This window comes from Pinus tabuliformis, chromosome X (genome assembly GCF_031772625.1).
Source record: "Pinus tabuliformis cultivar Carrire ecotype Pingquan chromosome X, CPIR1, whole genome shotgun sequence".
Lineage (NCBI taxonomy): Eukaryota > Viridiplantae > Streptophyta > Pinopsida > Pinales > Pinaceae > Pinus > Pinus tabuliformis.
In genome coordinates, this window is record NC_142308.1 from 106,350,166 (window position 1) to 106,926,881 (window position 576,716).

Consider the following 576,716-nt stretch of genomic DNA (forward strand, 5'->3'; position numbering starts at 1 on the left):
GTTGATACCTACAGAAAGATGTCATGATGAAGAGCCACCTAGTAAGGTACGATTTGATTTAATGATATATTTGATTTCTTGAATAGTATATGGATAAGTTCATGCAGGGTTCTTACAAGTACAACTAGCATTCATGTAATGAATGTAAGAAGCATGATGAGAAAGAAGTAGTCATATGATGAGGGTTCCAAATATGAAGAAGACCACTTTCCATGAAGAAAGGAATGACATGACGAATTAAAAAGGAAAGTGATCGATGATTGTTGCCCTACAAGAAAGAAGCTCAACTAACTTTCATGACATCAAGAAGAGAAGTTGATCAAGCAGTTGAAGAACCCACGAAGAAGAAGTTGTTGATGTATAGAAGAGTCCCAAGCTAAGAGGGAGCTCTGACAAGTCCCTGATCAGGAGGGAGCTTGAATTAGATCACCCCTTATTACAAAGGAGTGGCAGATGTGTTTTTCTATTTCATGTGTCATGCACTAGACCAGGACTAACAGTCGTAAGTCTAAGTGAAGGCCATGAATGGAAATGTAGACACATGATAGACACGACATTCTTGTCTTCACCTGGGAAGAAAAAATGGAGGGTTGCGTAATTATCTAGCATTTGATACTCTTTGAGAATGTGTAAGGCATCCAAGATAAGAGTAGGCAAGAGGACCAATATTCTTTTAGGGTTAGGAAACCAAGATAAGAATAGTCCTAAAAGGTCATACTCAGTGAACACCCGGGTGGCTATGTACCTTGAAAGACAATGATGAAGGTGTTTATAAATCATTGGTCTCGCCAACATTGTAGCTCATGGTCTCATAGAGAGATGGAGTTGTTAGTCAAGGCCTTGCACTATGACAATACCGGTTGATATGATGCTATACAAATGGGATTACCAATCCAATTCTTCTTATGAGAAATTCTTCAGATTGAGAATAACCAAGTACCATTGTAAATACATCCCTTGTTAAGAGGGAGTGTTGAAAAAAAGTGTAACAAGGTTCACTATTTGTCAATGTAATTTTGATCTTTGTACTTGTCAAGAAAAAGAAATATTATTTTTTTAAATTATATGAATAAGTTTCTTGCGCATTCCATAGGACTAGGTAAGTCAAAGAGTCAAAATTGTGTTAAAGAGCTCTTCTTGAACATTTATGTAATGTGCATGGGTCAACCTAGTTTTAAGTAGCCCTTAATGAAAAGCACCATCCTCTAAAGAAGAAGAGTGCCAGCAAAACAATAAAGAGACAGTCAAGTCGGCTTCATAATATATAGAGATGACATGTCGGCTCAATAAAATGACGCAACAGTTCATTAAGTTCACATCGACTTGCATACATGAACCAACGCCTATATATACGCAGCTGGAGTAATCACAGTTGGATATAATTCGGATCATTCTAAAACTTCACATGATATAGTGATAGAGGTATCTTGCATGGAGACAACGATTATGTGTTTCGATGGAAGAAAGATTATGTAATCTTTGATGGTTATAATAGACTATGATCTCGGTGCTTTGCCTCAGTGAAAGAAATCTCTCGATCTCAACATCCTGATACAGTGTTCACACAAATACTGTCTCGGCAATGTAATGATTGTCTCATGTTCAACACAATAACTATGACAAGTGTTCTTGGCACACTCGTGGATGGAGAGTCAAGTGTTCTATGCATTCTCAAAGGTGCAGAGATACTTCATTTGTATGGTTAAATTTCTGAAGTATAATTACTTAATGATATACTGGAAAAATTAAAAGAAGATCAACATCATTAGAAGTAATTATCAGTTTTCAAAAATATCGTGTTTGTATCTCTTGCACTGTTAAAATCAACACATACGCATACATTTGTGTCTACATGGGCGTTTAAATCCCTATCTCGTCATCAATCTGCCTCTACCATAATGAGAAGACTTTGAACCAACCTCTAGACTACGAACATATACCATTCCATTGTCATAAGCGTCAAGAACATGGACATCTATTATGAGAGCATCCACTCAACCATCCCTCAAAATCTAGCTCTGAAGCAAATAAGGATGTTGAGGGCTATGTGAAAGTATTAAAGTTGGCAATTAGGGATCAATTCCCTCGTTTGGCAACTCCTCCTTCGATGGCACTCTTCACCCTTGAAGAGCTCTTTATGACATCATTCATCATTGGGAATTTTGGAATTTCTTGACTTCCTCCAAATGCCTTTTTTCGTGTGGGCTCAAGTCGACTCCCCTTCATGTCGGCTCATGGATGAGAAGACATGTCTTTTCACCCAACGTCAACCACTATAAATATAGCATATGTCCTCATTTTGGCACCTCATCACAACAAAAAATTCTCTCTTTTGATTGGTTCGTTCACATCTGAGGCAACAAATTCTCCTCACATGTGCGAAGGGTGGACTAGGCTTCTTTGTTCTTTTGTGTTGACCTTTGTGCTACGACCTTTGACCAGCTTTGACCGAGACTTATTTAGCACTATTTTGTTGTGACTTTTGTGGAGATATCTCTGTTTGGGCAAGCACACATTCTGGCTCAAGAACCGAGGATTTTTGGGAAGTTTGACCTGTGTTGACCAAAAGGTTTGATCTCAGGTTGACCACAAAATTGACTTTCCAGTTGACCGAGTTTGACTGCTTCCTTCTTGACTGTTTTTACTGTTGGTTGACCTCCAAGGAAGGCAGAATTGCTTTGACCTTGACTGAGCTCAAGGAGGACTCCTTTTTTGCTACGTTGACAACTGTCGACTTACTGGTTAGGGCAAAGTTTGACTATTGTTGACTGAGGGCAAAATTGCATATTTTGACTATGCCATCTATTTGACTATGAGCAATAATATTGGACCATAATATTGGCAACTCAATTTGACTATTATCATTGTACTTTATTGTATATTCTCTCTCTATTGAACATTTGATATTTAATAATAAGAAGGATTGATCAAGGGTTTTCCCCATCTTGCGGTTTTTCCCTGGCTTGAGCCAAATTCTTGTGTTCTCTTGTCTTGGCTTGTCTTTTGCATTTATTGGTTATGTTCTTTCTTCAGTTACTGTCAATGTCATATGGTTTATGTGATTGTTAATGGAAATGAAATGGAATTGTAGTTGGGCTAATATGGAACATCGAAGTAATTGTCCTAAGCAAAGAACATGTTATCTAAAATTAACATGGTATAAAAGCTCGGGTGAGGACAAACCCAAGCAAGAGTGAAAGAGAAAGCAATCAAAAGGAGAAGTTCGTTGACAAGTCTCCATGGTCTCCTCCCTCTACAAGTCTGAAGATAAGACAACATGAAATTGACTATGTTTCTAGAAGAAAAGGGTCTCTAAAATCTTCAAAATAGAAAGAGTGCAAGAAGGTCATCTAAAACCTAATTCCTAGAGAGAGAAAGCCTTAATTTTAGAAGCCCTAATCAATCACTAAATTACGTTCCAATCAGAGAAGGACAAGTATCCATGAACTTTGTGCTAGAAGTCCAAGGAGCTAGTCCAATAGCCATACAAGGTTGAGCATCTTATCAAAGGAAGGAGTTCTAATATGAGGTTTAAAGTGTGTAGTGATTCAAAAAAATATGTATTCTATATGGGTGACCAATCTTTATCTCAAAGCAAATAAAGTTTTTAGTACATCCTATTGCCTCTGTTCACAAAGTTTGAATGGCCAGATTATTAGTCCTCTTCTCTGTGCATGGCCGCACTCCCTCTCAAGAAGAGTGAGAGCTTAAGAGCTTTGTTCATGAAGGACCAAAATACAATATGAGAAGCTTTTGTCCTTCTATACTCAAACTAAATTCTTTTACAAGTTACAACTTGCATAATAGGGTCGCATACAAATGATATTGACTCTCATGACTCATGACACTATATCTTATGACATGACAAATCCTAGAAGCATGAAGAACATGCTTAACCTAGATGACCAATCAAAAGAAGGATGAAACCCATGCTTGAAAATAATAATTTTTCTTCTTTTGCTTGTTACATAAGATATGCATTTCTTCTTTTGCTTGTTACATAAGATATACATGATGACATGAGTACAATGACAATTATGAAGACCAAAACTAGTTACTTTTTTCAACAAAAAGGACATAGCACTATTGTCGCCACCTCAAGCCTTGGCATAGCTTCAACCAAAACAAGGCCATATAAAAAAAGCAAAAGGAAGATTAGAAAAAAGGTAGGAAAATTAATGCTCGCTTGCTTCAAGAAGCAAGGGAATTCCTAACAAACTCCAAAAATAACGCTTTAATCACGAGCTCGTATAACTCCATCGCACCCCCTTCCCAATGAAAATAGTCTCTTGGAATATACGAGGAATAAACAGCAAGAGCAAGCAAAATAACAAAATAAAGTAGATTAATTCAAATTTTACCAGGATGCAAGAAACAAAATGTTTCGTAGAGCAACTACAACTTCTAGCAAAGAAATTATGGCCCAATTTCGACTCCACTGCCATAGATGCACAAGGTTCAATAAGGGGACTTGCCACACATCAAAACCCGCACAACTTAATCATAGAAAATTGCTTTACCACCAGGACAGCAATCTCAATCTCCTTCAAGGTGTTGGGAACCAAGAAATCGAGACTCCTCACCAACGTTTATGGACCCCAAACGCAAGAAGTTGAGTAATCTTTCCTCCACAACTTGAGGTAGAACCCTTCTCTCCACCAAAGCCGATTCAGGGATTATGGGTGGCAACTTTTATCTCAGTATAGGCCTGCACAAAAAAAATGAGGAATTCGACGTGTGGAACAAGAGATGGCAAATTTCCACACCTTTATCAAGGACCTCAATTTCATTGGCATAGAGACCATAAATGGTTTGTATACATGGAACAACAAGAGGGGAGGACAACACCAAATAGCCTGCAAATTGGATCATTTCCTCATAGTTGAATCTCTTATGTTGGTTGCCAAAGATGCAGAAGCATCCATCAGGCCAGGAGCAGGTTTTAACCACTAGCCCATAGCAATAACCAACTCTAGTCATCAATCTCCTAAGAAAACACCCTTCCGATTTCAGAAATTTTGGCTACGACATCTAGACTTTCACAACTTTTGGCTCACATTTCAGGAACAGCAAATATCACAACAGCAGGACGAAAGATATGCTCAAGAAAAATTATTTGGATCCAGAAATCCAAAGTCCAATGGATTAAAGAGGGACAAAAACACCAAGTTCTTCCACAGCTCCATGATCTAACGAAGGGACACCAATAGAATTTCTAGTTTACATTCCTCTCAAGGTATGTTGTTCCACTCTTATTAAGATATCCAACAAACGCGTAACAATTATCACAACAATCTTATGACAAAGCCCATCGCTAACTGCTCTACTTCCATTTAGCACACCACTAGTCATATCCCATGCCTAATTACGGAGGAACAAAACAATGCCCTGCTTAGGCCCATCTACTTAGACAACATTGAGGAAGTCGCAATTCAGTTGCCTCCTGAAAAAGCCACTGAACCATATGGCGTCACCTCTGACTTCTCCCATCATTGTTGGCCTATTATCAAGCAGGATGTTTGGTGTTTCGTCAAAGATCCACGCAAATCTCTTAGCATATTACCTACACTTAACACCACCTTCCTCACCCTAGTGCCGAAGGAAGAAAATGTTGTTGATCCCTCTAAATTCCACCCAATCTCCCTTCGCAATGTTATCTACAAAGTTATATCCAAGGTGATTGCCAATCGTCTCAAGCCCCTCCTACCATCCCTCATCTCTCCAAATCAATTTGAATACATAGAAGGCGCGCCAATAATGGACTATGTAATTCTCACCCACAAAGCCCTTCACTCCCTCAAGTCCTCCCGCATTCCAGGGATGCTACTAAAGCTTGATATGTCCAAAGCCATCGATAAGCTCAGTTGGGAATTCATATCCACAATGCTTCTAGCATTTGGCTTTCACCCCTCCTAGGTGCAATGAATCTCGTCCCTGATTTCCTTTTCCTTCCTTTCCATTTTGCTCAATGACTGACCCTCTCCTCCCTTCACCCCTTCTCATGGTATCTGCCAAGGTGACCCCCTCTCCCCCTTTCTCTTTATCCTCATGGTTGAGGGCTTACACAAAGCCATCAAGACTGCTCAAAACATTGAGTGTATCAAGGGTCTTTCCTTCCACCTCAACCCCCTCTCACTCCTAACTAGTTTCGAGATGATACTCTCCTTTCTGCCAAGCATTATGTTAAGGAAGCTTGTACTCTTTTGCGTATCCTAGACTGCTTCTCAAAAGCCTCAAGCACCTTCAACAACTTTTAGAAATCCCAACTATTATTCATTAACACTTTGCTCTTTGTGTAACACCACATTATGCAGATTCTCAATTTCACTTATTGCTCTCTACCTTCCAAATATCTAGGTGTCCCTCTTTCCCTCTTGGTTCTACTCCATTCCTACTAGGAAGCCCTCATCTCCAAGTTCCATTGCATCCTCTCTTCATGGAATTTCAGGCACCCTTAATTTGGCAAGCAAGGCAATCCTTGCTTGTATATCATTTCTCTAATCTCACTGTTGCCAAAAGTATCCTTCAAAAGATTCGACAAATCCAAAGGAACTTCCTTTGGGGAAGAGCAAGTCTAAACAAAAAGTGGGCTTTAGTCTCCTCGCACACCCTCTGCTTCCCTAGGCAAAAAGGAGACCTCGGAGTGCGAGACCCAACGATCCTATGTGGAGTACTCAACGCCAAGACCTGGTGGCACTGAATCACAAGACAGACCTCGGTATGGAAGACCCTATGGGCTCATAAGTATGGAAATCAACAAGTTCTCAAGTTCTAGAGAGATTACTAGTAGCAACACCCTCGGATATCCTTTGACCCTCAATAGGAGACTCTGCAAACTTTCCATGAAGACAACACAATTCATCTAGTCAAAAACTATTGCCTTGCTCAGGACAGCAATACTCTTTGGAGATCCTAGACGATCAATCCAAATCACCTTCCCCTGCTCCATCGAACTGCATATCACTCCCTAATGGGTGCACTGCAGCAAAGAAAAATCCCATCATCAAAGCATGATGATAAATTATGATGGGGTTATCAACTCGAGTAGTTTATAACATAAAGTGTATAAGATTCATGCCAATCATGGCAACCTACCAAAAAACCAATTTGGCTGAAAATATGGGCCCCAACTCAGTGGCCTAAGATTGATGGCTTTCTATGGTTGGTGGCTCACAAAAAAGTCCTCGCATGGGATCAACTATGCAAAAGAGGACAAGTAGGCCCAGCATATTATGTTTTATGCCACTGTGAAGTAGAATCTTTAGAGCACTTATTCGATTCTTGTCTCTTCACTGACCAATTTTGGGACAAGGGAACCCAATTTTCAGGCAATCATATCAAGGCAGAGGTAGCATTTGAGCCACTCTCATTAAATGGAAAACCCAACCTTTGAAAAATACTCTCCTACATCGCATGTGGCAACTCTTCTTGGGTTTTCTGCTGTCTACAATATGGAAGGAATGAAACTCTAAGAATTTTCAGAGACAATCCTTCTCCTCCTAGTAATATCTAGCAAACTCCACAACCTCCTAGGCACCATCCTTGCTAAGTGTAGGTACCTTGCAGTTATCCAATGCTCGCCTTTTAAAATGGCCATCCTCATCAACAGGGGCCTCCACGATTCTCTTCTATCCTTATCTCCTCCCCTGCCCCCCTCCAACCCCCTCCTCTCCACTCTCCTAGTCTCCCCCTCCATCTTCCTTCATAAAACTCAATTTTGATGGCACTACTAAGCTCAACCAAAACAAAGTTCGTTATGGGGGAGGTATTCTGCTTTTGTGGACACATCCTCCACCTGTACATTGGGCACCTTGGCCACTCTATTAATAATCATGCGGAGATCTTGACCTTAATTAATGGACTTCAAATTGCCCACTCCAAAGGATACAGGGAACTGATCAGGAAAGGGGATTCACAACTTATTGTATGTCTAGCAAAAAAAAAATCCAAAATGGCATTGTTACTTCAAAGATCTCACCATCCTTGAGCCTGGAAATTAGCTTGGAACATCTATAACAAAAGCTTGCCGCCCTACCGAGCCTAACTATTTCCCATGTCCGAAGATCAGCAAACTGGTTAGCTGATCTCATGGTCAACAAGGGAGTCAAGACATCTAGATCATTCTCTTCTGCCTGGGACTCCGTCCCTGAGAATCTCAAGCAAGAATGTCGTATCATAGCAAGGAAAGATCTCACCTCCCAAACAGGGCACCACCTAGGGTAGCTCGTTAAGAAAGTTGGCGGCATGTGCAGATTTTGCATCAGAGAGACCAAACATAACCAGGAATTTTGTCTACCTTCTCTTGTCTATTCTCCATCCAATCGCCACAGTAGAAAGCCCAAAGGATGGCAAGCAACAAAGAAACAATCTTTGAACCAAACCATACGCAGCATTCAAAGCAACCTCAATCAGCAAAAACAAAGGAAACAACTCAACCAATACCAAAAGTGCTCATTGAAGTTCACCATGGCAGTTATGCGGAGATGGAGTCGGTCCTGAAGTCATCGAATACCTCGAGAGATTTAAAGCGCCTCCACAAATCAACAAATTTACTTGCAAAAAGGCGGGAGATCCCATTCTTCTTTTCGACCACTTGAAGCTTTTGTCCCTTTCTGGTGATGTGATCTCCATTCTAATGCCACCTGCCCACATCAATACAGCTGGGGGGATCAATGTTAAAATGAAAGAAAAAAGATAGCCTCGTAAGACAAATCACATCACTCAGTTACCATGTAACTACTTTGTTTTGCTCTTATACAATCAAGTGGTGCTTGTCTGCATTGTAACACTATGTTCATTTTTAAATAGAAGCTAACTTACAAAAATAGACCTAAAAATTAGCCATCAAGGATAAACACATTTATGTTTGAATGGAAGAAGATAGCTCCTGTCAAGTGTATTCAGCCATCAAACATTTCCTTCAATTTTGTGATTTTTCTGTCCTCAAGAACACCACCACCACAATCTATAGTTACACATCTTTTTGTGCTTTCTTTTGCCATCCTTCATCAAATCCAACACATGAGTATGTATAACCATCATGCATGAAAGGCTCTTCAGAAGAAATGTCATCGACAACGAGCATAAAACAAGATCTAAACTTAGTCAACATCTTCTCCAAAAAAGACTCAGGCATACGAGACAAAAAGGCAGAAATAAAATCACCCAGCAAAGCAACTGTGTCTGAATTAGCCACAAAATAATACCAAGCAATTCCCCAAGCAGGATATAAATACTTCTTGCCATCTAATATCAACTGAAGTTGGGCACAGGCTTCCACGAATAGAGGTCAAATCTCTTCTATTTGCGTTTAGTAAGCCTTAATATGTACAGGTCACCCAGTCTTTCAATAAAGCCCTGGCGATGGCAATTTCTTGAAGCACTTTAATTTTTTCTCTGATAAGAATGAACCTGTTCAGTATGCATGCCTCATCCAAATAAGCTTAATGTCTGAGTTGTTAAAATGTTCATCTTCAATTGCACAGGGTCTAATTCAATGCAAGATTTACATGCCTGAAAACAAGGCAACCTAGATCTGAAAGACTGCTTCAACAAATGGACTGCAATCTCTTCATATTGCCTGGAACATATTTACAAGACAAAAAAAACTGACGAAAAACATAGTCTGAACATGCATGAACCTGGCTTCAGGTTTGAAAATAAGTTAATGACTCCCTTTGTTCTATTGCTAAAGTCATTTTGTTACAGATAAGATTGATTGGAATTTATAGCTCAATCAATCCTTCACACCTTCACTCCTCTCCCTTCAAGCCCAGTTTCTAAATTTATCAATGATATAGCTTGATCAACTTCTGTTAAATCAAAAAAATTCCAGACAAAAATTCCCAAAACTAGTGCCAAATGGGCTTTTGAATGGATGGGTTCACTCTTGGTAACTACCACCATATCAGATGACAAATAACACATATGCAAGTAAGTCAATGATGATCATGCTACTTGTAATATCTCTTGTCATGATTCCAGCCCTTCTTATTCAATTTAAGCGCTGGAAACAGTGCCTTGAATGTTGGCTACTTGGGGCAAGTTTGATGGGTATGATTACAACTAGCAATAATTGGGACAGAACCCCATCTTCTTTGACCTTGCAGCAGTGGGATAATCAAACAACCTATGGCATTGAATTTCAAACTTCCCTAACTTGAGATTCAGAATGTCAGAATTTTCAACTTTATCTTATTGCTGGAAAAATGATACACCAGCCCACTATGCAGATAATCCAGATCTCCAGTTCATGTTGCAAAACATCCCTTCTAATTAAGATAATGTTGTAGCGACTACAACCATCCTCCAAAATTTTGCCTTAGGTTCGTTTTGGAGTCACCCTACCAACCATCCTTAGCAGCATGTCTTGCACTGCCCAGGTACTTATGCTTTCAGTTGTGTTTCTTTGGCTTATCAGCTTGTGTTCACTAACTTGTTCGCCTTTCACCCACAAGTTGACTTCTCGTCACTTGGTCTTTGACCAGTTATTGGCATAACATGGAGAATTGCACAGAACTGGAGAGCAACCCGCCTTGCTCTCCAGAATTGCCCAGAGCATCAAGGCAGCCAGCTGCTCCCCAAAATTGCGCAGAGCATGCAGGCTGCCTTCCCCTTGAAAATTGTGCAAAGTAGCCCATCATTGGGCTTGCTCTCAGAATTTGCGCAGTTCTGGCTGGCAGCTATGGCTTCAGTCCAAAAATTGCACAGAGCTTGAGGGGCAACCAAAGCCACTTAGCCCAACAACTGTGCAAAAGTCATCCTGAGGCTTGCTGCCCGTTGCATGTCCTCACAAGTTGACTGGTTCCCTCCAGAACTGAGCACTCTTACCTTGCATGCATGGGCAGCTTTTTCCAAAAAAGCAAAAAGCATCCCTATATTTTAGGGATCTATTTTTAGCAGCTGAGGTTACATGCAAAAGTCATTTTAGAAACCTCCTGCCAAGTGTCGTTTTTTCCTAGAATTGTGGCATGCGCGTCATAAGCCTCGATCTTGTCAAAACTATTTATTCGACGCCTCAGAGCTCATTCTTCACTTCGATCTTGGAGCTCTGGCATCCCCAACACATCTAGGAACATTCAACACACTTATTGCAACTTTTTCCAAGTAAGTCCGCTTTTCATGTCTTTTGTTGCTTTTCTGTCGCTTTTTGTATTTCGGTTTGTGTGAGTGTTGTTTGCTTGGTTTTGTTGAACACTTGTTGTCGTTTTAATGCATGTTAGCTTGTAGAAGCATTGTTTCAAGTTTTTCATTGCATCTCCTTGTTGTCGCATGCATGACACTGTTTTTGCACTGACAGTCATCGCTACGACGACTCGCTTCACACACTTCATTGTTTTCCCGTTTTAATATATCATGTACTCATTGATTGCATGCATGTTCATTCACTCATGTCTGCACCCAATTTCGCACATGCATTCAGTCCTGACTGTTTTCAGTCACCCATCAGCAGGTCTGAATTGCCTCGGTCCAGACCTTGCCTTGCCCAGCTTGCACTGCACATTTCTAGGATGGAAAGCCTTGTCTTGCTCCCAGAAATTGCGCAGAGCCTGCCTTACACTGGCCTCCTAGGGTGTGCTCTGCGCAATTCTGAGAGGCAATGCCTCAGTTGGCCCCCGGGATTGCGCAGTTCAATTTCCCAAGTTGTAGTCATGCTAACTGAAACTACACATTGCGCAGTTCCAGTCCTCAGTAGGCCAAGTTGGACAGTGCTCTGCGCAATTTTAGCAGTCAGTGAGCTCACTGGCAATCTAGACTGTGCTTTGCACAGTTCTAGCAGTCAGCCTCCAAGTGAAAATTGCGCAAATTTCCCAGTCAGTCACCCAGGTGTGTTGCATGTTAGTCCTCAAGTTGCTTTTGGTTTTTCACTGACATTTTGTTTGCCATGAGTGTTGCTTTGTCTCCAAGTATAATAGGTGTTCATCAGTCTCTCAACAGTACAGGTACAATGGCTTCCAAGAGAGCAGGGTTAAAAGACACCATTGAGAGCGCAACTAGACATGTGGTCAAACAAGTGTCTATGAGCTTGCCCATCTATGAAAATACTAAATTGTTCATATACAAGGAGATCAACATCAAATGGCAGGACATCAATGACATTTTTTCAGGCACCTTCGAGGAGAATCTGGAGGACCACAGAGTCTATGTCAACATACACAAGTCTGGCTTATACCAGCTTGCATTCAGGGATCCTACATTTCCATGCAAGGACATGATCCATTGGATTGTCTCGCATATTGATCCAGAGACAATGGTGTTGAGCAATGTCAGTGGAACAAAACTTGCTACCTTTAGGGCAGAGAACTTTCAGGAGATGTATCACTTGCCACAATCAGTGATCACAATGGATGCACCCTTCACCAATCCCAACAACAGTGCAAACTCAAGAGACATCTTGAAGAGCTGGGTGAGAGAGCCATCTAAGTTCAAGACAACACCCAACCAAGTATATAAGACAAAGATACTGCAGAAGGCTTATCAGTTCTTGGTCATCTTCGCATGTCGCTTAAACGTCCAAGAGCATACAGAAGCCTCCCACAGAGTAGGGTGATTGTGTTGGATCAACTAGTGAATGAAGGAAGACCTTTCAATTGGTCCGACATGTTGGCTCTCTAGCTGAAGGGACAAGTAACAAATGTCCAGCATCCACCCAAAGGTCAGCAAGCAAAGCTCTTCATGTCCGCCTACATTCTTGATGCAATCTATGCCCGTCAGCAGTTCCCTGGCTTGGGTTGGGCATGGACACCTTTAGAAACCTCTGTGCACACCTATTGCATGTTGTTCTCCAAGTGCAGCTTTCATGGAGTTATACTACGGCTATCAGACCACTTCGTCAACCCGTTGTACAGGATAAGCTTTGAGCAGGATCCACCTTACATGTCACAGGCATCAATGGAGGCATTGGTTAACATAGCAGATTGGTATGCTTGACCCCTTGACACCTTCATCCGGATGTACAGCACGGAGAAGGCTCTGCATGTTTTATCGAAGTTTGCCATGGACAAGTTGGTCATGCAAGAGGTTGCATACCACATCTCAACAGGGTTGTCAGCGAGACTGCACGGGAAGAAAAAGGCACCTTGGCCCGCTCTTCCTTTGCGGGCTGGGTTGTATGAAATCCAATGTTTTAAAACTACGACTCCGACTCCGACTCGGTATCGACTCGGCCGGCTCGATTTCAATGACTCAGTCGTTGTAAAAAATACATTAAATATTTATTTTTTATAAAAACACATAATTTTAAAGATTTTCATTCATGTTTCCAAACACACAGCATTAGAATATAGATAGAAGACAACATATGATCAAAGTAAGCTCATGTATATATCCATTATATCAAAATGGCACCCAATGCATTGTCCAATACATCGATGATATAGAGATCAAAACAAAAACACATAACCAAGGAGGCTAGAAATGGCCTCTACAACAAAAGTTTGTGACTAATAATACTGGCTACTACTAGAGTTGCCAACATCATCTGGCTCCGTGTTACTTGGGAGCGGAAGCAAAAGCGGGGAGCGGGAGAGAAAACGGGAGCGGGAGCGACATTTTCAAAAGCTCCTAGTTTGGGAGCGAATCCCAAAAGAATTCGATAACCAATGTCACTAACATCAAGGTACAGAGAGGGCTTGGTGCTCTTGATTAAATATGAGTTCCATACCCTAATACATGACAAAATTCAATGGAAACATTGCAATCCCCCAAACCTGAAATCCTGAAAAACTGATAAGTCTGCTGCATTTTGAATGAAATCTAAAATTCTACTTTCTCCATATGAAATCCAATGAGGTCGGAACCACTCTCAAACATCCTGAGTCATATCATAGTAATGTTAAAAATTTAAGTAAAAGTGACATTCTCCTTAATTTTCATTTTCATCCTTTTACTTTAAGAATTTAACATTACCATGAATAGCATATCAATACTAGGGATCAGAGTCAGACAGGGAAACCCATGAGTCAAACAGGGAAGCCCAGGGAGTCCCCAAAAATAAAAGATAAAAATAAAAAAAGTCGTTTTTTGGGGTTCAATGGCCGTCGTACGTAACCCAGCCAGGTTGATATGGACTCGACCGACTCGGTATTAACCCGGCCAACCGAACCAGTTCAATGGCCGGATCACAAAATCCAAGGCTGGCTCGGACCAACTCAGTCGAGTCGGTTCCGAGCCGGCCGTTTTCTAAAACATTGATGAAATCCAGAATCTCAAGCATGTTGAGGTTGAGACGAAGGAATTCAAGAGGTTCACCTTCGGCACCAGAAGTTTCAATCCATATGACCCGCATCGCTTAGTGGAAGACCACTATGCGAGAGTGTATCATCCTTGGATCCACAGGGCATGTCATTGGCGTGAGGAAGACCCATGGAGATACTACTATAACTCCTCAAGGCTCAATGAACCAGTCATAGTGGCTGTAGAGTGGTTAGCAGTGCACAAGGTAGCAGTGTCTCAGAGAACAGCAACATCAACAGTAGTAGAGGGCAGCAGACCTGCGCATGACAAAGGCAAGAGGAAGGTTGTCGACAACGTAGAGGCGGAGCAAAGCTGCAAGTTCAAAGCAGATCCACTTGTATTAAGAGCAGCTTTGGAGATTGAGGCAAAGACACGACAGCGCAACAAAAGGATTACGCAAAGACAGAGTGAGAAGCAGAAACTGGAAGACGCAGACAAGAAGTTGCAAGAGTTGAAGCAACAACTAAGGGAAGAACAAGAGTTGCGCAAAAGAGAGAAGGAATCGCAGCAGGAACAGGAACAGCAAGAGGTGCAGCATGCACACATTGATGAAACTGCGCCAATACAGGTTATTGATTCATCAGAACAGTTGGCAGATAGCAAACAGGGTGAGCAGTCGCAGGAGCAGGACTTTGCTCAGGAGATTGAACAAATGTTGGAACAGATGGACACGGATGTGGTTAAGCCAAAACAAGATCAGGATACAAACCTCATGCCCAAATACCAAGAGGTCACTCCATCAACTTCACCAGATCTGGGAGCAGAGCAAGTCCCAAGCGATCAAGGAGACACTAAAATCCTTGAGGACAATCTGGAAGCAGATGTGCACAACATATCCTTCGACGAGTCACAACAAAGAGTTGTGAAGTCCCGCAGAGTGTCCACCTCGGATGTCTATGTATCTCTTGTGCATTTTCAAGAATGAGTGATTGTGTCCGATGTGAGCAAACATCCAGTTGCATTGGCCAATGCTACAAAGGCATATGCCAAAGCCACCAGCTCAAGTGTGAGATTATTGATAGCCGATAACAAGTGCATGGCTAAGGAGTTGCAAGCGACCAAGCAAGGAGAAGAGCAAGCTACAACATCTAACAGAGCAGAGTTGAAGAAAGCAATACTTGATGAAGTAACGTCTCTCAAGACAGTCATGCATAAGTTGTACTTCAGGTTCGTCACCGTGAACAAGTCGATTGTCCATCTTAACGGTTGGCAGCAGCGTTGTGTTAGGAGAGCATGCATCTTGACAGACATACACACTATTGTCGATCACATGTAGATATGGATAATGAGGTACAAGGGAGCCCTGTTGTACTTGCCAAAGATGATGAAGCCAAAGGCAGTGGAGTTGAAAGCACGCATCTAGAGTCAGATCCAGAACTATGAGGAACTCCCACAGCTCATCACCAACTTACAGGCTTCACATGCACGAGTGTTCAGGAGCATGGATGTCATTGTGCGCACGCATGCGATCCCATCCATTGGCACACTCACCGAGGCAAAAGAAAAGAACCAAGTCCGACTAGAGCTGGACATGTACTTCGAGCAGTTGATGCGCATAGCCACCAACACAAATTTGCAGATGAGCGCAGACACTATGCACCAGTATGTCATTGGTCCGGCTGCACTCAAGACCATGATGCGCATATTATCTGACGAGTTGGACAAAGGTGCCAAACCGGTGTACCCAAATGCAATGGAGGCAAGAGTTCGCTTTCAGAAGGATGTCACCACAGAGTACACGGACACCATAACAGACTACCAAGCTTGGCATCAGTTCGCTACCATCAATCACCAAGAGGATGTCGACGAGTTAGTCTTCCCACAGTTGTCTGAGTCTCAATGATGTCTTGCATGGCTTACTCAAACCCATTTTTGTCTCACATGGGTACACATGCAGATTGTATTGTCACCACAGAGTACACAGACACCATAACAGACTACCAAGCTTGGCATCAGTTCGCTACCAGCAATCACCAAGAGGATGTCGACGAGTTAGTCTTCCCACAGCTGTCAAAGTCTCAGTAATGTCTTGTATGGCTTACTCAAACCCATTTTTGTCTCATATGGGTACATATGCAGATTGTATTGTAAACATGTTGTAAAGTGAAAGACCAAGTGTCGATAGTAGAATGTAAATAGTCATGTGTAAGTTGAAGAGTCATGAGGGTAGGCTAAGAGTCACAAAGGGGAATGTCAAGGGTCACCCCACCCTTTTCTATATATAGAACCTCATAACTCATTGTACAGGCTTTTGGGAGCCAAGGCTCTGATAGGTATACCTTAGAGAAAGATTTGAGTGTATTGTAACGAGCCTTGGCTTCTCCACAGTGCAGAGCGAGTACATCTCTTTGGAGGAGCAAGCGACAGTGACTGTAACGTTCCGCTATCGGGGCTAGTGGTTGTCATGGTTGTATGTATGATTGGATCTTTCACTCTTTTAATATAACAGAGCCAGCATGTTTCATGCATATATTGTTATTGTAGTTCAGCTATCCTGGTTACTCTAATGATGTATGTAGTTGTAATTTACGCATGTATGTATGGACTATTCCGTATGTGTTTGTATGAATCTTATCGAAGCGTGTTCTTGGTACAACCCATCACTTTGGATTGTCGGTTATCCTACTTTCCATCTCGTGATGTCTTTCAGCTCATGTGTTCCCTTTCAAGCTACGTGCTATCACAGGCTTCTAAGGGGCGCACTCTTCTCCCCTTCCGTGTGTTAGAGCCTTTCATGCACTTTCCTTGACTTGCTGCAAGGTCACACCCTTGCTTCCAACAAGGACATCTTACTTACCTCTGCACACAACCGCAGTCAAGGCAATGTCGTACTACCCACTGCTGGGACTCCTACTCCAAACAGTCTGAAGTCTAGTTGGGACTTCTTACCTAGGAGATCCCCTAACATGTTGGCAGGTCCAGCACCGTCAACAAATCACAAGTGAAACTTCATAACACCTTGCAAATGTCTAGCGCATGTGATTAAAATCACATGTGAAACCCTTGTTCAAAATGGTTCATAACAAGACCCATCTCTCTATGCAATCAATCACACAAGATTCTTGTAAAACTTTTGGCTAGCCACTTATTGCCTGACCTTACTTCCTAAGCACAGGATGGCTTTGTCAAAGGGACATATCACAAACAACATCATCCTTATCTAGGATGCCATTCACTCAAGCCTGAACTTACAAGGAGAAAGGAATGGTAACAAAATAGATATGGCAAAATGCATTTCAAAGAGCCAAGCACAACTTCCTTTTTGATGTGTTAAGAAAATTTGAATCTCACAATGTTCATAGCATGGTGTTGGAAACTTTACTAAAATGAGAGTGGGGGTGAATCAATTTAGTACATTCATGGACATAAAATTTATGTTTACTTTTCCTTCAAATATTTATCTGAACTTATTAACTAATAAGAAGAGCATCATATGAACAAAAAATTTAACTTATAACCAATATTTAACATGTAAATCACAACATAAAAATCAACAAATAAAAGAAATCACATGTGGACACCATATATAAATGGAAACCCATAAAGGGAGAAAACCACGAATTTGTTGTTGTGATGCAAAGGCAAGCTCCTACTTCCTCTATTACATCAACTTTTGGAGGCTCCAACCTCTCTAGAGTCTACTATTCTGCAAGCTACAACTTGCTAGGAAGCTCCTACTCCCACATACATAAATTTTCTGCAGGCTACAACCCACAAGAGGCTCCTACCTCAACAGGCTCCAACTTGTTCTTTTTCAGGCTACAACCTGATATATAAAAAATATAATGTGTCGGTTTACCTAAACAATAATTCTGCATACATCCATCTCTGTCTCTGCCTCTTCTCCTCCTCAAATCTGCTTCAGATCTGTTGTTCTTTGAGCCAGGTAACAAAAACTCACAACCGCTCAACTCTCCAACATATTCTCTAACATTTGATTCTTCCAAAATCACATATTTTACAAACAAATTTTGTTGGTTGTTAGTATACCATGCAAGAATACGAAGTGAAAAGTCTTGTCTCTTCGCATTCCAAGGCTATCTCTTTGTTTCCAAACTCCTGTCAAATTTTGAATCTTAAAATAAAAATAAATTACCCTTAAAATATTTGAAAAATTGAAGTAACATAGGCCAATATTAATGGTTACAAAAACCAAACTCCAAAGACCTCTTCAACCTCTGTTCTATGACACTTCAATCGAACACTGCAATTACAATTTCATGCATCATAACCTTTGAGCATCACAACCTCTGAGCAAGCAATCATGATTAGCAACATACCTTTGTTCTGCAACCTTATCGCTGTGGTTGCAACATACTCCTATCAACATCACTAGCTCAACAACATTTATCATTTACCTTTGCATCACAACTTCTTCATGCCATGTTTTTGCATCACAACAATGATCAACATCTCCACCCACAAACAACAGAGCATCACAACATCAAGCCATTCACAATACCTTGCTACTCCTTTGCCATCAATGAAAACTATGCCAACACGTGGATCAAAGCATGCAATGACCTGCCTTAAAGTGTCTCCCTCCATCAATGGCAAGATTGCACCCTTTTTCCAAGGACCACAAGGCCTTAATGGAATAACTATAACCCTTCTTCCAAGGATCACAAGGCCTTGATGGGATAACTATTACCCTTCTTCCAGGAATCACAAGGCCTTGCACCCTTTCCCAAGGATCACTCTTACCGATGCTCTACATCTTGATGGAATAAGTATTGGGAAAAAGGCTTCAACGTGAATGGGTCAACATCACTGATGGGAATAAAAACCATAAGAATAGAAATCGTTAACAATTTGCAACGTGTAGACAATAATATTTTAACTGGAGATAAATGGCAGCGAACAACAAGGCTAAAAGCAAGAAATATACGATTGGACGGTTTCCCATTTTGTGATGTCAAAAATAGCTCGGATCTAGAGTTCTCTCTAGCAAGACAATGGAAACCCTTACAAGTATATGAGAATTCCAGTCACATTGTTCCACTTGGAGCCGATGGAAGCCTCAATAGAAGCACTCTCCACACAGCCATGGGCATGAATGTGCACACGGAAAATGAAGGACTAGAGTCTCAAGGGGACATAGAAATTGAATCCCACCTTCAGCATGAATTCATTTTGTTTTCTTTTCTAAAAATAATATGTATTGTTGGAGTTTATTGTAATTGATATAGTTTGTAGGGAAGTGTATCTGCCAAAGATGATACAGATGATCCTGGAAAAGCCTTAGCTTTGAAACTCTGACCATGGCCAACAGATCTAAAATTTACATTGTACAATTCGGCCATGGTTTTTAACATAAAAGCTAACTATTATTGTGAAAAAAATGAGAGAAAATATGAATTTTATTAATTGCCAAATCTCTATATATTTAGATGAGGAGAAAGAGGGCAGCAAGTTATTTTTACAAAACTCAGCTCATTGAGTGAACCGATTACAGCAAATTTACAACTGTGACATCAATGCAACTCCGCTTTGAAACAAGAAACAAATTGCAACCAAATCTGAAACGATTCTTCTCCAATCTGCTACTAAAAGCATCTAGTTACAAACACGATTGCAACTACATATAGAATTTGCACCCTCTAACTTTTAAAATGGCATAAAGTATTTCTTACCGCCATCATTAACACAGTATACTCTCAACAATAACATGACTCAAAAGGGCCCAGTGGAAGGGTGTTTTTAATGTTTCAATCAATCTCTTAAGGCCTTCGTGACCTTTGAATTCGTAGGGAATTTGAAGCTCTTCATTTCCTTTTTCCTTTGGACGGTTATTTTGACCTCTTTGACTAAACACGGAAGTGATTTCCTATTTCGTCCTATCTGCAAGTCCTCTTTTTGTCATTATTTGGATATCAATTGATCTGTTCTTTTCACTTAAATGGGTGGACCCCCTTTCTGGCCTGGTTCTTGATGATATGAAAAATTGTCTTTCTCTACTTAAGCTTTGATTTATAAGCCCAAAAACATGATATATCAAATGATATGAAAAGAAGTCATCGTGGCTTTATTGGTACTAAGAACTCAAAATGTGATGCAACCAAGGCCAAGGGCACATCCTAGGTGATTTGATGGAACAGTCACATTGTCTTTGACAAAATAGTTATCATCCATTGCAACTCATAGCAAAAGGTTGCCTAAAGGCTGATTGTAAACAACAATGATAGCTGTGAAGTTCGTCAAGGTCACTCCAAATGCTAACATGGTCATCCATGCAGATGAGTCTAAGTGTACATTTTGGATGACTCTGACGAAATACCCATCAGTTGCAACTCTTGGGCAAATGTTGCCTGATAATAGAGCATCGAGAGCAACCTCAGGAGCGGCAGTAAATTTCGGGAGCACGTTCCCTAATTTTTCGAGAGCGAACTAGGGAGCAGTTGGGAGCGTTCACTCCCTGATCACTCCGAGAGTGATTTTTGTAAGGCGGGAGCGATCGCTCCCAACTGCTCTCGCCTTGAAAAAATTGTTCCCCATGGATGAAATGGGCAGGTCACACAACGACAAGGGAGGGAGGGGAAGGGCCAAAAGAAATAAAAGGCCCTCCTCTTCTCCCATAACTCACCATTTGCACATTGAGAGAGCAAGAGAGGACTTTTGGAATTGGAGCTTGAGTTGAGGAGAAAGATTGAGAAGATTGCTAGGGAGCTTGAAGAGGTTGCAAGGGAGATTAGAGCTTGGGATTGAAGGCCAAAGAGATAGGATATGACTCTAATCTAACATTTGTGTTTTTTATATGTTCATTGCTAAATGAAAATGTTCTCTTCTCTCTTTCCCATTCCCATTCCTCCATTTTATTATAGGCAAGATACTCCACCAAAGTTCAAAGAATCAAAACTTCAAACATCATGGCGATATGGCTTGGCATTCTCTTGATGTTGGTTGCCTCTTTTGTTATTATGGTGTTGTAGAGTAGAAGGAGGGTTGATCATGATGAAGGTGATAAAGAAGTGGGTAGTGGTGGATTTGAAACCCCCGGAGACGAGTACCTTGGTGAGGAGGAAGAGGAGAGTGGAGATGAGGGCACAAAAACGAAAGCAAGCCAAACCTCATTGTCAAAATATGTTTCTAGGCCTGAAGCAAGGAAATGGGGTGGAACGACTAAATTTACATGCCTCCATTGCAAAAGCAATTACACAAGTTCATACACCTGTGTCAAAAAGCACCTCTGTGGGACAATGCCATGGGATGGAGGTAAACAAATAGGAATCAAAAATTAAGTGTGATAGCACAAGTAAAAGCCAAATACATAAGGGGAGAGGAGGAAGCCAAATATAAATATAAAAAAACAAAAGGTGATTTTGAAGATGATAGCCCACAATCACATAGACAAAGAACTCCATCAACATCCTCCCATGGCAGTGGATATGGAGGCATAGGAACAAACACCCCTTTGAGGCATATAACCATATCAGATTTCCTTGACGAAAGGTAAAAATGATGTGGATTCAAAAAAGTCTGATTTCTCTTTGCATGTGGAATAAATTCAATGTTCTTCACTCACCTTAGTGGCATGAAATGGTTTCCGCCATTAATGATGCCCCTAAAGGATACAAGAGCCTTGGGTATGACAGGGCTAGAACCGTGGGACTTGATCATGAAAAACAAAAATAGCACATGCCTTGGGTCAAATGGCAAGTTCTTGGAATGAGCATGGGGTATCCATTGTATCTGATTGATGGACAAATATAAAAGGCAAGTCACTAATAAGTGTTCTTATTGTGTCTAAAGGTGGTGCAATCTTCCTTTCAACATATGATTACTCAAAAAAGTTCAAGACCGCCATCAACATTTCAAAACCATTACTTCCAACAATTGAACGTATTAGCCCATACAATGTCATCCAAGTCATCACTAATAATGTTTCTAATTGTAAGGCAGCGTGAGCAATTATTGAGGATAGATACCCCAACATATTTTGGTTTGGGTGTTTGGTTCACACAATGAACCTTTTGATGCATGATATTAGTAAGAACAAAAACCCTCAATACAAATGGATTGGTGATTTGTACAAGAGAGGCAAAAAAATGATAATATTTATTACAAATCATAGCAATATCCATGGGCTTTCCTGCAGTCACTCAAATTTAAATTTGTTGAAGATTGCGAAGACTAGATTTGGTAGCTATTACCTCGCCTTCAGGTGCCTTTTGAAGGTAAGAGAGTCATTGGCTAGCATAGTATCAAGTCAACACTGGTAGGTATTAAAGGACAGGGCTCCAAACGCAGTTAACAAGCAAGGTTTTGAACAGGTGGAGGACACTGCTCTTGATGGTCAGTTTTGGGTACGTGTGAGGGAAGTTTATCAATTCACCAAACCCATTTATAACATGATTTGTTTTGCAAATACAGATGCACCAATGATTGGGGAGGTGTATGAGCAGATAGATAACATGTTGGGGCAAATAAAAGATATTGTTTAGGAAAAAGATCCCAACTTGTATGATATTATTCACAAACGAGTGTGTGCACGGTGGAATAAACTTAATGTTCCACTACATCCTTTAGCGTATATCCTTATGCCAAAATACTACTCTCCATCTTGGTTGGGAAAACTGGCCCCTGGGAGTGGGGTTAATGCCAAACCCCATACTGATCCAGAGGTACAAGAGGGATATATGAAAGAATTAGACAAGTCGGTCCCTGACATGGAGGAGTGTGTTAGTCTATGTCTTAAATTATGCACATACTTCACTAGCAATGAAGTGATTGGTTCTTTGCATGTAATGGAAGATAGGGACAAATTGGATGCTATCACATGGTGGGACACATATGGCGGGCAGGGAGTTTTGCCAAAATTGGTAAAAAAAGTGCTCTCACGAGTTGTAAATACTTCTTCTGGAGAGAGGCGTTGGAGCACCTACAACTTCATCCATAATGTGAGAAGAAACAGACTCAATGAAAACCAAGCAAAAAGCTTGGTTTATGTGCACTACAACTTGAAGTTGTTGTGTCATTATTATGATCGGGCTCGTGAGGATACATCATATAAAACTTGGGACAACTCAAAGGAAGATAAGTTGGAGGATGGTGCTCTACATCTAGAAGAATTGCAAACAGAACTTCAAAGAGATGATGATGAAGCCACCCGCATTGCGTGTGAAGAAGGAATGAATCCGGGTACAAACCCGGAGAATTTTTCTCCAGTAAACTTTAAAAATAGATGGGTTTAAGTTTCCCTCTCAATGATATATTTTTTCCGTGGATATCATCGCCCTCTGTTGCTAACCAATTAACCTTGAGCATTTTCTAAGTTACAAATGTCCCCTAAGAGAGAACAATATAAATTTTAAATTCTTCACCCTAACATGTAATGTGTTCACCCACTACCGAAAATCGAATTCCACGAAATGTCAAACAAGCAGTTAAACACGCCCACCCGCCATTGTGTACAAATGTATTTGCAGATAACTTGAAACCACTAAAAAACTTTAAAGAGTGAAGATGCTCACAGAAGTCGACGATGAACAGGCTTTAGTCCGTCCCGAACATCGGGCAGAGCACGGCCAACTAATACCGACAACGCGTAAGACAAATACGAGTCCGTTGCCTCTTTGTGGAGCTCAACGGGCAAAACTCTGGTATCCGATGACGGTTCTGCAACAACAAATGCTCCATTCCCGTCACCTCCTCCATTAAAACCCTCGCCCTGCATTCCGTTGCCCTCTTCTGCAACTGGCCCCTCATCGCTTTTACCTTTAGCATTTGTTACTCCAGAGTTTTCATTCGGTGGCGTCCCGCCCGCAACTCCAGACAATAGGCGAACTTCACGACAGTATAAAGACGTTCTGAAGGGGCATTTTCGGAGGTTGATGAAGGCCGGGGATGAATGGTAACGAGAAATTCGAGCCCTGGAAGCGAAAGCTAAAGGGAAAAGTTGCAAAAGGCGACCAGACAAAGCCATTGATTGATTTGAGAAAGAAATCAATGCAATTATGCTCACTTGTGCTCAGTTTGGCTGCATTGTCTGTGTGGAGCTCGGCATTTGTAGAGTAAAACCCTTAAAACCCAACACTACTGGAGTAGTAGGGTTTTAGAGTGGAGAGAGACTGTTTGTAGATTTTGAAATTTGTTGAGTTATTCCACACCGCGAATTAGACCTGTATCTATATATATATATCGACGTGGAATCTACTTGTCTATACATATCTGGGCGGGAGATGCCATCGCTTTTCCATTTTCTCAAAGCGAAAAACGTAGATGCATTTTAATTTCAGAAATGAAAATTTAGATTACATAGCAGTTGGTCTTCGTAGTTTAATTTAAAATAGAAAAATTAAAGTCAAAATATTTAAATTAATACTTTACTAGTGGTATGTTTTATTGTTTGTTAAATTGAGATATGGTAATGGAGTTGTTTTTAGTGTGATTTTTTGAAAGTATTTTTGTGGATTTTTTGTCTAATTTCTCTAAAATCTGGTAGGAATTTTATTGAAATCACAAGTTTGATGGGTAAACCTACACAATTAAAGTGTCTTAGGGGTTTTTCAGGGTGTTGAATCCATATATATAGTCAAAAACTAGTTTAAATAAAACAAATCAAAATTTCACCACAAATTTTCCATTAGATTCCGACACCAGAAAACTCCAAAAAGTCTCACTCAAAACAACTCCAATTGTAATTATGTATAATTTGTATTATAAACAATTTTATTGTTAATTTCATTCGTTGCAATTTGTTAATTTTAGTTGTTGAAATATGATTTCAGCAAGCATAATATCTTATTATCATTAAGTTAAAAAATAATTTCATTAAAATGTTTAACCTAAAAAATTTATGATAAATTTATATCTCTTTAATCTATATATTTTATTATAATTTTCTAAAATACTTTGTCAGTAACTAAATATATAATCATTTTATTGATGGTATAAAAATATTTTAAAAATCATATATAGAAGTATCTTAATTTTTTATATATAATAAAGAACCACCGAAGATAAGGATAAAGCTTGATTTTACATAAATTTATATCTCTTTAATCTATAAATTTATATCTCTTTAATCTATATACTTTATTATAATGTTCTAAAATACTTGGTCAATGACTAAATATAATCTATATACTTTATTATAATGTTCTAAAATACTTGGTCAATGGTTAAATATATAATTATTTTATTGATTATATAAAATATTAAAAAGTTCATATATAGAAGTATCTTTATTTCATATATATAATAAAGAACCACGAAGGTGAGGATATAGCTTGATTGTACGAGCAATCTTGAATTTTGTTGCTCACCTGCTCACCCCTTGGCATAGTGGAGGTTGTTTTTACCTTGTTCGATAGGCAAAATTTAAAATTAGTGGTTTTTGTTATCAATTTAGTCTAATCATCGTTGTTTAATTAGAAATGCAAGTTTTCTATTTTTAATACACAATGGAATATATATATATATATCAAATTTATTTTCTGGTTATTTTATTATTATTATTATTGAAATGGTTTAAAAATAATATTACACATCATGAGCTTACACAATTAAGTCATGTACAATGAAATCGATAAATAAGAATGATAAATTTTATAAATAATTATGTCAACTTTGAGTAGTTATTAACAAACTAAATTGAAATGCACTCGGATGCGGGTGATAAGACAGCACCCACGGTGAGGCCACATGGCCAGCACGAGCTGCCACGAGCCAACCCGTGGAGGGACGAGGCGCCTCAGGCCGCTGGCATAAGTAAGGGAGCCTCTGCTCCGAGAATTGAATGAGCATTTATGTTGGCAGGAAGGGAGAGCGCAGCGCATTCATGGCGCTCAGACTCCAAGAGAGGGAAGCAGATGTTAAAGCTGGAGCAAGGATGCTGCAGCAACATTCCTGGCAAGTTCAGTTTCACCTGCAATCGAGCAGGAACATTCTCTGCTCGCGGAAAACTCTGGAGATCAGGAATTCGATTTGTGAGGAGGACATTCTGGGTAGTTTCGCTGTTTGTATGGCACGAACGCGAGAAAGGCAGCCATGTCGCAGAGGGCCTGGTCATGGGGCTCCTTCTCGCCCTCCTGCAGTGGCAGAAGAGCATCACCACTGTTGTTGCTCCTACTGTTTTCGAAGGTTTGGAATTCCCCAGCTGCAAGTTTCCCAGTACATGGACACCTCCATCCCGAATGAGGAACCACCAAGGCAGCCTATGCTTCCAGCGTTCGGCACAGCAGTCTTCAAGCTGGGCAATCTTAGTGCCCATGTTTCAATCCTTTTTGTTCGAGACGCAGAGGAGGACCTCGAGGGAGCACGTAACAGCGAATTACCCTCTGCGAATCCGCTGGACAGAGCCGAAGATCAAGCAGCTGCTGCAAAAGGGAAGGTGCCCATCCAGGTGGCTTCAGCGTCCAAAGCGGGGGCGTCTTCGTCCAACGCGGAAGCGAACGAGGTCCAGGAAGATCCCCTCGAAGGCTTTGGGTACCCGATCGTGGAGATGGACCCGGGAGATTTGGAGCCAGAGGAATAGCACCATCATCCTCCCTCCTCTCAGGTCCTGTTTTGCTGTCTCATGTCTTAGTCTTTTGGTCATGTTTTGCAGTCCTCTGTCTCGGTCGCACATTATGAACGGGTCTGGTTATCTTAGTTTAGGTCCTGCTCTGTTTTCAATTACGTCCCTCAGTTTACTATGGAATTCTGCGAATCTACAGAGTCGCCCCTGCGTGGGTAGTGTTCTTGAGTCTCCGCCCCTGCGTGGGCATTGTTAAAGTTAAAACAGTGTCCTTCTGTCAAGTTTTTGGGGCATCTAGTGCTCAATGCAAGCAACTGTCAGCTGCCACACCACAGTGCCATCGATGGCCTTGGAAAACTTGTCTCAATGCATGTAATTTCTCTCTGTATATAATATAATTTCCTAGAGTAGTCTTACTGAGAAAAAAAAACAAACTAAATTGAAATGTCCAAATGTCAATAACACATGCATTTGTTCTTTTGATAATATTATAAAGCTAAGAGATGAAGCACATCAAATTAACAATCTTCCATGGTTGGTCCCCTTGTAATGCAAGAGAGGGACAATAAAAAATGAAACTAACTAGGATAAAAAAGAGACAAGGGTTTTGCATAAGAGAAAAAACTAATAAGAGACAAACAGCTTCCACAAGAGGAGGTGGTGAAATGAGAAAATATACACAAGAATATAAATGAGTAAGTATATGACTAAATAAAATGATATCCAACTAGTTTGCCACAGAGAAACTTGGCAAGCAGTTTTGCATGTATTTCATTTTAGATTAGGATTTCATGGTGTATTGATAAATCAATATAATACTCTATTTGACATCGTGTGTTTGACATTTTATATGTTAACGTGTATACTTTTGCATCTTATATTAGAGTTCTTAATGACCCCAAATTAAAAATGGTCCCTAAAGACTTTGAATGACCCAATTTCTATCCTAGAAAGAGTCACTTCAAAGACCTAACTTATATTACTTTGTACCAACATTAATGAAAACATTCTAGATGCATCTTACTACTCTCTAAATCCTCTAGAAACAATTCCAACAAATGGAAACAAAGAAATGTTAGTGGCTATGCTAACTTGATTTACATTTTGTTTGCTTGAAGGTAATAGTAATGAGCTAAACCTACAGTATTTTTCATTTTGTAATTCAAAACAAAACCATATAGCATATGGATATATATTCAAGATCGCTTTATCCACAAAAGCAAGTGATCACTTCTTGTAAGGTTGGTGCAAAAGTATTAAGCAAAGTTCGAAAAAAAATCCAAGGTACGCTAGAGGACATCAAGAGAGGGAAGAAAGGCCAATGAGACTATGGTTGACGCAGACATATGTTAGCAATGTAGTTGAATGATGTATATGGACTTCGAGGAAGGCAACATTGTGAAAAAGGGCATGGAAACAATCTAGACAAGACGATTGGATCGAGTAATTTTTCAAATTGATACCAAGTAGGGCATATGTTTAGGCTATAATTTGATGATGAACTAAGAGTCTATACACAAAAACCTTATTTAGAAAGTTGGCATATAATATTGCCAAAAAGATTTATTGAATTAACATCTCTGGTGATTTGAAGATGGTTCTTGTTCCTCAACCTTCAAAGACCATTTAAAAATAGATTTCACTCAATTGAAAAAATTGCAAGTTTAATGCTAAAGTTTTCCAATGTTGCATTAAGAATTTTATGCGGCTTTAGAAATACTCCAGAGAATTGGTATGCGATCTACAAGACTTATTAGCTTACAAGCAATATTTAGTGATCCTTGAACATTATGCACCACATATGCAATGGCCTCTGAAAATCACACTGCATGAATTCTTTAGATAAAAACCAGCTTGATCTAAGACAAAGGGATTACAAAGAGTAGCTTGATCTAAAACAAAGTGATACAGGGTCGTTAGAAAATTGGAAAGGCAAAAATATTCTCTTATATTGATAATTACTTATGATATTCTTACAGCCTTATTATCTTCTCTTTTATGTTCTTATTTTATCTTTGTTTCATCAAGCAATCATCAAATCAAAACATGAAGATCATGACACAAATGCAGGCACTCAGCCAAGGCAAAAACTCTCTATAGGGGAAAACCCAGTCAAACTCTTCCACTATTAAATCAAATTGAGATAGACCAAGACATTAAACCCAAGAGATACTTCTCCTCCACCAAGTCAACCTTCCAAGATGATTCAACGAACTCTAATAGTCTCTTCTTGTCCTTCAACACAGCAACAATCCATAATTTCGACCCCCAACTACTTTAGAATTTCAGCCCAACTTCAATACTGCAATTTCGGCCCTTCCAACAACCTAGCAACTTCTCATGTGTGAGACAAGGAGAGAGAAAATTTGAATTATTATGCTTGACAAATATTTCCTTCTCCTTCGCTAGGGTTTTATTCCTCTTCCTTGAATTTCACACTCTTTTTTTGCCTCCAACAACTGCAAATTGAACTTGATGTGGATGTGTTCTAAATGATGACTTGTCTAGGTTGAGGCCAACTTGGTGGAGGCCTAAATGACCTATTTTACATAAAAATAAATTTATTTATTGATTGAGAAAGGTCAAGAAGGATCCTTTACATTGTGACATGGACAAGGACACTTGACATAAACCCTAGAACCATACAATGGAGGCCTTGACCTAATAACCATTGACCTAATCATGAAACCCATGCTTTAATAAGTCAGTTCCATATATAATGAATTTTATTTTTCTTTCTTTTGACAAATGAACTGCATCATGACTCAAATAAAATTATGAAGACTAACATTAGTTACATTCTTCAATAAGGGCCGACTTTAATTTTTACAAGTTTGAGGGGAAATTTTGTAAAGGCCGAGAAATTCAATGAAATTTAAAATTAAAAACTCTAAAGTTCACAGTATGCGCCCGAGAGGTCTTAAAGATGTAGAGTAAGGATTTTCTCTTCATGAGAAGCCATTCCCCGTAAACAAGCCTTGAATAGTTCCTTCTTGTTCACGCCATACCTCAAAAAAGTAATCACAACTAAATGGCTCTTGGTCTTATCATATGGAATTGACAACTCCCGAGCCAATTTCGGTCCAACATGAAATGATTGAAATGCATCAGCAAATTCCTTAACCGATACATATCTATACGACTGAATCATCTCTTTGTAACAACCTTGGTGAAAATTCCATGTAATAAAAGTTAATAAAGGAAAAATAAGACCACAGTTAAGGGACACTTGTTCCAAGTTGAATGTTGGGCAAAGATATCCTAGTGGGCATCACTTGATGTGTTTATGGCTAAAGGAAATTGACAATGGAAAAGGCAAAGTCATTAAAAAGGAAAAAATACATTTTTGGCACATTTATTTATCAAAATAAAGGAAAATAGGAGAAAATGGAGGTGAAAGGTCACATGTTGCATGTGAGGAGGAAAATGAAGGAAAATAATGGAAAATGAAGAAAATAGAGGCCTAATTGATAAAAAGGCATATGAGGATTAGTGGGCGGGCTTGGTCAGTGTAAGCTTGGTTAGTTCAATTTTGGAGCTCTCTCATTATTCTCTCTCTCTCTCTCTCTCTCTCTCACTTTTTGACACTTAGAGTTTTCTTGGAACACTCTAACTTTTGAGCAAGGAAGGAAAACAAGGATTAAGTAAGGAAGAGCAGGATCAAGAAGCTTCAGCAGGAAGGCTTGCAGGTAATATATTGCATGTGTGATTTCCTAGTTGGTTTTGACATGCATGGCTTTGCATGTTGGTGTATGGTTCTCTTGTTGTCGATGGCATGGTTTTGTCGGGTAATGATAGTGGTTTTTAGCCTAGCCTTGCCTTTTTCGGGATGCCATGGTGTGTTGGGATGTTGATCTCGATTTTGAGCTTTGGAATTGTCAGCTGAATTTCGGAATCCGGGGTGGAGGTGGTCTCAAGGTTCATTCCCAAAGGCTTAGAAATCCCTTTACCGGTTTTGGCAGGATACACGGTAAAGCCCGAGGGAGGTGTCTCAGTTTAGTGCCTTGTTGATCCAGGTGGATATTGGTGGCCACCCGCCAAGTCCACTTGGACCCCCACCATTGTTTCTTGCAGCTTTTCAGTTTCCTTAATTGCAGCACATTTTACTATTTTAGCAGTTTTTCGGGTCCTGAACTTCCAGAGCGATTTTGAGGCCCTAAATGACATTTTTTGGGAAAAATGGGAGCAACATGGGTGCATGGACTGATGTTGCTCATTCCAAAGTTGTAGTTCTCAAAAGATCTTTCTAACGAGATATTGTCGTCAAACGGAGATCGTATGCCAAAGTTACGACCCCGGTAAGTTGATGTACCAATTTACCCAAACAGGGCCCACAGTGTGGCATTTCATCTTCTAGGGTTAGGTTTTTGGATGGTTAGGATTTTCCATTGTTTCTCGACAATAAATAGGCCTTCGAGCCTCATTGTAACATAATTCAAAGGCATGTAGCTGCCACATCTCTTCTCAAAGATAAGCTACCATCGCCTTAGCTGGTTTATTTCCATTTTTGTCTGTAAGCATATTTCAGTATTTTACATTAATAAAATGAAGTATTATTTCCGCAGCATCTCTACGTTTATGGTTATCTCTGTAATTTGTTGCGTTCATGTTTAAATCTGGATCAGTGGTATCAGAGGGGTCTGCTTTTTCTATGTTTTTCTTTGCATGTCCCCAACGAGGTTGAGATATAAGGAGTTAGGGCTTGAACTAGTCGAACCTTTGCAAGACCAGCCTCGCAAATCCCGACGACCTTCCATGGCGGATGAAAAGAAAGACGAGGGGGCAGGAGATCCTATCAAAATCTTGCTCGAAGAAGCCCTCGAGCAACAAAGGAATGCAATAATGGACAGCTTTGCCAGATCCTTCAGTGGCTACCCAGGGGTGATGCATCAGCTTCCAACAACTACTCTAGAAATGCCACATTGTTTAAGGTACAAGTTAATTTTGAAATCCCCATATTCGAGGGTCAAATAAACGTAGATGCCATCGATAAATGGTTAAATCTGGTAGAGGTTTATTTTTTTGTTCATGATTATTCTAGTTGGGAAAAGATTATTTTTCACTCTTCTCAAAGCAGCCCCTTACGTCAAGGACTAATGGTAAACCTACCGCGAGTAGAAGGATGAAAGTATAGGCTCACTATTTTCAGCCGCACCCACTTGGAATTCATTCCGGGATGCCATCAAGGAGCAGTACTACCTTGTCAGAAGCTATGAGGATCAATACATAAAGTGGACCACACTGCGGCAGGGAAGGGACCAAGACGTGCCTGAGTTTACCAATATTTTCCATACCCTTTGCACAAAGTTGGGTATCAAGGATTCAGAGCAACATTTGGTACTCAAACACCGTGGCTACCTGCATAAGTACATCCAGGAAGAAATAGAATTCCTGAACATCTCCTCGCTCGGCACAACATACCGATATGTCATCAAAGTTGAGAAAAAGTTTAAATAGAAGAAGAGAGACTTTGGATTTGTGAATCTGAAGCAAGGGAAAGGTGCCCCCAAACCGCAAAACAAAGGACAAAGCCAAGGCGGGGTGGCCCAAGACAACCCGCTAAAGCTGCAAGCAAATAACAATGTAGCGAAGCCGAAAAAGGACACGGGAAAGTGGTGTGAGCTCCGTAAGAGTTCCACTCACAACACAAGTGAGTGTCGGGCCAAGCAGTCACTGGTGGTCGAGCTAAAGGTTTAAGAATTAGATGCGTGTTCCGACTCTGAGTCAGAACCCGACAAGGGGAATGACAAAGGGAAGCAGAATATCGATGCGGAGCCCACCGCCACCGTTACCACCATGAAGATGCAGAAGGAGGAACCCAAAGATCCAAAGGAGGAGGAGCATCTCTTCCACTCCCAGATGTGGGTAAAGGGCTCCCCGCTATAGTTCATTGTCGATAGCGGGAGCCAAAAGAACCTCATTTCAGTAAAGGTCGTGAAGCGACTGGGCTTACCGACCATAGCACATCCACAACCGTACACCATCGAGTGGCTTTACCAGGGACGGGATGTTCGCATGAGCCAACAGTGTCGCCTTCCATACAACATCAAGCCCTTCACGGATGAGGTATTGTGTGACATTGCTCCCCTTGATGTTTGTGATGTATTGTTAGGACAACCATACTTGTGGAAATAACATGTTGTGTATGAATCAAGGCTCCGTGCTGTTATTGTTACTTTGGGAAATATGTTGTAGAGGATACTGGAGGTAGCACCGCCTACTGCCATCTCTTTGGTTATTGCAAAACAATGTAGTAAGCTCATTTCCAAAACCGAGAAATTTGTTTTCCTGTTGATATGCCCTCAAGGAAATAAGAAGATGGTGGCCATGACCTCCAGACAAGGCCCCTCCGCACGACAACTATAGATGGACAAGGTCGTGGAGGAGTACGAGGAAATCTTCACCTCCCCCGCATGGGTGCCTCTGCACTGTTAGGTCAAGCACTCCATCGATCTGACCCCAGGTGCACCGCCGCCCAATGGACCAATATATTAGCGCTCCGTTCTGGAGAACGATGAAATCAAGAGGAAGATTCAGGAGCTGCTGCAGAAAGGTCACATCAGTCCAAGTTCATCACCCTGTGGGAGCCCGATCATGTTGGTACAGAAGAAGAATGGGACTTGGAGACTCTGTATTGACTATCAGGCGCTAAACAAGATCACTGTCCGTAATAGGTACCCGATCCCATGGATTGATGACCTCCTGGACCAACTGAAGGGGGCTAAATATTTCAGCAAGATCAATTTGAAGTCAGGATATCACCAGGTACCAATCGAACCCTTCGATGTGTGGAAGACTGCCTTCAAAGCCAAGGAGGGCCTTTCAGAATGGTTGGTTATGCCTTTCGGATTGACGAATGCTCTTGTAACCTTCATGAGGCTAATGGATGACATCTTGGAACCATTCACCAACTCATTTGTAGCGGTATACTTGGATGACATCCTGATCTTCAGCTAGAGTTGGGAAGAGCACCTCCACCACATTCGACAGGTTCTCCAAACACTACGACAACACAAGTTATGTGCCAATTTAAGGAAATGTACATTTGGCATGACCGAAGCTCAGTATCTGGGATACATTATTGATGAATAGGGGGTGCATGTGGATCCATTCAAGATCCAAGTCATTCGAGATTGGCCATCTCCAACCACTCTGATAAAGCTCCACAACTTTCTAGGTCTTGCCAACTTCTACCGCAGGTTCGTGCTGGGATTTTCTCATATCACTTGGCCCTTGAGTCATGTCACCAAGGGAAGAGCGAAAGAAAAATTCTTTTGGTCTGAATCTCAGCAGAAGGCATTCACAGAGTTGAAAGATTGCTTCTGCTCGGCACTAGTGCTCGCATTACCATACTTGCAACAACCATTTGAGGTCGAGACAGATGCCTTTAACTATGATATTGGGGCAATCCTTACTCAACACGGGCATCCAGTGGCATATCACAGTGAGACACTTTCAGACACAGTCTGGAAGTATCCTACTTATGATAAAGAGATGTATTCCATTGTGTAGCCCTGCTGACAATGGAAGCATTACATTTTGGGGAAGGAAACGGTCATCCAGACAAAACACCGACCCCTGTTGTTCATACAGACCCAAGGGAAATTGCAGAATGATTACCATCAGAAGTGGTCCACATACCTGCAACAGTTCCATTTGAATATCAAGTATAAGAAGGGCAACACCAATAATGTTGCAGATTGCCTCAGTCGTCCATCGATCATGGCGTTAACCACCGTGCTCAACATTTATGGGCACGAGACTTCTGATTGGCCACTTCTCTACAAAAGTGACCCAGAATTCGGCCACACATTCCACACACTCTTGGAGGGTCAGCATGTTCCAGACTTTCACCTCCAGGATGCCCTGTTATGCCACCTGGGTCACCTTTGTGTTCCTTCAAGCGAGCGTGCCAAGATGATTTGGGAAGCACACTACAGTCGGGTTGTTGGGCATTTCGGAGTCGAGAAAACAGTGGGAGTACTGCAGAAGTATTTCTATTGGCTGAATCTTCGACAAGATGCCGGGAAGTACATCAGATCATGCACTGCCTGCGCCATTGCCAACTGACCATCAAGAAGTAAGGCCTATATACCCCGCTGCCTACCCCTAGTCGACCTTGGGAATCCATCTCCATGGATTACATGCCAGACCTTCCTTCCACTAAGCATGGAAACGACTGTGTTTTTGTGGTCACCGATAGGTTCTTGAAGATGGCCATTATGGTGGCCTGCAAGAAGAATATCACAGCAGAAGCCACTGCTAAACTCTTTTTTGGACGAGTATGGGTACACTTTGGGATCCCACAATCTATCATCTCAGATCAGGACAGAAGGTTCCTCAGTACATTTTGGTCCAGTCTCTGGTCGATGCTGGACACCAAACTCACTAAGTCCACAGCCTTCCATCCTCAAACTTATGGCCAGACAAAGGTTGTCAACAGGATGAGCGTACACATTTTGCGCATGTACAACTCAAAGATCCACGCACATGGGACGAGAGCCTCCCCTATGTTCAACATAGCTACAACCGGGCTATCCATAGCTCGACTGGCCACAACCCTTTTCAGGTGGGCTTGCGATTCCAGCCACTATGTCCCATTGATCTGGCGATGCCATTTGCAGCTACTCACGCAAATTCGGCTCATGTCCAATCCGAAACAGATAAGGCAAATAGCTTCATTGAGCACATCCAACATATTCGCCAGCAGGTCCATGACATTTTGGAGAAATCAAATGCCAAGTAAAACCAGCGACATGATCAACATCGGGTGCCACACAAGTTTCAGGTGGGCGGCAAATTCTTGTTTCATTTGCAAAAGAAGCGTCTTACCGGAGCCTATCGAAAACTCAAACCACTCTGATATGGTACTTACACCATTACCAAGGTTGCGGGAGACAATGCATTTGAGCTCAACATTCCCCTATTCCTTGGCTTGCACCCAGTGTTCAATGTGGACTGCCTTGGTCCATACTTTCCACCATTACTACACACATCTGACACCGCAAAACAGCTCACACCCACAGAGTTAAATCCAGATTGCATGGAACAAACTGCAACCGATCAAATCATGGACGCACAGATCAAGCACACTCGCCAGTAGAATATCCAACTGTATCGAGTTGTCAAAGCAGGCCAACTCCTTCACCAGGGGCAAGTGGCTCACTAGGGACCAAGTTCAACAGAAGTTTCCTCATCTCATGGAGGAACTCAACGCAATGGGGACCATTGCTTCCTGGGGAGGAGGAATGATCTAGGTGGATATTGGTGGCCACCCGCCAAGTCCACTTGGACCCCCACCATTGTTTCTTTAAGCTTTTCAGTTTCCTTAATTATAACACATTTTACTATTTTTAGCAGTTTTTTGGGTCCTGAACTTCCGGAGCTGTTTTGAGGCCCTAAACGATCTTGCTCTTCCCAAAGTTGTAGTTCTCAGATAGATCTTTCTAACGAGATATTGTGCACGTCAAACGAAGATCGTATGCCAAAGTTATGACCCCGGGAAGTTGATGTACCAATTTACCCAAATGGGGCCCACAGTTTGGCGTTTCATCTTCTAGGGTTAAGTTTTTGGATGTTTAGGGTTTTCCATTGTTTCTCAACAATAAATAGGCCTTTGAGCCTCATTGTAACATAGTTCAGAGGCATGTAGCCGCACATCTCTTCTCACAGATAAGCTACCATCGCCCTAGATGGTTTATTTCCATTTCTGTCTGTAAGCATATTTCAGTATTTTACATTAATGAAATGAAGTATTACTTCCGCTACATCTCTATGTTTATGGTTATCTCTGTAATTTGTTGCGTTCCTGTTTAAATCTGGATCAGTGGTATCAGAGGGGTTTGCTTTTTCTATGTTTTTTTTTGCATGTCCCCAACGAGTTCGGGATATAAGGAGTTAGGGCTTGAACTGGTCGAACCTTTGTAAGACCAGCCTTGCAAATCTCGACGACCTCCCATTGCGGATGAAAAGAAAGACGAGGGGGTAGGAGACCCTATCAAAGTCTTGCTCGAAGAAGCCCTCGAGCAACAAAGGAACACGATGATGGACAACTTTGCCCAGATCCTTCAGTGGCTACACAGGGGCAATGCATCGACTTCCAACGGATACTCTGGAAACGCCACACCGTTTAAGGTACAAGTTAATTTTGAAATCCCTATATTTGAGGGTCAGATAGCCGCAGATGTCGTCGATAAATGGTTAAATTTGCTAGAGGGTTATTTTTTGTCCATCATTTTTCCAGTCGGGAATATATTATTTTCGCTCTTCTCAAAGTAGCCCCCCACGTCAAGGAAACCTACTGCAAGCAGAAGGATAAAAGTACAGGCTCACTATTTTTAGTCGCACCCACTTGGAATTCATTCCTGGATGCCATCAAGGAGCACTACTACCCTGTCGGAAGCTACGAGGATTAATACATAAACTGGACCACGCTGCGGCAGGGAGGGGACCAAGATGTGCTACAGTTTACCAATATTTTCCATACCCTTCGCACAAAGTTGGGTATCAAGGATTCGGAGCAGCATTTGGTACTCAAATACCACGACTACCTGCATAAGTACATCCAAGAAGAAATAGAATCCCTGAATATCTCCTTGCTCATCACGACATACCAATATGCCGTCAAAGTCGAGAAAAAGTTTAAACAGAAGAAGTGAGACTTTGGATCTATGAATCTGAAGTAAGGGAAAGGTGCCCCCAAACCGCAAAACAAAGGACAAAGCCAAGGCGGGGCGGCCCAAGACAACCTGCCAAAGCTACAAGCAAATAACAATGCCCTGAAGCTGAAAAAGGACACAGGAAAGTGGTGTGATTTCCATAAGAGCTCCACTCACAACACAAGTGAGTGTCGGGCCAAGCAGTCACTGGTGGCTGAGCTAAAGGTTTCAGAATCAGATGCATGTTCTGACTCTGAGTCAGAAATTGACAAGGGGAATGACAAAGGGAAGTAGATTATCGATGGGGAGCCCAACGCCACCGTTGCCACCACAAAGATCCAGAAGGAGGAACTCGAAGATGCAAAGGAGGAGGAGCATCTCTTCCACTCCCAGATGTGGGTAAAGGGCACTCCGCTATAGTTCATTGTTGATAGAAGGAGCCAAAAAAACCTCATTTTAGCAGAGGCCGTGAAGCGACTTGGCTTACCGACCATAACACATCCACAACCATACACCATCGGGTGGCTTCACCAAGGACAGGATCTTCGCGTGAGCCAACAGTGTCACCTTCCATACAACATCAAGCCCTTCACGGATGAAATATTGTGTGACATTTCTCCCCTTGAAGTTTGTGATGTATTATTAGGACAACCATACTTGTGGAAGCAACATGTTGTGTATGAATCAAGGCCCTGTGCTGTTATTGTTACTTTGGGAAATAAGTTGTAGAGGATACTGGAGGTAGAATCAACTACCGCCATCTCTTTGGTTACTGCAAAACAATGCAGTGAGCTCATTTCCAAAATCGGGAAATTTGTTTTCCTGATGATATGCCCTCAAGGAAAGAAGAAGACGGTGTCCATAACCTCTAGACAGGGCCCCTCCGCGCGACAACTACAGATGGACAAGGTCGTGGAGGAGTACGAGGACATCTTCACCTCCCCCACAGGGGTTCCTCTGCTCTGTCAGGTCAAGCTCTCCATCGATCTGACCCCAGGTGCACAGCTGCCTAATGGACCAATCTATCGGCACTCCATTCTAGAGAACGATGAAATCAAGAGGCAGATTCAGGAGCTGTTGTAGAAAGGTCACATTTGTCCGAGTTCATTGCCCTGTGGGAGCCGAATCATGTTGGTACAGAAGAAGGATGGGACTTGGAGACTCTGTATTGACTATCTGGCGCTGAATAAGATCATTGTCCGTAATAGGTACCCGATCCCATGGATTGATGACCTCCTAGACCAACTAAAGGGGGAAAAATATTTCAGCAAGATCGATTTGAAGTCAAGATATCACCAGGTAACAATCGAACCCTTCGATGTGTGGAATATTGCCTTCAAAGTCAAGGAGGGCCTTTTCGAATGGCTGGTTATGCCTTTCGGATTGATGAATGCTCCTGCAACCTTCATGAGGCTAATGGATGACATCTTGCCACCATTCACCAACTCATTTGTAGTGGTATACTTGGATGACGTCCTGATCTTCAGCCAGGGTTGGGAAGAGTACCTCCACCACATCCAATAGGTTCTCCAAACACTGCGACAACACAAGTTATGTGCCAATTTGGAGAAATGCACTTTTGGCATGACCCAGGTTCAGTGTATGGGATACATTATTGATGAACAGGGGGTGCATGTGGATCCATCCAAGATCCAAGTCATTCAGGATTGGCCATCTCCAACCACTCTGATAGAGCTCCACAACTTTGTAGGTGTTGCCAACTTCTACCGCAGGTTTGTGTTGGGATTTTCTCATATCACTTAGCCCTTGAGTCATGTCACCAAGGGAGGAGCGAAAGTAAAATTCTTTTGGTCTGAATCTCAATAGAAGGCATTCATAGAGTTGAAAGATGGCCTTTGTTCGGCACCAGTGCTCACATTACCAGACTTGCAACAACCATTTGAGGTCGAGATAGATGCCTCTGACTATGCTATTAGGGCAATCCTTACTCAACACGGGCATCTAGTGTCATATCATAGTGAGACACTTTCAGACATAGTCTGGAAGTATCCCACTTGTGAAAAAGAGATGTATTTCATTGTGCAAGCCTGTCGATAATGGAAGCATTACATTTTGGGGAAGGAAACGGTCATCCACACAGAACACTGACCCTTGCAGTTCATACAGACCCAAGGGAAATTGCAGAATGATCGCCATCAAAAGTGGTCCACATACCTAGAATAGTTCCATTTGAATATCAAGTATAAGAAGGGCAACACCAATAATGTTGCAGATTGCCTCAGTCGACCACCGATCATGGCGTTAACCACCGTGCTCAACTCTTGTGGGCACGAGACTTCTGATTGACCACTTCTCTATAAAAGCGACCCAAAATTCGGCCACACACACCAGACACTCTTGGAGGGTCAGCATGTTCCAGATTTTCACCTCCAAGATGCCCTGTTATGCCACTTGGGTCACCTTTTTGTTCCTTTAAGCGATCGTGCCAAGATGATTTGGGAAGCACACTACAATTGGGCTGTTGGGCATTTCGGGGTCGAGAAAACAGTGGTAGTACTGCAAAAGTATTTCTATTGGCCAAATCTTAGACATGATGTCGGGAAGTACATTATATCATGCACTGCCTATGCAATTGCCAAACTGGCCATTAAGAAGTAAGGCCTCTATACCCCATTGCCTACCCCTAGTCAACCTTGGGAATCCATATCCATGGATTACATGTCAGGCCTTCCTTCCACTAAGCATGGAGACAACTGTGTTTTTGTGGTTGTCGATAGGTTCTCGAAGATGGCCATTATGGCGGCCTGCAAGAATAATATCACAGCAGAAGCCACTGCTAAACTCTTGTTTGAACGAGTGTGGGTACACTTTGGGATCCCACAGTCTATCATCTTAGATCGGGATAGTAGGTTCCTCGGTACATTTTGGTCCAGTCTCTGGTCGATGCTGAACACCAAACTCACTAAGTCCACAACCTTCCATCCTCAAACTGATGGCCAGACAAAGGTTGTCAATAGGATGAGCGTACATATTTTTGGCATGTACAACTCAAAGCATCCACGCACATGGGACGAAAGCCTCCCTTGTGTTCAACACAGCTACAACCGGGCTCTCCACATCTCGACTGGCCATAACCCTTTTCAGGAGGGCTTGGGATTCCAGCCACTATGTCCCATTGATGTGGCCATGCCATTTGCAGTTACTCATGCAGATTCGGCTCATGTCCAGTCTGAAACAGATAAGGCAAATAGCTTCATTGAGCACATCCAACATATTCGCCAGTAGGTCCATGACATTCTGGAGAAATCAAATTCCAAGTACAACCAGCGACATGATCAACATCAGGTGCCACACAAGTTTCAGGTGGGTGACAAAGTCTGGTTGCATTTGCAAAAGGAGTTCCTTACCGGAGCCTATCAGAAACTCAGACCAATCCGATATGGTACTTACACCATTACCAAGGTTGTGGGAGACAATGCATTTGAGCTCAGCATTCCCCCATTCCTTGGCCTGCACCCAGTGTTCAATGTGGACAGCCTTCGGCCATACTATCCACCATTACTGGACACATCCGACATTGCAGAACAACTCACACCCACATAGTTAAATCTAGATTGCATGGAACAAACTGCAGCTGATCGAATCATGGACACAGATCAAGCACACTCGCCAACAGAATATCCAACTGTATCAAGTTGTCAAAGCAAGCCAACTCCTTCACCAGGGGCAAGTGGCTCACTAGGGACCAAGTTCAGCAGAAGTTTCCTCATGTCATGGAGGAACTCAACGGAATGGGGACCATTGCTTCCTAAGGGGGGAGGAATGATCTAGTTGGATATTTGTGGCCACCCACCAAGTCCACTTGGACCCCCACCATTGTTTCTTTCAGCTTTTCAGTTTCCTTAATTGTAGAACATTTTACTATTTTTAGCATTTTTTCGGGTCCTAAACTTCTGGAGCTGTTTTGAGGCCCTAAACGACATTTTTTGGGAAAACTGGGCTACCCAAAGTTGTAGTTCTTGGATAGATCTTTCTAATGAGATATTGTGCACGTCAAATGGAGATCGTATGCCAAAGTTACAACCCCGGGAAGTTGATGTACCAATTTACCCAAACGGGGCCCACAATTTGGTGCTTCATCTTCTAGGGTTAGGTTTTTGGATGTTTAGGGTTTTCCATTATTTCTCAACAATAAATAGGCCTTAGAGCCTCGTTGTAACACAGTTCAGAGGCACGTAGCCGCCACATCTCTTCTCAGAGATAAGTTACCATCGCCCTAGCTCGTTTATTTCCATTTATGCCTGTAAGCATATTTCAGTATTTTACATTAATGAAATGAAGTATTATTTTTCCTGCATCTCTGTGTTTATGGTTATCTGTGTAATTTGTTGCGTTCCTATTTAAATCCGGATCATTTGTGATCCAAGATTGGATTGCGGTAAAGCCTAAGAGACAAGGAGATGGAAAATTCCTCAAAGATAGTGATAGATTCTGGATGGCATTCCAAGTTTAGTCTGGTTTTGTGACCATAACAGTTTTGGTGTGATCACGGATTGGTGAGGGTGGAGGTCGTTTAACCTCTGGATTCCCTTGGTTGTATTTGGATTGGTTTTCCCATGAGATCCCACATTCATGATTGGAAGAGGGTGACTGGTTGAAAGAAAGATTTGGTTCAGACATGTCTACGGTCGAGTGGTACGTGGAAGTCCCGAACCTGGTTGGTATTTGCCTATGTTTAATAAAAGCTAACTACTTTTGCTTTTGTACTTATTAATATGTGGATTTAATGACTAATATCTCATTGTTATTTTCATAGCCTAGTGTTGGTTATAAGCATGGTTATATGATTGGTTATTGCCATGGTTATTTCATGTATTTACTTGTAATTGAAAGGATAATGGATGCAAGACCTAATTGATCTCATAACAGTTAAAGGGAGAAGGTGGTGATCCTTCTTGTCATGTCTCGTAAGAGTTTTCAATCATTCACGCTCTGTCTTGTATCCTCAACCTGTAGATTGTATTGATGCCAAGTTTTTGACAGAATGTCAGTCCCGGTTGGGTATGTCAGGTCTGGTCTTGGAGTTAGTTTTTGGTTTATTAGGCTTGTCATCATGTGTTTCATGGATTCCGGAAGTTACAACAAGTTCTGGGTAGTGTCCGAATTTTGGGCTTGAAAAGTGCCTTCAATCCCGCGAACTATGGCAAAAGTCTGTTGGAAATAGTCCCTGGACGCGGGCATGTAGGCTTGTGGGAGCATCCAAAGCTCTCTGGATGTTGGCATGCCTATAGCATGGGAGCGTCCAAAGGTTTAATAGATTAAAATCTCAGTGGGAACCATGGGCATGATACCCGTGTGCTTGGGATGGCTTCTCAGAGTGTTGTTGTTGATGTGGAAAGTATGTTTTTTGGGTTTCCATCAATTCCACTTCCTTAAGGATACCTAGGAGTTTTAATCATATCATAGTAGCCTCTCGTCACATGTTTACCCCGGTTGGTCAGTTACTTTGGTAGATATGGGAGGAGGGTGTTACACTCTCCATGCCCAATATTATTGTTTATTTTTTTTCAAAGTGACCTACATATCAAACATAATCAAAATTGATCGCATAAAATGTGAATAAGTTATCAGACCAATTGAACGAGAAAAATAGAATAAACTACCGAGTTATTGTCACTTTACTTACTTCCTACAAGAAATTTTTGACACCCATACTCGTCTATGAGAGAGGTAAAGATAAATGATCACGTGATTGTTCCCTTCCTTGATCCTTCCTTTACACAAAATCCATACTTTGTAAATGAATACACTGCTTCTCCATTTATCCATACAAACCTCTATGGGAAGTACATGTATTGAATGTAAGAGAAAGAGAGGAAACATTCAACCATGTATTTAGAATACATCGCCCTCTACCATATTGTGTGTCTATGTTGTCTCTTCTTGTTAACTTCAAATCCAAATTAGTCCTCTCGACTTTAATCATTGTCAGTATGTTGTTGTTATACACCTTGGTTTAATGATATCAGCCTAGGACCACCAACCGATGATGTGAACTTTGTACTCCTTACTCGTTAATCGAGCCAACGTACAATAACATGCTCAACTTGATAGTTAGTCAAGTTGGAGAAAAATAACTAAAGTATTGTCAAAAAATACTAATTTTAATGTCTAATTTTAAACTATGGAAACTTTACAAATTGTTTTGGCCAAAGCCAAACTAATATGCATTTGACTAAAAACTCAATGCAATATCTTACTACCTGGGGCAAGGATAATAATATGTAAGGTTCGATTATATATATATATATCGATGGAAAGATGTTCAAGTACTACATAATAGCTAGTGCTTGTGGCTTAGTTTAAATGTAGCTAACTTCAGGTAAAAATATTGAATTTCAAGTTAGTGTTATGGTTTAAAATCTAGTCAACTTAGGTTTTATTTATTGGTAAATTGAGATATTTTGTTAATTGTAATTTTACATTGTGGTGACGGAGAATCCAATCCTACCTCGAGATAATAATAATGTCTTATTGTAATGATAATTTTTTTGTTGAGAAGAATGTGTAGAAGGTTTTGTATTTTACATGTGAAGTATAGATAGATATATTTTAAAGGCGTAGTCTAACTTATAAATGAAATAGTCATTTTCATCGGAATCCGACAATACAATTTCAAGAAAGATTGTGATTTTTTGTTGTTTAAAAAAACATTTTTGAATGCTTAAATGGATTCAACACCCTAAATGACCCTTGGGACACTCAAATTCTATAGATTAAACAGCTTAAAATAACTTTTTAAAAATATTTATCGAATTTTGGTTAAAATTTATGAGAAAATATGTCTTTCGAAAGGTCATTTCGTCTATAAGTTAGACTAAGGCTATTTTAATGGGTAGTTGTTCTTGTCAAATATATATGTGAAAGATAAGTTGGATATATATATATATATATATATATATATATATATATATATATATATATATATATATATATATATATATATATATATATATATATATATATGGAGTTGTTTTATTTATTTGAATTGATAACCATTCTAATTTATTTAATAAAATTTATTTCATTTTTATGTGCTTGAACCAATTTTTTTTTATTGTATTTGTTGATGAATAAAGTTATTTAATTCGACTAATAAAATTTTAAATTTACTAACTAACAATATTTATTAATTTTTAACTTTGAATCAATAATATATACTATTGGTCCAGGTGGATCTCTAAAAAGTACGAGTGGCATGGTAAGAAGGCTCAAAACTCAAAGTGGTAGAATTTGGATAAACTTAGCTTTAGATCGAAGTGCTCGTCATCATGATTCCAATGATGCGAACGCCACTCAAATCCGAGCTCATACGAAGAAGTTAGAGCAAGTAAGAGTTCAGGTTTGACTTAGACAGGTGGCAAGAGAAGATGACATGGCAGAACTTTCAGCGAATGGGGATGCGCCAAGTGGCAGGTTGCCATTGGTCCCACATTTCGCAAAAGGAAGAGGTCTGAGGTTAAGTAAATCGACACCAACACTACCAGGTTGCGATTTGCGATATCACAATCGCAAATCGGAGGCGAGTCGACGGTAAAGAATCAGCCCCCGACAGGGTCAGGTTGCGATGCGATAAGTCACATATCACACATTGCAAGGAACAACATTACATAATCGGCCCCGACAAGATTAGGATGCGATTTTGATATCGCATATCGCACATTGCACATTGCAGTATCTTTATAACATGTACCACCTTGGTTCCGCCTATTGTTATTTGCGATGGGGTTTTTGAATCCAATATATATTATATTGCAGTTGATAATTGCCGACTGGTCCGCCTTTATCGTTTTTCGCTCATCGCTTAATGTAAAGGCACAAGATTATCTACCGATTAAAAAAAAATGTCGATTCTCTATATTAAAGTCATCGGTTTAAGGATTAATGTGCAGTTAAGAGGTTTTTCTATGTTTAAACAGGTTATTACCTGCATACTATTCCAGGTCCGAGATCCTCGGTGTGGAAAACAACCCACCTGCTATACTTATCATTTGTTAGGAACTACTAAGATTGAGGAGTTAGCCGATCCAACATATATAACGAATTGTTCGCATAGGAAAAAGGAAGAGATTGACATGATAGCTCATAACACATTGCGTGCAGTAGCAACCTAACCTGGCGCAGGCCGAAACCTCGCCTTGAGCAAGGTAAGCTTCCAAGAGGGTCCAAAGTTTCATTTCTTCGAAATGGGTGTTCAGATAGGCGATTCAGCATGATTTTTCGCCAGGATTTTAGTGGTATTGTCTGTTTCTGAAGCCGAGCTCTCCATTCTTTTTCCATCTTCTATCTTGGAGGTATAAGGATTATAAATGAATGTTGCTTGTACTTTATCTCTTTTTATGCCGCTTAATGAAAGAAGGCCTCCCCACTATTGAGTAGGGCCTGGAGACGTAGTCCAACTTGGATGAACTCCGTAATCAAATCGTTGTGTCATCGTTTCATGCTTATCTTGTTATTTCCACATTGTTTTATGTTCTTTTAAGTTCCATGGTTAACAAGCTCGGTTACATGTAATTTTGATGCACCTATAAGTAAAAGATCTTGGATCATGTTTGGTATCGGAGCAAGTCTTTGTCAATGTGAATTGCATGAATACATGCTAAGCCGAAACAACTTGCGAAAAGGCGAAGGAAAGCTTAAGTCCTTTGACCCCAAAGCAGAACGTGCACAACATAGAAGAAACATGGCAAATGAAGAAACTCGTTGGGAATAGGAACAAAATTTCCGCAAGGTATTCTACGATATGGCAAAGAAAGCAGACAAACTATTTTCATAGTATGAAAAGACACTTAGGCACGAGAAGAAAGATGTCGATGACAATAGATCATCAAATCATGATGGTGGTGGAGAAGAGTCTCCTCCCTCTCCTTCTTCAAGTGATAGTTCTCATCACTCTAATCGTGATTCCAGACATACATCTAAGAAACCATTCTTCAACCTAGATGTAAAGTTTGACCTACCCATGTACAATGGAGAGTGTAGTGCAGAAAAAATTAGTAATTGCATAATACAGACAAAAGTCTACTGTCAGATTCAGTAGATAGAAGAAGATGAGGCAAAGTTCCATTTAACATCTCTTTAGCTGAGTGGCACTGCTCTCGTTTGGTGGGAGAGCAAGTTGTAGAGGGGCAACAAAAAGCTGGGTAACCTTCTTTCCTCTTGGTCCAGTATTATTTCTGCATTGAAAGACCAATTTTACCCTTTGGGTTATAAGCAAAAGGCACTAATGGAATGGCAATATCTAAGGCAAGGTAAAGGCCAAAATGTGCAAAGCTTCACTGAAGAATTTTGGAAACAAGCATTGAATTTGGGCATCTCATTAGATTCGCCCGAGAGTGTAACTAAGTATGTTGGTGTGTTACATAGTTACATAAGACACTCACTGTTATTGTTCGAGCCTACTACGATTACTGCAGCCAGCGTAAAGGCACTTCATCTTAAAATTCGAGGTAAGAATGACAGAGATGATCAAGCCAAGAAGACACCATTCAACCCTCAACATGGAAAATTCCAAAAGCTAGAAAATTGACGATTGGTGAAACTCATCACAAAAGCAGGGTGAAGGATTGAATGGAAAGGATCATAGGCTTCCCAGCAGAGCCACCATTTTGTTGTTAAGGTAAATACTCTTTGTAGACAAAGATGATCCTTCTAGCCTAATCAGTGGGTTTAGCAACTAAAGTGACAGTCAACTAGACATCTTCCTAGGTTAGAATTGAAAAGTAGAACGAAGGAGATGGCCTACCTCGTTATGATGTTATTATGATCTCCTTTGTTGAAGGCCCTGAACCGCTTGTATCACGGGCTTGTTCCTACTTCTCTCAGTGTTTATGCACCTGCACAAGTGATCAAGACACAACAAGGCATTCCAAAACAAATAGAAAATCCAATAGCAACCTACTTAACTGATCAAGCAATGTCAAGCTAAATGATACATGAACATATGCATTTTGGGAAGATGAACCAACAGTTGTGTATTATTAGAAAATAAAGGGAAGCTTACAACCAAAGCATTGATGTTGATAGGCTCTCCTTGAGTGGTAATCCAAGTCCAAGCCAAGAACTCTCCAAGAACTCCTTCTCCAAGTCAAATGAATAGCCTCTAGGCACAATCTTAGCATAAGGGTGCAAATAGACATAGACCAACCAACCTCTAACCATTTGGGAATGGGAGAAGATGAATATATAGGCAAGGAAAGGGAGTTAGGATCTCTCCAAAGATAGGAGTAGGTCCTCATCTCAAGGAGGTAGGTCATAGGGATAAGACCAAGAGGCCAAGTTGGGATAATTCGACCTCATCTATGCCAAACAACCTCCAGCTCGCCGCTCTGGAAGCTTCTAGATCACGAAGCTTCTCATCCTCTTTGGGAAAATTGCCTTTTTGGGGATCATCGCGGGTATACAAGGGAACAAAGCGATGCCATCGCGGGTCAAGCGTGATGCAACAAGTGACCATCGCAGTTTTTAACCTCATAAGAGCGATGAGTCTCAAAATTAGGGTTTTAGAGCTATTTCTTCAGGGGAAAGCTCAAGGCATTTTCCAATCAATGTTCTAGGGAGGATATGAGCTGCATATTTGAATAAGTACACTACATGATGGTCATGTTTCGGGCACTGTAGGGTATGTCACAGGGAAGTGTAGGAGGTGTGACAAAATAATGTGTAACAGTGAGGTCTAGTTGGAACTTCATATCGAGGAGATCCCCTTAATGTTGGTAGGTCCAACACCGTCAACAGGTTTTATAGATAATTGTTCTTGTGTGCAATTGTTTGAGACTTTGGATTTGTGTCACTTTATTTTGTGTCTAGATTTATATTTAGTTGCAATTTGTCACAATGCACGAGTAATGAGGTAATAAAATCAAATTGATTAAAACATTGTCAAAATATCACAGAATTTTGAACACTCGAAATTGCTCATTGACTTGTAAACTTTGAAGGATAAATGGTTGAATATGAGCATTGAATTCTACAAAGGGTAAAGTACGAATCCTTTTGAGTCATTAAAGTGTTTTTTACTTCAAAATTTCAAATTCAATTGTGAAATGAGACCTACCTAAAATTAAATCAGGACGTCAATTGAGTCCTTAAAATCAAACCATTGTAATTAAAGATTAGGGTGCATGATCAATAGTATCTCACACCATAAGGTGACATAAAATCAAGCAAGCTTGACACATAAGTAGCAAGAAAGTACATGAAGGGGTGACAAGTAAGCATGAGAAAAATGGGTAAAGCAAGAAAGCATTTACAAAACACCTCTCAGGAAATCAAGGATCTGCAAGAGTGCAACCATGGATTGCAAAATCAAATTAAAGCACTTGAGTGGAACTTAAATAACAAAGAAAACAAAACAATCACATGGTTGATACATTACACTCAATAAATGATCTTCAAAGTAAAATATATATGAAGGATCAATTGCTTGATGCACTTCAAATAAATTAAGAGAAAAGCGAGATCAAATTGTTTGCATACTTGATGCAACATCCACAACCAAGGTCGATGCAATTTGTGTCACTGGGGATCTCATATTAAACTCTTATGCAATTTGTGATATAGATGAAGTCATCCAAAATGTCGATGTAAATTGTGACACATAGGAGCTAATAGAAAATATTAATGCAGTGTATGATACAAAGGAGCTTGTCCAAAAGTTTGATGCAACATGTGATACATATCAAATCATGCAAAAATTTGTTGCAGTTGTGACACGCAAGACATAATGCAGGTGGTTGATGCTCTTGTGATACAAAAGACCTAATATACATGGAATACTGCAATGAATTGATGAAGTAGACAATGAGTGAAGACGAGTAACATAATGACAGCGACAACAACAACAACAAATGTGAAGAAGTAAAAAAACAACCAAATGGTCTTTCCAAGATGTTTTCCAGACCTTGGGAAGAGTTACCCTTGATAGAAATTGACATGGATTAGGACATGATAAAGGAAACAACTTTCATATTTTGGAATAATCGAAACCAATTCAGTTTTTAGAGTTCAATATTTCTTTAAGATGTCTAAAATCTTGAAAACAAATGCCAACATTGTCAAAGAGTTGGTCATGTGGAGAGTTGGTGTTTTGATCTCCATCCTTGTCTTCATTGTGGGAAGACAAATCAAGTATCATAAATATATTGAAAGCAAAAGCATGTTAAGAAGACAAATCATTGCGGATGGATAAATTCTTGGAGATGGAATCTACAAGTAAAATGTTACACAAACCTTACATCCTAGTAAAAACATAGGTAAAGAGACAAAAAAAATGGAAGAAGCACAAAGCTATTAAGAAATTATTACAAATCATTTTGGGCATGACTTGGTTATAATCCTATATGTTCTCTAAAGTCAAAGATGGTACTCTTGATAGATCAAGGGGGAGCACAATGATAAAAAGAAACTCTCCTACACCTTTAAAGAGGACGTAAATCAATGGAGTAAATATGGTTAGTGGTAAACCAAAATCCACCTAATTGTTCAAATAAATTGGCTGGTGGTCATCCAAAACCACCACATTGTTCAATTGAAAATAATTAATAAACCACCACTACTAATGCAAGATGATTAATGGTAAACTAGAGAAGCTACCAAATGAAGTAAAAATGGTTAATGGTTAACCAACAAAACCACCACATAAATAATATAAAACTCTAGCTTAGATCCTTTCAAAAATGAATCATTGAAGAACATAAAGAATCCAAATCTCCATCTTGAATACTTTCAAGAATGAACTATTTGAAAACTTCTCACCTTGCACCTGACAAGGGTGAATGTCAAATATCAAGCCTCAAGATTTAAAGTCCACCAGTCAATCACAAATTCAATCAACATTTGGTAATTGCAGCATGGCAATTGATCTCCTCAAATTCAATGACAATAAAAAATAATGGTAATGTTCAAACATGAGAATCATTCATGTCGAAATGAATTGGTGGTTTTTTACTAATATCTTCATTGAAGTTCAGTTTAGTAGTTTCATATTGAAGATGAAAAAATTTATTCGTATAATTATTCAAACTTTTGACTTGGGGGGGAGTTAGATTGTGAGTCCCAGGATAATCACAAAATCCGAGACCACATATATATGAGTTGTAAACCTTATCTTTGATGAGATATTTTCATGATCCACTGAAAGTTGTCAATGAGATCTAAATATAGAATGGTCTAATTAAAGTACTATAAATATTGATCCTAAGATCAATACAATGAGTTGAATATGACATAAAGCCTTTTCCACCAATATTTGTCTTTTCTTGTTTATGCTTAATTATTAACACTTGATCTGAGAGAGATATGCAAGAACTTCAAAGATATTTTATATATATGTATTCCAACTTTCAACATACTCAACTCTAAGCTCGATTTCTTACTAAGAGATCTAGCGATTTTGCAAAGTTACTTTATTTCTACTTGCTACTTTATTTCAAGTGGAGAGGCATAGTCTATGAAGTGAAGTGAGTATGTGATTATTTTTGCATCCAATCCATGGATATTTGCTAATGAGAACATATAAAACATTTCCAATTTTCCATATTAGCCAATTCCTAATTAAGGGAAACCATGATTGATTTCCATGTGTTTGAACTATTTTGTGTTTTATTTGGGGGCTTTTGGATCTAATCCATGATTGTTTCCTTAGGGAAATATTTTTCCTTTCTTGCTTGTTGATCTAGGTGGACATCAGTTGCCACCCATCTCTTCCATTGACTTGACATGGTTCTCCATCTTGGAAAGTTTTTAGGTTATAAACTTTTAGGGTTGTTTTGAGGCGTTCAAAATGTTTTTTGGCCATTTAGGAGCTTAGGATTGCCATCTCTTTCTTAGGCTTTCCAACAATTTATGTTCTTAGTAGTTGTTATATTATGTTTTATCTCTTGTGGTTATATTATCCATACATCATTGCTTTTTTGAGGTTAAATTTTATCTCCAACTCTTAATATATTGAAGGCAGTGATTAAATGGGTCAACTTCATATGGATATTGATTATATTAACTTGGCCCTTCTTTAGAATTGATCGAATAATCATGAACATTGATCAATGACAAGTTTTCTTTCATCGAACCCTAAAATATGATATGTTTAAATACTCCCTTCCTGCCCGACAAGTTATATAACTATCTAAAATCAAACCTGACAACGGCTCAAAAGAATCGACAGACAAGATGTGTCATCGAATGTAAAGGCACTCTCCTTTTAATTAACCTTTTTCACACCTGATGACGTAAAACCACAAGATTCCATTCCATTTGATGACTCTTGCCAGCTGTCGGGTGGGAAAAAACATGTGTGATAACACACCTTTTCCCACCCAATGAGATCTGACTTTCCCTTACCTCTCGAATCTACGGCCTACGAATCACATAGGGTGCGAACTTGGGTGGAAGTTAAAGCCTGCAACCGAAGCCGATGGATGGGACAATGCATAGGTTCTAAGTAGCATTTAACTAGGCTAATCCAATTCTGACAAGTGTACAACCTCTTAAACATTATATTCATAATACATTTCCATCCTCTGTTAGCTTTAGTCTACATTCTCATCGATGGGAACCATCTTTCTTACATGTTGCTCCAATTGGGATTCTGCAATTCCACTCTCATTCCTGCACAAAACTCAAATTGGAACCCAACCTATTGTTTTATTAGTGCCAGGTAAGTACCCAATTCATTATTCCTCCACTTTACCTCATTTCAGAGCCCATCCATGCTTAATATGCATAAATGTGTGAGGAATCATCAAGGGAGGTTTATATTAACTAAATAGTAAGAATTAGGGGTACCCAAGTCTGGAATACCGACATTTTGACTCTAAAGTGAACCTTGAGTCTCTCTGTGAATAGGTCCCACGATGATGATTGTTTAGTCTAGTCCGGGGTATTAATGGCCACCTTGCCTCCATTTCACGTTGACCCCGACTCCATCCTACTCCTAGCTAAGTTTTTCAACTCTGAGACCAAAATTATCACCTTTGCGGTCAATAACCAAGTTTTCTTAGAAAAATTTGAAGTCATTTTCGCTGAGATGTTAAATCCACCTGTCACAAGTGTTGACATTAAGGATAAAGGATTCGATGAAGAATTTATAACATGGGCAAAGGATGATAAATTCCAATTTTTCAAAACTATGCTCAAAACCCTAGCCGAACACCATAAATTAGAATTCCCATTACCAACCAGCCTACTAAAACCCTTATTCCAGACCTTGACATTCCTCCTTGCTATAATTTTTGGCCTCGTTGATGACTCCAAGAAGGACGAAGCCATAATTTTAACTACCCGTCTCATAATGGCTAACCCTAAAGAAGTAAATATTAATTTTCCCATATATCTGGCTAGGGCTATAGTCGAAGATCTTAATACAATTTGTTCATTTAAATCTTATATACATTTCACTTACCTGATACATTTGATATATTTTAACTATCCCTCCTTTTTCATGTCCACAAAATTAATATAGACAATCAAAGATAAAAATGAAGTAGAAATGGAAGTCTACCATTGGGCAAATGTTATATATCATGGTTGAATTCCCTTTGGTTATACTTAGTTATTGATCGTTTCTCTTTTTACTTAAGGGTGAAATTACTAGGGGAGACCCCAAACAGAAAATCAGAAGAACAAAGAAGAATTTTATGTTTAACGGAAGAGGACAATATTGGCAATTGGTTCCTTTTCCCTGATTACTATGTTATTAGAATTTACAGCTTTGAAAAGGAACCCTGCCACCTTCCTAAATTTATCACTCCTTTAATATTTGTTTATGAGGTTTTGAGGCAAAGAAATATTGTAAATGAGTTTCATTTTTATTCAAAGAACAAAAATTCACTCTTTAGTTTCCCATATGAAGTTCTCTCTCTCATTGCTAGGCATAAAACAACAATTGATATTATTGAAAAAGAGATGCTCTCATTTGGTTTAATGCAAGATGTTTGTTGGAGGTATGACCCTCATGGTATCATCCCTGGCTCAAAGAAGCAAGTCGACCTGTATACTTATATTCATGAAACTAAAAAGGAAATTGAAAAAATGGCTAACATTTTCTCTCTACCTCAAAGTAGCAGGGGACAGATAATTATGCAGGTGACCATGAGACAAGGTGAAATAGAAGCTAACACGAGTGAAATAATAGATCAATTTATTGCACCAACAACAATTAAAGCCTATGATGCATAACTTTCCCAACCTTTAGAAACATCACCCATAAACGTCGTGAAAAGAAAATCAAATTCATCATAGTTGGAAGAGGCAGAGAAAACTGTTAAGGCTAAGGAAGGTCAAAATGTTGACATTGAAGCTTTCAAGGAGGCAGCAAAACAATTGATGAAAGAGATACTACAAAATATTGGTGAAGCACAACCAAAGGATTCTAGTGAACAAACATTGGTTGTGAAGCACAGTTTCATTGAAAAGAAAGTTGTAGAATATTTGGGTAAATGTTACAGGTCTATTTGGGCACATCACTCCCGACATTCAGATCAGTACAATTAGGGCTCATCAAACCCTAATTCAGTTGTTACATGCCCTAGACAAGTCATCACATTGAATGCTTCCATCCATGAAAGTTTCCTAGCCTGAAGCCTTGCTGAAATGCCTCCTTGGGACACCAGCACAGCCTTGGTCAGGGGTAACTACACTGCAGAGCAGGTAGGCCCATTCAGGCTTGCACTGCAGTGCACTTAGGCCCTCTTTGACCTGCGCTAGGCGAGAATGAGTGAAATTTGCATAGGGTTCTGGGAATATTCCTTGATTCTAGATCATTCTAGAAGGATCCCATCTCTTATCTCATCTTATGAGCTCGAATTTGGATAGGCTATGGATCAATTAACCTCCTATCCTCTCATCCCTTGCTCCATGGAAACTAACTCCAATTTTGGAAGGCCATTCAATACCCAATTTATGACAAAACCACCTCCATTTCCCTATAAATTGAGCACTCATCATAGTGATCAAGGGACTAGAATTTGAAGATTGTAGAGAAATATTGTTGGTTTGAGATTTGATTTCATGTCAAGTAATGTTATGTTGCTGGATTGATGTGTTTTTGGTGTGACGAGGGTTGGACTGAAGTTGGATGAGTGACACGGGATCGAACCGCATTGGGTGTAACTCTTCCTTCTACATTAATAAAGTTGTTTGTTCCTTTTCCCATATTATTGTTCATATCTATGATGCAAATATGTTTCAATGTTGTCGATTCCATTTATTTATAGTAGATAGATTGTATACTTTGATCGTTGTCATCTTCTGTTTCTGTTGACAGGTACCAATTGAGCAGATTCAGTTCGAGCGGGAGCGACGGGAGAAATTCAAAGGAGATCAAAGGAAGCGAAAGATCACAAGTAAGTTCCTTCATCTCATCTATCTATTATAGGAAAAGGTTAAACCACTTTCTTTTTGTTGTTCTAAGTGTAACTACCCACTTAGGGAAAATGTATTTATCCGTAGATACAAACTCCATATAATAGTAAAGAGTTAATGTTGTTGCCCCAACAAGCACAAATGGTAGAAAGAGTTGTGTTAGATGAAATGGCTCCCACTGCAAGGCCAAGAATTATTTCTTTGGCTAATTTTGAAACCCAATACTTTCAACCTCACTGTGGTGCAACTAAAACTCATTGGAATAAGAAATTGTTAAGCTCTAGAGCTTCCTCTTTTGCCATCAGTCTGGGTAATTTGTCTGACTCAAACATGTTAAATTGGCATAGACATACTGGTGAACTCGTAGCCAAAAGGTCGTTGGATTCAACTGCCAGTAACATAAGATTGTAGGCTATGCTCGAAAAAGTTTCTGAATAGTTGTATATTGCACGAGTCGCCCTAAATACTAAAGTTAATAGAATTAACGAACTTGAGGTAGAATAATCAAACAGTCAGGACAACCTAAAGACAATAGTTCATTTAAGAAATTGTTGGAGGAGAAAGACAAGGAAATAGCTAAAATTCCTCACTATGACACAAGCATTCTATTAGATGCATTTGAAAGGAAAGAACTAGTCAAAACTAGGCTACAAATGATGCAAAAGTCCCTTGAATCAAAGGATCGAGAACTTAAGAGAAAGGAAGATCAAATCAAAAACTTAAAAAAAGGGTGCTTGAAGATAAAGAAAATAGGTATCTTAGTATGATCGAAGAATATAAGGTTTCCATAGATAAAGCTCTGGCTACACCAAAAACTGCAAATGCAGATGGTCTAAAGTTTTTCAAACTTCAGTCTTCAGAGTTAGAACAAAAGGTGAATAAATTAGGGCTTAAAAAGGATAAAGTTGAAAGGAAATGGGCTTGACAAGTGTAAATTAATGATGAAATAATTGAGAAAATATATGACACCTTAAAAGAAAAGTTGAGTGAAATCGCATCCCTTCAAGAGATTATTAAGATCACATCGGCCAGTAGACAAATCTTGATTGAAGTTAAAGCATAAATATGGAGGCAAATTAATCAGAAAAATTCAACACTGAAGTATTATGTTGTGATTTTGTCAAACTACGAAAATGTGGTAATGAAAAATGCTAACTTAGATGTTAAAAATCTCACCTCTTTCCTCGAAGAAAGGCTAAAGGACATTAACCAACTCATTGACTTTTATAACTCACTTAAAGACGAGACACTTGCAGATATGGTTTTACCAAATAGAGACAATTGTGTCTACTCTCTTTTTATGATAAAAGAGAAACATAAGTCCCTCTTAGATGAAAAATGAGCTTGAAAAGTTCAAGGAGATTATTGATAACTTTAGGATCGAATGGAACTATTTAGGATGGTTCGATGTATTGTCATTTTGGGGGAATGAAAATTGATTAATATCAGAAGAGGATTTTCAGGATAAATTAAGGGCTACCCAACAAGATCTCAGATGCCTTTTCATAGTCAGTGAAAAGCCATTTCACCTCAATTGGTGGTTAATGCTCTAGACATGGATTTTAATATATCTGTTGTATTGGACAAGTTAATACAGAATCTTCCTACAACCCGTTATCAACTCAAAACATAGCTAATGGTAGCAGTTAGTAAGTACAAGAAGATACCTTGGTTGTTGCTAGCAAGCTGGGATACTATTGCTAGAGTTAAAAGGAATTTAAATATACATGTTGTCTTAGGCCAAACTGCATTTGCTACAAAACCCATTCCTCCCATACAGTTTGTGACCGACCAACTTGAAGTATGGGCAGAAGCAGGTTTTGACATAAGTCAATTGCCTAAACCAAAAATGAGGGGAGCCCAAGTCATATCACTTGTTGCCATGTCAAAGAAGTCTACGGTGAACAAGCAATCTGTAAAAGTGAAAAAAAGTTCTTAAGAAATTTGTTATGATTAGTTATTTGAATTAAGTAGTTTGTTTACTTCAAAAGACATTTATCTTTTAACAATTATGTTAACTTTTTTATAAATGGCCCTGTTTCTCAGAATGAGGGAGTTAATTTTGGTTGAATTAGGAGACACTATTTCAGAAAGAGGTATGATTACACTTGATGCACTGAGTTGATCTTATGTTGTGCGGAAAATTATTTATGCAGTCTAATTAATAGCATTTTTCTTTCGAATTTTCTATGTTTTGTGATTATTGTTCTTAATTATCGGAGAAATAAAAATGGCTTATACATTTCAACTTGAGAGATTGTTTAGGTGACTGAAACATTAAATGAACTAAGTATTGGTTGAGTCTTATAATACTTCGATATCTTGGTCATGAGACTTTCTTTAACGAATCAGGTACTTGAAAGTTCATTTGTTAGAAAAAAAAATCTAATATCACTTAGCATAATTGTGTTTTAGAATTTTCTTTATGTTCGGCATTGTAATTTTATGTTACCATTAAAATGTTTCCTGAAGTTCAATTTTGCGTCTAAGCTATTATTTATATTGAATTATCAAGTTATCTTTGAAATTGTTAAGTTATCTCAGGGATTGAATGTTAGAAAAATAGCACTTGATGTCTATCACTTTGTTTAGTCCTTGCAAATTGTTACCGTGTTAACGACTAACTTTAGCTAATTGTTCCTTTTATAAATTTCCTTTCTTATTTATGTGTTTAGTAATTGATTCTTATGTTTCACATATTGATATCTTATGTGTACACATGTCGTATTCTTAACCGTCATTAGTCTTTTTCGCATAGCCTGAGATCTTTAGAGTGAGTCGTTTATGTAAAACCGAAACACCAAAATTTATATTATTTTTGCAACTCATCATTAATTTGGTCACATTATAAAGCTAAGATTGAAAATCATTCATAATTAGAGGAAACATGGAATACCCCCTAAAGTTATTGGAGACCATCCAAATAGTATAAAGTGGGAAGACTTCCGTCCTCAATGAATGTCTTTCTAACTATTATGTAGTCGCTAGTATAGTTAGAGAACCAACAATACATATTAGTTATATCTTTTTAATTCGCTATTGTGTACCCAAAACAAAGATCATATGCAAAATTTGCACCCCTCGGAAGTTGACGTATCAACTAAACACCTTGGGGCCCGCAATCCTTTTGGTGCTTCATCTCCCAATATTAGGGTTTTCACCTCTTAGGATTTAGCGCTTTATATTAAAATTCCATTTTTATCCTCTTGTAATGGCATCTTGCAAATGAGTGTAGTTGACACCTCTCTCTTTAGAGATAAGCTACGATCATTCTCACTAGTTTGTATTGCTCTATTTATTACAGTGTATTTATGTTTATTTCATTAATAGGGTTTGGGTTTCATTATATTATTGTGCTTCTATAATATTTTTGTGTGCTTTTTTCCATTCATATTCCTACATTTCATTTCGTTCTTAGAAATATACTCTTGGTTGTTTCTCAATGTATGTCTTCAACAAGGCCAAGGTATAGAGAGTTAGCTCTCGAGCTAATATCACTTAGGGAAAACCATTCTCACTCACTGCCCCAAGCAACCTCCCATTTTGAAAAAAAAGAGAGTTTCTATAGCAAGATATCCTATCAATGTCTTTCTTGAGGAAGCCTTTATACGATGGAGGAACGAGATGATGGAAAATTTTATCTAGATTCTTCGATGAGTGCCAATGGTGACTGAAGCACCATCAACAAGCAACAATTTCAAAGGGGTGATGCCCTTCAAGATATAAGTTAAATTCTACACCCCTTTATTTGAATACAAGATAGATGCATATTCTTTGTAAAAATGGTTAAATCCATTATAGGGTTATTATTCTGTTGAAAAAAAAATGGACTTTGAAAAATTCACTTTCATGTACCTTAAATCCCTTCCCCATGTCAAATATTGGTGGGAAGGTTAATGGGAGAGACACATCATAGATGAGAACATGACATTTAGCACAAAACCCACTTGGATGGCCCTTGTCAATCCGCTTTAGGAAGAATTCTACCTTGTTGGAAACTACGATGATAAATACATGGGATGGATGTTATTACTCTGTTGACAAAATTGTGGACTTTGAAAAAATAACTTTCATGTACCTTAAATCCCTTCCCCATGTCAAATATTGGTGGGAAGGTTAATGGGAGAGACATATCATAGATGAGCACATGACATTTAGCACAAAACCCACTTGGATGAACCTTGTCAATGCGCTTTAGGAAGAATTCTACCTTGTTGGAAACTATGATGATAAAGACATGGGATGGATAACTTTGTATTAGAAGAGACATTGGATGGTACCAAAGTACACTAATATATTCCATATGTTATGCTCAAATTTGGGTATCAAATACTCCAAGCGACACCTAATTTTGAATTATTTCAATGGATTACATAAGCAAATCCAAACAAAGATGGATTTCTTAGATGTCTACTCGCTAAAAGCCACTTATCAATATGCCATCAAAATCGAGCAAACGTTTAAGTAGAGGACTAAGTAGGAGCATGTGTCTACAAATTGGTTGCAATAAAAGCATGGTAAATATGGCCCTAACTCACGAAATAAAGAACAAAGCAAGAAGAGTTAACCTTGAGATAAATAGTTCAAGTTGCAGAAAAAGAAGGGTAATGGGAAGTTGAAGAAGGATAGTAGAAAGTGGCATGAGTTCCACAAAAACCCTTGGCACAACCTGATGAATGTTGATTGAAATAACCATTGTTGGTCGAGCTTAAAGAAAAGAATCAAACCTTTATTAGAGCAAGATATGAGAAAACAAATCATTAGTGTTAAACCTGGTGCTACTATGACAACCTCAAAGATCCCACTAGAAGAGTTAAAGTAGGTTGGGGAATGGGATTGCCTCTTCCATTTACACATGTGGTTGAATGGGACTCCACTATGTCTCATTGTTGATAGTGGTAGCCATAATAATTTGATATTAACTGAGGTCTTCCAGAGACTGAAGCTGCCAATAATGCCACACCTCTAGCCATATAGACTGAAGTTGCTAATAATGCCACACCCCTAGCCATACACCATCAGTTGGTTGAGTCAGGAACAAGACATACATGTCAACCAATAGTCTTGCCCATTTTATGAAATCAAGCCCTTTAACGATGAGGCACAATGTGATGTTTCCTCTCTTGAAATTGTGATGTTCTTTTAAGACAACCCCATATGTGGAGATATCATGTTGTTAACAAGTCTAAGACACATAATGTCATTGTTACTTTGGAAAGCTAGCTCTACATGGTACTAGAGGTAGTTCTAACTACTACAATTTCCTTGGTCTCAGCAAAGTGGTGCCAAAAGATAATATCTTAAACTAGAAAAATTGTTCTCTTCATGGTTCAGATAGAAGCATAACAAAAGTTTAATATGACTAACATAGCATTAGCATAAGGCCTCTCTACACAGGAGAAGCAAGTGGACAAGATTGTACAAAAATAAAAGATATATGTGCCTCACATACAAGGGTGTCTCTACATTGTCAAGTCAAACATTCAACTAACTTTATGGATTGTGTTCCTTTACCTAATTTCCTAATATACATATGCTATATTTTGGAGAATGAAGAAATAAAATGCCAGATTCATGAGCTCATTCAAAAGGGTCACATTCGATTGAGATCCTCACTTTGTGGGTACCCAATTGTGTTGGTGTAGAAGAAAGATGGGACACTGCAAATTTGTATTGATCATAGAGGCTTGGACAAAATTATCATTAAGAACTGATACCTGATACCCTAGATCAATGAGCTTCTTGATCAATTAAGGGTGCCAAGTCCTTTTTTAAGATTAATCTAAATTCTGACTACCACCAAGTTTGATTGAACAAACTAATGTGTGGAAGACAACCTTCGGGTCTAAAGAATCCCCTTTTGAGTGGTTTGACATGCCTTTTGGCTTGACTAATGCTCTAAAAACATTCATCAGGGTGATGGAGGATAGGTTGTGGTCGTTCACAAACTCTTTTGTTGTCATATATTTGGATGACATCCTCATATTCAGTGGAGTATATTCAACATGTACTGAGCAGCTAATTGCAACATAAGTTATATGCCAATTTGGAGAAATTGTCATTTGGTGTGTAGAGAGTTTGATATTTGAGATACATCATGGATGTACACAAGGTGCATGTAGACACAACCAAGATCTAATTCATCTACAATTTCCAAGCTTCAATGAATTTGATAGAGCTTTGAAGCTTCTTGGGCCTCACCAATTACCACCAATGATTTGGAATTCTCTCATATAACTTGGCCCTTAATTCAAGTGACCGAGGGCGGAGTGAAAGCTAAGTTTGTTTGCTCTAAGTCGCAATAGAAAACATTTGAGTATTTGAAACAATACCTCCACTCTACTCTAGTCCTCACTCTGCCAAGCGTACAACAATGATTTGAGATAGAAACAAATGTCTTCGATTGTGTTATTGATGCAGTCCTCACTAAATAAGGACATCGAGTGGGCTATCATAGCTATCTCATGTTGTTCATAGGTATCCCACTTATGACAAGGAGATGTACTCCTTCATGCAAGCATGTCGATAATGTAATCATTATATTCTAAGAGAGGAAACAATCACCCACATTGATGACAATCCACTACAGTTCAGGTAGACACAAGGAAAGGTATAGGATGACCACAATTAACATAAACAATGTTTCAGAATGCCTCAGTTGACCACCAATTTTGGTGCTAACCAAAATTCTTAACTCTTATGAGCATGAGACTTTCAGGTGACCTCAATTATATGACGACTCTGACTTCACTGCTACATATTAGACACTAGGTGTAGGTAAATGAGTTGCTAAATTTCACCTCTAGTATGCGCTTTTCTGCGATTTTAGCCATTTTTGTTCCTTCATGTGAGTATGCAAAGCTAATTTGGGAGACACAATATAATTGGGTGGCATGGCACTTTTGTGTGGATAAGACAACAACAATACTTTAAAACTATTTCTACTGGCCCAAACTCTGGCAGGATGTTAGTGGGTACATTAGATCATATAGTGCTTGTGCCATGGCTAAACCTATTATTAAAATCTAGAGGTTGTACATTATTCTTTCTACCCCAATCAAGCCCACGCAATCAGCCTCTATGAATTACATGTTAGGATTTCCCTCCACCATGCATGGTAATATTGCATCTTTGTGATTGCCAGTCGATTCTCTCAAATGGCCATTTGGGACTGTATAAGAAGAGTATCACAATTGAAGCCATTTCCAAGATTTTCTTTGAGTGTGTGTTGGGTTCAGCTTGGGATACAATAGACCACTATTTTAGATAAGGATAAAAGGTTCCTCGGTACCTTCTGTTCTTTCCCATTGTTTCTAATGGACACCAAGTTAACCAAATCAATTATTTTCCACCCTTAGATATATGGACAAACATAAATGGTCAATAGGATGATTGTGCATATCCAACACATGCACAACTCCAAGCATCTATGTGTATGGGATTAGAGTCTCCCATATGCTCAACATAGCTACAACAAAGATGTCCACAACTCTATTGGTCACAACCCCTTCAATGTGTGTTGGGGGCTCCAACCATTGGCCCCCACTGATGTAGCTCTGCCCATTGCATTTTCGTTGGAAGAGTCATCCCATGCTCGAATTGAAGCAAATAGAGTAACCACATTTATTTAATAGATTTAGCACCTCCAACAATAATTTCATGATATCTTGCAAAAAGATAATGCCAAGTACAAGCAACTTCATGATCAACATTAAGTTCCACACAAGTTTCAAGTTCGTGATAAAGTGTGGTTGCATTTGTGGAAATATCACCTCACAACTCCCCACAAGAAACTCAATCCACTTCAATATGGGCCTTACACCATCACAAATGCTCTGTGTGAAAATGATTTTGAATTGAGCAGTTCCCTTTTCCTTTGCTCGTACCTATTATTTAATATGGAGATGCTTAAACTATATTTTCCACCTTTGTTGGACACCTTGAAGGTGGTTGATCATTTGGCCCTTATGGAACTCAATCTTGATTGCATTGAGCACACTATGGTAGATAGGATCATGGACACCAAGATGAAGGGCATCCATTAGTAGAACATACAACTATATTAGTTTGTCAAAATAGGATACCTTCTTCACCAAGCCAAGTGACTTAGTAGGAGCCAAATTTAGAAAAAAGTTTCCCATCTCCCAAGGTAAATTGGTGCAATAGGGACCCTTAATTGCTAAATGGGAAGGACTAATCTAGGTGTATTGTTGGCCACTTAACTCTTGCATTGAATCGATATGGTTTTACATCTTAGCATAATTTCAGGTCCTAAATGTCTGAGACCATTTGGAGGCATTAAACGATGTTTTTTGTCCATTTAAGGGATTACAATTGTCATGCCTCACATAAACTAGCCAACAATTGTAATTCTCAATTTGATATTTCCAGTGAACTACTATGCACCCAAAATAGAAATTGTACGCAAATTTGTGCCCCCAAAAGTTGACATATCAACTAACTACCTTGGGGCATGCAATCCTTTTAACACTTCATTTCTTAAGGTTAGGGTGGTTGCCTTTAAGGTTTTAGCGATTTATGTTAAAAGGCCATGTTTTGCCTCTTATGAATGAGCATATCTGACACCTCTTTCTTTAGAGGTAAGCTACGACCATTCAAGCTAGTTTGTATTGCTCTACCTTTTACAACCTTTTATTATTTCTTCGATTAATAGAATATGGATTTTGTTGTATTATTGTGTTTCTAGAAGATTTCTATGTATGTGTTTCCATTCATAGTCCCACATTTCATTTCGATATCTATACAATCCATATCACTTATGCTCACAATCTCGTACCTTGGGTAAAACCCCAAATATTTTTTGTTACCGAGGCATAAAAGAAAAGAAAATTGTTTTTAGGCCCCATTTCCTCAATGGATTTTGGAATTAATAGCCTTTTCAAGTAGGCTAATACCATTTGTTCCCTTCTCATTGTCCCTTAACCATAAAAAATGAAATCAAAGTTGTTTGATTTTCCCTCAAAATCCTTTTGAAACCCAAGCTAAAGTGATCCAATAGACTGGGATGGCTTCAAGCACTGCCCTGACTAGGATCAGAAACTACTTCTCCTAAGAGCCATTTATCATATTAGGTATTTGCTTTCCCTTCTCTAGGAGCCATAACCAATTAGTCTTCTTATAATGGTTTCATTTCAATGGAAAACCCAAATATTTGAGACCAACTTCAAGGTCCCCTAAGTGAGAGGAGAGTAGTGAGGAAATGTTATGCTTTCCAAATTTAAGGGACCCCAAGTGATATGATTTAATTTTCATATTTGTAACTTTATACAAGAGGTTTATAAGTTATTGAATATTATTTATATTTTCCTTTCCCCTTCACAAAAAATGAGAATGTCATTTACAAATAGGAAATGGGTGATGTTACGAGAGGGGCCAAGATCGATTACCTTTAATATTCTAGCTACCGAGGCCACCTTCAACAATTTACCAAGTCCTCTAGCTACTGGAAGGAAGAGAAGTTGAGATAATGTATAGCCCTACAATATTCCTCTTTTAATTTTAAAGAAGTGGGAGGATAAGCCATTTATAAGAATGGTGAATGAAGCATTGCTTATATAGCATAGGGTCCAGCTAACGTGAGTGTGATTGAATCCCAAGTGGATATGTAGTAATTTGAGATATAGCCAACTTACTTTGTCAAAGGTTTTTGAAAGATCAACCATTAAGGTGAGACATTTTGGTTCCCAACTTTAATAGAGTACAATTCTTCTTGAGCTATTGCAATTACTTTATGGATTTGTTTTCTTCTCGAGAACCCAAATTGGTCTGGGATATGAATTTTGAGAGGATTTTTTTAACAATTGGGAAATTATTTCAAAGATGATTTTGTACACACTATTAAAGAGAGAGATAGTCTTGAAATTTGAAAATTTGAGGGATTACCAGACTTGAGGATTAGTGCTAGGAAAGTATAGTTAAAGGCAACTAGAATTTTACCATTGGAGTGAGAGTACTCAACCACCATCAATAGGTCACTTTTAAAAATTTTATACCAAAGAAGAATGTCATTAGAATCCCATAAGGACCTAGCCTTTTATCTTTTTGGAAACTTTGTAAGGTACCAAGGAGTTCATCCTTCGAATTTTTTTCCATGAGGACTGTATTTTCTTCAAGATTGTGAAGCTTATAAAGGAGTTGGTAACCTTTGGCATGGATTGACGATGGCTCTGGATTTTTCTTTAAAAGGAGTGCTAAAGTAACATGCACCTTTTGTTGTCACCTTTGAGAATGATGAAACTTTTCTCCCATCCACCTTCTGAATTCCCTAGATCATGTTGATGTTTTTTCATTTGTTTGCAAAATGGTGATGATTGATTTTCGTGTGCTTTCATCCTCGCTTATAGCTAGATCACTAAGCTCTTTATTCCCCATTCCTTTTCTTTTCCAAGCAAAATTTTCCACCCATTTACCTTTAGAGTCTTGATTTTAGTTATCTATGAGTTTGAAAGAAACCCGCACTTTGCTCCTTGGTAGAAAAGTTCTAAGTTTTCCTCCATTTCCTCTAGTAATATTATATCCTTCTTCCTTTTCTTTCCTTGTGTTATATATTAGCCACTTTCTTTGCTCTTTTGAGGTTCTATTGTAACCAAATAAAAGGGATTTTATGGAGGAAGGATCCTAAGGTAGCCATCTTCCTTTATTTTCTCCATAAGAGAGTCCTCCTACAACCAAGTTTGGTTTAATTTGAAAGGGTTGTTGGGTTTCTTTTGGAGAGGAGACAATTCCAAGATGATGGAGTTTTGGTCTGAGTCACTACCTAAAATGACCAGCTATCTAAATTGAAGATTTTCGTATAGGAAATATTTTGAGATCAAAATTTGTTTTAGTTACTTGGTCACTCGGGCCTCCCCATTTCTCATATTCCTCCAAGTTGGAGAGATTTTTTGTAGGCTAGATGTCCAACAACTTGCCTGTCTCTAATTTGTAGATGAAGAAGTCCCCAAAGGGGCCCATGTGTGTTGTTGGTCCCCATATTTTTAAGCTTATAAAGTGAAATTTAAGCCCCCCCACCAAAGCTAAACCCAGGTGGAACCATGATTTTACAAGGTATTTTGTAAAAAACATTGTATATCTACATAAGAGTCATATATGTTTATGCAAGTGAGCTCCTTAGCTAAATCCATAGAAAGAAAAAAGGGTCCAAGGTTTAAAGGGAAGGGTCGTGAATTTGTAAAGGCTAGAGAGCTTGTTTCCCAACCATGATAAGGCCCCTTAATCTTCCCTAGGTATTCGTAGTAGACAAATCCCAACCTTTTAAATGGGGAGAGAGGACTTTGATTGTTCAGTCACTTTTCAACACATTTTATTGCAAGAACAAGATGCATGGGTAAAGGGTATTTATTATTATCTCAATGGCCATTTTTTTGGTGGGATTGGCTAACCTTCTATAATTTAACAAAAGACCAATCATGGGAAGACCCCTCAAGGGGCATCTATTTTAAGCACCCTTTGTAAAGAATATTGTTTTTCTAGTTCTTACCTTTGGGTTTGCTCATTTTGAGTGAGAGAGAAAAAATTCCTAACCTTTCAAGGAGGATTTGAGTCCCTACTCTCTACAAACCCTAAACTCACTTCAATATTGTTGGATAATCTTAAAGCTCCCTTAGACTTTAAGCACATATTGTATATAAACCCTTGAACAGGTTTAGAATTAGTCTGAAAAGTTAGCTTTATAGAAGGATTGGAAAAAGGGTTAAAGGTCTTAAGGGTGGAAAACTTATAAATAGCCTCATTTAAATCATGGAGAAGAATAAGAGTCATGGGCTAGGGAGCCAAATTACCAAAGAGCCTAGATAGCAAATCCTTGGTTGAGACAACCCATGGGGGAGGAGGTAATGTTTTCCAAGAAGCATAATGGATTTCATCAATAAAAAAGGGAACATGGGATGGAAAATATATAGGCTTGCTAGAGCATTTGTTTCCTTTCTTATCCACGACTTAGTAGTTTCCCATCTTCTCTCAAGGATTTACCACTGAGTTGAAGCTAATTTATTGTTTATTGTTGATTTCTTCTCCTTTCAAACAAGGGATGGAGTAGTTTGTAGAGGATCCTCCTCCATTTTAATTCCTTTTTGAACTTAGATATTTCTTCTAGTAGGGATAAACCATTCTTTTTCTAAACGCCCATAAGAGTGACAACATTCACACTTAAAGGGAATCCCTCATAATCCAAAACTTGACAAAAAAATGGAATTCCCCTTCTTTGTTGTAATGGAATTTGCCAAACCATTTGATTCAAATGGAAAATGGCATCTACCCTTGGTATACCCATGGTCTTGTAACTCAAGGAGGCTATAACTAACGGGTATCACTTTGTAAAAGGACAAATTCATTCTCCACAAGATAGTGGCCAAAACTTTCTTTTGTTTAATAAATGGTTATCTTCCTTATGAATTTAGTGCTTATTTTGAATATCATGTCATTTTCTTCCTCTCCTAATGTTTAGGTCTCTTAGATCTTGGATCCTCCCAAGATCCAAATCAGTGGTATCAAAGCGGGTTACGACTCCATGGAAATCCTCTGAGCCTTGAATCTTTCTTGCAATCATCTCAACACATTTCAATGCATCTTCATTTGCCTTAATCCTTTACTCTATGGCACCATTCCAAGCATCACATTCATTGGATGGGAAAGTAGGCTATCATTGTAGTTGTGGCATGCGAGGTGTTGGTTCGTGTTAGCCCTTTGTATACCAAAACAAAAACGAGAACTAAAGTTAACAATTATTTGAAAAAATGGCATATAACATCAAGTTACAAACCTATCAATCCTCCATAGTAAACAATGTTGGAAACCCCTCACAGGTGGGCATCAAGGCCACCCATGAGTACTACGAAATCAACCTCGTTATGGGATCTAATGGTAAAATACAAGCCCTAGGCCACCCCCACAATCTACTTCCTAGCTTGAGCCATGACACCAAAGTCGTAGATTACCAAGACTCCCTCATCACCCCTGGCTTCATCGATACCCACATCCACTTCCTGCAGCTTGAATTTTTGGCTTCCCATGGCCACCATCTCATGGATTAGCTCCACAATCATGTCTCACTCGTCGAGGCCTACTTTGTCGACCATTCCCACGCCTCTACGATGGCCCTTTGCTTTCTTGACGACCTTTTGAGCAATGACACGACAAAGGTGCTAATTTTTGGGTCCTCGCACATGGAAACAGTGGACGCCTTCTTCAAGGCGATGCTCGAGCTAGGGATTAGGATGATAACTAGCGAGGTACTCATGGATTGCAACACCCGAGATTCTGTCACCATCAAAGTCCAGCTATAGGAACAACGTGGAGCCCATCCATCACTAGCACAAAAAAAGTACATCTAAGCTACGCGGTCATGCCATGATTCACAATCACCTACATTGGAGAGCATATACGACTCACCAGGGAGTTGTTGGCGGAGTGCTTCTCCTTCTTCTACTAACCGAGGAGTTTCTCACGGAGTGCTTCTCCTTCTTCTACTAATGGTGGGAGTATGCACACTTTTATAGTCTACACATTACGTGAGCCTTTAGTTCTTAGATTGTGGTTATACGAGGTCCCTTATTAGCACCAATAAATCATTAATAAATTAGAATGGAGCGCATCTCTACAAAGTTGAATACATGATACACTATTATACTCATATTCTCGACCCTTTCACTCACAAACAAGAGGGATATCACTCCTTCCAACAAAGTTACGTTGTAAATACAAAGCATTAGGGAAGTCCCCAAAGCCATTCTCCCATTTTTTCTACATGGCTGTTGAGTCTCCTATTGTTAATGACACTTGATTTACCATTGCTAAGGGTCGATTTGTTATTGAGACCGCTCCTGAGTTCTAAGCACTCATTGTCTACATAGAACATCAATACTATGGATCATTGATTCCCCTTGGGAATCCATAAGATTCGTTTAGGGATGCCTCTACACTTAGTTATTTCTCTTATAAACAAGCACTAGTTGATTACACAACACTAATTTTGGATTTGAAGAAAAAATTATCTGCAGAAAACTACCCTAAACAAGCACTAACTGATTACGCAACACTAATTTTGGATTTGAAGAAAAACTTATCTGCATAAAATTGCCCTGTCATCATTTTTGGTAGATCTTATGGTGGAATGTTAGCTACCTGGTTTCACTTATTATTGAGACCTTTGACACTTATCTTGTATTTCGCCTTATAAGGGATGTTAGAACATTGTAACAAAAGACTTAAAAAATGTGAGTGAGATTTGCTACAATGCAATAAAAGAGTCATGGGAAGAATGAATCAAGTTTCTTCACAACCTAGAGGCTTGGAGAGCTTACACTACACATTTAACACATGCAAGTTATTCATGTGGATAAATTTTCATTAGCGTCACATAAGCATGTTGTGGCTTAAATAAATAAAAATGCTTCATGTAATGTTTTCCCACAAGTATTATCGTTTTCATAGGGTACAACAATTAATGGAAGGGCATATATATTTCAACTTAGTTATTATATTCTTGGTTTTCTAGTACAACCTTTTATCATTCATTACCCCCATATACACTTTGATCAGTGGCGGGGCACAATATCTTTATTAAATCTCATGTTTTCCCAATTCCACAATTTTATGGAGGTTGATTATCTTTTTTTTTCTTTTTTCTTTTTTCCATTGAAATAGAAGAAGGAAACTCTAGCTCATATTGCCAAGAAGATCAAGTATGCTATGTCAGGGGCCTTGAATGTTGTCAAAACAAAGCATTCATATGGTGATCTCATGTTAGCTTCAAGAGCATCAGAAATAAGAGTGGACCTAGCTTCAACTTATATGTCTTACGTGGAAAGGGTGTTACATTTAAGCATAACATAGGCACTTGTATTCCTTTATAGATTTATTGCAATGTGTCCCGTGAAAATTTACAAAGATAAGCCACCAAAATTCCACTAGATAGGCCAATGAGAGAACTATCTCGAGGTCCATTTGTTAGACCATGCATTGTCAATCTCACAGTTGGCACAGAAGAATTACAGGGTATCTCTATCCTCAGACCCCCATTCATCATGGTTACGGGTCATCCACAAATCCATGGTTATGGGTCAACCACACAAAACCCTTGCCATTGAAGTCAATTTTCTATGGCACACACTGTCAGCTTCACAATTGGCCCACAAACATTACAGGGTATCTCTATCCTCAAATATTTCTTCATCATGGTTATAGATCATCCATAAACCCATGGTTATTGGTCAACCACACAAACCCTTTCCATCGAAGTACATTTGATAGGCTACACATTGTTAGTATCATAATTGGCCCACAAGCATTACATGGTATCTATGTCCTCAAATATTAGTTCATCATGGATGGTCATCTAAAAACCCACGATTATGGGTCAACCACACAAAATCCTTCACTTAAACAACACTTGGTTTTGGGTTAGCCACAAATCCATGGTTATGGGTCAACCACACAAAATCATTCTCTTCATTGGCTCATATTCAACAAACACTTCTCAAGAGGGAACTTGATGCAATGGGGACAATTGCTTCCTAAGGGGGAAGGAGTGATACAAACAAAAAATGGCATCTACCTGTGGTATTTACCCATGGTATCCACCAATGGTATTTACCTATGGTATAAATAATAGACCTCACTTTGTAAAAGGATAGATTCGTCCTCCACAATGTAGTGGCCCAAAGTTTCTTTCATTTAATAAATGGTTATCTTCCTTATGTATTCAATTCTTATTTTGAATATTTGCGTCATTTCTTCCTCTCCCAGTGTTCAGGTCTCCTAAATCTTAGCCTCTCCCAAGATCTAGATCATTGTTTGATAAATTTGAGACCACGATAAAGTGGGCCATTTCCTTGTAGTTTGAAATCTTGAATGAATTGTCCACTTTGTAGAAGAATCTCAGTGAATTCACAACATCTTTGAACACATTTTTGGAATACAAGATCAAAGGAAGACTCAAGAGTTTGACCCATAGAGGGACCAACTCTAATTTTTTAGACTTCACATCGAGCTCAACTTTCCATTTCTTAAAAAAAAGGGCTCAAGAGCCATAATTCCACCTTGATTAAAGAATTTTATCAGTGTTGCACCCATATCTCATCATTTGTTATGCAACCAAATCACAAAACATAAGAAAATATAAATCGACGACTTGAAAATTGGCCTCTTCGAAGGGGCGACCTCCTTTACATCACATAAATGAACAATTATTGGATTGATTCAAATGACAAGATCTCCTTGGTATATATAGGAGTCTAAAGTGTCACAATATAATCAAAGCCTACATAACAATAATAATGTAAGGGCACACCAATAATAATAGTGGGCTTCTATGGGGCACACCAATAACAATATGGGGGCTACATGGGCACGACAATAATAATAATGGGGCTACACTAACAATAAAAATAAGTGGGATACACTAGTATTATAAGGACCTAACATGCCCCTCTCCTTCAAAATAAATGTTGTCCTCAACTTTTGAGTAGTTCTATATGTTTTTGTATAAAATTCTCATCCTCCCACGTGGAATCTTCAGCGGTTAAGTTCTTCCACTTAATGAGAGACTCTGAAATTGATTGATTCTGTAGTTACCAGGTTCTTGTTTCTGTGACTGCTTCAGGCTCCAATATGATTTTTCCTTCTTCGTCGGGTTTTGACAATATTGTTTGAACTAGGAGCTTGTCACCGATAACCTTCTTTAAGCATGAAACATGGAAAACTGGGTGTACTCAGGAAGATGCATGGAACTCCAATTTGTATGCCATAGTACCACTATTTTGCACTACCTTGTAAGGACCATAATACTTGGGTAAATACCTAGTCGCCTACATCAAAACTTCTTTCGCTGGGATGTTGATTTGCCTATTGTTTCATTCGATTCTGCACTAGAGCGAGGTTATCCTTTAAGAGTTGCATAATCTGTTGTTGATGCTTGATGTGATCTTCCACTACTTGAAACTTATAATTTTCTCTTAAATATGATGTGATGGACAGTGGGTGATATCCATAAAGTGCCACAAATGGGGTCATTTTTGCCACAATATGGAAGGAAGTGTTATACCACCATTCAACCAGAGGTAACCACTTAACCCATTGTGTTTATTTATCATATACAAAGCAACAAGGTATTCTTCCAAACATTTGTTCACCATCTCAATTTCCCTGTCAGATTGAGGATGATAAGATGAGCTATGATCTAATTGAGTACCAAGACACGAAAATAATTTCATCCACAAATTTCCAGTGAAAATGGGATCTTTGTCACTTACAATAATCTTTGGGTTTCCATGTACCTTTCGAAAAGTTTCCATAAATTCAGTAGCAATTGCACTGGCTTTAAAAGGATGAGATAATGCACAAAAGTGTGCATACTTGGTAAGCCTATCAACTACCACCATGATGACACTCTTTCCTTAGGACTTGGGTAAACATGTGATAAAATCCATTGGGACCTCCTCCCAATGCTAACTTGGAATGGCTAAAGGTTGTAATAGAACTGGGGTCTTAATTGTCTCAACTATATTTTGTTGGCAAACTAAACATTTTGCTACAAACTTCTAAATCTTAGATTTAAGGCCATCCTAAAAAAATCCCTTCTTGACCTTGTGGTAAGTTTTTAAAATCTTGAGTGCTCTCCTAAAGGAGAGGTGTGCAATTCCAAAAGAATCTTTTGTTTGAGTTGGGAATTATTACATAGATATAAGCAATCTTTGTACCATAATGAGTCATTTTTCCAGTTAAATGTATCAAATGTACTAGGATCTTGCTGCAACTTTTGAATGAGTATCCACACCTCTTTGACATTCTTCCATTCCTCCCTTGCTTTAGTTATCCAATCAATTTGGATATTAGAAATGGCATAGAGCAATGCTTCCACATCCTCATCCCTTCTTGAGAGTGCATATGCAACAACATTTTGCTCCCCTTTTTTGTAGATGATTTCAAAGTCATAACCCAACATCTTAGTGGCCCATTTTTGTTGTTCTTCTGAAGATAATCTTTTTCCAAAAATATTTTAAGCCTATCATGATCTGTTTTTACCTTGAAGTGTCTTCCAATTAGGTAAGGGCGTCATTGCTTCAGGGCATATATTATTGCCAACATTTCCTTCTCATAAATAGGTTTGTGTAAATACTTTACCTTGATTGGATGACTTTCAAAAGCAATGGGTATTCCTTCTTGCATTAAAACAACAACAATTCCATTTCCAAAGGCATCACATTCCACCATAAAGGTTTTTGTGAAGTCTTGTGTAGCTAAAATCAAAGCTTGGCACATTGCCTCTTTAAGATGTTCAAATGAATTAGTTGCTTCTGGATTCGAAAAAAATGCATCTTTCTTCAGTAATGTTGTCAGAGGTGATGTTATTTTCCCATAATTCTTAACAAACTTGCAATAATACCCCCTCAACCCAAGAAATCCTTGAAGATGCTTTAGGTTTGTAGGGATTTTCAAATCCTTTATGGATTTAATTTTGTTAGGATCTACCTTAACACCCTCATGAGATACAAATATGACCCAAATATTCCAAATCATGTACCCCAAAGAAACATTTGGAGGTTTTTGCATACAATTATTTCTCCTCCAATAATTTGAGCACCCTGTCAACATGTTGAACATGATCCTTCCAAGACTTTTTGTAGATTAGTATATCATCAAAAAATACTAACACAAATTTTCTAAAGAAGGGTTTGAAAATGGAATTCATCAAACCTTGAAATGTGAAAGGTGCATTAGTAAGGCCAAAAGGCATGACCAAAAATTCATAATGACCTTCATGAGTTGTAAATGTTGTTTTCAGAAATTATTCAGTCTTCATTCTAATTTGATGATATTTTGAGCAAAGATCCAACTTGGTGAAGTAAATTGCTCCATGTAATTCATCCAACAATTCATCAATGATAGCAATGGGAAATTTATCTTTAATAATGAGTTAGTTGAGCTCCCTACAATATGAACACATACACCATGATCCATCCTTCTTGTGTATCAATACCATTGGAGCAAAGAAATAACTTTGGCTAGGTTGAATTATATTTGCCTCTAACATTTATGCAACCATATGTTCAATATCACTTTTTTTGGGCATAAGGATATCTGTAAGTTTTGATGTTTAGAGGAATGCTTCCTAGAATTAAGTGAATAGCATGATCATGATCAAGAATAGGTGGGAGGCCTTTGGAAGTCTCAAATACCTTGGAATGATTGTCCAAGATTCTTTGGAGATTTGGAGAAACAAATGTTTTCGATGTTTGAACATCTAGTGAGAATAATTGTGCAATTATGCCTCGTTGTTCTTTCTTCAAAATCTTTGTCATGCCAATAGACCTTATTGTCTTCCCTAATTTCCCTGCGATTCCCCTTAATTCAATTTCCTTTCCTTTCTAGGAAAATTTCAAGAAAAGTTCTTGAAAATTAAAAGCTATCAACCCCAAATATTGTAACCATTGGACTTCTAATACAAAATCAACACCACGCATTAGAATGGAAAGCATTGGACTATCCAATACATATTCCCCCATTGTTAGATTAATATTATGGCAATTTCCTGAGCAATTTATAGTTCCTCTATTTGCAACCATCACTTGACACTTGGTGTTGGATATAAAAAGGAATTCAATTCATTGGCTATCTTACAATGAACAAAATTATGGGTACTATCAAAATCGATCAACACTTTTACCTTTTTTTCTTGATATATCCTTCTATCTTGAGAGTTTGAGGAGTGGTAATTCCTGCCAATGCATTACATGAAGATATGGGCAGATTCGTTTCTTCTTTATCTAGGGTTGGTTCCTGATGTATATCCTCTTCTTTTGATATTTCTTGTTCATTTTCTCCCCCCTCTTCACAATCTATATAAAATAATTTATTCTCAATGACTTATGGCCCTTAGTGTATTTTATATCACAACTCTAACAAAGCCCTTTTTCTCTTTTTTCCTCCAGTTGTTGTGGTGTCAACCTTGTAGGTTGTGGGAGGATAGGAGCAACAACACTTCCATCCTTATAATTGTGAGTGATAGATTTCATTGTTGCCATATTTTTGCTTTCAACTTTTCTTGCCACCTTGAATTCCTTCTCCAATGAATTAGGTTCCCAAAGGCGAAGTATCTAAAATCATGATTCACATTCCGTTTGTTCTCTTCATGAGTTTCATAAAATGCCTTATCACTAGTAGGAAGCCTTTCTTCTAACAAGTTTGCCAAAACTTCCTTCAAACCTTCCATGTCTGCTTTTAAACCATTCATGTCGTTTTTTATACCATCCATGTCGCCTTTTATTTATGATTTTAAATCATTCATGTCCTTTGCTAGTTCATCTTTGGTTGATCTTTGTGAAAGCAAAATTTGTTGCACTCTGTCCCGTAATTTTGATATATCATGTTACAATTCTTCCTCTTCATGCGTCATAGTAGAGATTTTTTAGGACTTAATGGGTGTACAATTTTTTTGTTTGGGAGGCATTTTAGAACCAAATACTGATATCTATGCTTCAATATGCCCTTTAAATAAATTCAAACTGATTTTTCCAAGAAAAGTTATGCACTTTAAAAAAAATACACACCTTTTTCTTGCTTTTAGGAGCTCAATATTGAAACTGTTGTATCTCTGTAATTTCGACTCTCCAAGGTCTGAAATTTTTTCTTATGATAGCCCTCTGAGTCTTTTTTCCAACAACACAAGTCAGATTGAGGTTGGATTCTTCAAGATAAAGTTATGTCCAATCTCCGACGATGACCTGATTATGTACTGGTTTAGTAGAGCGAACTTGTACGAAATTACTCGTGTCACTGTTTCAACCTTCATCCCTGAAAATGATACACTACAAACTACAATTTGTACAATTTCAGTCGCTTTTTACGAAATTCAAATCTCACGCTCATAGAGAAAGTTATGACGATTTTCCTTAGGTCACCTGTTTGAAATTGACTTATGGAGCATGAAAAACCATAAATTCTTCGGACCATATCTCATAAAATAGAGCGAACCAAGATTTGAAAGTTTTACACGAAGTTCACCAAGATTTTGGCTCCACTTAGTTGAAATTCTAGCTTCTGAATCCTCATAGAAAAAATTTATAGCAAAATTTCCAAGATGGCCTATTTGAAACAACAAAACCCTAGAATCCAAAGCCTTTGATACCAAATGTTATGCAACTAGATCACAAAATAGAAGAAAAGATAGATCGACGACTTGAAAATTAGCCTCTTCGAGGGGGGAAACCTCCTTTATATCACATAAATGAACAATTCTTGGATTGATTCAAATGACAAGACCTCCTGGGTATATATAGGAGTGTAAAAGGTCACAATATAATCAGAGCCTACATAACAATAATAATGCAGGGGCACCATTCAAATAAGAGAAAGGTTTACAATATCTTGATTCTGTAGATTTCATCTTTCCTAATTGGATCCAATCCATAATACATAAAAAAATAATAGACAAAAAACAGAAGGCAAAAGGAATCTAAGTGAGGGCCAGAACCCCTCCACAAAGGACGTGATTAGACATATTACAGAGGAAGAGTTCAATCCACCTAAGAGAGGCAAGAAACCAGTAGATGGAAAGAGGCTATAACTCAAACGAACCCTATCCACTACCTCTGCCATCTAAAAACATTTAAAAAAACAAAACAACAGGAAAATTGTAGAGACCATGTTTGGAAAGCATATCTGCCTCCCTATTTTTCTCCCTGTAGACATGCTGGAATGTAACCTCCAAGAAGTTCGGCTTGATGCTCTGAATCAACTATTTCGAATTGCACAGGGAGGGGACCTAAAGAGAACACTTCCCCTGCATCTATTTGATCATGGTGAGAGAGTCCTCGATGATGGGAATGGAATCAATCCCAAGCCACAATGAACATTTAAGGGCACCCCATAGAGCAATTAATTTGGCGTTGTCCCCCCAACCAACATTCTAGGAAAAATGGTAATACACTAAAGGATGTGTTATCACAAAACCTTGGCCTGATAGGCTACTGATCAGGAAGACTTTGAGTAACTATTTCAAACCAACTTTTGGCTGAGGCTTAGCCTCCCCAACCTGAGAGGGCTCTCTCACAAGATTAAAGATTTTTGATAATGAATAGATGGCTAACTCTATGAAATGAGTGAAGAAATATGAATGGTTGAACATGATCAGTAAGCATCCATTGGGCTTATGGAGTCAAGAAATGCTTCAGTATGACAATAAAATTAGCTTTACATGGAATTCAGGGTATCTAGAATTCAACATATGAAGGGTACATTAGTAGCATAAAGGAAAACACAGTCTACAAATGTATGAAGTAAGTTAGAGCATAACCAATGAATTCTAAGTATCATACATTCATACTACTGCAAAGAAGGAGATAAGGACAGACATAAACAAGCCACCATTGCACCATTGAACTCTTTCTGAATCCTGAGAAGTAAAGCCAAAGTCTGCATTCATAAAAACATAATCTTCTACAATGGCACAATATGAGTCTTTCTCTGAAAATTTCCAACCCTTTGTACATTAGATCTTCTCCTATATATAGAGTTCTTTACATGACTTAGATTCCTCCTCTAGGATGAGGAAAATTCGAATTCTACCTGACCTGGCACCTATTGACACTTAAAACTAACTATTAAATGCAAATGACAGCTAACTAGTAGTCCTGGAGACCTAAAACAATTAGGAGTGTAACTCCTCATTATGATTAAAACAACCTTATCTAGGAATTAAACACTCCTTTTGACACCTATAACTCCATGAATTCGAATTTGATGGTGCTCATAACCCTCGAGATGGCCCTTGATGACTCATCCTTTTACTGCTCCTAGAAACTGGGAGATTGTTCCTTGCTCTGTTCTGGCTGAAAAATAGGTCTTGGGACAGAGCTCATATCTTCTCATAAAAAATGTATTTGGAAAAAATTAAGGAGGCTTTTGTGAACCAATCTGTGTTGAACAAAAACCTCTCTTGGTTTTTTGAAACACCTTTCCTACCGCCCAAAATGTGTCTTTGAAAAACAGGTGTAAAACAAAGAAATATGCTTATGAAAAACTGCACCTACAACAGTTTCGTAGTGCAAGTTTGGTCCTTCATTTCTCCCACATCATAATGGATTTGAAGAAAGTGGAAGAGGTTTTTGTATTTCAGTATCTTAGGAATGAAAACCTCTTTCACTTTTCAGAGATGAGTTTTCCATTGCTTGGTAATCCCCTTGGAAGTTAGCTGCTGTTTTCATAACATAAAATTTTGGAGTTCATAAATGTCCTTCTTTGTTTCTTTTAATTTGCATAAAAATGCATTTGATTATTTTGTTTTCCATGCCAGGTGTACCTTGCTCCAAAAATATTTCCCTTTGTTCCTCAAAACTGGCCCATCGAATGATAATATGTAGCTACAGCAGTTTCGTAGCGCGCTACGAAACTGTGGTATAATTTAAAAAACACAGCTTAGGATCAAAATCTAACTTTCTTGAGTCTTTCCTTTTTCTGCAATGACTTTTCCATTTGACATGAAGCTGTTCAACATTGAATATCTAGACACCATTCTTTAAGGTAAGCATCAAAAGGTAATTTGTCAAAAATTGGGACTTAGCCTTACTTGCTGTGTGATTTCTTTAGCTAAGGGTGTCCTTCACACTGGTTTAGTTGTATCTTCAAATCATCGATTTGCCTCTTCATAATTCTAATCCTAGCTCTCAGCTTTGCATTGACTCTTCTGATGTATCTCGCCTCCTTTATTGCAGGGACTGACCAGGTGTAGTATTGAGCATGACAATCAACCACTTCAGGTACTGAAATCATCCATTTTATTGAAATAAGCTTCCTTCATTGCATGTCTCCTTGAGGTTTTTCTCGGTTTGGCAATTTCAAGATTTTCCAAATTCAACTTTCTCTTCAACTCTTCAAAACTACATTCATCTTGTTGAGAGATGACTGTCTTACCTGAGTTGAAATGGAGAACTGCCTCACTTGAGCCTTCAAAGAACTCTGATGTATGTTGACCCTGAACTTGCCAAGTGATTCTTATGCATGAAAGGAACACGAAAATGACCAAGACCAATTCTTCCTTACCTTACCCTTTTTCTTTGAAACTTTTTCAGTGATAACAGGATGAATATGGATCGATACACCACATCTTCAAACTCCCTCAGATGAGGCATTGTCGAAATAGCATATGGGGTAAATCCCTTCCACCTTAAACTGTGAGATATATCTATGATGGACCTTAGGAATCCAGGGCCCAAATTCACTGAAATATGCCACTATACCCAGTGCAACATCCTTGATCACAAGAGCTTTTCCTTAAAAAATGAGAGCATTCTTGGATGTCTAAATACCCCATATGACCTAAAAATAAGGGGGTTACAGTAACAATAACAATAAGGGGGCTACATTAGTATTATAGGGACCTAATATAATCCAAAGTAGCCATTCTTTGGCTAATATCATACTATGAGGCTAATACCCAATAAACTTGGAAAATTTCTAAGAGGTCCAACCTTTTAAGGTTTTGACATCATTCTTTTGCTTGCAAACCTTCTAACTAATGTTGCATCATCTATTGCCATGATTTCATGGAGATTAATGCCCTCTTCCAATTCTAAATTGACATCATCCACCTTTTGCTTGGCACATTTCTTGTTCTTCCTAGACTCCCCAAACCTTCCATTCCTATCCTTTTTTGGATACAACCATGTCTTTCCTAGATGAAATTCCACCCATAAGATCACTTGATAACAACTTCAATGAACCCTCCATTCAAACAATCCTTCATAAAGAAATCCAAAGGCGAGGCCGCATGCTTACCTGTAATCATTTTAGACTTTGTGCATTCAATTCTTTGGGTGGAATTAGAAGCTAAGTAAGAATAATGATTGGTTATTGCTTCCTTGCTCAAGAAATAAATGAGAGAATCCCTTATGAGCCCACATATAAGCAATCCATTCAAAACCCCCATTTAGTGATATCTGACGAACTCAAGATGATGGGAGGTAAATTAATCATCCTATCAAGTGAATGCAACCTTCAATTGACAATGGTTATGCATCATGGTGTCCAAGATAGCCAAGGTCTCTTCCTCTAACAACTTATTAACATACCGCTTGGAAATAATGGGGGGGAGGAGAAGGGTTCTTGATCAAAATTGTCGGCGTTGCTCATATTTAGTACCCATCAAGGGGATTGTCTAAATATTTGACCACATCTTTGTCCATAACCCTATGCCTACCTCAATCAAACCATGGTTAGCTCTCGTGACAAGAAAGTTGCAATTTCATATTCAAGACTATTATATTTATGCCATCTTCATTTAAATCTCAAGTAATTTTAATTAGTATTTAAAGTGATCTTACAAAACAACTATATTTTATATTAGTTATCTTATATTTTATAGACATATTCTCATTTTTGTTTTTGTTTTTCATTTACTATACCTCATGCAGTGTATAACACATTGGATTTTTTGTTTAACCTTCTATTAGTTTGTGGTTGACCAAAAAAAATTGCAGTTTATCTATGATATAACAATACAAATTGAATTTTATTATTTTTTGTTAGTATTTCAATTTATTTATGTTAATCTTGTTTGGCTAACCCCTTACTTCGTAATGATTACATGTGTACAATAATAGTTTTATTTATATATAGTTACTAGTTTTTAGGATCTTATGAGAGTTGTGTACTGATGGGGGAACAACCACATAATATATTGCCATGTCTAGTTGCAATAATCATGGCATGATTCTTGGATTTTGGTATAGTTGCAATTAGAATATATATATATATATATATATATAGAGAGAGAGAGAGAGAGAGAGAGAGAGAGAGAGAGAGAGAGAGAGAGAGAGAGAGAGAGAGAGAGAGAGAGAGAGAGAGAGAGAGAGAAGATATCTTCTCATGGCCCAACATAATTGATAGAGCCATTTGTTCTCTGTGGGCAAATATGATTCATTGAAATTTCAAAACATTACAAAAAGGGTAGTACCATTTCGAGTTTATCCATCTATCCATCAACAAATCTTTATTGTTTTTTTACTTTAATTTAGTTATATTTAAACTAAGTGGTAGGTACTAGCTACCATGTATAAGTGGTTAATTGTGAATTGGGTATAATTCTTATATTATATCATATCCAAAATACAACAATAACTAGTGTTACTGTGCTTATTGGTTTGCCACTAGGGAAACTATACCAATAACATAGCAATAATGTCTTAGATTGGATAATAGACTAAACCAAATGACAAAGCCTATAAGATACTATAAGCAAAATGAACTACATCCTTTACTAAAGACTTGAGATCCTTCTTGATCAACATATTTAACAAAAACTATGATTAAATATCATAACAACATAAACGATGGATAACATTTGGGTAGTGGGCGAATCCACCTAGATTGTATCTGATGGACTTGTCTCCTCATTCGATTCCTTGAATTCCAAATTGGATAGCTTTTTGTCTAGCACTATTACATTACTGTCCATTTTTAATATTTGGCTTTACACCTCATCAACACCTAATGGAATTTCCTATTGTTGACCTTTCTATCAGAACTTTATCCATGATTGCTTTGAGCTACTAGTAGATGTCTATCATTTACATGTACCTCTTTTGCCTTATTCTTGTACTTCATGTGTCCAGTTTCCAACTGCCCACTTGATCCTCCACATTAGCATTCAATATGAGCCTGCGATTAATTATAGCCTCCCTCGTAGCCTCCTGAATTTCTCTATGGATAACTGGAGGGGTATTCCTTATATATGTTGTAGCAAATTGCCTAGTTGCTAACTAGAGGTGGTTGGGATTCTAGTTTTGTGATGCCCCCTACTACCATTGGTAGCCCCTCCTCCTGGCATATTCAACCAGTAGAAAAAATAACACAACAAGGATTCGACAGAAGAGAAGATACTGATCACCAAACAAGAGACATACCAACTTACAAACAATCTGCTCCCAAACGACCCACTGAAATTCTTTAGAACAAACTACAAATTCCCCTCTTGAAGTAGAGAAAAAAACTAAAAGCCTTACTACAAGGCTTGATTACCATCCAAGAGTGAACTAGAATCTTGCTATATATGAACATCCACAACAATAAAAGCCTGAGTACTCTGATGGACCAAGGGCAATAATGCTTAATTGAGGTGGATTTTTAACCAACCAACTCCCTGATGTGTCTATCAATCGTGCAACATCTCCTATACTTGCCATGAGAACACTATGATCAAATCCCCTCAAGCAGTGTATCTATCCATTGATTAAAGGGACACCAAATAACTTCACCATAAGGAGACCATCACCACGGATGAAGCCATTAAACCTACATGTGAACCCATCTCATACTTGTGCTATGTGGTGGGATCTTTGATCCCCACATACTCTAATGGTGCTAAAGCATGATTACCATCTAAAAAGATTAAATGTTCACTTGTTATAGGGTTAAATAAAATTGAAAGACATGGAGTGACCTTTGATCCACTCCACTCATGTGTGTACGATCACCATATCCTTTAATATGATGTCTCTAGTAAAACCACTACTTCAAAATACTACAAAATACTACCACTACTTCAAAATCCTAGCTTCACGTTAGACCGTCATAAAAATTGAACCTTCTCCCATGGTAAAGAACTTCTAATTTTTACCATTAAATTTAAATCCAAATCCTTTGAACTACATATTTTTATTTTAAAAAATAAACAACACTTTGAAATTCTTGTAAGGTGATATTCCATCTTCCAAATGGATAATCGAGAACTATGATGAAAGGAAAAATGAATATTCCACCCTTCTAAATGGATAATCCACCGTTGGGGAAGAAAAAAAGAATAGGCCAAATTACCAAGATAGTAAAGCCTTGTCTTTATTCAGTTTGGACATTGAAATCTTCAGCGTATGTGAAAGGACACGTCAGACGATGACCTGGCAGCGGCATCCATAGTTTGGCGATTTACAGGAAAACCTCTGGAATTGTTTGGTGATTTCTATCCATATACCGGGAATTGCAGAAACAGCAGTTATTAAATTGAAAATCGCTTTTGTGGTTCGAAAACCATTGAGGATTCGAATGAACCCGGGAACCCAAAAATCATATACTATCTCAGGTAGCTTAATGGTGTGTTAAAATTAAACGGAATTGTATGGAGTGCACGCACAGCTGTTCTGCGCTAACGCCCATTCGAGGGCCGTCACAGTTTCGAATCACAACGCCGCCGCGGCAGCTTAAAATTCCTGTAAGTTTGTTATTTCTTCCTCTAAATTGTTGCCTCCGGTGACGATTTTGATTGTACATCACATCATTAATTGCAGAGCTTGTTGGGTCAATTAACCAGGGGTCAAGAAAAGCGTGGGGGCGCAAACGTGTGGTGATGTGCAATACGACGCCCAGCTTCAATGAAAACGATTCCAACGGCACCTTCCCAACATCAAAAAATCTCTTCATGCAAGAGGTAAGGTCCTAAAATTTTAATTTGTCTGTGTTTCATGGCAAGATTCGAATCTAAATATGAATTCCAATAAGGTTCGGCATGGAAAAAAATATGTCACTTTGAAAAACAATTTCAGTCTAGCTCCAATTCAATACAGTATACGCCTCAAGGGATGAAAATATGAATTTTGTTTCAATTTTTGGAAGAATTTCAGTATTACGAAATGCTCAATAAATCAGAAAATACAAGTCATTTGGCTATTTAGTTTATAGTTATAGGGTTTTTAAAAATATTTTGAGATTTTTGGATTATATTTGGGTTTATGGTTCCACGGGAATCCAAGATATTCGTTATATTATCAACGACAGTGAAAAGTATACTGTATACTATCAAATACGGTGGGAAGTACGTTGAAATTTTTTAAAGACAGTGGAAAATATGTTAACTACACCATGCCCATAATTTACGGAAATTTCGTCAAATTTTATGTTGCTGCCAAGTTAAGTACAACGAAGACTATTGCAGTCGAATCTTGCTCCTATAGTTTTCTTAATTTTTTATTTTAAAAAAAATATTTTTATGTTTAAATTCTTCAGAAAACATGACAGGAAGCGCTGCACCGCAAAGCATAGACTTCTTTTCGTTTAGATTTTATGTTCCAGGTTTGAGGGATTGTTGAATTTGTGAAATTCATCGAAGACTTGCATTTGCCCCTGTTACTTTAAACTATTCTCATTCCATTTCCTTTTCTTTTATTGTTTCCATTCTCATAATGACAGATCATTAGTCCCTTGACAATCAATTCTATATGTTCATGTAATATTATCTCCTGAAAACATCTAGGTCTGTTTTTCGTTCCATTCCCATTCCACTTTTTGGTAACACCACCTGCTATTTGTACCCAGCCCTGTTACTTTCAAACTATTCACCAAATCTAACTAGGATATCTGTTTCTCATTCCATTCCCCTTCACATTCCTGTTTCTGTTTCTGCCTGGACAGTACATTTGTACATTGCTAGTCAATTTTATATGAATAAGATACATGGATTAGGGGTGCCAGGTCTCATGTACTCTTTATCTCCTGAAAACCTTTCATGTAATTTTACTTTCCAAAAACCTCTAGCCTTGTTTCTCATGTCATTCACATTCCTTATTCAGTAACATAGCTTTAAAAGTCATGCCATTCAAGTGGGGTGGACAACAATCAAAAGTCTTTCTTCAGCATGTTTGTAATTGCCCTTATGATCTCTGCTAAGTTGGGGATGAACCTCCTTAAGAAGTTTATTCTCCCAAGAAAAGACTGAATTTCCTTCTTGTTTCTTGGAATGTCCACCTTTTGAATTGCTTCTATTCTGCTAGGATCTATTCTAATGCCATCTTTGGAAATTATATGTCCTAACAACTTGCCTTCTTCCAACCCAAACAAAGACTTCTTAGGATTCAAAGAGATGCCATACCTTCTACACTTTTCAAACACAATCCTTAGGTGCTGCAAATGATCCTCATTAAACTTTGAATACACAGTGATATCATCAAGATATATGACCAAAAATATGTCCTTCTCATCAGCAAAAGCTATATCCATAGCTCACTGAAACGTGGCTCCCACATTCATCAAACCAAAGGGCATTTTGGCATACATGAAGGTACCCCACGGTGTGGTAAATGTAGTTTTGTCTTGATCCTCCGGATGAACAAGAATCTGGTTGTATCCTGAAAAACCATCCAGCAGCGACATCCTTCTTGAACCTACCACCCTTTGAAGAATGTGATCCATCTTGGGCAAGGGATAATTGTCCTTGAGAGACACCTTGTTTAAATTTCTAAAATCCACACACAACTTGATTTCTCTCGTCTTCTTCCTGACTGGAACTAAGTTAGACAACCACTTAGAAAATCTGAGAGGCACAATAATTCCGGCATCAAATAATTTCTTACCTCTTTTTCGATCAAAGGCAACAAAACAGGTTTATCCTCCAAAGCTTCTGTTTGAATGGCTTTTGGTCTTCTTTGATTGGGATAGTATGTTGAATGACTCCTTTATCATAGACCTTCAAATCATTGTACCCCCATGCAAATACATCGGAATATTCTGTCAGGAGATCAATGTACTGCTTCATTTCCGGGCTTAAAGATTTGGACAGCTTGACCATTTTGGGCTTGTCTTCTGTGCCTATGTTACACTCCTCTACCCCTGTTTCGGTAGGCATCAATTTTGGCCTTTGAGCCACATCATTTTGGTCAAAAAGTTCTTCAAGTGGTACCAACCCTCTCGGAATGACATTGTCTTTCAACTGCAACACCTTCAAATCTGCCACATGTTTGTCCAAGTTTTCTCTGATCTGATTTATAAAATTTTCCTTTTCACCTTCTTCCCATCCGTTGTCATGATCAATCTGCATCTTGGAAAATTCTTCCTTCATTAACAGAAAATTTTCCAGCTGCCTATCATTTTCAAAAACCTGCCAATACCTCACATTATCCAGGACAACGGGCCTATGCCTGACTTCAATTTCATACTTTTTATTAGGGTGAATTGGAATCTCAAAATCACAAGCAGATGTAGCTAGGGCATCTGCAATAGCATTCTGTCTCCTAGGAATAACGGACAAATTGTACTCAGGAAAACATTGCAGAAAATCTAGGACAACATTACGGTAAGCCCACATCCGAGGGTGTTTTGTTTGGTACTCACCTTTGATGATCAATTCTGAATCTCCATAGATTGATATTCTTTTAGTCCCTGACCTTTTCAAAACCTGCAAGCCCAAAAGGAGTGCCTCATACTCAGCTACATTGTTGGTGCAGTCAAAAGCCAACTTGTAGGAACACAACTTGGACTTTCCAATTACTGGACTGATTATCCACACGCCTGCACCAATTCCTTGTTTGCTGCACCATCAAAATGCATACTCCAAAGATGTTTTTCCCCTTCTTCCTCATCCACCTTGGCCTTCAACTCTCTGCCTTTCTTATCATCTATATTGCTGTCCCGTTTCTTGTCTTCCCCTTCCTCTAGCTTTGAGATGACAATTGAACTTTTCTTCTCCTCTTCAGGACACTCAGTGTTGAACAAGATGAATGAATCCAAATCAGAATGTACTGCATAAATAGGGTGATTGGTAGGCTTTTTCTTGCTGGTAATCATGTATGTCATCAATGGTTCCCAGTAAAGTCTCCTAGTTTGGCCACCAAAAACTGAAACAATGATGTATGACATGTTGGTCTGCACAACCCCTTGCAATTTTGCTATCCATGACCTTGATAAGAGCATTCCAAACTTAGGAGGTATGTCCGCCACTACAATATCCATCACCATGCTCTTGGATGGAATTTGAGTTAGGGAAACCGCTAGGTCTTTTATCAGTCCCAAACACTTCACTTTGCTAGAGTCAAAAGAATACAAGTCTTTGTATGGTCTAGTCACATCAAGCCCAAGCCTCTCCATGATTACCTTCGACATCAAGTTGTGGGAAGCCCCTGAGTCCAGCATAGCATTATGAAGGATTACATCATGTACATTTAGGCTCACATAGAAAGGAGGCACTTCACCATCCTAACTCTTGTCTTCAATCTTTGGTCCAAATAAGATGGCGGGATGATCATCAATTACATTAATAGTATCAGAAGTCTTCTCAATCTTCAAAGCCTTTATAATCTGAACCCTATACTGATCATTCTTTAACAATTCACTTAAAGGAATGGAAATTTTAATTTTAGCAAGTTCAACTTCAAAATTAAAAAGATTCTGCATCTTATCTGTCTCCTTAGGAGTTGGATCCTTCTTGTCTGCCTTGTCTTTGGAAGAGTCATCCTTCTTTTGATTGTTGCTACTTGGTGCATCCTTTTTCTGACTGCTGCCTGCTACATCTTTCTTTGCAGAACTGGCTCCAACATTTTTACTTCTTAAATTGTACTGCTTTTGGACCTGCATAATGGCATTTTGGTAACCCTTTTTATACTCCTCTGATTCAGCCATCATGATGTCATCTTGAGACTGAGTAAATAACAACTCCTCTTCCTTTGTCAAGGGGTTTTCTGTGAAAATTCCTAGACTCGGAGGAACCCCTACTGCAGCAAATTTGAATCTACTTCATCTACTTGATTTTTAATATACATTAACCAAGTTATTCTTCTGAATACTGAAGCAAATAACTTATACAACGTACGCTAATTAAATATTTGATCTCATGAAACAGAAAACAGAGCAACGAACAAGATACATAGGACACATGTTAAAATTGGCAACTAGGGCCAAACTCCATGTGGGTCACCTCATTTATGGCAGTTGATATTTTTCCTAGATTCCTCTTGTCGAGAGGTGTAGGATTGATCTAAAGATCATCGATTCCGACACGTATTTATGGAGATATGAATTTATTTGTAATTACTTGACAAATTGTCAAGGTGTGCTGGCAACTAAATGTGTGGCACAAATCATATAAATACAAGTGAGATTGATTCATTTCAAATCATCTCATCATCTCTCATTCTTCTCTCTCTCCTTGTATGATTGGGTATACACAAGGAAGAGGATCTCTCACACGTGGGAAGCAAGAAGACGCAGGCTGAAAGAGGACGCAGGAAAGAGGACGCAAAAATTGTTGACTGTGTTGACCGAGTTTGATTGAGGCAACAGAAGGCATCTTTGACTTGCGTTGACCAAGCGTTGACTCATCAAGGGTGCGGTTTTGGTGTGGCTGCCTCTCCTAGGCAGGCCGCAGATTTTGGCACAGAAACCGAGGCAATCTGACCTCTGGTTTGACCAGTGTTGACTGCCCTAGTTTTGGGCAGCAGGTTGACTTCAGTCAACAACAGTTTGACTGTGTTTTTGGGGCTGTTCAAGGGCTGTTTCTTCAGGCTGTTCAAGGGCTAGTTGACTGGAAATTGACGAAGCATATTGGAGGTCAATTTCAACTCGTTTGACCAAGTTTGACTTTGCTAATCTAGGGTTTGTTGCTGCTGATATAAAATTACAGAACTCTGATTTTGTACTATTTCTCTCTGCTGAACTATTGAAGATAAAAGAAGATTTGATCAAAGGGTTTCCCCGCATTGGGGTTTGTCCCTAGCTAGCCGCCACATCTTGTGTCCCTTGTCTTGGCTTGTTTTCTGTTGATCGTTTAATGTTCTATCTGCGCTTTACTTAATGTATACGTGATTGCTAATCTGTGACTAATAACAAGAAAAGAAGTAAACTGCTCTAAGCATAGAACATACCATAATTTAACATGGTATCAGAGTTGAGGTGAAGACAAAGCCCAAGCAAGAGCAAGAGCAATCACCGAAGAGGAGGTTGGCAAGGCTATCCTAAGAACTTCATGGGGTCCTCAACACTCTTCCTCACCGAAGACAAGATCCGTGAGAAGTTTGACGATCACGGATGGAAGATGTATCTCGATCTGACTTTAGAAGATCAGGAAGTGTTGGACTGTGTGAGAGGCAATATTGTTGCGCCTCCATCAAATGCATCTGTTGCTGCCAAAAGCAAGTGTTCCAAGGGAGAAGTCAAAGCAAGGAAGATCATCCGGGACTCTATCGACAAGCGCCTGGTGGCTAATGTTTCCGAGCTGACAACCACCAATGAAATCTACGATAGACTAGTGAGTTTATTTAAAGTTAATGATGCAAATCAAGTTTTGTTCCTTAGAAATAAGCTGAAGGAAATTAAGAAGGGAAAATGTGAGAGTATGCAAGCATATTTCTTAAGGATCACCGAGATCAAGAATGATCTCCTATCTATTGGGGAAGTAGTCCCTGACAGGGAAATGACTATCACAACTCTTGGAGGACTACCACCTGAATGGCATATATTCAGGACTACTCTTCTCAACAATAATGTCATCCTAGGATTTGAGGAATTGATGGCTAGATGTATTCAAGAAGAGACAAGGATGGAAGAGCAAGAAATGCCTGCACTTAAAGGCCATCCCTCTGCCTTTTCTTCTCTTGCTAAAAAAAGAAACAATTCTGGGGCTAAATCCAAAGGAAAGGCTGGACCAAAGGGTTGAAGAAAAGGTCAATGTTACTACTGCAACAAAATAGGCCACTATGTGAGGGAGTGCCCTGATAAAAGGGACTCACACCATGACGATGACCAAAATCACTCTCAAGGCAATCCAAGGAATGGCAGGTCCAATGGCAGAGGTAAAAGAAATGTTGGAAATCAAGGAAGAGGACAACCCTTCAAGAAGGCAAGAAACTCCAAGTATGAATCTAATGTTGTTAACAATAAGCAAGATGAATATTGTCTACCAGAGGCCCTCCTACTACTGTTCCCCTGGATTCGCTTGGAAATTGGCTTATTGATAGTGGTGCCTCAAGGCATTTCACTGGTTACAAAGAAGCTCTCTCTAATCTGATAGAAAAGGAGACCAACTTGGAAATTGTTTTTGGGGACAATGCAAAATATCCCATGAAAGGCGTAGGGAATGTCACTCTTCAATTGAATCAGGGTAATACAATTCATTTGCAAGAAGTCCTATATGTACCTGATCTAAAAAAGAACCTGGTGTACATTTTGGCAATGGAGGACAAAGGCTACAAGGTAAACTTCATTGATGGCAAGGTACGTGTATGGAAAAAGAATTTTAAGGAAGGTTTCACCCTTGGGTTTCGAGTCGATTCATTATATCAGGTCGGAGGAAGTCCGCTCGGTGTCATGTCTTGTGACACATCACTTCAGTCCGAACTATGGCATCAGAGGTTTGCTCACCTTCATTATAAAGCTCTACCCAATGCAAAACAAATGGTGACAGGGATGCCCAAGTTCCGAGTAGAGCAAGAAGGTGTATGTCCTGGATGTGCCGAAGGAAAGCTCAAAAGGGGACCGTTCCCCTCAAGCCAAAGCAATACCTTCGATATATTGCAGTTGGTTCACTCAGACATATCTGGTATGATGCCTGTGAACTCTTTGGGAGGATATTTATATTACTTCACTTTTACAGAGGATTATTCTCGCAAGACTATATACTTCTCGAAAAAGAAGGATGAAGTGTTCACTTGGTTTCGTCACTTCGAAGCCTTGATCGAGAATCAAACTGAAAAGAAGATCAAGATCTTAAGGATTGATAATGGGACTGAGTATGAATCCAATGAGTTCCATGACTTTTGCAAAGAGGCTGGCATTAAGAGGGAGAGTACAACACCATATACTCTTGAGTAGAATGGTGTGGCGGAAAGGAAGAATTGTACGATTGTGGAAGCTGTATGTGCTATGCTTCATGATCAAAGACTTTCGAAGTTTCTATGGGCCGAAGCTGTGAAAACCGCTGTATATGTGCAAAACCGATGCCCTCATCAAGCATTGGGTTCCAAGACTCCCGTAGAGATGTTCACTGGTAAGAAACCTGACGTATCTCATTTTAGAATTTTTGGAAGTTCGGTATATTTCCATGTGTCGAAGGAGAAGAGGAATAAATTGGGTGCATCACGAAAGAAAGGAATCTTCGTGGGCTATTGCGAAAACACTAAGGGCTATAGAATCTGTGGCTGGTCAAAGGGAAATCGAGATTAGCCATGATGTCACCTTTGACGAAGATATGGCTCTTAGCAAAGTTGACAATCTTCCTACTCAAAGGGGATCTAAAGAAGCTGACACCCGGGAACCAAAGGAGAAGGAAGATGAGATGATGCCTGATGTGGAAGAACCTATGGATCTTATTGATCCCCCTCCGCAAGAGCCTTCCTCTTCTAGGAAGAGGCCTTCATGGCTTAGGGGGACACTTGATGATGCTGAAAGGCACGTTGCACCCAGGGGAACCTTCCGGGAAAGTAAGAAGCCGACCAGGTATCAGGGATACCTACCCATCATGAGCACGATCATCCAAAATGAGCCTTCGTCATTCGCAGAAGCTGTCAAGCATCAAGTATGGAAGGATGCTATGATTGAGGAATATGAGTTCATCATGAAAAACGATGTCTGGGATGTCGTCCCCAAACCCCAGGACAAAGCAGTTGTCACTTCGAAATGGCTTTACAAGATAAAGCATGCAGTTGATGGAAGTGCGGAAAAGTATAAGGCTCGTTTTGTCGCTTGGGGCTTCTCTCAGAAGGAAGGTATAGACTATGACGAGATATTTGCACCTGTTGCTGGATATACCACCATATGCTCGATCACAGCCCTTGCTGCTTCGCAAGGATGGAATCTACATCAGATGGATGTCGAGACCGCGTTCTTGCATGGTTCAATCAAAGAGGAGGTTTATGTGGAGCAACTCGAAGGATTTGAGATTCATGATCGAGAATTTCATGTGTGCAGGTTGAAGAAGGCCCTCTATGGGCTGAAGCAAGCACCTCGAGCATGGTATGAGAGGATCGATAGCTACTTGATGAAGTTGGGATTCACTAGGAGTGAAGCCGACCCTAACCTTTACTTTAAGTTTTAAGATGACAATCCTCTCATACTGGTGTTGTACGTTGACGACCTCTTTCTAACAGGTGTAGACCCTCTCATTCACAAATGTAAGAGGGAGTTGGCTTCTAAATTTGAGATGAAGGACCTAGGATTGATGCACTATTTCCTAGGACTAGAAGTCTGGCAGAAGCCAGGGGATATTTTCCTATCTTAAGGAAAATATGTGGTGAAGATGTTGGAGAGATTCGGTATGGTGGACTGCAAGCCTGTGACTACCCCAATGGAGCTTGGCTTCAAGAAGTTAAGCGGTAGTGCTGCCGGACCCGTTTTACGAAATGCTACCGAGTATCGTAAACTCATTGGAGCATTGATGTTCTTGGTGAACTCTCGTTTGGATATATGTTTTGCAGTCAACACGTTGAGTCAAATATGGTTGAGCCTCACCACTCACATTGGATTGGTGCCAAGAATCTGTTGAGATATCTTTGTGGCACAATCACTCATGGGTTGAGATACACTGTCGGAGATGTGAGACTACATGGATATACCGATGCTGATTGGGCAAGCAGTGTGGTGGACCGAAAGAACACTTCCGGGTGCTGTTTCTCTTTGGGATCTGCCTCGATATCTGGGATGAGCAGGAAGCAGAAGTTGGTGGCTTTGAGCACCGCCGAGGCAGAGTATATTGCTGCTAGTATGGCCTCTTGTGAGGCGGTCTGGTTGCGAAAGCTCTTCAGTGAGCTGTTTGGATTTACATTGGATACCATCGTGATCCTGTGTGACAACTAGAGCGGGATTCGCTTATCAGAGAATCCTGTATTTTATGATCGCTCCAAGCATATCGATATCAGGTACTACTATATTCGGGATATGGTGCAACGGGGATCAATAAGGCTCCAACATATCGGTACAGATGAACATGTCGCTGACATTTTGACGAAGCCCTTGGGAAAGGTCAAATTCTTGACTTTTCGAGAACGACTTGGTGTCTTTCAGAGACCGTCTTATGAGGGTCGAGTATGATGTATTGAACTCTGGGAGCTCCAGGGGGGCGCGGGGTACTTCTTGGAGCGACATGTGATCACAGGGCGACTCACCATCCCCTGCTGGTGCACTATGTACGGGGTGAAAGGTTCAACCTTCCCCTGTGACACTCCGTGGCGACTGTGGAACAGGTGCGGGGTACTTCTTGGAGCGACATGCAATCATAGGGCGACTCACCATTCCCTGGTGGTGCACTGTGTACAGGGTGAAAGGTTCAAGCTTCCCCTGTGACACTCCGTGGCGACTGTGGAACAGGATGATTAGTTCTCCTGTGGGCCAGGATGATTAGTTCTCCGTGGCAACTATGGAACAGGATGATTAGTTCTCCTGTGGTCCAGGATGATTAGTTCTCCTGTGGCGACTGTTGGACAGGATGATTTGTTCTCCTGTGGACAGGATGATTAGTTCTCCTGTCGAGGCATCCTACCCATGCAGTCTGGGACTCATGGGAAGTACCTCTCATCTGATCAATGAGTAGGGAAATGGGGTTAGGGACCATTAGTAGTACTATCGATGGACACATCGTTGTATCTATCGTACTCCCTATGCTAGGATGACCTCCATTGATCTGGGATCAGTGAGAGTGGTATGACACACTCTGAGACTGACTTCGGGTCAGTGGAGGATGGTATGATACATCCTCGATCATTTCTTCTTCTTCATAGTTCAAGCAGAGCAGAGCAGGGCCAAGCAGTGCAGGGCAGTGCATTTGATGGCTGGGATAGTAGCGACAGTCAGACGGATTGCAGATGGAGTTCTCCCTAGTTGAGAGGGAGTGTTAAAATTGGCAACTAGGGCCAAACTCCATGTGGGTCACCTCATTTATGGCAGCTGATATTTTTTCTAGATTCCTCTTGTCGAGAGGTGTAGGATTGATCTAAAGATCATCCGATTCCGACAAGTATTTATGGAGATATGAATTTATTTGTAATTATTTGACAAATTGTCAAGGTCGGCCAGCAACTAAATGTGTGACACAAATCATATAAATACAAGTGAGATTGATTCATTTCAAATCATCTCATCATCTCTCATTCCTCTCTCTCTCCTTATATGATTGGGTATACCCAAGGAAGAGGATCTCTCACACGTGGGAAGCAAGAAGACGCGGGCTGAAAGAGGACGCAGAGATTGTTGACTGTGTTGACCGAGTTTGATTGAGGTAGCAGAAGGCATCTTTGACCTGCATTGACCAAGTGTTGACTCATCAAGGGTGTGGTTTTGGTGTGGCTGCCTCTCCTAGGTAGGCCGTAGATTTTGGCGAAGAAATCGAGGCAATATGTCCTTTGGTTTGACCAGCGTTGACTGTGCTAGTTTTGGGCAGCAGGTTGACTTTAGTCAACAATAGTTTGATTGTATTTTTGGGGCTGTTTCTTCAAGCTGTTCGAGGGCTAGTTGACCAGAAATTGACGAAGCATATTGGAGGTCAATTTCAACTCGTTTAACCAAGTTTGACTTTGCTGATCTAGGGTTTGCTGCTGCTGATATAAAATTACAGAATTTTGATTTTGTACTATTTCTCTCTGCTGAACTATTGAAGATAAAAGAAGATTTGATCAAAGGGTTTCCCCGCATTGGGGTTTGTCCCTGGCTAGCCGCCACATCTTGTGTCTCTTGTCTTGGCTTGTTTTTTGTTGATTGTTTAATGTTCTATCTACACTTTACTTAATGTATATGTGATTTCTAATCTGTGGCTAATAAGAAGAAAAGAAGTAAACTGCTCTAAGCATAGAACATACCATAATTTAACAACACTCTTATTTTTGGGCACAATAGTCCCCGGAAAAACCCATTGCGGGAAAACCGGTGCAACAGTTCTGAGGGTTTATTATTATGGAGGAGAAATATCTAAATACATATCTAGGATGCTCATCTAGCAATCCTTTACAAAGAAAATACTGGAGGAAAATCTGAGTGAGTTTTACCTCACTTAACCCGGTAGAATTCCGGCTGATCCGACATAAGACTGGCTAGCCTCGGCTATTTCTGCGCTGGCTTTGCGTCAGCCCTTCGTCACCTTCTTTTCCCTCTGCGTCAGCTCTCCTAGCTGTTCTAGCAGTTCTCGGCAGTTTCGGCAGTTCCTAGTAGTTCCCGGCAGTTCCGGCTATTCCGACAGTTTTGGATTCTGCGTGACAGGCAATTTTTTTGCGGCAGCTCTCTCGGCTACTGCGCTGCCTCTGCGTCAGCTCTCCCGGCTACTGCGCCGCCTCAGTGTCAGCTCTCCCGGCTACCCTGACAGTTCCCAGCCGTTTCGACAGTTCCCCGATAATTTCGGCTGTTCCGACAATTTTGGATTCTGCGTGACCAACAACTTTTCTGCATCAGCGCTCTCGGCGATTGCGCTGCCTCCACAAGCTCTCTCCGCCTCTCTGTAAGTATTCTCTGGAAAGTCCTTCACCCGGATTCTCTCTGCCCCTCAGCTGCAAGATCTCCCCAATCGATTTTCCTCCTGAGAACTCACCTCAGAAAATCGATTTCCTCAATCTCTCTGTGTGTGTTTCCAAATGAACCCTAAGCCTCCATTTTACACTTTTCCTGTTGAGTCTTCAACGGCCGAGATTAAGTCTCTAATCAACGACTAAGATTAAAACATGACTTGATCCGCCTTCTAGATCATTCTCACCCATATTTTGATTAATACCCATTAATATTTTAATTTTATTAAGTTTAGACTTAGGGACCCCATTAAAAATATTAATTATTTTAATAAAATACAATCTGGGTGGAATTTCACCAAACGGTTTTTGAGTTCTTTAGAACTCATGTGCCTTAGCCTCTCCACCAATTTTCGGCTAGAGCACTTTTGATGCTACTAAAAACTAACACTCCCTCTTAGTGAGGAAAGTGCTCTAGCAACAATATCCACTTGCATGCTGCTCTATTTCCAAAGCACCTCCTTTCTGCACTATTGTTGCCACCAACATTGTGCTGTTGCTGCTACTGTACTGTTGCTCATGACACTGCCACTGCCACATCTGTACTACAACTCCCTCTCAAATGCTGCTAGCACGCCACTGCTAACACTACATCCGTACTGCAAGTTAGTTGTTGAGAGAAGCAACTGAAAAACATCCAAAATTAATTGAACTTAACTGTGTTCAACATAATACAATGAATGTTGGAATTTGACTGCTGCTGACCCTTTGAATCCTCTGCGCTGCTGCTGACTCCTGCACTGTGCCCACTGCTTTGCTGCCAACCTTGCTTTGCACTGATTAGTCTCTGGTCCCAAGCTATTGCATCTGTCCTCCAAACAATCCACTGCATCATCTGACACTAAGTCCATCTCGCTACTGCTGAATCTTGGGCTCCCGTAGCAAGGAATTGATCCAAGAGGTGGACTCCTCAAGGATCTTGCCCACATGTAGTCCACTCGACTACAACTCAATATCGCCCCATCTCCCGCTTGGAGATGCGTGGGCACTCATGGAAAACTCATCCTCGTCAATCTTTGCTGAAGCAACCTTAGGATCATGTTTCTCATCCTTGTCCTTTTTCTTCAAAGGAACTGGGATGCATAGCGGCCCAACTCGCCACAACTGAAATATTTCACCATTGAAATGTCCTTTCGCTTCGGCTTCTGTTGTCCCTACGATGCTAGAGTTGCGTTCTCCTCCTCCTCCTTCGTCTTTGTGCCACTTCCACTGCTGCCACTGAGGTTGACCTTCATTAGGTCTCTCCTTAACTCCTCCTGTTAAAGAGTCGCCCACATCTCCTCCCATGAAGGTAGTTTTTCTCTGCCCAATATGCTTTGGACGAAAACTTGCCATTCATCTGAGACTCCATTCAGGGCTATCCTCACCATCGCGGTTGGCTGAGGAGTGGGCCCCACTGTAGCAAGCTGGTCTCTAGTGTCCTGAGGATGCTGAAATAGAGGTTCACCCCTTCTCCTTTCTGCATCAAGGTCCGTTGCAACTTCTGCTCCAATACATCTTCCACTGTTTGTAAGAGCCTTCATACAAAGAAGACAAGGTTTCCCACATCTCTTGGGCTATATCCTTGCCCTACAAGTGTGAGACCACATGATCTCGAACTCCATTGAGAACGAGCCTCTTTGCCTTCCCCTGCTCGGCCCTGTACTTCTTCTTTTGATCGTTGTCAGCAGGAACAACTACAACACTTTTGACGTAGGTCTAGAGATCATATTCCTCCAAAACAACTAAGATTCTGGTCTTCCATATGACATAGTTGGAAGCACCTTCCAACCCGTCCTGATCTCTGAGCCCATGTGATGCCATCCTACCCAACTGTCGAACTGACTCCTCTAGTCACTGCTTAGCACTACTCAGCAAGTGAGAAATTCGAATTTTCTGGTGGAAAGTTCTCTGAGGAGAAAATTCCCCTTTTACGTGTCTTCATTCTTTTCTAGTGGATTTCTGCCCCGATAGAAACTGTGCCCATCAAACACTGCGCTGAGGCTCTGCGTCACTCCCTTTGCCTCTGCAAGCTCATGATCTAGAAATCGTACCTCTCTGTCGACTCTCTCAGAGAGATATTTCCTCGGAATCTCTGCTTCTGGCAAGGACTGCGCAATCCCTTCAAGGGGATTCAAATTGTTGCCAAGTGTAGCTTTCGGCCTCGCTGCTCAGCACTGGTCTTCTCTCCCTGTTTCAAGGTTAATGCTCTGATACCATGTGAAAATTCCTAGACTTGAGGAACCCCTATTGCAACAAATCTAAATCTACTTCACCTACTTGATTTTTAATATATGTTAATCAAGTTATTCTTTTGAATACTGAAGCAAATTACTTCTGCAGCCTACACTAATTAAATATTTGATCTCATGAAACAGAAAACAGAGCAAAGAAAAAGATACATAGGACACACTTATTTTTGGACACAATAGTCTTCGGAAAAACCCAATGCGGGAAAACCGATGCAACAGTTTTGAGAGTTTATTATTATGCAGGAGAAATATCTGAATACATATCTAGGATGCTCATCTAGCAATACTTTACAAAGAAAATACTGGTGGAAAATATGAGTGAGTTTTACCTCACTTCACCCGGTAGAATTTTGGTTGATCCGGCACAAGACCGGCTAACCCCGGCTATTTCTGCGCTGGCTCTGCATCAGGCCTGTGTCACCTTCTCTGCCCTCTGCATCAGCTGTCCCAGCTGTTTCGGAAAGTTCTTGAGAATTTTGGCAGTTCGACAATTCCCCACAGTTCTGGTAGTTCTGGATTCTGCGTGGCAGACAACTTTTCTGCGTCAGCTCTCCCGGCTACTGCGCTGTCTTTGCGTCAGCTCTCCTGGTAGTTCCGACAGTTCCCGACAGTTTCGGCTATTTTGACAGTTCTGGATTCTACGTGACAGGCAACTTTTCTGCATCAGCTCTCCGAGCTACTGCGCTGCCTCCACAAGCTCTCTCCGCCTCTCTGTAAGTATTCTCTGGAAAGTCCTCCTCCCGGATTCTCTCTGCCCCTCAGCTGCAAGATCTCTCCAATCGATTTTCCTCCTGAGAACTTCTCACCTCAAAAAATCGATTTCCTCAATCTCTATGTGTGTGTTTCCAAATAAACCCTAAGCCTCCATTTTATACTTTTCCTGTTGAGTCTTCAACGACCAAGATTAAGTCTCTAATCAATGGCTAAGATTAAAACATGACTTGATCTGCCTTCTAGATCATTCTCACCCATATTTTGATTAATACCCATTAATATTTTAATTTTTCTAAGTTTAGACTTAGGAACCCCATTGAAAGTATTATAATAAAATACAATCCAGGTGGAATTTCACCAAATAGTTTCTGGGTTCTTTAGAACTCATGTTCCATAGCCTCTCCACCAATTTTCAAGGCTAGAGCACTTCCGATGCTACCAAAAACTAACATTTTCGAACTGCTCTTGGTCTTCCTTAGTTAAATACACAGTTTGCTGCCCATCACCGAAAAAGTGGATTTGGTCTTCAGGCGCTTCTTCATCTTCCTCATCTTGATCTTGTGCATAGTTCTACTGGAAAGGGGGTCTCACCTGCTGTTGTTGTTGTTGTTCTGGACCTCTTTGCTCCCTTTGCTTAATTTGGATTTGCTGCTGCCTCCTAAAGTTTGGATTCCGAATTTGCGGACCTCCTTGGGGTTCTCTTGCGACAACTCTATCTGACAGTGTCATCTTCTCCATGGTCTTTACTAAGGTGTCCAATTTTGCTTCAGATGATGTAGAAGGTTCTTCTTTAATGGTTACTTTCCTTTTTGACTTCATCTTAGACTTCTTCACCAAAAGGTTTGCCTCCACACTAACTGCATTGCTCTGCATGTCTTCAAGTGTTGCAGGGTTCCTTTCTCTAAGTTGGTACGCCATCTCTGGATCGAAACCATCGGGGTAGTGGAGCAAGGCTAATCCAGGAGGAGGCTTTATATCTGCTGGAATGGAGTTATAGACTTTGTTGAATCTTGTTGAAAAGTCTTGGACTGTCTCGCCAGGTTGTCTTTTCAAGCTATCATACTCAACAAGGATTTGCAAAGGGTTCTTTTTCTCACCCCATCTTGCAATGAAGGCATCTTCAAGTTCTTGGAAAGTGGCAAAAGTTCTAGCTCTCACACCTCTGAACCATTTTTTCACCTCCCCGGAGAAACTCTGTGCTAATAACCTCATCTTTACATCCTCGTGATCAACCTCTTCAAGATCAATAAAATCAATGACCTTGTCTACATGTTGTCTCGCAGTAAGTTCACCAATGCCATCATACTGAGGGAGTCTTTGACCAAAATTTTGAGGCAAGGGATTTAACTGTGCAGGTAAGTTTAGAGGAGCATACCTAGCAGCGATGGTTGATGTTTGAGTAGATGATGAGCTTGTTGTGGTGGTAGTTGTTATGGATGAAAGAGGTGGCAGAAAAACAGTTTGTTGAGTAGTGGTTATAATAGGAGGTGTATAAACAACAAATGTTATGGGAGTAGAGCAGTGAGGTGGACTCAAAGAAGCTGTGAATGTAGGAACAACATATGAAGTAGGGACTGAAGATGAGGGAGGGATTGTAGATGAGGGAGGGACTGTCTGCTTGAAGATAGTTAGCCTTTTCAGCAGTCTGTTGCAATTTATTGACTAAACCCTCAAGCTTTTGAAACTGATGTAATATATTCCTGCCAAACTCGGTGATATCAGTCTTTGGAGGTGGGATATAAGGTCTCAATATTGACTCATCTATGACAGTTTCAAAAATAAAAGATTCAGACTTGGTCCTAAAAAGAGTGTTCAAAAGGTAAGTCGAATTTAATGTCCTCAACTGTAATCAAACTTTCAGGCAGAGAGTAGGACCTTCCAAGGGGACTATTACTCCCTTGACCTTCTTCAAGTCTTCTCTTTCTTCTAAGCAATTTTTCAGGGCTGTCTACAATTTCAGGAGGATTTGGGTCAGGATTTTGTCTAGTGTATCTCCTTGAAGCCAGATTTCCTCACACAATTAGACTGCAACTGATCTCAACACTGTTTTTCAAGGTGATTGTTCAACCTATTGATGTCTAGTAGCCTGTCACCCACAGGGCTAGGATATAGTTCTCAAATGAAAAGTCTTCCCAGGGAAAAATTTGACTCTCGTTCCCCGACAATGGCGCCAATATGTTAGCACTCCGTAAATTTCCCTAGGTTGAGGTGAGAAATTCCAGAGGTAACCATAGACCACTTTTAGGCTAGGATTGAGCCCTAATAGCCTTGGAGAGGGCTCTCTCACTAGGGTTTCATTGAATCAATCAAGTGACCAAAATCTTTCTTGATCTTAGGCTGGTTAAGCAGATCAAAAAGGTAGGTTTAAGTTGTTGTTTGAAGGTAGGTGAAAGAAGGAAGATCCACTTCGAATAGGCTCAGTATAGTTAATGATTCAAGTGAATAAGGGATGATGATGATATTTTGAGCAGGGGCAGGATAGGCAACTCTGTTGATAATTAACCAAGTTTCGTTGTAGTGAGTGGATGAGTGCAACATCAAAAGGTGACAATAAGAGCATCAAACTATAGATGAATTCAAATTGCGATTAGAAGAAAAGGAAACACATGAATGTTCAGCTAATATAAAACAAAGCAAAAAGTGAATTCTGCATAATTCCTTTAAGCTGAGCATGAAGAATTGTTTTCACACCATGGAAACATAAGAAACACTGATAACAAAGAGAATACACATACCAACAGACATCTGACACAAGAATCCCTGTCAAAACACCTTCTGCCTTCTTCTATTCGCTTGAGGAAATGATACAAAAATACAAAATTTTGTAGACTAACTTCTTCACACTGACCAACCAAATTATTTTCCATGTCTTTACATCATTATATACAGTGAGGAATTCGACTTACCACTCTAGGTGGTCGAATTCACTCAATAGAAGTCAAATGGGCTAGGTACAATGCATATTTACTTGCCATGCAGAAAAATAGGAACTGTTATACCAAGACCAATACAATTTAGAAACATCAACCAAGTTGGAATATTTGTTTAACAACTCAAACAACATGACTTTAAACTTATAGACATCTATTCGACAACCAAAATTACTTCTAGAAGTTCCAAAATTGGAATTTGCAAAAGAAGGTAGATGACTGTCTACTTGTGCAACAAAGGGCATAAGTCTTCAAATTGGTATGGTTGCAGGTGGTTTCTGTGCAAAACTGAGTATGTAGATGTGCCTGAGATGACCTGGTGTTGATGTATAACCCACTGAGTGCTTCCTTCCATGCTTACAGGCCTTCAAAATGACTGTTTTCAGTTTGTGTAGCAAATGCGTAGCAAGTCTACTATGAAACAGGGACTGAATTTATGGAAAAATAGGGTTCAAAGACGAGCTCATATATCTTGAATCCTAACAGTTGTTACAAAACCAAGGGAGGTTTTTGTAGATGAGAGTGTCCTTGAGAGAAACCTCTCTCAGTTTCCAAAAAATCTTCTCCAACTCCTCACAATCGACACCTAAACATCATAACTAAAACAAGAATTGCCAAAACTTGAAAAATAAACTGTAAAGATGCATTTGACTCTTCCAATCTATGACACCTATGTAGAAACTAAAGGAGGTTTTTGTTCTTTGGCCTGTGCTTGACAAAAACCTCTTTTGGTTTTCCAAAATTCAGCTCCATTTGGTCGGAAACACTTTTGAAAATGATGACAAAAACAATTAGTTTCGCAACAAATTCGTAGTAGAGTGTGGCAGACCTCCATGGTTGATATGGTTGTGGAACTTTCCTGGAAAAAAAAAGCAAATGTGTATGTTTGGAATGACAGTGTGATGGTGTAGAACCCCTGAAGTAGTTTTTTCAATGCCTGCAGACCTTCAAGATAGTTGACTCCAACTTGTGCAGCAGATGCGCAACAGACTCTGAACTTCAGATTGAATTTGATTTTTGCGCTTCAAACTGATTGAGGAGCATACTTATCACCTACATACACCTTATAACACCTTGTCCATGATTTCAGAACTACAAAACTCCCACACTTCACCAAAATGAGGGACCTTTGCAACTTGCGCAGCAAATGGGTAGCAAATGTTTGTCTGAGCCGAGAACGCACTTCTTTGGCCTTTAAATTTGCTTCAGAGCTAGTATCAGCGTCAAATGGGGTAATAATGAGAGACTTCACAATAAATTTGAAACTTTCATACCACCCAAAGCCTCTTTTTAATGAAAAGGATTTGACACATTTAACCAATAACTAACTCTTCAAACTAAGCAAACCGACCTATGGTGACCAGCTCTCATGACATGACCTCTCTACACTTCCATAATAAATTTAACCCCTCATGATTACTAATTTTAAATGATGACTCCTCATGGACCCTTCAGACTATGACATTTAGTGACTCATTGTTAATTTTAGGTATGTTCTATGCTTAGAGCAATTTATTTCAATTTTCACAGTTAGCTCAATATCTTTTCCAGATTAGCAATCACATCAGCATTAAAGTAAACTGCAGATATAACATAAACATAAATTGCAGAAGACAAGCCAAGACAAGAGGACACAAGATGTTGCGCTAGCCAGGGACAAACCCCAATGTGGGGAAACCCTTGATCAATTCTTCTTATATGTTTTTCAATAGTTCAGCAGAGAGAGAGAGAGCGATAGTACATTTACAACAGAAGTCAACACTTTGACTTATCTAGATGAGAGCATAGATCATCTCTAAGAAGATGATACATGAGATTAGTTGAAGACATGCCGCTTCAACTGATTCTCCAAGGTGACTCCTTCACCTATCTTTGTGCTGCATTTTGTCATCATGCTGCACCTCACTGCGCTGCACCATGCTGCACCCATCATCACTAAGCTGTATCTCATCACGCTTCATTAACCATGACTGTACCTATCACTGTACTGCATTATGTGCCATTGCTGCACCATGTTGCCATACTGACCTATGTGTTGGCTGCACCTTGCTTGCTTGTTGTCCCTAGCATGCTTGTTGTCCTTAGCATGCTTACTGTTGCATGCTAGCTGTAACATTGCATGCTTGGTGTATTTGCTGCTAAGTACCATACAATTGTCCCAATGTTAGTTAGCTGTCCCTTGCATGCTGCTCTCCTTTGGAGACAAATGCTTCGTCTGTTTCGGCAGTTCCCGGCAGTTCCGACAGTTCTCGGCAGTTCTGACTGTTCTCGGCAGTTCCGGTAGTTCCGGCTGTTCCCGGTAGTTTCGGCTGTTCCCGACAGTTCCGGCTTCTGTCCTCTGCATCAGCTTTCCTGGCTTTTTCGGCTGTTCCCGGCAGTTCCCGGTAGTTCTGGCTTCTGCCCTCTGCGTCAGCTTTCTCAGCTGTTCCGGCTATTCTCGACAGTTTCGGCTTCTGCCCTCTGCGTCAGCTTTCCCGATAGTTCCGACAGTTCCTGGCAATTCCAGTTGTTCCCGACAGTTTCGACTTCTGCCCTCTGCGTCAGCTTTCTCGGCAGTTCCGGCAGTTTCGACAGTTCCCGGCAATTCCGGTTGTTCCCGACAGTTCCCAGCAGTTCCGGCTTCTGCCCTCTGCATCAGATTTCTCGGCAATTCCCGGCAGTTCCAGCTTCTGCCTTTTCCGTCAGCTTTCCCGGCTGTTCCGGCAGTTCCCGGCAGTTTTGGCTTCTGCCCTTTGGATCAGCTTTCCCAACTGTTCTGGCAGTTCCCGGTAGTTCCGGCTTCTGCCCTCTGCATCGGCGTTCCCGGCAGTTCCTGGCAGTTCCGGTTTCTGCCCTCTGGATTAGGGCAGCATTATCCCTTAGGATCTCTCCTCCTACTAAAACCCAAAGACAAGTAGAGAGGAAGAGACCCCAAGTGTGTTGAAATGACTTGAAGGCCTCCTCTATTTATATTAAAACGTTGAGCACAAGTGCGGTTTATTTGGTTGCTGGCCGACCTTGACGAATTGTCCCATAACACAAATATCTTTAGATCAATCCTACACCTTTTGATGAGAGGGATCCAAAAAAAATATCAGCTCCCATTAATAAGATGACCCACATGGAGTTTGGCCCTAGTTGCCAATTTTAACACTCATAGGCTAAAATTGAAAAACAGACCCCCAAAATGAAATAGTAAGATAGGGAAACACAGTTTGATTCCTAGACTATAGGACCCTAACACATTGAAAAAAGTACAATCCTGTTCAGGAAAGAAAAGCAGAAAGGCTACGTGAAAACTAAGATGCAAAAGAGAGATATAAATCCTCAGTGCTCACCTATCATCTAACTGATTAATTATATAGGCACATAATTATAACCCTATGATTAGAGTCTAATTAGAAGGGTTGAAACCCACTTTAAACCTGAGACTACTATTACGCTTCCCCTGATCCACGGTAGGACCCTCTTCAATTCCTACTCTAAGATAAGATGCCATCTATTCTGGAGTCTGTACACTGTTGGCCAATAATATTGCCCCAGATATTTGGATTCTGCAGTTGGTATCATTCTCATAGTGCCAATTGTTAGATCTTATCTGGTTTAGCTTGGATAGCCTTCTCCTCTACAACAGGGGCACACTGTTAGCAGGTACAGCAGCAGTTTTGTCTGGGTTCTTGGGCACAGCAGAGTGTGAGAGAGGTGCAGTTATGCAGGGAAGTAGAGGCTGCATGAAGACATGCATGTGCCAATCTGAGTTCAATTCCAGTTTTGCCACCTCCAGTTAAACTTAGTTCACTGCAGTTACTGACTTAGAAAGTTCCAGTTGAGTTAGACCTATGCATGATCTATTCTTAGAGAAGGGTGCATATCCCTAGGTAGTTAAAGTGCTTGCATAAGGAGTTGAGTGAGGGCACAGATCCCAAAGAATGGGTATGTATACATGTCACAGTGATCCTCCACTTGGGGCACACAAATGCTGGTACTGTTATTTGTGCAGGAGGGTGCACTGGCTCTATTGATTAGGGTTTGGTTTTGACACAGTCAAACCAATTGCTTTTGCATGTCCAGATACATTGTATCTTACTATCTTCCATTGTCACTTATTTATAAGAGTTGAAAGGTGCACAGCTGTTGGTTCATGAGTTAGAGATTTGAGCTTTTGCTTTGTGAGTTTATTTTTTACAGTTAGTAGGCTAGAGATTCTATTTTGAGAGTTCAGATCTGCATGCTTTCTGTTCATATTATTAGCAGCATGTATTTTTAGGCAAACACACTCTACAGCTGTTATTTTGATTGGTGTTTTCATTTTCAAGCATCTAGAATTTAGGTTAAATTCCTGAGTGCAGAATCTGCTTATCATGGTCTGATTTCTGACATTGATGTAAGCAAACATACTTTTCTATCAGAAGTGGAAGTGACACATATCTATCTTCAGGGATCCTCTCCAGCATGTGCTGAAGCTGCAATGCCCAATCTTGTACAAACCAAGTGCTTACAGGCCACATGATATTCTTAAAAATTCTTCTTTTCATATCATTCAAACAGTTATTTTGTAAGCATTTGAAAATCTTACAGTTTGTCCTAGATGGCTTCTTGATATCCTCTAACCTTACCTCCAGGTGGTGAACCAGAGCACCTGTTATAATTTGTTTTCTTCATCGATCCATCTCAACATAAGAGTCCACTGATCCTTTATGGAAAATAGTTCTTTGGGAATCTGAAAACATTGCTGGTCTGTCAATTGTTACCCACTTTTAAAGTCAAATCACTATTAATTAGGACCGTCTCAAGTTTGTAGCTGATTAAATTTCATTTTGGTATCCAGTTGTACCACTAGATTTAGTGAGTACAAGTAAGCTGTAAAGTTGTTAATGCAAAAGACTCCCTATTGAGTATCTTGTCGCAAAACCATTGTAGAAAATTTTAGGTCCCTGTAGCCCCTCTGGGTTTAGTTTGTTTTGCACATGAAGTTTAATGCCCACAACCCATTTCAATGTAGCTGATATATAAACATAAATGTGCATTCAAATAAAACACTGCTAGGCTACCAAAACTTTCACTTTTTGCTTTCAGCTGATAATAGACAACACAAGCATAATCACACAATTTAAGACACTGATATTTTTGGTCAATCTCTGACCCTGGAAAAACCAGTTTGAAGAAGTATTTTATTTGCTTATAATCTCGGAGAAATTTACACAGCATTAAATCACAGGGGTACTTATCTATCCCTTTAAAATTGTGCCAGCTTCTAGGAAATTGTATTACAGTCTGGAAACTTGAAATTCATGCTGAAATTGTAGCACCTCAAAATTCATGCTGAAGGTCCTGAAAAATTGCGCTGGGTAAGGACTCCTTTACCTTGGACTGCATGCCAGATTTCTAGCCTGTCTGAATGCCTTTTCTGCCTGGAAACTCAGGCTATTTTCCTTGAGATGCATGCTGGAAACTCTGCCCCTTTATCTCAGGCTGCGTGCTGCTCTACCATCCTTGAAACTTGAGCTGGTATAGTCTTCTCCTTGCTGCTGCGTGTTATCTCCTTCAGCAACTGCTCTCACAACCTTCTCCTCCTCCTCTTCTCCTCAGCATCTTTGCTATCTCAGCCTCTTCCTCTCCTCTTCTCCAACTCTACACTTGAAGGGTGAATCTCTGTTTTGCCTTTTCTCCCTTTCTAGGCTCTCTAATGAAGTGAAGCCCTAACCCTATGATCAAGGGCTGAGATTAGATCTTAGCTCTCCTTGATCAAGGGTGGAGATCTAATCTTCCTTTGACCCCTTTTTTATATCTCCCCCTTCATTAATGAGCCTCCCTAGTCACTCTAATGTTGTTTTTATACTTTGTACATTTTTCTCATAAAGTCATTTTAAGAACATGGTGTAACTTTAATATTATAAAGTACTATGTACTTTTTAACCTCAAAGTGACTAAAGGTCACATGAATTTAATAACTCATAAAGTGACCCAGTAAAAATGTGTTTCTTGTGTTTTCCTAGGCCAAAGGCAAAAAACACTAGGAAACACCTCTTTGGTACCCCTTTTTTCAACACTCCATCTTATCGAGGAAGGTGTTTCTCATCATTCGCATCTTATCTTTGAAGTAGACATGCTTGCCCTTTGGCATCACGCTGCCATCCACGACATGTTTGATCTTGTAAAGCCACTTGGAAGTCACCACTGACTTCCCCTGAGGTCTCGGCACTATCTCTTAAACATCTGTGCCTGGTGATCTTGTAACCTGTGTACCTGTCACCCAAAAATTCGATGATCCTCTTGACTTTGGTGAACCACCTATAGATCCTGAAACTTGTAGTGCGCTCCCCTACTCGAGAGCCTAATGCTCTACATGATCATCCTCCCGTGACCTTGTTAAGGCCTTGGTAGGATGAAACATGAACCTATAAAGTCTCTCATGACAGACATCAACCACTCTAGCAAAAGCTATGCTAGATCCCATGCGACAACCTGTCCATCCCGGAACACCACTACCTATCCTCGGTCCACAATACTGAAGACTGAAATAAGATTCTTGTTCAGCCCTTGAACAAATAGGACCTTCGTCGCTTTCAAAGGAGGTAGTGACTCCCTTTGAAAGGATATAGTCCCCACACCTGTTGCTCTGATCTTGGAGTTATCTCCAAGTCTACATCATACTCTTTAATGTTCGTAAAGTGCTCTCTAACTCCGGTCATATGGCAAGATACTTCACTATCTACAAACCACACACTAGAAGAAGTAACACTAGTGGTAAGGCTCACCACTAAAGCAAACTCTGGATCAAACTTGGTGGAAAACTCATCCACCTCGGCTAATGCTGCAACGCCCTTCTTCTTTTCCTTGTTGGGACATTGAAAGGCATAATGACCCATCTTATGACAAGCAAAGCATCTCACTTTGCTCATGTCCTTCTCAGACTCCTGCTCTCCCTTTTGCTGCTTGGTCCCACTCGTGGTCCCCTTCTTCTTCTTCTTCTTGCCCTTAGCTGTGAGGGCAACAATGTGAAAATTCGGAAACCCGAATCCTATTGCAACAACTAGAAATAATTCTCCTAATTGTTAAATTATTTTTTAACAATTTATTTACTGTTTGCTACAACAAATACTGAATCAATCACACTTCAACCTACACAAATAAATTGCGGAAGAAATAAACGCTGGAAGAAATACTAGCATACACACATAAAACGACAATTATTTTTGTACAAAAGTCCCCAGAAAAACCCAACTTGGGAAAACAGGTGCAACAATTGAGGGTTTTATTGTTATGCAACAATGAAATAATTTGAGTACAACTGGATTTCGAAACTGGTAATCCTATAGAGAAAAACTGGCAAGACAAATCTAGTGAGGAATTTCCTCACTCCACAGGCAAATCCGGGCTTTGACCTTAGCTTCAATTGAGTCGTCCAAATTGGCTTTGCGCAGCTACTGTGTCACCCTAGCGCAGTCACTTTTGCACTCAACTCAAACCAGCTTCTCCTCAAGCCGTTTGGTCTGCTGCTGTCTGGGAAAATGTCTCTCCTGGCCTCCAGAACCTCTGCCCAGCTTCTGGCACTGAAACTCTGTTTTTCCCCAGTAGATTCGAAATTGCCTCTAGAGGCTACTGCGCTGCTCTGCGTCAGCCTCACTGTGGCTCACTTGCCTCTCTGCAAATGCACTCACCAGAACTGGAATCCTTCCTCCAACTTCACTGTCCCTGCCCCTCTCTTACTGCTTTGATCTCTTTGGCTCTCTCTTCGGTAACTGACCACTGCTACTTTGGAAATCGATTTGCTCATGAAATCGAATTGCACAAGTGACTTCTCCAAGCCCCATCGACTTCTTCTCGTAATCCTCTGTTGAGACTTCAACAACCAAGATTAGATCTTAATCGATGGCTAGGATTAACTTGAAGTCGATTCACGTGAGTTTCTAGAATATTTACACCTTAATTAATTCTAATTAATTAGTCATATTCCCTAAGTTTAGACTTAGGAAATATTTAAAAACTGACTAATAATCTAATTAGTCATTTCTAGGCGGAATTTCCAGAAACAATTTCTGGGTTTTGGATATCTCATGTATTCTAGCCTCTCCACAAAATTTCAAGGCTAGAACACATTCGATGTTGCAAAAACTAACACTCCCTCTTAGCGAGGAACGTGTTCTAGTGTTGTTGCCCTCTGCAGCAACATCTTGTTTCTGCATTATCTCCTGTCAGGCTGCTAATGTCTGGTTGCTGCTGCCCACCAATCATTGTGCAACTTTGATATGTGCTACATTTGTGCTGATCTTGACTGTATTGAACTGCTGCCAACACTGCAACTCCCTTTCCATCTATTGCTGTTGCAACTGCAACATCTGCAACTGCAAAACATCCTAAATACTGAATCAACTGTGATCAGTATGATGCATCTGTCTCCCGAGTCTCTGACTGCTGCTAGTATCTGCGTTGTCACTGAGGCATCTGTGCTGCTGCTGACTCTGCATTGTGCCACTTGTACTGCTGCCAACTTTGCACTGTGCTCCCCAATAGACTCTGCATTTGTCACTCTGGCATCTGACTGCATCTACTGTCACTGATCCATCCTGCTACTGAAAACTATGGGCCCCGTAGCAAGGTACTGATCCAAGAGGTGGACCTCCTCAAGAATCCTGCCCATTTGTAGCACTCTGGGGCTACAACACCAAGTCACCCCACTTGACTCCTGGGGTTATATCAACAAACATGGCAAAGTCTTCCTCCAGCCTTGGGGACATCCTATCGATCTCTGCTGATGCTGCCTACTGGTCTCGTTTCTTCTCCTTGTCCCTCTTCCTGAGAGGACACTGGGTACTATAGTGACCAAGCTCACCACATCTGAAGCACTTGACCTTTGACAGGTCCTTCTTCTTTCCCTGCTCCCTCTGTCCCTGACTGGGACCCTTCGATGCGAGGGCCACATTCTCCTCTTCTTTCACTTGCTTCGATCCACTCCTACTGCCACTGATGGAGCTCTTTACTAGAGCTCGTCTCAACTCCTCCAGCTGCAAATCGGCCCAAATCCTGTCCCACCTTGGCAAGGTGTCTCTGCCCAAGATACTTTGGATGAACACCTGCCACTCCTCTATTGTTGAAATTTCTAAGTATTACTTGTTAGAAATTTTTCTATATTTTCGCCTACTTGTTTTAATTACTAACAAGTTATTTAATCATATAAATACTGAAATAAACACAATGTAGTCTCAACTATCTACAGATCAACTGCTGAAAGAAATAGACAAACACATAAGGGACACCGTTATTTTTGGACAATCGTCCCCGGAAAAACCCAACCTGGGAAAACCGATGCAACAGTTCTGAGGGTTTTATTATTAAGCATCTTTTCTTGAGTACACTGGGTGCCAAACTGGCTCACCTGACAGAGAAAATAATCTGGCAGTAATACCTCTCTTCGGAAGCAGATATTCTGAAAGTCTGCTCCACGAAACCCTCTCTAGCACCTCTCCGAGGCTCAGCATCGGCCCTCCTTGCTCCGCGTCAGCCTGAAACCCACTGCGTTAGCCCTCTGAGGCTTTGCGCAGCCTCTCTGGTCCTCTGCGTCACTTATGTAGCCTCTGCGTCAATCACACAGGTCCTTCTGGCCTCTGCGTAGTCACTGATGGCCTCTGCGCAGTCACTGTTGACCTTTGCGTGGCTCCCTCTAGCTCTGCGTCTACCTCTCTGCCTCTGCGCTGGTCTTCCGACACTATCTCTACCTCTCTGACTTGCACTCACTGCCCCTCGTTGCAACTCTGATCACTGGTTCGATTTCTATTAGCAAACCCCGCTCTAGAAAATCGAATTGACTGATCACTCTTGGTGTATCTCCAACTGACCCTCAAGCCTCCTTTTATACTTTTTCTGTTGAGTCTTCAACGATCGAGATTACATCTCTAATCAACAGCTAAGATTAGATTTGGCTTGATCCATGTCATTTGGAACCTTCTAACCCAGTTTTATATTAATACCCATTAATATTTTTATCTTCCTAAGTTTAGACTTAGGAACCCATTAAAAATATTAATTATTTTAATATCTCCTTCACCAGGTAGAATTTCCCCAAACCATTTCCCTGATCTCATGTTCTTTATCCTCTCCACCAATTTTCATGGCAAGAGCACATCCGATGCTATCCCAAATCAACACTCCCTCTTAGCGAGGAATGTGCTCTAGTAATACTCCACCACTGAGCATCCCCCTGATCATTCGACACCGGTACCTGTGCTAATGCTTGGCCTTCCTGCCCAACATCCTCTGCATTGCTGCGTCCTATACTGCTGCCCATGGCTCTACCACTGCTACTGCTACATCTGTACGACAGCTCCTCTACATCCGTGCTGCTGCTGGTCCTTTCTCCCAACACTGCATCTGCACTGCAACCCTCTCTCATCATGTTGCATCGTGCTGCCCATAGCACTACCACTTCTGCTGCACTGCAACTCAGTTACTGAGATGATGGTAATTGATCTACCCAACTACTGGCATCCTTGTCAGGCTAGAAACCCTCTTGATGCTGAAGCTCTCTCTCCTGCTATTCTGTGCTCCCTCTGCTGCCTTTGTGCTGCCGCGACAACTCTGTGCCCCTCGCACTGCTGCAAACACCTCTGTGCCTCCCTACATTGCTGCAACCTTCTCTGTGCCTCTCGCATTGCTACAGTCCTCTCTGCGCTGCCAGGGACTGCTGCACTCTAGCACTGTTCTATCGCTCCATCCGCATCTTGCTTCTACTGACATCCGTCATTCTGCTACTGTTCTCGGGGCTCCTGTAGCCGGATATGATCCAAGAGTTTGGGTACCTCAAAGATCCTGCCCCACATCTCCTGTAGTCCTCTTGACTACAGCTCGATGTCACCCCACCTCTTCTCTAGAGGTACATGAGCACTCATGGCACAATCATCATCATCCTCTACCTCCTCCTCCGCCTTAGCTGGCACTGCCTTGGAGTCAGACACATCTCCTTTATTCTTCTTCCTCGAACACTGGTTTGCATAATGGCCCAGTTCCCCACAGTTGAAGCACTTTATCTTGGAGAGGTCCTTTTTCTTCCTCTTCCCCTGCTGTCCCGCAGATGCCAGAGCTGCATCCTCTTCCTCCTCTTTCTTGACCCGGGCTCCTTTGCTACTACTTCCTGCCTTGGTCAGCCGTCTGATCTCTTCTTGGTGAAAAGCTGCCCATAGTTCTTCCCAATCTAAAAGATTCTCTCTGCCCAAAATGCTTCGGACAAATGTCTCCCACTCCTGGGATATTGCATTCAGGGCGGTCCTCACCATTAACTCCTGATCCGACGTGGCCCCTATGGAAGTTAGTTGGTCCCGAATCTCATTCAACCTGCTGAGGAAGTGATCTACCTACTGCCCCTTTTGCATCTGATACGACCGCAACTGATTCTCCAGTAGCATCTTCTTCTGCACATAAGTGCCCTGATACAATGTCGTCAAGGTGTCCCACATTTCCTTTGGCGTATTCTTCGCGGCAATATGCTGAACCGCATGATCATTGACCCCATCAAGGATTATGCATTTTGCCTTGGTCATTGCATCCTCATACCTTTCATTATCTGTTGGGTCGACTGGGATAACCACGGTTCTTAAGGTGAAGTCCTTGATGTGATGTCTATCCAGAACGGACAAGATCCTGGCCTCCCAGATGACAAAGTTGGACGCTCCGTCCAGCCTGTCCTGATCCCTCAGTCCATTCATGGCCATCTCTGCTCTTATTTTGGACTCCTTTGAGTCTCTACTTCCCTCTTGGAAGTTCTCTGCTAGACACCCTCTAAGTCTCGATTTCCCTCCTGGAAATCCTCCTACCAACCGTCGAATGGCACCTCTCTGATCTCCTTTGCTCCTGCAACACTGATCTGGATTTCTCGGCTAGAAATCCGCTTAGGTAGGGACTCCCTACTACCTTGGTTCTGTCCCGTTAGGTACTATTTTGCCTCAACAACAATAGCACCCCACCAGCTTCACCCTTCACAATCTGCCCACAGCGTTCTATGCCCCAGCAACTGAAGGGCTGTGAGCCTTTAGGCTCTACACAATCCTGACAGTGGCTTAATCGCTCCACTAGCCAATTGTGTCACTCCTACTTGGCTGAGCAGGATGACGTGGCTCTTCGTGAGCCTCTTCTGCCTCTCACTGCTTCTGCGCTGGCCCCTTCTCTGGCTCAGACTAATGACGCAATCCCTCTGCGTCAACCCTTCTCTACTGCTTTCTGCTTAAGAACAACTTCTGTCACTCGGGATAGCTGTTTCTGCTGCAAATTCTCCGATTTAGCTAGTGCCTTCAGCTCTCCTGCGATCTGCAATCCTCTGATACCATGTTTAAATTTCTAAGTATTACCCATTAGAAATTTTTCTGTATTCTCTGGTTTATTTCGCTTACTTGTTTTAATTACTAACAAGTTATTTAATCATATAAATATTGAAATAAACACAATACCGTCTCAATCATCTACATATCAACAACTGAAAGTAATAGACAAACACACAAGGGACACTGTTATTTTTGGATAATCGTACCCGGAAAAACCCAACTTGGGAAAACAGGTGCAACAATTCTGAGGGTTTTATTACTAAGCAACGTTTCTTGAGTACACTGGGTGCCGAACTGGCTCACCCGACAAAGAAAATAATCTGGCAGTAATACCTCTCTTCGGAAGCAGATATTCTGAAAGTCTTCTCCACGAAACCCTCTCCAACACCTCTCTGAGGCTCAACGTCAACCCTCCTGGCCTTTGCGTCAGCCCTCTGAGGCTCTGCGCAGCCTCTCTAGCCCTCTCCGTCACTTCTGTAGCCTCTGCGTCAATCATGCAGGCCCTTCTGGCCTCTGTGCAGTCATTGCTGGCCTTTGCGTGGCTCTCTTTGGCTCTGTGTCTACCTCTCTGCCTTGCACTCATTGCCCCTCGCTGCAACTCTGGTCACTGGTTCATTTCTCTTAGCAAACCCCGCTCTAGAAAATTGAACTGACTGATCACTCTTGGTGTATCTCCAATTGACCTTCAAGCCTTCTCTTATACTTTTTTTGCTGAGTCTTTAACGGCCGAGATTACATCTCTAATCAACGACTAAGATTAGATTTGGCTTGATCCATGTCATTTAGAACTTTTTAACCCAGTTTTATATTAATACCCATTCATATTTTTATTTTCCTAAGTTTAGGCTTAGGAACCCGTTAAAAGTATTAATTATTTTAATATCTCCTTCACCAGGTAGAATTTCCCCAAACCATTTCTAGGTCTTGGAGATCTCATGTGCTTTAGCCTCTCCACTAATTTGCATGGCTAGAGCACATCCAATGGTACCCCAAATCAACATCTGAGACACTGTTGAGTGCTAATCGCATTAGCTCTGTGGGTTGAGGCACTGCCCGAACAACTGTAAGCTGGTTTCGAATCTCCTGAATCCTAGTGAGGAAGGGGTCTATGCCTTCCCCCTTCTGCATCTTGGTGCATCTCAACTTTGTTGATTTCTGGTAGCATGTTAGGGTCCAACCCTAACCCCTTTATTTATGCAATAAACCCAATAGGGTCGAGTCATAGTCATAGTTAGTTAAAGAGTCAATAAAGCCTGTATTAATAATTGTAAGTGGTTAACCTGCATTTAAGAAAGGGACCACAGTTAGTTGCAAACAAGCCATAATTAATAAATAAAGTGGTTAACCCATGTTATGCAAAGGACCACTAGTCGTTAGGTTGTTGAAGGTCATTTAGCTATAAATAGTCATAGTTAGAAGGGAAAGATCATCGAGTCTTATTTTGTAATCGAGCTCTGCTCTGCTGGAGGTTGCCCCCTCGAAGAGGCAAGTGAACATTGCTTTTATCTCTGAATAATAAAATACTTGCTGTTTTTCTCATTTTATTCTGTGTTCTGGGTTGTATTTCTTTGCATATTTGGTATTCTGGAATTTCTTGCAGGTCAAGAGCATAACAAGTGGTATCAGAGCGCTTTCCAGGGCCGTGGTACCTCCATTTTTGCAAATATTTTTTTTAGGCTAGAGACATGTTTCGCCGTCTTTAAACCACGGGATTTGTCGTTGAGCGCATAAACCTGCAGATTTGGGGAGGCATGCACATAGGAAATGCAAGAGGTGGTCACGCTTGTTGGACTCCCTTGTAACCCTTGTGGGTACCCCTTCGAGTAGTAGCGCATTAGAGAGAACCGCGCACGGAATGCACTTCCACGTACCCTCTGGGTATATCGGAAGCGCATTAGACAGAACCGTGCACGGATTGCACTTCCACATACCCTCTGGGTATATCGGAAGCCCCCTAGGCTCACCTGAAACCTCATCTTAGCTAAGCCGTCGACCGTCTTGCTGCTATAGTACACTGAGAACAACACTCAGGGAGATTACTTGTGCGTATGACAGGGTAGTCAGGTAGTACCGCTAAGGGTACGGTTGATCCTCCTTAGTTAGTGCCCTGAAAGATTGGGTTGAGTACTATTGTTGGACCCTTATGTATATTGCGATCTGTAGCACCTGACACTCCTTTGTGACCATAGTTCCCTCGGCTCTCTAAAGATCGCCCATTATCTTATTTGCCAGATCAGATCCACCAGTTGGGGTTATATTGCCGCAGTACAATTCAGATCTAGCAATTAGGGTTTTGTCGCCGCCGCACCAATCAGATCCACCAGTTGGGGTTCTACCGCCGCAGTACACTTCAAATGTTGCAGTTGGGGTTCTGTCGCCGCCGCACCAATCAGATCCACCAATTGGGGTTCTGCCGCCGCAATACAACTCACATTCAACAGTTGGGGTTTCGCAGGCAGATCTGACGCTCTGCGCAGTGAGGCTTGTTGCTGCTATAGTCTGGGCTTGATTTTTGCAGGACATTGGGTAGGATCAAGTTTTATGGAATTTGGTCACTACGGTATTGATCCGCGGGGAGTAAAACTCCGTTCAGACACTTACAAGAGACTTAGCCCATAAGATTCAGGACGACGAGCTGATCGCAGTGGTACCATTCATTGGTCAGCCTCATTTTTTGGGCGGTCCCAAATTTTTTCGGAGTGACTTCAAGTGACCGAGATCTGTGTATGGTAGAAACCAGAGCTCAAGTCATGGCCAATGAGAAGATCGAGCGCCTTGAATCAAGGTTGGATTTGTTCAAGGAACAACTGGACGACATTTCAAAATCGCTTCAACTAGTCACCAAGAGCATGACGGGGTATCATCAGGAGGCGCATAGTATTGATGAACACCTCGAAGGAGAATCTAGCCATCATATTCACTTCCATGGAAATCACCAACATTCCCACCCTTGACCACCCAAGCTAGACATGTATAAATTTGATGGCTCTAATCCGACAGTATGGGTAGCACAAATGGAACAATATTTCACCCTGAATGATATCCGCGATGATCAAACTAAACTATGTGTGGGAGCCCTTTACTTGGACCAAGAAAGATGGCAATGGTGGCAGTGGCATGTGAAATGTTATCCCGGGAACATAACGTGGCAGGTGTTCTCAAAAGCCCTTTGTGACTGCTTTGACCGAGAATCTAATTTTTTGGGCCGTCTCACTAAGCTCCAACAGACATGCACAATAAAAGACTACATTGTAGCCTTTGAGACATTGGCCTTCAGAATGGAAGGTCTAGGAGATGACTTCTACTTGGAGTGTTTTATCAGTGGTCTCAAAGAAGCCATCCAAGCACATGTCCGGATGCACCACCCCCCTACATGGATAGATGCTTGCAAAAAGGCTGTCGAGGTAGAACTTGCCTTAGCTGCCCAGTCTACTCGTCCAAATTTCGTAGCCAAGGGGCGTTCCACCCAGGTTCAGGGCCCTACCCAAACACTTAAGGTTCAAAAGGTGTCTCCAGCAGAAATGGATGAAAGAAGAAAACAAGGATTGTGCTACTACTGTGATGACAAATACTCCCCGGGGCATAAATGCAAGGAACCAAATTCTTTCAAATTGATGTTACTGATCATAGCTCATCTGAGGAAGCCCCACCCCTTGGGGGGCCAGAGGACGAAGTTGAGGAAACCTAGCAAGACGATGATCTCACAGCTACACCAGATGAACCAGTTATCTCGCTACATGCTTTGGCGGGCATTTCTGCGCCCCAAACTCTCAAAATCAGAGGCTTTCTTAAACATCGCCCTGTAGTAGTATTGATTGATAGTGGCAACACTCATAACTTTATCCATAAGCGAGTCGCCGAAGTTGTTCATTGTTTTGTAAGGGTAGTCTCTAATTTCTAGGTCCTTATTGATGATGGGGGGACAATGAGATGTGAAGGCTGTTGCGAAAATATTAAACTTTATATGGGAGACTACCACCTAAAGACCCACATGTTTGCGATTAACATGGGTGGTTGTGACATTGTCTTGGGTGCTGAATGGCTTTGCACACTAGGCCCTGTTGATCTAGATTGTCATTAATGTCAATATGGCAATATTCTAGGATACTAAATGATGATATGAAGCCAAGGAGAAGCATAGTAGATCCGTGAAGAAACAGGAGCAAGAAGCCAAGGAGCAAAGCCATCAAGGAAGCCATTGGAAGAGGTCATTGGAAGCCACGAGAAGCAAAGAGGAACACATCGACGGAGGTGCATAAACAGTGTTAACAGAGGAGTTAACATGAAATATTGGAGAAATATCAGAGGAGTTAACATATCGGAGGAGTATTGCAGAATATCAGAGCAGAGAATATCGGAAGTCATAGGAGCTATCAGAGTAGAGCAGAGCTATCAGAGCAGAGAATATCAGAGCAGAGAAGAGCTATCGGAGCAGTATCGGAAGTCATAGGAATAAAGAGAAACCACAGGAGCAACGAGCCAAGACAATGCAGATCTATCGCACATGCCAGAAGAAATAAATCATGGGAACCCTTTCGACAGTATATAATATCGGCAGAAATCATATTGGCGGGTTCTATTATGTGCCACTACCCAAAACCCCCGATGCGATATGTACTGTGGACCCGAAACATGTTATGGCAATAGCCCTATACAATATCACATCCGTTGCGTCGCAAGTATTGAAGCTGTTGTTACACTGAAATCCCCGATTGCGATATAATACACGAACCCGAACAGTTTATGGTAACAGCCCTAATGCAATATCGCATCCGCCCATTGGAACTTTCATATCGCAATTCATAAATGGATGTCACATTAATAACTGCGATTGCGATATTATTGTGGACCCGCTACACCATTATAACATGATTTAATAGTATATCGCATCCGCATTGGAAGTTATGTATCACAAAGGAATGCCACTTGAAAACTGCGATTGCGATAGCATTGCGGACCCGCTACACCATTATAGCATGGCTTAACTAAATATCGCATCCGTTGAATCGCAAAGTTCAAAAGGGTTGACACCGCCGGACTGTCGATTGCGATAAGTCTTGTGAACCCGACCGCCGATTGCGATATAAGTTGTGGACCCGATTGAGTTATCAAAAGAAGCTTATTGGAATATCGCATCCGTCGGAAATAGGGGCATTGGCAATGTTATATCGTGAAGCCAAAGGGTTGCGATTGCGGGAGTTTCCGAAAGTTGCAATTTCAAATTGAGGTAGTGACGTGGCATGTGGGACCTCCCTGTTGGTATAGCCTCTCCTATGAAATCCTCTGTAAATATTGAGTCTATTGTATAAATATTAAAAGGACCTCTCTGATATAATTTTAATATGCAACACTTTTGTAATTCGGCCTCTTTTCCAAATGAATGTGTCTTTTGAGTATTGGTGAACTCGAAGAGACAGAGGAAGCTGAAGAGCGAGAAGCTGAAGATCGAGAAGTCGAAGGTCGAGAAGCCAGAAGATCAAGCGAGCGAAAAGGAAGCCAAAGGTCAGGGCGTATCGAGCATCTATAACAAAGAACAAGGAAATTTTACAGGGGGTGTACTGTAAGAAACAAAGGAAGCTGAAGGTCTGGTAGACGTGGAAGAAGCAGGAGGACAGAAGTAAGTCATAGGTCCAGCAGGGTTGGGAGCAGAGAATTACTACCAAACAGATCCAGACAATTTACAGCAGAGGGTTGGAGCCCTTGGGGTTGGTGCCTTAGAACTGGAAGGATTGGTGTCCTGGGAGTTGGTGCTCCTAAATCCAAGGTTGGTGCCTTGACAAGACAGGGTTGGTGCTCTGGAGGTTGGAGCCTCACAAAAAGTCCAAGTTGGTGCTTGGCAACTGGTTGAAGCCCTATATACATTGTACTTGATTTATTGCAAAGATTATATTAATAAAAACATTTATTCCTGTTATTTATTTTTGTGTTCTAAATATAAATGAGTTCGCTGATAAAAATAACAATTGAAAAGAAATACTGATTCACCCCCCCTCTCAGTATTTCCAACAGGCCCAATCACAATGGATTTTCAGGAGTTATATATGAGCTTTAAGCAGAATGACCACATTCATACACTTCATGGACTCTAGGCAGGTGCTCCTTCTATCATCAACTCGCATCAAATGGAAAAGTTGTTGAAAAAGGGTCATCATGGAGTCATTGCCCAGTTTAATGCCATCCAGGCCATAGAATCCACTACTCTTCATATTCATCCTGAGATGCAACAGGTCTTAAACTGCCACCAGTAGGTATTTGACAAACCTAAAGAGCTTCCACCCTCTAGAGGGGAACATGATCATAGCATCACTTTGGTCCCTGGGGCCCAACCGCCTAATGTGCGCCCATATCGATATCCTTTCGCCCAAAAGAATGAAATTGAAAAAATCATCAAGGAACTCCTTGAAGCAAGTGTTATTCGTCCTAGCATCAGTCCCTATTCATCACCAGTGGTCATGGTGCTAAAGAAAGATGGGGAATAGCGCATGTGTCCGGACTTTCGGGCCCTCAACAAGCTCACTGTCAAAGACAAATTCCCTATTCTGGTTGTTGATGATTTGCTTAATGAACTACATGGTGCTCAATTCTTCACCAAGCTAGATCTTCGCTGTGGCTATCACCAAATACGCATGAAAGAAGTAGACATTCCCAAGGCTACTTTCCGAACTCATGAAGGCCATTATGAATTCTTGGTCATGCCATTTGGTCTTTGTAATGCTCCATCTACTTTTCAAAGCCTCATGAATCACCTGCTGAAACCATATCTCCGAAAATTTGTCCTCGTTTTATTTGATGACATTCTCATCTACAACCTAACCTAGGAAAAACATCTTCATCATGTAGACCTGATCTTGCAACTGCTTCGGAATCACAAATTATTTGTCAAATTGTCCAAGTGCTCTTTTGGAGTGGAAGAAGTCGAGTATTTGGGACACATTGTGGGTCGTGAAGGTGTCAGGGTTGATCCCAAAAAGATACAGGCAATGCAAGATTGGCCCCAACTAAAAACCTTGAAGAGTTTGAGGGGATTCTTGGGTCTCACTGGCTACTATCGCAAATTTGTCCGCAATTATGGTTGCATTGCTAGACCCCTCACTAACCTTCTCAAGAAAAATTCATTCCTCTGGACTGATGTAGCACAACAGGCATTTGTGGCTCTCAAACAGGCCATGTGTTCCACCCCAGTATTGGCACTACTCGACTTCACCAAATCTTTTGTAATTGAATGTGATGCTTCAGGGACTGGTATTGGTGCTGTCTTAATGTAGGAAGGTCGACCCTTGGCTTTCACCAGCCAACAACTGAGTGGGAAACATCTGGGACAATCTACCTATGAGAAAGAGATGATGGCCATCTTACATGCAGTAGATACTTGGCGACCATACTTATTGGGGCAACATTTCCAAATTCGCACAGACCATCAAAGCCTCAAATATTTTTTGGAGCAACGTCTATCATCGCCATAGCAAAATAAATGGCTGGCCAAAATGTTGGGATATGATTATGAGATAATTTATAAGAAAGGGCGTGAAAATGTAGTAGCGGATGCTTTATCGCGCCAATTTGAGGATGAAAGCACCCTGCTATCAATCTCTCTTCCCATACCAGATTGGATTGAAGAAGCCTGCAAGGAATGGTTTTCACACCCCTCTCTCTCCCAACTCATTAATAACTTGAGAGCAGATCCTAATTCCTCAGTTGGCTACTCTTGGAAGGATGAGATTCTTTGCTACAAGGATTGAGTAGTTATATCGCCGACATCCACCCTCAAAACTCACATTTTGGCAGAGTTGCACTCATCTCCCACTGCAGGGCATGCAGGCTTTCAGAAGACTTATGCTCGCACTTGTCGTTCTTTCTTTTGGACAGGCATGAAAAATGACATTCTTACTTTTGTAGTTGAATGTGATGTGTGTCAACGCCACAAAGGAGAAACAGTCAAGTTACCAGGAACCTTACAACCATTTCCAATCCCTGCCTCCGTCTGGACGGATGTTTCTATGGATTTCATTACTGGTCTCCCAAAGTCGGGCAACAAATCCGTCATCATGGTGGTTGTGGACAAACTTTCTAAATATGCTCATTTTTGCACTCTACCCCACCATTTACCCCTACTTTGGTGGCTCAAGCTTTCATGGACCAGATCTTCAAATTGCATGGCATGTCAACTTCCATTGTGTCTCATCGTGACCTGACTTTCACCAACGAATTTTGGCAAGAACTTTTCAAGCTACAAGGCAGCCAACTCCAATTGAGTACTGCCTATCATCCCCAAATTGATGGTCAAACTGAAGCAATCAACAAATGTTTGCAGACATACCTAAAGTGCTTCACTTCAGAAAAGCAACATCAATGGGTACAATGGCTACCTTTAGCTGAATGGTGGTATAATACTAACTATCATGAAGCCACCAAGATGACTCCATATGAAGTAGTGTATGGCCAACTCCCACCTTCACCTATTTCTTATATCCATGGATGCTCTAAGGTGCAAGCAGTTGATCAACTCCTACAGAATTGTGCTGCCATGCTAGCTCGTCTCAAAGATAATCTCCATCAAGCTCAGAATCGAATGAAGCAACAGGCAGACCAACATCGTTCAGAGCGCACATTTCAAGAAGGGGATCAGGTATTCCTGCGGTTGCAACCATATAAGCAAACATCGCTCAAAGAAAAGGGCTGCCAGAAATTAGCTCCAAAATTCTACGGACCTTATCAAATACTTCAGCACATTGGAGCAGTAGCCTACAAGCTGGCCTTGCCACCAACTTCAAAAATCCATCCAGTGTTCCATGTATCATGCCTCAAGAAAGTGGTGGGGAACAATTGCAGAATTCAAACCAGTCTACCTGAATTGGATGAGGAAGGTTCACTCTGGCTCCAACCTGAACAGGTCCTCGATACTCGTGAAAGACATCTGCGCGGCCACACGATCAAGGAAGTCCTCGTGAAGTGGAAAGACGCCTTTTCAGGAGATGCGACCTAGGAACCAACCACTATTCTTCAGCAGTTTCTGCAGCTTCAACCTTGAGGACAAAGCTGCTTTTGAAGGGGGGGATGTTAGGGTCCAACCCTAACCCCTTTATTTATGTAATAAACCCAATAGGGTCGAGTCATAGTCATAGTTAGTTAAAGAGTCAATAAAGCCCGTATTAATAATTGTAAGTGGTTAACCCACATTTAAGAAAGGGACCACAGTTAGTTGCAAACGGGCCATAATTAATAAATAAAGTGGTTAACCCATGTTATGCAAAGGACCACTAGTCGTTAGGTTGTTTAAGGTCATAAATAGTCGTAGCTAGAAGGGAAAGATCATCGAGTCTTATTTTGTAATCGAGCTCTGCTCTGCTGGAGGTTGCCCCCTCAAAGAGGCAAGTGAACATTGCTTTTATCTTTTAATAATAAAATACTTGCTGTTTTTCTCATTTTATTCTGTGTTTTGGGTTGTATTTCTTCGCATATTTGGTATTCTAGAATTTCTCGCAGGTCAAGAGCATAACATAGCATCGAATGTGCTCTAAGCCTCAAAATTTGCAGGGAGGCTAGGACACATGTATTCCACAATACCCATAAATCGTTTTTGGAAATTCCACTCGGAGATAGTTTTATTAAAATAATTAATTATTTTTAATGGATGCCTAAGTCTAAATTTAGGAAATTAAAATAATTAAGGGTATTAATCAAATTGAGTGAAACTTCTAGAAGAAGACGGAATCGAGTCCAAATGATCTGAGCCATTGATTAGAATCTAATCTGGGCCGTTGATTACTCAACTATTATAAGAAGGACTTCGATGGGAATTTGTAAAACACATCGGAGAGAGATCAAGAGATTGAATTTCTCAGAGAGGGCAACACAACAGTTGCTAGAGAATCGATCGAGGAGATTTCTTGCAGTGAGGGGCAAGGATAGTTTCCGGAGAAGTTTTCCTAGTCCGGAGAGTACAAGGCAGAGAGGGTAGAAAGACGTCCAAAGAGGCTGACGCAGGGCCACGCAGAGCTACATTGTGGCAGCGCAGAGCTTCAGAGGGAGATCGAAATTCTGCTGAGGAACAGTTAGGATTTAGTGCCGAAGCCAGGGTGTGAGACTAGGAGGCTAGAGAGCTGAAGTTTTCAACTAGCAGAGGATGAGTAGGAGGTGCCCGTGCAGTGCAGTCCTAGCTGCAGTGACGCGGAACTGCGCAGAGGCTCATCTCTAGTGCAGATCATTGCCGGTTCTTCCAGTGACAAGGTGAGATCATCTCACTATTTTTTTGCCTAGTTTCTCTATGTATCAAATAGCCAGTTGGGCATCCAACGAATTGTATTAAGAAAATTACTGCTTAATAATACAAACCTTCAGCTGTTGCACCGATTTTCCCGCATTGGGTTTTTCCGAGGACATTTGTCCAAAAATAATGATGTCATGTGTTGTGTATTTCTTTCTTGCTCAATGTCTTGTTTCCGCATTTAATTTAATTGGTAAAGGCTGCAGTGTATTAGTTTCGGTATTTACTGTAGGATGCAGTAAATAATTTGTTTAGTAATTTAACAAATAGAAGATACTTAATCAGTTGTCGCAGTAGAAATTTGGGTCTCCAAATTTTCACAAGCTTCTCCTCTAAGTGCATCTTCCGCTGCTCAGTAGTACCCTGGTACAACGTGGTGAGAGTCTCCCACATTTCTCTGGTAGTCATTTTGCCAACTATGTGTGAAACAATGTGATCCCGAAAACCATCAAGGATCAACCTCTTCGCCCGCGCCATCTCCTTTCTGTACTCCTTCAACCGATCTGCATCCATGGGGATAGCTACCACTGCATCTATGAATGACTTCAGGCCATATTCATCCAAAAGGAAGGACATCCTTGCCTTCTAGATGAGATAGTTGGAAGCACCATCCAACTTGTAAGGTCCTTGGGTACGGGTGCGTTCGGGCGCCGGGCGAAGTCACCGTGCACGGGCGGGCGCATTTGGGCGCGGGGCGAAGTCACCGTGCACGGGCGGGCGCGGGCGCACGGGCAGGCGCGGGCTGCACGACAGGCGGGCGGGTCTGCACGACAGGCGGGCGAGACTGCACGGCGAGCGGGTCTGCACGACAGGCGGGCGGGTTTGCACGACGGGCGGGTGAGCGCACACGGAAATGCGACGAAACCGTGAACAGAAAAGCGACAAAGCCAGCAACACTTATGAATGCGACTAAGTGTTGGGAGTTTTTTTATAGCGACTTGGAAGGAGGCTTGCGTGAGGACAAGGCCGACTTGAAGAGGAGCGTTTATGGGCGTGTGGATGCCAATTTGGGGGTCGGCCAAGGGGCTAACGCCCACATGAGGGACCACACATAAAACCATGTAAAGAGCATATATATATGACAATGTTGAGTCATTTGGAGCACTCAACTTCGTACAACTTCATTCACTCATACGCATAAGGGGTAAAACTGCAGGGGTAAAAGAAGGCTACACATATCTCATGCGTAGTACTTCTAAGGTACGGTTTTTGGACTTCTAGGTGCCGGTTTGGGTGAGACAAGCGTGTCGAGGTTAGAGTTATGTGTAGGACTTGACTAAGGGATCTTGGGTGGCTCGGGTGAGCACCTCCCTTCGTGCAAGGGTGCACATGTATTGTAAAAGGCAGGTTGCCTATCTATTGTAAAATTTGGTTAAGTGTGAGACCTTGTTCGGCCAAGACACACTTGTGTTGTAAATCTGATATTCTTGATATAATACATTGTTGGGCAGACTTTTCGAGAGTTGCCCCTCCCTTTATACTTGTTTGCAATTGTTGTTCTCGGTTAATTGCATATGGATAATGAATGAGTATGGGCTTCATTAAGTATAAAGGCTAAATAAGTTTACTTGGTTGCGAAACACAAACTAAGTATGTTAATGTTGGAATAGGCATAGTCCACGAATGTTAGTATTGTTAAAAAGAAAGCGTTCGGTGGTGCCGCACCTTCGCTACAAGCGGTTGAAAGACTATTGCAGGTGTAGGGGCGTGACAGTTGGTATCAGAGCTCGGTCGGAGCTGGTGACAGGTGAAGCAGGTGCAGATAAGGTTATGGAGAACAGTCTGGGTTTCATAGACTTGATGGTTTATGGCAAGGCCATTCAAGCTCTGGTAGACACGGGTGCTACACATAACTTTATGACAACACGGTTAGCAAAAGAGACTGGGCTGGAGGTCAAGGCAGTGAACTCTAGAGCTAAGGTGGCAGGTTTGGTACACGATGTACCTGTGCAGATGAAAGAATGGAAGAGTCAGTTAGACTTCATAGTGATGGAGATGAATGACTTCGATGTGATACTTGGACAAGAATTCTTGAAGGGCAACAAGGCTATTGTTGTCCCCTTCTGTGATGAAGATGTTGCAAACACGACTATGATGGAGGATGAACTTGAGGTTGATCAAGTTGAACCAGGGTCGTGCAGTTTGTCAACATGGATGGATGAGGTCACTCACAGGGAGGAGCCTCATGATGATGAAGTAAGTATTAATACTTGTGTTTCATTTGGGCATTTGGAAGATGGACCGTGTGCAGGGAAGGGCAAAGCCAGTTTGCCAAGGCAAGAGGACATCTCAGCATGGATGACTATGATGGAACCTTGTATGGAAGAGCAAGGATTGTCAGTTGTTGGAAAGCTTGTTGGGGTTACTTGTGACCTTATGATGAAAGGTGCAAGGACCCGGGACAAGGGTGGAACTTGATGATCGTTGTGGAAGAATGAGTCATGCTTTAGCCACATGAATTGGCTAAGTGCCCGGCATGACTCATGGACAGGTTGAGGAGGGCACACACTTGTGATGTTTTGGGTGGACTTGTCATGGCCGAGACCAAGAGCAAGTCTTGATGGACACTTTGGTGGAGGAGCTATGATGAAGGGACTCATGACATGATGATGAGATGGTTGGGTGACCGAGTTCACTAAACCGAAAGTTGAAGACTTGGATGGGATGGCCAGATGTTGTGATGTGTCTACTTGGTTGGACTACATGGGCAACTTAGTCATGGACATCAGGTTGGAGACTTGAAGATATGGAGCATGGCAGACCTATGCAAGGACATTGTGTGGAAGCACTTGTAGAGATGTCAAGGGACATCCAAAGAGGAGTGCTAGGGCAGGAATGTTATGCAGGAGGACTTGCTAGTGTGACATGGGGACTTGAGGATGGCACATTGCAGATGATGAAGAGGACTTCATGGACCTGAATGGGGCACATCAAGAGTTGATAAGATTGGAAACTTGAGGATGGCACATTGCAGATGATGAAGAGGCTTCATGGACCTGAATGGGGCACATCGAGAGTTGGTTTGAGGAGATGGTCTCTTCACATGGAGGAGGCACACATATGGACACATGTTGCAGATGAGATGGACGGAGTTTCCATGGACCTGAGCATGGATTATGGAGATACATACTGTGGTATGGGGAGCTTGGTGGCATCACTAGGCCGAGACATAGTGGAGACAGAGTCTCTACATATGTTGCAAGGATGTTTGCCTTGTGTAGAAAGGTCGACATCCTGGATGAATGATGATCTTGGTGGAGAGCTACCGAGATGGTATGTTGGCGAGGACGACAACGATTTCAGGTGGAGGAGGATGTAAGGTCCTTGGGTACGGGCGCGTTCGGGCGCCGGGCGAAGTCACCGTGTACGGGCGGGCGCGGGCGCACGGGCAGGCGCGGGCTGCACGACAGGCGGGCGGGTCTGCACGACAGGCGGGCGGGTTTGCACGACAGGCGGGCGAGGCTGCACGGCGGGCGGGTCTGCACGACAGGCGGGCGGGTCTGCACGACAGGCGGGCGGGTCTGCACGACGGGCGGGTGAGCGCACACGGAAATGCGACGAAACCGTGAACAGAAAAGCGACGAAACCAACAACACTTATGAATGCGACTAAGTGTTGGGAGTTTTTTATAGCGACTTGGAAGGAGGCTTGCGTGAGGGCAAGGCCGACTTGAAGAGGAGCGTTTATGGGCGTGTGGATGCCAATTTGGGGGTCGGCCAAGGGGCTAACGCCCACATGAGGGACCACACATAAAACCATGTAAAGAGCATATATATATGACAACGTTGAGTCATTTGGAGCACTCAACTTCGTACAACTTCATTCACTCATACGCATAAGGGGTAAAACTGCAGGGGTAAAAGAAGGCTACGCATATCTCATGCGTAGTACTTCTAAGGTGCGGTTTTTGGACTTCTAGGTGCCGGTTTGGGTGAGACAAGCGTGTCGAGGTTAGAGTTATGTGTAGGACTTGACTAAGGGATCTTGGGTGGCTCGGGTGAGCACCTCCCTTCGTGCAAGGGTGCACATGTATTGTAAAAGGCAGGTTGCCTATCTATTGTAAAATTTGGTTAAGTGTGAGACTTGGTTCGGCCAAGACACACTTGTGTTGTAAATCTGATATTCTTGATATAATACATTGTTGGGCAGACTTTTCGGGAGTTGCCCCTCCCTTTATACTTGTTTGCAATTGTTGTTCTCGGTTAATTGCATATGGATAATGAATGAGTATGGGCTTCATTAAGTATAAAGGATAAATAAGTTTACTTGGTTGCGAAACACAAACTAAGTATGTTAATGTTGGAGTAGGCGTAGTCCACGAATGTTAGTATTGTTAAAAAGAAAGCGTTCGGTGGTGCCGCACCTCGCTACAAGCGGTTGGAAGACTACTGCAGGTGTAGGGGCGTGACACAACCTGTTTTGATCTCGAAGTCCAGCAGTGGTCATTTCAAACAATGTCGAAAAGCTCCTCTTCACTTCTGCTCAATGGCTGCTAAGCTATTCGCACTCCCTTCTAGAGTGAGAAACTCTGCTCACAATGACTGCTGATCTGCAAGGGAAATCGAACTTCTTGAGACTAGAAGTTCCCTAAGGAAAAATTTCCCTCAGTGTGTCCTCTTCTTCCACCCGACGCTAGTTCTGCTCTAGCAAATTGCTGCAAAACTACTGCGTCCAGTTAGAGATTTGCTCTGCGAAAAATATTGGCTACTCCCTTTACCTCTGGAATCCCTCGATCTAGAAAGATTGAATTTTCTGTCCCCCTCTTAGAAAAATTGATTCTCCTCAAGAAATTTGACCTCTTGGCCAAGGTGACTGCGTTGCCTCTAGGGTTTCGATTTGCTGCCCTTCAATGAACAGCGAAACTCCCTCTTCCTTCACTACTGATCTCTCCGGCTGATCATCTGCGCTTTGATACCATGTGAAAATTCGGAAACCCGAATCCTATTGCAACAACTGGAAATAATTATCCTAATTGTTAAATTAATTTTTAACAATTTATTTACTGTTTGCTACAACAAATACTGAATCAATCACATTGCAACCTACACAAATAAACTGCGGAAGAAATAAACGCTGGAAGAAATACTAGCACACACATAAAATGATAGTTATTTTTGGAACAATGTCCCTGGAAAAACCCAACTTGGGAAAACTGGTGCAGCAGCTGAGGGTTTTATTATTATGCAACAGTGAAATAATTTGAGTACAATTGGATACCGAAAATTGCAATCATATAGAGAAAAACAGGGAAGAAAAAATCTGGTGAGGAATTTCCTCACTCCACAGGGAAATCTGGGCTCTGACCTCAGCTCAAATTGAGCAGTCCAAACTGGCTTTCCTCAGCTACTATGTCACCCTAGTGCAGTCACTTCTGCACTAAGCTCAAACCAACTTCCCCTCAAGCCGTTTGGTCTGCTGCTGTCTGGGAAAATGTCTCTCCTGGCCTCTGGAATCTTTGCCCAGCCTCTGGCACTGACACTCTGCGTTTCCGAAGTAGATTTGAAATTGCCTCTAGAGGCTACTGCACTGCTTTGCGTCAACCTCTTTGGCTTACTTGCCTCTCTGCAAATGCACTCACCGGAACCGGAATCCTTCCTTTGGCTTTAGTTTCCCTGCCCCTCTCTTACTGCTTCGATCTCACTGGCTCTCTCTCCGACAACTATTTACTGCTACTCTGGAAATCAATCTGCTCATGAAATCGAATTGCACAAGTGATTTCTCCAAGCTCCATCAACTTCTTCTTATAATCCTTTGTTGAGACTTCAACGGCCAAGAATAGATCTTAGTCGTTGGCTAAGATTTAATTTGAAGTCAATCCGTACGAGTTTCTAGAATATTCACACCTTAATTTAATTAATTTTGATTAATTAGTCATATCCCTAAGTTAGACCAAGGAAATATTTAAAAACTGACTAATAATTTAATTAAGTCATTTCTAGGCGGAATTTCCAGAAACGATTTCTGGTTTTTGGAGATCTCATGCATTCTAGCCTCTGCACAAAATTTCAAGGCTAGAACACATCCAATGCTACAAAAACTAACAAATAGTCTCCTCCTCATCCACCCTACCATGCTCACTGTCACTCTTGGCATTCCTCTTGGTCTCCTCTTGGATGAAATCATCCCACATCCTACTCCAAAGAAGAAAGTGCTCTCTGGCACCACCTATAAATCCATCCCACAGATTGGGAAAACCATCCAATGCCGTCATGACCACTGGTCCTCAAGGATAATCTCTCCCACTGCAGCCAACTCATCTCTCACTTGTGTGATCTTGGGAAGGTATGAGGTCATCGTGTTAGTGTTGGTCATCTTGGTGTTTTTTAGTTTCTCACACAACACTACCTTCCTATTCTCATTGTTACTCTGATAAAGTTTTATCATGGAGTCCTACATCTCATAGGCATATTTCTTCCATGATACATGCCGTATAATGTGGTCTTTGATAGCATCTAGAAAGATCCTTTATTCTTCACATCCTCTTGTTGAAGCATGCCATCTGAACTGGATCAGTTGGTTGTTGTACTTCACTCTACAGTATCCCACACCTCAACTTCCTCAAGCAGTAAGACTATCCTCTCCTTCCATGGGCCAAAATTTTCAGCCCCACTTAGCCTATCCTCCACCCTCAAACCAGTAGCCATTTAACTCTCTCAACCAACACAACTTCCACTCATTGAAAATTTGCAAACACCTCCCTCTCAACCACAGATCTCTAGTATATAGGAAGTTTTATGCTTGCTGGTCACTGTTTATCAGCTAAGGTTCAAAAGTCCTCGATACCATGTAGAAAATTTTAGGTCCCTGTAGCCCCTCCAGTTTTAGTTTGTTTTGCACATGAACTTTGTTGCCCACAACCCATTTCAATGTAGATGATATATAAACATAAATGTGCATTCAAATAAAAGACCGCTAGGCTACCACTACTTTCACTCTTTGCTTTCAGCTGATAATAGACAACACAAACATTTGGTCAATCTTTGACCTTGGAAAAACTCCAAATGGGAAAACCAGTTTGAAGGAGTATTTTGTTTGCTTATAATCTCAGAGAAATGTACACAACATTAAATCATGGGGGTACTTATCTCTTCCTTTAAAATTGTGCCAGCCTCTAGGAAATTGTATCACAGTCTGGAAACTCATGCCATAGGTTCAACAATCACTGCATAGAAACTCATGCCACTGAGTGAACATCCCAGCATCAAATTTTGTGCCTTTGCTCAACTTTATCTACTCAGAAAGTCGAGCCACTGAACTGACAACTTGGCCCTTGAAAATCATGCACATGCAACCTTCAGATTCATATTCAGATTTCTAGAATTTCGTGTCAGGCCTCTCTGCAATAAATGCGTTGACAAATTCCGGAAATGTGTGCTGCCAGTCTGCCATTTCCTCCTTGAAATGCATGCCTTTTGTTAGAGATTTTCGGAATAGCACTGTGTAATGTATGTGATCCATCCAACGTTTCGGATGGGATCTCCATCCATCATCAGGGACTAAAGAGAGCCTTGTGAGTAAACGAGTGCTGGAAGGCCCTTTAATAGGATTTTTTTTTTGAATTATGTATTCGTTGGAATAACCATTAAAAGTTCAGATTAATATATAATATTTGTCCAACTTTGAAAAATTATAATATTTGACCGCCCACTTCATGAAAAATAGTAAAATATTAGTTCCGAAAATCTTAATAACCAAGATGATCGAGAAGTAGATTGAGAAATGAATTAGTAGAAAAAAGGAAGAGGATTTTTATTTATATTTGAAACAGGAATTAGTTGAAAAATTAAGAATTAGTTGAAATTTGAAGATTAAATATTCAAACATTAATTAAAGAATTTAAAATTTTTCTTGAAAAACTGAACTTATTGAAAGGAGCTGTCTTTGGTGCGACTTTTTGGACTTTCCGGTGTCAGAATCCGGTGGAAATATTTGAGGTGAAATCTTGATGTGTGTTATTTAAACTGGTTTTTTGACTATATATATGGATTCAGTGCCCTGAAAAACCCCTAGGGCACTTTGATTTTGCATGGCTTACCCATCAAACTTGTGGTTTCAATAAATTCCTGTCGGATTTTAGAGAAATTAGACCGGAAAAACACACCGGAATAGCTTCCAAAAAGTCGCACTAAAGACAACTTGTTATTGAAATTTAACATAGATTAGATAATAAATAATAAATACATTCATCTATATTTGTATCTTGAAATTAAATATGACAAAATTAAATGAACTAGATCCAAAAACTAGGGATTAATAAGATGAAGGGGCATTGGTAAATCCACAAGAATTTGTAATATTCCTAATGGAAATTTTACAATGATAACAAAGACATGCAAAGATAGCAACACAAAAATTTTCAGAAATGCATACACATAAACCATAAATTTCTCCAAATCCACAAACTGGCAAAGGTTTCATTAATAATAGTTGCTGTGGTACAAATGAGTTGGGGAAAATGCACCTGGGCTTGTACAAGGCAAGCTACAAGCACCAGGTGATGAATACAAGAAAGCCCAACAGCTACAATAGCAAGCTCCTCCAGAAAACTGTGTTGCTACTCCAAAACTGCACTGCTGCCTGACTTCGCCCCCTGATTTGCCCACTCTAGAGTGCCCAAAAAATTATCGGAAATTGGGAATGCGATCCTCGCCCAAAACCCAGAAAAACCCATAAAACCCAGAAAGGGTTTCCCTTGGTTCCAACCTTCAAAATTTGGCCCTTCACAACTTGACCCTCCCCCAATTTCGAACTCTGTTACTGTGATTGATCCTGTCAATCTCTGCTCTCCCAACTCCAACAATCCTCCTCAAATGGCCCTCCAAATGATTTCCCAACACCCCAACTCCAAACTCCCCCAGATGATGCTGCCCCAAAAGAGCCTCACTCCAATGACTGCGCAATCATGGAGGAGATGACACAGTCCTGTGTATGAGGAAGTGAGAACTGCGTGTAGGCTAGTCCTCTTGGCTGTAGCTGCCCTCCACACTCCTGAAAATGATGAAAGAACACTCCTGTAGCTTCTCCGGTCAATTCCTCGACAACACTGCTCCACAAACAACAAGTGACTTCTCCCTCTGCGTAGTGGTGGCTCCCAGACTGCGTGCTCTACCCCCAGAAATGCGTGGGACTTGTAGCTAATGCTTCTTCCAGTCTTAGTGATGAAGGAAAGCCTTCCTTGGGTGGCACTCGAAGTCCACCGAAGAAAGGTTGAGCTTCTCTCCTTGGGAAGCTCTTGTGCTAAACAACACAATATTGGCTCAGTTGAACAACGAAGGCAAATTCGATTTTCAAATAGGTAAAAGACTCCTATTGCTCCCTCATTCCTTTCTTTTATAATTTCTGGCCATGCATTCCTTGTGGGTCCCTCCACCAATTCGATTTGCCTCAAGGAATTCGAATTCCTTCTTCCCCAAGTGCGTACTTCATGTGGGCCCCATATTCCACTAGCATACAAATAAAGTACTTTTCTTATGTTTTCCACCAAAATTTGTCTTGAGCTAGTATTAATCAAAATTATAAAAAATTTATTTTCCAAACATTAGGAAAATTTAGGAAGGAACATTACAGTCCTCCCCTCCCGGATGTTGCTTGACCCCAAGCAACTGTAAAACTGGAGGCTGTAAATTTTGCTCATTCTCCCATGTAGCGTCCTCCTCTGGTAAATCTTTCCACTTGACCAAAAGCTCCCTGACCACCTTGTTTCTCAACTTCCTCTCCCGGGTCTCTAATATGAGTTCTAGTGTCAAAATCAAATGCCCCTCATCATCCAACGGAGGCAACTTGGTTGCTGCTACGACCTACTGTCCCAACACCTTTTTCAGGCATGAGACATGGAACACGTGAATCCGGCTCTCTGAAGGCAGCTCCAACTCATAGGCCACCTCACCTACCCTCTTGACCACCCGATAAGGCCCATAGAAGCGTGGCCGCAGTTTTTCTGCACCCTTTTGCTTGAGTGAAGATTGTTTGTACGGTTGCAAGCGTAGGTAGACCATGTCCCCTACTTCGAACTGTCTCTCCACCCTGTGCTTATCAACATATATCTTTTGCTGATTTTGGGCCACCTGCAAATTGTTCTTGAGAGCCCAGAGAATCTCCTGGCTCTCTTGAACCCAGTCCTTGGCCCTTGGGGCCTTGCTATCTCCAAACACCATGTCAAAAAAAGTAAGAGCATCGTACCCATAAAGAGCTCGGAAAGGGGACATACCAATGGACATATGATAAGTTGTGTTGTAGCAGAACTCCCCGAGATGTAGCCACTTGACCCACGCTCTCTGTTGCCTAGTCACGTAGTTGCGCAGGTACCCTTCCAACCATTTGTTCACAATCTCTGTCTGCCCATCAGTTTGGGGGTGATAGCTAGTGCTGGGTGTAAGCTTTGTCCCCACTAGCCGGAACAACTCCTGCCAAAAAGCCCCCATAAATCTGTTGTCCCTGTCACTCACAATGGTCTTGGGAAGACCATGCAACCAGAAAACCTCCCGAAAGAACAACTCAGCCACCTGGGAGGCTAAAGATCTCGATGAAATAGCAAAGAAGTGGGCAAACTTGGTCAATTTGTCGACCACCACATAGATGTAGTCCTGCCCTTGCGCAGCTGGAAGCTCGGTGATGAAGTCCATGGATACGCTTTCCCACTTCCTCTCCGGAATGGGAATCGATTATAGCAAACCGACTGGGTGGGTCAGCTCCACCTTGTTTCTCTAGCAATCCACGCACTCCCTCATGTGCTTCAACACATCTCCCTTGAGCCCCCGCCAAGAGAATCTCTCCCTGACAGCACGGTATGTCTTGAGGAAGCCCGAGTGCGCTGCTAGTGGAGAATCATGGGTTGCCTGCATGATCCTCTCCTTCAGCTGAGATCTTGGCACCAGATAGATTCGGTCCTTGTAGTAAATCATATTGTCCATCAGCCGGAATCGGTCATCTCGGTGTGTGCCATCCAAAATATCACAAGCCTGCCTGTCCTTGGAGTACTCAACCAATAGTTGAGCCTTCCAATCCTGTGTGACATCCATCAAAGACAGCGCTGCTGGTCTCCTAGAGAGGGCATATGCTACCACATTGTGTTTTCCCTTCACATACTCAATCTCAAAATCGTAAGCCTGGAGCTTACTCATCCATTTTTTTTGCCTCTCCTCTAATGACCGCTGCTCAAGGAAGAATCGAGGACTGTTGTGATCAGTCTTCACTTTGAACTGGCTGCCCACTAGATACTGTCTGAATTTGGCCAGTGCATGCATCACTGTGAACATCTCCTTGTCATACACAGAGTACAACCACTCATGAGGCGGCAGTTTCCTGCTCTCAAATGCAACAGGACGGCGACCCTATGTCAGAACGGCCCCAACCCCTTCACTGGAGGCATCACACTCCAGCACAAAGGACCGTGTGAAATTCGACAAGGCTAAGACTGGGCAGCTGCTCATGACCCTCTTGAGGTGCTCAAAAGCCTCCTTTGCCACCTGCGTCCACTCAAAAGCTCCCCTCTTCGTCAAATCCGTAAGAGGTGTTGCAAGCTGTGAGAACCCTCTCACAAATCTCCTGTAATATGTACAAATGCCCAGGAACCCCCTCAACTCCGTCACGTTCCTCGGTGTGGGCCAATACAGTATAGCCTGAATCTTCTCCTGATGTACCTTCACATCATCTTCTTTAATCACATGCCCCAGGTACAACATCTCTGTTAGTCCAAACTCACATTTGGACATCTTTGCATACAACTGCCGCTCCTCAAGTATGTGAAGCACTTCCTCTAGATGTTGAAGGTGCTCCTCCCATGTCCTGCTGTAAATGAGTATGTCATCGAAGAAAACCAGGACAAAGCGTCTCAGTTGTCCACGAAACACGTGGTTCATACAAGACTGGAATGTAGCTGGAGCGTTGGTTAGCCCAAAGGGCATCACCAAGAGCTCGAAATGTCCATAATGGTACCGAAAAGCAGTCTTCGGGACATCCTGCTCCCTCACGCGGATTTGGTGATACCTCGAATGCAGATTTATGTTAGAGAAGTATTTAGCGCCTTTAAGCTCGTCCATTAACTCATCTATGCGTGGAATGGGGTATTTGTTCTTCAAGGTCTTCTTATTGAGAGCCCGGTAGTCGATACACATGCGCAGCGTCCCATCTTTCTTCTTCACTAGCACCACAGAAGAAGCAAATGGGCTCGAGCTAGGCTTGATGTGTCCCAATCTCAACAACTCCTGAATGGCCTGCTCTATCTCATCCTTATAGGCATTTGGGTGCCTATAAGGGGTGGTGATGATTGCGTTCACCCCCTCCTCCAGCTCAATGGTGTGCTCAAATCCACGGTCTGGTGGTCTACCTGGTGGAACATCCCCAAAAACCCCCTGGTGCCTCTCCAATAAGGCTAGTATATCTGGGTGTGTAGCTTGCGCCCGTGTCCCTGACTCAGAAATCCACAACTCAACTGCCCACTCCACATCTCCATGTCGTAAATCTGCCTCCATCCAGTGGGCTGAAACTGTCTGAGGGGGATAAGAGTGCATTCCCCTCAGCAATACAAGCTTCCCATCTAGCCCCTTGAACTCCATCTCTAACTTTTGCCAATCAGTAGTGACCTTCCCCAATGCGTACAACCACTGGACATCCAACACCACATTGGTGTCTGGGACATCAACCACGAAGAAATGATTAGTGAGTGAGTAGTTCCCCATCTTCAAGGTTAGCCTAGGGACATACTTAGTACACTGCATGGTCCGGTCTCCGGGTACCAAAACTGAGAACCCCTCAAATGTAGCTGTCTGGATGCCCCTACTTTCCACCATCTAGGCATTAATGAAATTGTGGGTGGTTCCACTATCAACCAGGATTGACACACGCTGCCCCTGTATGGTCCCCCTGATCTTGAGTGTCAAATACTTCGACACACCCCGAAGTGAAGCAAGGACTCCCCCGGTTGGGGCAAATGGTCCTCTTCTAAGTGGTGGTGGTGGCCCTCCTGATGATGGTCCTCCCTCATCTCCTGGCTCCTCTACTATCTCAGCCTCCTCCTCCTCAGGCTCACTATCTGAGAACACCTCAATGAAATGGGCCTTGCCCTTGGTGCACTTGTGCCCAAGGCTCCTGGCACGTGAAACATAACCTCCTCCTCTTGAGGTCCCTCTGTGTGTCATCATCCAACTGGCCACGTCCTCCATCTCTCTGTGGTGGCATCACATCTTTGTTCCCATGTGGGGCTGTGGGTCTCGTGGGAAGAAAGGCTCGGTTCTTGGGCACTACATCAATCATGTCCTGGGTCCTGGAAATGGCATCCTGAAGTGATGTGGGCTTGTAAGCCCTCACCCAGCGGCTCAACAAGCCCCTCCACAAACAACATGATCAACCGTGCCTCTGAAATATCTGTCACCATCACTGTGAGTCTCTGGAACTCTGTAATGTAGACCTTTGTGCTGCCAGTTTGTCTCAAGTGGGCCAGCTCTCTGAAATGCAGCTCCGGATCCTTCCTCTCAAATCTCTCCAACAACCTCCTAGTGAACTCCATGTAAATGGTGATGTGAATGTGCCCCAATGTGATGAGTCTGTGATACCACCACTCCTGTGCATCCCCTTCCAAGTGAAGGGTGGCGAAATGTATGGCATTAGCTTCCCTCATGGGATTCAAGTGGAAGTATGTATCAAGTTTTTGGATCCATGCCTTGGTTGAGCTCTTCGCTGACCCATCAAAGTTTGGAAGTGTGACCTTCCCTGCTATCTTCTGCACATCCTGGTTGGATGCTCCTCCCCTATAGTGGCCTCTAGCCCCAGTAGTGCGCCTCTCCTTGAGGTGAATATACTCTCCAAAGGACATCACTCACTTGATCCAGGCATCCAACCCCTCATACTCATCAATGCCCGAGGCAACATAATGTACCAAGTCCGCAACCGAATCCGGCTCTCTCTTCGGGTCGGCCTCCTCCATGAAATGAGGCATAGTGGGACAACCATCTTGCCCACGTTGTGGGATGTGTGGAAGCTGATAGGTACAACTGCCTCCTGCAGCTCTAGAACCCCTGTCACCTTGAGGTTCTCCCTCCGACCTTCCACCCATTTGTAGGCCCATCACCTGCTGCATCATGTCCATCATCAATTGCCCTTGCCTCATCATCTGCTGGTTTGTCCTTAGCAGCTCTTCTAAGACCTGGTCCATGTTCCTCTGCCTGGGTTGCTCATTCTCTTCTTGGTTGTCCATCCTGCCTCTGATATTCTCCACTTCAGTGTCTAAGAATGGGTTTGGGCCCTCTTCTCTACCTCGACCCCTGCCTTTGCCTCTACCACGACCTCTATGGAAAACCAGTCCTTGGTATCTCGGTGGCATCACCTGCTCTTGTTCCCCACCCTAGCCAAGAACATGCTCTGATACCACTGTAATATTCCTAATGGAAATTTTACAATGATAACAAAGACATGCAAAGATAGCAACACAAAAATTTTCAGAAATGCATACACATAAACCAGAAATTTCTCCAAATCCACAAACTGGCCAAGATTTTATTAATAATAGTTGTTGTGGTACAAATGAGTTGGAGAAAATGCATTTGGGCTTGCACAAGGAAAGCTACAAGCACCAGGTGATGAATACAAGACAGCCCAACAACTACAATAACGGGCTCCTCCAAAAAACGACGTTGTTGCTCCAAAACGACACTACTGCCTGACTTCGCCCCTTGATTTGACCACTCTAGAGTGCCTAGAAAATTCTCGGAAATTGAGAATGTGATCCTTGCCCAAAACCTAGGAAAACCCAAAAAGGGTTTCCCTTGGTTCCAACCTTCAAAATTTGACCCTTCACACCTTGGCCCTCCTCCAATTTCGAATTCTGTTACTGTGACTGATCCTGACAATCTCTGCTCTCCCAACTCCAACAATCCTCCTCATACGGCCCTCCAAATGATTTCCCAGCACCTTAGCTCCAAACTCCACCGGATGATGCTGCCCCAAAAGATCCTCACTCCAATGACTGCGCAATCATGTTGGAGATGACACAATCCTGTGTATGAGGAAGTGAGAACTACGTGTAGGCTAGTCCTCTTGGCTTAGCTGCCCTCCACACTCCTAAAAACGATGAAAGAACACTCCTGTAGCTTCTCCGGTCAATTCCTCGACAATACTACTCCACAAATAACAAGTGACTTCTCCCTCTGTGCACTGGTGGCTCCCAGACTGCGTGATCTACCCCTAGAAATGTGTGGGACCTATAGCTAATGCTTCGCCCAGTCTTAGTGATGAAGGAAAGCCTTCCTTGGGTGGCACTCGAAGTCCACCGAAGAAAGGTTGAGCTTCTCTCCTTGTGAAGCTTTTGTGCTAAATAACACAATATTGGCTCGGCTGAATAGCTAAGACAAATTCAATTTTCAAATAGACAAAAGACCCCTATTGCTCCCTCATTTATTCCTTTTATAATTGTTGGCCATGCATTCTTTGTGGGTCCCTCCACCAATTCGATTTGCCTCAAGGAATTCAAATTCCTTCTTTCCCAAGTGCATACTTCATGTGGGCCTCATATTCCACTAGCATACAATAAAGTATTTCTCTTATGTTTTCCACCAAAATTTGCCTTTAGCTAGTATTAATCAAAATTGTAAAAAAATTATTTTCCAAACATTAGGAAAATTTAGGAAGGAACATTACATAACTTTATTTTTTCAGTCAACAACCAAACTTAGAAAAATATACAGAGGTTAAGAATTGAAGCGAAAATATTAATAAATATTAAATTTTTGTATTAGAGGATTAAACAGAGTAAAAATTATTAACCAAGTTTAACGAGAAATGACCCAGTGGAAAAAAGGAATTAGATTTTATTTATTGAAGAAATTAAGAATTAGTTGAAAATTTATTAGTAGTTAATAAATATTTAAACATTAATTAAAGAATTAAAAATTACTTGAAAATTTAAACTTATTTAAATTATTAAGAACAAACATAGAAGAAGTATATTTATCTATATTTGTTATTAACAAATTAGATAAATTTGATCCAACCTTTAATTGAATTAGGGACTAATAAGATGAAGGTGGATTGGTAAATCAAGAATTTTCTTATGTTTCAGTAAATGGTTAACAATAAAACTAGACAAATATAACGAGGTTAAGAATTGACGCGAAAATTATTAATAAATAATGAATTTGTGTACTGCTGCCCATGACACTGCCACTGACACTGCTACATCTGTACTGCAACTCCCTCTCAACATGCTGCCCATAACATTGCCATTGCTAACTGCTGCGCTGCAACTCAGTTACCGAGAAGTAAGTAACTGATTTCTCCCAACCACTGACATCCCGGTCAGTCTGGAAGCCTCATGATGCTGAAGTTATCTCAGCTGCTATCCTGTGCTCCCTCTGCTGCCACTGCGATGCTGCAACCTCTTCTGTGCCTCTCGCATTGTTGCAACTTCCAGTACGTTGCTACAAACTTCTGCGCTCTAGCACTGCTTTGCCGCTCCATCACACCTTGCTCCACCCGACACCTGTCATCATGCCACTGTCGTTAAGGGCTCTCGTAGCCGAATGTGATCGAAGTGTTTGGGCACCTCAAGGATCCTGCCCTTGCATGTAGTCCTCCTGACTACAACTCGATGTCTCCCCACCTATTCTCTAGAGGTGCATGAGCACTCATGGCACAATCGTCATCAATCTCGACATCCTTCTCCGCCTTTGCTGGAGCTGCCTTTGAGTCAGAAGTTTCTCCCTTGCCTTTCTTCCTGGGGCACTGAGATGCATAATGTTCCAGCGCCCCACAGTTGAAGCACTTGACCTTGGAGATGTCCTTCTTTTTCCTCTTCCCTTGTTGTCTCGCAGATGCTAGAGCCACATCCTCCTCCTCCTCTTTCTTGACTCGAACTCCCTTATTGCTACTCCCCGCCTTAGTCAACCTCTTGATCTCTTCTTGTCGAAGAACTGCCCACATCTCCTCCCAACTGGGGAGAGTCGCTCTGCCCAAAATGTTTTGGACAAACGTCTCCCAATCCTTGGAGACTGCATTTAGAGTAGTCCTGACCATAAACTCTGGATCTAGTTTAGACCCCATGGAAGTAAGTTGGTCGCGAATTCCTTGCAACCTGAGGAGGAAGTGATCTATCACCTCTCCTTTCTGCATCTGATATGATCTCAGCTGATTCTCCAATAACATCTTCTGCTGCATGGAAGAGCGAGGTATAAGGTGGTCAGGGTCTCCCACGTCTCCCTTGATGTTGACTTCTCAGCAATATGTGGTATTGCATGATCCTTGACCCCGTCTAGAATCATGCATTTCGCCTTCGCCATGGCCTCCTCATACTTCTCATTAGCATTCGGGTCCGCTGGGAATCGGGATAGCTACGGTTTTCAAGGCATAGTCCTTGATGCGATGTTTATCCAGGATTGCCAGGATCCTGGCCTTCCAGATGACAAAATTGGAAGCCCCGTCCAATCTGTCCTAATCCCTCAATCCGTTCACTGCCATCTCTGCTCCTCTTCTAGACTCCCTCTGAGTCTCGACTTCCCTCCTAGAAATCTGCCAACTGTCGAATCACTCCTCTCCAATCCCCCTTTGCTGTTGCAACTCGGATCTGGATTTCTTGGCTAGAAATCCGTCGAGGTAGTGCTTCCCTCTACCTTGGTTTCGTCTCCTTAGACACTGTTCTGCTCAGACAGAAACAACGTCCCACCAGCTCCTCAAATCACAATCTGCACAACTCCCTTAGCCCCGACAACTGAAGAATCTGAGCCCTTCTGGCTCTGCGCATCACAGAGCTGGATCAGCTCCTCCTGGCCTCAGCGTCAATCCTTCCTGACTGAGAAAGATGACTGGGCATTGCGTAGGCCTGATCTGCCCCTCCTCTGCCTCTGCGCTGGCTCTCCTCCTGGCTCAGAATGCTGACGCAGGCTCTACGTGAGCCTCTGCGTCAACCTCTTAGCACTGCGTCACTCCTCCTCTTGCCTTTTCAGCTCTAGAACATCGATGTCTATCGGGGCAACTGTTTCTTTGCTGCAAATCCTCAGTTTTCTTCTGCTGGTGTCTTCAGTCCTTCTTGATCTGCAATCCCTCTGATACCATGTGAAAATTTCTGAATCTAACACATCAAAAACCCCTACTGCATTTTCTGGTTTACTATCTCCTACTTGTTCTTTACATTAACAAGTTATTTAAATACATAAATATCGAAGTAAACACAAATGCAACCTTCACAAATATACAGATCAACAACTGAAATAAACTGAGACAACACAAGGGACACCATTATTTTTGGACAATCGTCCCTGGAAAAACCCAATGCAGGAAAACCGGTGTAGCATATAGAGGGTTTTATTATTAAGCAGATTCTGAATACAACTAGGGTGCCAAAAATGGCTTACTCTTCAGAGAATATCCTTGGCAGCAACACCTCTATTCGGAGATAGATATTTCGGCAAATCAACAGCCGGATGAACAATCCTCTAGTGACTGTGGATGTTCCTTGTGTTGGACAACGAAAGTTGCTCCACGCACAGCTCTGGAACTGCGTCACCCTCTCTCAACTAATCTGCTCTCAGTCTGCCCCACAGATTTCCTCAGCGCAACCTCTAAAGCTCTTTGCGTTAATTGTGTCAGCCTCTATGGCCTCTGCGTCAGCTTATTTGGTCCTCTGCGTCCTCTGGACTGGCTTCCTTAGCCTCTGCGTCAACCCTTGCTACCTCTACGCCAGCCTTCCTAGGCTCTACGTTGTCTCTTCCGACACTCTGCTGCCTCTCTGATATGTACTCTTTGGCCTCCTGCTGAACTGTCCCTCACTGTCACTGATCACTTGTTCGATTTCCTCAGCAAACCTCCCCCCCAAAAAATCGAACTAACTGATCTCTCTTGGTGTCTTGGTGTATCTCTAACTGACCCTCAAGCCTACTCTTATACTTTTCTTGTTGACGAATCAACGACCGAGATTAAGTCTCTAATCAACGGTTAAGATTAGAACTGGCTTGATCCTCATCACTTAGAACTTTGTCACCCATTTTATATTAATATACATTAATATTTTTATTTTCCTAAGTTTAGACTTGGGAACCCATTAAAAATATTAATTATTTTAATATCTCTTCATCTGGGTGGAATTTCTTCAAACGATTTGTGGGTCTTGGAGATCTCATGTGCACTATGTAATTTTTGAACCTCATAAAGTGACTAAAAGTCACATGACTTTAATACCTCAAAAAGTCACCCACTAATAAAGTGTCTCATGTGTTTTTCTAGGCCAAGGGCAAAAAGCACTAGGAAACACCTCCTTGGCACCCTTTTTCTCAACAATCATTAGCTTTTAAATATATTTAGGAAGTAACGATTTCATAAATTCTTATCCATATGCTTCACCTGACTTGAGATTGCCTTGGAATCGATAGTTACATGAATACAACCTCTCTTCCCTTGGCCTTATGTATTGATCCATATTGACTATTATTTGTTAATTGTTTGCGAAGACAGCTAATTCTTTTCAACTATGGTAACTCAGATTCTTTTTGAAGCTCCATTAGCTTACAAATATGATTTATTGTTATTACAAAAGTATATTTTGATGAACTTGACACTGCCCATGAAAATGACAGTTTTTGTCATGTTATCTCTTATAACTCTATTACACATATTTCTTGATTAGGCACTCTTTGAATCCCAAGATGAGGTTGAACTTAATCAATCTGCAGAGGCTCATTAGATCATGTCTTGTTGGTTCCAAACATTCATATCATTATGGTATTTCTTAGTTTTTAAACAGGGCCTAATTGCTTGATTTAGTTTTCTATTTCATGAAAAGGTTGTCATGGATTAATGCAATTTTTGCTGTTAGGCTATTGGAGCTGAGCATGGAGAGGCTTTTGAAGCTTATAGACCAAATGGACCATTAAAAGTTGATGTGGTAAGTTCCCTTCAAGCATATGATCAAATGTTGTAATCTGACAGGTTTTATTGAATATGTATCTGACAGTGTTACAAGCTTTAGTGAATCTTTACCTGACAGTGTTACGGTTTTTCTGTGTAAGTTGTGTGCATTTCAGTTTTTTCCTTCTAATATTCCAACCTGAAGTATAACATCCTTTGTAACTTAATCGCAGGATTTCCTAAATGACCGAATGCGTGAAAGTGGCCTTCAAAGAATACGATATGCTATGAAACCCGATGAAGCATTTGGTCTTATTTTTTCCTGGGACAATGTTGTGGTAAGTTTTGCTTCTTGTTTAAATGTTTCAACTTTCACCTATAGATGAGAGCCTTTAGCCCTTAGTGGTCTTTATTTGGGCTTGAGAGGTTGCTCGTAGTTGAATCCATTGCCCCAAAGAGCTTGTTTCTAAGTTTTATTCTGCTTTTAAAAACACCTATATGGTCATTATGGCACTGACACAATGTTAACAGACCATCCCAGTCCAAATGGACTTTAGTCTGACTCTGGTCAGTGAGGAAACTGAGCTTAGTCTACTCCATTCTGAATTTGACTCAGCCCTGAGTTATATTAGCGAGTATTGCTTCGACTCTTAATTCAAATGCAAGTCAGATTGACTCAGCAAGTCTTGCCAATCAGAGTAAGTCCTTTGTCTAAAAAGGGTTGACATTTGGCAGACCTGTCAAATCCTAGAATCCATGGCATTTGATTCTATCATCTGTGTTTTCTAAAATCTGTGTGTTAATGTCTGGCAGTCCTATATAAGTGAGATTAACTTTACTCAAAGGTGCAGTACATGGCTTAGTTGATTTTATTTCCATCCCAGTACACTCTAAAACCTTAGGATGGTTTCAATCATAGAAAAAGAATAATTCATGGAATGCAAAATGTCCTTTCAAACCAACAATTACCATTATATATATACCACCTGAGACCAAAACTTTAGTGTGTGTGTGTGTATATATAATTAAAACTTTGCCCAGTGGATTTCTACACCTGAGAATAAATACGCCAGGTTTACATATGGGTTTGTAACAATGAATGAGCGTATTCTCTGCAGAAAGAGAAAAGTCTGGCATGTCTATATTTCTTTATACATGAAGTTAAATAAGATAGCTGGGTATATTTTTCACGGTAACCATGTTTTCATTCTAAACTCTTCTTAGGACAAGATCTCTAATTCATTCATTCTCCCATTTTGTAAAATCAAAATGTACAGCTATGGAATTTATGATTGATGTATATTTAAGGCTGCTTAAAGAGAAAGCTTTACCATACTTACTGTTGACCACTATGTGTCAACGATCCATAGCAGTACACCCTCTATTTCGCAAAAGGGATAGCGCGTGATCGATGTGTTCGCGCTGTACAACTATGATCATCAGTTTCACTTCTAAGATGATATGTAAACCTTTTCTGCATGTGTATAATGTAAATAATCTCAGCAGATCCGTGTCATGTATATAATTGCCTAGGTAAGCCTACTTTTTTGGTGACGATCTACATTCCAGGAGGTTTTTTGTCTCACCGATCCATTCTCGGATGGTCGACAGAGTTTTCTTTCAGTCTTACCCCGAAGCCGGAATGTCTTTTGTCACTGAGATTTTAGGCGAGCCCTAGTGTTATAGATCGCGTCTATGTAAAAGTGATTTGGGAATAATCCTAACTATTTGGTTAGGTTATTTTATTACAAATTGCTGGGTCTACTGGATTATATTTGTGTCGCAGAAATGGGTAGTCTGTGAGAGTCTATTACAGATGGGTTTTCCATCTAAAAATATGAAAATCATGATGTAAAGTGTTTTGAGGGTTGGAAAAATAATTTATCCTCTCATAGGTTAATTAATTAGATTTTCTAGCGAAAAATTAATTAAAATCCTAAGCCCAAAATTTAATTAATTCTAGGTCCTAGGTAAATTTAAATTCTCCAAAGGCAAAATTTGTCGGTCCTTAAAAATTAAATTTGAAGAGGTCTAGGGACTAAGGTAATCAATTATTTTGATAAATTTTAAGCCTTTGATCTCTGGGGTTAAGTCAAAGTCAAAATTTTGAGGAAATTAATTCAAAAATTTAATTTTTGAATTAATTAAAATGCATTTAATTGAAAAATTCGAATTTCTTCAAGAATTTAAAATTTCGACGGATGAGATTAAAAGAAATTTTTATTCTCAACAATGGTCGAAATTGTTTTGACGAGGATCATTCGAATTGGCCGTTGGAGGATTTATCTTTAAATAGGAAGTCATTTGTTAATCGAATGATCCGACGTTTTAATCATGTGCTAAGAGAAAAGCTCTTGTGTAATTTTTATTCGGATAATAAAAAAAGACTTTGGGGTTAATTTTTGCCAGTGTTACTCTTCATGGAAGAACTGTAAGATGTGTCGTTTTTCATGTGAATTTTTTTTAGCCATTGATAATAGCTTCTGAAGAGTGATTTGAGTACAGGTATCTTGCTCAGTCGTTGGGGTTTAAGTGATAATTTAAATTTGAATGTAATAGCAGGTATCTCTATTTATCTGAATTTTATTATCATTTTCTCGCTCTATTTTGATGGTTGAATTGAGTTTTGCAGGAAAGTCTTGATTTTTAGATCATCGGGCATTCAGGGAAGTTTTCAGTTGGACCAGCCAACTCTCGATCCATGTTTTCTGAAGAGCCCAACTTAATTTGATCCCGGGCTTATCATAAGATATTTTTTACTGGTGATGCATGAAGGGTTTTGAGCTCAGCACCTCCTTTAAACTTTAAAAATTTAATTTTTTTACGTGCGAAATTGATAAATCTGGCTGTTGAGAGCCTTAGATTATCAGATCTGGGAGTGGAGTTGGACTCACACTCTCCAGATCTGATAGATCTGCCATTGCTCTGCATAGATATGACTTGGGTTTTTCTGGGTTTTACTTTTTATCATTGTATATATCATTTGTGTTTTCCTATTGTCGTGCAACTACAGATATGAAAAAGAAAGCTGCGTAAAGTCCAAATCTAGGCCGTGGAGGGTAAGATCTGGATCTCTGGGGTTCATCAACATCATTTTTGTAGGGATTCTATCCAGATTTTTCTAGTCCAAAAGGATTAAAATTTAAATTTCTTAATTTTAATCTGGAATTTTTTTAAGGGTTTCATTAATAAATTTGAACCAGAAGATTTTAACATTTTAATAAGAATTTATGGGGTTTTCTGGCTACCATTTGTCTAAGTTTTTTGATTTGGTGGTTGGGCCTTCGTTTCGCTCCAAAAATTCGATTTTGTTTTTGGAAGAAACCGTCTCTCTTCTTCCCTCTGTTGCCTGCGTTTTTCAAATCTGCAAACCCTAGCTTTGCTGCTATCTCTCTCTGCGTTTTCCTCACCAAAACCCCACTGCCATCGCTACCATTTTCTCCAAGCATTCCTTGACCTCTGGATCCCTCTGCTCGTTGCAGTTATAATCTCCATTTTCCTTCCTACGCAGCTGCCTTTTTGAAATCCATTCCTTCTACCCCATACCTCTAGCTATAGTTCCGTCGACCTACATAATCCCTGCGGCTTTCCCCATCGTCCCTCTCCACCTGCGCGCAACCTCCATTATAGCTTCTCCTTTGCGTATTCACCAGCAAACCCTCTTTCCGCTCTCCAAGCCCCTCCGTGTTCTTCATCACTGCTCTAGAACCCTACAAGAGAAAAGAAACCCCCAGTCTCCTCCCCACGCCGCTTCTAAACCCTTCCTCCCGCGTCCATTGCTCCCTCGGCCTTCAGCTTCGTAGCTTCTCCCTTCATCTCACAACCCTATCTTTGCATTTGTTGTCATCAATCCTCTCGAGCTCTCCTTCTGTCCCTCATCGTTGCAGCTCGAACCCTTTCCACCGCCGTCCAGCTCTTTCCGTCTAACTTGCACAAACAACAAACGCTCCTTTTCGGCTTTCTGTTTTATTTTTATTGCATGGTATATTGTTAGGGTTAGCGTCCATTCGATTTTTTTAATTTTCATTGTTATGAATTAGTCTAGATTTATATTTGATTTTATTGTTTGCTTTCGTTAGATTTTTTTTTTAGTTTCGATTTTTGTTTTGGTTTCTATTTTTTATTTTTATTTTTTGATTTGATTCTATTTAGTTAATCATTTTTCATTTTTTATGATTTTTGTTAAAAAACATTAAAAATTTATAAAATCTAAAAATTTAAAAATTTCTAAAATCTAAAAAAACATTAATTTTTTTCTAAAAATCATAAAAAATCTAAAAGATTTAAAAAACATGTAAAAAGGCTAAAAATTTTGAATTCTTCGTGATGTGAGAATTAAGAATGAAATAAATTAAGGGATTTGTGCTTAAACATTAAAATTTTTAATGTGGCTTTTGGCCCATTAAAAATTCGATTTATTAACCTGTTAATTTGTTTTATTTTTTTATTTTTCACATTAAATTAAGTTCCTAAGGAATAATTAAATTGTTTATCTGAAGTTCCTTAGTGTTATTTGGTGATTAAATGCATTTTGGATATTTCTCTATTGTCAAGTGCGATTAATGTCTCAAAATTTATATTGGTGATAGGAGAGTTAATTAATTGTTTTAGATCTAAATTCCTAACGAAAATTATTTTTCTGGAATCTCTTGCATGATACCGTTCTGGGCGTTCATATTGATCATACCTGATTGTCACCATTCGTCACATATTGGAAAATTGTTCTGGATAACTTGTTTTATTAGTCTATGGTTAATTCAAATATTAAAGGCACTGGTCTGTAGTCATTTATATCTTGGGATTGTGCCTTATTTTGATTTATCTATCTTAATTGACCTATACTTGATTTACATTCGTCAAGTTGTCCATCATTAAAATCTCCTGGAGCCCGTGTTTCACAGGTTATCCTCATCCATTTACTTTAGGGACTACCCCTTTGACTTGTCTAGGAGAGAGTCTAAACGGAGTAAGGATTAAGAGTGACAGCCCTTACTCTGAGCGTTGTCGTAGTGCCTAGACACTTTGTGCGACAACATTTTTTGGCGCTGTTGCCAGGGATATTTTATTCTCAGTGTTTCAAAAACGTTTCTTCATCTTTCATCTTTCTATCATTTATTTTAGCTGGCAATGCCAACATTTTTTGGCGTCGTTGCCGGGGACATTCTATTCTTGACGTTTCAACGACATTTCCTCATCATTCTTCTCATTTCTCATCTTTTCATTTGAGCCAGCAACGCCAACATGTTTTGGCGGCGTTTTCTGTTCTTGGTCCTCACGACATTTTTCTAATCATCTAATCTTTCATAATTTCTTATCCCATCAACACAAACATTTCCTGGCATCATTTGATCTTTTCATTGCCCTATCATTCGTCATCTCATTAATCGTTTCATCTGTACTTTTAGCACCTGGACATTTCGGTTCGTTTCTTGTTTGGGTGGCGACTCCACTTATTCATCCATTATTTCTCAGATAAGAAGCCCTCCCTTATATCCAGTGGTTTTTTTTCTTTTAGATCCTAAAGCTAGATTCATGTTCAAGTGGTGACTCCACTTCTTTCATTTCTTACAAGAATTTCTACTAGAAGTTGGCTTCTTGTGGATCTCTTGATTTTTCTTGAGCAGGGGTCCCTCTCTAGCATCCATTTGGTCCCTCCTTATCCCTTTAAGCAAGTCATCATGGATGATTTGTTTACCCCATGTCATTTTACTGATTTTCTCCATGATATGCCGGAAGATGCTATTCATAAATTGCCTTTGTTCTCGGGTGGTGATTCAGTCGCTCTTAGAAAGCATCTATGCAGGGTTACTCATAAAATAATCAAATATTGTAGTTCTCCCCAATATAAACATGAAGATGTCAAAATGCGTGTATTTGCCTTTTCTTTAGAGGGTGATGCTTTGAATTGGTTTCATAATTGTCCTGAAGATTCTTTCGCTTCTTTACAAGACATCATCAATGCTTTTACAGATAGATATGGTGATCAAGGTAGCTCGCCTTGTGCCCCTAACATTATGCAACAGAATGAGAGTGATCTTGTAAAGGATCCAGCTGTTCATGAAAGATTTCAAGACAATTCTCCATATCAAAATGTGCCATCCACTTGTACCGTTGCAAGACGAATCCATGATAGTGGAAACGCAGGAATAAGTTATCAAATCAGTGTCGACAATGAAAGGGAGAATGATAAGCATCTTATAGAAGAACTAAAGCAGTTGGTTAGAGACATGCAGTTCAGTCAAACGCAGTTGGTAAAAAAATATGGAGCTTAGTTAAGAAAAATTGATAGCTGATTACGCCAAGGATATGAGAACTTTGTACGCCCAGCTGGAAAAACATGATAAGGAGATGGAAATCATGAAAATTAAACACTCTGATCACGTAGCCACCGTAGTAGTAAAGTGTGCTCAGAATATGGAGGCTCATCATGAGAAAGAAAGGACTTCCATGCAAAACTATTTACTTGTCATGAAAGAAAAACATGCTAAGGAAATGGAAACCATGAAAGCTAATCATGACAGAGAAATGAGCTCTATGCAAAATTGCTTGATGACCATAAAAGCAAATAATGACAAAGTAATAAAAGATATGGAAGTTGGTCAGATATGTCTTCAGAATAGGTTATTGACCATGGAGTAAAACCATGCCAAGGAAATCAATGCTTTGAAGGTTGAATGCTCTAACTAGATGGATGCCATAACAATACAGGTACAAAAATTCAGCATCGGTCAGAGGATGAAAGAAACAAGGAAACGTCAACAGATCATAAGCCTCCTTGTCTGCTGCAACAAGCTCCATCTTATTATGAAGAGGTCATTTGTTCCATTGAAAAGTGGCTAATTGAAGGTGAGCTAGATAAAATGGAAATTGATAAGAATCAGGGTGATGCTCACATGGTTAATCCACCAGTCATAAAAGATCCAGTTATAACTCATGACAGCTGTGAGACTGATCCATCATTCTTGACAGAGCAAATGCAGAATGAAGAGAGACATGTCATGCATATCTTACATACTTCATTTGAGAGTTTTGAAGCAGAATGTTCCACATCATTAGTGATACAACCTGCCACAAAGAAAATGCGCAAGAGAAAGAGAATGAGGAAGCGGTTTGATGCATCTGATGGTCGCGAGCAACTTGATTTTCGGATAGGAAAAAGTCCTACCGTATGCAAGATTGGACATGGCACATCTGAGAAACAGCGAACAGATTTGCCTGAAAGCAGGCAAATGCTCAGTATGCACTATATTGAACACATCTGATGCCATGGGGCATCTTTGTATTGTATTTCTAACCTTTATACCCTGTTATTTCAGTATTTCATTTTGTAGTTAGATTTGTGCTTTCATGTTATTATGATAGTTAATAAATGAAGAGCTTATATCTTTCCTGTGCTTAACATTATATGATGATTTTTGGATGGACGCTACTTATGTTTTGTGTTGCGTGGATGCAGATTCTGGATTCTCACATTCCTCCGGTGTAGCAACATGTCCCCAAGTAGAGCCAGAGGTTGACCACTACGTGTCAACGACCCATAGCAGTACACCCCCTTTTTCGCAAAAGGGATAGCGCTCGATCGATGTGTTCGCGCCGTACAACTATCATCATCATTTTCACTTCCAAGATGATATGTAAACCCTTTCTACATGTGTATAATGTAAATAATCTTAGCAGATCCGTGTTATGTATGTAATTGACTAGGTAAATTTATTTTTTTGATGACGATCTACATTCCGGAGGTTTTTTGTCTCATCGATCCATTCTCAGATGGTCGGCAGAGTTTTCCTTCAGTCTTACCCCAAAGCCGGAATGTCTTTTGTCACTGGGATTTTAGGCGAGTCCTAGTGTTATAGATCGAGTCTATGTAAAAGTGATTTGGGAATAATCCTAACTATTTGGTTAGGTTATTTTATTACAAATTGCTTGGTCTGCTGGATTATATTTGTGTCGTAGAAATGGGTAGTCTGTGAGGGTTTATTACAGATGGGTTTTCCCCCTTGAGATGTAAAAAATATGAAAATCATGATGTAAAGTGTCTTGAGGGTTGGAAAAATAATTTATCCCCTCATAGGTTAATTAATTAAATTTTCTGGCCAAAAATTAATTAAAATCCTAAGCCAGAAATTTAATTAATTCTAGGTCTTAGGTAAATTTAAATTCTCCGAAGGCAAAATTTGTTGGTCCTTAAAAATTAAATTTTAAGAGGTCCAGGGACTAAGGTAAATTAATTATTTTGATAAATTTTAAGCCTTTGATCCCCGGGGTTAAGTCAAAGTCAAAATTTTGAGGAAATTAATTCAAAAATTTAATTTTTGAATTAATTAAAATGTTGAATTAATTAAAATGCATTTAATTGAAAAATTTGAATTTCCTTAAGAATTTAAAATTTCGACGGATGAGATTAAAAGAAATTTTGATCCTCATCAACGGTCGAGATTGCTTTGACGAGGATCATTTGAACTAGCTATTGGAGGATTTATCTTTAAATAGGAAGTGATTTTTCAGTCGAATGATCCGACCTTTGAGTCGTGTGCTAAGCGAAAAACTCTTGTGTAATTTTTATTCGGATAATAAAGAAAGACTTTGGGGTTAATTTTCGCTAGTGTTACTCTTCATGTAAGTAGTGTAAGATGTGTTGTTTTTCATGTGTAAATTTTTTTAGCCATTGATAATAGCTTCTGAAGAGTGATTTGAGTATAGATCAATGTTGCACGAAGCGGGAGCGAAGCGGAAGCGCGAAGCGCGGAAGCGTCATTTTCCAAAAATCTAGGGAGCGAAGCGTCCGCGAAAGCGTCTGCTATATATATATATATTTATATATTTTTTTGCATTTATACTCAAAACAAACATCCCAAATACCAAATTAATTGTAGAAGACATGAAAACATGCATATTTTTGCATAAATCAAGATAGATATGGCATCCATGATTCCATTGTAGTTACTAGTATGTACAACAATCATCTATATTCTAGCTATTACAAACATACATCAAATTTTTAAGCATATTATAAAACATAAAACATTTAAGCATATTATAAAACATAAAACATAGAGCATATTATGATTTATCTAGCAAGTGAGCAACTGTCAACATTTGTCATGTCCAAAATTCAAATAATAATGTTTACAAAATATGTCACTTGGTCACCGCCAAGCCAAAAAGGTTCAAAATTCAAATTCACAAGTCTACAAGTCTAATGAGTAATCTATAGACTATGACAAAAAGAAGTAGATTGTGAATATATCTACTAATCTCTCCTCCTTCCACCACGAATAGAACGTGATGGCGTGCCTCCACGTGGTGGCAATGAAGAAAATGGTCCCTGTGTAAGTCGTGGCACTGGAACTGATGAAGAAGAACCCCCTGCTGTTGGTGTTGAACCATGGAACCTAGGACCAGATGGGGGTGGGGGTGGTGGCATATCAACACGGTCATCATCATCCTAGAATCGCTCAAAAAATTCATGCAAAAAAAAAAAAACACTAGTTAACAAAAAAATTAAAAACATGAATTAGAGAAATGCTTTATAAGGGAAAATTGGAAAATTCATACCACAATGGACATACCTGGATAAGAGCATCCTCTAATTGCTCTAGTTGCAACACTCCATCCTCCAAATTGGGCTCCTCTGGATGCTTGTCCCAAGTCAACAAGTCTTTATTAGACTTTGCATCTTCACAGTAATGGGACAACAATCGCAAGTTGTAATGAACATAAACCAAGCTCTCTGCCCGGTCTAAACTCAACCTGTTCCTTTTAACACTGTGGATGAAAGAATAAGAGCTCCAACACCTCTCTGCAGAAGAAGTGTTTACCACCTGTGATAGCACCCGCAATGCCAAACTCTGTAGAAGTGGAGTAGGCCCTCCATGCATGTTCCACCACTCAAGAGCAGAAAAATGCTCTCGATCTTCAATTGAATGCATGCTCCCAAATGGACCAGTGTTGAGCGTATAGTTGCTCACCTGTCTCCGTACCAATGCAGCCTCCTCATTATCAGGGATTAATCTACTCAATGCAGCCATATATTTTTCGTGAACCTCTTTATCTTGGTGTGGTTTTTTCCTGCTTCCCCCCCCAGGTGCTGGTTTTGAAAGCCATGATGGATGATAGTACCTAGGTGTCAAAACATATGCTAATGCATGCAATGGAACATTTAGCATATCCCATCGCTTTTCCACCTCTTCACGAATATAATTGTACAAGGTGGTATCTCTAGGCTCAACAATGTCTTTAATCTGCCCCAACATGCTATCCATTTGCTCATACACCTCCCCAATTACTGGTCGATCTGAATCTGCAAACTTGATCATGTAATAAATTGGTTTGGTGAATTGCAAAACATATTTAACCTGTGACCAAAAGTAAGTGTCAAGAACAGTGTCCTTGACTACATTAGCAGTAGCACCATCTGTACACTGGTTAATTTCATCCCATGTTTCAGCACACACCAGATTAGTTAAAGCTTGTCTCACCTTCACTAGCCGCCTAAAGGTGAGGTAATAACTAGCAAATCTTGTCTTTGCAATTTTAAGCAATTGCAACTTGGAGTAAGTGCCATAGAAGTAGTTTACCCTTGTATGCCCTGTGATGAATTTAATGAGCTGCTTCCCTTTCCTGTAAACCTCAGCAATCCACCCACATTCTTTGTGTTTCACAATATCATGCATCAAAAGGTTCAATGTGTGAACCAGGCACCCAGACCAAAAGATGTGTGGATGAGTACGCTCAATAATTTTTCCTGCTGCCTTACAATTTGCTGCATTATCTGTGATCACTTGAACCACATTATTCGGACCAACATCTTTGATTGATTTCAATAGGAGATCTGCAATGTTTTGTGCAGTTGCACTGATGGAGGAGGAGTCATGACATGCAATAAATACTGCACCCTTAGAAGAAACACCAAGAACATTTATCAAATGTTGGTTTCTAATATTTGTCCACCCATCTGATACAATGGATACCCCATAATCCACCCACTCATGTGTAAAACGTGTCAAAGCTCTTTGAACCTTAGCTTTTTCTCTTTCTAATAACACTGTTCTAGCTTTCTCATAGTTGGGGGCCTTGTATCCTTTTGGGGCTTCATTGATGGCCTTTACCATGTCATGCCAATAGGGAGAGCGAAGCACATTGAATGGTACACCGCAAGCACAAAGAAAACGGACTACCTTTCCATCCACATCATCCCTCCCAGAAACATTAAGGAAATCCCCTATTGTTTTTCTACCTCCAGAGGTTGCAGAAGTACCATGAGGAGATGGGCAACTACCAAATTTAGAGTTTGCACTTGATTCTGAATGAGTTTTTTGTTTCTTGTTTTTTTGTTGTGCAGCCATCTCTATTTTGATGTATTTTTGTCTTTGTTCACTTGAAATTTTTGGGCAAATGGCTACCCCCACAGAACCCTTTTTTTCATCACTCTCTAGCACCCCACAAAGATGCCTCCTCAGACGGGTATATGAACCCGTATATGGTTTTCCTCCATGACAATCATGAGGGCACATCCATTTGTAAGATCCACCACCCTTTCCCCCTTCAAGTTTGGTCACATAGTTCCACAAGGGATTTGATGTACCTTTCCCATCTTGTGCTTCAGTGTCCTCTTCAAGTTCATCCCCTTCCTCTTCAAACCCTTCCTCCTCATCATACATTGGGTCACTACTATTAGGACCAAGTTCATCCCCTTCCTCTTCCCCTCTATTCCTCACCCTTGCCATCATTAAAACCAAGAGTGGAATGATACATAGAAGCCAAAAGAACACCATCTTGGAATATGGATATAGGTGGTGGACAACCTGTAAATAAAGGAGCAAGTAGAAACAATGGGAAAGAGTAGGAGAGGGAGGAGAAAAATACAACTTTTTTTTCAAAAAAACAAGGGAGTTTGGGGTTTGAACTTATCTCTTTAGCTCTTGTAGATGAAGTCCTCCAAGCTCTTGCTCCAAGCTCCTCCTCCTTCTCCTAGCTCCTCCTTCTTCACTCCTCCAAGCTCTCCTCTCTTCTCCTCTCCTTTCCTCTCTTCTCTTCTCCTCTCCTCTCTTCTCTTCTCCAACTCTCATAAACTCAAAGTGAGAAAATGAGAAGAGAATGGGGGCTTTATTCTTTTCTAAAGTCACCCTAGACTCACCCTAAACTAACCTAACCCACCCCCTCATGCTAGTTAAGTCACATGTTAAAACAAATTTAAAAAAAATAAATTAAAAATCCGCTGGCCGCGGGGTTGCTTCCGGAAGCGCCTGGGTGGCGTGCGGGTGGCGTGCGGTTCCGGGCCGGAAGCGTGGCGCCACCCCGTGCCCGAACCGCCCTCCGATCCGCGGTTCCGGGCGGCCGCAACCCAAAAAGGCAGGAATCGTTTTTTTTTAACGGATCCGCGCAACCGCCAAATCCGATCCGCGCTTCCAGGGTGGATTCCGGGACGGTTCGCTCCGATCCGCGGTTCCGGGTTTGGATCCGGCGGGGGGGGGGGGGCGATTCCTGCAACCATGGTATAGATATCTTGCTTAGTCGTTGGGGTTTAAGTGATAATTTAAATTTGAATGTAATAGCAGGTATCTCTATTTATCTGAATTTTATTATCAATTTCTCAATCTATTTTGATGGATGAATTGAGTTTTGCAGGAAAGTCTTGTTTTTAAGATCATCAGGCGTTTGAGGGAGTTTTCAGTTGGACCAGCTAATTTCCGATCCGTGTTTTCTGAAGAGCCCATCTTAATTTGATCCTGGGCTTATCATAAGATACTTTTTTACTGGTGATGCATGAAGGGTTTTGAGCTCAACACCTCCTTTAAACTTTAAAAATTTAAATTTTTAACGTGCGAAATTGATAAATCTGGCTATTGAGAGCCTTAAATTATTAGATCTGAGAGCGGAGTTGGACTCACACTCTCCAGATCTGATAGATCTGCCATTCCTGTGCATAGATCTATAATTATTTTCGGTTTTCTGACTTGGGTTTTTCTAGGTTTTACTTTTTATCATTGTATATATCGTTTGGGTGTTTTCCTGTTGTCGTGCAACTACAAATCTGAAAAAGAAAGCTGCGTAAAGTCCAGATCTAGGGCCTGGAGGGTAAGATCTGGATCTTTGGGGTTCATCAACATCAATTTTGCAGGGATTCTATCCAGAATTTTCTAGTCCAAAAGGATTTAAATTTAAATTTCTTATTTTTAATCTGGAAACTTTTTAAGGGTTTCATTAATAAATCTGAATCAGGAGATTTTAACATTTTAATTAGAATTTCTGGGGTTTTTTGGCTACTATTTGTCTGACTTTTTCGATTTGCTAGTTGGGCCTTCGTTTCGTTGCAAAAATTCGATTTTTTTTTGTTGTTGGAAGAAACCCTCTCTCTCTTCCCTCTATTGCCTGCATTTTTCAAATATGCAAACCCCAACTTTGCTGCTATCTCTCTCTGCGTTTTCCTCACCAAAACCTCGTTGCCATCGCTGCCATTTCGTCCAAGCGTTCCTTGACCTCTGGATCCGTCTGCTCGCTGTAGCTCCAATCTCCATTTTCCCTCCTATGCAGTTGCCTTTGCATATTCACCTGCAAACCCTCTTTTCGCTCTCCAAGTCCCTCCGCGTTCTTCATCGCTGCTCTTGAACCTTGCAAGAGAAAAGAAGACCGCAATCTCCTCCCCACGCCGCTTCTCAACCCTTCCTCCCGCGTCCATTGCTCCCTCGGGCTTCATCTTTGTAGCTTCTTCCTTCATCCTACAACCCCATCTTTGAATTTGCGGTCATTAATCCTCTCGAGCTCTCCTTTTGTCCCTCATTGCTGCAACTCGAACCCTTTCTGCCGCCGTCCATCTCTTTCCGTCTAACCTGCACAAATAACAAACACTCCTTTTCGACTTTCTGTTTTATTTTTATTGCATGGTATATTGTTAGGGTTAGTGGCCATTCGATTTTTTTATTATTTTCATTATTATGATTTAGTCTAGATTTATATTTGATTTTATTCTATTTAGTTAATCATTTCTCAATTTTTATGATTTTTGTTAAAAAACATTAAAAATTTCTAAAATCTAAAAAAACATTATAATTTTTTTCTAAAAATCATAAAAAAATCTAAAAAATCTAAAAGATTTGAAAAACATTTAAAAAATCTAAAAATTTTGAATTCTTGGTGACATGAGAATTAAGAATGAAATAAATTAAGGGATTTGTGCTTAAGCATTAAAATTTTTAATGTGGTCTTTGGCTCATTAAAAATTCGATTTATTAACTTGTTGATTGGTTTTACTTCTTTATTTTTCACATTAAATTAAGTTCTTAAGAAATAATTAAATTGTTTATCTGAAGTTCCTTAGTGTTATTTGATGATTAAATGCATTTTTGATATTTCTCTATTGTCAAGTGTGATTAATGTTTCAAATTTTATATTGGCAATAGGAGAGTTAATTAATTGTTTTAGATCTGAATTCCTAATGAAAATAATTTTTCTGGAATCTCTTGCATGATACCGTTCTAAGTGTTCATATTGATCATACCTGATTGTCGCCATTCGTCACATATTGGAAAATTGTTCTGGATAACTTGTTTTATTAGTCTATGGTTAATTCAAATATTAAAGTTATTGGTCTGTAGTCATTTATATCTTGGGATTTTGTCTTATTTTTATTTATCTATCTTAATTGACCTAGACTTGATATACATTCGTCAAGTTGTCCATCATTAAAATCTACAATCGAAGACTCCTTTACCAATGTTTTGTATGTAAAAAACTCGTAATTTTAGCATGTTCTAACCCAACAAGGTTTGAAATTAGACTTGGAGAATGTTGAGCAGGCATAGCCCCCTGCATCTGACGTTGGATGCGCAAAATGGCTTTCAAGAACCTTTGAGTGAGCTGCAGCATGTACAAATCAGTTGGATCCTCTCAGGGAAATTTCGATAGTCAAAGATGCTAAATCATACATCATTAAATCATAAATAATCTACTGCAATAGATTTGCTCCATTGTGAATACACGAATTCTTATAATTCCACATAATAGTGGAAAGGACATTTTACAAGTTATCTTTCTAGAATGAGGTGGTGGTCTTGTCGGGTGTTTGCAGAGTGGTGGCCAATATAGCGAAGGAGTCAGTTATTACATTCTTTTCCCTGGGAACCGCATCAATGCCGAAGGTTTCAAAACATTCTATTGTATGAGACACTAACTCCTTGTATTTCTTGAGCTTCTCATTTTGGGCACTAAAGATTCCCTTAATTTGGGACACAATTAGGTTTGAATCTCTTATTACCTTTAAATATTTTATCTCTTTGCTAAGAGTCAAATCTAATCCCAAAGTAAGGGCCTCATACTCGGCTATGTTATTGGTGCAATGGAAGGTAAGCCTGTATGAAAATGTAATATGCCTACTAGAAGATGATATCAAGACAATCCCTACTCCTGAGCCAGACTTGGAGCAAGCTCCATCAATTTACATGGTCCAAAATTTATCCACTTCCTGCTCAGGTGATGCTACCCTTTGTGATATCTTCTAGTCACCACATCCACAATCCTCTTCTTGGTCTCTGTCAAGGATAGTGCATTGTTGTTCAACTAAGAGTCAATTGAGGGTTGCCTATCGACTAGGGCGTAGATTGCTCTCCCATGGGAATTCTCTTGTAGGACATGTCCATTTGGATGGTACCTCCTAGCTTGGCAACCCACTCCCTTGAGAACAACATTCCCCAAGCAACAAGAACATCAATTATAATAGCATTCATAGATATCTTCTTTTTAGGATGCCCATGTAGAGGTGTAGACATAGTTTCAATTATTCCACATACTTCAATAGCCTTAGAGTCAATTCCACATACATTTCTATATGGTCTTGTAACTTGCAGTCTTAATTGCTTCATGATTTTGAAAGGCATTATGTTAGTTGATGCCCCTGAATCAAGCATGCAATTATGTAGCAAGAAGCCATTGATCTTGAGAGTTATGAAGAATGGGGGATGTCCTTCATCCAATTTTCGGGTATACAACACCATAGCAGAATCAGTTTCATTATCTGCATTTATGTGATTTTTTTCAAGATTTTCATGGGGCAATTGCTGCTCCTTGCTTTGATCTTCTTCAATTTTGTTAATCTGGGCAGCAATGGATTTGTAATTTCTCCATCATAATGGGTATCCATTCTCTAAATATGCCCTTAGTATATTTGGTGAAATCGTTTGAGGAAACACAAACCATTTCAATTTCACGATGTTCGTGTTTCATGAGATCATATATCTTGATAGCATTGTCCTGGACTTGTGTGGTTGTTGTAGAATATTTATTTATAAGTCAGTATGATACTTCCCTCTCAAATGCTTGAAGGTATCAAGAGACGACCAATTCATCAGGAGGTTTCAATTTTTCAGGGATTATGGGTATTAAGTGGTTAAATCTTTGGTTGAATTCCTTAATAGTATCAGATGCCTTTCTTAACTAGGAGGAAATCTTTGTACAAATCCACAATGCCCCTTTCCTCAATCCATCTAAATGTCAAGGCATTCACAAGGTCACTCCATTAATGTATACATTTGTCAAGGAGGGTTTAGAACCATTCCTTTGCATACCCTTCCAAGGATAGAGTGAAAAGTTTCATTATCATGTCATCTTCAACCTACTTATTTAGGTGAGAGGAACAAGCAATTCCAAAGTCTCTCTTGTATTTTTTTTGGATCATTAAAGGCATTCCCATAAAATAATGGTAAGCACTTTTGATTTTTGGGCATAGTATGATGATACCCTAGTATTACTTCTAAGTTTAGAGGGGACATAGTGCCGGCAGAGGGAGCAACAACAACTCAAATTTTCGCTGAGCAGATTCCTAGGTGTAGAAGGGTTTTGCAGCAGTTTGCAGTAGCAGAATCAACGTCGGGTGGAAGAGAAATAACACACATAAAGGGGAAATTTCTCTCAGGGGATCTCGAGTCTTAGAGGTTCGATTTTTCCAGTTGCAGATTGATAGTAGCCGTGAGTAGATCTTCTCACTTTAGAAGGGAGTGCAAGTAATAGATCCAACAACCAAGCAAAGGGAAAGAGGGAGTTTTCTACAGTTTCATAGATGGCCATAACTGGGCTTAGAGATCAGGATAGGTTGGAGGGAGCCTCCAACTATGTCATCTGGAAGGCTAGGGTGTCCTTTCTTCTAGATGAATATGGCCTAAAAGTCTACGCGTACCATATCGTAGCAGTACCCCAAGATGCATATCAACTGAAGGAGTACAAAAGAGAAATGGCGAAGGCGAAGTGGATGATCTTGGATGAAGTTTGAGATCATATTGTCTCACATGTAGCTGGCAAAGGGACTGCTAAGGAAATGTGGGATGCTCACTCCATGCTATATCAAATTTCTTTCGAGTAATGGAAGATGTTTTTCTTGGAGAAGCTAAGAAGCATAAGGATGCAGAAGGGTGAGAGCATAAATGGCTTCCTCACTAGGATTCAGGAGGTTCGTGATCAGCTAGCAACCGTTGGGGAGGCGCCCCAACCCATAGAGCTTGTACGACTGGCACTAAACAATGTCTCGGAGGATTGGCAAGTGTTTGTCTAAAGTATCTTGGACAGAGAGACATTGCCAAGATGGGACAGGATGTGGGCTGATCTACAACAGGAGTAGTTGAGACGTGCTTTGTTGAATAGTGCCATTAGCGAAAGTAGCAACAAGGCGTGAAGAGTGAGAAGGAAGAAGAAAATGTGGCCGTAGCATCCAAGGGTCCTAGTCAGGAGCAAGGGGAGAAGAAAAAGGAGGAGGATCTGTCAAAGGTCAAGTGTTTCAGATGTGGTGAGTTCGGTCACTACAATATGCAGTGTCCTCTCAGGAAGAAGGACAAGCAAGAGAAGCAGGACTAGGCGACAGCGTTAGTCGAGATAGACAAGTTGTCCTCTAGGTTGGAGGAGGACTTTGCTATGATGGTAGGCATACCTCCAGGAGTGAGTGTTGGATATTGGATAAACCAACGCTCCTCGTGTGTTTTGTGACATGGACTAACTGCCTCTCGTGGATCTTCATCTCTGGTGATGTGATCGTAGACTAACACTTGCAGGTTTTGGTCTAACGACAATGAGTGGTTACTGTAAGCACAATGAAAGAAGAAGAGTCCAAGAAACATAATGGAATATCAATGAAAGCAATCTTGAGTGGGCTACCAAACCCTATAAAGGTAAAAGTGGAGAAATGTTCATTAGCAAAAGAGCTTTGGGAAAAGCTTCAAGATCTTCACTCTAAAGGATTATTAGTCATAAACTTTGATAAAAAAGATGATGACAAAGAGCATCAAGATGAACCAAAGAAGACAAATGAAAGCAAAAATGAAGGGACCAGTTGTATAAAGGAAGATGATGATGAATAAATTCTTGAAGTAGAGGTTGAAATAGATTTTAAGGCAAAACTTGTAGCTGCCCTAGAAGAGATAAGCAATTTGAAAAAGGAAAATAAGGAGCTCAAGAAGCAAGCGCAAGATGGTAACCATGACCTTGACAAGACAAGGAAGGAAGTTGACATTTTCAAGCTTCAAGTACAAGAAAGAGATGAGGAGCTCACCAAGCTAAAGGAGGAATTGCATCAAAACAAGAAAAGGCATCATGAAGAAGTCATATCCATGACAAATCAATTAGATAAAGAAAAGAAAAGGGAAGACATTTTGTCAAGCCATTTTGAACAAAGACATGAGGACTTGAACAAACTTGAAGCAAAAATTGGTCAATACAAGGAAGAGGTCTCCTCCCTTAAATCTCAGCTAGAAGAAGCAAAGAAACAAGCACAAGGAGCTGAAAAGGTGATGGAAGTTTTGGCCCTCTTGGAAGGACAAGTAGGTGAAGCAGAAAAGGAAAGAAATTTCATGGCATACCAACTAGAAGAAAAAGATGAAGAAATCTTAAGATTGAAATCAGATGTCTCCTCTCTCAAGGCCCAAACATGTGAAGCAACAAGGAAGAAGGAAGAAATGGAGAACCATCTAGCAAAGAAGGATGAAGAATGCAAGATGATGAAAGAAGAAATTGATCTCCTAAGGAAAGAAGTTGATCAATTGAACAAGAGTCTAAAGAGCTCTCAAAGCCTAGATGACATCCTAAATTATCAACGAATCCCTCCTTGATAAATCAAGTCTTGGTTATGCATGTGAACCCTCAAGCAAAAATGATGCAAACTCTAATGCATCAAACAACAAAGATGTGAAGAAGCTTGATAGAAATGTTGATGCCCCCAGTTCCAGCAAAAGCAAGAAGATTAATCAAGATAACCTTAATGGAAACCTTACTCCAAGAAGGTATGTAGAAGGTGTCAAGGATGCAAGAAGCAAAGGATATCATCAAAGGATCTCAAGGCATAAAGACTTTAGAAGTTCATCAAGGCAAGCTCCATCCTCCAGGTATCAAAGTATATTTTTTGGTTATTGCTACTCTTGTACAAATTTTGGGCACATGGCAAAGGATTGTAGGGCATACAACAAGGAAAAATATAGTCGTCCTCATTAGCCTCCCAGAAGCAACTTTGCAGGAAGAAATTATACCTCCTCATTTATGTACAAAATTGAATGCTACAAATGTCATAATATTGGTCATATGGCTTGTGATTGTAACTTGAATTGGGCTCCTAAACAATCTAAAAACATGACAGCCAAGCATGAAAAGAAGGTTAAACAAGTTTGGAGAAGGAAGCAAGTTGAACCACAAGGAGATCACATGGAATGTGTCTTGAATACTCAAAGCATCAATTCATGTTGTTGATTTGATGAGCACATCTTTGGCAGATATGATATTTCAAGTTTTGATGATGAGACTTTGGCAAAACCTTGCATATTTTTAGGGGGAGCTTGTAACACTATGACTACTCTTACAAGATGCTTCCTTGATAAGCCTTGGGAAACCCTTGACAGGGACAATCATGCTATGAGACACATAGATATATCTCTTGATGGATCATCTCTCCATCCTTCTTGTCTTGGAAGAACAGGAGTTTATGCACGCAGGGGGAGTTGGTTTATCATAAAGAAACGCAAAGATATCTCTTGTACCATATTGCCAAAAGAAAAAAAGGAAAGCAAGATGACAGGGGAGCAACATAACAAGAAGAAGCATGATAAGGGAAGCACTTGATGGAAAAAGGCATTGTTGGGATAGCCCATTTGCCATTGATGTCAAAGAGGGAGAGAATGTTGAAAGGGCGAGAATATTGCCATCAATGACAAACGAGGAGATTGTTGGTTATTGTTGTCATTGATGTCAATATGGCATTGTTGAAGATGGCTAAACCTTGGAAGCCGTAGCCCAATCTAGCATTGGTTGTTGATGAAACCTACCCTAGAAGCAGACCTTAACCCTAGATGTTGTGCAAACCCTAGATCCTAAAAGCAAACCCTTTGCCCTAATTTTTTGATGAAACCCTAAACTCTAATCCTAAGAAACCATTTGCCCTAATCTTTTGATGAAACCCTAACCCTAGACTATAAAACCCTAACCCTAAAATCTTGCTCCTAATAATACCCTAATCCTAACAATTTAAAGAGCTAAACCCTAACCCTAAATCCTATAACAAATTTATCAATATAAAGTCTTAAAATAATAAAATTAAAATTTACATTATAAACAAAAGTTTCAATTTAATAGAACTTTATTTTTAATATAAAGCTAAAATTTTAACTTTATGTTGTAATAAAATAATTTAATTTATGTTCATCTCCACCAAAGTTGATATGTCACAATTAGACTCATGATAAAGGAAGGCATATATAACAGCTCCACACTAGATGTAAAGAGGTCGGCTCCACGAGTTTGTAAGTCGACTTCCATCAAATTCAAGTCGACTCTTTTCTGAACGTCACGTCCCTTCACCATATTGACATGACTATATACAATAACATGTAGCTCGGTTAGGGCATCCATCGAAGCTCAGATCAACTCGGTGAAAGGAAGCTTAGATCAACTCGATGAAGGGAAGACATAACTAAAGGATTCGATTCGAATCTGAATGGAATAAAAAGAAGAACGAAGTCTGAAAATCAAAATAAAGACATTCAAGCTGTTTGAGGAGTGATTCATCTAGGAACAAAGTCAAATAGAAATTCTCAGTATTTGAACCAAGTTTTCTGAAGTTGCTGTGAAAGGATCTTAGGTGAAAAAAAGGAGGGTCAAGACACGCATAAGTTTCAGTGTGGATTAATAGATATAACGAATTCAGTGGCTATCGTTGAAGTCTGTTGACTGTGAGGCGTATACACAGAAATTGCAGACCTACGATCAACCTATTTCTGGACCTGTGGACAGAAAACTATTTTCAGACCTGTGGAAGATTGATACCTCTGATCTGTAGAATATTTGTGAAGAAATATTTCAGGATTTTAGTGTAGTCCGACCCTGTGGTAACCACGGATATTTGGATAGTATAGCTCAGACCTATAACTATATTTCGGACCTGTGAACTGTAATTCAGATATGTGAATTATAGTATATAACCACCAACCTAAGGAGCCTTCAACTTGTAGCTTTGTAACTTGATTGGTAAACAAAGAATTGTAAAATGTGACCTTGGACCTGTGGATAAAAAAAAGTTGAAACCTGTGGTTATATTTGTTTAGACCCGTGCTTTGACTTAGCTGTGGACTTGTGATATGTTGAAGACCTAGCTCCAGGTTTATTTGAAGACTAGCTCAGACTTGTACTAAGAGAAGTTTGGAAGAGCAATCTTGGAGAAAACCCTAGAATAGCTGAAAGTATCACTTTGGAAGCATAGTTTGAAGAACTTTGTTTGAAATCTTGAAGCCCTTGAAGACCTTGTGGAGACCATTTTGCAAATCAGTTTTGAGAGTAGCTTATTGAAGACATGATGCATTGTTGAAGGTCCTCATGGATTTTGGGTATCATGAAGAGCTGTAGAGACACCTTTGAAGAATGATAAAGTTGTCATTGATGTGCTAAGCAAGGGCATTAGTTGAAGGTTAATTTGAAGATATTATCAAGGTTTGTTTCAAAAGCTTTTGAGAGGCCTTGATCAACCTACATTGAAGAGATGAAGCAGATTGATAGGGTTGGTGCCCTAGAGGATATGTGTCCTCAAGAAGATCAGGTTGGAGCCTGTGCTAGTGGAAAGGGTTGGAGCCTCATAAAGACCAAGTTGGTGCTTGGTACCATACAGGTCAGAGCCTGGTTGATTGAAGATTGCTCTCTTCATCTAGGGTTGGAGTCCTAAACATTATTGTACTTGATTTATTGTAAAGAAGAGGATTGAAGTCCTAGTTATTTCTGATTAATAAAATTATTTGTTCTATATTGTCCATTTTGTGTTCTGTTTATAAGTGATCTAAATTGATAAAGTAACAATTGTAAAAGAAACACTGATTCACCCCCCCCTCAGTATTTCCAACAGTAAGGTGGGGAGACTTGGAGTTGTAGTCCTAGAGATTGCAGAGACATGGTTAGGGTTCGTTAACGTGTCCTCCTCATGGATCATCACCTTGCTATGGGGGCCCATAGTATTCAATAGCAAGATGGATTAGTGTCAATGATGCAGTCATATTCCTAGTATAGTTGTAGACTAGTGGCAGTCAAATTTTGAGGAGCGTAGTGTAGTGTTGATAGCGGAGCATGTGGCTCAGTGAAGAGTTGGCAACAAAGCATATTCTTCAATAGACAATGTAGAGGCTAGTAGCAGTCAGGACTTGGGTGACAGATGTATTACTGAACACAGTTAATTCAGTATTTCAGATGCTTCTCAGTTGCAACAACAACATATGAGAGGGAGTTGTAGTGCAGATGCAGAGTTGGTAGCTTTGTCAGCAATAACACAGATGCAACACCAGAGTTGTGCAGTGGATGGTGGGTAGTGGCAGGCAATCACAGTGGCTAGACATCATCCATAGTGATTCCTGGCAATGATCTCTGCTTGTCCCCCAACACTTTTGCGTCAACCTCCTCCAGTTTCTGCGCTGTCCCTCTACGTCAATCTCCTCCAGCTGCTGCGCTGTCCCTCCTTGGCCCAGCGCTGACTTTATTATCCTTCCTTGTCTTCTCTGACGTATATTCCCTGGAACTGAAAATCACTTCCTTCTAGTACTACCTCTGATCTTCACTGCTTGATCGCTGGTTCGAATTCCTTAGCAAACCCTGCCCTAGGAAAATCGAACTGACTGATCAACTCTCCGTGTGTTTCTAAATGAACCCCAAGCCTCCTTCTTATACTTTTCTTGTTGAGACTTCAACGACCAAGATTAAGTCTCTAATCAATGACTAAGGTTAAAACTTGACATGATCCGCCTTCTAGATCATTCTCACCCATATTTTGATTAATACCCATTAATATTTTAATTTTCCTAAGTTTAGACTTAGGAACCCCATTAAAAATATTAATTATTTTAATAAAATACAATCTAGGTGGAATTTCACCAAACGGTTTCTGGGTTATTTAGAACTCATGTGCCTTAGCCTCTCCACCAATTTTCAACGCTAGAGCACTTTTGATGCTACCAAAAACTAACAGATAGCTTGATGTGCCACTATCTCCGCCACCTGAGCCAGCCATGTGGTCCCTCGCCCATCTGTTATGATCGTATGTTTGAAGGTGGGCCTCCCGACCCCAAAGGTATGGCTTTTCATTGGTTTAGTTGAGTAATTTTGTTTACTTATCATGGACACTTTTGGGCATGGATTGGTGGGGGGATTCAACAAAAAGAGTGGGCTAGGTTTGTACTCTTGTCTCCTATGCCCGATTCGGTAGTTAGCCTTGTATCCTAGTCCCGTGGGATCTCCTTTACTGGCCATTAGCTTTAGGATGGCACTACATGGGAAATCCCGATTTTGGTTGTGTGGTCTCGCTTCTCGACACCATATACATCACTCCCCTTCTGCTCATTTTGACCCCATTCATCGCTTTTCCCATCCAGGTCCACATGTTGCCATTGGATCCACATAGGGTTAGCCTCCCCCTCCCCTTGTCCACACTTTGGGTCGGGCCTGGAACGATGCAACTAAAAAGAAAGGAAAAAGCATAATTTTGCTACTTACAACAAGAAATGTACCACAAAATGCAAAAGATGGCCAAGACATACAATTTTGCACGTGGGCAAAAGCTAAACATGAGCCATACCCCTCATTCATGGCCATCACCTTGGTTCCTATGGGACTTAAATGAGCCCCCTCCATATTAAGGAACCTATGATTCTACCAACCTTGGTGGGTAATGAGGTGCCCCACCTTAAAAGGGGGTAGCTATTGCTATATCCTACACTTCATGCTCTCATCCCCTGGAGCCCCAAGAAGTTATAAAGAAAAATCAATCAAAGGCAAAAGGCACATGAAGAAGGGTGGAAAAACAAAGGCCGGGGTAACTCATGTACCACAATTTGTTCCCTCCTACACTCATATACCCAATTGTGGGCTTCCTGCATCATAACTACCCTTGTACCATGACACGTGGCTTGTAGCCTTCCCCTGATCCCCACTCCATTCCATCACTATATCACATGCCACCTACCCATTGATGGATGTACCATGGACATGTCACCCCCAAGGCTGAAATCACCTAATAGGGTCCTTGGTTAACCCCCTTATTCAGCTTGGAGACACCTGTACATGCCAAAGACCACTATGGAAGGGCATGCCACCATGAAGTGCCCAATTGATTCCATGATTTGTAAAATCTTTTACTTGATTACTCTAATGATTTGTTGTATTGGAGGGAAAGGGGACACATTGGATCTTATGTAGGATTGCAGGTGGGTCTCCATTTGGGGTTTGGTCTCCCTATATGGGGTCTAAGCCCTCTAGAGGGTCACATTCGCACTTGTAGGGTCAACGTAGAGAGCCATGGGCCTCCACCATAGTAGACAACATTTCATGGATCCCCAACACCATTCAGTGATTGCTTGTGTTCCACCTTTTGGATGAGGATGATGCACCTGGTTCACCATGCCCTGCCAGATCCACACTTGCACCATACACTTGGCAAATGTTCCAGGGTCCAGATGAGGATGTGTCTCATTGTAGGAGACAAAGGGAGGGCTTATGTCATCATCCTATCCCTTACAAATGGTTTACAAGCATTATCGATCCACTTGGAGACCCATGAGGATGTCATTGTGCCCCCACACCCACTTGGGAGCACCACATGTGACTTGCTTGGAAAACAAGGGGCCAACCCCTTGTCCACTATGTTTGGAGCCTTTTCACTCAACTTGGCACATTTGGACTCCATCAGGCCTCCTCAATGGCCCAACGACTCATCATATTCATTATTTTTCCCTCTTGAGAGGCTATTCTTTATATTATTGAGCTATCTTGGTGGGCTTGTCACCAAGTCATTTCATTATTATGTATTATTTTATTTTTTGGGGTTAAATTGGGCCAATTAGGAAAATCAAATCCCCTTTAGAGTTGTATAAATATGAAAAAGGCTCATTCTATCCTCTCGTCATCACTTGGATTTGGGATTAGTAGCTCTTTGAAGAATTTCACATTCCCTTTTTGGAGGACAAGTTTGGATGTTATGAATGAATTTTGATGTTCGGATCTATTTCTCTTGTCTTGGAGCTTCATTATTGGCATAATTGGATGATTGGATATACTCATTTGTACATGTAAGTAATCTTTTCCATGCTTATTCTTGTTATTTACTTTGTCACATGAATGTTGTTGGGATTTTCGCTATACAAGTCTGAAATTCACTGTTTTCCTATGCAAAAATGTGGAATTTTTGATCCTTTGTAGTGTTGCATCATTGCATGGGCCATGTATGAATGGGTGAATGTCCCTAGAGATTATTTTGTCAAAATACATCTTAATAAGTCATCAATTATTGGGTATTGAAGTATAAAGGTCTCAACTAGTTGCTCTCATGCCCTAATGCCATGCGAAGTTGCTTGAAGACCTCCTTGATTGGGTAAACCTCTTCCAAACCATAAATTATCCTTGACTCCATCTCTTCCAAGGGACAAGGAACTAGTCGTTCCATAGGTGGTCACTTTTAATGCATATTTCTCTCACCTCTCCTCTTTTTAGGCCTAGCCTCCATAGGTCTAGGGCATCACTTATCTCACGTTCTTGCCCTCAAAAGACTTTGATCTCTTGTCCATTACTGCGCTAGGGTTTCCTCTAGAGGTCCTCCAAATTTCAAGAAATTCTGACAGTGGGATCTTGAGATAAAGCAAGCCCTAGCTCAAGGATCGTTTCTTGCCCTAGATTGAGACATAGAAATATAAAATACTTGTCAACTAAAGATGCTCCTTGATGTTGTCTTCAACTTGATGCCTTCTTGATGATGTTGACAATAGAAGATGCCTTCTTGATGAAGATGTCTTCCTTCAGGTATGCTTGAAATGTTATCCTTTCTTCAATGGATGGGAGATAACATTGATTTCTTTGAAGATGATGGCAATGCTTCTTCTTGCTTCCTTTAGATGTATAATGTAGAATGTAGAGGCTTCCCATGATGCTTTAAATGTAAAGTCCTTCTTTGAATGGAGGTAGGTCTTTGAGGTCTTCTTCTTCTTGTGATGATGTGATCCTTAAGATGTGATGGATGGTCCTCCTTGATGCTTGATTCTCTTGATGCTTCTTAATGTGTTCCTTTTGATGATAGTCCTTGAGCTCAGTCCTCGTATATCCTTCTTCAAGCTGCCTTTTCCTTCTTCTTGTAGTCACCTTAGCTTTGATACCATGTTGATAAATCAAGGGGCAACTTAATTAGGTGATTTCTCTTACTTTGGGGAATTGCTTGTGATGTTCTTTTTCTTAATTTGTTGTACTTGTAGTTAGCTCTTCTTTACTTGATTATTATAATGTTCTTTAATCGTCAAACAACTGCTAAACAATGAAGAACAATGAGACAAGAGGACACAAAATGTAGGCTGCTAGCTAGGGCCAAAACCTCTCCTCTTGAGAGGAAAACCCACAAGAATTCTTCTCTTCTTATAGAATGTTCAGATGGCGAATTCCAAGACTTATGACCCTTGAAAAAGACCTTTCCAAAACCAAGTCAACCTTCTTTCTTGATGAGCTTTCCTTACACAACTTACCGCTACAAAGTTCGACTTTCGAACAACTTCTCTAACAACTTCGACCCCAACAACTTCTTCAACAACTTTTCTAGCAACTTCGACCCCAACAACTTCTCGAGCAACTTCAAACCCAACAAATTCTCTAGCAATTTCGACCCCAACAACTTTGACCCCACAACTTCTATAGCCAACTCCGACCCCAACAACTTCAAAATTTTGTTGAACATAAGAGAGAGAGAGAGAGAGACCCAAAACTTTGACTTCTAGCTTCGCTTGCCTTAGGACTTCTTTTTAAGATTGAATTTCTTCTTTTGCTTCATCGTATGTCTTGGGTGTGTCCTTCAAATGAGGTTGAGTGCCTCTTATATATAGGCTTTCCAGGGGTACGAATTGCCTCCATGAGGCCAACTTGGTCTTTCATGTAGGCCGACTTGTTGCAGCTAGGTTGAGTTGTCTTGGAGGGTCTTTTATGACTCAAATAAATTTCTTTTACATAATAAAAGATGCCCAAAGGGGTCTTACATATTACAATGACTCAATTGACTCCTAGACTTTATGACAAAGCCCTAGAAGCACTCAATGGGTGCTTGACCTACAAATAAAATAATCTTGAGCATGAAACCCATGCTACAAAATAATAATAATAAATTTTCTTTTTCTCTTTTCATCAAGTAAACAAAATCATGATTACATTAGATATTATGAAGACCGAATCTAATTACACTTTTCAACAGGGAAAGATTTCCTAATCTCCCTAGGCTTTATGCTCATCTAGAACCATGTATCTTTATTCCTACCTTTGCAAATCACTCATCTTAGTGTTGGTTTTGGTCTTTTCACATGTGAAATAATAACTTTTCTTTGGACATTGTACTTTGGTGTTGGAGAACATAAAAGTGGTGAATTCCCATGAGAGGTTGAGAGAATTTCCATGAGGTAGGGGAATGTAATGAATGGCTCTCATACATTCCCAAACTGATTGTACCTTGCCCATGCACCTACACGTGGTAGATTTCTGCCACATATAATTAAGGGGCACGGGCAAAGGTATTTCCTTTCTCTACCCAATGTTACCTTAAGAATTTCCTTTCGCTCCAATTATCTTTAATGCAAGTAGAGTGAATCCAAATTATCAATTGCTTCAAGGGAATAACCTAATATGGTAATACTATGGCTCCAAGGCAGTCAATGAACAACAATATCAAGGTAGGGTAAAGGTTTCCTAATTCACCTAACCTCTATGCTCATCTACAACCATGTATCTTTCTTCCTAGCTCTACAAATTAGTCATCACAATGTTGGTTTTGGTTTGTGGAATAATAGCTTTTCTTTGCAAAATGTACAAGTTTGACTAAGTCGACCTTAACCACTTTGTAGTTATATAATAAATGATAATAAATGATCAAAGGATGGCCTTAGCCATAATTACAAATACATCCATGATATATATGAGACTTGAGTGTGTCAAGGCCACATGTGAATATTGCTCCCATAATTCTAACAACCCCCTTAAGTTGAATAGGGGCTATAGAGATGAAAGCATTATATCACAAGATTTATGTCCTCCCCTTAATGTTGAAAAGAGCATCACCCTTTATATCACTCTCTGAAGAATCTGTTGGTATCCTCAACAACACAAACTTGTGCTTCATAGTGACTTGGGGTGAAGGTATTAGAACTTTGCAGGAAAATCAACAACTCTGAAGTAAGGGCATAGGTTAATGTGTGAAATGCTCCTACTTACCATCAAAAGGACCAAGAAGAAACTCAATTGCATCAACAATGGGGGAGATATCCTGCCTAGGTAGAAGCTTTGGTTGACCTAGAAGGATAGTAGTTGATGTAGTTGAGCCTCTTACGAAGTCTTCATTATCATTCTCATTTGGGGTTTGTGTTTCAATATCATCTTGTGTACTCATCGATTAGAGGAGTGTGAGTAGGCGTAATGTTGAAGAATCTCGGGCAATTAGAGTTAATAGGGTTTTTCTTCTCATGATAACTATTTGTGAGGTTCTTTTAACTTTTCTTATTAGTACAATCTTTCCTTATTATTAGAGTGTGTCTTCTTAGTTCATCAAATAGTTACCAAAAACAAAAGAGACAAGAACAGACAATGTTGGCTTTCTGCCAGGGCCAAAACCTCTCTCTTTGAGAGGAAAACCCGCATAGAATTCTTCTTATAGAGATTCCAATTGACAAATACCAAGACCCTGACCCTTGACCTATTAAGCCACTCCAAGACCAAGACACCAATCCTCTTCTTTGTTATTGCTGAGATCATCATCATAACTGCTGCTTCACCTAGGTTATCATTATTGCACCTTCACTGAGATACTCATAACAACGAGATTATTGCTGCTGCACCATTGTCACATCTTCACTGAGATCTTCACCTTGTAATTATGTCTTCATTAGGATTATATCTATAATGAGATTATAATTGAAATTGTGTTGAGATCATGACTGCATCTAGTATGGCGTGTCACTATGAGATCTTTTCATCACAAATATACCGAGTCTATGACTGTGTTTTCTCCATGCATTGAGATCTTCGTCATCATAGATATGCTGAGACTGTTTAGTATGCCAAGACAGGGTATGTTCTCTCCCTGCACTGAGATCCTCATCATTGTAGTTATGTCGAGACTGTGACAGTGAGCAAGCCGAGAGTATATTATCCTCATCATAACAAATAGGTCGAGATTGTATGTGCTACTGTGGGATCATCATGATCCTCTTCATCATAATTAAGTCGAGAGTGTATTACTAAGAGATCACCGAGACAGTGATTGCGTTTAGTATGGATCATGACTGCGTTTTAGTATGCCGAGACTGTGATCATGAGGAGGCCAAGACACAAAGATACTTATCACTATCAGTTGCAGAGACATCCGAAATCTATACTTCTGTAATGCGGATCTCAGAACTTGTATTCCTCCGAAGATTGCAGAGGATCCAAGATCCCTGAGCCTCACTGTACCCATCGAAATTACAATGGAATCCGAGTTCCTGTAGCTCTGTTTTGCGCAAACCCTAGCTAGGTATATATAGTAGTTTGTCCTCCATATTTAGTTGACTTGAACCAACGAAAGGATGTGACTTTTAATTGTAAGCCGACATGAAGTGTATTTAATTCCTTTTGCTGGCCGACTTCTTCAAGAGGATTGTGCTTGTCTTTGGAGGGCTGTTAGACATTTCTATAGACTTGTATACATTACACATAGGCTCAAGAAGAGCTTCTTCATACATGACATTGACTCTTTGACTTATTAATAAATCCTAAGGTTCTCGATGGGAGCCACTAATAAACCATGCATCATCATACAAAAATAATTTGGTTCTCTTTATTACATCATTTACAAAGATCATGTCATTATGAAGACTGAACCTAGTTACTTTCTACAACACGTAATACATGGAACCATGTTGAGAATCATCTGAAAGGAGTAATGGGAGAGATCATCTAAAATGAGTAATGGGACCGATCATCTAAAAGGAGTAATGGGAGAGATCATCTAAAATGAGTAATGGGACAGATCATCTAAAAGGAGTAATGGGAGAGATCCTAGTGGACCATGATTAGGAACTTCATCATAGGTAGAATCTCCATATTTAGCCACCCTATGAGTGGTGGGATGATAAACGCGATAACCTTGAAAGCCTCCTCAATGCCTATTATAGACCTTTTGATTTTTTGAAGATTGGTAGGGCAAGACTTGAAGTGATGCCCTTCTTGATGACAATACTTGCATACGAATCTTTTCTTCTTGGAGGATTTGAGCGTTCCCCTTTACCATGATCAAACTTAGATTTAAAAGGGACTGAGATAGCCATTGAATGGGTTTGATTTCTAGGGGATAGTTCATTGATATTCCTTAAGATAACTTGATGTTGGATAGGATTAGAAAAAACCTCCTTAATAGAAGTAGCACCATTGACAAATAACCGGATATTATGACATATAATAGAAAAAGATTTGAATGTTGGAGATAGATTATTCAAAACAATACTTACATATTCCAGATATGATTTTTCCTTTCCTCCTACTATTATGATGTTAGAATTTAGGATCTTAAACCTTGCAATGTATTCATCATCGATGTCAAATTTGTTCATCTTGAGATTGAATGCTTGGTCTTGAATTGATTACCTCGAGTGGTACTCATATTTCCAAAGAAATTTTTGATGGTGTTCCATATCTTTTCGCACCTTTATTGTCGTTGGTACAATGAATCAAATTTGGCTTAGTATATAGATTTATTAGCTTGATAAGCTTCATCCTTCTTCAAACATACAAGGTCATAACTGTCATTGTCAGCTATGGAAGTGGTTTTGCAGGTTACATTCATAAACCTTTTCTTTGAAGAAGGGAGTCAATTGATTCACCCATGAATGATAATCGACCTTGTTTAATTGAAGAAACATTTTGAATTCATTAGGCTTAGAAACAATAAGAAAAAACCTTTGTATGGAAGGGAGGTCTTCACATTTTCTCATTTATTTATTTACTTAGGTAGAACTAGGAAAGGAGGCAATGGCTTTGAAGAAGGATAAAAGACCTTAGGGATACTCAAGAAGACCTTGGAAGAGGGGTGTTGGCCTAAGAGTTGTGTTTAATTTTTTGGAACCCCTACAAAACCTTAAAAAAGATGATCCAAGCAAACCCTATGTAATGTCCCAAATGCAAAAATTTTGGGTTTTCTCGATATTTTAACTCAAAATTTCTTCAGACAGAACTTTAATTCATAAACAGAAGATTGCCATGAAAATTCAACACCATAGAACTGTAAATAACAATAATGAGCAAAACTAATCTCAGCTTTATGAAAAGTTGGCCTCCAAGATAATCTGTTGCACCGCTATGCTGGCCCTCCAAACTGAACTGAACTGTACTGTTGAGCTCTCCTGTGAATTTTGGATGAATTCACCAAGGGGAGATGGGTACTCGCCCAATCTCACTGAATCACCCGAGGGTTTCCGTCCTGAGGCTACCAATGGAGTAGAGAACCGAGTTCTCAACCTCTCATACAAGAAACAATATCAAACACAAGATGTCTCCAAATGACCTCCTCCTCCTCTTTTATATATCCGATGGATAGATCTCCAAGCCTCAAGAAGCATCTTAGTTTATTATTTTATTATTATTCTAGAAGCTCCTCCTTGGACTTAATCTTAAGTGACCTTTTAGATTTATTTTATTTCACTTAAGTCACTTTTGGTTCATTTCCTCCCATTAATTATTTTTCCTTAATTAAATGACTAATTAAAGTTATTTTTATTCAAGGAAAATGGAAAATCGCGCACCGTACTCTCTTCAGCCATTGGAAATCACTTCTCAACATCCCATCCTGTAGATCTTCTCGTTCTGGTTCCAACAAGCTATTACACTGAAGTGTTCCATCAATTAATCTCCTCGGAATGCCACCTTGAGCATAATTAATTAAGTTCCATAATAATGTTAATTTTTGAAAGTTGTTGGAATGCGATGGAATGAAAGACAAACTGTGCGGATGATGGAATATACCAAGCGAATGCCATCAGATCCCATAAAAACTCCCCAAAACTCCATCGGAACCCCTGATGACATAAACCTGCTCCACTGACTTGGCCATCCCTTGCCCTGGAAATCCACCCTGGCTGTACTATGGAGGAAAATAAAAATTGGGACATTACAAATAATTCCGCTCCAAGATTGCTTGCCCTCAAGTAATTCGCACCTGTCCACTATAGAGGCATCTGCAAACTGATACTAGGATCCCATATGGACCACTGGTCCACATCATGCCTCTAAGCAATCCAAACCTGACTGAATCCCTCAATACCTAGATCCCATGCCCATCTCTGACTCAACCTACTACTAGTAGATCCACCTGGATCCCAATGCCACCATGGTCAATCATCGCCGATGTCCCTTGGCTCAGACTGGGCTCTGTCTCTGGCTATAGTTGTTGCTCCATCAAGAGAATACCAACTCATCACCTCTCTCCAATCCAGCCTCGGGCATTGGCCGAGGTCATCCCTACTCTGCTGATGCTGGGCTAGTGCTACTGAAACATTGATGCACTGTCGGTCCACATCCCACTGCCCATAGAAATATGTGTTAAACCCTCATCTAAATGCCCCTGCTGTAATGTGCCTCGAACTAAGGCTGATACTCCATCAAAAGGATACCAACTCATGATTTGTCGCCAATCTAAGACATGGACTCCGATGTAAGGAACAAGTCTACTATGCTAATGCTGGTCCATGCTCAACTCATGTTGCTCTACCTGGTTGGTCAGCAATATCCATCGAGGAAACCCTTCCTCTCTCCCTGTAATGGGTACAAATGCCAAACTGCGTTGCAAGCCCCATCTATGTACTCTTGGAGAGGGCTGCTGCCTGAAAACGCTGCAGCTTGGCTGGCTGCCACTACATCTGTTTGCACCTCATTAATGGGTAGACCCAAAGGTGGATGCACTGCCATCTCCCTCGCTTGATAGGGAACTCCACGCTCCTGCAGTCTACCAATCTCTTGCCAAATTGCCCTGTCATACTCCAAGATGTCCCGAGGACAAGTGTCAACGAATACTGTCACCCTGCCAATTGTCTGTACATCTGTCTGCTCCTCATCATTGGCTGAACCCAATGGTGTCTGCTCATTCTCCATCATGGGCTCAACATGAGCCATTAGCTGGCTCTCCAAAAATGGCCCATCTTGCACACTATGTGTATCATCTGTCTCATGCTCCTCTATGTGTTCTCTATGTTGACTCGTCAATTGCTTATCTGCTTTTGGATCTCCTTCCCTCGTTGGAATAATCGGCTGCTCATCATACTCCTCTACCACACATGGATGCATATCTGGGCTACTATCATCAACTCCACATGATTGCTCGTGCTCCTCAGAGGTATCATCGTATGAACCCATGGACTCGTCCAAAGAAGAATCCTCACCCTGAAAGTCAGAAGGAATCTCCTCCTGCTCTACCTCTGTCATCTCCTCAGCGTCACTCAAGCATGAGTGGTTAGGTCCCTAAGGTCCCTTGCAGACAAAGCAAAGTCCCTTCCTCCTCATCTCATTCTTGCTGCATGATCCCCCAAACCTGAGTAGCTCCTCCCTGGTCAACTGTCTCCTGAACAACCCAATGTTCTGCTCAACCAACCTTTCGGCTAGCTCATAAGCAGTAGGTGAGACCAATTGCTCTCTCCTCCAAACAGACAACAATCGAGACTGCAACTCCCGACAAATGGCATCACGACCTCTCATACATGATGACAAGATGGACTACATGTGTGCTATGACTGTGTCAGGATGATGTTTCCTAATACTGAAGAAGCATTGGAACATCTGTAGGATCAACTCATCAGATTCTAGATCAAACATGATTTCATAAGTCCTAGTCATAGCCATAACTTCTAAAAGCTCAAGCTTCTTCCCAAAGGTAGAGCCTGCACTGTGGTCCAAGTCCTAGAAAGTTTCTACTACTAGTTTGAAGACTCTCCTCATAACATCATCATTCTAAGGAGCTATAGGTGCAGTCAACCTCATAATGTTACTAAGGCATGATGCAACTGGAATTTTGATCCATTCACAAGGTCCCTCCAAGAACTTGGGATGTATTAAAGCTAGCATGGCTGGTTTCAGAGCCCACATCAACTTCTTCCCCTCTAACTTACTAACTTTGGAAAGGAGGGCATCTAGTTCATCGAGTTTGAAGAGAACTTTCCATGTGACCCTCATGTGATTCAAATTTGTCCCAAGTGCAAATATTTTGTGTCCAATCTTCAGCTCTTTCTACAGATCCCTTGGTTGCTCTTGTTGAAGAATGGCATGAACTCCCTTTGAGAAGGGTTTGTTGTTTTGTTTCCGCTGGTCCATCTGGTCCATATTGCAGCCCACTAAAGTGTTGTTGTGTTGGTTTAGGAGGCTTTTTAAATATTCCATAATAATGCAAAGGCTAAAACAATGTGTAAAAAGCTACAACAATACAAGACACAACCAATATCCCCACATACATCAACAATACACTGCCCAACACAACTATAACAATGCTAGTAGTAGTGACCCTCACCCATACTGACCATCATTGTCAACTCTCAAGCACTACTACAAATCATTATAGATCTCAGTCTTTACTTTTATAGGGCTTGGGTATCAATATAAGGGTTACTAGCATACAATTGTTATGGCAACATCAGCTGAAATTGGACACAATACTTATGGAGTCCTGCAACAGCCACCAAATTCTACGACCATACTACAACAACTGGGTGATAAATGGTCTCCAGGCTAAGCCAACAATTAGATTTGCACCTTATAAATTTCTAAGTTCTTGTAGTGATTAATTCTTCAAATAGATTGAATGACAATTGTTGTAGACGAATATTCTATAATTTTGTCTCAATTGGCATATACAAAGATCATTCCCATGTTGTTGGACAAACTTAAAGAAAACTCAGGGAAACATTCCTCACTGTGGGTACAATTTTAAATTTCTGAGTAAGGATTGCCATATAGTGACATAAACTTAGGAAAATACTGTGAGTTACAGAGATATTGAAACTTGGTCATGTGAATTGTATTGAAGCTTCAACTCAAGGCCACACCTTGGAATGCATAACAACAGAGAAGAATGACTTTGATCCCTCCAATTTGACATGCTGCTATGGCCAATATATGCTACAAAACTCCTTTTATATGCTGCACAACCAACTGATTTTTCTTTTTTCCCCAACTCCTGTAGTGAGTTAATACATCTAGTAGTCCATATATAGTCCAAAGTTTAGTCTTGTCAGCAACAGTCTCCACACTCGACCCAACAAGGATGAATCTCTGCAAAATAAGTTATCGTCACTGGTAACTAGAACTTGTCTCCTGCTCAATAATAAGCTACAACGAATAATAGAGTTTTCTTCACCGACACAAGACTCCCACTGTGCCCACGCTCCACTATAATGACACAGCGCAACCAACAGGTAATGTCGTCCCTCGGTGGAAACAAAAACACTCCCGACGAGCAATGGTAGCCCACGGCCGTGGTTGTAGCAAGAAGTGTGTTTCCCCGAACTTGACTTCAACAGGAAATTTAACCTCCAGAAGATGCAAAGTCGTCTTAGAGCGATTGGACCACGTGAGATCTAACCCACTAACGCTCCAATTGATAATTTCGATCTCCTTCAAAGACAGCGGCTCCCTGGAGTAATTGGTCCTTCAATAATAATATGGATGGCTTCTTATGAAATCGGTCCAAGGAACGACCCAATGAATACTTATTTCACTCGGCCCTGGATTACAATGTGACTTTCTGGAATAATTTCGGTCAAGAGGAATTTCGATTCTGCAAGCGGAAAGTGTATGTCTGCCTCCCAATAGAAATCGTGCCTGCTAACAGTGAACGACTGACAACCTTGCAAATATTGAATCAGCCCCTTCATAAAATTTAGTTTTGGTCAGCCTCAAGGCGATGACTCAGCCCAAAAAAGTTTGCCATGGCTCACGCTAATAATACTCCACGCCTCTATTAACCTTTGTTTGGCACCAAACTGAGCTACAGGCGCACACGCTGCTCCACAACTACTGTCACTGGGATCGATATATAATTTCCTCCTACAGTCAACGCGGCATCCACGTACTAAAGTGACTGCTTGACGTCTCAACCCAGACTCCCTGACTCAAACCTTCGCCATGTCGATGTCAATGGCATGATGAGTTGCTCTGCATATAGTTCCATCAATCAGATCCATGTGCAGTCACTATCATCTAGAGAATTCGACCGTCTCACCTTCGACTCAACAATTGTGCAACTTGCAGCTTATACATTAAGATAATACAACCCCACCGAATTGGCCCGATCACGAAATTTAGCTATAAGTCGCACCATATGCAACTACTGACACAACACCAGAGCGACTTCAACAGATGATTATATTCGTCCTTCACTTGTGAGATGGGTCCTCCGGTCTTCAAATTTCATATGCGGCTTTGGGGTTTCATACAACCGCTCTTCAAAATTATTTCAAGGCCCTCATAAAAATTAAAACAACTTGGCTTTCGACTTTCCAAATGCAATTTTAATACGGCCCCAACTACAGGAAAGTGGGTTTCGACTTCTCTGCCAAATTCTTCAACAATAATAGTTGCAACTGAAAATTGAAAAACCTGTAGGTTGAGCCAAGACCAAGGCTCTGATACCACTGTAATGTCCCAAATGCGAAAAATTTGGGTTTCCTTGATATTTTAACTCAAAATTTCTTCAGACAAAATTTTCATTCATAAACAGAAGATTTCCATGTAAAATTCAACACCATAGAACCGTAAATAACAATAATGAGCAGAAAATAATCTCAGCTTTATTCATAATATATAAACTTGGGTTACATGCACATGCAACCAAAAGAGCTGAGATGAAACGCTGGCCTCCAAGATAATCTGTTGCATCGCTATTCTGGGCATCCAAATTGAACTGAACTGTACTGTTGAGCTTTCCTGTGAATTCTGGTTAAATTAACCAAGGGGAGATGGGTACTCGCCCAATCTCACTGAATCACCCAAGGGTTTTGGCTACCAATGGAGTAGAGAACCTGGTTCTCAACCTCTCATACAAGAAACAATATCAAATCCAAGATGTCTCCAAATGACCTCCTCTTCCTCTTTTATAGATATGATGGATAGATCTCCAAGCCTCTAGAAGAATCTTATTTTATTATTTTATTATTATTCTAGAAGCTCGTCCATTGACCTAATCTTAAGTGACCTTTTAACTTTATTTTATTTCATTTAAGTCACTTTTGGCCCATTTCCTCCAATTAATTGTTTTTTCTTAATTAAATGACTAATTAAAGTCATTTTTGATTAAGGTGAATGGAAAATCGCCCACCATACTCTCTTTGGCCACTAGAAGTCACTTCTCAACATCCCATCTTGTAGATTTTCTCGTTCCGGTTCCAACGAGCTATTACACTGAGGTGTTCCATCAATTAATCTCCTCGGAATGCCACCTTGAGCATAATTAATTAAGTTAAGTCACATAATAATGCTAAGTTTTGAAAGTTGTTGGAATGCGACGAAACAAAAGGCAAACTGTGCGGATGATGGAATATCCCATAAGAATTCCTCAAAACTCCATTGGAACCCATGATGACATAAACCTTCTCTACTGACCTGACCATCCCCCGCCTTGGAAATCCACCCTGGTTGTACTATGGAGGAGAATAAAAATTGGGATATTAAACCCTAGTTTCATAATCGTGAGAGCAATGCCACTAGCTAACAATTTTTGGTTCAACTGTTGAATTGAGAGACTAAGATTCATGCTTGCTTTGGTACCATATTGCAATTCACAAGTGATAACAAGAAAATTGAATGGAACTAGAGACAAAACCTGCCAACCTAGTGATAAGTGTGCTAGAGAGAGATAAATCAGGTTCTCTAGAGAGAGAGAGAAATTTCCAAGCACGTGTGCTATAGAAGAGATGCAAAGGTGCATACAAGAGAAAGAAAAGCCAATTCGAGGAGAATGTCAATCATATAAGCACCCTTAGGCATAAACCACTTTATAATAGAGATAAAAAAGATCACAATGTGATGAAAAAAAATGAATGTTGTGTATTTAATATTTATACCCAACTTAAGTAGGGTGCTTTCCCTAAGAGGTTTTAATGAACTAATATATATAGCTTTGATTGGGTTTGTTGTTACTGCCTCACACATAGACCTAACTTAGTGAGAAAAGCCCTTAACCCCACAAGGTGTGGTTGGTGGAAAATTTAAGAGATGGGGTTGTCACCTATTCCTAACTCTGTCTTCGTTTAAGCTCTCTCTTAGGCAAGCTAAGGGGGGTGGTCCGTAAATGGAAAAAGTGATGTGAGGTTTCTAGGAGATGTTAAGGTTAATTTGGATTACTTGAGATTATGAGCAAATATGATGAGCAATATGAAATGAAATATACTTCAATAACCATCAACACATAAATCAAAGATAAACATATAAGACCAGTGCTTTCAATATTGCTTCAAAATAAATAACACTTGCTCCAAAAATGAAATGTTTCAAAGTGAAACACAAGTAACCCTGTCAATCAAATAGATGTTAGAAAAGATGATATCACTTGCAAGATTTAAAATTGCTTTCAAAGTATAACCATTCACGATTCTAAAGCATGTAAAGAAGCAATAACTTGCAAAATGAAACAAGCTAAAACTTCACTTGCAAAATGAAAGATATGGTACTTGCCCAAATGAGATGTTACAAAATAATCAATTCAAAACATTTTCATCATGACAAGTATATAAATAAATTGCAAGTAAAATAGCTTGAAAAGTAAAGTGTGTTAATATGAAATGCACTTAACTAAGGTTAGATGCAATTATCGTGGTTAATTTTAAGCTAAATGCCTATTCTAAATGAGAGGTTTTCTTCTTGAACTCTTGCCAAAGGGTAAAAATTGGGGCGACTATAAGAAAGAGGGGCTGAGGACACAATGTTGTTATTAACGATACCCTTCCCTTGAGTCTTACTAGTCAACATGTGCCTTCGTTTGTACAAGGGGACAAACCACCTTCATAACTGCAGGGTCACACATGATTTACCTTACTTCGTACTAGTTGGAAGAATTTTCCAAGAAAATCTTTTCCTAAGATGTCTATCAACCAAGCTTATGCTTGGAGGGTAATTGAGTTAAAATGCAAACTATGCTAAAATGCCTAAATTTAACGCAAGTTTTCCCAAAGAGATTTGCAATGCTTCAAAATAATGGAAATATGATAATGCTCAAAGTAAATTGCGAATATAATTTCAACTGGAAAAAATGAAATTAACTTTTAAGTGAATTAAAGTGATGCAAGTAAGTTTTGCTTTGCAAAAGAGGAATTGCCTCAAGTAAATGGGAGATGCTCGCAATTGTTCAAGACACAAAATTAAGCTTCATAAGCAGATGAAATTGTAAATTGCTCCAAGTAAATGCCACAAACCATGAACCTATAGCAATTGGAAATGAAATGAAGCTAAAAAGTGAATGTTTGCTTGTAAAGTATGCTTGGAAAATAAGTGAGCAAGATAACAAATGAGTTTATAGTGAGGCGATTGTATCCCAAAGAAAGCAAATTGTTAAAACAACTAAATTAAACTTGCTACATAGCTCCAAATACTTGCACATAAGAAATGAGTTGCTCTAAAGCAAAATATCAACTTGTATTTCAAAGCAAGAATGAAATGCAAAGCATCAAGTGAAATTTGTAGCAAAGTTTAACTTAGAAATTGAAATGTGATGTTGAGGTTGTGTTAATTTTAGAGCATGAAAAATGAGCCTAAAAGGAAAGTTAGAAAATATGAGCTGCCAAAATTAATCCACCCACACAAAATCCTCCTTCTAAATGAGGAGAAAGGATGCCTTGGGTAAACCCAAACTCCCTCAAGAAGAAAAAAGATATTTTATTATGATATTAGAATGGAGTTAAAACCTCTTAGAGGGCAGCTCAAAAGATTGAAGGGAATTTGTACAAACCTGAGAGCTAGAAATAGCTAAGATATTCCTCCAAACAATAGCAACCTCAAGGGCCAAAGAAACCTTTCTAAAATTTGAAAATTACAATCTCCACAAAGGCCTATGACTTATTCTTCTTTGTAGCTCCTTCTATTGTCCATGACCTCCTTAAAATAAATCTTGGATGCTTGAGAGGCCCTACAAGAAAACTAATTAGAGTTAAATAGTCTTTCCTCAAGGCACTTGTGTCAAAACTCCAACTATGGGCTGCAAAACTAAGACAAAATTAGTGTAAAAAGAGAAACATGTAAGTATGATTCAAAATAATATACAAACCAAATTAAGTGATGGGAGTGAACCCCATCACTTGCCTATTTTCGGAAATGCTCTTAAAGAGATTGAAATTATGAAGTATGTGCTTGTATTCAAGCTATGTCAAAGAAAATCCTTGCAAGAAATCACTTCGTAAGATGAATTATGGAATTCAAAAAACTATTGAAAGCTCCTTGGAGAATGTGTTAAAAGTGGGCTGGTTTCTCCAAAGACTTCCCCTCGCGCTTGATATTTGATCCAAACAATATTTTCCTCTACAAAATGTCAATCAAACATTAGCCTTGTTGTCGCTTAGCTTGTACAGACACTGCGACAACCGCTCAGTGTGGGGGCTGTCACTCTGATTCCCGCCCACTCCATTCTAGCTGTCTCCCAACAATAGGCTATGGGGGGTAGTCCCTATGGAATGAGGTGAAGTAAAACAAGTTGGAAACCAATTTGTTTAGGAGACATGTATGAGTGGCTTAGTTACTTGGTTAAATTTAGCAAGATTAATGATTAGATTAGATTTTAAGTATGAGAATAGTGCTTTAATGGAGTCACAATTCTTGCTTATGATAATTTGAAACCAAGTGACTGGATGGACACTCGCTACTTGAATGATTAACTATCCTATATGATGTGCAAGTCCTAGGATCTATGTGAGATGTAGTTATCTTGGTTTATTTTAATTATATGCTTAGTCTAAGTATGGCCTTCCCTTAACTATTTTGACGCTGAGCTCCAAGGTAGGTTGTGGAAAGGAGGCCAACATGAAGCAGGCTAGGCCCTGATTAACGATTCTTCTGTTGTGCTCCAATCACCCGATTCCTTCGGCGTTGCAAAGAATGTGGCTCTGACGATTGCAAGGTCACTGTGTTAATCACCGAAGAGTTGCTAAGCCCCTCAAGCTAGGTGAGAAGGGTTTCCCTAGATTTCTATCAACCTAGCTTATGCTAGGAGGTAAGTTTTAATGCAAGCTAGATTTAAGATGCTTATGCAAAAGATTATGAGTGAGGTTATCTTGAATTAAGATTGTTTATGTTACTTAAGTACTTAGTGTGAATTAGCTTATAGCGATAGTACTTAACAATGACGAGATGACAATCTTGAACAAGATAAATTGTTTTAGAGACATTAGTGCAAAACTTCAACAAATTCTCACAAGATATAAAATGCCAATTTTTCAACAATGTTCGATACCACTTTAAGATAAATTAATAACCATTCAAGATAGTCAAATGAAAACTTAGATGCCAAGATTTAGAGTGATTACCAAAGACAAAGATACCAATTAGATTCCAATTATCACAACATCAGATCTAGAGCTTAAATGTAGGAGCGCTTTAGATGCCAAATTGCGGAAATTTTACGAACTTAGAGTAAACCATGCAAATGTTAGATCTCAACAGTTAAATCAACAGTTGTACTTCAGAGAATTTTAGCGCTTATTAATGTTATGACAGTAGTAGAAAAATCACTCTAAATTATAAAATTTGCCCAACATATGAAGTACACAAATTTCCAATGACCAACATAAGTAAATTTATGTGTCTAGTTTAGTTTATGAAGATGTATTCAGTAATATTTCAGACTTGTAATAAGTTATTACAACAGTAAATTGACCCATAGATCAACAAGCTAGAGATGTCAGAAACAATGCCCAATATACCCAAAAATAGTAAAATTCACCCAACTTGAAAAAAACCAATTTTTAGGGTTTTAGAGTGTGATTCAGAAAATTTCAGATATGATCTATTTACTACAATAGTGAATAATTGACAAATCAACAAGCTAATGCAATTACAATCAATGCCAAAATTGCCTAGAAATAGAAAAATTTACTGGAAACTGAAAATTTCAAGTTTTAGACCCTTATTAAGTGTATGCTTCAGAAATTTCAGATCTGAAAACTTCAGTTATGTAGTAAATTCCAGCAAACATAAAAGTTAGATTTAGGCTAGATCTGGGATGTTCATGTGACCAAAATTTATGAAAATGAAGATTTTGCAATTTTAAACAATTTTGACCATGTAGCATGTGATTTTAGGGCTTAATTATTATTGATTTGATTGTTGTAATAAATCAGAGATAAAACTAGATTTTAGAGGTCAAACTCTAGGCCCAAGGCCTTAATGATTACTTGCTCAGATTTGCCAAAATTTCTCCAATGTACTTGGCACCTGAAAACACAAGACTTGAGCCAAAATTTCTACAAAACAAATTGTTAGAGAGAAAATGCCAATCCTTTGAAGATACCTTTGTTTGCAATGAGGTGTAGCCCATGTAGGGCTTATGATCTTCTTAGTACTTTAAAAATAGATCCCAAACACTAGTCTTTTAGGTTGGGTAAGGGTTAGGGCCTTTAGAAAATGTTTTTTTCTTTGATTTGAAAATAAGCAACCTACAAAAATAGCCTAAAAACCCTAGACGTCTAGGGTTTCTGAGGTCGCCAATGCCAATTTCTTTTTCAATCATGAAACAAATTTAGAATAGAAACCCAATTAACCAATATAAAACATTTAAATCTCAAAACCCCAAAACCCCAAATACTATACAAAAATTCAAAACTGCAAAATCCCAAATATATACAAAAATACTAAAAATCCCCGAAACCCAAGTTAGAAAAAATAATTTACAAGTTAGATCTACAAAATTATTCACAAGATCTACAAATATTCAAGGGTTTTAGAAACATTTAAATTTTTGAGAAAAATATTTTTATGGAGTTTTTTCCTTTGAAGAATGGATAAAAATATTTTAGAAACACCAATGTATACTATAGCCTTAGAGAATATTTAATCCACGATATAAATATTTGGAATCCAAGCAACAATGATTCTTGCCCAAGTTTGGGAACTTGGAGGCCAAGGACTAAAGTACCTGCAAGCCTTATGAATTTATCTCAAAATAATTTGTTAGATCACATGGAGAATCAAACCACGTAAGATTAGCCCAAAACTATCAATAGTATGGTTCTATCTCCATTTAATAAAAAGTCAAATCTCACCAATATTCAACACAACATAGAGATGCCCGTAGTCAGCACATACCATAAATTAGTAAGTAAGAACACCTTGAATTTCACCCCAAAGTCTTTATTATGATCAAAAAAATAGTTCCTAGCGGGACAATAGTTACAAAGTTGCTTCAGTAGAAATTTTCTAGCTAGAGATCAAGATGCTAGAGACTCAAATGACTTTCTAATTTATAGATTTCTCCTCCAAGTGGGAAAATAACACTAGTTTCTTTGATCCTTGTCAAAATAATCTTGGTCGTTGACAAACACTTCAAGATATTTTAGTTTTGACCCTTGATTTTTTATTTTTTGAGGAATTTTCGAATTTATCATTTAATTCTATTTTATTAGTTCAAAGTTAATTATTTTGAGCTAATTTCCTCAAAATTTTGACTTTAACTTAACCATCAAGGTCTGAGAGTCCAAATTTTCTCGAAATATACAATATTCCCTTGGTGGAGGACCTTTAAAAATTGATTCGTTTAGGACCCACGAATTTTTCCACTTGGAGAATTATTTTTCCTAAGGCAATTTAATTTTGACTCTCATTAATTAATTAATTTTTTAGATTAAGATTTAATTAATTTTGTCTGAAAAATTAATTAATTTACACATGAGGGGATTTAATTATTTTTCCACCCTCTAATACATAAGATTTTACATTTACAACCCTCAAAGGGAGAATACACATTTGGCTTAGACCCTCAAGACACATAACCCATTTGCGACACAATATGATCTAGTAAACTAAGTGATTTGTAATAAAATAATTAAGCCAACTAGCTTAAATTATTCCCAAATCACTTTTACATCAGACTCGACTAAAAACACTAGGACTCACCTAATATTTCGACAATAAATTTCACTCTAGCTTTGGGGTTTAAGCTGGAGGGAAAAAACTCTTCTGATTAGTTGTGTTTAGAAACACAGGTAATCAATGAGGTTAAAAAACCTCATAGGATGAAATTCGTCATCAAAATCATAGGCTTACCTAGGTTGTTACATATATTCAAGGTCTTACTAGGATCATTTACATTAGATAACTTGCAGAATGGGTTTACAATGACATATAGATTCCTAACAAATGATCCGATCTTGTTGAAAAAATTTGGCACTTCCACTTCCTTGGAACTTTGACAAATCCGGTGCAACAAGTCCCATATAGATTTAGCAAATAAGCAATGATAAAAAATCTCTAGAAATTTATTGGAAAATAACTAGAGATTTCTACACCTAGAGCATACTCCTAAATCAATTGTCAATGCAAGATAATTTTACATGAACAAATCTATAAGAGCATATGGAAATAAAATAGATCAAAGCATGAGCAAAAGAAATAATACCAATAGTGAACCAATCATCATGCTCCAATGGTCCAACAACTCATGAATGAACCCCAAAGTCTTTTATTTGAATTGAGAACAAGTGTACATAAGAGCAGAGTTTCCCCAAACACAATAGCTCGTAACAATCATTACAAAATGAGAGCACAAATCTCTATTATATAGAGAAATGGAAGCAAATCCTAATGTAGAAACAAAGAAACAAATGACCATGGAGAAGATACCAAGGAATGAAATCAAACTCCAAGTGTGAGGACTCCAAGAAATCGAATTCCATAGGTGGCACCAAGATATACTCAAGCAAAATCGAATTCCCCAAGTGTACGTACAAGCAAATCCAAGTGTGCAATGGGAGAGAGTTAACTTCCAACAACCAATCCAAGAGATGCCACCTCGAGTTGATACTTCCAAAGTGCCCAACATAAATCTCCTTGAGCAAACTCGTGTTTCTTGATGGAATGACAGATGTAGATGGGTGGGAACCAATGTGGGGACAAATTCCCACAAAAATATCTCCCAAAAATTCTCCCAAATCCTCCCAAATGTGCATTAGCTTGACAAATTTGAATTTCCAAGTAAGCAACTTCCTCATTTAATGGCAAAAATTTGATTTCCTTGAGTGGGCCATGTATTTATGATGCAAGGTGCCAAATCATCCTCCACTTGTTTTTTAACTCATTTCTTTGACTTGATATAATTTTCAAGTCATTTTGTCACATGGAGCTATTTAGTTTTCTCCATTTAATTTATTTCTAGTTTAATTTATTGCCAAATTTTCCACTAAACTTAGGAAAAGTGGGTTTTGAGGGTCTAGAACTTATTTTTTACCTCTCAAAGTGTGTCATAGTAGAAAGTTGAGGGTAATAGGTGTAATTTTGAGCACAGATACCCCATACAACTTCTCTAGACATCACTTATTACATATTACATTCAGTTTTTATTTAAATTTTTGTTCTGCGGGAAATCTAAAAAATTTAAAATATGGCCCCTAGACTTAATCAAATTCCACGAAACTTTATGAGTGATCTAGTATGGTAGTATACAATGACTCTAGACATTAGGCCTCGCCTTCAGGTCGTACTCCAACTTTGGGGGTATGCTTGGAGGAAAAAACTTAATTAAATATTAAGTCCTCGTAAAGATATAATAATTAACCAAGTGAAAAAAACCTCCCAGAGTAAACTCACTTGATGACATGGTTGCAAGTTACCTAGGCCTGTTACATGACTCAATTTCATCATATTAACATCACTTTACATCATCCCCGCAGGACTTGTGGAATCTGAGTACAACAGAAGAAGATGAGAAGAAGAAGTAGAGTTGAAAAACTCTAGTGATATGATGATCTTTGATGATACATGAAGTCTCTGATACATCCTTGGCATGGAGTCTTCAAAAATCTTTGGATATGTTACTGCTCAAACTAGTAGGGGACCTAAAAGGGGCTCTTAAAGGGACAACTGCTAGGCCAAGGGCAACGATGGAGACTTAGCCCACTATCACCTCAGCTAAGACTCCCTACTCTTTACGAACTTTCACCGATGGGAGGAGACCCGATATATAGAAAGTCACTTGTGAAGGATGAATCAACAAATGGATGTGAAGTGACCCTAATGACCCTTTTTCCTAGAAGGAGGTTAAGAATGGAGCTTGCTTGCTCTTCAAGCAAGGTACAAAGCTTTCTAGGAGAAGGAGGTGAAGATTTAAGGGGTAGGTTTAAGGAATATGCCTTGTAAAGGAGTTTCCCAATCCCTAAAATCCTTATTGAACTTGGTTTCCCAAGTGGTTCTTGAAGAATTAACTTTTCAAAGGTATGGGACCACACGGGACCAAGTGGACCCAACCTAGGTTAAGGGGAGGGAGTTTAGCAACCAATGACGATCTTAACCCAGACAAGGAAGGAGAAAGGATCAAAACAAGAGTTATCACTTAAAGGTGTCAAATCGATCCAATGAGGTACTGACCTAGGGAACCAAGGGCAAAGTTTGATCTCAGAGCTAGGGCTTGGGATATCTCAAAATCCCACAATTGGAGTTTCTTCAAATTTGGAGGAGACTTTGAGTACACACCAACACAGTAGAGGCTAGGAGATCGAAATTTTTCTATTGCTACTTTGTCGGGAAAGTGATGCCCTAGGTGGCCCAGTGTGGCTAGACCTAGAATGAAGGGGGAAAGGTGAAGAAAAATGGTTCTCCACCTTTTGTCCTAGACTCCATTCTCCCCAAGGGATTAAGCATTGGTCTACCGGGTGCATCTTCCTAGTCTAATAGGTGGATCTTGAGCAATCTTTGAACTAAACTAAGGATCTATGGAGTGTTGTCTACTGCTGTGGAGGCCCATGGCTCTCAACACACACTCTACACATACCAATGTATCCCTCTGGAGGGTTAGGATCCCTTATAGGGAGACGAAACCTAAGATGGAGACCACCTATAATCCTGCATAAGATCCAATGTGTCCCCTAGCCTTCCAGTACAACAAATCATCAAGGAAATCGAGTAAAAGAGCTTATAAACCATGGAAAACAAGTGGGGACTTCATAATGGCATGGTCTTCCATAATGGGCTTTGGCATGTGCTAATGTTTCCAAGCTCCAAATGGGGTTAACCAAGTATGTCATTAGGTGGTTTCTACTTCTAAAGGGGATAATATGTCCAAGTTACATCCTTTTAAAGGTGGTAACATGTGGTAAAGAGATGAATGGAGTAGGTAATGAAAAGGGGCAACCCTGGGCCACACGCTGGGGTACAAGAGTAGCTAATAAAAGAGAAGTGCACACTTGGGTATATAATGTATAGGATGGAGCAATCGTGGTACATGAGGTGCTCTGGCCTTGATTTTTGCACCCTTCTTTATATGCCTTCTGCCTTTTCATGATTTTTCTTTAATTAACTGCTCGCGACTCAAGGGGTAAGAGCATGATGTGTGAGATATAGCAGTGGGTACCACTTTTAAGGTAGGGCGGTTCATTGCCCACCAGAGGTGGGGACAATCATGGGTTCCTAAATGATAAAGGAGGCTCATTTAGGGCTTGTAGGAACCAGAGTGATGGCCATGATGATGGGTAGAGCTCATGTATTGTCTTTTTCCCACGTGCTAAATGTGTTTGTCCCGACCATCTTTTGCATTTTGTGGTACATTTTCATGTTGAATGTGGCCAATTATGCTTTTTCTTTTCTTTTCAGCGGCATCAACTTTTGGGGCATCATTCCAGGCCTGACCCAAGGTGTGGGCAAGGGGAAGGGGAAAACTAACCCTATGTGGACTCAGTGGAAGAATGTGGACCCAAGTGGGAGAAATGATGAATGGGGTTATAATGAGTGGAAAGGGGGCAATATATGTGGATGAGGGAGTGGGACCACGCAAAGAAAATTAGGGTTTCCCATGAAGTACCATCCCTAAAGCCAAATGGTCAGTAAAAGTGATCCCACGGGACTAGAATCCAAGGTTAATATTGAAAAAGGGGTCAAAGGAACAAGAGCACGGACCTAGCCCATTCTTTCCGTTGAATCCCCCCATTAATCCATTCCCATAAGTGTCCATGATAAGCAAACTACAATACTCAATTACCAAATGACAAGGCATACCTTTAGGTTCGGGAGGCCCACTTTCAAACATACGATCATGGCAGATGGGTGAGGGACCACATGGATGGCTCAGGTGGCGAAGAAGTGGCACAATGAGCTAGTTGGTGGCTGCTGGCTGTCGGTTAAGATCCATCTTGGAGAATTTTTTTCTCCTAGGGATATCACCCACAAAATAGTGGGTAATAGGATACACTTCAGTGGTCAACGGGGTCCACCTTAACCACTATCGGTGTTACAATAATTGATAATAAATGTTTAATGATGGCCTTAGCCATGGTATTGCAATAAATGATTATAAATGTTTAGGTGATGCCCTTGGGCATGATTTAGCCATGATTACAAATGCATCACTGATACATGTGAGTGCGTCATGGCCTTATGTGAACATTGAATACCGCATCCATTATAGTTGTGCCTTGGCCTTGAGCATTGCATTATGATTTCATGCATGACATATTTACACCATTTACATGACAGGATAATTTATTTTAAGTTCACATTGGTCAACATTTGCCTTTATAGCCACACATCTGCAATTTTTACATAATCTGACCCAATACACTCCAAGGATCAAAACCAAGTTATTGCAAATGACATCGGATTAATCTCTACAAAAGGAGGTGACTCCCATATAAGGTTATTTATTCATTATTTTACAATATAATGATGGTCCACAAAAACATGGTTACAATTAAGTGCTCCATGCTAGGAAGGTTAATTTAAATAGCTTGACATAAAATGTAGAATTTTATCTTTATCATGAACTATAATATTGAAATTTTGAAAGTAAGAAAAGCAACGTGATATAATAGGCTTTGAAAACAAAGATTTCAATGTAGGTAATTATTGCATTGGCTTCTTGGTATTGAATATTTTTTGGCTTTAACTTTTCTAGTCCATTTTATGATTGAAATTTGAAGTCCAATTGTTCTCTTAATGCTCTTAGCTTGCTCCTAGATAGATTCTTGGTTTTGATAGAAGTGGGTCTATATTTGCATGGGGCTTTCAATGTGCTCCTTAATCTTTTGTTCTCAAACATAAACTTTTTTTTTGTGTTGTCTTTGGAGTCTGCCAAATTTAATAGGTTTAGAGTGGTTGTATTACAAGATTCCTTTCTTAGATTAGAATACTTCATAAATTTCAATTGGTTTTGTTTTGGCTCTTGCATCTTTTTGTCAATGGAGTTAGAAATGTTGTTCTACTATAATCTATTACTTTGTAGCTATAAGCTTTACTGCAAAAACTAATGTTGAGATATGCCCTTGATATTTAACCAGGCAGATACTCGGACTCTCAGGATATATGCTTGGAATCAACTTGCTTCTGAAGAAGGTAAACACAATATCTTGGTTATAGTTTCAAAACATGGAGTTTATTTATTTGCCTTTAAAAGTTTTGACATTGTATGGAAATGGTAATATTTTGTAGGGTGTGCAAGTTTCAAAATGGCATATTTAATTTACATTGTTGAATTGTGAGCCATTTGATAAATATCCTTTACATCATAAAATATCCTTTCAACAAATGCTAGTTTATAATTTGTCCATAGATGAGCTTTTTCTACTCAAGCTTAACTTCGTTTGAATCTAGTTATAGCTTATTGGAGACATGTTCTTGGTCGTTTCATTCTAAATGGACTTCGTTGTTTCCCAAATTAAAGTTGCTCCACGTACACTTGGGGCGTGGGGACAGGGAAATGCAATTGACTATGCACTTGCTAACAATTTTTTGATCTGTCACATTAAATACTTCGCAATTGCTCATCCAAATTTCTATAGTAGATCAAGCTCACTTAGCCCTATTCCTTTCTAGCTCTTCCCCCTCTTCCTCTCTTATCCGTTTTAATTTTTCAATGTTCTATGCTTCAACAATCACTTATAACATTTCTTCTTCCAATAGCAATCACTTTATCCAATTATCTTCAATCTTTCAATAACAGTAAGCAATTGTAGATAAAACATAAAACCATATGCACAATAGAAGACAACCAAGAACAATAGAGACATAGAGATTTGGTCAAAGACTAGGGAAAAACCCAACAAGGGCGAAAGCCCTTTCCAAATTCTTCTATTATATTGTCATCAAATGTTCAGTAGAGAGATTCATAATCCAAGTACACCAACAATGAGTCAAAGGTCAAAGCCTTGACTAGCCAAATCAACCAACCAAGATCCAATCAAATATGAGCAAGAAAGTCAAATATGGTCAAACTTGAATTCTACAATTTTTTTGTCAAGGTCAACAACAGTCAACGTTTCCCTAACCTATTTCACAGGGTTCGTCGGACCTGAACCTTGAGGTTCGAAATCCAGTGAACCTCAAAAGAATCTTGAGCGACCAGGTTCGAGGTCAATTGGCAACTGCGATAGAGAAGAAACCTTTGGAAAACAGGTTCAAGAGTGAAAATTTGTTCAAAGGTTTGAGGCCAACTGGCATAGGAAAAATCCCAGGGAAAGAGATTATGGGGCAAGCAAATTACACATTGAAAATAAGGGCAAGAATTTGCATTACAAACTAAAATCGCACTAAGTTATAGATTGGGATCAAGTTACACATTACGGGTTTAGGTTACAAATGACTATTATCGGTATAAAATTTTCACTGTGCATCTAATTGTATCGAGCAAAGGATAAATGAAACCAACTACTACTCCAAATTACAATTTAACATGATCCAACAAATAAATTTTCTTACTTTATCCACTTCATAATCCAATTTAAAAAAAATTATGGTGGAATAAGCATTTAGTCCAAAGTGAAAAAGACGACAAAATTGTTGATTTTGGGTAGCATCAGATGTGCTCTAGCTCCGAAATTTTGTGGAGGGGCTAGAACACATGAGATCTCTAGAACCCAGAAATCGTTTGGAGAAATTCCACTCGGATGAGGAGTTATTAAAATAATTAATATTTTTAATGGGTTCCTAAGTCTAAACTTAGGAAAATAAAAATATTAATGTGTATTAATAAAAATATGGGTGAGAAGGTTCTAAGTGACGAGGATCAATCCTGTTTTAATCTTAGCCGTTGATTAGAGATTAGATCATGGCCGTTGATTCATCAACATGAAAAGTATAAGAGGAGGCTTGAGGGTCAGTTGGAGACACACCAAGAGATCAAAGAGTTTGATTTTTCTGGGGTGTGGTTTGCTGAGAAAGTCGAGCTAAGTGATTTGAATTGCAGTGAGAGGGGCAGTTTGGCAGAGGGAATTTAGTCCAAGGCCGAGGATACATAGCAAAGAGGCAAAGCAGCAGCAGGAGAGACAACGCAGCTCCAGAGAGGGAGACACAAAAGCTAGAGGGGCTGACGCAGACCCCTAGAGGCAGCGTTGGGGTTTTCTGTGGGGAAGAGAGAGCAACAGTTCAACATATTGACTTCTGAGCAAGGGAGGTTCACTAGGAGGGTGACGCAGCTCCTAGAACAGGTGAAACAGTTTCAGCGCAGAGCTTGGAGCAACCATCGTTGCCCAACACTGGGAACAACATTGTCATCTGTGGGGTTTGATCATCCAGTTGCTGGAATTGTCAAAATATCTATCTCTAGATAGAGGTATTTCTGCCAGGTTTATTTTCTATTGGGTGAGACGGATTTGGCACCCTAGTTGTATTCAAAAATCTGCTTAATAATACAAACCCTCTATATGCTGCATCGATTTTCCCGAATTGGGTTTTTCCGGGGATGATTGTCCAAAAATAACAGTGTCCCTTGTGTGATTGTCTCAGTTTATTTCAGTTCATGATCTGTATGTATGTGTAGGCTGCAATAGTGTTTTCATCGTTGTTTAAGTAATTAAATAACTTGTTAAATGTAAAGAACAAGTAGGAGATGATAAACCAGTGATTGCAGTAGGATTTCTGATGTGTAGATTCAGAAATTCTCACATGGTATCAGAGGATTGCAGATCATAGGAGACTGAAGACACTAACCGAGAAATCCAGAGAATTTGCTGCAAAGAAGCAGCTGTCCCGAGTGACAGCGCTGTTTCAGAGGCAGAGGAGCAGCGGTCTCGAGTGACAACGCTGTTTCAGAGGCAGAGGAGCAGCTGCAGGAGTGACGCAGAGCCAGAGGAGTGATGCAGAGGCTCACGCAGTGCTTGTGTCAGCATTTCGAGCCTGCAGAGGGTGACACAGAGCCAGAGAGGAGCCCACGTAGTGACTGTGTTAGCTCTTTGGGCCAGCGCAGAGCCTGAAAGGTTCGAATCAGCTAGTTGCCGGGGCTGGAGGAGCAGAGCAAATTCGATTTGAGGAACTGGTGGGACATTGTTTCTGTTGGTGCAAAACAGTGTTTGTGGAGACAGAGCCAAGGTAGAGGGGATCACTGCCTTGACAGATTTCTAGCCAAAGAAATCTAGATCCGGGTTGCAAGCAAAGGAGGATTGGAGAGGAAGTGGTTCGATAGTTGGCAGGAGGATTTCCAGGAAGGAAATCAGGACTCAGAGGGAGTCTAGAGGAGATTGTTCCTTAGAGGGTTTCTTGCGCCAAAGAAATCTAGATCCAAGTCTTGCTAGATTGACAACAAGAGAAGGAGAAGAGAACCAGTCCTATTTTGAGCAGAGATGGCAATGAATGGGTTGAGGGATCAGGACAAATTGGATGGAGCATCCAATTTTGTCATCTGGAAGGCCAAGATCCTGGCATTCCTAGACAAACATCGGATCAAGGACTATGCCTTGAAGGTAGTTGCTGAGCCGGTCGACGCTGATCCGTTGAAGAAGTATGAGGAGGCCCAGGCCCAGGCCAAGTGCATGATTCTAGACGGGGTCAAAGATTTTATAGTACCACACATTGCTAAGAACACAACAAGGGAGATGTGGGAGGCGCTGGCCACCTCGTATCAGGGATCTTCCGTACAACGGAAGATGCTATTGGAAAATCAACTGAGACAATACCAGATGCAGAAAGGAGAGGAGATCGATCCCTTCCTTCTCGAGTTACAAGGGATTCGCGATCAGTTGACTTCTCTGGGGTCTACACTAGATCCTGAGTTCATGGTCAGGACTGACCTAAATGCAGTCACCGAGTACTGGGAGACTTTTGTCCAAAGTATCTTGGGCAGAGCGACTCTCCCCAGTTGGGAGGAGATGTGGGTAGCTCTTCAACAAGAAGAGCTCAAGAGGATGACTAAGACAGGAGGTAGTGGCAAGGGATCCTGGGTCAAGAAGGTGGAGGAGGATGCAACTCTCGCATCATCAGGACAACAAGCACAACAGAAGAGAAAGAAGAAGAACATCACCAAGGTTAGATGCTTCAACTATGGGGAACTGGAACATTATGCCACTCAATGTCCTCGGAAGAAGGGCAAGGGGGAAGCTTCTAAATCGAAGTCTGCTCCAACGAAAGCGGACAAGGAAGGCAAGGATGATGATTGCGCCATGAGTGCTCATGCACCTCTAGAGAAGAGGTGGGGTGATATTGAGTTGTAGTCGAGAGGACTACAAGAAGGGCAGGATCCTTGAGGTGCCCAAACTCTTGGATCACATACGGCTATGGGGGCCCTTAACGACAATAGCATAATGACGGGTGTTGGTTGGAGCGAGGTGTGATGGAGCAACAATGGCATTGCTAGAGTGCCAAAGTCTGAGGCAACGCAGTGGATGTTGTAGTAGTGCGAGAGGCACAGAGCATTTTGCAGCAATGCAGTAGCAGCAGAGGTAGCTTCAACATCACGAGGCATCCAGACCGACCAGCATGTTAGTGTTTGGGTGAGGTTTCAGTTACTTCTCAGTAATTGAGTTGCAGTGCAACAGTTAGTAGTGGCAGTGCTATGGGCAACATGATGCAACATTTTGAGAGGGAGCTATAGTAGTGGCAGTGGCAGAGTCATGGGAAACAGTACAGGAAGTAGCATTGCAGTGGATGAAGGGCATCAGGCCAAGCATCAGCAGCACAAAGGACCAATCTAGTGGATCAGTGTAATGCTTCTATGGGGAAGTATTGCTAGAGCACATTCCTCGCTAAGAGGGAGTGTTGATTTCGGGTAGCATCGAATGTGCTCTAGCTCCGAAATTTTGCGGAGGAGCTAGAAGACATGAGAGCTTCAGAACCCAAAAATCGTTTGGAGAAATTCCACCCTGATGAGGAGTTATTAAAATAATTAATATTTTTAATGGGTTCCTAAGTCTAAACTTAGGAAAATAAAAATATTAATATGTATTAATAAAAATATGGGCGAGAAGGTTCTAAGTGACAAGGATCAAGCCTGTTTTAATCTTAGCTGTTGATTAGAGATTAGATCACGACCGTTGATTCATCAACAGGAAAAGTATAAGAGGAGGCTTGAGGGTCAGTTGGAGACACACCAAGAGATCAAAGAGTTTGATTTTTTTGGGGCGTGGTTTGCTGAGAAAGTCGAGCTAAGTGATCTGAGTTGCAGTGAGAGGGGCAGTTCGACAAAGGGACTTCAGTCCAAGGCCGAGGATACATAGCAGAGAGGCAGAGCAGCGGCAGGAGAGACAATGCAACTCCAAAGAGGTGTTGAAGAATCTAGGGCATTCATAAATTAAAGTGATTCTTCTTAACATGATAACAATTTGTGAAGTTCTTTTGCAATTTTATCTTAGCTTGATCTTCATATTATTATTAGTGTGAGTTTGCTTCATCAGACTGCTATCAAAACAAAAGAGACAAGTACACAAAATAATTGGATTTCTTCCAGAGCCAAAACCTCTCCCTCTTGGAGAGGAAAACCCGCACAAAATTCTTCTTATAGAGATTCCAATTGACGAATACCAAGACCATGACCCTTGACCTGCTACGCCACTCCAAGGCCAAGACCCTAATCCTTTTTCTCTGTCACCGCTGAGATCATCATCACAGCTGCACCAATGAGGCCATCACTACTGCATCACTGAGATCTTCACTGTTGGAAATACTGAGAGGGGGGTGAATCAGTATTTCTTTTCAATTGTTATTTTTTCCAGTCAAAACATTTATATTCAGAACACAAGATGAACAACAAGAATAAATGCTTTTATTAATATAATCTTTGCAATAAAATAGATACAATATATATGGTCCCAGTCTGTTGCCAAGCACCAACTTGGACTTTTGTGAGGCTCCAACCTCCAGAGCACCAACTCTGTTTTGTCAAGGCACCAACCTTGGACTTAGGAGCACCAACTCCCAGGACACCAATCCTTCCAGTTCTGAGGCACCAACCTCAAGGGCTCCGACCTAATCTTGTCAAGGCATGTTTGATAGTGATTCTATGCTCCCAAAACTCTTCTTTACTGAATTCTGTCTGTTTATAGCTTCACTGTAGTCTCCATGCTACAACATCAATGGCAACCAATCTTCATATGAAGAAGTCTTTACAACTCTTCATACTGTCCACACAAAGTTTGCAAAAGTTATCTCATGATGATATCAAATAGCCATCATAATCTCTGATAATGTCTCCACACAACTTTAGTGAGTCTACTATTAGCTGCACTAAGCTCTGATTAATTCATCACAGGTCTGAGTCTTTCACAGGGTAACACGATCAACAGGGTTGCTCGTCCTTCGACTACCTCCTGTTCGGCTGGACCTTCGTCTTCCTTCTGTCCTGCTGGACCTTCAGCCTCTTTCTATCCTGCTGGACCGTCGGCTTCCTTCTTTCTTCTAGTTCGCCAACAACAACTGCATAAAGACAATTCTCTGTTTTCTTATCTTGATACGCCTGACCTTTGGCTTCCCTTTCGCTCGCTTGAGCTTCGGCTTCCTCAATGCTCGCTCGACCTTCTGGCTTCCCTCCTCCGGTCGCTTTAGCTTCCTCTGCGCTCACTCGACCATCTATGCTCGCTTGACACTTCAGCTTCCCGATCCATGGCTTCCTTTGTCTATTCGAGTGTTCCAATACTCACAGGACACGTTCAGGAGGAAGAGAGGCCGAAATACAAAGAAATGTTGCTTATTAAAAAATATCAGAGAGGTCCTTTTTCCTTTAATAATATTCATACATTAGACTTCATTATTTATGGAGGATTTCATTGGAGAGACTGTACCAACAGGGAGGTCCCACATGCCACGTCACAATCGCAATCGCAATCAGCGGTTTGACATCCCTTAGAGACTAGCGATACAGCGGATGCGATATTACATTTAGTCATGTTAAATGGTGCATTCAGGTCCGTAATATATATCGCAATCGACAGTCCGGCGGTGTCAATTCTTTTGAACATTGCGATTCAATGGATGCGATATTTCAATAGGTCGTATTATAATGTTGCAGTGGGTCCGCATACATATCGCAATTGGTGGTTCGGGGGTGACAGCCCTTTATAACTTGCGCTATGAGAGTTCCGATAGGCGGATGCGATATAACAATAGGGCAGTTTATAATGGTGCAGCGGGTCCGCATATATATCGCATCTATATATTATATACTCTTCTGCTCTTTGCTATAACTTGTTCGGGTCCGTGTATTATCGCAATCGGCACTTTCAATGTGGCAAGGCTTTACAAGAGTCTTGCGATATGGCGGATGCGATAATATATTAAATCATATTGCAATGGTGTAGTCGGGTCCGCATACATATCGCTATCGCAGTTTTAATGTGACAAGGCTTTAAACGCTGCGATACATAACTCTTGATATGGCGGACGCGATATACCATTAGGGCGCGATATAATAGGACCATCAGGTCCGCAACTGTATATTGCAGTCGGGGGTTTCAATATGGTACTTATTAGAACCCGCCGATGTGATTTCTAAAATATATATATACTGCTCCGCTCTTATTTGCTTTTATCTGCTCTTAGCTTGTCGCTCCTATGGCTTCCGATACACTGCTCCAATAGCCCTTCTTTGATATTCCTCCGATATCTCATGATATGGTTCCTCTTTTAACTGCTCTTCCACTGGCTTCTCCTCCTGATGCGTGTTCCTCTTTGTTCCTTCTCTTTTGATGACTTCTTCCTCTTTGCGGGACTTCTTGGGCATATAATACATGTGATACTCCCGATATGGTTCCTCTTGCTCTAGTAGGTCTTCCTTTGGCTTTGCAATGTCTTTCAATGAACTTCTCTGATACCTTCATACCTTGATGGCTTCTGATATCTTTTCCAATATGCCTCTCTTGCTCTGATATTCTGCAATACTCCTCTGATGTGTTAACTCCTCTGATACTTTGCAATACTCTTAAGCATAAGCGATAGCTTTGATATGCCTCCTTTGTTAACTCCTACATTAACAAACTCTTACTCATGACTTTGCTTTCTTGATGGCCTTGCTCCTTAGCTTCTTGCTCCTGTTTCTTCATGGATCTGCTCTGCTTCTCCTTGGCTTCATATCATCATTTAGTATCCTAGAATATTGCCATATTGACATCAATGATAATCTAGGTCAACAATCTCCCCCTTTATTATTGATGGCAATATTCTTCTTCTCTCCCCCTTTGACATCAATGGCAAAGGAGTGCTCTGGGACTCCCCCTATCAAACTGCTTCTGTTCTTTATGAATAGTAGATCTTCATGGGTATGTTACTCCCCCTGTAATAGTGCTCTTTTTTTTCTTTTCTTAAGATAGAAGGATTGATGCTTTATCATCAATTAGCACATTATCCCCTATTCATGTCTCAGAACTACTTTATCATGGGTTCAACAATGCTTAAAGATGCTCCACTTCAATGCTTTCAAACAGTGTCAAATAGCCACACACCAAGTGTCTAGGTTTTTATGCTTCAATCCATATTCTGTTGTCTCCACAGTCAGAATTAAGAGGCCTTCATAGTCCGAATCAAGAGAAAATGCCACTGAAATTGTCTTTCTTGCTATCTCTCTTTAGATCAGAGTTCCTTTGTATTTCTGTGCTTCTCCTTAAGTTACTGAGCTATATTCGACTGCACAACATTCTCCTTTCTATAGTCTTTTGATGAGCCATATTTTCCTTGTGTTCTTGAAAAAAAAGATCTCTGCAAGTTATCTCCACGAGCAGATTTTGATATCCAATCTGTGACTGTCTTTTAAATTCTTTTTACTGATTGGCATCTTTTTGCAATGCTTCAGTTTTGTTAGATGCTGCCAACTGCTCTTGCTTCATGCTTCATTCCTAGATGTATCTGTTTGTTTGAAGGTTGCCTCTATTTGTGTCCATAATCTACCTGTTCTCACATCAAATCCCTGAGTCGAAACATTTAACATCTATAATATCAACAACATAGTTATTTTCCCTATTTCTCTAGCATTGGATGGCCTTCTCTGCTGCTCCAATTTCTGCTTAGTGATCAAGTGGAAAGCAGCTTCAACAACAGTCCAAAGAATGGTTACAAGATCATGTTCTTCAATGGAGTACTCCTGAGAAATGATCTTTATCAAAGAATGATAGTTAATATAGCTCAACAAGGATTTTATAAGGACCCTCTCACGAATAGCTTCTGCAATAATGATCAAGAATCACAGGCTCCCCCTAACTGTATGCATCATCTCTTTTGGCAGAGTCTTCCCATCAAATGCTCAGATTGTCGAAGATCAGGTCAACAACATGTGTTGTTGGTTGGAGAGTTCAAGGGACTTTCGGATTGTATTTGCTTCCTTCTCCATACTTGTGTAAATTTCTTCTTTTGCATGGTTCTAGCTTGTGTAAGAGCCCAAGTTAAGTTACAATCACGTGCCATATGACCAATGTTATGACACTTGAAGCATTCTATATTGTTCATGAATAAGAATTCATGATTTCTTCTTGCAAAATTGTTCCTCGAAGATTGTTGGGGACCATAATATCTATCTTTATGATATGCCCTACAATCTTTTACCATGTGTCCAAAGTTTGTACAAGAATAACAATAGCCAAGAAATAAACTTTGGTACCTGGGAGATGGAGATTTCCTTGATGTACTTCTGAAGTATTTCTGTCTTGAGATCCTTTGATGATAACCATTGCTTCTCGCATCTTTGACATCATCTACATTTCTTCTTGGAGCGGGATTTCTTCCATTGTTGTCTTGACTCTTCTCCTTGCCTTTGCTGGAATTGGGAGCATCAACATTTCTTTCTAGCTTCCTCACATCCATTTTGCTTGAAACATTACCATTCTTGTTTGAGGATTCACCTGCATACCCGAGACCTGATTTATCAAATGGACATCTTTGATGGCTGAGCATGTCATCCAAGGCTTGAGAGCTCTTCAAGGTTTTGTCCATCCCTTCAACCTTTTTCCTGAGGGAGACAATCTCTTCTTCCAATCTTTCGCAATCATTATTTTTCTTAGCAAGTTGTTTCTCAGTTTCTTCCTTGATATGAGTAGCTTCATTTGCTTCTATTTTAAGGGAGATGATATCTGACTTCATTTTCCTTTGCTAGATTGCTCTCCATTTCTTCCTTGATCCTTGTAGCTTTACATGTTTCAGCGTTGAGAAGTTTGATGTTAGATTTTAATTTGAAAATTTCTTCATCCTTTGCTTTTAGTTGACATATCATGGTGTTTCTCTCCTTTTATGCTTCATCAACCTGTTCTTCTATGATTGCCAATGCTTCCATTGTCTTCTCAGCTCCTTGTGCTAACTTTCTTGCTCCTTGTAGTTGAGATTTGAGAGAGGAGACCTCTACGTTGTATTGACCAATCTCTTCTTCAAGTTTGTTGAAGCTCCTGTGCCTTTGTTCAAGTTGACTTGACAAGGTATCTTCCCGTTTCTTTGCTTTATCCAATTGATTTGTCATGGATATGAATTCTTCATGCTACTTTCTTTTGCTTTGATGAAATTCCTTCTTAAGCTTGGCAAGCTCTTCATCCCTTTCTTGTACTTGAAGCTTGACAAGGTCAATTTTCTTCCTTGTTTGGTCTTGGTCACCAGCTAGTGCTTTCTTCTTTAAGTTCCTCGTTTTCCTTTTTCAAATTGATAATCTCTTCTATGGCAGCCATAAGTTGAGCGAGGAGATCTTCTACAAAATCTTTTTCATTCTCTTAATCTTCTAGATCTTTAGCCTTGAGATCATCATTCTCATTTTCAGCTTCTGTGATGGGTTCTGGATTTCCTTCTTGATTTCCATCATCTTCTTGACTGATGGTCATGGTCAATGCTCCTTTTGAGTGAAGGTCATGAAGTTTGTCGCATATACCCTTTGCCGACAAACATTTTCCTAAATTGTTCTTTATAGAATCAGGTAGCCCATTCAAGATTGCCTTCACTGCTTTTGCATTGTACTCCTTGGATTCTCCATCGATCATGCTATCAACAATTACTGATTTCCAGATTTCAATGCCTTGAGTCTTTAAGAAATTCCTCATTCTTGCTTCCCACACATCAAAGTTTCCATTGAACCATGGAGCCTTCTCAAATTGATTTTCTTCTATTTCAGTGGTAGAGGGAGACACATCTTTAGGAGGATTGGAGACTTTCTTCCTTGGCTTCGCCATTTGTGTTCTAAAGATCAACCTTGAAGCTGTTAGGCTTTGAGTGAAGGTACTGGCTCTGATACCAATTGTTGGAAACACTGAGAGGGGGGGTGAATCAGTATTTCTTTTCAATTGTTATTTTTTCCAGTCAAAACATTTATATTCAGAACACAAGATGAACAACAAGAATAAATGCTTTTATTAATATAATCTTTGCAATAAAATAGATACAATATATATGGTTCCAATATGTTGCCAAGCACCAACTTGGACTTTTGTGAGGCTCCAACGTCCAGAGCACCAACCTTGGACTTAGGAGCACCAACTCCCAGGATACCAATCCTTCCAGTTTTGAGGCACCAACGTTAAGGGCTCCAACCCAGTCTTGTCAAGGCATGTTTGATATTGAATCTCTGCTCCCAAAATTCTTCTTTACTGAATTCTGTCTATTTACAGCTTCACTGTAGTCTCCATGCTACAGCATCAATGGCAACCAGTCTTCATATGAAGAAGTCTTTACAACTCTTCATACTGTCCACACAGAGTCTGCAAAAGTTATCTCATGAAGATATCAAATAGCCATCATAATCTCTGATAATGTCTCCACAGAACTTTAGTGAGTCTACTATTAGCTGCACTAAGCTCTGATTAATTCATCACAGGTCTGAGTCTTTCACAGGGTAACACGATCAACAGGGTTGCTCGTCCTTCGACTGCCTCCTGTCCGGCTGGACCTTCATCTTCCTTTTGTCCTGCTGGACCTTCGGCCTCTTTCTATCTTGCTGGACCGTCGGCTTCCTTCTTTCTTACAGTTCGCTAACAACAACTGCATAAAGACAATTCTTTGTTTTCTTATCTTGATATGACTGACCTTTGGTTTCCCTTTTGCTCGCTGAGCTTCGGCTTCCTCAATGCTCGCTCGACCTTCTGGCTTCCCTCCTCCGGTCGCTTTAGCTTCCTCTGTGCTCGCTCGACCATCTATGCTCGCTTGACACTTCGGCTTCCTGATCCATGGCTTCCTCTGTCTATTTGAGTGTTCTAATACTCACAGGACACATTCAGGAGGAAGAGAGGCCGAAATACAAAGAAATGTTGCTTGTTAAAAAATATGAGAGAGGTCCTTTTTCCTTTAATAATATTCATACTTTAGACTTCATTATTTATGGAGGATTTAATTGGAGAGACTGTACCAATAGGGAGGCTCTAATAACTCTTCTCTGATATTCCTCCGATATCTCATGATATGGTTCCTCTGTTAACTGCTCTTCCGCTGGCTTCTCCTCCTGATGCGTGTTCCTCTTTGTTCCTTCTCTTTTGATGACTTCTTCCTCTTTGCGGGACTTCTTGGGCATATAATACATGTGATACTCCTGATATGGCTCCTCTTGCTCCAATAGGTCTTCCTTTGGCTTTGCAATGTCTTTCAATGAACTTCTCTGATACCTTCATACCTTGATGGCTTCTGATATCTTTTCCGATATGCCTCTCTTGCTCTGATATTTTGCAATACTCCTCTGATGTGTTAACTCCTCTGATACTATGCAATACTATTAAGCATAAGGAATAGCTTTGATATGCCTCGTTTGTTAACTCCTCCGTTAACAGACTCTTACTCATGGCTTGGCTTTCTTGATGGCCTTGCTCCTTGGCTTCTTGCTCTTGTTTCTTCATGGATCTATTCTGCTTCTCCTTGGCTTCATACCATCATTTAGTATCCTAGAATATTGCCATATTGACATCAATGACAATCTAGGTCAACACTTCACCACGTCAATGAGGTCTCTTGTCTTCATTGAGATCTTCGCTGTGATCTTGATTCTCTGACTTCATTATGACAATCATCATGATGACTGTTGCACCATGTCTCCATCTGCACTTGGATCATCACTGTACCCTTTGCTAAGATCATCAACATGTTGACTGTGAGCATGCCGAGAGTGTACTTCATGATAAATATGCTGAGACTGTGAGGGATCATTGTGATCCTCCTTATGTCGAGATAGTGAGCCTTTTACCATCATATATATACATCCACTGAGATTGTGCTAATGTCCTTGAGATCCTTACCTTTTATTGATGCCAAGATTGTAATGGTTACCACTCCTTAACATCATGTCGACACTGTCCTAGTTACTGCCCCTTCTTATTATGCCGAGACTCTTTTATTGCAAGGAGACCTAGATGACATCTCTGTGATGCCCATCCGAAGCACAAAGACACTTGTCTGAAGTTCTGGTTGCCTGAGGTTATATCTTGTCCGAGACTGTGCCAACCGAGGTGCAGGGATGTGTTCGAAATTGCGTGCTTCTATACTCATCCTAATTCTATCCTCCTTAGATGTGGATCTTTGCTCCATACCCATGCGAAATTTCAGAGAAGAAATTGCGAGTTCTGTACTTGTTATTTGCGAATACCCTAGACGGGTATTTATAGGGTTTGAGCCTCCTATTTTGAGCCGACTATAACTAGTGAACCGACATGTCTTTTTATCCAAGCCGACATGACATTTAAGTATATATTTAATTCATTTTTGAAGCCGACATGATGGCCTTCTTAACGTTTCTTTTGTAGTCTTCTTGGGCTTGCTAATGGAGGATTGATCTTGGTCTTTGTAGGGCTGCTACACACTTTTATGGACTTGTATACTTTTACATAAGCTCATGAAGAGATTCTTTTTACATGACACGACTCTTTGACATATTAATAAAAATTCTAGAGACATCAAGAAGAATTCTTTTGACGTATGACACTTCTTGCTCATGAAACCCATGTAGCAAGGCATACAAAAATAATTTATTCTCTTTTATTACATCATTTTCAAAGATCATGTCATTATGAAGACCGAACCTAGTTACACTTTCTTCAACACTCCCTCTTAACTAGGGAGGTATTCATAATGGTACTTTGTCGTTCTCAATCTGAAGAATTTCTCATAAGAAGAATTAGATTTGCAATCCATCTGTTATAGCATCATTTCAACCAACATTGTTTTCATTTACCAAGGCATTGACTATCAACTCTATCTCTTACTTAGATCAGAGCACACAATGTTGGCGAGACCAATCTCTGATAGGCACACATCATCATTGTCTCTCTTAGGGTCATACCCACCCGGGTGTTCTCCGAGTATGCCCTACTAGGACTATTCTTATCTTGGGTTCCTAGCCCTCAAGAATATCGGTCCTCTTGCCCACTCTTGTCTTGGATGCCCTACCACATCCTCAAAGAGTGTCAGATGCCAGATGATTACACAATCCTCCATTCTTTCTTCCAACCTGAAGACAAGAATGTCGTGTCTAACTCTCCCTCTTAACCAGGGATGAGTTTCAAGTTTCTCTTCACTCATAAACTTACTTGAGTTCCTTTACTCACAAGAACCTCCCAAAGCTCCTTCTTACCCAGGGACTCTATCATCAATACTTTATAGGGTCTTTTAGTTGACTGACGATCCAAGACTTCAATGTCATCAGTTTCTTCATATGTAGGGTTCAACCATCCATCACTTTCCTTCATCATGTCATTCCTTCTTTCTCGGAAAGTATCCTCCTTGGATTTACATCTGGGGCTTCCTTCATAGGGTCATCTATCTTCATTTTTCCTTTAACGATGATTGCTCTAGATCACAAGGTACATAGTTGTGACATCCTTCACAATTCTCCTTACCTTGGCCCTGCACACATACCCAGACTTTCTCCAAGAGGTCAGAAACCAAAAACAAATCACATATTACCTTTTTGGTGATGGCCTTTTTCCAGTGACATCTTCTTGTAGGTATCAACACCCTGCATACATGTTGACATATCTCCCAAAGATATCTGTTGTCAAGGGTCTTCATCTTTTCAAACTTCCATCAGAGTCTCCATATCTTTCCGGGAGATTTCCTAGTCAAATCTTCCTGATCCTATGGATGTTGATTGCCTTCATCATGGTTGCATATTTCACATTGCATATTTCACGATCTCTTCCATCCTCACATCTTCCATTCCCAGGAGCTTTCAATCAGAGTTCTTCAATTGTAGTCAACCACCTCATACTTCATATGAGGACATATTATGTTGATTTCATCTAGTGTGACTTATGTCTTTCTGCATCCTTTCAGAGGAGGAGATCCTTTTTCTCTCGATCATGCTTGATCCATGTTACCTGCAACCATATGTCATGACATTACAATATTAAATACAAATACAAGCATACATACCTCTAGGTTATCTAGGCTTCTTCTAGTAGCTTCCTTGATTGAAAAGATCTTCAATCCCTTGATCTGCTTCATTTCTCATGTCATCGGACCATCATCTCATGAATTCCAAAAGTTGGATTTCCTGATGAAACACTTGCTGCCTTCCCAGATTAGTGGATCCTCAACTGAGGTTTCTATCAGAGAATCTTGAGGATCTTGTTGTCTCCATCAGGCAAATGTCTTCCCTTTTGACTTCTTGTGCTTTCCTTTAGTGTCCATTGAGATTCCCAAGAGCTATGTCCTTCATGATTCCCATACGAGCTCTTGTTTCCATGATGCCACGATGCATCTTATTATCATGATCATATCTGCAAAATATTTGGAGCTTGTGATAGGACCCTTTTGTGAGGGACACCATCTCACTCATAGTAGAGGTCTGCTACTCCCTCTTTCCTTGGTCCTTTTCTTCAGCTTCCGGCACCCTTCCGGCGTTATGAGCTCCTCTTCATAATCTTTCCATAGTACTATTCTGTCTTGTCAACCTTCCTTTTCCTTTCTACACATATTTGAGTCCTTTCAACTTGTCTTTCTCTATTTGGCATAGAGACCACAAATTGTTGATTGAGGTAACCTATTTGTTCATGGACATTTGTTACCTTGCTTATCAATATCAATATTAATGATGATTATCTTATCATCATTTTTCCTAGATCTCGCAATTGAGATCTCATGAAGATATTCCTTCTTTATTGCATTTCAGAGAGTACCTCTTCTAGCATTTCATATATTTCTTATCTGTCTCCTTTCTTGCTACATAGAGATGAGAGGATTTTAGGAGTTCCTTCTCATGAATTCAAAGGAGACTTGTTCAACGACTTCTCTTCTCCATAAGGATTCTGTCAATCCTTCTTATTCTATGCAAGGACATTTCATGACCCATCTATTTATAGATCTCCTTGCATTCATGAAGTCATTTCAAAGAAAAATGATTAATAAAAATACTTACTTGAGATGTGAAGATGAAATCTTCACCTTGATCATGTTGGTAGTAGTTGGAGCAGATGTATTGATGCTTCCTTCGACTAAGATCTTTGATAGGCAGATTGCCTTCTTTGCCTTCGAGCTATCTTGATTTATATATCAACAAACTGCTGATATAATTGGGCTTGTAGTATGCAACATCGACTTTTGCTTGCCATGATGTATAGAGACCCATCAGTTAGTGTTATTATGGCTGTGTCAACGAGCACCTTCATTCTACATCAAGTACTGTCCATACAAATTATGACTGAAGTGTAGTGAGACCCATTACTATGCTGTAGATGATCTGATTCTATATGCCCTTGAGTATGTATCATCAAGCTTTTGGGAATCCGAGTTGTCAAGATTGTTCTCTTTATAGAAAGGATTCAATCACTGGTATGTTGAGATCATGCCATTGAGAAATGATTGAGATCACTGTGGTATGGCATAGACCAAAACTGTGGGAGTCACCAAAGCTATTGCTTGAGATCTGAATGCTTCATCTTTTGACCGCCGTCCTTCAAAACCCTTGCTGATGTAGATTGTTGTTGTAGGCTGCTTTTTTGATCTGGGTCTTGATCTTTGAGTGCTTTGCTTAAAACTTGATCCTTGAATTGTCTCTTTTCTGCCCTTCATTAGACTGCAACCATTCCCTTTGATACCATGTTGAAGAATCTAGGGCATTCAGAAATTAAAGTGATTCTTCTTAACATGATAACAATTTGTGAAGTTCTTTTGCAATTTTATCTTAGCTTGATCTTCATATTATTATTAGTGTGAGTTTGCTTCATCAAATTGCTATCAAAACAAAAGAGACAAGAACACAAAATAATTGGCTTTTTGCCAGGGCCAAAACCTCTCCCTCTTGGAGAGGAAAACCTGCACAAAATTCTTCTTATAGAGATTCCAATTGACGAATACCAAGACCATGACCCTTGACCTGCTATGCCACTCCAAGACCAAGACCCTAATCCTTTTTCTCTGTCACTGCTGAGATCATCATCACTGCTGCACCAATGAGGCCATCACTACTGCATCACTGAGATCTTCATCACGTCAACGAGGTCTCTTGTCTTCATTGAGATCTTCACTGTGATCTTGATTCTTTGACTTCATTATGACAATCATCATGATGACTGTTGCACCATGTCTCCATCTGCACTTGGATCATCACTGTACCCTTTGCTAAGATCATCATCATGTTGACTGTGAGCATGCCGAGAGTACTTCATGATAAATATGCCGAGACTGTGAGGGCAACTGAGGGATCATTGTGATCCTCCTTATGCCGAGACAGTGAGCCTTTTACCATCATATATAAACATCCACCGAGACGGTGATAATGTTCTTGAGATCCTTACCTGTAATTGCTGCTGAGACTGTAATGGTTACCGCTCCTTCACATTATGCCGAGATTGTCCTAGTTACCGCTCCTTATTATGCCGAGACTCTTTTACTGCAAGGAGACCTAGATGACATCTCTGTGATGCCCATCCGAAGCACGAGGACACTTGTCCAAAGTTCTGGTTGCCTGAGGTTATATCTTGTCTGAGACTGTGCCAATCTAGGTGCAGGGGTGTGTTCAAAATTGCCACTACCCGCTTCTATACTCATCCGAATTCTGTCCTCCTTAGATGCGGATCTCTGCTCCATACCCATGCAAAATTTCAGAGAGGAAATTGCGAGTCCTGTACTTGTTATTTGCGGATACCCTAGACTGGTGTTTATAGTGGTTTGAGCCTCCTATATTGAGACGACTATAACAAGTGAACCGACATGTCTTTTTATCCAAGCCGACACGACATTTAAGTATATATTTAATTCATTTTTGAAGCTGACATGATGTCCTTCTTGTTTTGCTTGCAGTCTTCTTGGGCTTGCTAATGGAGGATTGATCTTGGTCTTTGGAGGGCTGCTACACACTTTTGTGGACTTGTATACATTTACATAAGCTCATGAAGAGCTTCTTTTTACATGACATGACTCTTTGACATATTAATAAATCCTAGAGACATCAAGAAGAAGTCTTTTGACGTATGACACTTCTTGCTCATGAAACCCATGTAGCAAGGCATACAAAAATAATTTAGTCTCTTTTATTACATCATTTACAAAGATCATGTCATTATGAAGACCGAACCTAGTTACAGTTTCTTCAACAAGAGGGAGACGCAGAAGCTAGAGGGGTTGACGTAGACCCCTAGAGGCAGCGCTGGGGTTTTCTATGGGGCAGAGAGAGCAGCAGTTCAGCATATCGACTTCTGAGCAAGGGAGGCTCACTGGGAGGGTGACGCAGCTCCTAGAGGAGGTGACGCAGTTCCAGTGCAGAGCTTGGAGCAGCCATCGCTGCCCAACACTAGGAACAACATTGTCATCTGTGGGGTTTGATCATCCAGTTGCTGGAATTGTCAAAATATCTGTCTCCAAATAGAGGTACTTCTGCCAGGTTTATTCTCTGTTGGGTGAGCCGGATTTGGCACCCTAGTTGTATTAAAAAATCTGCTTAATAATACAAACCCTCTATATGTTGCACCGGTTTTCCCGAATTGGGTTTTTCTGGGGACGATTGTCCAAAAATAATGGTGTCCCTTGTGTGATTGTCTTAGTTTATTTCAGTTCATGATCTGTATGTATGTGTAGGCTGCAATAGTGTTTTCATCGTTGTTTAAGTAATTAAATAACTTGTTAAATTTAAAGAACAAGTAGGAGATGATAAACCAATGATCGCAGTAGGATTTTTGATTTGTAGATTCAGAAATTCTCACAAAAATGTTAAGAGCCACGACTAATAGTTAACGAGAATCCTTAAAATAATCCCAAATCAATATATGTGTCTTCATTTTGTTGTAATCCACATGGAAGGTCATCGATATAAGCTTATTTATTATATTGAACATAACAAACACAGACAAATTATTTAAATTAATATAATTTATATTTATTAATTTAATATATATTATAAATTAATATAATTTATATTTATAAAAAAATATAAATTTATTAATATAATATTTAATATTAACTATAAATATATGTAAATTATAGATTATATTTAATATTAATTATAAATATATATAAACTATAAATTATATTTAATATTAATTATAAATATATATTAAAATATGTGTATGGACGAACCTAATGGTGAACTTTATTTGAACCTCATTGACAAATTTGAATTCGAATCGAACTTTATCATTGTCGAATTCGAACTCGAACCCGAACCATGTGACATTGGCCCTAACTAGTCAATGGTCAAAGTCTACTCCAAATAGTTCGATCAACTAGTCAAAGAGTACAACCTTCTTCCCCCAGTCAAAACCAGTGAAAGCAACATCAAAACCCTTAGTCAAAAGAGAGGGAAATTCTGTGGTCAAATCCTGGTCAAGTCTACGGTCAAAGATAGTCAACATGCCCAGAAAACTTCAGTCAAAGTGCCAGTCAACTTAGCTTCCCAAAACAAGTCCAAAAACATGTCAAACTCTTCGAAGTCAACACTGGTCAAAATAGTCCCAAACAGAAAGTCGTTGGTCAACAAAAGTGTTGCTCTCTCCTTCACACGTGTGAACTCGGACTTGCAATTTTCAAAGCTAATTGAACCAAGAGAAGATGAAATCAATGTGTGATGATCCCTCCAAGTGATGCCAAATGATGTCTATTTATATGTGGTCTTAGCTAAGTCACAGGACACGTCCCTCAGGGTCTCGTGTCCCGTATTTCACGTGTAGGACACGAAAACCGCCCTAAAACGTGTCGAAAACGTTTTTCTTCGTGTCTTCCAATCGAGACACGTGTTTTGGATGTGTCAAAAATGTGCCCTAACGTTTTTGGTTCTTAGGACATATGTCCCATGAAAAGTGACATTTAAAACCTGCAACATGTTTTATTTTTGGGTTTTTTTTGTCATTGTTCGCCACCAAAGTTGAGGTTGCTCGTCACTGGAATCCAATTTGTTGTGCAGTGTGAGGAATTCCATCAAATTTGAGCGCAGTGCTCACAACTTCACATCGACCTGGACCTGGAGATGTAGGAGATGAGCGTTCGCATGCTTCGCTAAGAGTTTGGAGCACTTAAATTTCTTGTAAGTTGTGTTATAGCCTACGAAACTTAACTTAATTATACACGAGTGACCACATATAGATCGTGTGTTGAAATAAAAATCCCAGCTCCCCGTCATGTGCTCATTGCTCACTACACCTTCGAGGTCTAAAGGGAGGGAAAGCTCGATTAACGCTCTGGTCAACAATGAAGTTTGAACACATATAAATTTATAGTTCATAAACTACCTTATGTGAAGTTTGAACATGATCAAACTTGTTTGAAGTTAATAACAAAAATTATAACATGAACAATGAACATTGAACTGTGAACATCATTGATGTAGTAAATTAATAAACTAACTAGTAAATTACTAAATAGTAAATAGTGTATACTAAATACTAAATAGATATCATCATGATTCATATCTATATGGATCAAGCACTATATTTCAATATTTTTTAATATATATATATAACGTGTCCCTCATGTCCTGTTTCCGGGGTCGCTGCGTCTCGTGTCGAATACTCGTATTTACGTGTCCTTTGTGTCTCGTGTCCTTGTGTCATGTGACTTAGGGTCTTTGGGGTTGAATTTCCTCCTCCAGGCCGACTTCTACATTTTGTGATAACATGGTTCCACATTAAAATAATAAATTTTCCATGTGCAAATTAAATTCTTCCTAAGGGCTAGAATGGTCTCCTTAGGGTGAGAAGGGCTTCCCTAAGGAGGGAATTTCTCCCTGAGCTACCAAATTTCAACAATTTGAAGGCCCCTTTTCACTTGACACAACATCACTCATTTTCATTATACCCATGCTACAACTTATTACCTCTTGCATCTCTTATATCATCCCTAGATTTTAGTCTCTTCACAATGCTATATCTAAATATGATTTCCTACTTGGTATTGTCTAGGGCACTACACTTGATTCTTAATCACGGCAACATCTACCATCCTAATGTTGAATGGTGTTGTCATTGATGCCAACATCAGTTTTTGAATGCTCTTAATGTTGGTCTAGTTTGCATTGATTGGAAGCTCCAAATGAAAAGAAACCCTGGAAAGTCCTAAAAGCCCCGCACTTGTTGAAGATTTTGAAGATGCATATCAATGAATTTGGTTTGGAGAGCATCATCATTGGATTCTCCTCGTGATGCTGATTCTGACAGTATGTAGCACGCCACGAGGGATCTCACGATTTGAGAGATATGCTTGTTCAAAGTTGAAGCCCCACCTTGTGGTCAAAAACCCCAAACAAATGGATGATGTGGCAGTCTATCATTGGGCAAGATCGTGAAAGATCTTCATTAAAAATATTATATCAAGTAATTTTATGACAAAAGGTTTCATGTGGAAGGTTTCGTGACAAAAGGTCTTTCTAGAAGAATCCATGAGCAACAAATCTAGCTTTGTATTTTTTGACAGTTCCATTAGCAACATGTTTTATCTTGTGGATCCATTTTGAAGACACAATGGACTTCCCCTTAGGTATAGGCACGATTTCCCAAACATCATTCTTCAATATGGATTGATATTCTTCAGTCATCACATCTTTCCATATTTGTTCTTCAACAACCTCTTCATAGGAAGATGGTTCAGACTCAATGATCTTGTACATCAAGGTTGTATAACTAAAATACTTCCTTGGCTTCTTGCTCTCCGTGAAAGTTCCACGAGCAAAAGCATGACCCTTAGCTTCTTTCAATGTTTTCTGTAGGAATTTACAGGGTAAGTTCCTCAGATTGAACACCAAAGGACACTGCTCACAAACAGATCATAGATCAATACACCAGTATTCTTGACGTGGTTAAAACCCTCAACGAGGGAAACAGTTCATGGCCTGAGCCAAAGCGGCCATTTCAGGCAATTTATTAATGTAAAAGAAAGAAAATTTACATAAGCTTCTCTCATGAACGATCAACTTACAAATGACCCTCCATGCTCTTTAAATAGAGATCATGGACCAATCGGGTGTTAAGCAACGGATCAAGTGTCGGTAATACCGAGGAGAGAATGAACCATTGGATCACTTCATGTCTAGAACATATTGTGACTGTTGGATTGTAAGTTACAAAAGTACATAGTAAAGAAACACACTTTACCCAACTCTACACTAGACCAAGTTATATTTAACTATTTCCTATGTGTCGAAATATCCTAACATCCCCCCTTAAGAACAACTTGGGATAGGATTGAAGGATGTACAAATATGACACAATAGGAGAAGGAAGGAGGCATTAGAGCCTATCCCCCCTTAGTGACAACTTTCTGAACTTCAACCATAAATCGAAGTTTTGTAAACTTCGCCTCTGTGAGAGCCTTTGTAAAGATGTCTGCAACTTGATGATTGGTTGAACAATATTGCACTTCAAGAATATGGTCATGAATGAGCTTTCCGATGAAGTGCATGTGTAGTTCAATGTGTTTACTGCGCTGATGTTGGATTGGATCTTTGCATAGTTGAATGGCACTTTGATTATCACACCAAAGTGTAGTCGGATGCTGCTGTTGAAACCCAAACTCTGACAGGATCTGACGAAGCCACATGGCTCCCTTACTAGTTTCTACGACACCACGATACTCTGCTTCTGCTGAAGAAAGAGAAATGGCACTTTGTTTCTTGCAAGCCCATGTAATAGGTCCAGAACCAAGAGTGAAGACATAACCTGCAATAGACTTCTAATCATCAGGGTCACCAGTCCAATCGGAATCAGTGAAACCAACCAATAGAGGAGATGCTACTGCACTGTAATGAATCCCAAACTGAACTGTACTTCGAACATAACGAAGTATTCTTTTAGTTGCTTTCCAATGACTTTCATGTGGGTTTGCATAAACCGAGCAATAAGGCCAACAACAAAGGAAAGGTCAGGACGGGCATGGTTCAGATACAAAAGTTTTCCTACAAGCTGACGGTATAAGGTAGCATCAACTTCAGGGGAAGTACAAGTGACTGAAAGTTTGGCTCCAGATTGAAAGGGAGAAGGGGATGACTTACAGTCTTCCATGTCAAAGTGGCGTAGAACATCACATGCATACTTGGATTGGGAAAGGGAAATACCTTCCTTGGATTGCAAGACTTGAAGACCAAGAAAATAATGCAAGTGTCCTAAGTCTATCATTTCAAATTGCTTTTTAAGGCTGGAATTCACATGGTTTATAAGGTTGGGATCACTACCAGTAAGGATAAGATCATCAACATAAAGAACAAGAATGATAAGAGACTTACCCACTTTCTTGGTGTAGACAGTATTGTCAGAATGACACCTAGAAAAGCCAGTATTTAAAAGAAAGCTATCCATTTTGGCATACCAAGCACGAGGGGCTTGCTTGAGACCATAAAGGGATTTCTTAAGCTGACATACAAGGCTGGAGTTTGTTTGTATAAAGCCAGGAGGTTGTTCCATATAGATTTCTTCATGCAAGTCCCCATGCAAGAAGGCAGATTTAACATCCATCTGATGGACTTCCATTTGAAAGAGGCAACAAGGGAAAGAACAAGGCGAATAGAGTTCATTTTGGCAACATGGGAGAAGGTTTCAGTATATTCAATGCCTTCAACTTGTGAAAAACCCTTAGCAACAAGACGAGATTTATGTTTATCAACTTTTCCATCTGGTCCAAACTTGGTTCTGTAAACCCATTTGCATCTAACAAGTTTTCATCCCTTTGGAAGAGGAACAAGATCCCATGTATCATTTGCCAATAATGAACGATATTCTTCATTCATAGTTGCGTCCCAATCTGGATGGCCTGAAGCTTCTGCAAAGGTCTCAGGATCATAATTCGTTGAAGCTTGAGCCAGTAAAGAAGAGGCTCTATCAAACTGAGAACGTGTGCGACGCTGATCTGTAAGATCACTTGCAAGAGCACCTGCTGCGTCCCGAGTAGCGCGTACCCATTTTGGAAGCTGAGGAGCTAAAGGAGGATCCCAAGAAGGTGGGGGAGGATTGTCATCCTCGCTGTCATCATCTGAAGAAGAAATATTTTCAGAAGTAGAAGGGATGGAGAGAGGTGGCACATCCGCTGAACTAGGCTCGTAGGCCGATATATTTTCAGCAAACTTTACATCTTTGCTAATGATAACATTTTTGGATTTAGGTGGAAGAAGTCTATATCCTTTGACATCTTCAGAATATCTAACAAAAATACATTTTTCACTCTTAGGTTCTAAGGCTTTATGTTTCTCATATAGAATATGGGCCCATGCTTCACTTCCAAATACACGAAAGTGACTTACATCTAGTTTAATTGAGCTCCATGTTTCTTCTGGAGTGATATTCTTTAAAACCTTAGTAGGGGTGCGATTTACTATGTAATTTGCACAGTTAATTGCTTCTGCCCAAAAATTAAGACTAAGTCCTTTAGATTGAAGCATAAAATTAGCCATTTCCTTTAAGGTGTGATTCTTCCTTTCAGCTACACCATTTTGTTGTGGAGTATATGGAACAGTATGTTGCATTTGAATTCCATGCTCAGTGCAAAAGTTGATGAATTTGTTGTTAACATATTCTCCGCCATTATTAGATCTTAGCTTAAGAATTTGATGTCCAGATTGTTTCTCAACAAAGGCCTTAAAGGCCAAGAACATGTTAAATACTTCACTCTTGAGTTTTAAGAAGTATACCCAAGTGCATATGGAGAAATCATCAATGAAAGTTAAGAAATACTTGTAGCCAGAGAATGAAACAACTGGAAGTGGACCACATAAATCACTATGCACAAGCTGTAAAAGGGCTGAGGCGTGCCAAGAGGCACGTTTTTCAAAACTATCCCGATGATGTTTTCCGAGTACACATCCGGAACAAACACCATCTCTGCAAGATACCATAGAAGACCTGCCACCATATTTTCTTTACATAGATTTTGAAGGGAGCGATAGTTTAAGTGACCAAATCGCTCATGCCAAAGTTTGCTCACTTCATCATTATGAGCAACAAATACCGATGGAAGAGGTGATGACCCAAAGTTATTAAACTTATACAACCTTGTAGAATCATCAGCAATTACAGTAGCTAAAATATGTCTAGGATCTCTTAGGTCCTTAATTACAACATCATGAGGTGAAAATTCAACGATTTTACCTTCACTTGAATGAGTTATTTGATATACAGATAGAAGGTTGCAGGATAAGGTTGGAACACATAATACATTATTAAATTGACCATTGTCTAGATGAATCTAGTCCCTACAACACTAAGAGATCTATCGTCACCAACATATATATTTTTGGTGTTACAAGCATTTAAAGAAGAAAACATGGCTTTGTTTTTGGCTATGTGATAAGAATCTCCAGAATCAATGAGCCACTCATGAGAATGAGAAGAAGAAGATACATTTAGTGCATAACTAGACCGAGATGCTTGACAACCACATGCAGAAAGTGCTATCCTTGAAGATGAAGTTGAAGTTGAAGAGTGCTCCAAATGGATGTTATGTTTCTTCATTGTTGCTTCCAAGGCTTCTATCTTCTTAAAGCATTTGGATTCTAAGTAGCCATCTCGATCACAAAAGTTGCAATGTCTATCAGTCTTCTTCCCTTTGTTTTTATTTTCCTTATCATTTTGTTGAATTGATTTTTCATTTTGAGACTGAAAGTGTTTAGGACACTTGCTTGGTTTAGGACCATTCTTTTTAGGATGCTGTTTCTTAGGATTCTTTGAACTTGGTTGCTGCTGGGCGGCTAAGGCTTTCTTAGAAGAGTTTCCAAGATTAAGAAGACCAAGATGTAAGAATTTTTCTTGTTCTCTTACTAAAAAATCACAAGAGGCATCAAAAGAGGGAGACTTGTAGTTTTGTTCTTGAGAAATAAAGGCTTCTCTAGTAGAATGGAAGGTGGAAACAAGCATAGATTACGCTAGTCCCAATTTAGTAAGAATGGAATAGATAAGGCTACCATCTTCTTTCTTAACCTTAACACCTTCTAAGAGAAGTCTAAGGGTCTTGAACTTGGACAAAAAATCTTCAATGAAAAATTATTGGGGTCCAACGTAAGCAACTTATTTTCGAGTTGATGAGCTCTAATTTCATTTTTAATTCCAAACACTTTATTGAGCTGTTTCATTGCTGCATCAAGGGTATCAAGTTTTGCGATATGGAATCTAAGGTCGGGAGAAATAGACATCCCTATCAACCCACGTGCTTGATCTTGCCTATTTTCCCATTTGGCTTGCTTATTTTCATCTTTAGGTTTAGACTCTTTGCCTGAGGCTATTCTATAAAGACCTTTACTCTAAGTAAATCCTCCATGTAGGACACCCATTGGAAGTAGTTGGTGCTGTCAAGAATAACTTGGCATGGACTTTCCATTTTAACAGAAACTGAAGTTGTAGACACTGAAAGTAAGTGTTCAAATGGAAAGACTTCGAAAAATTAGGCGGATTAAAAAAAAGGCTCTGAAAACGGCTTTCGAATGAAGAAGTTATGGCTTTTTGAAGAAAAGTTGTCGAAGATGCCGACGAAGTACGTGAATGTGCGGAAGTGAATGATAATGTTATATTTAAAAAAAAATTCCCTCTTTCCAAACTTAATCTAATTAGCTCACTTTAAAAAAAAATTATGTGACCGACTTTTATAAATAAGTGGAAGTCACTTTTACAATGTTACAGTATGAGCTATCCACTAAATTGAAACTTTAAATAAAAGATAAAGAGACTTAGAATCATAAGTGATTCACTTTTTATAATGAGTTTGAACACTTTTACATAAAGTAACTTTAAAACATAAGTTACATATGTTTTTTGAAAAAGTAATTCAACAAAAAGAAAGACTTGAACCCAAGATCTCTATCTCATAAAATAACTTTGGACCAAGCGAGCTAGTTTAAAAGGTTAGCAATTTTTGGAAAAGAGGAAGCGAGGGGGGGGGGGGGTTAGTCATTGAAGCTTTGGAGTGCATGTTTACTTGAGAAGGCTCTTTTTCCCTACAAAACAAAAAACCACACAACCCAAAACGGACATGCAAAAAAAACCAAACCTTATGGCTTGAAGTTAGATTTCATCGGAAACTAAATATTTTCTTTTGATTTTTCGAGATCACACTAAGGTGCGGCAGAAAAGAGCATACACATGAGAAAAACCCTTCCTTTCTGTTTCTGATTTTCCCAGATCGCACAAACTCACAGGGCAAAGAAAATACACAGAAATGAAAGGTATAGATCCGGTAATAAAAAACAGAGAGATAAATAAACTGAAATAAACAGAGAGATAAATAACTAAAACTGCAAATGAAGATTGTATACCTCCAAATCTTAAAAATGACGTAGCTAGGGCTACCAGAAACCTTTTCAAGTGAAACGAAAGGGGTTCCTTACTGGAACAAATGCTCCTAACACAATAGAGCAATCTTCTTGGCTTGAAAGAGGTCAGAATCAATAGATCTAAGAAACAACAGTCGGATGCAGTTGTACCGACTTCGGATTTGGATCACCAACGAATGCGGCCCTCAAATAGCTCTGATACCATGTAGGAATTTACAGGGTAAGTTCCTCAGATAGAACACCAAAGGACACTGCTCACAAACAAATCACATATCAGTACACCAATATTATTGACGTGGTTAAAACCCTCAAAGAAGGAAACTGTCCACGGCCTAAGCCAACGCGACCACTTTAGGCAATTTATTAATGTAAAAGAAAGAAAATTTACATAAGCTTCTCTCATGAACGGTCAGTTTACAAATGACCCTCCATGCTCTTTAAATAGAGATCATGGACCGATCGGGTGTTAAGCCACGAATCAAGTGTCGGTAATACCGAGGAGAGAATGAACCATCGGATCACTTCATGTCTAGAACATATCGTGACTGTCGGATTGTAAGTTACAAAAGTATATAGTAAAGAAACACACTTTACCTAACTCTACACTAGACCAAGTTATACTTAACTATTTCCTATGTGTTGAAATATCCTAACATTTTCTCTAGCCAGGCAGGTCTCTTTCTTGTCTGAACTACAAGAGCCTTTGTAGATTCAACAGGTTCATGATCAATGTCTTCTTCATGTGGGGCTTCATTCATAGATTCAAGTTCTTTAGACCTTGATTCCACATTCTTTGGAGCCACTTGTACTTCATCATCAAAGTCCAAGTGTGAACCCTTGGATTTCCAGAATGCAGCATCCTCATAAAAAATAACATCCCCGCATGTCTCAATATATCGTTACCTTGGAATATAGACCCTAAAGGCCTTTAAATTATCATTGTAGCCAACAAAAGTACCTTTTTACCTTGATGGTTCCAGTTTTGTCCTTTCCTCTTTGGGTACATGAACAAAATCAGAACGACCAAAGATTACTAAATGTTCAACATTTGGTCTCTCGCTTGTAAAGATTTCTTTGGGAGTCTTGTAATCTAAAACTCGATGTGGGCATTGATTTTGGATGTAGACAATAGTTACTTGCAGCTTCTCCCCAAAGAAATATATGCAACTCTTGATCATGACGCATAGCTTTAGCAACTTCCATAATAGTTTTGTTCTTTCTTTCAACGGTTCCATTTTGTTTGGGGGAGTAGGGAACTATCAACTCCCTCTTAATTCTAATGTCCCTACAAAAATCAATCAATTCATTTGACACATATTCCCCACCATTATCAGACCTTAGAGTCTTGATTCTTTTCCCTGTAGTATTTTCAACCTGTGTTTTCAATTCACGAAACTTCTTACATACTTGATCCTTGGTCTTTAAGAGATATATCCATGTTTTGCGAGAATAATTATCAACGAAAGATACATAATACAAGCATCCACCCAAGCTTTTATCAAGCATGTGCCCACAAACATTAGTATGCTCAAGATCCAATGTTCCTTTGGATCTACTATCACTGCTAGTGCATCTTCCTTTAACAATTTTCCCAAGGGCACATCCTTTTCATACTCCATCATGGTCTGATTTAAGTTCAGATACACCTTTAACAATTTTTTTCGATCTACCCAAAGCTTTGTAATGCACATGAGCATACCTTGATGCCAAATCTCACTAAGTTTAGTAGTGTTGTGTAGAAGAGCTTGGATTGAGCAACTAAGGAGATGATATAGTCCTCCAATTTGTACCCCAATGACTTTAGCAATTTTAAAAGATGAATTTTTCTTCCATACTAAGACTTGTCCATCAACAAAAGCAACTCTATATCCTTTGTCTTCAAGAGATGATATGGACAACAAATTTTTCTTCAAACCATGAATATATAAAATATTGTTAATATTAGAAAATAAGAAAGACAGAAAGATTTTCTTATGTTGACAATTACTCGTGATATTTTTATATTCTTATTAGCTTTTCTTTTATATTCTTCTTTATCTTCTTCTCTTCAAGAAGTCATCAAATCAAAAGCATGAAGATCAATGACACCAGAAGTAGGCACTTACGCAGGGTTAAAACCCCTATAAAAGGGAAAACTTAGTCAAACTTTTCCACTAATAGATTCAAACTAAATTGAGACAAACCGAGACTTTAGACTTGACCAAAATACCTTCCTCCTCCACCAAGTCAAATTTCCAGAATGATTATCCAGACTTCAGTAGTCTCTTCTAGTCAAATAGCTTCAACCCAGCAACAACACAAAATTTTGGCCCTCCAGCTTCCAAAATTTCCGCCCTACTGCGGATCTGAAATTTTGGCCCTCTAGCAACAACCCAGAAACTTGCACGTGTGACAGAGAAGAGAGAAATTCGATCTCTTCTTGCTTGACAAGTGCCTCGTTCTCCTTCGCTAGGGTTTTCTCCTCCTCAGGGATTTCACTCTTCTTTTTCTCCTCTAACAACTGCATATTGAACTTGCTTGAGTGTGCTACAAATGAGGTCGAGTTGCTACCTTTATATGGTGGATTTTGGCTCCCAATTAAGTCAACTTGTCTTCCTTGAGGCTGAATTGGTGGAGGAGACCTAAATGACTCATTTTACATCAAAATAATGTTCTTTCTTGATAGACAAAGCCCAAGAACGGTCTATTACATGATGACATGGACAAAGACTTTTGACATAAACCCTAGAAGCCTACAATGGAGGCTTTGACCTAAAAAATAAAATAATAAAGCATGAAACTCATGCTAATAATTTTTTTTTGTTTTTTGTTTCTACAAATAAATTTCCTTTTTGACAAATATATTACATCATGACTCAAGTACAATTATGAGGACCAACACTAGTCACATTTTTCAACAGTCTCTCTTAACTAGGGAGGTATTCATAATTACATATATACAAAGGTACATGGAAGATCTCAAAATGATATGCTCTATTAAGAGTCACTACACACACAATGATATAGATTAGATAGTTGACCAAGGTATCTAACTAGGTGGGACTAAGGTGTGTTCCAAGCTTCTACCACTCTAGGTACCATTCGGCATCCATTCTAACACCAACCTAGGGATCTAGGTGCATATCCAAGGTCAGAGCTCCAAGACCAAAGCCACCCTCCCTACTTCGCGATCAGGACATCAACACATAGGCCAGCCAGATGTCCTCCCAAGCATCTTGTGGCCTCAAGATGCTTCATCTCTCCTTATCAACTAAATCAGATATATCAACCAGTCCAAGCATGCTTCAAAAACGTTCAACCTATTTATGGAGAGATCCTGCACAATCACAACCCCAATTAGTAATAAACTTTCAAAAATATATACAAGTAAACACAAACTTATGGGGTCCCTAATCATTCTGATGCTACTTAGATTATTATCAAATTTTCCAAATACATCTCGTCGGAAGCTTTCTTCTTTAGCTTCTTTAGCGACACCAAACATAGCCTCAATACTTTTCAACTTAATCGAGTCTTTTGTTTGCAGCTTCATGAATCACGAACATCCATCTATAGTACTTTCATTCATTCTTTGATCTCATTCTTTCTTCAAGGTATTCACGATAACTGACATAATATGCCCTTCCTCTTAACTGGGGAGATATACCCTTTATTTATATCCAAGCTCCCTCTCAACTTAGGGAGATCAACAACTTCATAACATCGGATAAATTTCAACCTTTCAAAACTTTTCTTTAGGAACATCATTCTTTCTTATGGAAACAAGGTCATTTATTCATCTTTATTTCATCATCATTCTTACAACTTCCCTTATCCATCATGTTAAAATTTGGCAACTCAGGGATGAATTTCTCCTAGAAGAAATCATATCTTTCAGTTTTGTTTGAACCACCTATAATAAAATTTCGTTTCTGACAATTCTAATATGACTTTCCAAAAGTAGTAGGTCACATCTCTATTTAGAAGTGACTTTCCAAAACTAGAAAGTCATCTGTAAATGATCAAGGATGATCTCGACATATGGAATCGACTTTGAAATCAAATCAATGATGATTATACAAGTCAAGAATTAATATTTTTATCCTTACTAGTATTATTATTATTATTATGATACTATTATTTATAAAATAGTCTAAAGTTAGTCACCTTTAATTGATTAATAAAAACGAATTCTCTCATGGAATAAGTAAATTAAATTGAGAATCCCTTACTTAGAAAATTGAACCTCTCTCTTGGAATAAAATAGTAACTCTAAACTTTAGAGAATGTAACTCTCTCTCACTAATTCAATGTATGGCAAAAGTGTAACTCTTCTTCATTAAATGCACTTGTAACTCCCTCATTCAATTCAATTTGTAACTCTCACCAAATATTTTCTCATGTCTAAGTGTAACTCTCTCTCTCTCCCTAATTCGAATTGTAACTCCTTAAGACAAGTGTACCCCGCTCTCTATTCTTGGGTGAGTTACACTTCTCCTCAAGTAACTCCTTCCTCATGGAATTCAATTATCCTATTATTAACTCAATGAATGAATTCATTTTGTAAATCCTCTGCTTTCTCATCTATTTAAGCAAAAGCAAGTGAGAGTTGAGAGTATCATGTTCCTTCTGAAGAAAAAGAGCTAGTGTTGAGTGTGTGCAAGAGAATTGTGAGAGCAAGTGAAGACTCAAAAGTAAGAGCAAGGGAAGAGCCGAAGCAAGTGTGAAGGACAAGATCTGATCAAGAGGAGGAGGAGATCTTCAAGCAAAGAGCAAGAGCGTTTCAGCTGCAAGTTGATTAGACATTAGTGACTTTATTTATTCTCATTCTCTCTCTCTCTATACTCTGTTGAACAATTGAAGAAATCTAATAGAAGAATCATTTGGGTTTCCCCTTGTGGGTTTTGCCCTCGTCATTGGACCTAACTCTCAATGTGTCATATTTGTGTTTGGTTGTCTTCATATGATCATTAAGTTTATGTTCTATCTACAATCGCTGATTTGAAAAGTTGTGAAGAAGGAATTTTCATTTTAAGTAATTGTAGCAACATAGAACATTCAGTTTTCTGCAAAGTACATTCAGTTTTCTATTTTTTGCAAAGTAAATTCAGTTTTCTGCAAAGTATATTTAGTTTTATACAAAGTACGTTCAACTTTCTGCAAAGCACATTCAGCTCCATTTAGTTTTCTGCAAAGTATATTCAATTTTTTGCTTGTACATTCAGTTTTTTGCATAGAACTTTTAAGTTTCTGCAAATAATTTTTAAATTTTTGCATAGAACTTTCAAATTTTAACATGGTATCAGAGTCTTGGTGAAGACAAGTGCAAGGAGACCAGATATCACCTGAAGAGACCCCACTTGCTGCCAAAGTTTTCTGATTAAGATGACTTCGTTCTACTTAAAGATAGATGAGAAGTTGAATGATGCTTCAAACTTTGGTCTATGAAAAGCAAGACTAGATATCACTTTTGAAGAACACGAAGTTCTGGAGTATGTTGAAGACACAATCGCTGATCCACTCGAGAATTCAAGTGTTGTTGTCAAATCCAAACATAAAAAGGGTGAAATGAAAGTTAGAAAAATTATCCTTGATTCTCTTAGTGATCATCTCATTATTTATGTTTCTGGTTTGAAAACTAATAAAAAAAAAGTATGACAAACTAATTAACATGTTTGCATTTAGTAACTCGAGCCAAATTATTTCTTTGAAGAATCAACTAAATGACATCAAGATGAACAAAGGAGAGGCGGTTCAAGCATACTTTCTGAGAATGACCAAAATCAAGAATCCACTGTCAACAGTTGGTGAAGTTGTACCCAACAAAGCAATGATGTTGATTGTGCTTGGAGGCCTTTCTCCTGTTTGAAAAACATTTATCACCACCATCAACAATATCAACACTATTCCAACATTTGATGAGCTCTTGTGAAAGTGTATCCAAGAGGAGGCTAGAATGATCTCCAAAGCGAGAATTTCACACAATGAAGAAGGAGAACCTACTGCATTTTCAGCCTATGAAAAGATAAACAGAGGAGAGGCGGTTCAAGCATACTTCCTGAGAATGACCAAAATCAAAAATCAACTGTCAACAGTTGGTGAAGTTGTACCCAACAAATAAATGGTGTTGATTGCGCTTGGAGGTCTTGCTCCTGCTTGAGAGAATTTTATCACCACCATTAACAATATCAACACCATTCCAACATTTGATGAGCTATTGGGAAAGTGTATCCAAGAGGAAACCAGAATGATCTCCAAAGAGAGAATTTCACACCATGAAGAAGGAGAACCTACTGCATTTTCAGCCTATGACAAGATGAACAAAGGAGAGGCTGTTCAAGCATACTTCCTGAGAATGACCAAAATCAAGAACCAACTGTCAACAGTTGTTGAAGTTGTACCCAACAAAGAAGTGATATTGGCTGCGCTTGGAGGCCTTTCTCCTGCTTGAGAGGCTTTTATCGCCACCATCAACAATATCAATACTATTCCAACATTTGATGAGTTCTCGGGAAAGTGTATCCAAGAGGAGACCAGAATGATTTAACACAGTTTTAGTTTTAATTTTTAATTTTGTTAATGATTTTTAGTTTTAGTTTTTAATTTAATGTTTAGTTTTCTTTTAAAGATTATTAAAAATTCTTTTAAATTTGTAATTTTTTAAGTTTTAATTGAAAATAAATAAATATTAATTCTTACGTAATATTTATTAATGTTTATAAATTAACTTATTATTTTTCTTTTCTGCATAATTAATTAATTTTTATTAATTACAAGATTAAAATAAATTTAATGATTAAATTTTTTGTTTCAACAATTGTATTTAATAAGTTGTATAAAGTTATTTTTAGTTTTAATTGAATGTTTAAAAATAATTAATAATTACTAATGATTAAAAAGAAATTTGCTTTCAAATCAAATAAAGAGAAGCTAGACATGTAAAAAGTTAAATGCTATAAATGTCAAAAGCATGGTCACTTTGCTCGTGACTGTAAAAAAGAAGAAGAACACCAAGATTCAAAAGCAAATTTGATTATAGAAAAGACACTTCCAAAAATCAAAGAAAATGCCATCCTAAGAAAACATGAAATCCAAGGTATAGAAATAATGCAGTGGAAACTCAATTAAAATATTTTCTTGTTTCTGCTCTTTCCAGTTCTTTTGCAGGTTCATTTGATAGTTGGTTAGTTGATATTGGTGCTTCCAAACACGTTACTGGTTACAAAGAAGCACTCTCTAATCTAGTTGAAAAGGAGACTAATTTAAATGTTATCTTTGAAGATAATTCTACTCACCAAGTTAAAGGTTATGATTCAGTTTTATTTCAGTTAGATAATGACTTATATTTTTCTGCAAGAAGTTTTGTATGTACCTGGTTTGAAAAAGAATCTTGTATCTAGATATGCTTTAGAAGATAAAGGAATGAAAGTTGCTTTTATTAATGGAAAATTTTTAACTTGGCCTTTGAACTTAAGTATGAGAGAAGCCTTCACTCTTGGATCAAGATGTGAAGGGCTTTACAAAGTCAATGGTAAACCCATTCATGCACTGGTTCATGATACCGATTTTTAGTGTGAGCTATGGCATAGAAGATTCGCTCACCTACACTACAAAGCCTTACCTCATGTAAGGAAGATGGTTTCTGGAATCCCTGAGATCAGAATGGATCATGAAGGAGTTTGCCCGGGATGTGAAAGTGCAAAGCATATAAAGAGACCATTCCCTTCAAGCAGAACAAAAACTAATAAGGTACTTCAGCGCATACATTCTGATTTATGTGGACCTATGCCTATTACTTCTCTTGGTGGCTACTTGTATTTCATGATTTTTGTTGATGATTTTTCTCGCAAGACATGGATATTCTTTTTGAAAAATAAAGGGGAAGCATTTGACATGTTCAGAGATTTCAAGGCTTTGATTGAAAATCAAATTAGAAAGCTGATCAAAGCTTTCAGGTCTGATAACGGGGGAGAGTTCACCCCCAATGATTTCAATGATCTTTACAAAGACGTCGGAATAAAGAAAGAAACCACTGTGTCATACAATCCACAACAAAATGGTGTGGCTGAGAGGAAGAATAAAACCATTATGGAAGCAGTCAGAGTTATGCTGCATGATCAAAAGCTACCAAAGTTTCTAGGGGGAGAAACTGCAAATACTGTTGTTTATGTGCAAAACAAAACTCCTCATCAAGCCCTTAGACAATAAGACTCCTGAATAAGACTTCACTGATAAAAGGCCTGAGGTGAGTCATTTGATAATATTTGGTTGTCCTGTGTACTTCCATGTGCCAAAAGAGAAAAGGAACAAACTGGAAGCTTTAGCTAAGAAATGTACGTTTGTTGGTTATTGTGATAATTCAAAAGCTTATAGAATTTATGTAGTTGGTCAAATAACTATAGAGTTTAGCAAAGACATAACATTTGATGAAGATGAAACTCTTAGAAAAAAGAGACTCTCCTCCTCCTACCATTGTTGAAAGACAAGCTGTTAATGAAAAAGAGCCTGCATCTGAGTTTAAATCGGAACCTGAGAATGAGCTTGCTGATAATCCAATGGGTTCCATGGATCCTCTAGATCCTCCACCACATGATCCTCCTACCAGAAAGAGACCACTATGGCTGCGAGATACCTTGCAAGATGTTGAACAACATGTTGCCCCAAGAGGAATGTTCAGAGAAAGTAAGAAGCCAAGTCGGTTTCAAGGGTATGTTGCTGCCATGAGCAATATCATTCAGGCAGAACCATGCACCTTTTAAGAAGCTGCAAAAGAACAAGTCTAGAAAGATGCCATGATTGAAGAATACGAGTCCATCATCCAGAATGATGTCTGGGAAGTGGTTCCTAGACCTCAAGGTAAATCTGTTGTCACTTCCAAATGGTTGTTTAAGATTAAACATGGTGCAGATGGTAGTATTGAAAAATATAAGGCTAGATTTGTAGCTAGAGGTTTCTCTTAGAAAGAGGGAATATATTACGATGAGATTTTTGCACCTGTAGCTCAATATACTACTATTCTATCTGTTGTTGCCTTAGCTGCTAGCTAAGGATGGACTCTTCACCAAATGGACGTGAAAATTGCTTTCTTGCATGGCTTCCTCAAGTAAGAGGTATTTGTGGAACAATCACAAGGCTTTGAAGAACATGACAGGGAAACTCATGTGTGCAGACTAAAGAAAGCCTTATATGGGTTGAAGCAAGCTCCAAGAGCTTGGCATGCTCACAATAATAGCTACCTGATAAATCTTGGTTTCATAAGAAGCAATGCAAATGCAAACCTCTACTTCAAGATAGTCCAAGGTATACCTTTGGTTTTGGTATTGTATGTTGATGATTTATTCTTGACAGGAGGAGAACCTCTTATCCTCTAGTGTAAGAGGGAGTTAGCTTTTGAATTTGAAATGAAAGACCTTGGTTTGATGCATTATTTTTTGGGTCTAGAGGTCTGGTAAAGACCTAGTGAAATTTACCTTTCTCAAAGAAAATATGTTGTTAAGCTTCTTGAAAGATTTGCTACATTAGAATATAAGTCCATGCATACTCCTATGGAAATGAACTTTAAGAAATTATGTGGCGAAGCTACAAGACCTGGTCTGGAAAATCCCACAGTTTAGACAACTCATTGGTGCTCTGATGTTTTTGGTAAACACTAGGCTTGACATATGCTTTGCTGTAAACACTTTAAGTCAATATATGATTGACCCCTTTCATGCCCACTGGATTGCTGCAAAACATGTACTCAGTTACTTGCATGGAACTATCAATCTAGGATTGAAATACACTGCTAAAAACGTAAGGCTTCATGGATATACTAATGTTGATTGGGTTGGTAACTTTGTTGATAGAAAGAGCACTTCTGGGTGTTGCTTTAGTTTGGGATCTGCCATGATCTCTTGGATGAGCATAAAGCAAAAGTCTATTGCATTGAGTACAACTGAAGATGAGTACATTGCTGCTAGCATGGCTAGCTGTGAGGCAGTTTCGCTGAGGAAGCTTTTTGGGGAACTATTTGAGCTAGTTCCAGACACAACAGTTATATATTGTGACAATAAGAGTGAGATTTGTCTTGTAGAAAATCCTATGTTTCATGACAAGTCCAAGCATATTGAGATCAAGTATCATTATATTCGGGATGTGGTGCAGAGAGGAGCAGTGAGGCTCCATCACATCTCCATTGATGATCAGATAGCTGACATTCTTATCAAGCCTTTACCGAAATGAAAGTTCTTGGTTTTTAGAGAGTAGCTTGGACTTATAGACGTGACCGTTCCGGGAAGCGGTCACAACTGATTGAGAACACTGAGTTGCCTTTCCCCCCTGTTAGAGCTCACATGATTAGGGAATGATGCCAGAAAGCTCCCGAGGATGAGGGCCCTCTTGTGTAGTGTGTGCCACAAGAGTAGGCCTTAGTATGCATCTAACCCATAGTCTGGGACGTGCGAAGAGCAACCTATCTAGCCAATAGGTATAGTGAGACTTATTTGTGTGTCTTGTCTAGGATGCAGGTGTTCCACCACTTGACAAAACTTGGTTGTGTTTGATTCTTGTCTATGTGAGTTGTTTGAGTCTTGTTTATGTGATGTCTGTGTTCTATTACTTAATTTTTTGAGATGAAAATTGGTTGAGTGTAATTCTTGTCTATGTGAAAGGTGATGATCCTTTCCTGTTCTAAATTTGTGTCTAGTGGATGATTCTTCTTTAGATTGTGACTTCATTGTTACAAATGTTACAAAGCAGAGTTGAACTGAGATGAATGAAAGAGATCAAAGGAAGCAAGGATTTTTGATGCAGAAAGAAATTCCTCCCTTGCTGAGAGGGAGTGTTAACATTTGGCAGCTCAGGGATGAATTTCTCCTAGAAGAAATCATATCTTTCAGTTCTGTTTGAACCACCTATAATAAAATTTCATTTTTGACAATTATAATATGACTTTCCAAAAATAGTAAGTCACATCTCAATTTGGAAGTGGCTTTCCAAAAATAAAAAGTCATGTCTAAATGATCAAGGATAATCTCGACATATGGAATCCAATTTAAAATCAAATCAATCATGATTATGCAAGTCAATAATTAATATTTTTATCCTTGTTAGTATTATTTTATTATGATACTATTCTTCATAAAATAGTCTAAAATCATTCACCTTTAATGGATATAAAATAGTCTAAAATCATTCACCTTTAATGGATTAATAAAAACGAATTCTCTCGTAGAATAAGTAAATTAAATTGAGAATCTCTTACTTGGCAAATCGAACCTCTCTTGGAATAAAATAGTAACTCCACACTTAAGAGAGTGTAACTCTCCCTCACTAATTCAATGTATGGCAAAAGTGTAACTCCTCCTCATTAAATGCACTTGTAACTCCCTCATTCAATTCGGTTTATAACTCTCACCAAATATTCTCTCATGTCTAAGTGTAACACTCTCTCTCCTTAATTCAAATTGTAACTCTTCAAGACAAGTGTACCCCTCTCTATATTCTTGGGATGAATTACACTTCTCCTCAAGTAATTCCTCTCTCATGGAATTCGATTCCCCTATTATTGGCTCAATGAATGAATTCATTTTGTAACTCCTCTCCTTTCTCATCTATTTAAGTAAAGAACAAGTGAGAGTTGAGAGTAGCATGTTCATTTTGAAGAAGGAGAGTTAGTGTTGAGTGTGTGCAAGAGAAGTGTGAGAGCAAGTGAAGAGTAAGAGCAAGGGAAGAGCTGAAGCAAGTGTGAAGGACAAGATTTGATCAAGAGAAAGAGATCGTCAAGCAAAGAGCAAGAGCATTTCAGCTGCAAGTTGATCAGACATTGGTGAATTTATTCACTCTCTCTCTTTGTACTTTGTTAAACAATTGAAGAAATCTAATAGAAGAAAAATCATTTGGGGTTTCCCCTTGTGGGTTTTGCCCTGGTCATTGGACCTAACTCTTAGTGTGTCATATTTGTGCTTGACTGTCTTCATACGATCCTTAAGTTTATGTTGTATTCACAATTGTTGATTTGAAAAGTTGTGAAGAAGTAATCTGCATTCTAAGTAATTGTAACAACATAAAATATTATGTTTCTTGCAAAGTACATTCAGTCTTCTGCGAAGTACTTTCAATTTTCTGCAAAGTACATTCAACTTTTTGCAAAGTACATTAAGTTCCATTTAGTTTTCTACAAATTACAATCAATTTTCTGCAAAGTACATTCAATTTCTGCAAGTACATTAAGTTCCATTCAGTTTTCTGCAAAGTATAATCAATTTTCTGCAAAGTACATTCAATTTCTGCAAGTACATTCAGTTTTCTGCATAGAACTTTCAAGTTTCTTCAAATAATTTTTAAATTTCTGCATAGGACTTTCAGATTTTAGCACATCATGCTCATCATTATTAAGTCATTTTCCATTATGAACATCTTCAATATTTTGAAGATTTATGTATCTGTAAGACTTCAACAGGAAGTACAACCAGGTACAAATATACAAAAGCATGAAGTTAACTATATCAAAATCATGTCATCAAAATAATCAATTTGAGATATCAAATACCTAAACTTGGTTAGGTTCATATTCAACAAGGGTTACATCTTTTATATACTAGTATTCAACAATTTGCTAGGGTGAGACTTAGCCTTAGATATCAATAACTAAATCAAGTTAGCAATCCAATCATAGCAGTTGACATCTAGGGCTTCAATATTATGCCCTATAATTTCGTTTTGTCACAAACCCTAGATTCCATCACCAAGACTTAGAGTCCTAGATATCATCAACAAAAACAAGTTAGTATCATATTATACATCTAGGGTTTCAATAATATGCTTTTAGAATTTTCATGTCAAACTTTACAAACCCTAGATTTTATCAGTAAAAGGATATTAACAATCAATTTAGCATACTAGCTTTCATGTTTAGGGTTTCATTATTATTTCCTTATCAATATTCTACTAAGGTTTTATTGTAAACCCTAGATACAAACATCAAGCCCCAACAATTTTGACCAAACTAGGGTTTCAATTATGCAAAAGCGTATACACCTAGGGTTCATTCTTAGGACTTTACTTTAACTATTACAAGGGTTTTGTTCATAAACCCTAATTTACCAAACTCTAAGAATCTAGGGTTTTATTATATATTCTAAACATTAATAAAACCCTAAAATGCTAGGGTAATGACAATACCAAAACCCTAAACATTAGGATTTTATCATGTGATCAGAATTTTATTAAAAACCCTAGGTGGACTAGGGTTTCATTATTAACATACCCTAAGCATCGAAAAGCTAGGGTTTTACAGTGAACCCTAAAGGTTAGGATTTTACCAAAATGAACAAAATGGCAAGAGATAGTATGACAAGGGTAGATTCAATCTAGCGATCAATCGCCCTAACAAGAATATTTATGATTCAAAACCGTAGACATAAGAGAGTTAGTAATATAAAACAAATTTCAAATGAGAATGATCATACCTTTTTGTATGAAGAAAAACTTGCAACAAATCTTGTAGTCTAAGACATACCTTGAGTTGTTCTTTAACAAAACTTGTAGGACATCATTTTCTCTGAAGGGCTTCAATAGAGCTTCTTTCATGATTCGAGTCTTTCATTTGAAGTTTCCTCCATAACCTTAGTGTATTCTACAAGCTTTGTTGGAAATAATACTAAGAGGGGGGGTGAATCAGTATTATCAGGTCAATTATTTTTCATTTTACAATCAGATTTGTATACGCTACTTTAGTTAGTAAAAACCGCGTATGTACGCAACTGCAGTTAAGGAAACTAGCGTATAACCAGCAGACTTGTAATTTAAATTATTCTTCAGATGTTGATCATTAATCTGTGCATCAAACCATATAAACAGTAACCAGGAACAATAAATAGAACAGACAGTCACATATAAGAACACAAGATATAAGGTGGAAACCCAATGTGGGTGAAAACCACCTGCTGCAATTCGTCTCTATCTTCTTTTAATTAGAAACTTCTTTTTACAATGTTTCTGTACTGGTGCAGTCTTATACCAGTACGCAGGCTGCTACCTGCAAAAGGCTACAACCTTCTCTCGTTCTCCAGCTTCTCCTGGAAGGGAGCTACAACCCCCTTAGCTCTTGTACTAGCTGAGGTACTAGTACGTAGGTGCTGACCTACAGAAGGCTACAACCTTCTCTTTACTTCCAGGGACCACGTTTCATAAATTTTCAGACTGGATCCATCAATAACAATCATCAAATATATTTGCATCTATCAATCTCCTTTGCTCCAATCAAAACTGAATCAAACAATTACTTCTCTAAATGCTGTAACCAGAATACATTAACAGTAACCAGAAACCAATCCTGAACCCAGACCACTGCAGCAATAAACCTATGTTGCAGGAAACGTGGTATAGAGGTCCGTTTCTGTACGGAAACAGGTATGAAATGCAGAAACGTGTTTGGTACGGCTATGAAACGCGTTTCCGGCCGTACTGCCACGTTTCCCAAAACGGAAACGTGGCCAGTACTGCCACGTTTCCCGAAACGGAAACGTGGCCAGTACGGCCGAAAACGCGTTTCAGGGTCGTACGACCCACGTTTCCTCATTAACTTGTGTTTTTTTTATTTTTTTTTTTTTTTTTTTTTTTTAAATTTGTTTTTTAATTTACTTTTAGGGTATGTTAATGACTTCTTGTTGCTTCTAGATGCGTTTCTAAAGTTATAAAAGTGAATTTTTGCCCTAGTGTTGATATGCAGTTCATCGGAAGTTTGAGGGATATGCAGTTCATGGTAATGTTAAATTCTTAAAGTAAAAGTGATATTCTCCTTTATTTTTCATTTTCATCCTTTTACTTAAATTTTTAACATTACCATGAAATGACTCAGGATGTTTGAGAGTGGTTTCGCCTTCATTGGATTTCATATGGAGAAAGTAGAATTTTAGATCTCACTCACAATCCAACAGACTTATTTGTTTTTCAGGATTTCAGGAGTGGAGGGATTGCAATGTTTCCATTGGATTTTATCATGTACTAGGGTATGGAACTTGTATTTAATCAAGAGAACCAAGCCGTCTATGTAGGGGAAACTCCCAATAATCAAGATCATGTAGGGTACTAGGGTATGAAACGTGTATTTAATCAAGAGCACTAAGGTCATTCGACTATGTAGGAGGAGACTCCCAATACAACAGTGGTCCTTCTAAAGAATGGGATGTGGATGCAGAAAATCCTGATTTGGATCTCTCTCTTGCAGCCTTAGTCTTTATTGTACTTGCAGCCTCATATATTAATATAAATAAACGCTGATTTTGAGATTTGGATATATAATAAAGGTTGCTTTTGGATATTCCGATATTTTTATTTTCATTATGTGATCATTCATGAGTAAATGTGATGTAAATTAAATCTTAATGTTTAAGTGTAATAAATTATAATGTATCATTTATGCTTTATGATTGCACATATATATGTGTGTATGTATTTAAATATTTTCAATATATATATATATATATATTCCCGTTTCCCCGTTTCCAAAATTTGGGGAGGTCGCGTTTCGTATCGCTTCCCGTTTCGGAAACTCGTACCCATTTCCCCGTTTCGTGCAACTTAGCAATAAACAGAAGTAGCTAAAACATATTTCATGAGACGTATGCTACTTCAATATGTAGACCCTGCGTGCATACGCTTCTGTATTAAGGCCAACTAGTGTATACACAGTTTTGACTTACTGAACCAGCGTGTATACGTGCCTCTGATGTGCCGAACCTGCGTACAAATCTATAAAAGATAATTCACCCTTTCAAATATTCAGACATCAGTTATACCCAGATTATCAGATTTATAGATCAAGTCATGCGCCAAATATAACAGATCAAAATCGCACAAAGATACTACTATTCAAGCCTTAAGATCTTGACCCATCCATAGGACTTATCCTTCTTCTAGCGCTTAGGTTCCTCCTTGGTTCAGATCCAGCTATGCACCATAACCCAATTCTAGATATTCAATCCTTGAGTGAATGCCTTTTCCTAAAGATTTCCTTCTCCTTTTATAGTCTTAGGCCTTACTCAATACCATGGTCCAAAACCATTTAGAACCAATACTAGGGACCCAATACCTGCATTCGATACTTCGGACGCAATACCAAGGTCCAAAACCATAGGTCCAAATACCATGGACCCAAAACTTAGTTTTCCGACATGTACGCGCCTTTCCTTGCGTGAAAGTGCGTGTGTACGATATACACGCCTTTGTATATAGTGAAACTGCGTGTATACACTACTTGGTATATAACGAACCTGCGTATATACGCGACTTGGTATATAGTGAACCTGTGTGTGTACACGACTTGGTATATAGTGAACCTGCATATGTACGCGACTTGGTATATAGTGAACCTGCATATATACTTTTCTTTCTTCATTCTTTGTAGTCTGATCATCAATTCTTTGCTACTGACCTGCTGCACTATGATCTGTCATCTGTGTGAGTTGCCATCAAGGACAATACTTGTATCATAACGCCAACAAGCTTTCCTACCAAAGAGAATACAAAGGAAGGATTATGAGTAAACAAATCTAGATGCATAGAGAAAATAAAAGCATGAAAGAGGAAACATAGAACAAGATGCTTAGCTTTTTGGTAAAATGGTTAAGGCTCTTCCACCAAGTCAGCTTTCCAGAATGATTATCCAGAAGTTAGTAGTCTCCTCTAGTCAAACAACTTCAACCCAACAACAACACATAATTTCAGTCCTCAAGCTTCCAGAATTGCGGCCCTACTGCAGATCTGAAATTTCATCCCTTTAGTGACAACCCAGAAACTCACACATGTGACAAAAAAGAGAGAATTTCGATTTCTTCTTGCTTGAGAAGTGTCTCCTTGTCCTTCGTTAGGGTTTTATCCTCCTTAAGGTATTTCACTCTTCTTTTTCTCCTCTAACAATTGTAGATCGAACTTGCTTGAGTGTGCTCCAAATGAGGTCGAGTTGCTGCCTTTATATAGTGGATTCTAGCTCCCTATTAGGCGGACTTGTCTTCCTTGAAGCTGACTTGGTGGAGGAGGCCTAAATGACTCATTTTAGATCAAAATATTTTTCTTTCTTGATAGAGAAAGCCCAAGAAGGGTCTATTACATGATGACATGGACAAGAACTCTTGACATAAACCCTAGAAGACTAGAATGGAGAATTTGACCTAAAAAATAAAATAATAGAGCATGAAATCAATGCTAATAAATGATATTTTTTCTTCTTACAAATAAATTTCCTTTTTGACAAATATATTACATCATGACTCAAGTATAATTATGAAGACTGAAACTAGTTACATTTTTCAACAGTTAATGTATACATTACCTTCGGATTCTAGTTAGAAGGATGCCGTACCAATGCCCTTGACTTCATATTTTCCATTATCTCTAAGTTCAACCTTTTGAGTAATCTTCTTTTCAGTCAATTCAGATAGATGTTCACGACTTCTAGTCATGTGCCTAGAAGCACCACTGTCCACTAACCAAATTTCATCATGACTTTCAATGGAACCTGTAAGAGCAGAATAAAATGAGTATTCAGATTCAGAATCATGTCTCCTATGCCTCTTTGAAGATGGCTCATTTAGATTAGCAATAGAAGCATGATGCCTTCCTCTTCTTTTACGATCATCATTCCTTTCATAGTCATCTCTTCGATTCTTTTGAGGACAATGAGCTTGATAGTGGCCATAGGCTTGACAATGAAAACATTGAACATTTGATAGATCATTTCTATCTCTTCTATCTCTTCTATCTTGAGAGGGAGGAGGAGGTCTTCTTTGTGAAGTAGATTCCTTCTTTGGAGTAGATCTAGGACCTTGTCTTTTACTAGGACTTCTTTGAAACTTACCAAAATTAGGTTTCTTCTTATATCCCTTAGCATGGGTTGCAAAGGCTTCTATACTTGGATCTTCAGTGCCTCCTCTAGAAAGGAGTCTTGATTCTTCTTGAGTACATGCTGCCTATAGCTTGTCAAAAATTGGAGCATTTTCTCTTTCACTGATACCTAATGCAAACGAACCCCAAGATCTAGGTAGGTCACCCAAAGCTATAGCTACCAATTCCTTATCAAATACTTCTTCTTCAATGGCTTTGAGTTAGTCTCTTACTTTAGATATCTTAACAAAATATGATGCCATTGTGTCATTCTTTGTCATGATGCCACTGTGTCATTCTTTGTCATCTTGATATTACGAGGCTGTCCTCTTAGATTGATGGATTGATTGACATTGTTAATGGTACACAATTCAATACTAGCATCATACATAACCTTGGCAGTTTTATGTTCAGCAATATAGGGAACCAAATGATCCCTAACAGAATCTAATATGATGCTCCTTGCCAAAATATCATCTTCATGAAACTTTTTCTTTTCTGCTTGATTAGATGGTTCAGTAACTTTACTTGTGACGATTCCCAAAACTTTGTTTCTTTCAAGAATTATTTCAATCCTGGCCTTCCATGTCCTGTAGTTAGTAGTTCCTTCAAGCTTGCTTTTAGTCTCCATGAAGGAATTCATGATGAAGACTGCTGGTCACAATAGAGGACAAAATCCAAAACTCTTTAAAGTACCTTTTATATGCCCTTCAAGTGCTCTTCAAGATGATCCCTCTGCGCTTTTTCCTTCACCAAGGCTCTGACACATGTTGAATTTCTAGTGAAGCTAGGACTAGAATAGTTTTTCACGATTGTTAACTACTTCTAATGATACAATCAATTCTTTACTTCAATCATCAAGTAGCTATACATGAAAAACTTCAACTATTCAATTCTTTAATTAGAGCAATAAATAGAGATCACATTAAACAATGAATAGTAGACAAGAGACACCAAGAATTAGGTTCACGACCAAGGAAAAACCCACAAGGGGAGAACCCAACCAAAATTCTTTCCTTATGAGAGAGATTCTGTGCATCAAAAGTACATCAAGAATATTCTAGTAAATCCAAACCTAACCTCAATAAAGTTAGAAGAGAGAAAGTCAACTCCTGGTCAATGAAAATAGTCTGCACAAAGAGGCTGAGATTTGGCCCTGAGATGATTGAGGCAAAACGCTGAAATTCGGCTCTAAGATGGCCATTGTTGAGAATTCAATAAGGTAGTGAATATGGTAATTCTCTTTCACTTGATCACTGTTTGTGTTACCTTTTACCTTATTACGTATGTTCCTTATTATTATAGTGTGAGATACATCAAAAAACTACCAAAACAATAAGAACAGTTACACAGTATATAGGCTACAAGCCAGGGCCAAAACCCCTCCTCTTGAGGGGAAAACCATTAAATCTCTTCTCTTCTTATAGATCCTTCAATTGACGAATACTATGACCTAGTGACTCAGACAAATACCCTCCAAGATCAAGATCAACTCGACCTCCTACTACAAGGACTTCAACCTCCTACTGCAGATCCTAAGTTTTGTCTAACAACAACTGTTGTTGCTCATCTTGAAGACTTCGATCTTCTTCGTATGGTCTCTTCTCCCCTTCGCTTGCCTTTCCTTGAGACTTAGGGCTAGTGAGACACCCTAAGTGACCTTCGCTTGACTTCCTTTCTCTCTTTCCTCCAAGATCGAAACAAAGATAACTCTGTTGATTTTTGGTAGCATCGGATGTGCTCTAAGTCTCAAACTTTGTAGGGAGGCTTAGACATGTGTATTCCAATACCCAGAAATTGTTTTGGGAAATTCCACCCGGAGACAGTTTTATTAAAATAATCAATTATTTTTAATGGGTCCGCAAGTCTAAACTTAGGAAATTAAAATAATTAATGAGTATTAATCTAAATTGTGGGTGTAACTTCTAAAAGAAGACGGAGTTTGAGTCCAAATGACCTGAGCCATTGATTAGAATCTAATCTGGGCCGTTGGTTCTCAACTGTAAGATTATAAGGACATTGAGCGACATTTGGAAAGCACACCAGAGGCAGATACTCAGTTACCCGAGTAAGATCGATTTTCTCATTGGTCGAAGTTCGGCAAGAGAAAATCGAATCAGAGGGAGAGTTGCAGGTGAGAAGGAGAGAGAGGGTATCAACATCAGTCAGGAGGTCAGGAGCAGAAGACGCAGAGCAGAGGGAGGACAACGTAGAGGCTGTGACGTAGAGGAGGGACAACGCAGAGGCAGTGTGATGCTGGGACTGCGTAGTCCTCATGCAGGAGCTGACGCAGTGAGATGCAGAGGGGGCAGCATGTTCTCTCCTGGATCATAAACTCGTCGAGAAGTGTCTGTAAACTTTCTCATAGAGAATCCTCTTCTATTCTACTGGTTGTATCTTGTACATGAGATTTTTGCTAAAGAATAATAAAGAAACCCTCATCTGCTGCACCGGTTTTCCCATATTGGGTTTTTCCAAGGTCAATTGTCTAAAAATAACTGTGTCATCGTGGTTATACTTGTGCTAGTATTTTTCTTTGCATTCACTTTCTGCAGTATATTAATTGTGAACGTTGCAGTGGAATTTATTTCGATATTTGATGTAGAAACACAATGAATAACTTATTTATGGGTTAATAAATAGAAGAAATAATATTAATCATTGCAGTTGGATTTCTATTAAGAAATTTTCACATGGTATCGAAGCAAGGTTAAGCAAGAGTGCAGATCGAAAGAGCCAACGTTGAGGAGGAAGAGGGAGTTCGAAATCACTGCATGGGTAGAAAATCGAATCCCTAGAAGAATTGCGCAGTCCAGCCTAGGAGGGAAAAATTTTCATGAGAAAATCCCTCTCTGAGAGAATCGACAAAGGAAGATTTCCAAATTGAAGTTTGCTAGTGACAAAGGTAGCAGCACAAAGCAGTCTTTAGGAGAAGACACATTTTTTCCTACAACAGTTGTTGGGGCAGGATAACATCAAAGATAGTTAGAAAAATAGCACAAAGATGGAAACTCAAGATGTCTGCAAATTATCTTCCATATTAGAAGAAGAATTCACATGCTTAGCAAGTTCAGCATCAACAAATGTTTGGTAGATTGATAGCGGGGCTTCAACTCATATGATTGGAGTGCGAGAATATCTCTCGAGCTATCAAGAAGAACAAATCGACTTCTCGATTGCTGTGGGAAACAGAACGAAGTGTACTCCAGTAGGGAGAGGCACCATAGCATTTCAGACGGAAGTAGGAGCCAACATCTGAGCCATCAATATTCTGCATGTGCCCGGGTTAGGAATGAATCTGATTTCAACGTCCCAGTTACATGACAAGGGATGTGATGTATATTTCATTGGAAAGAAAGTATATGTTAAACATCCAAGTTGGAAGAAGAAGAGACAAATTGGAGCTCGAAGCAACAAATTGTATAGGTTGCAACTCGAGTCTCCAATGGCACTGATAGGCAACAATCATAATGGTGAAAAGGAACTGAATGAATTATGGCACAGGCGAATGGGACACTTACACCATGGAGCACTGAGGATGCTCAAAGACACTGTTACAGGAGTTCTAGTCCTTAGTACTGAGCATGATGATTTATGCAGAGGATGCGTACTAGGGAAGTACGCTAAAGCAACCTTTTCCAGAAGTAACAATAGAGCAGAATGTGTATTGGGATTGATACACTCAGATATCTGTGGTCCAATGTCCATAAGAGCTCTTAGTGGTGGCGAATACTTCATCACCTTTATTGATGATCACTCTAGAAAAACCTAGATCTATTTCTTAAAGACCAAGGATGAGGTCTTTGATTGATTCAGAGAGTTTAAGGCTCTCGTTGAAAACATGATAGGGAAAAAGATAAAGGTATTGCGTTCAGATAATGGTGGAGAATATACGGACAAAGACTTCACAGATTTCTGTGCAAAGGAGGGCATCAAAAGAGAATGGACAACTCCATATAATCTGGAGTAGAATGGAGTAGCAGAGCGGAAAAATAGAACTATTGTTGGGGCAGCAAAAGCTATGTTGTATGATCAAGACTTGCCTAGATTCTTATGGGCAGAGGCTTGCAACACAACGGTGTATATCCAAAATAGAACTCCTCACAGAGGGTTGGGAAAGAGAACACTTGAAGGTGTCTTCACAGGGAAGAAGACAGAAGTAAATCTATCTCAGGATATTTGGAAGCGTGGCATATTGTCACATTCTAGATGAAAAGCGCAATAAACTGGATCAGACTGTAGAAAAAGGGTACCTCGTAGGATATAGCGAGACCTCAAAGGCATACAAAATCTACATTCCTAGCACCAAGAAGATTGTAGTGAGACGGGATGTGAAGTTCATGGAGGATAGAGCTTTCAGGAAATATCGAGAGATGCCAGCAGAAGGTTAGTTAGTAGATGTTCCATTAGTCCAGTGGCAGCAGGGGCAGTGAGGAGGACAGACACCTGGATCGAGTACAGTGACCAGTACCAGTATTTCCTTAGAAGAAGGAAATCTAGATAGTTCTCAGCAGATGGAACGACAGGACCAGGAGGAGGAGTTGATTGAGCCTCCCACCACCAGTGGTAGAACCAACAGGGAAGTACGACAGACGTTGAGGGACGCAGAGGAGTTTGTTGGAGCTCCTAGAACCGAGAAGAGGCAGTGTAGACAACCTGACAAATACCAGGCCTTGGTAGCACAGGTTGAAGAACCCTCTAGCTTTTAGGAAGTCGTTCAACACCAAGTTTGGGTGGATGCCATGGTAGAAGAGTATAGTTCTATCATGATGAATGATGTTTGGGAAGTAGTACCTAGACCAGAGGATAGATCAGTTGTAGGATCAAGGTGGATCTACAAGATCAAGTATGTTGCAGATGGCAGTATAGAGAAGTACAAGGCTAGGTTCGTGGCAAAGGGGTACGCACAGAAAGAAGGAATAGACTATGAAGAGACCTTCGCCCCAGTAGCCCGATATACCTCTATTAGATCTATTATATCTCTAGTAGCTCAAATGGGATGGGAGATTCACCAGATGGATGTCAAGACAACATTCTTGAATGGGGTGATAGAAGAAGAGGTGTATATAGAACAACCCGAAGGCTTCGAAACTCATGAAAAGAGAACTCATGTATGCAGATTAAAGAAAGCCTTGTATGGGCTCAAGCAGACACCCAGAGCATGGTATGGTTAGATTGATAGTTACTTGCAACAGTTGGGATTCGTCAAGAGTGATGCTGATCCCAATCTCTACTATTTAATGGTAGAGAACGAGCCACTTATTCTGGTATTATATGTGGATGCATTATTTTCTAGGGTTGGAAGTTTGGCAGAAGAATGGGGAGATCTTCCTTGGGCAAGGAAGATATGCTACAAAATTTTTGAAGAGATTCAAAATGCAGGATTCTCGACCCATCGCTACTCCCATGATCACCAACTGGAAGAAAATAGATGCATAAGGAGACAAGGAGGTGGACCCCACCTTGTACAGACAGCTCATTGGGTCGCTCATGAATCTGGTCAACACTAGGTCAGACATTTTCTTTGTTGTCAACACACTTAGTTAGTTCGTGGTGGAACTGAAAAGGGTGCATTGGGCAGCAGCTGGGCACATTCTTAGGTATGTGCGTGGAACAGTCGGATATGGATTGAAATACTCCCGAGGGGATGACGTCAGATTGAATGGATTCATAGATGTAGACTGAGCGGGTAGTTCAGTAGACCGGAAAAGTAACTCTGGGTACTGCTTCAGTGTTGGATTAGGAATGACTCTTGGTGCAGCAAGAAACAAAAGTCGGTAGCTCTGAGCTCAGCAGAAGCTGAATATATGGCAGCTAGCACAACTATGTGCAAGGCTATATGGCTTAGAAAACTTCTTGTGAGTTTGTTCAGAAAAAGGATGGAAGCGACCAGGGTTTATTGCGATAATTAGAGTTGTATCAAACTCTCTGAGAATCTAGTATTTCATGATCGGTCAAAACACATTGATATCATGTCACTTTATCAGAGATTGTGTTCAGTGTGGGGCAGTGCAACTGCAGTATGTCCCCACAGGAGATCAGGTAGCAGATGTAATCACAAAGGCTCTAGGAAGAGCTAAGTTCATTCAGTTCAGAGAGCAGATGGGTATGGTAGAGAATCTGTTTCAGTGGCAGAAACAGGTGATTTCTCAATTACAGTGGTGGGGAATGAGAGGGAGTTGCAGTACAGATGTAGTGTTGGCAGTGGCAGGGTCAACAACAATACAAATGCAGCATTTGCACAGTAGTTGGTGGGCAGTGATGTCAGACATCAACAACGCAGAGGGAGATGTTACAGAATAGGGTGATGCTTTGGTAGGTTGCATTGCTAGAGCACATTTCTCGGCAAGAGGGAGTGTTGATTTCTGGTAGCATCAGATGTGCTCTAAGTCTCAAATTTTGTAGGGAGGCTTAGACATATGTATTCTACATACCCCGAAATCGTTTTGGGAAATTCCACTCGGAGATAGTTTTATTAAAATAATTAATTATTTTTAATGGGTCCCTAAGTCTAAACTTAGGAAATTAAAATAATTAATGAGTATTAATCTAAACTGTAGGTGTAACTTCTAGAAGAAGACGAATATTGAGTCCAAATGATCTGAGCCATTGATTAGAATCTAATCTGGACCGTTGGTTCTTAACTGGAAGATTATAAGGACACCGAGGGGCATTTGGAAAGCACACCAGAGGCAGATACTCAGTTACCTGAGTAAGATCGATTTTCTCACTAGTTGAAGTTCGACAAGAGAAAATCGAATCAGAGGGAGAGTTGCAGGTGAGAAGGAGAGAGGGGGTATCAACATCAGTCAAGAGGTCAGAAGCAGAAGATGCAAAGCAGAGGGAGGACAACACAGAGGCTGTGACGCAAAGGAGGGACAATGTAGAGGTAGTGTGACGCTGAGATTGCGCAATCCTCACGCAGGAGCTGACGCAATGAGATGTAGAGGGGGCAACAGGTCCTCTCCTGGATCAGAAACTCGTCGAGAAGTGTCTGTAAACTTTCTCATAGAGAATCCTCTTCTATTCTGCTGGTTGTATCTTGTACATGAGATTTTTGCTGAAGAATAATAAAGAAACCCTCATCTGCTGCACTAGTTTTCCCACATTGGGTTTTTTCGGGGACAATTGTCCAAAAATAACTGTCATCGTGGTTATACTTGTGCTAGTATTTTTCTTTGCATTCACTTTCTACAGTATATTAATTGTGAACGCTGCAGTAGAATTTATTTCGATATTTGCTATAGAAACATTGTGAATAACCTATTTCTGAGTTAATAAGTAGAAGAAATAATATTAATCACTGCAGTTGGATTTCTATTTAGAAATTTTCACAAACTCTAGTGCAGAAACCCTAGCTTCGACTAGCACGTGGGAGAGAGAGAGCTAGCCCAATCACTTTGACTTCCTTCGACCTCTTTTTTGTCCTTCTTCTTCGACCTCTCCTTATCCTCTTCTTCGCACAAAATGAGATGTCAGTAAGTGTGTCTAATGGAGGACGCGTTCCTCTCTATATATAGGCCTCTTCAAGGGTAGGCATGGCTCTTCATGTAGGCCGACGTGATAGCTTCTAGGCCGACTTGATCTTGGAGGGCATTTTGACCCTTTAAAGGCTAAAACAAAATTTTCTTTACAAGATACAATGTGCCCATAGGGTCTTCAATATATGACAATGACTCTTAAACCTAGGACAAACCCTAGAAGCACTCAATGGGTGCTTGACCTAGAAAATAATAGAACTTGAGCATGAAACCCATGCTCCAATAATAATAATTTATTTTCATTTTAGAATTTACAAGAATTCATTTCATACTTATGAAGACCGAACTTAGTTACACATTTTTCAACACTCCCTCTTAACTAGGGAGGTATTCATAAGAGGTACATGGTCACTCTAAATCTGAAGAGATCTCATAAAAAGAGTCGGATTGGTAACCAATCTATATAGCATCATATTTAACCAACATTGTCACGTAGGAAGGCCTTGACTAACAACTCTATCTCTCCACAAGATCAGAGCACAATGCTGGCGAGACCAATGATTCATAGACACCATCATCATTGTCTCTCAAGGTACATACTCCACTGGGGTGTTCACCGAGTATGACCTTCCTTTGGACTATTCTTATCTTGGATAGCTAGTCCTCAAAGAATATCAGTCCACGACTACTCTTGTCTTGAACGCCCTACCAAATTCTCAAAGAGTATCAAATGCCAGATGGTTACCCAATCCTCCATTCTTTCTTCGCAAGTGAAGACAAGAATGTAGTGTCTATCTCTCCCTCTCAATTAGGGAGGATACATCAACCAAACCAAGCTTGTCTCTCAAGTACACAAGCTTCTTGTTCGGAAGTGACTTTGTCAATATGTCAGCTACCTGCTCATTAGTGGAGATACACTGTAGCTGCAGCACACCATTTTGCACTAGCTCTCGAATATAGTGATACTTGTTTTTTATATGCTTTGTCTTTCCATGAAACATTGGATCTTCAAACAAACGTATACAACTGGTGTTATCACAAAGTATCACTGTAGGGTTCATCGATCCTTCAAACAGGTCGGATAGCAGATTTCTCAACCATACTGCTTCTATTCTTACTTCACACGCTGCAACATATTCAACCTCAGCATTACTCAAAGCAACTGCGTCCTGCTTTCTGCTCATCCATGAGACCATGGAGGATCCCAAACTGAAAGATCCTCCTGTCGTGCTCCTTCCATCTTGCTCACTGCCTCCCCAGTCGGAATCTGTGTATATAGTCAGTTGGACATCATTCCTTCTATCATACTTCAGACATTAGTGGATGGTTCCTCGCAGATAATTCATAATATGTTTTACTGCTACCCAATGATCATGCTTTGGTTCCACTTGGAATTGACTGAGAACATTTACTGCAAAGCATATGTCTGGTCAGTATTCACCAAGTACATCAATGAGCCAATAAGTTGCCTATACTTGGAAGGATCCACAAGGCTAGATTCAGAACTCCTTAGTCTCTTCAAGTTTGTGATCATCGGAGTGGTCATAGGTTTGCAATCCATCATGTCAAACCTTTTTAGCATCTTGATCACGTACTTTCCTTGACCTAAATAAACTTCATCAGGTCCTTGCCAAATAGTAATGCATCAGCCCAAGATCCTTCATGTCAAATTCTGCTGCTAGTTGCTTCTTACATTCTTCAATTCGACCTTCTACACCTGTCAAGAGAAGATCATCTACATATAGAAGAATGATTACAGGTTCTCCATCTACAACCTTAATATAAAGGTTCAGATCAACAAAACTTTTTGTGAAGCCTATTCTTTATAGGTATGCATCCATTCTAGCATACCATATCCTTGGTGCTTGCTTGAGGCTATATAATGCTTTTTTCAATATGCAAACATATGCCTTCCTATCTTTAACTTTGAATCCCAAGGGTTGCTCTATATAGACTTCTTCATCTATTGTGCCATTCAAAAACGCAGTCTTGACATCCATTTGGTGGATGTTCCATCCCATCGATGCTACCAGAGAGATTAATGATCAAATCGTTGTATATCTTGTTGTTGGACCAAATGTCTCTTCATATCGATGCCTTCAAGTTGAGAGAAGCCCCTAGCCACAACTCTTGGTTTATCTATACTTCCATTTGCTACATGTTTGATCTTATAGATCCACTTGGAAGTAACCACATATTTGTCTTTGGGCCTAGGTACGATCTCCCAAACTCCATTTCATTATAGATTGATACTCTTCATTCATGGCATCTTTCCATTCTTGATTATTTACAGCCTCTTCAAAAGTGGATAGTTCTGCTTCTATTAGTTTTGACATGTATGCAACATACCCAAAATATCTCTTGGGTTTCTTGCTTTCTCTAAATTAACCTTTCGTTGCCTCATGACCTTCTGCCTCAAGTAGAGTAGATTTCAACCAATTAGGTCTTTTTCTTGTTTCAGGGATGACCATAGGTTGAACAGGCTCACTAGGACCTTCTTCTTCCTAGTGTGGTTCTTCTTCCCCCTTGTCAACTTCCTCCTCGAATACCGGAAGTTCTTCATCATCAGAGTCTATTGAAAGTTCCTTTGATTTCTTGAATGCTATGCTTTCATCAAATATGACATTACAAATGACTTCTATGTGATGCCCATCTTTCATGTAGATCCTATAAGCTTTCGATGAGTTGTTGTACCCAACAAATGTTCCCGTCATGCCTGAAGGATTCAACTTCTTTCTTTTGTCCTTTAGTATATGGATATATACAAGACACCCAAAGATCCGGAGATGATTTACAAATGGCTTCTTTCTGGTGAACACTTCTTCTGGAGTTTTGTTGTCTAGAGATTTGTGGGGACTTCGATTCTGAATGTAGACAGTTGTCTTCGTGAATTCTCCCCATAGAAACAGATCCTGATCGTGTAACATTGCTTTTACACTTTATTCAATGGATCTATTCTTCCGTTCTGCAACTCCATTTTGCTTGGGACTATATGGGACTATCATCTCCCTCTTAATCCCATACTCCTTACAGAATGCTATAATCTCTTTGGATCTATATTCTCCTCCATTATCAGATCTCAGTATCTTGATTCTTTTTTCTGTAAGGTTCTCCACTTCAACTTTGAATTCTTGAAGTTTTGTAAATACTTCGTCTTTGGTTTTCATTAAGTAAACCCAGGTTTTTATTGAATGATCATCTATAAATGTGACATAATATAGATGACCTCCAAGTGATTTAGGAGTCATAGGGCCACATATATCGAAGTGAATGAGATACAATATATTTTGACTGTGAAGCACTGCTTCCAAATGGTCTCTTGGTATTTTTACACAATGCACATCCCTTACAAACTCCTTCATGGTCTTCCTTCAGATCAAGAATTCCATCTACTATGGAACTTAGAGTTGGAAGGATTTTGAAATGTAGATGACCAAATCTTCTATGCCAAAGTTCACATGGGCTAATTTCAATGTGAACTAGGGCTTGGGCCACAGGAGATATTAGGCTGTAGAGTCTTCCTTCTCGAATGACAATGACTTTAGCTTGATCTATACTTGAGCCTTTACCCCATACAACGACCTTTCCATCAATGAAGGCTACTCTATCACCCTTATCTTCTAGACTTGAAATGGAAAGTAAGTTCTTGTGCAAACTTGGAACAAATAGAATGTTGTTGAGGTGAATGTTGCTTCCATCTTCCAGCTTTATGGAGGTTGATCCAATACCTTTCATGGGATAGCTCTTGTTATCTCCAAGTTCCACTGAATAAGTGGATTTTCCTTTTGATAAGGTCTTCAATCGTTTGGATTGGCCAGTGATGTGCCTTGATGCACCACTATCAATTACCCAAATGTCTTCATCTTGGAATGTGCCAGAGAGAGTTGAGAAGAGACCTTCATCTTTTTCTTTGATTGATATCTTCTTTGAAGAAGATAAGAAACTCCATGCTTCCTTGATACCTTTCTTCAGATGGCTTGCAATATTCTTGATGAACTTCTTCATTGTAGAGGAGATCTTCATGATGCCCTTAGATAACCTTAGCTCTGAAACCATGTTAAGAATTCAATAGGGTAATGAATATGTTCATTCTCTTTCACTTGATAACTGTTTATGTTACCTTTTACCTTATTAGCTTTGTTCCTTATTATTATAGTGTGAGACACATCAAACAGCTACTAAAACAATAAGAACAGTGATACAGTATATAGGCTGCAAGCCAGGGCCAAAACCCCTCCTCTTGAGGGGAAAACCCTTAAATCTCATCTCTTCTTATAGATCCTTCAATTGACGAATACCATGACCTAGTGACTTAGACAAATACCCTCTAAGATTAAGATCAACTCGGCCTCCTATTGCAAGGACTTTGACCTCCTACTGCCGATCCAAAATTCTATCTCGCGGCAACCGCTGTTGCTCCTCTTGAAGACTTCAGTCTTCTTTGTATGGTCTCTTCTTCCCTTCGCTTGCCTTTCCTTGAGAATTAGGGCTAGTGAGACACCCTAAGTGACCTTCGCTTGACTTCCTTTCTCTCTTTCCTCCAAGATCGAACCAAAGATAACTCTAGCACAGAAACCCTAGCTTCGACTAGCACGTGGGAGAGAGAGAACTAGTCCAAGCACTTCGACTTCCTTCAACCTCTTCTTCATCCTTCAACCTCTCCTTATCCTCTTGTTCGCATAGAATGAGATGAGTAAGTGTGTCTAATGGAGGACGAGTTCCTCTCTATATATAGGCCTCTTCAAGGGTCGACGTGGCTCTTCATGTAAGCCGACTTGACAATGTCTAGGCTGACTTGATCTTGGAGGGAATTTCGACACTTTAAACACAATTTTTTTTCTTTACAAGATACAATGTGCCCATAGGGTCTTCAATATATGACAATGACTCTTAAACCTAGGACAAACCTTAGAAGCACTCAATGGGTGCTTGACCTATAAAATAAAAGAACTTGAGCATGAAACCCATGCTCCAATAATAATAATAATTTCTTTTCATTTTATAATTTACAAGAATACATTTCATACTTGTGAAGACCGAACCTAGTTACACGTTTTTCAACACACAATAGTCAACAAAAATAGTCAAAACTTTTGGTCAAACTAGCAAGCTAGAGATGTGGTCAACACAGGTTAACGTGCCAAATAGATGAAAAAAATCTCAGTCACCCGAAGATAGTGAACTCATGAAATCTTTGGCCTTCTCAATTGATCAATATAGAGGTAGAGCAAATGCCAAACAAGATGAACACAACTCCAAGAGAAAAAGTCAACGCAACTCAAATTAGTCTTCCTTCTGATCTTCACACATTTGGAATCTTGCTTAGAATTGCAGATCGAACTTGATGATGATGATGGTCGAATGAATGCCAATCAATGCCCAATTTATATGAGGGTGATGTGGGCTAATTAACCCTAAGTGGGAGCTGACTTGAAGAGTTTGTGAGGCCGACTTGTAGAGTTGGCAAAAATAAATTTCCATCATGGTTTTTAATGAAAAATATTGACTATTGCTATCCAAATTTTCAACAATTGATACCTCCTGAGACTAGAACACCTATCCAAGCCTATGTCACAGGGTTCGGCAAACCTGAAGGTTCAAGTTCGAAATTCGGCGAACTTGAAAAAAATTTGAAATTCGTTCAGGTTTGCCGAACCTGAAAGTCGACCCTGAACGACGAACCTGAACGAATTCGAACCTAATCGAACCTGAAAATCGAACCTTAAAATTTGAACCTGAAAAATCGAACCTGTACGTATTTTAATGCGAATTTCAACGGTTTTTTTTAGGTTCGATGGTTTTTTTGGCAGTTTTATCGAACATCTGCATCTGCATGCTCATATTTTCTGCATGATTTGAATAATGGATCGATTTTTACCTATGAACATTCATGCACTACAATTGAAATCAAGGAACTATCTTTTTTGAAGTTCCTATGAAATTTACCATCAGGGCAAAAGCCATCATGACTCCCACATTCGATGTGCCGCGAATGCTACAAAATTATCTTACTGAGAAACGCCTTTGGTGCATACCTAAAATGATGTGACATTCCTACAGTAAACTCGGCTGAATCTATTGGTATAGCAATGATGGATATCCATATTAAATGGAAAATCAACACTTGTACTAAATTGTTTTCAAATCGGTTTTGGCTCATTGTTCTCATGTAAAATCTGTGTGTACAATTTGTCATCTAGAAGTTCCAAACCCTTGGCTTTCATCTCTGTGAAAAGATGGCGTGCTTCTTCCTCTAGGCCTACTTTGTGGCAAATCCTGATCAAATACTCATAGTTTACTGAATCCAAATTGGGATCCGTTCCACTCTGTTGACTCAGGAATGAATATGCTTCCTCAAAATCTCTGTCGAAGAGGATTCCCTTAAGGAGATGAGCATAAGTACCATATAGAGGCTTAATCCCTTCTTCTTTCATTTTATCCAAGAATTGAAGTGCACCTCCAAGCTTCCTTGTCTTGCAAGCATAATTAATCATTATATCATATGTAAATGCATCCGGTTGGTAGCCACTGTACAGTGTCATAATACATCTAACAGTGGCCTAAAAATTAATCAGTCGTCATCTTATATAATTGGAAGGTTATTTGCATTGTTCAAACTTTAACTTAGTAGATTGTTTGACATTTTATTAAAATTTGGAGGACTGCTAAACTAATTAAAGGTCTGGTATAAATACTGAAAAGTCTGGTAATAAACATAGCACTGAGCAGTGGTATGATTCACCCATTTTTATTTATATTTGAATTTCACTATTTTATCATTTATTTAAATTCGAATCTTAATATGCCATTGCCAACAAAAACGCAGACATATTTGTATTCATGTGTTTATGGATCGATTTTGAATTTTCTATTATTTTGTCATATATATATATATATATATATATATATATATATATATATATATACTGAAAAATATGTATAATCGAACCTAATGCCGAACCTCATTCGAACCTGATCGGAAAATTCGAATTCGAATCGAACTTAATCGTTGTTGAACTCGAATTCAAACTCGAACCGTGTGACATAGATCCGAGCTACAAAATCTAACAAAGATAGTGGTTGAGGGGAAGAAAGAAAGCACAAATTGAGGCCACCAATGCAGCTGAGTACCTCCAAGCTATAAATTAAAAGATACAAAAGTTAGAGAAGCAGGGTACTTTGGGCCTACCTGCATTCCAACAAAGATCCTTGTTCAATAACATTAAATATTTAGTAGAAATGAAAACTATTGAGGTGAAAGCAATGTTGAGAAATCAATAGGGCTATAATTGATTTCTCTTATACTTGATAACTGCTTGTGATGTATTTTTACCTGTTCTTGATTATTAGCTTCTTCACTTATTATTATGTTGTTCTTATCATCAAACGATTACCAAAATCATGAAGATCAATAGTACACAAGAACATAGGATGTACGCTGCAAGAAAGGGCCAAAACCTCTCCTCTTGAGAGGAAAACCCACAAATCTCTTCTCTTCTCATAGATTCATCAAATGACGGATTCCAAGACCTCTAGACCAAGACCAATACCCTTCCAAGACCAAGCCAAACCTTCTTGATGATGTGCTTTTTCTATCCAAGTCAAACCCAATCAAATCTCTTCTAGCTGCACAATTTCGACCCCAACTACAGAATTTCGACCTCCACTGCAGGTCTGAAATTTTTGGCCCTTGCAACAATTGCTGCTTCCACACGTGTGAGGGAAATTAGGGCTTCCAAGGCTTCCTTGCTCCTTCGCTTGGGTTGCTTATCCTTCTAGGGCTAGTAGGTGACCTAAAAGTCCTTTCTTCCACCAATTTCGACCTGCTTTCTACAACTTGACAATTTCGACCTTGTAGCTGCAAAAACCCTAGCCTTATCTTCGCATGTGACACACACACAAAGAGAGAGAGAGAATCAACCCAAAAACTTCGTCCTTCTTCCTTCTATCCTTCTTCGCTTGCCTTTCTTCTGCCTCTTCTTCACTTGGATGATGAGGAATGAGTGAGTGTCCATAGGAGGTCGAGTTCTCTCCTATATATAGGCTTCCAAGGAGGACGACATGCCCTAATGAGGCCGACTTCTTAGCTACTAGGCCAACTTGGTCTTGGAGGGGTATTTTGACACTTTAAACACAAAAAAAATTCTTTTGACATTTTACAAGATGCACAATGGGGTCTTCTTCATATGACAATGACTCTATTGACTTCTTGAATCTATGACAAACCCTGGAAGCACTCAATCGATGCTTGAACTATAAATAAAATGACCTTGAGCATGAAACCCATGCTACAAAAATAACAATAATAATCTTTCTTTCTTTTTACAATATACAAGAATCAAGAGTATATTTCATATTTAAGAACATTGAACCTAGTTACATATTTCAACACTCCCTCTTAACTAGGGAGGTATTCATAATGGTACATGGACATTCTCATACTGAAGAGATCTCATAAGAAGAGTCGGATTGGTAAGCCATCTTATAAGCTATTATTTCAGCTTATCTCATTGCATCTCATCATACCAACCAACATTGTCACATAGCAAGGCCTTGACTAACAACTCTATCTCTCCACAAGATCAGAGCACAATGTTGGCGAGACAATGATTGATAGACACCATCATCATTGTCTCTTAAGGCACATACCCCACCCAGATGTTCACAAGGTATGTCCTTTTAGGACAATTCTTGTCTTGGAATAACACATCCTCAAGGAATTTCCTCTTCGACTACTCTTACCTATTGGATGCCCTACCTCATCCTCAAAGAGTATCAGAAACTAGATGCTTACCCAATCCTCCATTCTTTCTTCACAAAGTGAAGACAAGAATGATGTGTCTATCTCTCCCTCTCAACTAGGGAGGAGATATCAACCAATCCAAGCTTGTCTCTCAAATACACAAGCTTCTTATTAGGAAGAGATTTTGTCAAAATGTCAGCTACCTGCTCATCGGTGGAGATATACTGTAGCTGCAACACTCCATCTTGCACCAATTTTCGTATGTAATGATACGTGTTGTTTATGTGTTTTGTCTTTCCATGGAATACTGGGTCTTCAGACAACCTTATGGAACTAGTGTTATCACAATGTATAACTGTAAGGTCCATCGATCCTTCAAACAAGTCGAGTAGCAACTTCCTCAACCAGATGATGTTGAATTTCCACGATCTTGGTGTCTGGGATAGAGTTAAATATCTAATGCTACCAAACCAAGAATCACAACAAAACTACTTTGCATAGCAGAATCTAAACACCAGTAAATCTACTAGCGCACAAAATATAGACAACTTTTTGCAAAATATTGTACAAATATGTATAACAACCCAACTTCGTTATATTAATCAAACTAAATAATACAACAGTCTAGGGCTCCCGTACTAGGGATAATGGCCCTCATACATCCACTAGTACAAGAATACAAAACTGGGGCGTGGTGTCAATATATCGACAACCACTCTACCCTCAATAAGATACTTTGACCATCTGGCTGTCACATGCTCTCTTAGATCTTCTCGGTCGTACCTTGTACCTGCCCAGTCCTTAAGCTCCTGATCTGCAGCACCTGCCTCTATGAATGCTCAAAGTCCATCCGGTCACTGAACCTCGGTTCATCCAATCTGCTCACTAGTTGTGCCTTAGAACATCAGGGGCACAACACATTGAGACTCCTATTGAGTTGTTCACAACTCCGTTTGTGAACAACTCTCAATCTGCCCACTACTACTCCTCAGCTACTCAGGGAATTCAACCCACTATGGTCTTCCTGTGCTGCTCTAATGAAGACCAACATAGGGCACGAAAGGCTGCCACCTATATCTGCAAGATGTCCATCTCCCACATTGAACACAGGCTAGGAGGACTGCCCATCATCTGTTGTAGAAGTCCTTCTCCACACACAAGTCTAGGGTTGCACAACTACTCTGGCTCATCAACCCTTGAGCTCAACAATTGCTACTCTAGCATCCACCTAAGTCGATGAAGATGGTGCATACCGGGCTCCAACTTGGGCACTATCATACTATCCTCCAACAGACCATAAATACCCAATCCAGTGTCCACACTTGGTCCACTCTTACGTTTCCCTCCAACAGAGTACAAGTGACCAATCCTGCTATAACATCTTCTCCTAGTTAGGGCATCCAACACCTATGGAGACCCTTCTACATGACTGCTAATAGACTCCTCAAATCTGTCCACACTAGGACAGTTTGTCCTCTAGCATCAAAACAACTCGAAAGACATCAAACCATACCTTTTCTTCACTTCTAGACTGATGTACACTGCTATCACCTTAGCTTCCTGGTTAGGACTTCCTAATAGTCCTTGTTAAGCCCTTCCAATCAGCTCCTAAGGCCTTCTACAATTGCAACCTTCCCTTCTAGGCTTGCTGCTCCAACTCGCTGTCCCTAGGGCTAATTCCCAACCCCAAAACTCACCAACCAGCCCTCTATTTACTCCATAACAGGCCTCGGTCCCCTTGCTGTAGCAATCGCTGCCCTAAATCATAGGAAGGCAACCCTAAAACATGTCACAAACAACCCAGATTAAGTCCTCTTCCAATCGACTTGTTGCTAGACCTTCTTGGCAACCAAAACAGTCATGAGAAGGCCCAAAACTCGTCCTCTCCTTGGTCGAGCTACTCCTGATCTGTGGCCATGTTCAAATGTGATTTCTCTATGTTTTGATGCACATGAATGACACAAATGACACATAAACACCTTCTATTTATATACTTGACAAGAGCTCCAACAAATTCCTCCAAGAGGGCTTGCCAACTGTCATAAGGTCACTAAAACATCAAGCCAACCTTAACTTTGTGTCACAAGCCCACAATATGATGAGAGGGTTAGTCCTTCTTGATGATTGATGCTCTTGATGTTTTCAAGATGATCTCTTTATACTTTGGCCCTCGAGTATCCTTCTTCATGTTGCCCTTCCTTGATGTAGTCACCTTATCTCTGATGCCATGTTGAGAAATCTGGGGGGGCAACAAGTGTAGGAGATTTATCTTACTTTGTTAACTGCTTGTGATGTTATTTTATTTGCTTGATTAACTTCTTCTTTCCTTTATTATTATTATTTTTCTCTATCATCAAACAACTACCAAATCATAAAGAACAATGAGAAAATAGGACACAGGATATACGCAATCAACCAGGGTCAAAACCTCTCCAACTAAGAGGAAAACCCACCATAATCCTTCTCTTCTTATAGAACTTTAATTGACGAATTCCAATACCTATGACCCTCGACCAAAACCCTCCAAAACCAAGTCATCCTTCCTTCTTGATGAGCTTTCCTTGCACAACTTCCAGTAACAAACTTCGACCTTCCAACAACTTTTCCAGCAACTTCGACCCCAACAACAATTTCTGCAACTTTTACCTAGCAGCTTTAGCAACTTCGACCTAGCAACTCCACAGCTTCGACCTTGATGCAACTTCAACAACTTTGACCTAACAGTGTCGTAGCTTCAATCTAGAGGTAGCTTCACAGCTTCGACCTTGCAACTTCACAAATTCGATCTTGATGCTTCACAACTTCGACCTTACAGCTTCACAACTTCGACCTTACAGCTTCACAAATTCGACCTTGCACCTTCACAACTTCGACCTTGCAGCTTCACAACTTTGATGCAACTTCAGAATTTCGTCTAGCCCAGAAACGGTAAAAACCCTAGTGAAAGTGAGAGAGAGAGAGAGGCCCAAAAACTTCAATCTTGATCTTCTTCTTTTTCGTCCTTTTCCAACTTCTATCTTGAGGGGATCGAATTTGCTTGAGTGAGTGTCCAAATGAGGTCGAATTCCTTCTTATTTATAGGTTGTGAGGGGTACGGATTACTATTTTGAGGCCGATTTGCCCCTAAATGTAGGCCGACTTGATCTTTGTGCCATGGCGAGGCCTTGGAGGGTCTTTTGACTCTATTTTGACTCAATAAATTTTTCTTTACAATAAATGGTCATACGTGAATGGCTTACTTAATGCAGTTGAATCCCAAAATGATGTCTAAAATATGTAACATGCCCAAATGGGTCTTCAATACATGACAATGACTCAATTGATTTTATGACAAACCTAGAAGCACTGAATGGATGCTTGACCTAAAAATAAATTTCCCTTGAGCATGAAACCCATGCCTCAAGAACACAAATAAAAATTTATTTCTCTTTTCATTAAATACATAAAATCACAATTACATATGCCATTATGAAGACCCAACCTAGTTACATATTTCAACAGTTTTCATGGTGTACTATGGCCTTGATCGAGAGGTTCCTCTAGATGCTCTCAGCCCTTCTAAAGCTCGGTGTATGAATGCAAATGTATGATGGAGGTTGGAAGCCCCTTTCCTCACCATAGCCAAAGGCTACGCATATTTTGTGTTCATTCATTCAATGGATTGTGTTGTATTCCCCCACAAGGGTCAGTATAGTTGTTCGACATTTTCATTAAAAGTAAAATACAGTGCATATTATCCTTGGGTTTAACCAGTTTCACTTATACATGCTGATTATAGGCATCATTTACATTCTTAAATGCAATAGCATTAGGGGATCAAAATAGGGGTCTTACAAGCTACTCCTTAATGAAAGATATCTCAAAGCTAGGAAAGGCTTGAAGGCCGCCTAGGCCTTCTATATGCTTTCCAAAAAGGTGAGAAAGAAACTTTTAGTAAAGTGGCCATTGACAAGTTTCCCAACATCAGGTTCTGACAAAGAATTGACTTTGATAAGACCTTGGCCCACCTTGTTACATAAGAGATAGCCTAGTGTGTACATAGCCAAAACATAGAGGGCAGGGGCTAATGGGAATCTGTATCAAATAGATGTAAACAAACCAAATTCCTCATACTACATCTCTTCATGTATAGGAAAGTAAGGCCTCAACAAACCAGGTTTCAACTGCACTGGTGAAGTGGGAGCCCAATCACATTGCTATCATCATAGGAAGAATAAATGGCTATTCCATGCAGTCATATGCTTTCTCTAAATCAATTTTAATGAAGATTGCATGTCGTGTTGATAAGTAAGCCCATTTCATACCATCCCATACAACAATGGTAGTGTCTATGATATAGGGACCTAAATTTTACCCAATTTGTTTATCCTGGACTATTTTAGGAAGAATGTGCTTGATGTGCATTGCTAGAGCATTGGCCAAAATTTTATAGGAAGTGTAACACAAGGTAATTTCTCTTAAACTTGTAATTAAATCCGGATCCATGGCCTTGAGAATGAAATTTATGAGGCTCTAGTTAATTCCAACCCACAACATCTACTTTCTCACTGCTTCCTTGTAGACTGATAACAAGTCAAGCCTGACAAACTCTAGGGGCCTTGACATCCACTATCTTTCAAAGGCATGTTGCTGTTTCACTAGAGTTAAAGATTGGTTGCAAGCCCTCTTATGTTGCACCAATACCCACGTCAGGATTATGTCAAGACCAGTGATGATAATATCGGTGATATATCGCCGAATATTGGAAATATCGCCGATATCTCGGCAAAATATTGCGAGATGACAGAAAATATCGCCGGGCGTGTTATGCTGCGGCGAGAAAAAGGGAAAATCGTTTTTTCTTCATTTTTGTTTCTGAGTGTTGGAGAAGGAAGGGGAAGAGTTTTGTGGTGGTTGTTAAGGAGGGCTTGAGGATCAAATAACGATTATCACCACCAAGATTTTTTTGTGGATCAAAGATTGAAGAACAGTGAGACAAACTTCATTTTTTCCATTAACAGGTATGTTCTTAAAAACCCCTATGTTAATGATTTTTTCATAGATTTAGGGTTATGCTTGCTTGCCTTTTTGCCTACCAACATTTTGTTTCTTTGTTTTTTTTCCATTTGCTATGATTTTCATGCCCATGAGCCAATGCAAGGGTTTTCTCCATATTTGGACAACAAGCTTCATTTTTTTTTTCAACTTTCTTATGCACCCTCTTATTGCCATTTTTCATTCACATTGCAAAATGCAAATAATGTAGTATTTTTTTTTTAAATGAGGTGGTTATTACTTATTATTTTTTGTGTTGGGGGGTTTAATGCCAATTTTTTGTTTTTTTTTGTGCCCTAGGTTTGAATTAGTTCACTACAAATGTCAAATATGCCAAAAGCCTTGGACCCATTTTGGGAGTATGGGGAGGCTGTTGGTGGGGCAAATCGGGCATATATATCATGCAAATTGTGTGGGACCAAGATGTCAGGAGGGGTTACACGATTGAAATACCATTTGGCTAGACTCCCTGCACATGATGCAGATGTAATGCCTTGTATGGTTTCTAGTGCGGAGGTTATACAAAAAGCTCTTGAAGCAATTGCTGAACAAGACAGAAAGAAAGCTGCTAGGGAGAGGCCAATGGTCTTAGATAGATAGCTGCTAGTTTTATTTGTTTTGCAACTTTTGCTACATATAAGTTTATAACTCATGATGATGAAATACTTTTAAAGTTTTATATATGTGATGTTATTTTGTTTGAGTTCTTGATTGGACAATTATCAGGGACCCGCAGGATATGTGATGTTATTTTGTTTGAGTCCTTGATTGGACAATTATCAGGGATCAACAAGATATGTGATGTTATTTTGTTTGAGTCCTTGATTAGACAATTATCAGGGATCAACAGGATTTGGTATCACCTTTGAAGTTTGATGTATCATTTCTATTTGACATCATATATATCAATGCTTTTTTCATATTTATGTGCCAATGTGTTTAGTTCATGTTGTTATTGCTTTATATGTTTAGAAATCTGAAAAAAAAATGAATATATTATGCATTTTTTATGCTTGCCAATATTTGCCGATATTTTATTTTCGCCAATATTGCCGATGAGATGTTTTTTGGACCCTCGCCGATATTTTTCCGATATTGATATTTTCGACACTGGTCAAGACATTACTGCACGGCCATCTCCTACTTTATTTCTTGCGAATACTTCTTTTATTTACATCAAGGGAAAACAAAAGGTGAAAGGGTACTCCTTTGTGTGTCCTTGAGACTAAAACTCCAACTTATAGTGGCTGACAAGCTCATATTTAATCTCCTCCTAGTCAGTGATAGACCTAGTTGCTGTTTCAATGGAAATATTTTTTCCTCGGCATCCTTTATGGTAGAGGCTTTGCAAAAGACCTTATTGAGTTGATCTCTTGTCTTCATCTAGTGCAGTTGGGAGCAAAGTTGGGTGCCTCAACAGATTTCATTTACCCCTAGAACATTGACTTGGAGTTTTGTTTAGAGTATATTATTGGGGATCCAAGAGTCAATTTAGAATGAGATGTCAGTCTTCGGTGTAGGTCATAGGGTTGGTGTTAAAATTGGCAACTAGGGCAAAACTCCATGTGGGTCATCTTATTAATGGAAGCTGATATTTTTCTTGGATACCTCTCATCGAGAGGTGTAGGATTGATCTAAAGATCATCCAATTCCGATAAGTATTCATGGAGATATGAATTTATTTGTGTTATGGGACAGTTCGTCAAGGTCGGCCAACAACCAAATAAACCCCACTTGTGCCCAACGTTTTAGTATAAATAGAGGTGGCTTTCAAGTCATTTCAACACACTTGGGATCTCTTCCTCTCTACTTGTCTTTGGGTTTTAGTAGGAGGAAAGATCCTAAGGGATAATGCTGCTTTAATCCAGAGGGCAGAAGCCGGGAACTGCTGGAATTGCCGAGAATTGCCGGAATTGCTGGGAACAGCCAGAACTGCCGGGAATAACAGGAATTGCCGGAACGGTTGGGAAAAGCCGAAATTGCCGGGAATAGCCAGAACAGCCGGAATTGTCGGGAATAGCCGGAACTGCCGGAATAGCCGGGAAAGCTGACGCAGAGGGCAGAAGTGGGAATTGTCGGGAACTGTTTGGAAAAGACAGAACTGCCGGAACTGTCGGGAATAGCCGGAATTGCCGGGAACAACCGGAATTGCCGGAACTATCGGAATTGTTGGGAATTGCCGAAATAGGCGAGAAAGCTGACGCAGAGGGCAGAAGCCAGAACTGCCGAGAATAGCCGGAATTGTCGGAATTGCTGGGAACAGCCGGAATTGCCGGAACTGCCAGAACTGCTGGGAATTGCCGGAACTGCCAGAGCATCTGTCTCTGAAGGAGAGTAGCATGCAAGGGACAAATAACTAACATTGGGACAATTGTATGGTACTTAACAGCAAATACACCAAGCATGCAATGTTACAGCTAGCATGCAAGGGATAGCTAGCATGCAACAAAAAGCATGCTAAGGACAACAAGCATGCTAGGGACAACAAGCAAGCAAGGGACAACAAGCAAGCAAGATGTAGCCAACACATAGGTTAATATGGCAACATGGTGCAACAATGGCACATTATGCAATACAATGATGGGTACAATCATGATTAATGAAGCGTGATGAGATGCAGCATAGTGATGATGGGTGCAGGATGGTGCAGCGCGGTGAGGTGCAGCATGATGACGAAATGCAACACAACGATAGGTGAAGGAGTCACCTTGGAGAATCAGTTGAATCAGTATGTCTTCAATTGATCTCATGTATCATCTTCTTAGAGATGATCTATGCTCTTATCTAGATAAGTCAAAGTGTTGACTTCTATTGTAAACGTACTATCTCTCTCTCTCTGCTGAACTATTGAATTGATCAAGGGTTTCCCCACATTGGGGTTTGTCCTTGGCTAGCGCCACATCTTGTGTCCTCTTGTCTTGGCTTGTCTTCTGCGATTTATGTTTATGTTCTATCTGCAGTTTACTTTAATGCTGATGTGATTGCTAATTTGGAAAATATATTGAGCTAACTGTGAAAATTGAAATAAATTGCTCTAAGCATAGAACATACCTAAAATTAACATGGTATCAGAGCTGAGGTGAAGACAATGCCCAAGCAAGAGTGAAAGAGCAATCACCGAAGACAGTTGGGAAAGGACAAAAGGATCAGTGGATTCCTTATCCCTCTTCAAATTCACCAAGGGTGAAGTCGAAGCAGAGAATATTATCAGAATGGCGCAGCGGAAGTTTCTGATGGCCTACCTAAAGATCACTTCATTGGGAAGTCCAGATCTAAGGATGAAAGGAAAGGCAGTTCGACCATTATACGAAGGGGTGTCCGATTGGCAAGGACACATCACTTGATGATGATAACAATCATTCCAGGGACATCTTCAATGATCAAAGGAATGATAGGTAATGTAGGTCATCAAGGAAATCGCCGACTCTTCAAAGAAAGCAAGGAACCCCAGGTATGAAGAATCAAATGTTGTTTTTGATAAGATAAAGAAGCGTTATCTTGTATTGGCCCTCTTCTTCAGATTCTTTGGGAATCTGCTTTATTGATTGTAGTGCTTCAAGGAACTTCATCGGATAGAAGGGTGCACTCTCTAATTTGGTAGAGATGGAAACAATCATGGGATTATACTTGGAGCCGATGCTACCTATCCCGGAAAGGGTTTAGGGAATATTACCCCTCAATTGAATGAGGGTAACTCGATTCATTTACAGAATCTCTTTTATTTACTTGATCGCAAGAAGAACTTGGTGTCCATTTCGGCAATGGAAGTCAAAGGTTACAGGGTGGCACTCATCGATGGAAAGGTATGTGTTAAAAAAATAGAATTTTCAAAGATGCTTTTTCTCATGGGTTCAGGGTTGGCAATTTGTATCAAGTTGCAGGATGGTCCATTGGGGTTCATGTCAATTGACATATCGCATCTATAACACCGGAGGTCTACCTATGGGGCCCTACCCGATGTGAGTCAGATGGTGATACGGATGCCTAAATTCAAGAAGAGCATGAAGGTACATGTCTGAGATGTACCGAAGGAAAATCTGATAAGGGGACCATTCCCCTCATGCAGCAGGTCCACAGGTTTGGAACAACCCGAGTAGTTTGAGATTCATGATCGGGAATCTCATGTATACTGGTGGAAGAAAGCCCTCTATGGCTTGAAGCAAACACCCCGGGCGTAGTATGAGAGGATTGATAGCTGTCTGACGAAGCTGAGATTCACTAGGAGTGAAACCGATCCAAACCATTACCCGAAGGTTGTGGATGATAGACCTCTCATACTGGCACCTTATGAGGACGACCTATTTCTAATATGTGCAAACCCTCTCATTTGCAGAAGTAAGAGGGAGTTGGATTTCGGATGTGGAATGATAAATTGCAAGCCTGTGACTACCTCGAGGATCTTAACTTTCAGAAGTTATATGGTAGTGATGTCGGACCAGATTTGGGAAATGCCTCTGAGTTTCATAAACTCATTTGCGTTGATGTTCTTGGTGAACTTTTGTCCGGACATATGTTTTGCAGTTAGCATGGTGAGCTCATATTTGGTTGAGCCTCACTGGATTGGTGCCAGGAATCTTCTGAGATATCTTCGGGGCACAATTTCTCATGGATTGAGATACACTGCCGGAAATATGAAACTGCATGATTATTCTAGTGCTGACTGGGCAGGCAGTGTGGAGGATCACTAGAGCACTTCTCAATGGTAGTTCTCTTTGGATTCTGCTTCGATATCATGGATGAGTAGAAGCAGAAGTAGGTTGCTATAAGCACCACCGAGGCCGAATACATAGCTACGCGTATGATCTCGTGTGAAGCTGCATGGTCGCAAAAGCTCTTAAGTGAGTTGTTTGTACACATGATAAATACCACTGTGATTCTCTGTGACAACCAGAGGGGGGATTCGATTATTGAGGAATCCCGTATTCGATGATTGCTCCAGCAGATAGACATCTAATACTGCCTTATCTGGGATATGGTAAGTCGATGAGCGAGGAGGCTCCATCGCATTGAGACTGATGTGCAGGTCGCAGACATTTTGTCAAAGCCTCAGGGAAAGGTCAAATTTGTGACTTTCCCGAACGACTTGGAGTCGTTGAGAGACCTTCTTATAAGGGTCTTGCATGTTGCATGCATTGAGCTCTGGGAGCTTTGGGGGGCTTGGGGTCCTTACTGGAGCAACATACGACCACACGGCGACTCACCCTCCCCTGGTGGTGCACTATGTACAAGATGACAGGTTCAACCTTCCCGTGTGATATCCTGTGGCAACTGTGGAACAGAATGATTAGTTCTCCTGTGGGCCGGGACGATTAGTTCTCCCGTGGCAACTGTGGAATAGGATGTTTAGTTCTCTTGTGGGCTAGGATGATTAGTTCTCCCATGGAAACTGTGAAACAAGATGATTAGTTCTCCTGTGGGCTGGAATGATTAGTTCTCTCGTGGCAACTGTGGAACAGGATGATTAGTTCTCTTCTGGGTCGGGATGATTAGTTCTCCCATGGCAACTGTGAAACAGGATGATTAGTTCTCTTGTGGGCCGGGATGATTAGTTCTCTCGTGGCGACTGTGGGGCAGGATGATTCGTTCTCCTGTGGACAGGATGATTAGTTACCCTGTCGAGGCATCCTACCCATGCAGTCTGGGACTCATGGGAAGTACCTCTCATCTGATCAGTGAGCAGGGAAATGGGGTTAGGGACCATAGTAGTACTATCGATGGACGCATCGATGTATCTACTGTACTCCCTATGCTAGGATGACCTCCATTGATCTGGGATCAATGAAACTAATCTGGGATCCATATGAGTGGTTTGAGACACTCTTGTGATATTGATCTAGGATCAATAAAACTGACTTTGGGCCAGTAAGAGTGATGTGACACACTCTTCAGATGAAACTGACTTCGGGTCAGTAGAGAATGGTATGAGACATTCTCGATCAATTCTTCTTCTTCATGGTTCAGCAGAGCAGAGCAGAGCAAAGCAAAGCAGAGCTCAGCATAGCAAAGCAGTGCAGGGCACTGATGGCAGAGATAGTACAGTCGGACATATGGATCGGCGGATGGAGTTCTCCCTAGTTGAGAGGGAGTGTTAAAATTGGAAACTAGGGCCAAACTCCATGTGGGTCATCTTATTAATGGAAGCTGATATTTTTCTTGGATCCCTCTCATCGAGAGGTGTAGGATTGATCTAAAGATCATCCGATTCCGATAAGTATTCATGGAGATATGAATTTATTTGTGTTATGGGACAATTCGTCAAGGTCGGCCAGCAACCAAATAAACCCCACTTGTGCTCAACGTTTTAGTATAAATAGAGGTGGCCTTCAAGTCATTTCAACACACTTGGGATCTCTTCCTCTCTACTTGTCTTTGGGTTTTAGTAGGAGGAGAGATCCTAAGGGATAACGCTGCCCTAATCCAGAGCGCAGAAGCTGGGAACTGCCGGAATTGTCGGGAACTGCCGGAACTGCCGGGAACTGCCGGAACTGCCAAGAATAGTAGGAATTGCCGGAACTGCCGGAAACTACTGGAACTACTGGGAAAGGCCGCAATCGCTGGGAACTGCCAGAACTGTCGGGAATAGCCGGAACAGCCGGGAAAGTTGATGCAGAGGGCAGAAGCCGGAACTGTCGGGAACTGTCAGGAAAAGATGGAACTGCTGGAACTATCGGGAATAGCTGGAATTGCCAGAACTGCCGGAATTGTTGGGAACAACCGGAATTGCCGGAACTGTCGGAAACTACTGGAACAGGTGAGAAAGCTGACGCAGAGGGAAGAAGCTGGAACTGCTAGGAATAGCCGGAATTGTCGAAACTGTCGGAATTGCCGGATTTGCCGGGAACAGCCGGAATTGCCGGGAACTGCTGGAATTGCTGGGAACAGCTGGAATTGCCGGGAACAACCGGAATTGCCGGAACTGCCAGAGCATCTATCTCCGAAGGAGAGCAGCATGCAAGGGACAAATAACTAACATTGGGACAGTTGTATGGTACTTAGCAGCAAATACACCAAGCATGCAATGTTACAACTAGCATGCAAGGGACAGCTAGCATGCAACAACAAGCATGCTAAGGACAACAAGCATGCTAGGGACAACAAGCAAGCAAGATGCAGCTAACACATAGGTCAGTATGGCAACATGGTGCAGCAATGGCACATAATGCAATACAGTGATGGGTACAGTCATGATTAATGAAGCGTGATGAGATGCAGCATAGTGATGATGGGTGCAACATGGTGCAGCGCGGTGAGGTGCAGCATGATGACGAAATGCAGCACAACGATAGGTGAAGGAGTCACCTTGGAGAATCAGTTGAAGCAGCATGTCTTCAACTGATCTCATGTATCATCTTCTTAGAGATGATCTATGCTCTTATCTAGATAAGTCAAAGTGTTGACTTCTGTTGTAAACGTACTATCTCTCTCTCTCTCTGCTGAACTATTGAAGAACATATAAGAAGAATTGATCAAGGGTTTCCCCACATTGGGGTTTGTCCCTGGCTAGCGCCACATCTTGTGTCCTCTTGTCTTGGCTTGTCTTCTGCGATTTATGTTTATGTTCTATCTGCAGTTTACTTTAATGCTAATGTGATTGCTAATCTGGAAAAGATATTGAGCTAACTGTGAAAATTGAAATAAATTGCTCTAAGCATAGAACATAACTAAAATTAATAGTTGGAATGTAGAGAAATTGAAACAGGTCTCCACCACCTGGACCTACTTCACCTGGACTCTTAGTACAGAAATAAATCACAAGCACAGAATGCTCTCAGTGCATTGCCATCTTTGTTGCAAAAAGTAAACATTGTGTGATGGAAAACAGATTGCCATCATAAACAATGGAAAATGTGAATGTGATGGCAAGCACCATTTTGAAAGACCACCTCATGCAGTTTGTATTATAATAAATTGTTGAGAAAGATGACCTTCACAATTCCTCTTTAATGTTGCCTTGTTCTCAAGCTGTCATTTTTTTTTTTTTCTGTATTTGTTAAATAGCATAACATGCTTTTTGTATTTCTGATAAACTGCATGCTTACAAATTATAATGTAAATTTTGTTGATATAGTTGGTATTGGGCCCTGATTCATCTTGATATCGGAATTGAATGCTAAGCAGGTAAAACCATTCCGAAAGATGGTGAGACACAACGTTTGATGCTTTCTGCTGGTGCTGAGTATGTCTTATGTAAGGTGAGAAAACAATGTGCCCAAGTTCTAAACTGTTATACAAAGTTGATACAGCTTACAGCACATTCCTGTTTTCAGTTGTAACCTGTGAGAGACTGTAAGATGTAGTTACAGGAAAAGCTTAAAGAATAAATCCCAAACATTTCAGTCTTCTCACTGAGATGTGAGATATTGGGGTTACTCTTACGGTCCTGTGCACAGCAATCACTAAGCCAGTATAACTATTGGTTTTCATATATCTAACTTCAAAAGTATTAATTATCAGATAGGATAGTAAAGGTAGTTGCTTTATGGTGGCTGGTTAAATTGTTTCAAATCGTGGCTTCCCAAGCTATATGAAGGAACATTTGCTACATGTTTTCTTTAAATTGCAACTATAGTAAGTCAATCATTAGCAAAAATTACATGCAAAGAGACATATTGCAACTGTCATCAAATCTCCATATATTCATATTTTCATCCACAAATCCTTTATGACTATAGCATCTCATTGGAAAATATGACTATGGAAAACGAACGAGTCAGAACAAGACCACGAATAATTCAATAGGAGCACAGAGTGATCGGACCAAGAGATGAATGCTATATATTAATTGCCCACTAGTTCAAACAGAAGTTAGAGATATTACTAGTTGTCAGGTTATCTGTCCAATATGAAAGCTCAAGTTTGACAGTGTGTCACATTGAGGTTGTTGATGTTTGTAGCATCGGGCAGGAACTTCTGCACAAGTCTAGTGTTGGGCATGTGGAGGTCGTCTGAAAATGTCCTTTGTATTTTGTAATTCACTTTAATAGTGAAGAATATTTTATTAGTGAGTTGATTAATGTTTAATAAAATGTGAAGTATTTACATTAGTGATTTTGATGTAATGTCCACTGTCTATTGAGATATAATAGGGTTATGGAGACTTGGTCATCATCTCAATGCTATAAAAGAGAGACAAAGTGAAAGGAAAAGAAACAGAGAGTATGATACACAGATTGTGTTAGAAAAACACAAGTTGGAGAGTGATAAAGGATTTTCACTCATTGTGCAAGTCAAAAGGGGAAAAGAGGAAACATTGCGAGCAGCAAAAGGAGATCAACTCAATTTTCAGAAATTGAAGGGGCTGTACATAGCAGTTGTAGAGGCAACTTCAGGAAACTATACAATCCAGCAAACAAGGAGGACAACCATACAAATTTATGGGATAGAGTTCACTAGTAGCAGAAGGGTTTTTTACAATAGGTTTTGGCAGGGCTGTGCAGGATGTACAGTGCACCAAAAGAGCCATGTGTTGCTGTATTTTTTTTTCTTAGTGGGCTATTTTCTTAGTTTGGGAGACCTTGTAAGCTTGGAGTAATTTTTCTGAAAAAATGATATTTGAAAGGCAGAAATTTTTGTGTGTATTTTGGAGATTGGTTTTGTTGTGGCTTATGCTGATTTTTAATTTCTGGTAAAATTTCTAGAAAGTGTATTTTATTATTAGTTGAAGAATTCAATCTAAATTATTTTTTTAGCAAGGAAATGAAAAGGAATTAATTTACCTAGGTTGCTAGAATCGTGATTTTAACATGGTATCAGAGCCTGAACTTTGAGAGAAGTCGATTTCCAAGTAGTTACAACATCGGATATGAAGGTTACAACAACATATTTGAAGGCTACAACTACAACTGCAGATCTAGGTATACGACAAGCAAATCTTGCAGATTTGAGGGACCAACAGACAAATCTGGGGTAGATACGGGTATACAATAAGAATATCTTGCAGATCTAATTGACTAGAAGACAAGTCTAGTGCAGATCTGGGTATACAACAAACAGATCTTGTAGATTTGAGTGACCAACAGACAGATATTGTGTAGATCTGGGTTTATAGTAGGCAGATTGCAGATCTGAGTGACCAACAGACAGACCTAGTGCAGATTTGGGTATACAACAAGTAGATCTAGTAGATCAAGGGACCAGTAGTTATTTTGTTATCGGATGCTCAAAGGGCTAAACACATCTGTACTATGTAGGGCAGTTTTGTTTAGATATGGAAGAAGACAACAACTAATCTCAGGTTTGAAGACAGATTTGATGGAGCTTCAAATCAGTGTTTATAAAATCACCGATTTTTTAGCAATGTGCCAAAAAATTGTGATTTTTTTTGGCCTGAAAAAATCACGAATTTTTCTTCAACAATTTTTCCTGATTATTTCTGTTTTTTCAATTTTTGCTTATTTTTCCTGACTTTTTCTGATTTTGAAAAAAATGAATATATTTTGTATTTTCAATGTTTCCCGCGATTTATGCATCTTTGTTGATTTTTTTGTTAATGATTTAGTAAAGATATTTTTTGTTGATGCTGATTTTTCAACGTTGCTTCAAACTTCTTGCCCTAGAAAGTAAAAGTTACTTTTCTTTTGAAGGACAAATGTTCTTTGTGAGATTGTTGACAAAGTAGTTCCTTCACTGATAGACATGTCACAATTGGTAGCTCATGAGAGGAAGGAGATTAGAGTCATGTGAGTAATCCTGGATGCAGTGAAGGATCATTTGATTCCTTGCTTGTCCAAGAAGAAGATGGCTTAGGAGATGTTCAACACCTTGGTAAGTCTTTACCAGAGTGAGAACATAAATAGGAAGACAATATTAAGGAATAAGCTAAGATATATGTAGATGTTCAGATTAGATTCAATTATTAGTTGTCTCATGAAGATCACTTAGATCCATGATCAACTTGCAGCAATTTGTTGAAATTTGGTACCGGAGGACAGGTGGTTCCCTAAGGCTTTGATCTTTGGCCTAGGGAAAAGTGTCCAAAAAGAATTTAATTTTTCTCCTAAAGTGATTTTATAATTTTTTTAAAGTCAAATCTAATTTAAAAGTGACTTTAAGTGATAAAGTTACTAAAGTCTAATTTTAAAGTGACTTTAATAAAGTCAATATAAAATTAGAAAGGAAAAGTGACTTTGGAAATAAATGACTAAGTGGGTCTTTATTAAAGTGGGGTGAATTAAAAAATAGAAAGTGAGATTTAAATGAGCATTTAATCTCAGCCCTAGATCTCAATCTATTTCAGCCATTGGATTTAGGGATCACTCAAAAGTCACTTAGGGTTAGATTAAAGGAGGAAAAGGAGGAAAAGGTCATTCATTCTTTCATGAGCAGATTGGGAGAAGGAGAGCAAGAGAGCAAGGGAGATTTCTGGGCAGGGAGGAGGAGACAGCAGCTGATTCAGCACACAGTGAAAGGCAGATTTTGGCACGATTTTCTAGAAATCCGTACAACTGTTTGCACAGAAATCGAGGAGCAATTTGCACAGAAATCAAGGAGCAGTTTGCTGGCATGTTTTCCAAGGAAATCCGTACAGCGTATCACTATTTTTCTGCACGCAAATCGAGGTCCGTACAACATATTTATTGCAGGCCGTACAACAGCATTTAAGGCTGAAAGTGGGCATGAAAATCGAGGCGGCCGTACAACATTTATTGCTGTCCTGTTTCGCTATTTGCTGGTATTTCCCAGTTGGCTGTGAGGCACGGAAAAAGAGATCAGTTGTAAATTTGCTTGCTGATTTTTTGCTGAATATTTCTCACTGTAAAAAGGCATTTTCCAGAAATAAAGAAGAGCTCTCAAACTGGTTTTCCCCAAGAGTTGTATGGGGTTTTTCCAGGGTCACATTGATAAAAAATCACTGTGTTCAAATGTGTTAAATCGCTGTTTGTACCTGCTGAATTTTATTTCTGCATTTTCCAGCATTCTGTAAAATTTCCAGAATTTGTGTTTTCAGCAAAAATTTATTTTTTCAGTTGTTGAATGTATGGATATGGGAATGGGCATTTAACTGTATGGGAGAAATAAGGTGAAACTGAAACCAGGGTGGGAAATGAAATTTTTTTATATCAGAGCTTGAGTGCTGAAGTGCAGTTTGGGACAGCAAGGAAGAAAATTACAGCTGCTGATTTTTCATTCAGAAAATTCCAGCAAGCTGATTTTTCACAAACAACAGTTTTATCTTTACTACAACAGTGCTATTTTTCAGTTTTAGGACAACAGGATGTCATTGGGATTGAGGGTGGAGGATAGGATGGATGGGCATACAAATTACACCGTTTGGAAGGAGAGAATGCAGAGTATCTTTGAGGAGGCAGAAGTCTGGGATATTATGGTGCATACCACACAGAACCCTGTTGTTGTGCCTACTGATGCTACTCAGTTGGCTGCTTATAATAAAAAGAACAACAAGGGTAAGAGACTGATTCTAAACGGAGTCAAAGACCATTGCATTCCTCATGTGAGAGGAAAGAGCAATGCCCATGAGATGTGGACAGCATTGTCAAATTCTACCAGAGTACCAATGAGAACCGGAAAATGGTTCTGAAGGAGAAGCTGAAGAACATTAAGATGGGTAATGATAGTGCAGCTGGATATCTCACAAAGATTACTAATGTGAGAGATGAGTTGGCAGCAATTGGAGAGGCCATTCAACCCATTGAGTTTGTGCGGATTGCAGTGAATGGCCTCCCCCGTTCATGGATGAACTTTGCTGATGGGGTTTGTGCACGTGAGACCCTTCCCACATGGGAGAGGTTTTGGGATGATTGCATTCAGATAGAGATCAGGAAAGGTCAGCTTGGGGCAGCCAAGCTAGTTGAGCAGGATGAGGATGTAGCACTGTCGGCATGAGGCAAGAAAGGCAAAGGGAAGAAGCAGGTTTCCACAAGCAATGGTGGGGGCAAAGGCAAAGATAAAGGTAAACAGGGCAACACACAGAAGGACTATTCCAAGGTGAAGTGTTGGAATTGTCAAAAGATGGGACACTATGCAGTTGTGTGTCCGAAGAAGAAGAAGAAGAAGGGGAAGGACCAGAACGTGGCAGCTTCAGCAGAGGTTGAGGACTTTGCAGTTCGTTTTGACCGGGAGTTTGGGTTCACTGTGTATGAGTCCTCTAGTGCAGGATCACCTGCCACACAGGTTTAGAGGGAGCATGCTTTTCCCTCGATTAGCGGAGCATCTTCGGGTATCTGGTATGTGGATAGTGGGGCTTCACGTCACATGACATGAGTCCGTGAGTACTTCTTAGAGCTTTCAGAGAGTGGCACTGATATAGAGGTAGTAGTCGGTGATGACAGAGTTGTTAGAGCAGTCGGGGTGGAGACACTGACATTTCAGAGGGAGTCCAAACCTCCCTTGAAGGTGACAGATGTTCTTTATGTGCCAGGGATGAGGAAGAACCTCATATTCGTATCAGCTTTGGAGGACAGAGGATATGAGGTACTGTTCAGGGGAGGACAGGTGTTGATGTATCCCAGGGGCACTCCAGCTGATTCAGCTAGAGTGATAGGTGTACGCCATGCAAAGGTGTACAAGTTTGCATTCCAGTCTTTTTTGGCATTAAGCAGTAGTACCGACAACAGAGCTAGCAGTTTTGAGCTGTGTGAGATTTGGCACCACAGGATGGGACATATGTATCATGGAGCCTTGAGGACCTTGCGGGAGATCACTACAGGTGTGCCAGATTTCAGTACTGATCACTTTGATACTTGCAGAGGATGTGCGATGGGCAAGTTTGCCAAATCCCCTTTTCCCAGCAGTGACAACAGAGCGACTGAGATACTTGATTCGATTCATTCTGATGTGAGCGGTCGGATGTCTCATGTTTCCTTGAGTGGATATGAGTACTATGTTATATTCATTGATGATCACTACAGGAGGACCTGGATTTATTTCTTGAAGACCAAGAGTGAGGTCTTCAAGCGGTTTCAGGAGTTTAGAGCTCTTGTGGAGACATAGACAGGTTGGAAGATCAAGTCCCTGAGGTCGGACAATGGGGGAGAGTACACCCTTGGAGAGTTTGTTGACTATTGTGCGGAGGCAGGCATTAGGAGGGAGTGCATTGTTCCTTACAACCCCCAGCAAAACGGGGTTGCGGAAAGGAAGAACAGATCCATCGTAGGGGCTACCAAAGCCATGTTACATGATTAGGGGTTGCCAAAGCCATGTTACATGATCAGGGGTTGCCATTGTTCTTGTGGGCAGAGGCCTGCAACACAGCTGTTTATTTGCAGAACAGGAGTCCGCATCGTGCCTTGGGGCACATGACTCCGGAGGAGGCTTTTTTTGAGAAGAAGCCTGATATTGGTCATCTTCGTATCTTTGGATGCATTACATACTCCTACATACCCAAGGAGAAGAGGACCAAACTAGAGCCCACCGCAGAGAAGGGTATCTTTGTGGGCTACAGTGAGACCTCAAAGGCCTTTCGGATTTACATTCCTGCACAGAGGAAAGTTGTTGTCAGGCGGGATGTGAAGTTTGAGGAGGACAGGGCCTTTAGGAGATCACGGGAGTTAGAGTATCTGGATCAGCCAGACCCTCAGCAGCAGTTGAGCCAGTCGCAGGGATCCAGTGGGCAGGGATCAGGAGGATCCGGAGGTACATCTATGAGGATGTCAGGTTCGTCAGTGAGCAGTGGCTCGCCGAGCCAGAGGGGTGGTGCTCCGGGCAGCATGCAGAGCAGTTCACTAGGGAGTCCACTGATGGACAGTTCACATGGTACCTCAGCTTCTACAGGTTCAAGTGCAGGCAGGAGGACAACAGACAGACAGTTAGGAGTTCAGGCTCCTGATGATGATGAGGAGGAGTTTCATTCTCCAATGGGAGAAGTGCGCTCAGGGAAGAGGAAGCCCAAGTGGCTTCAGGACACCTTGAGAGATGCTACATCTGTTGCTGACCCTAAGAGGCCGGTCAGAGAGAGTAGACCACCTGAGAGGTTTTGTAGCTATATGGCAATGGCTACCAGCATCCTTGACTCTGAGCCTTCTAGCTATGAGGAGGCAGTTAGCCAGCAGGTCTGGAGAGAGGTCATGCAGGAGGAGTATTCTTCTATCATGAAGAATGATGTTTGGGAGGTGGTGCCGAGGCCTGAGGGCAAATCCGTGGTTACTTCCAGATGGCTTTACAAGGTAAATCATGCTGCAGACCGCAGCATTGAGAAATTCAAAGCGAGGTTTGTGGCTAGAGGGTTCTCCCAGGTAAAGGGAGTTGATTATGAGGAGACCTTCGCTCCCGTGGCTCGATATACTTCAATCCGCTCCATTATATCGATCGCAGTAGAGATGGGTTGGAAGATCCACCAGATGGATGTGAAGACTGCATTTCTCAATGGCTTCATACATGAGGAGGTGTACATTGAGCAGCCACAGGGCTTTGAAGTGCATGGGAAGGAGTCCCACGTGTGCAGACTGAAGAAGGCCCTTTATGGCCTGAAGCAAGCTCCCAGAGCTTGGTACTCCAGGATAGATACATACTTGCAGGGGATGGGTTTCACAAAGAGTGAGGCAGATCCGAACCTTTACTTTATTGTGATAGGTGAGGAGCCTCTCATTTCGGTGCTGTATGTGGATGACTTGGTCATTACAGGTGCAGAGAGACTCATAGAGCACTGCAAGAGAGATCTTGAGGCGAAGTTTGAGATGAAGGACATCGGCTTGATGCATTACTTTTTGGGTTTGGAGGTGTGGCAGGAGGAGGGGCATTTCTTCCTGGGGCAGGGGAAGTATATTGTGGACATCCTTGGCAGATTCCACATGGAGGATTGTAGACCCATGTCGACACCGATGATCACCAACTGGAAGAAGCTTCATGCTTCGGATTCCGAGTTGGTGGATCCCACATTGTACAGGCAGCTGATTGGTTCCTTGATGTATTTGGTCAACACTAGACCAGATATCTGTTTTGCAGTCAACACGATGAGTCAGTTTATGTGTGAGCCTAGGAAGGTTCACTGGGTGGCTGCAAAACACATTTTGCGGTACTTGCAGGGGACAATGGATTATGGTCTGGACTACAGGCAGGGGGATGGAGTGAGACTGACAGGTTATATTGATTCTGATTGGGTAGGTTGTGCTTCTAATAGGAAGAGCACTTCAGGGTGCTGTTTTGGGTTCGGTTCGGCAGTAGTGTCATGGTTCAGCCGGAAGCAGCAGTCAGTAGCATTGAGTTCAGCGGAAGCAGAGTATATGGCAGCCAATCTAGCTAGTTGTGAGGCCATCTGGCTTCGCAAGATGTTGTTTGGCTTATTTGGTCAGTCGTTGAAACCTTCAGTGATTTACTGTGATAATCAGAGTTGCATTAAACTCACGAGAATCCAGTATTTCATGACAGGTCAAAGCATATCGGGATCAAATATCATTTCATCAGAGACTGTGTTCAGAAGGGCGCTGTGAAGCTTGAGTATATTCCCACTGATGAGCAGGTTGCAGATATTCTTACCAAAGCCTTACCACAGGGCAAGCATGACTACTTCAGAGACAAGATGGGTGTGGTGAGGAACACCTTCCTCGGTAAGAGGGAGTGTTGAAATTTGGTACCGGAGGACAGGTGGTTCCCTAAGGCTTTGATCTTTGGCCTAGGGAAAAGTGTCCAAAAAGAATTTAATTTTTCTCCTAAAGTGACTTTATGATTTTTATAAAGTCAAATCTAATTTAAAAGTGACTTTAAATGATAAAGTTACTAAAGTCTAATTTTAAAGTGACTTTAATAAAGTCAATATAAAATTAGAAAGGAAAAGTGACTTTGGAAATAAATGACTAAGTGGGTCTTTATTAAAGTGGGGTGAATTAAAAAATAAAAAGTGAGATTTAAATGAGCATTTAATCTGAGCCCTAGATCTCAATCTATTTCAGCCATTGGATTTAGGGATCACCCAAAAGTCACTTAGGGTTAGATTAAAGGAGGAAAAGGAGGAAAAGGTCATTCATTCTTTCATGAGCAGATTGGGAGAAGGAGAGCAAGAGAGCAAGGGAGATTTCTGGGCAGGGAGGAGAAGGAGACAGCAGCTTGGCACACATTCCAAGGCAGCAGTTTAGCGAATCTGTACAACTGATTCATCACCCAGTTAAAGGCAGATTTTGGCACGATTTTCTAGAAATCCGTACAGCTGTTTGCACAGAAATAGAAGAGCAGTTTGCTGGCACATTTTCCAAGGAAATCCGTACAGCGTATTGCTGTTTTTCTGGACGCAAATCGAGGTCCATACAACGTATTTATTGTAGGCCGTATAGCAGCATTTAAGGCTGAAAGTGGGCATGAAAATCGAGGCGGCCGTACAACATTTATTGCTGTCCTGTTTCGCTGTTTGCTGGTATTTCCCAGTTGGCTGTGAGGCACGGAAAAAGAGATAAGTTGTAAATTTGCTCGCTGATTTTTTGCTGAATATTTCTCACTGTAAAAAGGCATTTTCCAGAAATAAAGAAGAGCTCTCAAACTGGTTTTCCCCAAGAGTTGTAGGGGGTTTTTCCAGGGTCACATTGACCAAAAATCACTATGTTCAAATGTGTTAATGGCTGTTTGTACCTGCTGATTTTTATTTCTGCATTTTCCAGCATTCTGTAAAATTTCCAGAATTTGTGTTTTCAGCAAAAATTTATTTTTCCAGTTGTTGAATGTATGGATATGGGAATGGGCATTTAACTGTATGGGAGAAATAAGGTGAAACTGAAAACCGGGGTGGGAAATGAAAATTTTTTACACAATTGGGGAGAAGGTGACTGATGCAGAGTTGGTAAATAGGACACTGAGTGGATTCTCAAAGCCTTGGGAACCATTTGTTAAGGCTATTTGTGCATGGGAGAACCTTCCCGCTTTTGAGAGGCTTTGAGATGATTGTCTAGGAGAGACTCAAGAGGAGTCTAAGGCCAACAATCACAAAGGTGATGAGAACCTATCCTTTGTCAATTAGACAAGTAATGGAAAAGGAAAGGGTTTCGATAAAGGAAAGAGTGAGGAGTCAGCCTAGGGTTGTAGGGGGTGGTTCCCACCCCTGAAATCTGATCCCAAAGCGCGCTTCAAGGGGGATTCCATCTCGCAAAAAAAATTCGCTCACTGGTTTTCTTTGCAATTTTTTTTCACAAAGACGTTCCAAACACAATTTTTTTCCAAAGAAACAAGAATATTTGAGCCGGGCAGCCTAATATTCAAGCCTATGGCCCTAGTATTGATATGAAATTCATGGTAATGCTAAATTCTTAAAGTAAAAGTGACATTCTCCTTTATCTTTCATTTTCATCATTTTACTTAAATTTTTAACATTACCATGAAATGACTCAGGATATTTGGGAGTGGTTCTGACCTCATTGGATTTCATCTGGAGAAAGTAGAATTTTAGATATCACTCAAAATCTAGCAGAATTATTGGTTTTTCAGGATTTCAGAATTGGGGGGATTGCAATGTTTCTGTTGGATTTTGTCATGTACTAGGGTATGGAACTTATATCTAATCAACAATACCAAGCCCTCTATGTACCTTGATGTTAGTGACATTGGTTTTCAAACTCCTCTATCACGACCCTACTAAAAATGTACTCGTCACTCAAACAAAATCTTGACTTGACAGGCTACATTTTTTCTCTCTTATGTTAATGCTTGGAGGGTGATATTAATGATGAAGATCCTAAGATAGGCAATGATTTTGACAATATGTAGGTATTTGTTGTAACATGATTTTTTTGGATGCTAGAGGCCATCTAGAGCCTATTTGTTGATGTATTTTAGATTCAGAGATGGATTGGACTCGATGCTATTTTGGTTATGTACACCCTTATATGCTATGTAAATGAGAACTTGTAATTTGTGGACCTATGGTTGGTGAAGATTATAACTACTAGATGAATGATGTTATATGGTTTAATCCATGTTTTTATGTTTTTTATCACTAATTCATCATTCTATATGCTTTTGTTGACATATATGCATCAAGATATATAAAAAATATATATTATATAAAATTCGCTCCCAAAATCGCTCCCGACTTGGGAGCTTTTGAAAATGTCATTTCCCTCTCTCGCTTCCATTCCCCGCTCCCGCTCCCGCTCCCAAGCAAACATGAATTAACCTCACAATTGGGGAGAAGAAAGATTTGAGTAACATCTAGTGTTTCATACGTCACAAGCATGGTCACTATGCATCACAGTGTCTAGAGAAAAAGAAGGGCGTGTTGAAAATTGGCAGCTAAGAGATGAATTTCCCTGCATAAAATCTCATTTCTAACTATTCTAGATTGACTTTCTAAAAATAGAAAGTCATGCCTATCATCTCAAGCATGACTTTCCAAAAATAGTAAATCACCTTGCTTCAATTCTTAATCAATCTTAATTGTTCAATTTTTACTTAATAATCAATATTATTATTATTATTAAAAGGAAATTCAAGTCACTCAATCATGGACTCAATCATGTCATATGTAACTCCCCTCAATTAATGCATGTTACTCTTTCTCTCACTTAATGTATACATTACGCTCTCTCTTGTGCAGTCATTAAAGCATGTCATAAAAGATTCCTCTTATGCACTCTTCAATGCATATGCTACATTCTCTTCTTTATCGCATAAGTTACTAAGGCATGCATTTCTCTCCTTAATGGCCTGAGTTGCACTCCCTAATTGGCATATGTAACTCTCCCTCAAGGCATGCGAGTTACTCATCCTTTATGATTCAAACTCCTTGATCCAACTACTTGTGCATTGTGAAAGAAGGATTCGAACTTGAGAGAGAGAGAGTTGGAGAGACTTCAAGAATATTGTGTGAGAGAGAGAGAGACTTGGAGAGTAAGAGCAGAACTTGAAGGTTGATTCAATGTTTGCATCAACTATGGCTACTAGTGACTTTCATGCTACAACTTGTTCAGATTCGAGTGAACTTACTCAATCTCTTGACCTCTCATTGTACTTGTATCTTTGCTGAATAACTAATATCTAATAGAGGAAGAATTTGGTTGGGTTATCCCCTTGTGGGTTTTTCCTTGGTCATTGGGCCCAAATTCTCTGTGTCTCATTCTGTTCTTGGTTGTCTTCTATTGTGCATTTGGTTTATGTTCTATCTACAATTGCTTAACTAATATTTCAACATAAAGAAGTTTTGTAATAATTGATTGTTACAACATAGAACTTCAGAATTTCAACACGGTATCAGAGCTTTTGTGAAGACAAGCTCAAGAAGACAAGTGTTGCTCCAGCGCATTTTCTGCAAAAATATCTCTTGCTGTCCACCCTATTTTATGTTGAATATTAAGTGTTGTCCACTTTATTTGCAATCCATTTTTGTAATATCCCGTTTCAGAGGTATTCTCCAAAACCCCAGTAACTCCAACCAAATACGTACAAATGATATAATAACAAGGAAGCTCAAAATGATAAAAATGACAGTGGTGCAATATATAATAATATAAACGTGAAATATAAGCAGATACTCAAGAAATGTAGAGAGAATGCTAAGCCATTTTATTATACTCAGCAATAGAATGAGTACAGGAGGTGATCAGAAAGATGGCACCTCGACTTGCACAAGGCAAGTGAAGAAATATACTCAGAATAGCAAAGGAATGGCCTCTCTCTGATCTCCGTCCCAGTTGCTGGAGAACTGCCGTGCTGCTGGAAATCAAATGAGGATTTGGGGCTGTTCCCCTCAGAAAAGGCTGAAACTCTGGAATCGGACTCTACTCAAGAAACCCAGAAAAACCTAGAAAGCTTTTTGAAATGGCTAACCCCCGAAAATCACCCCCTTGGGGTTCTGCGCAGTCCCTCAATGTTCTGCGCTGCCACTGAATGAAACTCTCCAGTAATCTACCTGAAACCTCTGCCAAAACCCTCCAATATGCAAGGGCTGATCCCCTGCTCAATCTCCCAACACAAATCCTGCTGCAAACCCTCAATCCAGAATTCCTGCCAGAAAGAATTGCGTCACCCCCGTCAGTGCTGCGCAGTCCTCCAAGATGCTCAATCCTCCTGCCAAAAATGCTGATGGAAATACCTTGCCCGAGTAGGCACTCGAAGTCCCCCGGGGCTAAGGGTGAGATCTCCGAACGGAGACACTCAATGCACTAAACAATGCTGCAGACTAGCTAAACAGCCAGCGTGCTCTTAGTCGAAGTGATTAGCTCAAATGCACATAATCGAATGCCAAAATGAGGAAGCTCCTCTCTCTTTCATAGCCTTTGCCTCTCTCAATCCCAAGGTCCACCTTCTCCAGCGTAATTCCTCTCTTGCCACGTGTTTCTTCCCTTTTGCGCAGTCCCTCCAAGTGTCTGCGTGGGCTCCATTTCTGTGTCCCCCTTTGGCCCCCTTGGCTCCCCTTTAAGTCACAACGTTGTGCTACTAGGAAGTGACTTTTATTCTAAAAGTGAGTCATGTCCCCCTTTCCCTCACCTTTTTATTCATAAATAACTATAGAAGGCAAAAGTAAGCAAAATCGAATATTCCAATTAGCCATGGCTAATTAGGAATATTACAGTCTCCTCTGGCAAAATGTTGCTTGTCCTCAAGCAATTGAAGTGATGGATGCTGCAAGATTTTCTCACTCTCCCAAGTGGCATCCTCATCCGGCAAATTCTTCCACCTCACCGAGAATTCTCGGACCGTCCTGCTCCGCAGCTGCCTCTCCCTAGTATCAATAATAGCCTCTGGCTGCAACACCAAATGCCCCTCATCATCCATGGGTGGTAGCTCATCTGTCACTGTCACCTGCTGCCCCAATGCCTTCTTCAGGCATTGTACATGAAAAACGTTATGAATCTTGCTGCCTTGGGGCAGCTCCAACTCATATGCAACCTGTCCAATCCTGCGTATCACCATGTATGGCCCATAAAAGCGGGGCTTGAGCTTCTCAGCCCCCTTCTACTTCAATTACGACTGTCGGTATTGCTGTAATCGTAGGTAGACCATGTCCCCTACCTCAAACTGTCTCTCCACCCGACCCCTGTCAGCATACAGCTTCTGTTGGTTCTGCGCTGTAGCCATGTTATCCTTGAGAGCTCGGAGGATATCCTGACTCTCTTGGATCCAAATCTTGGCTCTCGGAGCCTTGCTATCACCAAACATCATGTCAACAAAAGATAAAGGATGATACCCATACAAAGCATAGAATGGTGACATACCAATGGACATGTGATGTGTAGTGTTGTAGCAGTACTCCCCTAGATGCAGCCACTTCAGCCATGCTCTCTGCTGCCCACTGACATAGTTACGCAAGTAGCCCTCCAGCCACTTGTTAACTATCTTTGTCTGTCTGTCTGTCTGTGGGTGATAACTGGTGCTCGGTGTCAACTCCGTCCCCACTAGCCGAAAAAGCTCCTGCCAAAACCCGCCCATGAAACGGCTGTCCCTGTCACTGACGATGGTCTTAGGAAGACCATGTAGCCTGAAGACCAGTGTTCCACAGGGACTCCCCCCCCCTAGGGGTCTAGTTTCCTCGCTCCCCCGCGCTCCGGGGACTTGGGGACGAGTAGGGGACGTTTCCCCACGCTCCCAAAATGGAGGAAACTCGGGGGGACGTGCCAGGGAAACGTTTTCCTTCCCTGAGGGGACGTTTCCCCACGCTCCCAAAAAAATGGCCTTCCATATAGTTTATGATTTAATAGACCTAAAGTGGTACAAAGCTACTCATGTTCTGTATGGGGATAACGTCTTGTGCTGTCTTTTGGTTTCAACAAGCGTTATTTTAGAGGGTCAGTATCATGGAAATTTGCTGGACCATATAGCACGTACATGAATTTTCCCTTTTAAAACTTCTCCTTTTTTTCTCAAGTGATGGCTGGATTACAGTGGGGAGATAATCGGAGTGACAGGCAAAGAATATGAGACATTCAGTTTGTGTTTTTAATTTGCATGACATTTGACATACAAACTATGGAAGCAACACCTATGTCATGTGGGAAATAATTGGGTGGACTATAGACTAACATGCGTTTACTGCAAGCATGACAAAATACCATGGGAAACAAGAAATCTCAGGAACTGTCATTATATATGAATTTATACAGTTACAAAATGTACACAGAGCACAGTGGCTCAGCTTGAATTCTCAGGTCTGAAAATTATTTTCACCCCTGAAATACACTGCTAGTTTGAAGTTTGAACTGCATGGCATTGCTCTAATAAGGTAGACAAATTATCCATGCCATCGTTGGTCACCCAAGTTGGTTCGCAGATGGTCATCCTGCAGTCAATGTCATTTGTTAGTAAACTGTCAGAAACTCTTTCATGTGATCTTCTCATCTCTCCTGGAACTAAAACTCTTCTTTCAGCATATGGTGTACTGTCTATATTATATATAATATAACAAACTTTCTAGATGTTGGATCCAATACAGCTGGACAACCCATTGTAGTTGCCCCTTCTACTGCCAATGTAGTGTTCCTGATCTGTTCATTTACCTTTTCACAGAATTCAGTGGCTACCTTATCAAGCTGAAGCTCTCCCTTTGTTTGACTAAAATCTAAATTAGAATTTGACCAAGCTGAATTAGAATTTTAAATTTATTATTTTATATGATATTATAAATTTGGATAATGTCAAATGATATTGATATCAATGATCATGCTTTGCAGCTTTTCAATTCAAACCAAATTGTCATAGTGGACTCAATTAATAAATTATATTTTATATTTATAAATTTTTAAGACCCTGACGCTCTCCCATGTTTCCTAAAAAATGGTAGGGAGCTTTTGCATAGGTCGCTCTTATGCCCCCTCGCTCCCTCGCCCCCTCGCCCCCTTGTCCCGGAACCTTGGTGGAACATTGCTGAAGACCTCTCTGAAGAATAGCTCGGCCACCTGTGCTGCTGTGTAGTGTGCGGATATGGCAAAGAAATGTGTGTACTTCGTCAGCCGGTCAACGACGACAAAGATACAATCCTTGCCCTGTACCATGGGCAACCCTGTGATGAAGTCCATCGAGATACTCTCCCTTTTCCCCTCCGGAATGGGAAGGCTGCAATAAACCTGCGAGATGGCTCATCTCCCCCTTGTTCCTCTGGCAAACGTCGCACTCCCGGATATGTTGGAGTATGTCCTCCTTGAGGCCCTTCCATGAGAACCTCTCTCTGATGGCCCTGTAGGTTTTGGTAAACCCTTGATGGCCGGCCAATGGTGAATCATGTGATGCCTGGAGTATCTTCTTCTTGAGCTGAGATCCCTCAGTCAAGAAGATTCGATCCCTGTAGTAGATGATCTCATCGACCACCCTGTACCTGTCATCCGCCACCTGCCCATCCAAAACCTCACATGCAAACCTATCCTTGGAGTACTCTATTAAGAGTCGAGTCCTCCAGTCTGTATCCAAGCTCATAAGAGACAACGTGGCTGGTCTACGTGAAAGAGCATTTGATACCACGTTGTTCTTACCCTTGACATACTCAATGTCAAAGTCATATGCTTGGGTCTTGTTGATCCACTTCTGCTGCCTCTCCTGTAGCTGCTTCTGCTCCAAAAAGAATCTGAGGCTGTTGTGATTAGTCCTCACCCTAAATCTGTTACCCACTAAATACTGCTGGAACTTAGCCAATGCATGCATGATGGCCAGCATCTCCTTGTCGTATATAGAATACAACCTCTCGTGCGGAAGGAGCTTCCGGCTGTCATAGGCTATAGGGTGACCTCCTTGCATCAATACTGCGCCGATCCCCTCTCCTGACGCGCCACACTCCAAAACAAATGGCTGCGTGAAATCTGGCAATGCAAGCACTGGGCAGTTGCTCATAACCTCCTTGAGCCTGTCAAAGGCTCGTCGCGCTGTATCCAACCAACTGAAAGCCCCCTTCCTCATCAAATCTATCAGGGGTGCAGCAAGCTGTGAGAAACTCTTGACGAACTTCCGGTAGTAAGTACAAATGCCAATGAACCCCCGGAGTTCTGTCACGTTCCTCGGCTCCGGCCACTCTCTATTGGCCCTGATATTCTCCTCATGGACTCTCACTCCATCCACCCCTATGGTGTGCCCCAAATACAACATCTCCGTCAACCCAAACTCACACTTGGAGAGTTTGGCATAGAACTGTTGCTCCTGCAAGATACGCAACACTGTCTCAATGTGCTGGAGATGCTCCTCCCAAGTCCTGCTGTAAATGAGAATGTCATCAAAAAATAGCAACACAAACTTCCTCAAGTGACTACGGAAGATGTGATTCATGCAGGACTGAAATGTGGGGGGGGGCGTTGGTTAGCCCAAAGGGCATCACCAAGAACTCAAAGTGCCCATAGTGACACCTGAAGGCGGTCTTGGGAATGTCCTGCTCCCTCACGTGAATTTGATGGTACCTAGATCTCAAATCAATCTTTGAGAAGAACTGTGCTCCTCTCAACTCATCCTTTAACTCGTCGATCCTGGGTATGGTGTACCTGTTCTTCAGTGCCTTCTTATTCAGGGCCCTGTAGTCAATGCACATTCTCAATGTGCCGTCCTTCTTCTTCACCAACACCACGGAAGAAGCGAAAGGACTCGTGCTCGGCCGAATGTGCCCAAGAGCCAGCAACTCCTGGATAGCCCGCTCAATCTCATCCCGATAGGCCTTGGGGTGCCTATAGGGGGTGGTAATCACTGCCTGTATGCCCTGCTCAAGCTCGATGGTGTGCTCAAACCCCCGGTCCGGTGGCTGTCCCGGCGGAATCTCCCCAAACACTATGGCATACCGGTCAAGGATGGACTGTATCTCCGGATGTACCATCTGCCCTGTAGTCCTTGCCTTTGATGCATGCAGCGTTACTGCCCACTCTACGTCCCCCTTCCGGAAGATTGCCTCCATCCGATGAGCCGACACAGTCTGAGGCGGATATGTGTGCTGTCCCCGTATCTTCTCATGCCTCCCTGTCTTCTCATCATCCCACTACATCTCTAGGGTCTTCCAATTTGTCGTGACCTTCCCTAGAGTGATAAGCCACTGAACACCCAGTATTATGTTGGTGTATGGAATATCGACCACGAAAAAGTGGTCAGTCAATGTGTAGGTGCCCATCGTCACTGACAGCTCTGGAACATAACGAGCACACATCACGGTCTGATCTCTTGGGACCAAGACTGAAAACCCATCAAAGCTTTCTATCTGTATACCTCTCTGCTCAACCATCTATGCATCGATGAAGTTGTGGGTTGCCCCACTGCCAACCAAAACTGATACTCGCTGGCCACGTACTGTCCCCCGTATGCGTAGCGTCAGATAATTGGGAACTCCTCGCAATGCTGCAAGGGCCCCTCCGGTAGGTGCAAAAGATGCACCACCTGCTGGTGGTGGAGGTGGCAAAGGTCCTTGCACGGCATGACTATCTCCTGCCTCCACGTCATCCTCATCATCCTCTTCCCCACTGCTCTCGGAGAAGACCTCAATAAAATGTGCTTTGCCAGCAACAAATCTATGCCCTGGTGCCCACGGCTCCTGACAGGTGAAGCACAACCGCTTCTTCATCAGCTCCCTCCTGGCATCATCGTCAATCTGTGCTCGTCTTGGATTCCCCTTTGGAGGTGGAATCCTCACATCCTTCCCCTTAGATTGGAAATTCTGTCTTTGGGGGTAAGGTGTCCGGGTCCTGGGTAAGACATCCTGTAAGTCTCGGGTCCTGCTAATGGCGTCCTGGAGTGTGGCTAGTCTAGTGGTTCAGACTAAACCCCGAAGTGGCTTTGCTAACCCCTCAACATACATATAGATCCTCCGTGCCGTGGATAGATCTAGCACCATCACTGAGACCCTCAAGAAATCTGCAATGTAGGTCTCTGGGCTCCCTGTCTGTTTGAGCCTTGTCAGCTCAACAAAATGCTGCTCTGGATCCCTCCGATCAAATCGCTCCCTCAATCTCCTAGTGAACTCGACATATGTTATCACTGTGGAGTGTCCGAGTGTAACCATCCCATGAAACCACCAATCCTGAGCCTCACCATCCAAATGCAATGTTGCCACCTTGATGGCCTCTGTCTCCGACATCTGGTTAAGCTGGAAATAAATGTCCAGCTTCTCCACCCAAGACTTTGCTGAACTGTTTGATGAACCATCAAACGTAGGCAAGTGGAATCTACTCGCTGCACGGTGGGTGTCACCATCATGGTAATGCCGATACCCTCTGTGATGGTCGCGGGGTCTACTATCCCGCTGGAGCTGAACAAAGTCTCTGAATGAAAGAGCATCCCTGAACTCCTGCCCATAGGCCTGGTACTCTGCAAAATAATCACCCATATGATCGGGCTCTGCCTCCTGCTGGGCTCCGGCCCCCATGTCTGCTCCTAAGAAAGTGGGCATGGTAGAGCGTGTAGGGGCATGCGAGGCCACCTACTGCGTAGTATCACGCTAATCTAGCAAATGATGGGATGCACCCGATCCCTCACCAATCTAGAAAACCCGTGGGCTCTCACACTATCTGGCCTCTACTGCCGTGAATCGCTGCCCCATCACCTTAATCTGCCTCGACAGATCCTACACTGATTTGAGGAGCATACCCGCAAATCTCTTCCTGTCCTCGTCTACCATGGGATCCTTCTGCTCTGCGTCCACCACAGGCTCCTCCTGTTCTGCGTCCACCACAGGCTCCTCCTGTTCTGCGTCCACCACAGGCTCCTCCTGTTCTGTGTCCACCACCGGAACACAGTCTCCCTCTCCGTAGGTATTCTCCAACCTACGTCCAGTGTCTCTGTATCTCTTACCTCTGTAACAGATGTAGGGTTTTTCCCCCCATGTCATAGATTGCTAGCTCCACAGGCTGAGCCAGATCTATGCTCTGATACCACTGTAATATCCCGTTTCAGAGATATTCTCCAAAACCCCAGTAACTCCAACCAAATACGTACAAATGATATAATAACCGAGAAGCTCAAAATGATAAAAATGACAGTGGTGCAATATATAATAATATAAACGTGAAATATAAGCAGATACTCAAGAAATGCAGAGAGAAATGCTAAGCCATCTTATTATACTGAGCAATAGAATGAGTACAGGAGGCGATCAAAAAGATGGCACCTCGACTTGCACAAGGCAAGTGGAAGAAATACACTCAGAATAGTAAAGGAATGACCTCTCTCTGATCTGCGTCCCAGCTGCTGGAGAACTGTCGTGTTGCTGGAAATCAAATGAGGATTTGGGGCTGTTCCCCTCAGAAAAGGCTGAAACTCTGGAATCAGACTCTACTCAAGAAACCCAGAAAAACCCAGAAAGCTTTTCTGAAATGGCCGACCCCCGAAAATCACCCCCTTGGGGTTCTGCGCAGTCCCTCAATGCTCTGCGCTGCCACTGAATGAAACTCTCCAGTAATCTACCTGAAACCTCTGCCAAAACCCTCCAATATGCAAGGGCTGATCCCCTGCTCAATCTCCCAGCACAAATCCTGCTGCAAACCCTCAATCCAGAACTCCTGCCAGAAAGAACTGCATCATCCCTCTCAGTGTTGCGCAGTCCTCCAAGATGCTCAATCCTCCTGCCAAAAATGCTGATGAAACTACTGCAAAAATGCTGATGGAAATACCTTGCTCGAGTAGGCACTCGAAGTCCCCCGGGGCTAAGGGTGAGATCTCTGAACGGAGACACTTAATGCACTAAACAGTGCTGCAGACTAGCTAAACAGCCAACGTGCTCTAAGTCGAAGTGACTAGCTCAAATGCACATAATCGAATGCCAAAATGAGGAAGCTCCTCTCTCCTTTATAGCCTTTGCCTCTCTCAATCCCAAGGCCCACCTTCTCCAGCGTAATTCCTCTCTTGCCACGTGTTTCTTCCCTTCTGCGCAGTCCCTCCAAGTGTCTGCATGGGCTCCATTTCTGCGTCCCCCTTTGGCCCCCTTGGCTCCCCGTTAAGTCACAACATTTTGCTACTAGGAAGTGACTTTTATTCTAAAAGTGAGTCATGTCCCCCTTTCCCTCACCCTTTTATTCATAAATAACTATAGAAGGCAAAAATAAGCAAAATTGAATATTCCAATTAGCCATGGCTAATTAGGAATATTACAATTTTCTACTAAAATCTCTCTTGCTGTCCACTCTATTTTCTGCTAAAATATCTCTTGCTATCTACTCTATTTACAACCAATTTTTTTGCTGAAATATCAAGTGCTGTCCACATTATTTGCAACCCATTTTTTGTTGAAATATCACTTGTTGTTCCTTCTACTTATTGCTCACTTTCTGCTGAAATATCTTTTGATATCCCTTTCTATTCGCTGTTGAAATTTTGAGTAGATCAAAATGTCTTCCTCTTACTTTAAGCATGAAGAGAATTTGGTTGATGCTTCAAACTTTTTTCCTTGGAAGGCCAGATTGGATATTACTCTTGAGGAACATAATGTTCCGAAGTATGTTGAATGAGAGGTAGCAGAAACTCCAATGTTGCTATCAAAGTCAGATACAAGAAAGAAGAAGTCAAGGCTAAAAAGATTATCCTTGACTTTCTTGGAGACCACCTCATCACTTATGTCTTCAACTTGAAGAAAGCCAAAGAAATGTATGACAAATTGATTGGAATGTATCAAGTAAACAATTTGAGTCAAATTCTTTCTATAAAGAATCAACTCAAAGATTTTAAGATGAACAAAGGAGAGACCATTCAAACCTGCTTCATGAGGATATAAAAAATCAAAGATCAACTGTCGACTTCTGGTGAAGTTAAATTGATAAACAATTAGTGTTGATTATGCTTGGAGGTCTTCCTTCTTCTTGGGAAACATTTATTACTAACATTAGTAATAATGATAAGTTTCCTACATTTGGTGAGCTCTTGGGAAAGTACAATCAAGAAGAGGCTAGAATGATTTCTAGAGGAAGAATTTCGAAACATGAGGAGGGAGAACCTACTGTCTTTGTTGTTTAAGGCAAGGAGAAGAAAGGAAGAAGAGGCAATCACTATTCGAAAAAACCTGCTCCCAACAATTCCTCTATATGGAACAAAGACTTATCAAAAGTCCAATGCTACAATTTCCATAGGAATGGCCACTATGCTCGTGATTGTACAGAAAACAGAAGAGCACCAAGATCCAACTTCAACAATCGTTCCAACAAATCTCATTATAGAAGGATAAGGGAAGCTCCTTCAACTTGTAAAGAGAGCTTCCGTTCTTCAATGAACCCATGGTATGATAACAATGTAGCTGAAACTCAATCATAATACTTTCTTGTTTCTGCTCTTTCTAGTTCTTCTCCTGTAGATTCTTGTGACAACTGGTTTGTTGATAATGGTGCCTCAAGGCACTTTACTGGCTATAAAAAAGTGCTCTCTAATCTAGTTGAGAGGGAGATTAATTTGAAAATCATTCTTGGAGACAACTCTACATATCCTATAAAGGGATATGGTTCTCTTTCCTTCCATTTGGATCATGGTAAAACCCTATCTCTTCAAGAAGTTTTATATGTACCTGGTCTGAAAAATAATCTTATTTCTATTTCTGCTTTAGAAGATAAAGGAATGAAAGTTTCTCTTATAAATGGTAAAGTTCTCTCTTGGCCAATGAGATCCAGCATGAGAGATGCCTTCACTTTGGGATCAAGATGTGAAGGTCTATATAAAGTCAATGGAAGACCTATTCATGCATTGATCCATGACAACAATCATCAAAGTGAACTTTGGCACTGAAGGTTCGCTCATTTGCACTATAAAGCATTACCTCATGTGAGAAAGATGGTTTTCAGAATGCTGGAGATTAGATCTGATCATGAGGGAGTTTTCCAAGGGTGTGCTAGTGGGAAGCAAGTAAAGGGACCATTTCCTTCGAGCAAAAGTAGAACCAGTCAATTACTTCATCTTGTACATTCTGATTTATGTGGACCAATGCCTACTCTTGGTGGCTACTTGTATTATATAATATGTGGATGATTTTTCTCGCAAGACATGGATCTATTTTTTGAAAAATAAAAGTCAAGCATTTAACATGTTTAAAGATTACAAAGCTTTGGTAGAAAAACAAACTGGAAAACAAATCAAAATCTTTATATCTGATAATGGAGGAGAGTTCACTTCAAATGATTTCATTGACTTCTGCAAAGAAGTTGGAATCAGGAAAGAGACCACAGTACCATATAACCCAGAACAAAATGGTGTGGCTGAGAGAAAGAATAGAACTATCATGGAAGCAGTCAAAGCTATGTTGCATGATTAGAAACTACCAAAGTTTCTATGGGGAGAAGCTGCTAACACAATTGTCTATGTTCAAAATAGATCTCCTTATTGTGCCCTAAACACCAAGACTCTGGAAGAAGTCTTCTCTAGTGAAAAACCTGAGGTTGCGCACTTGAGGATCTTTGGCTGCCCTGTCTACTTCCACGTGCCAAAAGAAAAAAGGAACACGCTGGAAGCTTCGGTTAAGAAAGGTACATTTGTTGGTTATTGTGAAAATTCTAAAGCTTACAAAATATATGTACTTGGACAAAGAAATATAGAGTTTAGCAAGGATGTAACATTTGATGAAGATGCATCTCTTGGAAAAGCAAGAGACACTCCTCTTCCTCCTGCTAATGACGATAGTCAAGATGATGCATTTGAGAAACAAGAAAATCCAGAGCCTAAAATTGATCATGTTGATGAACCCATGGAGCCCATGGATCCTTTGGATCCTCCTCCATGTGATCCTTCTGCTAAAAGGAAACATTTATGGCTTCGTGACACCCTTCAAGATGTTGATAAACATGTTGCTCCTAGAGGAACCTTCAGAGAAAGCAAAAAGCCATGCTGGTTCCAAGGATATGTTGTAGCTATGAGCAACATTATTCAAACTGAACCATGCACTTTTGAAGAAGCTGTGAAGGCTCAAGTGTGGAAAGATGCAATGGCTGAAGAATATGAGTCCATCATTCATAATGATGTATGGGAAGTGGTTCCAAGACCACAAGGTAAATTTGTTTTGTCTTCTAGATGGATATATAAAATTAAACACGATGATGATAGCAATATTGAAAAATATAAAGCTAGATTTGTGGCCAGAGGGTTCTCTCAGAAAGAGGGAATAGACTATGATGAAATCTTTGCACCTGTTTCCCGTTATACAACCATCCGATCTATTGTGGCTCTAGTTGCTAGCCAAGGATGGTCCCTTCACCAAATGGATGTGAAGACTGCTTTTCTGCATGGCTTCCTCAAGGAGGAAGTATTTGTGGAGCAACCATAAGGCTTTGAAGTACATGACTGAAAAACTCATTTGTGTAGATTGAAGAAATCCCTCTATGGTTTGAAGCAAGCTCCAAGAGCTTGGTATGTCCGCATTGATAGCTTCTTGATGAAGCTTGGTTTTATTAGAAGTAATGCTGATCCAAATCGTTACTTCAAGACAGTCCAAGATATGCCTTTGATTTTGGTATTATATGAAGTTGCAACTCGATTCTCCAAAGGTACTAGTTGGTAACAACAACTGTGATAGCAGTAGTAGTGGGAGAGACTAGAATGAACTATGGCATAGGAGAATGGGTCATCTACACCATGGAGCACTTAGGATGCTCAAGGAGACAGTGACAGGTGTTCCAGAATTAAGCACGGAACACGATGATGTGTGCAGGGGTGCGTACTTGGGAAATATGCTAAGGCAACATTCCCAAGAAAGTAGATTAGATGGTGTGTTGCAGCTTATACACTCAAATATTTGTGGTTCTATGTCCACCAGATCTCTTAGAGGGTACGAGTACTTCATTACCTTCATCAATGACTATTCTAGGAAACCCTGGATCTATTTCTTGAAGACCAAGGATGAGGTGGTCTTTAGTTGTTTCCTAGAATTTAAAGCTCTTGTGGAAAATGCAGTAGGGAAGAGGATCAAGGTACTTCGCACGGATAACGGAGGAGAGTACACTGACAGTGACTTCACAGGCTTGTGTGCAAAGGAGGGTATCAAGAGGGAGTGGACAACTCCATACAATCCCGAACATGATACAAGTCTATAGTTGGGGCGGAAAAAGCTATGTTGTATGACTAGGACATGCCCAAGTTTTTATGGGCAAAGGCATGTAACACAACAGTGTATATTCCAAACAGGGTTCCTCACAGGGTGTTGGGGAAGATAACACCAGAAGAGGTTTTCTTAGGGAAGAAGCTAAAGGTTAGTCACTTTAGGATCTTTGGCAGTGTAGCCTACTACCATGTACCAGATGAGAAATGCACTAATTTAGATAAGACTGTAGAGAAGGGGTTCTTTGTTGGGTATAATGAAACCTCAAAGGCATAAATGATCTATATTCCTAGCAGCATGAAGATTATCATGAGAGAGGACGTGAAGTTCATGGAGGATAGAGCCTTCAAGAGATCTCGCACGATGCCAGCAAGTGATCAGAGTGAACTAGCAGAAGCTCCATTGGTCCAGCAGCAGGGGTAGCCGCAAGGATAGTCACATGGATCTAGTATAGTTACCAGTACGAGCATGACCTCAGGTGCAGGAGATCTAGTGAGTTTGCAACAGATGGAGTAGCAGAGGCAAGATGAGGAGTTGGTCAAATCACCCACCACTAGTGGTCGAACTAGCAGAGAAGTTCGTCGTCAAACGCTCAGGGATGCAAAGGAGTTTATGGGAGCGCCTAGAATGAGAAAGAGAGAACGCAGACAATGAGACCGGTACCAAGCTTTGGTGGCATAGGTTGTTGAGCCTTCCAGCTATTAGGAGGTTGCACAACATCAGGTGTGGCAAGATGCCATGGTGGAGGAATATGGCTTCATCATGACGAATGATGTTTGGGAGGTAGTACCGAGACTTGTGGATATGTTTGTTGTGGGATCTGGGTGGATCTATAAGATCAAGTATGCTGCAGATGGCAACGTGGAGAAGTACAAGGCTAGGGTCGTGGCAAAGGGGTATGCACAAAAAGAAGGCATAGATTACGAGGAGAATTTTGCCCCAGTTGCCAGAGATACTTCCATCTGGTCAGTTATATCTCTAGCAACACCGATGGGATGGAAAATTCACCAGATGGATGTCAAGACATCATTCTTGAATGGGGTGATAGAGGAGGAGGTATACATTGACCACCCAGAGGGCTTTAAGACACATGAGAGGGGAACACATGTGTGCACACTAAAGAGAGCACTATATGGGCTCAAATAGGCTCCTAGGGCATGGTATGGTCAGATTGTCAACTACTTGCAGCAGACGGGATTTGTCAAGAGTGATGCAAAGCCCAACCTTTACTATCTTATGGTAGAGGTTGAGTCGCTTATACTAGTGTTGTATGCGGATGACCTCTTTTGGACAGGGTCATCAGAGCTCATAGAGGAATGTAAGAGGAACCTAGCAGCAGAGTTTGACATGAAAGATTTGGGATTGATGCATTACTTCCTAGGCCTGGAGGCATGGTAGAGAGATAGGGAGATCTTCCTTGGTCAAGGGAGATACACTACAAAGATTCTGAAGAGGTTTAGGATGTAGGACTGTAGTCCTATGTCTACGTATATGATTACAAACTGGAGGAAGATGGATGCATCAACGGACGAGGATGTGGACCCTACCTTGTATAGACAACTCATTGGTTCACTCATGTATCGGGTCAACACCAAGCCAAATATCTACTTCGCAATCAACACTCTCAGTTAGTTTATGGTGGGACCTATGAGAGTGCATTGGACAACAACGAGGCATATACTTAGATACTTGTGAGGAACAATAGAGTATGGGTTGAGGTATACTCGAGGTGATGGTGTTAGGTTATGTGGTTTTACAGATGTAGATTGGGCAGGCAATTCAGTAGACCAGAAGAGCACATTAGGTTGTTGCATCAACGTTGGATCAAGGGTTGTATCTTGGTGGAGTAGGAAGCAGAAGTCAATGGCACTAAGCTTTGCAGAAGCAAAGCACATGGAAGCTAGCATGGCCACATGCAAAGCTATTTGGCTTTGGAAGTTAGAAGATGGAGGTGACTTTGTTAGTGAGTTTGTTAAGTTAGAAGATGGAGGTGACTCACATCTACTGTGATAATCAGAGTTGCGTCAAGTTCTCTGAGAATCCAGTGTTTCATGATAGGTCGAAAGATATAGACATATGGTACCACTTCATCAAAGATTGTGTGCAGTGTGGAGCAGTCTAGCTACAACATGTTCCCATAGACCAACAAGTGGCAGATATACTCACGAAAGCTTTAGGGAGAGCTAAGTTCATCTATTTTAGAGAACAAATGGGTATAGTGGAGAACACCTTCCTGGCTAAGAAGGAGTGTTAGTTTTTGATGGATATGGTAGCATTAGACACGTGTTCTAGTCTTAGACGATGCTAAGAGGCTAAGGAACACTAGATCTCCAAAACCCAAAAAAGGTTTCGCAAGATAAGCTTGGGAAACACCTTAATTAAATTAAATAGTTAATTTAATTAAGGATTAAATTAAAGTTAATTAATTAAGGATTTTTGAAATTTCTCTAGAGACTTATGTTGATGAAGTCTAATTGATCTTAACCTTCAATGGAGATTAAATTGTGGCTGTTGAGACTCCAACAAGAGATTATAAGAGCAGGTCGAAGGGCTTGGGGATAACATCAATGTGATCATTGTGAGCAAGGCAGATCGAGCTACCCAATTCGCAGTTTTCAGTGAGGGCGTTGTTCGAGCCAGAGAAAGAGCATCAAAGTGGAAGCAACAGAGATTTGGGAGTAGAGACCCGGAGGAGATTTTCCTTAGTTTTCCAGTGTCTAGGAGGCAAGAAAGAGGAGGCCGAATTTTCTGCAGAAGAGGCGGATTTGTGCAGTGTGAGTTAGCCATTCCATAATTGCAAGTTACCGGAAGAGGGTTTGTTTATTGCCGGAGGTCGAATCAGTGTCCAGAAAGAAGAGTGAATTCATTCTAGAGGCAGAGGGAGGATAAACGAGCCAACTGGAGGCAGATCCATGGATGTACGTGTTGCTCAAACGAAGCAATGTGTATTCTAGGCAGCGATACGAGTTGCCAGTGTCGGGTGCGAGCAGGCCAGAGGAGGCCAAATTGATTTGCAGAGGAGAACTGGAATCTCCAATATATTTTGCCAGTGTATTGTCGAATGATTGCCAATTGTGCATCTAGTTGTAATAATTCTCAAATTGCTGCATAATAAAATAAACCCTCATCTGCTGCACCGATTTTCCCTTTAGGGTTTTTCCAAGTACGTTTAGTAAAAAATAACAATGTCATTTTATTGTGCGTGCATCTATTTCTCACCTCCTATTTTTATTTCCACAATGCATTTTAATTGGTGAAGAATTTCAGTGTGGTTTATTCATTATTTTCCATAAACTATTAAGTTAGGAGAATAATACTCGGTTGTTGTAGTTCAAGGAATGTTTACAAAGATACCTCCACAAGTGCCAAGCCGCATCCTTCTTCATCCTTCTATTTTCATCCTTTTCCTCCTTCTAACTTCGCTTAGAACATGATGATACTTGAGATAATTCGATGTGAAAATGAGAGGGAGAGCTCTCATATATGTAGTCTTCAAAGGGGGTCGAATGGGTGCCTCCAAGGGTCCAGGTTGACTTGATTAAGGGGGCCGAATTGACACTTGTGAGGGCATTAAGAAAAAAAAAAAATTCCTTTTTCTTGATTGATGAAAATATTGATCATAGCTACCAAATTTCCAACACTCCCTCTTAGCCAGGGAGGTACTTGTCATTCTCTCTCAAGATCAGTTTCCCTGACCAATCCATTGTTCTCTCAGTAATGACCTAAGGGAGAGATCAATCTCATCATAAGGAAAGCTAATAGCATCAAAACTCATCCCATAAGCCAAAACCCAATGGCATCAACATCATTGCCCAATTGAGGGCCGAATTGACACTTGTGAGGGCATATTTTTGATTTATTTTTCCCTTTTTCTTGATTGATGAAAATACCAACCATGGCTACCAAATTTCCAACACTCCCTCTTAGCCAGGGAGGTACTTGCCATTCTTTCTCAAGATCAATCTCCCTGACCAATCCATTGGTCTCTCTGTAATGACCTAAGGGAGTGATCAGTCTCATCAAAAGGAAAGCTAATAGTATCAAAACTCATCCCATAAGCCAAAACCCAATGGCATCAATGTCAGTGCCCAACTGACCATGGGATAAATCAATATCGTTCATGAGGCCAAACTCTCCAACCACAAGGAATGGTTTCTCAGTGAAACACAATGACCCAAGAGAGTAATCAAAATCAATGTCTATGACCATCTCATGGTCTCTCAGTCAAACGACATGACTCAGATCAAGATCATACTCTCTGACCATACCAATGGTCTCTCGGTCAAACCCCATGACCTAAGAGAGTACACAAGGTCCATCTCCCCAACCATAAACAAGGGTCTCCATTTCAAAAAAGCTTTTGACACTGTTCCTAAAGATATGCTTTGGGGAAGAATGGAAGAGCTCGAAAATTCAAGTAAATATAGAGCAACTGTCCATTATACTCTATGGGAAAGTTAGTGCTAAAATCATAACTAAGGAAGACTTTTTTTGAATGCTTTGGTAGTGACATTGGGGTCAAGCAGGGGTGCCCCCTTTCCCCCACACTATTTGGTTTATATATTGATAAGATGGAAGAATGGTTAAATAACACCAGTGGAGAGGGTATTCAATTAGCGGGTTATGTGGTGAAGCTACTTTTGTATGTTGATGATCTTATCCTAATTGCAAAATCTGCTCATGGTTTGAGAGAACATTTGAAGGCCTTAGAGCTCTTTTGTCAAGAGGTTGGGATGCAAGTAAACACTAGCAAAACCAAATTCATGATCTTCTCTTTGAAGCGGAAAAAGAAACAAGTTAGCTTTATATTTGAGGGAAAATCCTTGGAGAGTACAAGTGCTTAGGAATTGTTTTTCACAATAGGTTCAGTTGGGAGACGTGTAGAACTAAAAGGATTCAAGGGGGTTGGAGAGCTTCTTACCTTCTTCAGAACATATACATGAAAGTAGAACTATGGGACTGGAAAACCAAGAAAACTCTTTTTGGAGTGTTGGTTACCTCGGTTCTCCTCTGTGGATGTGAAGTTTGGTGGAGCAACATGTCAAATCACAAGTGGAGACAATTAGAAAGAATTCAAAAGCACTTAATCACTAGTAACCTTAGAGTCAAGTCAATGGTCCCATATGAGATCCTACTAGCTGAGGCTAGTATGTTCCCGATGGAGGCTTCAGTAATCATTTGTTTGTTAATTTATTTAAAAAGGTGGAAGGCATGGATGAGAACTATTGGCCCAAGATGACTATTACAAAGGAACTAAAGTGTAGGAAGAAAACTTGGAGGAAGCAAAATGAAAAGCGGATGGGCAAATGTGGAATTAATTGGCAAGATTGTCCTAATTCTAAGGAGGAGATAAAAAATTGGGTGCTTGAAAAATTATGGACTGCCATGTGGGAAAAATAGGTTGGTCGAAAAAAAACACTATATCTCAAAAATCTCAACCCAACATGGTCACATGATGAAAAAACTTATTTGAATGCCGCAATTAAGGGAAGGGCTAAAATTTTAATAGCACAATTGAGGGCCAAATCTCACTATCGTAGATGTGAAACAGGGAGATGAAACTTGTACCTTTTGTGGGAAAGGAGCGGTTGAAATTGAATGGCACTTCATCGTGGAATGTCTGGCTTATGAGGACATTTGTAATCAATTTGAAAGCAACCTGAAGGTGGACAATTTGAACGAGTTGTTTGAGGAAGCAAGGCTTCACAAAACTGCGAACTTCTTGATCAAGATTCATGAAAAAAAGGTTCTTTTAGAGGGAAACTTGAAGTTGTGACGTTTTGTTTGGTTTGGAGCTTTAGGTCCCTTAGACCGCTTGGTCTCCTGGATGTCATTAAAATTCCTTCAGTTCAATTTGTTAAATAATCTTCTCTCTCTCTCTCTCTCTCTCTCTCTCTTACATTTAAGTAATTAATTAATTTTTTAATATGTTTGACCCTTTTAACTCTTTTTTGTTTATCACTCTTATTCTAATACACACACACATATTGTTAATCTCTCTCAATGGCCAAAACCTATCTTTTTTTTCATTTTTGGTCACAAACGTCAGAATTGGAGAAACTCCAAAAGTTGTGTAGCTAAAGGCCTCTTTAAAAAATTTGTGGCCAATGGACGGATTTGATTGGCTAATGGCCTGGATCGGAGAATGAGGTTCTAATATCAATGTAGCAAACAATGTTCATATGTGTAACAAACAAGGTTCATATACTCACGAATATTAAAAATATCTAGAATATGTAAATATCCATTATAAGACAAGTATATTTATTGCGTCGCGAGGCGCTCTACAACCCAATATAGGGTAGATGTGTGAGTGTTAGATGTGAGATGTTAGATGTTAGATGTTAGATGTGTATAGGGTAGATGTGTAGATGTGAGATGTGAGATGTTAGATGTGTATAGGGTAGATGTGTAGATGTGAGATGTGAGTTGTGAGATGTTAGATATTTTTTAAATTCATTTTTTTTTAATATTGTAATTTTGTTTTTATTAATAAAATTACGAACAACTTTTTAGATAAAAGAAAATATAATATACATATCACATTAAAATATATAACATATAAATAGTACTTATAAATTAACATCCATTTTACCATATAAATTAAAATAATGACTCGATAACCATCTTTAAATTTAATTAATAAGTGGATAAAAAATTAATATTTACAATATAACAAGATTTTTAATTATGAATATTTACCATGGATATTATTAACTTCTAAAAAGGCATTTTACAATACCATGGGCAAATATCATGGCTTATCAATACCACATGTCCAAACACCATGACTTATTTCAAAATCAAAATATTTTACAAAATACTTTATTTTAATTTAATTTTATAACATTTTTTAATTAAATCTAAAAGCAAAAAGGTTATAATTACTTTTGAGGTATATCTAAACCCTCCATCCTCACGACTACTAAAAATATTCCCATAGAGATTAAATCGAGGTTTTAATAAATTAAAAATGAGAATACTTTTATATATACATATGTGAAATTTATATAATATAAATAATATTATAAAGAACGAGGATAGATGCATCTTAACCAAGGATCCAAGCGAAGAGAGAAAGCAAAGTGACTAACAATGATAGAGGAAAGATAATGCATGATTCTTTTAAGTTTTTTATTATTGTATTTTCTTTGACATGATTGATCCAAAATATAAGTTTAATGTTTTACAACCAGTGATGTTTTTTCTAATTTAAATACTCTTAAATACAATACAATGGGATCATATTTAAGAGAGAGAATGAGATGGAGGGGGAATAGAGTGGGGGAGAGAGACATAGAGGTGGGAGAGACAAGGGAGAGAGAGGAGGGAGGGAGCGAGGGAGAGAGAGATGGATTTGGAGGGGGAAGAGAGGGAGGGAAGAACAAAGACATTGAGAGATAAAGGTGGAGAGAGAGAGGGACTGACAAGGGAGAGATGAAGATGGAATGAGGGAGAGAGGAGATGAGGGAAAGAGGAAAAGGAGAGGATAGAGATAGGGAAAGAAGGGGAAGAGAGAGACAGGGAGGCATAGATATGGAGAGGGGAGAGAGGGGGAGAGTGAGAAGGAGAGAGGGAGGGAGATAGTGACAGAGTTGGAGGGTGGAGAGAGGGAGAAAGTGTGATGGGGGGAGAGAAAGGGAGAGTGAGGAAGGAAGAGAGAGAGGAGAGAGAGATGGAGTTGGAAGAAGAAGAAAGACAGAGAGAGAAAGGCGGAGAGGGAGAGGGAGTGACAAGGGAGAGATGGAGAGACGGTGAGGGAGAGAGGAGAGCAAGAGGGAAGAGAGAGAGGGAGAGAAGGAGAGAGAGATAGGGAGACAAGGGGAAGAGAGAGAGGGAGAGAGAGATAGGTAGATATGAAGAGAGAGTGTGTATGTTTTGGGGGTGAGAAGGAGAGACAAGGGGAGATAGAGGGGGGAGAGAGGGCAGAAGAGAGAGAGAGAGAGATAAGGGGAAGAGGTAGAGAGGGAGAGGAAGAGGGAGAGATAGATAGATAGATAGATATGGAGAGAGAGAGTGTATGTTTGCAGGCTGATATAGAGAGATAAAGGAGAGACAGAGGGAGATAAAGATATAGATGGAGGGGCCGAGAGAGAATATGAGAGAGAGAGAGAGGGAGAGAGAGAGAGAGAGCGTGACATGTGTTTAGGGGGTTGAGATAGAGAGACAAATAAGGAGAGATGGAGGGAGGTATAGATATAGATGGCAGGGGGAGAGAGGGAAGAAGAGAAAGATAGAGAAAGGGAGGGAGAGGCGGGGAGAGAGAGAGGGGGGAGAGAGAGATGGGGGAGAGAGGGAGGGAGATAGACACAAAATGGAAGATGGAGAGAGAGGGAAGAAGAAAGAGACACACAAAGACAAATACAAACATAGAAGTTAAATCTAGAAGTCATGAATATTTTGGTTTTTCACTAAAATAGATGTATTGATTTCAGTGTAGTTGTTGATTTCTAATCCTATTTGATCGCTTGCACTAGATGCATTGATTTTAGTGTAGATGTCGATTTCTAATATTATTTAATACCTTACACTAGATGCATTGATTTTAGTGTAGATGTTGATTTTTACTCCTATTTGATTGCTTGCACTAGATGCATTGGTTTCAGTGTAGATATTGATTTCTAATCTTATTTGATTGCTTTTACTAGATGCATTGATTTCAGTGTAAATGTTGATTTCTAATCCTATTTGATTGTTTGCACTAGATGCATTGATTTCAGTGTAGATGTTGATTTCGAATCCTATTAGATTGTTTGCACTAGATGCATTGATTTCAGTGTAGATGTTGATTTCTAATTTGATGCAACTAGATGTATGATGTACATTACTTTCAATGTAATTAGATTAATAGTGTGCATTGATGTATTGATTTCAGTGTAGTTGTTGATTTCTAATCTTATTTGATTGCTTGCACTAGATGCATTGATTTCAGTGTAGATGTTGATTTCTACTCCTATTTGAGTGCTTGCACTAGATGCATTGGTTTCAGTGTAAATAATGATTTCTAATCCTATTTGATCGTTTGTAGTAGATTGATTTCAGTATAGATGTTGATTTCTAATCCTATTTAATACCTTACACTAGATGCATTGATTTCAATGTGAATATTGATTTCTACTCCTATTTGATTGCTTGGACTAGATGCATTGGTTTCGGTGTAGATATTGATTTCTAATCCTATTTGATTGCTTGCACTAGATGCATTGATTTCATTGTAGATGTTGATTTCTAATCCTATTTGATTGCTTGCACTAGATGCATTGATTTCAGTGTAGATGTTGATTTTTAATCCTATTTGATTGTTTGCACTAGATGCATTAATGTCAGTGTAGATGTTGATTTATAATTTGATGCAACTAGATGTATGATGTACATTAATTTCAAAGTAATTCAATTAATAGTGTGCATTGATTTTAGTGTAAGCACATCTTTGCCCCCTCCATCTATATATTTATCTCCCATTGTCTCTCCTGTCGAAGAATCTAGGGCAAATGTAGTTAATGTGATTCTCCTTAGCTTGATAACTATTTGTGAGGTATTTTAACTTTTTGCTTATTAGCACAATCTTATCTTGATGTCATTAGTGTGTATTTCTTACTTCATCAAATAGTTACCAAAATACAAGAGACAAGAACACAAGATGTTGGCTTTTTGCCAGGGCCAAAACCTCTCACTCTTGGAGAGGAAAACCTGTACAAAATTCTTCTTATAGAGATTCTACTTGACGAATACCAAGACCATGACCCTTGACCTACTATGCCACTCCAAGACCAAGACACCTATCCTCCCTCTTCTTACTGTTGACATCATCATCATCATTACTGTGTCATTTAGATCATCATCATAGCTGCATGATGCATCATTGAGGCCATCACTACTACACTCTTCATTGCCGCACCTTTATGGAGGGCTTTACCATGATAATGAGATCATCGTTGTTGTACCATAGTTACTCCTTTACTTATATCCTTGCTGCACCTTTACTGAGATCATATTTATGTCAACAAGGTCTCTATAATGTATGAGAGTTGCATCGAGATATTGATCATGACCTTATCTTCATGATTACCACCTCACTGAGATCATGACTGTGACTAGTATGTAGAGAATACTTCTCTGTGAGGTCACTGAGCTTCGTCTTATTATCATTATTCCAAGGCTGTTGAGACATGACCCTTCTTCATTGACACACTGAACCTTTGTCTTTATCCAAGTTTCTTGTACCCTGAACTAGGCCGAGACTGCAGAGAAATATGCGAGGAGATTACTGTAGTTGTCACCGAGATTTCAGAGGTGTTTTGAGGTTCTGTCATCATCCAAAGTTGCAGACACTTATCCAAGTTTTTTGTCTTACTATGCTATCCGAAGTCCTGTACCATTCCTCTGAAAACTTCAGAGATGTCTGAGATTTTTCTGTCTCTTCTGCGGATACCCCAGCTGGGTATATATAGTGGCTATGTCTCCAGTTTGAGTTGACTTATCTAGGTGAACCGACATGTCATCCTTTAGTTATTTAATATATGATGTCTTTTCATTGCTTTGTTTGCAGGCTTCTTCTTTGAAGGATGGTGCTTGTCTTGGAGGGCTGCTTGACACTAGGTTGACTCATGTTCATTACATAAATGCTCAAGAAGAGCTCTTCAATATAATGTTGACTCTTTGACTTTCCTAGACCTATAGAATGAGAAAGAAACTCATTCATATAATTTTATAAAAATAATCAATGTTGCGAAAATCGCGATTGAGATTAAATCGGCGAGGGGAAAAAGTCGGAAAAAATTGTAAAAATCGGGAAAAAATTGGTAAAAATCGGGAAAAGATCGGAAAATACAAAAATATTCTTTTTTTTTTCAATTTTTTTAATATCTAAAGCATCTAGAATATAAAATAAATACATTGACACATAAATATGATAAAAGAACTAATATATAAGATGTGTAATATCATTTCTAGTGCTACATCACACATAACAGTGAATCATGTCCTGAATAGTAAGTCCTGACTCTTGAGTCCCAACTCAGGCTATAAATATCAACAAAAAATATAATAATGTATCTCATATCATGAGTCATAATGTCATATACAATGAAATGAACCAAATAACTAATATTACTGATTTCCTCTGCCCTTCTTGCGAGAAAATGCAACAGCTTTCCCTTTCCCTCTAGATGTAGATGCCGGTGGAGTTGGCAGTGGACTTTGTTGTGATTTAGAAGCTGAAGAACTAGGAGCTACAGGAGGTAGAGCGTGTCCTCTATTGGTGGCAGGGGTAGCCTGGGTAGGTGGTGTCACCTCCTCCTCCCCCTCTACACCTTCCACTACCTCTTGCTCTAATCAATCATCGACAGACTCCATGAGAGGCTTCTCGGCCTCGACCCTCCATGCAGCAGTGGTGTCAATCCCATCCAATGAGATGGCCTCCATATGAGGTATCCTCTCATGTTGCCTCACCCACAATCGAAGATTGTAGTAGACGTAGACCATGTCATTAAGTCGCTGGGACTCCAACCTGTACAAAGATCATAAAATAATAGTTATAAAAAAAACTATTGTTTAATGAATTCAAAAAATTAATTGGAAATTTGGAATATTTTAAGTTTTATGTTTAACCTGTTGCGCTTTTTGTTGTGTATTTTTTCAAATACATTCCAGTTGCGCTCGCATCCTGAGGAGCTACATGTTTGGCTGAGGATTTGAATGGCAAGCTTTTGCAGATGGGGTACTCTAGCACCATAGCGAGTCCACCATGCATCTACAACAAAATTACAAATAAGATAAACATAAGAAAAAAATGAAAGTTGAAAGTTGAAGCAAAGTATGAAGTTATGAACTTGAAGAGACAATGAAATTTGAAACAAACTAAAAAATACCTGCCATTTTAGTCTTCCTATCAACCACAACCATCTCAAAGCTAAATGTGCCACCTGCCATCCTGTATATCTCCATTTCTTTGGAGATTTCTGCACGTTCTGCTGGAGATTGCACCATCCTTTGAACACAGGTTAAGAATCCATCCATGATCTCAGCATCAAATAAGAACCCACGTGGGTAAGAAAATGTGGGGTTCAGGTAGATCCCTGCTGCATGAATGGGATGATGGAGTGTGTTGTTCCATCGTTCATCAATCACTTCTCATAGGAGGAGTTGTTTCTGAAACCCCTCATCTCCCTTATCATCATAGTAGGCTCGAATGGATTCTTTGGCCTTGTCCATGGCCTCATACAAATAGCCCATTGTGGGCTTGTCACCATCAACTAATCGAAGAACCTTTATCAAAGGTTCAGTAATGCTGCACACTTCTTGCACTCTCGCCCATAAGTCTTTCTGGTATGAAACTAATCTGCATATGGCCTCTCCCTCTGTTTTGCGGCTAAATGTCAAAGTACGCCACTCACCTGAAAGAAACATTCTCTTCACATCCCACATAGAATTCAAGAGGGATTGAAGAGATATGAAACTGGTGGCAAACCGTGTAATGGCAGGGCGCACCAACTCCTTGTTGTTGGTGAATTTTCTCATCAAGCTAAGCACAGATGCATGATTACATATAAATTTTGTAATGCTTTTTGATGAGTCAACAATATCATTGACAAAGAAAATTTTCCCTATGTCCTCTAACATCAAGTCAATACAATGTGCAGCACAAGGTGTCCAAAATAAAGTAGGATGCTTTTCCATAAGCATCTTGCCAGCAGTAACATAATTTGCAGCATTGTCCGTTATGACTTGGACAACATGTTTGCACCCACCTCCAAAATAAACACATCCAACAAATCACATAATAATTTTACATCTTTGATATGTGAAGATGCATCAACAGATTTCATAAACATTGTCTCCTTGGGATAATTAACCAAGAAGTTTATAAGGGTTCTCCCCTTTTGGTCCGTCCAACCATCTGACATCACAGTGCATCCTGTTTGTGCCCATGATGCCCTAAACTCTTCCAATCTTTTGGTGCAGTCAAATTTTTCATCTTGAAGAATGCAGCCTCTAAAGTCATCATAAGAAGGGATTTTGTACCCTGGGCTAACAATTGCAATAGCATCAACAACAGGCTGGAAAAATGGATTATTCCTTGCAATGCTGAAAGGAATATCACTCCAAAGGAGAAACTTGCCCAACAACTTGTCAACTTGTTCTTTCTCCTTTTTTTTTAAGCATTGAAGTGATAGATGGTTGTGAACCAGCCGTGGTTCTAGGAACAAAAATGATGAGGTAGCAACAGGGTTGGTTGTAGACATTGATGCTGAAGTAGAATCAGTGCCACTTTCATATTCACCTCCTAACACTCTCCCTGCTAGTTGATTCCTCAGATCTGCTTTGGACACTTTGACTTGCTCTAATTCTTCTAATGATCTGAGGGCTCTTCGGATGATTTCTGGATTTGTATTTTTGCAAGGCCCTACCTCATGTCCAAGGATTTTTGCAAGGTGATACTTCAATCTATACATCCCTTGTCATATGATGCCCACACAACTTGAAAGACAATTTTGATCTATCAAACCCTCCATCAGGGTCACCAAATTTCCACAGAGGGTCCAATTTCCTTGGCATGTTTGTAACTTGGTTGAACTCTTGAGTTTTAATGTAAGATGAAGTTTGAAGTTGAACCTATGGCACAATAAGAATTGCAAGTTAAAAAAATAAAAATAAAAATTACATACATGACACAACACATTGAATTTTTGACAAAAGAAAAATCTCAACCCAATCCAACAATAATAGAAAAAATGCACATTCGAACCCAATAAAAAATGATGCAAAAAAATAGAGCACAAGAAAAAATTAAACTAATAAATCTAACAATCAAGTTTTTGCATTTTTGACCTAAATGAACCCTCTCCATTCTATGCAACAAAATGAAAAAAAAAACACCATCAAATCCAGTCAAAAATCATTGATAATCAATGGGTTATAAAAACCTAAACAAAAACAAGAAAATAACCAAAACAAAATGGCCAAATTTGGTGCCCATACCTGGAAACCACGGTTTGCTGAAGAAATTTGGTCCAAACACAAAGTTCTCTTGCTTGGGATGCTAAAATCTCCCGTTTTTCTCCTCCTCTGCCCTAGTAGACGCTTTCCTCTCCTCATCTCTCAAACAAGTCCGCTATCTGCTAAAAATGAGAAATAAAACTCATCAAATCGCTTCTAAACGCATTGTCCTGGTGCCCCATGATTTCTTCCGCTCGAATAGCGATTTTTACCAAAAAACGCGGATTTTTTCGGAAAAAAACTTTATAAAAATCGGGCGATTACATCGGTTGATTCAAAAAATCGCGATGTTCGCAACACTAAAGGTAATAATTCTTTTTCTTAACAAGTACAAAGATCAAAATTACATTGACAAATACTGAACTTAGTTACCCTTTTCTTCAACGCTCCCTCGTAGCTAGGGAGGTATCTACAATGGTACTTGGTTATTCTCAATCTAAAGAATTTCTCATAGGAAGAATCAGATTGGTAATCCCATCTGTACAACATCATATCAATCAACATTGTCATAGTGCAAGGCCTTGACTAACAAATCCATCTCTCCATGAGACCATAAGCTACAATGCTGGTGAGACCAATGGTTTATAGACACCTTCATCATTGTCTCTCAAGGTACATACCCACCTAGGTGTTCACTGAGTATGATCTTCTAGGACTATTTTTATCTTGGGTTCCCAACCCTCAAAGAATATCGGTCCTCTTGCCTACTCTTATCTTGGATGCCCTACACATCCTCAAAGAGTATCGGATGCCAGATGATTACCCAATCCTCCCATTCTTTCTTCCCAAGTGAAGACAAGAATGTTGTGTCTATCATGTGTCTACATTTCCATTCATGGCCTTCATCTAGACTTACGGTTGTTAGTCCTGGTCTAGTGCATGACACATGAAATGGAAAAACACAATTGTCACTCCTTTGTAATCAGGGGTGATCTAATTCAAACTCCCTCTTGATCAAGGACCTGTTAGAGCTCCCTCTTAGCTAGGGACTCTTTTATACATCAGCAACTTCTTCTTCGTGGGTTCTTCAGCTGCTTGATCAACTTCTCTCCTTGATGTCATGAAATTTAGTTGAGCTTCTTCCTTGCAGGGCAATAACCATCGATCACTTTTCTCCCTAGTTCATAATGTCATTCCTTTCTTCATGGAGAATGGCCTTCTTCATATCTGGAACCTTCGTTATATGACTACTTTTTTCTCATCATGCTTCTTCCATCCACCACATGAATGCTAGTTGTACTTGTATTTACAACTCTTGTTCGAGTAGCCCTGCATTATCCAGATATTATTCAAGAAATCAAAACATCATATTAAATCAAATCATACCTTACGAGATGGCTCTTCATCATGACATCTTCTTGTAGGTATCAGCATCCTGCACACATATTGACACATCTCCCAAAGATATCCATTGTCAAGGGTCTTCATCTTTTTCAGACTTTCATCAGTCTTCATATCTTTCCGGGAGATTTCCTAGTCAAATCTTCTTGGTCTTTTGGATGTTGATTGCCTTCATCATGGTTGCATATCTCATGATCTCTTCCTTCCTCACACATTCCATTTCTCGGAGCTTTTAATCAGAGTTTCTTAGTCAACTACCTCATACTTCATATGAGGACATATTATGTTGATTTCATCTAGTGTGACTTATGCCTTCCTACATTCTTTTAGAGGAGAAGATCCTTTTTCTCTTGATCATGCTTCTCAAGATAGAATTAATGATCCATTGTTACTTGCAACCATATGACATGACATTATAATATTAAATACAAGCATACATACCTCATTTTACCTTTAGGTCATCTAGGCTTCTTCCAGCAGCTTCCTTGATTGAAGAGATCTTCAATCCCTTGATCTGCTTCATGTCATCACACCATTATCCCATGAATTCCATAAGTTGGAGTTCCTGATGAAACACTTGCTTCCTCTCTAGATTAGTGAACCCTCCGATGAGGATTCCATCAGAGAACCTTGAGGATCTTGCATATCCCCATCTGGCAGATGTTTCTTGATGTATGATGAGCCTTGTCCTGGATGACATCTTTCTTTCCTTTAATGTTCAATGAGATTCCCAAGAGCTATATCCTTCATGTTTGACTGCCATGGATTTTTTCCTTTTTGTCCTTCATGATTCCCATGGTGATGTCATGAGCTCTTGCTTCTAATGCTTTCATGATGCCATGATGCATCTTATTATCATTGTCATATCTTATAACACAAGATATAGGAGCTTATGATAGGATCCTTTTGTGAGGGATACTATCTTACTCATAGGAGAGATTTGATACTCTCTCTTTCCTTGGCCCTTTTATTTTATCCTTTAATACTATAGACTGCAACTTGTCTTTCTCTATCTAGCATAGAGACCACAAATTGCCGGGTGAGGTAAACTTCTTTGTTCATTCATATTTGTTACCTTGCTCATCAATGATGACTACCTTCTTATCATCTTTCCTAGATCTTCATGAAGTTATTCCTTCATTCTTTGATACCTTTACTATTGTGTAGGTCTATGTGAGCTTCTTTACTTTAATTTCCGAGAGTATATCTAGCATTTCATATATCTCTCTTTATGTCTCCTCTTTTGCTATTTAGGTATGAGAGACTTTTGAGTGATATCATATGAATCTTATGAATCTCTTGATGGATTCAAACAATGCTTGACCTTCATAGACCTTTTCATAGATATCAATGATTTCTTTTTTCTATGATGATTATGACACTCCTCCTTATTCTATGCAAGGACTTTTGATTATCTAACCGATTTATAAATCCCCTTACAATCATGAAATCATTTAACCAAATCTGATTATAAAATTGAAAGATACTTACTTGGTGTGTGAAGAGGAGATCTTCACCTTGATGCTTCTTTTGCTTGAGCTACCCATCATTAGTATCCTTTCATCATGACTTCCTTGGAGGCCTTCTAGCACCATGACGTCAATGGTCTTGACATCACCGACACTACTTGACGACCTTCCCAATTCATTTTTAAGGTACTTTTGACTTCAACATATTGTTGACATGTTAGTGATACTATGTTTTGATCCGAGCACCATGCTATTGAGATCATAATCATAGACATAATTCAAGACTGTGACAAGTATATTGATATGGCACTGCACAGTGATGTCTATGTGCATTGTGTAGAGAGGCAATGTATTGAGAGCCCAAACTTGTCAATGAATAACATAACTAAACTGTGGGTGGCACTGTATAGATAGACTGTCTCATCACTGAAACTGCCTTGATGTAATAACTATATTGAGACAGTGATGTAATCATGGATTGTGAGAGGTATTCCTTGGATTACTTCTGCAATATATAATATACTCGAGACTATCTTTTATGGCATGGAGAAAGTTCAGTGATCAAGAAGTGAGGATCATTGATATACTCCATCAAAGTTGAGTGCATGACTTTAATTACCGAAGTTGATACTCCATGACTATTGTAGACTTGCTTGTTGTATACTTGCTCCTTTAATCCTTTCAACCTGCTTTGATGTCCTTGAAGACAAATCCTTGTATGTCTCTTTTGCTACCCTTCATTTGACTTCAACACCTTAGCTCTGATACCATGTTGAAGAATCTAGGGCAAATGTAGTTAATGTGATTCTTCTTAGCATGATAACTATTTGTGAGGTATTTTAACTTTTTGCTTATTAGCACAATCTTATCTTGATATCATTAGTGTGTGTATTTCTTACTTCATCAAACAAGTACCAAACTACAAGAGACAAGAACACAAGATGTTGGCTTTTTGCCAGGGCCAAAACCTCTCCCTCTTGGAGAGGAAAACCCGAAAAAAATTCTTCTTATAGAGATTCTACTTGACGAATACCAAGACCATGACCCTTGACCTACTAGGCCACTCCATGACCAAGACACCAATCTTCTTCTTAATGTTGACATCATCATCATCATTACTGTGTCATCTAGATCATCATCATAGCTGCATCATTGAGGCCATCACTACTGCACTCTTCATTGCTGCAACATTATTGTTGCACCTTTATGGAGGGCTTTACCATGATAATGAGATCATCGTTGTTGTACCATAGCTGCTCCTTTACTTATATCCTTGCTGCACCCTTACTGAGATCATCTTTATGTCAACGAGGTCTCTATAATGTATGAGAGTTGCACCGAGATATTGATCATGACCTTATCTTCATGATTACCACCTCACTGAGATCATGACTGTGACTAGTATGCCGAGAATGCTTCTCTGTGAGGTCACTGAGCTTCGTCTTATTATCATTATGCCAAGACTGTTGAGACATGACCCTTCTTCATTGACACACTGAACCTTTATCTTTATCCGAGATTCTTGTACCCTAAACTAGGCCAAGACTACAGAGAAATATGCGAGGAGATTACTGTAGTTGTCACTGAGATTTCAGAGGTATTTTGAGGTTCTGTCATCATCCGAAGTTGTAGACACTTATCTGAGATTTTTGTCTTACTGTGCTATCCGAAGTCTTGTACCATACCTCCAAAAACTTCAGAGATGTCCGAGATTTTTCTGTCTCTTTTGCGGATACCCCAGCTGGGTATATATAGTGGTTATGTCTCTAGTTTGAGCCGACTTATCTAGGTGAACTGACATGTCATCCTTTAGTTATTTAATATATGATGTCTTTTCATCGCTTTGTTTGCAGGCGTCTTCTTTGAATGATGGTGCTTATCTTGGAGGGCTGCTTGACACTAGGTTGACTCATGTTCATTACATAAATGCTCAAGAAAAGCTCTTCAATATCATTTTGACTCTTTGACTTTCCTAGACCTATAGAATGAGCAAGAAACTCATTCATATAATTTTATAAAAATAATAAATCTTTTTCTTGACAAGTATAAAGATCAAAATTACATTGACAAATATCGAACCTAGTTACCCTTTTTTTCAAGATCTCCTTCTTTATCTCTCTATCTCACCCCCCAAACATACACTATCTCCATATCTATCTATCTCTCCCTTTTCCCCTCCCTATCTCTCTCTTTCTAACACTTCTCTCTCCATATCTATATCTCTTCCTCCCTCCCTGTCTTTGCCTCTCTCTTCTTCCCTCTCCCCCCCTCCATCTATATCTCTATCTCCCCTTGTCTCTCCTTCTCACCCCCAAACATACACACTCTCTCTCAGTGTAAGCACATAAAAATTATTCATGGCGTGCATTGAATTCTGTGTTACAGTAATTCAACCATAAATACAATACTTGAATTTTCATCCTAAATAAAATGTTCACTTACCTGAAATGTTTGCTTCCTGAAATTGTAAACTATTTGTAATTGGCTACATTCTTATTATTCCCATTTTCCATCATTCAACATTGTTAATCACTTTGCATTCAAACACGGTAATAGAAAATAACTACCATTGAAAATTATTTGGGGTTTAACACTCCATAAGTCACAATGATTGACTTTGGAGAAAACTACTATTAATATTGGAGAGCAACAAAGACAAGGTATGATGTTTACTACAGTTACATGAGTTAAATATTTGAATGGTCTATGATTTCAACTGCCCTTTTCATATGATCAATATGAGAAAATGACAAAACTAATAGGTGTGACAATAAGAACAATAGAAGAAAATAGTTTCATATTGATTGCAATGAAGATTGTTTGTAATTGACTATATTCTTATTATTCACATTTTCTATCATTCAGCTTTGTTACATTATCACTTTGCACTGAAAATTTTTATTTCATCATTTTTCATCATTCAAGTTACTAATAGTCTCTCTCGAGTCTCATCTCAACAAACTGAGGTAACTAAGCAAATTTAAACTTAAATGAACCAAATTAATCCTAGACATATTTAACATATTTAAAATGATCAAAATAATTAGATGTTCAACAAATTTTGTATGACCGCACACCACTGCAACCAGCCTAGATCCATCTTAACCCTAGATCTATCAAGCGTTGAGAGGGATCAAATCTCTCAAGGTGCAAACTTTTCCTCAAGTTTTGCACTAAAAAAAGAGGTTTCCACCTTGAGAAATTTGATCCTTCTCGACGCTTGATAGATCCGGGATTAAGATGGATCTAGGCTGGTATAAGAACGTTGAATGTACAAGACATATATCCTTGGTTACAAATGAGGGCCCCGTTTATATACCTAGGCATGTGCCCCTTCATGAATGGTCATGTCCTTTTAAGACATGCCCTTTCATAACTAACTACACTTATTAATCATTATTTATTTATTTATGCATAGTTCTGCATAGTCATATTCATAACATGCGGCAAATATGATAACATTCTGAAGAAGAAATTAAAGAGAATATTAGAAGGCTATCAGTATGTTGCAACTTTAGTCTTTCATTCGTAAGATCTCCACTTTTCATTTATACGAGTGGACTTGATGCTTACATGAGAGAAAATAGTACATATAGAAAAAGAAACTAATGGAGAGGAAGCACACGTGATGAATGTAATAAGAAATAAATAATTGCTTTTGAAGAGAGAATGATTGGCTTAGTCTTAGCTAGGACATAGTCTTAACATGTCTTTTCCAATTTTTTAGATTCTTTGCTGGGGAGAAGCTGGAAATGAAGCCGAGAGGCTGAAAATGCGTCTGTCAGAAATTTTCTACGAGGAATTATTAAAAGTAAATGCTCTTACCTTTTGGCAATTTGGTGATTAAAAATTGTATATCTTGCCTTTAAAATAAAAGATGGCCAGTATTGACATCCTAACATTCTTGTTTGATTCTGATTGTACATTCAGTTACAAGCACCCATGGAGGGATTAAAGGAGTGGCTGGAAGCACTTTATACGGCTGGTGTGCCATGTGCAGTTGCATCATCCTTAGATCGCTACAATCTACTTGCAGCTCTTCAAAGAATGGGACTTCGAAAATATTTTCAGGTGGAAATTTCGAGATCAAGGAATCCACAGTTTCTCTTCATAAACTCCTTGATTTGAACGAATTCTTAAAATGTTTGCTTCTAAAGAAACATTGTGTCAGCGGACATTTTCAGTATTAGAACAATAGGTCCTTCATGTTTTCATCCACAGGGATGTTTCACATGATTTTTCTATGTGAACATTTGCAATTCTGTTTCTCAAATAGTTTATTGTTTTGATTTCCCTTGAACTCTTATGGTGCAGGCTATAGTGTCAGACGAAGATGGAATGGAGTCAATTGCACAAAGATTTCTTTCCGCTGCTGTAAAGGTTAATTGAAAATTGATGTGCTGAGATATGACCTGAACCTTGTTAAATTACCGGTTATAATTTTTTGGAGGTCTTGTTGATAATTTTCTGAGATGCATGGTAAATGAGTACATTCTGGGATTAAAGAAACTTGATATTCAGGGGTTGCCAGCTTCGTAAGGATTTCTAGGTCATTGTTAGCTCCTTTTGGACAATTTTGATTAGTCTTTTTATGACTCATTTTATTTTTTAATGCTTTGCAGTTAGATCGACCACCATCCAAATGTGTTGTTTTTGAAGACGATCCTAGAGGCATCACAGCTGCACACAACTGCACAATGATGGCAGTTGCTTTGATTGGTTCTCATCCTGCGTAAGAAACTTTTTCATGGATTTAACCTTCCTCTTTAATTAACAGTCTGATGAAATAGGGCTTTTAATTTACATATTCAATGTTAGTTATAAACTTATACATTCCAAGGATTTAGTGTAATGCATGTTCTGTTGCTCCAAATTAGACCGCTTCTTCATCATGTATCTTCCTTCTGTTTCTGTAGATGGTATTAGAAACCTGAAGTGATGATTGTTAGATGACTCTGCCCACATGGTTAAAAATTTTGCTTTATGTGCACAGATATGAACTAGTGCAGGCCGATCTTGCTGTAGCCAACTTTAGCGAACTTTCTGTCATCAACTTGCGGAGATTATTTGCAAATAAAGGTTGTGAATTCATGGATTTACAAAAGCAAAATGTCGAGGAAAGCCCATCCAAGAAAAAGCTCATCATTGACACACTTTTTTAGGATATCAAGGACTTGATGCGACATGGAATTCGGCTTCACTGAAAATTTTAAGTAGACTGTGCATGCCATTTTGCAGTCACATTGGTAAGAGCATGGTCAGATGAAAAGTAAAGTGGTCCTGTTAAGTTCTTTCTATCTATGTTTACCCACAACACAGGATGGAAGTTTCAGAACTCCATCCGCATTGCTTGGCCTCTCTAGAAATGAAGAGTGTCGGTAGCATGGAAAAATCCATTTTAGAGATTTGTTGGAACTGGTTTTTATCATCTGGTGATGGCTGCGGAATCAATTTCAGCTTCCTTTGATTCATATTGCTGCTGATCCCTAGCCTATAGTATCTGTTTTGTTTGCTGAGAATTGTACAATCTAGCAGGTCTGGTGTAAAACTGTAATATTTGTTTACTATTTAAAATTCCGAACTTGTTCCATATACTAGACTCTTAACTTTCACTTGAAAGAATATGTACATCAATTAAGCTTCGAAGCTTCATAATGGATAGTGAATCTTCTTGTTCATTACATTGTTTGTTTTATTATGTTGGTATTTGACAAATTGAGAAAGATTGACAGACTAGTTCAATTATCAACCATCTCATTATCAAGTGGAGGAGAAATTCAAAACCAAGCAGTTTTTCTTGACACCTAGTTTTTTGGATTTTTTAAAGTCCCTCAAATTATCTGATTTTGTGTGAAAAATAGAGGAGTTGTCTAGGCAACCTTCAAAAACCTAACAAATTAAAATTTTAAATTTGCCAAGCTACCCACTGCGTTTACGTAGAGCTTGGAATGTCAGTTAGTGTGTTTTTTTTTTCTTACTCTAAATTTTAGTGTCCAGGTAACACATCTCAGGGAAAACCATGCATGCAATTCCTCCCATTTGGAGGATGGTAATCGAGGGTAAACCCCAGATTCTTCAAGGTACAATAGGTTACTAAGAGCCCATCAGGCTAGGTCGAATAGTGGACACCCCGCACCGGAAGGCATTGTCCAACCAATAGGACAAAGTGAGATTTGAACCTGCATAGGGAGGTTATCAATTTTTTTTCACAACCCTTCAATCTACACCCACTTGAAAACTTGGAATGTCAATCTATTCACACTTTCTTTGCATTTTTCATATAAATAGAAGGAACGATCATTGTCATCAGAGTTTTCAAACTCTGCACTGCTAGGTATGAGATTCAGTGAGATTCAATATCCAGGCTTGGAACTGTTATGAGATTCAATCGCCCAAAGCTTATGAATTGGAAATAAAGTTTAGCTGGTTTGCACACAAGTTTTCTCCTCAGGAAAAGAAAATTCAAAACAGCGAAACCTGAAACAAAACCAAGAACATCTTTAAATTCATTCAAGAGGAATTCCAGCTGTCCCATCCACGGTTTGATTTCTATGGTGAGAATATGCTTACACTCTGACCATTGTAGTTACTTGTATGGACATTCATGTTTTGACAGAGTTGGTCTCAGCTCTTGAAAAACGCTTATATATCCGAAAAGCTTATGCAAAATGCTTCTACTTCGTCATTGTGTTATAGCTTATCATTTTGTATTGTTTGATTCTGTACAAAACACGCTCTAGATGGACAATTGTATCTTGGTTTATTTTGAAGAGTGGGTGCCACGGTGGAGCTAGCTATGCTAATTAAGAATAAGAATTAATTTTTTTTCAAATCAATTTTTTCCATTAAGGTTAGAGGTTTGTTTCGACCATTTTTTTTGGATTTGTCTGACACATGAAAATACTTTATAAGGAAAAAGGAAAAGGAAAATTGATATATCCGTGGCCAGCAAAGTTGCCTAACTCGTTTGCATCTAAATAGTATTGCTTCTGCTCTTTTATGAAAATGTATCACATACCAGCATAGATCCATCTTAAATACGGGTTTAACATGAGCTGAGAGGGATCAAAATTTTCACGTGCAAACTTCTTTAGAGTGCAAATACAATGTGTAATTTTTCATTGTTTAAATTGTATTTTGAATGCTATATAGAATATATATAGGACCAAATAAATATTCTAACTATAAAAAAAAAAAATTTCTCATGATATATACATAATTTTTTTAATCATCGCTGACATTATTTTTCTATTTATAGCATAATTTATTTTTATTTTAAAGAGGTACATGTCAACTCGATGGAAGGACGAATGGACAGACTTACACATCCCACTTATACTGCGCTGTAGAATAAGCCTCTCGGTGCAAAGAATTGTTTTTCGAATTTTTCTTGTTTTTCGAGGATAGTAGTAAACTCCTATGAAAAACATCTTAAAAGCTTTCTCTACAAGTTTTAATTTATATCTATCATGATCTAATCAAATTTGTACTTTATATGTTTTGTTTTTATTAATTTAACCTACAATTTATCACTTGCTTTTAGACTTTGTGATGTCTTTCCACTTCATTAGGTCTTGTTACTATTAAAGCATTTGACATAGTACATGTATTGCGTTGTCAACTATTACACCTTTTTGCAATTGTGTCAAATGATGTCAAATGGTGGCCAAAAAGGGAGAGCCTAAGTGCAAAAAGGTCAAAGAGGAGAGCAAATATCGGAGTTCGAAACCGTAGGAAGTAGGCCAAAATCAAAAGCATAAGTCTTGAAGCCAAAAGGAAAGCCGAAATCTAAAGAGTGCCGAAATTTGGGACCCGATCACTTCAAAGCCTAAGATCGGAAAGGCTAGCAGGAGGCATATTAGAGGTCAATTTTTCGAAGGATTGAAAGCATTAAAACTCTTTTTAATTCATTTTTGAAAAACCTACGATGAAGAGTGGCTTTGATTTAGGCTGGCACTCGATTGCAAAGCGTTCTAAAGGACCAAGGGGTGTAGAACATGGTGGGACCTCGGAGCATATTGTTGAAGAAGAGTGTAACTAGGTTCGGTATTTGTCAATATAATTTTGATCTTTGTACTTGTTAAGAAAAATAAATATTATTTTTATAAATGATATGAATGAGTTTCTTGCTCATTCTATAGGTCTAGGAAAGTCAAAGAGTCAAAATTATGTTAAAGAGTTCCTCTTGAGCATTTATGTAATGTACGTGGGTTAACATAATATCAAGTAGCCCTCCAAGACAAGCACCATCCTTCAAAGAAGAAGACTACCAGCAAAATGATGTAAATCTCAGTCATGTTGGCCTACAAATGAATTAAAAGGACAATCATGTCGGCTTATTTATGGAAGCATAACCGCTATATATACCCCATTAGGGTCTGCACAAAAGAGCAGGATAGAATCTCAGATAAGGCTCTGAAATCTCGGATGGGTGCAGGATAGAATCTCGGATGGGTACAGGACAGATTCTCGGATGGGTGCATGACAGTAAGGTGTAGTCTCGGTGATAGTTACAGTGAAGTCCTCACATATCTCTCTGTTGTCTCGACCTAGTCACAGGGTCATAGTGATGGTTTCAGTATTCATAAGGATCTTGGTGAAGTATATATATCATAGACACAATCATCAATATAATCATGATATCAATCATGATCCTAATGAAGATGAAGATCTCGATTATAATCCTAGTGAAGATAAGGTCATGATGTAGATCTCAGTGCATTGGTGAAGACATGTTATCAAAGTCATGACAAAGACAAGGTAGAGATCTCGTTGACATGATGATAACCTCAGTAAGAGTGCATCTATGATTTCGCCGAAGGCAGATCTAAGGTAAGACAATCATGATCTCAGTGAGTCTTGGAGTAGGCGTCTTGGAGATCTCAGTGGTATGGTGAAGACCTCGATGAAAGTGCGACAATGATGTTGCAGCAATGAAGATCTCGATAGTGCAACAATAATGACGATCTTGTTGATTTGGGGTAGCATTGGATGTGCTCTAGCCACAAAAATTGGTGGAGAGGCTAAAGCACATGAGATCTCCAATACCTAGAAATGGTTTGGGCAGATTCTAAACAGTTTGGGAGATATTAAAATAATTAATATTTTTAATAGAGTCATTAAGTCTAAACTTAGGGAAAATAAAATATTAATGTGAATTAATATAAAACTGTGTTAGAAGGGTCCAAAAGTCATGGATCAAGCCAAAGTTAATCTTAGCCGTTGATTAGGGGCTTAATCTCGGCCGTTGATTTTTCAACGAGAAAAGTATAAGAGGAGGCTTGAGGGTTACTTGGAGGACACACTGAGGGAGACCAGTTAGTTCAATTTTTGGAGTGGGGTTAGCTGAGAAATTCGAACTAGTGGTCTGGTGAACAATCAGGAGGCAGCAAGTACGAATCAGAGAGAAGGGATCAACCATTGGAGACCAGCACTGAGGCAGGAGAGGCAGACACAGAGGTAGCAGGAGACTACACAGTCACTAGAGGGCCTGCATGGGTGACGCAGAGAGGCCCAGGGCTGACGCAGAGTGTCTGGGAGCCACACAGAAGTCAGCTAGGCTGACGTTGGGACTAGGAGAAGTGATGGAGAATTTTTCTCTCTATGGGTAAGCCAGTTTGGCATCCTGTTGTACTGAAGAATTGTTGAATGATAAAATCCTCCCTTGCTGCACTGGTTTTCCCACATTAGGTTTTTACGGGGAATATTGTCCAAAATATTTGTGTCAATGTGTTGATTCTTGTAGATGTGTTTGTTTCTGTATTACGGTGTGATATCTGCAACAAAATTTATTTTAATGTTTATTGAGGGAATTTCATAAATAGCTTATTGAAGAATAAGTAGGAAAAGTAAATCAAATGTTGTAGTGATAGAATTTTCACATGGTATCAGAGGAAGTAATCAAAGACAGGAAGGGAAAATCAGTTATGGGTCGAGACCACGATGCATAGGCATCCACGTCAGGTGACTCGCACAGATTTTCAGAAGATTGTACAAGAGAAAGAGACTTCATTTCTTTATGTTGGATTCCAGGCTGGAAGAAGAAGTCGTTTGTATGACTAGTTTTGCATCATTATAAGTGTGGTATATAGATAGTGGAACCTCGTGGCATATGATGGGAATCAGGGAATGTTTCTCAGAATATCGAGAAGAGAAGATGAACTTTCAAATCACCATGGGGAACAAGTCAAAGTGTACTCCAGTAGGGAAATGTACTATAGTTTTTCAAACAGAATCGGGAGAACGGTTTTGTGCTACAAATGTGATGCATGTACCAGGATTGGGGATGAACTTACTTTCCGTGTCGCAACTTAAAGTAAGGGCTATGACATCTACTTCATCAAGGAGAAGGTATACGTCAAACACCCGAGCTGGAAAAGGAAAGTGTAGTGTGGGATCAAAAGTAACAAGTTGTATAGATTACAACTAGAATCACCAATGGCACTAATAGGCAGTCATGGAGACAAGGACTTGAATGAACTATGGCACAGAAGAATGGGTCATTTGCACCATGGAGCTCTGAGAATTCTCAGGAGCATTGTAACAGGAGTTTCGGATCTGAGTACGAAACGAGATGATGTATGCAGAGGATGCACTCTAGGAAAGTATGCCAAGGCAGCATTTCCTAGGAGCAAACACAGGGCCAAGAGTGTACTAGTATTGATACACTCAGATATCTACAGGCCTATGTTCGTCAAAGCTCTCAGTGGTGCTGAGTATTTCCTTACCTTCATTGATGACCACTCAAGGAAAACTTGGATTTATTTTCTGAAAACCAAGGACAAGGTTTTTTGCCGATTCAAAGAGTTCAAGGCTCTGATGGAGAATCTGACTGAGAAGAATATAAAAGTTTTGCGCTCAGATAATGGTGGAGGGTATGTCGATAAGGACTTCACTGATTTTTGCGCTAAGGAGGACATCAAAAGAGAGTGGACAACTCCCTACAATTCGGAGCAGAATGGAGTAGCAAAAAGAAATAACAGGACTATTGTAGAAGCAACTAGGGCCATGATGTATGATTAGGATATGCCGAAATTCATGTGGGTTGAAGAATGCAACACAACAGTCTATGTTCAAAACAGAACTCCTCATCGGGCGTTGGGCAAGATTACTCCAGAGAAAGTTTTCACAGGGAAGACACTCGAAGTCAGTTATTTCAGGATACTTGGGAGTTTAGCATATTGTCGCAGACTAGAGGAAAAGAGGAAGAAGCTAGATCAAACTGCGGAAAAGGGATATCTGGTGGGTTATAGCGAGAACGCTAAGGCATACAGAATCTACCTTCCAAGGAGCAGGAACGTAGTAGTTCGACGAGATGTCAAGTTCATGGAGGACAAAGCATTCAGAAAAATATCGTCAGGTGCCTTTCAAGGAGCAGTCAAAAGAGGAGTCGTTGGTTAAGCCTCTTCAACCAACAGAAGTAAAGAATTCTTCCTCGGGTCAGGGAGATTCTCAAGATGAGGAGGAGGAGCTAACAGAAGCACCTGTTGACAGAGGAAGAACTAGCAGGTAACTTCGTCAGATTCTGCGAGATGCAGAGGACTTCATCGGTGTGCCAAGAAACAATAAGAGGGAGTGAAAACAGCTAGATAGATATCAGACATTAGTAGCTTAGGATAGGGAGCCTGCCAGTTTCAAGGAGGCAGCTCAACATCAGGTTTGGCTAAACGCGATGGTAGAGGAGTACAACTCCATAATGGTGAATGATGTTTGGGAGGTAGTGCCAAGGCCTCAAGACACATCAATGGTAGGTTCGTGATGGATCTACATGATCAAATACGCTGTAGACGACAGTGTTGAGAAATACAAGCCCAAGTTTGTGGCTAAGGGGTATGCTCAAAAGGAAGGAATTGAATACGAAGATATCTTCGCCCTGATAGCCAGGTATGCATCTATTAGGACCGTGATATCTCTTGCAGCTCATATAGGATGGGAGATTCATCCGATGGATGTTAAAACAGATTTTTTGAACGGGGTAATAGAAGAAGATGTATACATTGAACAACCAAAGGGCTTTGAGACACATGAGAAGAAGTCTCATGTATGCAGGTTGAAGAAAGCATTGTATGGGCTAAAACAAGCACCTAGACCATGGTATGGTCGAATCGATGGCTACTTGCAGAAGATGGGATTTGTCAAGAGTGACGCAGATCTAAATCTCTACTATTTGGTTGTAGAGAATGAACCGATAATCTTAGTATTGTATGTGGATGATCTCTTTTTGACAGGATCATCCAGGCTCATTGGGGATTGCAAGAAGAATCTAGCCACATAATTTGATATGAAATATTTGGGACGAATGCATTATTTCCTAGGGTTGGAAGTTTGACAGCAAAAGGGAGAGATCTTCCTTAGGCAAGGGAGATATGCTACAAAAATCCTGAAGAGATTAAGGATGGAGGATTGTAGACCCATGGCTACTCCAATGATCACCAACTTGAAGAAGATTGATGTATCAGAAGACAAGGATGTTGATCCCACCTTATACAAGCAGCTCATAGGGTCCCTGATGTATCTGGTCAATACCAGGCCAGATATTTGCTACGCTGTCAACACCCTCAGTCAGTTCATGGTGGAACGGAAGAGGGTGCACTGGGCAGCAGCGAAACATGTTCTCAGGTATCTACAGGGAACAATCGACTATGGACTCTTGTACACCAGAAGTAAGGATATCAGATTGAGTGGATTTACTGATGCAGATTGGGCAGGACGTTTAGTGGATCAGAAAAGTACCTCTGGGTACTGTTTCAACATTGGATCAACAATGACCTCCTGGTGTAGTAGGAAACAGAAGTCTGTGGCTCTGAGCTCATCTGAGGCAGAGTATATGGCAGAAAGCACAACTTTGTGTGAAGCCATATGTCTTAGAAAGCTGCTTGTGAACCTATTCAGAAGGAATATGGAGGCGACCAGAATCATGTGCGATAATCAGAGTTGCATCAACCTCTTTGAGAATCCAATGTTTCATGATAGGTCAAAGCATATTGATATCCGCTGTCACTTTGTCAGGGATTGTGTCCAACGAGGAGCTGTACAGTTGAGCTACACTCCTATAGGAGAAAAGGTGGCAGACATCCTCACCAAGGCCCTTGGAAGGACAAAGTTTGACTACTTCAGGGAAAATATGGGGATGGTAAAGAACATGTTTCAATAGCAGAAATGGGAGTGATAATAGCACGGATGTAGAGGGAGTTGAAATGTGGATGCAGTGTTGGAAGAAAGGACCAACAGCGACATAGATGCAGAGGGAGTTGTCATACAGATGCAGTAGTGGCAGTAGCAGAGCCATGGGAAGCAATATAGAATGCAGCAGTGCAGAGGATGTTGGGCAGTGAGGCTTAGCATCAACACAGGTAGCGATGCTGGATGATCAGGGTGATACTCAGTGAGGAGTATTAGTATAGCACATTCCTTGCTAAGAGTGAGTGTTGATTTGGGGTAGCATCGGATGTTCTCTAGCCACGAAAATTGGTGGAGAGGCTAAAGCAAAGCACATGAAGTCTCCAATACCCAGAAATGGTTTGGGCAGATTCTAAACAATTTGGGAGATATTAAAATAATTAATATTTTTAATAGAGTCCCTAAGTCTAAACTTAGGGAAAATAAAATATTAATGTGAATTAATATAAAACTATGTTAGAAGGGTCCAAAAGTCATGGATCAAGCCAAAGTTAATCTTAACTGTTGATTAGGAGCTTAATCTCGGCCGTTGATTTGTCAACGAGAAAAGTATAAAAGGAGGCTTGAGGGTCACTTGGAGGACACACTGAGGGAGATCAGTCAGTTCAATTTCTGGAGCGGGGTTAGCTGAGAAATTCAAACTAGTGGTCTGGTAAGAAATCAGGAGGCAGCAAGTATGAAACAAAGAGAAGGGATCAACCACTGGAGACCAGCGCTGAGGCAGGAGAGGCAAACACAGAGGTAGCAAGAGACTGCAGTCACTAGAGGGCCTGCGTGGGTGACGCAGAGAGGCCCAGCGCTGACGCAGAGTGTTTGGGAGCCACGTAGAAGTCAGCCAGGCTGACGATGGGACTAGGAGAAGTGCTGGAGAATTTTTCTCTCTATGGGTAAGCCAGTTTGGCACCCTATTGTACTGAAGAATTGTTGAATAATAAAATCCTCCCTTGCTGCACCGGTTTTCCCACATTGGGTTTTTCCGGGGACTATTGTCCAAAATATTTGTGTCAATGTGTTGATTCTTGTACATGTGTTTGTTTCTGTATTACGGTGTGATATCTGCAACAGAATTTATTTTAATGTTTATTGAAGGAATTTCATAAATAACTTATTGAAGAATAAGTAGGAAAAGTAAATCAAATGTTGCAGTGATAGAATTTTCACATGGTATCAGAGGAAGTAATCAGAGACAGGAAGGGAAAATCAGTTATGGGTCGAGACCACGATGCATAGGCATCCACGTCAGGGGACTCGCACAGATTTTCAGAAGATTGTACAAGAGAAAAAGATTTCATTTCTTTATGTTGGCTTCCAGGCTAGAAGAAGAAGTCGCTTGTATGACTAGTTCCGCATCATCAGAAGTGTGGTATATAGACAGTGGAGCCTCGTGGCATATGATGGGAATCAAGGAATGTTTCTCAGAATATGGAGAAGAGAAAATGAACTTTGAGATCACCATGGGGAACAAGTCAAAGTGTACTCCAGTAGGGAAAGGTACCATAGTTTTTCAAACAGGATCGGGAGAACGGTTATGTGCTACAAATGTGCTGCATGTACCAGGATTGGGGATGAACATTCTTTTCGTGTTGCAACTTCAAAGTAAGGGCTATGACATTTACTTCATCAAGGAGAAGGTATACATCAAACACCCGAGCTGGAAAAGGAAAGTTTAGAGCGGGATCAAAAGTAACAGGTTGTATAGATTACAACTAGAATCACCAATGGCACTAATAGGCAGTCATGGAGACAAGGACTTGAATGAACTGTGGCACGGAAGAATGGGTCATTTGCACCATGGAGCTCCGAGAATTCTTAGGAGCACTGTAACTGGAGTTTCGGATCTGAGTACGAAACGAGATGATGTATGCAGAGGATGTGCTCTAGGAAAGTATGCTAAGGCAACATTTCCTAGGAGCAAACACAGGGCCAAGAATGTACTAGGATTGATACACTCAGATATCCGCGGACCTATGTCTGTCAAAGCTCTCAGTGGTGCCGAGTATTTCCTTACCTTCATTGATGACCACTCAAGGAAAACTTGGATTTATTTTCTGAAAACCAAGGACAAGGTTTTTTGTCGATTCAAAGATTTCAAGGCTCTAGTGGAGAATCTGATTGGGAAGAAAATAAAAGTTTTGCGCTCAGATAATGGTGGACAGTATGTCGATAAGGACTTCACTAATTTTTGTGCTAAGGAGGACATCAAAAGAGTGTGGACAACTCCCTACAATCCGGAGTAGAATGGAGTAGCAGAAAGAAATAACAGGACTATTGTAGAAGCAACTAGGGCAATGATGTATGATCAGGATATGTCGAAATTCATGTGGGCTGAAGCATGCAACACAACTGTCTATGTTCAGAACAGGGCTCCTCATTGGGCGTTGGGAAAGATTACTCCAAAGAAAATTTTCACAGGGAAGACACCTGAAGTCAGTCATTTCAGGATATTTGGGAGTTTAGCATATTGTCGCATACTAGAGAAAAAGAGGAATAAACTGGATCAAACTACAGAAAAGGGATATCTGGTGGGTTATAGCGAGAACGCTAAGGCATATAGAATCTACTTTCCAAGGAGCAGGAACATATTAGTTTGACGAGATGTAAAGTTCATGGGGGACAGAGCTTTCAGAAAATCTTGTGAGATGCCTTCCGAGGAGCAGTCAAAAGAGGAACCGCTGGTTAAGCCTCTTCAACCAACAGAAGTAAAGAATTCTTCCTCGGGTTAGGAAGATTCTCAAGATGAGGAGGAGGAGCTAACATAAGCACTTGCTGGCAGAGGAAGAACTAGCAGATAACTTCGTTAGATTCTGCGAGATGCAGAGGACTTCATCGGTGCGCCAAGAAACAATAAGAGGGAGTGAAAACAGCTAGATAGATATCAGACATTAGTAGCTCAGGATAGGGAGCCTGCCAGTTTCAAGGAGGCAACTCAACATCAGGTTTGGCTAGACGCGATGGTAGAGGAGTACAACTCCATAATGGTGAATGATGTCTGGGAGGTAGTGCCAAGGCCTCAAGACACATTAATGGTAGGTTCGAGATGGATCAACGAGATCAAATACGCTGTAGACGACAGTGTTGAGAAATACAAGGCCAGGTTTGTGGCTAAGGGGTATGCTCAAAAGGAAGGAATCAACTACGAAGATACCTTCGGTGCGATAACCAGGTATGCATCTATTAGGACCGTGATATCTCTTGCAGCTCAGATAGGATGGGAGATTCATCAGATGGATGTCGGATTTTCTGAACGAGGTAATAGAAGAAGAGATATACATTGAACAACCAAAGGGCTTTGAGACACATGAGAAGAAGTCTCATGTACGCAGGTTGAAGAAAGCATTGCATGGGCTGAAACAGGCACCTAGAGCATGGTATGGTCGAATCGATGGCTACTTGCAGAGGATGGGAATTGTTAAGAGTGACGCAGATCCAAATCTCTACTATCTGGTTGTAGAGAATGAACCGCTAATCTTAGTATTGTATGTGGATGATCTCTTTTTGACAGGATCATCCAGGCTTATCGGGGATTGCAAGAAGAATCTAGCCACAGAATTCGATATGAAAGATTTGGGACGAATGCATTATTTCCTAGGGTTGGAAGTTTGACAGCAAAAGGGAGAGATCTTCCTTGGGCAAGGGAGATATGCTACAAAAATCCTGAAGAGATTCAGGATGGAGGACTGTAGACCCATGGCTACTCCAATGATCACCAACTCGAAGAAGATGATGTATCAGAAGACAAGGATGTTGATCCCACCTTATACAAGCAGCCCATAGGATCCCTGATGTATCTGGTCAATACTAGGCCAAACATTTGCTACGCTGTCAACACCCTTAGTCAGTTCATGGTGGAATCGAAGAGGGCGCACTGGGCCGCAGCCAAACATGTTCTCAGGTATCTACAGGGAACAATCGATTATGGACTCTTGTACACCAGAAGTAAGGATATCAGATTGAGTGGATTTACTAATTCAGATTGGGCAGGAAGTTTAGTGGATCGGAAAAGTACCTCTGGGTACTGTTTCAACATTGGATCAGGAATGACCTCCTAGTGTAGTAGGAAACAGAAGTTCGTGGCTCTGATCTCATATGAGGCAGAGTATATGGCAACAAGCACAACTTCATGTGAGGCCATATGGCTTAGAAAGCTGCTTATGAACCTATTCAGAAGGCATATGGAGGCGACCAGGATCATGTATGATAATCAGAGTTGCATCAACCTCTCTGAGAATCCAGTGTTTCATGATAGGTCGAAGCATATTGATATCCGGTGTCACTTTGTCAGGGACTGTGTCCAACGAGGAGTTGTACAGTTGAGCTACACTCCTACAAGAGAATTGCGGACATCCTCACCAAGTTCCTTGGAAGGACAAAGTTTGAATACTTCAAGGAAAAGATGGAGATGGTAAAGAACCTGTTTTAGTAGTAGAAATGGGAGTGATAACAGCACAGATGCAGAAGGAGTTGCAATGCGGATGCAGTGTTGGGAGGAAGGACCATCAACAATACAGATGCAGAGGGAGTTGCCGTATAGATGCAGCAGTGGCAGTAGCAGAGCCATGGGAAGCAGTACAGGATGCAACAGTGCAGAGGATGTTGCGCAGAGAGGCTTAGCATCAGCACAAGGACCGATTCCGGATGATCAGGGTGATACTCAGTGAGGAGTATTTCTAGAGCACAGTCCTCGCTAAGAGGGACTGTTGATTTTGGGTAGCATCGGATGTGCTCTAGCCACGAAAATTGGTGGAGAGGCTAAAGCACATGAGGTCTCCAATACCCAGTGGTTTGGGCAGATTCTAAACAGTTTGGGAGATATTAAAATTATTAATATTTTTAATAGAGTCCCTAAGTCTAAACTTAGGGAAAATAAAATATTAATGTGAATTAATATAAAACTGTGTTAGAAGGGTCCAAAAGTCATGGATCAAGCCAGAGTTAATCTCAGTCTTCGATTAGGGACTTAATCTCAGTCGTTGATTTGTTAACGAGAAAAGTATAAGAGGAGACTTGAGGGTCACTTGGAGGACACAGTGAGGGAGACCAGTCAGTTCAATTTCTGGAGCAGGGTTAGCTAAGAAATTCAAACTAGTGGTCTGGTGAGCAGTCAAGAGGCAACAAGTACGGAACAAAGAGAAGGGATCAACCACTGGAAACGAGCGCTGAGGCAGGAGAGGCAGACACAGAGGCAACAGGGGATTGTGCAGTCACTAGAGGGCCTGCATGGGTGACATAGAGAGACCCAGGGCTGACACAGTCAAGCAGAAGCTGACGCAGAGTGTATGGGAGCCACGCAGAGGTTAGCTGGGCTGATGCTGGGACTAGGAGAAGTGTTGGAGAATTTCTCTCTGTCAGTAAACCATTTTGACACCCTGTTGTACTGAAGAATTGTTGAATAATAAAATCCTCCCTTGCTGCACTGATTTTCCCACATTGGGTTTTTCCGGGGACTATTGTCCAAAATATCTATGTCAATGTGTTGATTCTTGTACATGTGTTTGTTTCTGTATTACGGTGTGATATCTGCAAAAATATTTATTTTAGTGTTTATTGAAGGAATTTCATAAATAATTTAAGTAGGAAAAGTAAATCAAATGTTGCGGTGATAGAATTTTCACAGATCTCAGCGGTGACAAGGAAGAAGAATGATGTCTTGGTCTTGGAGTGGCATAGAAGGTCAAGTGTCAAGGTCTTGGTGTTCATCAATTGGAATCTCTATAAGAAGAATTACATGCGGGTTTCCTCTCCAAGAGGGAGAGGTTTTGGCCCTGGCAGAATGCCAACTTCTTGAGTTCTTGACTCTTTGTTTTTTATAGTAGTTTGATGAAGTAAACACACACACTAATAATAAGAAGTTCAAGCTAAGATAAATTGTAAAAAGCACTTCACAAATTGTTATCAAGTCTAGACGAATCTTACTGATGCTAACTTCCCTAGATTCTTCAACATGGTATCAGACCTAAGGTGCTAAAGTCAAAGGAAGGGCAGCTAAAAGAGACATTCAAGGATCAATTTACAACAATAATATACAATGTCATAGTTTTGAATTACAGTCTCTCTCAACTTGATGACCTATACTTGGATTCTTCTGACATTCTTAGCCTCAGAAAACTCGGACAAAAGTTGCAAATGATCACAGGGAAAAGACTCGATTAGGAGATCTCATACAATAGTTCAGTTTGGATATACAAATCCAGATGACATTTATTTTACAAGTCCCATTCTACCCACAGTCTCGGTGCCACTATATGAAGATGTCAACCTTGGATTGAATCCTTTCTATAAAAGGAACAATCTTGACATCTCAGGATTATCAGAGCTTGATGATATATATTCAAGGGCATATATATAGAAGTGTGTATAAATAGTACTCAATATAAAATGAAGAAGTCCTATGATACAACAATTCTAACTAATGAGTCCCTATACATCATGGAAAGCGATCTCAATAGATTCTACTCAATGCTACATGCTACAAGGTTCCATGGTCTACTTATGTAATAGCAATGCAGTGCCATCCCAAGTACATCAACAATATGTCAGATGTATAAGTTGAAGTGGCTCAAAGGCAAAGAAGGTAATCTTCTTATCAGTACAACAAGGATCTCATTCGGGGGAAGCATCCATGCATTTGCTTCAACCACTTCCGACATGATCAAGGAGAAAATTTCATCTTCACATGAAAAGTGAGTATCTTTTCATTCTATAATTAAGTTTGGTTAAATGATTTCATGATTGCAAGGACATCTATAGGTTGGATGGGTCATCAAGATTCCTTGCATGAAGGAGGATATTCATAGTCCTCTAAGAAGCTGAAGTCATTAAACATATCAATAGGTCTCCTTTGAATTTATGGAAAGGGATGCTTATGAAATATCCCCCACATAGCAATATTGGAGACATCAAAGTGATGTAGATAATAAACTCATTCTCTAAAGATGCAATGAAGAAGGTCACATGAAATCTGATCTACATGAAAGTAAAGGGAATCAAGGGAAGTAGGATATCTTCATAAAATCTCATCTACAAGATCTTGGAAGGAAGATAATCATCATCGTTATAACTGATAGGAAAGGTAACAAATGTACATGAACAATAAGGTTACCTCATTCAACAACTTGTGGTGTCTATACTAGATGGAGAAAGGCAAGGTGATGACAAAAATATTGAAGGTCAAAAGAACTCAACCATGTGTAGAAAGGAAAGGCAAGGTTGGTCCTCAAACAAGACAGAATACATATAGCTAAGATTCAATGCTATAGAAAGAATTTGGAAGCTCATATCACTGAAATATGGAGGAAGTTGAAGAAAAGGGCCAAGGAAAGAGGGAGTAACAAATATCTCTTATGAGTAAGATAGTATCCCTCAAAAAAGGGTCCTATCATAAGCTCCTAAATCTTGGGTTATAAGATATGACAATGATAATAAGATGCATCATGGCATCATGGAAGCATTAGAAACAAGAGCTCATGACATCACCATGGGAATCATGAAGGGCAAAATCCATTGCAGACAAACATGTAGGGTATATAGCTCTTGGGAACCTCAGTGGACATTGAAGAAAAGAAAGGAGTCATCTACAACTCATCATACATGAAGTCAAAAAGGAAACATCTTCCAGTTGGGGATATACAAGATCCTCAAAATTCTCTGATGGGATCCTCATCAAAGGGTTCTCTAATCTAAAGAGGAAGTAAGTGTTTCAACAAGATTCCAACCTATGGAATCCATGAGATAATGATGTGATGACATGAAACAAATCAAGGGATTGGAGATCTCTTCAATCAAGGAAGCCCCTAGAAGAAACTTCAATGACCTGGAGGTAAAATAAGGTATGTATGCTTGTGTTTAATATTATAATGACATGTCATGTGGTTGCTGGTAACATGGATCATTACTTCTATCTTGAGAAGCATGATCAAGAGAAAAAGGATCTCCTCCTCTAAAAGGATGCAGGAAGGCATAAGTCACACTAGATGAAATCAACATAATATATCCTCATATCAAGTATGAGGTGGTTAACTACAATTAATAAACTTTGATTGAAATCACCTATGAAGGAAATGTGTGAGGAAAGAAGAGATCGTGAGATATGCAACCCTAATGAAGGCAATCAACATCCAAAGACCAAGAAAATTTGAACAGGAAATCTCCCAGAAAGATATGAAGACTCTGATTAAAGTCTGAAAAAAGATGAAGACTCTGGAGAATGGATATATTTGGAAGATGTGTCAACATGAATGCAGGATGTTGTTACCTACAGGGGGATGTCATGATGAAGAGCCATCTAGTGAGGTATGATTTGATTTGATTTTATGTTTTGATTTCTCGAATAATATCTGGATGAGTGCATTCAGGGCTATTGGAACAAGAGTTGTAAGTACAAGTATAACTGGCATTCATGTGGTCGATGGGAATTATTGAAAGAAGCATGATGGGAAAGAAGTAGCTATTTAATAAAGGTTTCAGATATGTATCAAGAAGGCCACTTTCCATGAAGAAAAGAATGTCATGACGAACTGAGAAGGAAAGTGACCGATGGTTGATGCCCTACAAGGAAGAAGCTCAATTGAACTCTATGACATCAAGGAAAGAAGTTGGTCAAGTAGTTGAAGGACCCACAAAGAAGAAGTTGCTGATGAAAAGAAGAGTCCCTTGTTAAGAAGGAGCTTTGACAGGTCCCTGATCAAGAGGGAGCTTGAATTAAATTACCCCTGATTACAAAGGAGTGACAATTGTGGTTTTCTATTTCATGTGTCATGCACTAGACCAAGACTAACAGCCGTAAGTCTAGGTGAAGGCCATGAATGGAAATGTAGACACATGATAGACACAACATTATTGTCTTCACCTAGGAAGAAAGAATGGAGGGTTGGGTAATCATCTGGCATCCGATACTCTTTGAGGATGTGTAGGGCATCCAAGATAAGAGTAGGCAAGAGGATCAATATTCTTTGAGGGTTGGGAACCCTAGATGAGAATAGTCCTAGAGGGTCATACTCAGTGAACACCTGGGTGTGTATGTACCTTGAGAGACAATGATGAAGGTGTCTATAAATCATTGGTCTTGCCAGCATTGAGCTCATGGTCTCATAGAGAGATGGAGGTGTTAGTCAAGGCCTTGCATTGTCATAACGCTGGTTGATATGATGCTATAAGATGGGATTACCAATTCGATTCTTCTTTTGAGAAATTCTTCAGATTGAGAATAACCAAGTACCATTGTAAACACCTCCCTAGTTAAGAGGGAGTGTTGAAGAAAAGTGTAACTAGGTTCAGTATTTGTCAATATAATTTTGATCTTTGTACTTGTCAAGAAAAAGAAATTTTATTTTTATAAATTATATGAATGAGTTTCTTTCTCATTCTATAGGTCTAGGAAAGTCAAAGAGTCAAAATTATGTTAAAGAGCTCCTCTTGAGCATTTATGTAATGTACATGGGTCAACCTAGTGTCAAGTAGCCCTCCAAGACAAGCACCATCCTTCAAAGAAGAAGACTGCCAGCAAAACGATGTAAATCTCAATCATGTCGGCCTACAAATGAATTAAAAGGACATTCATGTCGGCTTAATTAAAGACACAACGATTCACACTTATGTCGACTTATTTATGGAAACATAACCACTATATATACCCCATTAGGGTCTGCGCAAAAGAGCATAACAAAATCTCGGATAAGGCTCTGAAATCTCAGATGGGTGCAGGATAGAATCTCGAATGGGTACAGGAGATATTCTCGGATGGGTGCAGGATAGAATCTCGAATGGGTACAGGAGAGATTTTCGGATGGGTGTAGGACAGTAAGGTGTAGTCTCAGTGATAGTTACAGTGAGGTTCTCACATATCTCTCTGTTGTCTCGGCCTAGTCACATGGTCACAATAATAGTTTTAGTATTCATAAGGATCTTGGTGAAGTATATATATCATAGACACAGTCATCACTATAATCATGATATCAATCATGATCCTAATGAAGACGGAGATCTCGGTTATAATCCTAGTGAAGATAAGGTCATGATGCAGATCTCAGTGCATTGGTGAAGACATGTTATCAAAGTCATGACGAAGACAAGGTAGAGATATCGTTGACATGATGATAACCTCAGTAAGAGTGTAGCTATGATTTCGGTGAAGGCAGATCTCAGGTAAGACAATCATGATCTCAGTGAGTCTAGGAGCAGACCTCATGGAGATCTCAGTGGTATGGTGAAGACTTTGGTGAAAGTGTAGCAATTATGTTGCAACAATGAAGGTCTCGATAGTGCAACAATAATGATGATCTCAACAGTGAAAAGGAAGAATAATTGTGTCTTGGTATTGGAGTGGCATAGAAGGTCAAATGTCAAGGTTCTGGTGTTCATCAATTGGAATCTCTATAAGAAGAATTACGTGTGAGTTTTCCTCTCCAAGAGGGAGAGGTTTTGGCACTGGTAGAATGCCAACTTCTTGAGTTCTTGTCTCATCGTTTTTTATAGCAGTTTGATGAAGTAAACACACACACTAATAATAATAAGAAGATCATGTGAAAATTCCTACACTCGAAGGAACCCCTACTGCAGCAAATCTGAATCTACTTCACCTACTTGATTTTTAAAAAACATTCATCAAGTTATTCTTCTAAATATTGAAACAAATTACTTCTAGAGCCTACACTAATTAAAAATTGATCTCATGAAATAGAAAACAGAGCAAAGAACAAGATACATAGGACACACTTATTTTTGGACAGAATAGTCCCCGGAAAAACCCAATGCAGGAAAACTGGTGCAACAATTCTGAGGGTTTATTATTATGCAGGAGAAATATTTGAATACAAATCTAGGATGCTCATCTAGCAATCCTTTACAGAGAAAATACTGGCGGAAAATATGAGTGATTTTTACCTCACTTCACTCGACAGGATTCCTGCTGATCTGACACAAGACTGGCTAACCCCGACTATTTCTACGCTGGCTCTGCGTCATCCTTGTGTCACCTTCTTTGCCCTCTACGTCAGCTCTCCCAGCTGTTCTAGTAGTTCCTGGAAGTTTCGACAGTTTCGGTTGTTCCGACAGTTCTAGATTTGAGTGACATGCAAATTTTATGTGTCAGCTCTCCCGGCTACTATGCTGCCTGTACGTCATATTTCCTGGCAGTTCCGGCAGTTCCCGACAGTTCTCGTAGTTCTCGGAAGTTTCGGTTGTTCCGGTAGTTCTTTGTATGACAGGAAACTTTTTTACGTCAATTCTCCTGGCTTCTGCGCTGCCTCTCTGCAAGCCCTCTTCGCCTCTCTATCAATATTCTCCGGAAAGTCCTTCTCCCAGATTCTCATTGACCCTCTGCTGCAAGATCTCCCTAATCAATTTTTCTCTTGAGAACTTCTCACCTCAGAAAATCGATTTCCTCAATCTCTGTGTGTGTATCCAAATGAACCCCAAACCTCCATTTAATACTTTTCCTGTTGAGTCATCAACGACCAATATTAAGTCTCTAATCAACGACTAATATTAAAACTTGACTTGATCCACCTTCTAGATCATTCTCACCCATATTTTGATTAATACCCATTAATATTTTAATTTCCTTAATTTTAGACTTAGGAACTCCATTAAAAATATTAATTATTTTAATAAAATACAGTCCGGGTGGAATCTTACCAAACGGTTTCTAGGTTCTTTAGAGCTCATGTGCCTTAGCCTCTCCACCAATTTTAAACGTTGTAACACTTCCGATGCTACAACAAAATTACACTCCCTCTTAGCGAAGAAAGTGCTCTAACAACAATGTCCACCTGCACATTGCTCTGTTTCTGAAGCACCTCCTTTTTGCACTGCTATTGTCACCAACACTGTGTCGCTGTTGCCACCAACATTGTGTTGTTGTTGCTACTGTATTGCTTCCCATGACACTGCCACTGCCACTACTGCCTCTGTACTACATCTCCTCTCAAACGCTACATCTGCTATGTTGATAACACTGCGACTGCTAACACTGTGTTCGTACTTCAACTCAGTGGTTGAGAGAAGCAACTGAGAAACATCCAAAATTAGATGAACTTAACTGTGTTCAACATAATACAATAAATTTTGGAATTTGACTTCTACTAGTCTTTGACCCTCTGAATCTTTTGCATTGTTGCTGACTTCTGCACTGTGCCAACTACACTGCTGCCAACCTTGGTCTGCGCTGATCAGTTTCTGGTCCCAAGCTACTACATCTATCCTCCAAACAATCCACTCCATCATCTGACACTAAGTACATCTCACTACTACTGAATCTTGGGCTCCCGTAGCAAGGAATTGATCCAAGAGGTGGACTCCTCAAGGATCCTGCCCACCTATAGCTCTTTCGAACTACAACTCTAAATATCCCCACCTTCGTTCTGGAGATGCGGTTGCCATCTCTGCCAAATAGAAATGTCGAATTCCCTCCTCTCTCCTCTGCACAACACTAGACTAGCCTACATACTCCCTGCTGGAGCTTGTAGATCTTCCCCTCTTCGCTATTGTTCAGCAAGTGGAGATTCAAAATCCTTGGTTGGAAGTCCTCTGAGGAGAAAATGCCCCTACTATGTGTTTTCGCTCTTTTCCGACGGATTTCTATCCACGACAGAAACTGTGCCCTTCAAGCACTACGCTAAGGCTTTGCATCACTCCCTGTACCTCTGCACTCTCACAATTCAAAAATCGTACCTCTGTCGACTCTCTCAGAGAGAGATTTCCTCGAAATCTCTGCTTCCCAGCAAGGACTGTGCAATCCCTTGAAGGGGATTCGAATTGCTACCAAGTGCAGCTTTCAGCCTCACTGCTCAACACTTGATCTGCTCTTCCTATTTCAAAATCAATGCTCTGATACCATGTGAAAATTCCTACACTCAAAGGAACCCCTACTGCAACAAATCTGAATCTACTTCACCTACTTGATTTTTAAATTACATTCATCAAGTTATTCTTCTGAATGCTGAAGAAAATTACTTATGCAACCTACACTAATTAAATATTTGATCTCATGAAACAGAAAATAGAGCAAAGAAGAAGATAGATGGGACACACTTATTTTTTGACACAATAGCCCCCAGAAAAACCCAATGCAGGAAAACCAGTGCAGTAGTTCTGGGGATTTATTATTATGCAGGAGAAATATCTAAATACAAATCTAGGATGCTCATCTAGCAATCTTTTACAATGAAAATACTAGTGGAAAAGCTGAGTGAGTTTTCCCTCACTTCACCTGGCAAAATTCCAGATGATTTGGCACAAGACTGGCTAACCCCAGTTATTTTTGCGTTGTCTTTGCGTCAGCCTTGCGTCACCTTCTCTACCGTCTGCGTCAGCTCTCCCCGCTGTTCCGGCAATTCCTGGCAGTTTCAGTAGTTCCCGACAATTTCGGTTGTTCCGATAGTTTTGTTTGTTCCGGCAGTTTCGTTTGTTTCGGCTGTTCTAGATTTTGCGTGACAGGTAGCTTTTCTACGTCATCTCTCTCGGCTACTGCGCTGCCTCTGCGTCAGCTTTCCCGACTGTTTCGACAGTTCCCGACAGTTCCCAACAGTTCCGTCAGTTTCAATTGTTCCGACAATTCTCTCCGTGACATGCAACTTTTTTGCGTTAGCTCTCCCGGCTTCTGCGCTGCCTCTCTGCAATATCTCTCCGCCTCTCTGTCAGGATTCTCTGGAAAGTCCTCCCAAATTCTCATTGCAGCTCTGCTGCAAGATCTCCCCAATTGATCTTCCTCCCGAGAACTTCTCACCTCAAAAAATCAATTTCCTCAATCTCTCTGTGTGTATCCAAATGAACCCCATGCCTCCATTTTATACTTTTTCTATTGAGTTTTCAACATCTGAGATTAAGTCTCTAATCAATGGCTAAGATTAAAATTTGACTTGATCCGCCTTCTAGATCATTCTCACCCATATTTTGATTAATGCCCATCAATATTTTAATTTCCCTAAGTTTAGACTTAGGAACTCCTTAAAAATATTAATTATTTTAATAAAATACAATCCGAGTGAAATTTAACCAAACGGTTTCTGGGTTCTTTAGAATTCATGTTCCTTAGCCTCTCCACCAATTTTTAAGGCTGGAGCACTTCTGATGCTATCAAAAACTAACATATCAAGCTAATATAAATTGTAAAAAGCACTTCACAAATTGTTATCAAGTCTAGAAGAATCTTACTAATGCTAACTACCCTAGATTTTTCAACACATATGCCATTGGAACATTGGAGTTTAAGAACTTCTTAGCAAATACATCTCTTTGGAAAGCGCCAAAATCATGGAGGAAAGGGAAATACAAAGGAGACCTTTGAAAATCCAAAGATCCTAGGGACCTTTTATCTCTCCTCAAAAGAATACACCTTGCAGTTGGTGATTGGTCCTGAAAATCAGACATGGATGATGATGTGAGCATGACATGGTCGCATGGGGGACATGTGGTAGTTAGTTTTGGCATTTTTAAGGGCCTAAAGGGGCAAATCTAGGTGACACATGTCACTACCCAGGAGGTGCCATGCGGAGATGAGGACGTTAGCATGATGTCACTTGAGAGGTCTGCATTTCAGAGGAAGAGGCCATTGGACTCTATTTTAATTAGCATTTGAAAAATCTTCTGATGAGAGGAGCTCCGATATTATATGGCACCTGGTCATGGTAAACCAAAGGGACCAAGGGCACATAACTGGACATACCACCTAGGTGCTAAGATAAAAATTCAGAGGATGGTCGCCATCGGAACTTAATTTTAATTCTATATTGAAAAGCTTCCGATGAGAGGGGCTTCAATATATGCTGGCACTTGGTCACAAAGACCTAAAAGAACCAAGGATGCAAAGCTGGAGCTGAGTACCAAGAGCTATGAGCTCATCAGAAGCGGGAGTTTTCGTAACTCCAAGGTTATTTCTTAATTCGAAAAGCTTCCGATTAGAAGGGCTTCGATATATGTTGGAACTTGCACAAAGACCTAAAAGAACCAAGGGCACAGAGCTGCGGCAGAGCACCAAGAGCTATGAGGTCATCATAAGTGGGAGTTTTCATAACTGCAAGGCTAATTCTTAATTTGAAAACTTCCAATAAAGAGGGCTTCGATATTATATGGCACCCAATCATGGGAACTCTAGAGAACCAAGGGCGCATGATGGCATTTGGTCATGACCATCCAATGAACCAAGGGTGAAGCGTGAATTACAAAGGGAGATAGGCCCCCGACAGGAGCCCAAAGGTTTTAGCACCCAAGCACTGAACCTGAGGTCACGACACCTGGTCCCATGGGATAAACAAGAAGAGGGCCAATGGAAGAGGAGATTGAAGGCATTAGAAATTTATGTTTTTATAATGTTACTTCAAATGAATATACGAGGATAGAAGGCTTTGATATTGCAATGCCTATGCATCAAGCCTTTGGCCACATGTATTGGTCCCATGGTTGATAAGTGATAAATGAGCTTAAGCAAGAGGAGCTAAGGGTGATTAAAACTTTGTGTTTTAGTAAAGTTCTTTCATATGAATTACAATATGATAAGGCCCGATTCTACAACGTGGAGATAACCAAATATGGATGGGTCGGCAGCTACGTTACAGAGCACCGCTAATGACACAATAGTTGGTCACTTCTAGCTCTAGAAAGGGGAAATTCAAGCAATTAAGGAGAGAAAGCGATATGCATATCGACCGGTAACTGCGGAGGAACATCGTGGCAGAGACATGGCCTGATCATAGGCGATCACAGGAATTGGCATGGAGATATTTTGCTATGGCCATCATTCAGTTTTCCCATGTTTTTTTATTTTTTATTCCGCGTCTTAAAGAAGGAACCAATCGGTTATGTAATGATTTGAATATGCACACGCCGAGACAACTAGTCGATCAGACAACTGTAACATTAGAAGATATTTTGTAACTGTTGATTCAAAGCTCCCCCTCTGCCCATAAATAGGGGGAAGAAACTCATTTGAATGGTTCCAAAATCCTATTCCCAGAGGTTTGAAACCTGTCTTTGTAGGTATTCTGAGTTCTGTATACAAAAAGAGGTTCCAACTCTTGGTTCAATGGCTTGTTCATGAGGTGCTAATGCTTATACAAATGTCAATTGTGTTGGACCTATGATATGGACTCCATTTTCAAAGATTAATGAAGCATATATGGTGATTCCAAGTGGAGTAATGTGTAGTATGTGTTCCCCTCTATTTGTCATTTCATGTATTTTTATCTTCCTCTGAAATTGTGTAAATAAGCTGCTAGTTTCACTCTCAAATTATGGATTTACTTATGTTATAGGGTAGCAACAGTACATGTGAAATTACAAATTTACTAGTGTTATATTGTAGCCAACAGTACCTGTGAGATCATAGATTTACCAATGTTATTTTGTGACAGAATGTACCCATGGAAATATAGAGCTAGGAACCTCAAATGCGCTTCACAATTTCTGCATTTCATCTCCTTATTCTTCCATGGTTCTGTTGGGATTCGTTTCTTAGGATTATTTGTTATTCATCCCTTTGCATTGAATTCCTTCCTTACTTTCTCTCTCAACATTTTTACTACAACAACAAATATTAAGCTACATTTTACTATGTGTCGACCAACATATCAGGACATTTATCCTTAGTATGCATGATATTTGCCTACATATACATATGTGTATGTTTAAGTCTACCTTGGTGAAAGTTGATTGAACCAACTTCTGAATCAATCTAATTCTAATTATATTAAATACGAAGTGCAACACACATCTCAGAAAATCCTTAAAGCATTCCTCTAAGATGTCCTAAGCACTGACCCTTTCCTCAACCCGAGGGTTGTCTCTAGGAGCTACAACATCTTCTGACATTATTGTCGGGGAATGAATCAGAACATTTTTCCTTGGGTACGCCAATTTTTTACATTCCCTCTATTAGGCGAGAAAGGGAAGTGTGGGTTGAAGATATCTCACCTTGGTGACTTCACTGTTTGAATCTTATTTTGAGCACCCTGGCTTTCTGGAGTCCTCATACTCGCTCTAATACAAGCCAATAGAAAACACCTCATGTATTGAACCCTAAGAAAATCATATCCAAGAGGATTTGGAAAGAGTGGACCCTTGTTACTCCGGATTCCACAAGATCGTTTCTAGAAATATCATCAACTAACTCTCAAAAAGTTGTGATAAACTAACCTGAGTCTTCCTTCAAAGTCTTGGAATATCCTGAAGAACATTGTGCATTGTTTGGCTCATTCTGCATTGTTTGGCTGAGTAAATAATGAAGAATCTTATACCAGTTCGCCTTCTTTCTCATTTCATTACTCCCTTGAAATTGAAGAAGTTAAAGACATCCTTCAATCCCATGCAGAGTATGAATAGGTTTCCAACCCAGATCCAGTCAGTTGTGACTCAGTTACCCCCTCAACAAGGACATGTAATAAATATTCCACCACCTTTCTCCCAAACAAATATGGCCCACTGGACTTGCCACAACCTTTGAATGGTATTCCTGATCCTGGTGGCTCCAGGGACACACACACGACAAAGAGGGCTTATGAAATCTCGAAAATCAAAACGATCAGAATGCTTTCGAACTAGGACCAGAGCGTAGATCTCGTCGTCCTGATCACGGTGGTGCGAACGGTTCGTCAATCCGAGCTCGTATGAGGGAGAACAAGCCAATCAAAGTTTTGGTCAAAGTTGGACTGTGGGCCAGGTTTAAGTGTCCTACAATTTGACCGCCCCAGGGCATGAAACCTAGCTCCCAAAAGCAGTCGAAATTGTGGCCTCGTTAATTTTCCTAATATCCCTTATTTTCTAAAGATTTGAAAATCACACCTCTTTTTAAAAAAACTCAAAAAAATATATATTTTTGGGGTAGCAGGGCACCAATGCCACAACCCCCCCAACCAACATATAAAATTTTGATTGTCCGACATGCCATGACCCCCGTCGCCCCCCAACCCACGCAACGACTTAACAATATGTATATTAAAGGACCGACGACCATGACCCCACCGATCCAACCAAACAACACATTACAAATTTAAATGGGGTGGGCACGGGCCACCTTTGGTGGACCCGGCCCACACCCCAAAACCTCTTAACAAACATGTGCCGTATTAAACAAGAGGACGGTGGGAGTTGAACCCACGGCCAGCAGGTCAGCCAACCCCACCCACATTGCAGCCCCACATACAATGTTGCCCAACACAATACAACTCACTCTATATACGGTTTTGCATTAATAACCGCACCATTCCATATTTAATACCATAACCAATTTTAAAATGTTCCAATGGTTACAAACAAAAAAAGGATTGACGACGCGTCCATTTTAGGGCGGGATTTGACCCCCCGACCCCATGCATGTGGTTGCTAAACTTAGCCATTAGGCTAACATACGCTTCTTTGGAAAATCCGCTCACAAAAACTTATATAAACCTTCATTTGCCCAGTGCGCTCAAGCATCAAGGAACTAGGAGCGAGTACGGAAATCGAGACAACACTTTTTTTAATTAATTTATTTGCATGTGGAACCATGATTGGGCAAAATTCTCAAGAGGGTGAAATTTTTGCAGTGTCCAAATTGGACAAACTTTATGTCAATCCTACACCTCTCAGCGACAAAAACCTGATGGCGCAGTCAGTTTCCTGATATGAGCAGCAAAATTGCAGAGGACCCGGAGGACAGAATCTTTAAGGAATCTAGGGGGAATCTAAAAGATTCCTTGAGCCCCAAATTTTCATTTTCTTAGAATTCAAGAATTTGACAGTTGATTTTGCACTATTCGACGCCACAAATCTGATGGTGTGTTCAGATGTTCCATTTTTTCATTTCATTTTTCGACCACTTTTCAAAGTGGAGTGCAAGTGTCAGCATTCATGTGCGAGCAATCATTTCCATGCGATTCGACGCCGCAAGATTGATGGGACAACCAGCTTTAGCAGCTTGACATCCTTTTCTTCAGATGGCACCTGGATGTGAGGTATATGCAGTATGTTCATGTAATTCTTTTGCTATGCATTGTGCTGCATAGATCTTTGTTTGATGTTTGATGTGGGATCTTGTTTCTTACTTGTTTTCATGATTCCTGCTTGATGTGACGCATAATCATTTGTGGGATGTACTTGTTGTCATGATCCGTCATGTTGTATTTGAGATCCCTTTGTTGTATGTTGATGGGATACTCATGTTGTCGCCATGTATGATTGCATTGAAATCCCTTTATTCCATGTTGGCGGGATGTTCATCATACATGTGTTTTATGTCATACTGATAGGAGTCCTTTTGACAGAGTTCCTGTAGCGAAACATCTCTTTGCGCCACTCCTGTGTGAGGGCATTTTCCTTGTATGATAGTGACATCACCTCTTATGTACATCATCACTATTGACAACACTTAATGCAACGGCTTAAACCATCTTGACACCAGGGCCCGGAGACGTAGTCCCTCCTGGACAAACTCCGTTATCAATGGCTTATGTTTTCATGTGCTGATTATTGTCATGTCCCTCTTCTTTACAACATGCAGATTTATTTATTTATGTTATTTTAAAAATGCAATTTAACACACCACAAAAGTAAAAGGTCTTGGAAGGGTCCTTTGTCACACTCGGACTTGGATCAAGTGGTATCAGAGCAGTCTTTGCGTGGATGTGAATTGCAAGCGTGAACAATGGAACGTGCAGCGACAGAGGATGAAAAAGTGATGTACGAGACCATGCTCAAAATTTCCAAAAGGGTAGAAATATGAAACTCTACAGAAAGAGACAGAGGAAAAGGAGCGATTGCAACTTTAGTTGCAAGCCATGGAAGAGGCCCTGGAAGAACTGAAGCGCAACAACCAAAATCTTCAAACAGAGAATGTTGAATTGAAGATTCTTCTACATGAAGAGAAAGAGGAAAAACAAAGTTTGCTATGACATCTGCAAGCAAAGGACGAGGCCTTGGAAAAGTTGCAACGTGACCCATGTGAGGTAAAAAATAGTTCTCTGAATTCATGTATGTGTCTTGATGATGATTTCGTTGTTTTTGAAAATCATACCACAAGAATTGGCTCCAAACTGTTGAAGAGAATGGGGTATGAAGGAAAAGGCTTGGGCGTTAATGGCGAAGGCATTGTCAACCCCATCAAAGTAAAAGAATTACTCCATCAAGCAGGACTTGGGTATGTCAAAAAGGAAGTTGGGGAATGCGTTGAGATAGCTAGCGAACCACCAACAACAGATGATGAGAAGCCCTCATCAGTTCTTTCTAAATCGACAGAGGAGGTAAAAGATGTTGAATTCCTTTCGGTTTCGTCTTCACATAGTATGATTTCTGTTGGAGATTTGGAGATCCCAATTATGGGGACAAACATGAGGCTCCTTACCGGGACAAGGCACGAGGAGGAAAAAGAACTTGGTGTTAATAACCAAGGCATAACTCAACCAATGGAGGTTATGTAGAGACCTCAATTTGCAAGCTTGAGATACACCAAGGGAAAGCTCGAAGGTGTCAGGTTCTTCTGAGATGTTGTTGAAATCATTGAGGAAAGAGAATGATGGGAACACATCCCCATCATCCCATGGCAGTGCCTATTGCAGGGAGAGAGCCGAGGCAAGCTCTCATCGCCATACTTACACCAGAGACAACGAGGAAAGGTATAACCACTCTTGACATTCAAATGTTCATTTTGATTATAATCATGTTTTTAAAGATGAACGTAAATCAGGACATCGAAAAACATGTACCTTTTGTGGATTACATAATCATATATTTTCTAAGTGATGGAAAAGAATAGCATCACAAAAAAGGAGGAGGCATGAAGGACCCTCTCAACAGCTTGTAAAGAAACATGTTAAGAAGATCTGGAGGAAGAAGACCTATTGTAGCCATTGCGACAAAGGTAGCCATCAAAGAGCCACTTGTTGGAGGATCCATCCTGAGCAGCACCTTAAAGACTAAGCGTCGGTGCATGAACCCTGTGAAACAATTGTTCGACAAGAAAAACCACCACAGGAGGGTGACCCATTCACATTGATAAGTGAAAAATGGTTTCTAGATATGTTATCTTGTCATGGTCGTGCTTTTGTAAATCATTTGTTGCATTTTAAAATGTAAAAGTGATGATGTGTTTTCCATCACTTATTCAGCAACAATGATGTCTGTCTTATTTTGAGTTGCATTTTAAACTCTGAAAGTGATGTTGTGTTTCCATCACTTGTCAACACAAAACAATAGAGTTTGGCCTAATCTTTGTAAATCATGTGTTGCAGTGATGAAGTGTTTTCCATCACTTGTTGAAGCAACAATGATATATTGACCTTGTTTTCGTAACTGGGGTATTGTTTCCATTTTGATGTAAACTTGACCACCGAGTATGTGTTATAAACTCGTGGAAAATGTGGGATGCTTGGGTCATTAGTTGGTCATAAAAGTCAACCATGTAATTTGCAAAACAATGCACTACAGGTTGCAGAAGTTGCAGGTGTCGTCTCATCGCTTAAGGCTCCGAAGAACAAAGGTGAAGGAGATGGAAGCGAGACCTTTCAGGACACTTGTGTGCAGACAAGGTACATAGAAGTTGCAGATTATTTTTCATGCTTTTGGAGGACCAAAAGCTCCTTAGTGGGGAGGATTGTTCTAGGTGGCTCCAGGGACACACACAAGACAAAGAGGGCTTATGGAAGCTAGAAAATCAAAATGATCAGAATGCTTTCAAACTAGGACTAGAGCGTAGATCTCGTCATTCTGATCGCGGCAGTGTGAACAATTCGTCAATTCGAGCTCGTATGAGGGAGATCGAGCCAATCAAAATTTTGGTCAAAGTTGGACTGTGGGCTAAGTTTAAGTGTCCTACAATTTGACCGCCCCGGGGCATGAAACCTAGCTCCTGAAAGCGGTCGAAATTGTGGCCTCGTTCATTTGCCCAATATCCCTTATTTTGTAAAGATGTGAAAATCACCCCTCTTTTCAAAAAAAAAAAAAAATTTGGGGTGGCTGGCCACCAACCCTGAGACCCCCCCAACCAACAAATAAAATTTTGATTGGCCGACGGGCCATGACCCCCGTCAGCCCCCCAACCCACGCAACGACTTAACGATATATATATTAAAGGAGTGACGACCATGACCCCGCAAGTCCGACCAAACAACACATTACAAATTTAAATGGGGTGAGCGCGAGCCACCTCCGGTGGACCCGACCCACACTCCAAAACCTCTTAACAAACATGCACCATATTAAACAAGAGGCTGGTGGGAGTTGAACCCACGGCCGGCTGGTCAGCCAGCCCCACCCACGTGGCGGCCCCACATACAATGTCACCCAACACAATACAACTCACTCTATATACAGTTCTGCATTAATAACCGCACCATTCCATATTTAATACCATAACCAATGTTAAAATGTTCCAATGGTTACAAACAAAAAATAGGGTTAACGGCGTGCCCATTTTAACATGGGCGGGTTTTGAGCCCCTGACCCCATGCATGTGGTTGTTAAACTTAGCCATTAGGCCAACATATGATTCTTAGGAAAATCCACTCACAAAAACTTATATAAACCTTTATTTTCCCAGTGCACTCAAGCATGGTGGAACTAGGAGCGAGCATGGAAATCGAGGGTGAAATTTTTGTAGTGTCCAAATTGGAAAAACTTTATGTCGATCCTACACCTCTCAGTGACACTAACTCGATGGCGCAATCAGTTTCCTGATCTGAGCAACAGAATTGCAGAGGACCCGGAGGAGGGAATCTTTAAGGAATCTAGGGGGAATCTAAAAGGTTCCTTGAGCCCCAGATTTTCATTTTCTCAGAATTCAGAAATTTGACAGTCGATTATGCACTATTCGACGCCAAAAATCTGATGGTGTGTTCAAATTTTCCATTTTCTCATTTCATTTTTCAGCCACTTTTCAAAGTGGAGTGCAAGTGTCAACATTCATGTGCGAGCAGTCATTTCCATGTGATTCGATGCCGCAAGATTGATGGGATGACCAGCTTCAGCAGTTTGACATCCTTTTCTTCAGATGGCCCTTGGATGTGAAGTATATGCAGTATGTTCATTTACTTCTTTTGATATGCATTGTGTTGCACAGAGCCTTGTTTGATGTTTGATGTGGGATCTTGTTTCTTACTTGTTTTCATGATTCCTGCTTGATGTGATGCGAAATAATTTGTGGGATGTACTTGTTGTCATGATCCGTAATGTTGTGTTTGAGATCCCTTTGTTGTATGTTTATGGGATACTCATGTTTTCGCCATGTATGATTGCATTGAAATCCCTTTATGCCATGTTGGCGGGATGTTCATCATGCATGTGTTTTATTTCATAATGATAGGAGTCCTTTTGACTGAGAGTTCCTGTAGCAGAACATCTCTTGGCGCCACTCCTACGTGGGGAATTTTCCTTGTATGATAGCGACATCACCTCTTACGTACATCATCACTATTGACAACACTTAATGCAGCGGCCTAAACCATCTTGACACCGGGTTCCGGAGACGTAGTCCCTCATGGACGAACTCCGTTATCAACAGCTTATGTTTTCATGTGTTGATGATTGTCATGTCCCTCTTCTTTACAGCATGCAGATGTATTCATTTATGTTCTTTTAAAAATGCAATTTAACACACCATGAAAGTAAAAGGTCTTGGAAGGGTCCTTTGTCACACCCACACTTGGATCAATGCCACAAGACTATCTCAAGCTCTTGCCAAGATTCACAGGGGAAGATGACATTTCAACATAGAGGCATGTAGAAACTTTTGGTGCATTTTCAGAAAATCTCAATTTAGAACACCTGGATGTGGTGTTAAGACTTTTTTTTCTAGTCTCTTGATGGGAAGCTAGGAAATGTTTCAAAGCCCTACCAAACGCTTCAATCACTACCTGGGAGGAGATGGAGAATTCTTTCATGCAAAAATGGGGAGAGAAAAGTGACCATGGGTATATCCTCACTAAATCGAATGCTATGAAGAAAAAACATAATGAATATGTGTCATAATTCATAAAAAGGTTTAACAAATTGTACAATAGTCTCCCTGTTGAAATCAAACCTCCACAGACTACTGCTAAAGTGGTTTTTGTTGGGGCCTTTGAACCATAATTTGGTTTCACTCTCAGAGAAAGGAAGTCTTGCTCTTTAAACCAAATTCAAATAGATGCTTTAGAATTTGAAGAAAATTTCACCTCTATTAGGAAGTGGAGAGGGAGAACTGATCATGGAGATAGGAGAAGGGGAAAAAAGGAAGCTAGTTCCTCAAACTAGGGAAAGGAAACTCAAGAGCAGAAACTCGAGGAAATGAACAAGTTGATAAGAAACCTGTCTAACAAGCTTGTAAAACTAGAGTTAGAAAACAAAAACCCTCCTCGACAAAACCAACTAGCTCCTAACCAAAGTTTCAATCCTTAGTATAGGAGACCTCCTTTTCAACTCTTGCAAAGGGAGAGAAGGGAGAAATAAGATCACATTCAACCTCCATTGTATTTAGAATATGATCCAGAGGAAAATGCCAAAGAAACAATAGAAGTCCAAGAAAATTAATTTTCTTCTCTCTAAGAGGGAGAATATGAAATAGAGGCTAGTGAAGTAGAAGGGGATGATTAGGAGGCCCCATTGGATGTTGGTGAGTTTGACAACTATTGTAGACAGTTTTCTAACTTCATGTAGGCTCAGCTACACATGAAATATGATCTTAGATCTTCTAGGAAAATATCTAGAATGCAGGATCAAAATGAGGAGTCCTCTCCAACCAATCCTCCCAAATCAACATAGAAAGGAAAGAAGCCACTAGACCAAGCCTCACTAAAAAGGAAAGACTCTTTAGATTCCATTCTCCACAAGCCCAAAGTTTCTAAAATAGAACAGTTTCCCTTACAATCCAAACCAGTCTGTGATAAAGAAAAAGAGCTTGCTGACGTGGTCACAGCTGATAGGAATCCCCCTGCATTTAGTCTTCAAAAAGAGTTGGAGAAGGTCAAAATATATGTTCCCTTAACCGAATTGTTGAAACAACCAAATTACAAAGTTCAAGTATCTCAGTTCATGTGTCCTCCCACCATGGCCCCTCTGCAAGACAACTTGAACCTCCAAGAAGAAAGACCCATGGTTGTATTTGGACCTCATGTTGAGGAACAAGACCCTTCTACTCCCCCTTTTTATGTTACTTTGGTGATTCATGAACTTCTCTTACATAACTGCATGCTTGAATCAGGAGTTTCTCACAATCTGATGCCATTGTCTGTTATGGAGCAATTAGGGTTGCAAATAACAAGACCATATAAAGATTTGCATTCTTTTGACTCCAAGGGAGTAAAATGTCTACGGTTGATTAAATACCTAGTGGTCAATTTGGCTAAGATCCCTGTGAAGAGTGTTGTAATGGATATTTTAGTGGCTGATATCCCTACGAGGTTTGGTATGCTCTTGTCCAGATCATGGGGATTGAAAATTGGAGGATCTATTAAAATGGATTTAACATATGCTACCATTCTTTGTTTTGGTGGAGAAGAGCGTCAATTATATAGAGAAGCGAGATTTGTGAAAACAATTACAAGGACCGACTATTCGAATAATGCCCTCGTGTATGGTAAAGAGAAATATTTATCTTGTTTGCTGTTAGAGGAAGATGATCAAATCATGGATGAGACACAGGTGGAATGTTTTGTCCTACTAGACCAACAATCACTGGAGTGTGACAAAGTATGGAAGCTATACTTTGATGGTGCTTATTCCAGGGAAGGAAATGGGGCAGGTGTGTTGTTGGTATCCCTAGAAGGCAGCTTGATCCCTCTCTCTTTCAAGCTAGAGTTTGAAGCCACAAATAATGTTGTTGAATATGAAGCTTTGCTACTAGGTTTGCAAGCTGCCAGAAATATCAACATTGGGTGCTTGACAGTGTTTGGGGATTTAGAGTTGGTGGTGAAAAAAATACAAATTCAATTCCAAACCAAACATCCAAGATTGAAGGCCTACCAAAATGAGGTATGGGATCTGATTGAGAACTTTTTCTTAGCTTTTAACATCCAGTTTTTGCCCAAAGATGGAAATCGGATGGCTGATTCCTTAGTTGTAGCTGCCAGTAACTTCAATCCTCCTCAAAACCACTTTCTCAGATACAAAATTGAAGTTAGATACAGGCCTTCAATACCATACAATGTTAAGTATTGGCAGGTGTTTGAAGATGAGGAACAAATCAAACGCTTCATGGAGGTCATTGGAGAATTCTCAAGCTCAGAGATTGATCAGGAGGAAGAGAAAGTGATAGATGAACAACAGACCAAGTGGGAAGAAACTATTGTAGGGAACAAGATTTTGCAATTGAAAGGTAATACTATCCCCAGAGGTTTGGTTCCCTTGGAAATATTGTTCAGCTCAAATGATATGGATGTCAGGCCAACTGAGAAAGAATTTGTAGAACATGTGGAAGACTACAATATTGGTTCAGATCAAGGTCCTGTTTACGGTGTTGGACCCACCAACATTATGCGGATATCCCCAATATGAAGTCCCAACTAGACCTCACACCATTTGGTGTAGGAGTCCCATCTGGTATGATGGCTCGATTTCCATTATCTTAAAGATATGCCTTAGCTCTTGCTTGTCATCACATGAGAGTGGTTCACTTAGTCTTCAAACAACAAGGTTCATGTGCCTGGTGAGCTCTTAGTGTAACTTGTGTCTAAGTTATTTCATTGTAAAGGGAGAGGGTGAGAGTGAGTCTCAAGTTGAGAGGGAATAGTCCCAACTCAGGTAGAGACGCACAACACAACAGGATCTGCGCAGCTTTCGGCGGAGTAGTCCACACAGATGTGGCAATCACAAACACAAAGTGAATAGATAGCACATACAACATCCAGCGGAGTAGTCCACACGAGTGTGACGGTCGTTATAAGAAGTTTACAAGAATGAGCCTGTCTAGTGTTCGACAGAGTAGTCCACATGGGTGAGACAACGATAACAACTGATACAACACATTTCCAACATCATATGCACTAAAACAACCGAAATAGTTCAACTATCTTAGTACAAGTTAAAGCAACATGCATTACAAGCGTCCAAAGAATAGTCTTACAAATGAATACAATACATGTGAAAATGTGTTGGCCTGTTAACAGACTTTTGAATTAAGAAAAAGTTCCAAGATACATCCATACACCATACATCACTAACCCCAGTAGTGGGGTGTTGGAGCCATTGCTCACTCCTCAAAGAAAAGAATACAAACTCTCAAGGATATGTGGGAGGAGCCAAGGTGAAAAGTCTTTTGCATGTAAAAATGAGGGGTATATATAGCCAAAGGTGAACTTGACCTTTGTGACTCTTCAAATTCCCTCAAGATTGTTTGAATTACATGACTCTTCAACTTCATATGTGGGTCTCTTGAACTTCCACGTTACATTAAATCGATTACAGCAGTATGGCCCACAGTAGTGATGTGGTCGAGACAACTCATGACATGACTTGACATGACATTGTTGGTATGTTCATGCTGATGGCAGTGTCCATGTCGAGCTGTTGTGTTGTTGAGTGATGAGTGTGCTCTTGGTGTATCATAGCTTCACCTCTGCATGACAAGGTGTGCGAAGACTTCGATGGTATTGGTGTTCACTTGATGTTTCATTTGCATGTGTCCCCTTCGCTAGTATTTGGCATGCTTCATGTGTTCATCCGTTTGCGAACAAGTCTCCTAGCATGTGCTCCTTGTTCATCTCATTCGTCGTCATGCCATGTCTCATTCATGTACCTGTTTCTGCAATCACTCATGACAAGACGACATCAAATCCAGAAATCCCCTAGTCTACCATGATGTATCATCTTTAGTTTTCGGATGCAGGTGACTGGGAGAGAGGGCATGGCTTTGAAACTGAGTAAAGGACATTTCAAGCTGGGATGCGAGGCTCCAGAGCACTATCAAGAAAAACTGTGTAGAGGTCATTGAGAGGCTATATTGAGAATTCCAGGACAATAGTAACATCTGTGGGATATGGCTCAGCTGGGAGCAATGTTTTTAAAACCGTTTTTAAAAACCGGTTACTGGTCAAACTGGCCGGTTAGCAAGGCTGCCGGTCGGAACCGGCCAAAAAACCCGGTTTGATAGGGCATTTCGCCATTTTTTAGCCCTAATCGGTGAAAACCGGCCGGTTTGTATCAAACCGGCTGGTTCTGTCCTAAACCGGCCGGTTTTAGGCACGCCCAGTGAAACATGCAAAAAGGTGGATTTTGACTGTGGTTTAGGGGTTTTGGGGGGGGAAGTAAAGGTGTTTTCCCTCCAAAAGGATATATAAATGAATGTAAGGGTATATAAATGAATGTAGGCTGTTTGAAAATAGAACCAGCCCAAAACACCATAGAACCAATACCAACACAATTACACAACAAAGAAAGGGGGGCTTCTTGAGGAAATCTAAAAGAGAGACTGTTGAATTAGTATGGTCAACTATAGGAGCACCAAGTAGCAAGATCTGTTGATGAGAATAACATTGCCACTGAAAGTACATCCGAGAGAAACCAAGAGAATGATCTTGTAAATGGTATGTCCAAGAAGGAAAAACATCAGTGTGGAAGAGAACGATCCACACAAAAAGCTAATCCATTTTTAAAAATCTCAGAAGATGATAAGTCCTACAAAGCTTAGTAGAAACTTCATCAAAAGCATTAAGAGGAGTCCCCCTTTTCAAACAACCAACCATATGTGTGAGAGAGGTGGAGTCAGTACCAGGAATATCATCTTCTAAAGTTGTTACAGCCCAATCTGAAAATTAACTGTCATAGAAATAGTCCATCCAGTCCAACAAGAGGTCGGTCTCTTTGAAGACTTCAAGACAGCCTGCTAAAATGTGGCCAGAAGGAGGGTTTCAAACCCTACAATAAATACAATCTAGAAAACCTAGTTGCACAAACATTAGGGAAAATGCCACTAGTCAACAGTCTCTTGAGTCACTTGTATAACACAAAAAATTATGCTGCCAAACAATCCATCAGATCAAATATCAGAGGTGGATCCAGTTCAACAAAAGGTCAGTCTTTGTGAAGACTTCAAGAGAGCCTGGTAAAAGGGCCAGAAAGAGGGTTTGAAACCCTACAATAAAGACAATCTAGAAAGCCTAGTTGCACAACCATTAGGGAAAATGCCATTAGTCAATAGTGTCTTGGGTCAATTGTATAACACAAAAAATTATGTTGCCAAACAATCCATCAGATCAAATATCAGAGGTGGACCCACCTAGTGGCTCTAAAGAAGAAATTTTAGCTGTGACTGTTGGCTTAAACAGAAAGAAAGATATGGTGCACCTTAGAAGAGTAGCAAAAGAATACTTGTAGATTCCAACAGTACCCATAACTGTATAGACATCAACTAAGCTAAGCAACTGAACCTAATTGTGTACCCCACTCCATAGTTAAAATCATTGATCGATAAAAGGTCAAGACAGTAAAAAGATTCCATAAAGTCATGGTTCAAATACAAGAATTGGAACATTTAACACAACTCTATGCTCTTCAGCTCAATGAGATGGGTAGGGTACTAGGTGTTGAATAGTTGATGCAGTGGGGTGCTTATAACATTAACCTTGAAGAATAGTTCAAGTAATTTAACTAGAAAAGACAACATTATGAACTATATGGGTTGAAAGTTCCCATCACAAATGATCTACAACTAATAGAAAGGGGGCAAGAAACACAGACAAACATATAACCGCAAAGAAAGTATGTTACCATGGATTATCAAGGTTTCACATTGAATAACTAGGCCAAAAGACTTTAGAATATGATGTGCACACTGCAAAGGAACCTCACCATCACTCAAATCAAGAACTGAGTCAAACTCCCACAACCAAATAAAGATGATGCTACCAAGAAAGCATGCTCAGCAAGAGAAAATCTCATTTACTATGCTTTGAGGACAAAACATTCTTAAGAGGGTGGCAATGTAGTAGGAACAGTACTAATTATGCCAATGAAAGGTCAAAGGCCACACACCTCGTGACCAATCACTGTATATCTATACAAAGTCAAGAGGCCCAATGTTGATATCATTCTTAATAAATTCTTATCAATCAATCATTATCCAATATTTTAATTTACAATTGCAAATATACTCTATCAATCTTAGTAATAAACAAGGACTATTTATTCCAGTCTCCATCCATGAGGTGGTTATGGGACCCCACATCAGTGCTTACAGCAACCTTAGTCACCTAAAATAATTTAAAATAATTGTCAGCTCTTAAACCATAGCAATACAAGTAATGATGGTGCAAAAAGGCGGATTTTGACTGTGGTTTAGGGGTTTTGGGGGGGAAGTAAAGGTGTTTTGATATATTCACCTTTACATGGTATATAAATGAGCAAACTTTGCATATTTTGTCTCTATTGGCTTGGAATCATGGTTTTACATCTTAAAAATAGTTTGTTTCATTAAAAATTATTTTTTTAATGTATTTTTTTAAAACCGGTTCGTTTAGACCAAACCAGTCCCGGTTAGACCGGTTCTGGTCGGTAAACCGGTTCATTAGGTGGACCGGTCCGGTGGCCGGTTCCGGTTTTAAAAACATTGGTTGGGAGGCATACTTGCACAATTTTTCTACGGAAGGTAGTGTAGGTAGCATGAGGCACTGGCAGTGAAAACTACGCAGATTTCCAGAGGAAGTCGGCATTGGGCTGCGGGAGCCTGTTGGTTAGAACTGCACAGATCTGGGAGGCAGTCAAGTAGGACATGACTACGCAGTTTCTGAGCTAAGCGGGGTGTTGGGTAGTAGGTGGGTTGTCAATGAAAATTGTGCAGTTTTCAGGAGGAGTGGAGAGCAGGCCAATAGGGAGCTGCCTAACAAAACAACGCAATTTCTAGGGATAGTGTAGTGACAGGTAGCGGGTTCTTGTCCCTCATGTCTGCGCAGTTTCTTCAGGTAGTGTAGGCAGGCAGGCTGGACAACTTTTGCACAGTTTTGGAGATGAGTGCAACCCTAGGTCATTGATCTAGTCAAATTCTCTGGTTGACTAGTGGGAGGTTTGATAGATAGGCTTGCAAGAAGTGCAGACTGAGATGACTTCTTGGGCAACTTTTGCACTGTTCTGGGTGACAGCCATGTAGGGTTTTACAAGGTAAGTTCCTCAAATAGAACACCAAAGGACACCGCTCACAAACAGATCACAGATCAATACACCAGTATTCTTGACGTGGTTAAAACCTAGCCTTAGACAACGTAGCCACTTCAGGAAATTTATTAATAAAAGAAAGAAAATTTACATATGCTTCTCTCATGAACGGTTACCCTACAAATGCCCCTCCATGCTCTTTAAATAGATATCATGGACCAATCGAGTGTTAAGCCATGGATCAAGTGTCGATAATACCAAGGAGAGAATGAACCATCAGATCACTTCATGTCTAAAACATATCGTGATCGTCGTATTGTAAGTTACAAAAGTACATAGTAAAGAAACACACTTTATCTAACTCTACACTAGACCAAGTTATACTTAACTATTTCCTATGTGTCGGAATATCCTAACATCCCCCCTTAAGAACAACTTGGGATAGGATTGAAGGATGTACAAATATGACACAATAGGAGAAGGAAGAGGCATTAGAGCCTATCCCCCCTTAGTGACAACTTCTTGAACTCCAACCATAAATCGAAGTTTAGAAAACTTCACTTCTGTGAGAGATTTTGTAAAGATGTCTGCAACTTGATCATCGGTTGAACAATATTGCACTTCAAGAACATGGTCATGAATGAGCTTTTTGATGAAGTGCATGTGTAGTTTAATGTGTTTGTTGCACTGATGTTGGACTGGATCATTGCATAGTTGAATGGCACTTCGATTATCACACCAAAGTGTAGTTGGATGCTGCTGCTGAAAGCCAAACTCTGACAGGATCTGAAGAAGTCACAAGGCTTCCTTACTAGCTTCTATGACGCCACAATACTCTGCTTCTGCTGAAGAAAGAAAAATGGCACTTTGTTTCTTGCAATCCCATGTAATAGGTCCAGAACCAAGAGTGATGTTGGGTCCCTATAATACTAGTGATTAACCCATTACTATTGTAGTTAGACCCCTTATTTATATTGTTGTGCCCCTATTACCCCCATATTGTTATTTCTGTGCCCCATAGAATCTCTCTATTGTTATTTTTGTGGCTTTATATTATTATTGTTAAGTCGGCTGGATTATATTGTGACTCCTTAGACTCCTATATATAGAAAGGATGTTTTGTCATTTGTATCATCCAATAATTGTTCATTTATGTAATGTAAAAGAGGTTTCCCCCTCGAAGAGGCTGAATTCTAAGGCGTTGATCTATCTTTTCTATCTTTTCTTGAGCTGGTTTCATAACATTTGGTATCAGAGCTTTGGATTCTAGGGTTTCGCTGCTCCAAACAGGTCATCGTGGCATTTTCGCTATAACTTTTTTTCTGTGACGTTTCAAAAGTCGTAAAAAAAACCCATTTGATAAGAAATCGCGTTGAACCTTGGGTCCAAATTTCAGAGCTTTTCGCGCGATATTTGCGGAGATATAATCTGAGGAAGTTGGTCTTTTTGCAAACTCTTGAATTACATTCAAAACAGGTGACCTGGGGAAAATTGTCATAACTTTCTCTCTGGGAATCAGATTGAAATTTCGTAAGAAGGTACAGAAATTGGACGGACTGTAGTTTCTTGTATATCTTTTTCAGAACCAAAGATCGAAAATTGTATGCGTGGCACTTCATACAAGTTTGCTCTTCTGGAAAGGTCTATAATTAGGTCATCTTGGGAGATTGTGCATAACGCTTTCTTGGAGAATCCAATTTGGATCAGACTGGTGGCATTGGAAAGAGGACACAGAGAGCTACTATAGGTCACAAATTCAGAACTAGATGATTGAAAAGTACAGAGATACATCAGAGGCAATATCAAGCTCCTACAAAGTGAAAAAAGGTGTGTAGATTTTTTTAAATTTTTGCTTAAGCTTGGTTTGAAAATTTATTTTGAAGGAATTCAAAGGGCATAGTAGAGCATTATTATCGGTAACTGATGCCCCGAGGAAAGAAAATGCAAACACCTAGTAAGGAACCTGAAAGCTCTAGCATGACTCATGAAGAAGAGGAAGAAATGCTACTGATATATCAAAATTACAAGAACAAGTGCAACAAATGTCACGCTCACAAAAGTTAACAAAAGCTAAGATAAATGGCGTGGAAGCTAAGATGGATGGCATGGAATTTGAAGATAGATTTGAACACAAATTTGAAGACAGGCATGGCAGATTTGAAGACAGATTTGACAAATTTTCTACAAGAAATACTTACTAATGGTGAAAAGGTAGTAAAGGAAACTCATGATGAGAACAAAAGAAATGTTAATCATGATTCCATAGACGCTAATGTTGGATCGAAGAATCACCATATTCCAAAAATCGATATGAGGAAGTTTGATGGCAAGGATCCCGCCACATGGATATTACAGATGGAGCAATTCTTCGATCTCAATAATGTGCAAAACGCACAAAAGGTACGTATGGAAACTGTATATTTGGAACCAAATCAGTTTGTATGGTATCAATGGCTTTGTTCTCGTAAACAATTTATCACTTGGGAAATTTTTACGGAAGAATTGATAGCACATTATGAGGATACAAAAAGCAACACTTTTTTTAGCCAATTAATAAGTCTCAAACAAAAGGGTTCAATAATGGAGCACATTGAGGAGTTCCAAAAATTGAACATAAGGGTAAAAGATATTCCAGAGGAGCATAGGATTGATGTGTTCATAGGGTCTTTAAAGGATAATATCCAACATGATGTTCGCCTTTGGGAACCTGATTCATTAAAGAAGGCATTCAGGTTAGCAAGAAAAATGGAAAGCAAAATTATGGCAACTAGGAAGCATACCATTCACAACTATAAAGACGGAAGTGTTGTTGCCCCTAGTCTTCCACAACCTACAAGGTTGACACCACAACAATTGGAAGAAAAAAGAGCAAAAGGGCTTTGTTACAATTGTGATAACAAATACACAAAAGGTCATAAATGTGCTGAGAAGAAATTATTCTACATAGATTGTGAAGAGGAAGAAGAAAAGGAGCAAGAAAGGTCAAAAGAAGAGGATATACTCCAGGAACAAAGCTTAGATGAAGAACAAATAAATCCGACCATATCTTGTAATGCATTGGCGGGAATTACCACTCCTCAAACCATCAAGATAGAAGGACAAATCAAGAAGAAAAAGGTAATAGTGTTGATTGATTCAGGAAGCACCCACAATTTTATTCATTGTAGGGTAGCAAAAGAATTGAATTGCTTCCTATATCCAGCACCAGAGTGTCAAGTGATGATTGCAAATGGAGGAACAATAAATTGCTCTGGAAAGTGCCATAATATCAAGCTATCCATGGGAGAATATGTATTGACTAGCCCAATGCTTTCCATTCCAATGGGAGGTGCTGATGTTGTACTAGGAGTCCAATGGCTACAATCCTTGGGTACAATAGCTTTTAATTTTCAAGAACTTTTCATCAAATTTTCTACGGAAGGAAAGGAAGTTGAATTAAGGGGTATTGCGGGGAAACCAGGATAGATAATCAGCTCTAATGGCATGACAAAGCTTCTAAAAAAGGAGCAAAGAGGTGTAATTGCACAATTATGTTCGCTAGATGTTTCCACATTGGAATCATCTATTTCTCCAGATCTCCAAAAAGTCCTGGACAATCATTCCAAGGTATTTGAGACTCCCAAAGGTCTCCCACCTATGCGTGATCATGATCATGCTATTCATCTGATTCCAGGAAGTGTTCCTCCAAACATCAGGCCGTACAGATATCCCTATGTCCAAAAAAGTGAAATTGAACGTATGGTTGCAGAAATGCTAGAGGCTGGTATAATTCAACCGAGTCAAAGTTCTTTCTCAGCTCCAGTAGTATTGGTGCACAAGAAGGATGGATCATGGCGCATGTGTCCTGATTATAGGGAGCTCAACAAGCTCACTATTAAAGATAAGTTCCCCATTCCTGTCATTGATGAATTACTGGATGAATTGCATGGATCAATTTACTTCACCAAGTTGGATCTTCGTTCGGGATATCATCAAATCAGAATGAAGATTGAAGACATTCCAAAAACGGCATTTAGAACTCATGAGGGTCATTATGAATTTTTGGTCATGCCTTTTGGCCTTACCAATGCACCTTCAACATTTCAAGGTTTGATGAATTCAATTTTCAAACCATTCCTTAGAAAATTTGTGTTAGTATTTTTTGATGATATACTAATCTACAGCAAGTCTTGGAAGGATCATGTTGAACATGTTGACAGGGTGCTACAACTATTGGAGCAGAAACAATTATATGCAAAAAGATCCAAATGTTTCTTTGGAGTCCAGGAGGTGGAATATTTGGGTCATATTGTATCTAATGAAGGAGTTAAGGTAGACCCTAGCAAAATTAAAGCCATTAAGGAATGGAAAATCCCCACATCCATAAAGCATCTGCGAGGATTTCTTGGGTTGACAGGGTATTATTGCAAGTTTGTTAAGAATTATGGGAGAATAGCAGCACCTCTAAAAACATTATTGAAGAAAGATTCATTTTCATGGACTCCGGAAGCAACAAAGGCCTTTGAACATCTTAAAGAGGCAATGTGCCAAGTACCGGTCTTAGCTACACCGGACTTCACAAAAACCTTTATTGTGGAATGTGATGCTTCAGGAAATGGAATTGGTTCTGTTCTAACGCAAGATGAAAGACCCATTGCTTTTGAAAGTCGTCCAATCAAGGGAAAGTTTTTAAGCAAAGCTATTTATGAGAAGGAAATGTTGGCAATACTCCATGCACTTAAGAAATGGTGACCCTACCTAATGGGAAGACACTTCAAGGTAAAAACGGATCATGATAGCCTTAAATACTTTTTAGAACAAAGATTATCCTCTGAAGAGCAACAAAAGTGGGTCACAAAGATGTTGGGTTATGACTTTGAAATCATCTACAAAAAAGGGAAGCAAAATGTGGTGGCAGATGCACTCTCAAGAAAGGATGAGGATGTGGAAGCATTGTTGTGTGCCATTTCTATTATCCAACCAGATTGGATAAACAAAGCAAGGGAGGAATGTAAGAATGACGAAGAAGTGTGGGCACTTATTCGAAAGCTACAACAAGATTCCAGTACTTCTGATACATTTAGCTGGCAAAATGATTCGTTATGGTACAAAGATCGCTTATACCTCTGTAAGAATTCCCAGCTAAAACAAAAGATTCTTATGGAATTGCACACTTCTTCCTTAGGAGGGCACTCAAGATTTTTAAAAACTTACCACAGGGTTAAGAAGGAATTTTTTTGGGATGGCCTTAAATCAGATATTCAAAAGGTTGTGGCGGAATGTTTGGTTTGCCAACAAAATAAAGTTGAAACAATTAAGACACCGGGTCTATTACAACCTTTATCCATTCGAAGCCAAAGTTGGGAGGAGGTTTCAATGGATTTTATCACAGGTTTACCCAAGTCTGAGGGAAAGAGTGTCATCATGGTGGTAGTTGACAAACTTACCAAGTATGCACACTTTTGTGCATTATCACATCCATTTAAAGCCAGTACAGTTTCTACTGCATTTATGGAAACAGTTCAAAAGCTACATGGAAACCCAAAGATTATTGTAAGTGACAGAGATCCCATTTTCACTGGAAATTTTTGGACAAAATTATTTTCTTGTCTTGGTACTCAGTTAGCTCATAGCTCATCTTATCATCCTCAATCTGATGGGAAAAATGAGATAGTAAACAAATGTTTGGAAGGATATCTTCGTTGCTTTGTATCTGATAAACAGACACAATGGGTCAAATGGTTGCCTCTGGCTGAATGGTGGTATAACACTTCCTTCCATACAACAACAAAAATGACCCCATTTATGGCACTTTATGGGTATCAACCACCGTCCATCACATCATATTTAAGAGAAAATTCTAAGGTTCAGGCAGTGGAACATCACATCGAACATCAACAACAAGTCCTCCAACTCTTAAAGGATAACCTCGTGTTGGCACAAAATAGAATGAAACAACAGGCAGATCAACATCGCAGTGAAAGAAGTTTTGATGTAGGTGATTGGGTATTCCTACGGCTACAACCATATAAGAAAATGTCCCTAAAGCAAGCTAAGAAGGATAATAAATTATCACCAAAGTATTATGGTCCGTACAAGGTGTTGCAAAAGATTGGTACTATGGCATACAAATTGGAGCTTCCTGCAGCTTCTCGATTGCACCCAGTTTTCCATGTTTCATGTTTAAAGAAGGTTATAGGCGACAAGCTCCCAATTCAAACAATATTTCCAGAACTTGATGAGGAAGTAAAAATTATATTGGAACCGGAAGAAGTCACAAAAACAAGAACTCGACAGCTACGAAATCGATCAATTTCAAAGTATCTTATCAAGTGGAAGAACTTATCCACTGAAGAGTCCACATGGGAGGATGAGAATTTTATGCAGAAGTATCCAGAACTACTCAAGCGTTGAGGACAACACTTTTTTGAAGGAGAGGGGCATGTTGGGTCCCTATAATACTAGTGATTATCCCATTACTATTGTAGTTATACCTCTTATTTATATTGTTGTTTCCTTATTACCCCCATATTGTTATTTCTGTGCCCCATAGAATCTCTCTATTGTTATTTTTTTGGCTTTATATTATTATTGTTAGGTCGGCTGGATTATATTGTGACTCCTTAGATTCCTATATATAGAAAGGAGGTTTTGTCATTTGTATCATCCAATAATTGTTCATTTATGTAATGTAAAGGAGGTTGCCCCCTGAAGAGGCTGAATTCTAAGGCGTTGATCTATCTTTTCTTGAGTTGGTTTCATAACAAGTGAACACATAACCTGTAGTAGAATTCCGATCATTAGGGTCACCAACGCAATCAGAATCAGTGAAACCAACCAATAGAGGAGATGCTTATGCACTGTAATGAAACCCAAACTAAACTATACCTCGAACATAACACAATATTCTTTTAGTTGATTTCCAATGAATTTCATGTGGGTTTTGCATAAACCGAGCAATAATGCCAACAACAAAGGAAAGGTCAGGATGGGTATGGGTTAGATACAAAAGTTTTCCTACAAGCTGATGGTATAAGGTAGCATCAACTTCAAGGGAATTACAAGTGACTAAAAGTTTGGCTCCAGAATAAAAGGGAGAAGGGGCTGGCTTACAGTCTTCCATGTGATAATGGCGTAGAAGATCACATGCATACTTGGACTAGGAAAGGGAAATACCTTCCCTGGTTTGCAAGACTTGACGACTAAGAAAATAATGCAAGTGTCCTAAGTCTGTCATTTCAAACTTCTTTTTAAGGCTGGACTTCACATGGTTTATAAGGTTTGGATCACTACCAGTAAGGATAAGATCATCAACATAAAGAACAAGAATGATAAGAGACTTACCCACTTTCTTGGTGTAGACAGTATTGTCAGAATGACACCTAGAAAAGCCAGTATCTAAAAGAAAGCTATCCATTTTGGCATACCAAGCCCGAGGGGCTTGCTTGAGACCATAAAAGGATTTCTTAAGCCAACATACAAGGCTGGAGTCTGTGTATTGTCAGAATGACACCTATAAAAGCCAATATCTAAAAGAAAGCTATCCATTTTGGCATACCAAGCCCGAGGGGCTTGCTTGAGACCATAAAAGGATTTCTTAAGCCAACATACAAGGCTGGAGTCTGTTTTTATATAGACAAGAGGTTGTTCCATATAGATTTCTTCATGCAAGTCCCCATGCAAGAAGGCAGATTTTGTTGGAAATAATACTGAGAGGGGGGTGAATCAGTATTATCAGATCTATAATTTTATTTCCAAACAGAGTTATATACGCAACTTCAGTGAAGTGAACTAGCATGTACACATGACTGTACTTAAAGCAACCAGCGTATATGCAGAGAACTTTTGATTTAGACAATTTATCATGTATTGACCTTAAACCAGTATATTAGATATTTATTAGACAGTGCAGTAAAAGCATAATAAAGCATCAAACATAAGCAACACACGTGAACACCAAGATATAAGGTGGAAACCCAATGTGGGTAAAAACCACTTGTTGTTGTCGTCTCTGTCTTCTTTTTAATAATAAGAAAATATGTTTACATTCTTGTACTAGTGCAGACTCATACCAGTACGTAGGCTTCTACCTGCAGAAGGTTATAACCTTCTCTCGTTCTCCAGCTTCTACTAGAAGGGAGCTACAACCCCCTAGCTCTTGTACTAGTCGATATTTTAGTAGTACATAGGCGCCGACCTACAGAAGGCTACGACCATCTTTCTTCCTCCAGGGATCACGTTTCATGAATTTTCAAACTAAATACTCTTGGAAAACAACACCATAATCTGAAGGCCACGTTTCATTCAATTTTCATATTGGACCCATCAACAACATTGAAACTCAAAAAATCATAACTGCAATACAACCATCAAATACATCTTCATCAACCAATCACTGAAACCCAATCATCACTTTCTGAATCAACCACAACTGAATCAATCAATCACTTGAAAACCCATTATCACTGAAGCAAATCATAATCAATCAATCTGATCATTCAGAACACTGTCACCAGAACACAAAGCAGAATCCAAAGCTCTGCAACAGCAAATAGAAACAACTGAAACTTTAAACATCATACTTCATAAGGTATATGCTACTTCCATGTGTCGAACCAACGTGTATATGCACTTTTACCAAAGGGAACTAGCGTACAGATCTGCAAATTCAGAGTTATGATGTATACACTACTTTGATATGCAGAACCAGCGTGTATACGCTCTTTTACTAAAGCAAACCTGCGTACAGATTTGTAAATGATAACTTAAACATCACAACTATTCCAGAATTTAGTCATACCCAGATCATCACATTTACAGAATAAAACATGCGTCAGTATTCAGATCTAGACTTTTCAAGATCAAACCATATAATGATAATACTCTTAAGCCTTTATGATCCCGGTCCATCAACCTTCATCAGCCTTATAGGAGCATCCTTAGATCAGATCAAGCAAAGCATCAAAAGATCATTAATCTGCATAAATGATTCAACACTTCATAAGATATTCACATCCTTGCACACCTTGGCCTAATGATCTTCTCCTCCTTATATAGTTTTAGGCCTTTCTCAATACCATGGACCAAAACTACTTAGGGCCAATACTTTGGATCAAATACCTCGGACCAATTACCTTGGGTTAAATACCTTTGACCAAAAACTTTGTTTTCCCAAGATATACATGCTTTTCCTTCTGTGAAAGTGCGTGTGTACATATACGCTCCTTTTGTTCAGTAAACCTGCGTGTATATGCAACTTGGTTAAGGTGAACCTTTGTATACCTTTCTTTCTTCATTCTTTGTAGTCTGATCTGTAATTCTTTGTTGTTGACATGTCGCACTGTGATATTTCATCTGAGTGAATTGCCATCAAGGAAAACACCTGTATCATAATGCCAACAATCTCCCTCTTTGGACTTGATGGCAACAACAACACCAAGTCACTCTCCCCCTTTGACATCAAGGGCAAAGGGTGGATCAAGATATTTTTCTCCCTTTGACGTACATTATGTTGTTCATGCTCCCCCTGAATACATGCTGAATTCTCTGATTGAGCTCCCCTTTTATACATGCTGAGATGCACTGAAACCGTCCATGCTCCCCCTAAGCACAAGCAGAGTCCGCAAAAAAATATTTTCTAAAAGAATGACTTTATAACTCAACTATGTGAGGATGACCTTCCTATCATCAATGACTCATACATACATACATCGCCCAACCAAGTGGGGATATACCAATTGTTTATACATGACAGAAACAATAAACATTACATCATCCATCCCATGTAAAGTGGAGATACAAATTACATCATTTGTCCAAGAGGACTCATTCAAATGTATGAGAAGACATATCACACCCTAGACTTTTACATGACTTAAGAAACAAATGGTATAGATATCTAAAGCCATAGTTGGACCCAACAACCATAATGCCAACAATGCTGAATGTACGTGAAGGCTAATGCTCCCCCTGAACCTGTGCTACATGTGCTTTGTTAACAGGTCAATGATCAAGACATCTTAGTCAGTTAGATAAAAATTAATGAACGAAGCATATCGATAGACATTAATCATCAATATTAGTCAGAGCACCCATATCAGAGCCTGTCCCAATGTTTTTCTTGTCTGAAAAAACATATACGCTCCTTGACCCACAGAAACTCACGTGTGTACGCGACTATTCTCCATGAAACACGCGTATAATAACCTTTCTCTGAAAAATTGGATTTAACAACAGGATGATGCAACAACTACTCCCAACTTTTTTCTGAGATATTCAAATGTCTCTCTAGGCAGTGGTTTAGTGAATATATCAGCAATTTGTTCTTTGGAGGGAACATACTCCAATTTGACTTTTTGTTCAAGCACTTGTTCACGTAGAAAATGGTATTTGATGGGTATGTGCTTGGTCTTGGAGTGCATGACTGGATTTTTTGAAATACTGATGGCACTTGTATTATCACATAGAATGGAGATGGGAGGGTACATGTGATATGAATGTCTTACAAGATTTGCATCATCCAAAGTAGTTGTGTGCAGTAAGATGCAACTGCCACATATTTTGCTTCAGCTGTAGATAAAGCAATTGAACTTTGTTTCTTGTTGAACCAAGACATTAACCTGGAACCCATATAGAATGCACCACCACTAGTGCTTTTTCTGTCATCAACACTTCCTGCCCAATCTGCATCTGTATATGCATGAAGAGTAAGATCTGTATCTCTAGGATACCATAAACCAAAGTTTTGAGTTCCTTGAAGATATTTGAAAATTCTTTTGATTGCCTAAAGGTGTGATTCCTTTGCATTTGCTTGGAATCTTCCAACTATTCCTACTGCATGCATGATGTTAGGTCACGTACCTGCTAGATAAAGTAGACTGCCAATCATGGATCTGTAAGTTGGTTGATGTACTGCTGTTGATTCATCATTTGAGCTGAGACTGCACCCTATTACCATTGGGGTACATATAGGTTTAGAATCTTCCATGTCGTATCTTTTCAAGATCTGTTTGAGATATTTGGTTTGTGAAAGAAAAATACCATCTTTATTTTGTTGAACTTGTAGACCAAGAAAATAGGTAAGTTCACCAAGCAAGGACATTTCAAATTCTTGTTGCATTACTGAGGCAAAATTCTGACTCATGGAATCTTCATTGCTACCAAAAATGATATCATCAACATAAACAACAATAATTAGCAATTTATCAGTTTCAATATTTGTATATAGGTTGCTATCTGCTGAACCTTTTGTAAAACCTTGTTGGTGTAGATATTTGTCAAGGCGGTAATACCAGGCCCTTGGAGCCTGTTTCAGACCATAGAGAGCCTTTTTGAGTCGGCATACAAGTTTTGCATCATTTCCAAGAATGAATCCTTCTGGTTGTTCAATATAAATTTCTTCTTCTAAATCTCCATTAAGGAAAGAAGATTTGACATCCATTTGGTATACTTTGAATTTCTGAAAGCTAGAAAGAGCAAGAAACATCCTTATGGCTTCAAGTGTAGCAACAAGTGCAAAGGTTTCTTCAAAATCTATACCTTCTTGTTGAGCATACCCTTTACAAACAAGTCTGGTCTTATTTCTAATGACTTCTCCATTTTCATTCAGCTTGTTTTTGAATATCCATTTAGTTCCTATAATATTTTTATCATGAGGTCTAGGAACTAATTCTCAAATATTATTCTTTTCAATTTTCTCAAATTCTTCATTCATGGCCTTGACCCAACATTCATCTTTGCATGCTTCATTTACATTTTGAGGTTTGGTGGAGGATAGTAATGCTAAATAGCTTGAGGTTTCTTTAATAGTTCTTCTTATCTATACACCTGCTTCTTTTTCCCCTAAAATTTGAATTCTGGATTATTTTCCTGAACATACTTGGACGAAGTCTTTTCTTCTACCGTTATCTCTTCTTCTGGGGCTTCATTGGTTTCTTCTTCAATATCATTGTGATTTGATGTGGGAAAATAATCCCCATCTTCTTCATTGTCATAATCTTCTATTTTTATCTATTTTGGATTTTTGCATGCTTCATCAACTACAACATCAATACTTTCAACAATTTTCCCAAGTCTTTTATTATAAAATTTATATCCTTTACTTTAGGAAGAGTAACCAAGAAGAATACCTTCATCTACTCTGGGCTCAAACTTACCAAGTTTTTCATCAGTCCTTTTGATATAACATTTGCTTCCGAAAACTTTAAAGTATTTTATAGTAGGAGTCTTACCATACCAAAGTTCATGTGGAGTTTGAGTGTTATTTACTCGAACATTTGCTTGGTTGAGAATAGTTACGGCGACGAATGCAGCTTCACTCCAGAAGGTTGCAGGAGTTACAGATTCATCTAGCATAGCTCGAGCCATTTGTTGAACAATTCTGTTCATTCTTTCTACCACTCCATTTTGCCGAGGAGTCCTTGCGATGGAGAATTATCTTTTTATTCCATGTTGTTCACAAAAGTCAAAGAATTCATCCGAGGTAAATTCCCCTCCTTGACCAGATCTGAGGCATTTGATTTTTTGATGTAATTCATTTTCAACCAAAGCTTTGAAGGCTTGGAACTTTTCAAATGCTTTATCTTTATGCTTTAGAAGACCTATCCAACACATTCTGGAAAAATCATCAATGAAAAAAATAAAGTATTCTTCTCCACGAGGTGACTTTTTCCTTGATGGTCCACATAAATCAGTATGGACAAGTTCAAGAGGCTTACTAGCTGACCCTTCTTTTTCAATGAAGTGAGCTCTAGTTTTCTTACCGATTTGACATGGTTTGCATATTGTATTTTTAGGGATGTTGATATTTGGAAGATCACGAACAACCTTGAATCTTCATGCTTTTCTTATTTGAGAAAAGCTTAGATGTCCCAATCTTCTATGCCACAGCTAGTTTTCATCATTTTTTCTTAGATAGCACTGTTGCTGTCCTCCCTTGAGTATGTATAAATTGTTTGGAGTTCTTGTACCTTTGATCATGATCTCTCTTGTATCAAGCTCACGAACAACACATCCGTTTGATCGAAACACCACTTCATTTCTTTGATCACACATTTGACTGACACTCAATAGGTTATGATTTAAACCGTCTACATACATAACATTTCCAGCTTTAACCTTTTCTTTCAAGAAAAAAAAGCCTTTACCTTTTATGACAGCAGGAGTGTCGTTTCCAAATGAGACATTCTTTTCCTTTTCTAAGGCATTATACGAGTGAAGTTTTTCTTTGTCACCTGTCATGTGTTTTGAGCATCCACTGTCGATGTACCACTGATTTTCTTGTCCTTATACATACAAGGCTATACCACATCTTTCTGTTTGAGATTCTTTCCTTCTCCATATCTTGGGATTTAATGGAGTTTGCTCCTTTTGAGATGTTTGCCGAAATTTTCTCCTGCATTCAGATTACTCATGACCAAAGTTGTTACAGATTGAGCATTCTATTCATTTTCAAGAAGAGAAAAGCTATCATAGGAACTTTTTTTGATCCCTGTCACATTCCTTTGATTTCGTGCTTCTCTAGTCATGATGGTTTTGTAAGCAACACATTGAGCAGCTTTGTGTCCAAAATTATGATATGAAAAACATTGCCCATTAAAGAAGTTCCTGCGACTATTGAATCTATTGACCTAGTGATTGTAGTTTCTATTGATATTCATCTTTGGAGCAAATTGAGTATGATTTACCTGAGGTTGGTTGTGGCTTCTATTCATCCTTGGAGTAAATTGAGTCTGATTTACCTAGTGATCTACTTTATGCCTTTGCTGACGATTGTCATACTGTTGACTATTCTTTGTTGCATCAAGATAGCTTTTAGTGGAGGTTGATGGCTTCTGTGATTGAGATGCTTCTTCAGTATATCCAAGCCCTGTCTTTATCATAGGAGAACGCTGCACTTTGAAAATTTCATTTAAAGTTTCAGATCCTTTAGCAAATCTAAGATTGAGAGATTTCGTTTTCTCAAGATCCTTTCTTAGACCCACAATTTCACATTCTAGTTTTTCATTGTGTTTTTCTTTTTCAACAAGTTGGTATGTCAAGGTATCTATAATCATATTCTTTTCTTCTAAACAGATTTTAAGTTTAGAGATTTCTTCATGAAGGTCATCCTCTTCTAAAGCATCCCAAAAATTATCATCGTCATAAGCCACTAGAAGTCTATAATCATTATTGTTTTCATCTTCATCACTATTTGATAAACCATCGTTATCTTCATAAGTATAGTAACTCCTTTTATTTACAACTTGTTTTCTATTCCATTTTGCATATTCCTTCCCTTTTTCATATTTATCTTTATGAGGACATTTGGCAGCATAATGATCGACTTTGCCACTGGCAAATCATTTGAAGGGTAGCTTACCTCTAAATCTTTCGGAACCCCATTGAAGCTTCTTGAAAAAGTTTACCTCATCCTCTTCTAAAATATGTCCTGATTCATTATGTTCTTCCTTTCCTTTTGCTGAAGCTTTAAATGCGGCTTCTCTCATATCTGATGGTCCTCCTTTTCTCATCTCAAAGGCAGTTAAGATTCCATGAAGCTGTGTCATAGTGATAGTTTGCAAATCTTGTTTTTCTTCTATGGAAGACACTTTTGATTCAAATTTAGTAGACAAGGATCTCAAAACTTTCTCAACTAAGGTAACTTCCTTTATTTCTTCACCCAGATTCTTCATACAATTAACAACCTCATCTATACATAAGAAGTAACTAGCTATACTTTCATCACTGTGCATCTTAAGAGTTTCATACTGAATTCTGAGAGTTTGAATCTTAGCACGTTTTACCTGAGAGTCTCCTTCATAGCTCAGAACGATTTTGTCCCATATTTCTTTGGCTGATTTGAGCTGCATGACTTTGAAAAATTCTGATTGTGACAGACTTCCCAATAAAGTATTGACTGCTCTGGCATTGGTTTCATATTGCTTTTTACCTATCGTATCTGTAGGAATTACTGTTGGAAATGTATATCCTCCTTCCACAATTTCCCAGACATCCGTTCCAAGTGATTGTAGATAGGTTCTGGTTCTTATTTTCCAATAAAAAAATTGCTCCCATCAAATATTGGCGGTCTGATGGATCCCACGCTTTCTTGATTACTCATGATGATGGATCTCCCTTCAAGTGATTAATCTTCTTCTGAAGGACCTGCTCTTATACCAATTGTTGGAAATAATACTGAGAGGGGGGTGAATCATTATTATCAAATCTATAATTTTATTTCCAAACAGAGTTATATACGCTACTTCAGTGAAGTGAACTAGTATGTACACACGATTGTACTTAAAGCAACCAGTGTATATGCAGAGAACTTTTGATTTAGACAATTTATCATGTATTGAGCTTAAAGCAGTATATCAGATATTTATTAGACAGTGCATTAAAAGCATAATAAAGCATCACACATAAGCAACACACATGAAAACCAAGATATAAGGTGGAAAACCAATGTGGGTAAAAACCACTTGTTGTTGTCGTCTCTGTCTTCTTTTTAATAATAAGAAAATCTGTTTACATTCTTGTACTGGTGTAGACTCATACCAGTACGCAGGCTTCTACCTGCAGAAGGTTACAACCTTCTCTCATTCTCCAACTTGTACTGGAAGGGAGCTACAACCCCCTAGCTCTTGTACTAGCTGATATGTTTACTAGTACATAGGCACCAACCTACAGAAGGCTACGACCATCTTTCTTCCTCCAGGGACCACGTTTCATGAATTTTCAAACTGGATACTCTTGGAACACAACACCACAATCTGAAGGCCACGTTTCATTCAATTTTCATACTGGACCCATCAACAACATTGAAACTCAGAAAATCATAATTACAATACAACCATCAAATACATCTGCATCAACCAATCACTGAAACCCAATCATCACTTTCTGAATCAATCAATCACTTGACAACCCATCATCACTGAAGCAAATCACAATCAATCAATCTAATCATTCAGAACACTGTCACCAGAATACAGTCACCAAAACAAAAAGCAGAACCCAAAGCTTTGCAACAGCAAACAGAAACAACTAAAACTTTAAACATCATACTTCATAAGGTATACGCTACTTCCATGTGTCGAACCAGCGTGTATACGCACTTTTACCAAAGGGAACCAGCGTACAGATTTGCAAATTCAAATTTATGATGTATACACTACTTTGATATGCAGAACCAACATGTATACGCTCTTTTACTAAAGCGAACCTGCGTACAGATCTGTAAATGATAACTTAAACATCACAACTATTCCAGACTTTATTCATACCCAGATCATCACATTTATAGAATAAAACATGCATTAGTATTTAGATCTAGATTGTTCAAGATCAAACCACATAATGATAATACTCTTAAGCCTTTATGATCCCGGTCCATCAACCTTCATCAGCCTTATAGGTGCATCCTTAGATCAGATCAAGCAAACCATCAGAAGCTCATTAACCTGCATATATGATTCAACACTTCATAAGATATTCAAATCCTTGCACACCTTGGCCTAATGATCTTCTCCTCCTTATATAGTTTTAGGCCTTTCTCAATACCATGGACCAAAACTACTTAGGACCAATACCTTGGATCAAATACCTCGGACCAATTACCTTGGGTCAAATACCTTGGACCAAAAACTTTGTTTTCCCAAGATATACACGCTTTTCCTTCTGTGAAAGTGTGTGTGTACATATACGCTCCTTTTGTTCAGTAAACCTACGTGTATACACAACTTGGTCAAGGTGAACCTACGTATACCTCTCTTTCTTCATTCTTTGTAGTTTGATCTGTAATTATTTGTTGTTGACATGCCGCACTGTGATTTTTCATCTGAGCGAGTTGCCATCAAGGACAACACCTATATCATAATGTCAACATATTTAACATCCATATGATGGACTTCCCATTTGAAAGAGGTAGCAAGGGAAAGAACAAGGCGGATAGATCATTTTGGCAACAGGGGAGAAGGTTTCAGTATAGTCAATGCCTTCAACTTGTGAAAATCCCTTAGTAACAAAACGGGCTTTATGTTTATCAACTTTTCCATCTGGTCCAAACTTGGTTCTGTAAACCCATTTACATCTAACAAGTTTTTTTCCCTTTGGAAGAGGAACAAAATCCCACGTATCATTTGCCAATAATGAACGATATTCTTCATTCATAATTGCGTCCCAATCTGGATAGCCTGAAGCTTCTACAAATGTGTCAGGATCATAATTCGTTGAAGCTTGAGCTAGTAAAGAAGATGCTCTATCGAACTGAGAATGTGTACGTCATTGATTTGTAGGATCACCTGCAAGAGAACCTACTGCATCTCGAGTAGCACATACCCATTTTGGAAGCTGAGGAGCTGAAGGAAGATCCTGAGAAGGTGGGGGAGGATTGTCATCCTCACTGTCATCATCTGAAGAAGAAATATTTTCAGAAGTAGAAGGGATAAAGAGAGGTGACACATCCGTCGAACTAGGCTCGTAGGCTGATATATTTTCAGCAAACTTTACATCTCTTCTAATGATAACTTTTTTGGACTTAAGTGGAATAAGTCTATACCCTTTGACATCTTCAGAATATCCAAAAAAAATACATTTTTCACTCTTAGGTTCTAAAGCTTTATGTTTCTCATCTGGAATATGGGTACATGCTTCACTTCCAAAAACACGAAAGTGATTTACATCTAGTTTAATTGAGCTCCATGCTTCTTTTGGAGTGATATTATTTAAGGTGTGATTCTTCCTTTCAGCTACACCATTTTGTTGTGGAGTATATGGAACAATATGTTGCATTTGAATTCCATGCTCAATGCAAAAGTTGATGAATTTGTTGTTAACATATTCTCTACCATTATCAGATCTTAGCTTAAGAATTTGATGTCCAGATTGTTTCTCAACAAAGGTCTTAAAGGACAAGAACATGTTAAATACTTCACTCTTGAGTTTTAAGAAGTATACCCAAGTGCATTTGGAGAAATCATCAATGAAAGTTAAGAAATACTTGTAGCCAGATAATGAAACAATTGGAATTGGACCACATAAATCACCATGCACAAGCTGTAAAAGGGCTGAGGCATGCCAAGAGGCATGTTTTTCAAAACTATCCCAATGATATTTTTCGAGTACACATACGGAACAAACACCATCTCTGCAAGATACCATAGGAAGACCTGTCACCATATTTTCTTTACATAGATTTTGAAGGGAGCGATAGTTTAAGTGACCAAATCGCTCATGCCAAAGTTTGCTCACTTCATCATTATGAGAAACAAATACCGAGGGAAGAGTTGATGACCCAAAGTTGTTAAACTTATACAACCTTGTAGAATAATCAGCAACACCAGTAGCTAAAACCTGTTTAGGATCTCTTAGGTCCTTAATTACAACATCGTGAGGTGAAAATTCAATGGTTTTACCTTCACTTCAATGAGTTATCTGATATACAGATAGAAGGTTGTAGGATAGGGTTGGAACACATTTTAACAGAAACTGAAGCCGTAGATACTAAAACTAAGTGTTCCAATGGAAATATCTCGAAAAATTAGGCTGATTAAAAAAAATGGCTCTGAAAACAACTTTCGGATGAAGAAATTATGGCTTTTTGAAGAAAAGATGTTGAAGATGCCGACGAAGTGCGTGAATATGCTGAAATGAATGAAAATGTTATATTAAAGAAAAATCCCCCGCTCCCCCCCTCTTTCCAAACTTAATCTAATTAGCTCACTTTAAAAAACAAAAAATATGTGACTCACTTTTATAAATAAGTGAAAGTCACTTTTACAATGGTACTTTATGAGGTACCCACTAAATTGTAACTTAAATAAAAGATAAAGAGACTTTAGAATTATAAGCGACTCACTTTTTATAATGGGTGAGAACACTTTTACATAAAGTAACTTTAAAACATAAGTTACATGTGCTTTTTGAAAAAGTAACTCAACAAAAAGAAAGACTTGAACTCAAGACCCCTATTCTCATAAAGTAATTTTGGACCAAGTGAGCTAGTTTAAAAGGTTAGTAATTTTTGGAAAATAGGAAGGGGATTGTTTTTTTTTTATTCACTGAAGCTTTAGGGTGCGTGCTTATTTGAAAAATCTCTTTTTGCCTAAAAAATAAAAAACCACACAACCCAACAGGGACTTGCAACAAAAAAACCAAACCATATGGCTTGGAGTTAGCTTTCGCTAGAAACTAAACATTTTCTTCAATGTTTCTGATTTTTCGAGATCACACTAAGGCGGGGCGGAAAAGAGCATACGCATGAGAAAAATCCTTCCTTTCTGTTTCTGATTTGCCCATATCGCACAGAGTCATGGGGCAAAGAGCATACGCAGAAATGAAAGGTATAGATATGATAATAAAAAATAGAGAGCTAAATAAACCGAAATAAACAGAGAGATGAATAGCTAAAACTGCAAAAAAAAACGGTATACCTCCAGATCTTAAAAATGACGTAGCGAGGGCTACTGGAAAAATTTTCGCGTGAAATGAAATGTGTTTCTCACTGGAACAGATGCTCCTAACACAATAGAGCAGTCCATTTGGCCCGAAAGCAGTAAAAAACAATAGATCTAGAAAACGACAGTTGGATGCAGTTGTACTGTCTTCCGATTTGGATCACCAACGAATGTGGCCCTTAAATAGCTCTGATACCATGTAGGGTTTTACAAGGTAAGTTCCTCAGATAGAACACCAAAGGAAGCCACTCACAAATAGATCACAGATCAATACACCAGTATTCTTGACGTGGTTAAAACCCTCAAAGAGGGAAACATTCCACGGCCTGAGCCAATGCGGCCACTTCAGGCAATTTATTAATAAAAGAAAGAAAATTTACATAAGCTTCTCTCATGAATGGTTACCCTACAAATGACCCTCCATGCTCTTTAAATAGATATCATGGACCAATTGAGTGTTAAGCCACGCATCAAGTGTCGGTAATACCGAGGAGAGAATGAATCGTCGGATCACTTCATGTCTAGAACATATCGTGATCGTCGGATTGTAAGTTACAAAAGTACATAGTAAAGAAACACACTTTACTTAACTCTACACTAGACCAAGTTATACTTAACTATTTCCTATATGTCGGAATATCCCAACAAGTTAGCCAGGTTGATTCCATAATTGCATAGTGCACACTGCTTGGAGGGCAGCCTCAAGCTCTACATATTTCTGGGCAACAATGCTTGGTCACTAAGGGTTGATATTGCATAGTGCAACTCAGTGGAGGTTCAGATGATGGAGGGTGATCTGGTCAATAGATCTTCAGAAAAATGGTTAAGTGTGTGAGCGAGTGAACTCATGTATACATGACCTTGCGAACACACACTCAATCATGACTCGATAACAAGACACCTCAAACCACAAGACAAGATATGCTTAGTGTGACTGACTAAAGGGTGACAGCGACAAGTGCGACACTTGAGACAGATCATTGAAAGACCGTGAAGACACTTGCGCGACATTGTTTACAACTTCATGTGTGAGTGTGATAGATGTTTACATAGCAAATACAACTTTTACACACAAAGATAAACCTTTAGTATAGCCAGAACAAGGTCGCAAGACATTGCAACCAACATGCTAAAAGATGATCGGTGCTTGGTCAAGAAAAGAGGGTGTAAAGACTCGACAAGAGCTCACGGGATGAGCTCGAGTGTTTTCAATCATCAAGGAAAAACCAAGGAAGGCTTTGAAATTGGATCTAGATGAAAATTTTGGAGGGTGTTGCAGCCGCTACAACAGGTCCCCGAATAATTAAGTTTGGCAAAGGAGTTCCTACGGAATACAAACAAAGGTACCTAGACATTTTTAAGCAGTATATGGATGTGTTTGCTTGGTCTTATGATGATTTTAAAATATTTGATACTAATAATCTTCCAGCATAAAATTCATTTAAAGGATGGGGCGAAACCATACAAACAAAATCTTAGGAAGATTAACCCTTTGTTACTTACTTCAATTGAGAAAGAGGTGATGAAGTTTCTCCAAGCTAAAATTATCATACCTTTGAGGTATTTAGATTGGGTGGCAAATCTAGTTTTCATCAGGAAGAAGAACGAGGAAATAAGGTTGTGTATTGTATTTTGGAATCTGAACAAGGAATCACTAAAGGATAATTACCCTCTACCTAAAATGGACTACATTCTACAAAAGGTGGTGGGCTCTGCTTATATGTCTATGATGGATGGTTTTTCTGGATACAATCAAGTAGTTGTGCATCCTGAGGATCAAAAGAAAATTGCTTTCACCATGCCTTGGGGAACATTTATGTATGCCAGAATTCCCTTCAGCCTCATTAATGCAGGAGCCACTTTTCAGAGAGCAATGGATATAGTGTTTGTGGGAGAACAAGATAAGTTTGTGGTAATTTACCTAGATGACATCACTAGTTTTTCAAAAATAGATGAGGAGCATATTGAACATCTACAACTCACTTTTGAGAAATGCAAAAAATATGGCATGTCTTTAAATCCTAAGAAGTCTCAGTTTGCTCTAAGTGAGGGAAAGTTGCTAGGACACATTGTGGCAAAAGAGGGGGTGAAGATAGATCCCAAGAGGGTGGAAGCCATCAACAACATCCCATTACCGAGAAATAAGAAATAAATCTAGAATTTCTTGGGCAAAATCAACTTTTTGAAGAGGTTCATACCCAATTATGCTGAGATAATTAAAGAAATTACAGAGATCTTGAAGAAGGATAGGGAGGTAAAATGGACTGAAGAAGATCGACAATAATTCTCCAGGATCAAAAGGACCTTTGCAGAAGCTCATGTATTAGTCAACCTTGACTATCTAAAACCATTTTTCATTTTCTCTTTTGTTTCTCCTCATACAATGGTTGTTGTCTTATTACAGAAAAACAATGAATGACATGAGAAACCAATAGCATTTTTCAACCAGGTGCTTCTAGATGCTGAGCTAAAGTATAAACTTCTAGAGAAGCATGCCTATGCCTTGGTCAAGGCCCTGAAGACCTTCAGAATATATGTCCTGCAATCAAGCATAATAACTTATGTTCCTACAACTACTGTGAAAGACATTCTGGTACAAGGGGACAGTGAGGGAAAAAGAGGTAAATGGATTGCTAAAATCCAAGAATACGACCTGGAGATCAAACCCACGAAGTTGATCAAGGGGTAAGGATTAGCTAAAATCTTGTCTGAATCAAACTGCCAAGCTTTGGGTATAAACTTGCTGCCAAAGGAAGGAGAAAGCTGAAGAGAAGAGGAACATAATAAGGTCAAGACCGCACAAAAATCCAAATGAAGTACCTTGTGTCTCACTGGTATAAACATATAATCCATTATTTACTTTTTCTGAGTTGTCTAGTCAATTTTGATAAAGTTAAATACATGGATTTGAGGCTACAAGCCCAAAAGTTTGTCATTTCAAATGGCCAACCGTATTGGAAAGACCCAGTGGGGATTTTTATTTTATACCTAGTTGAAGAATAGATCCATAAAGTGATGGATGAGTTCCATAATTGTATGTCTAGGGTGCATTATAGTTGGAGAGCTACAACCCATAAAATTTTCAAAGCAGGTTTCTATTGGACCAAGCTGTTTCTTGAGGTACATGCATATGTTTTGGCCTGTGAGAAGTAGCAAATGTTTTCCGAAAAGAGAAAATTAGCTCCTTTTCCTTTAATCCCTATTTTTGTTGAAGAATCTTTCAAACAATGGGGGTTAGACTTCATTGGGGAAATACATCCACCCTTGAGCGGTCAACACAAATGGATTCTTACGGCCACCAATTACTTCACTAAGTGGGTGGAAGAAGTCCCAACTAGAAATGTAATCAATGTCGTGGTTATCAAATTCATGGAGGAGAATATCCTTGTCAAGTTCGGTTTCCCAAGGAAGATTACCACTGATGATTCTCAAGTTTTTAAATTTGCTAAGTTTTTGAGCTTTTCCTAGAAGTATAACATCATTCTAGGTCACTCCACTAGCTACTATCCATGGGGAAATGGATTGGATGAATCATCAAATAAAACCTTGGTAATGATTCTTAAGAAGACAATATCAGAAAATCAGAAAAAGTGGGACTCACGACTAAAGTTTGACCGAAGTTGCAGGAGGGTTGTTTTGACTTGCGTTGACCTATTTTGAATGCGATTTTGTGTGGGGGATCTCTGTTTGGGTAGGTCGCATTTTTGGGCATAGAAATCGAGGTTATTAGATGACTGTTTGACCAGCGTTGACTATAAAAGGGTTTGTTTGCAGCATTGACTTTTGTTGACCAGATTTTACTAGACTTTTTTTAGACTGTTTTTGGGATGATTTGACTAGCTATTGGAGGCTGAGTTGACCGAATTTTACCAAGAGTTTTGGATGTCAAAATATGCCCCGTTGACCAGCGTTGAATTTCTTTCAGTACTATTTGACTAGTCAGATTTCACTTTGATTGGGCAAGTGAAAATTGTATATTGTACTCTCTCTCTCTCTCTCTTCATTGAACTGTTGAAGAATTATAAGAATTGATCAAGGGTTTCCCCACATTGGGGTTTGTCCCTGTCTGGCGCCATATCTTGTGTCCTCTTGTCTTGGTTTGTCTTCTATTGTTATTGTTTATGTTCTATCTGCATTTTACTATCATGTTGATGTGATTACTAAACTGGATATTTATTTGGGCTAATAAGAAAGTTGAATTAAAATTGCTCTTAAGCATAGAGCATACCATTGTTATCTAAAATTAACATGGTATCAAAGCTGAGGTGAAGACAAAGCCCAAACAAGAGTGAGCAGAGAAATCACTAAGAGAGAAGTCACTGATCAGGGACAAGACTCAATGGCCTCCACATCCTACTTCAAGTCTAATGACAAGATTCATGATAAGTTTGATTATCATGCATGGAAGATGTCTCTTGACTTGACTTTAGAAGACCAAGATGTTATGGACTATGTGCAGGGAAAGATTTCAGAACCTCCTTCTAATGCACCAGCTGCTGCTAAGATAAAGTACAAGAAAGGTGAAGTCAAAGCAAAGATGATCATCATGGATTCTATTCATAAGGACTTAGTTTCTTACATCTATGATTTGAACACATCAAAGGAGATATATGATAGGTTGGTTGGAATGTTCAAAGCTAGCAATGCAAACAAAGTTCTTTTCCTCAAGAACAAGATGAAGGATATAAAGAAGGGAAGTGTTATCACCCCAAGAAACTCTCCTAGGTTGTAGCTCGGAGATGCCTAGGAACATATAAATTCAACTTATTGTTGCAAACGGATGAATGGAAGGATGATGCTTGTTCAAGCTAGATAACCACTTCTACTTTGTTTAACTCCAGACATGCGTGAACACCCCTAGACTACAAGGCTTTAGACCACCAATTACTCATAGTTTAAGGATTGGGTGAATATGGAGAATACTGACCACACCAGCAGATGCACAAGACCATGTGATGGCTGGCTGCAACCAGTAAAGAAGTCTGCAAATCTAATTCCCTAATGCACAGACAGGATGACAGCTCTCTGGAATTAGGTGAAAAGAAACCTGAATAACTCATTCACTGATACATACAAGACTTTAACACAGAGATAGGATGACAGCTTCTCTAATGCTAAACATCAAGAGCTCAAAAATACAACATATCAGGCACAGCTTGGAACAAAAGAAGAATGAAAGTGAGCAATTAACAGCAAAAGAAGCTTGTATTAGCTGAAAATGAAGACGAGATGCTGCAAGTGCCAAAATAGTTACAGTCTCTAGAAGTTGAACCTTACATCAAAACATCAACCATCAACCATGATTACATCTTGCTTTTGGGTATATATAGAGTTTCATTACAAAGGCACTTGGCCAATTTAGGTATGGAGGGGTCCTAATTGACCACCAACCGCGTTTAACTGCCCGATGGAGTCTTTGAGTACGTTTTCTTGCTTCAGTGGGCGAATCTGATCTTCTCAGGTGCTCTGCTGTCCTCTCGGGCAGGTGGAGTGTCGTATAGGATGAAGTTCCATAACTGTTAAATGCAGTTATCTGCTCGAGCTCTGTCCTTTTCCTTCTCGGCCATACTGTTTGTTAAATATGGTTGTTGAGGAGCAGCTGCAACTGGTACTAGTGAGCTGGTTGCCTTCGTCCTTCGGGCACGTGGAACGATCAGGGGATGTGGATTGCGTGGCGAATGTATGAGCTAGACGGAGGAGCTAGACCGGCCGTTGGATCGGGAGGATAGACGGTGGGGATGAGTCAATGGGGATATCGGAGGAGGCAGGAGCGGGATGATCGTGGGTTGTTGGATCTCAGGTGGGTAGATCCAACGGTCGTCGAGCAACGGAAGCGCACGGTGGTTATCAGGTGGGGAAAGAGGACCGGGCGGTAAGCGGTATTGATCACATCAGCTTTGGGGAGTTGGGCAGTAAAGGGTGATGGCGCGCGATGCCATTCAACGCGCGACATGTGGCGGCGGAGGAGAAAGGAAAACCACTCTCCATCACGCGTTAACGTCCCGACACTTCATCGACGCGGGGAGAATGAACGCCGTCCGATCGTGGCAGGGATGATCGGACGGCAGGGAATCAATCGTGCGGATTTTCCATCGGATGTGACGGGGAACTGTTGGATAGGGAGGTGGAGATCAATGGCTGAGGTTACAGCAGTGAGTTTATGGAGGCACGGAGTCCGATGGGCGTGGTTTTACGGGGTTTTAGCCTTTGCACTGGGGGCTTGAGGAAACAGGGGTTTATAGCGGGTTTTAGAAGAAAAACAGAGGTAGCGGGGTTGAAAGAGAGTAAGCGGAGTAAAGGAGAAGGAGGAGGATGACTGTTGTGGGCTTCCTTTTGAGCAGGATCCATCTAACTGAGCTTATCCCTACCTTCCAAAAACCATAGTTATGTAGCAGAGCTAACACTGGCTCCTTCTGGGAATGAGATCCTCCCTGTGAGGTCTCAAGAACTGTAGACCAATGCCTTGCCTGTCAAAACCAGATGAGCAAAATTTCCTAGTGTTCCATTGGGCATGGAGTCTAATTAAGCTTACACTAAAACTGATAAAATGACATATTTACAACTTTAAGGCCTGAAGACCTTAAACAACATAAATTTTCAAAAATCGGCCATTAACTGGGCCATCAAAAACTGTCTCCCCTTCCATACTTTGCAATATGAAAGTATTGTTCCCTTGGATCTGAGAAATGATAAAAGGCCCTGTCCATAAAGCATCAAACTTCCCATGGTTACCTTTCTTCTCTTTCAGTGCATCCCACTTAAGAACCAAGTTTCCAACCTGAAAATTATTTATTTTTGTCCTCCTGTCAAAAGCTTCCTCGATTCGCTTCTGATGTGCTACAGACCTTTCAACCAATTGTTCTCTGATTTGACGTACCTCTGCCAAATCACTGATCCTCCTAGCCATGTCATTTTCTTCATTTTGTTCTCCTTGTAGGAACTTTGCCACAGGGATGGTTAACTGAATTGGGAATACGGCCTCAGTGCCATATACTAGCTTGAAGGGAGAATTCCCTGTGGATTTCTTGGTGGTTACTCTGTCAGCCCACAGTGCATACTTGAGCTTAGAATCCCATTTCTTTTTGTTGTCCTCCAACATCTTTTTAATTATCCTTATCAGACTCTTGTTGGAAGATTCTGCTAGACCATTTCCTTAAGGGTAGTAGGAGGTGGAATGAACTAGCTTAATGCCCATTGAGTCACACATGTCCACCAATTATTTTGCCCTGAAAGCTGCTGCATTGTCTGTGACTAATTTATGTGGACAACCAAATCCGGTGAAGATATTTTCTGTCAAGAACCTCATGATCACATGATGGTCGACCTTTCTGGTAGGGATGGCCTCAATCCATTTAGTGAAGTAATCTATGGCTACTAAGATCCATCTGTGCTGGCCACTGGAATGTGGAGTGAATTCCCCAATGAAATCCAAGCCCCACTGCTGAAAAGGGCCACTAGCATGTATGGGTTTTAAGGGCAGGGACTTCAATTGTTGTTTGCCCTCAAATCTTTGGCACCTGTCACAAGATTTAACAAAAGAAAAGACATCAGAGAATAAGGTGGGCCAACAGTACCCAGCTCTGAGGATCTTGTGGGCTATAGTTTTCCAATAGTGGTGTCCTCCACACATGCTGGAATGAAACTGCTGCGTGACTTCAACGGATTGTTCTTTGTCCAGACACCTCAAAAGAATTCCAGAGGGGTCCCTCCAATAGAGCAGATTTTCATGAATGTAGTATTTGGCTGCCCTGAGCTTGATAGTTCTGGCTTGGATTGAACTAAGGCCTGGAGGAATTTCTAGCTTCAGCAAGAATTGAGCTAATGTAGAATACTATTCACAAGAAGCTAGATTTTCTGCCAATGACTGGTTTTGCCTCGGTTCAACTGTTTCTTCTTCTGTTTGACCATTCTCTAAAATTGTGCTTATGAGATTTATGTCTAGCATCCTGCAATTATCTTTAGCCATTAGTCTAGCAAGGCCCTGACCTCTGACTAGCTTGGTGGGCTTCAATTATATGTCGAATTCAATTAGCTTTGCAATCCATTTGGCCCTTCTTCCATCAACATCTGGTTGCGTTAGGACATCTTTTACTGAAGCAGAGGGTACATATGCAATTAACTTGGAGTGCAGAATGTAAATTCTAAAGGCTTTCAAAGATTTGATAAGAGCATATGCCTGTTTTTCAATGATATCATACTTCATCTCAACATCCCTTAATGTTTTGCTGAAAAATGCCACTGGATGCTCTGAACCTTCCTCCTCTGCTTGCAATAAAACAGCTACAAGGGTGTCATCTGAGGCAAATGAAAATATATGGAACTACTTGCTATACTTTGGGTTGATCAAGGTAGGAGCTTCCATGATAGCTCTCTTGATAAATTCAAAAGATCTTCTTGCTACATCAGTCCATTTGATTTTTGACCCCCTCTTCAACATGGATGTGATGTGTTTTACTAGTTCTGCAAAGTTTGGGATAAACCTCCTTACAAAATTTATCTTGCCTAGAAAGGACTATCCTTCTTTGACCTCGGAATAGACAAAGTCTGTATTGCTTTTACTCTTTCTGGGCCAATTCTAACACTTGCAGCAGAAACAACATGTCTTAACAACTTGCCTTCTTCTAAAGCAAACAGTGACTTTTTAGGACTGACTGAAATCCCAAACCGTCTGCACTTCAAAAACACTTTCTTCAAATGCTGCAAATGGTCATGATGGCTGCTAGAGTACATTGTTATATCATCTAGATAGATAAGGACAAACTTATCCTTCTCTCCTACAAATGTTATATCCATAGCTCTCTGAAAGGTGGCTCCAGCATTCATCAGCGCAAAAGGCATCTTGGAATACATAAAAGTGCCCCAAGGAGTGGTGAATGTAGTCTTCTCTTGGTCATCTGGATGTACAACAATCTCGTTATACCCTGAAAATCCATCCAGGAAAGACATCACTTTGGCTCCTGAGACTTTCTGCAGCAAATGCTCCATCTTGGGCAGAGGATAATTGTCTTTCTTAGAGCATTTGTTTAAGTTTTTGAAATCAACACAAAGCCTGATTTCTCCACTTTTCTTCCTTACCACCACCAAGTTGGCCACCCATTTTGAATATTTGAGGGGAACTATGATTTTGGCAGCTAGTAACTTCTTGATTTCCTTTTCAATTAGAGGAAGGAGCAAGGGATTTATGGGCCTCAGCTTCTGCTTAAAAGGGATGGTGTCTTTCTCTAAAGGGATTTTATGCTGGATGATCTTTTTGTCATATGTTTTTAGGTCACTATATTCCCAGGCAAAAACATCAGCAAATTGCTTCATTAAATTGCAGTACTCAAAACTTTGGGCAGCAGACAGATGGGTGGACAGATTTATGTATCTTGGATGCTTTGGACTCCCTATGTTATGCTTATAGACTGCAGATTGATCTTCTTTTTGGGCAGCCTTATAAGGCACATCATTCTCGTCAAACAACTTTTCTAAGGGAACTAGACCTTTAGGTATCTAATTGCTAGGCAGTTGGACGATGTTATCTTTGCCAATTTTGTTTCTAAGCCAAGACTGGGAATTTTCCTCCAAGGCTTTGTTCTCTTGGTCAATTTGCATTCAGAAAACTCATCAATGACCTGAAGAAACCTGTTTACCTCATCATCATCCTCAAAAACTTTCCAATGCTAGACGTTATCAGGCAAGGATGGTCTATATTTCATCTGAACTTCATAAATTAGTCTGGGAGGCATGGGAGGGATAAACATACTAGTAGACATAGCAAGGGAATCAACAAGCTGATTTTTTACTCTAGAGATATATGAGATACGAAAATTATCAAAAGAATCTTTGAGTCTCCATACCTCATCTCTATATGCTTTCAGCCTTGGGTGCTTTACTTGAAATGTTTTGTTTACTTGCTGAATGATAAGATCAACATCTCCAAACACCTCTATGTTTTTGATTCCTCTATCTTTAGCCGCGTTAAGACCCAATATCAGAGCCTTATACTCTACTATATTGTTGGTGACTTGGAAAGCCAACTTAAAAGACAGATGTGTGCTTTCTTGTTTTGGAGATATCAGCACTACCCCTGCTCCTGTAGTTTCCCTTGAACATTCTCCATCAAAGAACATCTCCCAAACCTGACTTCCTTGCTCTCCTAGGGCCTGGACTATTGGTTTCTTGAGCTGCATGGAGGCCTTTTGAGATTCTTCTATTTGGAGAATACATGCTCCAAAGTTAGTGTCCACAACGTAGATAGGATGATTGGAAGGATTCTTCTCATCACTAATGATGTAGGCCAGTTGTGCTTCTCTATACAATCTCCTGCTTTCTCCCCCAAAGACTGGGACAGTGGCATAAGATAAGTCATTTTGTAACGTCCCACCTAGTCTCTTAATCCATCCTCTGGATAGCAGCATGCCAAACTTGGGAGGGACATCTGCTACCACAATGTCCATCATCATGCTCTTCATGGGCAGCTGAGTTAGGGTAATAGCTAAATCTTTGATTAATCCCAGACATTTGACCTTTCTTGAATCAAATGAAAATAGATCATGATACGGTCTGGTAATATCAAGGCCTAACTCTTCCATGACAGCTTTGGGCATCAAATTGTGGCTGGCCCCTGTGTCCAGCAGGCAATTGTGGAGGATTTTGTCATGAATGGTCAAGGAGACATAAAATGATGGAGAATTATCATCAACAGGTTCAGTCATTGGGCTAAGGACAACTGCAGGCTTATCATCTTGCAAATTGACGTAGTCAGTGGAGGCTTGTGAGGCTTTCAGCTCAAGAGCATCAAGGATAGGCTTTCTAAAAACTTCACTCTTTGCAAGTTCTATCAGAGGCACATATATTTTTAACTTCTGGACTTCTGATTCAAAGCTGAAAGGGGAAGGAGACTTGTCAGGACCTCTTACCTCTTGAGCTGGTGCTTTGAGGATGACTGGGTCAGCTGCTGGCCTTTTATGTTTGATGTTCTGATGCTCTGTGGGGACAACAGCTCTTTGGACAGGATTCTCCTTGACATTGCTTGTTCTTGATCTCAGATTATATCTTTGTTGTTCACCAGTCTACAGAATAGCCTCTCTGTCCCACTCTTGACTGGTTTGGTCCTGGAGTAATGATTCTTCATAGGCAGCCAATGTCAAGAAGGCAGCACTACCCTTATCTTCCATGCAATGAATTTCATCCTCTTCTTCAAACTGCTCCTCTTCCATGACTACGTTTTGGAAAGGAGCCTTAACCTTTTGTTCTTCACCAACTTCTTTACCCCTCTGAATGATTTGCAATTGTTCATTTGCTCTTCTGAATGGATTTGGATTTCTTGGAGCAAATGTGTTTGGAAGCCTTGCCTTCCCTAAACTCTACTCAACCTTCAGCTTAGATATCTCAACAGCCAATGACTCTATCATTTTAGTTATTTTATCTAATTTGGGCTCTGAAGATGAAGAAGAGGTGGAAGCTTCACCTCTTTGCCTCCTTCTATCAGCATGTCCCTTAAGTTTTTCTGCAGCCATGATATTAGATTCTACCTCTAGAGTTGCATCCTACATTTCAGCTAGAGTGGCACATCTTCTTTCTCTCAATAACAAGAAAAAATCAAAGTCAAAAGCATTGGCATAAGTGAGTTTGGCAGAGGTGGGGGTAGGCTTTACTTCAGCTGGTATCTTACTATACATACAATTGAATCTTTTATTGTAATCATTCAATAATTCCCCATTTTCTCTCTTCAGGTTACCAAACTCAGTATGATAATAGAGCAGGTCTTTCTTATCCCCCCAATGCTTCAAAAATGCATCATCTAATGCTTCAATGTCTGCTATAGACCTAGGGGCTAGTTCCCTGAACCATTTTCTAGCCTCTCCATCAAGGCTCTGGACAAATTCTCTCATCCACGCATCATCCTCATTGATATCTAGGTTATCAACATAACTATAAAAAGACTCAAGATGTTCTTCAGCTGTTACTCCATCTGTACTAGTGAACTTAGACATGTATTTATGATATTCTCCTGCAGGCATGGCATTCAAAGGAACAGGCAGGACCAGGGGTCCATACCTTGCAGCTATGATTCTTTCCATCTTTGTGGGAGCTTGTTGGCCTGCCATGACTGGGTAGGTGGAAGGATATTGGCAAATTTAATGGTAGGAAGCGGTGAAATAGATGACAGGAACGAAGGAGTATGATGGACTGTATGGGAGGCTTTCTTTGGACTGAGATCCAAAGGGGAACTAAATGAACAAGGAGCTTTATGAATCTTTGAGGGTATTTCTTCACTAACAATGCTAGACTCTATATCTTCAAACTGTATATTCTTAGCTATAGTCTTCTCTTGTAGAGATACATAAGATTACTTAGGCTTACCTGATCCTGATGCTCTTTTCTGTGATGTTTTCCTTTGCTTAGCAATCTTCTCAGGGTCAGGCACTGGGTCAGCTGTTGATTTCTGAAGATTTCTCCGGGTATGCCTCACAAACTGAGCCAGAAGTGTAATGTGGAGTCGCCAATAGGTTGGTCCTCCAATAGAGTCGCCAGATAGATGATTACAACCAGAAATGTGTCTAGACCTTGTCTATCATCAAAACTGGAACTGTGTCGTTCTCCCAGGGAAGCTGAGCTTCAATCTCCTCTCCTCGGCAACGGCACCAATTATGTTATCACCCAAAGAAACTCTCCTAGGTTGTAGCTCGGAGATGCATGGGAACATATAAATTCAACTTATTGTTGCGAATGGATGAATGGAAGGAATGATGCTTGTTCAAGCCAAATAACCACTTCTACTTTGTTTAACTCCAGACATGCACAAACATCCCCAAACTATAAGGTTTTAGACCACCAATTACTAACAGTTTAAGGATTGGGTGAATATGGAGAATATTGACCACACCAGCAGATGCACAAGACCATGTGATGGCTGGCTGCAACCAATAAGGAAGTCTGCAAATCTAATTCCCTAATGCACAAACAGAATGACAGCTCTCTGGCATTAGGTGAAAAGAAACCTGAATAACTCATTCACTGATACATACAAGACTTTAACACAGAGATAGGATGATAGCTTCTCTAATGCTAAACATCAAGAGGTCAGAGATACATCATATCAGGCATAGATTGGAACGAAAGAAGAATGAAAGTGAGCAATTAACAACAAAAGAAGCTTGTATTAGCTAAAAATGAAGACGAGACGCTGCAAGTGCCAAAATAGTTATAGTCTCCAGAAGTTGAACCTTACATCAAAACATCAACCATCAATTGTGATTACATCTTGCTTTTGGGTATATATAGAGTTTCATTACAAAGGCACTTGGCCAAATTAGGTATGGAGGGGTCATAATTGAACACCAACTGCGTTTAACTGCCTGATGGAGTCTTTGAGTGTGTTTTCTTGCTTCAGTGGGCGAATCTGATCTTCTCAGGTGCTCTGCTGTCCTCTCGGGCAGGTGGAGTGTCGTATACGATGAAGTTCCATAACTGTTAAATGTAGTTATCTGCTCGAGCTCTGTCCTTTTCCTTCTCAGCCATACTATTTGTTAAATATGGTTGTTGAGGAGCAGCTGCAACTGGTATTGGTGAGCCGGTCGCCTTCGTCCTTCGGGCACGTGGAAGATCAAGGGACGTGGATTGTGTGGCGAATGCATGAGCTGGACGAAGGAGCTAGACCGGCTGTTGGATCAAGAGGATAGACATCAGGGATGAGTCAATAGGGATATCGGAGGAGGCGGGAGTGGGATGATCGTGGGCTGTTGGATCTCAGGCGGGTAGATCCAACAGTCGTAGGGCGACGGAAGCACACGATGGTTATCGAGCAGGAAAAGAGGACCGGGCAGTAAGCGGTATTGATCGCATCGACTTTGGGGAGTTCGGCGGTAAAGGGCGATGGCGCGTGATGCCATTCAGCGCGTGACATGTGGCGATGGGGGAGAGAGGAAAACCACTCTCGATCGCACGTTAACGTTACAACACTTCGTGGATGCAAGGAGAGCGAACGCCGTCCGATCGTGGCAGGGATGATCGGACGGTAGGGAATCAATCGTGCAGATTTTCCATCGGACGTGACGGGGAACCATTGGATAGGAAGGTGGAGATCAACGGCTGAGGTTACGGCGGTGAGTTTATGGAGGCGCGGAGTCCGATGGGCGTGGTTTTATGGGGTTTTAGCCTTTGTGCTGGGGGCTTGAGGAAATAAGGGTTTATGCCGAGTTTTAGAAGAAAAATAGAGGTAGCAGGGTTGAAAGAGAGTAATAATAGTAAAGGAGAAGAAGGAGGATGACTGCTATGGGATTTCTTTTGAGCAGGATCCATCTAACCGAGCTTATCTCTACCTTCCAAAAACCATAGTTATGTAGTAGAGCTAACAGGAAGAAATGAAGACATTCAATCCTACTTCATGAGGATTACTGAGATAAAAAATTATCTTCTTTCAATTGGAGAAGTTATCGCTGATAAGGATCTTACTCTCATTTCCATTGGAGGACTCCCTCGTGAATGGCATGTGTTCAACACCACTATTCTTAATAATGACAGGATTCCAAGTTTTGAAGAATTACTGACTGGATGTTCTCAAGAAGAAACAAGGATGATGGAACTAGATATACCTTCAAATAGGAATGATCCTACTTCATTCTTCGCTCATGCTAAAAAGAAAAACAATGCAGGTTCAAAGAAGTAATGTCAAGGAAGATCAAGTTTAGAAAATGAAAGGAAGGGAAGATGCTTCATTTGCAACAAGATTGGTCACTATGCTTGGGGGTGTCCTAATATAAGGACACACCTCATGATGATGACAACCACAACAACAACAATTTCAGGGGCAACAATAATCAAAGGAATGGCAAATTCAATAACCAAGGAAAAAGGAATGCTCCCGCTCCTCATCAAGGAAATGGTTGCCATCCCAAGAAATCAAGAAACACCAGGTATGATGAATCTAATGTTGCTGATAACAAGCAAAAATAATTTTATCTTATATCTTCCCTTGCCACTGCATCTCCTCTGCACACTTTGGGAAATCGGTTGATTGATAGTGGTGCTCCAAGGCACTTCACTGGGTATAAGGAAGCTCTTTCAAATCTGATTGAAAATGATACAAATTTGGAAATTATCCTTGGGACAATGCCAACTATCCCGTGAAGGGAGTTGGGAATGTTACTCTTCAATTGAATCAAGGTAACACCATTCATCTACAAAAAGTACTATATGTACCCGATCTAAAGAAGAACCTGGTATCTATCTTGGCGATGGAGGATAAAGGATTCAAGGTGGCATTCATCAATGGAAAGGTATGTGTGTTGAACAAAAATTTCAAAGATGCATTTATAGTTGCCTTTGGGGTTCATAACCTATATCAAGTTGGAGTAAGTCCATTGGGAGCTATGTCTTGCGACACATCACTTCAATCCAAATTATGGCACCGAAGGTTTGCTCATCTACATTATAAGGCTCAACCCAATGTGAGGAAGATGGTGACAGGTATGCCCAAATTCAAAGTAGAACATGAAGGTGTTTGTCAGGGGTGTGCCAAAGGAAAGCATACAAGTGGACCATTCCCCTCAAGTGATAGAAAGACTATTGACGTATTGCAATTATTTCATTCTAATCTATCTAGTATGATGCCCATGAACTCATTGGGAGGATATTTATATTATCATATCTTTATGGATGATTTCTCTCACAAGACTTGAATATAGTTCTTGAATAAGAAGGACGAAGTATTCTCTTGGTTCTGTTCTTTCAAAGATTTAGTCGAAAATCAAATGGGAAGAAGATCAAAATATTAAGGACTGATAATGGAATTGAATATGAATGAAATGAGTTCAATAACTATTGTAGAGGAGTTGGCATTAAGAGGCAAGAATCATTCTATCATAGAAGCCACTCATGCCATGCTTCATGATCAAAGCCTTCCAAATTTCTTATGGACTGAAGCTGCAAACACTGCCATGTATGTTCAAAATAGATGCCCTCATCAAGTGTTGGACTCCAAAACTCCTGAAGAAGTTTTCACCTATAAGAAACCTAATGGTTCTCACTTTAGAATTTTTGGTAGTCCCATATACTTTCATGTGACGAAAGAAAAGAGAAGCAAATTGGATGCTTCTGGGAAGAAAGGAACATTTGTGGGCTATAGTGAAACTTCTAAAGCATATAGAATCTATGTGCCTGGTCAAAGAGAAGTGGAGATAAGTCATGATTTCACCTTCGATGAGGATGCTACCCTTGGGAATATTAGTAACCTTCCTCTTCCAAGAAAGGACAAAGAAGCAGATTTAGGAAAGTATGGAAAACTGCAGGATGAGCTGATGCCTGATGCTGAAGGACCAATGGATCCCATTGATCCACCCCCTCATGAGACCTCCTCCTCAAAAAGGAGACCCTCATGGCTTAGGGAGACTCTCGAAGATTCTGAGAGAGATGTTGCACCCAGGGGGACATTTCGTGAAAGCAAGAAGCTGAATAGGTACCAAGGGTACTTAACTGCAATGAGAACCATTATTCAATCTAAGCCTTGCGCACATTCAAAGAAGCTGCAAAGCACCAAGTTTGGAAGGATGAAATGAACACAGATTATGAGTTGATTATGAAGAATGATGTCTGGGATGTGGTCCCTAGACCCAAGGAGAAATCCATTGTCACCTCGAAATGGCTCTACAAGATCAAGCATGGAGCCGATGGAAGTGTTGAAAAGTTCAAGGCCATATTTGTTTCTCGAGGCTTCTCTCAAAAGGAAGGTATAAATTATGATGAAATATTTTCACTAGTTTCCCGCTACACAACCATCCATTCGATTATAGCTCTTGTCACCTCGCAAGGATGGAATCTACACGAGATGGATGTCAAGACTGCCTTTATGTATGGTTCACTTAAGGAGGAAGTCTATATAGAACAACCTGAGGGGTTCGAAGTTCAAGATCGTCAGACACATGTATGCAAGTTGAAGAAAGACCTCTATGGGTTGAAGCGAGCACCCCGGGCTTGGTATGAGAGGATTGACAACTATCTGATGAAGTTGGGATTTACAAGAAGTGAAGCTAATCTGAACCTTTACTTTAAGGTTGAGAATGATAGACCTCTCATATTGGTACTCTATGTGGACGATCTCTTTCTGACAGGTGAAAACCCTCTCCTTCATCAATGTAAAAGGGGTTTGGCTTCCGAATTTGAGATGAAGGACCTAGGACTGATGCATTACTTCCTAAGGTTGGAGGTCTAGCAAGAGCTAGGTGAGATTTTCCTTTCTCAAGGAAAATATATTGTGAAGATACTTGAAACATTTGGGATGGTGGACTGCAAGTCCGTGACTACTCCGATGGAATTTAACCTCAAGAAGTTATGTGGAAGTGCTACTAGCCCCGATTTGGGAAATCATTTTGAGTACCGTCAACTCATGGGGACCCTGATGTTCTTGGTGAACTCCCTTCTGGACATATTTTTTGCAGTGAATACATTGAGTCAGTTTATGGTCAAGCCTCATCACATACATTGGATTGCTGCCAAGAATCTCTTGAGATATCTCGTGGGCACAATCACTTATGGACTGAGATATAATGGCGAGAATGTGATGCTCCATGGTTACTCTGATGCAGACTGGGCTGACAGTGTGGTGGATCATAAAAGTACTTCTGGATGTTGCTTCTCTCTAGGTTTTGCTTCAATATCATGGATGAGCAGGAAGAAGAAGTCAGTTGCCTTGAGCACCACTGAGGCTGAATACATTGCTGCTAGTATGGCCTCCTATGAAGCTGTTTGGTTGAGGAAACTCTTGAGTGAGTTGTTTGGACATGTGCTTGATACCACCATGATCTATTGCGACAACTAGAGTGGGATTCGTCTTTCTGAGAATCCCATGTTTCATGACCACTCCATGCATATTGATATCAGTTACCACTTTATTCGGGATATGGTACAACAAGGAGCAATAAGGTTCCAACACATTGGGACTGATGATCAAGTCATCGATATTATTACGAAGCCCTTGGGGAAGGTCAAATTCTTAACCTTCCATGAACGACATGGATTCGTGGAGAGACCCTCTTATGAGGGTCCCGTATGAGATGGATGTTGAGCTTTGGGAGCTTCGAGGGGCTTGGGGTACTTCTTGGAGGAATGAGCAACCATAGTGTGAGTGGTTCACCTTCCCCTAATGGTGCGCGATGTACAGGGTGAGTGATTCACCTTCCCCTGTGTTACCCCATGTTGAGATATGCATAGGATGAGTGGTTCACCTTCTCCTATGGCATATGAGCAAGATGAGTGGCTCACCTTCTCCTGTTGGCACATCCTACCCATGCAGTTCGGGACTCATAGGAAGTACCTCTCATCTGGCCAATGAGTAGGGAAATGAGGATAGGGACCATACTACTACCGATGGACGCATCGTGTACTACCATACTCCCTATGTTAGAATGTGTGATATTGATATGGGATCAATGGAAACTGACTTCGATTCAGTTAAGAGTAGTATGATGCACTCTCTACTATTGGAGACTGACTTCAGGTGAGTGGATAATGGTATGGTACATTCTTGATCATTTCTTCTTTCTTCATGGTTCACAAGAGCAGAGCATAGACAGGGATGGTACAAATTGTCAGACAGTTTGGCATGTGAAGTTCTCCCTAATTGAGAGGGAGTATTAAATTTGGAAACTAAGTCCAAACTTCATCTTGGACAGCTCATATGAGGCAGCTGATATGTTTATTGAATTCATCTCTCCGAGAGGTGTAGGATTGATCTAAAGATCATCCCATTATGACATGTACAAATGGAATTATGAATTTATTTTGAATATGGACAAATTGTCAAGGTCGGCCAGCCATCAAAATTGCACCTCAACCCCGCATATAAATGCAAGGAGCCTCCTCTTCATTTTGGCATCTCACTCACACTCATTCTTCTCTCTCCTTCATTGGTTGGGTACAAATTTCAGAGGCAGCTCTACACACGTGCAAATAAGAGAAGGGTTTTTGTCCCTGCGTTCACCGAAGTTGCAGGAGGGCTGTTTTGACTTGCATTGACCAATGTTGACCTGTTTTGATTGTGGTTTTGTGTGCAGGATCTCTGTTTGGGTAGGCCACATTTTTGGGCACAAAAATCGAGGATTTTTTACCACTGTTTGACCAACATTGATTGTAGAAGGGTTTGTTGCAGCATTGACTTTCATTGACCAGATTTGAATGGACTTTTTAGGATTGTTTTTGGGCTGATTTGACTAGCTGTTGGAGGCCGAGTTGACCGAGTTTGACCGATCTGTTTTAGAGGTCAAAATATGGCCTGTTGGCCAGCGTTGAATTTCTGGTTAGGGATTTCTGTTAATGTTTTTTGACTAGTCATATTTCACTTTGATTGGGAAAGTGAAAATTGTATATTGTATCTCTCTCTCTGCTAAACTTTTGAAGAATTATAAGAAGAATTGATCAAGGGTTTCTCCACATTGGGGTTTGTCCCTGGCTAGTGCCATATCTTGTGTCCTCTTGTCTTGTCTTGTCTTTTACTATTATTGTCTATCTGCATTTTACTATCATGTTGATGTGATTGCTAAATTGACTATTTATATTGGGCTAGTAAGAAAATTGAAGTAAAATTGCTCTTAAGCATAGAACATACCATTGTTATCTAAAATTAACAATATCAGAGGTCGAAATTGTATGGAGGAGGCCAAAATCAAAAGCCTAAGTCTCAAAGCCAAAAGGGAAGCCGAAATCCAAAGAGGAGTGCTAAAATTCAGGACCCGATTACATCGGAGGCCGATATCGGGAAGGCTGGTAGGAAGGCATATCAGTGGTCATTTTTTCATAGGATTGAAAGCATAGAAACTCTTTTTAATTCCTTTTTGAAAAAAATATGATGAAGAGGGGATCCGATTTAGGTTGGAACTCGGTTGCAAAGCGTTCCAAAGGACAAAGGGGCACAAAACATGGCGGGACCTTACAGCATATGTCATCGTAAGATCAGAGTTTCAGAAGTCCTTAACAAATACATCTCTTTGGAAAGCACCAAAATCATGGAGGAAAGGGAAATACAAAGGAGACCTTTGAAAATCCATAGACTCTAGGGACCTTTTCTCTCTACTCCTCCGAAGACACCTGAAAACTGGTGATTGGTCCCAAAAAGCGGACATAGCTGATGATGTCAGCATGATGTGGTTGCACGGGGGGACATGTGGCAGTCGGTTTGGCATTTTTAAGGGCCTAAAGGCATAAATCTGGGTGACACGTGTCACTTTCTAGGAGGCGCTACATGGATATGAGGACAACAGAATGACGCCATTTCAGAGGTCTGCATTTCGAAGGAAGAGGCCATCAGAATTATGTTTTAACTAGCATTTGAGAAATCTTCTTATGAGAGGAGCTCCAATATTATATGGAACTCGGTCATGGAAAACCAAAAGGACCAAGGCATAGAACTGGACAGAGCACCTAGGTGCTAAGATAGAATTTTGGAGGATGGTCACCATTAGAATTTAATTTTAATTCTAAATTGAAAAGCCTTCGATGAGAGGGGCTTCGATATATGTTGGAACTTGGTCACAAAGACCTAAAAGAACCAAGGGCATAGAGCTGTGTTTGAGCATCAAGAGTTATGAGCTCATAAGAAGTGGGCGTTTTCGTAACTCAAGGTTAATTCTTAATGTGAAAATCCTCCAATGAGAAGGGCTTTGATATATGTTTGCACTTGGTCACAAAGACCTAAAAGAACCAAGGGCGCAGCGCTAGGGCCGAGCATAAAGAGCTATGAGCTCATCAGAAGTGGGATTTTTTGTAACTCCAAGTCTAATTCTTAATTTGAAAACTTTCAATGAAGAAGGCTTCGATATTATATGGCGCCTGGTCATGGGAACTCTAGAGAACCAAGGGCACATGGAATATTTAGCACCTAAGTGCTATGGACCATATTAGGATGCGAATATCGTAACTCTTGTGTAAATTCTAATTTGGAAAAGTTCCGATGGTGAAGGGGCTCTGATATGTGGTGGTGCTTAGTCATGATCATCCAAAGAACCAAGGGTGAAGCATGAATTGCAAAGGGAGATAGGCCCCCGACAGGATTCCAAAGGCTTTAGCACCCAAGCATTGAGCCTGAGGTCACGACACTCGGTTCAATGGCTTGTTCATGAGGTGATAAGGCTTATACAAATGTCAACTGTGTTGGACCTATGATATGGACTCCATTTTCAAAGATTAATGAAGAAGATAGGTGATTCCAATTGGAGTAATGTGTAGTATGTGTTCCCATTTATTTGTCATTTCATGTATCTTAATCTTCCTCTGAAATTGTGTAAATAAGTTGCTAGTTTCACTCTCAAATTATGGATTTACTTATGTTATAGGGTAGAAATGTCACCTATGCAATTATATATTTTGTAGTGTTATATTGTAGCCAATAGTACTTGTGAGTTCACAAATTTAACAATTTTATTTTGTGACAAAATGTACCCATGAATATATATATCTGGAAACCTTAAATGCACTCCACAATTTCTGGATTTTCATCTCCTTATTCTTCCATAGTTCTGCTCGGATTCGTTTCTTAATATTTTGTGTTATCTAGACCTCTGCATTGAATTCCTTCCTTGTTTTCTCACTCTCCATTTTTACTACGACAAATATTTAGTTGCATTTCATTGTGTTGGCCACTAGATCAAGACATTTATCCTTGGGATGAGCGATATCTGCCTACATATAGATATGTGTATGTTTAAGTCTACCTTGGTGAAGGGTGATTGAACCAAGTTCTGAATCAATTTACTTCCAATTATATTATATACGAAGTACAACACAAGTCCTCAAAGCATTCCTCTAAGATGTCCTAGGCATTGACCCTTTTCTCAACCCGGGGATTGTCTCTAAGAACTACAACATATTGAATGTTCATTTAATGTATCATATCCAAGTTCTAAATGCTCAATATTTATACATGCACATTGAATTATTAAATAAAAAAAATAAATTTCATGTTTTGAGTAGGTTTTTATTTATTTAATATTTTTAAATAAAAATGATTTTATTTTTAAGTATATTTTCTTATTTTTCTTTTTAAAGAAGTGCCTCTTCGAAATTACATAATATATTATGATAACATTTTTCTTTTATTCGATCCTTCCCATAAAATCAATTATTCTTTTATGATATTATACTGGAATTAAATTTTTAAATATGGGATTTATGTTAAGTATGTGTTGATTTATTCGTCGTTAGGTTGCAGTGTTATGTTTTCCATTAAGATCTTATATTCATTATGATCTATACGACACATATTGTATGCATTTCGAAGAGATAAAGTTAGGGGAAATGTTTTAGGTGAGGTTGTTCTTTATAATGTAGTTTTTTAGCAAATCTCATCATAATACCGTATGAGAAGATTGTTAAAACAGAACATGAAGCTTAGTTGTGTTGGTCAAAGTTATCATTGATGTCAATATGGCATCGTTGGAGATGGCAAATGTTCTAACCTTTGTGATGGATGAATAACTCTCTTGTGAAGTTGCCCTAACCTCATTGAAGACTCTCTTTATGCAAACCCTAAGAGAGAACCCTAAGCATGAAGATTGAAATATAATGAAAAACCCTAGAATTGAAATCCTAATGTGCAAGAAACCCTAGGTGTTAAAGATGCCCTTGCCTTATGATGTATTTGCCAAATTCCCTAACTACATTATAAAAACCCTAAAGCCCTAGCCCTAAATTCTTGATGCAAGCCCTAGTTGATGCTTGATATATGATGTCGTAGCCTTGTTAAAAATGCCATAACCCTTGCAAATGAAGAACCCATGTAAAAGAGCCTTTACCTTGAATTCCACAACATTATCAAAAAACATATGATGAAACCAAGATTGCCATGGATAAAATAATGATGGCAGTTCACCAATATAATTTTATTGATGGAAAAATGACCTATTTTAAGGATGGAATTGGCATAGTCTCGTAGAATACATTGATCTCTTTCCAACGAGCTATTACTTGCCTTCTAACTCCTCATAGGCTGAGAGAAAATAATTTTACGAGTTGGAATAATATATTTTTTATGCTAGTCGACATGAGCCAACATGTGCAAGTTGACTCCTAATCCAAGGGACATGTATTTTCATTAAAGGTCAAAACTTGTATAAATATAAGTTCAAAAACCTCATTCTAAGTATTCAACTTAGTGAAGAACTCGGATAAGAGGACAAAAGGAGAAAGGAGGTCGAGAAGGATGTAGAAGATTGATGTTTGCGCTATTTTCTGTGTTGGGTTATCATTCAAGATAAAAATACAAACCTCAGACCTGTGGAAGCTTATTTGCAGAGGCTTGGACCAAGTGGTATACCTTAAGAAAAATCCTGTGGAGGAATTGACATAACTCGGACTTGTTTCATTGATCTGGAAGGCTCAGGGAATTTCCTGTGAGAGGACAGACCTCACCTTAGAATTGTGGAAGTATTATTGGCCTCGGATCTGAAGAACAATCCCGAGGAGGTTCGTTTTAAGCAACTTAGACAAACCTATAAAGAGGCTTGAAAATACAAATTGGTGAAGGCTCGAGGATTGGAGAGGCTCAGAACTGTAGTTGAACAAGACTCAGACTTGTGGACAAGGAGCTCGGATCTGTAAGAACCATCTCCCATAGAGCCTAAGACTAGTGACCTGTTAGAAACTCAGAATTGTAGAAGAGCTTGGGTTCATAAACTTGAGGACAACAATCTGTGGAACCTATGATAGTGTTAGGGCTCGGTCAGCCACCTTGGAGGTTTGGTTCTAGGACTCGGTTCTATAATAATAACCTCAAGCTAGTGAATCTATGATACTTTGAATTAAGGAAGAAGGCTCAAATAGTCCTACTCGAGCCCAGACTTAACATCTAGAGGACTTTGCATTTATACCTTGGACCTTTGTTGGAAAATTTGAGGGTAGGTTTGGTTGGCACAGTTGGACCAGATTTCAAGTGAGATATTGGCATTTGTTGAAGGCTACAGTGACAAACTTGTGAAGTAGAGACCTAAAGACTACAAATCTTGGGAATAATCTATGGTTTGATACTTGTTTTTGGAAGCTCCTTGAGACTACCTCCTTAGACTTGGAACATTTGAAGAATGCAGAAGTAAATTGAAGAAGTCCCATTAAATCAATTGATGAATATTTTGAAGAAGCCCTCTTGGAGATATTTGTTAGAGCAGCCTTTGGAGTAGACTTGTTTTCAAAACAGACATTGGAGACTTCTAGGGGTAGCCTATTGGAGACATTCTTTGGAGAACCATTGCAGACCTCCTTGGTTGAAAACATTTTGAAGCACTAGAAGATTTGTTTGGTGCATAACTTGAGCAACTTATTGAAGATACTTGGGAGAATCACTGAAGATATTGTGAATACATCTTGAAGCTGATGTTGGAGACATTATTGGAGACCATGATGCATTATTAAAGCCATCATAAAGTAACCTTGGAGAAGTTTGTTTGGGTATCATGAAGAGTTGTGGAGACACGTACTGAGAATCACAAAGTTGTCATTAATGAATGAAGGGTTACTGAATATTGATTGAGAGCAACGTTGAATATACTGTTAGGGCTTGTTGTAGAAGACATTAGAAGCCTTGGAGAACCATTAACCTTATCTTGAATAATTGAATTCGAGGGTTGGAACCCTAAAGGATAGGAGTCCTCAAGAAGATTAGGTTGGAGCTTGTGCCAATGGAGAGGGTTGGAGCCCTAGAGGTTGTTGCCTCATAGAGACAAGGTTGGAGCCTTGTGAAATATAGGGTTGGAGCCCTAGAGGTTCGAGCCTCATGAAGTCCAAGTTAGTGCTTGGAAAAGTATAGGCTGTTGAAATTTCTAAGTCTGACACGTTAGAAAACCCTATTTCATTATCAAGTTTATTTCACATACTTGTTTATTTCATTAACAAGTTATTTATACATATAAATATTGAAAATAAACACAAATGCAGCCTTAACTCATATACAGATCAACAATTGAAATATTAGACAAACACAAAAGGGACACCATTATTTTTGGAAAATCATCCCCGGAAAAACCCAATGCAGGAAAACCAGTGCAGCAGTTCTAAGGGTTTTATTATTATGAAAATTTATTGAGTACAACTAGGGTGCCGAAATGGCTCACCCAACAGAGATTCTTACATGGCAGTAATACCTCTTCTCAAAGATAGATATTCAACCTTTCAACTCTAGCTTGCCCCACGAAAATCCTTCTGGCGCTTCTCCTAGGCTCTGCGTCAACCCTGCTAGTCTCAGCATAGCTCCTAAACCTTTGCGCCAGCCTTCTGCCTCTCGGCGTCAACTCTCCGACCTTCTGCGTCACCCAGGTAGGCCCCTCAGCCTCTGCCTAGTCTCTCGCTACCTCTGCGTGGCTCCTGCTGCCTCTTCATAGCTCTTGTTGCCTTTGTGTCAGACTCTTCAGTCACTGCGCTGACCCTCAGGTAGTATCTATGCCTCTTTACTATGTACTCACTGCCCCTCGCTGCAACATATCACTTGTTCAAATTTTCTCAGCACACCCCGCACCAGAAAATCGAATTGGCTGATCAATCTTGGTGTGTCTCCAACTGACCCTCAAGCCTCCTCTTATACTTTTCCTGTTGGCTCTTCAACGACCGAGATTAAGTCTATAATCAATGACTAAGATTATATTTGGCTTGATCCATGTCATTTAGAACCTTCTCACCTAGTTTTATATTAATTCCCATTAATAATTTAATTTTCCTAAGTTTAGACTTAGGAACCCCATTAAAAATAGTAATTATTTTAATATCTCTCTAATCGGGTGGAATTTTCCCAAACCATTTCTGGGTTGTGGAGATCTCATGTGCTTCAGCTTCTCCAACAATTTTCATGGCTAGAGCACATCCGATGCTACCACAAATCAACACTCCCTCTTAGCGAGGAATGTGCTCTAGTAATGCTCCACCACTGAACATCACACTAATCCTCCCTCACCGGTACCTTTGTCGATGCTTGGCCTACTGCCCAACATACACTGCACTGCCACTTCCTGTACTACTTCCCATGGCTCTGCCACTTCCATTGCTACATCTGTACTACTAACTGCTAACTACTACACTACAACTCAGTTACTGAGAAGTAAGTAACTGATCTACCCAAATATTGGCATCCTTGTCAGTCTGGAAGCCTCCTGATGATGAAGCTACCTCTGCTGCTATCTTGTGCTCCCTCTGCTACCTCTATGTTGCTGCAAACACCTTTGTGCCTCTCGCACTGCTACAAACACCTATGTGCCTCTCACACTGCTGCAACCACCTCTGTGCCACTCGTACTGCTGCAACCCCCACTAAGCTGCTACGAACCTTTGCACTCTAGCACTGCCTTGTCGCTCCATCACATCTTGGTCCTACCCAACATCCGTCATCCTGATACTATCATTCAAGGCTCCCGTAGCCAGATATGATCCAAGAGTTTGGGCACCTCAAGGATCCTGCCCCTCATCTTCTGTAGCCCTCCTATCTATAGCTTGATGTCACCCCACCTCTTCTCTAGAGGTGCATGAGCACTCATGGCAAAGTCATCATCAGTCTCGACTTCTTTCTCTACCTTAGCCGGAGCTGCCTTGGAGTTAGAAGCCTCTCCCTTGTTCTTCTTCCTGAGACACTGGGATGCATAATGACCCAACTCCCCACAATGTAAGCACTTCACCTTGGAGATATCCTTCTTCTTCCTCTTCCCTTGTTGTCCTGCAAATGCTAGAGCCACATCCTCCTCCTCCTCTTTCTTGATTCGATCTCCTTTGCTGCTACTCCCCGCCTTGGTTGACCGTCTGATCTCTTCTTGGCGAGGAGATGCCCACATCTCTTCCTTTCCTAGAAGAGTAGCTCTGCCCAAAATTCCTTGGAAAAATGTCTCCCACTCCTTAGAGACTGCATTCAGGGAGGTGCTCACCATAAACTCCTAATCCAATGTGGCCCCTATGGAAGTAAGTTGGTCCCGAATCTCCTGCAATCTAAGGAGGTATAGATCTATTTTCTCCGCCTTCTACATCTGATACAACCACAACTGATTCTCTAATAGCATCTTCCACTACACAGAAGTGCCCTGATACAATGTCGTCAAAGTATCCCACATCTTCTTTGTCGTGTTCTTTTCGGAAATATGTGGTAGGACATGATCCTTGACCCCATCAAGGATTATGCACTTTTCCCTCGCCATTGCATTCTCATAATTCTCAATATCAGTTGGGTCGACTAGAATAGCCACGGTTCTCAAGGCGAAGTGGTTGATGCGATGTCTATCCAGGACTGACAGGGTCCTGGCCTTCCATGTGATGAAGTTGGAAGCCCTGTCCAACCCGTCCTAATCCCTCAGTCCATTCACTGCCATCTCCACTCCTCTTCTGGACTCCCTCTGAGTTTTGACTTCCCTCCTTGAAATCTCCCTCTAAGTCTTGATTTCCCTGTTGGAAATATTCTCACCAAATGTCGAGCCGCTCCTCTCCAATCCTCTTTGCAACTGCAACTTCGATCTGGATTTCTTGGCTAGAAACCCGTCAAGGCAGCTACTCCCTCTACTTTGGTTTTGTCCTGTTAGGTACTATTCTGCTTCGACAGAAACAAAACCCCACTAGCTTCCTAATCCACAATCTGCCCACAGCTCCCTAGGCCCCAAAAACTGAAGAAACTGAGCCTTCCAGCTCTATGTAATCCCGACAAAGGATGAATCACTCCTCTAGCCAACTGTGTCAAGCCTACCTAGTTGAGTAGGATGGCGTGGCTTCTCGCGAGCCTCTTCTGCCTTCCTCTGCCTTTGCCCTGGCCCTCTCTTTGGCTCGAAATGATGATGTAGGCCCTCTGCGCCACTCCTTCTCTGCTGCCTTCTACTTAGGAGAAGCTCTGTCTCTCGGGACAGCTGCTACTGCTGAAAATTTCCGATATCTATTGGTGCCTGCATTCCTCTGTGATCTACAATCCTATGGTACCATGTTGAAATTTCTATGTTTGACACATTAGAAATCCCTACTGCATTATCTATTAGGTCCCTATAATACTAGTGATTACCCCATTACTATTGTAGTTGTGTCCCTTATTAATATTGTTGTGCCCCTATTGTCCCCATATTTTCATTACTGTGCCCCATAGAATCCCTCTATTGTTATTTTTGTGGCTTTATATTATTATTGTTAGGTCGGCTGGGTTATATTGTGACTCCATAGACTCCTATATATAGAAAGGAGGTTTTGTCATTTGAATCATCCAAGAATTGTTCATTTGTGTAATGTAAAGGAGGTTTCCCCCTCAAAGAGGTTGAATTCTAACGCTTTGATCTCTCTTTTCTATCTTTTTGTGAGCTGGTTTCATAACATTTGGTATCAGAGCTTTGGATTCTAGGGTTTCGCTGCTCCAAATAGGTCATCGTGGCATTTTCGCTATAACTTTTTTTCTGCGACATTTCAGAAGTGAAAAAAAATCCCATTTGAGTCAAAATCGCACTGAACCTCGGGTCTGAATTTAATAACTTTTCGCGCTATATTTGCAGAGATATGATCTGAGGAAGTTGGTCTTTTTGCAGAATCCTGAATTACATTCCAAACAGGTGACCTGGGGAAAATCGTCATAACTTTCTCTCTTAGCATCGGATTGAAATTTTGTAAGAAGGTACAGAAAGAGGACGAACTTTAGTTTCTTGTATATATTTTTCAGTGCCAAAGGTTGAAATAATGACACGTGGCACTGCATACAATTTCTGTCTTTGGGAAAGGTCTATAATCAGGTCATCTTGGGAGATTGTCCATAACTCTTTCTTGGAGAATCCAATTTGGATCAGACTGGTGGCATTGGAAAGAGGATGTAGAGGGCTACTACAGGTCACAATTTCAGAACTGGATGATTCGAAATTACAGAGATACATCAGATTCAATATCAAGCTCCTACAAAGTGAAAAAAAGGTGTGTAGTTTTTTTTTTCATTTTTGCATAAGCTTGGTTTGAAAAATTAGTTTGAAGGAATTCAAAGGGCATAGTAAAGCATTATTATCGGTAATTTATGCCCCGAGGAAAGAAAATGCAAACACCTAGTAAGCAACCTGAAAGCTCTAGCATGACTCATGAAGAAGAGGAAGAAATGCAACATGATATATCAAAATTACAAAACCAAGTGCAACAAGTGTCACATGCACAAAAACTAACAGAATCTAAGATGAAAGATGTAGAAGCTAAGATGGATGGTTTAAAGAAAGGTGTAGAAGCTAAGATGAATTGTTTAGAGAAAGGCATAGAAGCTAAGATGGATGGCATGGAAGCTAATATGAATGGCATGGACGCTAAAATGGATGGTATGGATGATAAGATGGAAGAATTGAAGATAAATATGAATAAGATGCTACAAGAAATGGTCACTAATGGTGAAAGGGTAGTAAAGGAAACTCATGATGAGAACAAAAGAAATGTTAATCATGATTCCATAAACTCTAATGTTGGATCGAAGACCCACCATATTCCAAAAATCGATATGAGGAAGTTTGATGGCAAGGATCCCGCAACATGGATATTACAGATGGAGCAATTTTTCGATCTCAATAATGTGCAAAACACACAAAAGGTATGTATTGCAACTTTATATTTGGAACCAAATTAGTTTGTATGGTATCAATGGCTTTGCTCTCGTAAACAAATTATCAATTGGGCAATTTTTACAGAAGAATTGACAGCACATTATGAGGATACAAAAAGCAACACTTTTTTTAGCCAATTGGTAAGTCTCAAACAAAAGGGTTCAATAATGGAGCACATTGAGGAGTTCCAAAAATTGAACATAAGGGTAAAAAATATTCCAGAGGAGCATAGGATTGATGTGTTCATAGGGACTTTAAAGGATAATATCCAACATGATGTTCGCCTTTGGGAACCTGATTCATTAGAAAAGGCATTCAGGTTAGCAAGAAAAATGGAAAGCAAAATTATGGCAACCAGGAAGCATACCAGTCACAACTATAAAGATGGAAGTGTTGTTACCCCTAGCCTTCCACAACCTATAAGGTTGACACCACAACAATTGGAAGGAAAAAGAGCAAAAGGGCTTTGTTACAGTTGTGATAGCAAATACACTAAAGGTCATAAGTGTGTTGAGAAGAAATTATTCTACATAGATTGTGAAGAGGAAGAAGAAAAGGAGCAAAAAAGGTCAAAGGAAGAGGATATACTCCAGGAACAAAGCCTAGATAAAGAAGAAATGAATCCGACCATATCTTGTAATGCATTGGCTGGAATTACCACACCTGAAACCATCAAGATAGAAGGACAAATCAAGAAGAAAAAGGTAATAGTGTTGACTGATTCAGGAAATACCCACAATTTTATTCATTGTAAGGTAGAAAAAGAATTGAATTGCTTCCTATATCCAGCACTAGAGTGTCAAGTGATGGTTGCAAATGGAGGAATGATAAATTTCTCTGGAAAGTGCCATAATATCAAGCTATCCATGGGAGAATATGTATTGTCTAGCCCAATGCTTTCCATTCCAATGGGAGGTGTTGATGTTGTACTAGGAGTCCAATGGCTACAATCCTTGGGTACAATAGCTTTTAATTTTCAAGAACTTTTCATGAAATTTTCTGTGGAAGGAAAGGAAATTGAATTAAGGGGTATTGCAGGGAAACCGGGAAAGATAATCAACTCTAACGGTATGAAAAAGCTTCTAAAAAGGAACAAATAGGTGAAATTGCTCAATTATGTTCACTAAATGTTTCCACATCGGAATCATCTATTTCTCTAGATCTCCAAAAAGTCTTGGACAATCATTCCAAGGTATTTGAGACTCCCAAAGGTCTCCCACCTATTCGTGATCATGATCATGCTATTCATCTGATTCCAGGAAGTGTTCCTCCAAACATCAGGCCATACAGATATCCCTATGCTCAAAAGAGTGAAATTGAATGTATGGTTGCAGAAATGCTAGAGGCTGGTATAATTCAACCTAGTCAAAGTTCTTTCTTTACTCCAGTAGTATTGGTGCACAAGAAGGATGGATCATGGCGCATGTTTCCGGATTATAGGGAGCTCAACAAGCTCACTATTAAAGATAAGTTTTCCATTCCTGTCATTGATGAATTACTGGATGAATTGCATGGATCAATTTACTTCACCAAGTTGGATCTTCGTTCAGGATATCATCAAATCAGAATGAAGACTGAAGACATTCTGAAAACAGCATTTAGAACTCATGAGGGTCATTACGAATTTTTGGTCATGCCCTTTGGCCTTACCAATGCACCTTCTACATTTCAAGGTTTGATGAATTCCATTTTCAATCCCTTCCTTAGAAAATTTGTGTTAGTATTTTTTGATGATATACTAATCTACAGCAAGTCTTGGAAGGATCATGTTGAACATGTTGACAGGGTGCTACAACTATTGGAGGAGAAACAATTATATGCAAAAAGATCCAAATGTTTCTTTGGAGTACAAGAGGTGGAATATCTGGGTCATATTGTATCTCATGAATGAGTTAAGGTAGACCCTACCAAAATTAAAGCCATTAAGGAATGGAAAATCCCCACATCCATAAAGCATCTACGAGGATTTCTTGGGTTGACAGGGTATTATCGCAAGTTTGTTAAGAATTATGGGAGAATAGCAGCACCTCTAACAACATTATTGAAAAAAGATGCATTTTCATGGACTCCAGAAGCAACAAAGGCCTTCAAACATCTTAAAGAGGCAACGTGCCAAGCACCGGTCTTAGCTACACCGGACTTTACAAAAACCTTTATTGTGGAATGTGATGCTTCAAGAAATGGAATTGGTGTTGTTTTAATGCAAGATGAAAGACCCATTGCTTTTGAAAGTCGTCCAATCAAGGGAAAGTTTTTACACAAATCTATTTATGAGAAGGAAATGTTGGCAATACTACGTGCACTTAAGAAATGGCGACCCTACCTAATGGGAAGACACTTCAAGGTAAAAACGGATCATGATAGCCTTAAATACTTTTTAGAACAAATATTATCCTCTGAAGAGCAACAAAAGTGGGTCACAGAGATGTTGGGTTATGACTTTGAAATCATATACAAAAAAAGAAAAGCAAAATGTGGTGGTAGATGCACTCTCAAGAAAGGATGAGGATGTGGAAGCATTGTTGTGTGCCATTTCTATTATCCAACCAGATTGGATAAACGAAGCAAGGGAGGAATGGAAGAATGATGAAGACGTATGGGCACTTATTCGAAAGTTACAACAAGATTCCAGTACATCTGATACATTTAGCTGGCAAAATGATTTGTTATGGTACAAAGATCGCTTATAGCTCTGTAAGAATTCACAACTCAAACAAAAGATTCTTATGGAATTGCACACTTCTCCCTTAGGAGGGCACTCAGGATTTTAAAAACTTACCACAGGGTTAAGAAGGAATTTTTGTGGGATGGCCTTAAATCGGATATTCAAAAGTTGGTGGCGAAATGTTTGGTTTTCCAACAAAATAAAGTTGAAACAATTAAGACCCCGGGTCTATTACAACCTTTGTCCATTCCAAGCCAACGTTGGGAGGAGGTTTCAATGGATTTTATCACAGGTTTACCCAAGTCTGAGGGAAAGAGTGTCATCATGGTGGTAGTTGACAGACTTACCAAGTATGCACACTTTTGTGCATTATCACATCCATTTAAAGCCAGTACAGTTTCGACTGCATTTATGGAAACAATTCAAAAGCTACATGGAAACCCAAAGATTATTGTAAGTGACAGAGATCCCATTTTCACTGGAAAGTTTTGGACAGAATTGTTTTCTTGTCTTGGTACTCAGTTAGCTCATAGCTCATCTTATCATCCTCAATCTAATGGGAAAACTGAGATAGTAAACAAATGTTTGGAAGGATATCTTCGTTGCTTTGTATCTGATAAATAGATACAATGGGTCAAATGGTTGCCTCTGGCTGAATGGTGGTATAACACTTCCTTCCATACAACAACAAAAATGACCCCATTTATGGCACTTTATGGATATCAGCCACCATCCATCACATCATATTTAAGAGAAAATTCTAAGGTTCAAGCAGTGGAACATCACATCGAACGTCAACAACAAGTCCTCCAACTATTAAAGGATAACCTCATGTTGGCACAGAATAGAATGAAACAACAGGCAGATCAACATCGCAGCGAAAGAAGTTATGATGTAGGTGATTGGGTATTCCTACGGCTACAACCATATAAACAAATGTCCCTGAAGCAAGCTAAGAAGGATAATAAATTATCACCAAAGTATTATGGTCCGTACAAGGTGTTGCAAAAGATTGGTACTATGGCATACAAATTGGAGCTTCCTACAGTGTCTCGAGTGCACCCAGTTTTCATGTTTCATGTTTAAAGAAGGTTATAGGCGACAAGCTCCCAGTTCAAACAATATTGCTAGAACTTGATGAGGAAGGAAAAATTATATTGGAACCCGAAGCAGTCACAGAAACAAGAACTCGACAGCTACAAAATCGATCAATTTCGGAGTATCTCATCAAGTGGAAGAACTTATCCGCTGAAGATTCCACATGGGAGGATGAGAATTTTATACAGAATCATCCAGAACTACTCAAGCGTTTAGGACAACACTTTTTTTGAAGGAGAGGGGCATGTTAGGTCCCTATAATACTAGTGATTACCCCATTACTATTGTAGTTGTATCCCTTATTAATATTGGTGTGCCCCTATTGTCCCCATATTTTTATTACTGTGCCCCATAGAATCTCTCTATTGTTATTTTTGTGGCTTTATATTATTATTGTTAGGTCGGCTGGATTATATTATGACTCAAACTCCTATATATAGAAAGGAGGTTTTGTCATTTGAATCATCCAAGAATTTTTCATTTGTGTAATGTAAAGGAGGTTGCCCCCTCAAAGAGGTTGAATTCCAAGGCGTTGATCTCTCTTTTCTATCTTTTTGTGAGCCGGTTTCATAACATTATCAAGTTTATTTCACCTACTTGTTTATTCCATTAACACGTTATTTATACATACAAATACTGAAAATAAACACAAATGCAACCTTAACTCATATACAGATCAACAACTGAAATACTAGACAAACACACAAGGGACACCGTTATTTTTTGACAATCGTCCCCGAAAAAACTAGTGCAACAGTTCTGAGGGTTTTATTATTATGCATATTTATTGAGTACAACTATGGTGTCAAAATGGGTCACCCAACAAAGATTGTTACATGACAGTAATACCTCTTCTCGGAGACAGATATTCAACCTCTTAGCACTAGTATGCCCCACGAAAATCCTTCTGGCGCTTCTCCTATGCTCTGCGTTAGCCCTGCTAGTCTCAGCGTAGCTCCTGAACACTCTGCGTCAGACTTCTGCCTCTCTGCGTCATCTCTCTGGCCTTCTACGTCACCCATGCAGGCCCCTCAACCTCTGTGTAGCTCTGGCTGCCTTTGTGTCAGCCTCTTCAGTCACTGCGCTGACCCTCAGGCACTATCTCTGCCTCTTTGCTATGTACTCACTGCCCCTCGCTGTAGCAGATCACTTGTTCGAATTTTCTCAGTACACCCCGCTCTAGAAAAACAAATTGACCAATCAATCTGGGTGTGTCTCCAACTAACCCTCAAGCCTCCTCTTATACTTTTCCTGTTGACTCTTCAACAACTGATATTAAGTCTCTAATCAATGGCTAAGATTAGATTTGTCTTGATCTATGTCATTTAGAACCTTCTCACCTAATCTTATATTAATACCCATTAATATTTTAATTTTCCTAAGTTTAGACTTAGGAACCCCATTAAAAATATTAATTATTTTAATATCTCTCTAACCGGGTGGAATTTCCCCAAACTATTTCTGGGTCTTGGATATCTCATGCGCTTTAACCTCTCCACCAATTTTCATGGCTAGAGAACATCTGATGCTACCACAAATCAACATAGTTTGGATCTTGGTGGGTTAGAGATTAGTGTCTTCATCTAGGGTTGGAGCCCTAAACTATTATTTTACTAGATTTATTGTAAAGAAGAGGGTTTCATTCCTCATTGCTTCTGATTAATAAAATAATTTACTCTATATTGTTCATTTTGTGTTCTGTCTATAAGTGATCTAAACTGGTAAAGTAACAATTTTAAAAGAAATACTGATTCACCCCCCCTCAGTATTCCAACAAGTTGTTCTTCAACAAATATTGTATGCATTTTGATTTATTGTTATTAATAATCTTCGACTATGATAACAATTTTTACTATTGGAAAGCATTGTGGGGATTGATGGGCCAAATTAAAGATGATTATTGTGTTCTATCCACAAATAAATGGAGAAATTGAGGTGGTAAATTATGCCATTGCTCAAATATAGTGTATATTAACCTTTTACATTCCATGGATTTTTTTCAACCCCTCATATGTACATTGCAAGTATACTTGTGCAATGACACATTGCAACAAGAACTTTACCATTTGAGGTGTGCCTTAGATTCCTACCCGAGGATCTAGCCAATGATCCACTAGCTACACTGGGCCATATTCTTGTGACAAGGGAAACATAGGATCATTTTTCCAAGGACCGGTGTTAAGGTTCATTAACATCATCCAAAAAAATTCATGGTTGGGCTCACGAAACTCTGTAAAAGAGTCAACTGAAGCAAAATAATGAGCATGATCAACATTGTACACATTACTAATTTTATGTCTGAAATCATATGTTCAAAATTATTGCTTCAAGGAGAAAGAAAGCTCAATTAACTCAAATATGTCCCAATCACAATTATCAAGGAGAATAGAGGGAACTTTTTTAAGTTGAATTCACTGGCATATTCATTTGATGTCTAACACAAACCTTTTGAAGCACTATGAGCCATTAATGCTAGACCTAGATGCTAAGAAATTTGTTGTGCCACATCTTAAAGAACATACATCGATGTTGACATGGAACTAGATGATGACAATTTTGAATGAAAGTGGACATGGAATCATTGAACTTTATTAGATTGGGATAAAAACAAATAAGCAAGGCCATCAAGTGGTAACCCATGGAGGAAATCAATAAGTTTTTTGAACTACAAGGACAATTATTAGGGGCCAACAACCCCTAAACAAGGAGGCTTGATTTTGAAGGATTTCATATGGGACAATTTGGGTTCATATTAGAAATCAAGTTGACATAAGTCTAATATGGGCTCATAGTCACTTCATGATTGTTAGTTGCAAAAATCAAAATAATGTAGTGTAGTGATCTAAATCAATCATGTATGACAAAGATGGTTGCACTAACACTTCATCACACAATGTTTCACCTTAGCATCCTCACATTTGACACAACAAAGAAATATATAGTATATTAGCACAATTCAAAAGCTCACACAAAATTTCAATAGTCATCAAGGATCATTTTGTTGAGAAATGTAACTAGTATCGGTCTACATAATTATTGTCTAGCTCATGACATGATGTAATTAGTATGTATTTGTCAAAAGAAAAAAATATTGTAAAATAAAATTATTTATACGTATGGGTTTCATGATTTTTTTATTTTTTTTCTAGGTCTAAGCACCCATTGTGTGCTTCTAGGGTTTATGTCATGAGTCATTGCCCTTGTCATCTTGTATTAGAACCTTCTTGGGCTTATTGTATCAAATAATAAATTTATTTTTGAGTCAAAAATGCATTTTGTGTCTCCACCAAGTTGGCCCTCAAGTGCAGTCAAGTCGGCCTCATAAATGGAATTCAACCACACAAAAAGGCGCTATGTAGAAGTGCAATTTGACCTATTTGAGCGTCCATGTAAGCAAGCTTCGATCTGCAGTTAAGAGAGGAATAAAAAGGTGTGAAGAAGCCTAGAAAGGAGTAAGAAACCAAAGTAAAGTAGGAAGAAACTTTTGTCAAGCTAAACAAGTAGAATTTCCCTCTCATTCTCCCACACATGTGAGTCTCTGAGTCGTAGTAAGGGGCCGAAATTGCAGGCGTGCAGTAGGAGGCCGAAATCTCATTGCAGGAGGATGAAATTTGAGATTGATGAAATGTTGAAGAAGGTTGCCTCTTGTTGACTAGAAGTTGATCTTTGTCATCTTGGAAGGAATATTTTGGGAGGTTGGCTTGGTGGATTGGAAGAGGTATTTGTCTTGGTCAAAAGGTCTTTGTTGTCTCATTTTATTTGATTCTAAAGGAAGAGAAGAGAATTTTTGGGTTTTCCCCTAGAAGAGGGGTTTTTCCTTGACTTAGAGCCTACATATTGTGTCATTTATTGCCTTGATCTTCATGCATTTGGTTTTGATAGTTATTTGATGATAAGAAGATAAACTAAGACACAAAAAAGGCTAATAAGATCGCTAAGAAATCACAAGTAATTATCAAGATAAAGAAACCTTTCTTCCTTTATGATTTTCTAACACATTTTCCAACAAACTTGTCTTATTCTCCCCCCAATACAATATGGAATATGAATGGTCAAGAGATTCAATATGCTATCTTCTCTTAGCTAGCCTCATATTGATGGTATATGCAAGTGGGTGTTTCCTTAGCAATATTGTTTTGTAAACAAAGATTGTATTTCCTCACAAAATCAATTTTTTTAGTACATAGTTAAACCATCCATTGTCAACCATGTTTATGGCGGATGGTCTCAAACTACCCAATGGGAAACCAAATGTTTTTGGTCATCTTCCTATAGAGTAATTTGTCAAAAACTGTAGAAATTGAAGCACTTGCAACATAACTAGAGTGCCTACAAAATCATCACACCACAAAAGTCTATCAACAAACGTATAGCAGTTGGGAATCAAAAGAAGTGATTGGTGCCAGATCTCTCACACTAGATAATGGGGGAGAAGATGAATGTTAGTTTTTGTAGCATCAGATGGGGTTCTAGTTTAGAAAATTTGTGGAGAGGCTAAAACACAGGAGTTATCCAAAACCCAGAAGTCGTTTCTGGAAATTCCACCTAGAAATAACTCAATTAAATTAATTGACCATCATTTAAATTTTCCCCAAGCACAACTTAGGAAAAGTGGTTAATTAATAGTAATTAATTTAAAAAGGTGAGAATCCTCTAGAAAATCACATGGATCGACTTGGAGATGATCTCATCCATTGATTAATTTTTATTCTTGGTCGTTGAAGACTCAACTAGAGATTATAAGAAGAGGTCAATGGGTAGAATGAGAACATAGAGACACACAATGTAGATACTCAGTGATCCAGGTAGTTCGATTCTCTAGTGTAGGTGATTCAGCAGGGGATATCAAGTCAGAGATCAGGTAGAAAGTGTTAAAGGGGCAAAGGCAGTGAATCCAAAGGAAGTTTTTCCAGTTCCATAAGAGTCAGAAGAGAATGCGAAACAAGATCACCTAATACAACCACAAGGCATGCACAAATTCTTCCAAGAAGTCACAGATTAAGGTCGTGCGAGTTTTCCAAGTAAAACCATGAGGATCACATGGTTTTCTCAGTACAGTGGCGCAAATTGTGCAAGTTTGGAAAGATCAGCCAGGAGGGCACAAAAGGCTTGCGCTGAGGTTGGACGACTAATTTTTCAGAGGGAGCCTGTAATCGAGATTTTTCTAGTATTTAACTAGTAGTGGATTTCTAATTTTGGGCATCGAGTTGTACTCAGATTTTCATTGTTGCGTAATAAAATAAACCCTCAACTATTGCACCAGTTTTCTCGCATTGGGTTTTTCCAGGAACAATTGTCCAAAAATAATATGTCATTTTTATGTGTGTGCTAGTAATTCTCAATTCCTACTTTTTTCTTCCACGCTATTTTTTATTAGTTAATAAATTTCAGAGTGATTAATTCGTGGTTTGTCATAGCAAATAAATTGTTAAATAATTAACAAGTTAGAAGAATCAATTCCAGTTGTTGCATTTCAAGCGAATTTTCACAATGAAGTGGCTATGCTTGGAACATGACACTCAATTTGAGCCATATTTGTATCCATTCTTTCCATATGGAACCTCATACTCCTTGTTCTCTTTTCACGTCTGCACGACTGGAAAAAATATTATATTGATCAACCTATTTTTCAATAAGAATCCGACCAATTAGGGTTTTCTTTTCCAGTAAAGAAATAAATGCTTGAAGATAATTCTTTTTTGGCCCCTCGTATGGCCTAGGTTTGAAATAAATTGTCCAAACTCCTCCATTAACTATGAGTAAGAAAAGGCATGTTTGTCTCAGACTACCATGTTTTCAAGGGTCTCAATTTCATTTTGAATGTTAATGGGGATGATGATCCGAACTTAAACAAGAACGCAACAAATTACAGATATAACCATAAATACAGAGATGCAACATAAATAACACTTCATTTCATTAATCTCAAATAATGAAATATGCTTACAAACAGAATGAAAATAAGACTAGCTTGAGCAATGATAGCTTATCTTTGAGAAGAGATGTGGTGGCTACATGCCTATGAACTGTGTTACAATGAGGCTTGAATGCCTATTTATTATTGAGAAACAATGGAAAACCCTAAACATCCAAAAACCTAACACTAGGAGATGAAGCACCAAAACTATGGGCCTCATTAGGGCTTCAAAACGGCTCTGGAAGTTTAGGACCTGAAAAAACTTCCAAAAATAGTAAACTGTGCTACAATTAAAGAAAATGAAAAATTGAAAGAGATAGTGGTGGGGGTCCAAGTGGAATAGGAGGGTAACCACCAACATACACCTGGATCAGTCCTCCCCCCTTAGGAAGCAATCCCCATTGCGTTGAGTGCCTCCATGAGATGGGGAAAATTTTACTGAACTTGGTCCCTCGCGAGCGACTTTCCTTGGTACAGTAGTTGGCCAACTTTGACAACCCGATATAGTTGGATCTTCTATTGGCAAGTGTTCTTGACCTATGTGTCCATAATCTGGTCAGTTGTGGCATGTACAATGCAATCTGGGTTTAACTCTTTTGGTGTGAGTTGTTCTACAATGTCTGATGTGTCCAGTAATGGTGGGAAGTATGGTCGAAGGTGGTCCACATTGAACATTGGGTGCAGGCCAAGGAATGGGGGAATGTTGAGCTCAAAATAATTGTCTCCCATAGCCTTGGTAATGGTGTAAGGACCATATCAGAGTGGTCTGAGCTTCTGATGGGCTTCAGTAAGGTGTTCTTTCTACAAATGCAACCAAACTTTGTTGCCCACTTGAAACTTGTGTGGCACCTGATGTTGATCATGTCGTTGCTTGTACTTGGAATTTGACTTCTCCAAGATGTCATGAAATTTCTGGCGGATGTGTTAGATACGTTCAATAAATCTGGTCGCTTTATTAGCCTCAGACAATACATGTGTGGATCAGTCTGTGTAGTCGCATGAGGCATGGGATCATCAATCAGACACAATGGTTGAAATCCTAGACCCACTTGAAAGGGACTGCGACCAATTGAGCTATGGAGAGCTCTATTATAACTGTGTTGCACATAGTTAATACTCTCATCCTAAGTTCGTGGATGCTTGGAGTTGTATATGTGGAGTATGTGCATTATCATCCTATTGACAACCTCCATCCGACCATCAGTCTGGGAATGGAAGGAAGTCGACTCGGTGATCTTGTTGTCCAATAGTGTCCAGAGGCTTGACCAGAATGTGCTTAGGAACCTACTATCCTGATCTAATATAATGGTCTACGGGATCCCAAAATGTACCCATACTCGTTCAAAGAAGAGTTTAGCATAGTTTCCTCTACTATGATACTCTTCTTGCACGCCGCCAATATAGCCATCTTCAAAAATCTATCCACGACCAAAAATACATAGTCATTACCATGCTTAATAGAAGGGAGGCCAGACATATAGTCCATGGAGATGGATTCCCATCGCTGGTTGGGAGTAGGCAGGGGAGTGTACAAACCTTGCTTCTTGATGGTTGACTTGGCGATGACGCAGAGAGTGCAGGATATGATATATTTCCTAACATTTAGTCCGAGTTTGGGCCAATAAAAGTACTTTTGTAGTACAACCACAGTTTTCTCCACACAAAAGTGTCCTGTGAGCCAACTGTAGTGCGCCTCCCAAATCAGCTTGGCGCGCTCTCTTGAAGGAAAACAAAGGTGGCCAAAGTATCATAATAATGCATCCTGGAGGTGGAAACCAAGAACTTGTTTTCCATCTACTAGCATCTGGTATGTGGAGGCAAACTCTAGATCATTTTTGTATAGTTACAACCATCCATAGGTCTCGTTGCCACAAGAATTGAGAACAATAGTCAGTGCTGCAACTGGGGGTTGACTGAGGCAATATGCAACATTATTGGTGCTACCCTTTTTGTATTTAATGTTTAAGTGGAATTGTTGCAGATATGTAGACCACTTCTGATGGCAATCATTCTGCAACTTCCCTTGTGTCTGTATAAACTGAAGAGGTCGGTGATCGGTGTGGATGACCATCTCCTTCCCCAGAATGTAATGCTTCCATTGCCGGCAAGCCTACACGATGGAATACATCTCTTTATCATAGGTGGGGTACTTTCGAATTGTATCAGAAAGTGTCTCACTATGATAGGCCACTGGATGCCCATGTTGGGTGAGGACTGCACCAATAACATAGTTTGAGGCGTTTGTCTCGATTTCAAATGGCTGCTGCAGGTCTGGCAGTGTGAGTACCAGTGCAGAGCAGAGTCGGTGCTTCAACTCAACGAATGCCTTCTATTGGGACTCGGACCAAGAAAACTTTTCTTTCTTCTCGCCCTTAGTAATATGACTCAAAGACCAAGTGATATGGGAGAATCCTAATACAAACCTCCAATAAAAATTTGCAAGGCTCAAAAAGCTACGAAGCTCCATTAGCGTGGTCGAGGTTGGCCAAGCTTGAATTTCTTGGACCTTAGGCAGATCCACATGTCTGCCACGTTTATCTATGATGTAACATAAATATTGGACCTAGCTCATGACAAGGTGCATTTCTCCAAGTTGGCACATAGTTTGTGATGCCGAAGGGTTTGAAAGACCTACCGAATGTGTTGTAAGTGTTCTTCCCAGATCTTGTTGAAGATGGGGGTGTTGTCCAGATAAACAACCATGAATGAATTGGTGATTTGCTGCAAGATGTCATCCATTAGCCTCATAAAAGTAGCAGGGGCATTTGTCAACCCGAAGGGCATAACCAACCATTCGAAAAGGCCTTCCTTGGATTTGAAGGCGGTCTTCCATACATTTGTGGGCTCTATTGGAAGCTATTGATAGTCATAGTTCATATCAATCTTGCTGAAATACTTGGCCCCCTTGATTTGGTCTAGAAGGTCATCAATCTGTGGGATTGGATACCTATTCCTGACGGTGATTTTGTTTAGTGCCCGATAATCAATGCAAAGTCTCTAGGTCCCATCCTTTTGTATAACTACAATTAGGCTCTCACAAGGTGAGGAACTTGGTCGGATGTGCCATTTTTTGCAGAAACTCTTGGATTTTCCACTTTATCTCTTCATTTTCTAGAACGGAGTGGTGATATATTGAATCATTGGGTAGAGGTGCTTCAGGAGTCAGATCGATCGAATGCTTGACCTGACATTGCAAGATTACCCCTATGGGTGAGGAGAAGATGTCCTTGTATTCTTCCACGACCATATCCACCTACTTCTGTTGTGTGGAGGAACCCTTCCCAGGGGCCATGGATGTGGCTATGATCTTCCCCTTACTTTGAGAGTGAATCAGAAAGAAAACAAATTTCTCAGTCTGGGATATGATCTTACTACATTTCTTAGCAAATATCAAAGCCTATGGCGATAGGTGGGGATACCTTCGATATCATGTATAACTTACTACCCAAAGAAATAATAAGAGAGCGGGGTCTAGACTCATATACAACATGCCGCTTCCATAAGTATGGTTTTCCTAATCATACATCACAAACTTCAAGTGGAGCAACATCACACAGTACCTCATCCGTGAAGGGCTTGATGTTGTAGGGAAGCCGACACTGTTGGCTAATGCGAAGATTTCATCCTTGGTGAAAACACCGGATAGTGTAAGGCTACGGATATGCGATAGTTGGTAGGCCTAGCTAGTTCATGACCTCTGCTGAAATGAGGTTCTTTTGGATCTTGCTATCGACAATGAATTACAACAGAGAACCCTTCACCCACATATGTGAGTGGAATAGGCGTTCCCCCTCCTCCGGATCTTCAGGCTCAATCTTCTGGACCTTGGTGGTGGCTACAATGTCACTCGGCTCCGCGCCAATGATCTACTTCCCTTTGTAATTCCCCTTATCAGGTTCTGACTTAGAGTCGGAACATGCGTCTGACTCAGAAGCCTTCAACTCAGTCACTAGTGACTGCTTGGCTTGACACTCACTTGTGTTGTGAGTGGAGCTCTTATGGAACTCACACACTTTCCCGTGTCTTCTTTGTCTTTGTGGTGTTGTTCTTTGCTTATGGCTTCAACGGGTTATCTTGGGTCGCCCCACCTTGGATTTTCCCTTTGCTCTATAGTTTGGGGGTGCCTTTCCCTAGCTTTAGATTCGCAGATCCAAAGTCTCGTTTTTTCTGTTTAAACTTCTGCTCAAACTTGACAGCGTATCAGTATGTCATTCCGAGCGAGGAGATTTCCAGGAACTCCATCTCATCCTCGATGTACCTGTGTAGGCAATGGCGGCACTTGATTACCAATTTTTTCTGAGAATCCTTGATACCCAACTTCGTGCGAAGGGTATGAAAAACATTGGTAAATGCCGACACATCTTGGTCCCTTCCCTGTTGCAGCATGGTCCACTATGTATTTATCCTCATGGCTCCCAACGAGGTAGTATTGCTCCTTGATGGCAACCCAAAATGAATTCCAAGTGGGTGCTGCCGAAAATAGTGAGGGTGTACTTTCGTCATTCTTCTCATAGTAGGTTTCCCACTAGTTCTTGACATGGGGGGCTGCTTTGAGAAGTGCAAAAGTAATATTTTCCCAATTGGAAAAATCATGAACACTAAAATATCCTTCTAGCAAATTTAACCATTTATTTACGGCATCTGCATCTATCTGACCCTCAAATATGGGGATGTCAAAGTTAACTTGTACCTTAATGGGTATGGCACTTCTAGAGTAGCTACTGGAAGGAGATGCATCACCCTTGGGTAATCGTTGAAGGATCTGGGCAAAGTTTTCCATCATTGCATTCCTATGTCACTGGAGGGCTTCTTTCAGCAAGATTTTGAAAGGATCTCCCACCCCATCATCTTTCTTCTCTTCCACCATGGGAAGCCGTCGGGATTTGCGAGGCTCATCTTGCAAAGGTTCGACTAGTTCGAGCCCTAACTCCTTATATCCCAACCTTGTTGGGGACATGCAAATAAAAATAGAGAAAGAGCAGACTGCTCTTATACCACTTATCCAAACATAAACAAGAATGCAAAAAATTACATATATAACCATAAATACATAGATGCAACAGAAATAACACTTCATTTCATTAATCCCAAATACTGAAATATGCTTACAAACATAATGGAAATAAGACTAGCTCGGGCGATGGTAACTTATCTCTGAGAAGAGATGTGGTGGCGACATGCGTTTGAACTATGTTACAATGAGGCTCAAAGGATTATTTATTATTGAGAAACAATTGAAAACCCTAAACATCCAAAAACTTAACCCTAGGAGATGAAGCACTGAAACTATGGGCCCAATTTGGGTAAATTGGTAGATCAACATCCTGGGGTCGTAAATTTGGCATATGATCTCCATTTGACGTCCAAAATACCTCGTTAGAAAGATCTATCTGAGGAGTAGAACGTACAAAATCATCTGGATAACAATTTCCCCAAAAAATGTCATTTAGGGCCTCAAAACGACTCTGGAAGTTCAGGACCCAAAAAAAGCCAAAAATAGTAAATTGTGCTACAATTAAGGAAACTGAAAAACTGAAAGAGAGAATGGTGTGGGTCCAAGTGGAATAGGTGGGTGGCCACCAACATCCACCTGGAGCAGTCCTCACCCCTTAGGAAGAAATGGTCTCCATTGTGTTGAATGCCTCCATGAGATGGGGAAACTTCTATTGAACTTGGTCCCTGGTGAGCCACTTGCCTTGGTGCAGGAGTTGACCAACTTTGATAAACCTTATATAGTTGGATCTTCTGTTGGCGAGTGTTCTTGACCTGTGTGTCCATAATCCGATCAGTTGTGGCCTGTTCTATGTAGTCTGGGTTTAACTCTGTTGGTGTGAGATGTTCTGCAATGTCTGATGTGTCCAGTAATGGTGGAAAGTATGGTCGAAGGCGATCCACATTGAACATTGGGTGCAGGCCAAGGAATGGGGGGAAGTTGAGCTCAAAAGAATTGTCTCCCACAACCTTGTTAATGGTGTAAGGACCATATTGAAGTGGTCAAAGTTTCCAATGGGCTAGGATAAGGCGTTCTTTCTTAAATGCAACCAAACTTTGCCGTCCACTTTAAACTTGTGTGGCACCCGATGTTGATCATGTCGCTACTTATACTAGGCATTTAACTTCTCCAAGATGTTGTAAACCTGCTAGCAGATGTTTTGGATGCATTAAATAAATTTGGTCTCTTTATCAGCGTCAGAAAATACATGTGTGTATTCGATCTGTGTAGTCGCATGGGGCATGGAAACATCAATTAGACACAATGGTTGAAATCCTAGACCCACTTGAAAGGGACTAAAGCTATGAATAGGTCTATTATAACTGTGATGCACGTAGGGAAGACTCATATCCCAGGTTCGTGGATGCTTGGAGTTGTACATGCAGAGTATGTGAACTATCATCCTATTGATGACCTCCGTCTCGGGATGGAAGGTAGTCGACTTGGTGAGCTTGGTGTCCAATAGTGTCCAAAGGCTTGACTAGAATCTGCTCAAGAACCTGCTATCTTGATCTAATATAATGGTCTACGGGATCTCAAAATGTACCCATACTTGTTCAAATAAGAGTTTGGCAGTTTCCTCTGTTATCATACTCTTCTTTCAGGCCACCAATATAGCCATCTTAGAAAATATGTCCACAACCACAAATACAATCATTACCATGCTTGGTAAAAGAGAGGCCAGACATATAGTCCATGGAGATGGATTCCCACGGGTGGTTGGGAGTAGGACGAGGAGTGTACAGAATTTTCTTCTTGATGGTTGACTTGGCAATGGCACATGCAGTGCATGATTTGATATATTTCCCAACATCCAGTCAGAGTTTGGGCCATTAAAAGTACTTTTGTAGTACAACCACAGTTTTCTCCACACCAAAGTGACATGCGACCCGACTGTAGTGCGCCTCCCAAATCAGCTTGGAACGCTCGCTTGAAGGAACAAAAAGGTGGCCCAGATAGCATAATCATGCGTTCGGGAGGTGGAAATCAGGAACTTGCTTTCCATATACTAGCATTTGATATGTGGAGGAAAACTCTTGATCATTTTTGTCTAGTTGTGGCCATCCAGAGGTCTCGTGGCCACAAGAGTTGAGAACAATAGTCAGTGTTACAACTGGGGGTCGGTTGAGGTAGTCTGCAACATTATTGTGGTACCCTTTTTGTATTTAATGTTCAAGTGGAATTGTTGTCGATATGTAGACCACTTCTGATGGTTATCATTCTGCAACTTCCCTTATGTCTATATAAATTGAAGAGGTTAGTGATAGGTGTGGATGACCGTGTCCTCCCCAGAATGTAATTCTTCTATTGTCAGCGAGCCTGCACGATGTAATACATCTCTTTATCATAGTTGGGGTACTTCTGAATTGTATCAGAAAGTGTCTCACTATGATAGGCCACTGGATGTTCGCGCTGGGTGAGGACTGCACCAATAGCATGGTTTGAGGTGTCTATCTCGATTTCAAATGGCTGCTGCAAGTCTGGTAGTGTGAGTACTGGTGCAGAGCAGAGTCGGTGCTTCAACTTAACGAACGCCTTTTTTTGAGACTCGGACCAAGAAAACTTTGCTTTCACCCCGCCCTTAGTAATCTGACTCCAAGGCCAAGTGATATTGGAGAATCCCAACACAAACCTCTGATAAACATTTACAAGGCTCAAAAAGATACGAAGCTCTATTAGTGTGGTTGGGGCTGGCCAATCGCGAATGACTTGGATCTTAGTTGGATCCATATGCATGCCACACTCATCTATGATGTAACCCAAATATTGTACCTAGCTCATGCCAAAGGTGCCTTTCTACAAGTTGGCACACAATTTTTGCTGCTGAAGGATTTGAAGGACCTACCAAATGTGTTGGAAGTGTTCTTCCCAACTCTTACTGAAGATGAGGATGTCATCCAGATAAACAACCACGAATGAGTTGGTGAAGGGCCATAATATGTCATCCATTAGCCTCATAAAAGTATTAGGGGAATTTGTCAACCCAAAGGGTATAACCAACCATTCAAAAAGGTCTTCCTTGGATTTGAAGGCGGTCTTCCATACATATGTGGGCTCTATTGGAACCTGGTGATAGCCAGACTTCAAATCGATCTTGCTAAAATACTTGGCCCCCTTGAGTTGGTCCAGAAGGTCATCAATCCGTGGGATTGGATACCTGTTCCTGACAGTGATTTTGTTTAGTGCTGATAACCATTGCAGAGCCTCTGGGCCCCATCTTTCTTCTGTACAAGTACAATTAGGCTCTCACAAGATGAAGAACTTGGTCGGATATGCCCTTTTTGCAACAAATCCTTGATTTTCCATTTGATCTCTTCATTTTCCAGAATGGAGCTACGATATATCGACCCGTTGGATAAAGGTGCTCCTAGAGTCAGATTGATTGAATGCTTGACCTAACAGTGCAAGGGTACCACAGTGGGTGAGGAGAAGATGTCCTTGTATTCTTACACGATTGTATCCATCTACTTTTGCTATGTGGAGGAACCTTTCTTGGGGGCAATGGATGTGGCTACGATCTCTCCCTTACTTTGAGAGCGAATCAGAAAGAAATTTTTTTTACCAATATGGGAGATGATCTTATTGCATTTCTTAACAGAGATCAAAGAGATGGCGGTAGGTGGGGCTACCTTCGGTATCCTGTATAACTTACTACCTAAAGAAATAATAACAGAGCGGGGTCTAGACCCATATACAACATGTCGCTTCTACAAGTATGGTTGTCCTAATAATCATCACAAGCTTCAAGTGGAGCAACATCACACAATACCTCATATATGAAGCGCTTGATGTTGTAGGGAAGTCGACACTACTGGCTAATGCGGAGATCTCATCCTTGGTGAAGCTACCTGATGGTGTATGACTGCAGATGTGTGGTAGTTGGTCAGCCCAACCGCTTTACGACCTCTGCTGAAATGAGGTTATTTTGGCTCCCATTGTCGACAATGAACTGTAGCGGAGAACCCTTCACACACGTTTGTGAGTGGAATAGGCGTTCCCCCCCTCTGGATCTTTAGGCTTAATATTATGGATCTTAGTGGTGGCCACAATGGCACTGGGCTCCTCTTCAATGATATTCTTCCCTTTGTCATTCCCCTTGTCAGGTTATGACTCAGAGTCAGAATGTGTGTCTGACTTGGAAGCCTTCAGCTTGACCACTAGTGACTGCTTGGACCGACACTCACTTGTGTTGTGAGTGGAGCTCTTATGGAACTCACACCGCTTTCTGTGTCCTTATTTATCTTCATGGTGTTGTTCTTTGCTTGCAGCTTCGGCAGGTTATCCTGGGTTGCCTCACCTCGGATTTTACCTTTGCTTTTCAGTTTGGGGGCTCCTTTCCCTTGCTTCGGATTTGAAGATCCAAAGTCTCACATTTTCTATTTAAACTTCTGCTCAATATTGACAGCATATTGGTATGTCGTGCCAAGCAAGGAGATGTCTAGGAACTCCATCCCATATTGGATGTACTTGTGTAGGCAGTCGCGGTACTTGACTACCAAATGTTTCTCAGAATCCTTGATACCCAACTTCGTGTGAAGGGTATGAAAAACATTGGTAAACTCCCACACGTCTTGGTCCCTTCCCTGCTATAGTGTGGTCCACTTTGTGTATTTATCCTCATAGCTCCCGACAGGGTAGTACTGCTCCTTGATGGTGTCACAAAATAAATTCCAAGTGGGTGCGACCGGAAATAGTGAGGGTGTACTTTCGTCCTTCTTCTCACAGTAGGTTTCCCACCAGTCCTTGACATTGGGGGTGGCTTTGAGAGGTGAAAAAGTAATATTTTCCCGGCTGGAAAAATAATGAATAGAAAAATATCCTTGTAGAATATTTAACCATTTATCTACGATGTCCGCATCTATCTAACCCTCAAATATGGGGATGTCAAAGTTAACTTGTACCTTAAAGGATGTGGTGCTTCCAGAGTAGCTGTTGGAAGGAGATGCATCGCTCTTGGGTAGTTGTGGAAGGATCTGGGTAAAGTTGTCCATCATCGCGTTCCTCTGTCACTCAAGGGCTTCTTTGAGCAAGATTTTGAAAGGGTATCCTACCCCCTCGTATTTCTTCTCTTCCGCCATGGGAGGCCGTCGGGATTTGCGAGGCTGGTCTTGTAAAGGTTCGACCAGTTCGAACCCTAACTCCTTATATCCCGACCTCGTTGGGGACATGCAAAGAAAAATAGAGAAAGAGCAGACTGCTCTGATACCATTGATCCAAACTTAAATAAGAACGCAAAAAATTACAGATATAACCATAAATACAAAGATGCAGCAAAAATAACACTTCATTTCATTAATCTCAAGTACTGAAATACGCTTACAAATATAATGGAAATAATACTAGTTCAGGGGATGGTAGCTTATCTCTGAGAAGAGATGTGGCTGCTACATGCCTATGAAATGTGTTACAATGAGGCTCGAATGCCTATTTATTATTAAGAAATAATAGAAAACCATAAACATCCACAAACCTAACCCTAGGAGATGAAGTGCCAAAACTATGGGTCCCGTTTGGGTAAATTGGTACATCAACTTCCCAAGGTCGTCTTCATTTGACACGCACAATACCTCGTTAGAAAGATCTATTTTAGGACTAAAAATGTCGAGTGGTCAACCTGGGCAATAATCCAAGTCGGTCTCGGTATTCCTAAAAACGTCGTTTAGGACCTCAAAACGGCTTCGGAAGTTCAGGACCTGAAAAACTGCCAAAAATAGTAAACCGTGGTACAATTAAAGAAACTAAAATACTGAAAGAGACAATAGTGGGGTTCCAAGTGGAATAGGTAGGTGGCCACCTACATCCAGTTGGATCAAACGATCGATTGAAAAGATTCAAAAGCCTCTTGGGCTTGCTGTTGGATTCAGTTACAGTCCTAGGGGCCTCGATTTCCCCCATTCCTCTCCTACTGATATGCTAAAGTAGCATAGGTGTTGGTTGGAAAGGGTCAACCTAAGTGTGACCCAAAATCCAAACACAACAAGGAAGATACAAATGTTCAAACATGGACCATACTTTGAGGACCAGAGTCCTAAGTAGGTAGACATAACATTTTTTGGGGGCGAGAGGGCGAGATAGAAGTTTGAGACAAGTAAGGAAGAATTCACATAGGACTAGATCACCTTAGCTAATAATCCTCTCCACTACCTGAAATAAATCTCAAGAAACTCATAACTAGCCCAAATAAATGAAATAATCCATGCAACAAGTTCACTTACAATGCCACAGCTTGGAATTATAGTCAAGCTAACAAACTCGATGTTCTAAAATAGAAAAACTGCTAGATAGAGATAACAAAATGGTTTCATAGTTACCAGTGTAAGGCAATGCTCCATGTGCTGCATGCAAGATGATATTACTGTTATCAGGAGGCCAGTAATGATGACAACAAACTGTCCCCGACGCTATACCAATGTGCATTCCAGGCTAACAGATTGTCCCTGACAGCCTACCAACACACGTTCCAAGCTACCATCCTTCTCCCTTGTTTTGGAGCCTCAAGGATTTATGCAGTGGATTGATGTACTATTGGTAAGGAAATGTGCTTTGAGGCTATAAACCCCCAAGATTTTGCTTAGGTTTAGCAAACTGCTATAATTCCTAAACTAGTTGAAACAATCCCCTTGTATCAATTTGCTAACATTCTAACATACTAGCCAAGACCTTTGAAAACGATGGCATACCAATTTGCAATCAGGCATCGACACAGTCAGTACTATCACATCCTCCTTTGGATAACACTACAGAACATTCAGAGGGCCTTATGAAGTTGATTTTGCATGCACTTGCCATTCATTTTGCGGGGTGGTGGGCTTAGCTACCCGAACTACTGAATTCCTGAAGCCACACACCATCGGGGAAATCTGATAACCATTCTCCCTTGACCCTCCATGACATGACATTTTTTTAGTGATTTCATTGTTATTCATTTGTTAATTTTTTACCTTTATGGATTTTAGAGTTGATTTTTTCTCACCCAAACAAATAAATGTTTATGTAAGACTATTCGATTTGTTAAGTTTATGAGTTGCACCATAATATTAAGATTGTACATAGTAAAATGTGCACTATGATTTTTGATGATGTTGTTATTTTATAATGTTATTAGTTTGGAGCATGCTATCATAAGTTTGGTATTAGAGTGCTAGTGGGTGTTCACAATGAGCACACTACTCATATTCTCCTCTCTATATGTCCTATAATATTTTCCTTTATATTATCATAATGTAAGATGATAGTGAGAGAAGAAATACAAACCTCGAGCAAAAAGCAATGTAACAAAGTAAAATATTTCGAACTTACGTATCATGTTAGTGTATAGTTATTTAAATCATTTATGAATTACCCTTAGTGTGTGAATGTAGTGCCTATTGGTGGATAGGGTGTTATCTTAGCAAAAAAATTGTATATGGTGTTATAATGTGACTTAGTGGTCCATAATTAAAATTACAAATAACCAAGGGACCTTGTAATTCTGTGCAACACACATTGATGTAATGAAAGTAATTATTAAAACTATAATTTTTCTTGTTAGTTTATACAGATATGATATACCTATAATTTTTCTTGTTAGTTTATACATATATGATATATGATTGTGATTTATATTATTAGGGCAATGTGTTTACTTGCACTTAAAATAACTTCATGGTGAAAATCTCATAGAGGAGAAATATAAGATATTTAGATGACATAGGATACTTAAAGGTGACAAATATTATAGAACAAACAATTTCATTGAAAAAATATGATAATTCTCCAATTACTTTTTACATAAACCTTGAATTGATTCTTACTCCATATAACAAGTCGATAAAGTGAACTAACATAAACCTAGTCCTTCCAACTATTCAATAAATGGGGCTTCTCTCACTCTCCTTCACCATGCTCAAAATGACAACCTACCTACATTTGATATGCTTAAGTGAAAAACATGAGTTATAAGAAAGGTCCCGATAGATCTTACCCAAGTTAGTTAGTTAGAAGATAAGGCCAATGATCACTTGTTAGGTGAAAATGAAAGGTTAGGTATAATTTGGGGTCACCATGCATCCTTGAATCGATAATCATCTTTTTATTAACCTCGCCACTTTTGTCCCTCTGAGTTGTGAGGTATTATTCTTTTCATTGTTAGAGGGAGAGAAGCACCAAAGGAAACATATTACTGTATTTAAATTGAGTTACACTTTTGATAAGGTTCAAATGTTTTTTTTTTCTTTTCTAAACTAGAACGAGAATTTCTAGAGAATTGGTAACTTTGAAAGATCGAATGTCACTATTACACCAGATATAACTATTTTATAAATGCCACAAACAGACCCGTTACAACATATCTCTAGAGACTTGAACTCAAGTAGCTAGGAAGATGAATTGTTCACCAAACCATTTGAAGTAAGATCTTTTAACATTATTATTCATAATGTTAACATCTAGCACAACAACATAAATAGTTTTTTATGTTAAACATCAACATTGGGAATTGTGATTTTTGGTGGGTATTGTGAGAAATTGTTGTTTCTAATAAATCATATTTATTAGTAGTCTTATTGTTGAGGCTAAATATTGTGTATCTATATTTTTTAGTATTGTCTCTTTGTATGTTGTATTTATGGAAATGGTTTACTTCACACATGTGACACGTCATGACACCAAGATGCCACAAAAGGCCTATTTGTACACATTTGTCATTAGAATGGCATGCACACGTTGCTCTCATAATACCTCACATCACTCAAAATCCAAAGAAAAAATATTTGTCCACATTTACATAATACATTAAGTGCAGTGTAATTATTTAACGTTTTGACCTTTTTCCAAGCATATTTTTGGGTTATTTTGCTTGAATCCAGTAGGGATTTATTGAAATAGTAAGTTTTAGCTTTGTAATTTGCACAATATAAGTACCCTAGGGGACTTTTAGAGCACTAAATCCATTTATGCATTCAAAATCATAGTCACTGAAAAAAAAAATGTAAACTTTGAAACGAGAACTATAAACTCAAAACAAGAACTCTAGCAAAAAAAAACCCCAAAAAAACATGAAAAACAACCTAAAAAGAAAAATGTTGATGCTCGAATACTGGAATGTCGAAAAACCTTAAAATTTTGACAATTTTTCAACCATGACATTATCGGAAATTTTTATGACTAAAAAAACTTTAAAAATGAACACTTGAATGAAAGAGTCATTATACCAAGAATAATTTCTTTTTTAAATGCTAAAAATATGACAACTTTAAAATCTTAGCCTAAGACAACTTGACACATTGCAACAAAAATTATACCAAGAGTAATTTCTTCTTTAAATGCTAAAAATATGACGACTTTAAAATCTTAGCCTAGGACAACTTGACACATTGCAATCAAAATTTAAAAGTCAACCATCAAATTTACACACAGTGTAGGAAAACTCAACTCATTGTAATGAAAAACTTAAATACCAACTATGAAATTGACACATTGTGATGACATACTTGATCTTTTATAACAAAAACTTTGAAATCAACAATCGAATTGACATATAATGGGATCCAGTTACTAGTCGAGGTTCGACACAGACACGGTAGGGAAAATAAAAATAAATCAAAATAAAAATAAACATATAAATAAATAAAAATGAAAAATATAAAAGAAAAAAAAAAACATAGAAAAAAACACAAGAAGTTTAAAAAATAATAATAAGTAAATAAAAATATATATTAAAACATTAGAAAAAAACATGACAAAAAAAGAAAACATTAAGAAAAATAAAAACAAAAAGAAAAACACAAAAAAATAAAATAATAAGTAAATAATAATATATATTAGAACACGAGTAGGACTACTGGTTTATGGGTAACGCCTCCATAGAACAAAAAAAAAAAAAAAAAATTAAAAATAAAAAAATAAAAAATAAAATAAAATAAAAAATTTAAAACGTGTCAAAACAAAAAAACAAATATAAAAACATGGCAAAAAACACACACAAATATAAAAACATATATAAAAAAGACAAAAAATAAATCAAACATAAAAATTTACCCAAAAAACAAAATTAATTTAAAAAGAAAAACTATATAAAAAGAATTATTTCGAAATAAACATAATTAAAAAAAAAAATAGAAAATTAACCAAAAAAAAAATAAAAATAGTAACAAAAAAAATAAAAATAGTAACAAATTCAAATTTAAGTAATTAAAAAAATAAACATTAAAAAAAAAAAAAAAAAAAAAAAAAACAAAAAAAAATAAAAAAAACATAAACAAAATCATTTGAAAACATTAATATATATACATATATATATTATAAAATAAAAAAATTGAGGTTCTGGGCTTGGTAGATCGATTCTCGGAATTGGGCAACCAACCCAAGGTCGTTCGGCTACTAGGCTGGGCAGACTTGGCAGCTACCAAGGTCGCCCAGTGCACTGGCCCTTGAGGCCAATTCTGAGAATCTGCTTACCAAGCCCAATTAATTTTTTTTTTAATTATACCTTTTTTTATTATATATTTTTAAATTATTTTATTATTATTATTTTTTTTGTTAAGCTTGGCAGGACTCTCTTATTTTCGATTTTACAAGTCCATTATTCACCCCGCAACAGTGGAGGGTAGTACAAGATTCGAACCCAAGATCTCTGGTTTGGTGAGACTTCGTTCCACGACCGTCGCCACTTGATCTACCCCAGGCGGACAAATTATTATTATTATTATTATATTTTTTAATTTTTTTATAAGCTTTTAATTTTTTTTAATTGTTTAAAATTGTTTTTGTTTCTGGGGTTAATCTTTTATTTTTATTTTTTAAATTACGTTTGTTTCGAAATATCTTTTTAGTATTTTTATTTATTTATTTATTTTATCTTTTGCAAGTTAATTTTATTAATTTTTATATTTTTATTTTTGATGTTTTTTTGTTGTCTCATATGTGTGTGTGCTTTTTATATATTTTTAATATTATTATTTATTTTTTTTGCAAAAAATTAAAAAATTTCATTATAAAAAAGCATTGCAAAGAAAAACAAAAAAAAAACATAGATTTGGAAAACCCTTAAAAAATTAACGTCCTAGGACGAAGAACAAGAAAAGAAATAAGACAAGTTGAAAATTTGTTAAATAATCAACATTTTAAAAAAATTATACATACTTGGGACATAAGAAAATTTAAAATGTCCAAAATGTATTAAAAAAATGTTGAATGTTTTTCAAAATCCGCATGAAAATCACGAACATTTAAAAAAAATATCTACACTTAATATATTAGAATATTTAAAGTGTAAAAAATAAGCCCTCTAAAAAAAGAGGTTGATGTTGCATCAACACTTTTCAAAATCAACATGAAAATCACTAACATTTAAAATGTTCATACTTGATACTTAAAGAGCAAAAAATATGCCCCCCCAAAAAAAGATGTATTCTGAATCAACACTTTTCAAAATCGGATGATTTTTTGCTACATCAAAAAAACAGGCGATCAGTGCAGTTCCCGTTTGAAAGTTTACACTGTTGAAAGTTCCGGTTCTGCACCTGATACTTTATAGTAATATCATATTTATTATATTATGGTGAATTTCTATAAAACATAATAATTATGTCAATTGTGTTTATCTTGGGTGGTTGAGAGGAATTATTGTTATCACCCCCTCCCAAGTTCAATTCCTGCAAGTGACGTGATCAACTCATATGTAATATATTGTTTTAATGGCTTTGAAACTTGTTGTTGAACAACCCTAAGTCATAAAGAATATCTTACCCTTGTAATTCTTCTTCCTCATTATAATTAATCATAATGGTATTGGTTTTGAACCTTGTTGTTGAATGACCTAGAGTCCTAAGGAATATTTTCTTCCTCGTCATCATTAGTCATAATGGTAGACATTATTCAATTATCAATACATAATGGATTCAAGATGTAGAATGTTTATGTGAAGCACCAAATCCCTGTTTAAAATAAAAATAAAAATTGCATATTCTCTCTTTAAAAGTAACCAAAGGATTAAAAAACACCTTCAAATGTTAGCTTTCACTTTTTAAAGTTATTTCTAAATGATAACAAAGGGTTAAAAAACACTTTCAAATCTATATTTTCACCTTCTAAGTTTTACTATTTCACTTTTTTATTCAAATAGAATTTGATCCTTATATCTCCTCCTTACCATTCAAACACTTTTGCAAAACCCCCCTAAAGGACAACTTAAGTAACCTTTCATTTTCTTATTCAAATGGAATTTGATCCTTGTTTCTCCTCCCCCACCATTCAAACACTTTTGCAAAACCCCCAAAGGAGATCACAAGTAACCAAAGAGGAAATATTTTTTTCAATTTTTTGTTTAGTGTTTAAAAAATAAAATAAAATAAATATCTATTAATAGAGAAATTGAATAACAATTCACTTTAGGAGCGAAGTTTTGTTGGTCGTGGGACACATGCTTATCGTGCAGTGTAAAATCCATGAAAGCTTATTCAAAGCATCGATGCATACATTATATAGAAATGTGCTTTAATAAATTGAGGGACTAAGCTCATAAACACCCAAAACTAAGTTGAAAAGGAAAACTATTGGAAAGTCACATGCATATAATTTCAAGAACAAGCTCATAGTTATGTCAGTGAACTCTAGCAAAAAATTTCTTTCACAAAACATCCATAAATGGTGTTTTTATCCCTCCAAAGGCATATAGTTATGAGCTTTGAGAACCTTAGAAAATATTCAATGTAGAAATTCCTTGTAGATTCAAACTGCAGTTGTAATATGCTAAAACAATTGACTTGAATCTACTCTATTTATCAATGGAAACAATAAATGATTGATGACATCACAAAGCATATAAGAGAAAGAATTCAATCACATATAACACAATGATTTTCTAGGGAAAGCCACAACTAAAAACCCTTGCTATTTGTATATTGCATTAATCAGAAAATATGAGAAGATTACAATGCTTTTCTCAAGCCCGAGCAACCTCTGCACTATCTCTATCCATGTCACTACTTCTTAGACAAGCTCAAGCCAATACTTAGCCAATTCTGCTACCTGCCAAACTCCTATTTCTTTGTGTTGTTCCCTAGGGAACTAGCCCATATTTAATTGGGAAATCCCACAATTATGAATTGCACAATCCTCATAGGAATTTCTCTAATTGCATGCACCACCGATACAATTCAGATGATATACAAATGATAGTACAATGTCCCTGAACTCCAATCTCAACTGGGTCTTTCTCTGATCTGACATGCATGAGTTAATTATGAGTGAATCTTCAGTTTATTGATCACTGCAGGTTACACCCCACTATTGTAGGTTACACCCCACTACTATAGGTTACACCCCACTATTGTAGGTTACACCCCACTATTGCTAGCTACACCCCACTACTTCTGATTTCCCATTAATTCCTCCATTAGTTGGAACTAGTTTAACTGACTTTAACTGAGTTGGACTGAATTAAATAATTACAAATCAAAATAAACTCAACTAGTGCTCCTAATTGTAGGAGACACTTTACATGACTCTAGTTAGACCCTTAACTCTAATTAATTGAGCTAACTAAATCAAATTAACTTAATTAACTATTACAAATTGTCATGAGGATTGGAATTACAATTTAAATTCTAATTTAATTCAAGGACAAATTAAATTAGGATTTTCTTGTTGCACTTTTCAACATTCAATGTAGAGAAGAAAAATTAACATTATAAAGCTTATATTAGTAACCACATGTCAAAAACTAATCTGGCCTTATGAAGAGATGAGAGAACATGGTTCATAAACATGCCAAGTTGCGCATTAAATGATGGCCAATATTGCCACACTAAACCATGCTATAATATATTTATTTATAAATTTACGAAGTTTTATTGTGTTGAAATGTGGCAACAAGAATATTCCAATTTTAATTTGTCCTTGAATTAAAATTGAGAATTAAAATTCGAATTTAGTTTCACCAGCTGCTTGAAAAAAATAATTAATGAATTCATCTTGAGTTAATTAGTTGGAGAAATTCAAGCTAAAAGTTTTTGTGAAGTCATGGAATAATTATCCCTTTGATTGAGGAATTTATCCCTTAGTTAAGGAGATAAGGATGAGTTGTATTTGAATTGTAATTAGTTAGCTCAGTTAACTGAGTTAAGTCTAGTTAAATTAGTTCCAAATATTTTGTGGAACTAATTGTGATTTCAGTCAGTTAATGCATGCATGCATGAAACTAGTGTACTCCAGATAACTGAATATTCTCTCATAAATAACTCATGCATGTCAGTTTAGACAAAGACCCAGTTGAGATTAAAGGCATGGACAGTGTACTATCAGTTGCAAGAATTTTCCTATAAGAAAATCTCTTGCATGCAGAAGGAATTCATTCCTTGAGATTTGCGCAATTTTACAGTGTGTTGGAGCAGTGTGTGAGATCAGTGTCACACAAGGTTACAACTGGAGCACCTAGGGAAAACAGCGCAAGGAAATAGGAGGCTTGGAGGGCAGAGGAGAAGGCATATGAGTTGTCTAGTCTGTCTATGAGCAGTGAGAGGGATTGTACTAAGAGTTGGGTAACTATGAGAGCTAAAGCTTTGTGTAATCCTGAGATATTTCCACTTGTATGATAATACAGATAGCGGGGTTTTTAGTCGAGGCTTTCCCCAGAGTATTATTCTGTGTTTCATGTGTATTGATTCTTCTTCTTTGTTATATGTGTTCTATTTGATCTTGCTCAAATCGATTAAGCTTCCACAAGTTTGATTATAGAAGTAGATTAAGTATTTTGCTTTAGTTACATTGCATAACCAGGTTAATCTACAGTGAGAATTTCTACATGATATCAGAGCAAAGGTGATCAGAGTTGTGAACAATATACTGAGAAGGGAAATTCGAAGTTTGAAGTTCTTGATTGCAGGTAAAAAATCAAATTCTTATCACACCTCAAAGTTCACCAATGGCGTTCAATGGCTTGAGACTCAAGTATGCACTGGATGGCAGCTCGAATTACATAGCATGGAAGGATCGCATGGAAGCAGTATTAGAAGACAATGGCTTGAAGGATTTCATTGATTAAGAAATCCCCAAGCCAGTTGTAGCTAATGCATAAGAATTGGCTGAATGGAAGAAGTGTGTGGCGAAGGCGAGAAGGATTATTCTGGAGGGAGTTCGAGACCATATTGTCTCGAGTCTCCATGGGAATTAGACTCCATTTTCAATGTGGAAGACGTTGAAGGACCTATATCATAACAGTAGCGATCAAAGGAAACTGGCGCTCAAGGATAAGCTTCGGAAAATCAAGTGTGAAAAGGGCGACACTATTTCTACATATCTGAACAAGCTCACCACCTGCAGAGATGAGCTTGGTAGTGTGGGAATAACAATAGCCGATGATGATATGGTGAGTCTTGCTCTTCTTGGTCTTCCTAAGAGTTGGCATAGCTGCCAGGATTCTGTGAATGGAAGAGAGAAACTGCTGAATTGGGAATGACTTTGGTCAGATCTGATGCAGGAGGAGATTAGGAGGAGCACTAGAGATGGTTCTTCATCTAAGAATGATGATGAAGAAAATCTAGCCTTAGCAAGTAAGGCAAGGAAAGGGAAAGGGAAGGCTTCCCATTCCAAATCGAATTCTTCTCATGGTGGGAAGAAGATTGACAAATCTAAAGTGAGATGCTTTAATTGTCATGAGGTGGGCCATTATGCAACTAATTTTCCATTGAAGAAATCCAAGAAGGGATCCTCGAAAGGATCAGAAGGTGAGGCACTGGCCTCTCAGTTCGAATTGGATTTTACCCTCATCACATGCATGGTTTCATCGATGGTGGGTTGTGTTTGGTATCTGAACAATGGAGCCTCATTCCACATGACCGGCGATAAAATTTTATTTAGAACCTTGGAGGAGAAAGACCTCAAGATGCGCATAGAGATGGGTGATGATGGAAAGTATTGTGTTTTAGGAGAAGGCACAATTGCTTTTTAGAGGGAGCATGGAGCTCCTCTCACCCTGACTGATGTAAAGTATGTGCCTGGACTGAAGAAGAACTTGGTATCGGTCGCGATGTTGGAAGACAAAGGCTACGATGTTGTCTTCAATAAAGGAAAGGCGTTCCTGAGACACATAGCCATGGGTCAGACCAAGAGGATTGGGATTCGAGTGAAGAATCTCTATAAGCTAGAGGTAGATGACTGTGCTGCATTGAGTTCGAAAGCAGAATTGGTGCAAAGCCAAGACATTGGCGAGTTATGGCATAGGCGGTTGGGCCACTTGCATCATGGGGCCTTGAAGATAATGCAGCATATTTCTACCGGACTTCCCAAAGGTAAACTTGAGAAAGTGGACACATGCAAAGGTTGCACCTTGGGAAATTACGCCAAGTCTTCCTTTCATGATCGAGACAGTCGAGCTGAAGCAATCATGGAGCAAGTTCATACTGATGTGTGTGGACCATTCTTGACAACATCCACCGCGAAACAAAGGTATTATGTGATTTTCATTGATGATTTTTCTCGTAAATGCTGGATCTATTTCATGCAGAAGAAGGATCAAACCTTCTCAAAGTTTTGTGAGTTCAAAGCTTGGTTGAGAAAGAATAAGGGAAGAAGATCAAGGCCTTGAGAAGCGACAATGGTGGAGAGTATGTCTCTCAAGAGTTTAAGGACTTCTGTGCAACGGAAGGAATTAAACGGGAATTGATGGCACCTCATAACCCACAACAGAATGGGGTGGCCGAGAGGAAGAACAGAATGATTGTGGAGGCATCTCGGGTGATGTTGCATGACCAAGGCCTACCACTTCATTTGTGGGCTGAGGCATGTAACACAATAGTCTATTTGCAGAATAGAAGCCTACATCACATTCTTGGGATGAAGACACCAGAGGAAGCTTTCTCCGGGAAGAGATCAGATGTGGGTCACTTTAGGATCTTTGGCTCATCGGTATATTGCCATGTGACCAAGGATGCCCGGAAGAAACTTGAGCCGACAACCGAGTTGGGGATACTTGTGGGGTACATTGATACACCCCACAACTATCGAGTGTACTTTCTTACCAGTCGAAGGACAGTGGTTCGCATAGATCTCAAGTTTGATGAGAAAAAGGCCATGTTAGTTTCCCTTGAGAGGGAGCTCCAACTACAGGTTGTGGATGAACTTTTGGTTCCTAAGGAGGAGGAGCCTCAGACTGATGCGGAGCAGCTGCATGCAGAGGTTCTAGGAGTGGAGACATCCACTCAAGTAGAGTCTTCCAGAGAGGGACAGAAGCGCTCAAGAGAAGCTGACACATTGTTGTCAGATGTGAGAGAGAATGTGGGAGAACCATCTTCTCAGTGTAGACAGAGGAGGTCACCTGATAGGTACACTGGATACATGGCCCTTGTTGGGGAATGTGTTGAGACCGAGCCATATTCCTTTGAGGAAGCAGTACAACAACTGATTTGGGTTGATGCTATGGTGGAGGAGTATGACTCCATAGTTCAGAACAATGTTTGGGATGTGGTTCCAAGACCGGAGAACAAGTCAGTTGTGAGTTCCCGTTGGCTTTACAAGGTAAAGCAAGTTGCTGATGGTAGTGTGGAGAAACATAAGGCAAGATTTGTTGCTCGTGGTTTCTCACAGGTCAAGGGGATCGACTATGATGAGACTTTTGCTCCTGTAGCAAGGTACTCATCTATCAGATCGATGTTGGCACTATCAACACAGATGGGTTGGAAGATCCATCAGATGGATGTGAAGACTGCATTCCTCAATGACAAGATTGAGGAAGAGGTGTACATAGAGAATGCGGAAAGTTTTGAGACCTTCGATTGTGAGTCACATGTATGCCGACTCAAGAGAGCCTTGTACAGGCTGAAGCAAGCACCTCGTGCTTGGTACACTAGGATTGACAACTACTTCACTGGGTTGGGTTTCACAAAGAGTGAAGCAGATGCAAACCTGTACCACATCATGGTAAGAGGTAAGCAGTTGATCATTTTTCTTTATGTCGATGATCTCATATTCATAGGTGATGATCAGTTGATCATGTCTTGCAAGGAGGACCTTGCAAGAGAATTCGAGATGAAATACATGGGTCTCATGCACTACTTCCTTGGCATGGAAGTGTGGCAGAAGGATGGGGAGTTGTTTGTGTCTCAAGGCAAGTATGCCAATGAGATACTCAGGAGATTCCACATGGAGAAGTGCAAGCCTATGCAAACTCCTCTAGTAGGTAACTGGAGGAAAGAGGATGCTACTTCAGGAGAAGTAGTAGAGGCTATTGTGTATCAGAAGCTTGTGGGTTCACTGATGTACTTAGTGAACACATGACCAAATTTGTGCTATGCGGTGAACTAGCTGAGTCAAGCTATGGTTCAGCCTACCAAGATGTTTTGGAAGGCAGCTAAGCATGTTTTGAGATACCTTAGAGGCACATCTCAGTATGGATTATGGTACAGATGGACAGAGGGAGTGAAGCTACAAGGCTTCACAGATGCAGATTGGGCAGGGAGTCCATCAGATCAGAAGAGCACATCAGGAGGAATTTTCAACCTTGGGTCAGCTGTAGTTTCTTGGTACAACAGGAAACAGAGGTCAGTTTCACTCAGCTCAGCAGAGGCTGAATACATGGCTGCAAGTCAGGCAGCATGTGAGGCCATTTGGATGCGGAAAATTCTAGTTGGTTTGTTTGATCAGAGGATGGATCCAACTGTGATCTATTGTGATAATCAGAGTTGTATCAAACTCTCTGAGAATCCAGTATTTCATGACAGGTCCAAGCACATCGACATTCGGTATCATCATCTAAGAGAGTATGTGGTGAGGAGGATCATGTTGTTGCAGTATATTTCAACCGAGGAGCAAGATGCTGAAATTTTGACTAAGGCATTGTCAAAGTGTAAATTCGAGTTCCATAGACATAGGATTGGGGTGGCAGATAATCCCTTTCTTGTTGAGAGGGAGTGTTGAAATGTGGCAACAAGAATATTCCAATTTTAATTTGTCCTTGAATTAAAATTGAGAATTAAAATTCAAAGTTAGTCTCACTAGTTGCTTGAAAAAAATAATTAATTAATTCATCTTGAGTTAATTAGTTGGAGAAATTCAAGCTAGAAGTTTTTGTGAAGTCATGCAATAGTTATTCCTTTGATTGAGGAATTTATCCCTTAGTTAAGGAGATAAGGATGAGTTTTATTTGAGTTGTAATTCGTTAGCTCAGTTAACTGAGTTAAGTCCACTTAAATTAGTTCCAAACAGTTTGTGGAACTAATTGTGAGTTTAGTCAGTTAATGCATGCATGCATGAAACTAGTGTACTCCAGATAATTGAATATTCTCTCATAAATAACTCATGCATGTCAATTCGGAAAAAAACCCAGTTGAGATTAAAGGCAGGGATAGTGTACTATCAGTTGCAAGAATTTTCCTATAAGAAAATCTCTTGCATGCAGAAGGAATTCATTCCTTGAGATTTGCGCAGTTTTATAGTGTGTTGGAGCAGTGTGTGAGATCAGTGTCACACAAGGTTATAGATGGAGCACCCAGGGAAAACAACACAAGGAAATAGGAGGCTTGGAGGGAAGAGGAGAAGGCATATGAGTTGTCTAGTCTGTCTATGAGCAGTGAGAGGGATTGTACTGAGAGATGGATAGCTGTGAGAGGTAAAGCTTTATGTAATCCTAAGATATTTCCACTTGTATGATAATACAAATAGCGGGGTTTTTAGCTGAGGCTTTCCCCAGAGTATTCTTCTGTGTTTCATGTGTATTGGTTCTTCTTCTCTGCTATATGTGTTTTGTTTGATCTTGCTCAAATCGATTAAGTTTCTGCAAGTTTGATTGTAGAAGTAGATTAAGTATTTTGATTTAGTTACATTGCATAATCAAGTTAATCTACAGTGAGAATTTCTACATATTGCAATGCTTATTTGACCACTTATTTGAACACATGTTTACTTGTGGTATTTTTTTAAAGTGATGTCGAAACACATTTACCTGGTAAAATATATAGAGGCACATTATGATTAACATGTGATCTTAAGATTTTCCTTTTATATCATCTTGTCCTCAAGTAAAACTTAAGGGAGAGTTAGTGCTAAGGCGATTAATCTTGTCCTATTAATGTGACTCTTTAATATTTGGCTTACACATACAATATAAAAAGAGTTAACTTTGAGACCACATTTTAACAACTAAGGTGTCAATACAAATACATAGATATTTGACCAAATCAATATTACTTCCCAACCATGGTTAGATTTGTGAGATAATCAATGTGTTTATTAAGAGTTCTTAAAAGTGAGTGTAAAGGAGATGCTATAGAATATTTGAGTAAGGTGTTCAACATTTTATAACATTGTTTTCAATTTCTAATGGAATCTCCTTTTCCTGGTGTAATATGGAATTTAATTCCCAAGGAGATCTTCTTTTCCTAAAATCATTGTTTATATGTGACAAACCCCAAAGTTTCCCTCTCTATCTAGGCTTTAAATGTTTAGCTCTTAGGCTAATATAAATCGCTTAAATTAACACGTCAACGTATTCCATTATGTTATTTGATTTGGTGTTGATATATCATATGTAAGCCAATCTTAATATTCTCTAATCAACCCCATTTATTGTTAGGTATCCAACTAGATCAAATTTGCCATGGTATACTCCATAAAAGCTTAACTTGAAGCTTGCAAATCTTAATTTCCTTCAATCATTGGATATTTAAAGTGAAGCCACTCATCTTGTTACCAATTGTGTAATATTGATTCTCCATTATTTATAAAATGGTTGTTTCATATTATTCAATTTACTTTTACCTAACTAGGTTATTGATGCTACAATTATCACTATTAATACACCTTTAAAACTGTAGAAAATTATGAACCACAAGGTTTTAATAAAAAATAGAAAATTTACCTCTTAATAAGATGTGTCCTAGATTATAACTTTATGAAGTTTCAATCTTAGGGTTGTTATGAAATATAATATGAAACAATAGTGGAAGAGGACAATATTTCAATACTTAACAACGTCAAACTTCTTGGCATCTAATAAGTTTCAACCCTCTAGGACGATCTTATCATGCATAATGAGATTGGGAAACTCTTAATTACAACAAAAAATCTACCCTCATATTCTTCAATTATAATGTTAAATAATTTATCATAGTTTTCCTTAACGTATGTCAAATTGACAAGACACATTTAGTTGGAAATTGGAAATAACGAAGAATATATATGGTTGAAATTCAAACCTACAATTTGTGCAAGTATTGGAATGTTGGAAACTTCATTAATATGCATAAGATGAAGTTGTTGTACATACCATAGCCTTATCCAAAGGCTAGTACAATCCACTAGCCCTCCAAACCCTAGCTAGGAGAAATAATAAAAACCCTAGCTCAACCGATGAGCTCCAACAAACATTAACTAGATAGGCTAATCCTCTAAGGCAATACATCACTTACTATTCTTTTTCTTCACCAAATACAACTCAGGGTTTCATCTCAAACTCTTAATCTACAAGTATTTAGGGTTGAAACACTAATAATAGACTTCAAGATGCTTTAGGTAGATCAAGAAACCCTGAAGGCTCTAAGAGAGAAAGAGACCAAGTACAATTGGACCAAATACAAATAAAGATATGAGAGAGAGAGAAGAATTGATGCACTTCTCATGATTAGATGTCCAACACAAGAGTGATAGGCATAATGATCTATATGAATAATGAGTAAAGCACTCTCTCCTTCCTTATATATATATATATATATATATATGTGTGTGTGAGGTTACAAGGGAGATCAACAATAAAATATGGTTAAGTGACCTTGCAAGCAATCGACATTAAGCACATGTAGGCTCACAAAAAGCTAAGTGCTCCATTCCAAGTGTACACATGTTAAGGTGAAAGGTTATGTCATACACAATGAAGGCCTTGAGATGATGTAGCTATACAAGGTTTTCCTACACCCTCCATTACAAGGCCATAGGGGTTCTATCACACCTCCTAGGTCATGTGCATCATTAGCTCCACTCCCCCTACATGGACACTATCGTAACCCATGATTACTTTAACTAACATCAGACCCTCCACACATGAATCCAAGTAACCCTATGTTGTGTAGGCCTTGATGGCCTCAGATATGCACAATACTCCTACTAAGTAGAACATTCTCCAAGAAAGAAAATCTCTCCATGTGTACATCCTTAAAGATACCCCAAAATATCAAAAAATAAATTCTAAGTGATAAATTTTTTTAGAAAAATAAATGAATTTTGATATTGACAATTGAATTGAAAAAAATCTTTATTCTATAATGCAATATTCCATACATAATTTTACAAAAACAAAAAAAATCTTAAATTATAAATAAAAACTATTTGGAAATTTGAATTTTCATAATTAATCTCTTGAATTCTCTTGGAACATCAATTAGCCTCAAATTTAACCCCGATCGGGGTGTGACAGACCTTGCGGATTAGAGGAGAGAGAGGACAGTCAGCGGGCATGGGGGGCCGAGGGTGGATCAGCCGGCCAGTTGGCACAGCAAGTAGAGGGAGAAGACGCTGGTAAGGGGACACGAGAGCTGGCAAATGGTAGTGGAGTAACGGGAAATACAGGGCAGGGACAGTTGTTAAAGCGGGTAAAGGTAAGAATGGATGGCCAGTTGTCACGAACAACGGAGGGAAGAAGTCAAGGATAGATGCACCAGTAGCCGGCAAGTGGCAAGGCTATTGTAGAAAACTCGTGGCAAGAGTGCCGATAGTAGGAGAGATTTAATGATTTGCAATTATGTCTGTTAGTGGAACCCATCCCGAGACTCTCATGCGAGAGAAAGGGTGGTGGACAGAGGAAGAGATCACATGGCAGGTCCTTCGGGTGGCATACAGGGTGTTAACTCAAAATCAGGCCCTGGAAGGCTGCAGACCAGGAAGACTTCAAGTAACTGTTTCAAACCTACTTTAGGCTGAGGCTTAGCCTCCCCAACCTGAGAGGGCTCTCTCACAAGATTAGAGATTTGGATAATGAATAAGATGGCTAACTCTATGGATTGAAATCAAATGAAAATGTATAACTGGTTGAAATTCCAATCATCAAGCATCTATTGGGCTATGGAGTCAGAGCATGTTTTAGTACAACAACTGATCAGCATACATGGAAGTCAGGGCATAAAGAGTTTTAATCTACTAGCAAAACAGAGACATCATATAGGAAACACAGTTTATGAACACATGAAGGAAGTTAGAGCATTATCAATGAATTCTAAGTAACATGTGTTCATACCACTGCAAGTGAGCAAATGAAGAAATCCATGAGGAAATAAAACACATAAAACCCTCTCTGAATCCTGAGTAGTAAAGCCAAAGTTCTGCATTAACATAAAACATACAGTGTTCTGCAATAACATAATATGCACTGTTTTCTCTTGAAATTTCCAACCCTTTGTACATCAGCTCTTCTCCTATATATAGAGCTCTTTACATGCTTGGATTCCTTCCTCCATCATGAGGGGAATTCGAATTTTCCATCCTTGACACCTATTCTAACCATAAAACAAAACTTTAAATGCATTTGACAACTAACTAGTAGTCCTAGAGACCTAATACAACTAGGAGTGTAACTCCTTATTATGACTAAAACAACCTTATCTAAACATTTAAAGAATTATTTGACACCTAACACTCCATGAAGTCGAATTTTATGGTGCTCATATCCTTCCATCTGGCCCTTGATGACTCATCCCTTTGTTGTTCCTAGAAACTAGGAGGCTGTCCCTTGCTCTGTTCTGGCTGAAAAATAAGTCTTGGGACAGAGCTCATAACTTCTCATAAAAAATGTATTTCTAAAAACTGAAGGAGGCTTTTTTGAACCAATCCATGCTGAACAAAAACCTCTTTTTGTTTTTTGAAACACTACTCCATCTGCCCATAATCTGTCTTTGAAAAAGAGGTGTAAAACAGAAGATGAAAAACTGCACCTACAGCAGTTTCGTAGCGCAACTTTGGTCATTAATTTCTCTCAGCTCGTAACGGATTTGAGGAAACTGAAGGAGGTTTTTCTAGTTCAGTCTGTTAGGAATAAAAACCTATTTCCATGTCCAAAAATAGGCTTTCAGTTGCTTTAGAGACCTCCTGGAAGTTGACTACCTTTTCAAACAGAGAAATATGCCTGTGGAAAACTTGCACCTATAGCAGTTTCGTAGCGCAAGTTTGATCATTCATTTCTCTCAAATAATAATGGATTTGAAGAAAGTGTAAGAGGTTTTTGTACTTTAGTATCTTAAGAATGAAAACCTCTTTTACTTTTCAGAGATGAGTTTTCCATTGTTTGGTAATCCCCTTGGAAGTTGGCTGTTGTTTTCATAACATGAAACTTTGGAGTTCATAAGAGTCTTTCCTTTTTCTTGAAATGGCTTTCTCCACATGTCATGAAGCTTGTTCAAAACTGAATATAATAAACACCATTCTTCAAGGAAAACTTTCAAAATGTAATCTATATCAAAATTTAGGATTACCTTACATGCCTTGCTTGAGCCTTCAAAGAACTCTGATGTATGCTGACCCTGAGTTTGCCAAGTGCTTCATATGCATGAAAGGAGCATGAGAATAACCAAGACCAATTTTCCCTTACCTTACCCTTTTCCTTTGAAATCTTTTCAGTGATAACAGTGGCTCCACTTGGGATAGTATGCCCTTGTGGTACACTAAGAACCTGCAGTTCCAGTGCCTTATCCTCTTATGATAAACAAAAATTTATTTGACAAACATCTTCTTCAAGCTTCTTGGGCCTTCACCTCGGGCTTAAGCTTGATGATGACTGTAGGAGAAAGAAATTTATATCTACTGAGAAAAATGCTCAGTCAACCTTGAGCTTATTTGCATTTTCCTACCTACCTACCCTATCAGCTGCAAGCTCCACTTGTAGCTCAAGCAACATGATATTTCCAATAAAGCCAATCAATTGTCTTATCTGATATTGGAGGCTCTTGACTGCATCTGACCTCAAAATAACCATGGTAGTGAGATTACCACATCAACTCATAATATACTTGATCTTCATAATGCAAATGAAAATGAAAGACCAGAGTGCAAAGCTTGTCCATATATTCACTTATAGGGTCATAGAATACATGGTTATGTTGATGATCATCATAACATTCTACATCTTTAGACAGCTGATTCTTAACCACACAAGATTCTTTTGATATGCTATCGAACTGCTTTTCTGAATGCTGCCTACAAACAATGTAATTTTCCTCTTTCTTATGATCATTCTTTGAAGTAAGCTGCTGCAAGGAATTACAAAATTGAACAGCCCTTTCCTCTGCCTGAGGATTATAAAAAATTTCTTCCAGTATCTCTTCTTGTTGTGTGTAATCATTTTTATCTTCATTATGATTCGAAGACTGAGAATACTGTTGCATCTCTTCATTCATATCAAAGGATGAAACATGGTTTTCACAAGTAAACCCCTGCTGCTCTTCATGCTGCGTTTCATGAGATGTTATACTTTCTTTTTGGTGCTGAAATGCATTGTTATGAAGAGCCTCTAAAATTTCTTCATCCATAAATTCATCATCATCATAACAATCCTCCAAGTATTGAATAAGACTTAAAGAATGTCTACAGCAATCTTTGAGCAGCAATAAGGAAGGATAACATTCTTTATACATCTCATAGAATTCATCATGAAAACTAGCAAGCGAATATATTGAACCATTTTCCAAATTTTTATACCAAGACCATGCTTTTCCTTCTAAAGTGGTCATAAACATCTTCATGAGACAATCTTCAGGGAAATGAACCTTAAGACTGCGTACATGCATATGAAACCTAACCAAATGAAGAGCAGCATCATCTTTCTTTTCATCTTTGAATATTGGAAGATCCTCTAACCAATCAACCTTTGGCATAGGATTAGGAAAACCAGGGATATGAGACCGATTCATAGGAGCATACCTGGCATTCATTCTTGCAGTGGAATTCATCTTGTAACTTCATCAAGCTACTGATCTTCTAGCAGTGGAGTCACCTTCCAATTTCTTATTCGATGTGTGGAGTCGCCAAGGTAGTTTTGCAGCCTCAAAAAGATGTCTGAGCTCCTGCTACCTTCAGAAGTTCAACCTCTTAATTTCGGGAATGAATAGACTTCTGGCTACCGGCAGACGCACCAAAATGTTAACTCAAAATCAGGCCCTGGAAGGCTGCAGACCAGGAAGACTTCAAGTAACTGTTTCAAACCTACTTTAGGTTGAGGCTTAGCCTCCCCAACCTGAGAGGGCTCTCTCACAAGATTAGAGATTTGGATAATGAATAAGATGGCTAACTCTATGGATTGAAATCAAATGAAAATGTATAACTGGTTGAAATTCCAATCAACAAGCATCTATTGGGCTATGGAGTCAGAGCATGTTTTAGTACAACAACTGATCAGCATACATGGAAGTCAGGGCATAAAGAGTTTTAATCTACTAGCAAAACAGAGACATCATATAGGAAACACAGTTTATGAACACATGAAGGAAGTTAGAGCATTATCAATGAATTCTAAGTAACATGTGTTCATACCACTGCAAGTGAGCAAATGAAGAAATCCATGAGGAAATAAAACACATAAAACCCTCTCTGAATCCTGAGTAGTAAAGCCAAAGTTCTGCATTAACATAAAACATACAGTGTTCTGCAATAACATAATATGCACTGTTTTCTCTTGAAATTTCCAACCCTTTGTACATCAACTCTTCTCCTATATATAGAGCTCTTTACATGCTTGGATTCCTTCCTCCATCATGAGGGGAATTCGAATTTGCCATCCTTGACACCTATTCTAACCATAAAACAAAACTTTAAATGCATTTGACAACTAACTAGTAGTCTTAGAGACCTAATACAACTAGGAGTGTAACTCCTTATTATGACTAAAACAACCTTATCTAAACATTTAAAGCATTCTTTGACACCTAACACTCCATGAAGTCGAATTTGATGGTGCTCATATCCTTCCATCTGGCCCTTGATGACTCATCCCTTTGTTGTTCCTAGAAACTAGGAGGCTGTCCCTTGCTCTGTTCTGGCTGAAAAATAGGTCTTGGGACAGAGCTCATAACTTCTCATAAAAAATGTATTTCGAAAAACTGAAGGAGGCTTTTTTGAACCAATCCATGCTGAACAAAAACCTCTTTTGGTTTTTTGAAACACTACTTCAGCTGCCCAGAATCTGTCTTTGAAAAAGAGGTGTAAAACAGAAGATGAAAAACTGCACCTACAGCAGTTTCGTAGCGCAACTTTGGTCATTAATTTCTCTCAGCTCGTAACGGATTTGAGGAAAATGAAGGAGGTTTTTCTAGTTCAGTCTGTTAGGAATAAAAATCTATTTCCATTTCCCAAAATAGGCTTTCAGTTGCTTTAGAGACCTCCTGGAAGTTGACTACCTTTTCAAACAGAGAAATATGCCTGTGGAAAACTTGCACCTATAGCAGTTTCGTAGCGCAAGTTTGATCATTCATTTATCTCAAATAATAATGGATTTGAAGAAAGTGTAATAGGTTTTTGTACTTTAGTATCTTAAGAATGAAAACCTCTTTTACTTTTCAGAGATGAGTTTTCCATTGTTTGGTAATCCCCTTGGAAGTTGGCTGCTGTTTTCATAACATGAAACTTTGGAGTTCATAAGAGTCTTTCCTTTTTCTTGAAATGGCTTTCTCCACATGTCATGAAGCTTGTTCAAAACTGAATATAATAAACACCATTCTTCAAGGAAAACTTTCAAAATGTAATCTATATCAAAATTTAGGATTACCTTACATGCCTTGCTTGAGCCTTCAAAGAACTCTGATGTATGCTGACCCTGAGTTTGCCAAGTGCTTCATATGCATGAAAGGAGCATGAGAATAACCAAGACCAATTTTCCCTTACCTTACCCTTTTCCTTTGAAATCTTTTCAGTGATAACAGTGGCTCCACTTGGGATAGTATGCCCTTGTGGTACACTAAGAACCTGCAGTTCCAGTGCCTTATCCTCTTATGATAAACAAAAATTTATTTGACAAACATCTTCTTCAAGCTTCTTGGGCCTTCACCTCGGGCTTAAGCTTGATGATGACTGTACGAGAAAGAAATCTATATCTACTGAGAAAAATGCTCAGTCAACCTTGAGCTTATTTTCATTTTCCTACCTACCTACCCTATCAGCTGCAAGCTCCACTTGTAGCTCAAGCAACATAATATTTCCAATAAAGCCAATCAATTGTCTTATCTGATATTGGAGGCTCTTGACTGCATCTGACCTCAAAATAACCATGGTAGTGAGATGACCACATCAACTCATAATATACTTGATCTTCATAATGCAAATGAAAATGAAAGACCGGAGTGCAAAGCTTGTCCATATATTCACTTATAGGGTCATAGAATACATGGTTATGTTGATGATCATCATAACATTCTACATCTTTACACAGCTGATTCTTAACCACACAAGATTCTTTTGATATGCTATCGAACTGCTTTTCTGAATGCTGCCTACAAACAATGTAATTTTCCTCTTTCTTATGATCATTCTTTGAAGTAAGCTGCTGCAAGGAATTACAAAATTGAACAGCCCTTTCCTCTGCCTGAGGATTATAAAAAATTTCTTCCAGTATCTCTTCTTGTTGTGTGTAATCATTTTTATCTTCATTATGATTCGAAGACTGAGAATACTGCTGCATCTCTTCATTCATATCAAAGGATGAAACATGGTTTTCACAAGTAAACCCCTGCTGCTCTTAATGCTGCGTTTCATGAGATGTTATACTTTCTTTTTGGTGCTGAAATGCATTGTTATGAAGAGCCTCTAAAATTTCTTCATCCATAAATTCATCATCATCATAACAATCCTCCAAGTATTGAATAAGACTTAAAGAATGTCTACAGCAATCTTTGAGCAGCAATAAGGAAGGATAACATTCTTTATACATCTCATAGAATTCATCATGAAAACTAGCAAGCGAATATATTGAACCATTTTCCAAATTTTTATACCAAGACCATGCTTTTCCTTCTAAAGTGGTCATAAACATCTTCATGAGACAATCTTCAGGGAAATGAACCTTAAGACTGCGTACATGCATATGAAACCTAACCAAATGAAGAGCAGCATCATCTTTATTTTCATCTTTGAATATTGGAAGATCCTCTAACCAATCAACCTTTGGCATAGGATTTGGAAAACCAGGGATATGAGACCGATTCATAGGAGCATACCTGGCATTCATTCTTGCAGTGGAATTCATCTTGTAACTTCATCAAGCTACTGATCTTCTAGCAGTGGAGTCACCTTCCAATTTCTTATTCGATGTGTGGAGTCGCCAAGGTAGTTTTGCAGCCTCAAAAAGATGTCTGAGCTCCTGCTACCTTCAGAAGTTCAACCTCTTAATTTCGGGAATGAATAGACTTCAGGCTCCCGGCAGACGCACCAAAATGTTAACTCAAAATCAGGCCCTGGAAGGCTGCAGACCAGGAAGACTTCAAGTAACTGTTTCAAACCTACTTTAGGCTGAGGCTTAGCCTCCCCAACCTGAGAGGGCTCTCTCACAAGATTAGAGATTTGGATAATGAATAAGATGGCTAACTCTATGGATTGAAATCAAATGAAAATGTATAACTGGTTGAAATTCCAATCAACAAGCATCTATTGGGCTATGGAGTCAGAGCATGTTTTAGTACAACAACTGATCAGCATACATGGAAGTCAGGGCATAAAGAGTTTTAATCTACTAGCAAAACAGAGACATCATATAGGAAACACAGTTTATGAACACATGAAGGAAGTTAGAGCATTATCAATGAATTCTAAGTAACATGTGTTCATACCACTGCAAGTGAGCAAATGAAGAAATCCATGAGGAAATAAAACACATAAAACCCTCTCTGAATCCTGAGTAGTAAAGCCAAAGTTCTGCATTAACATAAAACATACAGTGTTCTGCAATAACATAATATGCACTGTTTTCTCTTGAAATTTCCAACCCTTTGTACATCAGCTCTTCTCCTATATATAGAGCTCTTTACATGCTTGGATTCCTTCCTCCATCATGAGGGGAATTCGAATTTGCCATCCTTGACACCTATTCTAACCATAAAACAAAACTTTAAATGCATTTGACAACTAACTAGTAGTCCTAGAGACCTAATACAACTAGGAGTGTAACTCCTTATTATGACTAAAACAACCTTATCTAAACATTTAAAGAATTCTTTGACACCTAACACTCCATGAAGTCGAATTTGATGGTGCTCATATCCTTCCATCTGGCCCTTGATGACTCATCCCTTTGCTGTTCCTAGAAACTAGGAGGCTGTCCCTTGCTCTGTTCTGGCTGAAAAATAGGTCTTGGGACAGAGCTCATAACTTCTCATAAAAAATGTATTTCGAAAAACTGAAGGAGGCTTTTTTGAAACAATCCATGCTGAACAAAAACCTCTTTTGGTTTTTTGAAACACTACTCCAGCTGCCCATAATCTGTCTTTGAAAAAGAGGTGTAAAACAGAAGATGAAAAACTGCACCTACAGCAGTTTCGTAGCGCAACTTTGGTCATTAATTTCTCTCAGCTCGTAACGGATTTGAGGAAACTGAAGGAGGTTTTTCTAGTTCAGTCTGTTAGGAATAAAAACCTTTTTCCATTTCCCAAAATAGGCTTTCAGTTGCTTTAGAGACCTCTTGGAAGTTGACTACCTTTTCAAACAGAGAAATATGCCTGTGGAAAACTTGCACCTACAGCAGTTTCGTAGTGCAAGTTTGATCATTCATTTCTCTCAAATAATAATGGATTTGAAGAAAGTGGAAGAGGTTTTTGTACTTTAGTATCTTAAGAATGAAAACCTCTTTTACTTTTCAGAGATGAGTTTTCCATTGCTTGGTAATCCCCTTGGAAGTTGGCTGCTGTTTTCATAACATGAAACTTTGGAGTTCATAAGAGTCTTTCCTTTTTCTTGAAATGGCTTTCTCCACATGTCATGAAGCTTGTTCAAAACTGAATATAATAAACACCATTCTTCAAGGAAAACTTTCAAAATGTAATCTATATCAAAATTCAGGATTACCTTACATGCATTGCTTGAGCCTTCAAAGAACTCTGATGTATGCTGACCCTGAGTTTGCCAAGTGCTTCATATGCATGAAAGGAGCATGAGAATAACCAAGACCAATTTTCCCTTACCTTACCCTTTTCCTTTGAAATCTTTTCAGTGATAACACAGGGCAGGTGGAAAGAAAATCAAAATGGAAAGCAGGGTAGGTTGAGAAGCATTCGCATGCAACAAGAGAAGGTAGGCCATGCGACTGAAGGTGGTGAGATCCGAGGGTTGGAGGACTCGAGAAACGTTTGACTTATCATTTGCAAGAAGGCAGTTTGGGAAACCTTATCTTGGCCTCTGGGTAGATAGGTTTTGGGGTATGAGTAGAAAGTTGAGTCATTTTACAACCATCGGGGTCATCCAAAGGGTTTCCCCCTATGCCTGTAGGACCAATTTCTATAAGTTGATATGGTTGAGAATGTGGATAGAGAAGGAAGGTGTCTCAAATAAGTGCGGAAGGCTGGAAATTTCTCCCGGCCTTGATACCTCCCTTGACCTATTGATAGGGTGGATCTTCCTCATTCCAAAGCCGAGCTTGGACTTGGAAAAAGTTCGCGGGAAAAGGTGCAGTAACTGGGGATGCAATTGGGAGTGGGAATTTGCTCTGAGTAAGCTTTTGCTTAGCTCCCTTGCAAGGACCCAATGGAAAAGGATAGCTCCCTCGTGGACCGAAATAAGAATTGTAGTCTGGTGGGCGATTGAGAAGCAATGTCTTGACTGCTAGGGTGGCAACAACTAGGGTAGAAAGTATATTGGGAAACTGGGGGGCAGGGATGCAATTATAGTAGGGTGGAGGTGCAGGGAAGTCTTGCGGGAGTCGGTTAGAGGGGTTATTCAAATTTTCATGGGAAGCAACCAGGACGAGGGCGCTGTTATTATCCTTCAAAACTATGTGGGGGGAGCAGGGAATAAGGGTGTAGAGGGGGCTTATCATAGTTCTCAGGGCATAGAGTGGATGGAAATGCTCGCGCCCGAGAAGACTCACCTGGATTGGGGGAAGTTTGTGGGGAATCCTAAAATGAGCAAGGCTAAATCTCAAGCCGAGTCGCCAAACAAGAACAAAAGGAAAGAGGTCGATTTCATTACCAACTCACAGAGCACAAAACTCTATGAGTACACTATGTTTAATTTGATGATGACTTACAATGTTGTATTATTGGTTTATGTTATAGGTAGCTTAAAAACTAAAGTTCAGGTTTCTTTTATAGGTAGCTTAAAAACCAAAGTTTAGAGAACTCTGAAGACGCAACAATTAAACCATGCTCCAGCCCCGGTATAGGTGCGCTGCTTGGAAAGGGAAGAAAAAAGCAGAAAGAAGAATTGGACAACGAAGGAAGGTCACCAACGGGGAAGGAAAGGATACAAAGGAACAAGAAAGGCATGAAAGAAGATGAAAGGCCTGGAACCGACCTCAAGCAAAGGCCCAAGCAAAAGAGGCAGGAAAATAGCGAACGAGAGTATCCAGAACTTGATCAACGCATACTACGTAGTGATCCAAAATGGATTTTGGATAGACTCCTAAGTCTAAGTGTTCCTCACAGAGGAAAATGAAAGTCCAAGGAAGTTCCTGGAAATAGCCCCATTGCAGAGATCTTTTCCTTCTGAATCTACTGCAACTTGAATGGGCTAAAATGGACTTAGGATGCAGAAGTTATCACAGAAAGAAGATGCCCTGTTTCTTTGGAAAAAGAGGCAAAAACCCCTAAAAATGGCAAAAAAACCCTTATAAAGGGAAATCGCATCGGAAAAAGGCAAAAGACCGAACTTAAGTGGAGGCGGAAGAAACCCCAATTTTTCGATCCGATGTGTCGGATCGGAGGAAGACACATATGTGATATCGGGACCCTGGATCTGGCGATTGCGATCATGCGATACGCCGATCGCCGATGATCGGATCGGCGAATCGACATCGACAATGCACAGAACCCATGGGTCGTATGCGACACGATATGCGATAGCGATCGTGACGAGCAATCTCAGCCATCAGATCGCGAAAGAAATGGACAGAAAAGATTCAATCGACGATCGGTGATTGCGGGACCTAACGGATTTCATAAGCGAAATTCATAAATTTTGAAATCCGGAAATTCGGATTTTCTGTGTATTAATGTTTTTCGGTGTAAAACCCGAAATACAAAGGAAACGCCCGAAGGCGATAAAACAGACCCACAGGGGAATTCTAAGCCCGATTGCATAGAAATTGAGTTCTGTATATGCAGGTTTCAGGTGGGCCTCAAGCGGTAAATGGTATTGGGCCGGCTCCGCTCGATCCCACACACTAGTCGATACGTGGCTGGCGAAGAAGAGAGGAAAACTGCCTTTTCAGGCAGGTAACCTTTATACTCCTAAGCCGCCCGAAAATGCATGATGACTGTTGGATCAGAGGTCCCATAGATCGACAGTGGAGAGCGCGATAGCAGCCAAAGGTGGACCCGATGCGATATTAGGGTGGATACTATAACATTTGAAGTCCGAGATGAGGAAAATTGTCAGGATTTTCTTTGTATTTGGGATTTTTTGTAATAAACCCAAATAAAAAGGAACTCACGCCTATGCGACTTGCGATAACGATTTAAAGGTGGACCCGATGGAATATAGGGTAGATTTAATGATATTTTAGGTCTGATAAACGACAAATTGGCGGATTTTCTCGTGTTTAGTGTATTTCTCTGTGTAAACGGAGAATGACTATTCTGAGGATTTCAAAGGGGTCGATGGTCCTTCCATTACAGAACAAGTGGCCACCATCCATGAAGGCATTTAACAATGATTGCTAACGCTCAGATGGGGATTTGAGCGGACAAAGGCCAGGAGCCAGAGAGCCCAGAAGAGGAAAACGAACAGAGAACGTCGATTGGCTTAAAAGCCATAGAATGACAAAGACAAAAAAAGAAAAAAGAAAATGCAGTGCTAAGACAGGAGCGCAGAAAGCTAAGCCAAAGCAGGAAGCAGAGGCAAAGAGAGCAGAGGGAGCAAAAAGCTACTGCGCAGAGCAGCCAAGGGAGTCACTTGGAGGTCAAGTGAAAAGCCAGAGAGCTTTAAGTTGTAGAAAGTTAAGCCAAAGCAGGAAGCAGAGGCAAAGAGAGCAGAATAACCAAGAGCCAAGAGCCAGAGTCGAGAGCTAGATCCAGAGCTGAGAGCCAGAAGAACCGAGAGCTTCAAGAGCCAGGGATAAAATGGTGTCTAAACCCATTATTTATGTGTAAAAAAGTGGAGTTGAGCCAAGAGCTTGTAAAAGGACTTTACCATAATCGTAGAGAGCCTAGTTGAGTTGACTAGAGCTCATGGAGACATAGCCCAAGAGCTTTGGGTGAAATCCTAATTAAATTGTTGTCTTATGTGTGTTGTTTTATTGCTATATTATATCTGCTATTTTAGTTGTTGTTATATCAGTTCAAGCAAATAGACTTAAAAACACATAAATAGTCAACAATAAACATAAGAATATACCTTATTTCAAGCACATATTTAATTCCGCATTGGTTAATCATAAATACTTGGGAATATTTGAAGCTTTGGAAGTGGGAGAGGTTCTTGAAAATTAGACAAGAAGCCTAAGTGCCCCATTTACAGATCAGGTGGTATCAGAGCTTAAGGTTTGGTTAAACCCACCTTCAAAGAAGGTTATATCAGAATGCTTGATTGACAGGGCAAAGATTGCTTGTCTGAAAGGTGTTTGGGCAGTCAAGGACTGATTGTCTGATTCACTGTATGCTTGTTACAGACTGACTATTTTCTGAGTTTGTAGAGGTGAAGGGAAAGCTATTGATAGCTCAGTCTAGGAAGGACAAGAAGGAAGAAGGGTTGAAGGCATTCTTCTATCCCAAAGGACCTCAAGGCAATACTTGAAGCATAAGAGGTTCGCTGCAAAAGGTTGCTAAATAAGCTCGTTATTAATATTGTTTGAAGTTCTTTTGTTCATTGGCATAATGACAACTTCTACAACTATATCCTCAAATTCCTCCTCCATCACAAGACTCTTTAATGGAGACATGAAGCAAGACTTGTTCATCATGATGGAAAAGGTGAGAGAAATGTATGAGGATGGAAGGAAGAGAAACATACTTAGAGCGCAGTTGAATTCCATGAAGGAAGAGAAGCAATTGCTTTCTGAAAAATTGAAGGAAATGGAGAGGCAACTTCATATTGCAAGTATGAACCTGAAAAGGATGCATGAGTTGGAGACACAAATCTTTGTTTCCCAAGAAGCCTTAGTTAAGTATCAACTTGAAGAAGAGGTAAACCAGTCCAGTTTGTCTTCAAATTCTTCTAAGAATGCTTATATTGCTTGTCTGAAAGGTGTTTGGGCAGTCAAGGACTGATTGTCTGATTCACTGTATGCTTGTTACAGACTGACTATTTTCTAAGTTTGTAGAGGTGAAGGGAAAGCTATTGATAGCTCAATCTAGGAAGGACAAGAAGGAAGAAGGGCTGAAGGCATTCTTCTATCCCAAAGGACCTCAAGGCAATACTTGAAGCATAAGAGGTTTGCTGCAAAAGGTTGCTAAATAAGCTCGTTATTAATATTGTTTGAAGTTCTTTTGTTCATTGGCATAATGACAACTTCTACAACTATATCCTCAAATTCCTCCTCCATCACAAGACTCTTTAATGGAGACATGAAGCAAGACTTGTTCATCATGATGGAAAAGGTGAGAGAAATGTATGAGGATGGAAGGAAGAGAAACATACTTAGAGTGCAGTTGAATTCCATGAAGGAAGAGAAGCAATTGCTTTATGAAAAATTGAAGGAAATGGAGAGGCAACTTCATATTGCAAGTATGAACCTGAAAAGGATGCATGAGTTGGAGACACAACTCTTTGTTTCCCAAGAAGCCTTAGTTAAGTATCAACTTGAAGAAGAGGTAAACCATTCCATTTTCTCTTCAAATTCTTCTAAGAATTCTTATATTGGTTCTTTTGAAAAACATACCAAAGGCATAGGTTCCAAGCTAATGTCCAAGATGGGATATGAAGGAAAAGGCTTGGGCAAGCATGCAAAAGGTATTGTTGAGCCAATTATGGTTGAGGAAAGGCCTAAGTATTTGGGTCTTGGCTATGGGCAGTCTTATGGAAAGAGTTCCAAAGCTACCATGAAGGCCATTGAAACAGCTCCAAGAAGGAATTGCATTGCAGAGTGTGAAGATTGTATTTAGGAGGAATGTAATAGCTTGAAACATCATTTGCAGGATGCAGGTGTTCAAAGGCACACATTTGAACCAGAGAATTGGGGAGACTCGGACAACCTTGAAGAGATTGATGGTGTTCCAAAGGGAGCCACTTCTTCATTCAATTCACCTCCTCATGAAGGCAATAAAGGTGAAAGAGGTAGGTATAAATCTGGTTCTAATCATTTTCCTTTTGATTGTGCAAAGCATGATAAATTTCCACATAGATATGGGAAAAGTATTGCTTGTTCCTTTTGTGGTTTGGATAACCATAATATTTCTAGATGTTGGAAGAGAATGGCCACATACAGAAAAATTTTGAAGGAAAGAAAGCAAGAAGCCAAAGGTCCATTGGACAAGGCAAATCATGCTGTCAAGAGGATGCACATGCAGTGCACTTACTGCCATAAGCAAGGACATCTTGCTGCAAAATGTTGGACTTTGAATCCAGCAATGCTTCCACAAAAGTTGAAGAAAGTGGAAAGAGAAGATGGCAGAAATGGAAAGGAAGATTCCATGGATGATGTGTCTCAGGATGATTCACATGATGATGCTGATGTGCAGACAAAGGTAGTACCTTTGAAAGGGATTGGTAAGAAATGGTTAGAGTTCTTATCCAATTAAGATTGCATGTCTATTGATGCATCTACATTATATTTCATTTCAGCTTCAAAAGTACAGTGTGCTTAAGTGAAAGTTGAAGGATGAAATGCATGCATAAGCTTGAGGTACATAAACAAAGGGATGTTGATGATGTCCTTGTTTTTGAACGTGTATGTGTAATTAACTTGTAGGGTTGATTGCTTTGACATGCATGTGATGCCATGTTGACTTGGGAGAAGTTAACTTGGTCCCCAAATGGAGATAATGATGAAGTGTTTCATCTTTTGGAAAAGAGTCCTAATGGTCTTTTTCTACATGCTTGACTTGAAAGGTCATTTGTTAAAGGCATGTTTTGTGGGCTTGTTATCTAGTCCATCATTTGTATGCAGATGAGACGTGGAGGTGTTCACAAGATGTGAAATTTGTTTCTTTTGTTGAAGCAAGAGTTTAAGCCATCTAGTTGTTGTCTGTATTTATGTTAATGTTAACAATTGTTGTTGACAACTTGCCAAACAGGTACAAATGAAATTTTTGTGGAGCAGATGTACTTCACATTTGTTTGAGCCACTTTGGATCAATGATCAAGGCAGACAAGTTCAAACTACCTTCTATGACCATTTCAACAGAAGTTCTGCATGAAGGCAAGAAGGAAGACAGTTCTTCCCAAGAGAACCAGCACATCCAGAAAGGAAAGTGGTCAAAGACTTTGGTTCAGAGGCACTATGCAAGGCAAGTGTGTGGAGGCTGAAAGAAGAGGGTTTTGTTACTCTCATTTACTGTTGAGATTAGTATATCAGTCTTTTGGAGACCAAAAGTTCTTTAGTGGGAAGGCGTAATCCAAAATGGATTTTGGATAGACTCCTAAGTCTAAGTGTTCCTCATAGAGGAAAATGAAAGTCCAAGGAAGTTCCTGGAAATAGCCCCATTGTAGAGATCTTTTCCTTCTGAATCTACTGCAACTTGAATGGGCTAAAATGGACTTAGGATGCAGAAGTTATCACAGAAAGAAGATGCCTTGTTTCTTTGGAAAAAGAGGCAAAAACCCTAAAAATGGAAAAAAAACCCTTACAAAGGGAAATCGCATCGGAAAAAGGCAAAAGATCGGACTTAAGCGAAGGCGGAAGAAACCTCGATCCACCAATCCGATGTATCAGATCGGAGGCAGACACATATGTGATATTGGGACCCTAGATCTGGTGATTGCGATCATGCGATACACCGATCGCCGATGATCGGATCGGCGAATTGGCATCGGCAATGCACAAAACCCCTAGGCCATATGCCCCTAGGCCATATGCGACGCCATATGCGATAGTGATCGCGATGAGCAATCTCAGCCATCGGATCGCGAAAGAAATGGACGGCCAGGATTTAATCGGCGATCGGTGATTGTCAAACCCGACAGATTTCATAAGCAAAATTCATAAATTTTGAAATCTGGAAATTCAGATTTTCTATGTATTAATGCTTTTCAGTGTAAAACTCGAAATACAAAGGAAAACGCCCGAAGGCGATAAAACGGACCCGAAGGGGAATTCTAAGCCCAATTGCATAGAAATTGAGTTCCGTAAAGGCGGGTTTCGGGCGGCCCTCAAGTGGTAAATGGTATTGGGCTGGCTCCGCCCAATCCCACACACTAGTCGACACATGGCTAGTGGAGGAGAGAGGAAAACCGCCTTTTCGGGCGGGTAACCTCCGTACTCCTAAGCCGCTCGAAAATGCATGATGATCGTTGGATAAGAGGTCTTGTAGATCGACGGTGGAGAGCGCGATAGAGGCCAAAGGCAGACTCGATACGATATTAGGGTGGATACTATAACATTTGAAGTCTGATATGGGGAAAATTGTCAGGATTTTCTTTGTATTTGGGATTTTTCGTAATAAACCCAAATACAAAGGAACCCGCGCCTATGCGACTTGCGATAGCGATTTAAAGGTGGACCTGATGGAATATAGGGCAGATTTAATGATATTTCAGGTCTGATAAACGACAGATTGGCAGATTTTCTCGTGTTTTAGTGTATTTTTCTGTGTAAACAGAGAATGAATATTATGAGGATTTCAAAGGCGCCGATGTTCCTTCCATTACAGAACAGGTGGCCACCATCCCTGAAGGCGTTTAGCAATGATTGCTAATGCTCAAAGGGGGATTTGAGCAGACAAAGGCTAGGAGCTAGAGAACCCAGAAGAGGAAAACGAACCGACAACGAAGCCACAGAATGACAAAGACCAAAAAAAGAAAAAGAAGTAGTGCTGAGACAGGAGCGCAAAAAGCTAAGCCAAAGCAGGAAGCAGAGGCAAAGAGAGCAGAGGGAGCAAAAAGCTACTGCGCAGAGCAGCCGAGGGAGTCACTTGGAGGTCAAGTGAAAAGCCAGAGAGCCGTAAGTTGCAGAAAGCTAAGCCAAAGTAGGAAGCAGAGGCAAAGAGAGCAGAAGAACCAAGAGCCAAGAGCCGGAGCCGAGAGCTAGAGCGAGAGCCGAGAGCTAGAAGAACTGAGAGCTTCAAGAGCCAAGGATAAAATGGTGTCTAAACCCATTATTTCTGTGTAAAACAGTGGAGTTGAGCCAAGAGCTTGTAAAAGGACTTTACCATAATCCCAGAGAGCCTAGTTGAGTTGACTAGAGCTCATGGAGGCGTAGCCCAAAAGCTTTGGGTGAACTCTTAATTAAATTGTTGTCTTATGTTTGTTGTTTTATTGCTGCATTATATCTACTGTTGTAGTTGATGTTATATCAGTTCAAGCAAATAGACTTAAAAACACATAAACAATCAACAATAAACATAAGCATATACCTTATTTCAAGCACATATTTAATTCCACATTGGTTAATCATAACGACTTGACAATATTTGAAGCTTTGGAAGTGGGAGAGGTTCTTGAAAATTAGACAAGAAGCCTAAGTGCACCATTTACAGATCACGTAGGAACCCCAACTGAGGTGAAAGTCGTAATCTTCGAATGAGAAAGAGAATTAAACACAAACATTGAAAATCAAGAGATTGATGTAGAGGAATGGGAAACAATCATCAAAGACCCAGGGAATACCAGAGGACGCCAAACACTATTTCGCCAAACTATCCAACAGTATTGGGTCATGAAAAACATCCTAGCCTGCTCTATGACAACCTATAAGGACAGAGAAGACTCGAAGGAGGATAGAAGGGCCTGCAAAGGGAGATACAATCTGTCCAAATGAAGTTGTATAACAACAACCTCACTATGAACAGGATTGAACAGAGTCTTCAGAATATGATGAGAAGTGAAGTTCCGGGTTCAAGCGTGAAAGCCCCAGCCCCGGTGGATTCTTCAGATGAATGAAGCAGACCAGTCAATATAATTTTGTCTATATGACGGCTAGCATTTACTTTTTTAGCAAGAATTATATAGTTGATAAAGTTGCCAATGTAGCATGGATGGTAAGAAAAACTCTTTTTAAATTTTGGACAGCATTCAATGCAGACAGGTGGCCAACAGACCTGGTTTCTTGCGGGCAGGTTGAGGCCACCTGCAATTTTGTAGAAATCATACTTATTTTCATGAAATATTAATAGAAAAGGGATCTACCAAGCTTACACAAAAAATATCAATAAGCCTCAAATTTTAATTTTTTTAGATAGAATATATATATTTTTAGATAAAATATATTATAATGGAAATATAACTAAATATAGTGGATGACTTGTGGTTGGATAATTTTATCAATGAACCAAAACCTTATCAACATTATCAACCAAACTTATTTCATAATTGCGCCAAAAGGCGCTCTCCAACCCAATATGGAAGAAATGTTGTTATGTTATGTTATGTGATGTAAACATTTTCTCTCAGTCAAATTAGATAACAATAAAAATAAATGTAAAATACAATTAAATAAATAAATAAAATATAAAAATGAAATTAATAATACTATGGTTTTCCTTGGTATTCTCAACCCATGGTTTTTCCCATAGCATTCTCTAAACCAAGTTTTTATTAAGAATTTGAAACATGATTATCTTAAACATATTATAAAGTTAGGTCCTCTATTGTTTAACATTTTGATTTGGTCAAATTACATAAAAATTAAAATAAAACTAAAAATAAAATAAAATAAAAAATAAATTAATAATTTTGCCAACCTTAAATTTATAATTTTGCCAATCCATGGTTTTCCCATGGTATTCTTAACCTATGGTTTTTCCCATAGTATTATCTAAATTAGACTTTACTAAGAATTGAAACATGATTATTTTAAAAATATTATAAAGTTAGATAAACATTTAAAATACTCTAAAGTTTAAAAGTTTCTTGCCCTGGGTGGTGCTCTATAGCCGAATATGGTAGAAATGTCCATGGCTTTCCATTGTATTCTTAACCCATGGTTTTTCCCATGGTATTATTGGTTTTTCCCACAATATTATTCTCTAATGTAGCATATATAAACCAGTGCATACTGGTTTTTAAAATTTACAATTTTCCAATTTTACCCAATAATATTAGTTTCTTCATGTTTACTCTGTCTATTTGCCCGACAAATTTTCATTGGTTTCTAATCAATGATTTTGGATTCTTACGAAGGTAACCACTGAAGTGGAAGATTTTCTTTGTCGTCTTACTTTAACCATTTTTCTATTTATAAGTTGTTTCATAGTGATGTTGTAGGAAATTGCAAGGGTTTTCAATGTATTTTAGCTAAATATGGGTTGTTTTCAATCTTTTTTATAGTTATTGCTTCCGGCTGCAACATGTTTAAAAGGAGGGTTACTCAAACATAATAGAAGATTCAACGATGAATCAAACTAGTAGGCCTTCCATTTTCTCACAAAATAATATGATTGATTTCACTTTAAATTTAAATTTATTTATCAAATAAGTGTTAATTAAATTTTGTATTTGAAAATAACACAAATAAATCAATTTTGTGAGGCTAGTGTGGAGTCTTCACCTATGGCAGGATTTGCGTAGAACTTGACATCAACAAAGGCTTGCCTGACAAAATTAACTTAAAAATAGGTGATTTTCACTAGACCCAACAACTGGACTACGAGAACATTGCTTTTCAGTGTCGACTTTGCCATCAAATAGGTCATCTTTAGAACTCTTGTTCTAAAAAAACCAGTGAAATGGAAGCCCAGATCTAAAGCATGGAAGCCATGCAACTCGCCTCCTTGAGAAGAGGAGGATTCCTCTTTCTCGGATCAAGAAGATGACGACTTTGATAACAACATGCTCCCATGAGACGAGACCCAGAATTCAAATATTCAAAAGCCTTGTGAAGGAGGTCAGAAGATCTAAGTTTTGTCAGCCAAAAGAGAAGAACTCAATAATAATGCTCTAACGAGTGCCATGAAGTGCGCCCATGAATCAACCTCCTCAGACTCTAACAATGATGCTTCCTTAGATTGTCAGAACAATCTTAAGATAGCTTTGGTAGCCACACCTCGAGAAGGTTGGACCAAAGTAATAAAGAAGAAATGAAATAAAGGACACACTGGTGATCAACCCCAAGTTGCACGATTCCAATGGTTCTGTTTTTTCGTATTCTATATGTGTTCTCTATTTTGTTTCATGGTCATCCTTAGGCTTGTTTTGTCTACGGCCATTTTCAAGCTGGTTCTATCATATGCTATCAATGTAAAACTTTTTTATATTAGTAGAAATATTTTTGTACTGATTTACAAAAAAAACAAAACACAAAGAAATCAATAGATTAAATGGTAAGAAAAACTCATTATTAAGTAGAATATTTAAAAATTAACAAAAACTAAATCCCAACTAACAAAATAGACTTCATATATCAAGTAAAAAAAACATTTATAATCTCTAAAATTACATTTAAAATAATAATAATAATAATTAATAATTAAACTAGTTTAAATTTATCTTCCGATCAAATCTCTTTTTACTCTACAAAAACGAATTTCAATTTCAATGAATCAACTCAAAATCCCTATTAAAAAAATATGTAAAAGTTCGTCAACCACATCATTAGTTTTATATGCCAGAGATATGATTAGAGATTCCAAATATTGTGAAAATAGAATAATCATAATCAAAGTCAACCATTTGATTGAAGTATCCTCTAAGCAAAACTGTGTGTAGGCTCTAAAAGACAGTCCCTGCAATTACCAGTGTGCTGCATAGATCTTAATGGTTGTGTCATTGCCGTTGATGCCTATTCAGCGTTAATTCCATTTTTTGCATCGGCTTCACCAAATTCCATGAAAACCAGCGGGCAAAACATCCGCAGCAGTCAAAATGGTGCGACCTTAACAACCCCAGAAACAAAACGATGCGAACATTTATGTGGCCAGTGCTTCAGCTTTCTCGCAGAACAATGGCTTCAACAAATTCTCTTAAAACACAAGACAGTGCAATGGCTTCAACAAATTTTCTTAAAACACAAGACAGTGCCAAGACTACCTGCCATGGTATCTCGGATTTTACAGGCAAGTGTTTAGACTCTCATACGTATGTTTATAAGATACTGCAAGCCTGTATTGAGAAGAAAACCTTAACAGAGGGAAAACTTGTCCATGCCCAGATAAACGAGAGGGGATTAATGGCGGATAGACTATTGGGTAACACGATTATCAATATGTATGCCAAGTGTGGATGTTTGTTAGATGCTCGCAAAGTGTTTGACGAAATGTCTGAACGAAACATCTGTTCATGGACTATGATGATTGCAGCTTATTCAAGGCATGGTTTCCCCGTGGGAGCTTTGGAAATTTTTGGCCGAATGTGGCAAAGAGGCGTGCAGCCAAACCAGTTCACGTTCGCCAGTGTTCTGCGAGCGTGTGCCAATTTGGAGGCTTTAGAATATGGTGTGGAGATCCATGGAGATGTAATAAGGAGGGGTTTTGTTTCTGATGTTGTTGTGGAGAATGCTCTTGTGGACATGTATGGGAAATGTGGGTGTATAGAGATTGCACGCCAAGTGTTTGAAAAAATGTCTGAACGGGATATGGTATCATGGACAACTATGATTGCAGGATATGCGCAAGTAGGGTATCTTGATGAAGCCCTGGAGCTATTTGACAGAATGAGAGAGAGAGATCTATTTTGTTGGACAGTAATGATTGCTGCATTTGCACAGGGAGGTTTGGGTTATAAAGCCGTGGAGTTTTTCTGGCAAATGGAATTAGCAGGCCTCCGGCCAGATGCCAAGGCTTTTGCCAGCGTTCTTGCAGCATGTGCTGATTTGGAAGCTCTGGAAAAGGGTATAAAAATCCACGGAAAGATAATCAGAAGGGGATTTGAGTCTGATGTTGTTGTGGTGAATGCCTTGATAGACATGTATGCGAAATGCGGGAACATGGAGCAGGCATGTGAATTGTTTAGCAAAATGCAGCGACAAGATATTGTCTCCTGGACAGCGATGATCACAGGATATAAACATAATGGTTTTGGAGAGGAAGCTCTCAAACTTTTCAGGCAAATGCAAGTTGCAGGTGTGGAGTCAAACCATAATGCCTTCAGCAGTATACTTTCAGCATGCGCGGAGTTTTCATATCTGAGACAGGGTATGCAGATTCATGGAAAACTAATAAGTAATGGTATTCAGGCTGATGTAACTGTGGTCAGTGTGCTTATAGACATGTACGCAAAATGTGGGAGGATAGAGGAGGCACGCGAATTGTTTGACAACATGCACGAACGTGATATTGTCTGCTGGACTGCGATGATTGCAGGGTATGCACAAAATGGGCTGGGAGAAGATGCCCTGAAGCTTTTCCAACAAATGCTATTGGCAGGTATGATACCAAACTCAAAGTCCTTGGCTAGTTTTCTCCCAGTATGTTCGAAATTGGCAGCCCTGGAACAGGGGATGGAGATCCATGGAAGAATAATCAGAAGTGGATTTAAGTCTGATACCACTTCAACGAATGCTCTGATAGACATGTATGCAAAATGTGGGAGCATAGACAAGGCATGGGTGTTGTTTGATGAAATGCATCCACGGGATGCTGTTTCCTGGACTGCTATGATTTCTGGGTATGCACAGAATGGGATGGGAGAGAAAGCCCTAAAACTTTTCCAACAAATGCAACTGGAAGGCATGAAGCCAAATTTGAAAACCTTTACCAGTGTTATTGCGACGTGTGCCAACTTGGCATCTCTTGAAAAGGGTATGGAGATACATGAAAATATAATCGAGAGTGGATCTCATCCTGATGTCATTTTGGTGAATGCCCTAATAGACATGTATGCAAAATGTGGGAACATCCAAAAGGCACGGGAATTATTTGACAAAATGCAATATCGAGACATTGTCTCCTGGAATACAATGATTGCAGGATATGCCATGCATGGGCATGGATTGGAAACCCTTGAACTATTTGAACAAATGAAACACTGTGATGTGAAGCCAGACCATATCACCTTACTCGGTGTTCTGACTGCATGCTGCCATGCAGGTGTAGTGGACGAGGGCTACTGGTTCTTCAATTGCATGGGTAAATATTATAAAATCACACCTGCAATGGAACACTATAGCTGCATGGTGGACCTTCTTGGCCGTGCTGGGCATCTAGATGAAGTGCAAGGTTTCATCGACAAAATGCCAGTAAAACCTGATGCTTCTGTGTGGAGTCGTTTTCTTGTTGCCTGTAGAATACACGCTAATATAGGGCTAGGAGAGTCTGTTGCAGAACGCATTTTTGAGCTAGATTCTGAAAATGATGCACCTTACGTGGTTCTCTCAAATATGTATGCTGCAGCTGGTAGGTGGGTTGACATTGAGAAAATACGGAAAATGATGAAAGACAGAGGATTACGAAAGACACCTGGATGCAGTTGGATTGAGGTCCATAAAGAGGTGCACACTTTCTTTGTAGGTGATTGTCAACCCCCACAAGTGAAGAAAATATCTACAATGTTGTAAACTTAGTCTTCGGGAAACAAAGGTATTGACTCTTAGGATAGGTTCCCAATACAACATATCCACTTAAAGATTCGTAGGAGGTTAAAGGCAGAGTCGTTTCCCAAATTCTCACTACAGCGAGAAACCAGAGATGGTAATTTGGTTGTTTGCCAATGGGTTTGTATTTCAATGGTGAGGGTGGTGACGTTTCAAGCTGCTAACCAAGGTTCCATTCCCCTCAAGTTACATGCATAACATTATCATAACTCAAGGCGGCTTGTGCTTATACTTTGTGGGTGCGAGGGGGGCCACAATTATTTTTCACGTATAATGACGGGGCATAACATTCGAGGAAAAATAAATGGTTGTTAAGAATGTCCCCAGTAAGAGATATTCAAATGCAATCAAGTCCATTTCTGAGATTGAAGCCGTATAATGACGAGGCAGAACATTCGAGAAAAAATATATGGTTGTTAAGCATGTCCCCAGTAAGTGATCAAATGCAACTAAGTCGATTTCTGAGATTGAAGCACAAAAGGTAATTATGAAGGATGCCCATTATTACCATTGTCTCAAAAATGATGGGTATTGTTGTTGGGATAAGTTGCGATGCCAAGCTAGCAAGCTGTAACCACAGGCTAGTTATAACTTTAAATAGGCTTTAGGATGTTGTCAACTTTGCACCAGTAGGAAGGACCAACTAAGTTCCATTTTCAATTTTGAGGACATGGTGCATTTGGAAATCTAGTGTGCTTTTCTAGGCTTGATCTGAAGAATTAATGTGGCAAAATTGACGAGATACAATGATGCTTAGATATATCAGTGAGGTTTAAGACATCGAATAAGATGATTAGTATATATATCTCATTATTTATTATAAAGTTCAAAGCAAAAGTTTCTACGTTCATGTATATTGAGATGCCTTTCCTACTTTATGATGACGTCGGTCATAGTAGGGTTGACTGTGTCTTCCAAGTTGAAAGAAGGTTCGTAGAAGGCGGAGAGTGGTCTTTCTGTGGATACCTTATGGAGCTCCCTGGTTATTTGTATATCAATACAGCATCAAAGAGCAGTGCCTTTGGTTAATAGGGCTTAGTGTTCAATTATTTGCTTGTTCATGTGTTGCCATGATGCTTCCATGCCATTTTACACCAAAGTTCTTGTGACAATCAATGACGTGCTTTCCATTTTAGCATGGTGGTGTGACAATTGTAAGCATATTTTTATTCATATGATAGCACAGATTAGGTAAGTTAGTTAACCAATTGAAGTTCATCCCTATCCAATTAGATATGCATAGGCTTTAGAGACAATATTGATTAGACACTGGTATTGATGAATTTTCATTCGAATTTGTTGAGAATCCATGTGGCAGAGAAAATCCTTTTATAGGCTTTAAAGAATTGAGCGATATTGCTAATATTGCTAAGTCAGTAATACGTAACAAGGCCAGTGAAAGGATTTAGCCTGAAGATACATGATGTCTATGAGGAAATTTGTTCAACTGTTCTGCCTTGGAAAGATCTTGAGCTTGTTATTTTCTGTAGAAAGCAGCTGGATATTTTTGGGATTGTCACCCTTCACTCTTGGGCAGCCTACTTGAGAAATGTACTGCCGCTGCAACAAAGAAGTTAAGTCCTTGGCATTGGGGTTTCCATGGAGTTGTCCTCACAACCATATGGGAGAGTTTTGACCAAGGCTCTGTTGGTCTGCAGTGTGGAGCCTTTGGTGCCAGGGTTTCCATGGAGTTGTCCCAGCAGCCATGTGGGAGGCCTCCAGCTAAGGCCCCACTACATTCAATCCTTTGGAGCTGAGAGAAAATTGGGAACCGTCTCGCTCAATTGCTGGGTTCTTACTTTACCTTGTGAACCATTTAGAAGGTGGACATGCCAAGGTTGAAGGGGGCTGGCTGATTGACAACTAACAACATTTCTTAAGGTGGCACCATGGCATCCTGGATTATGATTTGGTGAGCACGTTGACTTGGCATATGGGCAAGATGATTTGGTGGCCAAAACTTACATGTGGTATATACGAGGGAGGAAGTCCAATGATATTCTACCCAACATCCAATATAAACTAAAATGTGCTCAAGTAAATATATTATACGAGTCCCTTCCCACATTAGATTGTGGAATTATTATTCATGCATAGAGCTAATAATCTAGATTCAAGAGTGCGCAGATCCAACGACTACTAGAACTTGAAGTTTAACAAACCATAACTCAGGGTACGGTTGTCCAAATTGGTTGAATGAGAGCTCGTTGGAAATGTTTCACCGGAAGGATTTTTTGGTTTCTCTGATTAGGCCATAACTGTACGACTTATCCCCATAAATCCAAAGAAATAGATTAGACTGTGAACCCATGGCTGAAAGTCTCATGATGACTCATTATTTCTTGTACTGGAATCGGAGTGGTTAGGGAAACCTGAAGATTCCTCAAATCATGTCTCTTCAAGCATATAGGAGATCACAATGATGGTGCAAGGGTTCTCCTAGTATTGTCTACCTCCAAAAAATTGTAAAATATAAGTCTTTGCTTTGACCCTCCTTTCCCATCCATGCCTTGCTTTATTGCACTATTGTTTTTATGAACTAGGATCCTAGTACTTGAATTGAATTCTTTGTTTGTTTTTTCTTCCGGGTCCTTTCCATATATGTTGGTTTGTGCGTGCGTCATCCCAGCCTTCGAAAGCAAATGTTATGATACTTTAGCGTATGTCACATGGTTCGGGTTCGAGTTTGAGTTCGACAATGATTATGTTTTGATTCAATGAGAATTTTATTGCAGTTAATCTGGTAATTATTTGCCTATCTTTTTCAGATTATTTGTCCCAGCAAATTAATTTATTTCAAATACCAAATAAAAACACAATTGCAAATTTCACCAAATATTAAATCACAGGAACTGAGAAAACATCACACATAAAATGGACACCAATATTGTTGCACAAATTGTCTCTGGAGAAACCCCAGAGGGGGGAAACCAATTTTACAGACGAGGGTTTATATTATTAATTCTTCAAAGAATTGAAAATGTACATAAATTGCTTGCCTAACATTGGCAAAGCTCTGGTAATTTTCCTTTTCAATATAGTTGACCAAATCGAACCTTTGCAAATCAAATCGGCCTCTATTGAGCAACTTGCATTGCCTATGTGAATTCACATTGCCCACTAGAAGTGTGCACTAACCTTTCTGGTAATTCGCTCTACCTCCAAAAATTCGATCATGCAAGTTTATCTGCCTCCAACAATTCCCTCAGCCTATTCGCCATACTTCCAATAAATTGCTCTGGCAACTGACAACACAAATTGATCCTCTGGCAATTTGCACTGGTAGATTGGCAACACGCACCGGTAATTTCGACCTCCTTTTGTCTCTCAGAAAATTGGAATCACTGTGAAGAATTTCCTCTGGCAAATCTTTTCCTAGTTTCTCTTGTTGAAACCCTACTCTTGGTGTCTCCCACACTATCACTGCGCATCCCTTGCTCGCACGAATTGTGTCTCCAAGAGCCTCATCGATTTCTTCTTATAATCTCTCGTTGAGCAATCAATGACCACGCTCTAATTACAGTTGATGGCTATGACCATCTTGATCCCATCAAGTCACTTTTCTAGAAGTCATTAGAGAGAAATTGATTTGTCTCAATTAACAATGATTAATTAACCCATTTCCATAAGTTAGACTCAGGATTTTTTTTTTTTTTTTAAGCTTAGTAGTACTTTCTCTATTCATATTATCCAACCATAATCAAGTTTTTCCAATACTATCAGGTGGCCTCAACCTGCCCGTAGGAAACCAGGTTGGCCACCTGTCAGCATTAAAAAATGTCCAAAATTTAAATGTGTCTTTTTCTACCTTCCATGCAACATTTGCTATTCTACTACAATAAACATCAACTTAGGAAAGTAAAGGCTATTCGTCATAAAAAACAAAATTTTGTCTTGCACCCTGTTTTACTCTTCATCCGACTCCACCGGGGCTAGGGCTTTAGTGCTGGACCCCGGCATCTCGCTTCTCCTCATATCTTGCAGACTTTGCTCTATCCTGCTCAGAGCTAGGTTGTTTCAGTAGACTTGAATCTGAACAGCTGCTATCTCCCTATGGAGATCTGCCCTACTGGGCTCCTTCGTTTTGGTTTCCTCTTGTCCCTCATGTCCCTTGTTTAGTTCCTGTTCCTTGTTGAGAGTCATGGCTTAGGCCAATATGTTCTTCATAACCTAGTGTTGCTGGATTGTTTGTCGGAATAGAGTATGGTGGTCGCGGGTGTTCCCCAGATCTCGCATCATGGCTTCCCACTCTTCTGTCTCAATATCCTAGTTGGTGATGCTGTCATTGAGTTCCCTCTCCCATCCAGCTATTTGTGCTCTTACCTCTGGTGTATTGCCAGCCATGTACGCACTGATAAGAGTTTGCATGTGCTCCTTTCTAGTCTTCCTGCCTCGCTTTCCTTGGCCTCTGCTAGAGGTTGCATCCCCCCTAGTGGTCTGTTTCCCTACCTTACCTGTTCCTCTGCTGCCTCATTTAGCCACCTCTTTTCCATCTCTAGCCATATTTTCTTTGTCCCGACTGCAATTTTCTTCGCCCGTTTCTTTCTCCTCTGTAGGAATGCTCGCTACAGTGCGCTGCGTGATCCGGGTCTCCAAACTGTGCTGCACTTAGATTATTATTAAACCTATAACAGTAACATAACAATTATCAGTAATCTGTGTGAATACTCCCCAAATTGTCATATTTTTATTTTCTTTGGGTTTGTCTTCTCACCCAAGTCCTAGCAGCTTGGGTTTACCCCCCTTTTCCCTCCGATTCCCCCTGACTGCTCTTGGGTTAACATTCCTCGGCCTCTCAAATTTTCTCCTCTCTGATTCATCTCTCCCTGGCTACCCGCAACTTGTTGGTCAACCTTTAGAGTCCTACAGGAGTCTCTACAATGGGTAACCTTATCCCTGTTCTGAGTTTCAAAAGGGTTTTCCTTCCCAGCCTTTCTCCCCTCGGGTATCTCCACTCGAATTGCGACCCTGGAAAGCCCCTGGGTCTTATTTTGGACAATCCGGTTTGGTTTCACAGCAAGCCAGGCTATCCATAGCCTTGCTTCATAGGCCTTCGGGAAACCCTCACCTCTGTCTCGTCTACTTGTTTTATCTCTTCTGTGCCTCAGGTACCACCTGGCTGGGGCTATTATCTTTTTGGGCTCTCCCTTAATGGGAGTCTCATTACCTCCCCGACCGCCCTCATTCCCTCTCTGTTCCTCTTCCCAAGTCGACCTTTTAACTTTACTGTTTCTCTCCACTTCAGTATCATTCCAGACCAGGTTAGAGTTCCAAGAACCTCTGGTCTCAACTCGTTCCGAGTCCTGGTTTTCCCGAACCCCCTTCCCCAATGCTTCTGAATTAAACATTATTATAATTCTAATGTTTGGGGCATTGAGGATTACATACCATCGGTTTGTGTTGAGCCATCTGCATCCACCGGCCTGCGTCCGCTTCATGCGTCCACCACCTTTCTCTTCTCGTTCCCTCGCCTTCGTTCTCTGCATGCAATTTTCCTCTTTCTCTATTGCCTTCGTCTCTTTTTGTTTTTTCCTACTGTCACTGCTATCTTCCGTCCCACCTCCCACATGTCTTCCTAATTCTCCCGTCGCCCATTCTTTCATTCCTTCTCCTCGGAATGATGAACCTCTGACGCTTCCATCTCTGTCCTTCATTAACTCCCTCATGCCTCCGGCTGCTCCTGCTGTGGGTACCTCTCTATACTCCTGCCACTTGCTATCTCAGTTCTGCCCGCCCTCTCGCTTGCCCCTAAGCCTTCCTCTCTCCCTACCCTTCTCACCTACATATGTCCTCATTTTGAACCTTCCTCCTCCTTGCCCTGTCCTTCTTGCTGTCCTCCTTGCTGTCGTTGTCTCCCACTTCTCGATGTCCTCTCTATCCTTAGGCCCAAGTGGGTGGTCCCTGTCACCTCCACCTCCCATCCCTTCTGGCCCACCTCGCCTTCACTGATACACCCTGATCGGGGGGTTTTCCTCTTTCTCCTTATCTTTTTCTAGGATTTCCCCTAGTTTTTGCATCCCCAGCATTTGTAATAACTCATCTCCTCTTATGTCTAGGTTTCTACCTACCTGGCCGCATCCCCAGTTAGCGAGATTGTCAGCTGCCACATTGCCCATCTTGCGGACATGTGTTGGTATGATGTACCCAATCTGTCGAGTTAGCTTGCTAATCTCTTGGACTAGCCTTGCCATCCTCCAACTTTGGCTGATTTTTTCCCATTGAGTCCCTTGTTGTAGCTTTTTCACCATCTCTATTGCCATTTTCGAATCTCCCTCCACCTGCAGTCTCTGGAACCTCTCCCTTACCGCTATTTCCAGTCCTCTTTTCAAAGCATGAAGCTCTGCTTCATTGTTGCTTGCAGTGCCGTAGTCCATAGCGAATATTCAGATCGTTTTGCCTTCATCGTCTCTGAATACTCCTCTTGTCCCCACCGCCCCAGGGTTCCCTTTTGCAGCTCCATCAAAGTTAAGTTTGATAAATTCTTTCTGAGGCCGTGTGAAGTAGTTCTCAGACGCTCTTTTGGTGGTATGGTGCTTCCACAAGGAGGCGTTTAGCATACAGGGCTTCAAATTTAGACCTATTATTATTCTTTCTTCCTAGGGAGTTGTTTTCCACTCCTCTTCATACCATTTCTCTGCCAGTATCATTTCTCTAATGTTCTGCAGTATCCTTTTCCATCTTTCTTCTTCTGTTCTTTTTTATTCTTTGAAGATCAGATTATTTCTTTCCTTCCATATTGCCCATAGGAAGAAACCCAAAGAAAGTCTCTAGGCTCTATTCAAGATTGGGTTTTGGTAAGGCTTTTTCCGCCAATTATCCATTGTTACTTTCATGCTATTTGGGTTCCTGTCACTTACTCCGAAGATTTGATTATGGTTTTTCCACAATTTTTCACTGTATCTGCAGGCATTAGTCATATGTTCCATTGTTTCGGCTTGTTCCTTACATAGGCTACATATCGAAGGTCCCAGCAAGTCTTTATTCTGCAGTTGGTCCCAAGTAAGTGCTCGCCCATGTCAGAGGATCCACATGAAGAAGACGATTTTCGGCCATGTCTTTTCTTGCCATATTCTATCCCATCGCTGTGTCCCCTGTTGTATGTGGTGCGCTGCTTGTAGATGATATCCCTCTTTAATTGTAAACATCCCTTTAATCCTATATCCCCATCTGAGAATGTCCGACCCCTCCGCTTTTGCAATTTTCCGGGTTGCCATCTCTTTCTCATATTCCTTCCATTGGGGTGTTTCAGGGGCATCTGGCCAATCCTGTTTTTGTTTCCACTTTCTCCAGTACTCTCCGGGTTCCATGCTCCAGAAGTTTTTTATGGTTTGTTCTTCATGGATATTTGTATATTGGCATACTGTTTCTAGCTCAGGTTTGTTGTTTAGTTTTTCTCTATGTTGCCACACTTCTTCCCAAAATTTGGCTTTGTGTCCTCCCCTTATTTCCCAGAAGCTATGGGTTCTGATCAAATTCCTATTGTCTGAAGCTAGGTTCCAGATGGCTGATACTTTCTTGTTGTCCTGGAGTCTCAGCTTTCCTTTGGTTGAGCTCGACATGCCATACTTCCTCTCCCATAATTGCTTCCATAGATTTTCTCCTCCCTGGATCTATCTCCACCAGAGCTTTGCCTCCATGACTTGATTGATAATGTATGGGTCTCTGAGTCCCAAACCCCATCTTTTAGGGGTTCGCTGAGCCAGTTCCATGATAGTAGAGCCCTTTTTTTTTTGTTCCGTTCTTGGCCCTTGCCACAAGAACTTTTTGAAGATGTCTATCATTTTTTGGCAAACTGTTTTTGGCATCGCTTGATTGGTTAATTGGTAAATTGGGATAGATTGTAGCACTGATCTCAGTAGTATTACCCGACTCGACATATTCAGTGTCCTGAACGTCCAATTCTGCATTCTCCCTTGGACTTTTGCCAACAGGGGTTTCCAATTTGCCACTCTGTTTTGTTGATCATTTAGCTGAATTTGTAGGTATTTCGATGGGAGATTACCAATTCAAAATCCCATTATTCTTGCTAAGAAAGCTTGTGATGGTGTTGTTGTGTTGAAGAAAAATATATCAGACATTTCTTTATTTATCTCCGTCCCTGAAGCACTTGTGAAATCATTGAGAATCTCCATTAACCCTCTGGCTTCCTTAAGAGATGCCTGCCCATACATCATTATGTCATCTACGAATTGTTGGTGTGTTAATGATAGATCATTCCCCCACAGTCTAAGACCAGTGTACTGTTCCCTTTGAGCTTTCTCTTTTATATACCTTCAGAGTCCTTCTGCGGTCAATATGAACAGGAACATGGATAACGTATCACCTTGCCTTAGCCCCGGGGTTGCGTTGAACGCCTCTGTAGGTGATCCATTAAGTAAAATTGACAGGAGTGGAGTTGATATCATCAACATTATCCAACTTATCCATCTTGCATGAAATCCAAATGCCTTCAATATTTCTTGTAGGTATTTCTAGTTCAGACGATCATAGGCTTTTGATAAGTCTAGTTTAACTAGCATACCTTTGGTTTTTTTTGTCTTTAGTGAATGTATTGCCTCTTGTGCCATCACTATGCCATCTACTATTTGTCTTCCTTTAAGAAACCCTATCTGTTCCTGGGTTTTAGGCGGTTTACCATAATCGTAGCCAAGATTTTGTAGATTACATTACAGAGCGCTATTGGCATGAACCCTTGCGGTTCTTCCGAATGATCCGTTTTCAGGATAAGGGCCAGAAATGTGGCGTTTAGGGACAGATGCATTCTTTTAGTGCGTCGGGACTCCTCAACGATTTCCACTATGTCTTCTCCCATGAATGGCCACGTCGCTTGAAAGAATTCTGCTTTATAACCGTCTAGGCCTGGTGCTTTATTCTTCGCCATACTTTTTATGACTTCTTCTACCTCTACTTTAGATATTTCCCTTAGCAGGGCCATGTTCTGATCCTTGCTCACCAGATTGGGAATGTGCTGTGTGATTTTGTTTATATTCTCCTCCTTGCTTATATTAGGTTCCATCAGTAGCCTCTGAAAGTGTTGAACTAACAATTTCTCCATGTCTTTGTTTTGGGTAAGTCGGTTGCCTTGTTGATCAACTAGGGAGAATATCTTATTCTGCTACCTATGTTGTATCATAGCTTTATGAAAAAACTTTGTGTTTCTTTCCCCTTCCTTTAACCATTGGATTCTTGATTTCTGTTTCCACAAAATTTCTTCTTGTTGTCTCCTTTCCTCCAATTTGTTTATCAATTGCCCTTCCTCCTCCACTAGCAACTCACTTCTACCCTCATTGATGATTTGCAGTTGTACTTTCCTCATCTTGACTTGGATCAATTCCTATTCCTGATGTATGTTGCCGAACTCATCCTTGTTCCATTTTTTTATTTTTCCTTTTAGTTCTTTGAGTCTGAGTTGAAAGGTGTGCATCCAATTTCTCCCTTCTTTCTCACTCTCGTTCCACCACTCCTTCAATTTTTCTAAGAAGGACGGTTCCTTTAGCCAAAAGGCTTCAAACCTAAAAGGTTTGTTTCTATTTCCTTGTTTCATTTCCACTTCTAATTTGATGGGCCAATGATCCGACCGTAAGCACAGTAGAATTGTAGCCTCCTAGTAGACATTTTTACTAATGAAATTTTATGTAGCCAAGAATCTGTCTAGACAAGAAGCTATTTGTATGTTCCCTCCCCTTCTATTGTTCCATGTATATTTTCCATTTATTGTTGGGATATCCACCAAGTGTAGTTCTTCTTGTATATCCCTGAATTTATCCATTTCTGGTTCTTCCCTTCGAAGTCCCCCTTTTTTCTCCTCCAGCGTCGTTATCAAATTGAAATCGATTGCTAGTAACCAAAGCTTTTCCTCATGTAGTTGTCTTAGCTTCTCTATCCTCTGGAGGAAGTTTTCCTTTTCCACTGGGATATGTGGTCCGTAGACTGCAGAGATTAAAAACCACTCTTTATTTCCTATCAGGCGGAACCGACCTGTGAGGATTCGCTTCCTGCCTATCCAGTAATCAACTATCACCTTTTTTGGGTTCCACAGGATTGCAATGCTGCTTGCGCTACCTCTTGCATCTATAGACATACTTTCATACCTCAGTTTCATCTTACTTAGATTTCTTCCATTTTCCCTCTTGTGATCTTTGTTTCTTGTAGCGGCATTAATTGGGGTTTCTCTTTTCTTAGTCTCTTAGCTAAGTATCTCTGTTTACCTTGGCTGTTTAGGCCTCTTATGTTCCAGGATGTAACTATCATTTGGACACTTTATTTATTTGTTGGTATACCGCTGAGAGCGGTACCACCCTGTCTGTGTTCACAAGCATTTCTCCCATAATCTGTATCGATTCTTGTAGGTTTTTCCGACCTCTTTTCTTTCCTCCTCTTATTTTGTTTGAATACTTTTGCGGGTTCTCCTGATGCATCCCCAGTTGTTCTGCGATCTCTACCTGTCCCTAGCCTTGCTTAGCTTGATACTGTTGGAATGTTTCTCTGTATAATCTTTTTTGGTCTTCCGAGATTAATCTTTCATCTAAATGTCTCCATTCATTCAACAGTTTCTTCAAAACTTCTTCTTCCATGCTAAGTTCCTCTCCTTTGCTTGGGTCGATTTCCATTGTGGTAGTTTCCATCTCCTCCCTTTCCTCTTTATCTTCTTTATCTGCCAGCTCTCTTTGAGCTTTCCGCTTAGGGTTTAGTTTGCCTTGACTCAAGCTGCTCTCCTTTCCTTTCTTTTGATAGTCCATAAGTTGTGTCTCATATTCTTCTTCTTCTTCTACCTGCAACGCTTCAAATCTATTCATTCCGCTCGGTTGAGTTTGGTATTCTTTTTTCTCTATGTTGTGGGTTTCCTTTGCTTTTCTCCTCTTGCTTCTCACTTCTTGGAACCCTTCCTTATCTTCTTGAGGTTTCCTCTATTGCTTGTGCACATTCTCCCTTTTCTCTAGGTTCAGTGAACAGTCCTTAAATAGGTGGCCATATTCATGACACTTTCGACATCTAAATGGGATATGTTCATAGTCTAGGGTTTGTTGCCAAACCTCTTCATGGTATTCTAATTCCATTGAGTCAGGTATGGGTTCAGCTATGTTCATGTACACGCATATTCTCGCATAGGATGTGTATTTGCCTCTTTTTGTCGTTTCTGCTATTATGACAAATTTGCCTATTGTATTTTAAATACCCTCTAATATTTCTGGGTCCCAGAAGTCCATAGGGAGACCGAATAATCTTACCCATACTGGGGCTGCCAAAATTTTTTCCTTGTCTGGATCATAACATTTTTTCCAATATCTCATAAACAAAGCAACATTATAATGGAAGTAAGGGCCATTTTCAAATACTTTTTCTTTATCTTGTAGGTTCGAGAATATTACCGTAAAGAAGCCTCTAGCTCCCAGCTTGAGCTCGATATGGCCTTTGGGTTGCCATTTTTGCTGTATCCACTTGGTAAGATCTTTCTCCGTCGGCCATACTCCTATGAACTTGCAGATCAACACATGGTACTTTATGTATCTTTTGTATCGCTCCAATTTTTTCATCAGAATGATGAATCTCAGTTTCTTCGTAGTACATGGCAGACATTTTCCTCTGCTGCCTGCCTGTCATCGCGCCCCGAGGACAAGTCTTGTCATTCTGTTTGTATTTTGTGTTTGCTTCTGATTGCTGGTATTCTAGAGGGAGTCTCCTGTTGCCGTGTCTCAGTAGGAGAGGATCTCTCCCCCCCCTTCTTCCTCCACCATTCCGCCCTTGGAAACAACCTCCTGGTAAGTAGCTTTGCAGAATTCGTAAGAGGTTTAGGTCACTGTTGTTTAGTTCATCGCTGTCACTGTGCCGTTAGGGTTGCAGAGTTATCTAAAATTAGACTTAGGAAAATAATTAAAACCGACTAATAAATCTAATTAAGAAAATTTCTGTTAATAAAATAAACTAGGTTTGGAGATAATTAATCCATTTGTGTTCCTAGCCTCATTGACACCACTCAAGACTAGAATCTCTGTTTGAGCTACACAAACTAACAAATTTGAATTCGAATTTTTCGACAAGGTTCGGTTGAGATTCACATTATATATATATTAAACCTAAATTGCACGATACGGGGAAACGGGTACGGGTACGAAATGTGACCCCTCCTGCCCCTCCCCCCAAATTTTGGAAACGAGGAAACGATATATATATATATATATATATATATATATATATATCTTAGGACATTTAAGAAATATGTGCAATCATAAAGCATACATGATATGTTATAATTTACTACATTGTGATTAAACTGTCCAATGTCAATGCATAAACTATAAGTATCTAAATTTACATCACATTTACTCATGAATGATCACATAATGAAAATAGCAATATCCAAAATCAGTCATGAGAAATTTTTAATTTCTTGTCTCGTGCTTGATTGGGAGTCTCCTCCTGCATGGTCGAACGACCTTAGTGCTCTTGATTAAATACAAGTTCCATACTGTAGTATCTTACGTGCTCTTGATTATTGGGAGTCTCCCTTGCATAGAGGGCTTGGTTCTCTTGGTTAAATAGAAGTTCTATACCCTAGTACATGACAAATTCCAATGTAAATATTGCAATTCCCCCAATCCGAAAATCCTGAAAAAATGATAAGTTTGCTGGATTTTGAGTGAGATTTGAAATTCTATTTTTTTCATATAAAATTCAATAAGGGCGAAACCACTCTCAAACATCCTGAGCCATTTCATGGTAATGTTAAAAAAATGAAGTAAAAGGATGAAAATGAAAGATAAAGAAGAATGTCACTTTTACTTTAAGAATTTAACATTACCATGAACTGCATATCAACACTAAGGCCATAGGCTTGAACATTAGGCTGCACCACCCAAAAATTTTTGTCTCCAATCTTCAATAGCTCCCTCTATCACTCCTGAATTGGTACAGAGCAAAAATAAAAAAAATAGAAACGAAAAATAAAAATAAAAACTGAAAAAGTCACTTTATCGCTAAAACGTGGTTGTACGACTTGGAAACGTGTTTTACGCTGTACTGGGCCACGTTTCCCACACGTGAAACATGACAGTACGACCTGAATGCATTTCCAGGCCATACGAAATGTGTTTCCGCGTTTCCGTATCGTTTCTGCCCAAAAACGGGCTCAGGGCTAGCATTTCCTACGACATAGTATTAAACAGTGAGAAAACCTATCATTATTCATTTGTCAAACCAACAGTGGGGACAACCATCACTGGCTGCTATCTGCTAATGCAGGTTGATTCATCACTATTATTGAAGAAATACCACACCACCTATAATTACCACTGGTGCTCCTTAAGGGGGGCAAGCTTTCATTTCTGTTAGATGCCTCTGGGTCTTGGGTCATTAATCTGTTTTCTTATGTCTGCGGAAGATGAGCTCTTAGCCAAACATAATAGAATATATATATATATATATATATATATCGTAGTTTTCAAAACTAGTGAGTCTGAATTGGAAACCAGTCAAATCGGTTAGTTCATTAGCCTTGGTTATCAAACTAGTTGAAAAACCCTATTTTTTGAGCGACACGTTAGTTTTTTGGTATGACCGGCCATAAACCGACCGATTTTCCCATAAATCGATCGATTCCTTCACAAACCGGTCGGTTTATTGCCAGGGCAACTACGGACCTCACATAATGTAGTTTGTGTGTTTTGATGTTGTTTTGAGGGAATTTGGGGTTGTTTCCCTCAAAATGAACCCCTCTAAAAAATGCATGCTCCTCTTATTTGCCTCACACATATCAACCCTAGCAATCAATGGTAATGCTAAATTCTTAAAGCAAAAGTGACATTTCTTTTATTTTTCATTTTTATCATTTTAATTAAATTTTTAACATTACCATGAAATGGCTCTGGATGATTGAGAGTGGTTTCAACCTCATTGGATTTCATATGGAGAAACTAGAATTTTAGAGTTCACTCGAAATTCAACGGACTTAATGGTTTTCAGGATTTCATGGTTTGGGGGTTTGCAATGTTTCCATTTGATTCTATCAATGCACGAGGGTATGAGATTGGCGTTTATTAAGAGTATGAAGCCCTTTAAGAACCTTGATGTTGGTGGCATTGATTTTTGAACTTTGTTGATGTTGGTGGTATTATTGTTGAACTCCTCTACCATGGCCTTAACAAGAATGTACCCTTCACTCAAAGGAAAATAATTGGTTAGGGATGCTAAGCTCTTTCTACCACATTATAAGGCTAAGGAGATTAACCCTTCACTCAAACCAAAATCACTAATTAGGCATGTTAAAATTTTTCGATTTCTATCATGTTATAAAGATGAGCAGTCCAAGCTTGAAGACTTTGAGCGAGATGATGTTTATGTATCTCTTGCTAATGATCTCATTTTTAGTAGTGTTGAATCAATGATGAGTTTCATGAGTGATCATGTTGATCAATGATTTGTAGTTTTGATATCTATTTTTGCTGCTACTGCTACCACTGCCATTAAGGTTGCAGAGGAGTTTTAGGAGTCTTCAATCACTTAGCTAGATTATTTATGTAGCTCATGTTGATGACCCCTTATCTAGTAGTGGAAATGAGTTTGATCATGATAAGGAGTGATCATGCTGATCACTTATATGTAGACTTGTAGTAGGCCAGTGACCCCATACCTTATAACATTTTTTTTGGACCCTAGAGGCAATTTAGAGCCTCATTGATTATGTATTTTGTCACTGATATGTTTTGCGCTTGGTGCCAGTTTGATATATTCACCTTTACCTGGTATATAAATGAACAAACATTGCATATTTTATCTCTATTGGTTTGGAATTATGGTTTTAATCTTAAAAATTGTTTTTTTCATTAAAAACTAATTATTTCATGTATTTTTTTAAAGACCAGTTCATTGAGATCTGACTAGTCTTGGTTTGACTGGTTCCGGTTTGAAACTTGGTTTGATAGGTGGATCAGTTCGGTCACTAGTTCCAGTTTTTAAAAATATGATATATATATATATATAGACACACACATACATAAAAAAAATTCTTCGAATATATATGAAAACTTATATATATATATATACAAAAGTTGTATTACAATGCTTCTATGATAAATATGTGTGGCCCATGCTTATGACAATGACAATTGTGACAATGCTTCTATGACAGGCATGACAATGTATATGACAGTGAGGTAATGCCTATGATTATGATATATATGACAGTGATTCTTGCTGCTATCTTATGAGGATATGGGGTGATCCAGGATTGGCCCTAGGTGGGCTAATGTGATTACTGATGAAAGTCTTATGTCTCATGATTATTGTACGTTGAATCTCAACTGAAAATTGATGAATATCTAATAGAAGAAGAAGAATTTCTTTATAGGTTTTACCCCTTTGGGGTTTTTCCCTGGTCTTTGACCAAAATCATTGTGTCTCTATTGTGTATGCTTTTCCTTTGTTGTTCCTTATTGTTCTCTTGCATTATTGATGTTATTGTTCTCTTTACATAGTTGCTAATGATGATATGATGTTATGGGGTGAATGTGATATGAAAAATGTTGAAAAAGTTTAAAAATTAAGTTATCTACAACAGAGAATAATCTAGCCCTAAAAACTAACATGGTATCAGAGCCGGGATGAAGAAAAGTCATTGAGATCACCCATGTGAAGGCACCTATGTTGAAATTCATGATCAAGTAGGGTGAAATGATTGAAGATGTTGGAGACCTAAAAGAATGCTAGGGTTTGAAGGAAGACCCAGGGAATCCTTTTTTTCTTGCAATAGAGGTTAGGGTTTGGGAGAAACCCTAGGAATGGCCTTAGATATGGTAAATTCCTAGGTTCTATAGTATTGGAACCCTATTGTGATTATGATAATTGAGAATCTATTGAGTTATTCAAGTACTTGTGATAGATTAAGTGTAACCCTAGATGGGCTAGTCTCTCAATAGGAGATGGTATGATGTAGATCCAGTGATAATCTTGTATAGTGATAGTTGAGATTGGAAGAATATAGAAATGTAAATGCAAGTGGTACTCAAGAAGAAGCATTTATTGTGCAGACGACTAAAAACGATGCCTCATGGCTAGAAGGATGCAAGATCAAGAGGGAGTTGATAGCTTCCTACAATCCTCCTTAAGTATAAGTACTTTCAAGACTTAGGTTATGACATTGTTCTTGTTTATTCTTCCTGCATGAGTATTTGAATACTATTTTCACTAACTTCTTGGATGAAGATCTGATCCATCTTGAGGATCATCAAGATGCAAAGTAATGCAGGAAGAGTTAGCTACAAGAAGAAGCCGAAGCAGGAAAATGAAGAAGCCACTCTCATATCTAAAGAAGAAAGACAGTCCTTCCTCATCATCATGTATATCTTCATTATGTTTATTTACTTTGCTATTATTGCTCTTGTTCTGGGGTCAAAAAGTACATTTGATGAATGTAATGACCTAGTCCTCAAGATCGAGATTGAGGAGGATGCAAAACCATCCCATGATTAGAGTGGCACTTGAAAGATGGACAAGGGCTCATACTTTCAAGGAAGGATCCTAGTCTCCCCAGTTTATTGAAGAGGCTTCCTATTTAAAGGGAGCACACTGTCATGTAACAATAAGATATTCTAAAATAAGGAGATGTTGAGAAGTAATATGTCCTTCATGTCCTTGGTCTTCAATTACTTGCTTGTTCATGTGTTGCCATGATGCTTCCATGTCTTTTTACACCAAAGTTCTTGTGGCAACCAACAATGTGCTTTCCATTTTAGCATGGTGGTGTGACAATTATAAGCATATTTTTATTCATATGATAGCACAGATTAGGTAAGTTAGTTAACTAATTAAAATTCATCCCTATCCAATTAGATATGCATGTGATTTAGAGACAATATTGAGTAGACACTGGTATTGATGAATTTTCATTCGAATTTGTTGAGAATCCATGTGGTAGAGAAAATCCTTTTATAGGCTTTAAAGAATTGAGTGATATTGCTAATATTGCTAAGTCAATGATACATATCAAGGACAGTGAAAGGATTTAGCCTGAAGATACATGATATCTATGAGGAAATTTGTTCAACTGTTCTACTTTTTTGCCTTGGAAAGATCTTGAGTTTTTTATTTTCTATAGAAAGGAGCGAGATGTTTTTGGGATTGTCCCCCATCACTCCTGGGAAGCCTACTTGAGAAATGTATTGGCACTACAACAAAGAAGTTAAGTCCTTGGCATTGGGGTTTCCATGGAGTTCTCCTCACAACCATATGGGAGACTTTTAACAAAGGTCCGATTGGTCTGCAAGGTGGAGCCTTTGGTGCTAGGTTTTCCATGGGGTGTCCCAACAGCCATGTGGGAGGCCTCCAGCTAAGGCCCCACTACATTCAATCCTTTGGAGTTGAAAGAAAATTAGGAACCATATCGCTCAATAGTTGGGTTCTTCCTTTACCCTTTGAACCATTTAGAAGGTGGGACATGGCAAGGTTGAAGGGGGTTGGCTGATTGACAACTAACAACATTTCTTAAGGTGGCACCATGGCATCATGAATTATGATTTGGTGAGCACATAGACTTGGCATATGGGCAGGATGATTTAGTGGCCAAAACTTACATGCAGTAGATATGAGGGAGGAGGTCCAATGATATTCTACCCAACACCCAATATAAACTAAAATGTGCTCAAGTATACATATTATAAGAGTCCCTCCCCACATTAGATTGTGGAATTATTATTCATGCATAGATTTAATAATCTAGATTCAAAAGTGCACAAATCTGACTACTACTAGAACTTGAAGTCTAAGAAACCGTAACCCAGGCTACGAGTGTCCAAATTGGTTTAATGGGAGGTCGCTGGAAATGTTTCACAGGAACGATCTTTTGGTTTATCTGGTTGGGCCATAACTCTAAGTCTTATCCTCATAAATACAAAGAGATAGATTGGACTGTGAACCCATGGTCACATGATGACTTATTATTTCTTGTACTCGAATCAAAGTGGTTAGGGAACCCTGAAGATTCCTCAAATCATGTCTCTTCAATCATAGAGGAGATCACAATGATGGTGCAAGGGTTCTCCTAGTATTGTCTACCTCCAAAATGTTGTAAAATATAAGTCTTTGCTTTGACCCTCCTTTCCTATCCATGCTTTGCTTTATTGCACTATTGTTTTTATGAACTAGGATCCTAGTGCTTGAATTGCATTTTTTGTTTATTTATTCGTTCAGGTCCCGTTGCATACTTTTTGTCAAAGTTAAAGAAAGCAAATGCGCCATTTTTTTCTTCTTCTATAGAATCAGATAATCTATCAACAGTTCATATGTCATTTTAAACTCATTCTACAAATTATGTAATGTAAATGATGCTAGTAAGACCGTGAATGTATGTAACAACCTATGTAAGCCTCTTATTTTGGTAAGAGTTTCATATTATGAGGTTTTTCATCTCACTGATTCATTTGTGCTTCTAAACGCAGATGGTCAATTTTTTTTTTCGTCCAACCTCGCACCAAAACTAGGGTGGAATTCTTCGTCAAAGTCTTAAGTGAGTCTTATGTAAAAGTGATTTGGGAATAATTTCAGCTAATTGAATAAATTATTTTATTACAAATCACTTGGTCTACTAGATCATATCATGTCACAGATTGGGTATGTTTTTTGAGGGTCTAAGCCGAACGGATATTCCCCCTTTCAGGGTTGAAATTGTAAATTTTATATAAAAAATGTTTTAATACATGGTATTTCATACTTAGACACCATGGTTAAAATATTAGAGGGTGGAAAAAATAATTAATCCTTTCATGTGTTAATTAATTAAATTTTCTGGCAAAATAAATTAAAATATTAAGCCATAAATTTAACTAATTAGAGTCAAATTAAAATGTCTTAGGAAAATTAAATTTTCCAAGTGAAAAATTCGTGGGTCTTAAAAAAATTAATTTTTAGATGTCTTCCACCAAAGGAATATTGAATATTTAAAAAAAAATTGACTCTTAGGCCTTAGTGGTTAAGTCAAAGTCAATTTTTTTAGGAGATTAGCTCAAAATAATTAATTTTGAACTAATTAAAATTGAATTAAATGATAAATTCGAAAATTCCTCAAAAATAAAAATTCAAAGGTTAAGATTAAGAGATGATCAAGTATTTTTCGATGACCAAGATTATTTTGACAAGGATCAAGGGAACTAGCTGTTATTTTTCACTAGGAGGATTTATCTATAAATTAGAGAGTCATTTGAGTCTCTATCCATCTAATTTTTGGCTAAAAAATTACTGTTGAAGCATTTGTGTAAACTATTGTCCCGCCGAGAACTATTTTTTTGATCATAATAAAGACTTTGGGGTGTAACTCGCGGTGTCCATGTTCATTGATTTGTGGTATGTATTGACTACGAGCTTTTCTATGTTGTGCTAATACATGCTTATTTTGAAATAAATGCATAGTGTTTGCAGGTACTTCAGTCCTTGGTCTCCAAGTTCACAAACTATGGACACAGATCAATTTTGGTTGGATCTTAAATATTTATGTGGTGGATTAAATCTTCGTTGACGTTATACTATGCATGGGGTTTCTAAAGCGTTTTTGACCATTTATTAAAGAAAATAACCATAAAAATATTTTTCTCAAAAATTTAAATTTTCATAACCCTTGTATATTTGTAAATTTTGTAAATATTTTTGTAAATTATTTTTGCTAACTTGGATTTTGGGGTTTTAAAAGATTTTGTATATATTTGGGTGTTTTATTTTCATTTTTGTAGGTTGAATCAAGAGATCAAGCTGAAGCAGAGCTAGATTTAGGCCCTTGAGAGTAAGATCTAGTCACTAGAAAATTTTGTCGGACTATCCACTAAATATTTTGCAGCAAAATTCAGATATAGAGTTGTTTTTGTTTTTTTAAAGTGCGGGTTTCACTTTTTAGGCATCCCAGACCTAGATTCAAACCCTTGAGGGCTAACATCTTCCTTCTCTTGGCCAACGTTAGCCGAATAATCGCCTGCGTTAGCCTTTTTGGCCTCTTGGAGGCAGGTCGTAGCCTCCAAGGGCCTCACCCTCCCTTCAAGCCCCTGTGTTGGGGTTTTGAGGCCTTAAGTGGCTTAACTGTTAGGCCAGGAATAACTCCACAAAATAAATTGTGTTTTGAATTAAGATGAAACATGAATATATACATGGAGAGGGAGACTATTGGGTTTCATCTCCCAATGTCTCTTCGTCTTCCAATTCTCTTTATTTTCCTATTTACAATATTTACATGGATTTACCTAATCCTAAAGATTAGGTGTCAACATTTCCCCCCTTAATCTGAAGGGATGTTGGTAAGTCCAAGCATCATTCTGAATATTTCAAACTTTTTTCTTCCAAGCACTTTGGTGAAGATGTCTGTGATCTGTTCATTTGTAGAACAATGGCGTCGGTGGATTGTCTTGGCCTCAACATGATGTCGAATCAGATGGTATTTTGTATTGATGTGCTTCATTCGATCATGGAAATTTGGGTTCTTGGCCAACTTTGTTGTAGAAGTGTTGTCAATCAAGAGATGAGTTGAATGCACTTTTTTATCTTGCAAATCTTCTAGAATTTTCCTGAGCCACACAATTTCCTTTGTTACTTCAGCTGCTGCCACTTATTCTGTCTCAGTTATGGAATCTGCTGAAACTGATTGTTTGCATGACCTCTAGGAGACAACTCCTAATCCAATACTCATAACATAACCTGAAGCAGATACATCAATTTCTTTATCTCCATCGAAGTTTGAATCAGGGTATCCAATCAAGCTGAAGTCGCTCACCTGTGTATACTTAAATCTAAAGTCTTGAGTTCCCTTCAAGTGCTTTAGAACTCTTTTTGCAGCAGACCAATGACTCTCACAAAGCTTTTGCATAAACTTGGAGAGAATTCCAACAACAAATGAAATATCTGGTCTGGTAGTAGTCAGGGAGTCGAGACTTCCTACGAGCTGTCCATACTTTGTTGCATCCTCAAATTCTTTTCCTTCAGTGGATGTGAGCTTTAAGTTCCGTTCTATTGGAGTAGTCAAGGGATTTCACTCAGCCATGCCAAACATGTTCAACATATCTCTAATGTACTTCTTCTGAGAGAGGAATATAAACTTTGGATGTTGAGTTACTTCAATACCAAGATAGTAGTGAACATAGCCCAAATCTGTCATTTCAAAACCTTTCCTCAATTCCTTCTTTATGGATGCAATGTAGTTCTCATTGTTCCCTGTCATCAGAAGATCATTTACATACACCACAAGATATACAACTGTTTTTCCAACTTTCTTGACAAACAAAGTTGCATCATCAAGATCATAATGTTTGAAGTTGAGTTTCAGAAGATGCTCAGTTAACTTCTCGTACCAGGCTCGCGGTGCTTGCTTGAGGCCATACAAGGATTTTACAAGCTTGAGTACTTTGTGTTCTTGACCCTTGACAAAAAATCGTTCTAGCTGGGACATAAATGTTCTCTTTCAGATCTACTTTCAAAAAAGTATTTTTTACATCCATTTGATGGAATTTCCAATCATTCTAAGCTACCAAGGCAAAGAGTTCCCGTATGGTATCCCATTTTGTTTTGGGGTAAAAGTCTCCCCATAGTCGACCCTTTCCTTCTATGCAAAACCTTTCGCCACAAGCTTGCCTTTATGCTTGTCAAGTAAGTCATCCGCTTTATTCTTGTTCTTGAAGACCCACTTGCAGCCTATTGGTTTGGTTCCTAGTGGAAGATTGACCAGCTTCCAGGTGCCATTCTTTATCAAGGCATCATATTCTTTCTCCATCGCTTCTTTCCTTTCATCATGAGAAGTGACTTTTTTGAAGGAAGTTGGTTCAAAATATGTAGACAATTTCAGTTCACAATCATAAGAAACATCCATATCAACAGGTGAATCAGAATCATCTACATCACTTCCATTCTGTCTGGTTGAGATTCTTGTTTATGTTTTTCCAAGCTCATTAGGACGAACACTTTCAAGTGTCTTTGTTAGCCATTTTGGAGGAGCTTTTTGAGATGGCCCATGTTGCTCAGTTGACTGAGTTGGGATTGAATCAAGATTTAGTCTCCCAATTTTTTCAATCACATCACTCAAAGTGTTTTTTAGATCAGTGGCTGGAGCTTCATGTGGGGGAGAGAGTGCTTCAAAAGAAGATTCCACCGATTGATCCAGTATAGGAATCTCCCCTTCAAGATGTGGAATCTCACTATCAAATTCTTGAAAAGATTTTGCATATCTGAATCTATCTAAGCGATCAAGCTGTCGCTCAACAACATTGTCAGCCTTAGAAGATTCAAGAAAGATCACATCTCTAGATACTATAAAATTCTTATTGACTTCATCATAGAGACGGTATGATTTGGAGGTGTTTGAATACCCCAAGGATACACTTGTGACTCCTTGCACCAAGTTTGTCTCTTTTTTCCTTAGGTATCAAGGCATAATAGGTGGAACCAAAAACCCTGAGATGACTCACTGAAGGAATGTGGCCATACCACATTTCATAGGGAGTATTGTTTTTGATAGCATTATATGGACACATATTCTTTATATACACAACATATAGAACTGCATAAACCAAAAACATCAGTTTAACATTCTTGAAAAACATCATGGAACGTACCATATTTAAGATTGTCCTGTTCATTCTTTCAGGTACTCCATTCTATTGGAGATTATAGGGAAAAATTGTTTGACATTTGATCCCATGCTGGCAAAGATAGTTTTCAAATTCATTTGAAGTGTATTTTTTTTCATTATCAATGTGAATAGAGCCAATATGGGATTGTACTTCATTTTCAATCCATGTATGAAAGTTATTGAATGTTTCAAAATCTTTAGATTTTTTCTTCAATAAATAAACCGAACACATTATGGTGTAGTCATCAATAAATGGCATCATATATTTATTACCATTTGCAGAAGGAACATACATTGGACCACATAAATCAAAATGAATGAGTTCAAGTTTTCTATGTGATCTAGAATGAGAATCATGAAAAGACTATTTGCTATGCTTTCCTAAGATATAAGCATCACATTGCTTAAGTTTCCAAGGAATTGTAGGCAAACCAATAACACCATTTTTCTTTAACAAACAAAAGTGTCGTAGTTCAAGTGTCCAAATATAGCATGCCATAAAAGACTTGATGTAAATGTACCTTCATCATAGTGAGAATTAATTGTATGAGAAGTTCTATGCACGAGCATAGGTTCCTTGCAGCTTCAGAAGTATTTCTTCTTCTATCCCCGTCATGACAAGTGAGTGATCTGATGCTTTTCTGACCTCAACCTTGCCATCAAATATATGAATGGAGTGTCCTTGCTAATGGATGTGAACCAAAGGCAACATGTTTCTCCTCAGCTTTGGGAGATATATAACATCATGCAAAAGAAATTCTGGAAGACCAGGCAGTTTGATCCTGATGGTGCCAAGCCCTGATGGCTTGAGTTTTGACTTGTCTGCAAAGTATACTGCTCCATCAACATTGTCAGTGAATTCTTCAAAGAAATCTCTCCTAAAATTCATGTGGAAAGTTGCTCCTAAATCAAGCAACAAATCATATTTCCATGAAGCAAGTGAAACATTGAATAAGTCTTCAGTTACTCCAATGTTGCAATGTGCCACAACATAGTGAGCGGACTTGGGTGCTTTACCTTTCCCTTTGTCCATTATTTTACCTTACCCTTCATTTCTTTCCTGCTCAATTCGGTCCCAAGGCAACTTACAAGTGGAAGCATCATGTCCATCTCTATTACATTCTATGCAATGAAGATCAAACTTTTCTCCTTGGATCTGTTTGCGCCCCCTTCCTCTAAAATTCCTCCTTCCTCTTCCTCTTAGGCCACCTCTTCCTCTAGAAGAATATTGTGCATGATTCTTCTCCTTCTATGCAAGACACGCAACTTCTTCAGTAGACTGAGGAGTTATCTTCTTGCCAAAATCCTTCTCTCTTTCAACAAACTTTTTTTCAAGGGAGTCAAAGGTAATCTCCTTAAGATTGCCACATGCTTGTGATGACTCAAGATAATGTGAATAGGTGGGATATAGTGCCTTGACATTAGCTATGATAGGAATTTCTATTTCAACACCAGTGAATTTTATGTCATGCATAATGGATCTGACTTCTGATGCTAAGGTAAGAGGGTCATCATTTTTCAATTCAAGACTAAACAACTTAATCATCAATTGAACAACTTCAAGTTCAGAGTGTGAGTCATACAATTCCTTCAACTTCTTTAAGGCTTCAAAATAATTTGAAAATGGAGAAATATGGTGACTCACCTCTTCATTTTTTGATGCTGTAATCGAGGTATAGGCCTTGTTGTTCTTGTTTTCCCAAATGACAAGATCCTTGTCTAAAGTGGGCTTTTCAAGTGTATTGTCTTCTACACCTTCACAAACTCCTTTCCACAACTCATTGAAAATGAGGGTTTGTTTTATCTTCCAGGACCACTCAAGATAGTTCTCCTTGCCAGTGAGAACTACTCCCACAATAGATATGAGTGAATGCATTCTTAGAAAGGACTACGTGCTTCACAATAATGCACCTTTATTTGATATCTTCTTGAGTAAAATATTGAATAGAAAAAATCCACTTTTCATTATACCAAGTCAATATTTTAATTTCTCATACATCATATATCACCATTCCTTCAACTTATGCCCTTTCCATAAATCAACCTATGCACTTGCTTCCCCCATAAGCCAATGCATCATTTTTTTTTGTCCTTTCCATCCATCCATTTATGTGAATAAAAATGGAGAATGGTGAATGGAAACAAGCTATAAAAGATATTAAATATTCAGAAACATTCTACAATGATACTCCTCCCTATGAATACAAACAGGTTATGCTTCTAAATGTTATTCTTGAAAATTTCCTGTGAGTTAGAGTGCTGGAAGAACATGAGTGGAGAGTAATGGGAGTTGAATAATCGCTTACATGGGTGCACTATGCTAATCATGATGGAGTTTTCATGCTGTTTTGACGGCTTTGCCGAGACAATGAGAGCGACAATGAATGAAAATGAAGATGAATGGAAAAAAATTATTCCAAGGATTCAATATTCAAGAAACTATTACGTTGATAAATATGAGTATATGGATGTTGTGATGACTTTATATGTGTATTGGGAGAATGCACCATAGGTAGACAGGCCATGCTATCCCCAATATTTAGAACCATCCATATGCAGTCAATGCACATATGACATACAAAAAATGTAGCATAGAAAAGTCAACAGACCACATACCATACGCATTGCATGCCAATCAATGAAGTTCAATGCACCTCCAAAAACCAAATATTAATGCACAAAGAAACTCACGGTTAAATTAACCACAATGCACAAATCGTCATGACCTTTATAGGAAGCGTATATAGTTCAACACATAGTTAAAACTTTGTGTAGTTTAGAAGACTCTGACCAACATGCTCAGTGTGGAGCATATAATGTCCTTACATCCAATATATCAATCAATCTTCAAAAGGATCTCATCACACATTCTTTAACACAAAATACGACTGCACCAATTAGCTATGGTGTTTCCATAGGATTGATACCAAGCTAGCTTCAACTCAAAGCGTAAAGAAAAGATATGGTAGAGGATGGCAGGATTTGAAAAATAAGACAGACTGCAAAAAAAAATGGTAGAATGGGAGTTACAAGGGCAGAAAGGGAAGCCAAAAATGAGTAGTTGGCTCTGATACCATGTCAAACCAGAAGTAACTCCACCAAATGAATTGTCTCTGTTGGGTTTCATCTACCAACGTCTCTTCGTCTTCCGATTCTCTTTATTTTCCTATTTACAATATTTACATGGATTTAACTAATCCCAAAGGTTAGGTGTCAACACTAGCCGTGGGATTTTTGGATTTTTGAGCCTCAGCCCCCCTCTGATACCCTAGATGGATGCCTTAGGGCTAGCCTTGGGATTTTTAGCCTCTAAACCCTAGCCGTTTGCCCCTTTTTGGCTAGCGTCCAACCTTTTGAGGCTCTCCTCCTCCAGCGTTAGCCTTTTTCATTCTCCTCTTGCCTCTTTGATCCTTGATCCGTCCTCCTAGCCTCCTCTTCCCTCAATGATAGCCTTGTTTGGCTTATCGTTGGCCCTTTTTTCCCTAGTTCCATATCTAAAAATTTTCAAGACTGATTCCTTGGTGGTTTTGCAAGAAAGTTTGTTCAAAAACTTGTGTTTTCAGGTGCAAGATCATTGGAGAAATTTTGGGCTACTTGGTGTTGAGTCTCAAAATTGTCTTCCATATTCATCCAGTTTTCCATCATTTCATAACATTTAGCCCTTATTTCATAATTATATAGCCTAAAACCCTACATCAAGTAATCATCTTCATGATCATATGGGTTAAAATAATCATTTTCCAAAGTTATTTATTTTATGTATTTTTAAGTGAATTTATGATTAAAAATTGGAAAATTAATATGGTTTCATATATATATATATATATATATATTATGAGTTTTGTGACGTGTATGATTATTTGGAGGTTCTAGAAGGATCTTACTTGGCCTCCCAAGCACAAATTCGAATTTCAACTCAAGAAGTGGGCCATATTCCAAGGAGAAAGATCATGGAGACCTTAATGTGTCATGGGATTTGTATCTAGTATTTAGGGATAAGTTGAGACAAGTATGTATCTAGTAGATATTTAAGGGATTTACATTTATTGAGAAGATATCCCTAATTCATGTATAAGAGGAGCATCCTTCAAAGGAAGCCAACAATTGCCAGTTATTCATTAGCATCAAATTTATGATTATTTATTCAACACGAATAATATCATTTTATTGCAATTATGACTTATTAATGTTGCTTGATTCTTAAGGAGTGATAGTTGTTTATGCGTGCTCATTGAGGAATGGAAGGATCCCATACCAAGCTAAGTACACTTTGGTTAAATTTTGTATAAATTAGTATAGTTTTAATTCAATATTTCTTGTTTCAATTTTACAATTAAATTACTTAGATGTGTTATGATTTCTGTATGATTTTTGGATGGTTTTGGTTTAAAATATATTTGCGTATGAAATGATAACCAAGGATTTAATTTAAATTCTCTTTCTATCAAATTATGAATCACAACTAAAAACCATCCTTTTGAATTTATTAAATTGTTTCTTGAATTCCAATTTATGATTTGATGCAATGGTAATGTTGTTGGAGTAGAACTATGAGGAAGGACAACCAGGACCTCCTAAGTCAGGAGCCTCTTCTCTTGCTTTCTACATATCACAAACCGCTGCTCTTTAGTTTCTCTTCTTGAGGACAACACTGAGGGGAAGGACAATCAAAACCTCCTAAGTTAGGAGCCTCTTCCTTTGCCTACTGCATATTGAATAAAAGACTTTTTAGTTTCTTTAAAACTTAGAACTTATTTGTAATATGCATTTCCATTCTAAACAAACTTTCTACAACAGTTTCATCTGAGGTCCCATATATTTTGGTTTGCTTCTAAGCTTATGAAACCCTCGGGTTGACAAATTAAATGATAGGAATTTATCATACAATTAAATTGCCCTACACTTGGGCAAGTTGATCTTCAAGGCCTTGGTGCTAGTCGGACTAATCCTTCTTTCGAACAAGAAGAATCTCCCTAGATTTCCAACAAAACCCAGTGACAAACATCAAAAGGATTGCAACCTTAGCTTACGACTGAAACATAAAACATGTAGTACACGAAAAATCACTTACCTATTTAGCAAAGTTCCTATTGAAGTCCTTTCAGTGCTTGCCACAACCAAATTTTCCTCAATGCCTTAGAGGATTTCCCAATGCTTTCCACATCTTCTCGATGATGCTCCAAAAGAGATCTACATTGACAAAAACATTCAAAACAATCAAATCATATTGAATATAAAATCAAAGGTAAATGAAGTTCTTAACTTAACATACATCATATAGTTGAATCAATAATCAATTATAAACCATGTGAATGATTAAGGAATCTCATAAATAATATCAAAATAGACATGCTTAAAAAAGAACAATTGCTTTGTATTGAATTTAAAGGAGAACAAGATTACAACCTGGTTGCCTTGATGTCATGAGCCTCTTCCCATGATCTCCAACCTTCTCCTTGGATGAAAATCCTTATAGCCCTATTTCAATAGCATAAGCTTACCTTCAATGGTCCTCTCCAACCCTTTGGCCTATTTTTGATTTATAGGCCAAGAGGAGGAGGTTTGAGATCCTCTTCCTAAGGGATGAGATCCTCAAAAGGTGGAATAGGAGATCCACAAAGAGAGGGATTTAGCTCCATGAAGAGAGGGATCAGGTTTGAGTAAGCATCAACTCGAAGCCTTTAGTTGGGAAAGATTCACCCAACAAAGCTTCTATAATTTTTTTTATTTTTATTTTTACTTGGGTTGAGTCATGTGCACAGTGCATAGTGTAAGACAAAGCGCAATTTTGCACTGACTTTAATGGTAAAGTCTACGTATGCGTAGAAACTGGCTAGGGAACCATGCAGGTACTTAAAAATAGGTTTTTGGGCTTTGTAATCCAGAAATTTCATTCTTTTTGGGATTATTTAGCTTCTAGTCCTGCATGGGTATGCTTTGGAACACTTTGATGGACAGCGAAAGATCTAGATTGACGGTCATTTTCCTAATGGTGACAAAATGATGTGTAATAGATTACCCCCTAAAGTGCAAAGTCAAAAAAATGTTTGAGGATTGAAGCGCTTTATAATGCCAAGGTTCAGATTAGAGACCATAGTTGGAGACCTGAAACAATCAATCAAAGGTTACAATACAATATATAATCATCACTGAGGTAGGCATTTCCATACTTAGAGCATAAATATCTCAAAGAATTAGTATGGAAATACATTTGAAGATCCATGTCAACAAAAGACACAGTATGGATGCAACCATCAATGGATCTATGTTTACAATCATGACTATTTAATAACTCCACGCAACTTGGATGGATGAAACTAGATCCAGGGTTTTGATCTCCATCTCTCGATCCGTAGTACAAATCTAACCATGTGAGTGAATGTATCATAGTCGAACATGGTAGAAACCACTTGATTACTGGTCAATGATGTGAACCGTTAACAAGTGCGAGAGAAACCACCAATAATGACAATGGTTCTCAAGGTACTTCCAGTACAATCTATGAAGTGTGAAAATATGTCTTGAAGTTGAACACTCATAGAATCATTTGATCGAAGGTCAATGATGAGAACTTGTCATCGAAGGCGAGAAACCTGCCATTAAGGCATGCAGGCTCTAAGGTACTGAAGAAGGTTTCTAGATCAACTTCCTAGATAGTGAGCTAAAGTCGATAGGAAGTGACCCATCGTAGGAGGGCCTACGACACGAAACTCATGTCAAGTTTTGAAGAACAAGTTTGAAATAATCCAAGACTGACTCAGAGATGGTCGATGCAATTGAGGGCTACAAATTGCAAGGTAATTTTGACAGAGGTTGGACTTCTCTTGAACATATCAATGACACAAAATTTTGAATTAGCAACATTTGACTCAAAAATAGGACCAAAAACCAATTTGAAGACTTTCAATGAGGTATGTTCAACTGAGAGACAAATGGATTTCCCAGCCCGGAAACGAAGGTAACGGAGTTTCATGTTCAAGAGCGGCATACTACCTTTTGTAATACAAAAACAAACATTCTTTCCCAATTCCCCCCCACCATTACTGACAAGTACCTTATTATTTTTGTGCAATATTGAGGAAGATAACATTTTCTTTTCGTTTAAGCTCGTTCTTCAGATGAGTCCTTTAGAATATTTTTAACGAACCCTAGGAAGGAGTGGTTTGGTCTCATCATGATTAACAAGTTCTACACTATTTATGTTTAACCAATCCAGCAAAGGGGTAAATCGATGTCGTTTTCATGTTTAAAGAGTTTGAAAAGACACGAAAAGAAAACTCTTTCAGTGTTTTTAACTAGCCTGGAGAAAGTAAAGCTTGATGTTTTTCAGTTTTTTGGATTCAGGAGAAAAGCATAAGTAAACTCCACAGTGTCCTTTTTCGTAAATTTATTCTCTCAAGCCCATAAAAGGGTAAAATAATGCAAGAGAGAACTCTATTGACCATGATTAGTCAACGTATACCTTTTTTGTAAATAATCTAGTTCAATACGTAAAAGGATTAAACTTATACTGAATAAACGACTATACATTTACTTTTATGAGTTTCAATAGTCAAATACTCAACGATCTTTTCATGTTTAGGGAGTCTAAAAAGGGCTTAAAGAGAACTCCAGGGTTTCGTTTTTTCGTAAGTGTTATTGAGTTCGAAAAAGTGATAAAAATGTACTCATTGCAAAAATGATTCATTTTCGTAATTAAACCTGTGTTCTGCACATTTAAACTCAAAAATCATCGTAACTGCTCAAAAACATAGTAAAAGTATTAAAATTTTGAATTTTCAGAAGCAAAAGGAAAAAAATAATATTTTAATTGGCCTAAAAAGTTTATAAAAGTCCGAAAAGTAAAAAAGATTTCACCATTTGTGTTTTCACCATTTGAGAGCTATTCAGAATGCATTTTTACCAAAACCTTTAGCGGTGGATTTTGACTAAACCGATGGACCAAATCACAAGTTGTTTTCTCCATGTAAGAGACCTTTCCATTATCTTCATTTTGAATTCTTTCATTTTTCATTTCACGGTGAATTTAGCTTTTTTAGGGGGTTTATTAATTTAAAAATCAACCTTGGTGTGCGCAGTTCCTCTTCATCAGGTCCACGCACACCAACCCGATTTTTTATATTGAAAAATGCGATTTGCGTGGTTTTTCACATAAGAACTGTGCAAATTCACTTTGTTTGTAAAAGAGGCCCGCACATAGTGCTGAGGTTTTTGAAAAAAATTGTAAAACGCCCAAAATTTCTTGCAAAATTTATCACAATGTTTTCTAATCATCCTCCATGGTTATTTTCAGGTTTTTGATCTGCAAGAATGGAATGGAGGGAGAGAGAACACGAAGATCAAGATGCAACAACTTTGAATAACCCAGAAACACTACAGGATTTGATAAATTGTGGTCTATACAAATTTTTTATGATCTCGGGCATGAAGGCTCAACTAGATTTGCTGACATGGATGGTGAGAACATGGAATGTTCAGGAAGAGTATTTCCAAATTGGAGACCACAGACTTACCATAGATGTAGATGAAACCTATTTACTAACTAGTATTTCACGTTGTAGGGTTGATATTTCTTTATATGGGCACATACGAGGTGGAGAAACAAAAACAATTTTCCTAGAGCAACATTGTTTTAGAGGGCCCCAACTCAAAGATGGATTGATTGGCATCAAAAACATTGAGAGGCTTTCGTTGAGGACCATTTCTTTCATTGTTGCATGATTGTGTGGAAGGGCAATGCTTCATTTGTTCACTAAGGCTCAAATGAATATTTTTGTGGAGTGTTCGCAACCTACCATATTCCACTAGTGTGAGGGGGTTGTTGCCAACCTCAAAGGGAAACTAACTAGAGTAAAGACCGGAAAAATAAAAAACTTTGGGTATGGTGCCATTTTTGTCTCATTTTCTCTAGAGAGGATCCCTCTTCTTTCCCCATAGGTATCCATAGATGCAGGAGGACCTCGAGATCCTCGTATGCTACAATGGGTTTCGGTTATGGCACACCAAGAAGGTGGTGATGGCCCAACTGTGAGATATACTCTTGATTTTTTTTGGTGGCTGGAACGTCAGATCATCATGATCAAGGAATTTCCATATGCGAGCATGGATTACAATGGTGATCTAGATATCACACTTTCTGTCGGAATGCAATGGGGTGACATAGGTAAAAATTTCACATTTTGGTTGTTTTGTGTTTTTTGATTTTATTTTGTTTTTTGACATCCAAAACTAACTATATAAAATAATCATGCAGATGTGGGTCCAGTCAGACCAGTAAGACTATGTCGATTTGACAGACGTGGTGAGAAGCCAACAACTCCAATGGTACATAATCTTGATGCAGTAGAGGCTTTAACTAAGCTCAAGCACAACATGGAGAGGTTGACTCTGGATATCCCAGATGTTGGGATCGATGATTTGCCTCTCCATTACCATAGGCATACCATGGGAATTCCAGGGGCGATCAGTCGCTTGCTACGACAAGTAGCTCAAGCCATCGTCTGCTACCATCATCACCATGCTTAGTTTCTAGTCATAGGGCTAGATTTTGTGTTTTGATATATCGACATGTTTGGATAATAAAGGCCATGGGGCCTCATATGTCTTGGATGACATTTTGCAAAGTCACACTTTTTACAAAAATTTTGATTAATGGAAACTACTACTATTATCTCAGTTTATCTTGTACAATATGTGGATGGATATTGCTTTTTCTTTCTTACAAATGTTACTAATGCCGATTTAACACATAATTAGCCAATGCATCAATTAATGTGTTTAAATATCTTGGAATGTGTTGATATTCAATGTAATTAAATTCTCTCTCCAAGAGACAAACTCGCAAAAACGTTAGTAACATTGTAGAACTTTTTAGTAAATAAACACTGTTTAAATGTAATACTATGAGTTGAGAATCTGACCTAATGATGAATCGACGAATACCAAATGAAGTTGCGTTAGATAATAGCTCAATAACTACACTATATTTTGCGATGTTATTTGTTGTTCAACCAAGGCATATTCCATGAATATTAACTAACTCATTAGTGGGTGAATAAATAGCCCAAGCTGTGGAAGAGAAGTTTTGAGTACTACGACTAGCGCCATCAGAAAATCCAATGTAAGTGTGAGGGAGCGTTGACATCTGAAAATCATGTGTAACACAAGATAAGTAGGAGAAGTAGCATAAAATTGTAAAAATATGCTAAAATCGTCACACACACATACAAAATATGATACAAAAATGTACAAAATATTCACGGAGTGAATTAAACATAATATTTCTTTAGGTAAAGACCATTTCTAACCTTTCCTAAAGAAATGTCGTCATAAATCAACTAGCTCATAAGCCCCTTTTTCCATTATATGTTTTATAATATAAGGACCATACCACATGGGTTCGAATTTACCGACAACTAATTTATCATTCTCTTGATCATAAACCAAGACTAGGCCACCTTTTGAATATGAGTGAGGATTTACATTTTTGATCAAAATGTGCCTTGACTTGTTTCTTATGAGTCTCATTAGCTAATCCAACATCACAACGAGTCTCATCTAATCATGCTAAGTATAAAAAGTGTTCCTCCTCTGCAGAAGTGGTTGGTCATAATTCGATTGCCAATTTTAATGACGAAATTTCACATTCAATAGGTAAGACTAGGTCCAGACAGTAAACCGGTTGGAAGGGAGTAAAACTAAGTTGCACGAAATGCCAAAACGTTTCGAAGTTTCCAAAACAGGTACCTTTAGAAACATCACCTCCCAAAAATGGAAACGTCATATGATAATTTAGCAAGAAAAAAGGGAACAAAACCCATATATGACAATTTAGAAGAAAAACAAAGTCTATATTAACTCTCATATATGATTACATGATGGTCAAGTTTCAGAGTTTCCAGTATGGGTACGACCCAAAACGGTAGGTTCCTAGAAGTTTCGTACAACATACGAGTAAAACCAATGAAGTTTTTGTTGAGGTACAATATGCCCACAAGGCTGGAAAAAACATCAGATGCCAATTTCATTTATGAATTCCGACAATCCATTTAATCATGGTAGTCAAAACCTTATTTACAACTTCTACTTGGCCATTTTCTTGCGAGTAATATGGAGTAGAACTGTCATGAAAAAAACCTAGCTTCGTAGTAAGTTCGGTCATCATAAAATTTCAAAAATGGTTACCATGGTCCGTGACAATGGCTTGTGGAACACCGAACCTAGAAATCACATGATTGGATATGAAAATAATTGTAGTTTCACCGTCATTCTATATGTAGGCATTGCCTCGACCCATTTTGTAAAATAATCTACTACTAGGATAATATACCCATGCCCAGCAACTGAGTGAGGGTTATGTTAGCGCTTGAAATTTCACCTAGGCTGAGATAGACAAATCTCAAGGCTACATCAAACCATTACACCTCGTAGCTAGCCCTACGAGGAAGGAGAAGGCTCTCTCCGGTCAGACTCAAGGTATTTTCTCAATGGGGTGAGCAGACCAATTAGGATCAAAGATATTAGGCTAGTAAACTGATGAGGAGGGTTGATTTAAAGTTTTTTGGGGTTTTTGGTGGCAATTGGAGGGAGTGCAATTCAGGGTGTGGGGATTGAGCTCAGTTTTTGCAGGTGGGTCTTTGGGGCAAGGAAGGAGTTTGTGCTGATGCCTTAAGCTGAGATGGATGATCAAGGAAGAAAGAGAGGGAGCTAAAGAGGGCAAACAATGACTTTGAATCCTCTTTAGACAGTGGAAAACATAAATATTAAACAAAATTGAAAGCTGAGCATGGCATGCATGAATTCAAACTTTATCACTTCTTTTGTTTAATTAGCAGCAATAGAATAAGAGATGGAACACATAAACACACTTACAATGACAAGTAGGAAACACACCATCAACACAATAATCCACAAGAATCCACAATGATGTCTGCAAAACCCTGGCCTTCCTTTTCCTCAAATTGCAGAGATACAAGTAAAATATACAATAGAGCTTCTCCCTCAAGAGTCCAACCATGAAAATGAGCAAGAGAAGGCATAATATAGATCATCTAACTCCTTTCCCCACCTCTAGGGGTCGAGCTCAGCTTCCTAGGAGCAGTTTGAACTAATTCTAAACTGAGCACTAGATAATAGGCAGTCAAAACAACTTGCCTCTAAAACTTAGGTAACCCATCCATGCATTTAATATTCACTATTTACATCAAGGAAACTTCTAGAAGTGTTAAAGGAGAGTAAATGTATCCATGTGCCATGAAAATTACCCAACAATCCATCATTTACATACATCAAAAGTCAACCAAAGTAAAAACAGTGTTTTGCAGGCCGAAATAGTCAAAATGGTGAAATTTCCCTGAGTGGTCGCGCCCCTCCCTTGGAGTGGTCGCGCACATTGGCAGCTGTGTTTGAGGGCCTTCCTGGTGTCCAAATCAGGTGCAAGATAGCTTGTTGGAAAGGTCTATGAGTCTACTTTCCAACCCCACTGGAATTTCTGAATTTGGAGTTGATTTGACCCCTCAAAAGTCATTTCTCCCAAGGCAGCTTTCTGCAACTCAAAAAAGGGGCAGAAAGTCAAAATTTGCATGTATTTTGAGCTTTTGGAAGTCCAAATCTCCATAAAATTTGAAGTCCATCCATAGGCAAGTGTATTTTTGCATGAAAATTCCAAAAATGTAGAGTTTTCCCCGTTCTGAGCTGTCCCCACGAGTGGTCGCGCGCGGGGTGAGACCACTCCAATGGCCAAAACCTGTAAAATTCTCAAAAATGCCAAAAATGCCTCAAAACTCTCAAAATTTCTTGAGTTTGCTGCCAGGAGGAGGCTAATGAGTATCATGGTGAGTAAGAGAGGCCTCAGCCAAGATACGGAGCGGGTTGGTCTTCTTCCTCCTCTTGCGGGCCTCGGACAACTTCCTTTGGAGTATCTTCATTTTTGCCTTGCAAACATGCATTCTCGCCCAATAATGAGTTTTCATGTTCCGTAGCAGCCTTTTGTCTTGGTTGGCTTTCTCCAACAGTTTCTCCAAGCGAGCATTTGCCTGAATGAGCAAAGACTCCCGGTCAGCAGGCAATGGGTCCCCGGGCCTCCTACGGTTCAAACCTCGATTACCGCGGATCCTCCATAGCTCATCAAGTTCTTTCTCCGCCTCTAATTGTCTGTTGCGCTGCTCCAGATAAGTGATGGTCCATTGAGCCATTTCGAGCTTCTGCTGCAACACGAGGTTCTCCTCCTCTCTCTGTCTGATAAGCTCATAAAAATCTGAAGAAGGAGAGTGAGCGTCAAGGTCAATGAAATCATGATGTGTATCGCCAGCTCTCTCATCCTCAACCATGGGCTGCTTGCCTTCCCGTACTGCCTCTGCTGATGAAGAATGCGAGGCCCCTTCCACCTGGTGTGGAGATAACACTCGCTGATCTGAAGAAGATGACGAGACCCCTTCCACCTGCTGTGGAGAAAATACTCGTCGAGCTGCTGCAAATAAGGTCCTATGACCCCTCTGATATGTAAGCTGCGGTGGGGAAGCAACATGTCTCGGAACAATAATCTCGGGCTGGTGTGATGGACCTCCCGCCTCATGAATGGCCTCTGGCTCTGGTTGTGGCTGTGGTGGCACTGTAAAGAACTCATGAGAAATGAAGTCTGCCCATGGAATGCCCTGCTGACTCAACTGATGGGAAACAATGAGCTGGATGAGACCATGATGGCACAAACTCCTATGCTGCTGAGCTGGGGACTGCCTCTGAAACACGGACACCATCCTCTGAATGTCCTGGAAGAAGTAAACCGGGATGTTCATCATCCTCACTCGGGTAAAGTGCATCAACAGGCGAATGTGACAAGCAAAGACTCGTGAAAACCTTCCCTCACATGTGAAGTAATGCATGATAAGCCGCATGATCGGAGCATACTCCTCTCGGAGGAATCTGAAAGGAAAGTTCCCTGACAAGTGATGTACGAATGCTGGCCTGACATATGGCTCAAAATAAACAAAATCCAGCCATTTGCGCTTTGGCCACACCTCACCCACATTGGGTATCCCGGTAGCCTCTGAAATCATCTCAGGAGAAAACACAAAATTCACCCATGCAAGAGTAACCTGCCCATCATGAAGGCGCAAAACAAATAGCCGGGCCAAATCCCTGTGGTGCTGAATCTGGGCAAGCCTCTCGCAAAACTGGAAACATGACATGTACTGGAAACAAGTCACTGCCAATGGGCAAGCCTGTAATTCTGCTAAAGATGTGGGCTCTTCTCTCCTATGATGACCACCTTTGCCACCCCTACGAGGCCTCTGCTGTGCCTCAACCTCCGTAGAAGAAGACCGGTCATCACCTTGCTCATTAGTTTCAGTGGTTGACATGGTGTTATTGAGCAAGGTGGAGAAAATAGACAAAGTTGACTGCTGCCCTACCTGCAAAATGCTGAGAAGTATGCTGTTTTCAAGGGGAAAAAATCATGAGGGAAATGTTAGGGGAGGGACTTTTTCATAAGGAATGGGAAAATATATAAAAACAGGGAACTTTTAAGGAATAATTCACAAAATGTCAAACATGTTATCTCATCTCTCATCATCGGGAAATCATTTGCAAAGAAATATCTTTATTAGGGAAGACATGTAATAAGGTCACCAAGGGAAAGGACAATACATTTTTCAACAGGGGGTAAGGGGTAGCATGTAATACAGGAGATGGGGCAGCACTGATTACTAGCATCAACAGATAGCTCTTAGATTTTGTCCTTTGACTGTACATTATTAGGCATACTCTGTTTTTCCAAGGGATCGATGTACTTTTGATACTAAGGGGAAATAAGGAATTAATTTACATTTGTCATAAGGGGAGGAGGGCTTTACTTAACAAATTCAAAAGAGAAAGGAGATGCATTGCATCAAGGGTATTAGGGGGATAGAAGGGAAAAGGATGCGTAGGGTTTGGTTTTGGAGACACAGCAACATTCTTTTGCAAACAGTATTTCAGAGCAGCATGTCCTTTAATAAATATGTACAGCTGTATTTGCTTTATTTTTGCTTTGAATAACACAGCCTTCTTTTCACTGTATTTGTGAGGACTATGCACAGCAATAAGTTTCTTTTGTTCTTGCAATGGCTTGGCTACACATAGTAATCTTTTCCTCTGTTTTTTGTCTTTTTTGTTTTATTATTTTCACCATTGCAATTGCTCTTTCCTTTTACACATCACTATTTTGATTCTTGCTGTGTTTTTATATATATATATTTTTTTATAATATTGCTGTGGGGAAGGAATTAGGGTTTAAGGGATGCATATGAGAGGGATTAGGGTTTTAGGTATAGGGAATGGGGAATTGATATTCATTGCAAATGTGATGAGATAGAGACACATTATGACAATTGTAAATCTAATAGGAGTAATGGAGGGAATAAAGAGGAATTAAAAACCTTGAAAGCAAACACCAACCTTAGCAAAATTGCCTACATGAACAAACAATCACTAAACCTATTTCTCTTCATATTTTTGATGGTAAAAATGCATGAACACAAGCTCATCATCCATGTTTCAAACATTCAATACATTAGAGAGGCCTACCTCGAGCAATTAGCAAACCAAAACGCGATTTGAGTGGATTTAGGAAGGTTCTGTGAGTGGGAGCCCGAGTGGTCGCGCGCAGGCTCCGAGTGGTCGCGCACACCCCGAGTGGTCGCGCGCGTTAGAAATTTGAACTGTGGAGGAGGCGCCGAGTGGTCGCGCACCGCCCAGGTGGTCGCGCACACTGCCCGAGTGGTCGCGCACCAGAAATCTCCTTAATTTTTCTGCAATTCGCCCTCTTTCTCTCTTTCCGCCCTCTTGCTCTTCTTTGCTAGCTCATAGAGGCATAATGAAGATGTTTAGAGGGAAATTTACCTCTTGTAGGTTCAATTTGAAAAAATTAATTTACAAAACCCACTCTCTAATGTTCTATTTTGACATTCACTTTTAACACTGCTTTTTGAGTTGCTTTGTCCTGAATTTAGCTTTTGAGGCGCTTTAACTTCATTCTTTTTGCAGGTTGACCATCTGATGGACTCTGGCGAGGAGACCAGGGTTATTGCCGGCATTTTGAAGACTTTTGAAATTTTCCTTATTTTTTACAAATATTACATGACCTTGGGTTTAAAAACAGGGTTTTTAAATCCAAGGTATAAATGAGCTGTACCTGATGAAAAATATCAATGGAACATATGTACATACCTCCTTCTGGCTTGCTGGGCACTCATGGACCTTTGACTCATGACCTTGCAGTGATTTTTGACCAAAACCCTAGACCTAAGACTTGGGACTTCAAGACAAAACAAAACAAATATGACACAAGCTTAATACCTGACATGACCTGATCCAGCAAAGCCAAGAAGGGGACAAGGACCAGCTCCTCCATCAGTTTTATGGCATGCCTAACGGGATGCAAAACTGACACTGATGAGACACCTACCTATGCATATGCAAAGAGCTTTTGATCACCGATGGAGGGCTCAAGACCGACACTAACATTGGCTCCAATGGGGATGGTAGCTCCTTGGAGGTGCCAAGAACCTTAGACCTCTGGGAGAGCAGACCAGTGCTTTATTCATTGGGCAATGGAGTCAACTTGTACAAACGTGACCATACTCGAAATGACTTTTGGACTATAAACTGAAATTTTCAAAGGATTTTGACTCAAACAAACTAATTTTTGCAGAAAATAAACAACCTGAAAACTTCACACCAACCAATCCCCATCCTCAGAATTATAGCCTTCACCGCGGGCCCCAAACTAAGGATGAGAGATCAGTTCACACTTGTTGTAATGAAAGGAAAACGGTAATTACAATGAGGATGATTAGAGCAGCATTGCTCAAGCATGATATCTTTTCAGAAGCCGGCCATTCACCGACCCACCGGGACATTCATCCCCATTCAACTCTTTGAGAATGAAAGCATTGGGACCACGATATGCAGCAATCTTATAAGGACCTTTCCACAAATTATCAAATTTACCGTGCTTACCTTTGTCCTCATTTCGGGCATCCCACCTTAAAACAACATCCTCCAGCTGAAAGTTTTCTGACTTTGCCTTCTTGTCATAGATTTTCTTGATACGCTCTTGCAACCTTAAAGAATTTTGGAGAACCTCTTCCCTCGTTTGCTGTAAGTGAACCATTTGATTGATTCGCCTTTGCATTGGATCCGGATCCTCTCCCGCTTCTTGAAGCAATCTCGCGACCGGTACACTAAGTGATGTTGGAAAAACTGCATCAACTCCATAAACAATCTCAAATGGCGACATGCCAATAGACTTCTTTTGACTTACCCGATCAGCCCATAATGCATTTACCAACTTCTTGTGCCAACTTTTCTTGTTAATTTCCAGCATCTTCTTGATAATGTTGACTAGTGACTTGTTTGATGATTCGGCCAGCCCATTGCCTTGCGGATGATAAGCGGTGGAGTGCCCCAAGCTGATGTTATACTTATAGCAAAAATCAACCATCTTATTGGACTTAAAAGCTGCTACATTATCTGTGATTAATTTGAATGGACAGCCAAAACGTGACAAGATATTATTTTCAAGAAAAGAGATGATTACCGAATCTGTGGCCTGCCGAGTGGGAATTGCCTCTATCCACTTTGTGAAGTAATCAGTGGCAGTTAAGATCCATCGATGCTGCCCGGATGATGCTGGGTGGATTTCGCCAATGAAGTCTAGGCCCCACTGCTGAAATGGTGCACTGATTTCCACCGGTTTGAGAGGCAATGGTTGCAACCTTTGCTTCCCTTGGAATATTTGGCATTCATGGCAGCTTTTCACTGCTTTGTATACATCAGAAAATAGGGAAGGCCAATAGAAACCAGCTCGCAAGATTTTATTGGTTGTAGTTTTCCAAAACAAATAAGCCTCCACAGTCGCCTTTATGGAAATCCTCTACTGTTGCCTTTGCTTCCTCTTCAACCAAACAATTCAGCAAGATGCCCCCGGGATCTTTCCAATACAGTGCTAATTTCATAATGCAAAACTTAGCAGCCTTTAGCTTCAATGTCCTTGCTTTGTTTCTTGACATTCCAGGAGGTGCGGATACATGCTGAAGCACATAAACTATATCAGCATACCAAGGAGAAGTAATAAAAATATCCGATACTTGAACCACTGAATTTTCTTCCCCATCATCGGATAAGGCAGCAATCAAGTTGATATCAAGGGCATGGAGGTTTGTTTCAGCCATCAATTTTGCGAGACCTTGGCCTTTAATCAGCTTGGTAGGCTTGATTTCAACATCATATTCCAAAAGAGCAGCAATCCACTTACCCCTTCTACCTTCCGGCTCCGTTTGTACCAAGACATCTTTTACGGCTGCACTAGGGACATATGCTAATACATGAGAGTTAAGAATATATACCCGGAAATCTTTCAAAGCCTTAATCAGTGCCAACGCTTGTTTCTCAATGATGTTATAATTTAGCGCCCCATCTCTTATGATTCGGCTGAAAAATGCAATTGGCCTCTCAACTCCTTCTCTCTTTTGCATTAATACGGCTGCCAATGTATGCTCAGAAGCAAAAGAAAACAAAATGAAATCCTGAGTATAATCGGGGCTGATCAAGGTTGGGGCTGAAGACAAGATTACCTTGATTAAATTGAAAGATTTGACCGCCTCCTCGGTCCATTTGATCTCGCTGTCCTTCCGAAGCATATTGGTTATCTCTCTAAGGTGCTCTGCAAGGTTAGGAATGAAGCGGCGCAGAAAATTTAATTTGCCATTAAAAGATTGTATTTCCTTCTTGTTCCGGGGCTGCTCTAGCTGCTGAATTGCCTCCACCCGTGCGGGGTCGATTCGTATGCCGTCTTTGGAAATGATATGTCCCAGCAACTTGCCTTCACCCATGGCAAAAAGACTCTTTTTTGGATTTAAAGAAATGCCATATTTTCTGCATTTTTGGAAAACTTTCGTCAAATGAAATAAATGCTCCTCATCTGATTTGGAAAATACGGTTAAGTCATCAAGATAAACAACTAAGAATATATCCTTTTCATTGGCAAAGGCCATATCCATAGCTCGCTGAAATGTAGCACCGGCATTCTTCAACCCAAATGGCATTTTGGCATAGTGAAACGTTCCCCATGGTGTGGTGAAGGCTGTCTTGTCACGATCATCTTCGTGCACTAAAATCTGATTGTAGCCGGAGTATCCATCTAGCAATGACATCCTTGAGGCACCCACTACCCGCTGCAATATGTGGTCCATTTTGGGCAGCGGATAGTTGTCCTTGAGAGATACTTTGTTCAAATTTCTGAAGTCTATGCATAAGCGTATTTCATCGGTCTTCTTTCTCACAGGCACTAGATTGGAGATCCAATCAGAAAAGCGAATAGGAACTATAATTCTGGACTTGTAGAGCCTATTGACTTCCTTCTCAATCAAAGGCAACAACTTGGGATTGATCCTCCGCAACTTTTGTCGAAAAGGCTTTTGATTTGGCTTTATGGGGATAGTATGTTGAATAATGCTTGTATCATAGGTCCTTAAATCTGAATAATCCCAAGCAAACACATCAGAAAATGATGACAATAATCTAATGTATTGATTCTTTACCTTGAGCGGCAATGCTTTTGATAATTTCACCATCTTTGGATTCTCGGCTGTCCCAAGATTCACATCTTCCACACCTTCTTCTGTTGGCATCAAAGTTGGCTTGCGGGCCACATCATCTTGATCAAAAAGTTCCTCTAAAGGAATTAACCCTTTAGGAATATAATTGTCTTTCAGCTGCAAAACATCCATTTGATTTACTCCTTCAGGCTCCATGTCTATTGAGATTTCTTCGAATTTACCTTCTCCATGCAAGAAGTCGTTGATTTCTTCGTCATCTTGGAAGACTTGCCAACACCTTTGATTATCCGGGATTGTAGGGCGATGCTTCACATAGATTTCGAACTTGTTGCTTGAATTCATTGGTATTTTCAAATTACTTGCTGCTTTTGCCAATGCATCCGCAACACCATTTTGAATCCGGGGCACACATGTCAAAGTATGTTCAGAAAATCTTTTCAGGATATCTAAAACAACATTTCTATAAGCTCTCATACGTGGGTGTTTGGCCTGAAATTCACCTTTGACTTGTTTGATAACTAGTTCGGAGTCGCCATATACTGCTATTTTCTTTGCCTTTAACTTCAGGAGGATTTTCAAACCAGCAATAAGAGCTTCATATTCTTCCTCATTATTCGAGCAATCAAATGCTAATTTATAAGAACATACTCGTACCTTGCTTGGAACTCGATCTTGGGCTGAGAATGGACTTCGAATCCACACACCGATACCAGCACCATCGCTGCCCACTGCACCATCAAAATCCATAGTCCAAAGACCCTCTTCATCATCTTCTAGGTGCTGAAAATCTGATGTTGTTGCAGTGGCGATTTGCTGCCCATTTGTTTCAGCGATTGACCTTATGACAACAGTCCTTTCTTCACTTTCCGTTCTCAATACTTCTCTGAAATTTTCTGCAATGCCTGGGATATCTTCTACCTGAACTAGCTGACTATCTATATCATTTAAATTTTCCGCAAACAAAACAAAAGATTCTAAATCTGTTTGTACATAATTTACAGGATGATTTACTGGCTTTTCCTTGCTAGTAATCATATACTTCATCTTTTGCTCTCGATACACTTTCCTCATTTGTCCAAACACCGGAATAGTAGCATATGAAAAATCCAGCTGAAGAGTACCTTTAAGCTTGGATCCCCATGACCTTGAGAGGAGCATGCCAAATCGTGGAGGAATGTCCGCCACTACCACATCCATCAATAGATTCTTTGCGGGAATTTGATCCAGACTAACAACCAAATCTTTAATTAAGCCAATACATCTAACCCGGCTGGAATCAAATGAATATAGGTCATGGTACTTTCGAGTAATATCAAGCCCCAACTTCTCCATAATTGCCTTGGGCATTAAATTATGTGACGCTCCCGAATCGAACATAGCATTATGAAGCACATAATCATGAATTCTCAAGCTGATATAGAATGGAGGAACCTCACTCTCGGGGGACTCACCATTTAGAGCTGGTCCAAAGATCAATTCCGGCTGGTCATCCTCTACGTTCACCGCATCTAACATTGGGTCAATGTTGAACACTTTAGAAATTTGTGCACGATATGTACTGTTCTTCATGACTTCTGTCAATGGAATGGTCAATTTCAATTTTGCAACTTCATTCTCAATGCTGAATGCTTGACTCTTTTCACCTTCCTTTGCCGGATTGTCTCGTTTTTCTGCTCTATCTTTGGGTACATTTGATGGCTGATCCATCTTGTTTGCTGGAACTGTTTGAGTTGATGAAGGATCCATGACTTCTTTACCTTTTCTCTGTGGAACAGCAGCACCATTTTTTGCCAAGTTTTCTGCCCTCTTTTGAATCGGATGTATGGGAATTGTTTGGTTTCTCAATTGTCTCTGCTGGCCTTGCTGAGCTGATAAAGCGTGTAAGTAACCTCGTTGATACTCTTCTGACTCTTCTTGAAGTACAACATCATTAGATAGAATGTAATGCTCATCTTGAGGTGTATAAGCATTACTTACCAGCTCTTCTTCTTCCGTGATGTATGTGGGCAGATCATCGGGAGTGAAAAAATGATTCTCTTCACCAAGACCTTCACCTTCATCTTCTGATTCTTGAGTGACATAGTTTTGCTGAAATGGGGGTTGGATTGGCTGCTGCACGGCAGCCTCTTGTGCTCGTGTTTCCCGCTGTTTGATTCTATATTGGGGCTGCTGTTGTTGACCTCTGAAATTTGGGTTTCGAACTTGTGGTTCCGGTTTGCCAAGACTAAGATTTTGGAGTGCCTTTTTCATCTCCTCAACTGTACGAAGAACCTGAGAAGTGGATGCTGCCTCTTCTTTGATTGTGACCTTCTTCTCCGCTTTCATTCTTGCCCTTTTGTCATTCAAATTAGCCTCCACACTGACTGCAATTTTCTGCATTTCCTCCAAGGTAGGAGGATCTCGGTCCCGCAGTGAGTAGGCCATCTCCGGATCGAAACCATCCGGGAACTTAAGCAATGCGGACTTTCTTGATGGTTTCAAATCATCGGGTATAGCGTTATACACTGAATTAAATCTGATGATATAATCTTGAACCGACTCACCCGGATTTCGCTTGAGGTTGTTGTACTCGGCATTGATTTGCAGCGGGTCTTTCCTTATTTCCCATCGGTCCAAGAATTGATTCTCGAGTGCTTCTAAGGTGGTGATGCTGTTAGCTGCCAACCCTCTGAACCATTTTCTTACTTCTCCGGCAAATGTTTGCACGAACAACCGCATGGTAACATCTTCTTCATCTAACTCATATAGATCAAAGAAAGTGGACATTTTATCGATATGTTGCTGTGCTGTAATACTTTGTGGAGTGCCATCAAACATGGGAATTTTGCTTTGATAATCAGCAGGCATATCATGAAGATTAGCAGGCAATACAAGTGGGGCAAACCGGGCTGCCATTTTTCTAGGTAAGGTAGATCTTGGAGTAGCAGGCGGGGTAGGTGTGGCAGTATGAGGAGTAAGAGGAGGAGAAGTAGTATGTGAAACCGAAGGCGAAACAACTGTAGATGGGGGATGAGTAACTATGGGAGTGATGGCAATATAAGGGGGATTTGCCTGTTCATGCGCCGTGATAGAAGATCCAATATGACCAGAGATATTTTCAAGGAAATCAGCAAGAGTTGTAGCTTGTACACGTGTCTGGAGATTCCTCAAAATGAAATTTTCAACTAATTTATTATGCCTCTCAAATTCAATAGCAGCTGCAAAATCAGGATTAGGAACTAGAGTAACAAGTGCACTTTCAGATTTAGCTTTGAACAACGACAACTCAAAACTTTCATCGAAATCAAGATCTTCAAGATACTCAAAAATAGCTGGGCATGAATTAGATCTGACAATTGGTCTTGGATCAGTAGCCAGCTTGTTTTCGCGAATAGACTAGGAAAGGAAAAACCGCTCAGCCGTATGGAAACTCTTAGCCTATCATCCGAAGCTTAGAGTCCATAATGATACTGGGATAAAGATGTCACTGAAGTGAGGGTTTCAGAAGCTCACGGAGATTGACTGAAGCAGCGTTTATCTACTAACGCTGATGTAAAACAAGAGCGTGTTCAAAGGCTACCTGGCGTAACTTCAGGCTCCGTCTAAGACTTGCGAAACACACACATCAACACACAAACAAGTTTGTTCTCCCCAGTATGGTCGCCACTATGTTAGCGCTTGAAATTTCACCTAGGCTGAGATAGACAAATCTCAAGGCTACATCAAACCATTACACCTCGTAGCTAGCCCTACGAGGAAGGAGAAGGCTCTCTCCGGTCAGACTCAAGGTATTTTCTCAATGGGGTGAGCAGACCAATTAGGATCAAAGATATTAGGCTAGTAAACTGATGAGGAGGGTTGATTTAAAGTTTTTTGGGGTTTTTGGTGGCAATTGGAGGGAGTGCAATTCAGGGTGTGGGGATTGAGCTCAGTTTTTGCAGGTGGGTCTTTGGGGCAAGGAAGGAGTTTGTGCTGATGCCTTAAGCTGAGATGGATGATCAAGGAAGAAAGAGAGGGAGCTAAAGAGGGCAAACAATGACTTTGAATCCTCTTTAGACAGTGGAAAACATAAATATTAAACAAAATTGAAAGCTGAGCATGGCATGCATGAATTCAAACTTTATCACTTCTTTTGTTTAATTAGCAGCAATAGAATAAGAGATGGAACACATAAACACACTTACAATGACAAGTAGGAAACACACCATCAACACAATAATCCACAAGAATCCACAATGATGTCTGCAAAACCCTGGCCTTCCTTTTCCTCAAATTGCAGAGATACAAGTAAAATATACAATAGAGCTTCTCCCTCAAGAGTCCAACCATGAAAATGAGCAAGAGAAGGCATAATATAGATCATCTAACTCCTTTCCCCACCTCTAGGGGTCGAGCTCAGCTTCCTAGGAGCAGTTTGAACTAATTCTAAACTGAGCACTAGATAATAGGCAGTCAAAACAACTTGCCTCTAAAACTTAGGTAACCCATCCATGCATTTAATATTCACTATTTACATCAAGGAAACTTCTAGAAGTGTTAAAGGAGAGTAAATGTATCCATGTGCCATGAAAATTACCCAAAAATCCATCATTTACATACATCAAAAGTCAACCAAAGTAAAAACAGTGTTTTGCAGGCCGAAATAGTCAAAATGGTGAAATTTCCCTGAGTGGTCGCGCCCCTCCCTTGGAGTGGTCGCGCACATTGGCAGATGTGTTTGAGGGCCTTCCTGGTGTCCAAATCAGGTACAAGATAGCTTGTTGGAAAGGTCTATGAGTCTACTTTCCAACCCCACTGGAATTTCTGAATTTGGAGTTGATTTGACCCCTCAAAAGTCATTTCTCCCAAGGCAGCTTTCTGCAACTCAAAAAAGGGGCAGAAAGTCAAAATTTGCATGTATTTTGAGCTTTTGGAAGTCCAAATCTCCATAAAATTTGAAGTCCATCCATAGGCAAGTGTATTTTTGCATGAAAATTCCAAAAATGTAGAGTTTTCCCCGTTCTGAGCTGTCCCCACGAGTGGTCGCGCGCGGGGTGAGACCACTCCAATGGCCAAAACCTGTAAAATTCTCAAAAATGCCAAAAATGCCTCAAAACTCTCAAAATTTCTTGAGTTTGCTGCCAGGAGGAGGCTAATGAGTATCATGGTGAGTAAGAGAGGCCTCAGCCAAGATACGGAGCGGGTTGGTCTTCTTCCTCCTCTTGCGGGCCTCGGACAACTTCCTTTGGAGTATCTTCATTTTTGCCTTGCAAACATGCATTCTCGCCCAATAATGAGTTTTCATGTTCCGTAGCAGCCTTTTGTCTTGGTTGGCTTTCTCCAACAGTTTCTCCAAGCGAGCATTTGCCTGAATGAGCAAAGACTCCCGGTCAGCAGGCAATGGGTCCCCGGGCCTCCTACGGTTCAAACCTCGATTACCGCGGATCCTCCATAGCTCATCAAGTTCTTTCTCCGCCTCTAATTGTCTGTTGCGCTGCTCCAGATAAGTGATGGTCCATTGAGCCATTTCGAGCTTCTGCTGCAACACGAGGTTCTCCTCCTCTCTCTGTCTGATAAGCTCATAAAAATCTGAAGAAGGAGAGTGAGCGTCAAGGTCAATGAAATCATGATGTGTATCGCCAGCTCTCTCATCCTCAACCATGGGCTGCTTGCCTTCCCGTACTGCCTCTGCTGATGAAGAATGCGAGGCCCCTTCCACCTGGTGTGGAGATAACACTCGCTGATCTGAAGAAGATGACGAGACCCCTTCCACCTGCTGTGGAGAAAATACTCGTCGAGCTGCTGCAAATAAGGTCCTATGACCCCTCTGATATGTAAGCTGCGGTGGGGAAGCAACATGTCTCGGAACAATAATCTCGGGCTGGTGTGATGGACCTCCCGCCTCATGAATGGCCTCTGGCTCTGGTTGTGGCTGTGGTGGCACTGTAAAGAACTCATGAGAAATGAAGTCTGCCCATGGAATGCCCTGCTGACTCAACTGATGGGAAACAATGAGCTGGATGAGACCATGATGGCACAAACTCCTATGCTGCTGAGCTGGGGACTGCCTCTGAAACACGGACACCATCCTCTGAATGTCCTGGAAGAAGTAAACCGGGATGTTCATCATCCTCACTCGGGTAAAGTGCATCAACAGGCGAATGTGACAAGCAAAGACTCGTGAAAACCTTCCCTCACATGTGAAGTAATGCATGATAAGCCGCATGATCGGAGCATACTCCTCTCGGAGGAATCTGAAAGGAAAGTTCCCTGACAAGTGATGTACGAATGCTGGCCTGACATATGGCTCAAAATAAACAAAATCCAGCCATTTGCGCTTTGGCCACACCTCACCCACATTGGGTATTCCGGTAGCCTCTGAAATCATCTCAGGAGAAAACACAAAATTCACCCCTGCAAGAGTAACCTGCCCATCATGAAGGCGCAAAACAAATAGCCGGGCCAACTCCCTGTGGTGCTGAATCTGGGCAAGCCTCTCGCAAAACTGGAAACATGACATGTACTGGAAACAAGTCACTGCCAATGGGCAAGCCTGTAATTCTGCTAAAGATGTGGGCTCTTCTCTCCTATGATGACCACCTTTGCCACCCCTACGAGGCCTCTGCTGTGCCTCAACCTCCGTAGAAGAAGACCGGTCATCACCTTGCTCATTAGTTTCAGTGGTTGACATGGTGTTATTGAGCAAGGTGGAGAAAATAGACAAAGTTGACTGCTGCCCTGCCTGCAAAATGCTGAGAAGTATGCTGTTTTCAAGGGGAAAAAATCATGAGGGAAATGTTAGGGGAGGGAATTTTTCATAAGGAATGGGAAAATATATAAAAACAGGGAACTTTTAAGGAATAATTCACAAAATGTCAAACATGTTATCTCATCTCTCATCATCGGGAAATCATTTGCAAAGAAATATCTTTATTAGGGAAGACATGTAATAAGGTCACCAAGGGAAAGGACAATACATTTTTCAACAGGGGGTAAGGGGTAGCATGTAATACAGGAGATGGGGCAGCACTGATTACTAGCATCAACAGATAGCTCTTAGATTTTGTCCTTTGACTGTACATTATTAGGCATACTCTGTTTTTCCAAGGGATCGATGTACTTTTGATGCTAAGGGGAAATAAGGAATTAATTTACATTTGTCATAAGGGGAGGAGGGCTTTACTTAACAAATTCAAAAGAGAAAGGAGATGCATTGCATCAAGGGTATTAGGGGGATAGAAGGGAAAAGGATGCGTAGGGTTTGGTTTTGGAGACACAGCAACATTCTTTTGCAAACAGTATTTCAGAGCAGCATGTCCTTTAATAAATATGTACAGCTGTATTTGCTTTATTTTTGCTTTGAATAACACAGCCTTCTTTTCACTGTATTTGTGAGGACTATGCACAACAATAAGTTTCTTTTGTTCTTGCAATGGCTTGGCTACACATAGTAATCTTTTCCTCTGTTTTTTGTCTTTTTTGTTTTATTATTTTCACCATTGCAATTGCTCTTTCCTTTTACACATCACTATTTTGATTCTTGCTGTGTTTTATATATATATATTTTTTTATAATATTGCTGTGGGGAAGGAATTAGGGTTTAAGGGATGCATATGAGAGGGATTAGGGTTTTAGGTATAGGGAATGGGGAATTGATATTCATTGCAAATGTGATGAGATAGAGACACATTATGACAATTGTAAATCTAATAGGAGTAATGGAGGGAATAAAGAGGAATTAAAAACCTTGAAAGCAAACACCAACCTTAGCAAAATTGCCTACATGAACAAACAATCACTAAACCTATTTCTCTTCATATTTTTGATGGTAAAAATGCATGAACACAAGCTCATCATCCATGTTTCAAACATTCAATACATTAGAGAGGCCTACCTCGAGCAATTAGCAAACCAAAACGCGATTTGAGTGGATTTAGGAAGGTTCTGTGAGTGGGAGCCCGAGTGGTCGCGCGCAGGCTCCGAGTGGTCGCGCACACCCCGAGTGGTCGCGCGCGTTAGAAATTTGAACTGTGGAGGAGGCGCCGAGTGGTCGCGCACCGCCCAGGTGGTCGCGCACACTGCCCGAGTGGTCGCGCACCAGAAATCTCCTTAATTTTTCTGCAATTCGCCCTCTTTCTCTCTTTCCGCCCTCTTGCTCTTCTTTGCTAGCTCATAGAGGCATAATGAAGATGTTTAGAGGGAAATTTACCTCTTGTAGGTTCAATTTGAAAAAATTAATTTACAAAACCCACTCTCTAATGTTCTATTTTGACATTCACTTTTAACACTGCTTTTTGAGTTGCTTTGTCCTGAATTTAGCTTTTGAGGCGCTTTAACTTCATTCTTTTTGCAGGTTGACCATCTGATGGACTCTGGCGAGGAGACCAGGGTTATTGCCGGCATTTTGAAGACTTTTGAAATTTTCCTTATTTTTTACAAATATTACATGACCTTGGGTTTAAAAACAGGGTTTTTAAATCCAAGGTATAAATGAGCTGTACCTGATGAAAAATATCAATGGAACATATGTACATACCTCCTTCTGGCTTGCTGGGCACTCATGGACCTTTGACTCATGACCTTGCAGTGATTTTTGACCAAAACCCTAGACCTAAGACTTGGGACTTCAAGACAAAACAAAACAAATATGACACAAGCTTAATACCTGACATGACCTGATCCAGCAAAGCCAAGAAGGGGACAAGGACCAGCTCCTCCATCAGTTTTATGGCATGCCTAACGGGATGCAAAACTGACACTGATGAGACACCTACCTATGCATATGCAAAGAGCTTTTGATCACCGATGGAGGGCTCAAGACTGACACTAACAGGTTACATGTAAGGAAATTGATGCCCCATTTTTCAAAAATATTGACAACAATGATTGGGTGAAGAGGAATTGGAGGTGCACGCATTTTGCCATTATAAATTTGGAAATTGTGGCATTTCTGGATCGCAGTTATACAATCTTTGAACATCGAAGGCTAGAAATACCCAACGCGCAAGATTTTTTGGGCAATGGAAAACCCTGACATATGACCACCACAAGCTCTAAAATGGCAGTCATTCAATGCTTTTTCGGCTTCTTCATGAGTCAAACATTATCTAAAGATGGAATCAATACCACGACGATAAAGTGTATCGCCAACAATAGTGTATTGTTGGGATTGGTACCGAATACGACGATGGTTGGTTCAAGTTAATTCTAGCTGAAAAGTCTGAGTTTTAAGATAGATGATAATATCTCCATACCAAGGGTTTAAATTACTAATAAGAAAGAGTGATTCATCTCGAAGAGAATCCTCTACCACAGTTTCTGTCTCAGTATAGGGAAAGTCATATAATAATTTGACAAATACCAATGATTTCTTGGACTTAGATTTTATGAATTCTAAATCAAATTCTTGCAGGATAACTATCCATTTAGAATATCTCCCCCTTACCAATTGTCTCGTAAGAATGTAAAGCATAGGGTTGTAGTGTGAAATCATTGTTGTTTTATGTAAGATAATGAAGTGACGAAATATTTGGACAAATTGAACGAATTCCAAGGCCAATTTTTCCACATGTACGTATTTTATCTCATTTTTCGTAAAATTTATACTCAAATAATATATCACATGTTCATTGTTCAACCCATATTCCTGAACTAAAACCATGCCAATGGTGACATCGAATGAAACTAAATACAAAAAATAATCTCGATGATAATCAAGCGGATGCAACAATGATGTATGAGTCAACGAATGTTTGAGTGCATCAAAAGCTTTTTGAGAAACTTCATACCATATAAATGAGGTGCCCTTTTTCAATAGTCGAGTAAAACCTTTAGTTAGCTCAGCATAGTTCAGGATGAATCAACGTAAAAAAATTTCTTTCCCTTGAAAATTTGGAGTTGACTTAAGTTAGGAGCAGGAGGCAAAATTAGAATAGCCTCTACCTTAAGTGGATCGACATGAATGCCTTCTTTTGATACGAAAAATCCCAGTAATCGACCAGATTGTACACAAAAAACATATTTGTGAAGATTCAAGCTTATATTGTAGTGTCGAGACTTGATAAAAATATATCTCAAATGCATTGGATGATCTCCCCATGTTAGGTCCCTATAATACTAGTGATTCCTTGGTACTCAGTTAGCTCATAGCTCATCTTATCATCCTCAATCTGATGGGCAAACATAGATAGTAAACAAATGTTTGGAAGGATATCTTCGTTGCTTTGTATCTGATAAACAAACACAATGGGTCAAATGGTTGCCTCTGGCTGAATGGTGGTATAACACTTCCTTCCATATTGCAACAAAAATGACCCCATTTATGGCACTTTATGGATATTAGCCACCATCCATCACATCATATTTAAGAGAAAATTCTAAGGTTCAAGCAGTTGAACATCACATCGAGCATTAACAACAAGTTCTCCAACTCTTAAAGGATAACCTCGTGTTGGCGCAGAATAGAATGAAACAACAGGCAGATCAACATCGCAGTGAAAGAAGTTTTGATGTAGGTGATTGGGTATTCCTATGGCTACAACCATATAAACAAATGTCCCTCAAGCAAGCTAAGAAGGATAACAAATTTTCACCAAAGTATTATGGTCCGTACAAGGTGTTACAAAAGATTGGTACTATGGCATACAAATTGGAGCTTCCTGCAGCTTCTCAAGTGCACCCAGTTTTCCATGTTTCATGTTTAAAGAAGGTTATAGGCGACAAGCTCCCAGTTCAAACAATATTGCCAGAACTTGACTAGGTAGGAAAAATTATATTGGAACCAGAAGCAGTCATAGAAACAAGAACTCGACAACTACAAAATCGATCCATTTCAGAGTATCTCATCAAGTGGAAGAACTTATCTGCTGAAGATTCCACATGGGAGGATGAGAATTTTATACAGAAGCATCCAGAACTACTCAAGCATTGAGAACAACACTTTTTTGAAGGAGAGGGGTATGTTAGGTCCCTATAATACTAGTGATGCCCCCATTAATATTGTAGTTGTATCCCTTATTAATATTGTTGTGCCCCTATTGTCCCTATATTGTTATTACTGTGCCCCATAGAATCCCTCTATTGTTATTTTTGCGCCTTTATATTATTATTGTTAGGCCAACTTGGTTATATTGTGACCCCTTAGACTCCTATATATAGAAAGGAGGTTTTGTCATTTGAATCATCCAAGAATTGTTCTTTTGTGTAATGTAAAGGAGGTTGGCCCCTCGAAGAGGCTGAATTCTAAGGCATTCAACTATCTTTTCTATCTTTTTGTGAGCTGGTTTCATAACACCCCATTTAAGTGAATGAGCTGGTAAATCATACAAATAAGGTTGTACAATATGCTTGATATTGTGAAATGCGTAAGACATGGCTCACTGAAAGGTTGCGCCAACATTCTTTAATCCAAATGGGAGTTTCCGATATGCAAAAGTTCCCTATGGACAAATGTATGTGGTTTTATGTTGATCAACATGGAGTATGTTGATTTGATTGTATCTGGAAAATCCATCCATAAAAGAAAAAAATTTGTTGCCGACACAATCGTTAATGATTTGGTTGATATAGGGGGTAGGATAGTTGTCTTTGAGACAAGCCTTATCAGTATCCATATAATCTACGCATACTCTGATGGTCCCTTGATTTTTGTTAACATGAACAATATTGAAAACCCAATCAATCAAGGGAATAAGAGAGATAAAACCTGCTTTAAGTAGTTTTTCAACCTCAGCTTTGATAGCAGTAGCATTTCTTGGATGCACTGGACATAATCTTTCCTAATAGGTTTAGCATCTGGGTAAGTCTTAATTTCGTGAACAACAATACTCGGGTGAATTCCTAGAATTTCCTCATAAGACTAGGCAAAAATGTCACGAAATTCTTGAAATAGGGCTTTGTACATTTGAATTTCTTCAAGTGAGTATGAAGAACCTATGTGAATGTTCTCGATAATTCCATATTTGATTGAGATATTAATTGGAATGGTTGTAGATATATTTCCTAAGTTCTTTTCAGATTCAGATTGAAGAATCGACATAGGGCACTCAGGATTATCTACGATCTCATGCAAAAATATGGCAGAAAAATCATTCTCGATTTTATCAAGGCTAGGAAGAAAAGATGAACGATGATGATAGTCATCCCATGGAATCTCATCCAAAGTCATAATATCCATAATACTTTCATCAGTTGGAAACATATTATAGAAAGGATCAGGGAATGATATTGGTTTTAATCGAGATAATTAAGAATAATTATCAGTGATCGCATTCACGCGATCAATTTTAGAGGGTGGTGGATTGGAAAATGTTTTAACTTACTAATAAGCTAATTCAAATGGGATTAAAGGCATTTCGTTTCCATACGAGGTTAATTTAGATTCTAAAGGCACAATCCAAGGATCAAAAGATTCCATAATGTTTGACAAGATCATGTTAACCTGGGAAAAATTAGAAGGAAAGTTCAGTGGAGGGAGTGCAAAAGTTCCCATCAGTGATGAATCCTTAAGCAAACCAACACCAATATCCTCATAGGGAGTAATCATTTTCCCAAAAAAAGGTACACTACTTGTAGAGTTAGGGTCGGAAGTATAATAAGATAACTGGTCTACTTTTACTATTTTCCCTTGATGAGGAAATAATATCATGTGGAAAAGTGATGAGACCACTACAGACATAGCATAGGTCCAACTTCGACCTAGTAAAAGGTTGTAATCAAGTTGGGCATCAACGACTTCAACTTCGATTGTAACCGTCTTACCTTCTAACTCTATTGGTAGATTGTTTAAAATCCCGTAAGGATGAAAATATCTTCCATCAAAAGCTTTTAGAGTGGTAGGAGATTGATTGATAGTTGGAGAACCCAAATATTTCCAACAAGCAATATACATGATACATGTAGAGGCTCCTTCATCAATTACTGTGTGAAACACTCATTTGGTTTTGACAAAAACTGGTATTTGGAATGCCAGTTGATGTGGGAGTCTAGGTATATGACTTTCAAGATAAAAGATAATAAGATTAAAATCTTGAGGATCAATTGATCCAATATCTGACAAAAGTAACTTTCTTTGTGTTGGACATGTTTGTAGCACTTCAAGAGATGACATTGCTAAAGGAGACATCACCAGATCTTCAACAATGTTGTAGTTTTGAGCAACTCTAGCATGTGGGTTGAAAGCTGATTTTCGAACAACACCTTTGGGAGGCGGTCAAATAACCATGTCAGATTTTGGTTTCTCAATTTGTAATGGTTCAGAAGGAGGAGGAATTGAAGTGGAAGGTTGACTAGATGGACTAGCATTGTTTCCATTTACTATAAGACCCTTAGATCCATAATCTTTAGATCTTGTTGCTACCATAACTTGCAAAGACATCATCATGATATCTGTCGATGTGGAAGAAGAAGATGGATTATGTGAAACCATTTTACTATCTTGAGAAGGAAAAGGATCCTTCAAAACAATAGGAGTTGGAGAACCTTTTATGAATTTACTAACCTATGCTCGATGTGGGCATTCCTTTGTATAATGATCTTCATTATAGATCAGACAAGGATAACAAGGTTTCTTTTTCTCATCAAAAGGTTCATTTTTGGTTGGTTTCTCTTTTTGAGAAGCATTTTGCTTTGTTTTAACTTTCCCCTTCTTTTTACCTCTAGATGGTTGATTCTTGCTAGTAGATGATTCTACGACATTAATTTCAGAAGTAGTTTATGGAGAAAGGTTTTCACTGGGTGAATCTTGTATAGCCAAAGTCTGAGTGTTTTTAGAATTCTTCTTTTTACCCTTAGACTGATGGCTGACAAAACCAATTACACCATTAGCGGTGTGAGATCCATTTTACTGCCTTGAGAAGGAAAAGGATCCTTCAAAATAATAGGAGTTGGAGAACCTTTTATGAATTTAATAACTTATGCTCGATGTGGGCATTCCTTTGTATAATGATCTTCATTATAGATCATACAAGGATAACAAGGTTTCTTTTTCTCGTCAAAAGGTTCATTTTTGGTTGGTTTCTCTTTCTGAGAAGCATTTTGCTTTGTTTTACCTTTCCCCTTATTTTTACCTCTAGATGGTTGATTCTTGCTAGTAGATGATTCTACGACATTATTTCAGAAGTAGTTTATGAAGAAAGGTTTTCACTGGGTGAATCTTGTATAGCCAAAGTCTGAGTGTTTTTAGAATTCTTCTTTTTACCCTTAGAGAGATGGCTGACAGAACTAATTACACCATTAGCGGTGTGAAATCCTATAGGAGTTGAGTCTGGTTGATCTGAAATTGTTGGGCGAGGTAGATTTGAGATTTTCTTGTACAAGGTGCCAGATTGTGTATAGACAAGGTCTAGGTACTGGGCATGAGAAATTACATGCTCTTCCATTACAACACCTCCTTTAGCAACATCCTCAATAATATCAGGAAGTAATGATTTTGTGAACCATTCAGGGAACATTTGATCTGGAATATAAACTTGGAATAAACGATGCCTACGCCTCCATTCATGTGTATGATCTGAAAGTAGACATTGATCGTTTTAGGGAAGTAAAAAAGTTCAGTACCAGTGTTATATCAAATTGGTAGCTAAAAATGTTGTTCCTAAAGAGTTGAAATTATGGAAAGAGGCACGTGTTAACTCAATGTACCAATTTTCTACCAAATCGATTAAAGTTCTTTGAAAAAGGCATAATCTAATAGAATCATCGATCAATGAATTCGACGCACACCAAAGATCATATATCATAACATAATTTGATGGGTCCTCTCCTGATTTACCTTCAATCTTCGGTATATCACTTGGTAACTTTGTAGGAATTGCTAGCCAAAATAGATAATAATAGATAGGATCATTTTTCAATCGGGATAAATTTGGTAAATCTAAGGTTGTGATGAATGGAAACTTCCGATTGAAATCTTGTTGCAGATTTTGATAACCCCGAGAGTTAAATCCAACCCTTGGAGGAGGATATATAGGATATCCTAGAATAGCTTGTGTGGTTGGTATTTGCGTTCCTCCAGGGTAACCAGGGTGAGACATACCAGGTTATGGTTGAAATGGAATTTGAAAAGTATGACCAGGGTATGGTTGACTTTGAAAAGGTAGACTTCGAACCATTTGACCCAAGTAGTATTGGCCTTGTGAAGGTTGTCTTTGTAAAGGTTGACCTTGAACATGTTGGCCTCAGATAGCTTGACCTTGAAAAGGTTGGCTTTGAAAAGCTTGAGCTTGAAAATATTGGCTTTGAAAAACTTGACCTTGATATAGTGTTTGCATTATCCCTATACTAGGTTTTTCGATAGGAATCTATGTTGTAGACTGGAAAGTAGGACCAGTTTGATAAACAAATGCTTAAGGGATAGCTTGTGTAGGTTGTTGAATTGAAATTTGAGGCCTAACTTGGACAATCGTTTGTGATACTCTCGGGATAGGTGTTTGAGGTGAACTTGGAACCGATTGCCAAACAAATGTTTGAAAAATAGACTGAACATGTGTTCGAGGTATACCCTAAACAAGTTTCTGAACCGATTGCTGAACAAGTGTTTGTGGAATTCCTTGAACAGGGGTTTGCGGAATCCCCTAGACAGGTTTTTGGACAGGTACTGAAATACTTTGAATAGGTATTTGTGGAATAGATTGTCTAGTAGGCTGAACAGGTTGATAAACTGGAAATTATAGAGCAACTTGAATAGGCTATTGAAAAAAAGTTGGGTTCCAAATAGTATGGGTAAGGAGCATCAATAAAGGGTTGAGACACAACATGTTGACTTGGATCGACATGAGGTACCTAACCATAACTTCTAGCAAAAGGTTTCCTCCCACCATAGGATATGAACCAACAATAGGTTGTCCTCCAGGTGGAGGATAAGGTGGTTTCCCCCTAGGGAGATAATAAACACTAGTTGGGGTTACTTGAGGATTACCTAAATTACCAGATACCATGTTAACATATTGGTATGATGTCAAAGGTACTTCAGGCATGTAAGTCATGCTCTGAACAATAGTGGTAGATAAACCAGATGACCAAGTATGTAGGTTTTAACTCCGTACAAATTTTTTTTTTTTTTTTTTTTCTCGGTAAAAAGTAAGTCTATTAAGAAAAAATATAGTACAACCAGAAGTTACATCCAAGAGAAGCAAGAACCTAGGCAGCCGGAAAGGATGTGCTATCCACCTCGGCTCCTAGAAGAAGAGAGAAGAGAGAAGAACATAGCAAGAGGAAACTGGAAGAACAGAGTAGCAGAAGCCAAGCATAGGATTCTACCCAACATGGGAAGAGTCAACTATGCGGCATTTTTTCCCTTTCTTTTTGCCAACTTTGACCCATTCCGGAGGGGACTGCTGAGCTGGCATGATTTGCAAACTGAGCTGGGCAGACTGAGAGATTTCCTTGTCTGAATCCGAGGTAGAGGATTCATGATTTCTTTTCTGGGAAATTGGCTGGACTGACAAATTTTCATGCTCAGCCGAGGGCGGATTTTGTGCCCTCATTGTTGCCTCTCCTTCCTCATTCTCCTCCTCTTCATCTGAGCTGAAATCAAAGTCGTCCATGGGCGGAGGGTCATGCGGCTTCCAGCTTTTGGATTTCTTTTTGGATTTCTTCTTTTGGGTGGGTATTGAAGGACAGGAGCTCTGTAGATACCCTGTGTGGTGGCAGTTGCGGCAGCGGAAAGCTGTGTTCTCGTAATCCAGGTTCTGAGTCCAATGGAAGTCTCCAATTTTGATATTGATCTTGTCAGGGAGACCTTTGCTTATGTCTATTTCTGCACAGATTTTGGCATAGGTATATAAACCCTTTTCCCCTCTAGAAGTGTCTGTGTCTAGGAGGCGGCCTAGAGAGTTGCCAATCCCTTGGAATACAGCGAAGTGCCATAGATTCGCCAGAAGATTAGGAAGTCTGACCCAGATGGGGAGCTTGGTGATGATAGCTGTAGATGGATTGAAGTCTGGGAACCAAGGGGTGAGGAATAAACCTGCTGAGCCCCAAAACCATGGTCCTGCTTTTAAGGCCTTTTGGTAGTCCTCCTCAAAAGCAAACACTGTGATGAAAAAACCCTTTGAGCATAACAGAACCTTACAATTATTGGTCCAGTTAGAGTGAATCCACTGGTAGAGATCTGTTGTGCGTGGCCATAGCCCATTGAACCTGCAAATGATGCCATGCTCTACAAACTGTTGGGTTTGCTCATCCAGCGTTGGGTGTGATATTTCAATGGAGGGGGTTTCCTCCAGTTTGTCCACCAGAAAAGGTTTGGGAGCCTGTGTTAGTGGCAATGATTTCTCCTGCTTATGTGCATCTGGTGGAGCTTTTTCCTTGGGTTTCTGAGAATGGACCGCATCTTTATAGGAAAAGGTTGCAGCTGAAGAGCACTGTCCAACAGCTCCCCCTCTCAGACGCAGGGATAAGGTGATGGACGCATTTCTTTGAATATTATAAAAGGACAGGGGACAAGAATCCTCCAGTTGTTTACCTTCATAGAGGAGACGCTGATGGATTGTTGGAATCCCCGCCTTATCTTCCAGGCGTAGCTTGAGGTTCTGCACATGATCTGTGGATCTCACCCATTGCAGCATTGATTTACCGGAGATAAGTACAATCAGAATCTGAAAGGGTTCTGAGATTGCTGTACCCCGTACAAAAATTACATGCATACGAATTCTAAAAAAAAATTAGAAAATAAACAATGACAAGAACATAAAACATAAAACATAAAACATATATACACAAATATTTTCCTATAGATCCCAAAACCGAGACTACCAGATTGATTTTTCAATATTATGTTCCTTTCAATGTTACAATACATATATATACATGTCGAAGCATTCATAAACCCCAATCCATTAACCCTGGATTAGAACATAACTGTAGTTACTATTGTCCCTTAAGAAACCAATTTCTTGGCTGTGTAGAAATTGTGCTTAATACATTAATGCTTATTATTTATGTCACTTAGTGGTCACTAAATTATATGTTATAATTTCAAATGAAGAACTTGAAACACCTGATTTTTAATCTTCAATACTTAAGTGACATGAAAGTCTCAGAATTCTATTTGATTGTTGAATATAAATGATGAGAGAAGAATGCTTTGAGAAGTTAGAGACAATATGTTGCTTTTCACATAAACTATTATCTGTAACTTAGAGGAAATGTAGAAGTAGGAACTTTAAATATAGGAGTGCTCTTTTAAGGGATTTTAACTTCATTCAGATAAGTAAACAAAGACCTGCAGCTTCATTTCCATATTTAAAGAAAGGAAGACACATAATGACACATAATAGAGAAATTACAAAATCATACCCAACAATGTGTGGAAAAATCCTGATTCTTTCATTAATTATCAATTCATACAAAAAATACAATAGCGTATCCCCGGTCCTTCAAAATTCGAACCCTCTTTCTATAATTTTGCCTTTTCTTATACATCATGGAACAGTTAGTAACCACCAAAACTGCCAAGCTGTGTAACTATCTTCCTAACTGTCTAAGGTAAAGTGTCATTACAAAATATTACATGGACGGTAAAAGACACCTCATTCTTCTTAAGAAAACAAGAAAATAAGAAGTGACATAAATCAGAGTATGATTGGTGATTGTTGCTCGTTGTTCGGATCTGTAGCCTGAGTATGCGGTTCTGCTGATGTACCTTTGTTCTGCTCTATCATCCATTCCTTACACTTTCTCCATAGTGGCACATTTGACTTTGGTGCTTCCTCTAGCTTGTCAAGTGCTATTCTGTAAGCTGTTATCCTACCATAAGTAGGTTTGTCAGAAAATAGAGTCTTCACCATCCAGAGAAGTTTAAAATATTTGTTTAGGAAATTCACAATGGTGGCTCCTTTTAATATTGTTGTCCTTTCATGAGTATTATCAACTTTGCTTTTTGCCTCAACCAACAAAGTCTCATATGTTTTCCATGGTAGCAAGTTTCCCTGAAGATCCCAGCAAGAATGAAATCCAACCCTAACCCTTTTGTCAGACAAGATGTTAGACTTTGAAATTGCTTCCTTTATCTTCTTTTTAGCAGTAATCCTGTAGATGTTTTTGAAATTCATTTTATTGAAATCAATTGCACATGTTATCCTGTCTGGCATGTCATGCTCCTTCAACTCTGCAGTAGACTTAGAGTTAATGAAGTCTATCATCCTCTTTGAAAACTTTGATCTGTCTAGATATTTTTACTTATTTTTAATAACCACCTCCTCCATATCCCTAATTAGTGTTTTTTCTTCAGATATAATCACCAAAAACTCCCAAATACCTCTGACAACCTCAATAATTTCATCCCATAAGATTTCTCTAGCTTGAATTAAGGACATGTTGCCCTTCATTTTCTCCTTTAGCCTTTTGATTTCATCTTCAACCCTCAGGAGATCTTCCCTGTATTTCTTGGCATTATCTCTTTCTCTTATTGTCTCTTCTTCAATTAAATTCAATAATTTGCAAGCTATTTCTAACTCTCTTTGAAATTTCTTCACATCATGCTCAGCCATTTTAAGCTCTCTTCCTAATTGTAGAACCTGTGCTGCTGGATCATCTGTGTTGGCTGGCATTACCACTGTACAAACATGAGTGTCGACCTGTCTTTGTAGCTTGTCTAGAGTTTCTTTAAGCAAATAAACTTCTTCAATCTTCTGCAACACATCTTATAGGAACTTTTCTTTTTCATTTTCTACTTCAGCTATCCTGCAGCTAAGGGATTCTCACTTGTAGGTAGATTCAACTTCTTTTTCAAAGCTCCAATCTCTGATTTAGCAGATTGCAACAATTTTTGAATAGCAGGTTGGTCATCAGGATTGACCCCTATTTTGATGATAATCTTCTTTAGCTCATCAACTTGAGCATTCAAATCTCTGGAGTTAGCTTTCTCCAACTTCAGCTACTAAATCACTTTGTTTAGCATTTTCTCAACTTTGGCAGCTGCTGCATTTGTCTTATATAGATCATTTATAATCAACTGCCCATTTTGCATGTGTAGACTGACCTTGTCAAGCATTGGAAGCTTGTGAGTGTCAACAATCAAATTTACAACCTTGAAATTGCTAGAAGATCCCACTAATATTTCTATAGGATGAGAAAAAGAAATTTTGAGTTGACGCTTCTCCAAATCCATGGCAAATAGTAATCTTGTTTATTTAGGGGTTACCTGAGAGTCAGCTTGAGATTCCATATTTAACTTCATCTTCTGATTTTTCTCAACTATTTGAGCAAACATACTTTGAATCTGATCATGAACAGGTTCTCTAGAGGATGGTGAAGCAGGGGCACCCTCTGTCTCTCCTAACTAAATAATCAAACCTGGTTGGGCCAAAGACATTCCATCCTGAAGCTTGATTCTTTTTGCTGCTTCAGATTCTTCCTCATCTAGATCAATAATTTCCTCTCTAACCCTCTTGACCCCTTTTTTAGTAATGCTAGGGGTTTCAATCTCTGTTTCTTGAGTGCTTTGCAAGCCTCCATTTGCCAATTTTTTTGCTTCATGTCTACTTTCATGCACAAAGGCTGAATAGCCATTCTCCACTCTTCTCTTCGAAATAATTTGGTGAGGGTCATAAGCCCACTCAACCTCCTGTAAAAGACACATATCATTCAATAATCTTTCAACTTCCTGGGTAGCCTGTCTGGTATTTACAATAAATGGTCCCGATATTTTAGACAGCTTGAAGAAGAAGCCTTTATTCATAGGGACAAAATGAACTTGATCAACATTTAAGCTTTGCCTTATGAATTCCAGGGCAAAAAGCCTCATTGGCACAAACTTGGGTAATCTGTAAGGTTTGACAGAGGCTCCATAAAGCCTAATCTCCTCATGCTTTTCAAAGATGAGCCAATCCCCACATCTCACATCCTTACTCAATTGAAGACACTCTTGAGATTTAGGAAAGAAAGTTGGGGGTAGGCTTCCATTTAGAATCTTATAAGCCACTGGAAGAAACAAGGAATTAAACTCAAATAAACCACTATCTCTTGGATCATTCCTTATTAGGATTGTCCATAAAACCACTGATTGCTTCTTTTTATTGATATCAACAACATTTAACCTCAAACCTGAGAAATGTTCAACATTTTGGTGCAAAAATAAGTAAGTAATGACTGAAGGAAACTTGAAAGAACAGGGGAGAGACAAAGTCATAAATTGAGTATTGATGGCATCTACCTAGAATGTTGGGATGTCTAGTACAACTTCAGGCTTCATCATTAAGGAGAAAAATCCCAGAACAACTTTATCTACTTGCTTGGAGTCTTCTTTCCCTAGAATCTTAGCAATTACTTGCAACACAGGTCTTATATCCACTGCAAACATTTCAAAAGAGAAAAGATTGCCATCTAAGGAGAATTTGCTAGATTTAGGAGCTAAGAAAGAAGTGTCATGAGAGAGCTCCTGAGGAGACATGTTATCATAATAATAAATCAGGGATTCCTCAGTAAAGATGGTGTAAGTTCCTGACATAGGGTAGTTCAAAGCTTAGTGTATTAACTGTGAAGTCACTTGATTTTTTTTTTCCCTAGATTGATTCATTACAAAATATTTCTTGGGGTACATTGCTGAGGCTAGCCATTGATAAACTCAGGAAATAAATGAGTTCTAGGAACAAAAGCGGCTAGAACACCTGACCTGACCATTTCCACGAATATAGGAGACTTCTTATAATTTAGAATGACCTCTTGATATAATGAGAGATGTTTAATTATACAGAGGGTGTCAGAAATATCTCTTTCAACGTCCATTAAGGGGGGATGAATAACTAATGAAGAACTTGTTGGGCCATGGTGACTGTAGGTGACAAATACAAATGGCAGTTACTGGCACGATTGTTGACTTGGATTCGCTAAACTAGATGCAAGACTGCTTAATATTAAAACAAGGCTAAAACAACGGGGTTTTGCTGATCTCTTATATATAAAATAATTGAACGGGGGGGGGGGGGGGAAAAAAAACTGTAATTAATGAACTTAATTAATGGAATGACAGGGAACAGTGGATGAAGCGGTTGATAATAAATGAGGGTGGCGGATGACGTGGAGGGGATGAGATGGAGTGAAGTGATGAGGGTGGCCCGCTACGGGGGTAGGGAGTGTACGAGATATTCATCGGGTTTGAACCCCTGCAGTAATCTTGGGCTGTAGATCTTGGTCAACCAACTTGATGCCATGGTCAACTGTGGGGGTTGAGCCTGAGTTAAAACTCATGCTTGTTGCTCCCCCGTAGAGCACTTTATCAACCTCCCGATCCCATGCTCACTTAGATTTTATGATACCACTCATTCTTTAATATGGGTCGGGGCCCACCTTATCTCAGCTTTGAATGTCGTCATCAATAAATAACTGCTTTAGACTTTTTCACTTTTATTTATTTTTTAGAATATAATATTTGATTTTTATTTTTGTTCATTTTTTGTAAAGTTAAAGGATGAGTTTTAAATAACAATAGATGCTACAACATTTGGCTCCACTTGGCGATAGTTATTTTTCCATAGAAGCACTAAGAACCGCAGATTAGTGCCTTCACCTCGAGCATGGAGTTACATATTTCTTGTCCAATTAAAATTCTATGGAATTTGTACAATGAATTCACTCTGGTATCTACAATGATAGGATGCTTGTGCTTCAAAACTGAAAATAATGTTTGAGGTACTGCCCATTAACAGGCAGCTGTAAAGATTCACCATCAAGATTCTCCAAGAAGAATGTATTATTTGCCCTGGCTTCTATAATTCTGAATGGGCCATACCAGAGAGGATCAAACTTACCATGTTTACCCTTATCTTCTCTTCTAGTATCCCACCTCAATACCAGGTCTCCAACTTTAAAATCAATCTCTCTTGCTTTTCTGTCAAAAATACTCTTCATCTTTGATTGATACATAATCAAGTTGTCTCTTACCTTATCCCTATTTTCACTTAACTCTACTACCTTATTCATTCTTCTTATCAGGGCATTGGGCTCTTCTTTTGCCTCCTGAATCATTGCAATCACAGGCTTCACAAGCTGACTTGGGAATAGAGCCTGGGTTCCATACACTAACTCAAAAGGTGATTTTCCTATAGACCTTCTTGTAGTTACTCTAGCAGCCCATAGAGAAAACTTTAACTTGGAATCCTAGTCCTTCTGGTTCTCTGCAATAGTTTTCTTAAGGATCTTCATCAATGTTTTGTTCGTGGATTCAACCAATCCATTTCCCTGTGGATGATAGGCTATTGAATGGGATATAATAACATTATACTTTTGACAAAAAGCACTAAACTTACTTGAACTGAAGACTTGAGCATTGTCTGTTATAATTTTGACAGGGCATCCAAATCTGCTGAAAATATTCTCCTCTAAGAACTTCATCACCACCTGGTCATTTTCCCTTTTAGTAGGTATAGCTTCTACCCACTTGGTGAAATAATTAGTAGTTGTAAGAACCCACTTGAAGGTGGGTTAATCTCTCCAACAAAATTTAATCCCCATTGTCTCAATGGTTCTTCTATGAAGACTGGGATCAAAGGCAAGGGAGCTAGCCTCTTCTTCTCAGCAAAAAGCTGACACTTCTGACATCTCTTGACAAACTTATATGTATCACCAAATAGAGTGGGCCAATAAAACCCTGCCTGGAGGATTTTATGTGCAGTAGCTTCCAACTATAATGTCCTCCACATAAATTCTCATGATAATCTTTGATGGTTTCTGTGAATTCATCCTCTGTTAAACATAACAACAAAATTCCTACAGGATCCTTCCAATACAATTTGCCCTCAACAATCACATATGGCTGTGATTTGATATTTAATGCTCTATACTTTGTTCTATCCAAGGATTGAGGACAAGAAAGAAAACACAAATAATGAACTATATGCTTGTACCATTCTGAACATAAAAATTTAAACCTAATCTTCATACCTGGATCTAGTTTTTCTTCACCTTCTTCAATTGTTCCTTCATTCACAGGTGTCAACAAGTTGATTCCCAATGCTTGAAAGTTCGACTCTGTTAAATCTTTGCCAATCCTTTCCCTTTTACTAGCTTTATTGGCTTTATGTCCAAGTCATACTCTTGGATCTTGGCTATCCAGTTTCCTCTTTTGCCTTCTACATCACTCTGTACTAATGCATCCTTTACTGCAGCATTTGGCACATAAGCAATGATCTGTGACTACAACACATAAGTTCTGAAGGCCTTTAGGGCTTTTACCAAAGCATATACCTATTTTTCAGGAATATTATACTTTAGTTTAGCATCCCTGAGAATCTTGCTAAAGAAAGTAACTGGCTGCTCCTTCTCTCATCATTTTTTTGCAACAAGACAACAACTATTGAATTAGGTGATGTGAATGAAAAAAATTGGAAGGGCTTTTGATAATCAGGGTTGATTAGGACTAGAGTTGCTTGTAATGCTTCTTTAATTATGGAGAATGACTCTCTAGCTCCCTTGGTCCAATGTACTTTATTCTCCTTTTTCAACATATTTATAATTTCCTTTACAATTTCTGCATAGTTAGACACGAACCTCCTTAAAAAGTTTACTTTTCCCAAAAATCTTTGAATGTCTTTCTTACTCTTGGGAAGGGTATTTTCTGCACAACTTGTACTCTTGATGTATCTATCTTCACTCCATCCCTAGAAACAATGTGCCCCAGCAACTTGCCCTCTTCAAGAGAGAAAATAGGCTTCTTAGAATTCAAGGAAAGCCCAAACTTTCTACATTTCTCAAAAGCCTTCTTAAGATGGTTTAGGTGCTCCTCATCAGACTTGGAGAAAATAGTAATGTCATCCAAATATATCACTACAAACTTGTCACCCACAAAAGCAATGTCCATAGCCCTCAGAAATGTAACACTTGAATTCATCAGCCCAAAAGGCATTTGAGCATACATAAAAGTTCCCCAAAGAGTTGTGAATGCAGGGTTTTTTTTTTTTTTTTTTTTTTTTTTTTTTTTTTTTATCTTGCTTATCCACAGCCACTTGATTATACCCAGAGAACCCATCCAGCATTGACATCCTGAATGATCCTGTTACCTTTTGCAATACATGATCCATTTTAGGTAACGGGTAGTTATCTTTTAAGGAAGCCCTATTGAGATTTCTAAAGTCCACACATAGCCTTATCTCTCCATTTTTCTTCCTTACAGGCACTAAATTGGCCACCCAGTCAGAGTACCTGAGTGGAACTATTATTTTGGCATCAAGCAACCTTTTCACCTCTTTCTCAATTGATGGTAAAAGTAGTGGATTTATCTGTCTAAGTTTCTGCTTAAATGGTTTTATCCCCTCTTTCAAGGAAATCTTATGTTGAATAATAATTGTATCATATGTTTTGAGATCCTCATAGGACCAAGAAAAAACATCAATATAGTCCTTAAAAGGATTAAGATATCTTTCCTTATAATTAAGTGGAACTCCGTCAAATAATTTGATTAACTGGGGCTCTTCCTGAGTTCCAATATTATAATCTTGAATGTGCTCATCCTGTGGAATTTTTTCTGAACTAACAGCTACATCATTAGAGTTAAAAAGTCTTTCAAGAGGGACAAGTCCCCTTGGCAGAATATTATTTTTCAATTGAAAAACTTTTTGATTAACAATAGAATTTTTCAAACCACTTACTTCTGAATCTTCTGTTGCTTCATCTTCATCTTGATCAATCTAGATATCCTGAAAATCTTCAATCATAGCCAAAAATTCTTTAATTTTCTGATCATCTTCAAATATTTGCCAATGCTTTATATTATCAGGGACAGAAGGCCTATGCCCCATTTCAACCTCATATCTTAGCTTTGGATTAATAGGATGTTATGAAACCAGCTCAAGAAAAGATAGATCAATGCCTTAGAATTCAGCCTCTTCGAGGGGGCAACCTCCTTTACATTACATAAATGAACAATTCTTGGATGATTCAAATGACAAAACCTCCTTTCTATATATAGGAGTCTAAGGAGTCACAATATAATCCAGCCGACCTAACAATAATAATATAAAGCCACAAAAATAATAATAGAGGGATTCTATGGGGCACAGTAATAACAATATGGGGGCAATAGGGGCACAACAATATTAATAAGGGGTATAACTACAATAGTAATGGGGTAATCCTAGTATTATGGGGACCCAACATGCCCCTCTCCTTCAAAAAAGTGTTGTCCTCAATGCTTGAGTAGTTCTGGATACTTCTGCATAAAATTCTCATCCTCCCATGTGGAATCTTCAGCGGATAAGTTCTTCCACTTGACAAGATACTCTGAAATTGATCGATTTCGTAGCTGTCGAGTTCTTGTTTCTGTGACTGCTTCAGGTTCCAATATAATTTTTCCTTCCTCGTTAAGTTCTGGCAATATTGTTTGAACTGGGAGCTTGTCGCCTATAACCTTCTTTAAACATGAAACATGGAAAACTGGGTGCAATCGAGAAGCTGCAGGAAGCTCCAATTTGTATGCCATAGTACCAATCTTTTGCAACACCTTGTACGGACCATAATACTTTGGTGATAATTTATTATCCTTCTTAGCTTGCTTGAGGGACATTTGCTTATATGGTTGTAGACGTAGGAATACCCAATCACCTACATCAAAACTTCTTTCACTGCGATGTTGATCTGCTTGTTGTTTCATTCTATTCTGTGCCAACACGAGGTTAACCTTTAAGAGTTGGAGGACTTGTTGTTGATGTTCAATGTGATCTTCCACTGCCTGAACCTTAGAATTTTCTCTTAAATATGATGTGATGGATGGTGGTTGATACCCATAAAGTGCCATAAAAGGGGTCATTTTTGTTGCTGTATGGAAGGAAGTGTTATACCACCATTCAGCCAGAGGCAACCATTTGACCCATTGTGTCTGTTTATCAGAAACAAAGCAACGAAGATATCCTTCCAAACATTTGTTTACTATCTCAGTTTGCCCATCAGATTGAGGATGATAAGATGAGCTATGAGCTAACTGAGTACCAAGACAAGAAAATAATTTTGTCCAAAATTTCCAGTGAAAATGGGATCTCTGTCACTTACAATAATCTTTGGGTTTCCATGTAGCTTTTGAATTGTTTCCATAAATGCAGTAGAAACTGTACTGGCTTTAAATGGATGTGATAATGCACAAAAGTGTGCATACTTGGTAAGTCTGTCAACTACCACCATGATGACACTCTTTCCCTCAGACTTGGGTAAACCTGTGATAAAATCCATTGAAACCTCCTCCCAACGTTGGCTTGGAATGGATAAAGGTTGTAATAGACCCGGTGTCTTAATTGTTTCAACTTTATTTTGTTGGAAAACCAAACATTCCGCCACAAACTTTTGAATATCTGATTTAAGGCCATCCCAAAAAAATTCCTTCTTAACCATGTGGTAAGTTTTTAAAAATCCTGAGTGCCCTCCTAAGGGAGAAGTGTGCAATTCCATAAGAATCTTTTGTTTTAGCTGGGAATTCTTACAGAGGTATAAGCGATCTTTGTACCATAACGAATCATTTTTCCAGCTCAATGTATCAGACGTACTGGAATCTTGTTGTAACTTTCGAATAAGTGCCCACACTTCTTCGTCATTCTTCCATTCCTCCCTTGCTTCATTTATCCAATCTGGTTGGATAATAGAAATGGCGCACAACAATGCTTCCACATCCTCATCCTTTCTTGAGAGTGCATCTGCCACCACATTTTGCTTCCCTTTTTTGTAGATGATTTCAAAGTCATAACCCAACATCTTTGTGACCCACTTTTGTTGCTCTTCAGAGGATAATCTTTGTTCTAAAAAGTATTTAAGGCTATCATGATCCGTTTTTACCTTGAAGTGTCTTCCCATTAGGTAGGGTCGCCATTTCTTAAGTGCATGGAGTATTGCCAACATTTCCTTCTCATAAATAGCTTTTCTTAAAAACTTTCCCTTGATTGGACGACTTTCAAAAGAAATGGGTCTTTCATCTTGCATTAGAACAACACCAATTCCATTTCCTGAAGCATCACATTCCACAATAAAGGTTTTTGTGAAGTCCGGTGTAGCTAAGATCGGTGCTTGGCACATTGCCTCTTTAAGATGTTCAAAGGCCTTTGTTGCTTCTGGAGTCCATGAAAATGCATCTTTCTTCAAAAATGTTGTTAGAGGTGCTGCTATTCTCCCATAATTCTTAACAAACTTGCGATAATACCCTGTCAACCCGAGAAATCCTCGCAGATGCTTTATGGATGTGGGGATTTTCCATTCCTTAATGGCTTTAATTTTGCTAGGGTCTACCTTAACTCCTTCATGAGATACAATATGACCCAGATATTCCACCTCCTGGACTCCAAAGAAACATTTGGATCTTTTTGCATATAATTGTTTCTCCTCCAATAGTTGTAGCACCCTGTCAACATGTTCAACATGATCCTTCCAAGACTTGCTGTAGATTAGTATATCATCAAAAAATACTAACACAAATTTTCTAAGGAATGGTTTGAAAATTGAATTCATCAAACCTTGAAATGTTGAAGGTGCATTGGTAAGGCCAAAAGGCATGACCAAAAATTCATAATGACCCTCATGAGTTCTAAATGTTGTTTTCAGAATGTCTTCAGTCTTCATTCTGATTTGATGATATCCTGAACGAAGATCCAACTTGGTGAAGTAAATTGATCCATGCAATTCATCCAGTAATTCATCAATGACAGGAATGGGGAACTTATCTTTAATAGTGAGCTTGTTGAGCTCCCTATAATCCGGACACATGCGCCATGATCCATCCTTCTTGTGCACCAATAATACTGGACCAGAGAAAGAACTTTGACTTGGTTGAATTATACAAGTCTCTAGCATTTCTGCAACCATACGTTCAATTTCACTCTTTTGGACATAGGGATATTTGTACGGCCTGATGTTTGGAGGAACACTTCCTGGAATCAGATGAATAGCATGATCATGATCACGCATAGGTGGGAGACCTTTGGGAGTCTCAAATACCTTGGAATGATTGTCTAGGACTTTTTGGAGATCTCGAGAAATAGATGATTCCGATGTGGAAACATCTAGCGAACATAATTGTGCAATTACACCTCTTTGCTCCTTTTTTAGAAGCTTTGTCATACCATTAGAGATGATTATCTTTCCTGGTTTCCCTGCAATACCCCTTAATTCAACTTCCTTTCCTTCTGTAGAAAATTTGATGAAAAGTTCTTGAAAATTAAAAGCTATTGTACCCAAGGATTGTAGCCATTGGACTCCTAGTACAACATCAGCACCTCCCATTGGAATGGAAAGCATTGGGCTAGTCAATACATATTCTCCCATGGATAGCTTGATATTATGGCACTTTCCAGAGCAATTTATTGTTCCTCCATTTGCAATCATCACTTGACACTCTGGTGTTGGATATAGGAAGCAATTCAATTCTTTTGCTACCTTACAATGAATAAAATTGTGGGTGCTTCCTGAATCAATCAACACTATTACCTTTTTCTTCTTGATTTGTCCTTCTATCTTGATGGTTTGAGGAGTGGTAATTCCCGCCAATGCATTACAAGATATGGTCGAATTTATTTGTTCTTCATCTAGGCTTTGTTCCTGGAGTATATCCTCTTCTTTTGACCTTTCTTGCTCCTTTTCTTCTTCCTCTTCACAATCTATGTAGAATAATTTCTTCTCAGCACACTTATGACCTTTAGTGTATTTGCTATCACAACTGTAACAAATCCCTTTTGCTCTTTTTTCTTCCAATTGTTGTGGTGTCAACCTTATAGGTTGTGGAAGACTAGGGGCAACAACACTTCTGTCTTTATAGTTGTGAGTGGTATGCTTCCTGGTTGCCATAATTTTTCTTTCCATTTTTCTTGCTAACCTGAATGCCTTCTCTAATGAATCAGGTTCCCAAAGGCGAACATCATGTTGGATATTATCCTTTAAAGACCCTATGAACACATCAATCCTATGCTCCTCTGGAATATCTTTTACCCTTATGTTTAATTTTTGGAACTCCTCAATGTGCTCCATTATTGAACCCTTTTGTTTGAGACTTATCAATTGGCTAAAAAAATTGTTTCTTTTTGTATCCTCATAATGTGCTATCAATTCTTTCGTAAAAATTGCCCAAGTGATAAATTGTTTATGAGAGCAAAGCCATTGATACCATACAAACTGATTTGGTTCCAAATATAAAGTTGCCATACGTACCTTTTGTGTGTTTTGCACATTATTGAGATCGAAGAATTGCTCCATCTATAATATCCATGTTGCAGGATCCTTGCCATCAAACTTCCTCATATCGATTTTTGGAATATGGTGGGTCTTCGATCCAACATTAGAGTCTATGGAATCATGATTAACATTTCTTTTGTTCTCATCATGAGTTTCCTTTACTACCCTTTCACCATTAGTGACCCTTTCTTGTAGCAACTTCTTCAATTCTTCCATGTCTATCTTCAAATCTATATTCAAATCATCCATCTTAGCTTCTACGCCTTTATTTAAACCATCGATCTTATCTTCTACATCTTTCTTTAAACCATCCATCTTAGATTCTGTTCCTTTTTGTGCAAGTGACACTTGTTGCACTTGGTCTCGTAATTTTGCTATATCATGTTGCATTTCTTCCTCTTCTTCATAAGTCATGCTAGAGCTTTCAGGTTGCTTACTAGGTGTTTTCATTTCCTCGGGGCATCAAATACCGATAATAATGCTTTACTATGCCCTTTGAATTCCTTCAAACCAAGCTTACGCAAAAATGTAAAAAAAAACTACACACCTTTTTTCACTTTGTAGAAGCCTGATATTGAATCTGATGTATCTCTGTAATTTCGAATCATCCAGTTCTGAAATTGTATCTTGTAGTAGCCTTCTGTGTCCTCTTTCCAATGCCACTAGTCTGATCCAAATTGGATTCTCCAAGAAAGAGTTATGCACAATCTCCCGCAGTGACTTGATTGTAGACTAGTTTAGTAGAGCGAACTTGTATGAAGTACCACGTGTCACTGTTTCGACCTTTGACTCTGAAAAATATATACAAGAAAACTACAGTCCGTCCTCTTTCTGTACCTTCTTACGAAATTTCAATTCGATGCTCAGAAAGAAAGTTATGACGATTTTCCCCAGGTCACCTATTTGGAATGTAATTCAGGAGTCTGCAAAAAGACCAACTTCCTCAGATCATATCTCCGCAAATATAGCGCGAAAAGCTCTGAAATTCGGACCCGAAGTTCAACGCGATTTCTTCTCAAATGGGTTTTTTTTTTGCAACTTCTGAAACGTCGCAGAAAAAAAGTTATAGCGAAAATGCCACGATGACCTGTTTGGAGCAGCGAAACCATAGAATCCAAAGCTCCGATACCAAATGTTATGAAATCAGCTCAAGAAAAGATAGAAAAGATAGATCAACGCCTTAGAATTCAGCCTCTTCGAGGGGGCAACCTCCTTTACATTACATAAATGAACAATTCTTGGATGATTCAAATGACAAAACCTCCTTTCTATATATAGGAGTCTAAGGAGTCACAATATAATCCAGCCGACCTAACAATAATAATATAAAGCCACAAAAATAATAATAGAGGGATTCTATGGGGCATAGTAATAACAATATGGGGGCAATAGGGGCAAAACAATATTAATAAGGGGTATAACTACAATAGTAATGGGGTAATCCTAGTATTATGGGGACCCAACATAGGAGGCCTAAAAGTACTAGCAACCACAGCTCATGAGTCTGCTAATCTGTTTCCATCCCTTGGAAGGAATTGAATGTTGAAAGCTTCAAAGAAGTTCTCAACCAAATCCCACACTTCATTTCTGTATGCCCTAAGCCTAGGGTGTTTTGTTTGGCAATGGTTTTTAATTTGTTTTATAATCAGCTCTGAATCTCCAAAAACAGAAATTGACTTGACTCCCATTTGTTTAGTTGTTTGTAGAGTAATGATCAAGGATTCATATTCTGCCACATTGTTTGTTGCTTCGAACTCCAATTTAAAAGAAAAAGGGAACATATTACCTCCAGGTGCAATTAGAAGGAAGCCAACACCTGTTCTTTCCTTGGAATAGGCTCCATCAAAGAAGCATTTCCACATCCCTTCTGTTTGCAGCACTATATTTACACTGGCTAAAGTAAGCTGCTTCTGGTTATCTTCAGCTAAATTTGCATTATCATGCAGCATGAAGCAAGCAAAGTCATGTTTCTCCTGGCTATATACAAGTGAATTGCTTGCTCCGTTTTTTGTAATTGTTTTTAGAAATCTAGTTTCTCTGTACAACCTCCTTTCTTCCCCACCAAAAGTTGGTATGATAGCATATGTAAAATCTAGCTTCAAAACACCACCCAATTTACCCCCCCCATGACCTAGATAGTAACATTCCAAACCTAACAGTGATATTTGCTACCATTACATCCATTACCAAGCTCCTAGCTAGGATTTGGGCTAGTGACACCATCATATCTTTAAGGACCCCTAGACACTTAACTTTATTTGAATCAAAAGAGTACATGTCTCCATAGGGTTTAGTAACTTGTAGGTTTAGATGTTTCATTACTGACAATGGCATGAGGTTATGTGAAGCTCCTGAATCAAACATACAATTATGCAAGCAGAAATCATGGATCAACAAGGAAATATAGAAAGGAGGTGTTGAAGGATCTACCTCCCCCACGTGTGGACCAAAAACCACTACTGGTTTATCATCCTGCAGATTCATAGTGTCATTTACATTCACATTCTCTTTTAGATTAACAAACTCAAAAATCTCTCTTTGATAGACTAGTGTTTTGACCAACTTGAATTCTGATTTTTTCCAATTCTTTGGTAAGACTAAACACATGACCTTGTTTAGTATTCTTTTCATTTTCATCTTCACCTCTCTTTACGACTGAAATCTCTTGTGGAATGGAAAAAAGTTTTTCTAAAGGGATTTTTTCACTTTTGTCCTGAGAAGACTCATCTTGAAGTATTTGAGTCTTGCTTTTTGTATTTTGTTGTTGCTTTCCTTTATTTACTTGTTTTGTAGGCTAGGGTTCTTGTGGAGTCGCCTTTGGTAAGGGAACTGGAACTTGCTGTTCACCTTCCTCTTATTGACTTCTAGATCTTTTCCTTGATCTCAAGTCATATTTCTTATGTAATTCTCCCTGCATAAAATCAATAAACTGTTTCCAATACTCATCAATTTCATTTTCATCATAAATTACATTTCAACATATTCATATTCTTCTCCCTTAACACCTAGTTCATCTTCATCTACTGCATACAACGTGGAAATATGATCATCATGGTCCCTGGAATGCTCTGGTACTTCATCAGGATTTGCCTCTATATACAGTGGTGCTTGAATCTGATCTTGATATTTTCTCTCCTTCTGTAGAATTTGTAGAGGTTGTCTTCTATACTGAGGATTAAAATTCCTATTCTGTTGTGCTTGCCTCTGAGAATTCTTACTTTCCAATTCTAATTTAATCAATTTATTTGACAAAGTTTTAATCACATTACTCATACCCTCTAATGTTTGACTTTGAGAGGATTCTACTTTAGACTTTCCCTTATCTTGGATAGGCTGTGTCTCAGGTGTTTTACCTGTAGCCACCAGATTTGTTTCTATCTCTAAGGCATCAGTTTGGATCTGATCAAGGGTTGGGGATCCTCTCTCCCTCAATGTAAATCCAAAATTTGACTCAAAATCCCCTGCAAAAGTTATTTTTGCACCAGCATGAGGGGGCTTAATCTCCACTACAAGACTATTGTACAATTTATTAAACCTTCTAATGAATTCTACAATGCTTTCATCAGGCTTCTTCTTAATTGCATTGAACTCTGTGAGTAGATACCCATGTTCTCTTTTCTCCCCCCATCTCCGAATGAACAAACGTTCCATCTCTTCCCATGTAGGAATGGAGTTATTAGGAATTCCTTTAAACCATTTTCTTGTTTCGCCATCCAAGGATTGCACAAAAATCATTAGGACAACATCCAAATGTTCAACATTTAGGTTTTCTGCAAAATTACAAAAGACTGTTATATGATTCTCTGCTGTTTGTTCATCCTCTCCTGTGAAACGAGGAAGAATCTTCAAATATTCTTATGGCATTTGATTCAACTGTGGTGGAAATTGAATAGGTGCATACCTATTCATCAAGAATGCAGGTGCTACCATATTTGCCCCTGAACTTACTGAACCCTGATTTCCAACAGATGTTGAAACTAACTGAGGAATAAATGTAGTATGAGAAGGTGGCAATGTAGTTATAGGTTCAGGTTGAATAATTATAGCAGGTACTAAAAAAGAAACTTACTCTAGAGACTGTTCTTGACAGTTGGGTTCTTGAAATGAGTTGACTATAAAAGATGACTCTTGGTCAGTAGAAGATGAATGTTTGAATGAAAAATGAGTCGAACTGTTGCCAGGTGCAGACAATGTAGGACTTGGTGTAAGTAGAGCTTTTGGCCTTCCAACCCTCTTGGAAACTAGCCTCTCAGGGTCTAAAAGGGCTTGGAGTTTCTGCTGTGAGGTGTCTGACCTTGTATGAGGCCTTTTTGGAGCCATAATTATTAATTTTGTTTTTATTGCAGCCAAATATTTCCTCCTCATTGAACAACTAGAGGAAAATATTGAAAACCCAGGGAAAAGTGTTCTTGTCTTCTCTCCCCGACAACGATGCCAATTAATGTTGTCCCTTAAGAAACCAATTTGTTGGATGTGTAGAAATTGTGCTTAAGACATTAATGCTTATTGTTTATGTCACTTAGTGGTCACTAAATTATATGTTATACTTTCAAATGAAGAACCTGAAACACCTGATTTTTAATCTTCAATACTTAAGTGACATGAAAGTCTCAGAGTTCCATTTGATTGCTGAATACAAATGATGAGAGAAGAATGCTTTGAGAAGTTAGAGATAATATGTTGCTTTTCACAGAAACTATTATTTGTAACTTAGAGGAAATGTAGAAGTAGAAACTTTAAATATAGGAGCGCTCTTTTAATGGATTTAACTTCATTCACATAAGTAAACAAAGACCTGCAACTTCATTACCATTGTTTGGTCTAAAATGTGGATGCAAATTAGAGTTTCATTTACTATCAATCCAAGTAAGTAAACTTCGAGGATCATCCAATATATATGGACTTAGAGACAAACTAAACTAAGCTAGGTGAAGAAATTCCAAATCTCACTTACGGGAGGTCTTTCATTGGGATCTCCAACACCTATTTAGTCATTTAATCAAAATGAAAGACATTGTGACAAGTGTAAGAAATATTAAAGCTCCCTTACAGGAGACTGCTCATTAATATCTCTAATCATCTTAAACAACAAAACCTAATTCTGATTCATTGCATGAAATATTAAATCTCTCTTACAAGAGACTATTCATGTATATCTCAAGCATATAAATCAGAAACTTAAACTAATGAAATCAAACATTAAATAACAAATCAGATCCATTGAAGGAAACATTAATACTTTCTTACGGAAGGTCATTCGTTAATATTTCAAACATATGAACCTAATAATTTAATTTAATGAAATTCACAAACAAACATAAAATAAAAGACTACCAAAATAAAAGTGTACTTGCTAGGCAATGGGGATCCTTCCAAAGATTCACAAGCACACCAAAAGAGAAGTCAAATGTAGAGGATCAAAGAAGCTCTGTTTTATTCATCATCAATTGCAAATTGCAATTACAACCATTACAATTATTCTCCAAATCTAACTTCTCATTACCAACCTATAAGATATTAAGATTCTAAATTACAAACGAAGGACTAGGTTCTAAAATTCTAAAAATTAAGATTACAAATGAACGATATAACACTCATATTTAAAGATGAGATAAGAAACTCATAATGATGATCCACTATTCCCTCTTCAAATCCACATATCACTCAACCAATGGTGACACATAACCCTATCCTCCATGATCTTCTCCATGAGGCCCATGATCTCCTCAAATTCGAATTTGAACATAAAGTGCCACATAAGGGTGCCTTGGAAGCTTCCTTTGTACCTACACATGTCAACAAACTCATTCTAATTGTTAGGTATAAGTATATGGATATTATTTTCTAAAGTTTAACCACAAATTCACTTAAAAATACTAATAATTAATAATGTTTTGGAAAACACAATGGTAACCCATTTAATGATGAAAGTGAAGCTGATGTGGTGACATGGTGGTGGAATAGAGGTGAGAAAATGTGTGAATGGAGTGAAAGTGGATGTAGTTTAAAGATAATTCTTAGGCCCAACATACCCCCAAATTGAAGGTATTGCATGTCTTCATGCCATCTATTACATTACTTTTGATACTTGAGTTTTGGCTTAAACTTTGCATGATATCATTTACTTAACTTTTGCAAAGTGTTTTTGATTAATTGCAACTTGGTTGGTTCTTGTGTTTCAACCATATTTTGTTTGTTGCATTCAATTTTAATGTATACTCTTTTCATATTGATAATGTGATTTTTATTGCAAAGTATTTTTGTTGGAATGCATCATGGTTGGTTCTTGTGTAACAACCATGATTATGTTGTCATCCAATTAACTTTTAAATACCTTTTACAAAGCCATTTTTATGCTCATAATGATGTAATAGTGAATATATTTTGAAAGTATGTGGGTTTTAGAATGTGATATATGAATATGGAAGAATATGAAGGTGACAAAGTATGAATGTAAATGTATTCCCCCCCCCAAATTGATGGCTTTGGCAATTTTGTGAAATGAGGAAAGGAAGTTTTTTTTCCAAAAATTATCATTCTAGTTTTTCAAGGAATTAAATGGTTAAAAGTTAGAAAATATCATACCTCAACTTACCCTTTCAAAAATGGATGAGAGTTTTGCATGTGTCGCTGCAAAATTCTGATCATAGTCTTCTTTACTTGGTTGTGAAAATGGTGGATGAAGTCGAAAAAGTGAATCTTTTATTGTTGCTGCATCTGCTACTGGATCTTTTGTTGAATGTTCGGAATCTGTTGTTGAATGCGCATGGAAATGTCTAAGGCTTGGAAGGTATACTATAATTTACACTCCCCCCCCCCCCCCCCCAGCCTTATTTATTGACTTGTCCTCAAGTCATTTACATCAAAAACTGAAAAGTAATGAAAGTAAATCTGCTTCCTTTGCTACAAAATGATTGGTCTTCAAGTCTTCAATGCTCTTTGGCACAATTCTTTTCATGTGAATAAATGTTTCAGTGTCGAACATAACAAGAAATTGTTAACTTTGTGTCCATTATTGGATGCCACTAGTCAACATGAGAGCTTCCATCTTTGATATGGACGAGAGTCAAGGTGCCCCTAACACATCTTTCTAAGTATGAATGAATTTGTTGTTGTCGAATACTTAGAAGATCCGACAAACGAGGGACATTGATGTATTCCCTTATTTATCGGCATGATAGCTTGCCCTTAAGGCATGCAAGCTTCAAGGTGTTTTTAGAATAATATTTAGACTCAAGGACTATGGACTCAATGGTGTATGGAAGCAAGGTTTTATTTGCAAGGGTAGTGAAACAGAAACTGACAATGATTATGTAACGTGGAACAAAAAGCTTGTAAATGAGCTTCGTTGCTTTTATTGGTGGGTTAGGATTGATGAAAATGTAATGAAGTGTATGTGGGTAATGAGAAATGGCTAATGACTCTTGCTAGGAAAAAGTGAATTATGGAATGCAAAATCTCAAAAATAGCAAATCTGCTCATTAATTTTGGAATTTATGCTAAAATAGCTGAGTTTGACCAACATTGACCAGCCACCTGTAGACTTTGAATTCAAAAGTAGATAGGTATTTCACCATCCTTGGACATTTAGGAACAAACCCCAGATCTTCGAATTTGCTAATCTGTCATGTAACATGTCAAACCATTAAGCTATTACAGGAAGTTGCAAGAACTTGTAATTTTCTAGAAATGTCATTTATGATCATGGACTTGTTCTTTAGAAGTCCTCATGAAATTAGTCTTTTGAAGACCAATTGTCTGCACAATTAGTTTCCTTAATGATTAGTTGATCATCCGAAATCTGCAAAAAATAACTTGGCATAAAGAACATTAGTGTGTTAAAAAAGGAATGGCTAATTCCTTGATGATTCTTATGCAAAAATTAATGCCAAATGAAACAGATTAAGGACAATCAAAAGCGTAATTTTAGTCCAATTCTTGACGTTGATAACAATCCATTTTTAATAAATAGGCATGAAAAATAAATTACTTCCTCTTTGTTCCTTACTTCAGATGGTTCATGGAATGTGCATGGCAAAAAGCTTGGTATTAGAGATTTGTTGTGTCCTACAGATTAGTACGTTACATAAAAGCATACAACAAGAATAAAAGCATAGATTTTAATGCCAACTCTAAGCATAATCCTCCAAATGTTTTTTAATTGTTTTAATTTTTTTTTAATTGTTTTAATTTTTTTTAGTTATTTTGATTTTTTTTTATTTTTATTTTTTAACTAAATTTTATATCTAAAATTTGTATTGTATTGTTATAAAAGTCACAAAAAATTGTTTTTTATTTTTGTTTTTGTTTTTGTTTTTTTGTTTTTTGTTTTTATATTGTAATGGTTTATTTTTATACTAAAATTTGAATCTAAAATTTATTTTGTATGTTTATTAAAAAAAACCTAGATATAAATAAAAACATAATAAAATCAAATTGTCCTCAGCCCAACAACTAGCTGAATGGTAGGATTGTCACTCAAGTTCTAGGCAACATATCTACTACGACTGCTCGAATCCCACGCTCCTCTGCATTCCATTAAAACAAACCTCATTGCCCAGCTCCCTTCCACTGGTAAATGACCTCACGAGCTCATACCCTTTCGTAATTATCTGACATGCTTGCTTATTACTTCAGGTTAAGACTAGTGGCAGTGTCAACTGCGTAGACATTCTCCTTGATTTCATTACTTAGTATGCTATCATCACCTTCGTCAGAAGTTATCTACAAATTAATAACTTCTTAATTTAAGAATCAAGGTGTGGCTGACAAGATATGAATGATTAAACACTCCACTGACCTGCGATAAGAATTTACGCCGTGCATATTCAACAACAATGCCACTATTCTTGCAAACAATGCTGTGTTTCACAATATACAAATAGCGTTCCATCAAAGAAGTTTTATTACAAAAAAAAACAATGTCAACCTAAATAAAGTGGGTCACACTTCTTGAAGAACTAAACTCAACTCTTGTAAATCATTTCAGGTATTTTAATGAGGACAAGTTGAGGGCTAACATTCTCTAGGTCATATTAGTGTTTTGTTAACAGTTACAACTTACTTTGTTTGTGTTGGTTTTGTATTCAATTGAATTGTGGGTCTTCACTGTGTTGTTGCCTCGAAATATCTTTTATATTTTAAGCAAACCGAGGTCACAAAATCTGCATGCAAAATCACTCAAATCGTGCCACAAAATCTGCATGCAATCATGGAATCGCTAAAAATTTCTGAGCACTCTTATGCAATCACCGTCAAAGTGACAATGCCTCTTCTCCTGTAGCTGGTTGGTGATCACTCTATTGCAAGAAAGCATAAGCCAAGGCACCAAATTCTCTTATGCACTTCCCAATATAGCTCCAGTTCTGAAGCTCCAAAGCTAGTCTCACAAGCTGGCTGTTTCTAACTTGCAGAAGCTGGCTTCATACTCAGATGAATCTCTGGGTTGCACGCTAGCGTTTTTGGTGAATCCAAAATGATATTGGAATTATTATTGAGTGTAGGAATCCAATAATCCTTTACAACTCAAGTTCGACAGTTCACTAGCTGGAACAAGTTTCATAGTTTACTCAAGCACATTCACACCAAATGTTTACTCAAGCATGAATGAAAGGGTCTCGAAGAACCATGATTTCCTCTCAAACTGTTAGGATTCATTGGAAATGATTTATGGGTTATGTAATTTATTCCCTTTCAGAAAAAAACCATGTCTTCATTTTTTCAATTTGGCCCCAGTCTATCATAAACCGCTTTTTAAAACTAACGTTTTTGCAGAGGTTGCATTTCTCTACTGCGTTTTTGTTGGAGTCTAGGCTAGTGTCTTTTGCTGGTGTCGGTGTGGTTTGAGAGATCGGTATTCAGATTTGGATGCTCGTGATCGAGTTGTTGCCCAATGATTGGATAGAGAAGTTATTCATATGGATGTTAAACCCATAGAGAAGTTCAACGTTGGGAGTTGGGAGCTGTTGTTCAACGCATATTCATATGGATGCGCCTTCCCCTTTAGGAGAGCAGAAGAGAAAGAGAGCAAGAATACAGTGTAGTAGAATTGTATGCAGCAATTCTGTACAGTTTTGTATGGATCTGTACAGCCAAAAGCATAAAGCAGAGCCATATAAGCACAAGAATATGAAAATTCATACAGTGGTTTGCTATTATTTTTCAATTTGTCTGTAGGTTGTTTTCTCGATTTCCATGTAGGCAGATTTATCATTTTCTATGCAAATCTGTTTTGCATCGATTTGATTTACCATGCAATATGCTTGTTCAGCATAGTGTAGAGGTTCCCTTGTCAGATTGAGACCTGGAATCAGTCAAAGTCTATGGAAAGCACCAATCTTATAGTAGGGAGATACGATTCAATGATGGTAAAAGTCATACATACAAATAAGTGAGACCCTTTCTAGTGGCTGACAGAATCTACATTACACTTTGGCAGCACAAAAGTATAGCCATTGGCATTTTCCATATATTTCCAATTCCTTATTGGTCATATTCATTTTCGTTTGTTGTTTGCAAAACCCACGTTTTCCATTGATGTAATACATTGTTTAATCAGACAAATTGGAAATAGCTTTGATATGATTTATCAGTGTTGAAAGCATTCTTGTGTCATTTTAATGATTTGTGCAAATTTCAAGCAAGCATTTTTTTATTTAATTTTGAAAATAAATCAAGAGATTTTCTGATATTCCTAATCGCTTGAAGCGCAGGAAGAGAGCATACTAAGCTATTGATTTGTTTTTATTTTTATTTTTGCAGGTTAGCGTGGATGAAGTGGTTCTTACCTAATTATTTTTTTATTATTTTTTCTTTTGAAAACAAGACTAAAGGAAAACTCTATGAGATCTCATTTTATTTTTTCTAATATATTCTACCTTTAACTTGAAAGATTTTTTATCTTTTTTTTCCTAGGTAAAAGAATGCTTCCAGTGAAGCCACCTACAGACTAAAAATTCGAAAATTCTCACATCAAGAATTAAAATTTTTACCTTATGATTTGCAAACGTGTGAGTAACTTGTCTTATTCTTGGAGTTGGCACAAGGTTCTTTTGAAACCATTCCTCAATATTTCCCTTGCTCTCCAAGAAGTACCTGTTCAACATCTTCAATTTTCTCATCCGTAGATGGATTAGTAAGAAATGGGGGGTTTAAAAGGACTGAATTTGAAACTAAGTAAGTACAAAAATAAATAAAAAACTCAAACTTGAACTCCTTTATGAAGATCCTGCTGTCACCAGGTTTCACAAGTTAGACCATAAAAATAAATTGTAGTAAAAATAACTTCCTAAGTCTATCTCTAAATGATCATCCCCGGCAACAACGCCAAAATGTTTGGTCTAAAATGCGGATGCAAATTAGAGTTTCATTTACTATCAATCTGGGCAAGTAAACTTCGAGGATCATCCAATATATATGGACTTGGAGACAAACTTAACTAAGCTAGGTGAAGAAATTCCAAAGCTCCCTTACAGGAGGTCTTTCATTGGGATCTCCAACACCTATTTAGTCATTTAATCAAAATTAAATCTAAAAACATTGTGACAAGTGTAAGAAATATTAAAGCTCCCTTACAGGAGACTACTCATTAATATTTCTGATCATCTTAATCAACAAAACCTAATTCTGATTCATTGCATGAAATATTAAAGTTCTCTTACAAGAGGCTATTCATGTATATCTCAAACATATAAATCAGAAACTTAAACTAATGAAATCAAACATTAAATAACAAATCAGATTCATTGAAAGAAACATTAATACTTTCTTACGAAAGGTCATTCGTTAATATTTCAAACATATGAACCTAATAATTTAATCTAATGAAATTCACAAACAAACATAAAATAAAAGCCTACCAAAATAAAAGTGTACTTGCTAGGCAATGGGGATCCTTCCAAGGATTCACAAGCACACCAAAAGAGAAGTCAAATGTAGAGGATCAAAGAAGCTCCTTTTTATTCATCATCAATTACAAATTTCAATTACAACCATTACAATGATTCTCCAAATCTAACTTCTCATTACCAACCTATAAGATACTAAGATTCTAAATTACAAATGAAGGATTAGGTTCTAAAATTCTAAAAATTAAGATTACAAATGAAGGATATAACACTCTTGTTTAAAGATGAGATAACAAACTCATAATGATGATCCACTATTCCCTCTTCAAATCCACATATCTCTCAACCAATGGTGACACATAACCCTATCCTCCATGATCTTCTCCATGAGGTCCATGATCTCCTCAAATTCGAATTTGAACATAGAGTGCCACATAAGGGTGTCTTGGAAGCTTCCTTTGTACCTACACATGTCAAAAAACTCATTCTAATTGTTAGGTATAAGTATATGGATATTATTTTCTAAAGTTTAACCACAAATTCACTTAAAAATACTAAGAATTAATAATGTTTTGGAAAACACAATGGTAACCCATTTAATGATGAAAGTGAAGCTGATGTGGTGACATGGTGGTGGAATAGAGGTGAGAAAATGTGTGAATGGAGTGAAAGTGGATGTTGAATGGAGTGAAAGTGGATGTAGTTTAAGGATAATTCTTAGGCCCAACAACCATATTTAAAGAAAGGAAGACACATAATGACACATAACATAGAAATTACAAAATCATACCCAACAATGTGTGGAAAACTCCTGATTCTTTCATTAATCCTCAATTCATATAAAAATACAATAGTGTATGCGAGGTCCTTCAAAATTCGAACCCTCTTTCTATAATTTTTCCTTTTCTTATACATCATGGAACAGTTGGTAATCACCAAAACTTCCAAACTATTTAACTATCTTCGTAACTATCTAAGGTAAAGGGTCATTACAAAATATTACATGGAGGGTAAAAGACACCTCATTCTTCTTAAGAAAACAAGAAAATAAGAAGTGACAAAAATTAGAGTATGATTGGTGATTGCTGCTCACTGTTCGGATCTGTAGCTTGAGTATGTGGTTTTGCTGATGTACCTTTGTTCTGCTCTATCATCCATTCCTTACACTTTCTCCATAGTGGCACATTTGACTTTGGTGCTTTGTCTAGCTTGTCAAGTGCTATTTTGCAAGCCGTTATCCTACCATAAGTAGGTTTGTTAGAAAATAGAGTCTTCACCATCCAGAGAAGTTTAAAATCTTTGTTCAGGAAATTCACAATGGTGGCTCCTTTTAATATTGTTGTCCTTTCATGAGTATTATCAACTTTTATTTTTTCCTCAACCAACAAAGTCCCATATGTTTTCCATGGCAGCAAGTTTCCTTGAAGATCCCAGCAATAAGGAAGTCCAGCCCTAACCCTTTTGCCAAATAAGATGTTAAACTTTGAAATTGCTTCCTTTATCTCCTTTATCTTCTTTTTAGCAATAATCTTGTAGATGTTTCTGACAATCATTTTATTGAAATCAATTGCACATGTTATCCTGTCTCGCATGTCATGCTCCTTCAACTCTATAGTAGACTTAGATTTAATGAAGTCTATTGTCCTATTTGCAAACTTTTATCTGTCTAGCTATTTTTGCTTATTTTTAATAACTACCTCCTCCATATCCCTAATTAGTGTTTTTTCTTCAGATATAATCACCAAAAACTCCCAAATACCTCTGACAACCTCAATAATTTCATCCCATAATATTCCCTGGCTTGAATTAAGGACATGTTTCCCTTCATTTTCTCCTTTAGCCTTTTGGTTTCATCTTCAGCCCTCAGGAGATCTTCTCTGTATTTCTTGGCATTATCTCTTTCTCTTATTGTTTCTTCTTCACTTAAATTCAATAATTTGCAAGCTATTTCTAACTCTCTTTGAGCTTTCTTCACATCATGCTCAGCCATTTTAAGCTCTGTTCCCAATAGTAGAACCTGTGTTGTTGGATCATCTGTGTTGGCTAGCATTACCACTGTACAAACATGAGTGCCTACCTATCTTTGTAGCTTGTCCAGAGTTTCTTTAAGTAAAGAAACTTATTGAGTCTTCCGCAACACATCTTGTAGGAGATTTTCTTTTTCAGTGTCTACTTTGCTATCCCTGCAGCTAAGGGATGCTCACCTGTTGGTAGATTCAACTTCTTTTTCAAAGCTCTAATCTCCGATTTAGCAGATTGCAACAATTTTTGAATAGCAGGTTGGTCATAGAGATTGGCCCCTATTTTAATGATAATCTTCTTTAGCTCATCAAATTGAGCATTCAAATCTCTGGAGTTAGCTTTCTCCAACTTCAACTGCTGAATCACTTTGCTTGGCATTTTCTCAACTTTAGTAGTTGCTGCATTTGTCTTATATAGATCATTTACAATCAACTGCCCAGCTTGCATGTGTAGATTGACCTTGTCAAGCATTGGAATCTTGTGACTGTCAACCGTCAAATTTACAGTCTTGAAATTGCTAGAAGATCCCACTGATATTTCTATAGGATGAGAAAAAGCAATTTTGAGTTGACTCTTCTCCAAATCCATGGCAGATAGTAATCTTGTTTGTTTAGGGGTTACCTGAGACTCAGCCTGAGCTTCCATATTTAACTTCATCTTCTGATTTTTCTCAACTATTTGAGCAAACATACTTTGAATTAAAGGAACTTGATCATGAACAGGTTCTCTAGAGGATGGTGAAGCAGGGGCACCCTCTGTCTCTCCTAACTGAATAATCAAACCTAGTTGGGCCAAAGACATTGCATCCTGAAGCTTGATTCTTTTTGTTGCTTCAGATTCTTCCTCATCTAGATCAATAATTTCCTCTCTAACCCTCTTGAACCCTTTTTCAGTAATGCTAGGGGTTTCAATATCTGTTTCTTGAGTGCTTTGCAAGCCTCCATTTGCCAATTTTTCTGCTTCAGGTCTACTTTCATGCACAAAGGCTGAATATCCATTCTCCACTCTTCTCTTTGAAATAATTTGGTGAGGGTCATAAGCCCACTGAACCTCCTGTGAAAGACACATATCATTCAATAATATTTCAACTTCATGGGCAACCTGTCTAGTATTTACAATAAATGGTCCCACTGTTTTAGGCAGCTTGAAGAAGAAGCCTTTCTTCATAGGGACAAAATGAACTTGATCAACATTTAAGCTTTGCCTTATGAATTCCAGGGAAAAAAGCCTCATTGGCACAAACTTGGGTAATCTATAAGGTTTGACAAAGGCTCCATAAAGCCTAATCTTTGCATGCTCTTCAAAGATGAACCAATCCCCACCTCTCAAATCCTTACTCAATTGAAGACACTCTCGAGATTTAGGAAAGAAATTTGGGGGTAGGCTTCAATTCAGAATCTTATAAGCCACTGAAAGAAACAAGGAAGTAAACTCAAATAAACCACTATCTTCTGGATCATTCCTTATTAGGTATGTCCAAAAAACCACTGATTGCTTCTTTTTATTGATATCAACAACGTTTAACCCCAAACCTGAGAAATGTTCAGCATTCTGGTACAAAAATAAATAAGTAATGACTGAAGGAAACTTGAAAGAACCAGTGAGAGGAAAAGTCATAAATTGAGTATTGATGGCATCTACCCAGAATGCTAGGATGTCTAGTACAACTTTAGGCTTCATCATTAAGGAGAAAAATCCTAGAACAACTTTATCTACCTGCTTGGAGTCTTCTTTCCCTAGAATCTTAGCAATTACTTGCAACACAGGTCTTATATCCACTGCAAACATTTCTAAAGAGAAAAGATTTCCATCTAAGGAGAATTTGCTAGATTTAGGAGCTAAGAAAAAAGTGACATGAGAGAGCTCCTGAGGAGAAATGCTATCATAATAAGAAATCAAGGATTCCACATTAAAGGTGGTGTAAGTTACTGACACAGGGTAATTGAAAGCTTGGTGTATTAACTGTCAAGTCACTCGAAAATCATTTTCCCCAAAATGATTCATTACAAAACATTTCTTGGGGTACATTGTTGAGGCTATCCATTGAATAAACTCAGGAAATAAATGAGTTATGGGAACAAAAGTGGCTAGAACACCTGACCTAACCATTGCCATGAATATAGGAGACTTCTTATGATTTAGAATGACCTCTTGATATAATGAGAGATTTTTAATTGTACAGAGGGTATCGGAAATATCTCTTTCAACATCCATTAAGGGGGGATTAATAACTGATGAAGAACTTACTTGTTGGGCCATGGTGACAGTAGGTGATAGATACAGATGACAGTTAGCGGCACGGTTGCTTACTTGGATTCGCTGAACTGGCTGCAAGACTGCTTAATATTAAAACAAGGCTAAAACAACGGGGTTTTGTTGATCTCTTATATATAAAATAATCAAATGGGGGGAAAGAAAAACTGTAATTAATGAACTTAATTAAGGAATGACAGGTGAAGTGACGGGGAACAGTGGATGAAGCGGTTGATAATAAATGAGGGTGGTGGATGACATGGAGGGGATGAGATGGAGTGAAGTGATGAGGGTGGCCCGCTACGGGGGTAAAGATTGTATGGGATATTCATCGGGTTTGAACCCCCACAGTAATCTTGGGCTGTAGATCTTGGTCAACCAACTTGATGCCATGGTCAATTGCGGGGGTTGAGCCTGAGTTAAAACTCATGCTTGTTGCTTCGCTGTAGAGCACTTTATCAACCTCCCGATCCCATGCTCACTTAGATTTTATGATACCACTCGTTCTTTAATATGGGTCAGGGCCCACCTTATCTTAGCTTTGAATGTCGTCACCAATAAATAACTGCTTTGGACTTTTTCACTTTTATTTAATTTTTAGAATATAATATTTGATTTTTATTTTTGTTCATTTCTATAAAATTAAAGGATGAATTTTAAATAACAATAGATGCTACAACAGTTACCTTGAACGGATCTACAAAATACTATGGGTAGAAAACCATCATGCCCAAAACCATGTGCAAAATTCATGCACAAAACCATAGGTAGGTCCACCCACCTAATATAGGGTCCAATTTTATTTTTTTCACGGGGTGCTGCCCTAGACCCCGTATAGGGGGGCATCCGCTCCCCAGAAACCCCCCAACAAGGAAGGTTGTTCCCGACGCAACGAAAAAGGGCACATGTCACCCCCCCTGTGACCCCCTCGCGTGTGCGGCTAGTCGTGGAAATAATATAACACACACCCAACATTCTCCCACCTGTTGTTTTCTTTTCCACATGGGGGGTCACAGGAGAGCTTAGTCATTGGTCCAACCCTACAACACCCATTTTTTCTCTACACCAATAAAACTTCTCAGTGCTCACAGACTTCGTCAATGCATCAGCAACATTCTTCAAAGTGTCCACCTTTACCAACAACACCTTTTTTTCCTCAACCATATCCCTCACAAAGTGATACTAAACATCAATGTGCTTTGTCTTGGAATGATAAGCAGGGTTCTTTTCCAATAAAATTTCACTTTTAATGTCATAGTCTATCCTTATATCTCATTGTACTAACCCCATACTTGAACACAATATCTGCAACCAAATTGCTTCCTTGTTTGCATGAGTGGCTGCCATGTATTCTGCCTCCGTATTTGAAAGTTCCACTACAGACTGTCTCTTGTTCATCCAACTGACTGCACCTCCAAATAGGTTAAACACATACCCACTTGTAGATCTTCTCTGATCCAAATCTCCAGCCCAGTCTGCATCAACAAAGCCATAGATATACAAAACTCTATCCAATCCTGGTCTTCCTTGGTAGCACATACCATAATCACTAGTGCTACGTAAATACCTGAAAACCCACTTCACTGTTGTCCAATGCTCCTTCCTTTGTTTTGACATAAACCTGCTCAATACTCCCAGTGCATGTGCAATGTATGGTCTAGTACAAACCATTGCATACATCAGGCTATCGACTGCCCTTGTGTATGGAACACGGGACATGCCCTCTTCCTCTTCCTATGTCTTGGGACACTATTTAGCAAATAACTTTACACCTACAGGAATAGGTACCTTCACTGGTTTAATATCTTGCATATTATTAAACCTCTGCAATATTGTCTCGACATACTTCCTTTGGTTTAACCAGAGCTTCCTCTTTTCCCAATCTCGTTCAATTTCCATGCCCAAAATATAGTTTGTAGCACCAAGATCCTTCATGTTGAATTTTGAGGACAATTGGATCTTCAAATCCCGAATTATTTCTTTGTCATTTCCAATCAACAACATATGATCAACATACAAGACCAGATAAATAACATGGTCGCCAATTAATTTAAAATACACATAGTGATCCAATTTTCTTCTAGTGAAGCCAAGTCCCCGTATATATGTATAAAATTTCTGATACCACATCCTTGGTGACTTTTTTAACCCATACAGAGTCTTTTTTAACCTGCATACCAATTCTTTCTTTCCCTTGGCTGCAAAGCCTTTCCCTCGACTGCAAAGCCTTCATGTTTCTTCATGTAGATCTCTTCTTCCAGATCCCCGTGAAGAAATTATGTCTTCTCATCCATCTGTTCTACCTCAAAATCAAAAGCAACAACAACATATAAAAGTAATCTAATAGAAGCTACCTATGAAACAGGAGAAAAAATATCACCAAAATCAATTCCTAACACCTAGGAATAACCTTTTGATACCAACTGAGCTTTGTATTTCTCCACCTTGCCTTCTGCATTCATATTCTTCTTAAACACCCATTTTATTCCAATGGGTTTCCTTCCAACCAACAACTCCACCTGATCCCAAGCCTCATTTTTGTCCAAAGATGTCATTTCATCAACCATGGCCTCTTTCCAAAGTTTTCCATCCTCTGAATCTACTGATTCCTTGACTGTTCTAGGATCATCATCAGTAATAGATAAAGAAAAATTTGAACAGAAAGCATATGGACTATACCTTTCTGGCTTCCTTCTTTCTCAAACCGATCTTCTCACAACTAGTGTTGTGGCTCTTCATCTTTTGATTCTTGTTCTGTTGTAGAGTCTAATTCTTCCTCCTTTAGCTCAAATTCTATCTTCTCAGGTTCCTTTGGTAGGAATTCATGTTTAATAACATATTTCACCTCTCTAAACACCACATCTCAGTTGTACACAACCTTCCTTGTTTTTGGATTCCAAAGCTTATAACCTTTTAAACCATCCTTATACCCAATAAAGATGCACCTTTCAGATTTACTATCCAACGTGGTTCTTTTCTCCTCTAGAACATGTACATATGCATCATAGCCAAATACCCTCAAATGTGAAAGAGAGGGTTTCTTACTAGCCCATACCTGATGTGGAGTCTAATCCTCCAATGTTAATGAAGGTGATTTATTAACCAGGTAACATGCAGTCTCCACCACCTCTGCCCAGAATTCCTATCATAACCCAGAAACACTGAGCATGCTTCTTGACTTTTCCATCAACGTCCTGTTCATTATTTCTACAATTCTGTTATGCTGAGGTGTGTATGGAGTAGTCTTGTGACGTGCTATACCACACTTCTTACAAAAATCTTCAAATTCCTTCTTGCAGAACTCGCCACTGTTATTTGTCCTCAACACTTTTATTTTTTTCTCTGTCTCGTTTTCCACCAGAGCCTTAAATTATTTAAACCTGTCAAAGACTTCAGATTTATTTCTGAAGAAATATATCCATTTATTCTTTGAGAAGTCATCTATAAATGATAAATAGTACACAAACTTACCTAGTGATGGAATCGACACGGGTCTAAACACATCACTGTGCACAAGCTCTAATATCCCTTTCGCCCTCTTAGCACCAGAGGAAAACTCACCCAATTCTGCTTCCCATATACACAATGTTCATAGAAATCGAAATCTAGAGAGAAATTAAACATACCTTCTACCATACCATTACCCTGAAGTATTCAAAGGCCCTTCTCTCCAATATTTTCAAGCCTTTGATGCCATAACAAGGTCTTTTCTCCAGATACCACTAGATTTTCTGCTCCACTTTCAGGAACCACAAAACTATTGCACCCATCAATAACAGTGTTATCCAGAAGCTTGTATAGAGTTCCAATCCAAACTTCTCGAATCAATACCAGTTCTCCCCAAACCATATTGCAGGTATCTTTCTCAAACACTATTTTTTAACCTACATCATCCATCTTGCTTACAAAAATCAGATTTTTGTCCAATGCAGGCATATGCAGAACACCCGGAAGTGTTCTAATCCTTCCATCTTGCAACTTTATCTTGAAATTTTCATGTCCGACAATGCTAGCCTTCCTGCCATCCCCTAAGAAGACATCACCACCATCATATTTCTCATACTCGCAGAACCACTCCCTATGGCGAGTGAAGTGAAATGATGCATCTAAGTCAATCAACCACGCCTCATGATCTACATGTGTACTTGAAGAAGAAGCTAAGTACAAATCCCCACCTTCATCTGAGGCAGTTTTCACCTCTGCAGAAGGATAATCATCAGAACCCTTTCCTTTCTCAAGAGCTTTAGATCTATAGTTCTTTTTTAAGTGCCATTCCTTTCCACATTTCTAGTACACCTTGACAGGTTTTTTTGGAGATTTATATCTCCTTCTAGATTTAGATCTCCCACTCGAGGACTTATTTTTGTTTCTATTCTAGGATTGTCCTCATACAGACAAGAAATCTCCATTTTGGCTCTCCATATTTTTCCGTCTCATCTTCTCTGACAACAAGGATGAGACTATTTTATCAAACTTAAAGATAGTTGTATTGTTACATATTGCAACAACCAAACTATCCCATGAATTTGGTTGAGAACACAACAAACTGATGCACTTATCTACATCTGAAATTTTAATATCAACAGATAAAAATTGGCTTACCACAGTATTAAAGGCGTTCAAATGCTCTGTCGTTGAGTCTCCATTCTTCATCCTAAGGTTATACAAATTTTTCCACAAGAACAATTTGTTCACCAGATACTTAGATTGGTACAAAGTCCCTAACTTGACCCACACATACTTCATCATAGATTTCCCTGATACATTCAACAACATTGAATCTGAGATAGAGAACCTATTGTGTTATTTTCTTTCTAATCCAACTTCACCCATTCTTCAGCTGAAATTGTCGTTGGTTTAGTACCCGATCAATCATGATCCATTGATATTTATCCACCAACATAAATTCCATCTTGAATTTCCACAACTCAAAACTTTGACCATTAAAATTATCGATCTCTATATTTCCACTACTCACCATGTTCTTTCACCGCAAGAATCAATCTCACATATCTCCCACTAAACAGGGTCTACCACAAGCGTGAGAAAAACCCCTCAGCAACAAAGGCGTCCCCTTGAAGCCAAAACAACTCCGATACCAAATGTAGGTTTTAACCCCGTACAAAAATTACCTACATATTAATTATAAAAAAATAAAATAAAAATAAATAATGGCAAGAACATAAAACCTAAAACAAACATACACAGATATTTTCCCCTGGATCCCAAAACCGGGATTATCAGATTGATTTTTCATTATTATGTTCCTTTCAATGTTACAATGCATATATATACATGTTGAAGCATTCATAAACCCAAATCCATTAACCTTAGATTAGAACATAACCATAGTTCTCCTGACCGGATCTACAAAATACCATGGGTAGAAAACCAACATGCCTAAAACCATGTGCAAAACCCATGCACAAAACCATAGGTAGGTCCTCCCACCTAATATAAGGTCCAATTTTTTTTTCCCAAGGCGTTGCCTTGGACCCCATATAGTGGGTTACTATCCTCTTGAAATCCCCCGACAGGGCGGGCTATGACCCCCCTATTGCACCTGACGCAACTAATAAGGGAGTCGTACGCTCCCCCTGTGACCCCCTCACACGTGCGACTAGTTGTGGAAAGAAAGTAACACACACCCAACAAAAGTAGAAACTTAAGGGGAAGGAGTGGCTCCTGAAAAAGTTCTAGTAAGTGACCAATACCCAGTAGGAAATGAAGGACCACCATAAAATAATGACTCCATAGAGCTTGTATACATAGAGGTATTAGTGGGTTTACTCCCAGGAGGAATTTCTGACATGTTTCGTCTTGGTGAAAAGTAGAAAGGAGTGCGAAAATGTGGAATACCTTGACCCAAAAGTCCAAGGAGGTGGAATAAATAGGATCTGGTCGAAAAGGACCAAAGGAAGTCTTTGAAAAATTATTGGTTCACTAGTAGTAACAAGTTTATGTGGTGATTCTTCCTCCTCGTTACCATAATATCTTCAATACTAATTAGACTAGGAGGTAGACTAGATGTATTATAAGCATCATTCGAAGTGAAGGTGGTTCAAGAGTAGGGGCTATAGGAGCTGAAGGTGAATCAGGTTCAAAAATACCAGATTCAGGTTCTTTAACTTCTGGCTTAGTTAGTTTTGTGTATGAAATTTCTCCGGCATCATATTCTCTTTGAATAATTTCGGTAACTTCTAGACCAGATTGAGCTAAGCCTGATTCTACTTCTTGGATTTGAATCACTCGAGTTTCTATTGTCTCAGATTCTACAATTGTAGATGTATCGGGTTGATCTGAGGTTCCAAATCTTGTTTATTATGACTTCTCAGTTTTAATCTTTTCCATTTGACTAGGTGTATATTCAGGAGGTAAACCCTACATTCTACGTGAATGCCTCGATGATTTTTTAATTAAGAATTCAAATAATATTCACAATCCACACCTACGGTAAAAAGTAAAAACAAGGAAATACCACAAGCTATTAAATCTAAAGAGTCAAACCATGCAAACAAACTTTTCACAGCGAAAACACTAGTTGGTGAAGAAATCCAATGTTGCAAAGATCAATGTGAAAAGTGGCTAAAGATAGATCGGGTGGAACTAGTTATGTCGACAACCTACTTAATGTACACGACTTGGTGTAATTAACTTCACTTATGCCATCTTGAGTGAAGCATATCCTCCAAAAAGGTCCAAGTGAGTCTAGCCAACGTCTATTCCAGGTACACAGAGACTTCCCCTCCGCCGTCACCTTGGGTAGTAGCCCTAAGATTATGGTCTCTAAGGTGACCACTTAAGACAATTTAACCTAGGGGGATAGTCGCAGATCATACATACATGCAAGGGCAGAGTAACAAAGCTCAATCCCCTTGAAAGTTCCTCAACATGGTTAATCTGAGGTTTACTTCCAAGTGAATCCCAAGTACTTTTTGACATCGTTTTTAATACATTTAAATCACTCTATCGTAACCAATGAAGTGGGATCGATCACTCCATTGGGTCCGACATGATCTCATACTTAACTTCTTTGTAAGGGGATCTTCCCAGACCCAAACAATAATAAATGGATTTACTCCCTATTGTAATATTTTAGTGTTTGTTTGCAACTTTGGAAAGCTAACTCACTTCCCTATTCCAAAGACCTATAACCTAATCTAACATAGGTGGAAAGAGCCCTAAAATAATAAAAAATCTAAATTTATTTTATTAGCATTGTTTTTTAAAGTTGTTATTTACTCAATGGGTAAATGGATGTGAAACTGATGGTGTTATGACCTGACAAAAACCTTAATGCAATCGAACATGATATTGTGATCTTTTCATTTTGATGAATTTCTAACTAAAGTAAGGAGAGAGGCTTTTCAATTTTTCAAGAAAAATGAAAAAACTCCTAATCTCCCCATATCCCTTTTCATGAATACAAATTTTCAGTTCCAAATAACCCACATGCAGAAATTAACCTTTAAAGTTTCAATTCGCCCAATAATTCAAAAACCATGAAACTTTCCTTTAACATACAATTACTCAAAATTTTCAAAATGCGTAAGGAAACCAATCAAATCCTTAAAATGAGTTTCTTTCAATGAATGTTATGAATTTAATTCTATCTAGAGTACAATTTTCGAAAAACTTCAGCACTGAAAGAAGAATAGCTTTTTGTTTCAAGTTCAGCAAAAGAAACACTTTCATAAAAAATACCCATTCTCGAAAAATATTACTTTTCATTAATGAAATAATCTTTCACAAATGAGTAAAATAAACACAAGATCTGATTTATTTTAAAGAAGAAAGACAAGAAGATAGAAAATCAAGATCAATCAATCCTTCTTTTGATAGATCTACAACACACTAGATGAAGCTTTTACCTTAATTCATGAAAACAAGATTTTTTCAAGAAGACTCTTTCACAACATTCGATTGAACTGACAAAGAATGTCTGAAGGTATAAACAAGTGTAATCAAGCATAAAAAAACAAAAGTTCTTGGAATTAGTGAAGGGAAAAGTCAAATTTTCAAAAATTTCAAGTATGTGAGCAGGCAACAGTTTGATCCAGTGCACATACGCACTGTTTCTAAAGGCTCAGTGCATAGATATATGCTTTGTGGCTAAAGATAAAATGCACACTTTGGGAAAATTTTCGAAAAAATAAAAATAAAACCAACAAATCACAAAATCCAAACTTTTGATATCTTTCAAACACTTAGACAAGGCTATGAAAAAAGGTTCAAAAGTCAAAACAAGGAGATGACAGAGAATGAGACGTTCCCCAATGGAGTCACCAATTTGTTAGGCTGACTAATCCTTCTTGTGGACAAGAAAAATCTCCGTAGATTTCCAACAAAACGTAGTAAAAAACATCAACATAGTTTCTACGTTTCCTTAGCTTACGACTGAAACGTGAAACATGTAGTATGCGAAGAATCACTTACCTATTTAACAAAGTTCCTGTTGAATTCCTTTCAATCCTTTCCACATCTAGCTTTTCCTCAATTCTTTAGAGGCTTTCCCAATGCTTTTCAAAGCTTCTCCATGATGCTCCAAAAGAGATCTGCATAGACAAAAACATTAAAAAATATCAAAGCATCTAAAATATTAAATCAAAGGTAAATGAAGTTCTTAACTTAGCGCACATCATATAGTTGAATCAATAATTAGTTATAAACCATGTGAGTGATCAAGGAATCTCACATATAACATCAAAATAGAAACTATTAGGAAATAACAATTGATTTGTATTGAATTCAAAGGAGAACATGTTTAGAACCTGGTTGCCTTGATGTCACAAGGCTCTTCCCCCCATGATCTCCAACCTTCTCCTTGGATGAAATCCTTATAGCCCTATTTCAGCAGCATAAGCCTACCTTCAGTGGTCCTCTCCAACCCTCTCGCCTGTATTTTATTTATAGGCCAAGAGGAGGAGGTTTGAGATCCTCTTCCTAAGGGATGAGATCCTGAAAAGGTGGGATAGGGGATCCACAAAGAGAGGGAATTAGCTCCATGAAGAGAGGGAGCAGACTTGAGTAAGCATCAACTCAAATTTTTTAGTTGGGAAAGGTTCGCCCAACAAACTTTCTAGAGTTTTTTTTTTTTTACTCACGTTGAGTCATGTGCGAAGTCCATAGTATAAGACAGAGCACACTTTTGCACTGACTTTAATGGTCAAGTATGCGTATGCACATAAACTAGCTAGGGAACTGCATAGGGACCCAAAAATAGGTTTTTTGGCCTTGTAATCCAGAAATTTCATTCTCTTTGGGGTTGTTTAGCTTCTATCCTTGCAGGGGAATGCTTTGGAGGACTTTGATGGATAGCAAAAGATCCATTGACAATCATTTTCCTAATGGTGACAAAATGACGTGTAACACTTGGGCCTAGGGTTTGATCTCTAAACCCTAATTTTGCTTATGTTTTATTACAATAGTGATAACAATGATATAATAGCCCTAAAATCATTTTTGAATTGGTCAAAATCACTTAAAATTACAAAATTTTAATTTTCCTAAAGTTTGGCCATCTCGGCATCTTAGATCTAGCCTAGATCAAAAAATTTGATTGCTGGAATTTACTGTATAAATTACTGAATCAAGTCTTCAAATTTTATGAATCACACATCTATAGAGGGCTCAAAAATTGATTTTTTAGTCTCGGTAGATTTTTACTATTGGGCATTGGTTTTAGCATTAATTAGGTTGTTGATATGTTGGTTTGTTTACTGCTGTAATAAGTTGTATCAGATTTGATATATTACTGAATACATCATCATAAAGTGGACTAAATACATAAATTTACATTTGTTGGCCATTAGAAAATTTTATGCTTCATATGTTGGGTAAATGCTATGATTTAATGACTTTCTTGCTGTTGTCATAAGTCTAATAAAGTGCTAAAATTTTCTGAAATATTACTGCTGATTTGATTTTTGAGATCTAAAACTTGCTTGTCTCATTCTAAGTTTACAATTTTTTTTGAATTTTGCACTAAAAGCACTCCTACACTTAAACTGTAAATCTTTGATCTTGTGATTGGTATAAGTTGTTTTAACACTTGAGATCTAATTGACATCATTGTATTTGACATCTAATTGAGGCATTGATAAGAAATAATTGGATAACTGCTCTAAGTTTGAGATCATAATCTTAAGAAGCCTTAATATCTTGGTTTTCTATTTTAAGCACTTGATTGTTAGAGAATCTAGGGAAAAGTAGTGTTATGATGATTCTCTAAGACTTGATAACAATTTGTGAAGAATTTTTACTTTTTTCTTAGTTAGCTTATACTTCTTCTTCTTCTTATTAGTCCATATGTGTGTGGTTCATCAAAATGCTACCAAAACAAAATAACAAGAACACAAAATTTGGCTCTCTACGAGGGACAAACCCTCTCCACTCTTGAGATGGAAACCATTTGTAAGTTTTCTCTTATTGAAGCTTCTTATTTGAACAACTTCTAAACCTTAGACCCTTGACTAGGATGTCCTCCAAGCATGAGTCAAATCATTCCTCTTTTTGCACTGTCACTTCTGGCACATCTTTCGGCACTTCTTTCGACACTTTTTCTTCCAACACTTTATCTTCTAGGTTAGGAAATCCTAGAATATTAGGGCTTCTCTTCTTCACTATAAATAGATCTTTCTTCACCTTTCTTTGGATACCTTGTGGACCTTAATACACAATTGAAGGAGGCTACTTATACTTTTGCCCTAAATAGCAGTCAAACCCTTCTAACACCTCGCACGTGTGACTGTTTCTAGCCCTAGAAACAATCCTTTTCTTCTTCAAATTTGTCCCTCCTTCCTTCGCTTGTGAGCCCACCTTCAACGCTGGAGTAGGAGACTTTTGTTGACCTATTTGTTAGCCCAAACCATAAATAAAATACCACTACAACCTTGTTGTTGTTATGTCTGTAGATCTGTCCTTGAATTCTTTGCACATGAAGCTGTAGCAGCTTCATATTTCACCTTTTTCCCTTCGTTGTTTTGTGTAGCAGCTTCAGATTTCACCTTTTTCCATTCGTTGTTTTGTTTCCTTCCTATGCTGCCCTTGTAGCCCTCTCTATCACCTTTTTCTTCATCTTACTTCATCCTCCTTGCTTGCGAATTTCAGAGATATGATTGTGTATCGAAACGAGGAGTGGACAACCTCTATTTATAGAGGTCTTTCCTTCCTCCTTGAAGCTGACATGACTATCCCTAAAGCCGACTTGCAGTTGCATTATATTTCAACATTTATTCATTGTTTTTGTTTCTTGTAGACTTTGTTGGTTCTAGGAGAGGATTTGACCATGCTTGGAGTTATTTCCTTGACCTTGTATGATGACTTACATGATGTAACATGCCCTCAAAGGGTCTTTTCATAATTACATTTTGACTTTGACTCTCTAGAAGCACTTCAAAATGTGCTTAACCTATTTTCAATGAGCAAGAAACTCATTGACAAATAATACAAAAATAATTTCTCTTTTCTTGAATAAGTAATCAAAATTATATTTATGAAGACCGAACCTAGTTACATTTTCTCCAACACTCCCTCTTAACTAGGGAGGTATTCATACAAAATTACAAGGTGTTTGCCAATTTTCAATCTTGAAGAATTCACATAAGAGAAACCAGATTAACAATCCATCTGTTATAGCAGCATATTCATCAACATTGTCATAGTGCAAGGCCTTTACTAAAAACTCCATCTCTTTACGAGACCATGAGCTATAATGCTGGCGAGACCAATGATTTATAGACACCTTCATCACTGTCGCTCAAGGTACATACCCACTCGGGTGTTCTCGAGTATGATCTTCTAGGACTATTCTTATCTTGGGTTCCTAGCCCTCAAAGAATATCAGTCCTCTTTCCTACTCTTGTCTTGGATGCCCTACATATCCTCAAAGAGCATCAGATGCCAAATGATTACCTAATCCTCCCATTATTTCCTCCCAAGTGAAGACAAGAATGTTGTGTCTATCTTTTGTCTACATTTCCATTCATGGCCTTCATCTAGACTTATGGTTGTTAGTCCTACATGACCCATGACATGGAAAACACAATAATCACTCCTTTGTAATTAGGGGTGATTCAAAACCTCCCTCTTGATCAGGGACTTGTCAGAGCTCCCTCTTAACTTGGGACTCTTTCCTTCATTAGCATCTTCTCCTTCATGGATCCTTCAGCTGCATGATCTCCTTCCTTTCTTGATGTCATGAAGTCTTTGATCAAACTTCTTCTCAGTATGGCATTGTCCATCCATCACTTTCCTTATTGGTTAGTCATGTCATTGCTTCGCGGAAAGTGACTAGCAGGTTCTTCTATTCATCTTGGCTACTCCTTTGTCATCTTGTCCATGCTCGGAAGGCTCTCCTCATGGATGCTCCATCATACTTTCTAGGTTATATGCTTTGACCTGGTAGCCCATCATGACTTCATATTTATATTGCTTCAACATTGTTTTTCCTTTTTTTGAATGGATTCTTCATCACGACATCTTCATAGAGTAGAATCAGTTATCTACACCTTTTATATCTCCAAGGCCTTCATAGGTGTCAAGGGCCCATTTTAACTTCATCAGAGTTATCCTGCCTTCTTTCAAGAGATATCTTTCAAGGCATTTTGTCAGATAGTGATTCTTGGTAATCATGGTGTTCTTCACATGCTTGATCTCTTTCTTCATTTGCTTCTTCTAAAATAGATTAGTCAACCACCTAATGATTCTTGTGGAAGCATTCCTTCATCCCTTGCTTTCCAGAATTATCAGCATTTCTTCTTCCTTCTTAGTTAACAATCTTATGCTCCTTATGTGAACATGTTATTTTGTTGACCTTCATTGCATCGTGGTACATGCCTTTGAGCATGTTCTTGGTGAAAGAGATCCTTTCATGCTTAATCATGTTATAGAACTATACCCATGAATCATTAATATACAAATGATGACATGACTTAAACTTTGATGCATACATACCTCATCTTGATCCTCATTGATCATTCTTTGTTGTAGCCCTTCTTGCTTCATATTAGCCTGCCTGCATATCATCCCTTTTCTTGAATCCGATGAGTGGGATTCCCAATGAGACATCTGCCTTGGTTCATGAACCTTCTCTTGAATATTCCATCATAGGATCTTAAGGATCCTCGCCTTGCAAATGTTTCCTACCTTTGATGATTTAGGTCTTCTAATTTTCTTATCATGATCAAGTTTTCTTCCATCATATATGAGGTCCTATTGTAGGTATACTCCTTCTACATGAATATCTTTGAGCTATATTTTCCATGCTCCCATATTCTAGAAGATATTCCTACTTATGCATTTTTGTTCTTCTCATAAATGCTACATCTACATGAGTGTATATAACTCCATGTACATCATGTTGCTAGATCCTAGAGGATGATTCTAGCCATGCAATTTAGTTTATTCCTGCATGCTCTTATTCTACTAAAAAATTTGAAAGGAGTCTATAAGGAAAGAGTTTTACCTAGTCATAGTAGAGATCTGTAGGATCTTCCTTCTTTTGATTCTTTCCTTCCTCTTCCACCTCTTGAGTTATATGAGCTTCTTATCTCTTTCTTTTGTTGTAGTTGTCCTTCTTAACCTTGGGACAATTCCTTTTGTAGTGACCATATTCTTGGCATCCAACAAATTAGATCTTGGACATGTCTTTGTTGTTTGTTCTTCGTGGACCAAAGTTGCCAAACTTACCCTTTCTTTTGGCCATGGTAGAAAATGATTGCTCATTTGATCCCACATCTTATTTCGCCTTAAGCCTAGTCTCCTTTGTTTTGCATAGAGACCACATATCACTGAGAGTGGTAGCTTCCTTCTTGGCAGAAATTCTTGATGTGAAGTTTCCCCACTCCTCAGGTAGATAATTTAGTATAACAGTTGTCATCTCTCTGTCAGACATGACTTCCCCAAGATATTGAAGTTGATCTCTCATCTCATATATTTTCATGAAGTAGGGAGGTATTCCTTCCTTTGTTATCTTCATCTTGTATAATTCATTCCTTAGAGATAATACTTATTTGTCAGTGGATAGCGTGAATAGCTCTACTAGCTTATCATAAATTTCCTTTGATGTCTCAAACTTGGAGACAAAGGGAATGAAAGAGTCCATGATTGATTCTATCAGAATCAATTAATCTCTTGTCTCATCCTTATTGTACTTGGCTAAGGCTTGAGTATGTTCCTTAGCAAGGACAATGATGTTCCCCTTGACATATTCTAGGAGCTCATTCTCCTTGAGAAGTAGATCAGTCCTCTTCTTCCATGCAAGAAAGTTATTAGTGCCTACCAATTTATTGCTTTCCTTGCAAAAAGACATTAATGTATATTCAGAAGGGGACATGCACTTACTTTATAGATTTTGAGATTTGATGGATTTTCTTCCTCCTTGAAAGCTTGATGGCTTGTCTTCCCTGGATCTTGATGTCCTTCAAGTTGTCTTCTCCAAGTGGATTTTCTTGGTGATGAGGTGTGCTTGAAGACTTGTAGCTTGATGTAGATCTTCTCTTCTTTGTAGGTGCCTTTATATAAGGCTCTCCTTCTAGCTTTGTAGCCCTCCTTGATGAATGATGTATTTTAGACCCTTCTTGTCCTTGAAGTGGTTGAGACTTCTAGGGTTGATGCTTCAACTTTGTAGATGCTTGAGTGTTCTTGAGTTTCCCTTTCCTTGATGTGTCACCTATGCTCTGATACCATGTTAGAGAATCTAGGGCAAAGTAGTGTTATGATGATTCGCTGAGACTTGATAACAATTTGTGAAGTCTTTTTACTTTTTCTTAGTTAGATTATAGTTCTTCTTCTTATATTATTGCATATGTGCGTGCTTCATCAAACTGCTACCAAAACAAAATAACAAGAACACAAAATTTGGCTCTCTGCTAGGGACAAACCCTCTCCACTCTTGAGAGGGAAACCATTTGTAAGTTTTTCCTTATTGAAGCTTCTTATTTGAACAACTACCAAACCCTAGACCTTGTTGAAGGCCTCAAAAATCACAGCAACAACATGGGGGATAACCACCCGGTCCGGACCTTAAGGCAACTCCTTTTCCGTTTAAAGTGGTGGCTCCGACTGGGGATAATGGGACTAGTTTCCTAATGTGGGTTTTAATATGAGAGTGGGTGGTTCATGAGCGCTTTCAAATAGAATAATGATAATCTAAATGACCTATTCTATCATGCAAATCTTCTAACTAACTTATTCTAATATAAACCCGGGTATTTCTGTGTGGTATGCGATCTACATAGATATCTGCTTAACATGTGATAATAAAGATTAATCATGCATAAACAGAGATGATAACGTATAAGATAATTTATTTGACTAAATAGTTAGTCAAATAAATTTATAAAATATATCGCATGTATGATGAATTATATATATGAAAATTAACAATTTCAGCTAGGCATCATACAATAGTGCAATTAACGCTTAACAGAAAGAATAAATCTCACACACAATTCATGAAAGTAAAGTGTTGTCACTGATTAAAAGAAAACATAAACAATCATACAAGATAATAGTACCATATGTGCGAAGTTATGCTCATTTAACGAATGACATGGATCAACTCCTTTCTTCAAATCAAATTATCTCCCAAGAACACAATAGTGCATCAACAAAGGAAAGTAGTTTGATATCTAAAAGAAATGATCATGTTCCATAATTCCACCAAAGCATTCACAAACTTACAAAAGTGCATTCTTTGCAAATGTTTTTGGTAAAATTATAGACCCTTCTCTAAATGCATGAGAAGGGTATAAATATTATTCTAACTAATGTGAAAAAATAGATTATACAAAAATTGAGGAGGTTTCAAACAACCTTCCTCCTAACTAGTTAACTAACTCTAAAAATAAATAGTGGCCTGATGAGAAGAACTAAGATGATGACTTGTTGTCTGCCAGCTTGTCCTTCAAATCGCAAATATCGGTCATTGGTTTGAGTTGAGGAGGTGCCCCAAAATGTGTCCTGAGCTGTCCTGCGAAAATCGCATCGGTGAGAGGTGGCAACATCCGCTGAGTCGAATGAAGTGAACAATTAAGGGTCATGATCTGGTTGTGCGGTTTTATGAGGTATTGCCAATACGACTCCCAGTTGGTCTTGGTCAATTTTGTGATTGCCTCCCTTTGAGTCTCTGCCTTTTCCTGCCAACTTTTATGCAAAGCACCCAAATCGGGCATTTCTTTTAGGCTGCCTTCCTTTAGCAGGTTGGTGACAAACAGAGTGTGGTTCACCACCTTGATTATATTCTTTGATACCCTAGCTGCCCTTGCCACTACTAGCTCAACTTTCTTGATTCTCGCGTCCCAATCTATGAAAAGAATGTCTTTGTGAGTATCCTCGATTTCATGAAGATTGGCCTTCCTTCCATTTTCTATTTCCTGCCATTTGATGAACTTTGAGATTCTGGTGTTGAGATTAGTAAACTCGATTCTCTGGTCGATCGCCTCATCTGTTAGTTGTTCACTAGTGATCAAATAAGGAGTAATGTGTGACATCTTTTGGCAAAAATGCTCCTGCTATTTCATTAGGAGGGAATTCAGTTCCAGAGCCTCTTTAACGAACTCCTCAGTAGTGGGAACGTCTTTATATCTTTCCATGGCTTGCTGCAATTCCTGGAGTTGCATGTTTTTAGTCGATATATTGGCTTCGTGGCTTATTTTCAGGACCTCCATGCTCTGTTGCAATTGGGCAAGCTGCTCAACTGCTTGCTTGTCCACATTTTCTTTCTCTGTTTCGAGTTGCTGCTCGAGTTGTGCAATTCTCTCCTCCTTTTCTCTCAACAAAGTAGAGACTTCAATGGCTTTGTCCATAGTGGCCATTGCATATGCTCCCGTGAACTGTGACAATCTAGTCAAGTTCTCAGCTGGGTTGAAAGGAATGTCCCTCCAAACTATGTCCATGGGCTCGTTTCCAAGTGGGAGCTCGGGTGTTTCTACCCTTTTCCTTTTTCTCTATCTTCTTACTACTACCTTGTGGAGTGGGCTATAGAACACATCAAGTGGAGGGATTTCGGTCACTTTCAAGATGATCTTTGATGTGGGTAGAGTAGGGATAATCTTAGTCTGCTGGGATGTTGTCACCTACTCATCCATAGGCTTAGACTGCTCATCCATGGGTTTGGGTTGCTCGTCCATAGACTTGGACTCTATATTCTCCTGAATATGTAGAGGAGTTTGACACTCCATTGTGTCTTGGGTAACTATCATTTTGGGAGTGTCTTACAATTTTTGATTAAACTGGTCCCACTCCTGTTCCAAACTGCTGCCTTTGACCTCTGAACTGATTTCTCTAGGTGGGGTGCTCATGACCAGTTTCTCAGCTGACTTCCCTCTGGACTTTGCTGTATTATCTGTCTCTTGGGATTTCCTTGTATCTGGTGTTTTCTCAGTATTCACCTGAGAAGTTGTGTGAGAATTAGGTCCTTCACTGTTAATAGTCACACTTGGTGTGGGCTTATCTTCGATCTTTAATAAGTGCAGTGGGATTACTACAAGACTTTCATTTTTGAATTCCTGAAATCTTTCAAAAAATTTAGGACTCAGGTTTGCTTTAGCCCATTTGAATGCTTGTTCGAAGGACTTGGCTAACTGTAACAGGTCTTCAAAATCATTATCCTCATAGTTGTATGGCTTGAGATTTACTGCAGTAGTGATGTTATGTGCTACCTTGTTTAGATTGAATTTCCTTTTTGGAAAAGTATGAAGCCTGAGGGCTTCCATGTTTGCTGACTCCTTAATGGGATGATTAAAATTTGCTAAAGCAAAAGAACCACACTTGACAGGAAAAGAGGGCCATAATAACTTCTTGTTTTCTTTGAGGACTTTAGTTATGCCTTTTCCTACAGTCTGGTGGGCGATTTCCCTTGCTAACAATTTATCAGAAACATATAAAGGAAGGAGATGTGGGTCGGTTGTGCTACTGAAAACCCTAATATAGGTGAACCATTCTTTAATAAAATATTTTCTGACAGCTAGAAGGTCTGTTGTGGCTTCTTGGGAAAACTCGAGGGCTTTCTTATTGAAAATCATTTGATGTAGGGGCAAAAGAACAAAATGACATATCTTATAGAAATGAGGTATATAATGGGATTCCCAGATTTGCTTATGATTGAGGTGGATAGGGTAGGGGTCCTGTAAGGTCCATTTCCAACCCATGGTTGGAAATGCAGTGCAAAAACAAATGGCATCCATAATGTAGGCACAAAAATAGAAGGGGGGAAGGTTCTCTAGAGAGGAGGCTCTCCTTTGTTGATACTCGGTCAGTGGTGGAGCTATTTGATGAGGGGATGGTGGACAGTCACTTGTGACAACGACTGTGTTCGTCTGTGATTGCGCAGCTCCATCACCAAAGTATGCTGAGTGGGGCTTGGGCTTTAACTTCTTTTTAGGATTGATAGATTTGGTAAGGTAATACTCAAATATGTCCATGAGATACTAGAATTTCATCTAACTTTTCGGAGCTTGAAACTGCAACACAAGGAAGCGGTCCCAAAATTCCATAGGCGATTCATGTTCGGCCTTTCGTTGTTGTAACGGTTTATTGTCAAGAGGTTCTCGATCAGAATGATGGAAAGTAGATTCAATGAGATCACGAAACTTCTCAAGTGAGTGCACACTGCTGGGAGGCAAACTCCAGCACCAATGTTGTGGGGATTCGTGAAGTGTGTATGAAAGCAACAGACTGACCTCTTCTACATAGAACTCATCTGCATCCTAAAGGAATGCATAGAAGTCTTCTAAGTACTCAGGCCAGGCTACTTTGCCTTCAGCATCATACGTGAATTCAGACAAGAGATCAAAAAACTCCCTCGTGATGTTGAGAGGTTCGGCATGCGAAAAACATCGTGGAGGGATGAGTGTGACAGAATCCATGATAAATGTGCAAAATTTGAAAACAAGATGAGAGGAGACATCTTTTCATCTAGCCCTCCTTCTAGCGCCAGAATGTTGACAGTGTTGGACCCTCCAACATGTCAGGGGATATCCTCAATAAGAAGTCCCAACTAGATCTCATACCATTTGGTGTAGGAGTCCCAATAGTGGGTCGTACAGTATCGCCTTGACCACAGTTACATGCAAAGGCAAGTAAGATGTCCATGTTGGTAGAAAGGGTGTGACATGTGCAGCAAGCCAAGGAAGGTGCATGAACGGTTCTAAAAACACTGAAAGTGAGGTGAGTGTGCCCCTTGGAAACTTGTGAAAGCACGCGGCTAAGAAGGGAACACACAAGCAAAGATGCATCACAAACTAGAAAGAAAGTAAGATAACAATCCAAAGTGATGGTTAAACCAACAGCACATTTCAGTAAGATTCATACATACATATACATAAAGAGTCTATACACACATGCATAAGTAAACATATACATATATCATTAGAGTAAACAACTTAGCTGAAATACAATAACAACATATGCATGAAATGTGTTGGCTCTGTTATATTAAGAAGTGAAAGTTCCAATCATACTGTACAACCATGACCAACCACTAGTCCCAATAACGGAACGTTACAATCACTGCCGCCTGCTCCTCCAAAGTGATGTACTAGCTCTGCACTATGGAGAAGCCAAGGCCTGTTACAATACTCTCCAAGTTTTCTCTAAGATACTCTAATCGGAAGCTTGGCTGACCAAAATCCCATACAATGGGTTATGAGGTACTATATGTAGCAAAGGGTGGGGTGACCCTTGACATTCCCCTTTGTGACTATTCACCTACCCTCATGAATCTTCAACTACTCTAATACTATTACATTCAACTATCGACACTTGAACTTCCACTTGACGATATCTTACACACAATCTGCACATGTACCCATGTGAGACAAAATAGGCTTGAGAAAGCCGCAAGACATCACTATTACTCGGACAACTGTGGGAAGACCAACCCTTCGACATCCTCATGATGGTCGACAGTAGCAAACTAATGCCAAGCTTGGTAGTCTATGATGGTATCTGTGTACTCTATGGTGACATATTTCTAAAAATGAACTCTTACCTCCGTAGCATCTGGGTACTTGATTTGGCTCCTCTGTCCAACTCGTCTGATAACATGTGCATCATTATCTTGAGTGTGGTGGGACCAGCGACATACTGATGCATGGTGTCATCACTGATCACCAAGTCTGCACTGGTGGCTATGCGTATCAACTTGTCAAAGTACGAGTCAAGCTCCAGTCGAACTTGTGCCTTTGTCTTAGCCTCGGTGAGTGTCCCGATAGATGGGATCGCATGTGCGCACATAAAAACATCCATGCTTTTGAATACCCGTGCATGGGAAGCCTGCAAACTAGTGATGAGTCGTGGGAGTTCTTCATAGTTATGGTTCTAACTCCGAATGTATGCCTTTAGCTCGACCGCTCTGGGTTTCATCATCTTGGGCAAGTGTAACGGGGCTCCCTTGTATCTCATTGTCCATGTTTTCATGTGGTCGACAATAGTATGCAAGTCTTAGAAGGTACGTGCTCTTCTAGCACATCGTTGTTGCCAACCATTGAGATGGACAACTGCCTTATGCATGGTACCAAACTTGGAATACAATGCCTACATGACTATATCAAGGGACGATAATTCATCCAGTATTGCCTTCTTCAACCCTGCTCGGGTGAATGTTGTAACCAGTTCTCCTCCCTGCTTGGCCGTCTGTAACTCCTTATCCATTCACCCGTTCTCAGCTATCAAGAAGCAAACACTCGATCTAGTGGCTTCGGAATATGCTCTGGTAGCATTGGACAATGTTGTTTGATTCTTGTGCACATCTGATACGATCACTCATTCCTCAAACTGCGCAGGGGATGTGTGGTCATCCAGAGTAGACAATCTGCGAGATTGCACAACTCTATGTTGTGACTCATCAAATTATATTTTGTGCATATCTTCTTCCGCATTGTCTCCAAGGATCTTAGTATTTCCTTGGTCACTTGGGACCTGCTCCGCTTCTGATCTGGTGAAGTCGGTGGATCGACCTCTTGGTGGTAAGGCATGAGGTTAATGTCTTGCTCTAACTCTGGCTTCTCCATCTCCATATCCATATGCTCAAGTACTCGTTCAATCTATTGAGTGAAGTCTTGCTCCTATGACTCCTCACCCTTTTTGCTTTGCACCGACTGCTCGGATGAGTCTACCACCAATATGGGCACAGTTTCATAGATTTGTGCATCTTGTGCTCCCTATTGTACCTATCCCTGTTGCACTTCCTTCTCCTATCTGTGAAGCTCCTATTCCTTCTGGAGTTTCTCCTTCAACTCATGCATCTCCTTTATTGTTTCCTCCATCCTCTATTTTTCTCTTTTCCTTTGCGTAGTCCTCTTGTCGCATTATTGCCTCTTCGCCTCTATTGCCAAAGTTGCTTTCTCCACAAATGGGTCTGCTCTGAACTTACAGCTTTGTTATGCCTCTGCGCTAGCGACAATCTTTCTCTTGCCTTTGTCATGCACTGGTATGTTTACCTCTGTCGCTGCTACTAGTGGTGCTCTTCTGGATGTTTCTTCACGTTGCTTTGCTAACCATTCCATAGTGATGCCGACCGGTTCATTGGGCCTAGAGAAGTTGTGACAATATCTCCATGGGTCTTCCTCAGCCCAATGACATGTCCCATCGATCCGCAGAAATTGTACTCTCGCGCAGTGATCCTTCACAAAGCGATTCAGGTCATACGAATTAAAGCTCCTAGTGCCAAAAGGATATTTCTTGAACTCTTCTATTTTAGCATCCGTATGCTTGAGATTATGTATCTCGTACAACCCGATCCGCAACGGAAGAGTGGGCCAAGTTGACTTCTTCTTCCAGTGCAGCCTAGTTAACAGTCCTGCCAAGATGTGGTATGATACTTCTTGCATGACGAGCTTGTCCATGGAAAACTTTGGAAAAACATGCGAAGGTTTCTCCGCGTTGTACATCCGTATGAAGGTGCCAAGAGGTTTGTTGGGTTGTGTTATATTCTTTCCACGAATAGCTACCCTAGTTAACCCGAAGGTTAGAGGTGGGGCGGAGCCCCCCCTTCGTTGCGCTGATTGCATAGTGGGGGGGTCATAGGGGGTTTGAGGGGGGCAGTTAGCCCCCCTCTACAGGGTTTAGGGTAGTGCCCCGGGGAAAAAAAATTGGACCCTATATTAGGTTGGGTAGACCTACCTATGGTTTTGTGCATGGTTTTTGCACATGGTTTTTGGCGCGTTGGTTTTTCAGTCCATGGTATTGGATGCTTAGACATGTATATATATGTATTGTAAAATTGAAAGGAACATAATGAAAAATCAATTTGGTAGTCCCAATTTTGGGATCCAGGGGAAAATATCTGTGTATATGTGTTTTATGTGTTTTTCTCTCGCATTGTTTATTTTCTATGTTTTAGAATTCATATGCAGGTAATTTCTATATGAGGTTAAAACCTACATTTGGTATCAAAGTTGTTTTGGCTTCAAGGGGACGCCTTTGTTGCTGAGGGGTTTCGCTCGAGACTATTGTAGACCCTGTTCAATGGAAGAACTACGGGATTGATTCTGGTGGTGAAAAAATATGGTGAGCAGTGGAAAGATAGAGATCGAGAAATTTAATTGTCAGAGTTTTGAGTTATGGAAACTCGAGATGGAGGATCTGTTGGTAGATAAAGGTTAGTGGATCGCAGTAGATTCGGGTACTAAACCAACGGGAGTGTCCAATGAAGAATGGAAGAAGTTGGATCGGAAGGCAAAGAGCACAATATGATTGTGTATCTCAGATTCAGTATTGTTGAATGTATCAGGGGAAGCTACGGCTAAGGCTTTGTGGGTCAAGTTAGGGACTTTGTACCAATCTAAGTCTCTCGTGAATAAATTGTTCCTATGGAAAAAGCTGTATAACCTGAGTTTGAAAGATGGAGACTCAGTGACAGAGCATCTGAATGCATTTAATATTGTGGTAAGTCAGTTATTATCTGTTGATATTAAAACTTCAGATGAAGATAAGTGCATCAATTTGTTTTGTTCTCTACCAGATTTGTGGGATAGTCTGGTTATTGCAATAGGTAGCAATGAAACTGCCTTGCAGTTTGATGAAATAGTCACATCCTTGCTGATGGAGGAGATGAGACGGAAAAATATGGAGAGCTAGAATGGTGATGCCTTGACTGTATAAGGACGGTCCCAGAACAGAAACAAAAATAAGTCATCGAGTGGGAGATTTAAATCTAGAGGGAGATCTAAATCTCTAAGAAAACCTGTAAAGGTGTGCTAGAAATGCGGAAAGGAAGGGCAATACAAAAGGGATTGTAAATCTAAAGCTCTTGACAAAGGAAAAGGATCTGATGATGCTCCTTCTGTAGAGGCGAAAACCACCTAGATGAAGGTGGGGATGTATACTTGGCTTCTTCAAGTACACATGTAGATCATGAGGCATGGTTGATTGACTTAGGTGCATCCTTTCACTTCACTCCCCATAGAGAGTGGTTCTGCAAGTATGAGAAATATGATGGTGGTGATGTCTTCTTAAGGGATGATAGGAAGGCTAGAATCGTTGATCGTGGAAAAACAAAGTTGAAGTTGCAAGGTGGAAGGGTTAGAACACTTCCGGGTGTTCTACATATTCCTGGATTGGCCAGAAATCTCATTTTTGTAAGCAAGTTGGATGATGCACGTGTAAAAATAGTGTTCGAGAAAGATACCTGCAAGATGGTTCAGGGAGCACTGGTATTGATGCAGGGAGTTCAGATTGTAACTATGTACAAGTTGCAAGGTAGCACTGTTATTGATGGGTGCAAGAGTTCTGTGGTTCCTGAAAGTAGAGTAGAAAATGTAGTGGTCTCTAGATAGAAGACCATGCTATGGCATCAAAGGCTTGGACATATTGGAGAGAAGGGTCTTGAATACTTCATGGTAAAGGTATGGTAGAAGGTCTGACTAATATCTCTCTGGATTTTGATTTCTGTGAAAATTGTGTATATGGGAAGCAGAATCGGGTGAGTTTCCCCTCTGGTGGTAAGAGGGTGAAACAAATATTAGAGCTTGTGCACAGTGATGTGTTTGGGCCTGTAAAGGTTCCATCACTGGGTAAGTTTGTGTACTATGTATCATTTATAGATGACTTCTCAAGGAATACATGGATATATTTCCTCAAGAAGAAATCTGAAGTCTTTGACAGATTTAAAGAATTTAAGGCTCTGGTGTAAAACCAGACAGAGAAGAAGATAAAGGTGCTGAGGACAGATAACGGTGGAGAGTTTTGTAGAAAGGAATTTGAAGAATTCTATAAGTGTGGCATAGCACGACAGAAGACTACTCCATACACACCTGAGAAAAATGGAGTTGCAGAAAGAATGAACAAGATGTTAATGGAAAGGAAAGAAGCATGCTCAGTGGTGTCGGGTTAGGACATGAATTCTGGGCAGAGGCGGTGGAGACAGTATGTTACTTGGTCAAAGGTGGAGACAGCATGTTACTTGGTCAAAGGTGGAGACAACATGTTACCTGGTCAACAGATCACCTTCATCAGCGTTGGAGGATAAGACTCCACAAGAGGTATGGACTGGTAAGAAACCCTCTCTTTCACATCTAAGGGTATTTGGATGTGATGCATATGTACATGTTCCAAAGGAGAAAAGAAGAAAGTTGGATAGTAAATGTGAAAAGTTCATCTTTATTGGGTGTAAGGATGGTTTAAAGGGTTATAAGCTTTGGAACCCAGTAACAAGGAAGGTTGTGTACAGCCGAGATGTGGTGTTCAGAGAGGTGAAAAATGTTACTAAACATGAATTCCCATCAGAGGAACCTAAGAAGATAGAGTTTGAGCTAAAGGAGGAAGAACCAAACTCTACAACAGAACAGGGATCAGAAGATGAACAGCCACAAACTCCGGTTGTGAAAAGATCAATTCGAGAAAGAAAGCATCCAAAAAGGTATAGTCCATCTGCTTTCAGTTCAAAATTTTCTTTATCTATTACTAATGATGATCCTAGAATTGTGAAGGAAGCAGTAGATTCAAAGGATGGAAAACTCTAGAAAGAGGCCATGGTTGATGAAATTGCATCTTTGCACAAAAATGAGGCTTGGGATCTAGTGGAGTTTCTAGCTAGAAGGGAACCCATTGGCAGCAAATGGGTGTTTAAGAAGAAGACAAATGAAGAAGGAAAGGTCGAGAAATAAAAAGCTCGGTTGGTAGCAAAAGGTTATTCCCAAGTGCCGGGAATTGATTTTTGCGATATTTTTTCTCTGGTTGCTAAGGTAGCTTCTATTAGATTACTTTTATCTGTTGTTGTTGCTTTTGATTTTGAGGTAGAAAAGATGGATGTGAAGACAACATTTCTTCACAGGGATCTGGAAGAGGAGATCTACATGAAGAAACCTGAAGGTTT

At 39.4% G+C, this 576,716-nt stretch overlaps 3 protein-coding genes and 1 pseudogene across 3 annotated transcripts in view; 2 read left to right on the forward strand and 2 right to left on the reverse strand.

Annotated features, from left to right (window-relative positions):
- Nucleotides 1–24,361, reverse strand: part of GYRA (DNA GYRASE A) — a 287,743-nt gene extending 263,382 nt beyond the window's left edge. Inside the window, exon 1 of the mRNA XM_089450417.1 lies at nt 23,706–24,361. Within this exon, the coding sequence (XP_089306543.1) occupies nt 23,706–24,157 (452 nt within the window). The 5' untranslated portion in view covers nt 24,158–24,361. The remainder of the gene's footprint in view (nt 1–23,705) is intronic.
- A 58,218-nt stretch (nt 24,362–82,579) lies between these two features.
- On the forward strand, nt 82,580–315,162 carry LOC149138627 (Haloacid dehalogenase-like hydrolase (HAD) superfamily protein). The gene is made up of 11 exons (XM_089447098.1): nt 82,580–82,951; nt 83,051–83,167; nt 143,207–143,275; nt 143,472–143,576; nt 193,218–193,272; nt 267,968–268,041; nt 313,212–313,295; nt 313,415–313,555; nt 313,799–313,864; nt 314,107–314,216; nt 314,478–315,162. Exons 1-11 carry the CDS (start codon nt 82,859–82,861, stop codon nt 314,644–314,646), a joined length of 1,083 nt encoding a protein of 360 aa, XP_089303224.1. The 5' UTR covers nt 82,580–82,858; the 3' UTR covers nt 314,647–315,162.
- LOC149138628 (uncharacterized) lies at nt 152,384–155,102 on the reverse strand. The gene is made up of 2 exons (XM_089447455.1): nt 152,811–155,102; nt 152,384–152,686 (listed from the first exon to the last, which is right to left on the reverse strand). Exons 1-2 carry the CDS (start codon nt 155,013–155,015, stop codon nt 152,492–152,494), a joined length of 2,400 nt encoding a protein of 799 aa, XP_089303581.1. The 5' UTR covers nt 155,016–155,102; the 3' UTR covers nt 152,384–152,491.
- Nucleotides 315,163–460,370: 145,208 nt separating the features above from the next.
- LOC149138629 (pentatricopeptide repeat-containing protein At2g13600 pseudogene) lies at nt 460,371–462,965 on the forward strand (annotated as a pseudogene).
- The last annotated feature ends 113,751 nt before the right edge of the window (nt 462,966–576,716 follow it).

Coding starts and splice junctions, on each gene's coding strand:
- LOC149138628 (XM_089447455.1), bottom strand. CDS start 155,015: ATGGTGTTCTTTTGGCTTCTATGTATCATTCCACTCTTGGTTTTAATG. Junction 152,687..152,810: donor TAGAGGATGCTCTTATCCAG/GTATGTCCATTG, acceptor GAGCGATTCTAG/GATGATGATGACCGTGTTGA.
- LOC149138627 (XM_089447098.1), top strand. CDS start 82,859: ATGGAGTGCACGCACAGCTGTTCTGCGCTAACGCCCATTCGAGGGCCG. Junction 83,168..143,206: donor AAAATCTCTTCATGCAAGAG/GTAAGGTCCTAA, acceptor TTTTGCTGTTAG/GCTATTGGAGCTGAGCATGG. Junction 143,276..143,471: donor GACCATTAAAAGTTGATGTG/GTAAGTTCCCTT, acceptor ACTTAATCGCAG/GATTTCCTAAATGACCGAAT.